The sequence below is a fragment of the Drosophila elegans genome, unplaced genomic scaffold (genome assembly GCF_018152505.1).
Source record: "Drosophila elegans isolate 14027-0461.03 unplaced genomic scaffold, ASM1815250v1 contig_133, whole genome shotgun sequence".
Taxonomy (NCBI): domain Eukaryota; kingdom Metazoa; phylum Arthropoda; class Insecta; order Diptera; family Drosophilidae; genus Drosophila; species Drosophila elegans.
Window position 1 is genome coordinate 2,093,360 of NW_024545499.1, and position 492,355 is coordinate 2,585,714.

The following is a 492,355-nucleotide window of genomic DNA, read 5'->3' on the forward strand; positions in this document are numbered from 1 at the left end:
GTGCTGGTGCTGCTGCTTATGGTCGCGGGTCTAATTTGGTTTTGGACTTGGGTTCCGGGGGCTGTTGCTGACGGTGGTGATGGTGGTTGAGATGATGGTGCTGCTATCGGTGCTGTTTCTAGTGGTGGTTCAGTTTCAGTTTCAGCCAATGCATCCTCTGACCACTGTTGCTGTTGGAACTGTTGCTGTTGCTGTTGCTGCTGCTGCTGCTGCTGCTGCTGATGCTGCTCCTGCTGCCCCAATCACGTGCTCAGCCAGGTGGAGTTGCACGTGCAGATGGTGCTGGGGATCACAGGTGCATAGTAGACGCCGTTGGCGTAGATGAGTCCCGGCGGACCGGCCTGTATCTGTATGGTCTGTGGAGCGGCTGTCGGCGTCTGATCCGCGCTGCTCGTGCAGCACACGGCAGCTGGGGCGGCCTGTTGCACGTAAATGGTCTGCGCCTGGCCCGTTGGCGGTGCCTGCGAAACAAGGGTCAGGGTGGCCGCCTGCTGCGGCTGCTGTTGTTGCGACTGTGCCTGCTGCTGCTGCTGTTGCTGCTGCTGCTGCTGCTGCGCTGGGTCCAGGAACTGATGCTGTCGCTGCTGCTGCTGCTGGTGTTGCTGGTGCTGCTGATGTTGCTGCTGCTGCTGCTGCTGCTGGTACTGCTCATGGGCGTGCTGCTGCTGTTGCTTCTCCTGTTTGTTGAAGAGCACCTGGGCGGCCAGCGACTGGATGAGGTGGAGCGTCTGGCGCCGCTCGTGGCCCATCAGACAGACCGTCGACATCTCGACCACCTCGCGTAAATGCATCAGGTACTGATACTGCAGCGGTTCCTCATCGACGCCCCAGAAATGGTTACGCAAGTAGGCCTCCAGCTTGGTGGTCTGCGTATTGATGTCCGGGAAGTCGATGAAGAATCGCGAGCACATGTAACGCTCCAGGGTCTTGATGAGCTGCGAGTCGACGGCCTTGTAGTTGCGCACCAATAGATTGCAGTACTTGAGCAGGCCGCCGCCTCGAATCTCCTCCGGCTGACGCGTTGAGATCAGTTTCTTTTGCAAGTGGTAGAGTGCCTCCTGGAAGTCCCCGTACACCGACTCGCCGACCACCGTCGGATAGAAGTTCTCCGAGATGGGCAGGGCGGCGCAGTCGTAGAAGAGCAGCAGCGAGTCCAGGACGATCTGGAACGAGTCCACCGAGAACTCGAACTGACGGCGCATCGAGTCGACGAACTTCAGCTCAACGTTCTTGTGGCCCGGCGAGTTGCCCAGTGAGATGAGCGACCAGCGGTCGCCGTCATTGTTGTTGTTCACCTTGACCATCTTGCCCACGTAGGCCTCCTTCAGGGAGCACGTGTAGATGCGCCGCTTGCACACACCTTCGGGCATTAAGTCGAGCAGCGTGTTCAGCACCGCCACCTTGACGCGGTCGAAGACGCGCGGCGAACTCAGCTCGATGGCGAATATCAGGTCGAGGTCATTGTACGGCTGATCCTCGCTGGCTAAAACATGACTAGCTGCCCCGCCGTTGAGACGGATGTCCTTAACTAACACCCCGGCGCCGCCGGCGTTCACCTCCGCCTCCAGCTTGCGGCGCACCAGATTGACCAGATCCTTGAGCGTCACCTCCAGCGTGGGAAAGTTGCCGCGTCCGTGGATGGCCACCTTCTCGTCCATGACGTCGTGCAGCTTGCTCACCTGCTCGAACGATAGCACGGCCAGCCGCTGCGTCCCTCCGGTGTCGACGCTCTCCAGCGATCCGTGGTCCGACGTCGAGGCGATCGAAGATCCGGAGCTCGGCGACGGCGGCGGTGTCTCGGTGCCGCCGTCCGAGTGGAATCCATCGTCGATCTGGTAGACGTCCATTCTGTTGCTGCGCTGTTGATGATATAACGGTTCGGCTCCGTCTAGTGTCCCGCACTGCAATTGGATGAAAGGAAAACAATTCAGTTAGTACAGCATTGTGGTGATGTTAAATAAGTATGCATGTGCTACCAATGTTCTATTCGTAAAGGAATCTTTTGCTGGTAGTTTGATTCTCCCACTGATCTACACTACCATCGTTGTTGTTATTGTAAAGTATGTATATGGTTGGCTCGCTTTCGAGGTTTTGTACAGAACTAAATTTTGCAAAAGGAATTTTTGTGTGGAGGTGAAAATGTCGAGGTCAAACGAATGAAATCTGTTTTAAAAGTAACTGTTTGATTACATTTCGAGAGGCTAGTTGTTGGCTGCCAACGGGCTAAAGTGGTAAATTCAGTTCAGAGCGAAAATTGTAGCCTTCTACAAATAAAATTATCTCTACATGGCAATTATTATAATAATTCTTATATTTTCAATATGCTACGAAAAACTAAAACAATAGTAACTTCTATAAAATCTTTATTTAGAATATTATAGCACTAAAACAGTATTTTCATTTTTCTTTTCTGGCTATAATTTCAGCAAAGTTACTATAATTTAAAAATAATTTACTTCTGCTTGCTGCATTTTTTTATAAAATGTATTTATTATGATATATATCATTAAATGCTCTGGTACTTCGCCATAGATTGTTTGTTTTTTTTAGCGTATAACCTACATGTACATATGTATGTACATAACTGCCCTATTCTAACTTTATCTCCCTACCCTGTTTTTTTTCAATTTTTGTTCATGTCGTTTCATCATCATGATATTGTCACTGTTATTTATTTATTTATTTTTGCCATTTTATCTTGCCAATGCCAAACGCCGCCCGGGGGCTTCTTTTAATTAATTAATTTGCTTTAAATTTGCTAAATTCGACTGTCTGTGCACAACTGTTGCTGTGTGCGCGAGCAGCCTACGCGCTAAACATTAAATGCTGTGCTATTTATTGCTTATTTTATTTCACTTTTTTTCGCGTTCTCGCCCAAATACGAGGCAACAACAAGAGTTTTTGGCATCACATCTAATTTGGATCGTATCGTATCGTATCGTATCGGAACGAGACGAGTCAAGTCGAAAGTTCCGCGTTGTTATCGAGGCGACGTTTCTGTTTAGTTCCCCCAAATATTCCCTATGATTCTATTCGTTATCCCATTCCCCCGACTTTTCGCCTTCTGTTTTGTGCCACTGTTTAATATGGCATGGGCTATGGCTATTATATCGTTTAGCTCTATCTCTTGTATGAGTTCTATTTGCGCGTGTGTGCAAGTTTTGGGTTCTCATTTTTATCATTTTGTTTGTGCGTTCACAAAAAAAAAAAAAAAAAACTTTAATTTTCTGGCATAACTGGCCGGCGACCACACAAAGTATATGTGTATGTATGTATGTATGTAAAATATACATAATATATACTAAGCACAATATAAGAGACAGATAGAGCCGTGCGACGATTTGAGAGGTGGGGTGATGAACGAGTTAAGGAATCGCCATAATACAATTCAAATAGATTCTTGCGTCGCATGATTCACAGCGTGCTCGTACAGTCCACAACAACTTAGTTAACCCCCGATTCCGATTCCGATTCCGACCTGACCTGCCGATTTGCACAAGCCGTCACTCGCATGCAAATCTAGCCGAAGGCCTCTCCACAACCAAATTATATCATTCACACGACGAAACAAGAAAGAACGCAGAGTAGTGATGTCGATTTGGCTCTGTTTTCACTATTAAAGTTATACAATTTTTAAGTGCAACTTTTCGAAATAAGATTATTTGTCCTTTTTTTTTAGCAACATCTTGCTGTTGGCTTATCGCTTTTAAAAATTTTATAGTTTTATAGTTCGAATATTTAACTTGTGAAATTCTATCTTTGTTTGGTGAAATTATTATAACATTATACATTAGAGCTAGAAAGATAAGGTATTGGTATGTCTTGGGTATTCCAAAACTCACTTGCAACTCAAGATCACCCCGGATAATAATGTATATTTGAATAAATATATATGACACAATTTCTTGGGGCAAAAAAAAAGTAAGTTCATGAAATAAACATCATCAATTTTAGCTATTTTACGATCAAATTTGAGCAACACTGCCAAAGATAAAACGCAAACAACTGCGAGAGTGCGAGTACGAGTGCATTAATTTGTGCTCAGTTTTCGTGTGAATTGGGTAATATAACTAAATTTTGTTTGGGGTCCGGGGTCGATTTGAATCCGCTTTGCATCTTTGCATCTTGAGAACTGCCGCGTGGCTGGGTTCACACTTTTTATAGCAGGAGGGCTGCTGCAAAACGTAAAGAGCGGTGGAAATACACGGGCATTGTTATTCCAGTTAAGTTTGCCTTATTTTTTGTTTTTGCTCAGCCGGACAATTACTTATTTATTAATTGCCATTGACGTCGCGCACAAGCACAAATTACCGCTGCTGTCATGTACATATGTATTTATTGTAATTGTTTAAACTGCATTTTCATGAGGCAATCGAAATCGCTAAGAATTCGCCCTTGAAGATTTACAGCCAGGAACTTCAATTCTTCGGCAAGGAGAAACCCTCTCTTTGATTTAATTAACACCTTTACGCTAGTTAGTGGTTTTGACAAAGTGTGAATTGAAATAAAATTTGATAATATTTCTCTTGATTACTTTCTATAGTTTTCAGCTGTTGTGGGATTTTTGAGCACAGGAGACAAATATTGGTGATTGTTATATAAGTTTGGACCTAACAACACTATTTTATACTTAAAAACCCTTTGTCACCATTTTTTGAAAATATGTTATATCATTAAGGCGCTATATCAGATATAGCGCTGAATTTCACAATTGTGAATCATTTTTCTATTTAACTTGAACCGATTTGTGTTAGATTCGAGAAGATCAAACTTCGTAATGCATTATCGTCGGGGTTGGCATTATCATAACGGTGTTTCAGTGCCAGTGCAGCTGCTCCACTCGAACATGCAAACAGGTGCAATAGTTGCTACGCGTGTGTTTGTCTTTGTGTGTGTGTTGGCCTAGACTGGTCTCAAGTAAAAGTGAAAATCGTTGTTTTTTGCCTTTTTCTCTCTCCTCTTTCACGGCTAAGGAAAGCAGCCAGTAGCCCAACAATGGCAGAAAGTCTCTTATAGAAATAAAGAAAAACACAAAACTTAAAGCGTACGCACACAGGAAAAAACAGACCAAAATTAAATCTAACCGTGCAGGAGAAATATATATTACCACTTTTGGTAAATTCTGAATTTATACACTTTGGGCCAGTAGGCCGACGCTGGTCAACAAAATGTTATAACTTTTAAGCCTTACATTATTAGTATTTAAATGATATTTTAATATTTTTTTTTACAAATCAATTTGAAGAATATTATTTGGGTGCAAATTGCTTATAATATTACACCAGTGCACAGATACACGAGATCCAATTTTATTTAAATTTTTTGACGTACCGAGTGTAAAGTGAGCCAAAAACCAATATGAATTCCGTATGGATTTTGATTTAGCACCGCATCACCATCGAATAAGAAAAGGAAAAAAAGGAGAAAAGGTGGGTGGCGGATTTGAGGGGTGGTGGGTGGTGCCCACAATTGGCGCCTACTAAACGCGACTAAGCGACTCCGACTTATTCGCCGCGATTTCAAATTAACTCGCGTGTTTGAATCTCAAATAAATATCTGTTTGCAGATTGCACACACACTGTGTTTATTATTTTCTTCAACACTCTTCACTTTTTATTTTCATATGATTTTTAATTAAAATTTTAGCTCTCCCACTCTCATTTGCTTTTATTTATTCGTAGTTCGCGGCAGAGAGAAAGACGACCGTTAAGTTGCGCGTTCGAAAACCAAATGAATTGACGTCGACGTCGCCGACTGCTCTGAAAAAATAACTCCAATCTGAATTGCGAATAAGAAACTATATAGAGAACGCCAACGGGAGAGTGAGAGCGCAAAAAGTATAAAAGCTCCCGCTCTCCCCCATTCAGCTGACGTCACAAGGCGCTTGAGTGGAATGCCGTTTGAGTGAGTTTTATGCTTTGGGGGGCTTTTTTAGAAGGGCACACACATATACAACTTTGGGTTAGTCGGTCGATCTCTCTCCCCCCTCTCTCTCTCTCTCTCCGTCTGCCTCTCCCTATGATGCACTGCAATATGCGGGTGTTCGCTCAGCTGATAAATCGAAGAAGAAGCATTGGTATAGGTATGTATGTATGTCTATGATTGAGTGTGCATGTAAGCCGCGTTTACACCACATTTGTAATGCATTTTTCGGTTTCATTATTTCTGTATGAACTAAAGCTCCACGTAAAAATACTAAATGTAACTTTTCAGAATAACTGATTGGTTCTAACATTTTTATTTAAATCACTATTTCGTCAATAACCAATCTTTTTTGCCAATAACCTAACTAGATTTATTTCTCGTTCTGTTCTATTCTTGTTTTATTTTTTTAAGAAATCTCAATTTATAAGATCTACATTTCTGCAATAAAATAAATTTAAATAAAAAATTTTAAATTTTAAATTTTGATAAAACTTAATTGATAATGTATTCATACTCCAAACTTGGCGCCATTCACAAAAATAAAAGTTCAACTTAAATATGCCCAAAAACTAAAAAACCGCAGAATTTATCCTAAAAATAATGGTTTACAAGTATGTCTATTAAACTGAATTAAAACTAAAAGTTAATACAATAGACCGCAATGCTGAACCACACAACATGTAACCAAAAAAAACCGTAAAACAAATAACTAAAATCCACAACCAAGAACAATTTTCAGATAAGCGAAAAGAGCAAGACCACTATTGATAAGGCGGAATTCGCCTGCGGTCCCCGGAGATAAGTATTATGTTAATTGGGGAGACGACGATAGCCAAAAGAAAAAAAAAAGCACAAGTTGTGTGAGTTATGATTTGATACCGACATACAGCACACAACACAAAGCCTGGCAAAAATAATCTGTCGCTATATGTGGGGTATTTATCTGATGTATACTGAATATATGTGTATATATTATTCTCGTTCCGACTGCTCTGCCCTGGCCTTTATAATATCAGTAATGAGATGAACACAAAAATTTCGATGCCATAATATATGCAGCACAGTTAATTATATTTTGGCTTCATTAGCCTTACCGTTATTTTGAGTAGAATAACTGTCGGCCGGTTCAATGTTATAATTTAACCAGCGTTTTGAACGAAACATTTTGCAACGCTTTTTGTATCTTTTTGAAAGGTTGCTTTGGGATATTGCTTGATTAATGCCTATTCGCTCGTGATGGAAGCCTGAAAGAGCACAGCAGTAACATTGAGGCAAGCGTTAATGTATCTTGCAGATACAAAACCATCTTGCACTGCAGCGGCAGCATACGAGAAATATAATATAAAACGCTGAGAGCTGAGGTCGCAGTCGGGCCAAGCTTGTTGCCATTATGAATGCTATTGTTGTTGCCAGTTAGTTGTTAGCCGTATCTGTATCTGCGGCCGATGATGTCTTGGTGCGACGCGGCTCGCTTGTTTGGCAAGACGCAGACTCATTCAGGGCGACCCTGACCCAATAAGCCGTGTCCATTGCGAATGTATCTGTATCTCACGCTTGGCTGTGGATACCGATACCGATACCGCTACCGCTACCGATACCTCAAGTTCCGCCATTCAGCAGCGCTTGGCCGAAAGGCCAAAACGAAAGTGTGGTGGCCAAATTCTAGCCAATGTCCCCCATCCCCACCCACGCCCAGCCAACCGATCGATCGAATCGAAATGCAAATCGCCACTAATTGTTATGCCAGGCGCACTGGACAGCGACGAATACCCAAAAGCCTCAGACCCCAACCCCCAACCCCCAAACCCAACCAAACCCCTAAACCGGTTCGACCGACATTTCAAATACGCATTCACTTCGATCCAACAAAATCAGCTTCGAGCACACGCGGTCAAAATCAGAAATCAGACTCAGATACACTTGCGTTTTTGGCATAGCTTCACATACTTCCAACCAGACTGAAAATGAAAGTGCCAACAGCGCCCAAGAATCTGGGAATACTTGAAATAAACCTCACCGAAGTGTATATGCGCTTACAAATAGTATATAAGAATGACATTTTATTACTATTTTATTGGAGAATCTTTATCTACAACAGTACTGGAATAAGAGTTTATTTAATAATTAGGATTTTGAAGTTTTTGTTGTTTTATAAATGAAAACTCACTTTATGTAAGAACACATTATTTATGGAAAACATTTGCCTCAACGGTCATGCCAAGGCATTGAAAACTGTAGATCGGAAGTGCTATAAGCCCTTTGCCTGTGTATGACAAAGCGGAAATTGAGTTTCTTTAAACTGAAATTTTCTTCCTTTCCTTTTTGTGTCTTTTCAATCTAGCGTTTATTGGTCTTGGCTTCACCTTTCAGTATTTGGTTGCTTCTGAACTTTCGGTTTTGCTTGTCTGGCGGCACCACTTTGGTCAGGTTTAATTTGCCTCATTTCTTTTCTGTGTCAAGAAATGGGGAACCGAGTCGAAACGTGACACAAAAGTGAGGCGTCAAAGGGAGAGTCAGTTAAATTTGATTTGGATTTGACTTAATTTTATCGGACAATCGAGGCTCTGATAAATTAATTAATTCGTAGGCTTTGCTTTCTTTCTCTTCTCAACTTTTTACTACGTTCCGCGATTATGCAATCAAATAGGCCCATTTGCGGCTCGTGTTCAAAAAAAGTAGTTGAAAAAAATTGGAAGCAGCAAAAAAATGCAGAACTTAATTATTAACACAAACACAAATTACAATACAAATTGAGATTTGGTCAATTTAGATTAAGCAATTTAATTAAAGATCATTAAAATGGAATGAATTTAGAAAGTTGCCGCCCTGAAACGAAAATCTGGCAAATTGTTTGTGATTAGATAATCGCTATGAAATTAATGGAAACCCTAGCTTTACTATATAATTCAAATCCAGCAAATTAAATTCTGTTAAAACCAAAATGACTGTTGAGGGGATACAAAATATTACTCTTTCTGATCATATATATATCTTGAGGATTTCATTAGCTTTAAGCTCAAATGGGGACAAACAATAAAACAGATTTTTTTTGGAAATTCTACAAAACATACGACATTTGTGCAAATATTATTCTCAACAAAAATGTTATGTAAATTTGTACACTTTTTGTTTTTTTCTGTTATAATATTTATCATTTTTTGTTACTTGTTACTGACTCGATGAAAACATGAGAGTTGCATAATATTTACCTGCAAAGAAAACAAAAAAAAGTACAAATATTCAGGTCGATGTTTTGTAGGATTTTAATTATTATGCTAGACATTTTACTTTACTTATTTCGACTTCATTGCCTGCAGTGATGGTACTATTAAATTTGATTTTTATAGCCCTTTTCGTTGTTTAAACAGTTGGCTTAATCTCTTGACTAAACTGGGATTAACTATTATTGTTGCTTTAATTAAGTTAGAATTAATTTCGTTTTGCGTATCAACTGATTTCAATTAAGCGATAAAGTCAACAAAAAAAAAACAAACTTTCAATTGCAAATGCTGTTTTTGTTTTCGTTAACCGACTTCGTGGCTTTTTGCGTAGTTCTTAAATAGATTTTTTTATTGGCTTTGAAAATGGCGAATTGCTGTTCGCCTAGTTTTCATATCATTTTGATGTGCTTAATGTGTCTGGAGTGTTGTTCTCTGGTTGTTGGTTGTTGTTCTCGATACTCATTGTTTTCTAGCGTGACTTTACAGAATCATGCAACTTATAATAACACCAATGTGACGATGAGTATCTGTGTATCTGTGTATCTGTGGGATACACAAGCAAACACTCGCACAAATAGGCAGAATAGTTATGAAGTTTCGGCATGCGGATTTAGCAGAGGCGACTATCAGGGTCTTCAGTGGGTTTCAGGGGTATCAGAGGGGTCCAAAAGGTGTGTGTGCTTGTTTTTCCTCTACCTGTCTGTCTGTCGACGTGCCTTCCATCTATCAGTTAATGGCAATTTGACTCGGAATCAATTAAAATCGCTTACAACGAAACTGCGAGATACTTTCGATGTGTGCGTTCGTTCGGCAGACCTTGAAACCATACACCATATACACCATATACTCCCTACAACCGCCGACCTCAACTCCCTTTACTTTAGCTTTTGAAATTTTGTTGCCACAGTGGTTGTAATTAAAATTGATAAATGACTTCGTGCCACTAAAACTGTTCTTTAGCCACTATCAATTGCTTCCTGGGAATCGCATCTGTTGTGTTCGAGCCAAGTTAATATATGTATCCATATAAGCACTGACAAGCCACGTGAAAATTAATTCAAATTCTGTTGGGGAATGCACTTCGAGAGCACGTCGAGATATGGAATCTTCTCAAAATTGCCATTGTTTATTCTAAACTTATAGAAATTTACAAATAAATTATCTATCATTTCCATTCATTTTAAAATGTGAGTAAAGAATAAATTTCAACCTCTTCTTAACCTCTTTTTATTATTATCTAGCACTCTTTTTTCCTACCACAAACAATGTGCTATCACTCTTACTTCCGTTGACGACACCAAAGAAGTTAACCGCAAAATAAATATTTCCGATGGCGAAATGATAACACGAAATCGGCGAAAAACCTAGCAACTAAGTAGAACATGCCAGGTAAGCTGAATAAATGTCAACTGAAACAATCTGTATCTATATATACATGCGAATGATATATAAATAGGGTAAAAACAGTTGTATCTACAGTCGGCGATTGTGCCAGATTCAGGTGCGGATTAGTTGGCTGGCTTGTTTAGCACGAATTAAAAGTATCTTTTTGGCTGTTTCCTCTCCCACTCTTGGGAGAGTGGCATGCCCGCGCATGATGTGATATAGATGCGGGCTTTTAATTGCTAATTGCATTTCTCGACCCACAAATAAGTTGATCAGAAGTAATGTATTTGCGCTAACGTGGGTTGGCATTGATGATGGGCTGGATGGTGACTAAGCCACCTGGGATTTGCCTGACGTGTTGATTCACTGCTCGGCTGCTAACTGGGCTCGAAAACAAGGCAATTAACTGATCGTGCGCTGGGCCAAACAAGTCCAACAGCTGATTTATGTTGCCTCCGCTAAGTGTCCCTTAAGTGCTCAAGATTTGGGCCATGCTTGAATTCATTTAAATAACAATTTAATATATTAATACTGTTTTTTTTTTGTTGTTCAACTTCAGCTTACTTTGCCACCATCCCATCCCATCCCATCAGCGTGCAAAAGTCGCCGTGGGTTTATTGCCCCGAAGGCGCTTACATACTTTATTTATATAGTATGCAGGCAGGCGGGCAAGTACAATGAAAACAAAACGAGATGGCAGAGAGAAGACTCGGCAACAAGTGAAATAAAATTAAACTGCTTGCACAAACAAAATTCAGAAAATTATTGCTTATTACATCTGATGTACAGTACACTGACGGGTAAAAGTATACGTATCGCTGGCTTATCATCAATCACCGCTCAGCTCAGATGATGTTCCAGATGATTGAGGTTTGAGTTCCACTGCTGCGGCCAGCAGCCAGCACGTGCAGGCCAAATCGTCTTAGCAAATGGGCTCAACAAATCACGATCGCACTACACTGCAATCAACTGCGATCTACAATCTAAAATATAAAATCTACGATCCATTATCTACATGCCTGGACCCATTGTGAAATTTTCATTCAGCCCGTGCTGCAAATCTGGACTTTTGGAATTTGCTGGCCGAGTAGTTGACCTGCTGGCCAGTGTCTGCCCTTTTGCGACGCTCAACTTTTGGGTTTCTGTTCGATTTTCAAATTTTGTAATTTCACTTTCTTCGACGTGACAACAACTCTCGACGGCTACGTGGTTGCCATTTCAAGCAGACCATTAACAAAATTTATTATGCAACTGGGAGAAAAATAAAACAGAAGAAAAGTTTAAGTTCAATTATAAATTTAACGAAGTTACGTCCCACAAGCTCCGAAATCTCTTTAACTTTTTAATGGGAAATGAAATGCATCTGCTAAGCCAAAAAAAAAAACACATTCGAGTTTTAAATATTTTGAATCCAGTCGAAGCCTTTTGAAACATTGTGCTATTTTAAAAATAACACAAAATAGGTAAAACCAGGATCAGTTTCCCATTAGAGAACAAAATAAATTGAACTTTACGGCTTAGGAAAAGTAAAAATTCAATTATAGATCCACCAATAATTACGTCATTGGGCATGCTCTGAATCTCTTTAATTTTAGCAGATCATGTTAGTTTTTTAACTTTTTTTTTTTTTTTTGGCATATTCTTGATTCTGAAGTGCGCTGTTGATTTGCACCGATGTGTGGGCATTCAAGTGCGAGCTGCGAAATCTGCCTATTAGACATGAGTCGATGCCTTCGTTTGGTTTTTGCTCAGCTCCACTCGAGTGCGCAGCCATCAGGCGGTCGTCAAATCATCAAATAGTAATAAAAATAGAAACCCGATTTCAATTATAGTTCTCTCTCGACGAGATACATTTGATGCGCTTGGCCGGGCCAGAAGCGTCTTGAGTGCTGGAGCTGGATCAGGGAATGAGTCTGCTACGAAAGGTTAGTAGCAAGCAGCCACTGAAAGTTCGTTCAACGCCGTATTGTATATATATCTGTATCGGCATAGGTATCTGTATCTGGCAGATACTCGTACTTCGGCTCGCTTCGCGACTCGTTTCGCTTCGCGTTGCGATTTTGCGTTGCGCTTTAGTTGGTCTCTGTGTCAGTGGAACTCTGAAATGCCACCTTGCCTCGTGTATCTGTGGCAATGTGGCAAACATTCTGCGATGTTGCCGCCGCCGCTGCTGTGGCTGCTGCTGCTGCTGTTGCTGCTGTTGCTGCTGCAGGCAATGCTTCGTTGCACGACAGCAAAACAACAGCAACACAACAGCAACAACGACGGATTGGTTTCAACTTTTCGAAAAAGTGAAAGGAGTTCCAAACATTTGTATATTTACCATTATTATTATTCACTTTGAAATTTCATTTGGCATTTATGTTGTGAGCAACTGCCGTTGTTGTGAGCAGTCTGCAAAAGAACCAAATGGAGCAGTTGACCTGTTGGACTCCAACGGAGATCCCCCAGTTAGTGGTGAAAATTACTGAAAAACAAAACAACGCTTTTCACTTAGCAAACAACGGCTACCAAAGCAAAGCAATGCAAAGCAAAGCAATAGCCCAACCCAAAGCCCAAACAAGCCGCAAATTGTTGCTGCTAATGTTGTGGCAATTGTTCATGTGTTTGCCTTTGCGTTTGCCTTTGTGTGTTGTACAATGCACTCGAGTCATGCACATGAACATGCACATGCCAAAGCGTTGCGCCACCACAAAAGCAGCAGCACCACCACCACCGTGGCTACATGGCAATATAGTGCTGTGGCACCACCGACAAAATAAAGACAGAAATAAAAACAAGCACCTGAGAGTCGAGAGACGCGACTTAATCTAACACAACTCCAACTGCAAATGCACCTGAAACCGAAACCGAATCCGAATACGAATACGAAACTGAACTCAACTGCCGTCGAGCGATTCAGTGTGAGTTGTGCGATCGAGATCTGTTGGCCAACTTTAAAATATGCCCTTTTTTGGGGACCCCAAAAATAAAGCCGATTCACGACTGTTAAAAATAAATTATCGGATAAGAAATACAAATATTTTATTTGTAATATTGAGCAAATAGAAAATATTAAAATGTGTTTTTGTAGATGTTCGGCATTAGAGCAATTTTTGAGTAGGCATCTATCATTTAATAACTGTGAAATGCACTTAAGTATTATCTATAAAGTTATATTAATAGCTATTATTATTTTAATAATGCCTGGTATGCCGAAATAAAGACCGACTATTTTTGACCCAAAGCAAAATAGATTTTAGAAATTAGGCAACCAGCAGATAAATGACAGGAACCCCTAGAAATTCATATTACATTCAGCTTATTAAATTAAATGTAATAAAATTCTTCCAACTGGACCTAAACTTGTTCAAATAGAGCCAACTTTTTGTATGTGAAAGCCACAGAGGAGGCACTGATGAAACTGCAACCAAAAGCCGCAGCAAACAGAAATTTCATCTGCACTTTTGCGGCTGGTGGAACTTCTGTGTGCAATCGCAATGGCCATTGCCACAGCAAGTGCAACTGCCACAACTCCAACTGGCATTGCGAGTGCAACAAAGTATCTGTGACTGGCTGCGTTTTGCCGTTTTAAGCGTGAAAGTGAAATCTTTTTTTTACCCATTTTTACTTTTTGTTTGGATTTTGTGCAAACGCGCTTTTCTTCGATTTCTGTGTGGTCAAACAGAAAAGTTTTTCGGTCTCTTCTTCTGGTCAGTGAACTTTGTGAAAAACAGTCGATACTTACACAATATCGACAGCGATAGCAATGCCGATAGCGATGATGGTTTCGATATAGAAGCTTACCTGCAAGCAAAAGAAATATGTCGAAAGGTTAATCATGAAGAAGGATTTATTATGCATACGACAGATAAACGTGTCGCCACTAAAATGGTTCAGAAAATAGAAAAGAATATTTAAAAATATACAAAAGAGGGGAAATTCGTCGGCGCTTGGCAACCGAACAAGAAAACAACATTCAAATTAGATTCCGCCGGGGCGCACCATTTCTTTCAATTAATTTAGCCAATAATGTGAAATCTCGACTGGGTGTACCCATGATTTTCTAGAGATTTCGGATATTTGTACAGACCCTTTACTGTACCTGAACAAAACCAAAATTGTCGCATTCTTGGCCAATCTAGGGCAGCATTTGTGCTCTACATTCGGCCAGTTTATCTGTATCTATATTTGTTTCAATATTATACTCAGTTTATTTTTCTCTTTTTTTTTTTAATTTAGGCTCTCACATGCTATTTAAACAGCTGAAAGTTGTTCATATTTGCCTTGTTTGGCATTGTTTAAAGGCGAACAAAGCGAAGCACTCGAAATGGGAAACTATGGCAACGTGGATATAGGTATAGTTTACACCCATTTACCGTGTTTACGTTCAATAATTTCGGGGCCCAAAATAGCCAGACAACAGCAGGTGTAAAGCCCGTAGATATGTAGTATCTAGTATCTATCAATGCACGAGCATTGCGCCTTAATTCAATTAGCTGCGTCTGTCCTTAACTTGAACGTATCCATTTTTAATTGGAACGGTGCAAATTTCGCAACTGCACAGACACACATTCGGTGGGGCCAATCTATATATAATCAAAGTCAAAGATATATAGACATATGTGCATCTAGTATCCGAATGTATGTAAATGCATAAAGCTCAAAGCTCGTTCGGATCAGATCGGTTCGGTTTAGTTTTAGTTTTTTGTGCATGAAATAAATGCCGATAGGCCGCCGCCCGTCCGTCCGTCGACAACAACAATAACAACAACAACAAATACAAATACAAATGCGACGGACAACGAACGCAGTGGACGACCTTCGCCGTGTGCGGCATACAACGTTGTTCGCTGAAGGTTGACAATCAATAACAACAACAAAAACAGCAGCAACAACAACAATTATAACAGCAACAATAGCAACAACTGCAGCAGAAGCAAAAACAACATTAACTAGAGCAAACCAGCAAATTATCAAAGTTGATTGCATTCCAAAAAGGGTTTTGTTTTACCGTCTTGGAGTTGCCCAATGCAACTTTGATTAGACGACTCATGCATAATGGAAATTATTTTAAAGCCCGTGTGCCAAATGCAAACGAAAACGGATAGATTCCCTCCTCAAAATAAACGAAATGGGTTGATATGCAAATGTTTTTACATTGGAAAAATAGGTTAACAAATGTTAAAGCGCTATGTGGAGCAAGGAGATTGATGAAAAACAAGAGAAAGCTTGAAATCCATGTTAAACTGATTACAATATGTAAAATATTTAATTAAACAGAGTAGTTATCTACCATCACTATACAACTTTTTTAAATGTTTAGTTAAGAACAAACAATATTAGATCAAATCTGCGCAAGAATGTCTGGGTTCTTCAGGTTTGAGAGAATGATTACAGACCCCAGAAAATAAACAGAATTATTGCACTTTTTTAAAATAACTCCTAAAACTAATTTTACAAAAATTTTTAAATATTATTGTCTTTATTTAAGGACAAAATATTAATTTTTTTTGTATTATTAAAAGGAATTACAATTTTAACAAATTAATTGTGATTAAAAATACTTCGATGAATAGATAAATATTTAAAAAGAGTATTCAATACTTTTAGTAAAGATTACTTTGAAACATAGTTAATACGACAGTAGTAAAATCCCATTATTATTGCTTAAGATCTAAGATAAGAAACCGCAGTGCTACTCTCGGTTATAAAAGTCAACACCCCCATAAGTTTCCCTACTCCGCGGCAATCAAAAGAATTATTCAACACGCAGTTTTATTACACGTTTGCTTGTATATCTGCATCATTAAGCCAAAACGTTTTTTACTGTTTTCGGCATGATTTCTGTTATTTACAAGTCACGAAGTCGAGCCACGTAAACTGCAATTAGGCTGTGGCAACAGCTCACCTGGTCAGGTGGGAAACTGGCTTCAGATCCTCTCTGGAAGACTACAAAGATCACGTTTCTAGAGGGATAAATCAAACGCCCCCACAGAAAATGGGAAAAGAGCTCTTCGAGTTGCATAATTAAACTTCTGGGGATCTGATTGTAAATAGACAAGCGCGGCATAATCAGCTTACGTTCTGTGAGCCACGTTCTGGGCTTGGCCCCCGTAATTAATATCTCCGAGATAAGTAAACACACTTCACGGATTTGCCCTGGAGCGGGTATTATTATGTTGTTCGGATTTTGATTCGGACTGAAACTGCCCGCAGCTGAATGGGGTCAGAAGCCAGCAAACTTCGTAACGGAGAACGGGTCGAGATACAGATACATCAGCAACTCAGGTAGATGGCGGCTGAGCTTGGCTAATTTAAAGTCAGGTTATTAACCTCTGCAAACGAAAAAAGAAAATAATAATAACTGAAGCTCGCGTGGTCAACTAAACAAATATGTGCCAGATATTTGCATGGGGGCACAAGTAGAAGTAGTCTATCGATTCCGACGAACAACAAGTGCAGTAGATCATCGTCATGGAGGGATTAGACGGAAACATTGTTGTCATAATAAACAAACACGGAAGGCAAATAAATAAACTCCAAACTGTTCAAACACAAAAAAAAAAAACAGAAGATCTACAATTTTTTAAGTTCATACTTCATGTGTAAGCACACACCCAAGTATCTCCTATTTACCTGCCCCCACTTTTCCCACCACACTGTTTACATAATTTCTTTCATCGAGGCTAGTATCAAATGCGTCTTTAGCCATGTAGACAAAGACGAAAAATTTAAATTCCAATTCAGGTGACACAACGTGAACAAACTACAAACAGACGAAGACATTGCGCCAAGTGTTATATATAATGTAATGTAATTAGTGAGGGTTGCTTCAGTTGTTGGACGTTTTAGCTTCGTCAAATGTAATTTGCGTTTGTTGGCCTACCTACACGTGACCAGACAAACGCTGGCCCAGACCACTGAAAGAAAATACGAAAAACAGACCAAGTCCAAGTCATGAGGTTTCACTGCAGCCACTGAAAAACTAAGGCCGAAACCGAAACTGACGTAGCTGTGAACCCGGATATGTGCTCGGACATATACCCATACCCTCCTGTATATAACACGCTTGTGTGCAGACATTATGTATTGGAAATCGAATTTGAATACCAATTTCTAATTCCGATTCCAATTTAACATTCCAAGCCAAAGGCAGCCATATGCATTGCATTCATTTGAATGACGTACGCGAACTTAAGTTTTTTACATGCCAACAACATTTCAGAGCACTACGCAATTCCTCGTTTATGGAGTTTTGTGAATGATAATTGATTACGCGAGATCTTTTTCCAACTTATAAAACCAGACATTGACCAATCCTTTTCTAGATGTTATTCAATTATTAATTTACTAAGAAAAAGAAGGATCAGTCTAAAGTTTTGTTTATATCTTTTCATCAATACCTTTGAATAAAATTTATTATTTGGATTATTATTTATCTTTTTATTTATTAAAGACAGTTTCTTTTTCATATAAACAATTTCGCATTATTTTTAGAATGTGTAGAAGGCAGCTCATGACCCACTGTTGGACGCAACCGAATTTCTTAGTATCTTATTTACAATAATCAATCACCAAATTCGCTTCGATCTTGATCAACATCTGTGGCTTCTCTTATTCCTATCGAAACATCTGTTGCTGCTTCTTATTTTCATACAATGAAATTCAATACGAGAATAACAACGATAATCATTGCGAATTCTTCAAACCTAATGGGCCAAAACCAAGCTACAGCAATAAACAGTTGAGAGAGTCGAATGCCATAAACGCACTTAAAGATACATAAAAAAAAAAAAAAAAACACTTTAACGAGATTTGTCAGCGGCGAAGGCGCGTTACAGATACAGATACAGATACGAAATAGAGATACAGATAGAGATGGATTTTTGCGCATTTAAGTTTCGCCATATGCTACATGCAACGTGAAAGGGGCGGGTAGAGAAGTGGAGTGAAGTGGATTGGCTTGCCTTTGGGGGGGATTGGAGTGGGCGTGGTCTTGACATTTACCTTTGCATTGTACGACTCATGCCGATTTTCCGGTTTCATAAGAATGCTGGATGCGACGAGCGACAGGATATATGGGCAAAAATATAACAGCACTCCAGATGGTTCTGGTTTTTGCGAGAGTTGCTGGCAATTAATTCGGCTTTTTCCCCTCGTTTTCGTTTTCAATTCCACTTTTCTTACTTTTTCTACTTTTTTTACTTTTTCTACTTTTTCTGGTTTTTAGACACTAGACACACGCGCACTTGGGAAATTTCTCTTGTTTGGATATATATGTTATTTGGTTCACACACGAAACAGCGTTAGCAACATATGGTCCAAAAGGTAGTTCAGCTTGGGTGTAGCCAGGCGAACATATGTTGGCTCTACCACTCGATGTGGGCGCTATGGAGTGGGTGGTTGTGGGCGAGCAGCAGTCCTGTTGCCAGAATGTTCCCTCGATTTCTCTGTTAGGGGCTTTCAGATTTTCTGCTCTATTTCTGTGTCTGGGTTCAAGATGCACCACCTTCTTTTTGGTGTCGGTAGGTATAGTGTGTACTCTCAGCTTATTGAGTTTCGTCGCAAGGCGATGGCTTGGATTCTGGCTGTTTTGTCAATATTTAATATTTAAATATATGCAGTACAGAGCGGGGAGGATGTGCGATGTCTTGATTCTGGCTTTCGCACGCGGTCACTCTCGTTGAACGACTGATTTCAACGGCAATCGGCGTTGGCATGAAACTTGACTACGCGGCCATTCCACCATTCCAATTGAGTGGGAAAAGCTCCGGCGGCGGCGGAAAGCTCGCTCAATTGAGTGGAAATCAAACCAAACGAAACTGCAGGTCCGCCGCACTCGCACTCGCACTCGCAATGATCCCATTCGAAAGTTTAATTATATTTGCGCCACCGCCACTAGTTGCTATGCTGTTATTTTATTTATTTCGCTTTTCGCTTTTTTCGAAACCGGCAAAGCGAGCAAACTTCGATCAGAAGACAACAATAAACACATATAGCTTTGTGTGCTTTGTTTGTGGCCTGCTAACGGCACAATTACGTCAGAAAAATAAGCTTTTTTTGGCTTTCTGGCAGCCTCCGAAAGAATTTAATTAATTAAATATAAAATTATCAAAATATGTGCCCTTATAAATTGCAAATGCTTAACTGTTTAGGCAAAAAGCTTGACTTTAGCGTTTTTACTTGAGCATATAATTGTTTCGTTTTTATTTTGTCTTTGTTTGATCAACTTTATTGATCGACTTACTTTATTTTTAGAAATAAACAATTTATTTTTATTCGCATCTCTTTATATTTGTTCTGCTCTTCAATAAGTTGTTTATTTTTGTACATTCACTTGAGATTATGTATACGAAGTGTGGGACGAAAATTTGGAGGAAACAATAGCAAAGTTGAAAGAATCAACAAATGGCAAAACGTGATTAAAATAACTAATTCTAAAAACAGAAAACAACGATATAAAAGTATTCAAAATGTTAATGAGCAATGGGCATTAGCATAAAAATATTTTGATAAAGTCTTTAAAAGATAAAATGTTTGCTTTAAAACTACCACTTTTAGTCACAAGTCAAATGAAACAAAACACAAAGCAATAAAGAAATGTCATACAAAAATAAACATTTGGTTTCATACAAAAATGATGACTTTTACTTTTTAACTTATTCGTATTAAACAAAATAATAACAAAACAACAAAAATACTGTTTAGAATTAAATTCACAATCAGTGTATATGTAGCTATTCAAACAGGTATAAAATAATATATTAATTTCTAATTATTCTCAGTCTGATATTAAATAAAAAAGTCCACAAAATTATCAAACAAATTAGATATAAACAAAAAAGGTCAACTCGACAAGCCAAAGTTAATAGACCCTAGCTGCGATAACAAAAATGTAAAATTTTAAAAAAGTTTACTAAACAACAACAATCAATTTTTAAATCCTTCCTTCGGATGTCGAAAAAAAATTATGAAATTATTCTTAAAATCGATACCTCGGAATATGCAGAAAAATCTCTTGTGAGCTTAGCATATGCTGCACAATCTCTTTTCGGGTGTGGACTGCTTTAACGTTGCTGCTGCTATCAGCGAAAGCGGCATTGTTGGGAGTTAAAATTATAAACCTCAGTAGCAGGACGTATGGGGCTGGCTTATCGGGCGCTGCTGCTCTTGACAACGCCAAACAAACCAGCAGCAATTGCTGATGCCGCTGCTGCCGTTGGCCTTGCTAATTGCAATTAGTGGCCGATGACGTCGAGGGGTTGGCAGACACGTGCCAAAGCACCGTTACCCTTTCTGTAAAAACCCCCACAGGTTTCTGTTTTTTTTTTGCCGCTATCTCAAACCTATGCACTTGCCATTTTCGCATTGTCTTCGTTTTGTTTGTTTGTTCGTGTAAAAATAGTTTAAAGCCCTACAAAACAAACCACACGAAGCGACAACAAAAAATAGTAAATACGTTAGATAGATGGCTAGGCGCGCTCGAATTCGTGGCCCAAACATGTGACTACGGCCAATAATTAATTTATAAATTACGTTCTAAACTAAAAGTTCGAGCTTAAAGGTATGCCAACAACAGCAATAACAACAACAGCAAAAACAGCAACGTTGTCTGCAGAAAAGACCTTGCTTTCGATTTTAAAAATGTGTTTACTACGCTCTCAGCCGAACTCACACACACAAACACACACTCGACGCAAAACAAGAATCGTTCAAATTGCTATTTTATTCACTAAAATCTGCGACGCTGAATACCAAAAACGCCAATAAAAACAAAAATTAATATTGAAAAAAAAATCGCTTTCTAAGATTTTTATTTCTTGCACAATAATTGGATTTTTGATTATATTTTTGATATATATATATATATATATATATATATATATATACATATTGTATATATTATATATTAAATTTGACTAATTTGTAAACGTTTTGTTAACAGAATAAATAGTTTTTTATTTTGTGTACAATGTTATTTGTTTTAATTCACTTTTTAGTCAAGATTAAAAAGACATAAATAAATTAAATTCACAAGAGTAGAAAAAATAATAAAATGAAAGCCCTCAAAACAATAATTTTTTGCATTATAACAAAAGAAAATAGCAAAAACGATATAAAAACTAAACAATAACTATTAAATTGGTTTATTTTAAAAGTACTTCGTTTTTTTAGTCGGGCAATAAATAAAAATGAATTTTAACGAAATGAAAACCCAGGGAAAATGTCTATAAATAGGTTACATCCAAATCTGTAAACACTTATTGCATCAAAAACTCATTTGTCTGAAAAGTTACAGTTATAATAAAACTAATGTTTTCTGAAATCGATCAGTATTTGAGTCACGAAAATAAATGCAAAATAAATGCTAAGAATTGAAAATAATAAAAAGAGATTTCGATAAGCTTATAACAAAAAACATTAGGCAATCAAGACAACGATATCATATAATTAATATTATATAAATCAAACCAAATTGACTAATAAATGAAGTTACAAATTACCAATAAAAAAAATTAAAAACAAAATAAATGGTTTAAGGATTTTGTAATAAAGATTACGTTGGCAAGCCGAAGTTGATATACCCTTTCAATAATAAAGAAATTAATGAGTAAATATACTATTTGACCAAATTCTAGGCGTATAAGTTTAAAAATCAGGCTGTTGTGGCCGGAAGGACAAGGACAGGCTGCGTTATAAACCATCGATTGAAACAACACAATTAATTTAAGTTGCAAAAAGGAAAAAAAGCTTTAACTTAATACATTGAAAAGTATTATAGTTACGAAATGATGGTAATAATGAGTTACGTTTAAATTTAAAATCATTTATAAACGGCTACGATAAATTATGTTTTCAATCAAAAAAAATCCTAGGCTATCCATTCAACATAAACTATCAAATCAGAATTAAATGGTTTTTTGGACAGACCAAGATAAATTCAATCAAATTTGTATCTCAGCTGTACCTGCTTCTGCCTAACAGCCCGCTTTTGTGGACCCACAATTTATGTACTTCCCATAATAGCTCCCAGCACCCTATCCCACCCCCTGTAATAGCGATTCGGTCGAAATCGTCCGACTTTTGATAGCGATAGCGAAGGGAATGCTCGAGTGATTTTGGTAAGACCACAGAAAAGACAACAACAGCTGAATCAAAAGCAAAAAACCCAAGACAACCGATAGCCAACAACAAGTTCTGGCTGAAACTTGTTGACGACTTCACTTTTGCTCGGCTGGCCAAAAAGTGTTTTGCTTTACTTTTGGTCTTTGTGCCGCCCGCTGTGTTGGTGAGTATCTGTGTGCCACTGCCAGGCTAATATAGATACATAGACATATAAAAGACACCTTTCAAGACTGGTTTAGTTTGCCCAGCTAGCTCGCTGCTTCTGTTGCATTTATCCCGTCTCTTGAGCCACCCAACCCCAACCCTCCAACTGCAGCGGCTCTAATGCAATCAAATCGGCCTTTGTGTCTGTCTGTGTTAGCCATATTGGGTGTTGGCCAGCAGCTGTTGCTAGTTGTTGCTCGTTGTTGCTGTTCTTTAGTTGCTTTGCAAAAAATGTCGTTTGATTATGGCTGGCCAAGAGAATGCAAAGTGAATTGTTGAAATATTGAATTAAGACCAAAGTCTGTGTCGCAGAATCGAACGCTCACTACCAATTTAGCTTTGTTCACCCACTTTCAGGGCCACTTTTTACCTTATCTGTTGGTTAACTACTTTACCAGCACTTCGCACTTCAATTGATTGCATTCGCTTTTTATGCAAGAATTTCAAATTGAAAGCACAGCCACAGGCAAACAAAAAGTGAAAGTCACCAGCAACGAGCAGAAAGCCAAGCTCCAATGTTACGTATACGCAGTGTGGATCAGCGCAAGCCTGAGGCTGAGCAGAAGATTGGCCAGAACGAGACTGAAAGCGGCATCCTGGATTCCAGACACGTTCTCGCCGCCGGCGGACGCAGATTTACGATCTCCTCATCACCACACGCCCACGCAGAAACGACCTTAATTGTGTCGTTGTCGGAGTTTCTGAAAGTGTGTGCCTTGTTTTTTTTTCCCAATTTTATTTAACTTTTTTTGCAGCACGTCAAGAAACGACTCCAAGGGCAGTCGCAGTAATAGCAGCCACAGCAGTAATGCAACGCATGCACCTCACATAAATTGCACACAGTTAAGATTCGTTTGATGAAGGCACAAATGTTTAAGAAACGAAAGAGTTATTTTAAGGGATGTATAGGCACACAGACTATATAAAGTTCAACAAAGCTTAAATGAAATTGTAAGTTTTAAACTTGTGCAAGGATTGAACTTATCAATACATCTGAAAAATACACCTGCAAATGTTCATTACCGAGGATGTTTTTTAATATTGGCGTAATGAAACTTTAAGTTTCAAATTAAGGGTTTTCTTAGCTCGGACGAAAAGATAATATATTTAGCGTTTAAAAATAAGACGTGTATATTCAGAATCCTAAAAAAAAAAAACTTGTTGATAAAAACATAATATTCCACATCGGGTGCCCACTGTGGCAACGCTCACTTTGCAGACACGGACACATTAGAATGGCTTGAGGCTGGAACTGGTTGCAGCAGCTGTGTCCTAACACTCTTCAGTCGCAGTCGCAGTCGGACCAGGCAACCAAGTCACCAAGAAACCAACAACGCCTCCATGGAGGCAACAGCCTCCGCTAACGAGCTCGTGCAGCTCCGTCTCCGAGCTTAGACTCCAATCGCAACTGCAACTGCAACTGCGGCACAACAACGCACAAGAATTGCCATGAACCAATTTGATAATACAAAGCCCCGACTATGAAACTCACACATACGCACAACAATTATTATTATTCGGTTTGCCATTTTTGTTAGCCATTTTCGGTTGAAAATTGAAAGTTGTCTGGTCGTCGCAGGGAGCGGGTAGAGCGTGAAATAGCGACATTTTGGCAACACCTAAGCCCCACGGATAATATCCTGTCGCCCGCCTGACGCCGGTAAGCCGAGCACACCATAAGGTCGACCCTGGAGGCAGGGTCAGGGATTGGGGGAGTAGAGAATAAATCACTGGACAAAAGTGGGTTTACTCACTCGCTTTTGATGGCATATTTGCCTTCGAAATTATAATTGTGTTCTTGGATAAAAGTACACGTTAAAAGTAAATTAAGTAAAATTAACAAGGAAATCTTAAAGTCTATTAAAAAGGCTTAACTTTCAAAGTAATTTAAGAATTTTACACGCTATATTGATACAAAAAATTATATTTTTTTAAGAAAAATTTGAAAAAGTAATAATAATATTGTTTTTTTTTTTTTTTTCCTTTTTTGTAATAATTTATTTTATTTATTTATTTGCGAGAACATTCCATAAGTAAAGCATAACTTATTATTAAAGCACTAGTTCACAGTTTAATTTCTTTAGTTTAAAATTTAGAAATTCGCATTTATTTCTAATTATTTGACGTATGTATCTAAAAATCAGTCTAAAAATGTTTCACAAGAAATAATAAAGCCAAGAAACTGCATCTTTGTAGCGGCATCAGACACTAGAAAATTATTTCTCAGTGTTTTCATGTGGGAGTCAAGTGCAAAATACTCGTAAATTGGTGCTAAGCATTTACACGTTTTATCAGAACGACCCACACGAACACACGACAGCAGGGCCAAAAGGCTCCGGACCACAGATTAACCCATGTTGAATCCAAAGCTGGATCCGGAGCTGGTGCCATCTCACTCGTACTTCCGCTGGCTGGCCGCATTCATCCTGCCCCAACGAATTCGATTCCGATTTCTGAGTGCGCTTGTATTATTCTCAGCTGAGTGACTCGCCTTATTCGCAATTTAGTTAGCTAAAAATAGAATTCCCATTGACGCTTGCGTGGGCAAGCAGAAGTGAAAAAAGAAAATATAGGAAGGAAGGGAGGAAGGGAGGAAAAAAAAAAGAAAATGTGGACATTAAAAGAGAATGCTTTTCACAGGAAGCAGAATGAATGTTAAATACTCTCTTTGGAAATGTAAATTAATAAATTGCTATACTTATGGGTTTATATTGTTAAATATCTAGTCCTTAAATTTTGACAGAGATCGTGAAACTCAATACTATTTTTGATTCATGCAAACATTTTTTTTTCTTAATTCATTACAACTTAAAATAGGCACCAACCTAACGAACAATATCGAACGGATATTAGCAAAGTGAAAAGGCACAAAAGTTCTTCCCATCGAAAGTTGAAAATTTCACCTTCATTTTAATTGTCGCCTTTTCAAATGTTAGCTCATCTAGCATAAGTTCTAATTCCACTAAAACCAACGCGAAAGGCAGATGCCGAAACCGAGGAGGAAAATCCAGGGTGGCTAAGAACAAGAACCGCAAATTCGCACATCTTTTCAGCAACCTGCTACGGATCCCCATCCCCGAACGACGTCAGCGTTAAATTGAGTAAGTAATGAAAAATCGATAAGCCGGTTCTCAACTGGCTTCCATACGGAGAACTTTGGGAGTTGGGAGGAAAATCGGGGTCGGAGGTGCTTCCCCAGTCAACAGGAGGTTGGCAGCCGACAGGCGCCCGTTGTCCCTTGTGGTTTGTCGGGCACTCAAATAAATATTTTTAAAGTTTTCCATATAAAAGTAATACTCAAACTGCAAAACCAAAAACGTATAGCTTATTTATATCAGTAAGGTTACTTATTTTTAAGACATATCTAGATCAACAAAACTGATCATCACTAGACCAAAAAAATACTTAAACGGGTCGGAAACGCTTCTCTCCAAATGTCTTATACCTGTTACTTCGATATGAGTAAATCATAAAATCACCAAGCTCTATTTCAAAATATTCGAATTGTTTGTATAGTATTTAGTATTATTATTATTAATTATTTATTAAACAATAAATTACGATTACGATCACGATGACAAGGTTTTTGTCGACATATTTTAGAAACATTCTAATGATTTGATGTACTTATACCAATAAATACATTTTTGATTTTAGGAACTTTTAGACTTTAGAAACATATTTTTCCGAGTGTTCCAATGGGAGCTGCAACTCAGACGGTCTTCACAAGGCTGCTGGCGCCTGCTGCCAGTATGAATCGGAGGCCGAAGGAAAACAGGACCACATGACTGTGGGAGGTTGAAGGTGGGTGGACGCAGGGGCGTGTCCTTTGCCCGTGGATGGCGCCGTAGTACCGTCATGGGCGTGGGCGTGGGCGTGCGCATGACCAGTAATATAACATTCAATTAAGTGCAATTTATGCTTAGCTGGTGCATTACGTAAGTCTTGTACGGAACGGGACAGGACTGGCAATGGAATTGGCCGACTGGGTTACACATACATAAAATTATCGTTAAGGCACTATTTTGCTAATGTCGCCTAAAGAAATACTGATGTAATCATAAATGCGCCTTTCTCCCCTGGGCGTCGGTTGTAAACTTTATTTAAGGCATAACCCATATACTGCATATCCTTATGGGTAGTTACTCTATAATGTACAAGTTCACAGAATGCCACGCACGTTTTAAAAGTAACTATATTATGTTTAAACTTTTGAGGGGAGAGTGAGAAAGTATTTTGAACATAAAAGTAACCAAACAGGTTTTTAAAGATATGTGTTCCCGATTATATACGAAATGAAAATAGGTTGTTTAAAAAACACTTACGTTTTTGAAGAACTAAAAAACTATCACCCGAAGTGAACCAAAAAAAAAAGCGAGACAAAAAGCCCCTTTTTAGGTGCCAATGTGACACTATTGAGTGGTAAAAAGTTCTTAACAAGAAGATCATTAAATTAACACTTATTTCAGTGGCAAATTTATATTTTCGATATTATAAAATATGCACTTTGGCGTGTCGATATGTCATTATCCATTGTCTTACACTGGGGTTCATTTCAGGGTCTATTTGACAATATTTAGTATTAATATGGTATTGACGTGAGGAATTTCTATGATCATTTAAGGGTCATAATGGTACATCCCTGTAAATAATAAAAATAAAAAGCATGCGCAAGTTGTTTATAATTGCAAGTTGGTTGTCATTTAAACAAAATTTTAATGATTAGACTAACCCAACGAACAAAATAAATAAAATAATAGTAACTCTTAGTGTCGTGGGATTTGAACTCACGTTTCCAGATTACGAGCCAAGCACTCTACGCCCTGGGCTATTTGGTTGTCAAGTTGTGAGTTTAACACTCATAGCTGGTTCGAACTTCGAAAATCGAAACAACCGATTGTTGCTGCCAAAGTGACCCTTAATTCAAGTGAATCCTGTTACATTTTTAAGAGCGCGGAGTGACCCTATTGACACTCATAAAGGATCAAGTTGATCCCAAAAATCTTATACTAGCTGTAGTATCAAAATTAACACACTAATTTTATTTGGGTGCAGTTTAAAGATCTCGCTGCATACGATCTTTAAAGTTCACAACATTTTTATTCGGCATTGTATTGTCAAAGCTGACATCCACTTTTTGTTTTTAATAATATCTGGTTAAATTTAGGTTTTATACAAACACGCAGAGTGTTATAAGAATCAGATGTCAAAACATTTTGGGACCAACTTTACAATTTGATTTTTATCCTATACTCTAAAGATGTTGTACTGACCAAATTGTTCTGTGCAGCTTCATAATAATTAAAATAAAACCAGCACGCTAATATTAAAACAAATTAACCGAACAGTCATATAACGATATATTTCGTTAGGGAATCTTTCGTTGGTATAAGACTATATATGTTATAATTAATGTCGGGGCTTACGCATTTGTTTTGGTCAACATAAACTTTTTAAATCTGTTTTTTGTATGTGTACGCTGTCATGTTACAAAAATTTGGACAATCGGATCACTTCTTGTTATAGTTGCTATAAATTAAAGTTACGTATAAATTATATTGAAAGGCGGATATAGAAATGTTCTTTTAAATTTTTCCAAATTTTACCCAAGGGGCTAGTTTCTGTGCTGCTAGCTTGTTCGGTATTCAAAAGCTACACCCCAAGCTAGGAGCCGAACACAACTGGGAATTATGATATTACCCAATGGTCTTCAGCAATCTCTCTAGAGAATCGACTCTATAAGTTCGCTCAAGTGAAGTGCAAACAGAATCTTTAGTTCATGAGGTTTTATATTGGGCCCACATCCGCTCGGATACCCAACCGCACACTATATTTTAACACCACCGACTTTTCCCATACTCCTCCGGGCGAATGTTATCTGATGTTTTCAGTCACAACAACATACGCGAATTATGACAAATCACGCCTGTTTTGCCGCTTTTTTGCGTAAGTCTTACGGTTTACAGGCCAGGACCATGCCCACGCGTTGACGCTAACGCGTTTGGGAATTACGCATGCTGACGTCACCTTGAATGGTTGAAATGGAAAGCGCCGGCGGGTGGGAATGGATGTAGGGGAAAGAAAGAGACGGTAGAACCTTCTAGCAGACGCCACAAACTGCGTCATTCATTCATGGATACCCACAATTTTGTCGTAGGTTGGGCACGTCAGAAAGAGACGAGGCTCAAACAGAAAGAGAGGCGAACAGAGGATAGTGTGGGAGGCATAGGTGTACCGTTGTGCATTTCATTCATAAAATCTCATCGAGTGGGACCCAAAGAGCAAGTCCTTCGTTGACCTTCGCTACTGCGCAGGCCTTGAGCGAAATTTCCAGCTTTGAGTGAAAGCTTCAATGCAAATAAATCTGAAAAAAAACAAGTGACCTTTTGCAACTACACCAACTAAAATCAAAATAAAAAAACAATTCCAAGCCGGCTTAGCATATGGCCAGAATCGGAATTACATTCGGCCAAACCCTCAAAACATATGGCCATAAACTAATGGATTTATGGACAAAACGAGGGGGAATGTGGGGTGGCTGTGTGCAAATCTCACTCGCTCATTTGATTTCAAGGTTGATTCGAAATGTCAAAATTGCAGATGCGACGTCTTCGAATCAAGTTTGCACTTGGCTGCGAATCGAAACGAGTTATCCAATCCAATCCAATCGCAAAGAGCATTGGAGCAAAAAAATACTAATGATCGGCATTATGATGACGACGGTGGGGGAGCAGGTGGGTAGTGGGTGACGAGTGGGCGCCAAAGCAGGCGAACCTTTTGGATTCCACAGCAAACCCGTATTATAATTTATTGTGTAATGAATGCAACAAATGCTCGAGACCGATAAAACATTCAAGTCGATGGGGAAAATACCCAGCAATGTGATAAGGAATATTTGAGATCTTATGTGTGATCTCAAAACCGGAAGTTTATCTGGTTTTAAAATAACTCCTTTTATGTTGACAAGAACATTCGACATACTTTAACTTGAAAGTGTGAACCGTACTTTATTGTGATGACAATATTGATTCGAACTTCTTAAGTTCAGACATAGTCATATTAAACTTTAAAAAACTTCAAAAATAAATAAAAATGTACTGGAATTTAGAATAAAACTTTTTAATTAAACCATCCATATATTGAATCACGTGATCCCCAGGATTTAGGTCTTTAAAGAGCGGTGCAGTAGCATAGTCAACAGACCCTCTCGCTTGCAAAGGGCAAACGCAAAGGCGAATAAAACGAGACAAGTGAGGGTTTTGCGTCTCTTTCCCCTCTGCATCTACCCCCCCGCTCTTTAATGCAGTGGGCATGCAAAGCAGATAAGCAAATACAATATACCGTTGTCAGATTCAGCAGACGAAATAATTGAAAGTCAAATTGAAAGCTTTGGGGCGAGGCATTGTTTTTTTTTTGGATTTCTTTCGTCTCGATCGAACAAGAAGCAGCGGAAAACTCCAGTTACTTACTTGCATATGATCGCCAGCAAAAATGCAGTTCAGCTTAAGAGTTTGGTTTCTTTTTTCTTCGGTTTTTCGTTTTTTTAAGTGGTTCTGTACGAAAATTCATATACATGCATATGTATATGTAAGTGTATAGGCAAAAGTGAATGTCCACCGAAAAGTCCTTGAAACCTGAAACCGATCTTTCCAGTTTGGCGCACAGAGACACAGTGAACTGTTGCTTTAGCTGGTGCTGTGTGGCGGTAACTGCAGGTCCTACACTACGACAAATTAACACTAAGTAAAGAAACAACTTAAGAGTAATTTGCCAGGCTTCAGTGATGACAAGAATTAATGTTTTATTACCCTGCCTTGGAGCGTCATCCCCATTCATATGTATAAAGCATGTACTATTTTCCACAAATAATATGTTACCGTCTAGTTTTCTTAAAAAAAAAGTTATAAGTTCTAATAGTGTTTTAAAAATTGAACAATATTTCTTCAACATTATTTCGTTCAGTGCCCTTTAGTTGTACTGCTACTGCTGTTGTCAGTTTTCAGCTTCAAGCTGTAGACAAGCTCCACTTGGCTCAGAAACTTGGACTGGGTGTCGGTTTTGGGTCTTTGGGCTTGGGTTTGGGTAATCCTTCATTCACCTGATCAGATCGAGAGGTTGAGAACGAGAGGGCGATAGAAGGCCAAGAAGTATTTGGGTTGCCAATGGGTGTGGTTCTCTTTTGATATAAATCAAAATACAATAACCATTTGATATGTCGAATGCAAAAATTGAAATACGATTAAACGACATGAAGCGGATGTTTTGAGGAATCCGGCTAGAGTATTATATAGTATTTTTAACCATTTATGATAAATAATTAATATTACTATCAACCGTAAAGAAATTTCCCATAGTTTTGTCTTGAATCAAAATTTAGTTTCTTAAAATCGTAATAGCTTTTACATGCGCCCTATTGAACTACAAATGCTTTGTCATATTTTTATTAAAACCTTACTTTATATATTGCATATTATTAATAGAACTGGAATCCGCACAAGCCAAGCCAAGCTTTCCTCTCTCTATTTATTTTTTTTTTCATTAAATGAGATATAATGCGATTACATAACAATTTTGATACGAGCGAAACAAACAAGCGGACACAGCATCCAGCGATTAAGTGTGCTTGTGAGCGTTACAGCTATAAAAAAAGGCCAATGGTTTTGACCAAAACCCAAAGCTTAAGATTGAAAATGAAACTAAAGCTGAGTCTGGCTGAAACTGAAACTGAAACTGAATCGAGTGGAGTAAAGTGAACTGAACTCGGATAAAATAAGGCTGGGGCGCAGCCGTAGCCACCTGCATTGAATTGACATTGAAGGTGGTTGTTGTTAATGTTGTTGTTAACTATAGAGCTCGCTTGTTTTGCGGTAAAAGACCAAGAGACCAGACCAAACCTACCAATGTTTGTTGCTGCTGTATTGCGTTCGTTCCACGTTGCCTTTCATTTCTTGCAATTGGCGTTTTAATTTGCCTATTTAACCACATCAACAAAAAACAACAACCACAACCCAATGAATATGCATGCAAAACAAAATCAGCTTATACAATGAGATTTATTTTCATAAGTATTTATATGTGTAATAGTTGGGTGCGAGTGAGTATGTCAGCAGTCCATAACAGACAAGCCGCAATCAAATTGAACCGATTATAGTTTTGAAATACATTTAATTTAAGTGGGATGTAATTGATTAGAAGCTAAAACACCTAGTGCAAACCATTTAAATTTTAAATGAACGAGACTTAAAATGGCGTAAGTTATTAATAACTTGATTTGTTATAGTGTATAATTTATTTACCTTCTTCAGCGAAAACGTTTAATTTATTTGTTATTCGCAATTTACAAAGCTTAAGAATATATATTCTTTTTAGACCTGTTACTCGTAGAGTAAAAGGGTAAATTGTATTCTTTAAAAATTATGTAAAAGGTAGAAGAATACATTACATTTATTTAATATATTTTATTCATTTTACTTTAAAGTCAATTAATCGGAATTATTTAATATAAAACTGAGCTTTAAAATATTAATATTTAGGATTTAGTAAGAATCAAAGGAAACAATTTGTATAATTACTAAACGTTAACTTTGTTATTTTTTCATACAAATTTTAAAAATATAGTTGTAAAACAACAAAATAGATTCATTTTTTCCCGTTTCGAAAATAACAACACAATTATGAAAAGCCTTTAAATTCCAACCTCAAGCCAATTTAAAATATGTAATTAAGTGAAGCATTAATTACTTAACCACAATAGCAATAACAATAACAGCTTTAGCCCAAGTAATTGGTATAAGGTCTCTTGGAGTCTGTCGATGTGTTTAAGCACATACCGCACTCGAGTGTTGAAACCCTTCAAAATAACTCGAAAAAAACTTGATTCAAAGTGTTTGGCTCTTCTTTAATTTCTATTTTATTTTTTGCGCATTAGCAGCGAAACGAAGTTAGCAAATAGCCGTAAGGCAAACTACCAAAAGAAAAAGGAAAACAAATAAATAACAATAACAACGCAAAAATAGCTACAGCTTTTGACATTCCAGCACCTGTTAACTATAGTTTTGCGTGGAGTCGCATTAAAAATTCCAAGAAATCATCAGCAAAGCCACAAATGCATAAACGGTTTCTTGCACTAGTCTTAAACATAAATACACACAGAAAATATATTAACGGACGACCTTGCTAAAGGCAATCTTCAAACAGAGTGCAAAAAATGACTCTTCGACTTTGGTAATAAAAGAATTAGCGGCTCTTAATGCCCAAGCGTAACTGAAAAATTGGCAACAAAAAAAAGAGAAAAACACTGCGTATTTTTTGGTTATTTGCCTCCACTTCTTCTTCATCAACAATAGCGGAACAGCAAACGATTTAGAGTAAAGTGGATTTGGAGTTATAAATAGATTTTGATATAGAATAACGTCCGTTTCAACACATCCGCATTCTAAGATACGCTCCAAATCATAATCAAAAAACCTAAAAACTCAACGATTAATAACAAGAGGGAAATACTCAAATGTTGTTTTTTATACCCATGAAAGGGGTGTTTTAATTTCAGTCTGTAGTTTGCAAAGCAGTAAAAGAGGAATTTCCGACCATATACAGTATTATTTCTCTTCATCAGGATCAGGAGCAGAGTCGATCGATTGTCCATCCGTTTCTAGGTAAATTAGTCTCTCAGCTCTAAAGCTATACATTTATGGGTACTGCCGGGATCGGATAAAACCACCATATATAAAAACGAACCAATAAAAAATTTCGATTTCAAAACTTAATGGGGAAATTCTTGAGTTAAACACGTACACATAGAACTTGAAATATAGTATTTCAGTAATAAATATAGATTTATAGAAATCGGATAACGGTATTCCGTATTCTCCCTAATCGTAACTAGTTTGATAAAAGGAAGTTTTGGTAGAGATCATTTAATTTTACAAATGGAAACGAGTAGAACAAGCCATTTAGTCAATAATAATTTTTGGTCTATAACTGCAAGGGTATATGAAGATCGACTAGTCCAAGTAAGCTCACTTTCTGGATTTTTATAATTTCAATGAACAGCACGTGACGTATTCGAGATCTGCTGGGAACAGAATTAAAAATACAATTGTTCACTCACATCGATTACGTGCAATTGACAAGCGTGAGTCGGAGTAATTATAAATCTGATGTTACATGAATTGCAAATAATTTAGCCAGAATAGAACCAGCGATGATCTCAATTAATGTTTCCTAAATAGACTAACAAAGTTTAAATTTATCGCTAGTTTAAAAAATAAAGTAAAAAACAGTTTCTTGTAGTGTTAACACTTATTTTCGACTTAGCTAAACGTTAAAAGTTGTACTAAACAAACATTTCCAACCAAAAATTTCTATTAAAAAATTAAAAAAAAAAATGTTTCAAAAACTTTAACATCTAACATTAACTGAATATAAAACAAGAAAGGAAGCCAACTTCGGCAAGCAGGAGTTCATATACCCTTGCAGCTTTTGCAAAAATTAAATATTTTAGAAAACATAAAATTAGGATTTTCTTGCGTATATGTCTAAAAACCTTGAAGCCATGATGATTTGCAGCTCAATTATTCGACAGTTCCTATGGCAGCTATGTATATAATGTCGTTTTCCGATTTTAATAAAATTAAATGCGTAATTCTGAATTTTCAAATCATTAAAAAAAGAAATAAAAAAAAATAACAAAATAGAAAAGTTTCATTTTTTAAAACTTTTTTTTTATATATTTTTATTTATTTATGGGAGTTTTATGTTACAGTCATCCGATTTTGATGAAATTTAAACCGTAATACTAAAATATTTAACCATAACATGTTTGGAAAAACTAAACAAAAAATTAAAAAACATCAAACTTATATTTTTTTCATTTATTTTTCCAATTGTTTCTATGGTAGATCCGCCTCGTTCCGACTTATGTACTACCTGCAATAGAAAGACAACTTTTGGGAAAGTTTCATGCAGATAGCTTTAAAACTGTGAGTCTAGTTTGCGTAGAAACGGACGGACAGACGGACAAGCAGGCTGTCAGGCGGACAAACGGAGATGTCTAGATCGATTCTCCAAGTGATGCTGATCAAGAATATATATACTTTATAGGGTCGGAAATGTCTCCTTCACTGCGTTGCAAACTTCTGACTGAAATTATAATACTCTCTACAAGGGTATAAAAAAAACGGCAAATATTTACATTTGTTTACTTATGATAACGATAACTAAACATTATATTTTACCTTTTATTTCCTAAATCTCAACAATTAACCACCATTTAAAAGCAATAAAAAAACCTTACAAAATAATATCTCACAGTTTACCTTGCCTTGTATCTTAATACAAAAAGTTAAAAGTTGTTAAAGCCGTATTTAATTTTAAAACATTTTTCTTAATTTTAAAACATTTTCTTGTGGAGGTTTTAAACTTCCGAAACTTCTTCCCTAAACTTAATATGTTAAATTCAATTCATCGTTTTTTACAGTTAAGGTTAATACAAAATAATGTTTTCCAATTGATTGGGACACCTTTAGACCTATTTTTATAATTCGTTTCATCGATTCGAAGTCCAAATTTGGCAAAACAATTTATTTTGCCTTGTCATAATTGTAGGAAAATTGGTATGAATTATTTTCTACGTGTCGGTTGTTTCTTTTTTTGTTTTGGCAAGTCACAGTGAAGCGTAAACAAAAACATTTTACGAAAACCACATTAAATCCGATTCAACCCACTTATTATTGTTGAAATATATGATTTAACCTTACCACAGATTTTGTGTACGTGCGTGCGTTCTTTTCATTATTTTGAACAACAAAAAGTCAAAGACAGCCCAAAAATGTTGTTAATTGCCGGAAGTAACTTGTGTCACGCACAGACACACAAAACACATACAGACAATAGATAAATTATATTTTTTTTATCAGAAAGCAATTTGGCAACATTGGAACCTATTTCTAGGCTTTGTTTCTGGGAAATACAATTACACAATACTTATCAGTAAAGAAGAACTTTATTGGCCACCAGAAACGATCCGAAAATATTGCATGGAAATCAATACTATAAGGGATTTCAATTTCCCCATCGCGCTCACTCACCCGGTTTACAGACGCTGATTTAAATGTCAGAGAAGCCGGCTAGGCTATAAAGCGCTAGTCAAGCATAAATGTTAAATGTCTTTTAAATACCAAATTGAGGAGGCCACTAATAAAAATACACATACACTGGAATACACCTTCGGAATTTGCATCCATAAAAGAGACAATCGAATGCTCTGATCAAAAAATTAATGGTTTTTTACAGAACATACATGATAATATTATTTTAGCGTTTTGCCCTTCTGGATTTTTAAGATTTTATAATCCAGCAAAGCATTGAAGTTCCTGGCTTTGACTTCTAATCTTATCTAAATAGAAGAGAGGAAAACAAAAAAAAAAGATTTAATCCAATTTTTACTAAATTTGATAATTTAGCACACAGGCAATTGAGTCAACAAACAATTTTTTAGTGTTCCATAAAATAGCTTTACTTCTCAACTGACAGGTAAGAAATACAAAGATTTACAGAAACCGCGCAGAAAAATAATTAAAAATAAGTTAATTTAAAAAGTCCAATTTTATTTTTACGAACTACTTAAAAACATTCAACCGGGGTCCGAAATCATTCACTTAAAAGACATTGTAATAAAATAAATATATTATTTTTTTATTTAATTCGTTTTAGAAAACATTCCCAATATTTATTTTGACAGCAAATAGTTAAATGTTTACCTAGCAAATGGAAAAAAACCAAAAAATCGATTTTTAAGCACCTTTTATGATTGATGAGGTCGTAAATTCTATTTTATGTACACTCTTAAATTCTGCAAAATAATATGTATAATACCTTTTGGCAGAGTATAACAATAACAATAACACGACGCCAAAACTGCAATAGCAACGGCGGCAAAATGCCGATCGCAAGTCAAACTCAGAGATTAGGCGAAGCTGAAAAAAATTTGAAAGGTGCACGCGAATGCATTGCAAGGCATTTTGTTGCATTTGCAACAAAGGAATGCAAGTGGCAGCGACTAACAAGTAATTTACGTACACAATCCAAAGCACACACTCGCAATAACATGTTCGTATGTATAAATTTGGCGTCTTTTTGTCCACGAAATCTAAGAGACTTGCAATAGTTGGATGCAGATTAACACCAAAGACCCTAAGGAACCTTAACAGGAGCTATTATATCTTTGAGATTGAAAAGTTGGAAAAAGAAAGCTGAAATGGAAAGACGAAGTTTTAATACTTTTTTGGGAGACGTCTGATAAAACCGTACAACAGAAGCAAGGAAGCTTGTCGAAGTTTATATACTCTTACTAATTTTCCCTTAGCTATCGCAAAAATCAAATATTTGTATACCCTTGCAGAGGGTATTATAATTTTCGTCAGAAGTTTGATATGTTTGATATCTATGGTTATGGTTTTAATTTTATCCAAATCGGTAAACGATATCATATAGCTGCCATAGCAACGATAGAATATTTGTGAAACGATCGGTTAGATGCTACCGAGGGTTCAACCAACTTTCGGTCAAATCAAGTGCACTCACAATTTGCTTATTCGAAAGATTCATTGATGAGCGTTACGCTGACAGGCGATGTCTACTTTGGAGCCATGGTTATCAGTTACAACCTCTAAGCCCAAACATTGTATTCGGATTTGCGTTTACATCACGTCGAGTGGGCTCTCTGCGATATCAGGAATCAATGCAATCTTGAATCTACAAAGAGCCTTAAAAACAAATACAATTTGGTTGATTGGAATGCCTCTCAAGCCCCCATATAGCACCGACCCCCCGACAAACCGCTTCTGCCTTATCAACATCAAGTGAACTTGTATTTTCTACGATCCGTTTGCGTTTTTCTCTCTGTTTTTCTCGCTTTCTTATCGCGACGGCAACAGGCACCTCAAAAGCCAAAATAAATAAATATAGAAATAAATGGGAATATGCATTTGATTGTGTGGCGACCACAAACATTTCAAGTGGCTCTGCATTTCTTTACTTCTTATCGTTGGACAGACCATTTGATGGTTTTGTTTTTACTTTTATTCAACAACCTATTATTATGCTGCCACAGAAACAAATCCGAGTATATACACAAATTCCTCAAAGATATGCTATGATGTCAGGTTAGGGGTCATCGTCATTCCAACAGACTTTGCCTCCGCACGGCGATTGCCGTCGCCTCTGATTTCGCAGGCGCCAGGCATTATTTCCGTGGCATTATCGGGTGTCTCCCCCTACTGCTGGGACCATTGTCTTTCCTAATTAGAGGGCACAGCCACAAAGAACTCTGGTGGAGTGGAAATAGACCTGCCTTGCAGCGCCGTCGCTATGATACTGACCCTGGTGTGATGCGCTTCGCGAAGAGGTTTTTAAATCCCGAACAGATCGAGATTAGCATGACTTATTTGATTTGGTATCATAGTTATATTTGAATAAGCTAATGGATTTTAAAACTGACTTCATTAGGTAAATGATTGGATTTGGTAACATTTATTTAAATTTCAGTTCTGTATTCCTTTCACACAATTTGAACGTTTAACAAATTTTCGCTTAAAGGGTTACCGAAACTTAAAATTCTACATCATTCGTTTTGCAAATTGGCTTATATGTTGAATTTATGGCTAGTAAAAGATTTTGGAGTTAAACTCTATATTTAGCAGTTTTTCGAGCTGAATAGTGTTTACATCCGTTGAGTTTATTTGAATCGGTCAATAATATCACACATTTTTGAAAATAAAATTTATTTTCAATATTATTAAGCACAAATCCTTCAAAGAACATTTTTAAAATCAGAAATACTAACCAAAAAAGTAGTTTTCAAATAAAAACAAATTTTAATCGATTTCTTGTGGCCAGTTTAATAAAATTCGGACTTATGTTTATATCTTATCAAGTAATTAATTTATCAAACAAATCAACAAAACTTGTTTGTTGTTGTTTCTAAAGCGTAAAGAATAAAGCGTCCAAAATAATATTAGTGCCACCGCCCCTCATCTTTAAATGTATTTATTTTCTTGTTCCAATTGTACCACAATTTATCTAATAAAATCCACCATCCATCCATAATCCAAGTCCACCCTCTATAATTTGAACAAAATTAACCTAGGGAAAAACTTGAAATTAATTGTAATTTACCGAATCGTACACAGAAATATTTAAAACCAACGCCTGTTTAAACAAAGTAAAGTATGAGTAGGTACAAAAAATGATGAGCCAAAACAAAAAAAAGGGGTAAACTATGTCATGGAAATGGATATAGCCTGGAAATTTATTGAAAATATCTGTAAAAGTATTAAAGTGATTATTAAACACCATTACACAAAATATTTATCTTAAATTTGCTTCTATCGGTGTTCTGGCTCTGTGTAAAAACTTGTTTTTTCGTATTTGTAAACAAATATTTACTATTTACTGTATTAAGGTATCCATTACTTAACTATTCCAGCAACAAATAAAACGATGCACTTAACATTTTTTTATTTAATGATATTTTAAATACTATGACCTCATAAGTTATGGTATACTTTTACATTTACAGTTACATTTTCACAAAGAGCTCTAGCGTTATATAAACTTAGATTTGTAGCTAAGATTTATCACTGGAATGTGTGCAACTAATTAAAAATTATAAAAACTTTATTCTGCTTAATTTTTTTTCTTCACTTTCATTACTTTTTTAAAGAGTTATGGCAGCACGGGAAATGTATTTTTCTCAAATCCAGAAAACAAAATATTATTTTCCAATTTGCAAAACTGTTATTTCTTTTGTTTTAAACTATATATATAGTCTTATCTAATAAAATTACCATTGCATGAACTAGACAAGACAAATAACAATAAGAAACATTTAATGATGGGGGCGATAGCATTACGATTATTTTGACCGCAGCTGGATAAAACGCACAAAAAATTGTTACATAGAAATTTTTTTAAATGGCTACTAAAGTATACAAAATTGGACTGGCCAAAGTGTCTTCCTCTCTTTGCTTTTACCAAATTCGTATCATTTATTTTAAACTAACATTAAACAAAAAACAATCGTTTTATTTCAGCTGAAAACTTTGTATCATCATAATAAAGATCGTATGCTTTCATAGCAGTTTTTTAGGTTTTAACAGAGCTTAAGACCAGAAGATCAAACCAATTTCTAGCAGAGGCAGTCTACACACATTTTACCTACATGTAAGAAATATTTTGAATAGAAAACCGGGTTCATGTTGCCTATTTTCAGGCTGGGCTCAAAAGTAGAACGCATCACAAATCCATATAGCCATTCCGTTACCAAGGCGCAAAGTCTGCTAAGCTCAAAAAAGAATCGCTACTTTTGCCTTGAGGTGAAGGCGATATGAAGAGTGATAAATCTCAAAATTTGAATTGTCATGAAACTTTCTAGCTACGTTGAGTGGGTCTTTTCTTTGTGGTCTAACGGCATTGAATTTATTATGTTTTGCACGTTTTTTTGGCAGCTACGATAAGCGTGTGGAATCTCGAGCACACGTGATAGCAGCCCCTTACAGTACTTTTCTTTTCATATTTAATTTGTTCTGCCACTAATTTCAATAATCAAAAGAATTGCGCACACAACTGCAGTTTTGGCACACCATAACTTTTTCATCGCTCTACAACGCTTTTTTGCCGACAAAATCATATTTATAAATGATTTTTACTACGCAGTTGAGTTGGTGGAACTCAACTGAAGCAAATGTTGCTCACACACAGCTGTGGCAGTTCGCGAAAACAATATGCGATTTGGTAGCGTAATATTGACTGACTCAAATAATAATAGAAACAAATATAATAATTAAGAGAAAATAGAAAAAGCTTGGCACGCTATAGATCCTCTGATACACACAGGCATATAATTTTATTATACCCGTACTCGTAAGGTAAAAGGGTATATTATATTTGTTTAAATTATGTGACAGATAAAAAAAAAAGCGTTTGAGACTTTTAAAGTATATATATTCTTGGTCAGGACAGCAGCTCAGTCGATCTAACCATGTCTGTCTGTCCGTCCACATGAACGTCGAGATCTCGGAAAGTATAAAGACTAGAGATTTGGGATTTTACATGAAGATTCTGGAAAAGCCTACGCAAGTGTATACAAATGTGGTCACACACACTCTTACGCCCAAAAATCGCGAAAGTCTGTCCATGCTTTAGGTATATGTTGATCGAATAGGTCAATATCTATCATACACAAATTTGCCATTATTTTAAAAGCAATTAGTATAAATCTTAATTTTTGGATATGTGAAAATTCAAGGTGTGGTTTATTCTTAAGTTGTAGTAGTGATCCTGAAGCTCGGTAGATTTTTGGGGTCTATTTATTTTTAAATTGTTAAGCTAATTAACTGGTATGTTGTTTAAATATATTTAGAAAAGAATGGCCTGGAAAAGCTTACTGCAAAGGGAGAAAGAGTTATATCATCAGCTGCTCCAACAGAAAGTTCGTAACTCAGACGGTTCTTTGCAAACATTTCCACCTGTCCATATAGCACACTCGTATTCATATACAGATTCAAGTGACGCTTGACGTAAGCAGAAGAGTTGATATATTTCAATTTATATTATAAACCTATGTGTGCTTGTACAATCGCCATGCCTGATAAGCTTCAGAATGTTTGCGAATCTTTGACGAGATTCAAATCAAGTCTGGAAATCCCCGCATACTGGGAACACACTTTGGCTTGAGTACTTACTTTATATGCGTTTCGACAATGTAAAGCAGTTTGAAAATTTGACTTCCAAAATCACAAGTAAACAATTTGTGATGAAAGAGTATCCCAAAACCATTCTATTTATAAGACAGAAAGGGCACATTTACCTTTTAGTTTTAAATTTCTGCGTAATCAACTCATTTCCTATGAAATATATCTGTTATTATTGTTATATCACAATCTTAGTTTGAAAGCTAGCTGACTTCAGTTTTCAACTTCCTGTGATAACTGGAATTGTGCGATATTTTTATGCGATAATTGTATTTATATTATATCATTATCACATTGACATCTCAACTTCAGCGATAACTTTATCCGAAAAGGTACTTGACCATTTTTTTACCCTCAATCATTAAAAAGTCAAATTAAAATACCAGTTTAAACTAGATAAGAGACTATTAAACTTCTAGAATTTCAACTCCTAATCTTTTATCGAAAAAGTTTAACAATATTTTTTTATAATTTTTAGCCTACTTGATCTAAAGTTGAAAAAAAAAATGGAAACCAACCATAGTTTTAATTACATATATAACCTAACTCAAAACTTTTGTTACAGAGCTTTCGGCATAAGAAGTTCCACTCACTATCTTATCAATGGGCTCGCTTCCGTTGCCAAAGTGTTGGCCACGTGTGGAGAGATTTGTTTCCAAGCCAAGGCATTTCACCAGCCAATATCACAACTTGGCCTACTGTGCTTCGGAGTCAAAATTCACGTGGGGCAATTTAATGTATGTCTGGGACCAAAAGAGTAAACATCAACAAGCTGCCGAGAGATCCAATTCGAGTGATTCATTAGAAAATGTGTGTTCGGATTGTTTTTCTGAAAATTTTCAATGTTTTCGTCTAGTTTTTGTTTTTACTATTTGAAGGCCAGAAAAGGCAATGCCAAGGCTAAGCAAATTGTTGAAACAGTTGTTAAAAACGGCACAGCCCAAGACGAAGGCAAATTAGCCAAGAAGTGACTGTAATTGATAAATTTTAGGGCTGGTTTGACTCTTAGTGGTTTTGTTAAAGAGTTCCTTTGTGATAATTTCAGGTTAGCTTTCTAAATCAGCCCTAGGCAACAGTTTTTTTGGCAATATATAGCTAGGTCCAAACAAGTTTCACTTTTCGCATCAGTTTGTCTTATTTTTTCCTGTATTTTGGTTCGTTTAGAACTAGTTTTGTTAACTAGCTAAGTGTTGTAGCACATGCTAATCAAACCACTTTCGGTTAATTTTTTTCCACAATAAAATCAAAATCAAATGACAAGAGACGTCAGCGAGGAATTTGCATAAAATACCTGACTCGAAATTCTCGCAGAGATTTGGTTACCATATTGTTTGGAACTCGAATTGTTCGGCCAGAATGTATATACATAAGCAGCTATTAAGAGTGACGGAGATTCAAGGCGATACAACAGTGTTTCCGTATATTAGCATCGCATTTGTCTCTCTCGATTGCACAAAATCGGTGGCAACAAATTGCCTGCTGTCAGCCAGGGCGTATACGTAATATTTCCCCTCAAGTGCATAACCGTAAATAACAAACAAAAAGAATATTGTCACATATACACAGGGAAGAGATAACAAATTGCAAAACAATTGCAAAAAAGGCCCGCAAATCAGTGCGGAGAGAAAAGTCTTAGATTGTTTGTTTAGAGTTGTGCAGTTTAGTTTCTACGACTCCCATTTTGCGACTCCCGAAATGAAATCAGCTTATCAAAAATATATAGGTGACTAAGCACTCACTTTCTCGCCTTTCTGCCTTTTTTTCTTATCATCAGTACTTGTTTGTGTGCCATTAATTATGGCTGCTTCCTTCGGTAGCTGCTGGAACTGATTAGAGTGGAAAGCTACAAAAGTTTCCTTACTTTGGGGGGTATTGCTATTTTTTCCTAAATGTCCAAATCGTATTTCCAATAATAAACTTTAAAACCCAATATTCATACTTCAATATCATAAAAAAACAAACATGTGCTTTATATAGAATAATTGGTGCTACACCCAAAAAAAAAAAAATCATGGTAAGTCCAAATATTTTCACTTTGTTTTGGATTAAGAATTTTCGGTGCTTTTATTTTTAATTATGGAAATGTTTAGTTTAAATTTAAAAAAAATGAAATCTACAATTTTCCTATTGGGTAAACCAATTAAATTTGTTAATAATTACATTATCATATTTTTAATTTATTTAAAGAATGTTATGTTTTGAAAAAAAATTGTTACATTCATATATATTGTATTAATGTTTAATTTTACTATGGTGTTTTTCTCTGGGTGTGCAGTTACGAACGTAATAAATACAAATCCCATATACTAATGCCGCTCTCACTTACTGCTTTTGTAAAGGCTGGGTAGGATTGGCACTTGTATATGTTATTATTTATGATCCCATATCAGTTTCGAGCGTTCACCGATAGAAACAATAGTTTGTTAGGTTTAGTCCCTTAGTACCCTTAGCTTATTAATGTTACATTATCAACATGAAATCGTTCAAAATTATAGCTTCTATAAAACGGAATAACAAAGTACTTTAAGTTAACAGAAAAACCTTTCTCTTGTGTGGAGCTAGTCAAACAATATTAAATATCAAAAAAATAGAAATCAGAAAATTTGAATTGGCTTGTAATTTGGTGATTCCCAATGACAAAAAATATAAACTGGTGGATTTCTATCATAAAAGGATTGAAGTAATGGTCCCACAGTAAAATTGGAGTGTCAATATTGACACACACATTTTAAAACATTTAATGCTGTTATTTATGCTGAAAACTTATGTTGTAAAACTTCTAGTAAAATAATTTAGTATCTTCAATATAATCTTTAAAAAAAATTATCGATTCAAAACTGAAACATTTTCATTCGAAGGTCATATATCTTATCTCGACTCACTCACCTGCATTATGGGATACGCGATACGTCCTTTGCCGAACCGTTCTATGATCGTAAGCTTGGAGGCGCTGGCCATGACACCGGCGATGTTGGATGAGGACAAGACCGGACGCGACGGCGGCACAATGGGCACAAAGTCGCGATTCCTTTCGGCGAAAGTGCGATCAAACGAGTTGCGACGATCGCTATGGGACCGTCTATACGCTACATGATTGCCATTACCACCGCCAGCGGCATTGGGCGCCCGACCCGATTGGTATGTATTAGATGAACTATTGTACAGGGATGCACCCATATAGGATTTGGATTTGCGATACTGCTTGCCAGAGTAGACAACCGGCTCCGGATAGTTGAGATCGCTATGATTGCTGGCGGTCTCCGATCCGGAACTGGTTGACGACGACGACGAGGTGGCGGAGGTGGAAACGGAGGATGTGGATGCGGTTACGGCGGTGGTCAGACTAGAGATCATCGATGGCTTTGAGCATTTGGCACAGGGCACGGCCAAGGCTGCCGTTAGCAGTTCAGCGGGATTTATTTTGCCCAATCCACTGTCCAATGTGGCCGGTGTGTCCAAGGTGTTGCTGTTACTATTGATGCTGTTACTGTTGCTGCTTTTGTTGCTGTTGCTACTAATGTTGCTACTGATGTTGATGTTGCTCCTGTAAGTGTTGCTTCTGTAGTTGCTGCTGTCGCGTGGCAGCGATTGCAAAAATATCTGTTGCCGCTGTGGCTTAGCTTTTTTGCTACTGCGTTGCTGTTGTTGCTGCTGCTGTTGTTGTTGCTGCTGTCCCTTGCCTCCATTCTTTTTGCTAACGTTGTTGGGCTTGGCATTTAGCCCTTTATTGGTCGTTGTTTTGTTATTCGTTTTGTTGTTGTTTATGTTGCTAAGGTTGCTGCTGTTTTCGATGTTGCTGCTGTTTCCGATGTTGCTGCTGTTGTTGCTGTTGTTGCCCGCCGCCGGCAACATTGCCTCTCGCTGCCTCTCCTTGTCCTTTTCCGCCTTCTTGCCATTCACCTTGTTTACCATTTTCCCTGTCTCTTTGTTCACCCTTTTTAACTATTATCCGTGCTGCGATTCTTGAGTTCCGTTAGTTTTCCCTGTTCTACGTTCCGTGCGCAATTGGCTTTTGGCTTCTGCTTGCGCTTGTGTTTTGTTGTTGTCGCTCTCGATTACCGCTCTTCTTGTACCTCTCTCTTTTTCACTCTGCTTTTCTGCTATCACTCTCGAGCGCGCGCATTCGCTCTCGATTTCGTTGATTGTGAGCTTTTTTGTGTTTTTAGTTTGTGCCACGTCTTGTTGTTGCTGGCGTGCTGGGATTTTATATTATTTTGAATATTTCGCTAGCGTTCTTTTTATTTTTATACAAAATGAGCTTTTGTTGTACACCTTTTAAATGTTTTTAATCACAAAATTCATTAATGTTGTTTCTTACTTGCTAACACTTTTTCCCAACTGCGTATTTTTCGCGAAATTGCTGTTCTGCGTTTTTGCTACCCCTGTTGGATGGCATTTACCGCAAGATAAAACAGAGAGAGCGCATCATCATGAAAAGAAAAAAAAAGATAAGGGAAGAAACAAAATTAGTTATTGGTAAATTGCTTTGACGAACAATAGTTTTAAGCATTTTCTAGAAGAATGTTTAAAATTCCGTTGATTTTTTTACAGTGGACATAACAAGTTTACGAACAGTTTACATGAAGTTTAAGTGCAAAGTGTACTTAAACTTATTTTGCCCACTGTATGTACATACATATGTACATACATATGTATATATAGAAGCCAGTCAAAAATTGCTAATGAACGCAGTCTATTTCTGCCGTCTTTGCTTAGCTTTTATCACTGATTAACTGCTGTGGTTTCCTAAATGAGCTCTATAAGTAAAAAAAAAGTTCCACAATTTTTAAACGCGCAATTTATATTACTTATTTTTTGCGTTCATCCGAAAAAGCAAAAACAAAATCGCCGAAAAATAACACATATCTACATATGTATGTACATATGTATGTTTGTATATTTTATGCCTATATGTACATATGTATGTACATACATACATATGTAAATACTTTCCATTTGGCGGGTGCGTTGTTCCTCTGTCTCTTTCTGTCCCCCGCTCGATGATGTAAGTTTTCGTATGAGAATGCTTTATTTCATTTTGCCTTACTCTTCTCTTTACAAAATTCGGCGATTGAATGTGTGATCAGTAAACTAATCAGTTTTCCCCTCTTCTACTCTAGCAGTTTCAAGAAATTGATTTTTTTTTTATATATTATTTTAATCTATGTTTCTGGGAATGCACTGCAAAAATGATTTTGTCGAAATAATATTTTTTCGCATGTATGTATGTACCTGCCAACCGTAAGAAACCTATTTCAACCAAGTTATAAAACGTAACTTAGTAAGACTTTTTATAGAAGAACTCGTCCGATTCAAAATTGTTTTTTATCAAACTGTTCACAAAACATACCGGTTTTGTTTTACTAGTAAAAAAATATAAAAATTATTTAATCTTTGTACGTATTGAAAATTGTGCAATAAATTCCTGAAATAACCACTCAAATTCTCGCCTCGGGAGTAGAAGACCCCTTTAATAGAGCTGTGTTAACACTCACGATTGTATAGATCGTCGAATATTTGGTTTTGTCAAACACTATCGAAGTAGCTGCATTTTTCAGATACTGTGGGAGATGTTTGAATTTCGATATAACAGAATCATTTTTTTGTTGCCTTTAAATATTGTTTAAATTTTATGTAAATTTTATGTAAACTCGATATAATGTGCGCATTGGTTAAGGCTTATAATGAGGTTAGCAACTTTTTTTGTATTTTTTTTTTTTCATTTTTAAACAAAACAAATGATTTTAAAATCATTTAATAAGCTTGTGAATAAGGTAAGGTTAGAAATGGAAGAAAGAAAGACGAAGTGCTATCTTCCATATGCAACGTATGAGGAACTGCCTGGAAAATTTTGACTAGTCGCATATGCGAAAAAATTGACAAGTGTTTACACTAATAATTTTAGATGATCCGAAAAGTATTTAAACAGCTTTGTACGGCCGTCACTGGCCAAGATGGATCTTTATTGGAGACCATGCAATTTTTATAGAGTTGTCACAGTACTTTTTAAGCTGGAATCATCCGCAGAGTATAGACTTTTTAAAATCTTGACCCTGAAATCCATTGTTTCTTGTGGAAGTTCCGAAAAAATACTAGTTTGCTAAGAAATCGAACATTTTTATATATCCACAGTTTCCTTATCGGAATATATTTTAAACATTCTACTTTTAATTTTTTGTTGTATGCGGACCTGCAGATAAAAATGAAATTTGTTTGATTTCGAATATGTTTATTGCAAATTAAAATCTATCATAATAAATTCAAATTAAATAAAATTAGTTTAATTTAAATGAGTTTTTTGCCCACCAAAATTTAAATAATGAGCCTACCATATGTATATACATATATAGGAAAAAAATACCTTTAAAATGCCCTTAGGGTATATGCCTGGAATTACCAAAAATATATATTCAAAAACTACAAAGAAAACTAAATGGAAAAAAATTCCCCTTAATTAATAATAAGTAAATTTAAAACGAAACAAAGCGTATACATATTTTACCAGAACCTTCTCAAGATATTAAATTATCTTTATTTACCAACGAAGGTACACAACAAGGTCTATAATTCTAATTTGAATCCATACGAAAACCAAATCTACTCAATAGTTATGAGATATAATAATAAAATATTTTCAAAAATGTTACGTTGCTTTGCAATTTTTAAATAAAATAGTAATACAAAGGTATAAAACAAATGTAGCCATTTACGAAACTAAACCATCCCCCTGAGGCCTTTATTATTGTTTACCAGACATTATGGCTCAATCTCTAATACGTATATGTATGTACAAATGTACATTCAATTCATATACGAGAAATTCAATACTGATCTCCTCCCCTTCCAAATGAGTTAATTACTTTTCCAGAACTGTCGAACACTAACCGATCTTGAACCCTAACATGATGGATGAATTCAAGAACGACGATAATTTTTCCCCTTAACGAGCAAACGTATTAGTACATGTGTATAATGTTTACTAAAATAAACTGGGTATTCCCAAGTGCGTTAAATTGCTTTATTATTGTCCATATTATAGTCAACACAATACATTTTTCAAAATTCAATAATTATGTAGCTAATATTTCTCCGTATTCGTTGTCAATATGGCAGATTTTATCATTGATATATTATGCAGAAACTACAATTTTGAGACATAGTTAAAATAGAGATGAGTGACACAGATAGTGCGCGAAAAGTCTTATGTACATTAGGGTAGGTCGATTTCCATTGACCCAAAAAAATTGTAAATAGTAGGGGAGAAAGTTAATCCATGTAATTGTAAGTAATATTGACAAAGGAACTATATGTCTAAAATCACGATTAAAGCCTCCCATTTGCAAAAGAGAAATACTTTTTTTTTTTTTGTTTAATTCCGTGGTATCCTTTGGCATCGGTCGATGTTGTTATTTATACATAATAATATAACATATACATAGACAATTTTATGCAAACACCATATTATCTGAAAAATTTTTCAAGAAAAAACCAGTATTTTCCTTTTGAAAAACGTGATTTTAGATTCTTATCCCCTTTGGCAATTTTGATAAGAAATGAACAAAGATTACGCTCCGCCTATTTTTCAGTCCACAAAACAAAGCAACTTTGTCGAAAGTTTTTACCTCTCTGGGTAAGAAAGGGCTACACCCTCAACATCAAATGACTCTGTCATAAAAATGTTGTTTCTAAATAATTATATTTTCGTGTCAACAAATATAAAATTTCAAAAATGTTCTCTTTTGGCGCGTTGCAGCTTCACATGCAAGAAACGAAAACTATAACGAAAAGTGCGAAAATTACTATTTTTTATCGCGTTAAAAGTTGTTTGGGTTTGATTAATGATTAGTTTCGAAGTGTGATATTTCATATTACTAAAGTAATCTTTACAAATTAAACAAACAATATCTTTATCTTTTTTGTTATTTCTCTCAGAGCAGTAAATACAACCAAATCAAGAGGAGGATCTTGGGTTGAATAATATCTTAAGGTGTTTTCATCTACATATCTCTACACCGCCAAAAAATAGCGAAACCGGAAATGCCAGATGCCAAGACTATGCGAGAACCAAAAGGGGGCATGGGCCGAGGGCGGGAGGTGTGTGTGCCTAGATCGTTATCCGCATTTCTGGTTTGCTTTTCATTATAGGCAGAACACAAAACCATGCGACACGATGCGATCTGCGATTTGCGAATTCCCCGGACCCCGAGAACTGTGCTGCAGTCACGTAGCCCCACAAAGTGAGCGAGATCAATAACGGTGATTGTGTGTGAGTTTGTTTATTTGTATTTACCTTAACAATTCGAATAGCTCGTGCCTAGTCGCTCATCATCCAAAATCCACGGATGGATGGCTGCGTCGTGATTTTTTAAGATGGGAACCGAACAGAATCCTATCTTATAGGTCTTTGTTAAGTAGGGCACGGATTGCTGAATTTTTAATCAAAATGTTATAAACAGCAAGCGGCTATTGGTATCAACAATCGGTATCGGTATGCTATCGACGACGGGCAGCAGGGTGTGGGTAGGGTTTGACGTTCCGGCGAAATGCAGGCAGAGCGCCTCACACTAAAAACAACGAACGGTCCAGGATGGCGAACTGTATATTTAGTATTTGGTTTTGATTTTGGTTTACTACAACAAAGTAACAAGCCAAAACATTCGGTTTTTTTTTTATAAAATTCTGACAAGTAACACCTTAATTGCTCGGCTACCGTTAATTTTGGATTTATATAACCGTTGCACTGCACACACACACACTGAGAAACATTCACTTAACTCCAAACTTTTGATTTTGAATTTCAATTTCACTTTTTTCGCTTGCTTTTTTGGCGTATATTTTTCGTTTCTACAGACCACGCGGAAACTCAGCGGAAAGCTTCGAGAATGTGGTTTTCGACTCGACAGCAAAAGGGCTGATAAAGGTAGCTCTTGCTCCAGGCTTTTATATCGCAATAAACGGTTGCGGATTTGTCTTTTGGTCTAACTGTTACTGAGTTGCTATATTCGATATTCTGTCCAACGGTTGCTCACCGTTCGATCGGTTTTCGGTTGGCACTGTACTGCTCCCTGGGCTTTTGGTCTACTTGAGTGTCGAACATGTGACGAGCAACTGATGGCGATGGCGCTGGCCCGCTGGTCCGACGGCCAAGCGAAGACGAGCGCTTGTGCATACAGTGGGACCTGCCTAGGGTCACTTTTACCATTCATGTGTATCGAATCTTTCAATTATGTAACTTTTAATGGATGAGTTGAAATTTTAAAATGGTTTTTATTGGGGTTAAATAGACTCCAAAAATGTGTTAGCCCAAACCGCCAAAAAATGTCTCAAGTTTTCGAAAAACTAAAACTTGGGTATTTGATACCGAATATTCATTCTTAATACTAAATAACTTATTTCGATTTCCTAAATTTATTAGTACTTCAACATAAATTTGAGATATGTTGGAAATTGTATGGTTGATATTTATATGTGTACAATGTACACTGTATATATGACCTTTAAAAAAAAATACAATAAAAAACTTAAATATTTTCTAGGAATTTTCGATCATATCTATTGAATAATCTGTAAATAAATCGTAGAAAAACTGATTAATCAATTTTCATACTCTTTTACTTCTATAATAATTATTTTTTGTTGACGTTCCACTGTCATTAGTGGGAGCAAAGCGAAGCGCCGACGATTCTAGAGAGTGCCAACCAAAAAGTTCGCGCAACTGAATTAGCAACAACAATTAAGTGGCGCTCACCCTTTCTCTCTATCACTGTCTTACGCTCCCCCTCTCATTCGCTGTGACCATGTATTTTTCTACCTTCGTTTTCACTTCCTTCCACTCTTTCGTTAGTCAAAATCTTCTCCAAACACCTGTGAGCTTTTGAGTAGTAGGTCAAGAAATGGCTGGAAGCTATTGTTTCTTAAGGTTTTCACTTTTAAGCCTAGATTTAAAGTGAGTTTTTTTATCTGTGCTCATGAGAGAGGATAAGAGTAAAAGGGAAGAAAGATTGAGCCAGAGGGGGGAATTGAAAAAGCTTTTGTTCGATCATCTTGTTGTTGTAATGAAATACCGGCCGGCGTTGGCGTTTTCAAATTGAGAAAGCGCCGACCTTGCGCTCTCTTTGTCTCCCACCCTGTCCTCCTCCCAGTGCGGTGGGGGTAGGGCGCAGAAGAGGGAGAGGGTTGGGGTGGCAACCGAATGCTAATTAATCGAAAGCTTTTTGTCCCTCTCTGTCGCACCTAAAAAGCCCAGCGATCAGCGTGTTATGCCCATTTATGCATATGATCTATAGGCTTTATATAGGGTACACAGACCAGTGATCCTTTGGAAGGCAAAAAATAAACAAATGCATCTGCCGGATGTTCGGGGATCACGATCACGTGACCAAGGCTGCAAAACTGCGAGTAGAAATAATCGATGAAAAGCGTAGCTAAAATCACATTGTCAGGGCGGTATTTTTGGCTGTCGCCGCCTCAACAGCTAAAGCGACAAAACAAACCCAAAAATATCCACACATCCACCGGTTGATAGTCCCGTAGACCAAATGAGATGCGTAGTAGCCACGCGGCCAACAAGAAATTTCATTTATTTTGCCAACACACGAAATCGAGCATACATACACACATACATATGTATTTATAAGACCTGCGTGAATCCACAGTAAACAATAGTTTATCAGTTTTCTTTGTTTTCAAGTTCTCCCATCGCATTTGATTTGTTATTGAAGGAGGGCCAATCTTTAAGCTGTTTTAAAATAAATAATATATGAAACATATGATTGTGGGACAGTTTGCTGATGATATGGTAAGTTTTGGAAATTACTATATCCATGAGTAACATAAACAAATTTTTCCATTGAAAACATTTCCTCTTTTGAGAGGAAACCCATACGATTTTCCTGTGTGAAGATATTTTAAGTAAACAAACACCTTTCCATCTTCAAGTATTTTAAGTTTAAAAACTTCATTTAAGTACTCGTAGAGTAAAAGGGTATATTGTATTCGTGGAAAAGTATGTAACAGAAAGAAGGAATCGTTTGCGACCATACAAAAAATTTATATATTCTTGATCAATAGCCGAGCCGATCTAGCCATATTCGTATGTATGAACGTCGAGAATTCAGAAACTATAAAAGCAAGAGATTTGGGATTTTCATGAAGTTTCTAGTAACTTATGAGTCCTAACTCTAGTACCCACAAATGCACTATGGGGCCAACGACCGCATTCTTTGGCCAAAACCCATATTTGAAAAGTCGATAAAACTAAAAATGTTGTTTTACGATGCATTAACCGAAGATCAACCTGCTATGTTACGTTTCAGAAATTCCGATAGATGGCGCTTCTGTTAAGATTACAGCTGTTTAATCAGCCGTTTGAGATGCAGCCTTTGTGCTTTTGAAATTCTAATTTCACATTGCAGTTTTGAAGTGCATAAAAAAACAATAGAAAAGCTTTTCAAGAAGATTTTTTTAAATGAATTTGAAGAATGGTGGTGCGTACTAAGTGTTTGTGTGTTTAAAAGGTTGAAATCTATCCTGATTTCCATGTATTTAAGCGGTAAAGTAAATTGTCTTACAAATCTAATTTTTATCTAGAGCAACAAGCGAGTCTAGCGTGGTCCACTTCTAAAACCTTTTGAGATTTCAAGAGTATTTATTTCTTGTTCAAATATATGTTGTTGAAATCGCCACTTATTGCCACTTTTAAATTTATTTAGTTTTTTTAGACACAATCTTAAGTTTTGCAGCTTTGAGTTGTTTTTATATGTATTGAAAAGGCAGCCCAAAAGGACAAAGAAGATGCTATCTTAACTTTCTTAACAACCGCAGCAGCTAATATAACCTTGAAATTTGAAGTTGTTCCAAAAAGATCATGCAAATTGGTTAGAAACCGACACAGTTATAGTACTTTTGAAAACCTTGAAATCTGTGGGAGTCCACCATTTACCATTCTAGCTAGAGGAACTTGATCCCGGAGAATGTAAGCTGCAAATTCAGGCATTAACATTGCACACTTGTGTGAAAAACAATCATTCGATGTGAATGCAAATTTCCTATATTGTATTTTAACGAAACTCTCAAATTTGAACTTTAATTATGCTGTGATATAAAATAAATAAACCAAACTTACAGCTTGGCTGAATAAGTGAATCGTATTATATTCATAAGCAACAACAAAGTTGGATAGATTAATCGTATGACAGATAATAGATACATTGGTCCGATCTCAGTTTTTTGGATATATATGTAGCCTAAGGATAAAAAAAAACATTGGTAAAGTTTCAACTCGATATTAGAAAAATTAAGCGACTTATTAATTTTGGCCCGCAAAAGTGGTCGTTGGCTCCATAGTGAAATGACGAAAACACTCGGAGTCATGTTAGGCCTTAGTTATTAGGCTCTGTGTTTCTGTTCAATCGGTAGACACAACAAAATCGATCTGTAATCTTAGAAGCAATTGGCAATTATGTATTTCTATGTGACATCACTGCACATTTAAAAAACGGAGTTCGAGCATGAAAAACAGCAGAGAGCACACATAGTAATAAACGTACGCAATGTGTGTGTGCCGACCGCGGTTTTATACTGTTCTCGTGTGCTCTGTCGCTGCTCTGCATAAGATAGTGTCGCTGTAGTGGGGTGTGGGTTGCTGCTAGCTTGCCGTGTTGACGATTTAGTTTGGCAGATGGCTATAATCCGACCATTTGCCTCCCGCGTTGAAGTAGGCATCAAGCGAAGTAGGCAATGTGGGGTTGGAACCGGGCTCACAGGCTCGTACGCGATTTACTGTAGCTCTTAATTTTCCCTGTGCGACTTTTCCGGTCGGACGACTTGAAAAGGGCATCTCAAATCAAGATAACTCGCCAGAAGAGCATCTTGGCGAGTATAGGTTCCAAACCAGAGCTTAAGTGGTCCAAAACCACAAAGTTCGATTCTATCAGGTAGTTCAAAAAGCCATGGTTGTGGCATGTGGCAACGAAGAATCAGTTCGGTCCATCTACGATATTGTCCTTAGCATAGGCGAAATATGGCGCGTAATGAGGCCGTACGGGCAGTCGTCAAGGTTTGGATACCACCCTCAACAAAGGATGACCGGAAATCAATCACCGCCACCTTCTGCAATAAGACATAGCCCTAGCAAGGAATAGTAATACTTTAAACGTGTTAGATTATCACATAGCCAATAAGTGCTCCTCCTCGGAGTTATCCTTTAGTCAAAAAAATGAGTCCTTCCTCTGGAAACCACAAAATTGTTTCCCAGGAAATAGCGAAAGCCCTTAGCACGGCCTACCTCAAATTCTGTCCTATAAGTCGACCTCCAAAGTCTAACCGTCAATCATGTTCTTGGAGCTTTGATAAATAAGAAAGGAAACGAGAAGGATATTAAGCAGAGCTAAATGTCAAGATGGCAAGGCAAAAACTGAATCCTAGGCTGCCTTCTGCACTGAACTTACTAGCACCACAGAAGGTGGAGACACACTTTCGGGTTTTCTTGATGCAAATGACGAAACTGACGAGATTTCAAATGTAAGCTGGAAACCACTGAAACACGAGGCCAAGAAAAAAGCAGTTATAAAAGATAATATAACTAAAGAGAAGACACTCCCCCTTTTTGGGAATCTGAAAAGTCTAGCAGAAGTGACAAGTGATGGAACTGGTACTTTTCATGTTATTTACTATTAATTTAATGAAGCACTTTTTATTTTCAGTTGTAAAACAATATTTTTTAAGGCATACTCTTTCGGACTTAAGCTTTATAGTAATTAGAAAATGTTTTAAAAAAGTATTTCAAATAAAACGCTGTGAAAAAATAGCTACTCCTGCCAGGATCGCAGCCAATAGAGTTGCAACGGAAACCCGCTTCAACAGCTGGTCCTGCCACTTCCTGTTGGCAACGCACTGGGCGTAAGGCATGCTGGAAAAGGAGACGCTGTTGTAGAGTGGAATCCAGCCGGGGAAATATCGAAATAGCAAGGTGTCCAGCCATTTTCGGATCCGGAAGGACCAGCGTTTGGTCAGGTCTCGCATCTGGAAGAATAACAGAATGGAATGAAGTAGAAGAGGGTTCAAAATATGTTCTATATATATAACTATATCAATCAAAATACCCACCTCCACATAGTTATACATGGCCAGATCACAAATGGCAAAAGCATCCTGCCAGCGGGACTCGGTAAACTGAGCCAAAGCCTCGTCCAGCCGCAACTGCTTTTCCAGAATTCCGGTGAGCAGCGTGACATCCTCCATTCCGGCATTCATTCCCTGACCGTAATACGGAACCATGGCATGTGCAGCGTCGCCCAGGATCAGGGCCTTGTCCGCATAGTGATAGGGTTTGCACTTGATGGACACCAAATGCTGTGGCCTAGTTTTAAAGAAGTCCTTGACGAGCTGTTGCTCCCCAATAAGCGGCAGAGCATCATGAAAGTTCAACTTGAAGAAATCCAGTAGATCATTTTGATTCTGAATTTTAGCGAAGACCCCAAAGGGCATCGATAGGGTCACCGTGAATGACTTGTCCTGATTCGGTAAGGCGATCATCATAAAGGAGTTGCGGGGCCAGATGTGCAGGTAATTGGCGGGCATCTGGAAATCACCCGATTTCGAGGGTATGCAAAGTTCCATGTAACCTGTCTCTATATACTCCTGGGAATAATTAAAGCCCGGCAAACGGACCAATTGCTGGCGTACACCACTAAAGGCGCCGTCACAGCCCACTATTAGGTCCGCTTTGGCAGCAATCACTTCTTGGTTAGGATTCCGGAACTCCATGGATCCCTCTCTGAGGTTAGCGCTCGTCAATTTGTGCTCAAAGTGACAGCGAACATTCGGTAATTTATCGCAAGCATCCAGAAGCACCTCGTTTAGCTGACGGCGACCCACTGAATACAGACATTGTTTGCTGTTGGGGTCGTATAGAACCACGCTGGTGTTTCCCCTGACATCGTGCAGCATTCTACCCCTCATGGGTATGGCAGTGACCAGGACCTTCTCCTCCAGACCGACGGCGGCCAGAGCCTTGCGGCCCCGGTGGGAAAGTGCCAGGTTAATACTCCTACCCTGGACCACCAGAGCCTGGCGGATATCCTCCCGGTACTCGTACAAATCCACCTGGTTGCCCATACGGGCAAAGTTTATGGCCGCCAAAGAACCCACCTTTTAAATAGGTTGATATAGGTAAAATAGAAAGTTTAAAAATATCTTGATAAGAGTCGGGGATTAGGGATAAGGCAGCATCCAGATAAGAGGCGCATTTAGATACAAAATTCAGCAGCATATTAGATGAACTTCGTCTTTCTGATTAAGATTGTTATAGTAAGAAGTAAAGCCATTAGAAAAATGATCACTTCTTATTTTCTTTTAAAAACACTAACCATTAGGGTCAAAAAAATTTGCTTCAAATATAAAATAGATTTAAATGTTTTCGTGATTTGGTTTCAAAACGTTAAAAGGATTTCTTAAAAAAAATTGTTTTAAAAGGTGTTTCTTAGTAATGTTTTTTGAGCATTCATTTGTACATAACAACCATAAGTAAAGTCAGTTTGTTAAGAGCCTTTGACTATTTAAAAAAAAAACACTTACCAGTCCAGCTCCGACAACCGCCACCCTGCGCCGCCGTCCCTCATCTTCCGCAGCTCCTGGCGACTCCTGGTGACCGTTTACCTCCTGGCTGATGATTCCTTGCCTCATGACTGTTTTGGTCGAACGTCGCCAGCAAAATGAAGATGGCAGTGGGATGGAAGCCAGTTAACCAAGAGTAGCCAAAAGATTATGCCGTATGGACAGTAAACGCTATCTGTGGTTGTTTGATGTTGCTGCGGGAAGCCAAGCAACTGCAGCGGCGTAGCCAGAAGCCTTTGTTCAGGGGTCCCTTATCTATGTATATTGAACTACAAAAAAATGTTTACTTGTATTTATTAATAACCTCTGATTTCTTTTCATTTAGTTAGAATACGGATTAAACAAATATTTAAACAAACATCCACCCACAGTTGTAGATAATTGCTTTATGCTCTAGCTTAATACATATTGAAAAACCACGAAATAAATAAATTCACTATTTTGGTTTAATTATACATTTTATTCCTCTCCGCTTGTTTAAAAGTCGCCGGAGAATGCGAAAGTAGTCATAAACGGACCGAAATGAACATTTCTCAACTATGCACCCAATTCCTTAACCGCCATTTATGAAAAAGTTGTGATTACTGACAAAAATTAATAGGAAAATACGTAACTTTAATGTTTGATTTCAGTAAACCATGGTAAACCCTCCACTTCCAATAAGTACAATTTATTATAAATTGAATAATTTAGTTTAATTTATTCAAAAATAAAAAAATATATGTTTAAAAAAAACGGCGCACATTTTCAAAAAATTCTTTCTCTAGCTGTCACTTGAAAAGTTGGCAGCCCTAGCAACGTGTTGCCAGACTCAAAGCTTTTTGGTATATTTTCTTCGGCCTCCTCGCATTTTTTGTCGCTTAAGTTACGGTCACACCAAAAGCTGCTGTGGAAAAACTCATGCACAATAGAAAATAGAAAACCGAAGATTTCCACAACAAATCCGTAAATCAGCGCCCCAGAAACCCGAGTAGCATGTGCAGGATAGCCCCCAGTATTGGATTGTAAACGAAACTAGAGGAAAAGCGAGAAAAGAGCGACGCCAAAAGGAAAGCGTATTTGCACTCTATAGATAGCACCAAGGAGAACCACAAAAGGCGAAACCAAAATGGTAATAAAATGCCAACAATATACGCGAAGAACAAGTGCAAAAGTGCGAGAGTGAGAAGGGGAAGGGGGAGAATGGAAGAGAGCAGAAATTGGAGTGAGAGTTGTTGCCGTCTCATAAAGTCAAATTCCGTTCATCATCTCTCACCCCCTTCCCCCTGATCCCCTCCACCTGCTGCTGCAATAAATTAAAATTTCCCAAATTTATATATATTTTTGCCTTGCAGGGAAATGAAACATCACTGCCCATGGAAATGTGTTCCAATTGTAAGTACGAAATTGTTCAGTCAATGTCATTTAAACGGAATGGCAGCTGTTTATGAATATGCAAACATAAGCACACACAAGTGAACATTTAGATACGGTATAAGCGAACGGCCAACAAATAAGGAATGCAAACTAAGCGTGAACGTGGCGTCGACTTTTCATTTACAATTATCAACTCTTTATTTCGGATCAGGAAAAGATTTTATACCTTTTTTGTTTCTTTCGAAATGGGCATTCTAGAATGTGACTTGTCACACTTTTCTTCATCAGATAATCGACGGACAAGCGCTCGCTAAAAATAAATTACAGTCCCACAATCTTCAGTAGAATAAAGCGTATGATTTTACATCCATAATAGGAATTTTCGTAATATTTCTAAAAGGCAAATTTGGAATTAGGTATAAATATCGTATTTTTCCTGTTGCTACAAATTTTCATATCATTTAAACATTTTATAAAACTTAAGTTCATTTTACAATTTTTAATAGTTTAAAATACAGTCCCACAATCTTAAGTAGATTCAAGCTATTCGATATTTAATCTTTAATAGAAATTCTAGTATATACATATATATTAAAAGGCAATTTTGGTATTAGGAATAAATATGTATCTTATTTTTCCTCTTAAAAATTTTTATATAATTTCAAAATTTAAAAACTTTAGTTAATTTTACTATTTCTTACAGTTTAAGAATAAAGTTTCTCTAACGATTTCAGGAAAACCCAATTAATACGAAGATTTATAAACATCGAAGATTTGCGTTCTTATTTAAGAATTTCGTCAATCGCAACTATAGAGGGATGCTCCACTGTATTCATATATCAAAAATGCCTATTTCATGCGCTTGTGATTCTGCATAAATCGAATTTTAAAACGAAACTTCCATGTTTTTTGTTTTTTGCATTCCTCCAGTCGACGCCGATGAGATCCGGCGGTTGGGCAAACGTTTCCGGAAGCTGGACCTGGACAACTCGGGGGCGCTGAGCGTGGACGAGTTCATGTCGCTGCCGGAGCTGCAACAGAATCCTCTGGTGCAGCGTGTGATCGACATTTTCGACGCGGACGGCAATGGCGAGGTGGACTTCAAGGAGTTCATTCAGGGCGTGTCACAATTCAGCGTCAAGGGCGACAAGCTGTCGAAACTGCGCTTCGCTTTTCGCATCTACGACATGGACAATGACGGCTACATTTCCAACGGCGAACTGTTTCAGGCAAGTCCCGCGAATTTCACGTAGAGATCGCCCTAAACGCAACTCTGACTTACAGGTGTTAAAGATGATGGTGGGCAACAATCTAAAGGAGTCGCAATTGCAGCAGATTGTGGACAAGACGATCGGATTCGCGGATAAGGATGAGGATGGGAAGATCTCGTTCGATGAGTTCTGCTCGGTGGTCGGCAACACTGACATCCACAAGAAAATGGTTGTCGACGTTTAAAATAGGTTTACGCAGATCCTTCTTATACGCGATTTTATTTATTCTTTTGTACATGCGTCGGCATCCTTTGATTGTCATTATCGCCACAATTATTATGGTTATTACTTTTGATCGGCGATTCTTTAGTTGAATATTGTTACAAGCCGTTAGCAAGCCAGTTCAGTCAGTCAGTCAGTCAGTCAGAAAGGCGATAGAACGCCTGGGGAGCGAATCGCGAAAGCAATGTTGTTATCCTAAGTTGAAAAGTGGAAAAATGCGCCTCCTACTTACTTTTTAAATATATACATCTATATACTTATATATAAATGGATATATAGTCTTAATTTATTATACAAATATACATTTATAGAATTCAAAACCCTAATGCAAAACTAATCTAAAACGGAAGTCAACTCCATGCAAGTGAAGGCAAATAAAGCAAATCAAGTTCAACCAATGCTCTTTCAAATCGGTAACTGAGAGTTTTCCACTTTCACTCTATCACATTGATGTGTCATAGCTTACGTTAATTATTTCTAATTCTCCTGTGATTTTGCCAAAAACAAAACAAAACGAAAAGCAACAAATCGAAAAATAACGAGAAAGGGCACAAGGACGAGGGGCAGCTAAGCAACCTGCCCCAAGGAGCTCTCCTCAATTGACTTAGTCTAATTTACACGTTGTGTACTTTTTATATATTTATACATACCTACTTGTACTAATCGAATGTTATAATCTACGTATTTTTATATATCTTGACTAACTCGAAAACACCAGAAGAAGGGCGAAGTTTGCCAAGTTTCTTAACTCTACCTTAACCAGTCTAACACCACTTAACTCAAATTAACTGATTCTCACACAGAATTACGCCTCGAAATTATCTAAAATATGCTACATTTTACGGATTATCAAGCGAGTTAACTGAAAATCGAATAGTTATACATCAATACATATGAAGCAATGCCATGCGATGCGAAGTAACATTTTTTTATACTTAATTATACTAGTTAAAGATGCAAGAAAACCAAACAATAAGAATGCATGTTACAAATTTTATAAAAAACAAATTTTTGCACACTCGCCACTCAATTTGTTAGCTAATCAATTTCATTGCATTATTCAAAATAATCGACTCGAGATCGCAACTCATTGTAAAATGGTGTAGCCAACAATCTGGGACCCTTTGGTAGGGCTCAGTTTGCTGGCCAGTCGAAGCAATAAAAAGCAAATCCTTCAATAAAATTATACTTATACACAAACGAACAAAGGTTTTCCAATTTGGCGATGGGAGAGCGAGCGAGCGACAGATAAGATAAAGCCACCAGCAAAAATTTGTCGACCAATGCGATGTGTGTAGTATTCTGTGATTCAGTTGTGAAATAATACTCAAACTGCAAAGTTCTCCATTGAGTCGGAAACATGTTGAAGCTGGACACCAACGGAGGTATCATCTGCACGGGCTTTTTATCCATTGCCTTTGCCATAACCTATTTGGCACTGATGGACGATTATTTCTGGAGAAGTATGTACAGTGTACCCATATGAATGTTTAGAAGAAATGTAATTGTGTTACTATTTCGATTTAGATGGACTTTACGAACTGGGGATACACATTTCTTCTCTGCAAATATTAGGCAGCGTGTGCCTTCTAATAGGAGCTTTTAAGGTGAGTTAATTATTTGAGCTAAACATCTGACACTCTCAAATCGAATTAACTTCTAATGGAAATCCAGCAAAAATACAAGTTCTTAGTGCCGTGGATGATAACCACAGGGTTCTTCATGTATCTTATGGTTTATGCGAGCATTACGACGTTAACCAGACTTGGAGATTGGATCTTCATTCCGACGATGTTGCTGCCGTTTACAGGTAAGGGGTTTTGGTTGTGAGAGTACACAGCTATTTAACCTTTTAACACTCTATTATTAGTTTATCTTGGCTGTGCTTTGTACTCGGTGCAAAAGGCTTTCGACAGGATGCGCAAGGACATGCCCCCATCATACTCCAATTTGTCCGCCGAAAAGGATATCATACATCATATTTAGGCTTATAAAACGACTTGTCCAAATAAAAACTCAAAAAATATAAGTTGAAAATAGAAGCTTGCTAATCTTTTTTTTGGACTATACCTCCGCAGTCATCCGATCATACAATTAATATTTATATATTTCATATTTCTGATTGTTTTATGACTCTTGTGTGTACTCTATATCATTATTCAGCTATTTCAAATGATTGCGAAACGAAAGTACCCTTTTTTTTAATTAAAGTGTTCGATTTTTTTATATTTTAGAATTTACTTCAATTTATTTTAACCGCAGACGAAACTAGCCAAAAAGGATTAAGATAGTATAGCCTTGCCAATACATTCATTTCGATGGATAAGGTAACAAAAGCTGATTAGATAACTGTTAAACAAGAGCAATGAAAACAAAAGTGAAATGTGGAAACTACCACAAAAGGGGCCATATATTCCTTAGCGATGTAACTGTTATAAAGAAGAAAACAATTAGTAATATTCAGCTGAACAACATGATCACTGGTCACTGATGGATTTCTTCCATCATGTTCAGCTAAAAATGAGCGTATAAATAGTACGTTATCTTTTCTTGATACATGATACATATCTGCTAGCATATAAAAATGGTGGCAATATCGATAAGAACAAACAGGAAAATTAAATTGTAAACAAAACAAAAATAAACAAGAAAGGAAGCAAACTTCGACAAGCCGAAGTTCTTATACCCTTGCAGCTATTGCAAAAATGAAATATTCTTGAAAACATTAAAATTATGATTGACTTGCGTGTGTGTTTACATTGAAGCTATTTGAAGCTTATTTGCTAGTTCCTATGGAAGATATATGATATCGTTTTCCGATTTTAATAAAATTAAAAACGTAATTCTGAACTATCAAATTATTAATTAATCATAAAGAATTAAAAAAAAAAAATACAAAACAAAAGAGTTAAATTAAAAAAAATTTTTTTTGGATATTTTTATTGTTCCTATGGAAGCTTTAGATTATAGACATCCGATTTTGATGAAATTTAAACCGTAAATTTGAAATTCTTAAATATTGAACCATTACTATATCTCAAAGAACTTAAAAAACACCAAAGATATAATTTTTTTTTATTTATTTTTCCGATTGTTACTATGGGAGCTATATGCTATAGCTCGACCCGACTAATATACTACCAGCAATAGAAATACAAATTTTAGGGAAGTTTCATGTAGATAGCTTTAAAACTGAGAGACTAATTTGCGTAGAAACGGACGGACAGACTTACATGGCTAGATCGACTCTCCTAGTGATGCTGATCAAGAATATATACACCTTATAGGGCCGGAGATGTCTCCTTCACTGCGTTGCAAGCTTCTGACTGAATTTATAATACCCTCTGCAAGGTATAAAAACAAGCAAAAATAAATTAATTAGTGCGTAATGTATCTAAGAGTTCAGCATTCTGCATAAATTATGAAGGCGCAAAGCCCAAATTAGTAAACAATTCTTAGGGATCCGTATTACCAAAACGAAAATTATGCTTGGAAAAGCACAATTAATCAACTTCAAATGCAACAAACAAAAAAGTGATATTTTGTGGGGCTGTTTAATCTTTGTCGCGATAAGATAATTTTTTATTGCTCTTTCCTAGAAGTTTAACACGTCATTGATGTGTACACAAAAATCACTTTAATTATAGTATTACAAATTGCTAAAAATATTTTAAAATAATGTTTCTATTTTTTCTAAACTTGTACAAAAACATATGCGACGCGTTGATTTTTTCTTTTCCATTTTGTTAACAAAAATATTTATGTTACCTATCTGTAACAATCAAATGAAATAAAGAAAAATTTAAAAAGGACTTCCATAGTGCGAACCCCCACGCGGTAAACTTTATAAAAATTGTTCAATTTCTTAAACTGTGGAAGACACAGACAGACGTTGTCGTATCGACACCGTTATTTAATAAAAACTTAATATAATTATTTGTAGCGTGCCCAGCTTAATTACTTTTCGTTTAACTTTTTGAATGTGGCGCGCTTTGCAGCCCTGGACGAAATAATCTGTTTGACTTCTTGCAATCGAAATATTGTGTACATTAATCAAGTACCTTTGCAAGCCGCCTATGACCTTTCATGACCTTGTGTATACAAAGCAAAATACTTTTGTATAAAAATATGCAGGTCGATAATTTGCAAGGAAATCCTAAGAAAATTTACCGCTTATTGGCGATAATACCAAGATCATGAAACGGCTATTAAAATCAATTTTGTGCTCAACTGGCCATAAAATAATGTGCCGAGAGTAAATCGAAGACAAAACAAACAGCATCCTAAAGTGCAGCGATAAGAAAATGTACAAATGTTTGCATAATCTGAAAAGTTCGGATTCGCAGAGTTTGCATATAAATAGAAACGTTGTTCCCTTTATTTTTACCATCCGTTTGAGTTTGTGCTGGCTCCCCAAAATGCATTTTTATGTGTGTACATACCATACATACATACATATATCTTGGCGAATCTTTCCGGCGGTGCCCTGATGTAACCTTCCCACGACCTTGGGCTTACACAAGCATTCAACTATGCACATAATTTTATTTTTCAATAGCTGGCGTTTGAATACAGTAACAGAGCAATACTTTATTTAACAGCAATAAATATATTTGTGTAGGTATGGATATTCGTATTGTTTAAATGTTTGCAATGATTCTGGTAACTTTTGAGAGCCAACCAAAAAAGCCCATTTAATTGTGCATAGTGCCGAATTCTCGGGGCGCACTCTGCCTGGGTTATAGTTATTATACAACAGACAGTGATTCCTGATCCACTTGCACGCCCCGGGTTTGTACGATGGTGGCATTTAGTCCTTGGACTGCATGTACTTGATCAGATCGATGACACGGTTGGAGTAGCCGAACTCGTTGTCGTACCACGAGATTAACTTGACGAACTTGTCGTTCAGCGAAATGCCAGCCTTGGCGTCGAAGACCGACGAGTGGGTGTCGCTGAGGAAGTCGGTGGAGACGACCTCCTCGTCGGTGTAGCCCAGGATTCCCTTCAGCGGACCCTTGGAAGCCTCCTCGACCTTGGCCTTGATCTCGTCGTAGCTGGCGCCCTTGCCCAGGCGGACAGTGAGATCCACGACGGAGACATTGGGCGTGGGCACGCGGAAGGCCATGCCGGTCAGCTTTCCGTTGAGGGCCGGGATTACCTTGCCCACGGCCTTGGCGGCTCCGGTGGCGGCCGGGATGATGTTTTGGGCGGCGCCACGGCCGTCGCGCCACAGCTTTCCGGAGGGGCCATCCACGGTCTTCTGGGTGGCGGTGGTGGCGTGCACGGTGGTCATCAGACCCTCGACAATCTCGAAGTTGTCATTGATGACCTTGGCCAGGGGAGCCAGGCAGTTGGTGGTGCAGGAGGCGTTGGACACTACCTTCATGTCGGGGCTGTAGGCGTCCAGGTTGACGCCGCAGACGAACATGGGCGCGTCGGCGGATGGGGCCGAGATGATGACCTTCTTGGCACCACCCTTCAAGTGGGTGGACGCCTTGTCGATGGTGGTGAACACTCCGGTCGACTCCACCACATACTCAGCGCCAGCGCTGGCCCAGTTGATGTTGGCCGGGTCGCGCTCGCTGAAGACGGTAATCTTCTGGCCGTTCACCACCAGGAAACCGCCCTCGGCCGCCACGGTGCCCTTGAAACGACCGTGAGTCGAGTCGAATTTGAACAGATACACCATGTAGTTGACATCGATGAAGGGATCGTTGACGGCCACCACGGAGGCGCCCTTTTCGACGGCGGCGCGCAGCACCAGACGGCCGATGCGGCCAAATCCGTTAATTCCGATCTTCGACATGGTTAAATCTCCGCTTGCTTTTCACTTTTCCTCTTGTTCAGCTTCAGCTCGCTATTACGACTGCCACTTTTTCTGGAGAGGAGCTTTTTTCGCAATGTGTGGGCGGGGTGGGCGGGGTGTGTGGGTTAGGTACACGTTAGTATTTTGCCCGTAAGCTGCGAAGGCCACACTTCCAAGCTATTTACATGTCGTTCGAAAAACATCGATTGAAATCGGATTTGAAAAGATAACAAAAACGAAAAAAGTTGGCAAGGTTTTCACTGATTTTATTATTATAAACATTTTACATTTTTTTTATGATTTTATAAAGATTGAATTATACAGCTTTATTGGGTAAACAAGTTTTTTAAGGATTATTTTCTTGCTGTAATTGGAACCCAACTTTGGTAAGTTGAAGTTGTAATACCCATGCAGTCAAGAGATGTATTCGAACTGATAGAAAATCATTATATTAGGCAACAAAAAACGATAAGTTCGCATATTCCTTTAAAAACAACATTTTTTTTTTTAAATTTAACCAGTAGTTTCTATTGCAGCTACGTAATATATACGTCCGTTCGGAAAAGTTTTTTAAAGGGCTTTACCCGTGTACATTTTTAATTTAAAAATCGATTATTACTGGCCAATCGATAGTTTACAATTTCAAAAATATCCTGTGAAAGCGTTAAGGTCATACCCAATATAGTTTTTGAATTTCAGCGATCTAAACTTTTTTTCAAACCAACGCACACTGATCGGTTCCATAGGCCATAAATAAAAAATCGAAGTCAAAATTTTGACTTTAAATTTACCAATTCTTATTTATAATTGGTCTAGCTATTTGAATTATTCATCTTTTTGATTTGCGCTATCTGTCCTCTTCAAGAATAGCATCGAAAGAGAGAGCATAATATTCATTGGGTATTTCAGCGTAAGCAACGTGCAAGGGAAGCTCTCCTTAAAAAATGTTTTAAGCTTGTGCAATGAAAGTGCTTAATACTTTAAATAAAGTTATTAACTTCCCTTTTACAACAAAAAGTATATGTAGTATATGTTGTGTTTTGTGTAAATCGATATTGTATTTAGTACATATGTAATTGTGAGCTTTCTTGGTTTGTATTTTCCGTGTTTGGTTAGAGTTTTAGTTGTGATGGCATTCTTCGGCACAAACAAATCTTTTTGTATAATATTTTTAAGCATTCTAGGAATATCAGAATGTTTAATTCAAGTGCCGAAAAATGCCGAACAGCTGGTAATTATACGAAAAGGTAACCTAACCTCAATTTCTAAAAAAAACGTGTTTTTGCTGTTTGTTGAAGTTTGCTGTTATTAATTATTATTTTAACAGTATTGATTGATTTAACTGCATAAACTTGTAGCTGCACTTGTGCCATCGCAAAACGCAACCTTACCTCATTTTGCTTTCAGCAACTCTTGCAGAAGCGAAGTACTTTTTATACCCTTGCTGAGAGCATTATAAATTCAGTCAAAAGTTTGCAATGCAGTGAAGGAGACATTTCCGACCCTATAAAGTATATACATCTATTCTTGATCAGCATCACTAGGAGAGTCGATCTAGCTATGTCCTTCTGTCTGTCCGTCCGTTTCTACGCAAACTAGTCTCTCGGTTTTAAAGCTATCTGCATAAAACTTTCCCAAAAGTTGTGTTTCTATTCCATGTAAGTAGGAACGAGCCGAATCGGGCGACTATAACATATAGCTCCCATCGGAACAATCGGAAAAATTAATTTTAAAAATTATAACTTTGCTGTTTATTAATATTTTTGTTAGTTCTTCGACATATAGTTATGGTTAAATAGTTTAGAATTACGGTTTCAATATCATACAAATCGGACGTCTATAGCATATAGCTACCATAGGAACAATCGGAAAAAAAAAATTATAACTTTGCAGTTTTTAATATTTTTTTAGTTCTTCGACATTTAGTAATGGTTAAATATTTCAGAATAACGGTTTAAATTTCATCAAGTTCGGACGACTATATAGCTCCCATAAAAAATATAATTTTTTTTTTTAATTTCAATATTTTGTAATTTGTTTTTTTTTTAATTCTTTTTGACTTATTAATAATTTGACAGTTCAGAATTACACTTTTAATTTTATTAAAATCGGAAAACGATATCATATAGCTGCCATAGGAACTATCGAATTTATGCAAATCATCATATCTCCAATGTTTTTAAACATATACACAAGTATATCATAATTTTATTGTTTTCAAGAATGTTTAGTTTTTGCAATAGCTGCAAGGGTATATTATCTTCGGCTTGTCGAAGCTTGCTTCCTTTCTTGTTTGTTCTGTGTCGTATCAATGAAAGCTATATGATATAGTTGTCCGATTTCAATAATATTAAAACCGAAACTCTGGCATATTAAACCATAACTAAAACTTAAAGAACTAAAAACCAGAGATCGGAGACACGGAATGGGCCAAGGAGCACCATCTATCCGCGGCACCAGAAGGATCCGCGTCCAAACTGGCCCCCAGATACGAAGGGCCGTTTAAAATAACTAATTTCGACTCTCCGGTTATTTGCACCCTGCGGCACGAAAACACAGGCAAAGTAAGAAAAACCCACATAAGCCAGTTAAAACCGCAAAGCAAGAAGGGCCAGTCTCAACAAGTCCGTCGTATCGGAGGAGCACTGCACCCTAACCGAAGAAAGGGGGAGGACGATACACGGTATCTAACTTAACGGTCAAGCACACACACACAGACACACCCATCAGGAGGCAACAGCCAAAAACACGCAGGAATCCTGCTTCAGATGTGGCAAGGATGGGCACAAGTACAGAACTTGTTCTCAGGGCAAACCGAAATGTATCATCTGCACGAGACGAGGAATAGCTTGAGGAGAGGCCGAACACTCGACCCTCAGCAAGATGTGTCCTGAGTACCGAAAAGCTCTGAACTGTATACAGCATGGTTAAGGTTCTACAGATTACCCTAAACCACTCCAGAGCGGCGCAGGACCTACTAACCCAGACGGCAATCGAACAGCAGGCTTATGTGGCAATACTCAGCGAGCCCAATAAGGCCAAACACGAAGGCGGGATATACCAGAGCGATGTTCAGAGGACTTACAATCTCCGCTGCTACATTGCCCCGAGCGTACGCATTAGCGAGTTCAGAGCAATAATGGAGGAGATCGCTGACGACGCACGCGGCAGGTCACCAATCCTCATCGCAGGGGCAGCGCTAGTACGACACAGCGGGGAACCATCCTCCTTGAGGCGTTGGCTTCGTTAAATGTTTGCCTACTCAACGAAGGGAACAGACCAACCTTTAGCAAGTCAGGTCGGGAATCGATTATCGATTTGACCTTCGCTGGCCCAGAACTGGCACGTAATTGCGCCTGGAGGGTGTCAGACATTTACACTCACAGCGACCACACGCTGATCATCACCCAGACAAGCCCCAGATTGGCCTCCCCTAGCAGTCGCCTAACGTCCTAACAAAGCGCATACCCTTAACACAGTGGCCCTCCTAGCACACATGGAAGGCGTCTGCGTTATAGGAGACGCTAACACCTTCGCGAAGAACTTAGCCGATAGAGTTAAGGCGGCGTGCGATGCCTCCATGGAAAAAGCCAACCAACGAAAGGTGGTAATGGGCGTAAACCAGTTCCGTGGTGGAACGAGGAGAGACTGCCTAGCGGCCCGACGCAGGTGTCAGAGAAGCAGAGGATGCGGAAACCAAGAGCTAAGCGAAGCCAAGAGAAAGGTGCTGAGGAACGCGATCGAAAGCAAGCAAGGCCAGATGCTTCCAGGAACTGTGCGAAGCTGCGGATGCTTAACAGACAGCCGACCCCTATTGACCACTTGCAGCTTGGCCACATAGTGGCTACTTTGTTCCCCACACAGCCGCCCCTTATATGGCAAGCTACCGGATTAGCCGATACCGTACCCACTAGCGAAGTCGAAGTACTGGCAGCACTAAGAAAAACCAAGGCTGAAAAAGCCCCTGGCATTCCCGATGGCATTCCCAATGCTGCGCTGCACACAATGGTGGCACCCGAAGACCAAAGCAGCACAGCAGAAGGATCATAGCCACAGTGGTGACCTCGACCATCCTGTACGCCGCGCCCATATGGGCCGAAGCTATGAAGACCGCAACATATAGTCGCCAGTGCAAAGCTGTTTACAGACGCTGCGCACTGCGCATCACAAGCAGCTTCTGCACGGTATCAGAGGAAGCCGGAACAATACCGATAGACCTCCTGGAGGCAGAACGAAGGACAGGAAGCACAGGATGCAGGACCCAGCGCAGCAGCACGATAGAGGCTTGGCAAAGGACGTGGAACAGTGCGAGCACAGGACAGTGGACGCGCAGGTTAATCCCCAGTCTAATCCCTTGGCTGCAGAGAAAACACGGGCAGGTAGATTTCTACCTCACGCAGATGATCTCCGGGCACGAATGCTTTAAAGAATACCTGTACAGGTTCAAGCACGAGCCAAACCCCTGCTGCGACCACTGCGGCGCAGCAAGCATCGAAGACGCGGAGCACGCATTCTTCATCTGCTCCCTATACGCGAGCAACCGAGCCGAAGCTGAATCAAGAACCGAGCGTTTCCTGACAGTGGATAACGTAATCAATTGCATGTTGGAAAACCAGAGGAATTGGGATGCGGTAGCTAATCTGGCTGCTGGCATCCTGAAGGACCTAAGGTCGACCTAAGGACAGAGTCGACGCAACTAGCAACAGGGACGAGCGGCAACCTGACCGCCATCCGTCCCGCGAAGTACAGCTTTGCGGCGGTCCCGCGGGAACGGAACTTTTCTACCTCTACCTCTTCCTCTTCTGTAATTTGTATTACTTCTGTATATATTTAAGCTTTTCTTTAAAAAAAAAAAAAAAAAAAAACACATTAGGAGCGCGAGAGCGGGACAGGGAGGGTTAAAAAGCCGTAGACACCGTTACCGGCTAAACGCACACTTGCACGGTTTGCGTAGGAGACGTATACACGGAGGGCACCGTTACATTTAAACATTACACGGGCACAGAGCGGAGAGTCCCGTTACCGGTACACGTCGCCGCGAATAACGGAACCAAGAATGCGCGGTAGAACCGAACCGCCGTCAGCGACGGCGCTGCACGGAGCAGGTCTTTCCAAAAAAGATCATCATGTTGAGCGCACGCAGCGGCAGCAACAAGCAAGTGGAGCAAGAGATTAGGGCGAAGCGCGCCAGGGAACAGCCAGTGGCGAAGTGGAGACGGAACTCCGATTCCGTCCTCCAGCTACTTCCGTCCCCCTTGGGGTCGCGATCCCCGTCACCGGTCAGCGAGGCTGACGCGGTGTCAACGAGCGAGGTCTCGGACGTGGAGTCGCCGTCCGAGGAGGAAGACGCAGGCCCGAACGAGGCGGACATGGGAGAGGTCGTCGCCATCTCATCAGATGAGAGCGGACCGGAGGACGCGAGCGAGGAGGAGGATGGGACGAAGACCGTCAGGTTGAGCAGGGCAACGGCAGGGTTCGGGCGGATCTGCCTAGGGCAGATACCACCGTCGGGCAAGCCCAAGGAGTGGGCCCGCATCCTGGAAGCGCAGGCGATCACGTTCCGACAATGGACCGGTCCGGGCCGCCGCTAGCGTCACCACGTCCGCCGACGTGTGGGAGGCAGTCGAGGCCATCGACTGGCAGCACCCACCGCTGATGCACCCGCGCGATGCACAACCGCGAGGAGCAGAAGACGACGTACGAGGAGGAGCGCGAGTCCCAAGAGCCCACGGAGGTTCTGGAGAAGGGGCCGTGGGAGTGGCCAACACCGCCAGAGACATCACGGGACGCGGGACAAATTACAAATTTAACAAATTATCTGGTAAGAGTGAAACGGGGAACTCCAAATCTGTCGAGAAATCTGTTGATTGCTAGCAAAGTGTTTATTGTGCGTTTTCAGAAGATGGATGTACTTAAGCTTACAATGTTTAACCAGTCGGCCGTGTTGCAAGCGCGCGCAAAATATTACGCTGAGAGGATAAAAAGAAACGGCTGTGTGGAAATGTTCAACAGGTTTCACGAATATAAAAAGCCATTTTATTTGTGCGCCAATGGTTACTTACCGTTATGATGGCCAGCATAGACGGAAGACATAATCGTTCGTCTACATTGACAACGTAAGTTAAAAACTGATCATCTTACCTTTTTTTTAACACACATTTCTTCCAGTTTCTACTTGACAGAATCTTACAATAAATTCTGACGAAGTTTATTTAGCTATGTATAAATAAGATTTATTTATATTTAAGAGACAATAATTTATTTAAGAATGCTGTTGCACTCATTGCGGACGGATGTAATGTTAATTTTAATGTAGGTTATTTAGGACTGCCACAATTATGGGACTATTATTTGAATAAAATTTAACTAGGACTCATGACGTGACGGACGTTGTATTGAGACGAGCCTATTTGAGGGAAGATTTTACAGACGAAAATTGGCAAATAATTATTCTTGACCTGCACAATTGTGTATTGCTGAAGGAATAACTGACGAGTGCAATAGGTCGTCAAAGATTTTTCATATCACACGGACGAAGTTTTAGGCTTAATTTTGCGAATAATGACATTTTAGAAACCATAGGGCAGAAAATATCTAGACGTATAGTTAGGGAAGGACAGCTGGACGAAAAGAAAACAGTTAATGATAGAAAAAATTTGTGTTTATATTTAAGATTTAAAGAATTAAGAATTAAAGAACAAATTTATATTAATAACATAAAATAATTGTGGGGATTTCTTCCGATGAAGGAGCGGGAGAACGAAAAGCGTTCCCTTTGACGCCTACAAAAGTGACCTGGACTCGGATCGCATTCACGACCCGTCAGCGCCCAAAACTGGCGCAAGTGCAAGCGACTGGTCATCGATGTTCTTTAAGGTACTTAACAAGGTTTTTGCATATCATACTCCTTGTTTAAAATTATTTGACCATCCAGTAGGCTCTAAAGCCAGTAAAATATCCAGAAACAGCAAGAATTTATAGATATTATGACTAGATTGACAAAAATCAGATCATTTGTTCATAAAAATACCAATTCAACTCTTTAACTTTGAAAGATAACTAGTTAAATGGCCTTATTTATAAAGGAAAAATAAAGATTTTTAGATTAGTAATATTTTCAAACATAGTTCTTGAGGTTCTAGTTGACTGGATAGGTTTTATGCAAAATGTAAAGTTTTTAAAAACAATTTTTAAGCGATCTGCTCCCATACTAAATGTTTGTCTTTAAATTGTTCGTCTTGATTCGCTTAATAAGCTAACAAAAGAATCTCTTTCAAGAATGGTGCAGAAAAACAGTTATCGGACTTCAAGGGAAATGTTTGACTTTTGTTTATTTTCCCTCAGAAAAAATAATACTCAAGAAACAATCATTTAATTGGGATATATTTAAAAAATAAAATTAATAAATATACTTACGGTCCCTGATCTAAACTCATATATTTAATTTTATTTTTGTTGTTCCTATTTTTATTTTTTCGCAGAAAATCGAAGCCGTTACATTCGCATCCAGCCAATGTTGAAAACAAACATACATAAGTAGTTTCTTTAAAGATAAATAAAAAATGTTCTATATTTTCGTGTGTTACACTGATAAAGCCCTCAACATAATTAGTACTTAAATAAACAAGAAAGAAAGAAAACTTCGGCAAGCCCAATTTTTTATACCCTACCAGCTAATACCAAAATTAAATTTTCTTTACAATATGTCAATTTTGATTTATATGCGTACACACAAAAACACCCTTAAAGGGGTAATAAAAAACATGACGCACAAAATTTCTGATGCTCAATTTTATGACGAAAAATTATAAAGCATTCAACCTAATAAATACACATTTTAAAATTTTTGCCAAATAAAAAAAAATAATTCATTAAAAAAGTAATTATTTTGCTGGAAAAATTATGTCAAGGAAATAGAAAAAGTCCCTTAAAATACCTGTTTAACGATATATAGTAGCTTTAGTCGTGGGCGTGTGAAAACTAGCTTTTTTCAAGCCGTTGTTTCCAAAAAGTGGTAGAGCATGCGTTCTTCAGCGCGAGCGTATTTAAAACCAGAATACAAAAATGCCCCAAAAGTCTGTTTTTTTTTGCTCCTCCGGCCCCAACAGCTCCTATATATGGACAACATTTTTTCGCACATTCACTCCCATTTCTCCGGAACCAAATGACTTTCTAAAATTTTTTAGCTAAAATATTCGATCGTTCAGCTACATGAAATTGTTTTCTACAGCAAAGTTATAATTTTTTCATTTAGTTTTTCGATTGTTCCTATGGGAGCTATATGCTACAGCCATCGGATCCGGATCGTTACGACTTATAATTTAATAATCGAAAGAAAGCTTTTGGGAAAGTTCCATGCAGATAGTTTTAAAACTGAGAGACCAGTTTGCGTAGAAACGGACATCTGATTGAAATTATAAAAATGTAACTTTTGTTTTATTGATTTTTTTTATAAAATCCTTTTGAACATGGTAATGGTTTAATAATTCAGAATTACGTTTTAAGCTTTATTAAAATCAGAAAACGATACCATATTGCTGCCATAAGAACGATCGAGTAATTGAGCTGAAAATCATTACAACTTCCATTTTTTTAAACACATATATATTTAGTTTTTGAAATAGCTGGGTATATATGTATACCTCTGCTTGCCGATTTTAAAACGCGGAGATTTTTTGTTGAAATTTCCAAAATGTAGAGATATAAGAGCAGTTGAAATGGTTTTGCGCCAAGACTGTAGGGATGCACTGAAAAACCATCGGCTAAATATCGATAGTGATGGCCTTTCCGGGAATACCCCGGATGTGTCGAATGCGGAATCGATCACGATTGGTCACTCTGTTTTGAATTGAATTCAATTGAATTGAATTGAATCTTCCGCGACAATAGCTAGAAATGTCCATGTCCTTGTGAAATGGCAGCTGCAGCAGAGGGAATCGATGGCGTCTACTCCGTGCGCCTGGTGGTCGCGGATTTCTACATGGAGAAGCCGCAGTTCGGCCTGGATCCCTGCTACTCGGAGCTGCGCGGCAAGGAGATCAAACGGGTGAGCACTATTTCACCACCACTGGTGGTAAACTGGGATAACGAACAACTGCATGCCTCCACAGGTGCCAGTGATTCGAGTTTTTGGCGGCAACTCCAGGGGCCAGAAGACCTGTATGCATGTGCACGGCGTGTTCCCGTATTTCTACATTCCGTTCGACAGGCGCGACTTTGAATCCCTGGAGCGGGGCATCCTGCAGATAGCCATGCACCTGGACAAGGCCATCAACATATCCCTGGGCCAGGCCAGTTCGAATGCTCAGCATGTGTTCAAAATCCAGCTGGTCAAGGGCATGTAAGTGCTTGCAGTGCTTGCAGTGCTTCTCCTCCTTGTCGTGAATCTCTAGAGGCGTTCCACTTTGCAGACCATTCTATGGCTACCATCGCGCGGAGCACCAGTTCCTCAAGATCTACATGTTCAATCCGCGCTTTGTGCGCCGCGCCGCCAATCTTCTCCAGAGCGGCGCCATCCTGAGCAAGAACTTCAGTCCGCACGAGTCGCATGTTCCCTACATCCTGCAGTTCATGATCGACTACAACTTGTACGGGATGAGCAACCTCCATGTGCCGCTGGAGGTGCTCAAGTTTCGGCGCAGCCACGAGGATGAGGGCAAGTAGGCTGCACAACCCGCCTGGCCGCCTCATCTAACCCTTTGTTTTAGTAATCCCCTATGCGAACGTGAAGCCCGCCCAGCTGCTGGACACCGTGAGCGTGAAAAAGGTGGCCTGCAGTGCCTTGGAGGTGGATGTCAGCTCCAACTTTATTCTGAATCGCTTCCAGCTGGTGGCCAAGAGCAAGGGCAGCCACACCAATCCGGGCATCGAGGCCATCTGGAATGATGAGAGCCTGCGTCGTCGGAAACTGGTCGAAAAACACACAGCTGCTGGTGACGAGGAGATGGTTCAAGCGGTACTACTCAGTTTCTCCTTGTTCCCAAGCTATACCTTAAAGCCTTCTTTAATTGCCAGGTTCCAGTTTTAAAGTTACCGCCTACACAAGAACGCCCCCGGATAGAGATTGCCGAGAGCGATGTCTTCTACCGCACCGCCCTGGAAAGCAAGTTGATGACTCTGGAGCAGTCCACACTGTCCGACCAAACGCTGTCGGATCAGACGGCATTGGCGGTCAATGCCACCATGCAGACCACTTTGCCCGGTTCCAAAGAGCAGAGGCGCACTTTCAACCTTCAAAAACTGCTGGCCAATGCGGTCTATCCCGAGGAATGCTCACAGGATCAGCAGCAACTGCTGGTTAATGCCTCCTTCATACAAAACCATGTGACCTGCAGCAACAGCAGCAATGTCAGTCTACCAGTGGCAAACGATGAGTCCGAATTCATGGACGAAACGATGGTGGACGAGGAGCTAATCCTGAGCCTCACACAGCCGCATGGAACAGTGCCCCACGATGCCACCTGTGGGTAAACGCTTGCCAAAAACTAACTGGGTTCTTGGGCACCTAACAATTTCATTTCGATGCAGTGCGGGAGGAGGACCTGGAACTTTTGGATGCGTTGCAGCTGCTGGAGGAGCAGAACGACAGCGAATCGCATGTGGATTTGGACAGCTCCTTGGCCCCCTTGTCGCAGAACCACAAAATGTGTAAGTGGAATGGAATACTTGCTATGCTCTGGATATTTATTCTTCTCCTAGACGAACTGACCCCGGAGCTGTTGGATAAAGAAACAGCAGCTGCTGCTGCTGCTGCAGGATCTCATGCGATCGCCGACGAGGATGGTGAGTCCGATGAGGATGCGGAGCAGGGAACCCGACATGACTTTTCCACCGCCCTCGACGACATCAACGAACTACTACTCAAACTAACCCAAAGTCAGCCTGAGCCTGTGGAGTCCAAAAATCAAGATCCCTCAACGCAATTGCCGCAAATCGATGGCGCTGATGATGGCTTGCAGAGGACACCCAAAAAAAAAACCAGCTCCAAGTTGAATTCAAGTCCTCCAAAGACACCCACCACGCCGAGAGGTCAGGCAAGCCTGCTGAGGTCGCCCCGCACACCGAAAACCAGTGCGGCCAAGAAATATGCCCCACTGCCTCTGACAATTGGAAGCAGCTCGGCAAAAAGTGGGTCACAGTAGCTGCACAACTCAAGGACTTATAATGTATCCAATCAATTCCAGAAAACAACGAGGAAACCACAGGAAAAGCCTTTAATTCCCGCCTCAGTTTGCAGCTTGATCAAGGAACACAAGTGCGAACGACGAAATCACCTGGGTAATTTTCCTTCATTGACATTTCCAAATATCCTGCACCCTTGCAGAAGACGACAGACCCTATAATATATATATATATTTTTTTTTTATTAGCATCACCAAGTCCGTCAATCTAGCCATGTCCGTCTTTCCGTCCGTTTAAACGTAAATAAATCGTTTGTTTTTAAAGCTATCTAAATAAAAGCTTCCGAAAAGCCTTCTTTTTGTTGCATACAATATATAAATCGGAAACTATTTATAAATATATTTCCGGGATTCATTTAATTTCAAAAGACCACTTTGAAAAAATTTAACGACAGTAAAGCTGCTTTATGAAATATCAGAAAACTATTAGCTAAATCAACATAAGTTCTTTGGTATTTAAAATACATGCATATAACAGGTGATATAAATGTTATATTTGCATTTTATACCCTTGCAGAGGGTATTATAATTTCAGTCAGAAGTTTGCAACGCAGTGAAGGAGACATCTCCGACCCTATAAAGTATATATATTCTTGATCAGCATCACTAGGCGAGTCGATCTAGCCATGTCCGTCTGTCCGTCCGTTTCTACGCAAATTAGTCTCTCAGTTTTAAAGCTATCTGCATGAAACTTTCCCAAAAGTTGTCTTTCTATTGCTGGTAGTATATAAGTCGGAACGAGCCGGGTCGGACGACTATAGCATATAGCACCCATAGGAACAATCGAAAAAATAAATAAAAAAAAATTATAACTTTGCTGTTTTTTAATTTTTTTTTTAGTTCTCCGACATATAGTAATGGTTAAATATTTCAGAATTACGGTTTAAATTTCATCAAAATCGGACGACTATATCATATAGCTCCCATAGAAATAATAAAAATATATAAAATAACTATATAATAATTGAGCTGCAAATCATCATAGCTTCAATGTTTTTAGACATATACGCAAGTAAATCATAGTTTTAATGTTTTAAAGAATATTTAATTTTTGCAATAGCTGCAAGGGTATATGAACTTCGGCTTGCCGAAGTTAGCTTCCTTTTTTGATTAAAATACATTTTAGTTTAGGTAAAGTCAACAGCCTAAAATAAAACTGCCATAGGAACGATCAAAAAATTATTTGGAATATATTCTATTTATAAGTTGTGTAAATGTAATTTAAAAAAAAGAACCTTTCAACTATATAAAACAGCTGCCATTGGAAAAATTGATAAATTAATCTAAAATTGACTTTATTTAAAGAGAACAGCTCCCAAGGGCTGTAAGCTTTGCTTTGTCAATTTTTGTTTCCCATCCTGTTAAAATCAAATCTTTATTTTTTGTAGGCCAGAGCTGTCGCTTCGCAGGAAACTGGCCATGACGGAACTGCGACGAAAAAGTGTCGAGGAATCAAACAGTTTCGTCCGTTTGAAGAACGAGTAGGATTTCTAAAACTCCAATGCATACTTAAAGCTGTTATAAACCTTGTTTTCCCGGCAGTTGTACACCACTTCGCAGTACCAGGCGATCGAAACGCAATCTGGACAAAACACACGTGACTTGCTCACTGACGCTGAGGGATAGAAATCCCAGTTTCTCCGACATGTTTGAAACAGCGGATGGCGAGCGAATACCAGAGGAAAGTATTCGTGACCAAACTGAGGATAGTCCTGGGATTAAGGAACGTAAGGAACCAAAAGTCAGTAAAAAAAAACCACGAAGCTCAGAAGGAAACTCTTTGGATGGAGAAAAACCAAGGCGAAGTCTGCGTCATCAGAAGAACTTGATTAATCCAGATGAGTATTTCACAGAAATAGAAAAAACAAAGCCCAGTGCAAACACCGCACGTCGAACTCAAATACATAAAAAACCCAGACTTGGAAGTAACTTAGAGGATGTAAATGTTATATGCACGAAAAGTTTCGAACAAAATAATGGAACACATAAAATAAACCCGGTGGAGAAATCATTAGATAATTTGAATACAAGAGATGCAGTGAAAAGTCCCAAACAGAAGCATGAAATAGTTACTCAACAGTCAAAAGAAGTTGTTGAAAAAAACTCAGATGAAATTAACAATTTAAAATCAATTGAGTGCTCCGTCTCTAAGTCGGAAACTTATGGGAACAGTCATGAAGAAGATGTACAAAATGAACTATTTCCACAGAAACCGGATGCTTCCCACTCCGGAGATCCGGCCAATCCCATTGAGACACGCCAATTAGCTTCAAGCGATGATGAGGCCATTGAATCGGATACAGAGAGCGATAATAGAGTCACCAAGCTACGCAAAACACCCAATTTGAGGAGACTTCGCAGGAGCTTTCGTTCGGAGCTTCTAAGCCAGCAGGTGACTCCAAGTTCAGGCAGAGCACAGCCTGACTCTCACACAACTCCAGAGATAAGTCCGAGGAGCAATGAGAACCACACTCCCGAGCTAATGAGAAGTTTCTACGAGCACTCGCTGATTGTTAACAGTCCGTCGGTCTTTAGTGACATCTTGGGTAGTCCCAGTCCCATGGTGTCGTCTATGTCCAACTGCTTTGTGATTTCTCCCTTGGAGCTGCCCCCGTCGTACGATGAAGTGGTTCGTGGTTGTGGCAAGTTGGACATACCGGAGTACGAGTTCCAGAAACCCTTCTACAGCAAACCCGCCGACGTGAGCAAGGTGACGGAGGTGGGCTTCCTGGTGCTTCACATTCCGGGCAACAAGCTCAACGACTGCGAGCCCTTCCAAAGTGTCCTGGGCAACGACCGTGGGCTGGCCTCCTGGCGACGCCAGCAACTGATAGCTATCGGTGGCCCGGCCATGTTGCAGCGACATCGCGGGGAACAGAGGATGCGGGAGTACTTCGGCAGTGGGCAGAAAGTGGCCATCGAACCTGTCCAGCTAGCACCCACCCGGCAAGAGGCCAAGGTCTGGCTGAAGGCCAAGGAGCTGCTTCGCCAGCGAGAGGAACCAGCGAGGCCATCAGACGACATCGACAGTCCCATCAAAATCAAGCGCCAAAAGATCACCATGATGCTGCAGCCAGAGGCAGGCGATGCTGCCAGTGGCGACGAGGACGCTGGCGAGGACTTCAATTGCAGCCTGAGCCTTACACCCCTGTCCCAAGCCAAGGGTAAGGCCAAGGACACCCCAATAAGTGGCAAAGCAAAGGGAGTGTCGAGAAATCGCCTTCAACGAGGGACCAAGCTGAACTTCAAGGAATGCCAGGAGGACGAGGAGGAGGAGGAGGAGGAGAAGCCAGCCAGCACGCAGTCCAGCGAGCAGAGCGTCTCCAGTAGTGCTGCCCAGGCGGCGCTGGAGCGGAGCTCCTTCCTGCGCCAGTTGGAGGGCAGTAGCCAGGAGGTGCTGCAGCACGACCTCAGCTTCGGACTGAGTCACGCCACCCTGGACAACACGTTCGGGTTCAAGGTCAACCTGGAGAACCTGCAGCAGGCCAAGGCCGACATCGAATGCAACCACCTGACCATTTTCACACTGGAGGTCTTTGTGTCCACGCGCGGCGAACTGCAACCAGATCCCATGCACGACGAGATCCGCTGTTTGTTCTACGCCATCGAGCATAGTTTGCCGGACGAAGGTCTTCCGAGCAAGGCCTGTGGCTATATCATGGTCAACAATGGTCAGGATTTGCTCAGTGAGGGGCGTATCCATGGCCTGGATCGGGACATCGAAGTGCATGTGGTGGCCAGCGAATCGGAGGCGTTCGAGGCACTGCTGGCCTTGTGTGGACGCTGGGATGCGGATATCTATGCCGGTTACGAGATCGAGATGTCCTCGTGGGGCTATGTGATCGACCGGGCGAAGCATCTGTGCTTCAACATCTCACCTTTGCTGTCGCGAGTGCCCACGCAGAAGGTGCGCGATTTTGTGGACGAGGATCGGGAGCAGTTCACCGACCTGGATGTGGAGATGAAACTCTGCGGCCGCATCCTGCTGGACGTGTGGCGTCTGATGCGTTCCGAGATCGCCTTGACGTCGTACACATTCGAGAACGTGATGTACCACATCCTGCACAAGAGATGTCCCTGGCACTCTGCCCAGACGCTCAGCGAATGGTTCTCCTCGCCCTGCACTCGCTGGATAGTGCTGGAATACTATTTGGAGCGGGTGCGGGGCACCTTGGCGCTGTTGGATCAGCTCGACCTACTGGGACGGACCAGCGAAATGGCCAAGCTCATCGGCATCCAGTTCTACGAGGTGTTGTCGCGCGGATCGCAGTTTCGTGTGGAGAGCATGATGCTAAGGTGAGTTCTCCCGCTCTAATCATCCCATTGCATCCTATTGTGATAATAACCAAACTCCACAGAATCGCCAAGCCAAAGAACCTGGTGCCACTCTCGCCCAGCGTCCAGGCTCGAGCTCATATGCGGGCACCCGAGTATCTGGCTCTGATCATGGAACCGCATTCGCGCTTCTACGCCGATCCGCTCATCGTGCTCGACTTCCAGAGCTTGTACCCCAGCATGATCATCGCCTACAACTACTGCTTCTCCACGTGCCTGGGTAGAGTGGAGCACCTGGGCGCGAGCTCGCCGTTCGAGTTCGGTGCCTCGCAGCTGCGGGTTTCCAGACAGATGCTGCAGAAGCTGCTGGAGCACGACCTGGTCACCGTCTCGCCGTGCGGCGTGGTGTTCGTGAAGCGCGAGGTGCGCGAGGGCATCCTGCCGCGCATGCTCACCGAGATTCTGGACACGCGCCAAATGGTCAAGCAGTCGATGAAGCTGCACAAGGACAGCTCCGCCCTGCAAAGGATTCTCCACTCCAGGCAATTGGGTCTCAAGCTGATGGCCAATGTCACCTACGGCTACACGGCAGCCAACTTCAGTGGCCGGATGCCTGCGGTGGAGGTGGGTGACTCGGTGGTGTCCAAAGGCCGGGAGACTCTGGAGCGGGCCATCAAGCTGGTGGAGGCCAATGAGGAGTGGAAGGTGCGCGTCGTCTATGGCGACACGGACTCCATGTTCGTTCTTGTGCCCGGTCGCAACCGAGCCGAGGCCTTTCGCATTGGCGAGGAGATCGCCCAGGCCGTCACCGAGATGAATCCTCAGCCGGTGAAGCTGAAGCTGGAGAAAGTCTACCAGCCGTGCCTGCTGCAGACCAAGAAACGCTATGTGGGCTACATGTACGAGACGGCCGACCAGGCGGAGCCCGTCTACGAGGCCAAGGGCATTGAGACAGTGCGTCGCGACGGCTGTCCGGCGGTGGCCAAGATGCTGGAGAAGGTGCTGCGCCTGCTGTTCGAGACGCAGGACGTGAGCAGGATCAAGCAGTACGTGTGCCGACAGTTCACCAAGCTGCTCTCGGGCAAGGCCAATCTGCAGGACCTGATCTTCGCCAAGGAGTTCCGCGGTCTCAACGGCTACAAGCCCACGGCCTGTGTGCCAGCACTGGAACTCACTCGGTGGGTTGCGCTTAAGTTATTGCCTGCAATTCCGTTTCACAAACATTTCCCATATATTTCACTCCAGAAAATGGATGCAGAAGGATCCGCGACATGTGCCGCGTCGCGGTGAGCGGGTGCCCTTTATAATTGTCAATGGGCCGCCGGGCATGCAGCTCATTCGCCTGGTCCGCAGCCCCCACGACATTCTGGCCAACGAGGGCCACAAGATCAACGCCATCTACTACATCACCAAGGCGATTATACCGCCGCTGAACCGCTGCCTGCTGCTGATCGGAGCCAATGTGCACGACTGGTTTGCCAGTCTGCCGCGCAAGTTGCTGATGACGCCGGCTGTGGGAACGGCCAACGAGTTGGCCGGCGCACGAGTGGCCAAGTCCACCATTTCGCAGTACTTCTCCACCACCAGCTGTGTCATCGATTGTGGCCGCCAAACCAAGGCGGGCATTTGTCCCGAGTGCCTCAGGGATGCCACCAAATGTGTGGCAATGCTCTCGGATAAGACCGCTCGTTTGGAGAGGGGCTACCAGCTCACCCGACAGATATGCCAGGCATGTTGCGGTCGACTGGGTAGCCTCCAGTGCGACTCACTTGACTGCCCAGTTCGTTATGTTCTGGAGGGAAGACGAAGGGAGCTCCAGCAAATCGAACACTTTCAGAAGCTGCTGGAGATTCACTTTTAGTAGAAATTCTCATTCATAGTGGGTGTATATATATTTCAACTTTCTGCTCGCTTACAAAAGTTAAAATTCCATTCATTGCTTGAGCCAGTGATTCTAAACATGTATATAGCTTAGACACTACTTTTGCAATTGGGTGAATCTGTTGCCTGTTTAATACTAGAGGAATTGTTAACTATTAATATTGTTTAAACTTATTGTGTTGTGATTGTTTTGTGAGCGATGAGCATGCAGCCAATAAATGAATGTTTACATAAAAGTTGTAGTTTGCAAACATGTTTTGCAATATGAATGAACATGAATAATTTTAATCATAATAATAGGTTTTTCAGTTCAGCGTAGGATTTCATCTTCCGTTTTAACAATTTCATTGAGTAACCGAATTTAATAACAATTAGTACATGGTGTAATGAATATTTTGATTTCTGATTTACCCCTGATTCGTGTTGCCTAAATACAATTCTTCTATGTTTCCAATTGAACAATTATCTTGGATACAAATCGAATTACAGTATAAATATTTAAAAAAAACATAGCATTTTTTAATATATAAGTGTAGGATAAAAATCTTGAAACATGCCTCTAAAACACTCAAAAAATATGAATATATTTCTGGTTTACATAACATCATCCTCATCATCCATTTCAAACATCATGGCGTTCTTGACATCCGATTCGATGACGTTGCCCTGGACACCTGCTGCTCCAGTGAGATCCAGTCCGCTGTCGTGGAGCAAGGACTCGCCCTTGGGTTTGTTGTTTTTCCTTGAGGAATTCTCTTGTTGCTGAAATGAAAAATATATGCATTTTTATTATCTATTATTATTTATATTTTTCAGTCCAGTAAGTATTATTGAGCGTTCAGAATCACCAACTTAACAAGCTTGTACAGTACACTAGCTTACAAAATTAGTTCCACAATTTTTTATGGACATACCAAAACCGAAATTGGAACTTTAATTGCACGAAATTGGAACTTTATCAAAGCCAGCTATAAGTCTTGGTTTTCTTTTTTTTTTTTTTTTTTTTTTTTTTTGCAATTTTATTGATTTTTAGTGGCATCTACATATGTATGTTAACAAACCAATCGTTAATAAGTATATTGACAACAAGAAAGGAAGCAAGATTCGGTAAGCCGAAGTTTATATACCCTTGCAGCTATTGCAAAAAAATCTAAAACACAAAAACATCTTAAAATTCTTTCAAACATCTTAATTTCGATTTATTTATAGCTTCAATGTTTTCATCGTTCCATGATATCGTATTTTATATTTAATATAGTTTTCCGATTTTAATAAAATTAAAATCTTAATTCTGAATTATTAAACCATATCTACATCCAAAAGACAAAAAAAATAAATAAATAAAAGTGTTAAAATATTATTCCATTTATTTTTTTTCAATATTCCGATTGTTTCAATGGGAGCTTTTTGCTGTTCTCGACCGATTTTAATAAAAATTATATCGTAATTTTGAAATAATACTAATACTATATCTCGAAAAGCTACAAAAATATTTAAAACAAACTGCGTAAAATCGAACAGACGGTAATGGCTAGATCGACTCCCCTAGTAATGCTAATCAAGAATATATATATTTAAAATAAATTTTAAAATAATGTAACTTTTATATTTTTTATTTTTTTTTTTTTTAATATTTTTCACTTATTAATAATTTGACAGTTCAGAATTACGTTTTTAATTTTATTAAAATCGGAAAACAATATCATATTGCTGCTATAGGAACTATCCAATAATTGAGCTACAAATCATCATAGCTTGAATGTTTTTAAACATGTACACAAGTAAATCATAATTTTAATGTTAATCATTTTGCCTTTAACAAGTGCATATATTTTCCATTACCTGATGAGTCCTCTCCAGCTACTTATCAATTAACATACTTTAATTAATTTTCGCAACATTCTTGCTATAAATAGAGCCCATTACCGATCTATTTACCTTCCGCACACGTGTGGTACAATGAGTTGACCAATATTTATGTCTGGCGTCAGGCAAATCAAGCCAAGCTGCTTGATCTCACTGATGGCTACTAATTCAATTAACAAGCTAACAACCTAACAGCCTCCTAACCAGCCGGGATATTCGCTCAATTAACGAGACCAGCAGAATCAAGAGATATAGATCTAGATCGGCCACCCCAGCTCACCTTGAGGGCAGTGCCACGGGTCTCCTCGTAATCCACGGAATCCCCTTCGCTGAGGCGACGCTGCTGGGCCCGCAGCTTGAGATCGCGTCGCTTCTGGTTCTTCTTGCGCTGACCGAGGATGCTCGAGTCGAGTCTGCCGAGTTGAGTAAATTAAATGATTAGATTGCCGGCAATTTGCAGGGGATTTAGCTGGTACTCACCGGAACACTTGCTTCATGATGTGATCATTAAACCTAACAGTCTTCTTGCAGCTCTCCGAGAGTCCGGCATCGGATCGATCCTCCTCGGGAATCCCGCCGAACGAGTGCGAGAAGAGCGAGGTGCCGGAGGCGTCCACGGAGCACGAATACGAGGAGCAGTCGTCGATGGAGGAGCAGCTGTCCGACATGGAGGGTCGCGGTCCATAGCGGCTGAATCGCTTGAGGATGCCGCGATGGGAGCCACCGCTGCTGTCGTTGCACTCCGAGTAGCTTCGCTGCTTGCGCTGCGGCATTGGCTTAAACATGGCCTTCGGCTGGGAATCAGGATTTCCATCCTGTGGCTCCTGGACAAGAATATCCTCGCAAGCAGACTCCGAAAATGAACGCTCCTTCTTGTTACGCTTGCGTTGCTTCTTTCCGGGCTTCTTGTTCTGCGTCTGCTGATGGTCCTGTTGCTCGTTTCCGTGCTCCTGATCTGGCTGCTCCTCGCCGTGCTCCTCCTCCTTGGTGTCCGGCACCGGTCGAATGGTCACCTTCAGGGCTTGACCCTCCTGGTTGTGCTCGAACTTGACATCCAGCGGAGCATTCTCTTTCTTTGTATTAACTCTCCTTTTGCTCTTCACATTGTACTGCCCGTGAACTGGGTACTCCTTGAGATCCTTGGCATCTAGTCCGGCCAGATAGCTAGCCGGAGCCTCGCTCTGCGGGCTCAGGCACAGCTTGAGCACCACATTGTTGTCCCAGGCCTCCGCCTCCACGCTCTCAATGGCGGAGTCTTCGTCCTCCGCCGGCAGCTGTACGTAAAAAGCATAGTGGGTGGGATAGTAGCCGCTGCCGATGGTGGCGAACTGCAGATGCAGGCTCCGCTGCTCTCTCAACTGCTCAATGGAGTCCGGCTGAACGTTGGGCACGTGGAGCACAAAGGCCATCACATTGTCCAGCACGTTGCAGTCGAACTTGCTGGGCAGCTGATAGAGCACGGAGCTCTTAAGGAACGGGCTGTTGGCGTTGCGCACGGGCGTGGCAGTGGGCGTGGCAGTGGGCGTGGCTGAGGAGAGTACACAAAGGGAATTAGGGATTTATCGATAGCTTTATTACTAAGGGACTGCTGATCACAAATGTATAGTTTATAAGTACGGATATGACTCCCTAAATATTTTGCAATGACCTAAATACTTGACTTTATCATACATCTACTTACCAGTCGCGGAAGTATCCGCCTTGGAATCGCTGAGTTCACCGTCGGGGTCCTCCTCCACCGGCGACTCGCTGTTGGAATGCAGCTCCACGCCGCTGTCCTCGCGGCTGAAGTGGCGCAAGGTTTCGTGCATCTGGGCCTGCTCCCGTCCGCCCTTCCGGATTACGGGCAATGTGATGCTCAAACGACGCAGATCCGTGTCGAAGCGCGCACTGCCAGCCTTGTCGTTCACGGCGAAGGGCAGGTCCAGCTTCAGGCGGTATTTGGCGCCCTGCCGCTCGCTGAACAGATATACGGACTTGGAGGTGACATCCAGTTGGCACTCGGCCGTGGAGCGCAGAAGCGGCAGCTCGATCTCGACGACAAGGGAGCGTGGCACCGTCACATGCAGCTTGGCGTCCAGCTCGTCCGTGTATTCCGACAAGTCCACATCGTGGCTGTGCTTGATCGAATACTTGGGCACCGAGAACTCCGGCACCGGAGCGGGCTTCGTCTTCATGGGCAGGACGCGGGGCTCCACCTTTTCGGATGAGGGTAGCTTTGTGGGGAACATGTGCGCCAGGGGATGCGGCTCCTGCTCCTCGCCAGTGGGATTTGCGGCTAGCTTCCGTATCACAGTGGGACGGGCGATGCCCTTGTAGTCCAGCTTGGGGAATTTCAGATTGGCGCGATCCAGAGCCACCTTGAACTCGCGCTCGACTGCGTCCAGTGCCGTGTCGATGAGACACTTCCGGAACTGCTTGTTCCGCTTGGCCAGGTGCAGGGCGTCCGGATGGAAGACCACGTCGAACACCTTGCAGTGGTTGTTCCTGGCATCGCAGTCATCCCGCGCCGTAGTCTGGGCCATGGGAATGGACCAGCTGAGGCCACGACTGCCGTTCGACGGATCCGTGGCCAACTCATTCTTGGGCCTCTCGACCTCCGTTGAGCTGGCGATGTTGATGAAGCACTTGAGCTCGCCATCCAGTGCCGTCTTGATCACGAAGCCCGGCTTCGGGTGGACGAACCTCACCTCTACGCCGCGCTCCTTTTCCAACTGGATAATCTCCTCTTCGTAGATCTTGCGGTTTTCGGGGTCCTGGATCTCCTCGACGTACTCGAAGAACAGCTTGCGGAACTCCTCCTGGCTGAGGGCCTCCCGGAACCGGTTGAACTCGTCCTTGGTTATGTCGAGCTGTTCATCGTCACGGAACTTTGAGTGTTTATTACGCGGACCAGTCGCGGATGCGGACATAGCGCTTTCAGAGGGACACTTCACTCACGGAGAGATCTCGTGGGGTCTCTTCTCGGCACTTTAATTCACCAATAATAATTTTTGTATCACTTTTGTGGGTTTAATTTTTTTTTTGTTTGTTTTGTTTAGGGTTGCTACGATTTTTGGCCGGTTGCCTTAGAAAATGTGTTTAGGTTCTGCAAAATTAGGAATGTAGAAATATGATGAATGATTATTGAGCTGATTATTAACACAACAAATATCCGTTAGTTAACTTTTTAGCGCAAAAAAAAGCAATATGCCTTAACAATGAACTGAACTGATGAACTGTTTGATTCGGAAAACTGTCGGTTTGTAGATAAATGTTGAATCGAAAATATAAACATATAATTTGCGATTTGTCGGCGTTTGATTGGGATTGAGCCCTGATCAAGAATTCATTAACTTTATAGCGTTTTTACTCTACGAGAAATGTGTTTTTTTTTTTTTTTTTTTTAAGAAAAATAGACTATTGTAAATCTATTTTCTGTGAAATTTAATATCTTTCATAAAACAACACTTCCTTTGAAGTTTAATTGCTAAGTAGGAGCCTACTTTTACGATATATCAAATAAATAACCTTTTTTTTTTTGTTATTTGTTTTGCTTTTTTTTAACGAACTAATAAGCAATGCCCTTGTATACATTTGGTTGAATCTTACGAAACCTGCTTAAAAGTCAATGGAAACTTTCCAATCGAAACACTGATAAGCCAACTACCAAGTCCCAAGGTTGTCCTAGGTCCTGACTAATTCGAAACCAAACGTCTAAATCACGAAATTCTAATCAGCCAATAAGCGAAAAAATATTTAATCAATGACGCAGTAAGGTCGTTGCCGAAAATCGCCGGGTATTTGCCGTGTTATTGGCATTATGTAAGTGTATAAGAACAAACTGACCACGCGTTATTTTACTTGTCGGACAATAAATAAACGAACTGCGTAGTTTCTAGAATTCTAGGGAACGCGTTTTACCTGCGTGAATTTGTGTTTTGTTTGTGTTTCTGGGAGCGATGCTTTCCCGACCAGACTGTTTATAGGAATGAGAGCGCACCGCCCGAAACGCCGGCAAATATCGGTGGCGCTTTGAGAGCGAAGAGAGCGGTATCTGCGCAGAGGGGCTGGCTCTTGATAAGCGCGAAAAAAAACCACTTGCCCCCAATTGTTTTTGTTTAGCAAGATTCTTCCCCCGCCTCCCTCATTTCCTCCGCCCCCGCACATTATGCCATTTCTGGCGCAACCCAGCTAATTGTACAATAAACTACTATGTACATATGTATATCTTTATATACATATGGACAGTGATAATAATTGTAATGTTTACAGACTGTCGAGGGGTACATGTATATATGGCATTCCCTACTGCGTGTGTATCTCCTCTCCGAGGAAACCGAGGAAAATTATAACAGTTACGTGACCGAACACATGTTTGCGGTGGGGGAGGGGAAAACTCTCGTTTGATCGATACGAACTGAATATAATTGATTTTCGTTACAAACCGGTCGCTGTAAAGCAAAAAGCCCTTCCTGAACTAATGTAACTACATATGTATGTACATACATATATTGGGTCTGGAAACTATTTACCTCTGATGGGCACCTCACCTCCATGGGAGGTTCCATGTAGGACAACAACTTATATGCCCTACAAAACGCCTCGTTTTATGGGTTTCCCTTAAACAACATGGCCCTCACTCACCTGAATTATAAATATTTATGCTTTTCTTGTATCAATGTCACTAAATTAAATGTTTATTAAATCTCTCGGCTGCTGTTAAATAGATTTTTTGATGGAGTTCGAGTTTGACGTTCTAGAAACTTTTCCGCTGGACCGGCTGGCTGCTTGTGTTTGTGTGTGTGCAACGCTTCGGTATATTTACGTAGTCAAATTTGGAAATGTATATTGCTAGTATTTTAGGTATATGTCAACGTTCTCTCGTTTAACTCGCTCTGGTCACACTGTCCCAAGAAACGGAATGGAGCAATGGAGTCCAATTTATTTTTAGTTTTTCTATTGTCGTTTTCAATATACAAAAATGCAAGAGGTGGGCTTTTGTTAGTGTTACTTAATAAATTAGTGTTTTTTGTTGGAAGTGAATGTAGGCAACCGCGATTGCAAGGGGTTTTAAAGCCCCAACGAAGTGATTGAAAAGTGGCAGAGTGTTGTGAACGGCCCCGATTTGTTTTCGTATTCTGCAGCTCTTCTAAACTGTGCTGCGTATTTAGCAGGGCTCGAAGTGAAAAGGTGTTCTCGGGATGCTAATCGATGGAATCCCCATGTGGAGGAGCATATAGAACGCATTATGTAAACGGATGTCGTGGGCGTTCGAAGCATAAGTGCATTTTCCTAATGATTTACCCACGCACACCAAAGTTCCGTGTGTATACACAGAACTCGATGGGCGTCTTTGTGTGTGTGTGTGTTTGTGTGTGTGTGGTGGGGCCTTGCATGCCTGTATGCTTGTATGCTTAATGTGTTTTTGTTGTTTTTTTTTTAGCTGAAATCAGCGATCATTTGCGTGAGGACATTCAGGATATAGACATGGAGCCCTCCGCCCACGTCAACGGCAAAGAGTTTCCGGCTGTGCCACAGAACTCGGTGCAGACGCATCCCAGGTGATTAAATTTATATCCTTACATTTAGCTTCTAACCCTGCTTTTGGCCAAAAGTTGAAATATTGCTAACCTCTACATCCCCCCTTTCCCATGCTGCTTATCCTTGATTAGGAGACACATTAAGAGTAAGCGCCGCATGAAAAGAAGGTAACATAAACATAAACAAATTATAGAGACGCCACAGAAAATGTCAAAAAAAAAAAAACACTCGGTTTGCCGCACTCTGGGGAAAAAATTTAAAACCAACCAAATCTGACCGATCGTCCATCCAATATTTTGAGATTTGGGTGGAACCTCTGGATATGATGATCAATTGAATGGTCATAATTGTATTTGATAAACAAAAATGTCAAAACTATAATTTCAAACAATTAGGCTTTTGTTCTTGGTTTTATGATAGTAGGTTTTAAACAGTTTTAATATTTCGAGTTTTACCATGAAAACGATAAATAAATGGTCAGGTCATAGTTTATTTATAAAGGTATATTTATTTTTCCGAAAAGTTAAATACTTGTTAAGCAGTTGTAAAAGTATACTTTTCCCCTTACAAACAATATTAATATGAGATAAGGGTTCATTTACCACTAAATTTCATATTTTGTATAAAGTGGAATTTTATTCTGATCCTTTTTACTTAAATAATGTTTATACCGGTATAACCTGTTTTATTTTAACATAATGCAAGTAGTGTAAATATATTTTGTGTGTATAGAACTGCTATTTTCCCGAGTATATTACCTTAAGGTAATAAATTCAAGCCTTTCTTTTTTTTAATTTCTTAAAATCTTATTAAACCTTCGACTCTTTAAACAGATACAAGTGCTATTCCTGCGAGCCGCCTTGTCTGGATCCGTATGAGTTTTCCCACACCTGCCAGAATGCCATTCAGGTGAGTTATACTGTTTGAGAACCGCTGAATCTATAACTAAATCTCCCGTGTCATCCCGACAGTGCTGGAAATCACGGACCCGCGATGCCGATGGACAGGAACACGTGTCCCGCGGATGCAGCACCTCGCCGGACCAACTGCCTCTGATCTGCAGCCAGAACTCGCTCAAGCTCAATGGGCCCAGCAAGCGCAATACGGCCAAGTTCGTCAATGTGGCCTGCTGCGCCGGCGACTACTGCAACAGCGGAGAGTTCCCGGAACTGCTGCCCTTCGCCAGTAACGATGTGACGGTTATAACGGCGGATACCAGTAGCATCAGCAAGATGTCGGCCGCCATTCTGGGTCCTTTCCTGGTGATCACGCTGCTGGGAGCTGTGGCCATCTTCTTCATCCGTCGCAGTCATCGCAAACGCCTGGTTGCCTCGCGCACCAAACAGGATCCGGAGGCGTATCTGGTTAATGACGAGTTGCTGCGCGCCACCAGCGCCGGTGACAGCACGCTGCGGGAGTACCTACAGCACTCGGTGACCTCGGGATCGGGCAGCGGACTGCCCCTGCTGGTGCAGCGAACTCTGGCCAAACAGGTCACCCTGATCGAATGCATAGGGCGGGGCAAGTACGGCGAAGTGTGGCGCGGCCACTGGCACGGTGAGAGCATCGCCGTAAAGATATTCTTCAGTCGCGACGAGGAGTCCTGGAAGCGGGAGACGGAGATCTACAGGTGAGGGCTAATTAAACCATTTTCAAGCGTGTTGTCAAAACTGTTCAGTATCAGAGTATCTCAACGGGTTCCGCATAAAGAAGTCCTGACGGTGATAAGCCAAATTGTGTGGATTTAATTTTGTTTTTTTTTTGTGTATTAGCTCAAAATAGAGGATTTGATATAATATTACATTCCATATCAGCCATAAAAATAACAAAACACTTTAAGAAGAGATTAATTTGTCATTAGGTTAACAAAGTAAAGATGTTTTCGGGATAGGAAGCAATTCGAAAAAAGTTTGATTTATATTGCATCAATATTAGGATCAAAATAAAAAATAAAGGTAGTAGTTTTTTAAATTGTAGTGTTTAAATATATAAATAAAAAATCGTGCTTTACATACATCCAAAACTAGCCATCACTAACAATATCCCACTGTATTTTTTAGCACCGTTTTGCTCCGGCATGAAAACATTTTGGGCTTCATTGGCTCCGACATGACGTCGCGGAACTCGTGCACCCAACTTTGGCTGATGACGCACTACTACCCACTGGGCTCGCTCTTCGATCACCTGAACCGCAACGCTCTGAGCCACAACGACATGGTGTGGATTTGCCTGTCGATAGCCAATGGACTAGTGCACCTGCACACAGAGATATTCGGCAAGCAAGGGAAGCCAGCGATGGCTCACCGCGATTTGAAGTCAAAGAACATATTGGTCACCTCAAACGGGTCCTGCGTGATAGCCGACTTTGGACTGGCCGTCACCCATTCGCATGTCACAGGACAACTGGACCTAGGCAACAACCCCAAGGTGGGCACCAAGCGCTACATGGCTCCAGAGGTTCTGGATGAGAGGTAGGTGTTCGTTCAATGCCAGTATGCCGATTGAGATTGTGGTGTAAAAGAATGCTATTTCCCCGCAGCATTGATTTGGAATGCTTCGAGGCACTGCGCCGCACCGATATTTATGCTTTTGGACTGGTTCTGTGGGAGGTTTGTCGACGCACCATTTCGTGCGGCATCGCCGAGGAGTACAAGGTTCCCTTCTACGACGTGGTGCCCATGGATCCCAGCTTTGAGGACATGCGCAAGGTGGTCTGCATCGACAACTACAGGCCCTCCATCCCCAATCGCTGGAGCTCAGATTCGGTAAGTCGATCTCGGAGTTAAGCGTGAAAACTTCAAATCTAATCCTGTATCCTGTCTGTCTGCAGTTACTGGCTGGCATGTCCAAGCTCATGAAGGAGTGCTGGCACCAAAACCCCAACGTGCGCTTGCCAGCGTTGCGCATCAAAAAGACTATACATAAGCTAGCTTCCGCTGACGAGAAGATACGCCTGGACTTTGACGAGGTCTGCGTTTAGTGGTTGTAGTCGAGCCTTAGCTGTAAGCTTTGATATAGTTTACCATCTAGCTAGCTTAAGATTCATTCATTGACATTTTCCCTTTGCATTTTCACACTATTAGTTCGTACATGTAATATTCAGAGTTAAGCCAAAATCCCACGAGTTGAATGAAGAACTAAGCCAAGTACAAGACCCTTGAAAGCTTATAACTAGAAGACTAACACATATTTGCAATGCAAATGTTGCATTACTTGGATCGACCTTATCGTTTCCGTTTCACCGTGAAGTGAAGCTTGACTTTGGTGCCTTTGAAATTGCCTTAAGTTAAAGTTAGCATCGACTTGATATATTCTTGGGATATCATCCTGTATAGTTATCATCTCACTATTTACCATTGTTCATCGTTCATCAAGTGCCATTTGCAATTGAGAATTGTAAACGCGTTAACTGTAAGCTCACTCTTTGAACTCTACACTAAATTCCTGACTCTAGAACTTGTCCAAGCTATGATAGATCCATAAGCCACACCACCCACTGACTTGCTGTCCTAGTTAGTTAAGCCTTTAGCACTTAGTTCCCCACGCATAGAAGCATACACACCTACTTGTATATTGTACAAATTGCAAGCTATTTAAGTTTTGTATAGTTTAAACGAAATAAAATACACGAATAAGTAAGTAAGCAACAAGAACCCGGTTTATTGATTGATGTTCGTCAATTGTCCGCCGTTAGCAGTCGGAAGCTGTCGTCGTTGTCCTCGTCCAGGAAAAGCAGCCGGAAAATGTCGTTAAAGAAGTCGGGATAGTAGTCGCAGGCCCGTTTGCAGTCCGGAGTCCAGTTGATCTCCAGCAACTGCGGCTCCATCACCTTCTCGCCATCATCTTTCCACCGGAGCATGATGTCAGCAGCGTACAGCGCCCGGGATTGGGCACAGGGTGCCAGTCCGCAGGGCGGATCTGCTTGTCTGGCGCACTGCAGCACCTCCCGCAGCATGTGGCAGATCTGCTGCTCCAGGGTCGACCATTCGCTCTCCGGATACTGCTCCTGCCAGAGGGCCAAGAAGTCGTCGCACTTGACGTGGTGCAGCTGCGCCTCCTCCTGGTAGTTCATCACCGTGTAGTGCTTTTCGTAGTCGTCGAAGTGATCCAGCGAGAAAGGATGGTTGGCGAAGCGCAGGAAGAACTTGCGGTGCACATAGGCCTTTAGGGGCTTAACGCTCTTCAGGAGTATCACATAGCGAATATCGAACTTCACGCTTCCCTCCACTTCATCTCGTCTGAAGAGAACCGGTCGCTCAATGTACTTCTGGGCAATCTTTGGTCCGGTGGCCGGCAAACGCACAATCTGCTTGATGTTGTCCGTGATGTGGGTGTCCAGGCCACGGGCCAGGTTCCAGGGCTTGACGATCCAGTGGTTGTCCAGGCCCCTGGCCGCCCTCGTTTGGTAATACGCTGCGAACTCCTTGAGTTCCGTGGACAAGTTGTAGGTGGTGGGGAGCCAGCTGGGGTAAGTTTCCAGCGTATGGCCATTGTGGTGCTCCTTGGCCGCCCGACGGCCCACAATGCTGAGCAAATCCTTGATGGTAATCACGTACTCGAACGGAAACTGGTTGATGAACTTGCCCGGCGACTGGTCGGCGAACTCCTCGAAGTTCTTGAAGTGGTGCGTAAGCCACAGGACGTCCGCCTCGTCTTCGTTGTCAACCAGTACAAACTCGGGCGAAGTGAGATGCTGACGCACCACTTCATACTGGGCATACACCTTCAGGGGATCGCAACGTGTCCTAGCGGACAGGGGATCGGTGTTATCTTTGGGATACGTCTCTGGGGTGTGACCGCTGGTGAAGTAATCCGCCCGCGGCTCCACCTGCAGGAAACTCTCGGCAGTGAGGTCGGCATCGCGCCAGGGCAGAAGAAGGGCAGCCCGCTGCGGCGCCTCCTTGGCCACGTACTCCACCATATCGCGGGTGACCTGATCTCCGGGCTCGCAGTTCCGGACGGGAAAGAGCACACTGTACGTGGTCTGGGTGTTCAGGTAGAGCAGCGGCACCAGCCGGAAGTTCGGATCGTCCGAGTGGTTCACCGCCGACCCGACCTCGTCCATCACGTACCAGATGGGCTGGCGCTCCTCATCCGACAGGCCCTCGCTGCCGATGGAGTAGGCTTGGCAGTACTTCCACAGGCGGCGCAGTATCTTGTCGACCCGATCCTCCAGCTCCAGATCCACGCCGGTGATGGCCGACATGCGGTCCGCCAGCTGCTGGTGCTGCTCCAACTGCTGCCGAGCGCTGTTCAGCCGGAAGGTCCAGGCATGATCGACCAAGTAGATGGCCCGCGGGTCATCCGCTTTTATTCCCTGCTCGCGGGCCACTCCCAATGCAAACACCGGGTTGGGACTGTCGTCGTCCTCGGCGGGATTCTGCTCCTCATCGTCGTCGTAGTCGATTAGCATCAACTGTAGCGCCTCGCCGGCATCAAAGGTTTCTGTGGCCAGTTTCCGGTAAAGGGCTGGCCAAAAGTGCACCGGAATCCCCGAGGACTCCAGCTGCGTCTTGTGCAACGCCACAAATTCGTTGAACTTGTTTATGCCGTCCATGTGCAAGCGCCAATTAGGTTATCAATTAATAAATTAAAATATTCTCGAAGCACGTCCCCTGTTAGAGTGACCATATGCGCAGGAGGTCCACTGATGCGATTCTAATTCTATCGGGCCTCCAGCTGAGAATGACTATTTTTAGTTTTTATTTTTGCTCTTATCTAAAGTTAGTGTGCCTTTATAATTTCATTTGTTATAAATTATTGGTTATATTATTATAAGCATATTAGTTTTGTAACGATTTTTATATATTATTATACATAACTATATGGGACACCAATAAGTCCCATATAGTTAAGCAATTTTGGCATTTATTTTATATTATTAGTATGCCCTATTTCTGTTTGATTATAATTATACAGTTATTAAAATTTGTAAATTGCTATCTAGTGCCCTCTTTCCTGGTGGATAAATCTCTGTGGAAACAGGCTATAAAGGAAAATAGGTCGTTCGTAATGAGCCCTTTTTCGTATCCCAGAACACCGCCTCTGGCCTAACCTAATCGTTAGCCAACACTGTCGGCGAACAGCTGACCAGCTGATGGTGTGACCGCATTCCGCTTGTTTTGGCCATGCGCCTGTGTTTGTTAGTACCTCTTCCTACCAGATTAGCAACAACAATAAGTATTTCACCATTAGAATAGATAACATGTAATAGCGACGCCCGAACCCCCCAATCAGACCAATCCAAAACACTTTCCGTGCGCGGCGTACGCAGAAGTTCAAAGTCATCACAACTCGGCAGTACTAAGGGGTACAAATTAGATTTTACTTTCGTGTCAACACTCATGAAACTCTCGGCTTTCGACGGGTACGCAAGTAGCGCGCAAATGGTGACGGAATTTGGTTGTTAGGAGCCCCCGCACCGCACACTCTGTCTAAAAATTCAGAATTGAGAATCCGGACCGTGAGCACAATGAGCGAACCGCTGGCATTGGCAAGCGGCGGCGTGGTGGATCCACCGACCCCTTCCACTTCCGCCTCTGTTTCGAACCTGCCCACAGCCACAGTTGCGCAGGGATCGGGATCCAACCGGGGCATGGACCTAGAGGTAAGCAATGGGTCCAGGTCCACGTCCACGTCCACGTCCAGTTCCCCATCGTAGTCGGCTCTGGCTGGTGAAATAACGGAATAAATCACTCTCGAAAAATTCATTCCGAATTCTTTTGCCCATTTTGCACGAACAACAACTGCGCAATTAACTCACTGCCGCTGGTTAAGTAATTTTCGGGGACGGAGCACCTGGCATGGACCGTCCAACCAGCGGCTAGAGGTGCCCAACGAACTCACAACGCACACACACACACTCACACTCTCACACTGGCCCCTGCCCAAATTAACTTGTGACTTTTACCTTTCACCTGCAGGATCCCAAAAACAAAGGATTCTTTCTCTGGCAATGGTTTTGTAACTGGACATCCAGCTCACCGACCATGCTGCGCGCCGTAGAGAAGAAGATACTGTCGTACGTGAAGCTGCCCTACCGGGGCTTCTTCGTGGACATCGGGCCGGCGGTGGGCGAGGCGGACAAGATCTGGACCATCAGCATGAACACTGAGTCGAAGGAGGTGCCTCTGGTGCTGCTCCACGGCCTGGGATCGGGCATTGCCTTGTGGGTGATGAACCTGGATGCCTTTGCCAAGAGTCGACCCGTGTACGCCATGGACATCCTCGGATTCGGACGCAGCTCGCGTCCGCAGTTCGCCAAGGATGCTCTGGTGTGCGAGAAGCAGTTCGTCAAGTCGGTGGAGGAGTGGCGCCGCGAAATGAACATCAACGACATGATTCTGCTCGGCCACTCGATGGGCGGCTTCATTGCCTCCAGCTACGCCCTTACCTACCCGGAGCGGGTCAAGCACTTGATTCTGGCCGATCCCTGGGGCTTCCCCGAGAAGCCCGCGGAGTCGGCCAACGGCAAACAAATGCCGCTCTGGGTGCGGGCCATAGCTAGAATCCTTACGCCGCTCAATCCGCTGTGGGCCTTGCGCGCCGCCGGCCCCTTTGGCCAGTGGGTGGTGCAGAAGACGCGGCCGGACATCATGCGCAAGTTCCAGAGCACCATTGACGATGACATCAACCTGCTGCCGCAGTACATCCACCAGTGCAATGCCCAGAACCCGAGCGGCGAGTCTGCTTTCCACACAATGATGCAGTCCTTCGGCTGGGCCAAGCACCCGATGATCCATCGCATTAAGGACGTGCGCAGCGACATACCCATCACATTTATCTACGGCTCCCGCTCGTGGATCGACTCCTCCTCCGGCGAGAAGATCAAGTCACAGCGCGGCAGCAACATGGTGGACATCAAAATCGTGACGGGAGCTGGCCACCATGTGTACGCCGACAAGGCGGACGTCTTCAACCGATACGTGAATGAGACCTGTGATATGTACAAGGTGGCCGGCAAGCTAATCACGCCGCTGCAGCTAATCCGCGAGTCCACGGAGTCCGACGAGGAGCGCGAACCCAGCCTGAGCACAGCGAAGACGGTGGAGGTCCAGCCGGAGGTTCAGCCGCTGCCCGAATCCATCACCACGGCAGACGCTTCCGACGAACTGGCGGCCAATGTCAAGCCGAAGTGAGCAGGAGCACAAGGGTTTAGTGGAGAAGGCAATCAGAGCTCGCCTGCCAGCCTGTATCTATTAGCTTAGTGTCTTTGCCTAGTATTAAAAGGTCTTCTTATTTACTCAGCCGCTATTTTTACTCTCTACCGTACAGTCCCACTTGGCTAACTGAAACAAAGCTCTAAACGGCCCATTCTTATTTATATTTTTGGAGATTTCAAGTTATACAAATACTGTTAACTAATAAGCTTAAATATACTTGTTATGAAAGCAACTCGAGTGTATGTTTAATCAAATTTAAGGGTAATTTTCATTCGTTGTCTGAATTGAAACAACAGAACTAATTTAGTATACTTACATATTTTAAGCTTATAGAAAAGTGTAGGCTATAAACAAGTTAAAATAATTAAGTTTATGGATTGTTCTCGCAACTAAGTACCTCGTAAGCGGTTAACGTTCACTTGTGCTGAGTCAATCGGGGTGCAAAGGTCACATCGCGGGCACTGTCACCGCGCATGGAGCTCCATTGATAAGTTGCTCAGCCAAGGGGGCATTCCGAGTCCCGCCAAAAAGTTCTCTACGAATTCCTCTCAAACATGCGTCAGACTTGACATCGACCAGGAAGAGCCCACACGCGCCGGTTGTTTTCGATTCTTTCGATTTAGGTCCTAAGGCTATCTCGAGGTAATTGTTAGCTGATAGGCCGGCAAAAACAATGGAATTATGTAGGTGAAGACGGGAGCGGTTCTATGTAGCTTGGGGCTGGAAATCTTTGCACTTGATTTAATCAATAGATGATTCATGGAATACAACGAAATGGTTTTAAAACAGTTTGGCCTGATATAACTTTTTTTTTTCTTCAATATCTAAACGATTGTGTATACATTAAAATGAGTTTTGAGTTTGGTTTTTTCACCAAAGAAAATGTAAATAAAAGTCTCAACTTTGTAGAGCTGTGTTAATTAAATGACAACAGAGGAAGCCGTTGATCTCCCGAGATTTGTTATCAACTGACTGCTCCAAGCTTCGCTCTGTTGGAGCACGCAAAAATACAATTATACAATTTAATTGAGTGAAATAAGTTCCACAGACAAACATACACACTCGTTTTCATTCAGCCCCGCCACTGATCATGACACATGCAATCTACACATTAATATATATATAGTATATCGCTCGGACCTTATCAAAACAATGGACAAGCAAAATACATACAGCTGATAAGTAATCAAAAAGTTGGCATAAACAACTCGCAGTCAAACAAAGAAACGCTAATCTAATACATATTTATTCCGTAGGTTCTTCGGAGAAAGTTCCAATTGGATCGATAGTGTTTACAATACGAGTTTTAAGTATATTTCTCTTTGTTCGATTACTTGGCATCGGCGAAGCCCACACGATCGTTGCCCATGTCGAACTCGGTGTAGTACTTGCCAATGAAAACATCGCCCAGGATCCACAGAGGTCCGTTTGGCGGGGGTATGTCCATGCCCATAAAGCCGGACAGGCAAATGGTCTTCCCCATTTGGGCCACCCGGAGAATGTAGTCCTTGCCCTCCAGCTCGAAGGTCTTGCCGCCCAACACAAACTTGATTATCGGTAGACTGGGGATCAGGTCGCAGGAAACAATGTACTGCAAGGGAAGATCGGGAGATTGGTAACTTTCGAGAGATACCCTGGATTCAAATGGTGCCTCACCTGTCCACCAATGATGGGAGTGCCGCCGATCTTCTGGTTTATCGAGGTGGCCTCCTCCAGGGGCGCAGCGATCAGCGAGGTACCCGTATCGGCAATCACCTGGCAACCGCCCTTGCACAGCTGCAGGTCGCCAATGGAGGCCGAATCCATCTTGATCTGCCAGTAGGCCTTGCGGGTAACAGGCAGATAGGTAAATTCGCCAGTGTAGTGGTTGGCATCGGAGCCGCCGAAGATGATCTCACCGCCCTCGGGCGAGGCGGGATCGCGGTTGAGGTAGAACGAGAAAACCGGTGCGGAAATCAGGCCCTGCTCGTACATGGCGTAGAACGGCGGCTTCACCTTGTCCACGGAAATGGAGCTGTAGCCCAGGCCCAGGATACCATCAAACTTGGCGGCCACGAAGACGAGTCCGGGCTCACTCAGTGCCTCGGCAAAGGTCTGGTTCTTGATGTCCAGGCCGGCAATTGAAACCGTATCCGTGGACAGATAGCCGGACAGGCTGCCCGAACCGTAGTGGATGGCGAACTCGGTGCCGTCCTTGGAGTACGTCTTCGACTTGGTGGCATCGTACTTGTTGTGCATCAAGCAGGCGATGTTGGTCAGGTGACACTTCTTGGAGGGCACCCACAGGTTCGAGGAGCCGGTGTCGAAAACCACACGGAAGTTCTGCGGCGGCGAGCCGATGGCGATGGGTCCGTAGTACTGGGCGTCCATGTAGTTGGACAACGGTTCCGGAACATCGCCTCCGCCGTATTTAATGCGCAGTTGCTGCAGTTCTGTGCCCACGTCGGCGAAATGGCGTCGGGCCGACTGGAATTTCTTGAGCGGCACACGCAAAAGTCCGGGTCTTGGTTGCGGATTCGAGTGGGCCACGACCACGGCCAGGAAGGCGACCAGCAGCAGGGGAACCTTCTGCATTTCGTTAGTAAATTGTATCACTTGAGTGACGGCTAAAACTGCAATGATCCGTTCGCTGCAGTTAATTAAATATTGCGGGACAGCGAAAATGATTCAGCACAGATAAGGTACTAAATTTGACCTGGCGCGAAGTGTTGATTAAAAAGTACCGCAAACAATCGTTATTTGAGACTTTTATATACGGTGCAAATATAATTATTTTTAATGGAATTAATTTATTTATACATATATTTATTAATTCAATTTGGGTTAATGTCCGTTTGGCTCAAAGGCCAAAATTGTTTTTGGGTCCCGATAACAAATAGAAATGGTCAAAGCCAAATTTCAATTGTTTTCCTTTTTTTGCAGATATCTCCGATAACATTTATTTAGGATTTAAAAAACAAAAATAAATAAACGAATATATTTTTAGGTACATGTTTGTCCGACATGTGATTGGCATTAACAGCTGATCTGGTTTTGTTTACTTTTGAATTGACGCAAATCCAAGAAAAATAAATTAAAAATCGTGAATTTAAGTAACATTACGGTAATCTTTAATGATCAGCAGGATATCCATTATGTTGGAAGCTGGTGGTGTTGTTTGAGGGGTATACTAAAAAGCCCACAACCATTTTTAAGAAAGAACAAAGTTCAAAAATATGTGGGAGTTTTCACATCCCTGAGATCCAGAAATAATGCATTGTGGTACCGTGATTAGGATTTGGCGCTCTTGTATTCGGTCATTTTTATGCAAAATAGATTATAAATTAGATCTCAAACTTTTATTTAAAGGTTTTTTAAATAAAGATCATATCATAGGATTTATTGAAAAAGAAAAAAATAAATAAACGTTTTTAAAACTCTGACCTATTTATTCGTAAACAGGACTCCAAAATACATGTATCCTTAAAATTTGAAAACCATCGGGCGTTGGGGCTTTTCGGAAGTTTATCCTTTTCAGCAATTCAGAGATTCAGTCATGTAGAGATTACCCAAAGCACTTCACTTGCTAAAAATGTATGCCGAATTTTCAGATAGGGTATTCCCGAAAAGTATGAATTTTTGAATTTCCGAAAACTTAGCAGAAATGAATAATGAAATTTCAGCAAGTTGAATTTGTATGGAACAGCTGACGAACAGCTGATCGATTTCCAATACATGTATTTCTGCTGAATTTTGAGCAATACTAAGATTCAGAAGTTTCGGGAATACCAAAAAATATTTAGTTCTATATATATTATGTCAATAAAAATCAATAACAAATTTATTACTTCAGAAATAAGTTTTAATTTTTTGTTAGAAAGGTAAATTTTAAGCGAGGGAAGTATGTGCGCTGGAATCCAATGTTCGGATTCAATGTGTCTGTGAGAAGAGGGAATTTACAAAAATCGATAACAGGAATCCCCATAATATATGCTAATGATATAATGATAGGGAACGATTTCGATTAGCTTTTGCCTTGGTTCACTCCATCCCTGGTTTGCAGCCCGGCAAAATTGCGTCTTGTGAAATTATAAATGGTAGCAGTTGCTTGGACACGCTCTTGTTGAAACGGCACCATGTCATCCATTGACAAGTTGTCCATCCAGGGAGTCCGGAGTTTCGGCTCCAACGCAGAAGATCTTCAGGTAAGAGCTGCCTGAAATCCGCAATCCCTTTAAAATGGGCTTTAAAATGGGCTGAAAACTCCGCAATCCGCAGAGCATGACGTTCTCATCGCCGGTTACCCTGATTCTGGGCGAGAATGGGTGTGGAAAGACGACTGTTATAGAGTGCCTGAAGTATGCTCTCACCGGCGAGTGCCCGCCGGGCAGTGATCGCGGCAAGAGCTTCGTCCACGACCCCAAGATCTTCGGACTGAGCGAGTCGCTGGCGCAGATCAAGATGCAGGTGCGCGACAAGCGGGGCGCCCAGGTGTCCATCTGTCGCACCATGAAGGTGTCCAACAAGATGTCCAACAAGCGCAACCAGGTGTCCTTCGAGACGATGGACTCCACCATCAACTTCCTTAGCGGCGCTGGGCAATCGAAGCGCGAGAATCAGGACTCCCTAAGCGGGCGCACCGTGGACATCAATTTGGCCATCTCGGACTTCATGGGCGTCTCCAAGGACATTATCAACAATGTCTTGTTCTGCCATCAAGAGGACTCCAGTTGGCCGTTGGACGAGGCGAAGAAGCTGAAGGAGAAGTTCGACGCCATATTCGGCATTACCCAGTACAATAAAGCCTTGGATAAAATCATAAAGCTGCGCAAGGAGGCCGTGGAGGAGCTGAAGGTGATGGGTGAGTTATGCACAGCGGATGGTCTACAAACTCTGCTTGAATATAAACCCCCCTCCCTCCTCCACCAGTTGCAAACATGAAGCATTTGGCCTTTCTCAAGGAGGAAATGGAGGTGAAGACCATGAGCCTACAGAGGGCCCAGCAAAAATGCGACGATATCAAGGCGCAGTGCAGCGAATGCGAGGAGGAGATCAAGCCCATCGAGGCCAGGCTGGTGGAAATCAGGAACGTGGAGTTCGAAATCGGAAAGTACCAAGCGCAAAAGGTCGAAATGGACACCAAGTAAGTGAGACCAGCTCATGGCCAGCCTTGGCACTAACTTCCAGTTACCTGATAGGCACAACAACTGCAAGGAGCAGATCACCACCACAACCCGGAAGATCAAGAGCCTCTTCAAGGGTTCTCTTGTTGAGCTGGAAGCGGAGATCAACAACTTCGACCAGCGCATGTCAGAGATGCGGCAACAGCGAGCCGAGACAGAGCAGAATCTGTCGCAGCTTAAGAAGACCAGTGCAACTGAGCAGGAGAAGTTGGGCCAGCTGGAAAAGAAGCACATCCTGGCCAAGCAGCAGTTCCAGAGCGAGCAGACTTGCAGGGCCCAGCTACTGCAGCGTGTCCAGGACTTCTGCCGCGAACTACACATCCCCATCGATGGCAATCTTGTCGAGGAGCCCGCGAAGCTGGTGGAAGTGCTGCAGGACATCGAGGCGATGATACTGAGCAAGCACTGCGAGATCGCAGAGATCGTGGAGCAGAACGACAAGGCCGATCGGTCCAGACAGCTAAAGATCGACGAACTGCGCATCGAGCTGACCAAATCGGAGCAAAGCGTGACAGCGCAGGAGAAGCAGAGGGAGAGCAGCAAACGCGAGAGCGAGACCCTTGGGGTAGATATTAAAAAAATCGAAGCCTCCATGCAGGAACTGAAGAAGCTGGAGACGGAATTCGCCGATGTAAACCAGCTGTATGAAAGGGCTACAAAGGATTTGAACCAGGAGGCCATGCGAGAGGTCATCTCCAGCAAGAAGGCCAGTATTGCCGACAAGCAGAAGCTGTTCAAGAAGCTGGACGAACAGCTGACTTTCCTGGGCTCCATGGCCAAGCTGGTTGCCGAAATAGGTCTCAAGCAGAAGGAGCTCGAGAAGAAGAAACAGGAAGTGCATCGCGTGCGCAACCGTCATGCGGATAACTTTGGGAAATTCTTCAAGGAACCCATCAGCAGCAACTACCGCCGATCGGTGCAGGGAGCCTTCGACAAACTGCGCCGCGAGATCAACGATCTCAACGAGAAGGCCAGCCAGCAGAAGCTGAAGGAGCAGTCGTTCGAGATAAGGCGTAAGAACCTCATCGGCGAGATTTCGCGCATGGAGAAGGAGCTTAAGGAGAGCGAGGAGCTGATATATCAAAAGTGTCGCTCAACGCCCTACGAGGATCTCCTGGAGCGCAGCAAAGCTGCCATTTCCAAGCTGCAGTTCGACCACGGCGCCCTCAAATCCTCGGAGGCCCTTTACAAGAAGTGAGTTTGCCAAAAAGGGGTCGAGCCTCCTATTATATTTTTTACTCAACTGCTATCCCTGCTATCAATAGGTACATACAAAAAATCGAAGAAGAGCCCTGTTGTCCTTTATGCCACCACAATATGTCTGGTGATGAGGCCTGTGACTTGACCAACGAGCTGACCGACGAGATCCAAAAGTTGCCGGACAATATCATCAGAGCTGAGAGGGCACTGAAAGCGGAGCAATTGAAGTACGACAACTTGCTGCACATCAAGCCCAATATTCTGAAGGTTCAGGAGCTGAAGAACTCTTTGCCCCAAAAGAAAGAGGAGTTGCGAAAAGTCGAGGAGCTGCTCGGAGATAGCGTCAGCGAATATGAGACGTTGCTTGCTCTGATTGGCGAGCCCACGCAGAACATGGAGTTGGCGAACTCCATGATGGGGGACATGACCCTATTGGACGCGGCTTTAATGGACTCGGGTCGGCTAACAAAAGATCTGGATCAGCAGAGGGTAAGTGGCTACTTAGCTAAGATTAACATATAATCACATATTTTTATTTTAGGCCAAGTTACCAGCTTCCTATGATTCGAGTGTTTCGATGGATGCTCTGCAGGCGGAGAAGAGCCAGGTTTCCAAAGATTTGGAGGCGGAACGCAAGGAGTTGGACTCCACTCAAAACGCATTCCAACAGCAAATGGATGCCCTAAACCGTTTGCGCGAAAAGAAAAATAGGTAATGCTATGCAGCCCGTAGATCTCCAAAAAATATATAGACTTCCGTCTTTACAGCTTGAAAGATAGGCAAATACATCTACAGGAGGGTCTGCAAAGTCTGCCACAGTTAAAGGAGCGTTTGAGCAAGCTCAATACTTTTCTTGCCACAGTAGCCACTGAAATAAGTGAACTAAAGGCCAAAATTCAGCCCCTAAGGCAGAATCTGAAATCTGCCATAGACGAAAAAGAACGCTTAAAGGAAAGTGAAAAAGTCAAGCTTGCTCAGTTGAATAGCAAATATAATTCATACAAAAGTGCGGATCAGGACATACAAAGGTAGTTAAAATAAACCCCAACAACTTGCCTTAATCTAATTTTATTTACGTTTTAGATTAAATACCGAAGCTCAGGAGTATAGCAAGTTGAATCTTCAAAATGAAATCAAGAAACTTGAAGAGAATAAAAAGACCCTCAAAGAGCAGCTGAGAAAATTGGCAAGAATTGTAAAGTATAAAATAAGCACAAAAGATTTATTTTATGTTTTTCAGGAAATCGAAGTCTCATTGAAAACCGATGACCTGGAGACTATTAAAACAGAATGCCTCAACCAGCAGACCGTTGAACGAGATCTAAAGGACAATCGCGAGCTAAAACAGCTCCAGGAAAAGGAAGCCAAGCTGAGCGAAGCCTGCAAGACGCTAGACAAGCAACTGGGTAACCTAGACTTCCGCAGCGTTAGCAAAGAGAAAGTGGAGCTGACCAAGCGGCGGGATAAGGCCACCGTGCGTAAGGGCGAGCTGCTGGGCCAGCAGGGCGAGATTAACAGCCAGGTGAACAAGTTGAAGCGGGAAATCGATGAGCCCAGATTTAAGGAGTCCCTTAAGAACTTCCACAAGGCCAACTATGAGCTGATGGTGACCCGTCTCAGCATCGAGGACTTGGGCCAGCATCGTCTGGCCTTGGAGTGGGCCCTGATCCAGTTCCATGCCGAGAAGATGGAGAAGATTAACCGCCTGATACGCGAGTACTGGCGCATGATTTATCGCGGCAACGACATTGACTATATCCAGGTGAAGACGGACGAGGTCAGCCCGGATGCTGCGGCGGACCGCCGCAAGACCTACAACTACCGAGTGGTCCAGTCGAAGAACAACACGGAGATCGAGATGCGGGGACGCTGCAGTGCTGGCCAGCGCGTCCTCGCCTCGCTCATTATCCGCTTGGCGCTGGCCGAGACGTTCAGCAGTAATTGCGGCGTCCTCGCCTTGGACGAGCCCACAACGAACTTGGATCGCATCAATATAACCTCACTGTGCGATGCCCTCAACTGCATCGTGGAGGAGCGCCAAAGCCAGTCCAACTTCATGCTCATCATCATTACCCATGACGAGAATTTCATCTCGTCGCTGGGCAAGATCAACAGCTACCATCGGGTCTTTCGCAACGATGAGTGCAAATCTGTTATTCGGAAAGTGCAGGTCGGCTAAATGGCCTATAAAAAAAGGGTTTTCAAACATGTTAAAAAACAGTTAATACCTATATCAAATTTTTCTTTCAAAAAATGTTATTTTGTTTTTAGTCCACCACGACCGTGTGCTATAAAATATTCGTGAAACATTTGTGGAAAATACTGATTTTAAAGGCGTTTAAACCGAATGTCAGTTAGTATTTGAGTTGTAAGCCAAGGCAATTCTGACTTTGGTTGAGTTCAACATCATCACTCCTACTATTCTACTCTTTAATAAATATTATTCCCAGTTCGGGTTTAAACATTTTTTTTTGTGTTAAATGTTATTGTTTATTTTATTTTTTTGTAGCTAAATGGTTTTAAAATGACGTCAGAGTATTTTATTTACTCTCGTGAGGATGAGCTTATTTTGGAAGGTATAACGTAAAAAAACAACAATCTATTTCGTTGTTAATTTTTAGCTTCCAAAATTCCAATTTAAAATGGAAAACTTTTAAATGCTAAAAATCTTTTTTTATTTAATATTTTAATTTTTATAAATGATTCACGGTTTATAGCGTGATTCCATTGGCGCCGTAGAGGACTGTTTAAATGTGACTGATTTTATTGGCGCATTTAGCCAAATTCCAATGTTTCTCCGACATGTGAATGACACGAACAGCTGAAATGGGATTGTTTACTTTTGAATTAACGGAAATCCAAACGAAATGAATTTAAAATCATGAATATGAATGAATTTTCGAAACTCTTGAATGCTCCGCAGGACATCCAAAATGCTATCGAGCCATTTGCCAACTTGGAGGACAAGAAAGGGCAGCTGATGGTGATGCATTAATGAATTGTGGTACTGCTACCAGGATTTGCTGCGAGTGCTCTTGATTTCAGTAATTTTTATGCAAAATAGATTTTATATCCGAAAGAAATCATAAAATCCGCCATACTTGCCTATAAAATACTGCTGTGTTAGTAGTGGCACTAACGAAATATCGTTAACTATCGGTTTTTTTTCTAGACACGAATGACTTTCAATCCCATTTATTTTAAATGCGGCACTAATGGCACTAAATAAATGCAAATTAAGTTAAACGCGCCAATAGATTCAGTCTATTACTTTTACGATTTTGCTCTGTGTGAATGTTTGCTTAATTTATTCCGCATCAACTTTTAATGGGGCTGTGTGTGAATGGGCTATTTTACACATTAACAGCTGATAGAGATGCCACCGCACGGCGCAGTTATGTTTACACTTGCGATCAATTGGCGCGAATGTTTTAAGATCGTGAGTTACACCGAATTACTGAACCGCCAGTCAATGATTTCTTTCACACCCAGATCCTTCCGCTACACACGATGAAACGGGCCAAGACGACAAAGGCAGGTCCCTCCAAGAAGGCCACAAAAAAGCAGGAGGGCAACCGGAAAGAAGAGTCCAAAGATAGCCAGGAGAGCACGGAAGAGGAGGCTTCTCCTTCGAAGGCTTCGTCCGCTTCCAAGCCGGACTACCAGAACTTCGATCAGTTCCTCACCCACCTGGAAGTCCAGAGGTTCTCCACGGCAGACAGCATTAAGGAATTCTCCTTCCGAAAGAAACGAGTGCGCGTTCTGTCGAAAAACGAAGATGTGGAGGAGTCCAGCAAAGGAGGCGTCGTCTACTGGATGTCCCGCGATGGGCGCGTCCAAGACAACTGGGCCCTCCTCTTCGCCCAGCGTTTGGCTCTCAAACTGGAACTGCCGCTGTCGGTGGTCTTCTGCCTCGTCCCCAAGTTCCTGAATGCCACAATTAGGCACTACAAGTTCATGATGGGCGGCCTGCAGGAGGTGGAGCAGCAGTGCCGCACTCTGGACATACCCTTCCACCTGCTCATAGGTCCGCCCGTAGAGCGGCTGCCGGATTTTGTGAAAACCAATGACATAGGTGCCGTAGTCTGCGATTTTTCCCCTCTGCGTCTGCCCCGTCAGTGGGTCGATGATGTGGGCAAGGCGCTGCCCAAGAGTGTGCCTCTCGTCCAGGTCGATGCCCACAATGTGGTCCCTCTGTGGGTGGCTTCGGACAAACAGGAGTATGCGGCTCGCACCATTCGCAACAAGATCAACTCAAAGCTGGATGAGTTTCTCAGCGAATTTCCACCGGTTGTGCCGCATCCCCATGGATCGGGATGCAAGGGGGCCAAAGCCGTGGACTGGCCAGCTGCCTATGCCAAGCTGCAGTGCGACATGGACGTGGACGAGGTGCAGGGGGCCCAGCCGGGCTACAAGGCGGCATGCCAGCAACTCTACGAGTTTTGCAGTCGTCGCCTGCGACATTTCAATGACAAGCGCAACGATCCCACGGCAGATGCCTTGTCCGGTCTGTCGCCTTGGCTGCACTTCGGCCAGATTTCAGCCCAGCGATGCGCCCTGGAGGTGCAGCGCTTCCGAGGTCAACACAAGGCCTCGGCGGATGCCTTTTGCGAGGAGGCCATTGTGCGTCGTGAGCTGGCGGATAACTTTTGCTACTACAATGAGCACTACGACAGTCTGAAAGGTCTCAGCTCGTGGGCATATCAAACCCTGGATGCCCACCGCAAGGACAAAAGAGATCCATGCTACAACCTGGAGGAACTAGAGAAGGTATACTGCTGCAACACTTCCTGAGGGCTTTGAAATGATTAAGGTAGTTCTATTTTTTTTAGTCCCTAACCTACGACGACCTGTGGAACTCGGCGCAACTGCAGCTGGTGCGCGAGGGCAAGATGCACGGCTTCTTGCGCATGTACTGGGCCAAAAAGATTCTCGAATGGACCGCCACGCCGGAACTGGCGCTGGAGTACGCGATCCTGCTAAACGACAAGTACAGCCTTGATGGACGCGATCCCAACGGCTACGTGGGCTGCATGTGGTCCATCGGCGGCGTCCACGATATGGGATGGAAGGAGCGCGCCATTTTCGGCAAGGTTCGGTACATGAACTATCAGGGCTGCCGGCGCAAGTTCGATGTGAACGCCTTCGTAATGCGCTATGGGGGCAAGGTGCACAAGAATAAATAAACTTTGGATGTCTTTGCCTTAGTTTTGAACGCAAGCCAAAAGTGTTTTTGTATTTAACCGTAGTTCCGAGGAGAGGCTTTATAAAATATGAAAAAATTATAGCTAGCGGGCAGAACTTAGTCCTTTTCGGCGATCTTGGTGAGGTGCTCCTCGACCTCTCGCTCGTCCAGAATGCGGAAAGTGGGATCCGTCTTGCTGACCACGCCGATCTCGATGCCGTTGGGCTTGAAGTCGATGGCTAGCACACTGGACAGACAGGTGATGGCCAGCTGGATGGCCTTCTCCTCGGACAAGTTGTTCTTGTACTTCTTCTCCAGATAGCTGTTGGCCTCCAGTGTCTTGGCCCCCACGGAGCATGCCCTGAAGCCACTGAAGTAGCCAGCCGGATCCGTCTTGTAAACGCTGGGTCCGATCTCGTTGTCGTAGGCGATCAGCACCATGCTGCAGCCGAGCGGACGCATCTCGGCGTTCTGGGTGTACACCTGGTTGATGTCGGCGATCCGCCGGCACAGCACATCCACGGGCATATCGTAGCCGTACTTGTAGCGGAAGTTGGCGGCCTCGTACCTGGCCTTCTGCACCTGCGACCGGGAATCAGCTGGGGGAGGAAAAAGATGGAAGAAGGCATTATGTACAGGTCTGGTGCTTAAGTTGTTTGCTTCGACCTAATCAATACTTATATAAACTGTTTATACGTATTAAATCAAAATACAAAATCAAGCCCATAAAGAGTTTAACCTAATGGCTAACACTAAGTCTAAAAATTCTGTAACACCGATCGTTTTTAAGGTGCTTTGTCAAACCCACCATCCAAAAAATCGTAAGAGATTTCTGGCTCGAGCACGCTTATGAACCGACGATGCAATGCATTGAAATTATCCGATTACTACAGGACTTTTAGCTCGACTTATGCCCGCATCAACAATGACTTAAAGGAAGAGTTATGCATACCCATGCGTCCTGTCATGGCGCATCCAATTTCCTTGGTGATGCGGAACAGGTGGGTCACCGTCTCGGGCACGATGTTCTTTTCGGTCACCTTCTTTTGAGTGGCCACCACGGCACAGTCGCCGCTCTTCAGCGCTACCGTGGTGATGTTCTCCTGGGCGATGGCCTTGAAGGCGTACTCTGGCGGGGATTGGGGAACATTAGAGTGCGTGCGGAGGAGCTGCGCGTCCAGAGTACTTACCCACTTGGTAGAGGCGTCCCTCGGGCGAGAAGATCGTGATGTGTCTGTCAAAGCCGGCTGAACTTCCGCGAGACATGATGCGTGTTTCTTGATTCGGTAGCTGCAATTACTTAAAGCCGGTTAAAATGAAGCGAAAAAGAGTTGAAAACAACACACCTTTCGAACAATAACAATAATTTGTATATGGCCGAGAAAAGTCGCTTCAAATCGAACCTACTGTGCAAAATTCAGATTGTCATTCTCAACCCGACAATGGGCCTAAAAATTACCAAAAAGCAACGCGCCTTGGGATTTATCGGCTATCGTTATTATCGAGTATGGAAAAAAAGCTGATTATAAAAATAGCCAAATATTATGCTCTAATACCGTCTTCACACAACTGCTTAATTGAAAAAATTTTTGCGACCCAATCACACAGACGCAATATATTGCAAGAGCTGCAGCAGAAGAGAACATACAAATTAACATACAAATAATCAATTAAAATTTTATCCATTGGGGAGCGTTAACCTCATAGGATCTTACTTAATTTTCTACTAAGTGTTGCCTAGAAACCAGGACTATATGGAAATTTTTGGCATGGGACCACCGTTTGAACCATCCGAAAATTAATGGTTGAGGGTTCTTTGAAGGAATATGCTTTTAAAAAGCTAGATTTAGCTTGGAAAGACACAAAAATCCACCACTAGAGCTGTTTTGACTATCGACAATCGATAACAACTCGGTGCCGTGAGTAAATGGCGGCCCACCTCTAACTGGATATATCCATTGGGACAAATTGGAGGTAAATATTTATCAATAACAGCGGAGTACGCTGAAATCGGGAATTATTTCGAAGCCAAGTGCGAGTCGCCGGCAGCGAAAATGCACGAGGATGATCTGAAGAGTCAGTTAACCATTGCGCGAAACGAAATCAATAATCTGAGGTGCGTTTGTGACACTAAACGGTGTCCTTTTGCGACTGGTAAAGTTCAAGTTCACACCGATTTTGCCTTGACCATGATGCAGGCAGCAAGTGCGCAACCTGCAGCATGTGCAGCGCAAGGACATCGAAACGATAAACCGCCTACTGCAGGACTTCCGCTGCGAGGGCTGTGCCAGCAACAACAACAAGAGCGCCAAGGACAAGGTCGCCGGCGAGAAGCAGGAGCAGCAGCAGGCGCAGGAGCAGCAGCAGGAGCCGGGACAAGGTCAGGTGCGTTTGACCCTCCCACACACAACACAGCAAGAAACACACAAACCTTCAAAACCATCCTCCACCGCAGAGCAATCACACCAATGGAGGAAACAGCTTTGGAGAGGACTACTCCCACTTCCGCCCAATCGGAGTGATCCGGACGGCCTTCCCGGAGAAGAGAGCCGTACCCAGGCAGTCCATTGTGGGCAGTCGCCTGCGCGGTATCATCCAGCTGAACGACGGCGTCTTTACCAATCCGGAGCACTCGCTGGAGGGTCTGGGCGAATTTTCGCATCTGTGGCTCATCTATCACTTCCATCGCAACAATGCCCACCCCAAGGCCAAGGTGGCGCCTCCGCGTCTCGGGGGCGAGCGGGTGGGTGTGTTCTCAACACGGTCCCCACACCGCCCGTGTCCCATTGGGCTCTCTTTGGTGGAGATTGAGAAGATCGAGAACGCCACCATCAGCTTCTTTGGCACGGACATGGTGGATGGGACCCCGGTGCTGGACATCAAGCCCTACATTCCATACTACGATGCGCCATCCTTGAGCGTGGACTCAGGTACGTGGGCGACCGCAAACCGGAAAGCCAACTAAAATTCTTGCCCCGGACAGGACGCACCTCTGTGGGACCGCATGAGAACAGCCTGGACTTTTACGACTCCCGGCAGGAGCCCGACGGCGAGGAATCGGACCTGGAGCTGTACGGAGCAGCTGGTTACACCGGCAACTCGGGCATTGGAGCGGACGCCGTGCTGCCGCCACCGAGCGCTGTGCGAGTGCCCAACTGGGTGGTGGCGAGCAACCGTCTAAGCGTGAACTTCAACGAGCACGCCGAGGCGCAGCTGAAGGAACTGCAGGTGGAGAAGCAGTGTATCGTGGACATTCTGGAGGCGGATCCGCGCTCTGTTTACTTGCGCACAAAATACGGCTCACAAATATTCACCTTCCAGCTGCGGGAGGTCACGGTGACGTGCAAATTTGACGACAAGGCCGCCACGGTGACTGTTGTTCAGGTCCGGCGCAACGAGAACGTGCAGGTTACCGCATTGGACGGCGATCTGCGAAGCGCCTAAATTACGGATTATTGCAATTGATATTCGTTTATTAACGATTTGTGTTTAGCTTAAGTATTTCGTGTTGAGGAGCTTTAACCTTTGGCGTTTCAATTTTGCTCTAGGACAAGGGACATTTTGAAATAAATGTACCAGGCTTGTTTCCCACGCAAAATGTATCGTTTTATTTAAACTAAGTGTATGGGTTAATCTGTTTAGATTACGTTTATTTCAGTTACCTAATTTGTAATTATTTTTACTTTCAGCATTATGGGCGATTTAAGCTGGAAAGACTTTTTGAGCCAGGCTAAGCAGTTCCTTAACATTTCCCAGCAGTTGGACGATGGCTGGACAATGGAGGAAAAGGTATGTAGCCAAGGTATTTGAATGACCTATTTTATTCAAATAGTTGCAATCCTTTTGATATAGGACTCGAATGAACCGAACACCTTCCTCAAGTTCGAACAAAAAATTAAGTATAAAAGCGAAAAGGATAATTTAGGGGAGTTGGTTAATGCAGAGTATCATGTGGTCTACAGTGTTTCCTACCAAGTGCCTATGCTCTTTTTCCAAACGCACAGATCAGGTATTTAAACTGAATTTAAAGCCAAGAAATATACTATAAATTTTATTAACTTACAGATGGAAGCCTTCTGGACTTGGAGGCTACTTGGCAGCTATTTATGCCAGAAACAAAAGGTAGCGGTCTCTACCAGGTGCTCACCCAAATGGATCACCCCGTGCTCTTCAGACCTTTCATGGCACTGCATCCATGTCGCACCGCCGAGGTCCTTACACAATTCGGACAGCCCAGTAAAAATCAGGTGCTTACCTTCATTAGTCTTTACGGACCCCATGTGCAGTTGCGCCTGCAAAATGCATACGGCCTCAGTCAAGAATACACATAAGTTGCATTTATTGGTGGTTGTTTTAAACACTGGTTATAGGAGTATACATGTGTGGATAATATGGCATATGTAATTTACAGTTTTATATTCAATTCGCTACTTTAAAGTGGTTTGACCTTTACATCGAATATGCTAAATTTGAGGACATCGAGAGCCTCATTTCTTCTAATACTTGGCACAAGTGAAGATCCAAATCGTACAGTAGATACGGGATAAAGTTATATAGCGACCATTCTACTTTTCACAGCTAAAGCAACACTTCAGTTGTAAATTGCAAGGTAAAAGAAAATCCGTTAATAAATCTACAAAAGGAACCAAGCTTTGTACACTGATTATAACTCCGCTTATGGGAGACATTGATCTACCTACGCATTTAATACCGTAAGTCTAACGTAGTATATAGTTTGCAAGTTCCACTCGTCCTCTTCCCTAATTCAACTGGTAATATCAATTAGTAGTTGTTCAATTATAGAGCTATTTTTAGACAAGTATGTATATGCTTAAGGCTAATTGTACTGTACAAAAGCATGGCCTTAGTCGATCCGCTTTGCTTTGCATTTACTAATGTTAAGTGGTTCATTTATAATTAATGTTAACTGGCTACTGTGTGGCATTAGCGGCACCCCGGCGCCAACACAAAATCCTTCTGTTCCTGGCGAAACCTAGGACTTGTGGGCCCGAGGAATCGCATTGAAAATGTTTATTTGCAAAATTAAATTGATTTTAATGTTTATTACGTGGGCTTTGCATCGTAACCCGACAGAATACACGTTCACGTACATTGATATTATTTGCTTCCTGTTGACAGGATGTCGTGTCAGAAGATTAATGGTGTATGTATTACGAAATTTCTCTAGAGGAAGTTCATAGGTGAATATAATGGCACAACGAGAACTTAATTTGGTCTGGAAAAACTTCTACGATATGAATCAGCTAAACTATATAAAATGCCGTTTTCTAAGTTTAATTCCCAAGCAAGCAAGTTAGTCACTTAATGGGACTAAGGATTTCCCTGTCTATAAGGACATATATTAAATTGCGAGTATATCCATTTCAACTATTATCTGAGTTTCCTTCTACAAAAGGTATATTGTTTTTTAGTTATTTTAAATAAGTACTTTTAAATTTAATAATTTACCTTAATATTTTTATGGGTGTACCATTTAACAAACAAGACTTTTTTATATAGTTTTACCTTTTGAGATTTGCACTACTTCCTGCTTTGTTTTTTTTTTTAAATTTAAATAGGGTCTGGCAAAATGTTAACAAACGTTAAAGAAAATTCTTAAAACACCAAATAAAATTGGGTGCTGTTTAGTTATTTAAAATTCATATGGAATGTAGGTTTTCAATCTAAAAACTTTTTTTGGTGGGTAGATTTTGGCCCTTCCAATGTTTATTTCTTGCCCCGTTTGATTTCTTTCTTTATCGATGAGTATTGTGTTTGTGAGGACCTTATTGGCACTAAGCATACATATACGAATTTACGAAATATACACGCTATGGTATTGTTTAACATCCAATTCATCTCATCTCAATATATGTATTCATATATAAAATTTCATTTAAAGCTGCACCATTTAGTTGACATTTGCATATCAAGTTACATTTGTTTTATCTATATACAATATAAAGTACTAAAAAAAATAAAAGTTCGTAGATCAGTGGCGAGTGCTGCCCAAAAGCAATCTCTCTAGCGAAAGTCAATGATATGTTTCTTTCTAGGGTTCGACATTAGTTCTCGATCATGGCAACACCCGCCACTGGCGATGACGGAATAAATTACTTAAGCCTAAGGCAAAAACTAGCACTAACATGCTGTTAGTATTGGTTTGTTTTTCTGGTTGTTTGGTTGGTCTCCTTTTAGTTGCATTATTGGACAATTTTCGCTATGTTATCGTTTTTAAAGTGTTCTTAAAATATCCTGTGGCACTGTACACCTAAAGCCTTCGCACGCTGGCTCGGGGATGCCCCGATTTCGTACTGGTATTGCTATGTATATACAGCTTCCGCACTCGGATCCCATTGGAATGGACTTGACTCGGTTGTATATTTGGCTACTCTAACACTAAATATAAAGCTCTGAAACTCACTCGACATACATACAAACATACGAATACATATAGCACATCTACACTATCATAAGGGGGAAGCCTTAACCTAGGATAAACCAATTCGATGCGATCGTGGGTGGACTAGGACTAAAGCTATTCACGCTAGGCTATATTATGGACGGTGGTGCTCCTAGAGACGATCCGAAAGTCATCATCCAGCTCATCGGCGGACTCGGGCGCGTTTCCGCCCATGAAGTCGCTCGATGCGCTGCGCCTGAATCAGCTGCACAGTAAGTTGAAGAACCCGCGTCCCTTCTCCGATCGCGGCGCCATCAGCATCGGCACCTGGTTCTTGTGGGTCACCTTGATCTGGGCCAGAGTAATCGAATGTTATGTTAGACCCGTTCAAGCATTTAACACACCCATCTCACCGTGCAGGGCATCTGCATCCAGGGCTCGCCATCGATCTGCATAGGAAACGTTTTCTTCGTCCTGATGATCACCTCGCTGCACTGGGCCAGTCGGCGACCCGAAGCTCGCAGTCCGGTTCTCACCTGTCCCATGTGCAGGCAGTTCTCCAGGCCAATCACCTCGATCAGGCGATCTCCGATGTCTGAAATTCGTAAATTTTATTATATTCTTCACTAATTAAAACATGCATAATAGATCTAATTCGCTCAATATTAAAATACGGGAAAAATGTCATGGTTTTTAATAAAAAAAGTGGCAAAAAAAAAAAAATGATAATACATTTACTCACTAACAATAATTAACCACAAAAAATAAAAAAATGTTTGAACGGATTATTTTTCATTATTGATATCGTAATCAGTCATTTCTTTTAAAAATTAATATTAAAATAAAAATCGTTCCTTTATTATACCATTTTTGAAAGGAAAATCGTTTATATATATATATATATATATATATATATATTTAAAACAAAAAATAAGTTAATACAAAATACTATAATTTGTTTTTCTCTTTGCTACCATTGAACTCAGAATCAAGTCGATGCCTTTTAACAATTAACATTTAAATTAAAAATTTTCTTTTCTTGTACCACTTTTGAAAAAAAAATTGTTCAATTTATAAATTGAAGCAAATTTTTATAAATCGTTTTCTTTGAATATCGATTAATGTGGCTTACAGTGATTTTAGGTTTTTTTTTTACAAGTTTTACTGTTTTTAGATATCTTGAGGACATCAAAAAGAGCTTTCTAAAGCATAAAAACAGCTTAACTTTAAGCCAGTGAGTTAGATTCGTTATATTTTCAGAGCCTTAGCCCACCTTGTATGGCCACCGAGAGGTCCGCGGAATTGAAACTGGTGGCCGAGAACTCCTTGTCGCCCGCCCGGAGCTTCTTGCTCTTGCCGAAGGGCCCGGCGCTCTTGCGGATCCGCTTTTGGGACAGGTGCTCGCCCCACAGGTTGGAGCCGCCATGTGTGTACGGGATGTTGAGCAGGGCCACACCCTGCAGATGGGGTCCGTTGGCCAGGTCCAGAGCCACGCCATCGCACTGCAAGTAACCAGCATCCATTAATAAATCAGCGATGACAGGAACCCCTTCCCTCCCACTTTTCTCCACTGCCCCTACCCTACCCACTTACCACAATTTCGATGCTCTCGTGGAGATTCTTGCAGGATGCCGCAAATGTCTCGGATGTTGCATATTCGAAGTACCAGAGCTTGTTCTTCATGCGGCTGTTGAATTTGTGCGGGTTCTTCTCCCTCTCCAAGTGGAACTTGACGCAGATGGCGGCGTCCTGGGGAAACAGAGGGAATGCGGGGTGGTTGAGAGCAAGGCCAATCGAAAGGTCATCGGAGAAGCGGTCCATTCAGGGTCACGTTCGGATTGCACTCGACTGCGAGTTCTATTTCTATTTTCCATTTAGACTTTCCGAGAAATCGTCAATGGACTGATACCAAGGCTGTCATGGCAATGCGATGAGATTGGCACTGCCAAGCCGCATAAATGTTAATTAATGTTGGATAAGACATCTAACTTGTAACAAAAAAGGTGAAGGCCAGATTAAGATTCCTAAAACTTCCAAAAAATTCAAGGAAAGTAGGATTTATCGAGAAGTTTAAGACTGTTGCAAGCAATGTGTTAATCCAGAAGTAACAAGAATAACATTTTTACAATTGAACTTTTGGCATGTATGCAAGATGCATTTCCATGCATATATGTACTTGGAGTAGATTGAAGCTTGCATATCCCACCTCACATTTAAATTACTGCAATATTGTTTTTATTACAATACCCATTTAAGCCGTTTAAAAACATATTAGTTTTAAAATGTAGGGATATTATAAATAAATACATTTAATCAATTTTAATGCTTCAATATTAATACTTCTAAAAAACAAAACTTAAGTAATTTAATCCAATTCCTTGTCATTTCGCTTAAAAAGTAGATTAGGTACTACAAACTGTACTGTTACTTTTTGTGGCCTGTTACCTAGTTGTGCTATTTTGGCCGAAAACGTACTTGGCAAGCTCACGTGCTCACTGTCTGTGCAAACGTGTTTGCTTAACGGGGCCGCAGGCACCTGGCAACTGGCAACTCCATTCACGGAAGAAGAAACGAACAGAGCTCTCTTATCGGCGGACGGCTGCATTTTAATTTCTTATGCGGATATTCGGTTGAGTGCCCGCCCAGTGCACAGTGCAGTGGGCCGGCGTTGCTCATACGACACGTTGCACATTCTGGCAGCGCATTTGTTATGCATGTCGCACAGCAAACACACACAGGCACGCACGGCTTTGGTCCTTCGCCGGACGGATGCAGGGCAAAGTGGTGGCGGCAGGACTTTCAATTAGGGCCTGTTGGTTACACAGCAAATAAGATTTATTACCGCTCCACGTCAAATTGAATTGTCAACATGAGCGAGCGCCTGCCAGAGCTTAAAATCGAAAAATCGACGAAAAACTTTTTAATTAGCTCCAGCCGCATTCCGCTTCCCGCCGTCCGCGTTCGTTGTCACTTTATGCACGGCCTGGGCGGTAAACTAATTTAGTGACAGCCCTGCTTATTAGCATGCCTCGACCGCACCACACCCATTTGTCGCAGGAGATGGTTTCTCCAGCTGACAGCTTGTTTGCATTGAGGAAAGTGGGCCAATGTGGTCCCAAAGCCAGCATAGTTGGTGGGTGCTGGCACTATAAAGGGCTGGGAGGCCAGAGGTTAATGAAATAATTTGTGTACCCAAACTGGCACGCTGGTGGCAGGCAAATTCCGATCTGACGTAGATAAGGCGAAAGCCCTTTTAGGCCACGGGGCGTATGAGCAACTCAGGTACCAAAGCCTGCCATAAAATGCGAATCCAGCCCCCGTTTCTGCGCCCTGCCACATAAAACTTGAGCCAAACTCAAAGTCGCAGTTCAGACAATTACACATCAACTCCAAAACAGCATCCACAGTTGCCAATCTCAAACAGTGGTGACGGGTTTTTAAGGAAAACCATTTCTCAGGCAAGAATCCAAAATGGTTTAATTTAACTTTTTTTTTAGAAAACTAAACTTTCATTTGACTTATAAAATATATGATTAACTATTGAGAACAATAAATAAAATTGTTTGTTAAAAAAAAATGGGTTTTCTGATATAAGAAATATTAATATTTCAATATAATAACTATTAATATTAAAGTCAAACGATGCTACATATTCTGAACGATGCTACATATTCTAATTGGTGAAAAGCCTTGAACATTTTAAATAGGTTTTATATTCTTAAGACCAAAATAAAGATCCAGAATCTTCGAATAAGATTAAGAATTCGCCGTGAAATCTGCAGAAAAATAAATAATTATGTTTTGTGGCTGTATTCATTTGTGATTCATTTGAAAGATAATTCCCCTCTTTCTCCTTCCTTAGAAAGTATTTAGAAAAAAAGCCAGATTTACCGGCTAAATGCTGAGCTCAACTCCCAAAACTTCCTGGAACTCGTACTTTTATCATCGTCGCTCAAGTTGGCGCTCAACGTCAATTGTTTGACGTTAAACCCAAGCGTCAGCGTGAAATACTTTTCATGCTGTATTACTCGAAGTGGGCGGTGGCTTTTCCGCCCGTTTTCCCCAAGGATGCTTGCTCCCAAGGAGCTGTGCCACTTGAGCACTCCCTCGTAGACCAGACACATGTTCGTGTACATGAGTGTTAAATGGATTTCGTGATGGGCCCAGGACAAAGAGCTCTCCGTGTGAAATGTGTCCGACAAGTGAAATCCCAGCAGCAGGAGCGGCAATCACATCATCGCCGGCAGTTTTGCTGTAGTCGCCTACTGTTTAAACAGACGCACATCAAGTCATAAATAAACTAACACACCACGCACACCAAAATATAGGGAAACCCAAGCCCGAAACGGAATCCTACCCACACGGGCACACGATTTTATTTCGGTTTCGGTGCGGATTTTGTGGGATCTGGTGTGCAATTGCCGGGCTCTGTGGCAGCAGCATTAGGCTGATTTCAGTGGCGCAGGGGAGCGCAAAATGTTTGCACAAAAAGGATTTCGGCTTTAGCCGCCACTTGACAAATGGTGTGACCTTACGCAGGCCAAAACCTACACAACCACCCACCCATCCTGTATTTTTGCACAGTAGAATACAAAAATATTCTGGGCGATGGTCGATGGTTATTGAACTAACAGTTTAGTTTCATTATGATATCTCTAAAGATGCACGTTATAAAAACTTGTTAAAAATCCTTTTAAATTTGTTTTGGTTTTAAAAATGTTGTGGCATATTAACACTCGCCTATTACTACAAAATGTATTTTAGATTTATCTGGCATTAGAGTTAGATGTCGGGTATCAAAAAACTTTCTAAACTGCTGATCATATATTATTTAAATAAAGCTGGATAAAAAATGTTAAGAGTAAAGAAGTTTAATATTTTAATAAAATATCATGTTTATGAAAGACTGACCCTTAAGTCCCGTATGTTGCTGTGTACTTCCACCGACCAATGGGCGTGTTTACACTCGCCGCAAACACACAAAAAAAGAAGGCTGATTTGTACCCTATTTCCGTTTTATTTGGCCTTCATTTCGTTTCTGCGGCCAGAACGGTGCTGTAAAGTTGTCACTTATCTTTGCTTTATGGCCCTCTTCAATCCAGGCCTGATACGCGGAGTGCAGGCCACTAAAAGTGTGAGTATCTGTGATTTGGCTGCTCTTTTCTTAGCTTCTCGGCCATTTTCATATCTCACATCATACTAAATTATTCAAATGCCCCTACGAAACTTTGCAAAGTTGTATCCTTCTTCTTGCTATTTGCTGTGTGGGAGTGTGTGGGCGTGGCTATACTATATGCCGGTCCCTGGGGCGCAATCTGTTTCTTTTTCCTGAGTTTGCGGTGTTTGGCGTCACCTTGAGCAGTTACTAATTTAACACTTGCTGGAAATTATAATGAGACAAGTTTCGTTCTGGCCACAGCTTGGGCATCGATTAATTTAAACGTTCTTGGCTATTTGGCCATTTTTGCGGGAATTTAGTAGTCGGTCGGTCACCAGCTAAGTGAATTCGAACGCCGGGAAAGTGTTGCCTAGCTTTCGGGGCCACTTTGATTGGAGTTTTCAAAGGATGGTAAGCGTTGGCATCTATTTGGTTTGAAAAGCTGGCAAAAGTGCAGACAAACAGAGCAAATTGCACCTGCATCTGCATCTGCACCTGCACCTGCCAATCGAGTGCATTGCAGCATCAATGATGCAAATGCGCAGCTGATGATTGTGTGCTTAACTCCTGCCAACTCGTTTGCATACTCCCGAGACCCAGCTCAAATTGCAAAAGTATCTGTATCTGGTATACTGCCCCTGAACCTGAACCTCCGCCTGCAACCGTACCTGTATCTGTATCTGTAGCTGCATCTGTAGCTGCATCTGTAGCTGTAGCTGTAGCTGTATTTGTACCTGAATCTGCAGTTGCGCCTCGGGCGTGTGGCATTCGACTTTTGTGGCAATCAGGCACTTTGCATGCGGAACGTGTTGCAACGCGGCAGAGTCTTCGACTAATCGCTAGGCACGATTCTGGTTCCAGGGGATATGGAAATTGCCACCTACCGGCCACATCTCCCCCTTCTCATTGAAAAGCGATTGTTTGCGTTCACCTCGCTCCTTGGTTATGAATGTACCCACCTAAAAGCGATTTCCTCGGAAATTTGCATCTGAAAGAGCACAACCTGCTTTGAAGGTTATTCATTTGCGGGCGTTTTTTGGCCTGGATTTTTGGTAGAAAGTGTGCGGTGTCCTGGCCAAAACGTTGCATAAATGATTAAGTCGATTAAAATGAATTATTGAACAACCCCGAGTCGCTTGACTAAAAGTCAGCGGACATTGCCCTTAATATTATTGGCCCTTTAGGACTATTGGAAATAAGAACTGGTAATTTCGAAATTCGACACTTGATAAAAATCTTCTTTGTTTTCAAATCTGCTAACTAAAATAATTAATTTAAAACATTTAGTAGAAAGCTTTTGCCGGATACATTTAAAACCTATAATCCCTCAAGCTTAAACAACCTGGTTTAATTAAATTTGAATAAGGAATACGACTGCAATAGCTTGCCATTACAGTTTTAATCCCGTAAAACTTTCTCCAGTCTGTAAATGCTAAACATTTCCTAAATTTCTTATTTAAAATTCTGTTTTGATTACTAGTACACCTACACAAAAGCCAAATTTACCGGCCATCACTTCAAGACAAAGGCTAAAGCTTTGCGACGCGATTTCCTTGGGTAATTAAATTTGTCCTGGCGGACGAGCTTGTCAAATGCAAATCCCATGTCAACAGCCACGACAGCTCGTCCTCGCTAATTATGAAAATTGTTATTATAGTTGCTCCTCCGACAGTGCATGTGGCCACAGCTGATGACATGGACATGGACATGGACCAGGATGGCAAACACAAGTAGCACAGCACTGTGAATCGGAACGGAAACGGCATGACAACCGCCGGCTTAGCGCCTGACATGTGACGGAGTGAAGCATGATCTGGACACGATGGTATTAATCGAAGCAACGAATCGGAATCACAACTCTACACAGAGAGAAATATTCAAGTGTATTACACTCAATCTGAAAACTTGGGTACATAAATGATTTATTTGGAGCATGTTGTTCTCAGAATGAGAATCGGCCAAAATAAATCAGTTAAAAATGAAATATCCATTTTCTTTCAATTTAATTGTTATAAATAAAGTAATTTAGTCTAAAACGACCGTTACACCACTCCTACACTTCGGTCTTTTAAGTCACCACGTAGTTCTAAAATTGTTTGTTTATAAATTCATAATAAATTTGTATATTATCAATTTCGTAAAATGAAATCACATGCCTCGACTAAGAAACGAACCCGGGACCTTACGCACTCTAGATATAATCCCTACACATTTGTCCACGCACCTTCTATTTTCGATGAAAAGGCGAATTCGAATGTCAAAACCACAGATTTTGAATGAATTTTGTTTCTCTTATTTTAAAAACATTTTTCTCAAATCCAAAATTAAAGTACACATATCCTAAAAGTGATCAATTTAATTTTTTTTTAAATGAGTGCAAAGTACAAATTTTAAGAATTCAAAATCTTAGTTCCTGCACGTCGAAATTTTCTCTGTGTAGGAACTGTAAAACAGGGAATGCATTTTATCGATTCCTCTGGTGACACTCAAACAAGAAGAAAACGTGGTAAAATCATTCGGGTGCAGTTGGATGCCCTGATACAAAAAAAGGGTTTCATAAAAACAAAATTGTGATCAGTGAGTCCAACTGCACTGAAAAACCATACTTATATATCTGCAGAAAATTACATTAATTTAAAATTAGATAACATGCTCAACTATAACGTTCTGCGGTAAAAGTGTGACAAATGCAAGGCCATTAAACTTGTAATGTTGTTTGGTTTAGTGCCTGCAATGGAGCGTACTCACCACGCCGACGGAGAAATAGTTGTTGATAATGTTGTAGGGCACCGTGCAGTCCTTGTCACATTGCACTTTGATGGGCTTCTGCTGTTCGAACTGCAGATGTTGCTGCTGTGCCGGCACACTCGACGAGGCGTTCGGTGTTGTGGGTGTGATTGGGGTTGCTGCAATGCTGTTGCTGCCATTGCCATTGCCATCGCCATCTCCATCTCCATCGTCATTGCCACCTTCTTCATGGTCGGACAAATCCAACGACAATGTAATTTGCTGTTTAAGGATGTTGTTTTGCTTATTGTGCTGGCTATTATTATCGCTTTGATTATTCCCAACTGGCGTTGCTGTTGCAGCTTCCTCAGCAGCATCCGATGCGGCTCCTTGTTGCTGCTGCTGCTGCTGTTGCTGCTGCTGTTGCAGCTGTTGTTTGTGCTGCAGCAGCAGCGTCTCAAGTGACTGCTTCTCCGTCTCGTCCGACCTCCTGGCCAAGGATTTTGGCCGGACTTCGGCTTCGACAACGGCTTCCGTTTCCGCATCCTGGTTGCCGTTGCAGGGACTGCCGCTGCTCGTGTTGCTGCTGCTGCTGCTGAAGGTGGAGCGCAGGGTCTTCCGCAGGCACTGCGTTTCGAAGGTGGACATCGAAATGCTCTTGGTGGTGGTCGTCCGTGTGGTGGTGCTGTTGCTGTTGCCGAACTCCACCGTGGCCATCTCCATTTCCGTTTCCGTTTCCGTCTCGCTGGCCATCATAATCGATGTGGTGGAGGCGGCCCTGGCTGCCTGCTTGCTCTGGCGCTGAATTTCCTCGAATCGCTCCATCAGCGACTTGTCGACCACAACACTTTGCGACAGCTCAATCACCTTCTGCATATTCGAGTGCAGCGTCACCTGCAGCGGGAAAAGTGGAGAAAGGGGAAAACTTGGCTTAGCAGTTGTCAGTCGGCGAGCACAAATCGTGTATTATGGTGAAGTTTTGCGGATGCAGGTTGCCAGCGTCAGCACCACGCCTTCCAACCAGCCAAATTAGTTTCTGAATCGTTTTGCCTTCATGGCGGGGGAGAGGAAATGGTGTGCGTGGTAAGCGCTTTGTGGCCAATAATTGGATTTTCCTGCTGGTACAGTCTTGCCACGCCCACCACAGCCTACTCCGGGTGGCCCAGTATGCCAATTCGATTTGATATGCGGAAAAAATATAGTAAGGCTAGTTAATTAGGCCAGATAAAGCAATAAATGGAACAAGAATTGCCCAAAATTGAATGTGTTCTGGGATCTATTTGGCTAAGGATCAAATCTGCACACTTGTACCTTCGGTCATGTTGCCGATGGCGATGAAAAAGGTTCCAACTAACTCAACTAAGCGGTAATAAGAACAAAAACACGTTTCTAAATTTAACTTAGGTTAAATACCTTTCTCACCATATTTAAAGAAACAAAAGAGCTTGCTAAAAATTAGTAAAAAATACTTTTTTTTTCATACTCTTAAATTTGTTTGAAACTAGACTAGGGACGCGGAAATTGCCAAAATGCTGAACGATAAAATCAAACCGATTCTCAGACGCAAGCACAAAAATTTTTTTAAAAATTTATAATTGAATTCTTACAACATCAAAGAATAAGCTAAAAACACCATTGTCACTTTAGTTTATCGCATAGAATTTTAAAAACAATTAATTTCTGCTTTTGCGGATCTAAATGCATCGGCAAATGCTTTGCGAAAGTTTTCGTGAGTTTTTTTTAAGTTAGATGTGAATTAACAGAGGCAATTTAGATCCGTGTGAATCTGTGAAAACTGGAACTGGGCCGAATATATATTATTCATTTAAGCAATGATTAAGTTTCTTTTAACGATAAAGCAACTCAGCAAATTTTTATCTTTTTAACGGTTTGTCTTGATCAAACTCAATCAAACTTTGTTTCTAATTTTGGATTTTTGATAAATTGCTAATAAATTTTATAAAATATGAATACCCAGTTCAAGTAGTATTTTCCTTCCCCATTACTTACTTTTGGTCGCAGGTCTTCACTGGGCGGCGTGTTGGTGACCTCGATGCTCCATCGGTCCAGCATCACGGTAGAGGCTCTCCGGATCTTCTCCATGAGTTTAGGGATGTTCTCGCCCTCGTAGCCGCCGCCCCATCGGAGGCAGCGAGCTAAGTCGTTGCCCGTTCCAAGCGGAATCACTCCAATGGCAGGCTGACTGGCCAGCTCGATGGAATCTGCAGGACAAACACAAAAAAATCAGTCTTAAAATCTGTTAAATTTAAGGAACGTTTAACCCCAAAATCCTTCGATACAATCACAAACAAAACTATTTACAGAACCAGGTGAAGAACATTTATACAGTTTGTAATTACATTATTGCTTGGTGCCGTTTATTTAACCGTAAATTTAAGTTTTTTGAATCCCATCCTAGTAATCTTTAAATGTAAAGCGTAAATCTGTTAATCTTAATAAGATTCAAAATCATAGAATTATCTAATCATATTATATTTAAACCAGTTGACAAACAGCAAAGTTCAAATTTTGCTTACATATTTTTCCGAATATTCAAATAGGAGTAAATCTTCCGATTTAAATAAAAAAACTGTAGTTCTGAAATATCAAACAATTACTTTATCGCAAAGAATATTAAAAAAAATGTGAAAGCAACGATGCTATAATTGTTTCTGTTTCATTTTGTATTTTGATGATTGTTTTAAGGGCATATAGTCGCCTGATTTGCCTGATAAAAAACGTAGCCCTGTTTTATGTTTATTCATTACTCTATCTTAAAGAATATTAAATAAAATTATAAACAGCAAAGTTGTTTTTATACCCTTGCAGAGGGTATTATAATTTCAGTCAGAAGTTTGCAACGCAGTGAAGGAGACGTTTCCGACCCTATAAAGTATATATATTCTTGATCAGCATCACTAGTAGAGTCGATCTAGCCATGTCCGTCTGTCCGTCTGTCCGTCCGTCTGTCCGTCCGTCTGTCCGTCTGTCCGTCCGTTTATATGCAAACTAGTCTCTCAGTTTTAAAGCTATCTGCATGAAACTTTCCCAAAAGTTGTCTTTCTATTGCAGGTAGTATATAAGTCGGAACGAGCCGGATCGGACGACTATAGCATATAGCTCCCATAGGAACAATCGGAAAAATAAATGAAAAAAAATTATAACTTTGCTGTTTTTTAATTTTTTGTTTAGTTCTTCGACATATAGTAATGGTTAAATATTTCCGATTTACGGTTTAAATTTCATCAAAATCGGTCGACTATAGCATATAGCTCCCATAGGAACAATCGGAAAAATAAATGAAAAAAAATTATAACTTTGCTGTTTTTTAATTTTTTGTTTCGTTCTTCGAGATATAGTAATTGTTAAATATTTCAGAATTATGTTTTAAATTTCATCAAAATCGGACGACTATAGCATATAGCTCCCATAGGAACAATCGGAAAAATAATTGAAAAAAAATTATAACTTTTCTGTTTTTTAATTTTTTGTTTAGTTCTTCGACATATAGCAATGTTTAATTATTTCAGAATTATGGTTTAAATTTTATCAAAATCGGACGTCTATAGCATATAGCTCCCATAGAAATAATAAAAATATATAAAATAACTATCTAATAATTGAGCTGCAAATCATCATAGTTTCAATGTTTTTCAGCATATACTCAAGTAAATCATAATTTAAATGTTTTCAAAAGTATTTAATTCATGCAATAGCTGCAAGGGTATATGAACTTCGGCTTGCCGAAGTTTGCTTTCATTCTTGTTTAAAATAATTTATCCGGTGTGATATATATGATATATATGACAAAAACTAACTAGCTAAACTAAACTAATTTTCGGAAATCGAGAAAACTACAATGACAGGCGTTAAAAAATTGTAAATGGGCTGGTTGACTTCTTTGTTTTCTTGTTCTTGCTCGGAGATCATCAGATCATTTTTCGGATAATTTTCTTGCCACTCTGCTGAGTCATAAAATTAAAAGTAACCCCACTGTTAAACGTATATAATTTGCACTAATAATTTAATCCCGCCCAGCCGCTTCACTTACCCATGGCCTCTAGAACCCAGCCCACGGTGCCGTCGCCACCACAGCAGATGACCCTGAAGCGGGGCAGGTCCTTGAAGAGCGTAAGTCCTGGCAACGAGAGCGGAAATCAATCACCGTGCTTGAACGGCCATCACTCACACACACACACCCTCCTTGGGGCCGCCCTTGGATAGGTCGTACACCTGGCGCGGATTGAGCATGTACTGGAACTTCCGCAGGATGCGATCCCCCTGGCGACCGCCGCTCTTCGGATTGACAAACACCAGCAGCGGGCAGCTCAGCTCGTCCGGCGGCGTGATTTGGAAGTGGGTGGCCTGGTGGTGATGCATTTGGGATTTCTGGTTACGATTTCAGTGTATGTCATAAAAGTGGGTGGGCAGTAAGCAGCAGTTCCGATTGTTTCGTTTTTGTTTTTTTTTTTAATTTTGTTGGGGGAAAGTCAATTTTGAAAGGGGGTTAGTAAGCCAATTGCGAGGGGTTAGCGGGGCTATATTGCAGTACACAAAAATATAATATGAATATTTAATAAAAAAGCACATATATTCCTAACCTCCATTATATTTGAAATGTTGGTTACTTTAAAGAAAGAAAACAAAATAATCAAACATAATTAATATTCCTGATAAAAAAGTAATATTGAAAAAATTCAAAATAATGATAACTTATTTTTAATTGTCTCTGTAAAAACAAATCTAATTTCAAATTTTTTTGGCATAGACCGGTGAGGCGATTGTAGAACAAACTAAAAAGAAAAGTGCGGTGCTCACAGCCACATTTTACAAATTGAAAAGCCATAGTTAATCTTAATCTAAAAATAGTTTCCGAATGCAACTTTAAATAATTATTATATAAGTTTTAACTGGGAAAATGGAGAAGGTAGAAGGTAGAAGGTGGAACAGGAAAAATGTTTAAGATTTGCAATTGTACCTTGTGCGCCTGGTTGACGGAACGCTGGCGATCCAGGACAGCAGGACAGATGGCCGTGGGCGGTACCACCAGCTCGGCGTACTCCCCCAAAGTACATTCCTTCTTCACAGACGAGGCGCAGCGGTTGTGGAGCTGTCGAGGTGACGGGAGGGGGAAAGCAATTAAATTAGTGCGAGCGGCGGGCATCATCAAAATATATTTCAGGATATCGTGGCCTCATGGAAGTTTTACGCTTTTAAATTTAATTTCCACTTCAACGCTGGCCAAAAGCCACTTATGATGGGAAATGGGAGGGGGTGGCTCTAGCGTTTATTTCGCCTTAATGAATCCGATTAAAAGTTTGTTAGCGCCGACTACTCCACCCGCGGTGCAAGAAAAATGGTTAATTTTGGACTAAATGAGATTTAGCGGGGACTTTTCTTTCATTTAAATACCAATTTGGCTGAAGCGTTTTCTTGGCATTTTTCTAATGACCGCGTGGCTTCCTCTTTTGCATAACATTTTTTTTACAGCTGCGGCCTCTGATTTGGATTTGGTCATCCACTGATGACCAGGCTATAAACTTTTTGTTTTTTAATTAAATAAATCGATGGGAACGTCGGGAAAATGTTTTTTGGCTTTGGCAACTAAATTGTTCTTCTTTAGTTTTAAACAAAAATATTACGTTTTCGTGATAGTATATTGAATATTTGGTGGATTCGTTTTAATATTAAATATAAATTAAATAATTAATTAGATAAACGAAGTAGAAACTATCTTTGTTTGAAAACGCCAAATTGCTTGGAAAAATTGATTTTTAAATCGAAAAAAGGTAGTTCTTAATAAACCACTATAGTATATTGATACTTTATTATACGAATTGCAGTGATGAAGAATTTCATGCCGGAGGACAGCACGACAACCACACTTCCCTCTTATCGTGGGCCAAACTTTAAGCACACACAGACACATCCACTCAAAATGCAAAGTTATTGACTGTCAAAAGCGTCGGCAACGTTTTGCTTACAAAGTATTTGCCGATGCAGCAGCATCCGAGTCGCAGGACCAAGTTTGCCGACCTCCGCTCCCGACGGCGGTCCTCCGGCAACAACAAATTCGGCATTATCTCCGCTGCACTTGTCAAAGACACAGGACACGAAAGTTGGTGGCATGCGAAGGCGGCAGCAGCGCAATTTGCTCGGGACGTGACAATTTGCCAGCCATAACGAAGTTGCCAGCTCATGTGTGGCCCGGATCGGTTCGGATCCGGGAATCGAGGGGTGTCGCTGGAGGAAGGTGGGAGGATGACGTTGGAATTGCTGCCGGGCTGCGAATCACAGCTGCCGACACTGGCTCCGACAAAACTGCAGACGGAGTGCTTGGCCAAAGGCTGCCTTGTTTTTCCGAATAATTGGAATTTTTGTTTCGAAACAATGCTGGCAGTCGCTGGCGCAGCAGATCTGATTTGGTCTTGTAACGGATTGATTCTACGTCAATTAACTTGCATTTGAAACTCATCATGACTGCATCTTTATATAAAACCGCCAAACGATGTTTACCTACTATAGCCTATGGCAAGGTTTAATATATTCAGTCTATTCAAAAGCCAAAAGTGCAAATAAATGTTAATTTCTGGCCACCTTAGGCTGTAAGCGATTAAGCCCTTATTTGGGAAAAGGCATTCAATGGGCGAATTCAGTTGAACAACATGATCGATGATGGAACAACATGATGGATCAGTTATCAGTGATCAAGTTTGTTCTGCTGAACGCCTATGATACATTACGCATTAATTAATTAATTTTTGCTTGTTTTGTTTGTTTTTAAATTTTGTTTTGTTAACATTCCGATTTTTCTTTTTATTCTTATCCATATTTACACCATCGATATAGGCCACCAGATATGTATCATGTGTCAAGAAAAGGTGGCTTACTATTTTTACTCTTCTTTTATAAATTTTTGCAACATGATCAGTGATCATATGCATTCAGCAGAACTATCGTAAGAAATCCATCAGTGATCACTGATCATGTTGTTCTGCTGTATACACCCAATGACTCACAAAAAATACGCTTATCCATTTCTCAATTATAAGCAATTAAACAATTTACCAAAATAGTAATACTTAACAAAACTTAAATTACAATGTAGATGATGAAATTTGTTTTAATGGGACAAGGGTTTTATTTTAAAGATATTATTCTGTGGTCCCAAAAACAGGCATATCGTATAAGGAAAAACAACGTTTGACTTCTAAGCAATATTGGCGAAGAAACTTAATGGAAGCTCAGACTTGCCTGTGAAAATGAATCCCTACATTTCTAGAACATTCACCCAACCAGAAATGGGAGACTTTGTAATGGGATGCATGACAAATAATACCAAATTGGACTAATATATATCGTTTACGTTATATATATTTACCTTAAAACATTGATGTGTTGACTATGATACTACTTTTTAAATTTAATTAAATAGTCTATTTTGAAAATATAAAAAGAAAAGACTGAAGTGGTTTATTCAGTGAAAAATTAAATTCTTTAGGATAATCTTTTATAACACATTTAGTGTTAATTTCCATTTCTTTTCCTTTTTTCTATTGAACTTAAAAAAACGTCTCTACCATTTAAACTGAGTTTGCAAACGTTATGGAAACGTACGACCAATTTTATAATGCTGTGCAATTAATGGGTTGACAAACGATGTGTCTAATTACGAATAAATATATTGTTTTTAGAACAACGCGCTGAAATAAATTGAATTTAAGTCCCCAAGGTCACACCGATCCACTCACCATCATGTGGCACCAGCGGCAGGTGAGTCCTGTAATGCCGTGGTAGGCCTTTATCCGCTTGCGGCACTTGGAGCATCGCCCATAGCAGTTGCCCTCCACCCAGTGGTGCAGCAGGTCGCCGCCGGACTTGGGCTTCTTCGACTTCACGTACGTGGTGATGCAGGAAGCGGGAGCGTGCTGCACGCACCGCTCGTGAACCGTGTACTTGCACACTGCCAAAAGTAATATTAATATACGTTTATGTTATTAATACATTTTTCTTTAAAAATTACTTTAGTTTATCTTAATAATTATAGTTAAATTGTTCTTATTTCTGGACAATTTAACCAATCTGTTCTTCAAACGAATAGAATTCATTCCTAACCTGAAATATGCACATGGGATTTTTTAACGAAAGGTTAACCAAACCAAACAAGCTTAAGAGTAAATGACCCGATAATATAGAGTATTCTTAATGCACATCGTTTGCTCAATTGTTGGAAATTAAACGAAATTGTGAACTTCGATTATTTTGTTTAATATCAAAGTAGAGAAATTAAGTAAGGGCCATGGTTTTCTGATATTAAAGTTTCCGTCCAAATTGTCTTTCTGAAGGAAGGGCAGGGTTTTGTACGACAACTGGAGTCCACGTATATCTCGGATCTTGTAATAAAGATTGCTTAAAAATAATTTTTCTATAAATTAGATGTATTTTTGACTTTTTGTTTAGCAATGTATAGCAGCAACTTTAGATAAAATTTAAATATATTGTTTTTTTTATTACTTCTAATACTATTTATCATATACTGCTTATCTCCTTTATTGCTCATTACCAAACGAATTTTACACATTCGTTTTCTTAGAATGTTTGAAACTTTATTTGCTTTTACCGTCGAGTTATTTGTTATTCTTCTGATAAAATTTGTTATGTTTGTGACACTATTAGAAGTCTCAAAGCAGAATAATAATAATTAGCCCGCAATGAGGAATAAAAGAGGAATAAAACCGTCACCAAAAAATTCCACATTTTGTTTATACGCAAAGTTTTAGTAGTTTTTGCTGTGCTGCTGGTAATTCTCTATTATAAATTTTGTCAGAGTTTATAATCAATCTTAAATCCTTTAAAATATTTATGCATGATTTAACATTTTTCCAATTTAAATCCATTTTGTATTTGCAATTTTCAATATTTTATGTGAAAATCTATATTTTATGCCAGCTAGGATAACTTCAAATGAGCTTTAATAGTTATATTCAAAGAGATTTGCGTAAATCTATTTTTGTTTTCCTTTTTGTTGTGTCTATCATATTTATTTGAGCGCACAAAAATTCGAGTTGGTGAATATTGTATTGTATTGCATTGCGTTTGTTTCGGTCACGTTTGCGTAAATTTGCGTATTTTCGGAACTGTTAAAGCAATCGAATAAACTAATAAATTCTGAAAAATTCTGAAAAAAATACATTAATGATTTTACGGCTTATTTTGACTGAAAGTCGCAATCTTTATGGGATTGGTTGTGATTGAGTATAATTTGATTCTAATAAGATTCATAATTTAGTTTATGCTTTAACGTTACTTTATATAGGTACAGTAGATTATAGAAATTAAATTTAATTAGGCCCATATTTGCCTTGAATAATATTATTATTGAAACTGATTAAACACGTATTAAATAAAAATCTTGCAAGAATATAATCGATAATTTTGGGGCATTTTGTTTAACCAATGAGTTTTTTTGCAGGCTAACATTTATTATTCGTTTTAGCTAAAAGGGTTAAATTTGTAAATAATCCCCCCTAATATGTAGATTCCTGAAATATTAATGTAATAAGTCGAACACTTTGCCGCTTTCTTCTGCGTGGTTTAATGGCCTTAAAGTTACTTTGGCTAAAACGATGCCATTGAAATAGACAATTTCCTGTCTTTAGACACCACCACCAAGGCAGACACTCCTCACAGATACTCACGCACACAGCAGAGACCCTTCTTGCCGAGGCCGACCAACATGTTGAGGCAAAGGTTGCAGTACGCCGGCTTGCTGAAGTGCTTCAAGCGCCACACATGGATGCCATCCTCCTTGAGCGTGGTGCTGTCGACACCTGGGGAAGATTGAGGTGTAGGATGCCAGGTGGCGGTTGGAGATGAGGGCGTAGGGGCGAGTTGTCACTTTGCATAAGTGTACGGAGGGCGCCTGCAGCAACTCCTCGTTCCCCTGGGCCAGCTGGGCAAATGACTTGATTATTACGGCAGCAGCCAACCAGTCACAGATCAAGGCATTCAGCCGGCAAAGGTGCATTTAGCAGGGGAACGAGGCACAGCACACAGAGAGAAAATATTGCAACTATGGGGTTCTGTTTTGATTGGCTTTCAAAATAAATTTCAGCTATTAAAAAAATATATATTTGACTAAAACAACTATTTACAAATACCGTTCTGGCATACTACATATAGCGAATATTTTAACAGCAGTTATCTAAAAAATTTTTTTATGGGTTTCAATTCGTTAAGCGACTTAAAATAAGCCTTAAAAATGTCAACATTGTTCACGACATAAACGACATTTGTAAGCGATTTACTGGAGTTATCACTTCTTTTTGAACTCTTTTTTAAGTGGCTTCAAAAATTCTTTACTCTGTTGAAAGGGAGACAGGCCTAAAATGTGCTTATTTTTGTTCAAATTTCAAAAAACTTTTCAATCTCAACAGTAATTCTTTATTTAAAGAAAAAATCAAACCATCTTAAAACAAGAGCTTTTCAAAATCAAGTATGATTGAATGAATGTACAAATCAAAGCAATAAGCAGAAACAATAACAATATTTTCTCTCTGTGTAGAATGGAAAATAACCCACCTAAGAGCACGAGCAGTGGAATGGTTGTCATCCCGCCTCGCTGCCACTCGTCCAAGGACACTGTGCCGTCGGCGTCATAGTCAATTTCAACCATCATCTCCTGCAGTATCTGTAAGTACAAAAAGCGATTGCGGATTGCAGTGAGTGAAGTGAAACCAAAAAAAAAGGGTTGTTTTAGAGGGAATGAAATTTAACGGAAAGGTAACTTCCTGTTTGGAATGCACTTCTATTACCTTGGGTTGGTTAGCAAACGCATTTTCTTAAGAAATGCAGTTACTCGTAAATATTGTTGGGAACATCACCATCCTAATTTAAAGTTCTTTAAGAAGTTTTAAAAGGGCTTAAAATATGTCAAATTAAGTTAAAAATGTTTTCCATCTTGATGTTTTAAATTATTGCACAGCTTTAAACACTTCAAAATTCAAGAGCAACTAAGACTACAAGAAACCGATCGAAGCGGTACGAGTACTTTTGCTCTATAAAATATTCACTTCCAAATTTATACAACTTCCGAATCCTTTTTCTTTCTCTTGGCAAATTTCATATTCTCCCGGAAATGAATGCCAGAATTATGCAACTCATTAAGTGCTTTGATTATTTGCGGGGAGCAAACGGAAAGCAAAAAGGATAAATAATGGGCCCGACGAAAGGCTGACCCAAACTTGGTTTCTTGGCTCTTGGCAGGTCTTGCCTCAAAATATTTTGATTAAAATATTTTCTGTGTCTGCCTAGAATTTAAAGTATGCGGCAGTCATAAAGTCGTGATGGCGATGTTACTGGAGCTCCGGGTTCTCGAGCAGCGGAAAAGGAAGTCGGTCGAGGGCAAGGGACAGACGGAAGATGCGGCTGGAATCATTCCGCTAGAGCCAGGGGTATTTTGTTAATTGAGTTTTGTGGCGCTTTGACTTTATTTGCGGTCGCAGTTCTTTCTTGTTTTTCCCTTCCTTTCTGTATATATTTTTTGCTTTGCCTGTCAACATCGAGGGGGTTTTCTCGTTGTTAGGGGGAACGCGTTAAGCTTGTTCTTTTTGCTGTTGGTGAAACTATTAAGTCGCCTATGCGATGTGGTAGCTGAGGGAACACCACAAATTTGCGGTTGAAATGGAAACCCAGAGAACACGTAAAGAAATCTAAATGAATAGTGACAAGAAAGAAAGCAAACTTCGGCAAGCCGAAGTTCATATACCCTTGCAGCTATCGCAAGAATTAAATATTTTTGAAAACATTAAAATTATGATTTACTTGCGTATATGTTTAAAAACATTGAAGCTATGACGATTTGCAGCTTAATTATTTGATTGTTCTTTTATATATTTTTATTATTTGTATGGGAGCTATATGATATAGTCGTCCGATTTTGATAATATTTAAACCATAATTCTGAAATATTTAACCATTGCTATATGTCGAAGAACTAAAAAAAAAATTAAAAAACAGCAAAGTTATAATTTTTTTTCAATCATTTTTCCGATTGTTCCTATGGGAGCTATATGCTATAGTCGTCAGATTTTGATGAAATTTTAATCATAATTCTGAAATATTTAACCATTGCTATATGTCGAAGAACTAAACAAAAAATTAAAAAACAGCAAAGCTATAATTTTTTTTCAATTATTTTTCCGATTGTTCCTATGGGAGCTATATGCTATAGTCGTCCGATTTTGATGAAATTTTAATCATAATTCTGAAATATTTAACCATTGCTTTATATCGAAGAACAAAACAAAAAATTAAAAAACAGCAAAGTTATAATTTTTTTTCAATTATTTTTCCGATTGTTCCTATGGGAGCTATATGCTATAGTCGTCCGATTTGGATGAAATTTAAACCATAATTCTGAAATATTTAACCATTGCTAAATGTCGAAGAACTAAACAAAAAATTAAAAAACAGCAAAGTTATAATTTTTTTTCATTTATTTTTCCGATTGTTCCTATGGGAGCTATATGCTATAGTCGTCCGATCCGGCTCGTTCCGACTTATATACTACCTGCAATAGGAAGACAACTTTTGGGAAAGTTTCATGCAGATAGCTTTAAAACTGAGAGACTAGTTTGCATATAAACGGACGGACAGACGGACAGACGGACAGACGGACGGACAGACGGACATGGCTAGATCGACTCTACTAGTGATGCTGATCAAGAATATATATACTTTATAGGGTCGGAAACGTCTCCTTCACTGCGTTGCAAACTTCTGACTGAAATTATAATACCCTCTGCAAGGGTATAAATATATATATTATCATATAAATACAAAATATGATTTGGTTATGTGGAAAAAAGAACTCTGTGGACAGAAGTGCACGTAGTGACGAACTCACACTAAGAGTTCGCGTTTGGAGAGTACTACTTGTATATAGCTTCTTAAATTGTAAAACTAATACACTGGAAGTAAAATCAGTTATATTAAGAAATTTTGAGTTGGGGGACTGGTGGAATATACTGTAATTTATTTTCAATTTATTCACATTGTTCATCAACATACGACAAGCAGTATCAAAATTAAAATTAAATTAAGTCAGCTTGCCAAATGAGTAAATAGTAAAAAAAAATGTATTACACACAATTAAAAACTTTCTACCTCGTCCAGAGGTTTTATTTTAGAATTTTTAGAACGGCCAAATTTTAGGTTTATATAAATAACTTGCAGTGTGTGTTTAAATGTGTCCGAGACTGTTGCTTAAAACAACGTTGTGGCTAATCGATTTTTTAATTACTTATTTTTCCTCCTGTGTGGCTAAGCCTGGACTATCGCCGAAGTTGAATGTTCAAACAATAAAGCGAAATTAATTTCAAGTGTTTTTTCCGTCGTGTTTTGTTTGGTGCTTTGTTGCGTTTGCTGTTAAAAATGTTCGTAAGTAATTGAAAAAGTTTTATTGGATTGGATTGGATTGGGTCAATGAGTAGTTGAACGGGTTTCGGGGTTCGTGACCGCCAAACAGACAACGGTGGGGATAGTGAGGGGATAGTGTGGGTGCTGTAAGTCGATCTGCCGAATTGCTGTGCATCGATGTTGATTGCAATTGCTTTCGCGTAATGAGTTTTTAATGTAAGCCGGACTTAACCGGCACTCACCGGACGCAGTTCGCTGACATCCCAGCCGAGATACTCGGCCACGGCCATCATCTGGTTGACAATGGCGTCCATTTCGGCCGTGTCCAGAACTCCGTTGCTGTCCGTGTCGTACAGCCGGAACATGACTGCAAGCAATGAATAAATAAGGGGACCCGGATCGAAGATTGCAGTTGCAGGTCGGTCTTACACTCCAGCTTATCCTCCGGACGGCCAGCCTCGAGCAGTGATAAATAGCAGACGACGTCCTTCAGGGGGACCTTGAGTGTCAGCGGATCAAAATGGGAAAGTTTTCGCGCCAGGAGCTTAATGTCAGCTGCAAGTGAAAGAGGGAATTGGTGAGTGGGTGGTGGGCAGTGGGCAGTGGGCAGTGGGTGGAGAATTGCATGTGCAAGTGCATTCATTAAGTGCTGGGCACTTCGAGTGACAGAGTGGACGTGGACGCATTCTCGTTATTCTTAATGCCATCGACAGCTGACAGCCAGTTCCCATTATGCTTAATGTTAATAGCCAACATTTGACCGGGCCGAAAGCCAGTGCTTCGTTATGGCTCTTAATGAACCCGAGCTTCGGGAAATTCTGCCGCAATTTGTTTTCCAGTTTAATGTGAAAGGAAGGAAGGAAGGAAGGATGCTACTTGCTTTTGATGCTTTGAGCCTGCGACCCGAAACTTTTCTCATCTTATGCTCCAGATACTTTAGCTCGCTCAACTTTGTTTTGCTATAATTACAAATTTATTCACCTTTTCTTTTGCTTTCTACTCCCTATTGATTTGCAGTCAATTCCGGCGTAATTACATAATGAATTAAAATCAAAGCGCTCTGAATGGCCTAGCAAATTGTTTAGAAATTTTCAAAGAACTCTGTTTGGTTTCTTTGCGTGTGCGAGACTATGAATGATTTCCATCTTTTATTATTTTGACAGGCCATTTGTGTGTGCTGTTGATGTTGTAATTTATATGTTAATGCAGGCAGCGCGGCAGTTTCCATCTAAGCTAGTCAAACAGCCGAACAAGACATGGAGATGATTGTATTTTAGCTAATTATGTTTGCCCAGTGTCGGAACGTTTGTTCGCAATAAATTAAAATACATACACATATACCGCAAACAATGCTAATATTTGCCCTTCTTCTTAATAACTAAATGAGGCTGTCGGTTTCGCGATGAGTGCAGGGAAGTTGAGTAAACAGGACTGAGTGTGTGAGCAGGATCAATGTCGACTTATTTGCCGGCCTACATTTGGACTAATAAATTTAATTCACGCACACAGGCAGCCGGAATACAAAAAGCAAAGCAAAACTAATCCAATTAGCGCTTAAGGCGCTCTAAGGCACACACATACACTCGGAGGAAGAAAGCAGACCCTTGCTGTACTTAATAGATAATGCTAATAGGAAATTCCTGACTGGGCCTCGTCCTCGTGCCTTTTGCGTAATTTGCTGCACCGAAAAAAGGACGACATCAATATGATAAGTCAACGTGATCCCAACATTGTTTAAATAATATTTATTCGGTACATACATTCATTTTGTTTCAAATTTCAAATAAAAAAACTATTTCTTATACGTTTGAAACTCTTTAAAATCCAATTGATAGTATAATTGTCAAAGCTGTTGTTTTACTAAGACTTTTGTTTTTGTTTGTACTCGATAACAAACTTAATTGTTGAAAGTGTTTATGGCAATCGTTAAAAGAAATATTTTACACAAATGCTGGGAAAGGGATAAGTTTAAAAGAATAAGGAACACTAAATGTCCTTTGAAATGAAATTGTATTTGATACACAATATATTGCATATATATAGCAATAATATAGACTATATATATATCTATATATAGCAATTAAAAAACAAATATACCTGCATTTATATTTTCATTTGGCCAAAACGGCTTTTACAAATATTAAATAAGATATTTAGCTAGAATGAGTTCATAGTTTTGTTGCTGTGTACTCCCATCCTCTGAACTTTCAGGACAATGTCTTTCAATTGCTGGCAAAATGCGTGAAACTGTTGGCCAGCGACAAAAAAGGCAAAAAAGAGGATAAAAAAACGAAATTTACGTTCATTAATCATTCTCGTACACATTTCAAACGAAGCAAAATGAATGGAAGCAAAAAGAGAAACAAACGATGGCAGCAAAAAAGCAAAAAAATGCTGCTGCATACTTTCAGGCCGCAAGTGCTCCTTGCTCTGCTTGTGTGTGTAAGAGTGTCCTGGTTCTCTGTTCTTGTGTGCGTGTGTGTGTGTGTGTGAGCAATAAATGTTAATTTAACGCAGGCTTCGCATTTTACGAGTTGCGACTTCGTGAAACGCAAAAATGTTTCTAATTGGGCGTTGATTTACGACACGATCTCTGAGACAAGAGTCCCTCAGTTTTATTTTTTGAACTTTTCTTTGTTTTTGGTATACGGGATGCTGGAGAGGCGGGAAGTAAGGCTGACTTCCGGTGCCAAGTTTGGCCTTTGCAAAGGACTGCAACTTCGGCAGCGGTCCCAGGTCCATAATTTATGAACTCATGAATTAGCGAATGCCCGCCTTGTTTTCCTTCCGCGCTGATATTTGCTTTTGGTACTTGCTCTACTAATTAGCAAGTTCGGGAGAAAGTTAACTAAGCAAATGGCAAATAAACTGAGGTTCGTAGTCTAGATGAGCTGCAGTTAAGTCAATTTCGTTAAGCAGGTATAACAATTAACGTTACGCATGCTATTGAATAAACGTATTTGGGATTTTTATTAAATATATATTTAATACGCGTCATGATTATTTTGAGGACTTACTCAGTTTTCAGTATTAAAAAATGAATATTTATTAGTGATATTATTTTGAAATTGGTGATGAAGACCCCTTGCCAATAATAGCGTAAATACATAGTTTTGGTGCTACACACCCTTTTGCACTAAAAAATGAGACCTTATTTACCCCTTTCAACATTCAGAAAGCAATCAGAAAGTATGTTTTTCTCGATCAAATGGAGCGTTCTGCACATAGACGGTTAATTTCAGCATCTGCACGGTTCTGTCGGTCAGCATGTTGGCTGGCCAATTAGTTGGCTGGGCACTTCCAGCTGCCACGATTGGCCACGTCCTTCCACATCCCCGCACACATCACATGCTGATTGCACAATAAGCGTCTTAATTGGAAGTCGCATGCACATTGTAATTTCAGCGCACTGAGCCGAAAGGGGTACGCGGATGTGGACTGGGTGGATAATGTGGACAATGTGGACAATGTGGAGCGCCGCCTAATTAATACTCACCATCAATTTTGCAATTAACCGAATTGTTGCTCTTCTTGGAGGAGTTGCGGGACATCTGCGAGTGGTTGGTCGCCGAGTGGGAGGGGCTCGAGTCCACGGATCGACGGGCCGCATTGCTGGCCTGGAACATGCTGGGTCCGCTGGCCAAGGGGCTCGGCGTCACGGTGAGCATTGGATGGACGCTGCCTGTTGGATGGACCGGCCAATGAAGCAGAAATATCAAACACGTGCCGCGAATGCAGAACACTTCTCACAGTACTTAGAAAAAGTTGTCAGACTTTATGAAATTAAAGGTTTTTATAGATTGAACATTTGACAATTAAATAGTTGAGTAGAGTAAACGATTATATTGTGTTTGTTTTAAAAAGTGTGTAGCAGGTAGAAGGGGGCAATTCCGACACTAAGAAGCTCATTTATTTTTCATTAGGATCAGTTTTTTTTGTTTAAACGTGAATACTCCGAGAACTGTAAGAGCTAAATAGTTAGGACTTAGCTTGTATACCATAGTAACAACCACTCCGGGCTGTTTAATTTCAGACATTGGATCCGATCACTCTTTTGCCTACAAATCACAAAATTAAAGTCATATATAAGTCGTATACAGAATTTCTGGCGCCAAAGTTTCATGCAGATGGCTTTAAAACTGAGAGCTTAATTTGCACATAAACTGACGGACTGACGGACGGACAGATACTTTATAGGGTCAGAAACGTCTTCTTCGCTGAGTTGCAAACTTCTGACTGAAATTATAATACTCTCTTCAAGCGTATAAAAATGGAGCTAGTTCGATTTTACGTTGAATTTTTGGATTGTTCTTATGACCGCTATATAATGTCGTTGTCCGATTTTAATCAAATTTTATTCGAATATATGGAATAGTAAAACATCACTATACCACAAAGAATATTCAAATAAATATAGAGTCATCGAAGCAAACCGTTTTTTTTAATTTTATTTCAGATTGTTCCCTTGGGAGCTTAATTATATTATATTATTATTATAATTGATGTACTGAAATGTTTCCTTTACTGCGTTGACTGAATTTGTAATGTAATTCTAAACTCTTTCCGGTGTTCATCGTTACTAAGCGGACGTCCAAAGTGATACTCTCTACAAGGGTATAAAAGTCCTTGGCCTTGTATTTCAATAAAAATATTTAAAATACTTAAAGAGCTAAAGTTCAAAACAACTTCAAGTCGTACGTCCTTTTCTAGTTTCTAATTCTGAGCCAAGCTCGCTGTGTTGTTCCCCGTGTAACGTAACTCACCCGTCTTGCTGGGATCGTGCGAGAGATGTCCGCCCAGTGAGTGGTGTAATTTATCCGTGATGCCATGGATTTTGTCCACAAAGCTGCTGCGGGTCGGCGCGTGGCCCTCGCCGGCCACGCCCCCTGGGCCTCCGATTCCGCCCCCGCTGCCGCTGCACTGGGGCATCAGCTCGGCAATGCTATTGATGTTCGGAATGGAGCCTAATTACGGGCGGTTGGGAGGCGAGTGGGTCGATGGGAGTGCAGGGAGTGCAGGGAGGCCAAAAGAAATGTTCAGCAATTATTCACATACACACGAGAGTGGGTGACATGGGGCGGTGGCAAGGACGATCTCTTACCCTTCGTGTGCGACGTGACTGGCGCACAGGCGGCCGTGCTGCTGATGGCGGCCATTTGATTAAGTGCCCGGCCATGCAGCTGGGCCTGGGTGACATTCGGCTTGAGGAAGGACACAAACAAATGCTTGGCCAGGTCCAGCGGCGCCTCGCAGTCGAGGAAGGAGTCCAGGAAGCGCCGGAACCCATCGAAATCAATGTCCTGCGAAAAGAGTTTGAAAGTATAAATAAAATAAGCCTATCCAATGATTTGTGGGAGTCTTTGTTTTGCCACTCTTTAATGAGCTTTTAGAGCGAACGAATTTTAGTTCGGTCTTAGTTTTATATAAAGAAAAAAACCGCCCAATACAAAATTGTAAAATCTTTCTTCAATACTGGGTGTGAATATACTATAACTCTCTGTATTTGAAACCATTTTGTTCTCAGTAATTAGTTCAGAAAAATTTAAGAACAGGAAACAAACCTTTAAAAAGTTTTAAGCTGTTTGTCCTGAGTTTCATTCACTTTTTTCTCTCTCTAGGAGTATGTAATAAATCTACCGCAGGCCATTCACAAGTGACAAGCTAAAATGTGTGCAAAACACTTGTCGTTGCATAGTTTATCCACTGCCAGCGTCCTCTTTTTCATCCAAGTTTTACGAGTGGTATCGGGTTTGTTGTGTCAGTGAGCAGAGTGGCAGGTGGAGGAGCGAAGAGCTACTTATGCAACATAATATGTTGACGTTATTATGGCGAAAAAAACATTTTGCAGTTGCCGTCAATCGGAGCCTTTCATTTCTCATCTTTTTCTGAGGGGAGGGCGAAGGGAACCAGCGCCGTCATCGACTTTATTACCGTTGACAACGGAGCGTATGATTAATAAATGCTTGCCATATTGTGACACATTCAGAGATGATTTTCTGCGTGGCAAGTGAAGCGCAAGTACATTTATCTCCCGACTAAATAATGGAGCCCATGTATGGGCGGCGGTTCATATTGTTGCCTAATTGAAGGTCAAACCTCACTGAAGCATCCCCGGCAATGAACAACGTTAAGCAGACAGAATCTCTGCTTTAAAATTTCCCATTTTACGCGTGTGGAATACATAATTCTCCTGCCGGCGATTCGAAAGCCATTTTATTTACATTTGTCCAGTGCACAAAATTCCCACATAAATCCGAGCTCAGTCTGGGAAAGGTTCCACTCGGCTCGTACGTGCCGGGGAACGTCCCTCAAGGATCTGGCGGCTCCTTATTTGCCATTTGTAAATGGGCTTGGTAGTTCGGCCCAGTGCCGCTGGGTAGGGGCCCAGTTTTTATGGATGCAGAACGCAACCTGGCTGGATGGGGATCGGGCAAATTACATGTCAACACCACGTGTAATGTCAATACATTGACAGTTGCGGCGCGATGCTTAAATCAACAATGCGACATTGATAGACGCCGGCATCCGCTGACATTGATAGACGTAAGGCCCCGGGCCGCACACGGCAGCTCAACGGATTTTACAGTTGCCAGTTGCCAATTTCAGTTTAGGTTTAGGTTTCGGTTTTCAGTTTGGGTTCCCGGTCGGGGATAAATGCTAATCAAGGATAACAGCCCGACGGAGATGGAGGTGCGTTGGGTGCGATTAATTGCGCAAGAGGCAGCGAGTCGTGTCGCAAGTAATGAAATAATCAACAGGAACTTGGGCTGCCAAGAGAATATATCTATTCTGTTGGAAATATCTGCCTTTATTATCAGACTCCTCACGAGCTGCCGCCCTTCTGTTGCTGTTTTGCGTCGTTTTAAATTTCTAGACATAAAACAAAGTAAACGAGCCAGAGCTGGTAACATTAAGAGTGCTCTGAGGTTTGGGCTGACACTGGCAAACATATTTTGCAAATGAAAGCACCCGATTGGTAAACCAAACTGCTAAAATATTAATAGCAAAATTTGCTTCATTAAACTAGCTAAGAGCATTAATGCAATTTATAGATACACTTATCTGATAACATGCAAATTAATGAAATAACAAAAAAAACTTGCCTTTAAAGCAAATAAACTAAAATAAACTGAGAAGCTAAGAAGACAGACAACTATAATTTTCAAATGCAGATAACTGTGAGTTAAGTAAGTGTGAGGCGAAAAATTGAAACGCTTTTTGATTTTTCCTCTGTATCCTTAACCACTTGCTGGTTTTTGTTGTCTGTTGGATGGCCATAATGAAACCCAATACAGGCAAATGGAGGATTGTACTCGTGTCGTCGGCTGGCACTACACCAGCATCAATGACTATGACTACATAGCTGCGAAGCTACGAGTGCCAAAGCAAACTGCTTAAAGCCGGCGAACGCAAATGGCTCCGACACGCCTTACTGGGGAAACATCAGCATATTGTAAAACCCAAACACAGATACTCACGCCCACATCCACAGCCCCGCACATAAATTACAGCCCAGTCACACACACACCCACAGGCACTATAATAATGGCGCGAATCGCGCTAGCAAAATTTATTTAGACAGCAAGGAGCAACGCGATACGCGTGCGAAGAGCTCTCCCTCTGCTCCTGTTCATTACTTCTCAGAGGCTTCCTTCATTTAACTTGTTCCATATGTACGGTTGAGGCCGAAAAAATAGCACAGTTTTCAACGATTTAACTGCTTAAAACTTTAAACGTGTCAGTTAGTTGGTATTTATTTTTTAGGTTCTTTTTTTCAGTCAACAAAATATTTCTAATATCCTTAACCTTTGGATGAAATTATTTTATGGCCCTAAATTATATATTCGATAGATATCGTTTTTCTTTATAAATAAATAATAACAATTAGTGTGGGGCTATTTAAGTTTAATTTATTTTATTTTAATATAAAACAAATTATTTTATTTCACTTTTCTTGCTACTTTTATCTTTCTCAAAATTTAAAATAACACAAAAAGGAACTAAGCAAGTATTATTAAAATACAAAAATTCTATAATGTTTGAAATGTTTTTGTTTGGTGTGTGCAGTAACGTCTTTTCAAGTGATGCAAAGCTAACCCGTTATTGAGTTTTCATTATTTAGTTAAAATATTAATTATAAATTATTTTAATAATGATTTTTATAACTGCCAGTAGTCAATCAATTTTGCAATCAAATTTTAAATGAATATGACTTTCTTTTCTAATTTTAGGAAAATTTGATTTAATTTTGGGAATAATTGAGTTTAAGCTCATATTTTCCCAAATGTTGTATGAAAAGCACAAATTTAAGGCAATTATTCCTAAGGCCTTGTTTTCCTTGATTTTAGGAATCTAGTTTTCTGAGTGTAATCCATTCTTAAATTCTATACGAATTTGGTTGAATTGACTTTAGGGACATTATTTTCCCTGATATATAGGCTAAAAATTAACAATTCTCTATGCTATGAATTTCAAGAATTCTTGAATACATGAAATTAAACAAGCCCATGTTTACGCGATTCAGACGGATGCATGAAATAATGTACCCAACTTGGCTGCGCCTCACCAATTCACGCATTTAATTTGATTTCATAGTCAACTTTCGTGTGTAAGCGAATACATGACATTGTGTTTATGCACACACATATTTTCCCGTTTCATGAAATAATTGCATGAAGTGGCTGTCGCACAAACACAGTAAAAATAAGTTTTCAGTTCTGCGCACAGTGTTTGGAAGTATTATTTTGATCTCGACTGTATATGTGGCTTCAATCTGGTATTCCCATGGATGCGTTATGTGACGCTATGCGTGAGCGCGTGGCTTAATGAATAAATATTCAAGCACATTTCGGGCGTTCGGTGCGTATGCGTGATATTCATTACACTCTCTAATCACAAACACGCACACAAAGTCGCGCATACGGGCCATTTGGCACTCATCTTCACTCCACTCCGGCAAACATAATCTGCGCTTTGCATTCATTATGCATCGCAGTGTTCGGGGCATAAATTATGACCATATGGGCTCTAAACCCCATTTTTCACCCTTCCGCTTTTAAAGCTCTCACCCATAGTGACCAATTGATGGGGAAAACAGCGGAAAACATATCATTTTTCAGTGCCACCTGACGACAAGCTGCTCTTAATTAACCTTAATTGGAGCAGACGGGCTTTAAGACAATCCTTGGGTAAAAGTTTAATCTTCTGAAGAAGGGGACATGTAAGCAGCTTTTCCCGGAATAGAAAAACATGTTGCCAAGCAGCGTACATCTCGTGGCATCTCAATTCATTTGGCCCACTGAAATATTTACGGGAATTACTTTTGTTCGGAAAATTCCATGCAATGACAAACAGTGATTCCCAGAAGTACTCGAACATCTCCGGCAGCAGTGAGTTCGATATCAAAGTGAATTCCATGGGAATCATTCACTCACATCCGAGTCCCGCATGTGGAAAACCAGGGGTTGGTCGGAGTGACGGAAACTTAATTATACTTTTTCCATTTCGTTACGCTGGGAAAACAAATGATAAACCAGAAAACGAAAGGAAACCTAAGAATGTCTTTCGTTTGCATATGCATCTGGCTTGAATGATTACAAAGTCCCAAATTAAAAATGTATATTACTATGCAAACTGCAAGCCCTCTGGCTCATGTCCATCGTGTTGGAAACGCCAGAGTGATCTGAGCATTGGATTCGCTTGTCCCCGATGAAAGAGCTACAATTTATGCAGCTCCAGCGGCGCTTGCTCCCATCTCCTGTTCCAACCAAATTGATGGCGTTGCAGGCAGTTTCAAATTAATTTAGTGTGTATAAACTTGTCAGGATATTCATTCGGGGACAAGGGTGGCCAGCTCAGTGTCTGCTCTGTTGGGATTCAATTTCAATTTGCCATTCAGGCGTAAACTTGAAAAGTCTGTGATTTATTGTACGTATAAGCAGATTTACTTTCAATCTTTCGCCCCACCTGGTTGCCCTTTTACTCAGCCTTTCTCTAATCTCTATTCTGTAATGCAGAAGCTGTATGCTGTCAGTCCGAGAATACTAAGAAAAAACTGTATCATTTCTAAAGTCAAATTTCTTGAAATTGATACAAAGCCGAGTCAGTAAACTTAACAATTCATTCACATATATAAGACTATTTTCAGGGATTTATATTTGCTATCTTGTTCACAATTGCATTGCTGCTTAAATATAAGTAGGATTAATTATTTCTCCAAATTAATTGTGAAATGCTTTTTCTAATTCGAAATTCAATTGTGCCACAGAAACAATAAATCAGTGCTTTAAAACTCAAAAGAACAATTTAATTAAAAAGTATATTTTCGATTTTTTTAATACATTTTAAGGAACTAACACAAACAATTTGTTATATTTTCTTTCCACATTTAAGTTTCTATTTTCCTCAGTGCGCACATGTGAGTTTCCGTAAGCTCAACCGAATCGCCTTTCGTCGGACTTCCCAAGTCGCCAGGTAGAGAATTAAGTGTAAGACGTAACCCGAGCCGAATCAAACCGAGTCCTTGACTTGTGCTTTGAGTAGGGTCTCCCCTTTCCCGCTCCCTTTCCCTTTTCCCCAATATCAACTCCTACCCAGGCTCTAGCTCATCCGCTTTCATTTAATTGCAGGAGCGGAGCAGGACGTCTTGGCAACACTTACCCCATCCGGAATGCACTTGGGCGTGGTGGCGGCACTCGGCGAGCTGAACTCCCGCAGCACATCCTGCAGCTTTCGGGTGGAATCTGCAAGGTGGAAGACAGGTGAAAGGGTACAGGTGAGCGGTGTAAACCAGGGATTATGCAAAGTTCAGTTTAGCAGTGCTGCGTGGCAGCAGGACACACGTCCATCGCTCGACTGGCTCTTCTGGCACTTCTGGCGCCAGCAAAATGAGTTCGACGTCTTAAGTGGGCCAGCCGAGGTGGACAGGTGTTTTTCCCCAGGTGACGGTGACTTGGGTGGGTGATCTGCAGCGCGGTCGGGATAATTAACTAATGGAAAACAAGTGGTTCGTGCAAGTAAATGCGGGTGGGTACGGACGGGCTGGATGACTTGGGCCAGTTGGTTGACATGCCGCAAATGCCCGGAATAAACTCCGCCCGAATTTTTGCGCCAAGGGTTTTATTAACCTAATGGGAGCTGTGTGTATACCAGTGTACAACCGCAATTGTGCAGAGTATCTGCACTTAAATGCAGCTCTAGTTTCTGTTCCATGGCGACGACAGCTGCAGCTGACACTTTTGATGGCTTTCGTTCGAAGCTGCATCGCAGACTGAAAACAGTTTAACCGCACTCTAATAAGCACCTGCGCCGCACCCATATATCCTGTGGCACGCCCTCAGGACTGGCTACAATCTCAAATTGCTGTACAAGTGCCGCCGACAGATCCAAACCAAACAAAAAAAGACTACCTCAATTCAAAGAACATGGCCGAAGGAAGCAAACTTCGGCAAGCCCAACCTAAAATACCCTTAGAGCTATTGCAAAAATTTAATATATCGTTTTCCGATTAAATAAAATTAAAATCGTAATTCTGAACTGTCAAATTATTAATAAGTCAAAAGAAATTTTTAAAAAATATTACAAATTAGAAAAGCTACATTTAAAACAAATTTTTTTTTAATATTTTATTGTTTTTATTGGGGATTTATGTCATTGTCGTCCAATTTTGATGAAATTTTCGGTTTAAATTATTAAATTTTTAACTATTTGTCGAAGAACTAAAAACAAAAGTTAAAAAACAGCAAACTTATCATTTTTTTTCATTTATTTTTCCGATTGTTCCTATGTAAGCTATATGCTATAGTCGTCCGATCCGGTTCGTTCGGACTTATATACTACCTGCAATAGAAAGACAACTTTTGGGAAAGTTTCATGCAGATAGCTTTAAAACTGAGGGACTAGTTTGCGTAGAAACGGACGGACAGACGGACATGGCTAGATCGACTCTCCTAGTGATGCTAATCAAGAATATATATACTTTATGGGGTCGGAAACGTCTCGTTCACTGCGTTGCTAACTTCTGACTGAAATTATAATACCCTCTGCAAGGGCATAAAAAGACTACCTCAATTCAAAGAACATTGCAAAATCACTTTAAATTATTGTATTCAAGAATTCTTCGGTTTGGTGTTCTTGAACTTTGCCGCTAGCATTTTCCAATTTCCTCCATTAATCATACTAATTTAGTTGGTAAATTTCAAAAAACGTTGAAGAATATGAGAGATTGCTAGTTCTCTTTGCAAAAGTTTCGTGTTCGTGGCGATCTTCTTTGAGTTTAAATTGAGTATTCTTCCATTATCCATGTGGGGCTTTAAAGTCGCCCAGTTCCCCTCCCGGTCTCAGTGTGTCTCTGACTAACATTCTAACATAACTAATATAATCTTTAAGCTCGGCATTCCCGTTGCCGTTCCGTGTAATTCCCTCAGCCAGGCAACCTGAGGAGATGAAGTGAAGCGCAGTGCTCACCCAAAGGTAAACTACTTTGCCATGTCAAACAGCTTTGAATCTGCTGCAAAGAATGCAAACAGTTTCAGATATAACCTACAGCGATGTGGACCTGATGTGTGGAGAGGATGTTGCCTCAAATCGCACTTTAAAAAGATGCGCTGCTTGAGCTTAAGCTGTCATGAGAAAGCTGCTGAAATTGCAGTGTTAACGATGCAAAAATGTAAATGTATCTGCAAGTAGTTAGAAAAAAGTTCATCCAAGTAAGAACTTTCTTTAAATATAAAATTCTGTGATCCATGATCCATGTTTAACCTAAATTTGGTTTTTTGTCATGTTTATACCCTTGCAGAGGATATTATTATTTCAGTCAGAAGTTTGCAACGCAGTGAAGGAGACATCTCCGACCCTGTAAAGTATATATATTCTTGATCAGCATCACTAGGAGGGTCGATCTAGGCATGTCCGTATGTCCGTCTGTTCGACTGTCCGTCTGTCCGTACGTTTCTACGCAAACTAGTCTCTCAGACATCACTGTCCCCAGTTTTTGTAAATTTGTGTAAAACGTTATAAAACTTAAAAGGAAAAACTAATTGTTTCTTCTTTTTTACCTTTACAATGTGCGATGTCGGCTTATAACTAAAAAATATAAAATAATATTATATCTAAATAAATGCAATCCATTGGCTAAAGTGATTTTCAGTGGCACGCATTTTAAAGGGAATGCGCAACACTTTAATTGGCCCATTTATCAGTTCCAGAAAAAGTATAAAAGGCTCAAATGAAGGCCTGTCTAATTGGCCATGGTTGGCATTTCCCCCTTGCAAATGAGTGTTATTGATTAGTGCAATTTGATTTACTGGTTTTCACTTACATGAAGCCAACTCCTGCAGCTGCAAAAATTCGCGCGGCGACAATTTATCCCATTTCTGTGCTGCGATGCCAATATTCATTTTGCCTGAAAATATGCAATACATAACAAATAGTGACAAATTGTAATTTCCATAATAATGCGGAGTGGGGCATTGAGGGGCGACAGACGGGAGTGCGAACGCATAATTTATGGCATTCGCATTTGCATTTCGAATTCGCAATGTAAGTGCCAAACTATCGACAAACACCCCGTACATCGCCACAAAAATACGTGGGTTCTGCGTACGTGATTGTAGCATCGGCAATCAATACATTTTGCATAATGTGTGCGATGAGAACCAAATTGCTTTAAACTGTAATCTCCCGTTTCTACACACGACCCGACCTTTCACACACTCGCACACACATTCTGGCAAATATTTTTAGCCGTTCTCAAGTGGCCATGGACCAGAGGGTCCTGTGATGCCTGTCTAATACAGCAGAACTTCGCAAACACATTAGTCCACATAGACATAGCTTCACTTCGATTACATGCCATTTTGTGGCTTTAAAACGTTGATTGTAATAATTATCATTATGTGGCTTTAATAATTCAACTATACCAAATATCAATAAAGATGTTTAAAACCGTGAACTTGGATTCTTCATTAATTATTATTAATTAGATTACGTGAATATAAAAGAGCTTAGTCATCCTAAGGAATTTCTAAAAAGCTTGGACTTCACAAGGATTTTCGCTGAGCAGACTTAAAGAAGTCCAAGGAAATGGAGATTAAATATAAGTTTCAAAAGCTTAAAGAAAAATAATAATTCTTCTCTAAAATGTTTATCTAAGTTATTTATTTCCTTATGGAGTTTGTTTTCGATATAGAAAAGATATTGATCAATATGATTTTTAAAGTTTGGCTGAATAGGACTTGTTAAACAGTCGGTCATAATCAAATTGTATACAATGTGTTTAAAATGTGCCTTCAATGACCAAACCATTTTTCATTACTTTTATGATAATTACCAACGCATAAGAAATAAGAAAAAAACCTTTTCAATTTATTTTTCCCACGTCTCTTAGTGCCCTTAAGTGCCCAGAAAATATCCCACTTTGAAAACTAGCATATGGAGAGCGTGCCAATGGCCATTAGCCAATTTTAGTTTCCGCCATATGTCTGCCTCTTTGCACGTGTGTGTGTGTGTGTGGGTAGTGTCGCCTGCCGTTTGACACGTCATTACTGGCCTAGTCATCATCATCAACATCAACATCGTCATCATCATCGTTGGGATGGCCATAATCACGTGCTGTGGGTTAATCAATGGCATAATTTCCCCGCGGATTCTCTGTCACAGTTGTGACGTCACGAGAGTTTAAGGCATTTCGGGTAGCACACACACACACACATGGCAATCAAACGCCCACGCACACACAAATGCAGAGCAAAGGCATGTAGGTATGATGTGTCAGCCACAGACAGACAGGCAGGGTATCTATATACGATATATATTATAAAATAGAGGGGGGATTGTTCCTGATATATATGCTTATATTTGTTGGCTTGGCTTTTCTGCGTTCTCAATTCGGTTGGCGTTTATTTTTACTCTCTGGCCATTTAGCGTTTTTATTTATTCATTTCACAAATCTTTCTCTAAAGCTTTTGTCTCGCTGATGTTATATTTAGATGGCTATAATCAACTGATTGGCTAACTTATCATTTTATACACTGCCGAGCACTTAACAAGTAAAATTGCGGAGGGACCAAATGGAGAATGGATAAAAATGGAAAATGATATTTCACGAGCGTTTTCCGTTAAACGCAAAAGTAGTTTGTCCCTTTTAGCTCGTAAAATCTTAATAGAGACTCGTGCTGCCATTACTCTCAGCTCATTTGTCCTTAATGCCCGGAGCTCGTTGCGAGTTCCTGCAATGCTTGGATAATAACCCAATGAAAATGCAAATGAAACTCAGAAATAAATAGTGCAGCATACATGGCTTATGCGCAATCTGAATGTTAATTGCGCCGTTAATGGTGGGTGTGTGTGCTGGTTAGTATTTTTCAGGCATCATCATAAAATTCGCATTCTAGGAAGCTCGATATTTGGATATTCGCGTGCTTTCTGCTCGTAATGGCCCTTGTCCAACGGCCAAACTTCAGTAAATTGGCTTGGACTTTTCTGTCTTTGTTGGTCGATGGATACGCACATCCTGCCGCTCTTTGACATTGGCGTAAAAAAATAACCCAGAGAAGGACGGAAAGAGGGTTCAACGGACCTTCAAGTACTATGCTTTTTATGCTGTCCACATAAAATATTATTAGATTATGCGTTCGCTTCATCCGCACACAATGAGCATCAGATTCCGATTCAGCTTGTCCTCGTACATACATATATGTATATGCTTTTAGTATGTTTGTGTTGGAGCTCTTATTGTTTTAGCCGAAACAAAAACGCCATAAAATCTAGCACATAAATGTCCAACACAGAACCATTTTCCCTTCTTTTTATGCTTAAAATTGGCCCGCCAAATCATTATACTTCAACGGTCCACCGTCCCTCTATCTTTGAGTAGAACAATAATAAAAGTAAATCAAATAAAACAGCAGCATATTGCGTTTTTTATGGCCTTTGCCATTCTGGGCCTGTTTAATGGCCGCCGCACTCTGATCGCAGGCCAAAAAATCAGTTTTTTCCAGCACATCAATAACCATTTTATTTATTCAAAAACGAGATTTCCCTCGCAAGCGAATTGTAATTAGTTAATCAAGATTTATGATTTTATGGAACACTCAATCAAGGCACATTTTAATACATATCAGAAAAGGGTTTCTTATATTTATTATTCAAATAGCTAATAAATATGGATTTATTAATGCAATCTGGAAAATAAATAAAGATTCAAATAATCTTTTGTTGACAACGCGAAATTAATACTCAAGTGGAAGTATTTTTTGCCTATTACAAAAAGGAATGAACAAGTTCGAATTTTACTTCAAATAATATAATAAGAAATGTAATAGAGAAGTTTTTTTGTAAACATAAATATATAAAAGGTTTTTTCAATATTAAATACGCAAATCGAAAATTAAACATGTATTCAATTAAATAAAATTAAACTATAAATACCTTAAATAAATATGAAATGCTAAAAACAAAATTAAAATTAAATTAATTTAAAAATTTAGTGAACACTAAATGCGCAAAATATACATTTTTATATTATGTTAGGCATTATAAAATTATTATTAGTAATTTTGCCAAGCCGAAGCTTATAAATCTTTAAAGCAATAAGAAATACTAAATATTATTTTGTAGTATTATTTAGTCGTTCGTTTTAAAATAGTGAAAACCGTAAGTAATTATCTATTCCTAATAAATAACTGTGGGCATGTAATGAAATAGTAATACAAACACGCTGGTAGCGTATACCCTTCTGCAAGGGTATAAAATGGGACATTTTTGGTTTAAGTAATTAAAAGGTCGTAAAATCTTTTAGTAGCTGTCGGTTAAGTTTTGCCTCGAATCTTCGTCGCCTAAGTAAAATGAACGGCAAAAACATGATTTTCCTAAGCAATACATTCATTCAAAAATATTTTGAACCTCTTGTTTTTCGTGTTTTTTATAATATTCATTTTAAAAGGTGTCCAGTGCACCATGCGAGCCATTCTGAACATAAAAGTTTTAGTTAAAAACTGATTTTCATCAAATTGTTAATTTTGTGCTAAACTGGTCTTCAAGTTTTCAAAATAAACAGGTCTTAAGTCGTAATTTCGGTGTTTCTATTTTTTCTAGCCCATAAAAGAAGTCCCACAAAAAATTGGGGGACACCCAAGTAATGAAAGCGTAAGCGATTAAAAAACAAGCAGGAAATAAAGTACGGATATCAGTGCTTTACGTCGAACAATTTTTTTGCGAGTCATAAATTAGTTAAAAGGTAATCATAAACAAATATTTTATTTAAATAAAAAATTTAGTTTCTTATTTTTTACTCTAATATTGGAATTTTTGGCAACTAGTTTATTTGTTGTTTTAAAAACTTACTATTTAATTGCTATTATTTACTATCTAACGAATATTACGAAAGCAATTGCGCCTTCTTTTCTTTTATTAGTTTGGCAGTCCAATTTGTGTGACAACTGACCCTGTCCCTGATCGAAATGCGAATTTCCCTACAGCTCGGCTTAATTTTATTTTCTCAGATAGAATACAAACTTGAATCTTATCATTATTGTTCCATATTTAAACGAAGTAAAACTACTCTTTACTAAATTTACTTACTTTTGTTTGTTTAGCTGAGATTACTTTGTTGACAAATAAAAAACTTTAAAAAATTCGTTTCTTAATCATTTTACAACTTAAATAATTTTTAGCATTTTTGTACTTGGTTTGGATTTGATTTCGATTGGTACTTAAGTTACGTACTTTAAGTACGTAATCGACTTTTAATCAATACCGATTGTATTTGTTTTTTTTTTAGTGTCGTATTCTACACGAGTCCTAATTTTTTATATCCTTAAGATTAGTATTTATCAACTTACAAACTGTTTCAACTATTTGCCAATTAAATAGCATTCTTTTAATGTAACCCCAATTGCGAAACATTTTAAATGATAAAGGAGCTTTGTGTCGAACTCGTTCAGACAAGAGTGCAGTATATAAGTAATTTAAAATAAATTGATGTCAGGTCGTAAATATATTATTTGGCTCCATCACGAGGACATGCAGAACCAGCACGGTTTAATTATTTAAGGCGTGAATATATGCAAAGGGATATATGTCCGTCACCAAACAGAGCTCAAAAAAGTCTGAGACGAATCGCGTTTTAATTAACGTTCCTGATTTGATCGGCAAAAATAAATCCAACAAAACAGCGCAAACCATGCATAAAGTCAAATATATTTTCAATCGATTGCTCTTCCCTTTGGCATTCATGGCGTTGAGTGCGAAAAATGTTTACCTCGCTGAATATGAATGGCAACGAGTGTTTGCTTTTAATAAATTGACATTATTGTTTATCTGATGCGTGGGTCGTGCACTCCCAGTAACTCTCTCCATTGTTTTTGGCTGACAATAATACAAACAGTCAGTGAAAGCGAAAAAACACACTGCAAGATTGTCAATAAGGAGTGTGCACATAGTTCACTCGCTCCCATTTTATTTTAGTTGAGTGCACATCAGCCGGTGGCTATTTGGATGTAGGATCGTGAATACTGTCAGCGACAATGCTCATCAATAGCCATGAGGGAGGTACTGAAAAACTTCACAAAACTTTGCTTTAAAACTTTTTTGTATAATTAAGAAAGGTTGATTCAAATAAAACTCTAATCGGATTGGCATTCAAGCTTTTATGATAATGTTTCTGGTTTAGAATCAGGCGATAAATTATGAGGATAGAAAGCTTAGGTCTCCAGCTAACCGACATAAGGTCTCATTGTGATCATGTTAAAATACAATATTCTTTCGTTTTTTGTACTCTTGCAGATAGTTTTGGTCGAAAGTTTGTAACGCAGTGAAGGAGACGTTTGCGACCCCCTTAAGTATATATATTCTTGATCAGGATCGGGAGTCGATATAGCCATGTCCGTCTATCCGTCTAACTGTCTAATTTAATACCGTTTGTGAGCTTAGTTTAAAAGCTAGCGATTGAGCTTTCACAGTTGTCCTTAAACATATGTACTATGTCGTCAACATCCTATAGTGCACATAGGAACAATCGGATATAACATGCAAGAATTGAAGATATTTCGCGCAGTGTAAAAGCTATAAGCGCGTGCCAATAGCTCCCATAGAAACAATAGGGTGAAATCGCTTAAAATTGTATACTTTTCAGGATATTTCGCGCAGTATATAAGCTATTTCGGCAAAGTCTGCAAGGGTGTTAAAATTTTGGCTTGCCAAAGTTAGCCTCCATCCTAGTTTTAGTTTTAAACTCTGAAATTAATTTCAAACATTTGAGAAATGAAATTCTAATATTTACACATTGAATGTAAATTTTTAAAAAGTTTTAGGCTTAAATCAGAGCTTGTTAGACTTTAATTTTAATTTTATTATTTTCTCGTTAAATTTAAATAAGTTAATTTTTAAAGACAAGTTGTTAAGTATTAATTATAAAAAACTTTGTTTTGCAGATTTGAAGGAAGCAAAGTTTGGCAAGTCGAAGATGATATTCAAGTTTGCAGCCATTTATTATTTATTTTAATATTCTATACAAGGACAATTGCCGATTTTTATGCAAGTGTAAGCATGTGCTATTGAATTCTATATTAGACACCATGTTTTCTGAAAGCACTATACAAAACTGTTAGCATACTTTTTGGGGAGTGTGTCAACGGAGCTGCAGGCTTGAAACCGTGTTGCATGTGGCACATGATGCTGCCTGTGTGGTGGTATGCGGTTTACCCGTCTGCTAAACGCCGTAAGCTGACGGTTTAACTTCCCACATCGATGGTCAGATGCGAAAGAAAAATAGAACGATTATGTAAGAAACAACAACGAATTTTTGTTTACTTTGTATATATATTTAAGAATTTTATTCATAACCGTTGTAATAGTCTACCTTTTGTTCCCGTATACCTCCCCAGAAACAAATTTCGCACAACAGGCCCCGCGGAATCGAACTGCACTTGGTAGAAGAGACCGGACATATGTTGCACTAAATAAACACGAGAGTGTAACGCAAAAAACACGACAGTCAGAAGCGGAAGGGAAGCCCTTGAGCAATTAAAACTAGTGATATATGATTGGGCGTGGCTGTCGTATAAAATGCAATTCTGTTTCCACTGACTTTGACAGGGCTGACCACGAATGTCTGCTGAGTACATCCAACATATTTTTATACCCTTGCAGAGGATATTATAATTTCAGTCAGAAGTTTGCAACGCACTGAAGGAGACGTTTCCGACCCTATTATTGATATATATATTCTTGATCAGCATCACTAGAAGAGTTGATCTAGCCCTGTCCGTCTGTCCTTCCCTCTGTCCGTCCGGTTCTACGCAAACTAGTCTCTCCGTTTTAAAACTATCTGAATGAAACTTTCCCAAAAGTTGTCTTTCCATTGCAGGTAGAATATAAGTCGGAACCAGCCGGACCGAACGACTATAGCATATAGCTCCCAAAGAAACAATTTGAAAAAAAAAAAATAAAAAAAAAATTATAACTTTGCTATTTTGAATTTTTTTGTAGTTCTTCGACATTTAGTAATGCTAAAATATTTCAAAATTACGGTTTAAATTTCATCAAAATCAAAATCGGACGACTATAACACAAAGCTCCCATGGGAACAATAAAAATATTAAAAAAATTTGTTTTTTAATTTAACTTTTATATTTTGTTTTTTTTTTAAATTCTTTTTGGCTCATTAATAATTTGACAGTTCAGAATGACGGTTTTAATTTGATTAAAATCGGTAAACCGATATTATATAGCTGCCATAGGAACTTTCGAATAACTGAGCAGCAAATCATAATGGCTTCAATGATTTAAAACATAAACGCATGTAAATAATAATTTTAATGTTTGCAAGAATATTTTAGCAATAGCTGCAAGAGTATATGAACTTCGGCTTGCCAAAGTTTGCTTCCTTTCTTGTTTTCAATAATCTCCAAGTGTTTTTCAAAGATTTTAATTTTATTTTAATTTTTTTAAGAGAAGGTTGGTTACACAATTTGTCTCTATTGAGAACAGTGGGAACTTAAAATGATAACCCTTACTTACAAATTTAAATTGAAAAGTTTCTCTATAGATTGCTTTACCAGAACTAAGGATAAACAAGAATCAACGACAATGTAGAGTGCCCCGACTATTAGATACCCATTACTCAACTCAGTTACCAAACTTTAAAATAAATATGCGCCCAGAAAAAAATCGGGGCTTAGGTGGCGCCATCTGCAATGACGTCATAATATAACTTTATTGCGTAAAGTAATGGTTCATAGGCTCTTAGAGTCATTCTGTTGAGTAATAAAGCTAGGTTACGTTTATAAACTATGACGTATAACCGTTTGAGGTCCAAAAAGGCAAAAATCATTTTTACAACTTAAAATAATTGTTATTTAAATAATATTATATTATAAAATATAAGAACGTTTAAATTTTTATATTAAATATATTTATTTTATTTATTAAGTTTTTTTGTTTTAAGAGGTATTGTTTGATTTTTATTATTTCTTTCTATTATACAGATTCAAAATTGGTGAATATATAACATAACATTTCAAGGACAACCCTATGCAGGCAAGGTGGAACGTAGTCAAATGAGGTTTTAATAAGTTTTTTGGAAAGTGAGCTGCATATTTGAACTTCTACAGTAGTTTTAAGCGTACAACTTTTCTCCTAATACCCTGTACCAGACAACGCTGGTCACGTACCGCAGGAACCACGCTTAAAGCGTGGCGTCTGGTCGCGTCGCTTTTTGCTTTTTTGCACACTTCCGCTTGTCAAATGAAGGACCGGAAGGGAGGGGAATGGCGACGGGGAGCCACAAAGACGGCGACGGAGAAAGCGAAAAGCTCGCTGTCATTGTTATTTCGCTTCGGTACAGAACGGCTGTATTTGCAGCAGGGCTATATAGTTCCATAGTTCCACAGCTCCTTTATCAAATGCTGGTCATGCACAATCAGCTGCAAGACTGGAGGCGGTGCCAACAAAGGGAGATGACAACTGTTTCTGGAGGGGACGAGACTGGGGATCCAATACACAGAGCTCCCGCTTTTGTGACAGCAATTGAATCAAATTTATTGTCCGCATCCGATGCCATGCAGTTTCCACTCAACGTCGCGAACCCATTGTCAGCGTGGTATGTAATGTCACGTCCTCTTTTTACGAGGATCAAGTGCACAAAGTATGACGCCGAAGCGATTTGAAATGAAAAAATTAAATATAAATGAGATTCGCGCGTGGATTTGGCTCTAAGCTTTGGACCAACACCATGCGATCAAAAATGTCAATAGCCCCAGGCAAGTAGCATTAAAACCATCCATTCGAAATAGAAATATTGTTTGGCAAAAAAAAAAAATAAATAAAAGCTCACCACATAAATTGAAAATCGATGAGTGAGAATGTACACTCATTGATGTATTTAAAAATGGGGAATACTGATTTTTTGGGTTTTGTTAATATTTTTCAAGGTTTTAAATACCCTTTTAAATAACAGTTTAAATAAATATTTTTTAATGAACTCATTTCATTTGAAGTCTATTTAAAGTTGATTAAAAAAAGTACCAGTTTTTTATCAAATTAAGAATAATGGGTTATATTTCTCCAAAATATGATTTTATGTGTTTAATATTATATTATAACTCGAGTACAAAAACACTAAGTTTTAACAAATAGCTGATAAAACCTACGGATGTCGAGGATTTGGAAGGTATAGCTTCGCACAATTGACCTTTGTTTGCTTTCAGTTTTCCAGTGCCGTGGTCATCATAAAAGGTTTTCCGTTTTCCTTCGCCAGCTTTCACCTCTCACTTTAAACTGGGCCAGCCGACTGATGCAGAAATTTTCGTTCTTTGTATTTCTGCACGATTTAATTGCTGTTAATTGGCCAGCTAAACAGTTGGTGTTACTTTGTTTTATTGCCAGCGTGATGGAAACAAAAAAGGAGAGGCGCTGGGTGTTCGGCCGAGGGAAAACTTTTAATTTTATTTACGTAAAAAGACCGACAAGTACGTGCCATGAATGCGTAATTAATGCTCGAAAATGTTTTATGCCGAAAATAACTCCGCCAACAAAGTCTCCTATTAAGGGCAGCAGAGGATGTCTGCCACGGGCAAAAAGGAAGCACGGCGAAAATTGCCGGCAACGCCAACCCATAAACATAAAAGTAGGCACCAAAGCTGAACTCCAAGCCTCGTACCCTAACTTTAACCCATTTGCAACCCGATTTCCACGCTTTTCCGTCATGTCATCCTCAAAAGTAAAAAAAAATGTTAAGCACATTCAGGTCTTCTAATTTGCAGGAAAAGACATAAAATATTAAAAATTACTTTTCCATTTCAAAAATATTATTTTAGCAAAATACAAAATGTAATCTTTATATAGAACATATATTTGGGCACCTTAACTTCATGATTGACAATCAAAAAATGATAATTTCATTTGCTTATTTAGGTAACCGTGTTATGGTTTTTCTTAATCTTAGATACATTTGGGAAGAATACCTAATATTAAAAGTAAACTTACATAATACTTATTTTAAACGTACAAAAACCGATTTTTCCTAGTGTTTGGATGTGTTAAAATACATTTCCGCCCGCAATTCTGTAGAGGTTTCCCTCCGGCGAGCGAACCCTTTGACTTTTCACTTTGATCGACGCCCGGACAGCCTTCAGTGGAAATTGATGACGCTACACCTCACTTGCCCCCGTTTTCCCTGGAGGCGATGCAAGATTGGGAGGTGTGTTCATGCTCATGAGTTGCTGAATATAATTTCTTGAACAATAAAAACAGTTTCGTCTTCGATAAACAGAAGCGTGCTGGAGGAGAATGGCCGGTGATCTATAAAAATAGACAGGCAAACAAACAAATCGATGGCTGGATTGAGGGACGCTCGCGTCTTTCGGCACATACAAAAATACAGCATGATCTTATGCTGACCTTACACATTTGCCCCACCTGGTCAACTAAGCAACCAGGGCAGCTTGGTCAACGGGGATGACAGTTTTGGAATTAAAATAAATGAAATTCCTTGGCTATCAATGATTTAGTATACTTAAATTTTGAAAATATTTTCCTTGCTTTCTTTTAAACAAAAAAAACCTCCTTGTGAGTTAAAAAAGTAGTGACGATTGCTACTTAAACAGTTTCTGGGAAAAATTAGAGGAAATTTTGTTTGCTATCAGGCGTTTTTCAAAAGCCAACTTGTTTCCAATTGTAAGTCAGAAGTCGGAAGCCGTTGAAAATGGGTGCACTGTACTCCTCCGGTCTCTAAATTTTATTATTTTATATTTCCACCCGAAATATTACTGAACCAATTTATTTTTAATTAGTCTTAAATAACTCTTTCAACTAAAAGATACATATAATAATTTCACAACAAATTAGAAATGAATTAATTAATTTTTAATTTTGTAGCTATTTTCACAATTTTACAAATATTTTACAATTGTATGAAATTGCTAAACATGTTACTTTTTTTAATGGCTTTTGCTCAATAATTTTTGAAAGCAAGGAAATTCGAAAACTAATTTTTAGTCATTGCATTTGGCACAATTATGTTACATTTTATACTCTGCTCAGAAACTATTTGTAAAAAATGTTGTTCCAATTATTAAACTTTTTTAATGCTTATAATGTATAAATTTATTGGGTAGATCCTATTAAGGAATTACATCAGCCATATTGTTATGTTTCATTTTATTTCTCTAATTTGTTTTTCATATTTAAAAAAAGTTTTATTTTTGGTCATTTCTATTGGGAAATCAGAAATGGACCGCTCAAGAAACACGGAAATCCAAGCGGAAAGCAAAACAAGAGCCTCGCGAGGCAAGGGAGAGCGATTTGATTGAGTTGGCACAATTAGAAAGATTTCCAGATTTGCTCGCTTTGTTTGAGTTTGTTTTGGTTGCGGTCTTAGCCGCTTCCCGAACTCGTGGATGTTTACACGGATGCCACTGCTCCTTTCCCCTGCGGTTAAATATTTGATGAACTGAAGTGGAAAATTTGAACCAATGTACTAAGCAAAGTGTTTGAAAGGGCGGAAATCAAGTGGCTAGGGGCTGGACTCTTTAAAAGGCGGTTGCCCTGAATATCCTTTTTCTGCCGGCACCAGAAAGTCATTTAAGCCGGGCCACGCCCCTCCATTCAGCGTGACAGATGAGGAATAGCCGCACTTCCTAGGCCAGTGGCCAAATCGATTCGGATTCGTTTTGGCCTGCAGCAATGCCCGCACTTACAACACACGACCTAAAATAGCAAACGCTTTTTGGCTGCCCCAAATTACAAACGCACATGGATAGGGAATATAAATCTGTGTGGTATCTCGTAACCGATTGAATGCATTGAGAAAAGTAATTGACATTTAAGGAAATACAAAAAAAAAAAATATATATATATATAAATATAGTTGTATTGTAATTTTAAATTGAAAGACTATTATATATGTTTAGCAAAAATTATATATTAAGCACTACGCAACGGGATTCATAATTAATAAACGTTTATTTAGAATCATTTCAGAATTTTTTTTTTTAAATGTTGATTTTTCAAAAATGTAATCTAGATGTTAAAATATGAAAAATGAAATTTTGTAAACTGATAACATAACATAACTAATTAAAAATATATGTATGCCCAATCAAATATTTCCTACGCAAGTTTGAGCAAATCTAAAGTTAATCCAATTATTTTAAGATGGCATTTATTGTAACTGAGTAAGTCCAGAAAAAATATCAAATGGTAAGTTCCTCGAACTAGTTTGTTTTCTCAGTGCAGAGTACAGCATATAGCACTCACCACCCGGGCGGCCTCTGACGTCAGAGCCCCTTTCGACCGCAGCGAAAATGGCTACTGAAATGTTGACGTCGATGGCGTTGCGAGTAACGGATTTGTCTCTGCCCTGTTATTGTTTAACTCACAGATACTCCTGCCAGTGTGTGCGGGTATCTGTGCGGTTTATTGACATTCAACGGCGAGTGTGCGTATTTGTTTTGGTCAGAGCCAGAGATAGATGAAAAATTGATTGTGCTTTACCTCAACAATTAGGCAAGCTGAAAAAACAAGCCCAGTACTTGGCACCGTCATTCATGTGTGTCAATTAAGGGTTCTCGGCGATTGCACAATGCACCCGCCGACATCATCGTCATCATCGGAAAAGTGGGCTGGAAACATTCTCGGGTTGCCACTGGCGACAGTTGGCCAATATTGAGACGGAATGCCTGACACATGTAACAAATTTCGAGCACTCGAAACTCGAATAAATCAAAGACATGACAAAATATTGAAGGCTTTTTTTCGCATAATTGGAGTGCCACGCGTTGGCAAAGGCAAAGCCAAGCCGACTGGAACAAAATGCAAGGACGGGGCAACTTAGACTGTCACTTTTGATAGGCTAAGTGTGAATGCCAGAGGATGAGTAGATTTATCATTTCCAGAACCGAAATCAAAGAATAAAAAGTTGACTTTTATCACTATGGACGGCAGTAGCGAAGATGCGCACCGGTAAGCGTGCGCAGCGATGCTACTATATAAAGCCGCAATGTTCGAAGTCAACTAATAGTCCGAGCTTAATAAATGATATATCAATCCAAAGGTATCACTTTTATAAAAGTTTGTGCATACTAAGAGTCTTAGAAAGTCACTTAACTTTCGAGAAATGAGGGCGAAAGGGCGAAAAAATGGTTGTCTTATACTGGAGCTTTATGGATCTTTTGGGCTTTAAATGCGCGTCCAACGACAAATATATTCAACTAACAAGACAAATACAGCATTTTTCAAATGAGAACGTTTTTCTGTTTTTGGTTTTTATGTGCGTATCAAAGCGATGTATTTACAGTATTAAGCAGCTCGACCAGAAAAGCTTTTGTTCTGACACTTTTTGGAATGCCACCAGCTTAGTTCAAAAAGTTCACACGCCTACAACTTCCAAACGACTAGAGCTACGGTTATCGTTGACAAGGTATTGTTAAATGCCATTTACATATTTATTTATTTATTTATATATTGTTGCAATTCCGATTGATCCAATGGGAGCTATGTGATATATTCGTCCGATTTTAATCAAATTTAAAAAGAACTAACAAAAAAATTTAAAAACAGCAAAGCTGTGAAATGGTTAAGTAACAAGGCTGATTTTATTGTACAGCTTTGTGCCGATTAGGAAACAAATTAAATAAAATTAAAGTAATTATTTTATGGTAAAATAAATAATAGTCGTCACAAAATGTGATATTAGAAGTTTTGGGAGTTCAAGGTACGATCTTTACGCTAATTTTACCTCGTCAAAAGGTGTTTTTGTCTGTTGTATTTCAGTCCAGACTTATAGATATTTTACTTTCGGTTTTTTTTAAGTCCAAGGTAGAAATCAATTTTTTAAGATTTCGAACTTCGTAAGTAAACCTTTTTGAGAAAATAACTAAACTTAATTGGAAATTAGTATTAGGTGTACAAGTAGAAAACCGCCGTTTGTTTTCATAGTTTGAGGCTTTATTGCGTAAAAATAGCTACATACTGATTATTCAAAATAGAGAGCTCCTGTGATGGATTCTTGTTGTGTCTGACAAGAATCTTCATCCAACAAAGCCTCCAAAGCTGCATCTTCAAACTTTTTCACGGGACCCGGCCGATCCTTGACTTCCACGTCATAATCACCATTTTTGAATTTCACGAACCATTCTCGGCACGTTCTTTCACTGATACACGACTCACTATATGTTGCTACAATCATTCGACGCGCTTCAGCAGCAGATTTTTTCGAATGAATCGCGAAAAGCAAAATCTCCCGCAAATTACGCTTATTCGGTTCAAATTTCGACATCTTCGCGCACCAACAAAAAAATGGACAATGAGAATAGACGAGCGAGATGATGTAGAGTTGTTGACCGATACCTAAGCTTGCCATGTGATGCTTCTGATCGAAATTCCCTCACCGACTTCCAAAGGTGGCGCCACCCAGTGGAAAACGGCGGTTTTCTACTTGTACACCCAATAAATTAAAAGACTGCAATAATATATGCCTTATATTTAACAACAAATAATTTAGCTTAAACAAAATCATGAAAAATAAAAAGATGTTACATTAAAACTTTGCATCAAACATTGGGATAATCGCCTTGAAAAAAATGTTGTACTTTTTGACATACGAACATGGAAATGGGTTTCGATGATGACGCGTTTTGTTCCCGATTTCGTTGGGACACAACGTTTTGTGCCCATTTTTGCACACACTCCCTGTTGCAGGACGATTTTTTACAGAACGTTAACCCAGAATGGCACATCCCGAAACGGACTTTGGATTAGTGGAGTCCTTGTGGCCCGCCCATTTGCGAGGGCTCCAACCTCCACCACTCACACCCCAACAAACTCACACACTTTTGTCGGGGCTGTCAGAGGCCGTTATCACATATTGCCGTCACTTTGTGTTCGCCAACGCCGCTATGTTTGTGGCCGTGCGCAATGCGCAAGCCCTCTTATGCCAAAGGTCCTGGTCCGAGTCCTTGTTCGCATAGTCGCATATTCGCATAGTCGGATAGTCGGATAGTCGCATATCCGCGTGTGGGACATGTGCAAATGGCAAATGGTGAATGGCAAATGCCAAGTTGGTCAAATCGTTTTCGCACATGAGCCTTATTTGCATCTCATTAACATGCGGAGCTCTCGAGCTCCAACAATGGCTGCCGTGTCATTTGCGCTGCTATTTATATTTCTATTCCCGCTTTTCAATATGCCATGGGTCGGATAATTATTGCACTATAAATGGAATATTGGCGGGCCACGCCTAATGAGCATGTCCTTCAATGATTGACATGAGATGGCTGTGTGTGCGGGTAGTTAATGTCACATATTTTGATAAATTGTTTTACGACCATAATTTGTGCAACTTTTATCGCCTTTTTGTAATGGCTTTCCTATTAGTGTTTTATGTGCCGTAAAAGTAGCCCCACAGAACACGCATTCATCATTATGTTGATAGTTGATAGAAGTGGCAACAAAATGAAATTAAATTATTTACACGGCTCTCGACGGGCGCCTTTTGCATTTTATGACAGCGCAAACAGCCCGCACTCTTATTTATTCAGCATTCTGTTGAACACGCGCTCAAATAATTTATGTTTGGCATAACCTTTGGGGCCGCCGGCAAACAGGGGCAAACAAGGGTTAACAGCCATGTCCCAGACAGAAACAGATACATATATACCTTCAGATACGCTGAAAAAACAACTGTTTAAAGAAATCTAAAAGCGTTCAGTTCTTGAAGAGTTTATCTTTGAATAATTTGAAGATCCTTCAAGAAAGTTTATATACCTTTGCAAATATTGCGAAAACTAAATTTTCTTTTAAACATCTACATTTCGAGTTGTACGCCTATATGTTTAAAAACATTAAAGCTATGATGATTTTTAGCTCAATTTTGTCAGCTGTATGAAATCGTTTTCCGATGGGAGCTATATGATATAGTCGTCCGATTTCAATCAAATTTAAACCGTTGTTATCAAATAACAAATCAGTACTATATCTCAAAGAACTGAAAAAAGAAAAATAAAAATAAAACAGTAAAGTCGTCCGATTTTGCAATAGGAAGACAACTGTTAAAATGGTTTCGGGCAGACAGCTTTAAAACTGAGAGACTATCTTGCAATTTATTCCTAATTGCGTGTCATGAAGGAAAGTCAAGCCCTGTTTAGTACAAGTCAAACTCACTGTGTACAGATGGAATATACGAGAATATTGGTCTCCGAGGGTGGGTACTGTTTACATTTTGATGAGCCCGAAAGACCGAATTATTTGACTATTTGTACGTATTTACATACCTTTGCGATGCTTCTTCCGTGACGCTTCAACAGAAAGGGAGTGCGACAGGGTAGCAAGCCGGAAAGATTCGGAAGATGGGGAGCTCCTCCGTAATATTAGTTCATGCTGCAAAGAAATTAGCACACAAAAAGTCAGCGGAAATTGTGAGGAAATCTGGTGAACAAACATCAGATAAGGCTAAGCAAACATTCAATGTTTGCGTCGTGAATTTTGCTCTTTGTACTCAATCGTTTTTCCGTCAAAATTAAACTAAGACGGTGCTTAACGTTGACTGGTCCAAAGTGTTAATTGCGATGCCCAAACAAATTAAATAATTAATTCGACGAGTTTACTTTTAATCAAGGCATACAACTTATCCAACAAACACTGCAGAATCTTGTGTTTACTCATGTCCTAACCCGGTGATTGCGTCTTTGAAGTTTCTCTGAGTTTCAGAATTTGCACTGCAATAAATTTATCTTAATATCCAAGCCATGTGGAAGTTTTGGTCGTCTGAGAGCATTTTTCATTCTAATGGAGTCGTCTGCACTATGCTAGGAAAACTTTTCTCTTTTGCACCACTGAAAACAATGCGAAATTTTATATGTATGTAGGTAACATATGGCCGGATGGTTGCAGGTACACATATGGTATAAAAATAGAAACTATGTTGGGAAATCTATTTATTGACCAGGTATAATAAGATTAAGAATTTTTTTTTATATTATGTTTGTGTTTTTCTAAATGGCTTTCTTTGTTATTTATTATAATTAATATTCAAATCAATACTTGGTTAAAAATAACAGATATTGTGCCAATTTGGTTTCAATACTTTTTAAAGGTATTTTTCCGAAATCCAACTTAAAAAGTGCTTATAAAAAAAATCTAACATAAAATGCCCATTTTTAATTCCATAAAACGAACACTGGAGATAAAAATAGTAAGTCCAGGTAAAGATTCAGTTATTTTCGAAATTGATTTTAAGGTCTTAAAGCTTTTTTTTAAATTTAAACAAAATTGAACAAAAGTACAACGCATTTAAAACTACACTGATCCGTTTCAATTTTAATATTTTTATAAATAATTGGTATATTGTAATATTAAATCATGTTATTTAATATGCGTTGTATATAATATTATGATTTTAATTTTAAGAAAATAAATAAATATGAAATTTAAAATATTGGATGCCAAGCCGTATTTTCTTTATCCGTGTGAAAATATCTCGAATTTCTGGATCTATTAGTTTAACCGCAACTGTAACTTTATTCGTTCGCCTTCCATTTAGTTCTGTGTCCCATGACAGAACACATGTTTAACATTGTGAATAGTGCACAACTTTGACATCAAACTTTGTTGTTTAAATAAATTTTGTGTTTCTCAATGTGTGAAATTGAAATTATTTCGGCTCAAGACCCCCAAAGAGCTTGGCCAAATGGAAAATGGCATTTTAATCAAGTTTCAAGGAAGTTCATTAGTAGAACGGCGTAATTTGAGTGTTTGGCTCAGTTCAATAGTGAAGCCAAACTTCGATTAGCCGCACTTTAGGGGGCGATAAGTCGCTACCATTAAATGCTCGTTAGTAGTCATTGCCATATCTATATCTGTAGCATTCGACAAATTATCTGCCAGTGCGTCGTTTGCGTTGGTTCTCTAACCAGAGCTGGGCAAACAAAAAACTGACATGAATGAAATTTACAGAGCGCCGAATGGCTCTTTTTGGTTGCTTTTTGGTTGCTGCCATTACACTGAATAACAGGTCAATTGCAACAGTTTCCAAAAAAACAACATTATGTTTTGATGCAAAATTTTCTAATTTTGTAACATAAATAATTATTTTTCTAATTGAATATAATTATTGTAATTTAATCGTTTGAGGCATGAAAGTCCGACCCTTTTTTTTTATTGGAAGAAATTAAAATAATGTACACTAAAATTTCATAATTTCTTGATTTTTATTAAACAGTGATTAGTGACCTTAACATTGCATGGGAAACTATAGAATAATACATATTGTACAATTCCAGAACATTTATTATAGTTCTTTAAAAATATATTGGGATTTGGTATGTGGCCTAACAACAAGTTTCGAGTTACAAGTTTTTCATTGTCTCATGAGCCATTGCTATGGTATGAGACTAAACTTTACTTTTGTTGTGCAGTGTTATGAGCTGGGCCGCATATCTTCTTTGCGTATCGCGTATCTCACCGCGGGCGAGGAAAATTAGAGGAAAAGGGAGGAAAAGGGAGGAAAAGCGGGCAGGCGACTTTAATGTGTACGCCACGCCCCAGGGCAAAATGCTTGCCTCACTGATTTGCGTGCTGCAAACACAACAAAAAAGACTGGGTGTAGGCACTCGGATTTTTGGGATACTTCGGTGCTGTGTCACATTTGTGTTCCGAGCTTTGTGCTATTTTTGCCAATTTGTTTGCTTTGCTGGCTGCGCGACGCTGCGGCTTATCACATAATTTGAATAAAGTAGCTGCAATCTTGTGTCAGTTTATCGCAAATTAGACCGACAACGGACGGGTCCAGATAAAAACATCAGCTAAATAGCAGTAGCAGCAGCAGCAGCAACGCGACAAATTGTCTATGGCCAGAGAAGTCTTCAGACTTAGTTAAATGTTGTGAAAGACAACCGACAGTCCTAACCGTGGAAGCCCCAACATTAAAAGTGATCCAGCATACGCCCTGGTGTCTGATGCACTTTTAGCCCCCCGATTTGTTTACTTTGTGCTGCAAAATCAAATTATGCACATGGGCGTCAGGTGAGGCGGAAAGAAGGGGAGCGAAAGATGAATGGGCAAAAATAATTGAATCAGAAGCAAATTGCAGGACATGTCGCCCGCCAGCATGCTGGCAACCGTCTGCTCCTCTTTCCCATGTCGCGGATGGTACCCGATGTTTCTGCCCTTTCCCGGACGTTGAGCAAATTGCCTGACACTTTTAATTATGGAAATTGACTAACGCTCTAATGGGTCACGAGAAAATATATATACGAAATGTGATGGAAACGCGGGGCATAAGTTAAGAAGTCACCGTTTCGTCAAATTTCCCCCTGACGTCCATTTGAATGTAAAGGCATTAACAGCTCTGTCATTGGCAATAAACACAGCTAATATTGCCCATTAAATAAAATATATCGAATCTGTTTTGATTGAAATAAAACGAGTTTCGACTCGGCATGAAGCAATCATTAATCTACCGAGAACGGTCATATGCCTGGACTATGCCAAAAATACGCAACCTAAATTTCCACGAACTGCGAAAAGCGCGTTTAATTGGAAAGTCGTTTTTATTTCTAGCAGTGAAAAGCTAATGAAAAGGGAAATCAAATCGAATTTTCCGCGTCACGCGAATTATGGCCTCAGCCCGATAATGGTGGTCTGCAGAGAGAGAAATTCAAACAATGTGTTCTACCGATTTGAATGCCATATATTTTTTTAGCTTGGGACTTTTTGGAATAAATTTAATAGCCCCGACGAGTTTTTATACCCTATAATAATTTCAGTCAGAAGTTTGCAACGCATTTAAGGAGACGTTTCCGACCCTATAAAGTATATATATTCTTGATCAGCATCACTAGCAGTGGCGATCTAGCCATGTCCGTCTGTCCGTCTATCCGTTCGTCTGTCCGTCCGTCTGTCCGCCCGTTTCTACGCAAACTAGTCTCTCAGTTTTAAAGCTATCTGCATGAAACTTTCCCAAAAGATGTCTTTCTATTGCTGGTAGTATATAAGTCGGAACGAGCCGGATCGGACGACTATAGCATATAGCTCCCATCAATCGGAAAAATAAATTAAAAAAAATTATAACTGCTGTTTTTTAATTTATTTTTAGTTTTTCGAGATATAGTAATGGTTAAATATTTCACAATTACGGTTTGAATTTCATCAAAATCGGACGACTATAACATAAAGCTTCCATAGAAACAAGAAAAATAAAAATAAAAAAAACGTAACTTTTTTATTTTGTAATATTTTTTAAGAATTCTTTTTGATTTATTAATAATTAGAAAGTACAGAATTACGGTTTTAATGTTATTGAAATCGGAAAACGATATCATATAGCTGCCATAGAAACTATCGAATAATTGAGCTGCAAATCATCATAGCTTCAATGTTTTTAAACATAAAAGCAAGTAAATAATAATTTTAATGTTTTCAAGAATATTTAATTTTTGCAATAGCTGCAAGGGTATATGAACTTCGGCTTGCCTAAGTTTGCTTCCTTTCTTGTTTTAAAAATCAATTAAATGACCTCTAAAAATTGCTTTCCCACGTTTTTATGTTTTTTAGAACTTTAAGCCCTTAACTTGATTATAGCAAAAGTCATGTTGACATTTGGAAAAGAAGGTGTAGCAATTTATGGACGATTTGTCTCCTTTTTCGCTGTGCACGAAATTTGGCTTCTGCAAAGGAATCCCTCTGGCTTCTGTGAGCTTAGCGGAAATATGTAGAAAAACATTTGCCTGTCAACGGGTCATAATCGAACAAGGGTATATGCATAAATGTATGTACATTTGGTCGGGGAATACAAGCACATTTGGTAATTGCACCTCGGCATGCTTAACATGATGCACTGGCACCGGGAAATATTAAGTGTGCCGCGGGCGAAGCGATGCTGGCCATTATTTATTTACATTTTTCGCTCTCGGTTCTTTATGTCATCATTCGCCTGGCTTTCCATCGGCATTTTCGTCGAGTGTTTACTTTTCCCCGCTACTGGCTGCTCTTTTCACTGATGGAATGAATTTTCCGACCATCCCGAAAGGTGTCTGAAAATTTACATATTCCGGGCCAGAAAGTTGGTCGCACTCTGCACCCTGCCGTTGGTTAATTTGGGGGCACCACGCGCACACACACCTTGGCTCACCTTTTCCCGCTGCTTGTTGGGCTTTTCCTGTCTTTCTTGGCGGAGCTTAAATTAATACTGCAGCCCAAGACCTGGGAAATGCGGCTTCTTTTGCTGTAGTGGCACTTTTCACTAGCATATTTTGCTGCGCAGTTGGACGCGTGTAATTGTAAATTATTTACGCTTGCTTGCGGCACTTGGCAAATGTTTAACAGTTGCTGTTTACAGTCACTTTGATGTCATTTACCAGGTACTTTCTGCGATTTCTTGATATCTCTGCGTACACGCAATGTTTTAACAGCTATTTTGGTTTCTTTTTATGGTATGTTATGATTTTGTTTTATTTTTTTTTTGTTTATTTTTTACTGTTTACTACAAAAATATATGGTGTTTTTAGGGTTTTCTTATGAAATCAAGAGCGCCTCCTTATTTTTGGGGAGCTTTTTCCGCTCGATGCGATCGCCGGCACGTCCACTTACGAAGTGAGGGCTGCGGCCGCTGTCACTTGCTTTTATAGTGGCCTCCCACGCTCTCTCTCTCTCTCTCTCTCTCTCTGTCTTTCGCTCTCTTTGACTTTCTCTCAGTTTTCTCCCTGTTATCAGTGGCGTCACTCTTTTCCCGGCTCTTCAACAGCTGGGCGGCTCTCTTGGCTGATTTTAAAAGGGCCATGTGATGCATTTTCTAATCAGCGGCTGCTTAATCTTGTGACGTCACTGAAAGCCACTTTCCCAATTGCACTAAGTACACACAGTACATAATGGCCAGTGTTTTTGTGACTTGTGGCCATAAATTAGCAAATAAATGTTGTGCTTGGCCAGATTTCAACTGGCTATTTGCTGCTCTTCGTGTTTATTTACACTTTTCGCTCCTTCGCCGCTTTTTGCTCTCCCTCTGTTGTTCTTTTGCTTTGTTATTGTTGTGCCTTTGCATCTGAGCTCTCTGTTGATTTATCTGAAAATATGTTATCTCAGAATGGCGCATAACTTAAACTCCCGCCGGGTTTTCCGTGACCTCTTATCCGCCTGGGAATTTAATATAAATAAATGCTTACAAGAAAAGTTTTTTCGGAAAATACGTCCATGTACCTTTTCAGGTCCACTCGATAAGCAGCTGGTAGAGTTTAGACAAAGTTTCGCCATTTTCAAATTACAAAACTTTGTTCTTGGCTATTTTTAATTATGTTAGAGTTCGGCTGAGTTCTGGGAGTACGTGTTTCTGCATATTTGGCTGGAAAAAAAATAATTATGAAAGTAATTAAAATGATCAAAAATACTTTAATAATTTGCAACTTTTTATTTATACTAATCTTAATTTAATTGAGTCTTACAATATATTACCAAGACATGCAAATTTGAAAATTTTAAAAAATGTGTGAAAAGTTTTTACAACATGCTCCGAAAACAGATAAAACCTAGTTTTGTGTCCAAAATGTAAATAAGTAAGTTAGTAGTTAACAAAGTTACCAAACAGTTTAAACCAAACTGTTGAGCAATAGGCAATATGAAGTAAATTGTTTCTTTTTCGATATATTTAAAAGCTGTCTATTTAAATTCAAGACAAATTTAGTATTAATAACAATGCCATTATTGAATATATATTTTTTTATAACACAATGATCTCTGAATATAATATTACATTACATGAAAAAACAAAAATTGTTAAAAAAATCAATTATTTTCTGATTGGCCTTGTAATATGAACCATATGAAGCATAGATTAAGCCGGAATCTGCTACGAGGATTGCTTATGTACTGCCGAAAAAGTAATTCGCGTCCATTGCCTGTACTCCGGATCTACGCATAAAAATTCGCGTCAATTTTCCCTCGCTTTACAGCAGATTGCCACTTTTGGCCACCATCTCCCGTCTGGTTTTTCTGTAGGGAGTTCAGAATTACGCACACACACACACACAAACACTCACACACTCGCAATCAGTGAGATGGGCATGCAAAAGCATTGCCATTTTATCGTTGCCTACTTTCAGGCAGCCACCATCAAGCTGTGCCAAAAATTGGAAATCCGCATCTACCGCCGCCTCAGCCGCCTCAGCCGCCTCCCCTTTTATTTTTAGCAGAAGCATAATTTTTTATTGATTGGATTTCAGTAAAAATCACTTCCGGCGATAAATTTGTTATGCAAGCAGCGATTCCGTTCGGTTATGTCCTGGCCTTCGGTTCTTCTTTGACTTCACAAAAACAGAGAAAAACTTTTCATGCTGGCGATGGAATATTTTCCAGTCCGTCTGACATTTTACAGGAATTCAGTGTGTTTTGATTTATTTTACTTCTGCGTCAATGTCAATCGTATCTGCAGACTTCAAGGGAAATATCCCTGCCTTGTTTAACTCGGAACTTGTTTGTTTGGCTTTCGTTATGCTCCTGCACTAATGGCCAATGGGGGTTGGCAAATGGGAATGGAAATGGCAAATGGCTACCAGTATTGACAAAGAAAATTTGCACACTGTTTGCCTTACATTACATGTGAGCGACCGAGACGGGGACGGGAAAGGGAACGGGGGCGGGGAAGGGGAAAAAGCCTTTGGGCCAAATCAAATACAAACATATTCCCCACAAATTACTACAAAATGTTATCAAAAAGCCAGCACTGCTGGCTGGTAATTTAATATTTCAATTCCTAGCGCTATGGGTTCATTGATCCCGATGATGTCCTGGCAACCAGTAAAGGGTCTTTGAGCATAAACATTAAGCATCGGGCGGCGTAAAATCGGAGCAAATGAACAACTAAAGACACGTCCATAACAACAGCTGCTGACCCACACACAAAGGCAGTCCGAGGACAATGGGTTGTCCTTAAGAGAACCGTGACGTCACATGTACATTGCAAAGAGATAAAGAGAGACTAACTCAAGGTATTTGATGGCGCATGCGCAAACCAAGGACTCTTCGGACTTCCGGCTAGCGCAGCGACCATATGACATCATTGAAAACAAACCCCGAGCTTCGGTAATGAAATTATGCGTTTTTTGCCATTTTTGTCACCGCCTTGGGCCGTGTATGTGCCAGTGTGTGAGTGCGGTGTCCGTGTGAATAGTTTTGGCTTCTGCTGTGGCGCCTATGGGAGCGCTGACGTCACTGATGCCACCGCTGCCGCTGCCTGTGCACTCGAATGTAAAATTGGCAAATAAATAGGATTTGATATTTAACGTCTCGCAGCAAGGAAGCCATGCGCCGAGGATGGTGACATAAGACCGAATCCAAGCAGCCAAACAAAATTCCTTGGCCAGCAGCAGTGCTGCCCTTCTTTTGGGGGACGAATCTGGCTAATGCGTTATTAACAATGAAGAGAAGAAAACATTATTAATAAACAATTTTTAGCTTAAACGGTTAAACGAAATTATCCCAAACCGTTTTAATATTTTTTATATAAAACAATTGTAAATGAATTATAGTAGAACATTGTATATTTTTCAATTATATATTTATTTAAAAAAAAAAAAAATAATAAACCACTTTATACCAATGTGTTACAGAATACAATTTTGTAAGTTTTTGTAAGTTTATGAGCATTACTAGGAAAATTTATCAAGCCATGTCCGTCCTTCCGTCCTTCTGTCCGTCGGTCTGCTGGTTTGTTCATTAATACGGAAAAAAGGCTCTCATTTACACAACTTTTCCAAAAGTTTTCTTTCTATTGAAGGTAGAATATAAGTCAAGGCAAGCCGGATCAACGACAATACCATATGAAAAATCGGGAAAGTAAATGAAAACAATTTAAGCTTCGATGTGTTTTAGTTTACACCAATAAACTTCGAGATATAATAATGGTGTACTAAATATATATGAATTATGGACTTTAATTTATTAAAATCGGACCTTGCTGTCATAAGTCGGTAAGTCCTTATAGATTTATTGTTTTAAAACTTATACGGATAAAAATTATATTATAGTCCTTGTAAAGAATTTTTTATTTTTATAGTAGCTGCAAAGGTATACAATACTAAATAATTGTTAATTATTACCATTTCAATTTAAAACGGTTTCCAGCAGTATTTATTAATATATGTGAAATAGCCGAAAAATAGCTAAATATCCAACACTCTCCAGGTGACCGCTGACCGTTTGGTGGGTAAAGGTCACTAACAGAAGGCAATGCCATTTTGCTGACCTAATTGAATCATGAGCACGTGCAACATTTCCCGGCTTATGCGACTTTTCAATCATTTCCCAGCCCTTAGATATAATGGAAGCAAATTTCGCCCAATCGCACTCGAGTGCTTCGTTTGTTATTGTTTTATACGCTTTAACTTCCACTTTTATGAAGGGCTCGCTCCAAAGGATGCTGCAGCCACTGCGATACCACTTCTTTTAAAACCCCCCTGAGTCCTAAATTCAGTGACGTCAATGAGTGGCTAAATAACGTTGTGGTGGCGGTTGCCTTTTTTATGAACACGCGTGAGTGCGGTAAAGCGGCGAGACGTTGCCCCATTAATTCGAAGCATACTTTAGGGCGCTCTTTAAAACTGCCACTTGGCAGTTGGGTGATTGTGGTTTATGAGAATACAACTAACTAATGGCAGCAAGGCTTTAGCATCTATAAAAATTAAAAAAAAGAATATAGTAATATACTTTATAAAGCTGAAAACGCTTGCTTTTCTCTGTTACACAATTTTCAACTACTACAATATACAATATATTCAAAACTTTCGCAAAGGTTACTATTTAAATCAAAAAACTTGATGCAACTGAACTTATTGATAAACATTAATTTATTTGCTTGGTTATTTGGTTTGTTTGACTTTCTTTAAAGTATCTTTTGAAAAAAAAATTCGTTTGAATTGATTATCGCACAGAGTTTTTTAAAAATTGGATTAATTTTACTTATGCAAAACTAAGGTATTTTTGGAAATATAATTTAATTTCCTTTTTTTGTTCTGTTTTATGTATGTATATAAAAATCAGCATAAATTGTAACAAAAAGTTTTTATGTGGATAAGGTCAGACTATATTGTGATAACTTGTTTCAAAGTTGTGTGTTCGTAATCAACAACCATAAAGAAGGGTTGGTAAAACTTCGGTAGTGAGCACTATCGATAGTTTCAGCTATCGGTGGTGTTCACTATCGTTAGTATCGAAAATTGTTCAGCCTCAGAAAAAAAAACGAAATATTTATAAAAACAAGAAAGAAAGCAAACTTCGGCAAGCTGAAGTTCATATACCCTTGCAGCTATTGCAAGAATTAAATATTTTTTAAAACATTAAAATTATGATTTACTTGCGTATATGTCTAAAAACATTGAAGCTAAGATGATTTGCAGCTCAATTATAAGATACTTTTTATATATATTATTATTATTTCTATGGGAGCTATATGATATAGTCGTCCGATTTAGATTAATTTTAAACCGTAACTCTGAAATATTTAACCATTACTATGTATATGTCGAAGAACTAAAAAAAAAATTGAAAAACAGCAAAGTTATAATTTTTTTTTGTAATTTTTTCCCGATTGTTCCTATGGGAGCTATATGATATAGTCGTCCGATTTTGATGAAATTTAAAACGTAATTCTAAAATATTTAACCATTACTATATGTTCAAGAAATAGAAGACAAAAAAAAAACAACAAAGTTATAATTTTTTTTGTATTTTTTTGCGATTGTTCCTATAGGAGCTATATGATATATGATGAAATTTAAACCCTAAATCTGAAATATTTAACCATTACTATACGTCGAAGAACTAAAAAAAAAATTAAAAAACAACAAAGTTATAATTTTTTTTATTTATTTTTTCGATTGTTCCTATGGGAGCTATATGCTATAGTCGTCCGATCCGACTTATATACCTACCTGCAATAGAAAGACAACTTTTGGGAAAGTTTCATGCAGATAGCTTTAAAACTGAGAGACTAGTTTGCGTAGAAACGGACGGACAGACTGACAGATGGACAGAAGGACAGAAGGACAGACGGACATGGCTAGATCGACTCGCCTAGTGATGCTGATGACTTTATAGGGTCGGAGATGACTTCTTCACTGCGTTGCAAACTTCTGACTGAAATTATAATACCCTCTGCAAGGGTATAACAAGTCCAGTTCAATAACATTTACATCATCTTTAAAAATGGAATTGCCATTGCAGGCAGACTACGTTTTTTTGTAACTTCTTAGCCTATTTTGAATATTCTAGAAAGTATTCGGAAATGCAGTGCGACCTGAATGTTGAAAATTAAAGCAAGCTCCTAGCTCCGCAAATACTCAAAATGTTCTTCAGATATACCAGAATTCAATTCTATTTTTATAGAGCGATGATGAGCCCAAACCATCGATGCTTTCTAAATTGTTCGATCATCGATAGTATCGATAGCACTATCGATTGTTTTACCAACCCTACTAGGAAGGCCTTATATTTTGAGATCTTCCGACCCTTGTCAAACGTGTAAAGACTCCGTTTTGGGAAAAATATAATAATTTTTTTTTTGTCAATTATTTATTGTACATGCCAATCAAGAATGGTTATTGTTTTCGTTTAGCTTAGGAGTGTTCAAAGATCCCAAATATTCGTGTTTTAAATGCAGGGCAGGTAAAAACTTGTCAGTATTCTTGTGTCAATAGTCCACAGGTCCGCTGGGTGCCGTCTGCGGAGACGTCGTCGACCCAATGGTGTAGCAAGACGTCTAGCCAGACGGTTCGGTTGTTTCCGTAACCGTTGGAACTTCGAGATGATAATAGTGGGAGTTCACCCCCAGTATCCTCGTGAGCGCCTTTGATATGCACGTTTCTACCCTTTTAAGAGATGAATCGCAGGCTGTGCCCCAGCAGGTTTTTCCCCAATTTAACATCGGAAGGACGATGGTCTGAAGAGTCGCAGCGTAGTCTGGTCGAAGAAACCAGTCCATTCTGTCCACTTTTGATCACGCTGAGCCACACACGCGATCAATGTGTCCTTTCCAACAAAGGCGACGGTCCAATGTTACATTAAGGTAGGTCACCTTGTCTTCATGCTTAAGCCTTTTCCCATCAAGGTGGAGGCTACGAGAACGGCCAGAACGTTCACTGCAATGTTCCACCGAGAAGCCTAACACTCGAATTTGTTTAAGAATGTGTGGACACGCCGGGAGGCAGACAATGGGGTACTACCAACTGCAAGAAATGCAGTGTCATCTGCATTGGTGGCCAGCAGGGTACCGCAGGCAACTGGGTTTGGAAGATCTGACGTATAAACTGAATTCAGGACCGGCCCAAGGACGCTTCCCTGCGGAACCCCAGCACGAGTTGGGCGTAGTCCAGAACGATGTCCACGGATGTCGACAGCAAACTCCCTTTTATATAAAAATGACACGATTAGCTTCCATAATCTCTCAGACAAAAGTGGCATTAGTTTGTAAAAGAGACATTCGTGCCAAACCCTGTCAATGGCCTGTCGAACATCAAGAAAAGGGAAAATCAACGTCAAAGTGTGTTTAAATACTTGTTAAAAATAATTGTGTTATCACTGTTGTGTTGTCCAATTATTCATTGCGTTGTATATCTATGTCAGCTCTAGCCGAAAACTAACAAAACTACAATTTAATCTGTAAGGTTTGTTTGCTATGGTATGTTATGAGGGGAACAATTTGGAACAATACTTTAAACATTGATAATAATGCAATTAATATTAGATTTTAATTTATAATTATTAAATATTATAATTATTAAATTTATTTCCTTTAAATATAGGCACTGAAGTCTTACTGACAATATTTACAGTTCAATGTAAAAAACATTAAAAACTTCAAAAAGTTTTTATTTTTGGTAGTATAATTAAATAGAAAAAAATTTTATTTGAATATGTTTTCTTTTAAGGTTGAAAATTTTAAATTTTAATATGATAAAATTTAAAACAAGTTGTCCAAATTTTAAATTTAACATTTACTAAATTGGTTTAAATATTAGATTATAAGATTTAATATGTTTTGTAATTAATTGTAATATTTCTTTATTTACTTTAAATATAAAATAAGCATTTTACAATTCAATATGCACATATTTATTTTTACTATTCCATCTTTTTACCAGTGTAGTAGAATCGATATTTGTTGCGAAGCCCATAAGTATGCAATATATGGATCTGGCTGAATACCGTTTATCGTGATCGCAGATACGGCCCCATATAGTCGCACAACAAATTCAACAAGAAGCAACCGACTGACCGACTCAGCCAAACTCTTCGCCTTGTCTTCGCATCGCTCAGTTTCTTTCAGCCAGTCGTTCGCGTCGGTTGTCGGCTGTTGGTTGTTGGTTGTCGGTTGTTAGTTGTTGGTGTGCGCTGTCGACGCATGTTGCATGTTGTCGCTGCGTAGTCGCAGGTTGCCACTGCGCTTTTTGGCCCTGCACGCAGACTCTGTGCGACCGCAAGGTGCTCTCAAAATAACGAGCAAAGGAAAAGGAGCAGCCGAAAAAAAAGCACTCTAGATTTGCTATTCTGACATAGTTTCGCGGCAAATCAGCAAAGACTGCAAAAAAGCGAAAGAGATCGAAAAACAGCGAACAAGTGTGTGTGTGAAATAAATGTGCATTCAACAACAAAAGCGGAGAAAAGTGAGGAAAAAACCAAAGAAGGTGCCGAGGCAGAAATTGGAAATAAACAAAAAGAAATTGCATAAGTCGGATTTTTGGCGTGCGCTTTGCTCATCTTCTGTGCCGCTGCTGCAATATTTGAGTGGCTTCTGCTGTTTATCCTCCCAACAGCGCGAGATAAAACTCAGAGACGAGCGTCGAATTATTTAAACCTACTGGCGATATTTTACAAAATTTAATCAACTCCGCTGGGCTGCTTGACCATTTGACTTTTTTCGAACAAGTTTGCTATCAAGTTTTGCCTCTCTGTGTGCGTTTGCGTTTTCGGCAATTAAAACCCATTAATGCAATTGTTGCTTACCAATTTCTATGTTCATATGTGTGCGCGCCTCTTATCCGGTAAACATTTATGCAACTCGGCCGAAAGCAACAGCAAGAGCAACATTTGGCCAAGGGACGTACTTTATCCGCGATTGAAGTCTGTGTGAGGTGAGGCAATTAACATAAACCAATTACAGCTAATTACAATTAAACAAATTAGTCGCCACAAATCGTGCGCGAATCGTCGCTGGTTGTGTCATTAAACTGATATGGAATTTGCATAAATTAGATAAGGATTAACAGCAAATAGAACAGAAACCCCAATGTGGGCTGAATCACAATATAGATTTTTTTGGTTTTTTTTTGTCCTGGCTTTTAATGAAACTCGTAAAAAGAGGGCAGAAAATTTCGAAATTTAAGACGGGGTAACTGATGTAGTTAATTACTCTGCATTCATATATGTATATTATAAAATATACAATATATTAGAAACCCAATGTAAATTATTAAACAACAAAATTTTAGTAAAGAATTGTGACAACTGACCTTAAGTAAACTAAATAAAGGGAAACAACAACAATAGGAGAATTTTCTTTAATTTTAAATTCCAAAATTCTCAATTTTTTGTAAATGCTATAAATTGAACTTATTTTTTTTTGGAGTAATGTAATATTATATCTAGATAAGCAAACTCTAAACAATTAACCATACAACTTTAAACCATACAAAACTCTTCAAAAATTGCGTATACCCTTTCAATTAAAGAAATTTTTCGTTATCAGCCCTAAAAATCGCTTTGCACTCCTAATTGCGAACTATTTGGCTCAACAAACACTTAATTTCAGCAATTTCAATGGCAAATAAATTATAATTGTAGTGCACTATTTACAAATTACATTTACATACTTCCATGTTAATTTAATTTCACAACTCGGGCAACTGCACTTCGCCAGCCACTCGATTCATTTAAATCACTCGGTTGATGATTTCATTTTAGCTGAAGCCTTAAATTGGTTTTTTGGTGCGGTTTGGCTTTGGCTTTTTTAGTTAATCATAAATAGAAATTCCTGTCACATCGAATGTCCGCTTTTTAGTTAGCAGAGTGTTTAAGAATTGGCAGGTGGAAGCAATTCATTAGCCCCATCGGCTTATAAAAAGCCGCAGTCATTCCCAAATTGGCTGCAAACTGATTCTCCTGGTTGAGACCAATGTTCTTTTCCCAGCGACTCCCACTAAGATTTGTGCATTAATTGTTTAACTGAGCATCGTCGAAGTCTTGAAGCTGGTTTGTTTCACCAAATTAAGAGACAGCCAAACCAGTTGAATGAATGAGAAAACACAGATAAAACATGTATAAAATCAGGCATAAAAAAGCCCCAAACAAATGCCTCAAACGAAGCTGAAATTAGATAATATTTAACGTGATGGGCGCCTCTCCTCTTTTATGAATATTCGTATTTGTATATGGGCATGTCTGCAAAGATGCAGTGAAAAACGTTTCAATTATCACCCCAGTGTTTGCAATGAAAACTGTTAAGTGGTGTTTAAAATGTTCCATTCGAAAACGATAATTAATCATATTACATATACATGTTATTCATATGCCTATTGCGCCACAGTGCGCGCATTTCTCACAATTATGATGTCTAACAAGAAAGAAAGCAAACTTCGGCAAGCCGAAGTTCATATACCCTTGCAGCTATCGCAAGAATTAAATATTTTTGAAAACATTAAAATTATGATTTACTCGCGTATATGCTTAAAAACATTGAAGCTATGACGATTTGCAGCTTAATTATTTGATTGTTCTTTTATATATTTTTATTATTTGTATAGGAGCTATATGATATAGTCGTCCGATTTTGATAAAATTTAAACCATAATTCTAAAATATTTAACCATTGCTATATGTCGAAGAACTAAAAAAAAAATTAAAAAACAGCAAAGTTATAATTTTTTTTCAATTATTTTTCCGATTGTTCATATGGGAGCTATATGCTATAGTCGTCCGATTTTGATGAAATTTTAACCATAATTCTGAAATATTTACCAATTGCTATATGTCGAAGAACTAAACAAAAAATTAAAAAACAGCAAAGTTACAATTTTTTTCAATTATTTTTCCGATTGTTCCTATGGGAGCTATATGCTATAGTCGTCCGATTTTGATGAAATTTTTACCATAATTCTGAAATATTTAACCATTGCTTTATGTCGAAGAACAAAACAAAAAATTAAAAAACAGCAAAGTTATAATTTTTTTTCAATTATTTTTCATGCAGATAGCTTTAAAACTGAGAGACTAGTTTGCATATAAACGGACGGACAGACGGACAGACGGACATGGCTAGATCGACTCGCCTAGTGATGCTGATCAAGAATATATATACTTTATAGGGTCGGAGATGTCTCCTTCACTGCGTTGCAAACTTCTGACTGAAATTATAATACCCTCTGCAAGGGTATAAAAATAGAAGAGAAAAACCAAATTGCTCACAGTTGTGGGTGTTGCTTTGGGTTCAACTTTGGCGAAATTAATGAGGCAACAAACTTAAATTATTAATGAATGAATGCGGTCATTGACAAATACACCACACACACACACACACACAAACACTACATTTTCAATAAATATAATATTGAAAACCAAGAGCAGACGTTAATAAAGTAGGCAAATAAATATTCCAATTTCATTATGCGGTTTGGGCTGTTTATTGCAAGTCGAAACCCCGCTTAGCCACAATTACTAATTGCGGCTAGCCAAAATGTTCATGAACAGGCAGGGGCTGTGGCTTCGGGGCAGCAAGGGGTTAAAGTTCATGTACACATTTGTAGAAAGATTATTACAACTTTTCTTGTGCGTTTTTTAAGTAAGTAAAAACAGAATTGGCAAGCGTTTCTTTTCGGTTTCGGAGACAAAAAAAAACAGAGCCGTGATTATTGTTAAATTTGGTTCAAGCTTTTGGTATGATATTAAGTGTAATAAATGATCGGATATAAAAACTTTCTTTCTAACAACGTTGAATCGTTTTTTAATTTAGAGATTTGTTGCTATTAATTAAAGTAAAAAGAGTTTCAATTTAAACTAAAGCTAACGCCTGTAAGCTAAAAACAAAAACATAACTTAACTTAACTTCTGAAAGTCGGGCTAGCATTGAAATTTATTGTTGAAGTAGTTTTTAAAACTTGGTCTTAAGAAAAAAGGCATTGTGTCGCTATATTTTCCCAAACTGTATAGATTCTCCTGATGTGGGTGCACAATTTAGAAAATGTCTCCCAAAAAACATAACTAACCCTGACGACAATAAATCAAACCATCACGTCAACTCGATTATTTAACAGTTTGTGGAACTGTGGAATTCGCGTAGCTCCAATAAGTGAAAGGTTCGTCGAACCGGAATTAGCTCCGGGCCAGATTCGGACATTATTCAAGCGAACTTGGCGCGGTGAGCGATAAACCAGTCATGACTGATAAGCTCGTGCATAGAACTTGGCCAAAACACGTTTAGCACGGCCAGCCAAAAATAAAATATTAAACAAATTCTTAAAAATAAACAAAGCTAAATAATAAGCTGCCCAAGTCCGAGCTTCGACTCCAAACGTATGGTACGGATCGGCCGAATATATAAATATTATCTGATGATAACCCAACAACGAACCAACTGGTTGACAAATGATCGCGTTTATAGCTTGTTTGATCCGTTTATTAGAATGTCCCCCGGCGAGAGATTGTAAGATATAAAGATCTGATCCAAGCAGAGCAGATCGAGCTAATATAATTTATTGGTATCAGCTTTGCCTTTCTTTTTTGCGTTTTCTTGGGCTTTTTGTTCCGACCGTGTCAACTAATTAAGCAAAAATAACGCTTAAATACAATTGGAAACACGTTCCAGCAAACCTTGGTAGTGCTATCCACATCCATTAGCATTCGGATGGTCGGGTTTGGATCGGCTCGGCGTCTGGAGCCATTAAAATCGTATTTATAATGGGCATCGAAGAAAAACAAAACGCATTGAGCTGGCGAATTAAATGGTAATTTTTCAAGTTCAGCGCATCCGGTGACATCGATACATCAGCTTTCAATTGATTTAAATTGCCTTAATTGTTTCAATTTGGCTCACAGCCACACAATGGCCACCACGGCAGACTTGAACCCGAAACCCACTATTACGATTATGAGGCTGATTTCCATTATAATGGATCTCGGCCTGGCCAAGTGCCACAAACCCGTTTCCACACACATTAGCATAGACGTACTACATATGTTGGGGGCAACCAAACGCCATGCAAATATCGGGGCATTCGCTGCAAGTGCATCCACAACAAATGCGCCCTAATTGGCAGCCCGGCCCGAAATTGATTGGGTTACTGGTTTCGGGGCTCGCCTTTCGGGCTTTCCCTCTCACGTTTACGGCCATTTAATTGCCCATTTCTCGCTGGCCCAAATACACGGACATCCGTTTGATTGCCTTGCACAATTTTCAAGTTCACAGCGCGGTCAATAAATTGCACTTGTTGCCGCCGCACTTGTTGCTGCTGTCGGTCGGATGCTGATGTTGCTGCCGTTGCCGCTGATGCCGCTGTTGCTCCGATTCAATTATGACAGCTCTTTATTGTGTTAACGAAAACAAAATGTCAAATGCTGACTTGGCCACTGCTATTGACCTTGACAGTGCTGCGCTGCTTTGTTGAACTCAAATGGGATTATGGATATGAGAGTATTCAAATGAATTCGGCAGCCCATCATAAATTTGATATCTTCTGCTGGTTTTACAAGCATTAGGCAAGTTTAAATTGATATTAGGGGAAATTTAAGATGAACCATTGTCGCCAAGCCCCACTGAACTAATTAGCAAAAGGCAAGAAACAAAAAAAAAAAAATACAGAAAAAAGCATAGTTGAAGAACACAATTATTATACCCTTGCAGAGGGTATTATAATTTCAGTCAGAAGTTTGCAACGCAGTGAAGGAGACGTTTCCGACCCTATAAAGTATATATATTCTTGGTCAGCATCACTAGTAGAGTCGATCTAGCCATGTCCGTCTGTCCGTCCGTCTGTCCGTCCGTCTGTCCGTCTGTCCGTCTGTCCGTCCGTTTATATGCAAACTAGTCTCTCAGTTTTAAAGCTATCTGCATGAAACTTTCCCAAAAGTTGTCTTTCTATTGCAGGTAGTATATAAGTCGGAACGAGCCGGATCGGACGACTATAGCATATAGCTCCCATAGGAACAATCGGAAAAATAATTGTAAAAAAATTATAACTTTGCTGTTTTTTAATTTTTTGTTTATTTCTTCGACATATAGTAATGGTTAAATATTTCAGAATTATGGTTTAACTTTCATCAAAATCGGACGACTATAGAATATAGCTCCCATAGGAACAATCGGAAAAATAATTGAAAAAAATTATAACTTTGCTGTTTTTTAATTTTTTGTTTAGTTCTTCGACATATAGCAATGGTTAAATATTTCAGAATTATGGTTAAAATTTCATCAAAATCGGACGACTATAGCATATAGCTCCCATAGGAACAATCGGAAAAATAATTGAAAAAAATTATAACTTTGCTGTTTTTTAATTTTTTTTTTAGTTCTTCGACATATAGCAATGGTTAAATATTTCAGAATTATGGTTAAAATTTCATCAAAATCGGACGACTATATCATATAGCTCCCATACAAATAATAAAATTATATAAAAGAACAATCAAATAATTAAGCTGCAAATCGTCATAGCTTCAATGTTTTTAAACATATACATACGCAAGTAAATCATAATTTTAATGTTTTCAAAAATATTTAATTCTTGCGATAGCTGCAAGGGTATATGAACTTCGGCTTGCCGAAGTTTGCTTTCTTTCTTGTTTTAGATTGTTTTTCTTTAACAAGTTTTTCCCTTGCAAACCAAATTGCAATAACAAAACTATACAAATGTTGGTGAAAGAGGTTTTCGTGACACCCACGATCGAATTCAAATTAATATCATACCTTTTAAATTTAAAAACAAATTACATTGAGATTAACACATTGGGATTAAATGAATTTCACATAGCTGTAACTTTTGTATACCCTTACATAGGGTATTAAAATTTCAGTTATTAGCAAGCAACGCATTTTCAACCCTATTCGGTCTATTTATTCTTAATCTGCATCCACCTGTGCACTTGTTGCAGTGTTCTGATAACTTTATTGCTTTCTGGATAAAACGTTCAAAAAGCATTTATCCCGAAGCCAGATCGGACGACTACTAAATCATCTGCTGTCATGGGAACATTCAATCCAAGCCAAAACTCCAAATGGGTATCGATGCGTACATTCTGTCTTTTAAGTCAAAACTGCAGTTACACTTTGTACAGTGTTGTACTATGGCGACAGGGTAATGTACAAAAACAGCTCTTTTAAGTGCAGCCTTGGCCCGCCTGATAAGCCTCTCGGGTGGCGAAGTGAAGTCCCAACATGGCTTTCCAGTAGGTTCTGTTCGACATGTTTGCACAGTTGTTGGTGCTCAGCAGTCCAAAACCCACCCACTCCGAGCTGGCAATGCGTCAAGTGGCACATGGCAACCTGCAACAAGCCGCAAAGTCGGTTCATCTCGCGTTTCGCAGGGCAAGCTCCGGGTTTTAAGCCTCTGAACATCCTTTTCAATGGCTCTTGGACGCCCGGGAAAAAACATAAGAGTGAAAAACTAGTTTATGCTCACGAATGCAAACGCACTCATTTTCATGCCAAGCTGCCAGCTTATGTGTTTATTTGGATTAAGCTGTAAATGTTTTTTATGGGGTAAGGAACATAAAGAAAGGCCTTTGAACATCTTGTGTACATATGCCTTTGCTCTCTCCTTTGGCATAATCTTTTTTTCGATTTCTTTTAGCTTAAAATAAAGTTGGAATATTAATTTGATGCAGCTTGAAGAGATCTACTACTGAGATGGTAGATGTTGACGAAAAAAATCATTAATTTTAACCTTTATTTCTTATTCGGCATACATTCATATGAAAATTATAATATTCATTTTACCTTATAACATTATTTTACAACCCCAATCTAGAATTATAAAGAATCTGTTAAATAGTAACCTAAAAAAAAAAGTTAGATATTGGGGAGGTCAAAAGGGTTATATAAAATATATTTCTTGATTACCATAAAATGTGATTAAAAATTCAAAAAGCCTTGCAACAACCAGTTTTTTATTGAACATTATTACTTCTTAGCTAAACCGCAGACTAATAATATAAAAAGTTTGTAAGCATAAAAAAATTACTGTTTTCATTTATGTACCATAAAGAAATTTAATTGCCATTAGTTTTTAAATTTAAGAAGAGATATTTGCTTTAAAATAAATATGCTTCTGCCAGCTCTTGAAACAAAAATAAAAACATGCAAAGGGTTGTTAGTTTAGATAGAAATTATATTTATTTATAATAAAGATATTTTATTTGAGACACCTAAAGATCGAAACAAATTCAGTAAAATCAGAGATTTCAACCTTGACGTGATATTTCAAGGACATGTTCAGTGATTCATACTGAGTTTTTTTTTATAGTGCGGTGGTAAATTAAAAATGTTTTTGATCAAAAAATTATTTTATTCAAATAATAAATAACCATCGGATTTTCACGGAATCTGTAGGTTATAGAACGTAGTTTTGTTTTGCTAGGGAGCACGCAATAGTTACGGAAGTCGATTTTGTGTTTCTGTGCAATCACAGATTCCTTAACCTTTGAGGGCTGCAGAAAAAAATGAAGTTCCTATATTTCTGTGCTCCCATTTTTCACTTTATAGCATTCTTTCATTTAGTTTTTAATTTTAAGTTCAGTCCAGACAAAGTAATTTGGCACCGTTGCAAGAGAGCGAAAGTTGGGAAATGGGTTAAGCTCGAAAAACAAACTCCAAACGGCGGCAACAAAAACCAGATTGCCTGCAACACTGCTTTGAATAAACAAAAGGGGAAAAGCAAATGGCAAGTGCAGTGGAAAAATAGTCGAGGAGGAAACATGTGTGGGGTGTTATGGAGAGGGTGTTGGGTGGTGGATGGGTGGGTGGTGTATGGTGGGAGTTTTGGGCTTGAAGACGCGTGTTGGCGGTTGAGTCAAGTGATTGCCGCTTCAGTGAACCGCTCGGCGGGATTAACTCCAGTGGTGGGCAGGGGAAATTGAATGGAACAGCTGTTGGCAGCCGCGCCGAGTTCCTCTTGATGTGCATGCATATTTGACGGCCGTTCATCGCGGCTGCCCTCTGCCTGTTTAAACACGAAAATATGTGCCTGTAGCTCTTGTTTTTCGCTCAATGTCTGGCCATTCTATTTCGGGCCGGAGCTTCTGCTCTTTAGTCGAATTTTTTAGAGCGTCGTTGATGGTCAATGCGGCCAGGCAAGGTTAATTGAAAACCAGCGTTCTCCTCCAAGCAAAACAATCGGACAGACAGAAACTGCTTCGCTATTACATCACACTGAAAGAAACTGCCTTTATTATTATATAAACAGTTTATATATACAGTCTTATAATATTTCTGAGTTTTTAACATAATACCTTTTGTAAGCCGAATGTTTACATTTTTAAGAAAAATAAAATTTAAATGAACTAGATAGTCATTGAAATAAACTCATATTTACTTAAATAAAAACATACAATTTATTTGTAAGGCTCAGACAAAAAACTGCAATTCAATATTTAAAATTTTTTTTTTACTTGTTGAAGTCTTTTTTTTTATAATAATATTCTGTTTTTTTTCTGTGCATTCATTGACAAGAAGATTTCTTTGAGCATCCGATGATGAACGGAACTGCGCGAACTGTTTGAGGCCTCAAGGGCAAGGTTCGGCTTAGCATAAATTAACGACCCTCGGCATTATCTATTGTCAACAAGGCAGCCACCGTTCTGATAGACCCCGTTCGATCCGAAACTGCACACAGTCACACAGATACTGGCCAAGTGGCCTGAGCCATTTACATAATGTGTGGCCAGCACCACGAGTCGGCTGCCAGTTGCGATTTATTGGCCAAAAGAGCAGCGCCTAACGGACACTGCCAACTCCCAGAGCTTGCACTTAATTATGCTCGTTAAATTTTATAACTTATTCACTTGGACCTGGAGATGGTGTCGGTTATCTAATTTATGCGCGTTGCTTTGATGGCTCACACTTGGATAAATCACAATTTAATAACAGCACTCTTAATAACGGCGGGCCAAGGGACTCGTTGGGGAAATTAACAATCAATAAGCGTGTGATGTAGTGTAAGAGATTTTAAATAATATATGAAGTAATACGGAATGACTTTAGATGCAGAAGCTCTAGAGGTAATTACTACAATTACACAGCTGAATATATGAATATTTCAGTCGATTGATAAGAGGTGCTATTTTTCTGTAATATACTTACTAAACAAAAACAAAAAGCATTTTATTTTTGAATTTGCCTTTTGTTGATTCTTGACCCCGAGATAAATTAAACATTTAAATAGCTTTATAGTTTAAAGATGACTAAGTTTTGTGTAACTGATGAGGATAACGTATTATTTGGTAATTCATATATATATAAAAAATATATATAAAAGGCACTTATATTTGTTTTTTGTGTACAATGGCATGCATTTATCTCCTGGTCTAAAATCATCCTCTTTTCATGTGAATTTTAGATTTATGCCAGTCGCATGCTTTCTAAAATCCGCCGATCTGAACCAAAGACCCTAATTAGATGACTTCCAAGAGCAACAAAAGCGGAGCAAAAGGTACAACCGGCTAATGCGTCTGCAATTAGCATTAACCCACTGCGTTTTTATCCCACCAAAACGCAATTATGAGTTCAGTTCAGTGGCCAGTGCAGGCGCATTAATTGCCACCAACTCGCCGCAATCATCGTTGCAAAATGTCTCTTTGAGACCAACTAATTAGCGGTTTTGCGTCAGTTGGCGGCACTAGCCTCAATGACAAACGGCGACAGTTGACATGGCGATGGGTTGAGGGGGTGGTGGTGCGGTGGTGCGGTGGGTGGGTGGTGCAACGAGCCATGAACGTTCGAAAAGCCACCACCTCCTGTCCACAGCGAGAGGCGAACGGCTAACAGCCTCGGACATAATGAGATGGAGGGCGTAAGGCACTTTAAAATATTACTATAACTTGAGGCTCAAGTCACCCTAAATGCAAAACGCAAGTCTTGCTTCAATTTAATTTTCAGCATTGTTGGGCTTTTATTTTATTTCACTTTAAAAAGTTTAACTTGCCATTTCATTTAAACAATGAGGTTCAATTTGACCCGGAGAATATGAAAGGTATTGTCTGCCAACTGCTCTTCTGTTATAACTTTGTGTTGCAAGCAAACAAAGTAAGGCAAAAAAGACCTTTAACCTACCAAATGCTTGTATTAGCTTAAAAATTATTCTAGCTTATATTAGCTTTGAATTCTAGTGATATATATTTAAGTCCGAAAGCTTTTCAAAATCCTACCGAAGTGTAATTTAATGGGATTTTTAACTTAATCGGTTCTATGCAGCGTGTTTGCTAAGATCTGGTTAACAAAAGTATAAACCTTTTTATTGATTGCTTACTTAAAAGTTTATTTTTTTATTTTTGTTGTTTATTTTTTCCACTTAGAGAAGGTACCTTTAACCTGTGTAAACTGTTAAAAATAATTATTAGTCCTTCACTTGGGGAGAAACTTTTGAAATTTAAGACACTTAAAAAGTGGAAAAACAGTTGTTGCTTCTTCAGGTTACAATATGTAGAAAAAACTAGGCATTTTAGGTAACTCATTCATTCAAGCCCTGTTTTCTGTTTTTAAGATTAGACAACTGCAGTTTGATGTAGCCGCTGAAGGTGTTGCCTGCTGATGTTGCGAGTTGCTGTCGCTACTGTCTTGTTGTCTGTTGCTGATGCGATGTAAATAAGCAACAAAAACACAATTTTGCAATGCGGCTGAAAAACAATGCAGATTTTGTTGTGGTTTTTTAGCGGCAACATTTGTTGAGATTTCTTTGGCGGATTTGCGTGGCCTGTCTTGGGTAATCGGAGTTTGTCGCTTAAGTCTTTTGTTTGGCCGTCCGCGATGATGAATTCATGGCAAATAAGTCAAGGCGGTGGCATCGCTTGCTTGGCAACCGATTCCGATTAAGTCGCCGAATCCGAATGCGATTCCGATGCCAATCCGTTTTTAGACTGGCACATTGACGTGCTCGGGCAATTGACTCATTAAAATATCAAAAGCCACCGCAGGCATTCTGATTGAAGAGCAAACTATAAATAAAACCACACGTCTCCATGCCCATTATTTTTATTCGCATTCCCTTACTCAAGTGGCGGCCACTTCAGCAGTCAATTGTTTGGCCTGCAAATAGAAGAATACCCCGTCAAAAACCGATTGTATTTTCAGTCAAAAACTCAAAAGAAGTGTAGAAGTATCTGTTCTTTGTCCAAGCTTGTGCAACATTTGCATCTGACTGGCCACATTTTGTGAATGGAAGGCCCAAAGCTCCACCGATTTGAGGGACTGCTCCGATTTGATAGGCTTATCGTTAAGACATGGTACACACGCCATGATTAGAAAAGGCAACGGAAATCAACTGAGCGTTGAGAAGTTGCCAACTGTTATTTATGTTTTCCACTGGAGTTTTTCATTTGCCGTCAGTGCTTCGGAAGACGACAAAGTATCATTGGGTTGTCACTTAACCAGCAGAACTAGAAACGCTCAGTGCTCGTACGTTTGTCACTGCGTCTTGACCATGGCACACATGTGCATGTGGCATGTCATCAGCAACGGTATGGCATATGGTAACACGATCGTCGATCCATCCACCACCATTATTATCGCTGCGATTATCGCAGCTGTTGGCACAGAGATCCGTCAATTGAGGCGCCTCGTCAGCCCGTGAGGTGATGGCGGCCAAGTCAACCGCAAGGTAATCGAGAAATCCCATCGAATTCGATAGGGTCATAATTATATTCTCTGCAACTATAGTTTTATTAATAAAAATATTTATCCTCTTCTCACGAAATGGTATTGTATAACGTTTTTATTTTACATGAAAAAAATATAAGTTTTTGAAGTCGCTAAACATGAACAAATGCTTAAGAAACCGTAAGTTTTAATTATTGTTGAAAAAATTAGATTTAAAATATTCCAATTGGACTATAATGCATTTTATTCAAGTTAAGTATAATTAAATAACATAATCAATAAAAAAAAATGTTTCAATTGAGTACAAAATATTGGATTTGTATAAAATAAAGATTCCAAAAGTGTAAAGATAGATTGCGGATTGTGATTGCAAGATAATATTGAAATTGTGAGATAGCAGCCGCCGACTATATGTTTGAAAGGTATACTTTTAATTTGTAATCTGTGACGTAGAAACATATTTAACGTGTCAGTCAATAATTAAGAACTATCCTTTTGGAAATTAATGTGTTATCAAAATTAAGTGTTATCTAACAAGAAAGTTTATGATCCCTGCTTTTGAGTAATACCCAAGCAGTGGAATTACACAGAAAAGTTTTCCTTAATCAGACATTGCATACCAGAAACTAGGAAAATGGGCCATAAGCTTAAGTGGCACTTTCGTTTAAAGCCCACGCGGAATTGCCGTCAATTGGGCAGCTTGCATAGGTAGGCAATAATTTTGGCTATTGGCGGGTAGGTTGTATCACTGGATGCTTTCGGCGAGCCCGCCAATCTGTGTGGCATAAAAACTGCTGATTGCGAGCCTGAAACCGCAGCTCTTGTCGATAACACGGAACGTATTCCACGACGATGAGCCAACTGCTCCCCCCACATCCACAGCCACTTTGGCGGCGATGATGAGGCTGTCAGCACGGTGCACTTATCTATCGATCAAAACTGCCCATCCGAGCCAGACGCGGCTTTCACGAAAATGCATTTAGGTGCATCATCAGCTGGGGGTGTGCTATCGGTTGGCATTTAGCCACGTTACCATAAATTATGGCCAGGGGATAGCACGCGTTGCGCAAAAATTATGCAATTGCGCAAAACCCTTTTCGGCTAATTAATGCAAAGTCATGAGCGAGGCAAAAACGCTTGCATCAATCTCAGCACCACCACCACCACCACCACGAGGCGATTCTTTGCGTGCGCCAAACCAGTTCCACTTCCACTTGCAGCTCCACTTGCAGTTCCATACGCAGCTCCAGTTGGCCAAAGCGGATGCATTGGAGGCCCTGTAAACGCCAGAGCGTGCAATTGTGCAAGCTGCCGCTTTTTTTGTTCAAAATAAATACCGCTCTACAATCCAAGTTGCTAACAAATATCAAGCTTTCAGAATTAACACATTCAATTCATGTCAAAAATCATAATCATCATTCCCTTACAGAGGGTATTATAATTTCAGTACATCCATTCCTTATCAGCATCACTGGAGAGAGAGTCGATCTAGCCATGTCCGTCCGTTTCTATGCAAATTATTCCCTCAGTTTTAAAGCTATATGCATAAAACTTTCCCAAAATTTGTTTTTCTGTTGCTGGCAGTATATAAGTCAAAACGATCCGCAATATTTAAATTTTGCAATAGGTACAATGGTATATAATCTTTGGCTTGCCTTAGGTTGCTTCCCTTCTTGTTAAAATTTTTTTTTAATTTAAAACTTCGACATTTTTTGTATTTAAAGACAAATGCAAGAGGTAAATGGATGAACAAAAAATTCGGATAATTTGGACATGTATATATCATGTTAAAGTATTATTAAATATATGTTTTTTTATTGTACATTATATTTAACTGAATCCTTATGCTTACTTACAGACCGCAATGCCAATTTGCAAAAGTTCTCCGGGCATGGCAAGCAAAAAGACAGCCACGGACATATCCGCTGATCACGTGACGGAAGGCGCCCAGGTGAAGCGAACCCGCGAGCAGGCCTACTTCAACTCCTACGACTTCGATGCAATCGAGGTGCTGCCCTACGACGAGGAGGACGACGAGGCGGGACGAACGATCCAGAGCGGGAGCCAAAGCAGGAGCAGGAGCGAAAGCAGAACCGGAAGCAGCAGCAGCCGGAGCAGCAGCACACGGAGCTACTCCGCAGCCAATGATCCCGGTGCGTCAAGCAAGTTCGCCTACCTGCAACGCCTGGGAGCCTTCTTTGGACGGAGCGGAGGGGGCGCAGGCGGATCCGGAGCACCGGAAGCGGCAAGTGGAGCTGACCCAAGTGTAGGAGGGGCACCCATCTTGGCACCTAAGGGCAGTAGCGAGAACTTCTTGCTGCCACGTGCTATGCTCAAGTATCAAAGGTAAGGGGCAAAAATACTAAAGGTGAATACATCTTAACTATAATGACACAGAATTATAATTGTGATATACTGTGATATTAAAACGTAGGAAAAAAATAGAATAACTCTATAATACTATAAGTCCTATAAAAATCATTAACACTGCACACCAGTGTTTTTGTGCAGAGGTATAGGTATTAAATAATGTTAAAAGAGCTCCATTAAGGCATATATATTTGCTTTTTTTTTTATTGTGTAGTATACAGATAATACTAACTGTTTCGGCGGACAAGCTAGGACCTTTTACAAGGTTTATTTTGTTTTCCTGTATAATTGCTTCTGTTAATTTTTGATTTACATTACATTGATTTGAATATAATAGAAAACAAGAACTATACCAGTTTACCAGCTTATCAATTTCGGGGGTGTGGTAGTGCCATCTGGGTCAATTCTACAAACGAAAAGCTGCTGATCGTCATTTTAAACTTCTTAAATAATGTTTGAAAAATTTTTGTTGGCGTGGCCAAGTTTTTAAATAATTTAATTGTGATTATTCCGAAATCTCGACGTTCATACGGACAGACAGACGGAAATAGCTAGATCGATATACTTTATATGTTTGGAAACGCTTACTTCTATTTGTTACACACTTTTGATCGAACTACTCTACGAGTACTGGGTATTTAAACTAATAAGTTGCCTTTCCGGCACCTTTTCCAAAATAACTATGTTTTTATACCCTTGCAGAGGGTATTATAATTTCAGTCAGAAGTTTGCAACGCAGTGAAGGAGACATCTCCGACCCTATAAAGTATATATATTCTTGATCAGCATCACTAGGCGAGTCGATCTAGCCATGTCCGTCTGTCCGTCTGTCCGTCCGTTTATATGCAAACTAGTCTCTCAGTTTTAAAGCTATCTGCATGAAACTTTCCCAAAAGCTGTCTTTCTATTGCAGGTAGTATATAAGTCGGAACGAGCCGGTTCGGACGACTATAGCATATAGCTCCCATAGGAACAATCGGAAAAATAAATGAAAAAAAATTATAACTTTTCTGTTTTTTAATTTTTTGTTTAGTTCTTCGACATATAGCAATGTTTAATTATTTCAGAATTATGGTTTAAATTTTATCAAAATCGGACGTCTATATCATATAGCTCCCATAGAAATAATAAAAATATATAAAATAACTATCTTATAATTGAGCTGCAAATCATCATAGTTTCAATGTTTTTCAGCATATACTCAAGTAAATCATAATTTAAATATTTTCAAAAGTATTTAATTCATGCAATAGCTGCAAGGGTATATGAACTTCGGCTTGCCGAAGTTTGCTTTCTTTCTTGTTTTTACGTACTATATACTATACGCCCCAATTTGTTCCCGTGTAAATTTTGATTATAGTTCATTAATTATCTATGTTATCTAATCATCGACATCCGAACCGAAAACGTTCAAAACTCTTTTTTTATCGAAACAAAAAGAAGAATTTTCCAACTATTTTTAATTATTTAAAAAAAATTGTAAAATGAGTATTCTATCAATAGAGTTCATTTTGTATTTGATTTTCTTTAAATTATTTCTAAGCATCTTTAATTATACCCTTGCAGAGGGTAATATAATAATCAATAGCCATGTCCGTCTGTCTGTCTGCTGCAATACCGTTGGCGAGTCCAGTTTAGAAGCTAGCTATCTGAAACTTTTACTGTCGTCCTAAAACATGTTTGAAAAGCGCCCCGATCGGACGTCTGTATCCTATAGCCCCCTTAGAAACAATCGGATATTACTTGCAAGAGTTGAAGATAATTCGCGCAGTGTAAAAGCTTTTGACATGCCTTTACAAATCGTATTTTTGTATGCATGCCTTGATCAGGTTTTTAAGGATATTTCGCGCAGTATATAAACTACTGACATCAATTTTTCCAAGTCTTTTTTATTTACGCATACCTTGATCAGGGTAAAAGCGGTCGGACGTCTATATCTTATGGCTTCCATAGGAAGCTACTTTTGCAACTTCAACAATTTCGGCCAAATCTGCCGAAGTTAGCTTCCGTCCTCGTTTTTTAATAGAAAAAAACATTTTTAAAGAATATCAACCTTATAGTGACTTTATTTAGGAATTGCCTAATATTACGATTTTAACAACAGCACTACAGGTCCCTTTCGCCCCACCTTGCCAATAAAGAATACAACTCTTTTATCTTTTTAACTTTTTTATTAATATTCTTCGGTATATAGAAATGGGTTAATATTTTAAAATTACGTTTTTAATTTTATTAAATTCGGACCACTACATCAAATTGCTATTAGGAAAACAAAAAAATCGAAAAATAGTTGTTTAATAATTGTTGCCGCAAGCATTGCCGAAGTTTGTTTCTCGTTATTGTATAATTAATGGATAAAAATGATAAAGTCTGAAAAAAATTAAATATTAAATGTGCAATTTACAATGTATTTCTAAGAAAACACACCGAAAATCATTGACACCGATAGATTTAATAAGCGGTTTTCAAGTCAAGACACAAGGTATTGGGCCCGAAAAAGGTGCACCAAATACCTTAACACTTAGGATCGGATACCCATCGTGTAGCGACCTTCGGCACTTTGGCAGCGACCTTGAGTCTGATGGTGTGGAGTCGGATGGGGAGGGAAACCCAAGAAAAAGCACGACCGGAGCAGATCGGAAACCGAAGTTGTTGTTAATGCAATTAGGGACGCAACACTGTAGCACGGTTGCAGCCACTTGAGCAGCAGCCAGCGGTATAGTGTTATTACGTTGTTGCGAGCCAATTAGTGCGGCATTAAGCCGGATAGCAATCAGCGACGACGGAGTGTTGCCCTAAATGAGGATTATGATTGCCAAAGATGGTTCTGAGCTCGGCCGGAGCCAATGGGGCAACCTGTTGCTGCAACAGCAACTATGTAAATCATGTCTGCACTGGCGGCGAAGTTCAAGTTGCTGCTGCAGTTGCTGCAATGTGGTTTTTGGCGCCTGTTGTCAGCCTTCACCTCTTTTTCTCCTCATATGTATATACATATATGTGTAAGTGCTTATATCTTGTTGTTTTTAGAGAAGCTTGGCAAACACTCGACGGTGATCATCGCTGCGGCAGCAGCATCGGCAGCGGCATCGGCAGCAGCAACTGCAGACAGCTGCAACAATTACGTTTATTAATTGAAATTAAAGAAGCCACCAGAAGCACATGATCTTCGAATCGCCGAAGGTCAAAAGCGGAGAGCCCGTTTTGGTTTGAAATATTTATCAAAAATAAAAAATTAACTACTTGTATGCACACACACATACACACACACACACACATCGGGGGTATGCATATGCATTAAGTCGTGCTGTGTATTGAAAGCTATTTTCGATTAATTGGCGAATAGTTGCGACTTGCAACTTGTTTTAGCTATTTTGGTCATTGCCTGGGACAGAGTGTGGAATTCAGGCACCAGCCGATAGCCATGATAGGATAATCTGGCAGATTTGCAGTCAAAATACCAACCCATTCGCAGCGGAAGAAAGAGCTGAGTTCCCCCCGTCAAGGTCAAAGCTGAATTCCCCCGCCCTTTAGCGAACCGAAATCGATTGGCCATTCAGCCCACGTTGGGACTATACTTATTTTGCGTTAACCGCTCACGCATGCTAACTAAAACGCGAGGGGAGTGGACTTCGCACAGTGGCTCTTCCAACGCGACCTCGACCAAATGCTACTCCTTTGTCCCATTAGTCCCCATCAATGCAGTTAGACGGCGATCAATTGTCGATACTCGTCGCTAATTTGTATTCAATTTTTGAGACCGCCTAGGCCATAGTTATAGTGTGGCTTATGCCAAGGTCGGCTTTTAGCCAATTCAACCGACCAGAGCCAACACATCCATCTTGAGCGTTAAGCATGTGCGAATTCAGCGATATAATCGCTGCAATAAAAACGCGCTGGCCCATTGATTGATTTGCAATTGATAGACGGGGCCAGATCGCGACTCAGGTGCCGAATTTCCAGTCGCCTGTAATTTGTCTTGGCAAGCAGTCAACAACAATTAGCGGCCACACGAGAGTGTTTACTAACGGTCTATAACAACCGACCATGTGTCCGCTTGTCCGTTTGTCCGCCGAATCTGCTTGTCCGCCGAATCCGCTTGTCCGCCGGTCCACCAGTGTTCCGTGCATGCAAACGAGGCTGAACATTTTAATTAACACAGTTCGAACAAACAAAATAAACATATACACCAAGATTGCAAAATGTTTCATGAGCCAAAAGGTAACCTTGCCGCTTCTGTTGGTGCGATATCTATGGCTGTTGCCACTACGCATCGGCAGCCATGCCACCAAAACAAAAAAAAAAACTCAGTAACACTCGCCAGTCAACGTCGCCACTGACCGCAACTTATCAATTTTTGGGTGCGTAACGCACCGACTTACCATACAAGAACAGCCCCAACAGCAGCAATAACTGGTAGCAACAGCCGTTGTTACGCAACTTTCAGCACTCATTCCGATTGGCCAAAAGCCAGTGTTGACCCAGTGCCACTCGCCCGTTGCATACAGAACCGAATCTCGGACTCGGAACAGCCCGTAAGTGAGTTATTAAAGCACTGCAACTGGCGCCAGCGGTCAGAAATGCAAATCTGCCCCGGGAGATTTGAATTTTGAATAATAATACTGATGTGAAGGAGCAATCAATTAGTTAGGCATTAACGAAAAAAAACTGATCAAAGACCAGTTGAGGTCGTTCGTAGAACGAAATTGATAGTCATTGGATGATCTTTGTAAAAATTCAAATTTAGGTACAAGTGTTTAAGGCTTGAAACATTTGAGAAAGCAGCAAGTGTTTAATTTGGTTTAGAAGTACAAAAAGCCAATCCAGAATTTAAAATCAGCCGGAAATGACATTGAAGCAATAAAAAATGATTAAAACTCATTAAGTATTAAGACTATGTCTTATTAAACTAAGGATTTACTAAAACTAGATCAGTTGATTGCGCATGCGACTGAAAGTGAAACAAGAAACAAACTTAGTTAGTTGTTTAACAAACTGAAATTATATTATTTGTATTTAAGTTAAAAAAAATTTAAAAATTGTTGCTTAACCTTTTTTTTACCTTACCTAAATTTTTGACAAATTTTATACCTTTTACCCAGTCTAAGTACTAATTTTCTGAAATACCTTGTACCTTACCTAGATCCAAAAAACTAGTACCTTTCCCAAAAAAAAAAATGGTTTTATGTTTACATTACCTCGAATGGTATAATCGAATAAACCTAATGGTTTTATACTCTCAGATCAGAAGTAAAAGCTTGTTATAAAGACTTTGGATTAGAGGACTTTGAGTTGGAGAAACTCAACATTATTAGGCTCCGCCACCAATAATCTCAAAGATAACCACCAAAACGAGGAAAAGTGACCCCATAAATTTCCTCAAAAATAGTCGGTAGCCATCTGTAAAGAGTTCGGCGAAGTTTAGTGCCCTCCACAGTGGGAAGCTTCCGTTCCATTCAATTAAGTTTCCATTTCATTTCGCTGCACTTAGCAGTCCACCTCTTGCCACCCGAACAGCTGGCTCCTTGGCTCCCCAAGTCACCAGGCACCGCCGAATTTCATGGTTCACCAAAAAGTTGGCCCACACTTAGCCACACATGCTGGCAGAGAAAAAGCAAGAGTAAAGCCAAAAGCGACTCAAAGCAGCAGAGTTCACTTGCATGCCTAACTTTACTGTTAGGCAGGGAAATAAAGCCGAAATAAAGCCGAAATTCAGACCGAAATCAAACAAACCGAAGGCTAAGCGAATTGCAACAGTAACTGAAGCCGAAATCCTGTTTAGAACGAGTTTATTTGAATTTAAATCGAATTGGTCTGTTGATGCTGAGTTTCTAAGCACGCGGTCGTATGTTTCGTTGTATATGTAGTATAGAAAGAACCAAATGTGATTGCACAACAAACCAGACATCTTCTGGACATCCGGGAGATATTCTATGGGGACTCTCAGTCCAATATAATTACAAATTAAGCACGTCAGCTGGCCGAGAAAAAAGGAAAACGTAAACAAAGTCACTAACCCAGTTCACCAGTTTTCGCTTTCGACTGTGAGGCTTTAAGCCGTTTACACTTTGGGCAGAAAGTAAGTTAAAAATGTGTTTATTTCAGTTGGTAAAATGTGCCTGCGTTAGCATCCGAAACTCACCGAAACACTTACTTGAAAAGGTGATTGAAATAGGTTGCTTCAGTCTAAATAAAAAATAAATTTAAATTTTTTTAAGGTAGCAGCTAAAACTATATTAAAAAAGCGAAATTTGACTACAGTGCTCTGTCCGTTTCCCAGCTGGCGAAGCGACGCGACGCGACGCATAAACAAAACGGCAGTTGCGAAAAACCAACAGAAACCGCTTTCCAACGCCAGGTTTCCCTTTCGTCAGAGTGTTGTTCGCAGATTTTCACAGCTCTTTCTTTCTTTTCTCCGCTCTCATTGCAGCACAGCGACCACTTCGGCACCGCCATCGTCCACGTCCACGGCAGCCACGCCAATGCCATCGAAGCATGCACCGGGCATGGGGAGTCCACTTGGTCACGACCAGCAGCTGGAGGTGCCTGCCGGCGCAGAGGAGCGCAGCAAGAAGTGCTCGGTGGCCTCCAATGTCAGCAGCTCGCATTCCGCGGATTCCGGGCTGCCAGTGGCAGCGGCCACCTCTGCGACGGCAGCAACATCTGCTGCAGCAGCAGCAGCTACACAGGCCACACATGGCTCACACTACTCGACGGACAAAAGCGGCTCGTCCGGTTACTACAGCTCCAACGTGTGCTCCACTTACTCGCTGGACGAGCACATCTACTGCGAACCGGTCATCGATGTGCAGGAGAAGCTCAAGAGCGTGGCCGCCAGGCAGCGGCAGAGGCCGCCGCTCCGACTGCCAACGAAAGTGGCGGCTCCGCAGGAGGTGGCCTCGGAGGTGGGCCCACCAGCAGCCGCAGCCGCCGCCGAGAAGCTGGCTGCAGTGAAGAGTCAGCGCTCGGACATGCAAGATGCGGCTGGAGCTGCATCCAATGACCACCAAGTTCAGGCGAAGAGCGAGGCGGCGGCGGCGGCAGCGGCCGGGCTGCACCACTACAGCGACAAGCTGCGCGTCCTGGAGACGAGCATCGAGAATCTGGACCGCCACCTGAAGACCTTTCCCAGCCTGTACGCCCAGGAGCACATTGTGAGCTTCATGCAGGCAGCCGGAGGGAGTGCTGAGGACACATCCCACTCCCTGGACATTGGGGAGAAGCTGCGGGCCTACAACCAGCTGCCCACCATCATGGAGCAGCAGCAGCAACAGCAGCAGCAGCAGGAGCCGCTGGTGGATGACTCCCTGCTGGACATCGACCTAGATGCCTTTCTCCTGGCCTCCCACGTGGAGCACCGGGGCATCGACAATCCCAGCTTTCTGAACGACGAACAGCTGGCCGAGAACAACTACAAATGCGCCAAGTACATCAACTCCTGCCCCGAGGATGCCTATCGCTTGGAGAGCGAGAGGGGCGGAGCTGGAGGACTGGGTGTGGGCGTAGGTGTGGGCGTGGCAGAGAAGACTTACGCCAAGCGGTACGAGGATCAGCTGCATTTCCAAAACACTCGTGAGCTGCTGGAGGATGTCCGTGATAAGATACGCCTCCTGTCGCGTGCCACGCCCCCGCCCTCGGACACGGCCACGCCCACGCCCGCCAGGACACCGCCCCCGGACGTGCCCAAGGAGCTGGAGGGCATGATCCACACTCTGAAGCACGAGCTGGAGTCCTACCTGCAGCGCATGAACCAGCACAGTGAGCAGGAGCTGCGGCAGCTGTGCAGCGGACTGGGTCGCCAGCAGCACGTGGTCCGCCTGCAGAACGCCCTGGAGCGCAGACGCAGCTGCGCCGACCTCCAACTCAATGCCTACGAAGCGGTGCGCGACGGAGTGCTGATCTCCGCCAGCGGCAGACCGCTCAGCGTCCGTGAGCAGATCATGACCATCCGCTGCGCCAGCGACCCCAACTTCAAGATGAAGCGCAAGTCAATTGCGGAGATCTTCCCCGCCGCCGAGTTCTACGTGGAGTCGGAGGTGACCACCACCAGTCTGTCCTGCAGTGCCACGCCCTCGCCCTCACCCTCGCCCGCCTCCACGCCGCAGCTGGAGCTGGAGGCCCTGCATCCCGGCCTGACCACCACCACGGTCGTCACGCAACTGCAGCGGAACCTCACCTTCCACAAGCCCATCCTAGCGGTGGCCAATTGCAGCCAGGGATGTGGAGCTATGACCGCCGGCGTGGCTGCTGGCGATAAGGCTCGGGATCGGGAACGGGAGCGGGAACGGGAACGGGAACGCGAGCGGGAAAAGGAAAGCATAGCCGAGTGGCACCGCAAGAAGCCCAGCATCTGGGAGATGTACTACGGCACCAACCGGCTCCATCAGTCGCTCCTCGGAAAGCAGCGAAGTGGAGGCGAACTGGTCGTCAGCAGTGCCCAGCCCACTCTGTCCTATGTGAGTATCGGGGATGAATGGGGTAAAAGGGGTAGTCAGCAGGGGAACATGCTGGCACTTTACACATGTTCCATTTCATGTTTCACCTTTTCTGAACTAGTTAGTTTTAATATACATAGTTTGAAAATAGTTGCGTACTGAAATAATTTAACCAGGTATTGGTTCCAACTCTGGCTTACTTACTGGTTTTTGATTTCGCCTTAGAAACTTTAAAATTTACTTAATTTACTGTTTAAACGTCGAAATATCAGAAACTATAAAGGCTAGAGATTTGAGATTTTTGTAATTTTTAAGCAGCGCAAGCTTCTTTTAAAACTGTGCCACGCCTACTCTAACGCCCACTCTGTCAAGTCACTCTGCGTGAGTTTCGGTCATATCTATTGTTAGACATTAAAATTTTCAAAATCGAGTAAAATAGTAACTCGATTTTGAAAATTGTAATGTTAAAATGTTTAATGTTTAAAGTTATAGAGTTGTTAAGTCCCCTGACGCCACTCTGCCGCTGCTCTGCCGGTGATCGCTGATGTAGAGAGACAGAACGAAAGAACTGTTAGCAGGGGTTTGGGACGCTGCACGCTCTTCGCTTCCCTTTTTGACTTTGCAGTTGACAGATGTCACCACCTAAGCTCCGATTAATTTTTATGGGAATATTTAGTTTGAAATTTAATAGCTGATTTATCTAATATTTGGGGAACTCGACTTTAGCGTTCTTGTTTTTATACCCGTTACTTGTTGAGTGAAAGGGTATATTGTAATCGTTGAAATGTATGTAATAGGTAGAAGAAAGCGTTTCCGACCCTATAAAGTATATATATTCTTGATCAGGTTCAATAGCCGAGTCGGTCTAGCCATGTCCTTCGGTCTGACCATCTGTCTGTCCGTCCGTCTGTCCGTCCGTTAGTATAGGGTCGAGATCTCGTAAACTATAAAAGCAAGGGATTTCAAAACGGAGCCACGCCCACTGTAACTCCCACAAATCGCGAATCACTAAACACGTCTGTGACGCCACTCTGAGACATGTAAGACCTTTGCTGTTTTACTCTGTACATGTTTTGGTTAAACATAACATTTTTTAAAATCAATCGACCTGTGCCGCCCCTCTGCCGTGTCTATCTATAAAGCTCTAAGAAATAAAAATCTTATTAAAGTTCGCCCCAAAATAGTACTTAATATAATTGAAAAGTTTATTGGGTAAAAAACAGCTCAATTATTATTCCAACTTAACTCTGGAACTGTTACTAATTCAATAAATTCCAATAAAAAAAAGCTTACAGTTGCCATTGAATTTTTAATATCCAATTCAATAAAGATGTATCTCCATAGCCAATTCGGTGAGCATTCACTTTAGGGAAGCTGGGATTCATGCAATCGCACAATAATTCCACGATTCAATTCCCTCCATAACGAGTGAATTAATTAACAATAATTTATTTTGGCTTGTATTCAAAATAAGATTCTATGCCAACAAATTCCACTTCCGTTCACTGAATTAATTAAGCAGAAACCGAAACTTTAACATACAAAAATCAAATACACCGACTGACGATGTTGGAAGTCGTGTCGATTGCACCTTACCTTCTTAAAGTTCTGTAACGAAAATATGTTATATATTTTATGTCAAAAATACAACATTTTTGGCAGTTTACTCATTGAGGGCGCAGCAGTAAAATATTTTGCTTTTTCCCCAATCACAGAATGTAATATACAACAATCTTTCGTTAAAGCTGATCGTTATTTTTATTTATATCATCCTTTTATATACACATTTTATATAAAAATAGAAAATATTTTAAAATTTAAGAATAATGAAGACTTGAGTGCATTTTTCATATCATCATAAGAAGTGAAAGAGTTTTTATATACAAATTTTAAATAAAAATATAAAATATTTTAAAATTTAATAATAACGAAGGCTTGAGTGCGTTTTTATATATGGTCTCATCATCATAAGAAGTCAAAGAGTTCTGTTCAGACCTATTTTAATTTTGGGGCTTTATATATTCTGTCACTCGATTCGTAACTACTTGTTGTTATTCGTTTAGTATTGAGTTAATAAGCAGTCCTTTGCCTTAAGTCATCTAGGGTGATTAATCCTTTCGGTTTGGAAATAACCTTAAGCTAGTTATATACTTCGGATTTCCTTGGCTTGAATATGAAGCTCGGGTCAAGTGTGTTTCGAAATGATAGCCATATTTAGATCAGCCGGCGCTTGCAGAGATAATTATGAACTGGCCGGGCCAACGAGGCGTATGATTAATGCTCCGGCTAATTGCAGCCAAGCTTTGTTGCAGCCCGAGGTCGACCAGCCCCATGGAGATTGAACAAAATAAACAATCGACTAAGCAAACTATCGCAAGCTCGCACAGCGATTTGCAAGACTTCAGGTGCGAGTTGCCTCCAGCTCATTAGGCTGCCCAATTCCTCGTCCAATTCGCATTCTAAGCTGCTTCGTGCAGCTACCTTTGATCAGCCTCATCCTTGGCCGCAATGCTATCCATTTTGGTAGCATCGTGAGCCGCGTAATGCCAACTCCCGCGCACTGCTGGCCAGAACTCGAGCCCCGTCATTACCCACGTCAGAGTTTATTATGCGCCAGGCGGTGCCATCGATATACAGTAGATGGCATCGATGCAGTCACAGATTAAGTCAGAGTCAGGGCCCCTGCGATGCGGCAGTTTGATTAATGAGTTTGCCCGGCTACTGTTCCCCTTTCAGCCAAAGATCTCGATAATTACGTCTAATGCTGGTCCCACTCCACTGCAAACAGCTGCCAGATCATTTACCTTGCCATCGGACTCAATGGCTCTTCAGTTAATGCCAGATTAAGTCATAACGCCGATAAGTGACTGCAAATCGAGCAATTTCATTGGCGTCTCACTATATTGGTGTGGCATTTGTTCGTTTTCTACTCATATTAACCACTTAATTAATTGCAAACAGAGACCGAAAAGGTTCTTTATATATTTTCATAATTTGATAAATTTTGATTAAGTATGCACGAATTGTATAATAAATGTAAGAAATTAACATTTAATTAGAAACTTATTTTATTATTTAGACAAGTAAGAGATGAAGCAAACTTCGATTAGCCGATTTTTATGAACCCTTGCAGCTATTATTCAGCCATCAATCGAATCTCCCAGTAATGCTGATCAAGAATATATATTCTTTATGGTGTCGAAACTGTTTCCCTTACTTGTGACTAAAATTAAAATACCCTCCGCAAGGGTATACAAATATTTTATATAAATTGTTGAAGGGTATTTCACTGTCTGATAGCCGCCTAAGAATGCTGTTCGTTGCGGACGGAGACTCTTAAAATTCCGTTACCAATTTTGGCTTCCGTTCTACGCCTTCCGTTTTCGGGCAGCGGCTTATGCAATATCCGCAGCCGCGATTCAAGCGATTCTGGCCGGCGTTCAATCGCCGAGCTCACGCCCGGCATCCCAATGAGTTTTCACTTTCGGCCAGGTAGTCGTCGCGGTTTGTTCACCTTTGTGGATCAGATAGCGCTCTATCGCGGGCGATTTGAACTTGAGTGTTGCTGTGGGGCAAACGTGCGAAAATACGGTTAAGCGACACTGTACCAGTTAACCTTTAAATTCCGTTAAGAGCGGCGCGGCAGTGGCAGCCGCATCTTGGCCAACTGGCCATCGATTGCGGCCGCGATAACCGGCCAGAAGCAACTGGCATGCAACAAGTGGCAAGAAGTTGCCCTACAGCTCGGATGACCTTTAAGGACGTTGGCGAAATTCCGCGAAGACAGAAGCCGCCCCATCCTGAAGCTGGGACCTCATCCGAGCCCGCTCGAAACCCGTCCCACGGCAATTGGCCGGCAGCAAACGAAACCGAAATCTAAACGGGTTTGCTGTCATGACTGCCAAAACGAAATCGAAACCGAAACCGAGAGAGAAAAAGAAACAACACTGAAAATGAAAATGAAAACGAAACTGACAACGCAGCGAGATGTAAGGCGATCTGGTCCAAAAGCGGCCAAAAGTGGCCAAAAGCTGCACGCATTTTAGCTGCCACAAAGTGTTGCAATCGCAATCGCAACCACACTTACCACCGGTGGACAGTGGACAGTGGGCAGTTGCCACCGCACCACCACCACCACCTCCACCACCACTCAATAGTTAACTGGGTTATGGCGGATTCCATTTGGGGGGCAGGCCTCAAGAGCAGTTGCTGGTCATGGAGTTGTCAACCTTCTTCGGTTGCAATTTAGCATGGGGAAGCTGCCGATTGGGCCTTTTGGTTGAGGCTCTCACACAGAAAAAAAATAGAGGATAATGGCTAGGCTCATCTTATTTACGTTGAAATAATCAATACGTTTCAATATTGACAAACGTTTGTGTTAATAACGACTTTATTTGAATAGGAACGAAGTGGCAATTTTTAAGCATTTTTGTATATGACAAACAAGTGATTAATTTAACATTTCAAATTTATATATAATATCAAAAAGAAAAAGAAAAAGAATTTTAAAATAAATTTATTTTTTATAAAAAAAATTGCGCTACTTTAATAACAACCATTACTTTTCTTAAAAACTTAAATTAAATCTTAAAAAAAAAAAACACATACTAAAAGTTTAAAAAAACAATTGGTCTCATTTTCCCCTCTGCATTGACCGCCTTGGGGGCTTATGTTAATGGCAACGGAGGCCCAGGGATATTGGTTCCACGGAAGCTGGGGTACAACCCGCCATTATGGTATCAAATTTCCAACTTTAGCCCAAACGGCATGTGTGCCGAGGGAAAGGCAGCAACTAATTAGACTGCCACTGCCACCTGAATTTCGCCATTCTGCCACGCCTCCCCAGAGGCACGGCCGCCCACTCTGGCGGTGGTGACTCAACCCGACCAGCCTCCAATTGCAATTTCCCCACTGCAAGGCGGCGCAAACAGCGGAGCAAGCGAAAGAAGAAAATCCATTTGCAATTGCATAAATGTTTGCACACTTTTTAAATTGAATTAAATCCGCTACTCGCGCTCGCGACTCGTGGACTTGTTGCCACACTTTACTCTACTTAGCATACGCCTGTTAATTGGCGAAGACAAAACAAAACTAATATGCGTAAAAGTGCCCCATGAAGACATTCACCTGCGACTGGGCCAGACGGCGGATCAGTTATTGACTTCAGCTCGGCGCCAATGGATCAGGGATCAGTCTCGGCAAACAATGGATCAGTGAGAAGTTTCCCCAAAAAAAAATGGTACAAAACGAATAAACTTGAATCAGTATTATGCAAAATGGCAAATTGAATAATAATAATTGGGACTATATCATAGGGATAGCTCAACTGAGCTTAACATTTGCTTGAACAGTTACCCAGTTTAAAAAAAAAAAAATTTGTGAAAAGGTATCAAATTAATCTCCTAACAGCATGGAACCAAGATGCCTCCGTACAGCATTACCCATGCACAGGAAACAAAAATCCAAAAATCAAGAAATTCGTTATAAAATCAAAACATTTCGTGTGTTTGGTTTGTCTAGAGTTAGGGTTCGGTCTTGTATTGATTGATGTAAAGAACAAGAAATTCTAAAATCAAAATCGAAATTCGTATCTTAAGAAGATACATTACAACATCAAGACACACAATTCAATTTTTTGTTAAAAACCGTTTTTTTGTCTTAAATAAAGAATTTTCATGAATTTAGATCGTGTTTTCTCCCGCAGTGTGTGACTTTATACCTATTATTTCAAGAATTGTTGGCTTAATAAGTAAGATAAAGTTTCGCAATTTTATTGAGCAAAAAGTGTAAAATGTGACAAATGGGTCGTGCCGGGCTGATCTGCAAATAGACCAAAACAAAAAGGTGCAAGTGCCGGAGAAAATACCTAGACACCCGTGTCCGCAGATGAATCTCAGTACAAGAGATAACACTTATACGTAGCCAATCCGAGTTGCATCGAGTGAACTTCCATTGCCGCGACGTGAGCAAAAATATGGATCCCGCCCGGCGGAGATTACGACGGTCGGCCAGTTGTACGTGGACGTGTTTAAATTTTGTTTTCTCTTGGAGTGATTTTCAAACCTGATGTACTTGCTCGTCGGGTAGCGCATTAAACTTGGCCAACTTCCAGAGCGACAGCGGGGAAACCGAAGCGCTTTCAATGTCAGCGGCGGAAAACGTGTGCGGCAAATTAAAAAGCCACCGCCGATCGATGGATTTTCTTTCAGAAATTAGCACACACCCAAAAGCTGAACCCGTATTTGGGGGGCACTCATTCGCTGTGATTCAAGGCCGGGCTGAGCGGGAATTTACAAGCCGTAGTCGATTTCTCATCATTTTGCATATCTTTGGCGAATTTATGTTTTTTTTCTTTCATATAATTTATTTATTTAGTAATGTGTGCGTGTGCGTGAGCGTGAGCGTAAGCGATTGGTGGTGGCATCATTTGCAAATTAGCTGATGGACAAGAGAAGGCGTCTCCTCTGGCGTCAAAATCGGAAACATATTCCGCCACCTTCGGGGGCCCAAGTTTCAATTGAATTCATCTCCGCCCACGGCGTTTTACACCACAATTGCACTTCATTTGGCATGGCAAGCCAATAAAACCGTTACACTTCAACTCCCACAAGCTGGGGAGTATAAATAGTAAATTGCACATAAATAAATTTTAAACACTATGCACTATTAAGTGATTTAAAAATAATTATGTATATTTTTCAGATCAAGTTCAATTAAGATTGTTTAAAATAATGGCGATCATGATTGATTAACTTGGAACTTTGTGAATATGTAACTCATTTTATTATTACCCTTAACCACGCTCGTGTAAAATGTACATACATATGTACATATGTATATTTATTTCCAAAGTAATTATTTCGTATTGCCTTTCATTCAAACGGATTGTTTTATGTATGAATTAATATCGTATCGATCATCATTTAATAATAATTTCTCTGTGTGTATCGCTGGCAAATAACACACTGCAAATGCCGGAATGCGGTAATGGCTCCTCCGCAGCCTCTGGCTCTATCTCTATCTCTATCGTCTTTGGCCGATTACGTCTTGCCTTCTCACAGTACTTTGACTGATAAACAGCAGCGGTAATAATGAATACACATTTATGTACATACATATATCCATTCATACATGCGCATATACATATGTATATTCCCCGACTTTGAACGGCATCACTAACCTCAGACAAGCAAATCATCAAAAAGGGAGAGAAAAGAAGCCGGAAGGCAAAAAATGTACCGCAAAGTTGAGTTCGTTTCAATTTCTCATTTCGATTATGTTTGTGTGACGGCTCGAACGCAAAATACAGTAGATATTGGCTAAGAGTTTTTAGTGGACTTAATAGTTTAAAATGATATTAAGTCCATGCATACAGGAAAAGCTTTTTGTCAACAAATCCAACCAGCCATGTTCAAAAGGAACACATTTAAATGGCATTTCTTAGCCTGTTTAGTGAACCTTTTAATACAAAAAACATATATCTAAAAATACACAAAAAAGTAAAAAATTACCTGGTCACAAAATGGGCACAAATTCGTTAAACTGCTATTATAGATGGAATGGAGTATCGGCTTCTTGAATTCTAGCCACAAATAGTCAACGTTTTTAAGTTTTTTTGAGTGAGGGACTCTTTTATATCATTCCAAAGATTCTCAAATGGATTTAAGTCTGGACGGCGCTGGCCGTTTAATAACTTGAAGTTTTTCCTTCTTCAATCACTGCTTTAATACCTTTGATGAAAGTTTCGGGTCGTTATCATGCATAAATGTCCACTTCACAGGCATTTTATCAAAAGTGTATGGTTCCGTTGTGTTCTTTAATATATTTTAAAATTGATTTCGATCCATAATACCATGGATTCGGCAATCAGGCCCACTCCATGCCAGGAAAAGGCACACCAACACATGATATTTCCTCCTTCATGCTTTAAAGATTTTGTCGTATTCCTAGGGTTAAGGGCCTGGACCCATGTTTCCCCATCGGGTTCCATCCTACTTATTTTAGTTTCATCGCTCCACAACCCAACCCGAAATCATTTTAAATACAAAAGTAATCTATTCATCGTTTTTAAAATTTTTAAAAAATATCAAAGCTTTTCTGTATTGTACGTAACAAATATAAGTGGGTGATATTTCTAAGCAATATTCACTGTAACAAGCTAAGCAGAAAAAGAAATGATCACCCGGATCGAAAACAATGCAGCTTGAAGCATACCGCAAAAGAAAAGAAAAAAAAAGAAAAACTTTGCTTGCAGTTAGAAAAAAAAAGGTTTTAGTCTGTTCGGTTGTTCCACCAGTTCCTATTTTTAAAATTATATATTAGTTTTTCGTATATTTCGTTTTTGAATTGACAAAAATCTTTCTCTTATTTGAATTGAAATCGGATTTTTAAAGTCATTCAACTATGCATTGTATGTATATTGAGTGATCTTTCCCAATGCACCTTTTGATATACTCGTCCGCCTTAAAAATTTTAAAACCGTTCTATTAATTTTTCAATCCTTTTAATGACAATTTATATTTTTGTGTAGAAACGAACAGACGGGTATATTTACTCGGCTAATGCTTAGGTTAAATATATGTATGTACATACATTTGTTATGTTGTTGGAAATGTCTCATTTGCTGTGATTCAGACTGCTTACTAAAATTATAATACCGTCTGCCAGGGTATACAAATTCCAAAAACTCGTCGCAATCACAATAAGATGCAAAAATAGGTGCGCACAAATTTTTGCAGGCAAAATGGTTTGTTCGCCTTGTATGCCACAGCTCAATTACACACATGCCAAGACGAGTGTGTGATGAAAGCTATACAGAGACACACAAAATTACTCTTGAAAGCCCTTTTAATGACCGCATTGCGTATACGCCGCTTTCACTCTCGAAATTCGATAAGTGATTCAATCTTGGTTTTGGTAGATCCGAGGGCTTTTGCAGATTTGTAAACATTTTAATAAACAGAACTTTTGCCTCGCCCAATTGAAAGCCAATGTGATGAAACTTCTGTGGCAAATGAAATTTTCAGTAGGGAAATTACGTCACTTCCGCCGGAAATTGCTGTTGAATGTGTCGCAGTTTTTTAAATGCATTAAGTTTTTTTCTGTTAGGATAAAGATATACATACATATGTACATATGCTGAGCTAATGCACATTTTGTTAAGCTTGCACCTGACTGAGAGAAATTTCCAAAAGTGTTTCATAACTTTTAACATGTTTAGCGAGAATTTGCAAAAAAAAAAATAAACAAAAAATCATCAACAAAAACTGTTAACGTTTTGTTTTAAGTCTGCCTTTTGCTTTTTTTCGCTGTTACTGAACAAGATTTCAAGGTTGTGTCGCTAAAAGTAAGGCGAGCGGGAAAAAAGTGAAGATGCGCACAGGCGAAACAACAGAAACAAAAAAAACGAAGAAAACAAAGCTCAGTGGGTCAAATTTTTGTGCGTTGGAGCCCTTTTTGTTGGTTTATTTTCTCAATTTGTTTTAGCATATGGCCACGCCCCGCTCAACTGCAAATATTGGCGGGCTGGAGACGATGTTTGGGCCGTGATTTATGGTTAAACATTTTGTGACCTGAAATGCCCGAACGAGCCATGTCTATATTTTGACTCGAATAGGATCGGTGCGAGTATGCACGATTAAAACGATCGTAAGCAAAGTCAAGAAAAGATCGTCAGCGGTTGGTGATGGTCAGCGATTTACATAAAACCGAAACGCTTATATCATCAAATATTAATTAACTTAATTGCAGGTCCAAGTGGCATTTACAGTCGAACTTTTGGTTTCGAACTGCCTTAGGCCGAATTATATAGATAACTCAAAGGAAATTGTTAGTTATTCTCACATTCCTTTTGAATTGAAACTAAACAAGGGTCTACGATAAATTGGTGACAAAAACGAATCCAATATTTTAATCCACGATTTGAGAAAAAAAATATGTAAAAAGATGGGAAGGTACAATTTTTTTTATATTTTTTTTTTATTTTCCGATGTTCCCATGAGAGCTATATGATATAGTCGTCCGATTTTAATATAATTACAACCGTAATACTGAAATAAGAAAACATTACTATGAATTGAAGAACGACAAAAAAAATAAACAAGAAAAGAAGCTTGTAGCTTCGGCAAGCGAATGTTTATATACCCTTGCAGCTATTGTAAAACGAAATATTCTTTAAAACATCTAAATTTCGATTTATATTCGTGAATGTTTAAATACATTGAAGCCATTTCGATTTTTAGCTCAAGTTTTCTGATTTTAATAATATTAAAATCGTTATTCTGAAATTTTAAACCATTACTATAATCAAAAGAGTTTGTTAAAAAAATTACAAAATGGAGAAGTTGCTATAAATTTTTATTTTTTCTGATTGTGTTAATGTGAACTATGTACATGGTTAAGTCAGCCGATTTCAATCAAATTTAAATCGTAATTCAGAAATATCAAACCAATACTTATCTCAAAGAACAATAAAAACTATTAAAAAACAGCAAAGTTAAATTTTTTTTCGACTGTTCCTATGCGAGCTATATTTTATATACAAACTGCAATGCAAAGACAGCTTTTGGGAAAGTTTTATGCAGATAGCTCCAAAACTGAGACTAGTTTGCGTAAAATGGGAAAGAAGGACATGAAGTGTTGATCTGTCAAGAACTTGGCTTTTATACCCTTGAAGGTGTTATTATAATTTCAGTCAAAAGTTTAAAACGCAGTGAGGACCCTATAAGAATATATATTATTGATCATCATCACTAGTCATTGCGTTGCTTTTGACTGAGATTATAATATTCTCTGTTGGAGATATACAGGTTTCCATATTATTTTAATTTATTATAATCGAGATCAGGGCTTTTAACTTATAAGCTTATTAAAACGTTGACCATTCTTAATCTTAATATGTTATAAACTATTTCTCAAAAAAAAAGACCATCACTACCTTACCATCGAATAGCCGAATCAAAAGAGGACTACATATTAGCCTACCATCGAATATCCACAACTAACAGCACACTCCCTCCCTCCACAGCCATCCTCACGACCCGAGTCGGACTTCACGCTGGACCTGCCACGGGCGGAGCAGCTGCGCTTGAAAATGGAAAAGGAGAAGAAGTTCCGCCAAAGATGCCGCTTCATCACCACGTTCCTCAGCCTGGTCTTCTTCCTGCTGACCGTGATGGTGGTGAGCCTAGTTTTGACCCGCGGCAAACGGATGTTCGGCAGCATGATTTGAGGCGACCCGATCAGCGACCACTTAGCACTTAGCACCTTAATTCGAGTCTGCAAAACAGGGTAACTGCAGAAAATTACAAACTACAGTGCCAACCAGAAATGTAAATCGTAAACGAAGCTCAAGTTTAGTGTTAGTGGTAGTCGTAATCCCCCCGTGGGTTTTTTTTGGCAGGGCAGGATCGCCACGGCCGCAGTCGCAGTATTGTTAATAAATTATTTATGTGATCCTAGTTGTTAAGTCCGAGTGAGTGCATTTGTTTCTGTGCGTTCTCGTATACTGCCTGTATCCAGCCTATCGTTTGTCAAACCTATTGTTAAGCCCATCAAACTGTATTAAATATATGTAAACGTATAACTAATTGTAGCTAGAGTCTTGTGAATGTGTGGAGAATAAACAGAATACCGAGTATATTTAATATAACATTTATTAATATGGAACATCGACGCATAGCGAGGTGAAAGCATCCGTACTTTTGAGATTTTTAATGCCTTCGGGTCATCAGCGGCATCCTTGTACTTATAGACATACATATATCATCGTATTCGTTATCACAAGTGGTTTTGATTTCCTTTTGATTCGTTAAACCTGAACCAACTAGTGGGAGAAATGCACAGAACTTAGAAATTAGTGGGCTAGCTTGGATATTGGCTGGCAGCTACAGCGCAAATCTACAAAGCGATAAATAGCTACGAAATAAGGCAAGATCTGCTGAGAAGTGTAGGGATGGCTGTGCGGCCAAACGGATCTTTGGCGTGTGCTTATGTTGGCTATTTCATAATATGCGAATGTTCTGGCGATTGACCTCGAACACGGTGTGGTCCTCGTCGTCGCTATTCACGTCCTCGATGGCCATGGGCAGTGGGGTCAGCTCCTGGTTGGCCCGGTCGCCCTGCACGCCGTACTTGCGCTCCGCTCGGGACAGTCGCAGCCTGCAAGGATTGGCAACAAGCAAGATTAGTCTTACATGTTTTGTAGATGGATTTAAAAACTAATAAAGATACTATATCTCTTATACGTTTAAGGTACATATGTATGTAAATACTTTAAACGTTCCCTATTGGGATATGATATATGTCGTATAACCACACTTTAACTTGATAATTAGCAGTTCATGCAAACCATTTAACATTCAATTCAGAATTTAAGTTTCCAAACCATTCAGCTCACCGGTAAACGCGCATCACGAGCAGCAAAATAGCCGTACTGGTTATGCCCACCAGGATGTAGACTACAGCTTGCCCGGGGAAGTCCATATCGGAAGACATACGGGTCTGTTCAACATGGTCCGTGGGACGAATTCCCGGAACTTCCGCAGCGGGAGCCTTGAGCTGTGGTTTCGGTGGTGCATCTGGATCAGGCGACCCCTTGCTCACGACCGTCATGGAATCCTTTGGTCCTGGCAAGGGATCTTCGGGCAACGCCTTCTTCACGGACGAGCTCTTATCTTTTTTGGCCTCCGCTTCGGCAACCGGCGCACTCTTCTCTGAAATTTCCACTGCCTTTTGGGGTGCCTGTGTGGCTGCTGCGTCACAGGATCGCTGGTGGAATAGAAGCAATAGCAGCACTGCAGCCACTAAGTAAAAGTAGCTGCAAGTCATTTCTTTTTATCCAATTCGAAATCGTTACAAAATTTAACCGGTTTTTTTTGGATAAACAATGACTTCTTAAATTTCCTGACTGTTTTTGTTTTGCTTTAGAACGCCAGAGTTGCCACAAACGGAAAAGCAACTGAGATGTAAATGTAATTATTATACCAAAAACCAAAAATATAAGATTGCTCGATCTGGTCACACTCAATGGTTTGCGTCTAGGGAAATGTACAAGATTATGGTTTTAACAGCAGCTTGTCAGAGAAAAAATGATGGTCGATGGTTGAGGAAAATCATCGATGTTCGCCAGTGTATGAAATCATCGATAGTATCGAATCGATTTAAGTTCCAGCTCTAGTTAGTAATAAACGAAAGTTAGTGATTTTCACTGAAAAGAAGTTGATTTAATTATAGTTCCAATTGCGAAATACAGCTTTTAATTTAGTATAGTTTATTTTACGCAGCGTCTGGCAACAGGTAATTTGGTCTCAGCCCTAGCAACGCCAGACGAAATGGCGACCTGTGAAAATGGCGAACAAAAGAAAGAAAAATGTGTGTGTGATCCAAGGGGAAATCAAATCACGACGTCACAGAAAAAAAACTCGGGTATACAGCTATGTTACAGGAAAATATAGAGCTAGGAGTGTTTCTCGCACACCAAATTAAATAAACTTAAGTGCAATGCGATGGTTATGTGCGCTGGTTTTTTTTTTGCATTTAATGCCTTTGTGTGAGTGAAGGCGAGGGCGACTGCGTGTGTGAGTGTGAGTGTTTATTTAACCAGGAAGTTGGGTTTTTGAACACGATCTATCGATAGGCGGGGGCGGTGGAGGGTGCTTCACTTGCCATCCGATTGGTCAATACCCTGCACTTCAAGGTATGTTCGACCATGTTGCATCGCGCATTACACCTTGAGCCCGTGTGTCTATATTCCGCAAGCCTCTCTTTTATTGCTGTGACATTGGATCATAATAGGCGACCTTCGGGTCGTCGCTTTTTACGTGGCGAGGCCTACCACATTCCCATTCAGTTTCTGTATCGTTTCGTTTCGCACGCAGATTGACATTTAAAATTCCAAAATTCGTGCACTGATTCGCCAAGATTCCGGCCACAGCTCCCAGGACGAGAGCCGCCAAACGACGCCACCTGGACAGCAGTAGCGATCCACCGTCGACCGCGCAGGATACGCCACATAGGGCAATAGCCTCCGCCAGCCCAGCCCCACTGCAGGCACAGCATCCTCCAGCGGGAGAAGGCAGAAGGCCGTTGCCACCACCCACCGCCACCGCCGTTAAAATGAACCGCTCCAGCAACGCCCAGACCACACAGAAATTGGTCAACCTGGACGACATCTGGAGCGAGCTGGTCGAGGGCATTCTGCAGGTGTTCGAGCACGAGAAGTCCCTCACCCGCAGTCAGTACATGCGGTTCTACACGCACGTCTACGACTACTGCACCAGCGTGACAGCGGCGCCCAGCGGACGGAGCAGCGGGAAGACCGGAGGAGCACAGCTGGTGGGCAAGAAGCTGTACGACCGGCTGGAGCAGTTCCTCAAGTCCTACCTGAGCGAGTTGCTCACCAAGTTCAAGGCCATTAGCGGCGAGGAGGTGCTCCTGTCGCGCTACACCAAGCAGTGGAAGTCTTACCAATTCTCCAGCACCGTGCTGGACGGTATCTGCAATTACCTGAACCGCAACTGGGTGAAGCGCGAGTGCGAGGAGGGGCAGAAGGGCATCTACAAGATCTACCGGCTGGCCCTGGTCGCCTGGAAGGGTCACCTGTTCCAGGTGCTCAACGAGCCGGTCACCAAGGCAGTGCTCAAGTCCATCGAAGAGGAGCGCCAGGGCAAGCTCATCAACCGATCGCTGGTTCGCGATGTCATCGAGTGCTACGTGGAGCTTAGCTTCAACGAGGAGGATGCTGACGCCGAGCAGCAGAAGCTGTCCGTCTACAAGGACAACTTCGAGAGCAAGTTCATCGCAGACACGTACGCCTTCTACGAGAAGGAGTCGGACGCGTTCCTGTCCACTAACACGGTGACCGAGTATCTCAAGCACGTGGAGAACAGGCTGGAGGAGGAGAAACAGCGCGTGCGCGGCCTCAGCTCGAAAAACGGACTGTCGTATCTGCACGAGACCACGGCGGAAGGGCTCAAATCCACATGCGAGCAGGTGGGATTGTCTACCATGTGTTCCTTTAAAATCCATGTACTAATAAAATCGGTATTTTTCAGGTTCTTATTGAAAAACATTTAAAAATATTCCACACCGAGTTTCAGAATCTGCTCGACGCAGATCGAAACGATGACCTGAAACGGATGTACACTTTGGTCGCCCTCTCACCCAAAAATCTGACAGACCTCAAGTCCATACTTGAGAACCACATACTCCACCAGGGCACCGAGGCCATTGCCAAGTGCTGCACCACCGACGCGGCCAACGATCCTAAGACCTACGTCCAGACCATCCTGGACGTGCACAAGAAGTACAACGCTCTCGTGCTGACGGCGTTTAACAATGACAACGGATTCGTGGCCGCCTTGGACAAGGCGTGCGGCAAGTTCATCAACTCGAACGCGGTCACGAACGTCAACACCGCTAGCAAGTCCCCCGAACTACTGGCCAAGTACTGCGACCTGTTGCTGAAGAAGTCGTCCAAGAATCCCGAGGACAAGGAACTCGAGGACAATCTGAACCAGGTGATGGTCGTGTTTAAGTACATCGAGGATAAGGATGTCTTCCAAAAATATTACTCCAAGATGCTGGCTAAGCGTCTGGTTAACCACACTTCGGCCTCGGACGACGCAGAAGCCATGATGATCTCCAAGCTGAAGCAGACGTGTGGCTACGAGTACACTGTCAAGTTGCAGCGAATGTTCCAGGACATTGGCGTCTCCAAGGACCTGAACTCCAACTTCAAGGAGTACCTGGCCAACAAGAATGTGACCATGGAAATTGACTTTGGCATCGAGGTCCTGTCCTCGGGCTCATGGCCCTTCCAGCTAAGCAACAATTTCCTGCTTCCCTCCGAGCTTGAGCGGTCTGTGCGACAGTTTAACGAGTTCTACGCAGCCCGACACTCCGGTCGCAAGCTCAACTGGCTCTATCAGATGTGCAAGGGCGAGCTGATCATGAACGTCAACCGCAATAACTCCTCCACTTACACCCTGCAGGCCAGCACCTTCCAAATGTCGGTGCTGCTCCAGTTCAACGACCAGCTCAGTTTCACGGTCCAGCAACTGCTGGACAACACCCAGACACAGCAAGAGAACTTGATTCAGGTGAGATTGGATCTTATCATGGGTTATCGTTAGCAAGCGGCTTACTAAGGGACATCTTTCAGGTATTGCAAATACTGCTCAAGGCCAAGGTGCTCACGTCCAGCGACAATGAAAACTCTCTGACACCCGAGTCGACGGTGGAGCTGTTCCTGGACTACAAGAACAAGAAACGCCGCATCAACATTAACCAGCCGCTGAAGACTGAGCTTAAAGTGGAACAGGAGACTGTACATAAGCACATAGAGGAGGACCGAAAGCTGCTGATCCAGGCGGCGATTGTTCGCATCATGAAGATGCGCAAGCGACTCAACCACACCAATCTCATTTCGGAGGTGCTTAACCAGCTGTCGACGCGTTTCAAGCCCAAGGTGCCCGTGATTAAGAAGTGCATAGACATCCTGATCGAGAAGGAGTATCTGGAGCGTATGGAGGGACACAAAGACACATATAGTTATCTCGCCTAAGTTCATGTTAAATGTAAAACGTTCGCTGTTTCATCTATGCCAGCCATTAAAATATCATCAGTATACTTAGAGATCGTGTAGACCCTCCGCGACCCCCTCCTCCCCAGCCCGAAATAAACTGCCGCGCAAACACTTGAACTGTTAGCGAGCTAAAAATACTCCATGCTTGGACTTATATGTGCAACCTCATCTCCCGCCCCCCAATCACATCACTTCAAAGGACCGGCCCGCAGCAGGGAGCAATATAGTAGCCCACTGACAGAAGGATAGTATAGAAGGATCGGCCTCTGTAGAACTAGATTCCAATTTCCGAGAGCAGCCAATGCTCTCCCGCCAAGCACCAGACTTCTGCAGGGGCTGCACGGTATACGTTTTAGCGACTTTCTTTATTACCCATTGTTTGATCAATTTTTGTTTTAACTAGTTTACGTTATTGATAACTCGCTGTATGCATATACGACTATTATACTACCTACTACAAAGCAAACAAGTTTTAAGTTCATAAAACAATGACGACAACATTTGGTGCGGTTATTATTATTCTTGAATCTGCAATTTCTCGTCCAGGTTCATTCCGCTGGCGATGGCGTAGACGGTGAAAGCGAACTTGGCCACCTGCAAGGATTCACGTGCGGAATAAGCTATGCTGCGCTTCTCTCAAGTTCACTTACGTTGATGTTGGTGGCCAGATTAATGTTGAATATATTCATCGCCGTGAACGTCATCGGCTGCTGGAGCTTCTGCAGAAACTGGAGGACGGTCCGCTGGTACCGCCGGTCCTGCATCCACCACGCGGAGTGGAACAGTGCATCCGCCAGCTCGTTGCAGTCGTCCACGATGGCGTTGCAGTAAAAGCAGAGCGGAAACGTCTGTAGAAGCACTGCCATCACGTAAATGATGATGCCAAACCGAGTGGACTGATCTGCGAACAACACCAGGTTGATCATGATGACTCCCAGAATAGATCCGCATATGATGAACTGGGCAAAAATCGTGCCAGAGATAATCGGCTGAATGGCCTCGCAGAAACTGGAGAATAACGTTTGCGAAAGGGTTTTTGTATATGTAAGTTGTATCTTAGTTTTGTTATAACAAAAAAAACGGTATAATTTATAACCTTTGTTCTCATATGTTAAAGATCACAAAATACTATACCTAAGTACATTATGCTGGTAAACGAGAACGGATGCTTACTTTGGCAACTGGCCGAAGTGTTAATACCCTTGCAGTCAAGGGATTGAACTGACGGTACAATTACAAAAATATCTCTAGGTTTTTAACTGAGCTCGCTAAAGGTATAGAGACAGACAGACGGACATGGCTATTCTATCTCGTCTAATCATGCTGATCAAAAATATGTACTTTACAGGCTATTACAAGGATATAAAAGTTACTCTTTCATCGCTTTATATGGTAGATTTTGGTGTGCGACAAATGTATTCCAAAACTAAACAATTTTTTGTTTAAGTTATATTTTTTTTATATGTATGTCAGTAAGAACCTATCATTTAAGGAAAGGCAATGTATTTTTAAATTTAAATTCCTTCAGGTATTCTTTTAATGCTATAACTTACAAGTTGTTTACATTTTATTATCAAAGTTTTCATTCAGTAGAAACATCTTACTTTTCGCGTTAACTAACGTCACTCACTTCAGCATGGTCCTGTGAGCCTTGATGCAGTCCACTAGACCACTAAACATGGAGTCCGGGTCGCTGCCAGACTCGCTGTTCGCCTCGCCCAGGTGGACGATGCGATCCTTGAGCAGCAGGATGTGGGTGCGCAGGGCTGCCACATAGATCACCGGGTAGGAGTCGGTGGCTGTGGCTACGACTATTGCGTAGCCGATGGTGAAGTACTCCAGAAAGCTCTGGACATACAGCTGGGTCCGATCCACGCGCCAGTTTACCAACGGATAGTAGGTGTTGAAGGGCACGCGCTCATGGAGAAGTCCGTCCAGCAGCGTGGAGGTGGCGTACAGCACGTAGACCACGACGAAGATCAGGTACAACCTGGTGATGGCGGCCACCATGTCACGCACCTTGCGCTTCTCCTCCGACCTCACGCAGAACTCGTCCATCTGGTCGAAGTGTTTGTTGGCCAGCTCCAGTCGGGGCATGTAGATGACCAGCGTGAAGAACTTCAGGGAGAAGCACCAGGTGTTGAGGCACAGCTGAAGCGATTGCAGCAGCAGGTCCGGCGGGAACTGCGCCAGGTGGATCGTGTAGTTGACCGGGAAACTCACGGGCAGTATCAGCAAGTTGTAGGTGAAGGAGAGGATCCTCCAGATCTTGCGACCAACGCCGAAGTCGTTCCGTACGTTCAGGCCCGAGAACCGGAGCGTTTCCAGCAGATAGGCATTGGAGTCCCTGGAACTGATGGGTTCCGATATGGGAGCTGGGTACATGAGCTTAAGGTATCCGAACATTTTTAGTTTCTACTGTCTCGGGATTAGAATTTAGAATTAACTGCAGCAAAGGACTATTGCAATGCTTTTATAGTTCGCAAATCCTCGTTCTTAATTACTGGTTGCCAATTGAAAGGGCGTTTCGCTTCTTGTTGCAAAAGAATTTCACATATGTCAAAATACATATATTGAAGCCTAAAACGTTGTTCTTGTTTGATGGTAATAATTATTGTACACTTTTTTGGGCGTAACATTGTAAAAATATCTCGGTTTTGTAGCATTTTAATTATTGTACAATACTTCCTTCGGTGGGAACGAACACTTGTTAAAAAAAAAATTAAATTTGCAGGGACAAATTTGGTCTCGCTCCATTTACAGCTGAGAAGATTCATAAATTTAGGACTCAAACTCACAAAAACACGTACTTTTAGGTACGTGTGCATTTGCTTACATATGCATGTGTGTCAGAAAAATGTGTTAAATTCTATTCACAAGTCTTCTTCGTGATGGCGTCATTCTTAGAGACTATGAAAAATACAAAAAGACTATCACTACTAGATCTTTGATTGCAGCCGCACGAAAATCTAACAAGGAGATCGAAAGACTGCCTCAGAGCAGTGTCACCAGTGGAACCCTCAATCCTCGTCGTCGAGTGTGAGTACCTTTGTCTGGAAGCGCATTCGTTTTGTGTTCTTCACCACCCCGTTGGTGAGCAGATTGACTCCGGGCTCTGGACAGGGCAGGGCGTTCCAAAGACGCTTCACGCGCACCACAGCCTCCGAGTTGAAGTCGTATCTTTTTGAAGACGCAGCTGGCTTGGGTACGGGAGCATTGGCTGGGAGTTTACGCAGCTTCACGACGGGCTGCAGCTGGCGACAGCTGTTGTAGCTGCTGACACTGGCCCTGTCATCCTCATCCTCGGTGGCATCCGCTCCTTCTCCATTGGCAGCCATCGAGCAGCCGCGCTTTTGAGGCGACGTCCCCTTGGGTTTGGCAGCACGCAGACTGAAATGTGGGGTAGCTTAGCTCAGTGAAAAAGTAATAGAGTTTAATTGTGTAAGCCATGACAATACCTCGCCTGGGTTTCATACTTATTTAAAGTAGGCGGCGCTGCTGCACATATCTTGCCCGGCTCCTCGGGGTGACAGCCAAGGTCCTGGCCCCTCAACCAGTTTTCATAGCGTTCCGGCTGGAAACGACGCACGAAGGTCTCCATCGAGATCTTGACCATGTCGCTGCGGCACCTGCAAATGCTGGCCCGCTTTCCGTACTCGATCCAGCGCTTCGACGCGAAGTTGGTGGACTCGGCGCCATTGAAGCCGTGGTTGAAACCCGCATGGTAGCCAAAGGGAAACGTGATCATGATCTCACCCGCCTCCTGGGTGATCTTGTTGTAGGGAATGTTGTGCTGGCGCAGCACCTTGGGACTGATCATGGTCATCTTGTGGCGCAGATAGGCGTTGCATTCCTGGTAGTTCTCGGCAAAGGTCTCGTTGGCCAGCTTCTCCAGGCGTCTGCCATAGGCCGGCGGAATGGCATACCAGGTCTTGGGTGCTCCGAAGTGCAGATAGTTGATGGAGTACAGGTCCATGTCTTCGGTGTGCCAGGCAAAGGAGCTCTTCCACATGCCGAAGTAGAGGTAGGCCGTGTTCACGCCGTCAATGATGATGTTGTAGTCCGTGTTGACCAGGTTCAGAATGGTGTCCAGTCTCCCGATGTTCCACACGTCCAGTTCCTCGTCGCTCAGCGATCCCTTGACATCGGCCGCGTAAAGCGGCGATATGTAGGTGATGTTCTTCCAGTACTTGCGCTCCAGATCGTCGTAGTCGAAGTGGCGCGGCGTCTGATGGAGCTCGGAGCTCGCCTTCTCCTTGAACTGGCGCAGGGTCATCTGGCGGCGCTGCTGGATGTTGATCTGCTGGTACAGCCCGTGGGCCCTGCTTTGCGAGGAAGTGACTTGGCATTGGTGAACTGGACATTAATCGAGCGGCACTTACCCCGTGACCACTTGACAGATCGGCGCCGGAATGGTCATGTTGATGTTCTCTATGTCGTAGCCCGACTTCCGGGGCACCCATTCCGCCGGCGGCTGTGGGGCATCACGAACAATTCACTTCCTATCCGATTAAGTCAAGAATAGGGGCACATACCTGGATTTTGGCCAAGCCGGCTAAGTGAGCTCCGCGGGACTCTATGTGCTCTATGTAGGCGGAAAAGTCCTTGAACTCCTCGTAGCTGGGACGGAAGGTCATGATGCGGGGCACTTTGGTTTGCTCTTCATCGCCAAAAGAGGATCTCGTGGACATTTTGGAGGTTCAAACAATAAACCTAAGCAATTGACATTAATCCCCTGCACAAAGTGTGACCAAGGTTCTCTAAAATTGTACTCTTACTTCGGCAAACGCCAAAATACCAAGTTCCGTTATAAAATATTAATTTCAATTTCGAAAACACTGAAAATAATAGGCTCCGTTTCCTTACAGAAAAAAATAAAAGAAATACAAAATAAAATTATAACTTGTTATACTACATAATGACTACTATTAAAATTATTTTAGCTCTTTATCTATTAAGCCCTATTTATCAACTAAGAACCACTTGAAATATAAACGCCTTTTTTTATTTTTTTCAGGTAAACTAGCAGTTTTTTCCAAAAGTAGTAAGACCTGCGTTTTCTAGCTAAATTGTTTTAAAATTAACGAGAACGGAACCTAAATTCGGTAAGCCGAGGTTAAAATACCCTTGAAGTCATACCGAAAATTGAAGACAGAGTACACTGCGCTAATATATAAATATATGCGATTACTGCTATAGGATATAGTCAACTAAACAGATATATCCGAAATGACATTAGGTGAAAAACACAAAATGAAGCACATTTTTCCGGTTGTTCTTTTTGCGAATGCATCTGTTTTTGTCCAATATGATGGTATTATTATACGCAATTTTTATGAATTTATGGGTATGAATTATAAGGTAATTTTCGAATCTGGTTCTAACGAGTACCTACTTACAGCCGTGTTTAAAATTCTATCGTTGACTGCTGGTTCTGGCAATACTAGTTAAACAAAACACGAAACATTAAAATTCGATTACAAGAAAACCATGGCCTACCGTAACGTAAATGTAAATGTAAATTTTTAAAAGTTGTCTTTTAATTTTCGGACCATCTCCGACATTAGCGTACTACCGACCTTACAGATAGTCATCCTATGTATCTACTACCTGCAAAAGAAATAAGAATGCTGGTAAAATTTTATTCTGATAAAGTTGGAAACTATGTGACTAGCTTGCACAGAACGGACAGACGGCTAAAGGGTATTAATGTTGATCAAGAATTTATGAACTTTTGACTTTAAAGTTAATATCCTCGGTAAGGGTATATTCAAAATACATATTGAAAACTGAAGCGTTCGTGAAAGATCTAAATAAATGAAGGTTGCAATCTAATCTATTTTCTAATGTATTACCCCACACTTTCTCCTTATGCAATACTGGTTAACACGATTAAATCCTTCAAGGTTGACACATCGCCTATAGTGTATTAAGTCTTTCCCCAGAACTCACTTGGTGGATGCCTCTAATCGGGTGCCATAAAACAATTAGACCTGGATAGTCAACTGCTCGTGCCGGTACAATTGTAGGAAAAAGTGCACAAAACAAGAGATTACCCTTGACTCATAGGCTTAAAAAGAGCTTTCAACTTCACGCCATCAACTCTTAAGAGCTGAAGAAAATCTATACCTATTATTAAGGGGCAGGAGCCTATCGCGATAATGGTTCAATTGTTTACTGCCCCAGCGTCGAGTTAAAGTAAATCAAAGCCAAGGCATAATATAATTTGCATTGGATTGGACACTACGAGTGCCGAGATCTCTGGTAGGGGTTTATGGTTTTATGATTACTGCCGCGATAATGTCGGACGATCTGCGTTGCCTCGCGGGCACTTGAGAACTGGAGGCCCCTGCTATCAGGGTAATGGGTTCTTGTGGTATCAGTATAAAAGCAAAAGGTGTACCAATCGCTCCGCAGTTGTCCAACGTTTCCACTCCCAGGCACTACGGCCAATTTTCAGTCCGACGTGTAATAATAAATATATCCGCGAAAGTCATGGGATTTGACACATCTGAGGATAAGACAAGACGTAAGATACCGATCGGATATTCTGAACATTGAGTTGCGGTTCGAGGTGCCCCAAAAATAATGTTGGTTTCGGACATTTCAAGGTCTAAAAGCGAGTTATTTCATTGATATTGTAAGAACATAATAAACCGATTAAGAGTCACCTTCTAAGTCGGAAAATGCTTTATCAAATACGTTCAGTGAACATAATTTTTAGAAATACATTTTGTTTAGGTCGATTAGATCAAAAGCTAATCGTTTCTGATAACATGACTTGGCTAAAAAAAAATTGTGACAATTTGACAAAAGATTCAATGCAGACTAATGTAGAGACTAGCCGTTTTGTGAATCTGTAATAAGAAAATCTTAGAAACCTTATTCGTCAAATTTGGGTGAGTTTTTTTGACGAAACAGTTAAAATGTGTTCTTTTAAACCAATGGCACATGATGAGGATGAATTTAAAGAAAATTGTGTAAAATTGGAGAACTATGAAATAATAAGGCAGCAATTACTCTAGAGCGTCTAGGAAAAATTTAAAATGAGGTGTCCATCATAGCTTCTTACTGGAGCATTCAAAACCAATATTACATTGTTACATAGTCGCTTTGCCCAAGTAAACTTTAATTTAAAGTTAATTAATTACCTCGTAGCAAATGTACAGAAATTGTGTTCAAATGTTATGATGGGCACCGACCCTAAAAATGTGAGTTGTGGGAATAACGCTTTAAAGTTTAGAACATTAGTACACTGGTCCTAGGGAACAGTTATAAAAATAGCCTTCGTCGATTTTATAACGATCGACTTGAAATTTAGACACAACCTACTTGAGAGTATGATGCACTCAATATCTTTACATTAATCGAAAAACAGTAATTCGTATATAATATACAAACACAAGTAATTAATAGGAAGTAAACGCTGTAATCATAACAGTATGTTTTAACACTCTTTGTGTTTGTAGTGTATATCATGATGCAACTTTATAAGGTGATCTCATAAGCTTTGCCGAGGACGAGACATTCTTAAGAGACAAGCGATAGAAAGAGATATACATAACAATCGTTTTACAACACACGCATACGACTGGCAAAAATTACATCCTGAGAAGAGAGCAGCTCCTGTTTTGAGATCACTTTATACCGTTGCACCTTGGTATATATACATACATACATAATTAGGTATTGCGGACATCTTAATGAATTCGCTCCGACTATCGCTCTCTTTCTGTTCTATAACTGCACTTTACGACTCTTTAGACCTACCCTAAGAGAGAGTCCCATTGGAATTCCAGTCGTCTGGGTATATTTATTTACAAACCATATCTTGATCGTGTATCAGACATCAAGCCTTTATTAAGATCAACAAGAGATTATTCCACTTGCCATAAAGAAAATATTTATTATCTTTTCGTTGTTAAGCAACCTTAACAAGAAGATCTGCTAGTTAACGAATTTCGGGGAACTTAATCATCGAATTCATAGGAGGCAATTAAAATATACGACTCCATTTACACATTCTGCCCCCGCGAAATCTACTCCACTGTCGCCAGTGTCGCAACTTTTCCATTGAGAGTGGGGCGGCTTTTGTTTTCCTCATTGGCGGGCGCGTTAATGATAATGACAATATTATTATAATAAAACCAAAAGAGCTCTGTCGGAACCGTAATTAATGGAATCGTTACTATCAGAGCATTGTTAAACAGCAATAAAACGAAAAAGGTCCTAGAAATAATCAAGCAAACTGACAAACAATTCGCACCGTCTGCTTATAATGGGACAATCAATAAATCGCATAGTCAGACGCCTGTTAAATCTATAACTGAGTAAACATGGTTTATAGTTCCAATGGAGAGAGAAGGCCCCTGCTAATCCACGTAGTTCCAAGACCGCTCAGGAAACTAGGCTGTATATTAATAGTAAATGAAAAAATATCTTCCATCACTAATGGGGTTGTTTCATCTTTTCAGCCAGAGGATTGGGCGTCCGCCACTGGCAAGCCGTTCTCCTGTTCGTCGGCATGATGATCAACTACTTCCAGCGGGTCAACATCTCGGCTGCCATTGTTCCCATGACCCAGTCCACCGCAGGCGCTCCTTTCTACAATTGGGACACGTCGGACAAGTCCTTGATCCTCAGCAGCTTCTTCTGGGGCTATGTGGTGTCCCAGGTGCCAGCAGGTGAGCAGCTAAATTGGCCAAAATGTGTCATTCTCAAGCTTTGCTGTTTGAAGGTCTCCTGGCCAGGCGATTTGGCGCCAAGGTAGTCCTGGGCTCTGCCACGGCGATTGGCGGCCTCCTGTGCTTCTTTCATCCCATGGCAGCCAGCAGTGGCTGGGAGAGTATCTGTGCCCTGCGAGTCCTCACCGGACTAGTCCAGGGCACGGTTTATCCTTGTGTCCACACCCTCCTGGCCAAGTGGGTGCCGCGCACGGAGCGAGGACTGCTCACCACTGGCGTCTATTCGGGTGCCCAGTTCGGCACGGCTGTTATCCTGGCCACCAGTGGCCTTATCTTCGAGTCCAACATGGGCTGGCCGGGACTATTCTACCTATCCGGCGGTCTGAGCCTGGCCTGGGCCCTGCTCTTCTTTTGGCAGGCGGCCAATGAACCCGCAACGGCCGGAAGGATCAGCAAGAGCGAAAGGGAATACATCGAGAGCCTTACGGGCAGCAACAGTGCGAGTCAGGTGAGTCCGGATTCGATAGTTACAAAAGGGATTGATTGCTCCAACGCCTCACTCCTTTCCTTTCAGTCCGTGGCCGTGCCCTGGATGTCAATCTTCAAGTCTCCAGCCTTCTATGGTCTGCTGGCAGCCCATTGTGGATTCACCTGGGGCTTCTACACGCTGCTCACGGAAATGCCCACGTACTTGAGCAGTGTCCTGCAGCTTAACGTCAAATCCAATGCTTTCCTCTCCTCTCTGCCGTACTTCGCCATGGGCCTGCTCTGCATCGTGGTCAGTCCCATATCGGATTTGCTCATCAACCGAGGCACTATATCGATCACCACGGCCCGCAAGCTCTTCAACTCCATAGGACAGTGGGGACCGATGGTCTGTTTGATCGGATTGGGATACATGACGGCCGGCGAGAAGACGTGGGCCATCCTTCTCCTAACACTGGCGGTGGGCATCAACGCGGGCTGCTCTTGCGGCTACCTGATCAACCACATCGATCTGTCGCCCAACTTTGCCGGACCCATGATGGGAGTCACCAATGGGATTGCGGGAGTGACCTCCATAGTGGCTCCCTTAGTGGTTGGAGCGATCATATCGAATGAGGAGGATCCCAGCCAGTGGCGAGTGGTGTTCTTTATCACGGGCGGCATTTACCTGGTGTGCAACACTCTCTTCGTGATCTTTGGCAAGGCCACTGTTCAGCCGTGGAACGATCCGCCGTCCACGTCCAGCACGGTGACGCTGCGCAACCACCTGGAAAGTGATTCAAAGTCCATCGCTCCCACGTCGGACAATGACAATCGGTTTTAAAGCTTGGCCTGCACCAGGACCCCATTGAAAATCTCGTTAACTGAAGTAATTATAAGTTATTGTTATTATGGCCTGGCGTCTGTGCCAGCGATTTTTGGATATGCCTAGCTCTAACTAAGATATTGGTTTATGTTTACGTTTACACTATGGGAAGCTTAACATGACTTAGTTTTGTGATAAGCCCTAAAAAGACTTTACGATGTGTAGCACGTTTCTAGGGTTATTAAGTCGTTTTAAGTATGTCTATAAGTAAATTGTCTATGCGCACAGCATACTAATAAATATTTACAGCCCTGTGTAATCGTCGGAGTGTGTTGTCTTGGTTAATCAATATCAACCATTGTTGTCCTGGAATCGCACCGACTTCGTCGCCTGTTACTTGACCTTTTGCTGCAGCAGTCGCTGCTCGTTGAGGCGCTGATTGATGCGGCGTGTGTTGGCCATCGAGCGGATGATGGTCCACAGGGCCAGGGACCAGCCGAGCAGGATGGTGCCGCACAGCACCGGGCCGTAGGCGTTCGCCTGGCCAACGGGAATCTCGGCGCGCAGCGGCGCCTTCAGCTGGCACTCCACGTGCACCCGCCTCCAGTTGCAGCGCTCCAGATGCGCCATGGTCGTCGGCTGGCCCTCCTTGACGACGTTCTCGTCGAAGCGGCTTTCCGCCGTGTTCAGGCAGTAGAGCTTATCGGGCCGGGCCACCAGCTCGTTCTCGACGAGCTCACTATCAGCAGTCGGACAGTTGAGATAGAGCTCCGGCAGTGGTATGGCCACCGTGGCCGCCGACCTGTGGGGCTTACTGGTTATTCTAGTGTGCAAAACATTTCAACATTCAAGGTCAGCCCACCGCTTATCGCTGGGTGCATGGTAGCGAAAATGCACGGGCAGCCCCAGCGCCTCCGTAATCTTGGGTGTGCCGCGTAGCAGGACGGAGAACGGCTGCGCCCGTTCCGTGGCCACTTCAATGTTGACAAACTTCGGATAGACGGCACTCAACTGGGATCAAAAGAGGTAATTGTGGTAAGTCCCTGGCGCCTAATTCTGGCGATAACGCACCCTCTTCAGACGCTGCAGGTCGTCCAGTTCGTCCGTGCTTATGTAAACGGATGCGGGCAGTGCCTGGAGCAGCACGTACTCGCAGTCCTTGCCGACCAGGGGATAATCGAACCGCAGGCGGTACGTGAGGGTCCTGCAAAGGCACGATTCACTTAAGCCCAACACATTTCATGGGTAATCTCCGAGGCAAAAACCTGTGCATGCCGGCTTTGTCCATTTCCACTTGAACAATGGGTGACTCCACTACATAGCAGTTGCGTGTGCCTCCCATTATAACCAAAACTAGGAAAAACAATAAACACTTGAAGTTCTTCATGGACATCGTTTTAAAGCTAATTAAACCGAAAAACTGACAAAGTAAAATTGTAAATAAAAACATTGGCTTTGGCGTTGTCCATACACTTCAATTTATTTAGCGTTGCCACTCTGTCTATAATCTGTTAAATTCAAAAAATGGTTATCAGTAATTTCTTTCCTTATACAAGGCGGACCCTTGTCGCGCCAATTTGTCCGCCATTTCGTTGCCCTCTATGCCCTTGTGAGCCTCCACGTAGTTCTGAGGATATAAAACGAAGAAATACAAATAGTAGGGAGGCACTTGCATAAAATTACCCACCCATTTCACTGCTATATTATTGTTGTGAAGCAGCTCATCCAACTCCTTGAAGTCAACAACGTTTTTCACAGGCTGATTGTTCTTCAGCTTCCAATCTCTTCTCTTCCAGCTTTCCACCCACAGCGTTATGGAGTTGATCAGGAACTGTGAATCTGTGTTGATGGACAGTTTTTGTATTCCCAGATCCAGAGCTGTTTTGATGGCATGTATGGCCGCCTGAATTTCTCCTACGTTGTTGGTAACGCGACCTTCCACCGGCTTGGCAGCATTTCTTAAACAAATTCGGACATTCTAACTAAAGTTGTATAGCGATTTCACCCACTTACAGCTGGTGATTCTTGCCGAAATAGACTCCGTAGCCGGCACAGGCTCCTGGTCGCCCATTACCTATGCAGGAGCCATCAGTGTACACAATTACATAGCCTTCCGCATCGATTTCGAACTGAAAGGCACCCACTTGCTTCAGTCCTGTGGCTTCGGATACCTGGGATGCATGTCTTGGTATTTTGTTTCTAGTATCGGCTGTGCCTCCTTCCGTCCCCTTTCTCTTGCGACTGTGGATGCCTGCCTGAAAACGGGTATGTTAAATCTTCCCATTGGGATTTTTTTTTCACCTTCTACCAGACTGCCACTACCAGATGGCTTGGGATCTCCTTCCACTTCGTTCATGGCAGCGTTCTAAAAAGAGGAGGTCAGAAATGGCAGACTTCACTTATTTTTTACTGCTCACCAGCTCGTCCTCTACCAGGTCTTCATCCTCATCGGGCCAGGCCTCTGTGTACTTGGGCTTCTCGATCTGCCCCACCTTGTCCTTCCAACTGGCCGGAGTAGCATGTTTCTGGCCCAGAGGCACCGCCACGTCCTGTGGAGCATACGATTTGCAGCCATTGACGAATTTCTCCGCCTCTTGGCGCGTGCCGAACTTCTTGTACTTGGCGTTCTTAAAGCCCTTGACCTGCTCCTCGCACTCCGCCCACGTGGCGTAGACTCCGGCCTTCCGACCACTGGCTACGGCGTAGAAGGCCATAGTGCATCGTTGCAGGCTCAGGGAACAAAAGCGGGGAAGTAGCATACTGAAATGGCGTCTCGTCTCAAAACATATGTTGCAAGGCCTTGCCAGATGGGCGAATGTAAACAAACCCACAGAGTTGCCAAATCAGGAAAGTCGCGGTGAAAAAGTGTGGATGGAAAAAAGTGCATTTGCCGGTTTTAAAAGAATTTTTGCTTAGAAAAAAAAAAACGAAATGTACCAGCCGCCTTTGCCACCGCCGCCACCTGTCCAGCCCCCTCCTCCGCCTCCACCACCGCCCCCAGAATCGGAAGAAGCAATCTCTCCGCCGGGAGTAAGTGCTTCCTCACACACCCACTCGAAAATTGACACCCTGCCCCAAAACACCAACCCCTTGGATTACGTGTATCAAGAGACATCAGGACTCCACCCGAACCCCGTCCCCAGCTATGATCCCTACCAGCAGCAGTCGGCCTACGCCTACGAGGGCTATGCGTACCAGGACCCAGCACAGAAGTACTTTTCCCAGGAGCCCGCTTACCAATACCAGGCGCCAGGAACATCCTACCCGTACGAGGGCTACAAATACCCGGACCGATATCCCGCCTACGCGGCTAACTACAGGCCACCCGCCGAAAGGGAGAGATACGACTCCTACGGCTCCAGTCAAGGCTACCACCACCATGCAGGCTATGGCTCGGGAAAGCGATACCAACACCAGCAGCGACATGGTCTGGAACACCGACATCCCCAGGAGCCCCGGTATACCCACGAGTCCCGACATGGACATGGCCACTATGCCCACAGGCCGCCAAAGGGATTGCAGGGCTACCGCGGATCTGCAGCCAGGAGCACAGCCACGGAGGACTACACTCCACGCAGCTATCGCGAGAGGGAGCGAAGTGAGTCAGCGGAGAAGCCCAGGTCCAAACCCAAGGTGGAGACCGAAAGAGACCGTCTTCTGCGGCAGTGGTGTGCCAACTTCTGCGAGAAACCGGAGGACTATGTGAAGAAGATGAACGCCCTCAGCGAGGCAGACGCGCCCACTGAGTCCTGGGTTCGATCCTCTCCAGCTGAACTCTACTACGAGCGCACCAAGACCGATAACGAGGTCAAAGGCCGGGTGCGGCTGCAGAAGCTATGCAACCTATTCGACGAGGAGCTGCTGCAAAGGGCGGAGCGAGTGCGTCAGAAGCTCCCCGTTTACGTGCCGCCGCCCCGAAAGGCGCGTCGTCGCGTCTGCAAGCACAAGCACAAATCAGAAGCCTGTTCCTCGTCATCCTCTTCCGACGAGGACTCAGACGAGGACGCCTTCAAGATCGAGCAGGACTGCTCCATGGAGGAGCTGTCGCACAAGGTGCAGCATCCGCAGCGGGTTCACGCAGATCTCTGGCACAACGACGCCGGCGAGATGAACGACGGTCCTCTGTGCCGCTGCTCGGCCAAATCCCGGCGCATTGGCATCCGTCATGGCATCTACCCGGGCGAGACTGGCTACCCTAAGTGCGACCCCAACAGCAACAATGCGGGCAAGCTGTTTCACTACAGGATCAGCATCTCGCCGCCCACAAACTTCCTGACCAAGACACCGACCATTATCAAGCATGACGAGCACGAGTTTCTCTTTGAGGGCTTCTCGCTTCTCTCGCATGTGCGTCTCACTGATCTGCCCGTGTGCAAAGTCATCCGTTTCAACATTGAGTACACCATTGAGTACGAGGAGGAGAAGATGCCTGAGAACTTTACCATCCACGAGCTGGATCTGTTCTGTAAGTAAAACGAGATGAGACTCCATACTGCTTATACTGTATATTGTTCCTGGTTTCAGTCAAATACCTTTTCCATGAGCTGCTTGAGCTAGTGGACTTTAATCTGACGCCAAACGTGGCCTCCGGCAGCGCCGAGAAGTCCTGCCCAGCATTCCACTTCCTCCCTCGCTTCGTCCGTGACCTTCCAGACAATGGAAAGGAGGTTCTGGCAATGGTCGAGGTACTCCGCTACCTGCTCGACAACTCCGCCCAACTGGTCGAGCGTCAGCAGCTTCTGCACCTGAACCAGATCAGCCAGAGTGAGTGGCAGAACTATGTGGACTTCATTAAGGGCATGCTGGTCACAAAGCCGGGCTATAAGCCGTGCTCGCTGCGCGTCGATCAATTGGACAGGAATAACTCCGATCTGCCGGAGTGCGTGGATCGCGAGACTGGCATCTCACATCCGGCAATCGTACACTTTGGTATCCGTCCGCCGCAGCTTAGCTACGCGGGGAATCCGGAGTATCAGAAGGCGTGGCGGGAGTACGTCAAATTCCGCCATTTGATGGCCAACATGTCGAAGCCATCATTCAAGGACAAGCGCAAGCTGGAAGAGAAGGAACAGCGTCTGCAGGAGATGCGCACGCAAGGGCGCATGAAGCGCAACATCACTGTGGCCATCAGCTCGGAGGGATTCTACCGCACGGGCATCATGTGCGATGTGGTGCAGCACGCCATGCTGGTGCCCGTTCTGACGGGTCACCTGCGGTTCCACAAGTCGCTGGACCTGCTGGAGGAGAGCATTGGGTATAGTTTCAAGAATCGGTACCTGCTGCAGTTGGCGCTGACCCATCCCTCGTACAAGGAGAACTACGGCACAAATCCGGATCATGCCCGCAACTCACTGACCAACTGCGGAATTCGACAGCCAGAATATGGCGATCGGAAGATCCACTATATGAACACCCGCAAACGGGGAATCAACACGTTGGTCAGCATTATGTCGCGATTTGGCAAGGACCATGAAACTGTTTCGAATATAACGCACAACGAACGGCTGGAGTTTCTCGGCGATGCTGTGGTGGAGTTCCTCAGCTCGATCCACCTGTTCTTCATGTTTCCGGAGCTGGAGGAGGGTGGTTTGGCCACCTACCGGGCGGCCATCGTCCAAAACCAGCACTTGGCCCTGCTGGCCAAGAAGTTGCAGCTGGAGGAGTTCATGTTGTACGCCCACGGATCCGATTTGTGCCACGAGCTGGAGCTGCGCCATGCCATGGCCAATTGCTTCGAAGCCCTGATGGGCGCCCTTTTGCTGGACGGAGGAATTAAGGTGGCGGATGAGGTGTTCACGGATGCGCTCTTTCGGCAGGACGACAAGCTGCTGAACATCTGGAAGAATCTGCAGGAGCACCCGTTGCAGGAACAAGAGCCACTGGGTGACCGCAGCTGCATTGATTCCTATCGGGTGCTCAAGGAGCTGACCAAGTTCGAGGACTCCATCGGAATCAAGTTTAAGCACATTCGTCTCTTGGCCCGCGCGTTCACCGATCGTTCCATTGGCTTCACACACTTGACGCTCGGCTCCAATCAGCGCCTCGAATTTCTGGGCGACACTGTGCTGCAGCTAATCTGCTCGGAGTATCTATATCGCCACTTTCCCGAGCACCACGAAGGCCATTTGTCCCTGCTACGTTCCTCGTTGGTTAACAATCGCACACAGGCGGTGGTCTGCGATGATTTGGGGATGCCCAAGTATGCGGTATATGCAAACCCCAAAGCGGATCTGAAGACGAAGGATCGTGCCGATTTGCTCGAGGCTTTCCTGGGCGCCTTGTACGTCGACAAGGGTTTGTTGTACTGCGAGCAGTTCTGCCACGTCTGTTTGTTCCCGCGCCTTCAGCTGTTCATCATGAATCAAGACTGGAACGATCCCAAGTCCAAGTTGCAGCAGTGCTGCCTCACCCTGCGTACAATGGATGGCGGTGAGCCGGACATTCCCTACTACAAGGTGGTTGAGGCCAGCGGTCCCACCAACACGCGGGTATACAAGGTTGCCGTTTACTTCCGGTCAAAGCGGCTGGCCACCTCCAGCGGCTCCTCCATCCAGCAGGCGGAGATGAATGCGGCCAAACAGGCGCTAGAAAACTCGAGGGACCTCTTTCCCCAGCTGGACCACCAGAAGCGCGTAATTGCCAAGAGCATCAAAAAGCAGACGGGCAACGAGTTGGACAACGAGAGTGATCGTCAGCCGCAGGAGGAGAAGGCTAAACGGCCCAAGTACGCGCCACCACTGCAGGATGAGAGTCACCTTCCCAAGCAGTATCGCATGCATGAAAACATCTCAAGCGACGAGTTGCCGGAAGATGATGAGTTTGAAAGTAGTGCTCCGAAGAGCCCAACAAGTAAGTAAACAGATTGCCCAGTAAAAACATAACATAACTATTTTTATTTTCAGTGCCCCCAAAACTGGATAGGAGTGGCAACAGCAGCAGCAGTAGCAGCAGCGATGACTCCAGCTCGTCTCCCAAACGGAAACGCCGTGTGAGAAAGAGTTCCTCGATACACTCCCCAACTTCATTGGAATAGCCATTCAGAATTTCAACATAAATGTTTACAGAAAGAAGAGCACCGATTTCACTAAAAAGAATCGTAGGGACGGAATTTAAACTATTTTGCCCTTTTTAAAACAGATACCAAAAGACACATCGCTCATTTAGAATAAGTGTAAAGCATGACACAATTTATGCTTTAATGGTCATAACATTTTCGTTAAAACCTTTGTTATCATAGCATTAAGTACCGCTAAATAAAACTAAAAAAAAATCATACTTACCAAATTTAATTTAATTTAATTTAAATATGTTTATGTAACCCTTTTTCATAGGCGAATTGGTGGACCAAAAGTGAGATGTCTAAGAAACCTTTTTCAAGTTTACCATAAACACGTGAAAAGGTACAACGAGTTTAATGTTCTATTCCATTACAGTTTCTTTGATAAAGTCTGAAGAATATTCCGTCCCTACGAACTTTTTACATAGTAAAAAGCAAATTCAATATTTGGTTTTATAGAATAATCTGTTTTCTGTTACAAACTTACGTTTTAACCATAAACAGCTAAGGCTGGATTCAAAAGGAAAAACTTTTTGGACCAAGTTTCAATCTGCAGATCGCTGCTGAATTGTAAAAAAAATTGTTCCATTTCTAAAGCTAATAGCTCAAGTACTACACTTTTAAAAAAATTCGCGAACCATTTTTCCTTTTTATTATGACTTTTTTAAATTTAAGAAAATATAGTAGTATTTTATACCCAAAAATTATGCTTTTAATGCTTTAAGAAATCTAATTAATTATCGTTTTTGATTCTCTTTAAACCGAAACTTAAAGCATACAGAGGACTGTATGTTTAAAAAAAATTAAAATTCATTCAATTTATATTTTGGAGTGTCTTTCGTCAAACTTTTCTCAAATTTTTAAAGGGGCAGAATGGTTTACAACTTTAAAAAAATTTGTATTTTATAATTTTTAACATAAAAGAACAACATCTCAATAATATTCTGTGCGTTACGTAACTCGAAAAGAAATGTTCCGGTCTAAATAAAATTTTGCACACATCCTTTATACAGTAAATACTAGCGGATTAACGAAAGTTTAAATTAAAAAACATTTTGTAATATTTTTACAGGCAATAACAGGCTGATTTTTATGGAAAAATGGTTCCTCCGACTTTAAAACCGTGTCAAAAACTTGAATTCTTATACTCACCCAGAAATGAGAAAAAAAAATCGCAAAAATCAGTTTTTTCAGCCTCGGAAACACGAGGCTTTCAATGAGAGAGACATTATCAAATTAAGTTGGAAATGTCCACAAGTTATCGAACATAAATCGCATTATTCAAATAAGCTAAATAGACTTTCAATTTACTTACAAAAAATAATAGTTTTTATCAGAGCACCCGGTATAGAATTCAACCACAAGAGCAGCCAAAAAAAAGATGCTCAGTAAAATATCCGAATCGAATTTTGGTAAATATTTTAGCCAATTTAAACTTAACACGATTGTGAATTACGAATCAAACAAAGCGAAACGATCTCTCAGATCTTGTGGTCTCACATCCAGCGCTATTTGAACAGGGAAAGCCGGCGGCCCAGGCCAGAACGTCCCGAACCGCTCAGCGCATTGGTGATGTAGCTCATCTCAGGAAGATTGTGGATGTCCCCGCGGGCGGCCACCGAGGGCGGGGAACTGAGAAGGCGCTGGGCGACGCGCTGGATGTCGGCGGCAGTGACACTCTCTGCAACAATATTAAGGCATTAATTGATAAGTTCATAACAAGCGCATACCATTGATCTCACCAATTTCCTTGATAAAATGCTTAGGTCGTTTACGATGCCCCGTTACCAGCACTTGGCGGCCCACATCCTCGAAAACAACAGGTCGCGACTCCAAGTTCATCAGCAACATGGACTGTAGCTGGATCTTGGAGCGCATCAGCTCCTCCCTTCCCGGCTCTGCCGCCATGCCCATCATCTCTCGGGTGAGCACCTCGACCATGTCGTTCATGTGCTGCGGCGGTGCACTGCCATGGATGCAGAACAGTCCAGTGTCGGCGTAAGCATGGTTGTACGCCGTGGCACTGTACATCCAGTGGTAGCGGTTCAGCACCTTGGTATACAGACGCGAATACATGCCCTTGCCGGGACCGCCGGCGGAGAAGGAGCCACCACCGCCCATCATGATGTTCAGGACGCACAGTGGCACGAAGTCCTTGTCCTGGTGGGAGCAGCCTTCGAAGCCAAGGACCACGTGGGCCAGTTCAGGCAGACCAGCAGCCGCGTAGATGGGGATTTCGCATTGTTCCTAAGGGTACTGGTTTTTAAGGATTTAGACTTAAATTTCCAGAACTGACCTTAACTAAGCCACCAGTGTATTGTGCAATAGACGTATCCACTTGCTTGGGTCCCAAATCGTCCAGTTCTTCCGTCTCCCAGATGGCTTTGTCCTCCACGAAGTACATTTTCACATAGTTAACCAGTTCATCGTGATCCACCTAGAATTAACTTTTCTAACGAAATTGCAATATAAAATTTCTTCTATAGACTTACGCCAACACCAGCGATTACCATCCGGGTGGGAGAGTGGTGGTACTTGAGGTAGTTCATCAGCACCTTCCGGTCGATGTGGTCCAGGTTCTCCAACGGACACAGCTTAGGCAGGCCTAAGGTGTTGTCCCTGTAAGCCGCCGAATGGATCATGTCCATCAGAATGGGCTCCTGCTCCGGTCGCATGCCCAGCGTCTCCAGCTCAAAGTTGACGGCACGCCTGGCCAGGCTCACCTCCAGATCGCTGAGTGTGGGCCTAAGGGTGACGTCTGCCAGCAGACGCGTCACGGAGTCGATGGCCCGACTGTCGATGCTTGCGGCATAGATTAGCGTGTCCCGCGAGCTCTGGCAGTCGCAGATGCCGCCGTTCTTCTCCAGCTCTTTAAGTATGGCGTCCTTGTTGGGGAAGTTGACTGTGGACTTTGGAACAACGAGGCAGTTAGCAGGGATCTTACATCACAGCAGCCAAACTCACATTGAACGCCAGCTTTTCAAGGAAGTGCGAAACGCCGCTGGGGTAGGCCACCTCGTAGCGCGGGCCGGAGTCGATCACCAGACCCACGGTGCAGAATTGACCGTACCGGGGCTCAGAGGCAATACGCAAACCGTTTGGCAGCTTTGTCACCTTGGTGATGGCACTCTCCGCCAGCGGAGCCGCGTAAACTGCCTCCGGCAGGTTGGGCAATGGCTCGGTGAGGGGCGGCAGGTGGGTTACGATTTCCTTGGACGGCGTGTTCACCTTTTGGGGCCCATCGCTGGTGCGCACGCCGCCGGTGATCTGGCCGATTCCGGTGCCACTGCCTACCTCGTCGCCGCCCAACGTAGTGACCTTGGTGGCCAAACGGCGGGGAAACCTGTGTTACGGTAAGGGGGGAAGGGGGCAATTAGTTCTCGCCGGCTCCAAGACCACCCCATCTTTCACCACCCCTCGAGATTCTTACGTGCGCCATGAGTGTCTGAGCATTTTCAGCATGCCGATGCTGCGCGCGTTCATCATGTGCTGGTGATTTGGCTTTGGTAACGGTTTTTACAAATTTATGTGATTTATATTTGAATTTGATTCAGAAACATATTTTTTTGTTCTTTTTAACGAGTGATTTTCAAAGAAAAAAAGAAATGTTGATCTCTTCTTCTTCTGCTCTTGACTTATGTGTCAGTCACACGGAAAGCCAGGGGTGCAAAGGTGCCAGTGGTGCCAGTGTTGCCAGCCCGCCTGCGGTTTCATTTTCCGTTACAATAATAAGTCACTTCATTTATGGTTTCAAAATGGATTTTATTTGTGAAGCACACAGAATTAATGTGCAAGACTAATCAAAATTGAAACGCCTCTTGCCGTCGAAACGATAGCCATACGCCGCTGCATTTTTAGTGTCCACTAGTGCTGGATTGCGGTGCTTGAAAAAGCTACCGTGACCATGGGCGGGACGCGAGGCGCTATTGGGGATACCCTCTACTTCCCGAGGGTAAAAGGCCTCGAACATCCCCTCCGGCGGCAAGCAGCATTCGGCTATCTTGGAGTCATTGGGGTCATAGGCCGCCGCAGTTTCAGGTCCAAAAAATGCAGTCAATAGGACCACAAACAGTGCCTTGAGCAGTTTCGTAATTACACTCATTACCTTACAATTACACACAAGCGCCTACAAATTACTTTTACTTTTGCTGGCCGAACCCGTTTGAGACCGACTTTACGAGTTTAAGGCTTTTGTGAACTGAAGTGATTTTGACCGTAACGTTGGCTGATATATACATTTGTAGTTTTGGAATCAGCGAAAACGAAAATCAGCTGCTTTAGCGCGGAAACTCTGGCAGCACTTATTAAAAAAAAGACCGGCATCTCGGTTTCCATTCCTCCAGTTTGATATTGTGTTCATTTTGATCCCTGGGAAGCTTTAGGTCGGCCAGATTTCTTTCAGTTATCCCAAAAAAAAATTCCAAACTTATTTGAGATGGATCCTCCTAAAGAAAATACAAGCATCCTAGATAAAGCTGCATTGTACGGTAAGTTCGTGGGAATTTTTTATAAATCTTTCCAGTGGAATTGATAAGAATTCTAAGTAACACTTAAACACACAATCTGTACTCCAGATTGATATTTCGCGTTTGTATTTATAATGGTAATTTTGTTCTTTGGCGATAATTTATATACAGCGGCGACAGCAAAAATAGCATTTTTCTGTTGGCACTTTTTCGTTTTACTATATGGCATATATATAAGTATATATAAAAGACAAAACTCAAAGTTAAACTTAAAATAAAATTGTTTGCTTTCACATTAATTTAGGGCAATGCAAAATCGACCATAATAAAAGGCTTGGCTAAGTGTTTTTCATATATTTTTTCGAATGTTCCTTTTGGAGTTATATGATAGTCGACCGATTTTAATAAAACTTAAACATTAATTCTGAAATATTTAACCTTTACTATATGTGAATGGAAATTAAGAAACAGCAAAGTTATCATTTATTTTTTTTTATTATTTTTCTTTATTTTTATGATTAAGCTATATTTTATTGTCGTCCGGTTTTAATAAAAATAAACATATAATTCTTAAAGAATGTCATTTGTTTCATGCAGATTGCTTTAAAACTGATTATATATTCTTGATCAGTATCCCTAGAAGAGTCGATCCAGCCATGTCCGCCTGTCCGTCCGTCTGTCCGCTTCTACGCAAACTAGTCGTTGTTTTAAGGGTGTCTGCTTGAAACTTTCGCAAAAGTTGTTTTCCTATTGCAGGTAGTACATAAGTCGGATCGAGCCGGACTATATCATATTATGAGAGCTATATAACAATCAGAAAAATTAATGATAAGTTTGCTGTTTGCTGTTTTTTATTTTTATTAGTTAGTCTTATATAATCTTATATAAAATAACAGGCGTAAGCATCAAAATGTAAGTCTTTCAGCAAATACATTTTCTTTACAAGATTTTTATTTATTTATAATATTTTATTTGAGTCGAGAAATATAAACATTTCTAACAAATAACTTTTAAAAAGTATTTGTGATGCAAAAAAGTGTTATCAAAAATGTCTTTAACTGAAAAGATTTATCATGATTTTTTATTGGAAAATTTGTTTTTCGGTAAATGTAAGGTAATTTTTTTATATATTTATGATTTTTTAAACAATTGGCCATAGTTTAAGTTTCTTTTGTTTCAGCGTTGTTTAATTTTCTTCCATTACCCAGAAACAATGACCGTTACCCGCCGATTCCATTGCCAGCACCTCCTCCGCGAAATGAGTCCCAGTCCGAGGATTCAGCTCCAGAAGCTGGGGCTCACTTGATAGAAACTGGGACAATAGTCCATGTTCTGGTGGTAAAAAGCATTATCTTCGAGGATCAATCTATTCGCAAAGGCTTCGTTCGAAAGGTGTTTGGAATCCTGCTGGTGAGTGAAATATTATATAAGTATTTGTCAGGAACCGCAATTATATTAAGTTTAAGTAATGCCGTGCTGACTAAATTAAAACTTTTAACTTTTTGTTCCTAATGAATATTTTTGAACAATTTCTTTTTAATTAAAAAAATATAATTAATTAAATAACACTGGCTTACAAATTAGCCTCAACAAATCGCGGGTATATCGATTTTATATGGATTTCTTTTTGTGCAAAAAACGTGTATTTTTCGACTTATAGACCTCTGTTATCTTCTTTAACTTCTGCGAATGACACCTAACTAACATATCACCGTATTCCCGCTTTAATTATGTATTTATGGTGGCTTAAATTTTAGCAATTTTTTCAAACTTTGTCGAACTCTAGCATTTATTGAAGCGAACTAATCATCATAGCATGTTAAAGGCAGTTAAAAAACTTTGTATTTGTAGTAAAATCAGCTAATAATGACAGGTAAAAATGTAAAATACGTTTGAAAAAATAGTACGAAACAAAAAATGTAATCAAGAAGTCAAACTGCACCGGAAGGTGGAGGTTAAATCGCTGGCAAACAAAATTGAAATCATTTGAAAGCCATTTAAAATATTTGTTTTGTTTTGTATTTATTCACAACTAAGTATAATGCTCTAATTTTGTTTAAGTTACTCAAAAATACTTTTTTTTTTCAAAAATCAACAATTCAAAAATCTTGACAAAAAAGCATATATTAGAAATGAAATTTTTTCCACTCTTTTCTATGTCCATTAAGAACAATTCATAATTAATTAATCCTGGAAGTGCTTCGGTTGGTTATTGCTTTTGTTTTTGCAGGCCCAACTACTTCTCACATGTGCTGTAATGGCTGCATTTGTTTACCACGAGCCCACCAAGCAATTTGTGCAATCGAACTCTGTTGTCGTCTTTGTCGCCATGATCGTTAACATTGTCGTCTTGGTAATGATCGTCTGCGTGGAGAGCGTGCGACGCAAGCATCCCGTTAATCTAATTTTCCTGGCCATCTTCACCTTCACCATGTCCGTGCTCCTGGGAACAGCATCGAGCGTAATGGACTCCGACATAGTACTCTTGGCCGTGGGAATTACTGCGGTGCTGGTCATCGCTCTTTCCGTGTACGCCGTGCAAACCAAATACGATTACACCGCCAAGGGCGGGATGATGATAACTTTTGTGATGATCCTTCTCGTGCTGGCAGTATGTCGATTTTCGATGCCCGAATTCGTAGATAGCTTGCCAATTGCTGGCCTTTGCGCCGTAATCACTTGTTTTTTCCTGATCTACGACATGCAGTCGATAATCGGCGGCAATCGTGCGGAACAGTTGGATCCCGAGGAATATGTGTTTGCAGCCTTGACTCTGTACCTCGATGTGGTTCGCATATTTATTTATATCCTTCGGATTCTAAGGAATTTTAAATAGTGTGGCTAAACTCTGATACAATTTCTTTTAAACTTAAATACCCCGGAAAGACAGATAATGCATTTTGACCTTGCTTAGCCTTAACAGAAATAACTAGCTTTAGCTTAAAAAAAATATGTGGAAAAGTGCCATTTACAATATAACTGATATGTAAAAGTAAAGAACGTTCCTGATTAATTCCAAAAACAAAACAAGGTGTTAAATGGTATTGGTTATTCATAAATTTATTAACTTACTTTTTTGGCTCATCTTGTTTTATGATAGTTACATTACATTTATATTAATATACTTTATATGTTTGTCTATGCATGAGTAACTATAAAATACAATCACAAAATGTATGCCATTTGATGTTCTTATCTACTTACAGTTGGGGCAGTTAACTAAACAGGGTATTTACAAATATCGATGCAACAAAAACATGGAAACAGTCACACAGATATTCATGCAGATTTCGTTTAATAAGTAACTAGGGCTTGACTAAACTGTTATAATTATTGATAAGCTGCACAGCCTAACGTAACGCTAAATTACTGTGCTCTGTCTGTCTTGAATACCAAATCGTCTTTCGATCTCTGCTTAACTGGGAATCGAATGCGTTTTAGCTACTTCATTTTGGGGTCTCTCATTTTTTCTTTCTTGAGTTTCTGCTAATCTTGGTTTGTTCCGCTGGCTCCTGAGTATCTGCGTGTGTGTGTCGGTAGAAAACGTTTTATCAAATGCTTTGGCCCCGCCCTCGTAAACTTCTCATCCCAGCAGGACAAGCTCAGTCGTCCGTGAACGGATGGTCGGATGTCTCGCTGCTGTTGCGCCGCCGGCTCTCCAGTATCCGGGTGGCCTGCTCCAGCGTCTCCTTGTAGAACATATTGCGGGGACTATCGCTGGGCAGCGAGTACTCCGAGTTGTCCATTTGCGAGGTGAGACCCAGCACAATGTTGAAGGCGGACGCATCGTAGCCGTGGCATCCGGAGTATCGGTACAGTGGTTTTTTATTAAACTTGCAACCATTCGATTGGGCACCTGCATGGAGACATATATGATATTAGTAATTTGTTTTAACTTAGTTTTTCGATATGTATTTATATTTACAAGAGAAGGCTGTTCACTAGAGTTGTTGTTGTTGTTTTTATACCCTTGCAGAGGGTATTATAATTTCAGTCAGAAGTTTGCAATACTCTATAAAGTTTATATATTCTTGATCAGCATCACTAGGAGAGTCGATCTAGTTTGTCCGTCCGTTTCTACGCAAACTAGTCTCTCAGTTTTATGAAATGAAACTTTCCCAAAAGGTCCGGAACGAGCCGGATCGGACGGCTATAGCATATAGCTCCCATAAATAACAATAAAACAAAATTATAACTGCTGATTTTTAATTTTTTTTTAGTTCTTCGACATATAGTAATGGTTAAATATTTCAGAATTACGATTTAAATTTCATAAAAATCGGACGACTATATCATATAGCTCCCATAGGAACAATCGGAAAAAAATACAAAAAAAATTATAACTTTGCTGTTTTTTAATTTTTTTTTATTAGTTGTTCGACATATAGTAATGGTTAAATATTTCAGAACTACTGTTTAAATTTCATACAAATCGGACGACTTTATTATATAGCTCCCATAGAAATAATATCAATATATAAAATAACTATCTAATAATTGAGCTGCAAATCATCATAGCTTCAATGTTTTTAAACATATACGCAAGTAAATCTTAATTTTACTGTTTTCAAAAATATTTAATTCTTGCAATAGCTGCAAGGGTATATGAACTTCTGCTTGCCGAAGTTTGCTTCCTTTCTTGTTTATTGTAACTTTTCTATTTTGTAATTTTTTTTAAAATTCTTTTTGACTTATTAATAATTTGACAGTTCAGGATTACGCTTTTAATTCTTTTAAAATCGGAAACCGATATCGTATAGCTGTCATAAGAGCTTTCGAATAACTGGGCTGCATATCATCATAGTTTAAATGCTTTTAAACAAGAATATTTGATTTTTGAAATAGCTGCAAGGGTATATGAACTTCGGCTTGCAGAAGTTTGCTTCCTTTCTTGTTTCCACTAACATTGACAAAAAAATAAGTAAAATACTGTGGCTATTGTTTTTGTAAATATTTTCATTTGAGTTTCAATAAAAAAGTTAACAAATAGAAGCTTACATCTATCCCATATTTATGTTGTTGTACATATATAAATATTATAATTATTTTATATACAAAAACTGACCGTGGATCCTAAATGTTTATACATTTTTATGCTTTCTTATATTACACAATGTTTTAAAGGAAGGAATTTTTATAATTTTTTCAAGAAAGATAAAAAAGAAATGAAAAACACAAATATTTTAAAAATACTTATAATCCAAATCCAAACATAAAAAAAAAATCGATTTTTTTAAATTTCTAGACCAGAGTACCTTAAAGTTGCGTTCGTATTAATATAACTGAAGTTGTTTTGTAAAAAATATATTTAAGCTTTAACCAATTTGTTATTATCTACGTTTTTTCTTTGAGTGGTGCGTAGTGATTATGAAAACAAAATGGAAATAAAGTGTACCAAATTAGATAAACGATTAACTGGAAAACGCTGCTTATCAAATACAAAAATATAATTAGTCGAACGACAGGAGTTTCACCTCAGTCGGTTGATGAAATGGCTACCATATTGATGGTGGGAAAATCAGAAGTCCCTGGCATCGCTGTACAATGTGAACTGCTGTTGCCCAATGGACATTTGCCAAGGACCTATGAATTCGACATAAAGGATATTGGACTTCGACGTCGCCTTGTACGCCAGTTCTATGGAATACTTATCGTAGGTTATCTGAAACCCATTTAAAAAGCTCAGATCTGTTATTATAAACTCATGAACTCAGCTACAGGTGATCTGCAGCTTGCCCTGCCTTGAGGTCCTACTGAAACATAATTTGCCTTACAATTATGTAATGCCCATATCTATGGTAATCACCATGTTCCTCTATAGCTGTTTTTACCTTTGGCCGGAGTGGAGGAGACGTGCTCCTTACAACTACCTTGTGCTTTTGCTAAGTACAGCCATCGGATGCGTCAATAGAAGCGTATACCTATTGAATTTAGTTCAAAATCATTGGGTGAGTCCAAAATTGGTTTGTTAGCTACTGACACATTTTTACATCGACCTTATGTGGTCTAACTTAGTTTAAATGTCTTTGATCAGCTTCAACAGAAGAGTCTATCTTGTTTCGCCTGCCTGTCCGCCTAGTGTCTTAGTCTAAATCTATCTCAATGTATCCCTGACAACTTTTGCATGTAATTTAAATTAATGTCGGTCTTACTCATATATTGGGGGCTGTCCATACACATAGTACGTCATTATAGTTTTGGCAATTTTTCTTTCTAAAAAATTATTTCCGCGGTATACTCTATTCATATAATTTGTGGTATGATTTTTAAATCAACAAACAAAATTTATAAAGTAACTCATAAGGTAATTGGATTAAACTTGATTGTCTAATTATACAGAATATTTAACTTGGACATGATTGACCACAACTACTTGTTTTGTAGGCCTACTGCTATCCCATTATTCTAATCCTGGAGATCCTGGCTTTGATGCTGTTCTCTACCCAGAAGCGATTTCGGTTTACCCAGATCCGTGGGATTTGCATAATATGCCTCGTCTTTGGGTTGTTCCTACTTCTGGCCTACCGCCTGAACCGGATGGTAGAAGTCTTCTCCGGAATGGCTTGCACTGTGGAGGCATGGTACATTACCTACGACACCCACTGTATGCTGTGCGGGCTGCATGGCTACAATCTTGGACCCGAAGAGTGTGTATTTGCCGCGTGCAACATCCACTGCGATTTGCCCAAGGGGTTATGGCGGCTTATGAATATGCTTTTCTTCAGCAAAATCTTGGAGTCCTTTCGAATGTTCCGCACTTGCTTCAGGACTGAGGTTTGCTAGAGATGTCGAAGTTGGCTTAGAAAAGTGTGTTTTCGATTCAATTTCGGCTGCCAAAACTTTGTAATAAAAACCACCATTAGCAAGTCTTAAGAAGCACATCAACGAACTAAAGCAGACGTACCAGCCCTAAAAGCAGCAGTTAAACACTAGAAAACCAATTAAAATTCTCCCACAAGTAAGGTAATAATACTTGGTTTATAAAAAAAATATCTTCTCGCCTTTGACGAATTTAAATTTGAACGATAAAAAAGCAAGGAAAAACTCCTCGAGTCGACAAAAAAATAAATATAAATAAAAACAATCTCCAGGCCCCACTAGCGAAGCAATAGAGTTCGAATTTTTTTTTTCGTTTACAAAAAATTAAGTTAAGAGACTGAAGAAATAAAGTCAATTTATACAGAAGCCTAAAAAAATATATAAAAAGAAAATCATTGACACTTCGAGACTTTTCAAAAGATCGTTATATAATTATACATTAATTGAAAACAATAAAGGAAGCAAACATTGAAGCTATGATGATTTGCAGCGCAATTATTCAATAGTTCCTATGGCAGCTATATGATATCGTTTTCCGATTTTAATAAAGTTAAAAGCGTAATTCTGATCTGGCAAATTATTAACAATAAAAAAAATTTAAATAAAAAAACAAGAAAGGAAGAAAGATTCGGCAAGCCGAAGTTCATATACCCTTGCAGCTATTGCAAAAATTAAATATTCTTGAAGAATAAATAAATAAATAAATCTTGCGTGTATGTTTACATTGAATCTATTTGAAGCTTATTTGATAGTTCCAATGCAGCTATATGATATCGTTTTCCGATTTTAATAAAATTAAAAGCGTAATTCTGAATTGTGAAATTATTAATTAATCATAAAGAATTTATAAAAAATTATACAAAACAAAAAACTTAAATTAAAAATTTTTTTTTTTTTTTATTGTTCCCATGGGAGCTTTAAGTTATAGTCGTCCGATTTTGATGAAATATAAACCGTAATTCTAACAAAAAAATTGAAAAACACCAAAGTTATTCTATTTTTTTCCGATTGTTCCTGTGGGAACTATATGCCGTAGTCGTCCGATCCGGCTCGATCCCACTTATATACTACCTGCAATAGGAAGACAACTTTTGGAAAAGTTTCATGCAAATAGCTTTAAAACTGAGAGACAAGTTTGCGTAGAAACGGACGGACAGAGGACATGGCTAAATCGACTCTCCTAGTGATACTGATCAAGAATATATATACTTTATAGGATCGGAGATGTCTCCTTCACTGCGTTGGAAACTTCTGACTGATATTATAATACCCTCTGCAAGGGTTTGAAGACAACATATCTGGACAGAGGTTTCGCTACTGAACTGGGTGGTCGATAAAAAGAATTTAAGAAATTTAATAGGGAACCATTGGAAAAAGGTACTTCCATAGACAAAGGAATACAAAAAAAAAATGCCAAAAGACCTTTCAGCCCGGGAAACAGAAGTTACTTCAGGTCGTAAAGTCTTCCGTAATATATAATTGAGTCTAAACAAACTGTCACTGTCATGTTTCTTAACATAGACAGATTCTGCAATACAAACATAACTTCTGAGGAAGTATCTAAAGAATCGTTTGAACAGCTTAAAAGCATTCAGAAACAGACGACGATGAGTTTTCTGTGGAAAAACTTCTGACTGAAATTTAATGACCTCTGCAAAGTATAAAAGTAACAGAGTATACATTTACATAAAGTAAACACAGAGTTCATTATAAATTATGGGAAGTGAACAAAGAGATTTGTTATTACAAATATGTGAATATTATTGACTTTTTCGTTGGGAATTTTGGCAGGGCTCAAAAAGCTGTCCAAGTAAAATCATAGTCACGTTTGCCACAAATCCCTATTCAGATGATAATTACATAAATTTCCTGATGGGAGTGCCATCAACCGAATGCCGTGCAAATGACGGTCATTAGTACACAAGCCCAGCCCCAAAGGAGAATGGGGCAGGGTAATGGTGGCCCGAGTGTGGGTTTGATTGATTTATATTGGCAGCAGAAAGAAACTCATTCCTAATGACAGTTTTCCATATCGAAAAGCCACCCCCAACTGCCGACTCACCGATTGGATCGATGCACTCGAGGGTGAGGCAGCACTTCAGCCAGGGCAGCATGATCTTCTCGGTTACTAAAGGACTGTCCGAGAAGAAGACCGCATCCAGATCGACCATCCGCAGGAAGTTAAACTCTTCAGCTTTCGAGGCGAAGTAGTCGAACATTTTGGGATGCGTGAGCGAGGACACCGCTGTTGGTGTGTTCCAGCCAAGGACACCTGCGTTCTTGACTCCGGCCCTCTTTACTCCCGGGTTCATCACGATGCTCTGCAGACTCTGCAGCTGGGCCGAGCCGCCCCGCACCCGCATGTTGTTTTCTAGGAAGAGAACCGATCGGGCGCGCATCAAGCCGTCCTTGATCACGATGGGCCGATAGGCGTGTGTCCGCTGATCGCCGACGAAGGAGGGGAACTCCGACAGGTCATACGTTATCACCGAGCACCGGCTGTTGTTGCAGTAGGCGCCCAAATCGCGCAGCTGCTGATCCGACACACCCAAATCGTAGATGAGCAGGTATTCAGTGGGCAGCTTGGCGGCAATGTTCTGGGCCAAGATGATGGCCGATGCAGCCTGTCCCTCCAGCACATACGTGACGATGGTAAAGTTGCTCTTTGTGCCGTTGTACGGCGTTGTAACTCGCTTGCGCTGTCCACGCTGCTCCCCATCTCCCGGCTGGCCACCGAAGGACGCAGCATCCTGGGGACGCCGCAGTCCTCGCAACTCGATGAGCTCCTGTTCCGCCTTGGTGGCCGGCGCTGGGAAATCTGTCTTTGGCAGGATCTGATTAGAAGAACCGATAACCGTCTCCTGCTGATCCAGCTGCTGTTGTTGGGTTGAGACATCCTTTGATGAGGTGAAGCCTAGTAGTAGCAAATACTTCGGGTCAATGTCGAGCTTTTTGCGCTCTAACCCAACGCGAAGGTTCTCCTGCAAGAAAAAAGCAAGGTTTTCGATTTATACTAGACTTAAGAATTTAAATAGTTGTAAATGCTTAAAGAAAATAGTTCAAGTTATTCCAGGCGTCGGAAATGGGCAAGTAAATATGGCCACAACCATTGCACCCAAAAAACCTAGCTCAGTAAGCGGAATTCGCCTCGTCATGGGAGCCATTTCTTGGCGACAAATATGAGTTGGCCCGCCGGAAACACACATGCTAGAAATCTTTTCATTATTGCCGTTGAGCACGCTCCCTCCCCGCAAATGCCCACCCAAACAAATAGCCACCCAAACCCATTTGCAAGTAAAACGCCGCCGTACAATGGAACCTTCTCGTGCCGATGTCAAACTTCTGTCTATTATTTGTTTTGACTGTGGCCAGAGAAGAGCGTGCCGCATGCTCTGGCTCCTGGTGCCACTCCCCTGCCACAAAACTGGTGTCAGGTGTGCCCCAATGCGGACAGCCGAATTGGCCCGAAGGGAAAAAATATAAATTAACATGCGGCAAAAGGCGGCTGACAAAGGCAAGGCAAAGGCACAGGCCAGGCGCTGCCAATCCAAAATCGCTCAGCAAACTTGCCCGCCGATGGCAGCTATTTTATAGTCACAGTGTACTCAAACAAAAAGTATTGTTTTAAATCAAAAACTGAGTACTATGCATCTATTTATTAGGTTAATAAACTGGTGTTCATTCCTTTCATACAAGTATATTGAATTAATCAACCTAACTTAAAAATGAAAGGGTTAGAAATCTATGTTAAAATCTTATTTATTTAAAAAGACCAAATTTAAACGCAAGCAAATATTTTATATCTAAGTAAAATGGTATTTCCGAAAATATATACTTAGGTAAGTTACGCTCATTTTAAGAACCTATATAAGTTATAAGTTGCAAGAAAGGTATATAATGTTGTATTTATATTCATTTTAAACTTTAATTGGATTATAATACGTGTCAAAACTGCAGGGATAGTTCTGGCATTCATGGCATGAAAAATTCACAAAGAGAATTTTTTGTTGCCAATTTCACCTGCTGTGAATACTGATAAGTGTTCACCACTGGATTTCGACCAAGTTTATAGGGCCGTGCTTGGAGGTTAATACAATTGGACAGAAATCTGATCCCACATCAGGATAATATTTTGTTTTATCTTTTTTTGCTTAAATTTTCACTGAAAGGGAGAAATTATCTTGACTTTTATTGTAATTAAGTATTATAAGTATTTTTATTGTCTAAGCTTTGGTTAACATTTCTGGTCAGTGTTCTCTGCTCAACACTTGCAAAGAAATCCTTGGTTCGATTCTCTACGGCGGCCATATTTCAAATATGTTTTTTTTCAGATACTAAAAGAATTTACTAATTATCAGAAATTACTAAGTTGAATTAAAGTAATATATAAGAAATAAAAAGTTTCTAATTTCTGTAAGTCAAAAATTAATAGTATTTGTTAACTTGCTGACTTTGAAAGCTCGCAGCTGGTAAACCAATGAACGTTTAAATATACTATAAATTCTAAAGATCCAGGGATGCATTACCTATCGATTTATTTCTAAATATTGGTCCAGTTTAATATTATTAACACGCGCCATGTTGGCCATTTAGGCCACTGTGCCAATCCACTGATTGTACACATACTTATCCATAACCTTCCCCGATGGGCAATTCAAATGGCGCTTTTAACAAACAACGACACATACATACAAGGTAAGGGTAGATCTAATTCGGAAGTGACAGTGATCACCTTCAAGAGTTACGGTCCCAAGGACATTCGAATCAATCAACTTTGAAGGTGCGGCACTGCACTTACATAACGAACATATTGATTTTGTGCCAATCGGTTTTCTGCTCTCTGCAGTAAAATGAAGCCACTGGGGTATGTATATTTTTCCTTTTTTTTATTTCCGCAGCTTTTCTTTTGTGTTAGAAATCGATTTCAATGCTAGGAGCCGAGTAAATTTTAAGGGGAAACAGCTTAGTTGACACTTCGAAACAGAGAAATAAACACATCTTCATTAAACAACTCAACTGAAAAAAGATACACAAGATGGAGGATCTGTCGTCTGAGGAGCAGATGCTGATTAGAGAAACATTTCGAATACTAGACAAGGAGAACGAGGGCGCCATAACCTCCAAAGAGATGGCGGTAGTGATCCGCGCCCTCGGCCGCCAGCCAAACGAATCTGAAGTCCAGTCCATGATCAACGAGGTGGACTCGGAGGGAAATGGGTCCATCGAGGCTCCGGAGTTCTTCAACTTAATCCTGCGCAAGATGCGCGATACGAGCCAAGAGGAAGAACTACGCGAGGCGTTCCGCGTTTTTGACAAGCAGAACAACGGCTATATTAGCATCACCGACCTTAAGGCTGTGTTCACGTCGCTGGGCGTTAATATTGGCGACGAAGAGCTGGAGGACATTATACGCGAGTACGATCAGGATGCGGACAATCATTTAAATTACGAGGAGTTTGTAAACATGATGAGCATACGTTAGCCACCATTATGTATAGTTCTGTTAGGGTGAGTGGATTTTAATGAGACTGAAAATATGAAATGGGCAAACAAATTTTGATAAATTTAACTTGACGGTCACTGCAACGTTTTGTGTAATTATATGGAAAACTACACATAGATATAAATCTATAAATTTCTGAAGATAGTGACCAAAGACTGATTAAGCCAATCTTATTTATAAAGTTATCCTTAGTTCCCACTAGCTGTTAACTAGCTTTGGCCTATCTGTCATTACAAACTGTCGGTTTATTATTGATGGAGCTGACACCCAAACAACAAGAAAAAACAAAACATCGTTCCAATTCAGAAAGAAACCCAACAATAAATAATTTTGGACAGCATGAGCAGTTTAACCGACGCCCAAATCGAAGAGGTCCGGGAAGCTTTCAATCTATATGACACTGAAAAGACAGGATGGGTATCCATTAAGCAGCTAGGAGGAGTAATGCGCGCCCTTGGTGAGATGCTCACCGAAGCGGAAATCTATCAGTTGGCCAACGAATGCAGCTCGGACTTCGGTGGCCAGGTACAATTCAAGGACTTCCTATACGTGATGTCAAAACGACTGGAAGAAGAGAATAGTCTTGTGTCCTTGAAGACGGCCTTTAAGATCTTTGATCGCAACGAAGTAAACTACTTTACGACAGCGGAAATCAGGACAATAATGACCAATCTGGGAGAGAAAATGTCAGACGAAGATCTGAACGAGATGTTCCAAGATATCGACTTGGATAAAGATGGAAAAATCTGCTTTAGCGAATTCGTCACTGCAATGCGAAGTTGAATTAAGAATTCCAAATAGAAAGCGCAACAAACACGAACCTCTTCCAAAAACGTTCTTCCGTGTGATGTTTTCTCTATGCCATTTAACCATTTAATGTTACCACCCATGTCATTTCAGTCGAGAGCAGCGCCAGAAAGTCGGCAGTGTAGCCTTGTCCCAAGAAGTCGGCTTGTGTGAGTTTACGGACTGGGCGCGTGACTCCGAAATAGGCGAAATAGTCGCATGTGCCTAATGGCTGCCGGGGAGTGCCAGAACGTTCGAAAGGGTGATGGCATTGGTGGTCAGCAATCATAAAACGGGCCAAGCTGAATACGACGCCAATTTAAATATTAGACCAAGCACACCACTCGATGTTAACCAATTCGTCTGGCGGTTTTTAAAGCTCTTATGGTGTTACCAATCAGACAGCCAAAAGTACTGGGTTCAACTCTTATCGCACTTCAAATTACGCAGTTATCTATTAACACGTCATATACGCATACAACATAAAACATTCGTAATGACTCATTTGGCAACTAAACAATCACGCCTAGCTAATAAAGTATTGTAAGGTGACTAATTTCCACATTAGAGTGGAAAGTTGCTAAATGCTGAGCATCTAGAAATGTGCAGATCTGTAAATCAAAATTACATACATATATTAATTAAACGATTCCCCTTTACTATTGGCGAAAAACTAAACCAAGATTTTTTATTTAGTGGGTATGTGTGAGGAATTTCTAAGTGAATAGCTTTTGAATTTAGCTTAAGCTACGGATAATCGATGAAGATGGCTTTTATCTTTTTAACATTGAGTATTTATTTATTTTATCCTGTGTGTGGCTTTTGGTCGATTACTGTTTTATACCATTTCGTTTTTTATTAAAAGGTAGCCTTGAAATAAACTTCCGTGTGACTTAGTTTAATGAGAGTTCTCATAAGTCAGTACAACTTGAAAACTGAAACTGTGTACAACCATATTCGGAAAACGCGTTCTAAACAGGTCAAACAATCTTAAAATAAATGGATCCACCAGAGTATACTCTGTCCAATGACGATCTCACAGAAATTCGAGAAGCATTCGCCCTTTGCGACCCCCAAAAGACAGGAAGAATCATTCCAGAAGATCTGGGAACTGTGATGCGAGCCTTGGGACAAAACCGCACGGAGTCTGAGATCTACAGATATTCCGAGGGACTCGACGGAGATTCCTTAGGTTATATAGCACTTAATGGTTTTATCGAACTGATGACTAGAATCTATAAAATGATGGAGCACAATGACTATTTAGAGGCAGCATTCAATGTCTTCGACCGTGATCAGGATGGGTTTATATCATATAGCGAACTGCGCAACGTGTTCACTAGTCTTGGCGAAAAAATCAGCGACGAAGAGTTCGATGAGGTGTTTCGCCAGGTTGATATCGACGGAGATGGTACCATCAACTGGAAAGATTTCGTTCATGCCTATAAATACTGATCTATGGTTCTATGTTTTTTTTAAAGTATTTGAGTCAGCAGCCTTGACAACTGAAACTCTAATTTATTTTTAATAAACGGAACCAATTCATAAAAAAATCGTAGCTTAAGGGAATTTAAAAGAACGGTGTGTATTTCTTATTAATTGTAGAACTTATTGGGGAGAGACTATTAAAAATGTCATGATGTTTATAAGGACTTAGTTTTTTCATCGTTGACAAAAAATAAATGGACTTCATAAAAAAAACTCAACTGTTGTATTGCACTAAATCTAGTGTTACAATTAACTCTCCAATACTGTCTGTAAATATAAGAAGGCCTTGAACCGACCGTAATATGAAATTGCCGAATGTCATCAGCAAAAACACCCCCAAGCTAAATCCTTAAACATACACAAAAACCTACAAGCTATAAATAATTCAGTAAATATAACAATTAAAAAACAAGAAAGAAAGCAAACTTCGTCAAGACAAAGTTCATATACCCTTTCCGCTATTGCTAATTCTTGCATTTTTCAAAACATTAAAATTATGATTTACTATGATGATTGCAGCTCAATTATTACATATTTATTTTATATATTTTTATTATTTCTATGGGAGCTATATGATATAGTCATCCGATTTTGATGAAATTTAAACCAAAACTCTGAAATATTTAACCATTACTATATTTCGAAGTTAACAACTCCACGTCACCGGACGCAGACGTGTAAATTAAATGTATGTCAAATGTAAATTGTTTTCTGTTTGTTAAGAATATTAAAATCGTTGTTATTATTTTATAGTTGTCCTGAAGACGGTTGCCGAAGAGCATCCGAAATATATTGACAACTAACCAATTAAAATTTCGAAGAACTAAAAAAAAAAATAAAAAACATCAATATTATAATTTTAATACCCTTGCAGAGGGTATTATAATTTCAGTCAGAAGTTTGCAACGCAGTGGAGGAGAAATTTATAATAATATTAAACAAGAAAGAAAGCAAATTTCGGCAAGCCGAAGTTCATATACCCTTGCAGCTATTGCATGAATTAAATACTTTTGAAAACATTTAAATTATGATTTACTTGAGTATATGCTGAAAAACATTGAAACTATGATGATTTGCAGCTCAATTATTAGATAGTTATTTTATATATTTTTATTATTTCTATGGGAGCTATATGCTATAGACGTCCGATTTTGATAAAATTTAAACCATAATTCTGAAATAATTAAACATTGCTATATGTCGAAGAACTAAACAAAAAATTAAAAAATATAAAAGTTATAATTTTTTTTCATTTATTTTTCCGATTGTTCCTATGGGAGCTATATGCTATAGTCGACCGATTTTGATGAAATTTAAACCGTAAATCGGAAATATTTAACCATTACTATATGTCGAAGAACTAAACAAAAAATTAAAAAACAGCAAAGTTATAATTTTTTTTCATTTATTTTTCCGATTGTTCCTATGGGAGCTATATGCTATAGTCGTCCGATTCGGCTCGTTCCGACTTATATACTACCTGCAATAGAAAGACAACTTTTGGGAAAGTTTCATGCAGATAGCTTCAAAACTGAGAGACTAGTTTGCATATAAACGGACGGACAGACGGACAGACGGACGGACAGACGGACGGACAGACGGACATGGCTAGATCGACTCAACTAGTGATGCTGATCAAGAATATATATACTTTATAGGGTCGGAAACGTCTCCTTCACTGCGTTGCAAACTTCTGACTGAAATTATAATACCCTCTGCAAGGGTATAACAAGAAAGAAAGCAAACTTCGGCAAGCCGAAGTTCATATACCCTTGCAGCTATCGCAAGAATTAAATATTTTTGAAAACATTAAAATTATGATTTACTTGCGAATATGTTTAAAAACATTGAAGCTATGACGATTTGCAGCTTAATTATTTGATTGTTCTTTTATATATTTTTATTATTTGTATGGGAGCTATATGATATAGTCGTCCGATTTTGATGAAATTTAAACCATAATTCTGAAATATTTAACCATTGCTGTATGTCGAAGAACTAAAAAAAAATTAAAAAACAGCAAAGTTATAATTTTTTTTCAATTATTTTTCCGATTGTTCCTATGGGAGCTATATGCTATAGTCGTCCGATTTTGATGAAATTTTAACCATAATTCTGAAATATTTAACCATTGCAGTATGTCGAAGAACTAAACAAAAAATTAAAAAACAGCAAAGTTACAATTTTTTTTCAATTATTTTTCCGATTGTTCCTATGGGAGCTATATGCTATAGTCGTCCGATTTTGATGAAATTTTAACCATAATTCTGAAATATTTAACTATTGCTTTATGTCGAAGAACAAAACAAAAAATTAAAAAACAGCAAAGTTATAATTTTTTTTCAATTATTTTTCCGATTGTTCCTATGGGAGCTATATGCTATAGTCGTCCGATCCGGCTCGTTCCGACTTATATACTACCTGCAATAGAAAGACAACTTTTGGGAAAGTTTCATGCAGATAGCTTTAAAACTGAGAGACTAGTTTGCATATAAACGGACGGACAGACGGACAGACTGACAGACGGACAGACGGACGGACAGACGGACATGGCTAGATCGACTCTACTAGTGATGCTGATCAAGAATATATATACTTTATAGGGTCGGAAACGTCTCCTTCACTGCGTTGCAAACTTCTGACTGAAATTATAATACCCTCTGCAAGGGTATAAAAACAAGAGAAGGAAAAGCATGGAAAACATAGAAATTAAGGAAGCAACAGTTCATTCCCTTACAGAGGATCAGGTCAAATAGATTCTTGAAATCTTTGCGCTCTTTGAAACCCAGACTCCTTGAAGGATAAGCCAATTTAAAGTTTTGAAATGATGTTCGAGCTGGGAATATTTCGTACCGAAGCTGAGATCAGTCACTTGTTCGAGGATTTTGAGTTGGAATGCAATAAGGAGGTCACGGTGGTGCAGTTTCTAGATGTTATGTTATGACCAAAGTCTACCAGCAGACGTACAAGGATTCCCTGCTAAAAATGTGTTTATAAATGCCAACAACCTGCTCCACGTGGCTTTGTCAATGGGTATAAAGTTTACCGATCTGGAGTTCGAAGAAATGTTCAAAGAGATTGATTTTGACGCCAACGATAAAATAGGGTGGGCCGATTTTCTCCGAGCTATCTATTCTTGATCAGCATCACTAGGATCTAGCCATGTCCGTCTGTCCGTCCGTCTGTCCGTTGCTACGCAAACTAGTCTCTCAGTTTTAAAGCTATCTGCATGAAACTTTCCCAAAAGTTGTTTTTATTACAGGCAGAACGACTGTATCATAAAGCTCCCAAGGGAACAAATTGAAAAAAAAATTGAATTACGCTTTTAATTTAATTAATTCGGCTTGCCGAAGTTTTCTTCTATTCCTGTTTTTGCTAAATTTACGCGAAAACATTATTCTTGATCAGCATCACTTGCCTTAATCAACATCTAGCCCTAACCGTCCCGCCGACCGATTCTACGCAATCTTGTCTCTCAGTTATCGTTATCAAAACTCTTCTGTCTATTGCAGGTTGTATATATGTCGGAACGGGCCGTACGAGCGACTTTATTATTTGGCTCCCATAGAAATTATCGGGAAAATAATTTAACGTAAATAAAATAAAAAATAAATTTATTTAATTTAATGTTTTTGCTATTAATTTTATAAAAAAAGGGCGATGTTATAATAAATTTAGTGTAAAAGTTCTTTGATTCAACCACAATATTTTTTTTGGGTATCGTTCAATTTGTCAAATATTTGCTTTCTACTTGTAGGCCATTTCGCCGGACACCCACGTATATGAAAAAGTCTTATTGATGCCAGTCTACGACAAATTCATGTTAATCAAATGTCGAGAGGTCAGTCGGTCTATCGTTTGTCAGCCATATTTTCCAAGCACCCTGTTTGGATAATTTAAATAGATTATCGTCAACCTACAGTTAATTGTATTCACTGCGGGTGGGTTTCGGCATTGAATCAATGGGTGTCAAATCGATACAGCAATCAATAGCGCTCGTTTAGATACTCCTCATACAAGTAAATATATTGTGTTGTGCAAACACTTTGATAAAAATGGCGGTCATCGGTGCAATTAAAGTCATTGATTAGTGCCCTCCATTTCGAGAGTTGACACAAATTGTCTGAAATAGAGCGGCATTAATATTTCTAAGTACAAGAAAATGTAATTACATTTTATTTAAAATACTGATTCTTTCATGATAATGTTATAATTGACTTATAAATTTTTGAATTACATGGCTGTTTGTATTCTTAAGCAGTTTTGCCTCCCCCACAGTTTAGATTGCCGACCCAAAGTTTTTTTTTTGTTTATTTTAGCACCGGTTTCATTCCCACGAACTGGTAGAAATTGTAAGAAATTGTAAGCCTTTATAAATAGAAAAGCTGTGATCGAATTAAATTAAAATTTCATTCCAAAATGTTATACCTCAAAAAGTGTAATAAGCAATTTAAAAGGAAAAGAAGCAAACTTCGGCAAGCAGAAGTTTATATACCCTTGCAGATATTATAAATATTAAATATTCTTTACAACATCTAAATACTATTGTCGAAGAATAAAAAAAAATAAAAGAAAAAAAACATAATTTTTTTTCATTCTTTCCGATTGTTCCTAGGGGAGCTACATTCGCGGAAAAAATAATAAAAAACGCGCTAAATCGTTGTTTTTTCTATTGTCTCTCACTAGAAAAATCCAATAAAAATTTGTTGTTATTTGTTGTTAACATATTTCAGGATATCTTTTATATTAAATAGGAAAAATATTTTATTACATTTTTTTATTAAGAGAAAAAGAAAAAGAGAATTTTTTGTTGCCAATTTCACCTGCTGTGAATACTGATAAGTGGTCACCACTTGTTTTCGACCAAGTTAATAGGGCCGTGCTTGGAGGTTAATACAATTGGACAGAAATCTGATCCCACATCAGGATAATATTTTGTTTTATCTTTTTTTGCATAAATTTTCACTGAAAGGGAGAAATTATCTTGACTTTTATTGTAATTAAATGAAAAACTACTCGAAAATTGGTAGCTTATAAGTATTTTTATTGTTTAAGCTTTGGTGAACGTTTCTGGTCAGTGTTCTCTGCTCAACACTTGCAAAGAAATCCTTGGTTCGATTCTCAACGGCGGCCACATTTCAAATATGTTTTTTTCAGATAACTAAAAGAATTTACCAATTATCAGAAATTACTAAATTGAATTAAAGTAATATATAAGTAAAAAATGTTTCTAATTTCTGTAAGTCAAAAATTAATAGTATTTGTAAACTTGCTGACTTTGAAAGCTCGCAGCTGGTAAACCAATGAACGTTTAAATATACTATAAATTCTAAAGATCCAGGGATGCATTACCTATCGATTTATTTCTAAATATTGGTCCAGTTTAATATTATTAACACGCGCCATGTTGGCCATTTAGGCCACTGTGCCAATCCACTGATTGTACACATACTTATCCATAACCTTCCCCGATGGGCAATTCAAATGGCGCTTTTAACAAACAACGACACATACATACAAGGTAAGGGTAGATCCAATTCGGATCTTCCTTCAAGAGTTACGGTCCCAAGGACATTCGAATCAATCAACTTTGAAGGTGCGGCACTGCACTTACATAACGAACATATTGATTTTGTGCCAATCGGTTTTCTGCTCTCTGCAGTAAAATGAAGCCACTGGGGTATGTATACTTTTCCTTTTTTTTATTTCCGCAGCTTTTCTTTTGTGTTAGAAATCGATTTCAATACTAGGAGCCGAGTAAACTTTTAAGGGGAAACAGCTTAGTTGACACTTCGAAACAGAGAAATAAACACATCTTCATTAAACAACTCAACTGAAAAAAGATACACAAGATGGAGGATCTGTCGTCTGAGGAGCAGATGCTGATTAGAGAAACATTTCGAATACTAGACAAGGAGAACGAGGGCGCCATAACCTCCAAAGAGATGGCGGTAGTGATCCGCGCCCTCGGCCGCCAGCCAAACGAATCTGAAGTCCAGTCCATGATCAACGAGGTGGACTCGGAGGGAAATGGGTCCATCGAGGCTCCGGAGTTCTTCAACTTAATCCTGCGCAAGATGCGCGATACGAGCCAAGAGGAAGAACTACGCGAGGCGTTCCGCGTTTTTGACAAGCAGAACAACGGCTATATTAGCATCACCGACCTTAAGGCTGTGTTCACGTCGCTGGGCGTTAATATTGGCGACGAAGAGCTGGAGGACATTATACGCGAGTACGATCAGGATGCGGACAATCATTTAAATTACGAGGAGTTTGTAAACATGATGAGCATACGTTAGCCACCATTATGTATAGTTCTGTTAGGGTGAGTGGATTTTAATGAGACTGAAAATATGAAATGGGCAAACAAATTTTGATAAATTTAACTTGACGGTCACTGCAACGTTTTGTGTAATTATATGGAAAACTACACATAGATATAAATCTATAAATTTCTGAAGATAGTGACCAAAGACTGATTAAGCCAATCTTATTTATAAAGTTATCCTTAGTTCCCACTAGCTGTTAACTAGCTTTGGCCTATCTGTCATTACAAACTGTCGGTTTATTATTGATGGAGCTGACACCCAAACAACAAGAAAAAACAAAACATCGTTCCAATTCAGAAAGAAACCCAACAATAAATAATTTTGGACAGCATGAGCAGTTTAACCGACGCCCAAATCGAAGAGGTCCGGGAAGCTTTCAATCTATATGACACTGAAAAGACAGGATGGGTATCCATTAAGCAGCTAGGAGGAGTAATGCGCGCCCTTGGTGAGATGCTCACCGAAGCGGAAATCTATCAGTTGGCCAACGAATGCAGCTCGGACTTCGGTGGCCAGGTACAATTCAAGGACTTCCTATACGTGATGTCAAAACGACTGGAAGAAGAAAATAGTCTTGTGTCCTTGAAGACGGCTTTTAAGATCTTTGATCGCAACGAAGTAAACTACTTTACGACAGCGGAAATCAGGACAATAATGACCAATCTGGGAGAGAAAATGTCAGACGAGGATCTGAACGAGATGTTCCAAGATATCGACTTGGATAAAGATGGAAAAATCTGCTTTAGCGAATTCGTCACTGCAATGCGAAGTTGAATTAAGAATTCCAAATTGAAAGCGCAACAAACACGAACCTCTTCCAAAAACGTTCTTCCGTGTGATGTTTTCTCTACGCCATTTCCCCATTTAATGTTACCACCCATGTCATTCCAGTCGAGAGCAGCGCCAGAAAGTCGGCAGTGTAGCCTTGTCCCAAGAAGTCGGCTTGTGTGAGTTTACGGACTGGGCGCGTGACTCCGAAATAGGCGAAATAGTCGCATGTGCCTAATGGCTGCCGGGGAGTGCCAGAATGTTCGAAAGGGTGATGGCATTGCTGGTCAGCAATCATAAAACGAGCCAAGCTGAATACGACGCCAATTTAAATATTAGACCAAGCACACCACTCGATGTTAACCAATTCGTCTGGCGGTTTTTAAAGCTCTTGTGGTGTTACCAATCAGACAGCCAAAAGTACTGGGTTCAACTCTTATCGCACTTCAAATTACGCAGTTATCTATTAACACGTCATATACGCATACAACATAAAACATTCGTAATGACTCATTTGGCAACTAAACAATCACGCCTAGCTAATAAAGTATTGTAAGGTGACTAATTTCCACATTAGAGTGGAAAGTTGTTAAATGCTGAGCAACTAGAAATGTGCAGATCTGTAAATCAAAATTACATACATATATTAATTAAACGGTTCCCCTTTACTATTGGCGAAAAACTAAACCAAGATTTTTTATTTAGTGGGTATGTGTGAGGAATTTATAAGTGAATAGCTTTTGAATTTAACTTAAGGTACGGATAATCGATGAAGATGGCTTTTATCTTTTTAACATTGAGTATTTATTTATGTTATCCTGTGTGTGGCTTTTGGTTGATTACTGTTTTGTACCATTTCGTTTTTTATTAAAAGATAGCCTTGAAATAAACTTCCGTGTGACTTAGTTTAAAGAGAGTTCTCATAAGTCAGTACAACTTGAAAACTGAAACTGTGTACAACCATATTCGGAAAACGCGTTCTAAACAGGTCAAACAATCTTAAAATAAATGGATCCACCAGAGTATACTCTGTCCAATGACGATCTCACAGAAATTCGAGAAGCATTCGCCCTTTGCGACCCCCAAAAGACAGGAAGGATCATTCCAGAAGATCTGGGAACTGTGATGCGAGCCTTGGGACAAAACCGCACGGAATCTGAGATCTACAGATATTCCGAGGGACTCGACGGAGATTCCTTAGGTTATATAGCACTTAATGGTTTTATCGAACTGATGACTAGAATCTATAAAATGATGGAGCACAATGACTATTTAGAGGCAGCATTCAATGTCTTCGACCGTGATCAGGATGGGTTTATATCATATAGCGAACTGCGCAACGTGTTCACTAGTCTTGGCGAAAAAATCAGCGACGAAGAGTTCGATGAGGTGTTTCGCCAGGTTGATATCGACGGAGATGGTACCATCAACTGGAAAGATTTCGTTCATGCCTATAAATACTGATCTATGGTTCTATGTTTTTTTTAAAGTATTTGAGTCAGCAGCCTTGACAACTGAAACTCTAACTTATTTTTAATAAACGGAACCAATTCATAAAAAAATCGTAGCTTAAGGGAATTTAAAAGAACGGTGTGTATTTCTTATTAATTGTAGAACTTATTGGGGAGAGACTATTAAAAATGTCATGATGTTTATAAGGACTTAGTTTTTTCATCGTTGACAAAAAATAAATGGGCTTCATAAAAAAAACTCAACTGTTGTATTGCACTAAATCTAGTGTTACAATTAACTCTCCAATACTGTCTGTAAATATAAGAAGGCCTTGAACCGACCGTAATATGAAATTGCCGAATGTCATCAGCAAAAACACCCCCAAGCTAAATCCTTAAACATACACAAAAACCTACAAGCTATAAATAATTCAGTAAATATAACAATTAAAAAACAAGAAAGAAAGCAAACTTCGTCAAGACAAAGTTCATATACCCTTGCCGCTATTGCTAATTCTTGCATTTTTCAAAACATTAAAATTATGATTTACTATGATGATTGCAGCTCAATTATTACATATTTATTTTATATATTTTTATTATTTCTATGGGAGCTATATGATATAGTCATCCGATTTTGATGAAATTTAAACCAAAACTCTGAAATATTTAACCATTACTATATTTCGAAGTTAACAACTCCACGTCACCGGACGCAGACGTGTAAATTAAATGTATGTCAAATGTAAATTGTTTTCTGTTTGTTAAGAATATTAAAATCGTTGTTATTATTTTATAGTTGCCCTGAAGACGGTTGCCGAAGAGCATCCGAAATATATTGACAACTAACCAATTAAAATTTCGAAGAACTAAAAAAAAAAATAAAAAACATCAATATTATAATTTTAATACCCTTGCAGAGGGTATTATAATTTCAGTCAGAAGTTTGCAACGCAGTGAAGGAGAAATTTATAATAACATTAAAAAACAAGAGAAGGAAAAGCATGGAAAACATAGAAATTAAGGAAGCAACAGTTCATTCCCTTACAGAGGATCAGGTCAAATAGATTCTTGAAATCTTTGCGCTCTTTGAAACCCAGACTCCTTGAAGGATAAGCCAATTTAAAGTTTCGAAATGATGTTCGAGCTGGGAATATTTCGTACCGAAGCTGAGATCAGTCGATTGTTCGAGGATTTTGAGTTGGAATGCAATAAGGAGGTCACGGTGGTGCAGTTTCTAGATGTTATGTTATGACCAAAGTCTACCAGCAGACGTACAAGGATTCCCTGAAAGCCGCCTTCGACGTGCTAAAAATGAGTTTATAAAAGCCAACTACCTGCGCCACGTGGCTTTGTCAATGGGTATAAAGTTTACCGATCTGGAGTTCGAAGAAATGTTCAAAGAGATTGATTTTGACGCCAACGGTAAAATAGGGTGGGCCGATTTTCTCCGAGCTATATATTCTTGATCAGCATCACTAGGATCTAGCCATGTCCGTCTGTCCGTCCGTCTGTCCGTTGCTACGCAAACTAGTCTCTCAGTTTTAAAGCTATCTGCATGAAACTTTCCCAAAAGTTGTTTTTATTACAGGCAGAACGACTGTATCATGAAGGTCCCAAGGGAACAAATTGAAAAAAAATTGAATTACGCTTTTAATTTAATTAATTCGGCTTGCCGAAGTTTTCTTCTATTCCTGGTTTCGCTAAATTTACGCGAAAACATTATTCTTGATCAGCATCACTTGCCTTAATCAACATCTAGCCCTGACCGTCCGTCTACGCAATCTTGTCTCTCAGTTTTAAAGTTATCTGGATGTAACATTATCAAAACTCTTCTGTCTATTGCAGGTTGTATATATGTCGGAACGGGCCGTACGAGCGACTTTATTATTTGACTCCCATAGAAATTATCGGGAAAATAATTTAACGTAAATAAAATAAATAATAAATTTATTTAATTTAATGTTTTTGCTATTAATTTTATAAAAAAAGGGCGATGTTATCATAAATTTAGTGTAAAAGTTCTTTGATTCAACCACAATATTTTTTTTGGGTATAGTTCAATTTGTCAAATATTTGCTTTCTACTTGTAGGCCATTTCGCCGGACACCCACGTATATGAAAAAGTCTTATTGATGCCAGTCTACGACAAATTCATGTTAATCAAATGTCGAGAGGTCAGTCGGTCTATCGTTTGTCAGCCATATTTTCCAAGCACCCTATCTGAATAATTTAAATAGATTATCGTCAACCTACAGTTAATTGTATTCACTGCGGGTGGGTTTCGGCATTGAATCAATGGGTGTCAAATCGATACAGCAATCAATAGCGCTCGTTTAGATACTCCTCATACAAGTAAATATATATTGTGTTGTGCAAACACTTTGATAAAAATGGCGGTCATCGGTGCAATAAAAGTCATTGATTAGTGCCATCCATTTCTAGAGTTGACACAAATTGTCTGAAATAGAGCGGCATTAATATTTCTAAGTACACGAAAATGTAATTACATTTTATTTGAAATACTGATTCTTAATAATGATTCTGATAATGTTATAATTGACTTATAAATTTTTTAATTACATAGCTGCTTGTATTCTTAAGCAGTTTTGCCTCCCCCACAGTTTAGATTGCCGACCCAAAGTTTTTTTTGTTTATTTTAGCACCGGTTTCATTCCCACGAACTGGTAGAAATTGTAAGAAATTGTAAGTCTTTATAAATAGAAAAGCTGTGATCGAATTAAATAAGTTTTCATTGACATAAATAGAAGGTCAATCATAATTATTGACTTTAATATTTCATTATATTTTCGGAAAAAATCTCATTCCAAAATGTTATAACTCAAAAAGTGTAATAAGCAATTTAAAAGGAAAAGAAGCAAACTTCGGCAAGCAGAAGTTTATATACCCTTGCAGATATTATAAATATTAAATATTCTTTACATCATCTAAATACTATTGTCGAAGAATAAAAAAAAATAAAAAAAAAAAAACATAATTTTTTTTCATTCTTTCCGATTGTTCCTAGGGGAGCTACATTCGCGGAAAAAATAATAAAAAACGCGCTAAATCGTTGTTTTTTCTATTGTCTCTCACTAGAAAAATCCAATAAAAATTTGTTGTTATTTGTTGTTAACATATTTCAGGATATCTTTTATATTCAATAGGAAAAATATTTTATTACATTTTTTTATTAAGAGAAAAAATAAAATAAGTATTTTCACTTGTAAAAAATAATATAAACTTTATACTTCCGTCTTAAAAACACAGTATTTTTTCCATTGTTTAAACTGTATGAGTGATTTTTTTTATATTTAGTGGTATATTAATCAGTTAAGCCTACAGAGCACTAACGAGGCAAATAAATTTTCAGATTTGAACAAAATTAGTGATTTGGCGCACCAATCTATTTTTTGGAATTTTCCTACAATTCTTTCTTTTATTCAGCTTTCAGAATACAGAATTCTTTTTTAAGGACCCCTTAAAAGTTCTAAATCAAATTTTCGAGCATGTGTTTAACCGGCCACTCTAAAATATAAATTATTTTTAAATTTATTTTTTATTATTTATATATGGTCATTATCCTGCCTAAATTCCTACTTTAAATCCTTGTCTTACTCATGATATGACGGCAATAAGCTCTTCAGTATGTTAAATAAGTCTGGAACCTACATTTGTTCTTAGATTCAGAATGTCAGACCGATACCCAAAGCTAAAAAAAAACTTTCTAGTATCATTTTGCCTCTAACATTTTAAAAGGAGTTCTTTTGTGTTTCCCATGGAGAGAGTTGTCTTTGGGCGCTTTGTTAACGTTTTATCACTATATTTAAACAAATAATTTTCAGTTTTGTTAGATCGAAACACATTGTTCCTATTATGGCGATCTTGGCATTAGACCTGAGCTTTTCCGTATTTACATTAGATATTAGTATATCTTTCATTGCCGAGGGCTACTTCAAACAGCCTTTTTTATTAAGCAACAGGAAACTTATTTTACCAGAAACTTTAAAAAAATGGGCATGTTGCGATTTTAGTAATTAAAAGGGCGTAAAACATTATAGATTTTGATTGCATTCTGCCTTCACTCTTCGCCGCCTTGGTAAAATGATACCGAACATATAATACAGTTTTTATTTGAAAACGGATTTTCACCAATTTTAAATTTAACGCTTATCTTACTCAAAAGTACTGTAACTAATCCTTTATTTTTGAAATAAACAAATTCCAAAATTGTTCGCGTTTTTATTTAATTTTCAACCCCAACCTTGGGGTTAGTCTTCAATTTGGCAGATACTACAAGATAAAAGGAACAAAAAATAATGCTTGGATATCAGCGCTCTACGTGTTGTTAGTTTGATAACAATAACTTGCCTACATATTTAGGAATTGGCTTTAAAGAGGAGAAGAAATTGTCGTTTCTATTATTTTTCCCGCCACTGCATATGCTATAGTCATCCGATCCGGCTCGATCCGACTTATATACTACCTGCAATGGAAAGACAACTTTTGGAAAAGTTTCTGAAGATAGCTTTAAAGCTGAGAGACTAGTTTGCGTAGAAACGGACGGACGGACGGACGGACGGACGGACGGACGGACAGACAGACGGAAGGACTGACGGACCGACAGACGGAAAGACGGACTCCTTCACGGCGTTGCAAACTTCTGACTGAAATAATAATACCCTCTGCAAGGGTATAAAAATTATACACCTATAGCTTGAACCTATTTCATGCGATGTTCAACATGCAATCAATATGTTATATTATTTCATTTATTTCGGAACCCTTATAAATTATTGTGTTATTTATTTCTGATCGTTGGAATCGTGGAAATTTGTCAATAAATTTTCAAACAGCTACCAATTTTTAGCAATAGATAGGAAGCCTTGGCTTCTTTGGATTCATTTTCTTAAAAATAGTCTGTCAACAACAAACCCATTAGCTCGGGTATAACCCAACAATATCTAAACGGTTTTAGAAGTAAATTGAGTCCGCGATTGGTGGAAGTCATCAACATGCGCCATGTGTAAAAGGTTGTGTACACAATTACTTTTAATAAATAAATTAAACAACAGTATAAAGTGGAAATTGAATCGAACATATAAGCGTAATACGAGCTCGAAATTAGAATCGGATCGGGGGCAAACCAGTTTTGTAAAAAATGCCTTGCAGTTATCTGACGAAACACTTTACAATAGCTATTGTTGCATTTGTCGGAACGGCTTGTTAAGCCTCTCTGCTTTGATTTTGATTTAAAGAGTTAGCTTATCCCTGCAATGTTGTTCAAAATTATTTTCATTTCTTGGTTGTTCTTGATTTCAAATTGTTCGTCTCTGTTTGCTTGCCTAAGATAAAAAAGTCAGTTGTAAACTTCGTGGCATAGACTTTTTATTTTCGGCTTTATTATATTTGCTTTTATATGCGAACGTGTTGGGGAAAGAAACAAAAACGAAGCGCTGCATTGTTCAGTTTACCAGCTAATGTAAAATGATGAATTATAAACATCTAGCCTTATACTTAAATTAACAAATCTACCCTGAACCCTGAAGAAGTCCCATAGCTTCGAAGGCCTCGGATCAGTGGTTAACCACAGTCGCCTCAACTCCGACCGGAATCTAATTAGAGTAAACAGCAAACGGTTTGGTCAGAAGTTGGCAACGCAGTGAAGGAGACATTTCCGACCCTATAAAGTATATGTATTCTCAATTAGCATGATTAGATGAGTTGTCTATGTCTGTCTTTTTCCTAACCTTTTCCTCAGTTAAAATTTTCCCTACCGCATTTTTTTACGTGTCGCAGATCAAGATTGAAAACGACGGAAATCGAACGTCTATATCCTCTAGCTAACATAGGAACAACCAGTTCAAAATGTTTAATTTCGCTGGTTTTTTTGTAGTTTCAGTATAAAACGCTGGTTTAGCCCTTAAATGTGTTATTTTTATTTTAAAAATTAAAATCGTTTGACTGACAATTAAGTTATATGCCGAAAAATATAACATATAAATAAAATATGTATTCTAGAATCTTTCTAATTCGTATTTTACAAATGTATGCTGATTGTGTTAAGCAATTTTACCGATCGAACGACTATATCCTAACGATCGGGTATAATTTCATACATTGGGTTTTTTTTCTAAGAACTCGTTTTTTTGCCTTATATATTAATCTTATCCATCTTTAGATTGCATGGGTATTCAAAGTTCGGCTGTCGAATTCAGCTTTCGTTCTCGTACTCGTGATGGCTTTCGATTTTCTGCGGGCCTGTTTGTCTCGGCCAAATGTGCCAGACTGCCTGGCGCTTCATACTTTCCGGCCGCCTGCCCAGCAGGACGTGCTTTAAGTGAAAAGCTTATTTTCATGCTTTAATTTTTTTTAAGTATTAAGTGAAAATCTATATCAAGGACAAGTTTGATGCCAAATACCAAACGCTGCCAAATGCAATTGCCAGAAAATGTCCTCGGTATTGAGCCGTCCATCAGCATTTAACTATCTGCTGATAGTGGAAACTATGAGTCATGTACACAACTGGCTTCATAAATCAATTAGATTCGTTTTTTCCCAAACCCCACACTGGTGATAAATTTAAACGATTCGAATCAACGGAACCAAAACATAAGTGCAGAGGTCTTTCTTTTTTCACTATTTATTTCTGACAATCTCAACCCCCCAGCGCCAGATATCAACAGATAATTGTTATTTAATACCCTTATCTAAGTCATTTGGGGCGCGGAGTATCGATATCAGTGTTCGGTGCTAAAGACCTCTCCAATGCCCCAAAAATATGAATCAACCCACCTGAAACTCTTTGAACTGCTGGTGCGTCTGGACAACAATGTTTTTAAATGATTCGTTTGGCTCGCCGGCTGGTCCAAATGCGATGAAGACGATCGTTGCGATTATCACTCCGATTAATATCAGAATCAGGTGTTTCGTGCGCATGGCCGCTAAAATTGACTTCGACTTTGCTTTGTAGCCAATTTTGCGAGCAAAAATGCGCTTTAGGGTGAGTGAGGCCTCCAGTCTGAAGCTTTTCTGGCTTTCCCTTTTAGCCAAGTGGCAAAGTTTGTTGAATCCTCTGTTGTTTGCATTAAAGCATGATTTACGCGCAAAATTTTATAATGCAACGCAATTCAGCTGTTGAGCATTAATTGATTTATTTTGTCTTTTTCATTACGGCTTTTGTGTTCCGTTGTCAGCATAATTTTGCAACCTGTAAATAAAAAATAAATGCAAGCAACGTAAAAATAGTTTGTTTCATTCGGGGAATTAAATTGATTTAAATGTATTCATATTTATTATCGGAACCGATTAGAAAAATACTAAAGCACTAAACAAACGGGTTCGACGTACTTGCTTGTATTTATCCAAAATGTGTTGTCAGAACAAAACAAGAAGGGAACCAATTTTCGGTAAATCAAAGTTTATTTACCCTTGCAGCTATTGCAAAAAAAAATGTTCTTTAAACATCTTAATTTCGAATTATATGCCTAAATGTTTTAAAAGATTGAAGATATAATGATTTTAGGCTCAATTATTCGATGGCTTCCATGTCAGCTATTAAAAAAATTAAAAGTAATAGTAATTACTATATAATAAATAATAACTACTACAATAAAAATTGAAGATCTTTTTTTTATAAAGTATATATTTCATGTAGCGTTGATCAACCAATTTAATGGTTATAAAACTTTTTTTTATAAATAAGTGAAACTTCACAAGGAAACATGACTGGAAATTGAGAACTCAATTATTGAATAAGTACACGCGTTCTCTGTTGTCCTCTTAACCAGAGGTCGCCGGTATGTATTCTCTTCAGCCCTCTTCTGGTCCTCGGGATGGCCAAGGAAGCCGCTAGGTGATTAGTTTGTAATAGGAATCCCTCGTTGTATCGGCTTGAATGTCTGTGGTCTCGCTACCGCACTGTGCAGCCTCCTCGTAAGATGCTTATACAGAATCAATCGCAAATACTGAGCATGAGATAATTACGGGATTAGAGTACCGTGGAATTGAACTCTTGAAAGGATTGCCTTCTCCTATTTAAATCCAGAAAGTTTTGCGTGTTTCCAGCCGCTTCGATTCGACAAGTCGAGTTAGCGAAAAAAGCTGTGTCATCGTCGCCAAGAGGGTTCCTGGTTCCCTGGGATGCGGCAGGTCAGGGGTAAAGAGGCTACAGGACCCAAATCGCTACCCTGTGGTACACTGGCTCGTATAAATCTAAAGGAATATCTCTCGTCTCTTACGTCGACCATGGAATTACGTTCCAAGATATGAATACAGAGGAGATATTGCCCAGTTAGCAAAAGGGACTTTATTTTAAACAGTATTCAACCTTTATGTCTAGAAAGATGACCAAGCTGAACTGCCGATTTTCGAAGGCGTCTAGGATATTCTGATTTTCTCGATTTTCCAGTTCTGGGGTGCCGTGCTGGTTCCTGAAATTAAACTGGTGATCTGAAATGACTTCCTGGACGCTTCTTATTGCCATCATTCTCCTAAGAAATTTTCTCTCGAAAAACTTATAGGTCGGTATGATGCGACAAGGTTCTACCGTTTACTTGGTTTGGGTATCATCGAAATCACAGAATACTTCCATTGTGTAGGGAAATGGCTGACCCGAAACATGGAGTTGTTCGATTTTATTCAAATTAATTAATAATACTTAATTCTAGCATAATAAACCGATACTATACATCGAAGAGCCAGGGCTGTGAACCCATTTCAATTTGGCTTTGGTTCGGTTCGGGGCTCGAACTTAAGCAATTGATACGGATAGATCCTGATGCTAAAAACAAAGCAGATTTGTGCGATTTTCTTTTTATTTCTGAGTGAATATAAGTATTCAAGTTTTTTAAGCGGTAAATGCCTATACTTATAGAGTATCTAGGATTTTGTTTTGTTTGTTTATATTTATTATATATCCCGTGGCCGCGGTCGTTAGGAGTCTCTTCAAAAAAATGGCGTCTTGCAGTGGGACATTTAAAAAAAAATGTAATATTTTTATTGTTCACATGGGAGCTTTATGTTATAGTCGTCCGATTTTAATGAAATTTAAACCGTGATTCCGAAATATTTAACAATTGGTATATGTCAAAGAACTAAAATAAAAAAATTAAAAAACTGCAGTTATAATTTTTTTTCTTTTATTTTTCCGATTGCTCCTATGGGAGCTATACGCTGTAGTCGTCCGTTCCGACTTATATAACTACATGCAATAGAAAGACAAACTAAGTTTTAAAACTGAGAGTCTAGTTTGTGTAGAAACGGACGGACAGACAGACGGACATGGATAGATCGACTCTGCTAGTGATGCTGATCAAAACTATATACACTTTATAGGGTCGGAAACGTCTCCTTCACTGCGTTCCAAGCTTCTGACGGTTTTCGGTTATCTACGAAAACGAAGTGGTGGAATTTGAAACACGAAAGCATTTTTATTTTTAAATATTTTCGTATATATGAGGCCAATCTGAAAAAATTAAACAGCAAGCATGTAAAGAAAAGACTAAAAATTCGTCTAAAAACTATTAAACAAAATTTACTTCTTACAAGTATAGGAAAAATGCATTTAAAAAATTGCTCCAAAACATATTTTGAAATACCTCATCTTAAACAATTAGTGCGCATATACGGGTTGTGCCACAAAGATAGACCCCTATTTCCAAATTCTTGACCACAAAAGTTTTATAAAAAACACCCTATGTTTTTTAGAAAATCGCTTAACAGTGGCCAACAGACAGGTCCACTCCACATAAAAAAGGGAGCAAAACTTAAATTTCAAATTGCAGAATTTTAAGAACATGTGCTGACTAAAGTGTGGTACGAGTTTCATGAAAAAAAAAATATTGATACACGAGCAGCAAATTTGATTCTTTCACGAATAATTTATGAATAATTAGTTTTAGTTTTGTTTACTGCTAACTTCATTTTTTTAAAGGTTATCCATAAATTCTTCGTGAAAGATTACAAGTTTCCGCTTTTCATATTAATTGTTAGCCGGCTCGAGGTCAGGACGTTGAAAAAAAAAACACAAAATTATTTCAATTTTGGTAATTCGTCTTTTAACACAAACACAGGGATTGTTGAAAAAAAAGCATATTAAAACAAGAGCGGAAAATGTATTCTTTCACGAATAATTTACGGATAATTAACGCCAAATTCCTGCAAAAAAAATTTCAAAAAAGTTTTTTATTTGTGTACTGCTAACTTGATATCATTGGATAACTTAAAAAAAAATTGAGCGTCAAATTTATTTTATTCAACGAATAATTTACGGATAATTAATGGTAAAAAAAAAAGTTTAGGTTTTGAAAGTTGTACGGCTATGTACATGCTGCTTTGGATGGTGCTAGGTAGAAATATGCTGTCATGCTGATCATGAATGAATATGTTTTTAATAGAGGCGTAAATTTCACCTTTACTACGTTGCTTATTTTTTACTTAAATAAAATTTCCCACTGCGGTTTATACTCCCGTATAACAATAATAATATAAACCTTTAAATATTTTATATATTTCTAAATGGTTCACCACTGCATCCACCGCAGTTAATGACGAAATTTAATCCAAAAACAGATAGAAGATGCAGTACGCCAGGTCACTGATAATTAATTGAAACTGCATCTTTTAACACCCTCAGAATGAGCGCCGTATGGTCACCTTGATGGGGTTAATTTCGTGGCGCAGGGCCAAAAAGCGAGTTCAAGGTGAGGGCAATATAGCGATTTTCATATATACATACGTACATATGTACAATGTACATTGTGCATACTTATGTTACAGCAACAATGTGACAATTATGTGCAGTGTGACTCGACTTACACTTGTTTATACGGCGCTTAGCAAAGAGCTGCAACTATTTACAGTTAGTCTTGTTGTTTGCCGCGTTCAGTTGGTGTTGCTGATGACGAAGGGGGGCAGATGAAGACGGGCGAGATATTACCGGCGCAGCCTCCATTAAACTCTTTTGATAAGCTCACTCCCTCGCACACAAACACACCCCCACAAACGACTTGTTGTTGGCCCAAAACTTTTACATAATTTACAGGTTCTGTGGCTTGCGAATTTTACTTTCGGTTTCGCATTCACAGCGCCAAATATCAGCGAATCACGACAAGCGGGGCTGCGTACAAACAAAACACTTGAACTAGCTGCTTTAATAGGCTTCTCAAGCGTTTGTTGTTGTAAATTATCTGCTTAATGCATTTGCACCTGCTGCGAAAATGAGACTTCAATCCCAGCGGCGGCTCAGTGCACACACCAAATACACGGAAAGTTATATACTGCACTAGAATTGGTAACACCGTGCGCGTTCTCGGTGCTTAAAGTTTTTTTATGCAAATTCGTGGGTGTTAGTGATGGGGAATGGTGCTGTCGAAACATCGATCAGCCAATAGGTTAATCGATATTTTAAGGGCTTTTAAGTTGTCGCGTTAGTACCAACTCTCCAAAACTCAAAATTTGGTTTTAAAACACCCTCTTAAGGTTTGCTCAACAGGGACGCACTTGCATTAACGGCCAATTTCCCATGAACGCCTTTTACTCAGTAATGTGCTAAGAAGAGATGCGGTGTTAAAAAAATACTGCTGGTACTCAGCATATTTGACGTATTTATTCTTTTTTAACTGTTTAACTATAGAACAATGAACCAATATGATTGAATATTCTATTAAAAAAACCTATATACAATCCCGCAAATGGATACTAGAATCCGAAATAGAGTTCTAAATTTTTTTTAAAATTAGTATTTTTCCTGATGTACGTTTTGCTATCAAAATTATGTCCATTTTGGTAAGCATCCCTGGTATTTTGATTACGTTACGTTTTTCACTTTCGTTAGTCTGGCAACTCTGCGTTCCCGCACCATTCGCCTGCAAATAAATCGGAAATATGCAGTGTTAAAATAGCGAAAAACTAGTTGGCAAACCGACTCGATAAGTGCGGAAACTAAGAGTTAGCAGTACAAAATTAAATGGTAACCAAACGCAAGTGGCCGGGACTAATTGACTGGAGAGAGTAGACAGTGAAAGCCAGAACACTTTCTGGCTGCAAGGGTGTGTGTGTGTGTGTGTGCGTTTGTCTGTGTTGACAAAATACAACAAATCGCAGCGAAAACAGGAAGTGTGTGAACGATAAAACATAAAAAGATTGTACATTCCGCATTAAAATAGTCGACTTAAAATCTGAGGCGGCAATGGGGTGTAGCCCACTCACGTTAACCGCAGATCTGGGGGCGTTTTTTTTTTGTAGTGGTGACATGTTTTGCTCCCTTTACGGTTGATGCGATGCTGCGTTGAATTCACCAAATATTTAGTGAAACATCACGTCATTTGTGCTACTCTCCTCCAAAACCAAAATGATCATCTCTTGGTGGAATTGACTGGACTGCATTTAAATATTGTGATGTTTCTGTGCGTCATGCGCTCATTAGTTACATACATATGTATGTACATACATAGTAAAGCCTGTTGTTGTGAATCGCTTTCATATGTTAACACTTTTTTTTTTTTTTTTTATCAAAGTTTCGCGCTATCTTCGAGCCAGCTCAGAAGCAGCCGCTCCCTAACTGAGAGAGCGGAAAACCCAGCTCTGGCCACTTGCTCCTCCAGATCCTCCTTCTGCTCTGCTCCTCCTAATCCTTCCCCGTCAGTTCCGGCCTCCACATGACAGACGGCGAACAGCAGGAGGCGCTGGTCAAACGGGCCGAGGACGAGCGCGAGGACATCTTCCGCCGCTACGAGCTGGGCCTGGATCCCAGCAACGTGGTAGACTCCTGGGAGAATCCCACCTTTGAGATCTATCACAGGACTGACAAGTGAGAGGGCTAAAAACCAACGTACACCAGCCAGGGTCAAACCAACTAATGTCTTAATGTTCCGCAGATATGGCTTCATGCACGACTCCCGCCTGCCGACGACGCGGGATGCACAGGAGGTGCATCGCACCAAGATCGAGCTGGAGCGGGACAAGAAGTGGATGAAGATGCTCAACCAGTGGCCACCGCCCCAGGACAAGCTGCATAAGCGTGTATACAAAGGCATACCGGATCGTGTGCGCATGGTGGCCTGGAATAAGCTGCTGAATGTCCAACATTCGATCGACAGCAATGCTGGCGTTTATCCACGCATGCTGCAACTGGCCAGGAAATATTCCACGGAGACGCGTCAGATCGATGCGGATGTGAATCGTCAGTTTCGCGACAATCTTGCCTTCCGAGAGCGCTACAGCGTGAAGCAGTGCTCGCTGTTCAACGTCCTTAACGCCTACAGTATCTACAACTCGGAGCTGGGCTACTGCCAAGGCATGGCCTGTGTGGCCGGCGTGTTGCTGCTCTACTTAAACGAGGAGGAGGCCTTCTGGGCACTGAACAGCCTGATCACAGACCAAAAATACGGCATGCACGGCCTGTTTATTGAGGGATTCCCCAAGCTGACGCGATTCATTGACCACCACGATCGGATAATGTCGAAGATAATGCGCAAACTACACAAGCACTTTACCAAACACAACGTTGACGCTCTGTTATACGCCATTAAGTGGTTCTTTGTCGTCTTTGTGGAGCGGGTGAGTAAATACGCGGGATAATTACAAACCAAATACTTAAAACAAATATCTTTTTGCAGGTCCCTTTCAGTTTGAGTCTGCGTGTATGGGACATTTTTATGTTAGATGGAGATCGTGTTATTTTATCTATGGCCATCACCATTTTGTATCTTCACAAAGACGAGTTGCTGCGCCTAAAGGACATGGACGCCATTATAGAGTATTTGCAAGTAAAGCTGCACAAGAATTTCGGCTACAGTGACGACGACGCTATTCAGGCACTGGAACGAGTGATGAAGAAGCTCAAGGACCTCAAGCTGGACGTGCCGCCGCCAGCCAAGTCGAACGAGTTCCCCACCCGCAAACTCGGTGTATTTGTGGAGGCGGACATGGAGAAGAAGATCGGGCGCAGACGCAACGATTACACAGACGCGGAGAAGCAAGTCATAACAGATGTGATATCAAGGTGGGATCGAGAAAAATGTTATTGACAAATTAATGTGGATTATGTTTATTGGCTTGCAGGCAAGAACAAAACGCGATTGAGGTTCAATCCACAGTGTCCTACGAAACGTCGGAGTGCGCCACGGGTGAGTCTTGACTAACACACATGTCCTTACACTGATTATCTATTAATACTAATGCTTGCTTTAAACATCTTACTTATTCCCGACTGCAAATATAATCTGCAACTTTATCGTAAATTCCTTTATTATTTTGTATTGTGTGGTGCAAGTTTATCACAAATTGTGTGTATATTGACGTAAATGTAAATAGAAACACGACCAGTTCCCCAAAACAAACTCGAACTCGTGTTGCCCTATATGTAATCATATGTACAAAGTCCTGTTTAGTTTTAGAACATTATATGGCATATTTGATTTCCTTGAGTAGCGATGTATAGTTTTTCATTTAAGTTTAATTTAAGATCGTAACCATTTTCAGCGGGTCGTCGTTGGCAATTTAACCTAAGTGCGTCATCATCTCGCTGGCCGAAGCATTTTACTAATTTGATAATATGCTGATATTGACCTTTTGCACGTTGGAAGGGGTGGAAAATGAGAACTCTTGTTTGTTTAATGTGATAGTTGAAGCAAGAGAGTTATTGGTTCTGGGTGGAATATCAAGTTTTATAAGTATTCCTTAGCTGTATCGGATCTAATGGGCACTAATTCTAGTTGTATGTGTAAAGTTATAGCTTTTAAGGGCCAATAACCAAGGCAACCCCAAAACAAAAGTTCATGCTTATTAAATACGCCCACTCGACGTTCATGTAATCGGATTATCCATTTTGTAACCATTCTCTAACATTGTCCGCTGCGTGTACATATATCCGTTTCGATCTCAAGCCACCGCTTCTGTGTCCTCCCGGCAATCGGAGCTTAAAAAAAAACCGAAATCAGACATGACCTAATTCGCAAACGCTTCTGTAATTCTGTTCCTAGGTGATGGATACTCAATGAAAACCTTTGAGAGTATCACTAGCTTAGCCACTTCGCCGGCGAATAGTAGCTATTCGCTATACAGCAACGGATTCGTGGTGACCACTATTGATAGTGCCCAAGACCCGGCCCGAAGCCAGAGTATCCATAATCTCAGCTACCTACAGTCGCATCCAGCTCTGCCCAACGGGTTGCAGCACATGCGGCACAGCTTCAGCAGCGATAGCGACAGTCGCAATCGCCTCGATCTGGATCAGGCTCTGGAGGTGCTCCAGCGACAGCAGCTGCCTCTGCACCCGAAGACTCCGAGCAGCCAGATGGTGTATAGCGTTCAGAATGGAGGCGGATGCAGGCACATGGACGGGCATCGGGATGCAGCGGATGACGACGATGATGATGCGCTGAGCGTGGAGAACACGCGCCTCTAATTTTAGTTGATTCGTATTTCGTAACGATTCCTTATGTAGTTAATGTTTTCCTATTTGGTTCGTAAACGCATATGCCAACGATTCCCCCAAAAACCTTGATCATTCTCTAGTAATATCCACACGTACTTAGCTTTAATTTTTGTGTTGTTGAACCGACAGGAAAATTGGATTGTTATTGATTTGCTAGCATCATTGATGTCTGACTTTCATGTTTTTTACACATTTTTTCTTGTCCTCTCACTCTCCGATATTTGCCTAACCGAGAGTCTCAATTTAATATTCCAAAAACTGATTACTCCTAAGAATCCAACTATTCCGATTAAAACTACGTACAACGATTAATATTTATTGTTATCCGCTTTACTACTTTACCACACTTCTTTATACTTTCTGTTCCACTAAATACGTACTTTAAGCTTTACTCTTGCATTTACTTTATTTTCGCTTTACGAAAAACACTCAACTTTAGTTTATGTTAAAGCCAAATTAAAATGGTAGTTGTAATCTTATTAGCCAATAATTATATGATTATACATATAGAAACGTACCACACAAATAAATATGATTTTGTACTGAAATGAACACACTCGCCAGCATGGTTGATTCCACAGTCAGCATTATAAGTTATTGTAGTGTAAGAACTGTTTCAGGTTCAGAGCCCAGTATTAATCCGATGTATTCGATTCGATTTGCACCTCACAAACAACAAACAAAACAAACTAACACCGCTAACAAAAATTTCACATTGCCACAATCACAACAACAACCAAAAACTAAATGCAATTTTCCAAAAACTACCCTTTTTTAACGCATTGGCAACACGACGACCTGGGATTGGTCAAATTAAATCAAAAACATACGAAAAACTCGAAAACGTTTACCTATAAACGCAATTTATTAGTTACGCTTACTGTTCCCGAGGATTCCCACTCAATACGAAGTTCGCTTGCAGGTACTTCAGTTGCCTCGCACGGCTCGTCGGAGACAATGTCACTGGAGGACAATAAGTAAGTAGATGTGGACGTTAGTTATAGTTAGAATGAAAAACCTAAAAATGTAGTTCATTGGACTATTTATTGGACATAAAAAATGAAGCTGGTGGTAATCGGAGCAGCAACTGCAAGTGCAGTTGCATCCTGCAAGTTTTACAACCAGCTTAATAGCGTTGAGGAGAGATTCGACCTCTTAGTACTATAAACTAACCATGTTTAACCTGCTCCCCTTCCAGTATCCACCTGAGGACCGCCAACATGCTGCAGAACACTCCGCAGCGTGAGATGCTTCTTGGCACCTGACGTCAGCTGCCGCCTGCGTTTTCCACGGCGCAGGCAGCTGCAGATAATCGACACCCACTAACCACAGCCACCTCTACGGGATTAGGCGTAGCAGGAGCTTCGGGAGCTAGTCCCAATTCTTCGCCAAGAGCCACACCCACACCGCCGCCCGTGCCGCCGAGATCGCCTCTGGCGCTGGGATGACTAGCAAAGCAAAAGGCGGCGGCAAACCGGAGCTAGACAACCTAGTTCCTGGTGCTCGCCGTCGCCTGCCTTTGTTTAGCCTTAAGTATTCTAGACCTGCCACCGCTGAAACCACTCTTAGGAGCCGTAGCATTAGCCGGCATCAAGCTTCCAGGAGTCTAGAGTTACAGCCTTTGTAAATACGCTGCGGGAGAACAAACTGTGCTTGCAGAGAAACTTCGTGCACGACTTGGTAGTGAATACCTATGCTGGGATAGATGCGCCAAACTACACTTACAACAGTTTCGAGTTGAACAATTAATACAAGCAATCGAGAATTACATACGCAAAATGATAGTGGAACAAACAATATTTAAGCAAGAGCAAATCGTATCTAATACAACTACAAAGCGGTTAGAAATCTATTATATGCATATTGAATTCAACTCAAAAATATATATTATAAAAATTGTTGTAAATTGTACTTGTATATACGTACCGAAAAAAATACAAAGCAACGTTAAAAAGTTACGTCCATGAAATGCAAACGAATGTAAAGGCGAAAGGCAACCAAATATAAATTAAAATCGAATGATTACTCTAGATATATGTATAGTTATACCAGCATAGCAGAACAAACTGACAAGTGAATTAAGTATTTATAATTAATTTCATGATTAACCTTTACACGAACATGAATCACTAGCTTAAGTTTCTCAGCAAACGGAATTATGTTAAATTAAGTTTAAATTATGTTCAAAAACGTTTCAAAATAAAACTGTCAACTGAAGCTAAGCTAATCGCCCGACTTGGTGTCCAGTTTGCCGCCCTTTTCAATGATGGAGCCCAGATCCTTGAGGGAAACGTCCCCTGATCCTCGTTCCAGGGGTTGTGGTTGGTTGGGACCTGGTTTCCAACCCACAAAGTATATGATTTGGAAGGTGGCAGGTATGCCCTTCTCATCGGGCTTGGAATACAGCTCCTGGTAGATGGCACTTGCCGCCAGCATGGTCTCCCGACTCAGATGGGCCGGCCGATTAAAAGCCGCATTGTTCTCCGCCATTCCCTTGAGATCCCACATCAGTTCGAACATGCTGGGATAGCCGATTACCAGTTCGTCGGTGTCTATGGTCAGCATGGTGAAGCCGGCGCGATTTAGCAGCGATCCAATATCACGGATCTGGGTAAAAGGCGATATGTGCGGGGATATGCCACCTTTGCGTTCCAGCTCTGCTAGTTGAAGAGAAGAGCGCAGTTCGTAAAGAGTGTCTCCGCCAAACATACAGGCTATGAACACTCCATCCGGTTTCAGGCTACTCTTGATCCTGGCAAAGCAGCCGGGTAGATCATTTACCCAGTGCAGACTTAAGCTGGAAATGACCAGATCCAAGGAGTTTTCCTCAAACTAAAAGGGAATTTCTGTTTAAAAGTATGACTCGGAGTAATTAGCCTTTACCCACATCTAGTTCTTCCTCATCCTTGACTAGTTTCAACATTTTAAGGCCTGGAGTGCCCTGCGCCTGCTCCAGCATGGCGGAGCTGGTGTCCGTCAGCGTGAGGTGCTCCACGCTCTCCGCCAGAATGTGTTTGGACAGGTAGCCACGACTGCATCCTATGTCTGCCGCTGCCTTGAACTCTCGTTTGATGTCGAACACTCTGTCGGCCAGGCGGAAACCGACCTCCTCCTTAAGGTAATCGAACAGTCCCACATCTTTGCTGTTGAATGGGGCAAGTCTTATCAAAGGTATTTGAGCAACGGGCAAAAACTCACCTGAGGGCGGCCCTTTCCTTTTGCAATCGCTTCGCATTGCGGTCGAATATGTTTTGCGACGGTTGGGTGAGTGAGGAGAGAGGACGCAGCTCATACCTTACCTTTAAGGTGGTTAGTTTGGTCAATTTTCTTAGCATCATACCGCTTTGGATGCTGTAATAAGCCCGCCGGCTAAGACAGAAATTAAAATAATTCGGTAGGCGGTAAATTGTATACTCTACATTTGTATATTTCGGTTGTTGTGATACCGTTTTCTGTCGTTTTAAAAACACTTGTGTTACAGTTGTATCATTAAAATTTCAGTCAGCTGTTGGCCAGCTGATTCATGCATATTCAGCTTTCTTAAAACTAGAGTTGCCTTTATTTTGTATTGTAAAAGAAACTTGGAAACTCTTTAATAAACTAGTATTGTAGCGCATTTTGTTCTATGAAAAATAGGTACATAGGCTATTTTAAAGAAATTAACGTATTTTTGAAATCTTAACTGGAAAATATATCACTTATTCATCATGGACAATTTTTGGTCGTTCCCTAAAATGCTGATCATTTCTGTTCATATTTGTGTAGCGACTCTAAAACAAAGAAACAAAATGATAAGGGTATTTTAGGAATAATCAGTCCAAACAAGGATTGGTCTGAAATTTTAAAACTACATAGTTAACAAATTAATTTCAAACCTAGCTATACTTGCTAAAATTAAATCGAAGTCTCTCGACTCTCTCTCGGCTTAACCAGAATAAAATACCCTCTCAATGTTACATAATTGATGCAAAAGACACTTAACATTTTGTAAGGGTATTTAGACAACTGTTCCTCAACAGCTGTTCTTTCAGTTCAGTGTTGAAAACGAAGGAAACCAAAACAACAGTAGCGCGTAGTTGGTCAACACTACTCGGTAGAGGAGTGTTTTGGCGCCAAAAGAGGCGGAGATCAACGCCAAGAAGCAATTGTGTTTTAAAATTAACTTTATACTTGACCGACAGACATGAGCTTCTCGCGCAGTGACCTGCGCTATGCGCACACCAACGGCTACACGGGTCTCCTGTACACACCCCGCGGCGAGTTCATCATCACGTGCGGCACAGACGGAGACATTCGTCACTGGACTTGCATCAGTGACGATGACCCCCGGTCCAGTTGCCTGGGCGAGTTCGTCATGTGCATCGCCCACACGGGCTCCCGACTGCTGGCCTCCACGGATCGCAACACGGTGCACGCCTACACCTTTCCCGAGATGGACAGCGACGGCATACTCATGCGGTTCACGGCTCCGGCAACGTGCCTCAAGGTTGCCGGGGGCTACACGGCCGCCGGCAGCGAGGACACCACCATTAAGGTGGTCAAGGGAGAGGCAGCTGGCAACGAAACGGTTCTGGAGGGGCACACGGGACCGGTCTTGGCCCTGGATATGCACGCGGAGCGAAAACTCCTGGTTTCCTCGGCTGGAGACGGTCATCTGAAGGTCTGGAACTTTGAGGAGGGCAAGGAACTGAAGAGCATTGGTGGTCTGCCCAAAGTTAACAGTTTTGAGGCCGCCAGTCTCTATGGCACGCCCCATTTCGAACCGCTCAGGGGCGAATTTCTGGCCTACGCCGTGGACAACGAGATTGTGGTTCTAAACACGGCCAACTGGGAGGTGGCCTTCAAGCTGCGCGACGACTTGGTGTCAAGCAACTACAGTTGCTGCCAGTTCTCGCCCAATGGTGAACGCCTGGCAGCGGGGACAACCAAGGGCGAGGTAAGCATCTTCGATGTCAAGAAGCGTAAGGCCTTGCCAGTGGAGATGCCGCCCAATGACTGCAATGCCATAACGTGCCTGGCCTGGAATCGTTCTGGAGAGGAGGAGGTGGCCTTTTGCGATGCCACCGGCCAGCTGGGGACCGTATTCCTCAGCGATGCACCCGAGGCTGGTGGTGCGGAGCCACTGGAGGACCAACAGGCCGAGCTTTTGGGCGATGACTTTGAGTTTGAGGGTGACCAGGACTTGGAAGCCGCTGCCAATGACGGCGATGGTGTTAGCCTGGAGCAGCTGAAACGCAAGGTGATGAGCTTTGCTGATTCCGTAGATGTCGATGAGACCTCGAACCAATCCCTGGCCAGCAGCAGCAGAACTGCTCCAGCTCCGGCTGCTCCCCAAATCAAGCTTTTTAAGCAGCAAACGGCCTTCCAGCCCGGCGCCACGCCCAGTGATCTGGAGCACCGCTATATGGCTTGGAACGATGTGGGCATTGTTACCGCCCACGTAGAACCCTCTGGCGATGGGTCCATCGACGTGGAGTTCCACGACGCCAGCATCCACCATGCCCTGCATATCAGCAACTACAATCAACACAATTTGGCTAGCGTGAGTAGAGGAGCTTTGGCACTGGCCTCAAACGAGACCAGCAAGCTGGTGGTGATTGCTTTGGCCGCCGCCGGAAACAAGGAGTGGTCACTCAGCCTTCCGGACTGCGAAAGTGTGGACGCGCTTGTGGCCACTAGTCATTTGGTGGCCGTGGCGACAAGCTCGAGTTTTCTGCGCATATTCAGCGTTATGGGCACCCAGCGCGAAGTGCTAACCATTCCAGGACCTGTGGTGGCTCTCTCCGGACACGAACACAGCCTGATGGTGGTTTACCACAATTCAGCGCCCAGCCAGACGCAGCAGCATCTCTCCGCCATGCTGGTCAACACAAACGGCCTGAATTTGCGTCTGGAGTATGTGCCAGTGCCGTTGACTCCGGGAAGACAGCTTGTCTGGCTGGGCTACAGCGACGCAGGATCGCCGAGCATCGCCGACAACATGGGTCTCCTGCAGCTGTACCGCCGGAGCAGCAACGCCTGGTTCCCCATTTGCGATACCATGAAGCAGAGCACCAGTGTGTCGCACAACTACTTCGTGGTGGCTGTTTCCGAGCTCCGCCAGATAGTGCAGGCGGTGTTGTGCCGCGGCACTTCGTATCCCATGACCAACCCACGGCCCATGCTCCAGGAGCTCCGTATGCAGATCCCGCTGTGCGACATCGACGTGGAGAAGTCCGAGTTGGAGGATGCCCTGCTTCGTTCGAGTCTGATGCAGGTGGAGGGTGCAGAGAAGATGCAAAAGGAGACGGCCATCAAGCTGTTCGCCTTGGCCTGCAGCAGTGAGTGCGAGACGCGGGCTCGGGAGCTAATAGAATCGATTGCTTGCACCGATCTGCTCCAACTGGCGGTAAAATATGCCACCAAGCGCGGACGCATCCACCTGTCCGATCGCCTGTGCGAGTTGCTGCCGCAACTGGAGGCTGTCCAGGAGGCTCGCAAGCAACAGACTTTGTTGGGAGCCAGTGGCATTGCTGCGACCATTGTCCTTCCCATGACGCCCACATCTGCCTCGCAGAGTGGTCCTAAGCCCAAGACCATCGAGCTGAGCTCGGCCAAGCGGGGAACCTTAAAGAGATTAGCCAACTCACCAAATATTTTTAAATCAGCTTCGGCGGCATCTCGTCCCTCGACTCCGGATATTCCACCCTCTCCGCTGGATACCCAGGAGAATATATTCGGCGAGTCCGAGTCCGAGGTTCCCATGGGTAAAACCCCGGACTCCAGGACTCTTCTGAACTCAGTTAATCCGTTCGCCATGAAGCGCAAACTGGGCGACACTGGAGTTATTTTTGGATCCGAAAAGCTTAAATTGGCCAAGAAATAGTTATTTTTAGATAGATAGTTAGGTTTAAGTCCTATATCCTTAATAAATAAAAAAAAAAATTTAGTTTTTCAGTTCATTTGCAATCGCTCAAATGTTATTTTAGTAATAGCCTAGCACCATGGCACACACCCTTGCAGAAGGTATTATAATTGCAGACAGAAGCTTCAGCATCCCTTGGGAAGTCGATCTAGCCATGCCCGTCTGTCCGTCCGTTTCTTCGCAAACTAGTCTCTCAGTTTTAAAGCTAGCGGCATGAAACATTTCCAGAAGTTGTCTTTATATTGCAGGTAGTATATACATACATAAGTCGGAACATACAAACAATCGGAAAAATAAAATACTATCCCAAAACTGTATAAAAATAGTTAGCTCCCATAGAAACAATCGGAAAAATAAAATAGAGAGCCGAACATATACATAAGAGCAGAATTCAAAAAATATTTTAGCGATCGTTCCTGAAAATAAAACAACTCTTAATAAAAAATAATACAATTTTTTAATCAATGAAAATGTTGTCGTTATTTCTGTTAAGCTGAACAAGTGTACAGGAATATACATATTGCGTAAAATGGAAGAGGCCGTTATCCCCAGATTTTTGGTTTTGCTCAACATTTACAATGTTACTGGCTGATTCCAAGAAAGCCTTTGGTTTTTTAAAGAAATGGAGCTCCGCCTCCATTAACGAGTCGTCCAGTTCCATAGATATAAGTATATAAAATATTCTTACATCAAGGCTTCTTATCTAAAATTGTTAACACTGGCTAACGGGGTACTAAGCCCTGACAAAAACAGCGTTTTGCGCCTGTGTCAAGTGCCTCCAAAGATTAAGCGTCGGCTCCGCTCTTTTTTGCCTTAAACAATGTTTGGGACTCATGATCTTAAATAGTTCCATTTTTTCCATATCAAACCTGACCTGCCTGACTGGATGAGAAACTTAAATTGAGCTCCTCCGCAACCTTATGCCAAAAATCGACTTCAAGTTGCTTGACTTAACAGAAGGTCTATGGTTCCAGGTGGAATCGCATGCGTACACCCTTTCGAATTCAGATTCACCCGAGTTTGTGTGCTTCGGTCGTACTGTCAATCAGCTGGGCTTGTTGACAAACAAATTAATTTGAGAAGCAAAATCGAAGATGTTGAATATAAACAACGCCAGAGTTAAATTTGGTGTTGGAATGGCGGCAGATACGCAGCAAAAAGACTCTCATAGGCGGCGAACGGTTTTCATCGATCTGAGTAATAGACTTTACAAAGTTCCAATGAAACCGTCAATGAATGAGGCGAACAATTTATTGCAATAACCAACCCCATAAGTAATACATTTTTTGCAACACATATTCAAATTTCATACTTACGTATGTTTATGTATTTAGAACACGTATATGTAGATCACAATGGGTGAATTCAGCAAAACAATAATAATAATAATAAACACCATCAATGATCAGTGATCATGTTGTTATGCTGAATACGCATGGGGATTACCCCAATTGATATTTATATTTGGTATTTTTCAAGCGTGACCACACTCGCAGCTATTTAATATACCAAACCAGCGCTTCGTCACAAACGATCTCCGAATTCGGGACTTTCCACGAAATTCAAGTCAAAGTTATGTTTTCGTTGTTGTTTGATTTTATTAAAAGTGTTACACGCTCAAATTCCAATACTAATATACACACGCACACAACAACAATAAAAAAAAAAATATTGTAAGGGTTAGGTACTGCCCCTGGTACCAGAATCAAAAAACCAAAAAGTAATAAACAAAATTCGCAGTTATAAGTAAGTACATACATATGGCGGCAGAGAATGCGAATGCTTTACAGTTCCATCAATGGAAGGGAAGCTTGCGGAATCCACTGAAGCTTCAGTTCCAGTGAACTGACTCCATCTCCGTTATTTTGAAAGGCTTTTTCATGCACACACAAGCAAACACAAAAGGGCTTGAATGCTGCGGAGTTTTCCAAATTACCTTAAAGTCAACTCAATTATTAGCCTTAACTAAAAGTAGTTATTTAATTTATTCATATAAAATGTATTTTGGGGTATTACCCAAAGTAATTTCACCACCCGTACCGTACCTTTACAAACATATAAAAGACGCTGGCGCATCGTTCGCTTATTCGTTAGCTGAACGTCGCGCCGTGCACTTCGATCGTCAGCTGCACTGCTGTTCTATATAGTATAAACATTTATGTATGTACGTCTGTGTGTGTCTCTGCCTGAGCTTTGTGTTCGCGTTGAATAACAAAAAATAAATAACCAACTTTAAATTGCGATCGTACTATAGAAAATCAGTAACAATTCGCAACTCGCGATATCAATCCTACCCCACTGTGTGATAAAAAGTGCATAAAAAGACAACAAAATAAATAAAAAAAAAACAAACCAAAATGACGAAGAATAAAAATCAAAAAAAGAAGAATGCCGCTGTAAAAAATAAAAATGGGCCCGTTACTCCGATCGATTTGTTAACGCCGCCGGCAACACCGCCAACTAACAGCGGTATCAAAGCACCCGGCAACTACGCCAATGGAATGCCTCGGAAACCGCCGGTGCCATGGGGTAAGCTATATTATAGAACCTAAATGCAATTTCATCACATCCGACTGACTTACCCGGCGACAGAGCGCGAATTTATCGGAAGTTTTCTCCTGGAGATGGCCGTGCGCCAGGTGATCAGCGCCCAGACCGAGTGGTATGTGGACAAGAGTAAGATGCGCCAGATGTTCGAGGCCCACCTCGGAGCCCTGCCCAATTGCAGCGAGGTTCGGCTGAAGCTCTCCATCCAAGGCGCCTGGAATGTGAGTACCAAATACATATGATACCATATTATCATGCTTTTCATTTCCTTTGTCCAGATACTTATACAAAAAACACTGTTCATGTACATATTTATTTGTTTTAAAGTAAGAATTGTACTGCCTTTACACTCGAAACTGATTTATATTCTAGCAATGTTTATGTTTTGAATTGGTTCTGATACCCTTGCGAAGATTACTATTATTTCAGTCAAAAGTCACGCAGGACAAAAACAAATTATTAGGACTTGCGATCCAGCCATGTCCGGCTGTATGTCCTTCCGATAGTCTGTCTGTCTTTTCGTTTTCACGCAAACTTGTCTCACAGTTTTATAAGTTTTGGCTGAAACTTTGCCAAAAGTCTTCATTTTATTGCAAAAAGTATATACCAAATAGTTCCATAGGAAAAATCGTAAAAATGAATAATAAAAATTACGGTTACTAACTTACGGTTTTAGTTTTAATAAAATTTAAAATGCATATCCAAAGACCAATTACATTTTTATGTCATTTTTTTTATGTGTACATTGATCATGTAAAAAATCTTGCCAGTTGGACTACCGGTATCCTATAGATCGAAAAATCTAGAATGCTAGCACCCATACTGATTCGCTAACCCACCCGCGATAAGAGCTGTTTTTGCATCTTTTTCCTTTGTTTTGCGCCAGCGTCAAACATTTGCTTTGTATTATCAACACAACTCACAAACACTGACATACACGATCAACGATGTGTCTAAACAATTTGCTAGCTAGACGTCTAAAAACTCGCTCAAGTATATGAGTCATTCACTTACGTGTTGGCCCCACCATATTCATCTTTTGCTGGGAAAAATTTGGGGAAACCCTTTGAGTTTTATATAAATTGGATAATCGTTTTATTAAACAGAACACAAAAGTCCAAAGCTAAGAGGATGTCAATATTATAGTTACAGGAAATCTAAAAAAAATTGTTGCTGATAGTGGTATAGTGGCTTAAAACTTGTTTGGGGGAGTCCCAGATGGTAGCGTTTTAGATTTATCGGTCTATCTATACTGGTAATTAACTACTTGTTGTTAGGTTAAAAAATACATGTAATAGACAATATTGTTGTGTATCTAGATACTTGTACCTAGTTTCGTAACCAGGTTCAATTTGTTGGTATTTTTTAACTTAGCTAGGTAAAAAATAATAAAACTATCTTACCCTTACATGTCTAAAGATTATCATTTACCCAAAGAATAAAATATGTAAGGTTTTTAGATACTTTTATATTTGTATTTATTTTTGTTTTTAAATTAGCTTGATACTAGTAAATTAAATTTTTTTTATCTTTGCATATATGTTAAAAAAAATTATTTTACTGGAACTTTAAGATTCCACAGCGTATACAAGATATTATGATGTTCATTTTTTTTTTTTTAAAGTGACTAAAGCTGGCTTTTAAACCCCTGTTACTTCTGTAAAGCTTAAAAATTCTCAAAACCTGCACAAATGTATTTTTTTTTTGTAATTGTGAACCCAAAAAGTCAAAAAGTTACATGAAAATATGACTTTTTAGTGTTAGGAAACACATTAAATTAAATTGTTTGGTTTCGAAAAAGCTTAATTTAATTTTATTTAATTTAAAAAATATTGAATTCCTTTATTAGACACCTCGGAAAGACAACCGCAACGTTCCAAGAGAAATTCAAATTCTTTTAATTGAAGATATATGTAATTTTAGAGGCACTTTAGGATCGGAGAAAGGTGTAAAATCAAAGATTATAACGATGACGGCCTATTCAGGTCAACGGTATAACCCGAGGACTTTATTATAAAGCGGAAGTATATTAAGAGTGTTTTACAGCAAAAAAAAAGTAGGAAATTCCAGTTAGTTCTAGTAGCCCACACACTTACGTATTCTTAGCTACATCGCGGAACCTTTAGCTGATGTAACATAAGTTTGTTACTTGATCCTCACATAGTAAAGGTATTCGTTGAAAAGTATGTTACAGATAGAAGGAAGTTTTTCCGACCAAATCAATGCGTATGAACTTGGAGATTTCGGAAACTATAAAAGCCAAAGATTTAGGAGTTCTAGTTATGCCTACGCAGAGCAAGTTTATTTTAAAATACGTTGTCGCCCACAAATTCCTATTCCCTGCAATTCCTATTGGGCTTTCCATTTATTCCGTGTTGTGTCTATTTGAAAACACATTCTGGGAAATAACATACAGAACTAACGCTTCAATGAAGCAGCTATTTCGCCATATGGGTGAATGATAACATCATGTGATTCCGCGTTTTTATTGTTACAAAAAACAATGCCCTCTAAATAGGCTATAGTGGATTCAAATTACGACACTGCAGATTGTAGACCGATCGCATATCGAAGGAAGGCAGACGATAAGAAGGCTATCAATAATACATACTTTTGGTTTACGTAAACAATAACAAGTAATATTAAATGCAACGTTTCGTTTCTGTCCCGATCTGAACAGATTGGATCTCTGCTTCATAGGACCAATTTTCTGATCAACACTCCGCGTGGGAATACTAACTATCGCATCAAGAGTTTCGCCTTGATGGAGTTTCGCAAGGAGAAGTTCAATTTGCTCGATGAACAACACCGTCTTCGAGATTCCATTTCCCCGGCCATTGTTTCCGGAGCTGCTGTGGAGGGCAATAAACCCATAACCGAAGGTAGTCTATCCAACTATTTTTACACTTTCCAAACTACATGAGAAATTTGATCGCAGAATACAAACTTGATACGGGGGCCAAGTCAATGCTTCTGAAATACCAAAAGACGCAGGCTCTGAAAACAGAGAACGAGTTTGAGCTCAACTCTATGGGTTGCTATATGTGCCAGGTGAACTTCGACACGATTGAAAAGTATGAGGAGCATGTGGAGGACCATGGCGATGAGTCTGATTTTAAGACCCTCAAAAAGATGGAGAAGTTGTAAGTTTTGATAGCTGCTCCTTATTTTTAAAATACAACTAAAGATAATAAGTTTATAAAAATTGTTTTGCTTTCTTATATTGTTTAATAATTTTTGTTTTGTTAGACGACTTTTAAATTTAACTTTTTTAAGAACTCAAAAAAGTTTACGTAATATAAATTGCGATATTGTCTTTACCGCAGATCTTCGTCCATGTTGACCCTCTCTTACCAGACCTGCGTGGACAGCCACTACTTTGGATTTACCTTAAAGACCGAACGCAAGGATTTGGTGGTGGACAAGTTCATCATAGTGCAGTCGCGACAGTTCTACTACGTGTACAATGCCCGTTTGCCGCTTAAGGTGCCGTCGAGCGGGGAACTTGTCTTCTTTGTGGACTCGCACGTCTTCATGATCCTCCGAGAGCAGCCTATCGTGATCGGGTTCTCCAGCCAGGGACAAAGGTTCGTTGAGCAACACCATTTCATGCGAACGGAGGCTCTGCCCAAGGCCAGTTTCAACATCAATCCATACCGGTTGTCCAACCACGAGACATTCAAGAGCAAAGGTCTTCCTCCAGCCAATCCGCCCACCCAGGTGGCGAGTGCCCTTAAGCACGATGACGCCCAGGTTCGGTTGGCGGACTTCGACAAGCACTATCGCAACTACTGCGAGAGGGGCAGGGAGATCACCCAGGAGAACCTCAGTGGTGCACTGCGCACCCTGCTCCAGGTGGAGGACATCGAACGGCTGCAGCACTATTTGGCCCTCAAGCAGTCCAAAATGGAGCTGCATCAGTTCGGACGGGAACTCTCGGTAAAGTTGCAGCTGGGTTTGACCAGTATGAGCGTGGAGGATGTGCTTTCCCCCGGCGACGATGTGCTGATCATTAACGAACGCGGCAATCCGCATTCCGGTGTACGTCAGCTGCTGGAGAACAACAACCAAGTGCTGGAACTGGCCCTCAAGGACTTCGACTCGATCTTGAAGTGGGCGCGCAAGGTGGACGAACAGTTTGGATCTCTGGACAAGCAGCCGCGCGTATACTTTGCCCGCGTCCTCGGAGTCTCCACGCAAAGGGTGCATATTACATGTGAACGCCAATTGCCGGACAACACCACATACACCCTGGTCTTCCGTCCGCTTCGAGCAGTGATGCGTTACCAGTATCGGGCTCTTCAGCAGCTTGCTCTCACCTGCGCCGCCGATGTGCAGAGGATTCTTTTTCCTGGTGACATTCCCCGAGAGTCGGTGGCCCAAGGCACCTTGGAACTGAACAACCGGCGCTTATCCAGCAACCCGGAGCAGTTGCAGGCGGTGCGTCAAATAGCACTTAGCAAGAAGCTACCGGCTCCGTACATCGTGTTCGGTCCACCGGGAACCGGCAAGACGGCGACCATTTGCGAAGCCATTTACCAGTTGTATGTGCGCCGACCGGAAACGCACATCCTGGTGCTGGCTGGTTCGAATACGGCCTGCGACGAGGTGGCACTGCGGTTGCTGCGGGCCATCGCCAAGGCTCCGGAGAGCCAGCCCCGCCCACTCACCCGCATCTTTGCCGCAAGCTGCGATCGGCGCATCGACAACATCGACGACCTGCTGCTGGAGTACTCCAACATGTACGCCCTGCACTTTTACCCTGCCGTTCAGGCGGTGCACCAGTATCGTATAGTGGTCTGCACCCTCAGTTTGGCCGGCAAGTTGTCCACAGGTGGGTTCGCCAAAGGGGATGTCTTCTCGCACGTTTTTGTGGACGAGGCGGCCGCCTCCACGGAGGCGGAGGCCTTGATGGGCATAACCTGCACCATATCGCCGACGACTAATTTGATCCTGTCCGGGGATCACAAGCAACTGGGACCGGTGCTGCAGTCGCAGCGGGCCAACGAATGGGGTCTGGGGCTGTCGTTATTCGAGCGACTGCTGCAGAGGAAGTGCTACCAGGTGGACAAGGACGGTAGCTACAACACGGCCGTGCAGACGCGACTCGTACGCAACTATCGCTCCCACCCGGAGATAGTTTCCCTGTACAGCGAGCTCTACTACGGCGGGAAACTTAAGGCTCAGGCGCCCATGGGTGAGTAGGAGATCCTAACAGCAATTTTCATCTGAAATCATAAAATCAAATGTAATTCCACTGAAAGGGTTTTTGATTTTCGGTCGCTATTCTATGATTTTTAAAAAATGTCAAGGCTTGGAAAAAATATTTGATTTTTTTTTGCATAATTTTTCACTTTTTTCGCGTTAAAAATGGCCAAAAAGTGATTTTTGTCATGTCCGTAAAATACCGACAGTACTTTTTTTGCTTTAAAAAAAAACTGAAGAAAATCGGTTCAAAACTTTTTTTTTGCAATATTTTACTCCCATAAAAAAACATGGAAAAAGAAACACAGGCGCCAACAACTGTCAAGTGCCATACCTTCCATAATTTTAAGGATCGGCTTTTTAAATTATGCCATAATTTTCTTGAAGCAAAAAAGTCGATTTTTTTAAACGTCTTCGGGTACTTTCCCTCTTAATCATATCCCCAGGGTTTATCTTTTATGTCTTTCCATTTCAGAGAATGTTTGCCGTTTTCAAAACTGGTTCCACACTTCGAATGCTGATTTTCCCATTATGTTTCATTCCGTTTTTGGTACTGTAATGAACACCAAGAGTTCTGTGAGGTGAGTTGTTAACTATTGGTAAGCAAACATAAATTTTGAACAATCTTAGAAATCTTCCGATTCGGTCAGTAGCTGACAAAACGAATTTAAATTAATTATTTTCTCTTATTGAACAGTCTGTGCAACAATAAGGAGATCGACGCTGTAATGGACTACGTCAAAGACCTTATGTACTTCGGTATCAATGGTGAGAAGGTGTTGGAGTCTGACATCGGGATCATTTCGCCGTACAAAAACCAGTACCAACGTATCCAGGAGCAGCTGAACATGCGCAACTGGTCGCAAATAGATTGCGGATCTGTTGAGCTCTTCCAGGGCAAGGAGAAGCAGGTGATCATTGTGTCCTTCGTGCGCTCCTTTACTCCCAAGCTAGGCTTCTTGAACAATGAACGGGTGAGTGTGTGTCTGGAAGTGGGGAATTAAAACAAATTAATTTAAAATAATTGTGTCTTGTTTAGCGATTGAATGTCCTGCTTTCCCGTCCGATGTCTTTGCTTATTCTGATTGGTAACCCGCGAACTCTCAGCCAGAACAACGATTTCCGGCGGATTATCGAGATGTGTCGTGACCGCAACACGCTGGTTGGAGTTCCGTATTATCGCGAGGATGTTAACCAGAATAAACAGAACGGACAGAAGTCCGTCAAAGAAGCTGTGGAACAGCCGTCACCTGGCCTGGCACAGCCGCTAAAGCGAAGTAAGGACCATTAATAAATCGAAGTTCGCCAGAGAAACACAAATCGAGATACCATTCGTATTTCTTTATAACTTGTAGAGACATTGTCATAGTTCCTATTCTCCGATGGCTTGTTTCTCTGGCTCGTCCTCCTAAAATTGTTTATAATTTTTAACCCAAATCTGTTTCCGTTCAGTTTCCAATGCCAAGAAGCCAGCTCAGGCGGTCAAGCTTTTCTACAACAAGGAGGAGCTGCTCAAGCTGGGGAATGCATATCAAACACAAAAATCTGAGCTAGACAAGTTCTTCGACGAGTTGCCAAAAGTTCCACGCTATGTGGATAACAATTCCGACTCAGTTCGTTTGATTCAGGACCAACTGAAGGATTTAAAGTTGGACAACAAAAAAACGACAGTTAAGACTGAGGTTGCTCCTCGTCCTGCTATAACTTCAGTCAATGCAGCAGCTCCAAAACCAGCACCGCGTTCTCTAGAAACCCATATCAGCAAGCCGGTATTTAAGCCCTCAGAACTCCCGGCTATTCCGCCCTTTAGACGCCCGGAACCCAAGGCCTCAGAACCCCTCTCCATACCGACCTTTGGTCGCGAGCAACGCTTTATCAACGGAGTGCCATGTGGTGTGGAATTGCCCCAAGAGCCCAGCGCCCCGCCATTGTCGCCGCCCAAAACCACCAGGTCTTCGACTTACCGTCACATTCCCAGCGGTAATCTACGCTTTGAGAATATCCGTCCCATGCCCGAAGAGTACCATCGACAGCCGCCCTTTAACGAGCAGCGACGTGCGCCGCCCTTTCGCGAGCCTCACGGTAGCTGGAACAATTTCGGATGGTCGCCACGGGCTCCTCCTACGCCCCCGCCAAGGGCGAAGAAGTCGACATGCGTCATTTCTTAATTGTAGCTTCTGCGGAGGCTACGACCAATCTATGAGGACAGTGCGGTCGCTTGGCCTAACAAGTGATCGTATTGTCCTCTTTTTGACTTTGCTATTGGCAATTGTGCGATCTGTGATCATCAATGCGCCAAGTAGCAAAACAACCTATTAAATATATTCGCACCTGATGTGCGCTCTCTCGAAAAGCAGGTTCAGAAGAATGCGGCACCGTGAATACCGCGGTGCCGTAAACTTTTGCCCCACCTTTTCTAACTGGGTCGCATCAAATGCGAATGTAATTGATTTGAACAAAGACACGGAGCTCTTAAAGTGAACACTTTTCGGTTGCAAGTGGCTTAGGTTTTTGTTTTATAGTATGGACCCGATTCCATAATATAAAGCGCAAATCTTGTGCGCGAATCAGTCATTTAGTTTGACTTTGGGTGTTTTAAACAACATCATTTATTTCAAAGAACGTGGGATTGGCATTACACTATAACTACTGCCCCCACAAAATAAAAATTCCGCAATTTTGTAACTGTATCTGTTCATATTTATTGGACTAAAATGATTTTGTATTATAAGCATCAAGTATAATCCCCAGTACAATGTACTTTCAATGTAAAGGAATAATATGTATGTACATCTTCCTGAAAAAATGATTAGAATTCCCGGATAAGTATTCATATTAAACAGACATTTTACTTTAATAAACATTTAAAATTATCCGAAAGTTCTTGTATTATTTAATTTATATTTATTTATCTAAGATTTAAAATTTAAGTAGCACAACGAAACCATTGGTGGCACGTGCTGCTTAAATTATACTGGCTTGTTTTGACACAGCATTACTGAAAAAATTAACAAAGTCATGTCCGTTTCTATATATACATATTTCTATTAAAAATCTTTACCGTTGAAACATTCGCAATTGTTTCTTTATACCATTCTTATATTTTTAATCCAAATTATATAAACTATAAATCTATAAACTTTATTAAAATCAAAAAATGTAATCTTTTGAGGTTGGAGGTGAACGGAAAAACCCAAAAAAACACTTGACGACGGGTCTTTGAAATTTTTTAGTGTTATTTGGCTCTCTCATAGCTGGCGGACGGATTTCGCCGATCTGAGTAATAGGCTTAAAAAACTTAATCTTTAATAACTTGTTAAATTCGTGAATGCTCCATCTTCAAGATAAAGTGATATTATTTTTGGTTTTCAGGCGTGTATTTTTATGAATTACTATTTGTTGTTGGAACTTTAGCAATATGTTCTCGATGACCGAATACACATATACCGCCCAACAAATGGCCTCCGCCACGTATGAAATTACTTGACAGAGTTTCGCGATTCCTGGGCTTTAGAAGGAGGGAGAAATAAAATTATACCTTGCATTTGCGTAAGTAGAATCTGCACGATAAATCTAAAATCTCGTATTTTTAAACTTTTTCCGAGATCTCGACGCTCATACGAACAGATAGACGAACAGGCAGACAGACCTGTCTAGATCGACTCTATTTCTGATCCTGATCAAGAATATATACTTAATAGGATCGAAAAGGATTCTTTCCGCCTATTGCATACTTTCAACAACTCTATGAGTAACGGCTACAAATAAAACATTAATCCAAAAAATAAATTAAGTAAAATCTTGTTCCAAATCAATACAAAATCTACGCAAACTAGTCTCTCAGTTTTAAAACTATCTGCATTGTAATTTCCCAAAAGTTGTCTTTCTAATGCAGGTAGTATATAAGTCGGATCGAGCCGGATCGGACGACTATAGCATATAGCTCCCATAGGAACAATCGGAGAAATAAATAAAAAAAATCATAACTTTGCTGTTTTCTATTTTTTTAGTTCTTCGAAATACAGAAATGGTTAAATATTTTAGAATTACCGTTAAAATTTCATCAAAATCGGACGACTATGTCTTATAGCTCCCATAGGAACAATCGGAAAAAAATACAAAAAAAATTATAACTTTGCTGTTTTTTAATTTTTTTTTTTAGTTCTTCGACATATAGTAATGGTTAAATATTTTAGAATTAAGGTTAAAATTTCATAAAAATCGGACGACTATATAATATAGCTCCCATAGAGATAATAAAAATATATAAAATAACTATCTAATAATTGAGCTGTAAATCATCATAGCTTCAATGTTTTTAGACATATACGAAAGTAAATCATAATTTTAATGTTTTCAAAAATGTTTAATTCTTGCAATAGCTTCAAGGGTATATGAACTTCGGCTTGCCGAAGTTTGTTTTCTTTCTTGTTTTATTTTTTTGCTTAAAAGACCGATTAATATTGACTACTTTCAATTTAGCCTTCACTCAAACCAACTTTCCTGATTTTGAACGCTATCGCGCATTCTACGTATTCATTTGGGCGCATTATCTTATTCCCTTGTTGCCTTTTTATCGTCATGAATTTGTAATAATTTGTATGCCATATTCGTAAAGTACGGTAAAAACATTATATTTCTAATCCCTTGGAGAATTGGTATCTGGGAGTTCAGGAGCGTATGCAGAATTTCAGCAGGGCGACCCTTATTTCGCTTATGGTTTTAAATAAATTGAACGCTAAAGGCCGGGACTGTGGTTTTGAGAAATATGCGAATGTGCGGGTCAGTTTCCTTGTAGTTAACGACCGAGGATCAGTCGAGTTGGGATTTCTGTGTCGCAGGTTCATAGATTCAAAATGCAGCTGCCTTTAAATATATTCGATTTGGTTTTTGCTCTTCTCATCATGAAGAAAATTAGGGCAGACATTCCCGGTTGTGATTACTTCGATACTGTCGATGTCTCACATGCCCAGGAGCAAAACAAATCAATTGTATATGACGGAATCGTAATTGCTGCTAACCTAACTGGAGAGTATGGCTTCCGGAAAAAGCTGGACGGATCTCCGGAGCCTGTGAAGAATCACTTAAGAGCCTGTGTCTGCAAGATGAGGCCATGCGTGCGGGTATGTTGTCCTCGCAAGAATTTGGCGGCCAATGGCAGCTGCCACGATGGGCTGAAGGAGGAGATAAAACGGGTCAATCCCTACATGTACCTAATGACGATGGATCAAACGGTGGAAAATCCGGTCCCTGTGATCGAAATGGCCGTTATAAGGGATCCGTTCTGGAATTGCGACGAGGTGCTCAGCCTGAAGAACAATGAGTACACTTTTATGCAGGTTTGCCTTCTTATCTACCATCTTTTCCAAGTGTAATACCAACTATTTAGAACGGCACCTTACTTATCCACTCGTCTGAGGAGTACCTAAACAATTACCAATACTGTCTGTACCCCAAGTTTTATTCGGACTTCCCAAAGTATATATGGGTTGTCGTCCACAGGTGCATGACGATATTGCTCCCAGGGACCCTCGAAAGTAGGTGCATTCCTGACTGTCGTTAATAACTTCCCCATTAGCTATTCTTCTTCGTTTCTGGTTTTCCAGTCTCGGTGATATCGTTGATATGTTTTATCCTTACGATCGCAGTGTATCTTTACGTTGAGAAGCTTCGAAATGTGATTGGCAAGTGCCTCATTAGCTGCATGTTCGGCAGGTTCATGGAGACCCTTAACATGGTACTGGATGACTTGAGCCTATTAAATGGCATTTGCTCATCAGCAGGTTAGTAGATCATTCAATAAACATGACTTAAAGTAGAGTCAAATCAATGGATGGACGTTTAAGAAAGCTAATAAGCCCACATTATTTGGTCTGTCGCAGGTTATAGTTTATACTTCTTCAAACTGGCTTCCAGTCTCTGGCACACAGTCATCAGCTACCATGTGTGGAAAGGATTCAAATCTATTATTCGGAACGAACCTCGTCATCAATTCCTCACCTACAGCATCTTTGTATGGGGAACTGCTTTAATCCCGACCGGAATAATTTATTTAATTAATCAATCGTGGAATAACGACTTGCATAAATGGAACTGGATGCCCTTGATCGGTTTTAGTCAATGTTCGGTGAAAGGTAGGTTGCGTAAGCTGCATTTAAGGGGGGATAACAAATAGTTTTGCTGTGTTAAATGAAAATCGATCACTTTGAGTAAAATTACACTTTTTCTAAAATACAGAACTTAGATCTCCGATTTTTCCTATTGAAGCTATAAGATATAGTCGTCTGATCTGGCCCGTTCCGATTTATACACAACCTGCAAAGAAGAAAGTCTTTTGGGAGGGTATCATTTATATAGATTTAAAACTAAAATGTTCGTTTTCGTAGAAACATACAGATGGACGGACAGAAGGACATTGCTAGACTGACGTAACTGGTGATGCTGATCAAATATACTACGTACTTCACTACTTCTAATGACTGTTAAGGGTAAATAACTAATTTTTTTTTCCTCCAGTATAATAATTGTATGATTATAAAAAATGTTTTAAAAAAAGTTTTTAACATTTTAGTTATAAATATTAAATTTTTTTCAAATTATTTTTGAATTCGTTAACTACTTTAATAACTTTTCTGTGAAATAATTGTGTTTTTAATTAGTTTTCCCTACAAAAATGGGTATGTATATATATTCTTGATCAGCATCACTAGAGAGATGAGAGTTGATCTAGCCATGTCCGTCTGTCCGCCCATTTCTACGCAAACTAGTCTCTCTATTGCAGGTAGTACATAAGTCAGAACGAGTCGGATCGGACGACTATAGCATATAGCTCCCATAGGAACAATCGGAAAAATAAATGAAAAAATATTATAACTTTCCTGTTTCTCTATTTTTTTTTTAGTGGTTAAATATTTCAGAATTACGGTTTAAATATCATCAAAATCGGACGACTATATCATATAGCTACCATAAAAACAATTTTTTTTAAAATTCTTTTTGACATTTTTTATTCATTTGACAGTTCAGAATAAGGCTTTTAATTTTATTAAAAACGGAAAACGATATTATATAGCTGCCATAGGAACACATATACGCAAATAAATCATAATTTTAAAGTTTTCAAGAATATTTAATTTTTGCTACAGCTGCAAGGGTATATGAACTTTGGGTTGCCGAAGTTTGCTTCCTTTCTTGTTTTTGTTAAAGTACAGCAATACCATGACCAGGAGTGGTCCCCATATGACTTGTATATTACAAAAATACCCTTGCTTATACATCCATTTTAAGAATTAGTCCTAAGCAAATTGGCTAAAATTATACAGTAAAATCGGTTTCTGAACCCTAAAACATCGATTTGGTTCAGACAAACAAACAAGAGGACAAATGTTTTTATTTCAAAAATCCAACTCTTGATTCTTTTCGAAATTTTTTATTGAGGTGTCATTCTGAAAGGGTGAAAACTTTTTAATAAGTAAAACAAAAAAATTTATATTAAGAATAATTTCAAAAATTTGTATAAGATTAAAAAATCTCGCCAGTGGGCCTCGTTTTCGGCATAAACCTTTTGTATGCTTTTTGGGTTTACAAGAACACAGTTTAAACGGTTTTGAAAAATTAAAAGGTTTTGAAAAATTAAAAGTCTAACAAAAGTTACAAGACTTCCAAAAGTCAATTCTTAGCTGCTGATTGGAAGAAAATATCTTAATTATTTTTTACCCAACATTGCTTTAAAATATTTTTTAAAGCAAAGGGTGAAAGAAATGTTATTCATAAAAATAAAAGAAATTTATTTTTAAAATTGAGTTTTTTGCTATTTTTCTCTGTATACTATACTATAAAAAAACCATTTACTATCGTTCACAGTTTGGAACTCTTCTTCTTGGATCTATTATTTTGGGCCTTTACAGATTCTAAGCACCTTCAATGCGGCCATGTTCACCTCGACGGCCATTCACATTCGAAAAGTGAGACGACAAATAATGAATTTCCGGCAGGAAAAGACGGCGAGCAGTCTTGATTTCAACAGTCAGACGTAAGTGCTATTTAACTTTGGTATTTAGTTGGCAGCGTGATACTCATTTTATATCGCTACCTAGTTACTTGGAGTTTCTGAGACTATCTGTTTTGATGGGCGTATCCTGGACCCTGGATTTTGTTCCTTTTTTTGCGGATAGCACCAATTTTTGGTGGCCAGTCGTTTGGGCTCTTAAATATTACCAGAAGGGCTTTGGTATTATTATTTTTATTCTTCTTATCCTTAAGCGAAGTACTATCGTACTGATTTTTAATAGGTAATATCTTAGTCGTTGTACAAGATTTTTGAGTAACCTGTTTTTTATCCTAGCAGTTTTCGAGAAAACCGGTAGCAGCAGTGTCATTACGCTAGGAGGAAAACAAACTTTACTCAATCAGCGCTATGGATCACCAAAAATTTTCCAGAATGGCACTATTTCGATATACTGAATCTGGTCTCCACCATAAAACTGGAATATGGGTGTCTTCGATAATATTTTAGCCACGACCGTAGAAGGAAGGAATATTAATATTTAGCGTTTGACTTATTTTTAAAATAACAATTTACAGACTTTATAAACGGAGTTAAACAGCTTAACCAACTTTTAATTTCGTTTAAAATGTTGTTTTTTAACAAGTTTTGATGATTAAAGTTCTAGTAGGCCCATAAAACAACCCCAGTGTCAGAAGTAATCGACTCTTTCTTTAGACATACATTTATATTTCGTTATCGCTTTCAACCAGCTGAATTAGTAAAATAAAAGTTATTAAACTTGTAAAAATTATAGTGGATCCAGCTAGTAAAGACTGAGCAGATTCTGCTACATCGCGGCCCCTAGCGAAATCCTTAAGATACCCTTTTAAGATACCCCTTTGAAAAATGCATCCATCCGGCAGGAACAGTGGTCGGAGTGCCGCTGCGGTGCCCACGCAGCACAGTCGAGGGCACACCGTCTCTGGGGTCACAGTGCGTTCCAAGTTGGCGGCACCTCTATCGACGCAGACGGCGGGAACACGCAGAGCTGTTCACGGCGGAGCCGGCGATGGAGGATCCGATGCGGCTTGGAAGCAGCCAGGTCGTCGTCTGGCCAATGCTAGTCCGCCTTCTCGGCTGGTCCAGCCCACCATAGCCTCGTCGCTGAGGGCCAGCACTTACAGGCAGGCGGCAAAGCAGCAGTTCGAGCAAGCGGCTCAGGAGAAGGAGAAGGCCACAACGGGCAGTTCCCCGTCAAAGGGCACCGAAACGGAGGTCAAGAGGCCACCCAGGCAGCGGGTGATGACCCAAGCGGCCAAACAGGCGGCCCGGGCCCGTCTCTGGCCAACCAAACCGGCGGGCGGAGGCTACACCTCGAACCTGCGCAGGAATAGGCTTCCAGTGCCCGAGGAACCTGCTCCCTTGGCGGATAGCGAGGCCTTGCTGGAAAGGGCGGAGGCCCCGGAGAGCAGGCCCCAGGAGCTGCTCGAAGCGGGCATCCAGACCAACGAGGCGGAGATCCTCGACCATGGACTAGTCCTCGGCGAAGTCAGGAGGGTGTGCCCCTCGATGCAGCTGGTGGAGCAGATCGAACGGGAGCGGCGCGAACTCAAGGCGAAGACGGAGCGCCAGTCGAAGCGCAGCTTCGCTGCCCACGAGCAGCAGGAGGAGCTGCATCTGGACGAGCTGAAAGAGTTTTCCTTGCGTAACGCCGTGACCAAGCGCACTCCCAAGAAGCCGCCACCGATCCAGTACGCCTCCTACGACAACCAGTACCAGAACGTGTTCAAGTCCATGGACGACTTCTTCACCCGAGTGCAGTCTTCTGTGCCCAAGTCCGAGTCTGTGACCAACATCCAGGAGCGCATTAAACGCAAGGAGCAGGAGCTGCTGAGCCTCTTCGATAACGTTGACCTGAACGACTGAACCCCGAAACGGATTAAATTCCATACCAGTGATTTCTCAAATTGTTTGTGTAGTATTGTAAAAGTAAAGGTACAACAAAGGATTTTGGTATTCCATTTTAAAATAAAGTACCGAATATAAAATTTATTCCCTGCCAAGTACTATAAATTCAGATAGTCAGTTTTAAAGCTATTTCGATGAAACTTTCCCAAAAGTCTTATATCGTTTTCCAATTTGAATATAAGTAAAAGCGTAATTCTAAACTATTAAACCATTACTATTTACAAAAAAAATGTATTAAAAAATTTGAAAATTAAAGAAGTAAAATTTTTCTTCATATTTTTTTATACCCTTGCAGAGGGTATTATAATTTCAGCCAGAAGTTTGCAACGCAGTGAAGGAGACGTTTCCGACCCTATAAAGTATATATATTCTTGATCAGCATCACTAGTAGAGTCGATCTAGCCATGTCCGTCTGTCCGTCCGTCTGTCCGTCTGTCCGTCCGTTTATATGCAAACTAGTCTCTCAGTTTTTAAGCTATCTGCATGAAACTTTCCCAAAAGTTGTCCTTCTATTGCAGGTATATAAGACGGAACGAGCCGGATCGGACGACTATAGCATATAGCTCCCATAGGAACAATCGTAAAAATAATTGAAAAAAATTATAACTTTGCTGTTTTTTAATTTTTTGTTTAGTTCTTTGACATATAGCAATGGTTAAATATTTCAGAATTATGGTTTAAATTTTATCAAAATCGGACGACTATATCATATAGCTCCCATACAAATAATAAAAATATATAAAAGAACTATCAAATAATTAATATAAAATAATAATTAATATAAAATAAGGTGAACCAAAATTAATAAAAATACAACAAAAATAAGACATTTTAGTTTAAAAATTCTTAGCCTGTTACTCTAAAGTAACCCAAATTCCGTTCCCAAGTGAAGACCTCCTTTCATGTCACACTAAAATCTGTCTTGGGTAATTAAACCACCTGGGACACACCTATTTAAAATACCGCGAGTCAGCGTGCTTGTCCAGCAGCAAGCTCATAAAGTGAAGCAAAGCAACAAGTACAAAGTCGATTTTAAATTGCGCTTAGCCAAGCAGCAGCAGTGTGCTTGACTAGCCAGGCCAGCAGCTGCCACTTTCTCCGAGGCCCGAAAGCGGGGTCAAGAAGTTTTCCCAACGATCGTTTCTGCAGTCAACGCTGGCAACTGGTTGCGCGAGCAATGGAAAAGTCTGCTCTCAAGTTTCCCCATGAGATTCGCGATGTGGATGAGTCCACAAATGCGGAGCTGTTAAAATACTTCCATGGTAAGATTGTAGGATTGTAGGATTCAGAAGTGCGGTCTTACCTCCCACCCCTTTTCCGTCCAGGCGAGCGGACTGGCTTTGTTCAGGTCGGATCTGAGGGATATTTCTTCCCGCACAAGTACAAGGAGGAGGCCGAGAGGTATTACAACTTTGAGGCTCGACCAGATGATGTCTGGATTGCCACGGTGCCAAGGTCGGGCACCACTTGGACGCAGGAGCTCATTTGGCTGGTGGCCAATGGCCTGGACTTTGACCAGGCCCAGCGACGACCGCTCACCGAACGCTTCCCATTCTTTGAGTAAGTACTTGCCCTGTAACTAATTAAATGGGCACTGAGGGCACTTCTATTTCCAGGTTTCCCTTGTTTGTGCATCCCAAGGTAAAGGAGGAGCTGCAGAACGAAAACCGTGACTCAGCTGAAGCCGTAGAGTTTCTTGAGAAGATTTCCCGACCGGGCTACGAGACGCTGAGGGAATTGCCAAGCTCCCAGCGACGCTTTATCAAAACCCATTTTCCTTTTTCTCTAATGCCGCCTAGTGTCTTGGAAAAAAGGTGCAAGGTTTGTTAACTTTAAAACCTAGTGATCTCATAACTTGGATCTTTGAGGTAGAGGTAAGACTATAAAATAAATATTTTACAGGTGATCTATGTGGTTCGCGATCCCAAAGATGTGGCAGTTTCCTATTACCATTTGAACAGGCTCTTCCGGACGCAGGGCTATGTGGGAGATTTCGAGCGTTACTGGCGCTACTTTCAAAGAGGATTAAGTAAGTGCACTTTTGATGTAGGCAGCTAGCATTGTGATAACCCTTCCTGGCAGATCCGTGGCTGCCCTACTATAGTCATGTGAAGGAGGCTCTCGAGCATGCCAAGCTGCCCAATGTGCTCTTCCTGCGCTACGAGGACATGCTGGTAGATCTGCCCGGCACAGTTCACAGCATAGCCAACTTCCTGGAGTGCCCGCTGAAGCCCGAGAACCTGGATAGGCTACTCGATCATCTGAGCATCAAGACTTTCCGCGAGAACAAGTCAGTAAATATGCACGAGATGGCTTCCGTAGGCATCCTCAACAAAGGAGAGGCAGGATTCGTGCGTAGTGGAGCCAAAACAGCGTGTCGGCCACAGAAGGAGTTCGTCGACAATCCTAAGCTTTTGAAGAGCGCGAACGAATGGGTGGAACAGAACGTAAAATGCTTCAAGACCATATAAAATACCTTACTTTGATGGCTATTTTTTACTGGTTTTTTTTGGTTTAAATTGAAACGGAACTAGACTATGACTAACGTATTTGCACTTTGAAACTATCCACACTAGCACTGGCGATCTGCTTGTGGACTTCGTTTACCTCCGCCTGGGTGAGGGTGCGCTCCATGTGGCGGTAAACGATGCGGAAGCAGACACTCGACTTCCCCGTCTTCGGATGCTTGAACTTGTCGACCAGGCTGATCTGCAAGAAGTTGGTAAGACCCATGGTTAGCTAAGTAAGGATTGGGATTGGGAACGTGACCCACCTGCTCCACCATATCACCGGCCACAGAGCGGACCAGATCGTAAAAGTCGTTGGGCGAGAAGCCGGCATCCACCTCCACATCGTCGGGAAGCCAGAAGGACAAGTCGTTCGTGCACTGCGGATAGTGGGATATGGGCTTGTAGGTGGGCAGATTTAGCAGGTCCTTTTCGCTGAACTGCGAAAGGAAGCCACTGTCGTTTGACCAGAAGAGCCGGATGTCGGGTATGTCGAACAGAACCATGGCCAGACGCTCCAGGCCAACTCCGAAGGCATAACCAATCGATTGGTGGACGCCAGATCTCTGCAGAATCTCGTGGCGCATGATGCCGCAGCCCAGGACCTCCAGCCAGTTGTCCTTGAAGTAGATCTCAAGTTCCCACGAGGGCTGGGTGAAGGGGAAATAGGTGTCCACCCATCGGTACTTTATGCGAGGACCAAACAAATCCTTCGTCAGGCCCACCAGCACGTGCTTCATTTCGTGTTCCATCAGCTTGACGGCCTCCAGGGTGTGGCAGGGCTGTTTGGTCTGGTCCATGAACTTGGAGGAGGGCAGGATAAGCTTGGGATCGGCCAGCGAGCCGGACCACGTCTCCTCGAACAGCTCCAGGCCGGGATTGCGCTCGAATAGCTTGTCTTTGGTGACCAGCCGCACGGCGTCCGCCTGGTGGAACACCGGATAGTGGGTGCTGTCGATTTCGTCCCGCCGATACACCTCCCCCACCACCAGGAAGTTGTCCAATCCCCCCGAGATCAGTTCTACCTGATGGGCAGTGGTGTGGGCCCGCAGCAGATGCTGCTGGTTGATGTAGTAGCAGTCGGACTTCTGGCGACTCACATGGTCAGCGGGTATCAGCAGGTTGTCAAAGTTCTGCTGCACAGTGACCACCGGACTGAGGTTGTCGTAGACGGAGAACAGCGGATTGCCCCTTTGGTTGCGGTACGCTCCGTAGAAGTAGTTAACGATGCGCTGGCGGATGATGGACAGCGGGTGGTCCGTCTGCAGGTGCTTGTTCGCTCCCAGATAGGAGAGAATCTTGGGCGTAACGTTCGTCCATCCATCGGTGGCGAACGTGCTCCCATTGACCTCCAGGTGTGGTTGGGCGGATGGCGACTTCTCCGGCGCCGCGCTGCTGGCCAGGCATCGGGTGGACTTCACCAAGTGCCGAGCTCCTTGCACTCGCAGTGTCAACAGCATCTTGGATGACTTTTATTAATTGGCTTCAATAAATTATTGCATTTTATGTTATGTTCGCAAAGTTATTGCCCAATTTTCAGAGTGACCAGAGTTTCGCACAAATATGTAAGCCAGCTTAGTGTGTATCGATAAATATATCTAGCAGCTATCGATAAAATATATTTAAATTGTTACTGGTTTTTGTACAATTTAAAATTTAATTAAATTTATCAGGAAATTGTGATTTCAAAACTACCAAAGTTAAGCGATTTAAAATCAATCTGTCTGGACATTTATTTTGTTTAATGCAGACCAAATTTTTAAATTTTTGAAAAAGAAAAAGCTACAAAATTAAAAAAACATAGCACAAAAAAATACTTTTGATAACTGTAAAGGATAAAGGTAGAGAGGACATGTCAAAGCAATGGTTTTTTGTCATTTTGGCACTCCACAAAATCGTCCTTTTGGGACAGTCGGTTTGGCTACTGAAGTCAAAATAATGTCACAAAGATAAGAAACATTACCTAAAACTGCAATGATTTTCAAAAAATTTGCACCAAAGCAGTTTTTGCTTGCTTATAAAATTTTTAAAAAATGGTATACATTTTCAATAAAAATCCAGTTAAAATTACAAGTTTTTTATTTCTTTTTCTACAAACATCAACAGATCTGTTGTTTACCTATGTCGTGTGTAATGACAGAGATACATGAATACAATGGACCCAACACAAAATTAAATTGTTAAAGCAATAGGTTGGGCTAAATTATTAAAGTTCCTTTTGAGATACATGCGTTGGTATGTTTTTCTTTGTTTGCATATCATATCATATGAAGGCTGTGGCTAAAATAAATCAGTTCTGGGTTAGACCAGGGGATAGCTGGCGGAGGAGGCGATGCCGCACTGGTTATCCTTGTTGCGCGTCATCTTAATGAAGCCCTTGTCGCCCCAAGATGTACCCCACGAGTTCTTCACCAGCCAGTAGTCCTCGCCAGACTCATCGGTGCCGAAGCCAACAGCCAGGACTCCATGGTCCAAGTTCTGGGCATCGCACTTGGGCTCGTTATAGACGCCCTCGGAGTAAAACTGGAATGATTCGTGGGAGGCATCAATGGCCACGGAAACGGGTCCAATGGTCGCCACAGCCTGGGCTAACTTCTCCTCATCACCCTGGGGTACATCGACGAATCCACGGTCGGTGGCTCCGATTGTGCCCATGTTGAAGTGGCAGGAATCATCGATTGCCTCGTAGGGATACGATTTCTCGGTGTCAATACCACCATTGTCCTTGATGTAGCGAAAAGCGTTATCCATGAGACCGCCGTTGCATCCGTTGTTGCCGTACTTGGCGGAGCAATCGACCAGATTCTGCTCGGACAGCGAGACCAGCACTCCCGATTTGCGGTAATGCTGACCCTCTAGGGCGCCCGTGCTGGAGAAGGCCCAGCAGCTGCCGCAGTGTCCCTGATCCTTGACGGCGGTAACGGCGCCCTTGATACGCCAGTCCACAGATTTGGGTAGGGTCACATGAGCCGGCGAAATGAAGGTAACGCCCTTGAAGCTCTCATCGATGGCGCTGGAACGAATTTATAAAAGAATTAGTACGCTATACTTGAGGGAAATTATTTCCTTCTACTCTCTTACCGCAGCTCCTTTTGCAGGGTGTAGTTGAAGCCGTTCATCAGCTGGCGGAATTCGTGGTGCAGCATATCGGCGTATTTGTTGACCGCCAATTTGAAGCTCACCTTCCCTTCGGCGAATCGCTGGTTGTGCTTAGCAATCTTGTGCTTGTTCTCATTGAAGATCTTAAGGCGGAAGCGTTCCTCGGTTTCATCCTGGTAGTTCTTGCGGTGCTCCAACTGCATATCAAAGAAAAATACTCTTTTAGATAGTGCACTCTTATCGAAGGTAAAGCTTATCAAAAAATGTTCATGTACTTGTTTCAAGATTAGACCAAACGAAAAGAACAGACGACAAACGGTTAAAATAATCAAGTCGGTACGTATTTATTCCTCTTTTGTTTGTAAAAAAAATAGATTTAAATCATTTGAATCGTTCATTTGTAAGGGAAATGGACCAAATGTTTTAATACAAACTTTTTTTTTACTACAAACGAAAACAAGTGATCCAAACTTCATAATTTAAAATCGATTATATAAAACTTTATGACTGAAAACTAATTTATTTCCGTCTAATCGGTCTGCTGCAGCAAACTAATTTTGCATCTAAATAATATAATAGTTATTTTCTACTCAAACTCCGGAAGCATACACAGTGATATAATCAAATCGCATAATAGCATAACATAACATTTTAGATATGAAAACATTAACAAAAATCTCGCTCGGAGAAGTAAATCTTTTACGTAAACCAGATTTATGGTCACGAAGGCAAAAGGTCTTAATCTTGAGATAACCTTATCATTGGCACGTCAACTTGGCGCGAGCAGATCGCTCTATTAGTTCGACCACAGTAGTAAGGTCTATAAATCTAACATGGGCATAAAAAATATTTTTAACGACTGCCCAACAACATGAACTTCGAAACGGTGTAAATGTTTCAGGTAGTAAACAATGAACTACACCGCAGGTAAGGGGGAAGGAATGAAATGCGTTGGTCCCCCGAATTAGAGACCTCCTCTCCGGATCGGGGTTGTTTTGTCCGACCCGCATATTGACACAGCACGGAAATAGCTCGAACACTAAACAAATGATAGCTATTTATAAAGAAAATTTGGATGGTCGGAGCAAGATGAAGACTGCGTTTCTATCCATTACATTCAGCAAATAATGCAAACATTTGAGGGGTGGGTTCAAAAAATCAACACAGCTTCTGCCTTGCTGATTTTATTACTGATTTATTTATCTGCTAAGTGCTATACGAGTTTATTTCAGTGTTTTGGAGGTGTTAAGTGGCTTGCTTTTCAACAAAATATATAAAGAAAATGCATGTACAATCAAATATCAAATATGTATCATTATTTATATACTTTACTAATCCCCAACTAAAATATTTTCTTAGTGGCTTTTGAGTGGCTCACCTCAAGTGTCACAAAGACAATGTTCTAGGGTACTCGGCACAATGAACTGAATAACCGTGGCGCTGTCATGTGAGAAACATGCATATGTAATAAGTTTGGACATCAAAGCGGACCAGCATCAGCAGAGCAACAATTGTCGCCCCTACTGGACCGGATGAAGTCCCTTGTCAACGGCTGGGTCGTATAATTGGCATAATTGGTTCGAATTCAAGACATGCATCCAAAAAAAAAAAAACCCACCCGATTCACTTGGGTGAGAATGAGAAGCCTTTTGAAAGCCGCCAGCCAGCACACTGACCTATTGATTTTCCTTGTAAACAGTTTGAGTTTTCGATATGGCATGATAAAATTCACACGTTTTATTATATACTTTTGTAGAAAATGAATGGCGAAATAGATTTAACAACTTAAAGGCCGTAATTAAATGCACGTGCGATCCAGGCACTCGACGTATACGTTTTTGTATTTCTATCTCTAGAGTAAGCAAATTTTTGCCTGGCATCCGGAGAACTTAGGAAACTTCGTTGCAGTTGTGAGCTTGGACGATGGGTGAGTATCAGAGAGCTATAGCTACTGCTAGTTAAGCTAGCGGTTAATCCTACAGTCGCTCCATCTCGATGGCACAGCTATCGTCCTCCTGATCCGTGGGTGCAATGGCCACTTCACTGGTGGCCGCATAGGATGGGTGTGGAACTGGTTGTTCCTCCTGATTCTTGTACTCTCGCCGCTTTCGCATGATGTAGGCGAAAACAAAGCCGTTTATCACCAGCATGGCCAGGACTATAATGGTGGGCCAAACCACATCCACGGATACATCGAGACTATTTGCACTGACATCGGTCATGGTTAGGGCTTGACAGTTTTATATAATTCCGCCGATATTAGGTTGGTTTTCTTGGATTTCGTAGCACGTTTTTACGATGACGCGCGTGCTTTTTCGAACTGCTGGGGGGCTGGCTCCTTTTATTTCTTTTCTCTCGAATTTCTATACAGTCTCTTCACTGCTGCTCGACTGTTCCGTTCGCTTGGAGCGTCGTTAGGGAAATAACAAAAATACAGCAGACCGCTTTCGGTGGTTGTCCGCTCACACACACACTCGGGCAAAGACGAGCCGAGTTACATACTCACTTCGTCGTATCACAAAACGAGAGCCAACCTACGTACGTAGGCAAACTATTTGGAGGAAGCGTACTCTATAAATTTCTTGTTTCTTATTTCTGATTTCTTTTTGCAGCGCGCGTATTATGGAACCGTTTAAAACGAACCGGTTTCCGAAACTCTTGATTTATAAGGATTTCAGGCAGGCAAGATATTCAAATATGTTTGCGCCAACCGGTTCGGGCGCAGCAAAAAAAATAATAAGATAAAGAAAGAGCAATACAAAAGTTTTTGCAACTCAGCCAAATTTTTCGCCGCTTGTTTATTTACGGCAGCCTATTTGTTTGTCCACTTGTCACTCGGAATTTGCGCTCTCGGAAACACCAGCAAAGTGCCAATTTGATAAGCCTCGCTGATCCGTCGCGCGTCATTTCCAAAACGCTCGCTCGACCTATTCTGTATCAAATATTTAATCATCTTTGGTTTCAGAATGTGCAGAAACTGAAACGCATAAATCTTGAATGTGGTGCTTATCAGTGCCACAATTGTACGCTGGTGACTTTTTCAGCTGTGCATTTGCAACCGACGACTTGAGCACTTTGAACTGCACACAGATAACAATTTATAGATTTGCGATTGTCCAAATTAGACTTTACCAGCAATGTCGGCCGGAAATGTAATTTGAATTGCGCGCCTTTTCTATGGGGAGCAAGGCATGGGCAGCACTGCTTCAGTAGTGTGACCAAAGGAGTCCGTTTTAATAACCTTGCAGAGGGCATTATAATTTCAGTCAGTAGTTCGCAACGGAGGGTCACATTTCCGATCCTATAAAGAATATATATTCTTGATCAGCACCACCAGACAATTTGATCTGGCCGCTTGAATGTCCGTCTGTTCGTCTTTCCGTACGCTTCTAGTCCCTCAGTTTTTAAGCTAATTTGACTAAACTTTTTAAAAAGACTTATTTTTGTTGCAGGTACATCCAAAATAAAAACTGAAAGTTTTAATACCGCCAGTATCAAATATATGTATTGATTCAATACTAAATAACTATACTTTTTACTTTAATTTCTATACCGATGAGTCTACGCTCTATTTTGATACTTTCGTGCTATTAATTTAATACGCATTTTATTGAGAAATTTTTCATACCTCATAATTTAAAGTTCATGTAACAATAGTTTAGTTTCTATGACAATTTTTGTTGGGTGTGGTATCTGTCGACTATCATATAGCCCCCAATAAAAAGCATCGAAAAAAAAAAAATAAAATATTTTACGGTTTTTATGTGAAGCAAATCGGAAAAATTGGTTTTTCTCCGGCTTGCCGAAGCTTTCTTGGTTTCTAGTTTTGTATTGTATCACACTGACAATCAACAAATAACAGACTTGGAACTTAAGACCAGTGGTTCTAAATTAAATTAAATTTAGTTAAAATTAACTAAATTAAAATACTTAGGAGTAAGGACTGAAAATGTACCCTTTATATGCAATGTAAATTTTTGAAACTAATAATTTTTAGATTAAATCATCCAAAAGCTCAATAAATGTACACATCTGTGAAAATGTTTTGTTAAACGTTGATGGTCTATGAACCGAACAAATTACATCGTTTAAGTAAAATAAATTATCTTATAATTATTTCACATTATTCAATAATTCCAAGCGTTTCCAACGGATAGACTGTGTGGACAGAGGGAGCTTTATATTAACTGTTTCTAAAATACTGAAAAATGAATTAAGATTTTAATAATGCCAACTTAAGAAAAAATCAATACATTTAAGATAAAGATTGATTTCTAAATTTTAAGTTTTGATTCAGTCCAAATTTTATATGAACACTCTTAATCAATTTAAAGGAAATTTGTTTAAAAACAATTCGTTTTACGGCCTGTCCATAGCTGTAAGTTTTTCACTCGTAAACTGTTGTCTTTGATCAAATAAATACTGACACTACATGTTGAATGAGTAGTTTTTTCTAAAGCCTTGAAAACATTAAAATTTGCAAATTTAAAAACCATTTTATGTGATTAAAAAAAGCGATTTAATTTTGTTTATGTTACAATAAAGCTCGAAAAGATTGTAATAGTAATTTAACAACAAGTTCGACTTCATTGTCTCTAATATCATTCTTAATTCAATTTATTGAGAGTTGACACGTAAGACATTCTTTAAAACTTATATAAAATACTAAAAATATTTTTCGGAAACCAATTGACGTTTCCCAAAAAATTTATATCAAAATTATTTTTATAACCATTTTTGAAAATATGTTTTTTTGTTATGGTTGTACTTCCATTAGAATTGTTTAAACAACAACCCTAAGATTAAAAATGATGTGTCACTATTTTTTGGGGAAATTTTTAATTTTGCAATGTATGGACGGAAATATATTGGGAAGAACTTATCTTTAATGAGGGTGGTATTTTAAGCAATAACACAAGTGTAATTCACGTATATGTTTATTCAGCGACTTTTATCACATGAGATCTACACAGCTAATTATACGCCCCCATTTGCATTTAATGACGCTTGACACGGAATAACTAATAACTATACAACACAGTCCAAGAAATAAGCACGACCTCATACTCCTGCTGATAGGGAATGGATGACACTAGGGGTACATTCAACTAATTTTCAGAAAATAACATTGATAAGCAGACACAATTACGACAAAGGATGATTTGCCTAATCAATGAAACAATGGCTTCATGCAATAAAATAAACACTGCAGAAGGGGCAAAAATCGAAGTCGGCATAAACCACATGACAATTAGGAAACATTTGCTTGCAAAAATGGTACAAATGTCCAGCTTATCAGTGGACCAGTTCGAGTCTTGCACGGCTTATCAGCGGGACTGACCCGCAACGGAACAAAAGTGGGCGACGACTTGATTGTCCGTCGTTCCGTCTGATGTTTACGGCTAAGCCTGGTCGCTGGTCATGTGAGCCTGCATGTGACTGAATCGCCTAGACTTCTGGACTTATCTGGACGCTTTTTGATGCAGCCGCGCAGCAGTACATTCACATTCACTCGTGATTCACAAACGGAAGAATGAGCATGCAGTCCCTGTCCAACTATGCAAACAAGGTCTGCGCAAGACAAAGGCCCAAACATAATGCATTAGTCATTGCTAGCCTTTGTCACCGGAGAACACTTGTTGCACTCCGATTTCCTGGGGTGACAATTTAATGAAAGCCATTGAAAATACACGAAAAACTCACCTTGAAAGTGTGCCATTCCTCCTTAATCACATCGGCGAAGGAAACGGCCTGTGCCACCGCCAGCAGGGCCAAAAGCGGCAGTAAAACAGCTGTGCGCATTTTGAGTCGGAGAGTCTGTAAGAAAGCACACCATTAGTAAGCCAACTATGCGAATTACCAGTCACGTGAAGCTTCACCAGTCATAAACCTGATTTCTTGTTTGTACATATTGGATATTGTACATATAACAGCACTTATAATTGTATAAGTCAACATTCAGAATTACGATTAATTAATAAAATCATTGGGAATCGGAAGGTTTTATATTGTCTTGATTTTAATGAGAAAATAAACTTAATCATATTAAATATATTGGACAAAGTTAAATCTTTGTTTTTGGATTTATAAATATGGTTAAATTGTGAAGCATTTATGTTCTGCACTTATTTAAGACGCACGTAACATTTTGATAAATTTTTCACACAACAAATTGTAAAAGTGCATACAAATTAGTTTATATCAAACATTTTAACTATACATACAAAAGTATATTAAATAAATAAATAAAATTTGTATTATTGCTACTATGATTTTATAAACTTTCTTCGTTTTTTAGAAGCTGTACCAAATTGTTTATGTTTATTGGTGCTTAAATCAATTTTTTGGCTTATATCGGAGTTTGCTTTGTGATAATTTTTAGTTTGTTGTTTTCGAAGTCGAAAGGAACGTTATCTTATCGGCCATTCCACTTTCATATTGCTTCGCATTGCTTTTTAATAGGTCTGCCATTTTGGTCCGATTTATATTTCTACTGTATTGTTTTTGCGTCTTTTTCGAGAAACGAGACACGAATTCAATAATACAATTGCCTAATTATTTATTTTTTGCCTTTAGTTTGTAAAGAGTTCAAGGGCGAAAACGGGTTTTCAAATTCAAGGTGATTCATCTACAAGGGGAATAACAGGTGAGGTAAAGCTAACAAAGACTAGAAAATGGGTCAACACTCTGCGGAAGGCAGATAATCGTTTAAAAAGGGCAGTAAAATCTAAACAAAGAAGCGCAACAGACGATAAGGAAGGGGAATAATAGAATACGGAACAGATAAAGATGCCGACCGTTGATATGAATTACAGTTAAAGTGTAAGTAAATCGAGACAAAGGCATGACGCAATAAGATGCAACTTTTCAAGCGGCTATTAACTATATTTATATTTAACTGACGTTAATACAGGGCATATTGTTTTAATTTCTAGCTGGACAATTTTCACTTACCACTCGAAACTGCGTCGCAGAAAATGCAGAATGTTCGCAGAATTTACCACTGTTGTTGCACTTTTTATATGGTTGAAACTACACTAAAGCGCAAAGCTTCCAATTGTATTTGTTAAGTCGCAATTTAATGTCTAATCACGAAGACAACTCGATGTTTAATAAAATTCCGCGGATATTGTTGCTCGAAAGAAATCTTTGCCAATGTGACCAGCCACAGACTTATGGGAATTCTAGAAAATACCACTGGCAGTCGGCTGTGGGGCAGTGTTGAAGTTTTGGCCTCAAAACCGCTAGTCTGTGTAGTACTTTTCACGCTACTTCGAGTATTCCACGCTGTTGCGAGTCGTAGACTGTAAATTCGGTTGTGATTCATTATTTAGATGATTTTTAAATTTTTGAATATTTCGGAGATGGGGATGCATTTTGGCCAAGTCTGCGGATTTAAGCAAAAAATGCAATTAAATGAACAACTGCCACTCGATTTGGACTTTCATTTGACCTGCGAGGCAAAAAGCTGATCGACTTACAATAAGCGCGGAAAAGCACTCAAAACCAGCAGAAATTAATGGATCGGGTGGTCAAAATAGGTCAACATCAGTGGATAAACTATTAGCAGGCAAAAACTTTCCACTTGCAAATGTCAAAATTGTATTTAGATTTGCGTTTATATCAATTTTGTTGGCGGGTAAGTGCAGACATTGGCGTATTAAAACGCATTAATTAAAAATTAAAATATATGCGAAAACTAAATGGGCGTATTGAGCAGAACAACATGATCACTGATATATCAGTAATCAATGATCAAGTTTGTTCTGCTGTACGCCTATGATACATTACGCAATAATTAATTAATGTTAGCTTGTTTTGTTTGGTTTTTATTCTTGTTTTGTTTACATTCTAATTTTTCTGTTTATTCTTATTGATAGAGACTAGCAGATATATATGTATCATGTATCAATAAAAGGAAACGTTCTAATTATTCGCAAAATCCTTCCTCTTTTTTAAAAACTGTGGTGGTCTCCTTTGAGAATTTTTGGAGAGATAGATTTATTTATTAGGGAGTAGTGGCCACCATATCATCCATCATCGGCAAACAGCAGTGGATAAATCATAAGTAGGGGAAAAAATTTCCATTTGCTTATTTCAAAATTATATAAAGTTTTGCGTTGATAATCCTTGGCGGGAAAATTCAATGTTATGTTCTTTTTCTCTTCTTTTAAGGTCTGTTTACTTCTCATAGACCGATCAGCTGCATTTGCGACAGCGCCTGTAAAATGGGTCTCTAAAATTCTTTCGATCGGCTGAGTCCAGATAATTTAAAATGTGTTCGTTTTTTTCAAACTAAAGAACAGCTGTTCACAGCCCCAATGTGGACACAGCAAATCAATACGAAACTCTAGCCAGTGTAGAGAGCACATAAAATTCCGCAAGTATTTTTGTAAATTTTACTTCTTTTTTTACCTGATTAGAACTCTTCTTTATTACCAATTTGTCAAGAGCTGTGGAAGAACTACATTTTTACGTTCTTTCTACAGGGGCCTGTGTAAATTGGTCGCAACACCCCTTTAAAGCGAATGTGTAAAGACTGTTTTAGTGTGGATATGCTATAATATTTAAATGGTACTTGCCGACTCTAAGTCGACCAGTGCTGCAAAACACAAATGGAGACTTATCTTTGAGAAAAGGTATTTGAGGGGTCACACTGATTGCAAAAGAAGAAGACAAAAATTGCTCGTCATTCGCAGTAGGCAGTTTGTTGAATATTTATAAAACTACAATTTCAACACATAATATATCCCGTAAGTGTTGCCGAACATGCCTACCGCTTGCAAATTAAATAAGTTATAAACTGAAAAAATGGCATAATTTCGACATACCCATCATCCAATCTCCGCCAGCTCTCAAGAAGCTCCCGCATCATGTTCGGCCGACAAAGTGGACTGGGCAGTTCCAGCAACAGCAGCAACCTGGTGGAGTTCCGCGCAGGTCGCATGAACATGGTTGGCAAAATGGTTCACCCGGATTCACGGAAGGGCCTGGTCTATATGACCCAAAGCGACGATGGCCTGATGCACTTCTGCTGGAAGGATCGCACCTCCGGAAAGGTGGAGGACGACCTCATCGTCTTTCCCGACGACTTCGAGTACAAGCGTGTGGATCAGTGCAAGACGGGCCGCGTCTATGTGCTTAAGTTTAAGTCCTCGACCCGCCGGATGTTCTTCTGGATGCAGGAGCCCAAGACGGACAAGGACGACGAGCACTGCCGCCGCATCAACGAGCTGCTGAACAACCCACCTTCCGCCCACCAGCGCGGCGGCGGAGGCAGCAACGACGGCGACCTGCAGTACATGCTCAACAACATGTCGCAGCAGCAGCTGATGCAGCTCTTCGGCGGCGTCGGCCAGATGGGCGGTCTCAGCTCGCTGCTGGGCCAAATGAAGTAAGTAATCATGTCCTGACGTTTGCCGGACGGCAATAATATTACACTATTTATCAGGGTTCGTAAAAAAACACACAAAGTGCCAAACATAAGTTTCATACTCGAAATTTTCGATACACACAGCATACTATTCCACCCGTGCTAAACATCTCTAATACGAAATGTGGAGTATTTTATTTTCAAATAATTCTAAGTATAAAACATCGTTTACTTTACGAAACACACAAAATCTCAAGTACTTTATTATTTTCGATTTCGTGCATTATTTACAAAAGGCATACACAAAAAGTATACATTTCACTACATTCCAGTACATATAACATATAGTTCTGTACATGAATGTTATTTGAAATGAAAGAAAAAACGGCCAAGTTCAATAAGTAATTCTCAATAAGCGTTAAGAATTCGCGATCTACACTTAAATTTTAAGTTTTTATGAAAAAGATTGACATAATTTAAGAAAATATCATTTCTTTTTGAAGCTAGCCCTCCATGTCCTAATTGTTCAACGTTTCCCCAACTTATGAAATCTAAAACAAACAGTGTGATTAAATTTTTAGTCCTTTTTTTATGTAGTATTTATTGCTTATTAATTGCATTTTTACTTTGTTAAGTTTAACAATTAATAGGCTTGTTTTAAGTTTAGTGTAAACATACGGCAACGCACTAATTGACACTTGAGTTGTTGGAACAGACATCGCTACCTGGGCTTCTTTATATTTTCCTTATTTTCTATCATGGCTATGGTTTGCTTAAAATCATTTTCGGACTTGTTAGGTGCAACAGTGGGCTTTTTAAAGGATCGCCTAGCTTTGGATCCATTAATCTCATATGCGATGGATTTGTGAATTATTTTTATTGACTTTTACAAGTCGCTTTTTGCATAGCAAGCATGACACAATGCCACTTTCCTCTTCCGCCACAGCCAGAGACTCGATGTTAAGCTTGGATGGCAAAAAATGTTCTAACAACTTCGTTATTTCTTAAAAACAGAAAACACTCGGAATACTCTGAGTTGGAAAAAATTGGGTACCTAGCTCAACGACCTGTTCTTTTAAAATTTGTTGATAACATTAATGACGGATTTTTTCACAGTCCAAAAAAACTTTGTTTTCATGTTTATATAATGAAAATATATATTTTGTACACATTTTTTCCTAACAAGTAAAGTGCACGATGATTTATACTTTGAAGGGCTTTACGTTTATTTTTATTTGAAAACAAAATATTCCACATTTCGTATTAGACATGTTTAGCACAGATGGAATAGTATACTGTGTGTGTAAAATGTTCATGTTCGAAACATTTGTACTGATTTACGAAGACTGCTATTTATATCAACGCATAGAAGAAGTTTAGAGATACCTATTTTATACCCTTGCAGACGGTTTTTAAGGTTTGTAACGCAGTGAAGGAGACGTTTCCGACCCCATAATGTAAATATATTCTTGATGAGTATCAATAGGGGAGTCGATATAGCCATGTCCGGCTGTCCGTTCCTCTGACTGGCTGTCTGTTTCAATACCTTTTGCGAGCTCAGTTTAAAAGCTGGTTTTATCAAAATTTTGAATTTTGATAGATTTTCTTTTATAGTTATCCCTTTTCATTTTGAAGATAAAATGATTATATCAACTGGATAACATTGAGAGGTACTCAATGTAAGGATTTTTTGTTTCTTTTGTATTAAGTTACTCTTTATTTTGAGCAGCTTACGTTATTTTTTGACCTCCTCGATCATGCAAAGGATTAAGAATAAGATGCGGTTTCTTTCTGATAAAGAATTAACAGAACTGCGAGGACATTGGAATAAATATTTTCTAGCTTTTATTGAGTATTTTAAGGTGCAATTATATTCATTCTGGTTCCTACTAAAGCCCGATTTCTTATTTTGCAGTTCCCGTACGCCCTCGTCGCGCAACACCGTGTCGGGTGGTAGCGGTGGGTCGGCTTTGCAGACGCCCGAAAACGTCAGTGTCCCTCGCACCCCGACTGCTCCTTCCAAAACGGGAAGCAGCCGCAGCAGCAGCAATGTGAACTCGCAGGCCGGCGAGGCTGCCGGCAGCGCCGGCTCCTCCGTTGATGCGGATGCCTCCGGTAAGAACTCAACCACATCGACCACAACGGCGTCAGAATCGACCAGAGCCTATGCCAATCCATTCCAAGCCTACTTATCCAATCTCTCCCCCGAACATGGCGCAGGACGATCCCTGAACATTGACCTTTCGGCATCGCTGTCCGGCTCCGAGGCCATCAATCAGATCATCGCTGATCCGGAGCTCGTCAAGTCGCTGATCGTGCACCTGCCGGAGTCGGAGGATGCGGACGAGGATCGCAAGCAGCAGATCAAAGACCACATCACCTCCCCGCAGTTCCAGCAGGCCCTGGCACAGTTCTCCAATAACCTGCAGTCGGCCCAACTGGGACCGGTGATCAAGCAATTCGAGCTATCCAACGAAGCGGTGGCTGCAGCCTACTCTGGCAACCTGGAGGACTTTGTTCGCGCTTTGGAAAAGAGCCTGCCTGCCGGAGCCACCATGGGCAGCGAACCGTCGGCCAGCGAGAAGAAGGGTGATGCCGAAACCCCCACTTCAGTGGCCCGCGATGAGAACACCGATCCCGCTGCTGAGAAGCAGGAGGAAAAGCAGAAATAGCTTGCAATCGTGCCACAACAATAATTAGAATGCGTTCGAAAGCATATATTTTCCAGTTTATAAGTTTATTTTTCGATTCTGAATATATATCCAAAGGAGCTACAAATAAATTTGTCTGTTGTGAAATACATTATAATTGGTATCAGAAAATTAAAGTCCAATTTTTATCCCCTTACTCGTAAGAAAATGGAAAATTGTATTTGTTGAAAAGTATATAACAGGTAACAGAAAGCGTTTCCAACCCTAGATATACATATATATATCCACAAATCACGAAAGTTTTTGGACAGTTATAAAATCTGTATATGTTTAAACGGTTTAAATATCTATCGGCACCAAACACGACTATTATTTTAGAAGTTGTGAGCATTAAAGTACATTTTTGGGCAGATAGTGCCACCTTAAACCCAATTAATTTCAGAAAGCATATTTATTTTGACACTAGTTATCTGAGCAACGTGTTTCTTATAGTCGGGACTCTCGACATCAGCTATCCTTCTTGTCTAAGTTTTATTTTGACAAAAACGTTTGCTTAGCAAGTTTTTTTAATTAATTTAATTTAAAAATTTTCATTTTTACTTAAAAATAAATAATAATAATAACTAATGTTGTCGCCGACATATTTTTTTATAGCATCGGATAAAAAGTTACTAGATTCAAGGCTTTTAACCTCAAATTTTTCAATATCACTTTCTTTAAAAAAAATTGTTTTTCTTAGTTAAGCCGTATTTGTGTAAATTGTATACCTTTTCATTTTAATCCGATGATAGCAGTACCCGACGCAAGTCTGTTTTTACAATCTAGCTAATTCCTTGTAATTTTTTTTATCACCGTCTAATTAAGTAAAGTAAGTATTTTTTATACTTCGTAAACTAGAGAAGAAAACATCAAAGTACCTTAGGTCATTGATGCACCTATAAGCATTTTAATAATTATAATTCTTGTTGTGTACGTAGGCATCTATAGTTTGTAACGGAAATGATAAATTCGAATTAGTACTTTAGATATATTTGCGTAAATTAGTTATAACTATTTTGTTGTTTGTTACAATTCTAGGCGGATCGCAAAAATTTTAAATATTTCAACAAACTATTTGATTTCAGTGGCTTTAAAAGCCGTTTAGGTTTTGTTGAAATTGCCAAAGTAATTGAGCGAAATAAACAGCATAATGCATCTACAGATGTTCCTGTACCACCACTCAAATCTTTTAAAAGGTACATATGTACGTTAATTCAACCATTGTTATGGATGTTACGGATATTTTAGATTATATTGTAATTAAAAAAAAAACGGTATCAATATATGTACATACATAAATATAATATAGTTTTAATTCAATTAATTTATTTATGTATAGTTTCTGATAATAACTCTTGTTGATTTTTTAAGTTATCTCAAATAATGTAGTAGTGAACGGCCCGACTAAAGGAAATAATAGTTGAAACTTTAAAGTTTGGATTTAAAAGCGGGGGATTTATGGAAGTAACGGGAATAGTAATCCAGACAAGGTCATTTTGTTGGTGTCCCCCTAACAAAAGCTCGCTGCCTTGCTCGCTCACTCGGTGCATATGGTTGTCCCTGCCTGGCACGAATGGCGCGCTTCTCTCTCTCTCTCTCTCTCTGCGAGCCGTCTCACACAGATACACACACAGCCACACGCAACAATATTTATTTTATTCAATTCCAAAACGGCCAACCTATAAGTTGTGTTTGTGCAAATTTCGCGCGTTTGCAAGTTTTTGTAGTTGGCTTCCGATTCTTATACATAACGATCTCAAGCGATCTCCCCTGCCGAATATTAAATACAGATATATCCAGATCTGCAGTAATTGCCAAATTTTTTTTCGCAAAATTTTACGTCGCGAGCTGCATGTTTTTGTATCTGTTGTTGTTGGTGCTTTCATTTTGCAGCAATCTCTGCTTTGCATGTGTGTGTTTGGTGCTTTTGGCGGACGTGAGTGTGTGTGCGTGCTGGTGGTAGAGGGGAGAAATAGTCACACATACATTGGCAGCCTTTGGTTTTGACTCACTCGCTTGCACACATACACACTGGCACAAGCGCAGGCCTGGAAGCTTGCAAAAATAAAATTAAATAAAGTAAGAGTTTAAAAAAGTGTATGGTGTCAAATAATAAAGTAAACAAAAAGCTTTGCGGATTCGCAATATCTTCGGCGCAACGATCTGGCAACACCAACAACAACAGCAGCAGCCACATAAGAAACTGCGTTTCAACCATTTCCTGCACTTATCGTTCTCCTTTCATCCAATTAGTGCTGGAAAGTAACGCCAGTTACGGTTTTAATACAGTCAAGACGCGAACCCCACTCAACTCCTTAATGAGTTTCCCTCAAATAAACGGAATTCGTAATAAAAAACGCTCGATTTGGCGCTGATAAAGCTGATAAGGAACGCAGCCACAGTCAGCTGCATTTTACGATAAGGTGAGTAAACACTCAAAGCAGTAAGGCTCTTTGAGTTTGCCGGCAAATCGAGGCTTCCAGAACAGCTGCAGTAGCTCCAGCTAAAATGGAGGTGTCCCCCAAAAAAAGGAAAAAAACCAAAACACAAATGGCGCCTGAGCATATGCTGTGGGTAATTTTAAGAGCGCCAGTAATCATGTGGGTGCAAGCGGGATGGCCATACAGACAGTGTTTATATTTTGGTAGAAAGGTCACATCCTTAGCTTCCAATAGGACATTCGTCCTTCTCTACCGCCTTGTCCTGCGCCAATTACGTCAGTAATCGAAAACGGAAGTTAATTTCGACAAACCGAAGTTTATATGCTCTAGCACATTCATTCGTGTATATCCAAAGTTCCCTTTTCCGTTTCTGGTTCAGCTTTTGGATATAACCGGGTTGAAATTCATTCCTTTCGTGTTCCTATCTCCCGCAATAATTCTAATTAATACGCGCTATTATGTGTTACAGAATTTGAAACTCAAATTATTACCAGAAAGGGAGAGTACATTGTTTTATAGACACTAGTCTGCTTGATTCAAATCCAAATAGTCAATTCTAAAAAATACTTTGATTTAAAACATCAGATATGTACCAACAGTTTTATTTATTACTTACAAAATTCAAAATTTTATAATATTTAATTTAAAATATGCATTAAAACAATATTTTTTTGAGTTAGAGAGTATGCAATAATTTTTGGAAGATTCCACACAATTTTATGATGATAATGGTATTTTCAAACGTCTATTCGATATTGGTATACCCTGTCCAAGGATATTATTATGCTTCGAATTAGCAAGTGGGTGGCGTAAATTTTCACACCTTCAACATGGCGGTCCAACAGCCGGAGAAAGCGTCTAGCCTGACATTGAACTTGGCTACTCTCCATGAATTCGATTGACCACAGGGTGGCGCAGCTTTTTGGGGCAACTTTCACCAACAATTTTGCAGCTGCCACACTTCAACAGTTTGCTGGCAGTTGCAGTCATTTTATCGATTCCCTCAGATACATACATACAAACAGTGGTAGCGCGCCATTTTAAAACTTTTCTCAAAGCTTGTAGTGTATTGTGCACTTTCTTCCCTTATCCTCTTAAAAACAAAAATAAAGAGATAAAACTTCATCTCAACAGCTGTCTTGACATCGAAAAAGCTTTCATCTCTGCCTGTTGCAGTTTTGTATGCCCTACAGGAAGTTACTAATGACTGGCCATCGACAGCAGAAAACTTTAGTAGTCATAGGTTTAAATATAGAATTAACCAAAATATTTGTCCATTTACAAAATTTTACCGTCATTGGCAGATCTTACAGACATTATACAGACTTTATTTTTATATGGCCACGCAGGGAGGTTCGAAAAAATGCATTTACAAAACACATAAATCTTACTAAATTAAGTGCAATGAAAGAGAGAATAATTCTTTCGTATCGAACGATCGGGGCAAAACAGAAAGCTCTACTTATGGCAAAGCCGTATTTAAGAGTAGATAAATAACCAAATTTATTCGGCATCTTCAGGGTGTGCATGACCTGACAAATTGTTTAACACAACATTAATCTAATCGACTGGCAATAATAATAATCAAATCTTATCTAAAAATTTTTACTTCCAAGATCCAGATCAATTCGACCTAGCGCTGCAGATTCTATTTTTGCATACGTGGCTCAAGATTTTTTTCTAAGAGTTGACCATGAACTCTTACGCTTATGAATCAGTAATTTCTTGGTCAATGTTGTCAACGCTAGCAGATTCATATACTTTAGTGCCAGATGGCGCCGCATCTTTTTTCCGCGCCAAAACAATTGCAGATAAAATCATCTTATAAGGGTCGATTGTATATCATCCAAGCAGATGCCATGCTTCGATCGCCATTCGTTGGGTCGACTTTAGACACATACACTTTGCATGACCCATTTGATTGACTTCCTCCAGTGCAATAATCATCGGGTCCTCCCGCCCCATTGTGATTATAAGCTCTAACCGGACAACGCTGTCATCAGCAGGCGTAGCAATTGCAAAATTTCCCCGGCGGCAGCAGAAGGAGAAGATGATTTCCCGGTTTGCCGAAGCCAAAAAACTGGTTTCAAACTCAATCGAACGCTGCCCTTTCGCACAGTCTAGTAAAAAACACAAGACAGTGCGGAGTGATACATGTTAAAGATTATATTTTGAAAGTACGTGTGCGGATAAAGACAAGACATTTGTTTCAGAAATCCACGGGTTTTATGGTGATGAAACGGGAGAGGATAAAGGCCACCAGGATAGTGGCGCATACGAAGCAAAAGGCAAACATGTAAAAGCTTTCCTCTGTGAAGATGTCGGAGAAGGCGGGTATGTCCTGATAGATCTTCTCTATCACCGCCAGTGTTCCCTTGTGTTTCCTCACCATGGCGGTGGTTGTTGTATGCCCTCTTTTACTTCTTTTTGGAAGTCTTCTTTCCACCACCGGCGCCTCCTCCGAGCTTCTGTTTTTCCGCCTTGGTCAGGACCTTGTTGGTGATCTCCTCGGGTGGTGCCAAGCTGGACACGTGTCTGTTGCACAGCTGCAGGAGCTCTAGAGTGTTGATGTTATCACTGTTGAATCGTATCTCCTTGACTTTAGCTTGTTTTGCGGGAGAGTTTTATAATTAGCAATGTATGTATTTTTGTAAGGAAGTGACGCTTAAAAATTGTTTAGCCGAAACTCTAAGGTCTTGTTTCAAGACAGACCAGCCTTTATGGCTCATTATATTTTTAAAAAATATTAGTAGATAAAAAATTGAATCTCTAGAAAATCTCGCAAGATAAACACGCATTTTAAAATACTTTTTTTGGAAAACGACTAAACTTTCTATTTACTTCATTCAAAATAATAACAAAGAGGTTTCCACGAAAATTTGCATTCATTTTGGGACTCGTAACCTATGTACATGGTTGGTTTATAAATATTCCTTTGCCTGAGTTTCGGCTGGCAGAAACATACCTTGGGCTGAGTCAATCAAAGCAAACTTGATGTTGGCCGGCTGGCGATTGCATACAATTTCCGATTTAACTACGCACTTGGGATTCGTGAGTGCCACTTTGGGTGTGGAGAGCAGGAAAAGGAATTCTCTGCGGGGAGATAAAGTACTGATTAATGTTGGTTATTGATTTTTCCCATTTTCCCTGTTTTTCAGGAGCAGCGACGCCGCCTCAAACTGACGCCGACACCGACTAAAATGTCCACGGAGCGTGAGCTGGCTCCCGGTGGGCCAGCTCAGCTCCACCCGCACACGTTGCCCCTGACGTTCCCGGATCTCCAGATGACCTCCGCCGTGGGCATCATCGGAAAGGTCTACGGTGAGTGTGGTCCCCGCCCATCTTGCATCCACGCGAACGCGAAAACAACCTCAAAGGATCGGTTTAAGTGTGGACACTTTACAGCACCTCTTTGTTTTCCTGAGTTTTTCTTGCGTTTTTCTTTCCGTTTGGCTTACGCACTTTGGTTCCGAGAAAATTTTCCCAATAAGTGGACAATGCGCAGGTCTCGCTATCGATAGGAGGAAAGCACTTTTCCGACTTACCGTGTGGACTTGACGTTTTCCGCAAACGGATCAAACTGCACGGTGATTCGCTTAACGCCCTTCAAATTCACGCTCTTCAGCTGCTTGCCAATGGCTGAAACAATGCCGCCCGAGCGGCGTAGGGCGCCGCTGAAAGGCACAGACATTATTTATTCGTTTTACCCGCAAAAAGCACCAACTTTTAACAAAAACCACGACGTAACAAACACGCTACGTAACAGCTGAGAGGCGATAACAACAGGCCCGATAGTTCGCGCTCGCTTTCCAACACTGGAATGCTCAGTGTGAGCAACCCTGCCTTGCTGTGCATAGTCAGCCGACATATAGACATCCCGCTCACACGCACGGTCTCAGCCGAGAGTGCTTTGCCCTCATTTAAGTGTGGTTAAGAGTGTACAGCGTGCGTCACGCTCACACGTCGCGAGTACAATTTTTGTGTGGACGTCCAGTGTGTGGCTGTGGGAAAAGCTGAAGAAAATTGCATTTTTTGCATAATGCGCGACGTGAAAAGCTAACAAAAGTTGTGCTAAATCAAAATTCAATAGTCTGGCCACGGTTTGTGCGTAAGAGCAGGCGGCGCGATCGTGTTTGGTGCACAAAAACCACGTCTCGAAAAGTCAAGAATTCTACGTGCACACATTTTTTTGGGCTGCCATATATAAAAAAAACGCATACAAACGCATTTTCTTGCTGTATAGCGAAGCAGCACACATTCACACACAGGCCGAGGAGCACACACACACACGCATACAATTGCACTCACGAGATATGCGAGCATAAAGAAGAATTTTTTCTTAGTTGTATTACAAGAGCATTAGATACATATATAATAAGTATATAAATAAACATATATACACCCCTAGGTGTGTACACAAAAATACATACATATAATTAAACGAAAGCTGTGCCTACATTTGTGTTCTTTTCCAATACTAAATAACAACAGAAACAACAATAATAACAAAATAATGCAAATCAAGAAAGAGAGAGAAAGAGAGACGAGATAATACCCACTTGTCTGTTGCTAATTCCAATTTATATAAATACGCCTTCGCCACGCCCACGCGCAACAACAAACAACAAATGCAAAATCTACCAAACGAATAAAACTTTAAACTACTTTAAAGTGTGATAAGCAAAAGGCTGAAATCAAAAACAAAATACAAAAACTATAAATAATTAGTAGAAAAACCAAAAGCAAAAGCAACAACAACAACCACAACAAAGAAAACAACAATCAATTACATTTTACACCAAAACACGAAACATCAAAAGCGAAAAACACGAGCCAACCTTTTATACATTAAATATTTTTCTTAAAACAAACCTAACTTAGTGCAAAAACATGTATCCAGTCGGACAACGTAAGTGACTAGCGAATGAAAAAGAAGAAGCTAAAAGAATAGACAATTTTCAGACTGAATAATAAAAACTGCTGCTGCCACAAGTCCCCAAGCCATCACACCTCCTTCCCCTTGCTCGCCATCCACTAATCAAGTTTTCGATGTTCTACTTGCACCTATATATGTATATATATTTATATTGCAAGTGCTAGTCTTTATCGAGGTGTGCAATTTCCACACACAGACACGTGCGTGAAGTGCAGAGTTGAAAATGCGCAAAAATTGGGTCAACGACCGTCGCGTCGCAATAGTTTCCTGCTTTTCCGGGGGTTGCTTTTGGGGCCTAAGACTGTTTGATTCGGGGAGTATCTGGGTTTTAAGAGCAGACTCTTAAAACTACGTCGTCATTTGCCGACGATTGTGCGTATTTCATGTAAATATTTATGCTATGAATGGGGAAATACAATATCAAATAGCAATACAAATTTAATAATATTCCTTTCGATATTCAATGTCATTTACAGACAAGAAAAAACATACTCTTAAATTGTTTACATCATCCTTTTTAATGTTGACAATAAGCAAAATAAAACAATCGTTATAATCTTGAAAACTTTAGTTCAAAGTGGCAAGAAAGGCGTTTTCGAATGTTTAAACAGTATTTAACGGGTGGAACATCAAAACTGACTCTACCTGGGAACCTGTAAGGTGCATTACCTGGGAACTATTAACACAATGCTGGCTAATCCGGGACTTGGATATGAAAACACCTACCCAACCAATTAAACACTAAGTATCTGAACAAGGAAAAAAGACTTGTGGCAGCAGGATACTCTATATACATACATACAAATAATATCACGCAAGACATACATACATACGTATATTAAATGATGACGATGATGAAAGAAAACTGTAACTAAAATATTATTAACGCACTTCTTTTCGTTTTCTTTTCGTTCGTTATCGCAACCTGTTTTTGGTTTCTACATCGTTTTACTTTTGATTTGACCTCATGATTTTGATTTTCCATTATCGACAAAAATCATCGATTGGCCATTACCCGTTTTGATTTGAACCTCTTCATTTCCATTTTCATTTATTTACCTTGTGTTTATTTGATTACATTTTCTTTTTATAGAGTCACAGTGGACCCCCTCGCCCACTCGGCCTCAGAGTCCCTCTCAGGCGCAGACTAGCTTCGACACGCTCACATGTAAATTTCTCTCCAAAACCAAAAAGACTACTAAAATTACTAAGAACCTTATGCGATTTGATTGATTCGAAAAAGCTAAACAAAACCGTTTGTGTTTACGTTCTTTAGTTTGGTGTTCCTAACACATTTCCTCCACTAACTATCCTATCCCTAAAATAACTTTTTGCCGTAATGATACTAACCAAAAAAAAAATCACACTAAAAACTAAGAAAACACTGAATATGTTTCAATTTTTTGTTTCGTGTAAATGTTTTTTTTTCTTCGTACTATGCAAATTGCACTTGAGTATAACTACAAAAAAAAAAAAAAACTAAAACACCTGTTTGAACTTTAACCTCTATCATTTTGTATTCAGCGCTCGTTGCATGCACATTTTAGCTTGTAGTATTTAAGGGCAGTTTTTTCAGACGGCTGGGTTATCTCATTGGAGTTATAATTTAATATTGATTCATGATCACTTTTAAATGGTCGATTTAACGAAATCAGATTTATATTTATTCGGATAAGAAAAATACAAATGAAATGTAAAAGTAAAATTTGTATGAGTAAAGTCAATAATAAACTTTTTATTGATTTAATTATATATATATATAGGAACAAAGGCTTGGGTTTGTTCGGGTGACATTACGGTGTTAAAAATTTAATGGACGAATTAGTTTTAAATAAATATGTCAATATATTTTTTTAATAACATTTAAATTTTTTACCTCGTACATTCCTGAGATTTAACTAAGCAAGTGAAAAAAGCCCCCAAACTTATTGTTATATTAGATATTGTCTAGTTTTTTACGTTCATTTTAATCGTTTTATCCTTTAAAAAATGTGCTTTGAGAGATAAGACTAATTAATAGTTGACTTTGCAGCACCACCAGCGCCCGGCTCGTCGGTCAATCCCACCGCAGTCACTAGCCCAAGTGCCCAGAATGTGGCCGCTGGTGGAGCAACTGTGGCTGGTGCAGCTGCAACCGCTGCCCAGGTGGCCTCCGCCTTGGGCGCCACCACCGGCAGCGTGACACCAGCGATTGCAACTGCCACGCCAGCCACTCAGCCGGATATGCCCGTTTTCACGTGCCCACGCCGCCCGAATCTCGGACGAGAAGGACGTCCGATTGTGCTCCGGGCCAATCACTTCCAGGTGACAATGCCGCGTGGCTATGTTCACCACTACGACATCAACATTCAGCCAGACAAGTGTCCGCGAAAGGTCAACCGTGAAATTATCGAGACCATGGTGCATGCTTACAGCAAGATCTTCGGCGTGCTCAAGCCGGTGTTTGATGGTCGCAACAATCTCTACACCCGCGATCCATTGCCCATTGGCAACGAACGTCTGGAGTTGGAAGTGACTCTGCCCGGCGAGGGAAAGGATCGCATCTTTCGCGTTACGATCAAGTGGCAGGCTCAGGTCTCGCTATTTAATCTGGAGGAGGCTCTGGAAGGCCGTACCCGGCAGATACCCTACGACGCCATTCTCGCCCTGGACGTGGTCATGCGTCATCTGCCCAGTATGACGTACACGCCGGTAGGACGCAGCTTCTTCAGCTCTCCCGATGGTTATTACCATCCCTTGGGTGGCGGTCGCGAGGTGTGGTTCGGTTTCCATCAGAGCGTTAGGCCCTCGCAGTGGAAGATGATGCTCAACATTGATGGTGAGTTGTGGCCCTGCAAGTCGTATGTTTCCCTAACTAATCCTCGAATTTATTCCAGTCTCGGCCACCGCTTTTTACAAGGCTCAACCTGTCATTGACTTTATGTGCGAGGTGCTGGACATTCGCGACATCAACGAGCAGCGCAAACCGCTCACTGACTCCCAGCGCGTCAAGTTCACCAAGGAGATAAAGGGCCTGAAGATCGAAATTACCCACTGCGGCCAGATGCGTCGCAAGTATCGTGTGTGCAACGTCACCCGGCGTCCCGCACAGATGCAATCGTAAGAATCCTGCAATTGCCGAACCGCTCTGCTGTTGCTAACCATTTGTATGAATTATTTCAGTTTCCCACTGCAGCTGGAGAACGGACAGACCGTAGAGTGCACCGTGGCCAAGTATTTCCTGGACAAGTACCGCATGAAGCTGCGATATCCGCATTTGCCCTGCCTTCAGGTGGGACAGGAGCACAAACACACCTATCTGCCCCTGGAAGTGTGCAACATTGTGGCCGGGCAGCGGTGCATCAAGAAGCTGACCGATATGCAGACCTCGACCATGATCAAGGCCACCGCCCGTTCAGCTCCGGATCGCGAGCGTGAGATTAACAATTTGGTCAAGCGGGCCGACTTCAACAACGACTCGTATGTGCAGGAGTTCGGCCTGACCATTTCCAATTCGATGATGGAGGTGCGAGGACGCGTTTTGCCGCCGCCAAAGCTTCAGTATGGGGGACGTGTGTCAACCGGGATCACCGGCCAGCAACTGTTTCCGCCACAGAACAAGGTGAGCTTGGCTTCGCCCAACCAGGGTGTATGGGATATGCGAGGCAAGCAGTTCTTCACCGGCGTGGAGATTCGTATCTGGGCCATCGCCTGCTTTGCTCCCCAGCGCACTGTGCGCGAAGACGCGCTGCGTAACTTTACCCAGCAACTGCAGAAGATCTCAAACGATGCCGGCATGCCGATCATTGGCCAGCCGTGCTTCTGCAAATACGCCACTGGGCCGGATCAGGTGGAGCCGATGTTCCGCTACCTGAAAATTACCTTTCCGGGGCTGCAGCTCGTCGTGGTGGTGCTACCGGGCAAGACTCCGGTTTATGCAGAGGTAAAGCGCGTGGGAGACACCGTCCTGGGCATGGCTACCCAGTGTGTGCAGGCCAAAAATGTGAACAAGACGTCGCCGCAGACGCTGTCAAATCTTTGCCTTAAGATCAACGTTAAGTTGGGCGGCATCAATTCGATCCTCGTGCCGTCCATCAGGCCGAAGGTTTTCAACGAACCGGTCATTTTCTTGGGTGCTGATGTAACACACCCACCGGCTGGCGACAACAAAAAACCATCGATTGCCGCCGTCGTGGGCTCAATGGATGCCCATCCGTCTCGCTACGCCGCTACCGTTCGGGTGCAACAGCACCGCCAAGAAATTATCCAGGAGCTGAGCAGCATGGTGCGCGAACTTCTGATCATGTTCTACAAGTCAACAGGCGGCTATAAGCCCCACCGCATCATTCTCTATCGCGACGGTGTCTCCGAGGGTCAGTTCCCGCATGTTCTGCAGCACGAGTTGACCGCCATTCGGGAGGCCTGCATCAAGCTGGAGCCCGAATACCGGCCAGGCATCACGTTCATTGTGGTGCAGAAGCGCCATCACACGCGTCTGTTCTGCGCCGAGAAGAAGGAGCAGAGCGGCAAGTCGGGCAACATTCCCGCAGGCACCACCGTCGATGTGGGCATCACACATCCCACCGAATTCGATTTCTATCTGTGCAGCCATCAGGGCATCCAGGGCACCAGTCGTCCGTCTCACTACCACGTGCTGTGGGACGACAATCACTTTGACTCGGACGAGCTGCAGTGCCTCACGTACCAGCTGTGCCACACCTACGTGCGGTGCACCCGCTCCGTCAGCATACCGGCGCCAGCCTACTACGCCCATTTAGTGGCCTTCCGTGCCAGGTGAGCTTGGAATTGCAACTCCTCAATTCGCATAGAGTATTAACATTTGGGCATATTTTGTAGATACCATCTGGTGGAAAAGGAGCACGACTCCGGCGAAGGTTCGCACCAGAGCGGCTGCTCCGAGGATCGCACGCCAGGCGCCATGGCCAGAGCCATCACTGTGCACGCCGACACCAAGAAGGTCATGTACTTTGCCTAAAAAGTATCACCCCATATACCAACACCAAAAAGCTAAGGAATACAAAATCAGTTTCGAAATTCGATTCGAATAAGCTACTCCCCCCCACTTCCTTCCCTCAGATCAGCAAGCGGATGAAAGCCAACCCTAGAAATATAGATTTAAGCTACATTTTACGTTGAGACAGCGCGATGGGAGGTTAACCAACGAGAATACGAAGATCTTGCATGCATTAGTTATTTAGTAAGCGAAAGAAAATCCCACAAAGACAGAAAAACACCACTCATCCACACACAACGCAGAAAGCACACAGTGAGAAATTGTAGGAATAGGCAATCGAATGTTATGCACAAGTTTGCGCAACCGAAGAAAAATAAACGAACCCGAAAGTGAAATGTGAGAATTCTCAAAAACAAGCGTAGCAAACAAATTGAAAGCAAATAGTAAATCAACTAAAGGGAACAAAAACTACGACAGCAACACCAACCAACATCAGATAACAACAAAAATAAAAAAAAAAAAAAAAAAAGGAATAGCGACACTAACACGAGAGAGACAACTCGTGTAATAGCAATTACGGTTACATTGTACAATATATTTTTACACGATACGAAAAGAAGACATGATGAATGAATATGAATGAATGCATACAACCAAAGGTTTTTAGTATACAAAATGAATACGTTGCTGATCGACTCACACAGCAAACACGACAAGAACACCAACCACTCGGATTCTCTGTACTGTGAACGAAGACCACCACCAAATTATAAACAAAAACCACAAGCGACATTATAGCGACAAGCATTGAAAGAGTGTAAACACAACTTAGCATGTATGTACTAATGAAATACTTCAATAACTGGGGCGCAGATTAAACCAAGCAAGAACATTTAATAGTTTGTAAGTTGGGCTCTACTAAAAATCAGATAATGCCAGATCAGATCAGATTAACAGAGTCGATAAGAGCGCGGCGAAATAACGAGAACTGCAATTTCAACAAGGGACAAACTTTTGGTCAAAACAATAGCTATACTTATAGAGTGGAGCCTAATATATAAATACCTAAGCCTAGATCTAACATTTCAAGTTTTTACAAAACAAAAAACGCGGAATGGAACTGTAACAAGATAGGAATACTTGAATTCAAAAGTGCAAATAATGCGGTAGCAGTTACGTTGGCAGTGCTGATATTTTATGTATATCTTTAGTTTACCCTCTTGTATGCACACACAATCAGACTCCGAACTTCTCCCCTCCCCGAGTCCAAGGCATATCACTCAATGTCCTTTTATTTATGTACCTCCTACACTTAGCCTAACGATATTTAGTTGTATCTTATCATTTTTTTAAAAGCGTAACGAAATTTGTTGATTTCTTCATGTTGATTCTTCGAATGGAAAAACGTCGCGAACATGCCTGTTTTTCATTGTAATTTCGTATTAATTAACTTTAGAGCAAAGTGGTGTACGGGTAATATAAACAAGGTAACTCTTATCCACCGTCCCCCGGAGAGAGGTGGCAACTACATTTCAATATTTTACAAAGTAGTTTTAGTTTCGTCAAAATCAACAAGCAAAAACAAACAAACAAACAAACAATATCAATATGAAACGTATGCTTAATATTTGTACTATATCGAGGACACAGTTCAAGTTAACATTATGATGAGTTGTTATTTATGCGGTGCGGGTGAGGACGATCTTCTCTGATTCCCCGGGCCGAACCTTATTTATACTTGTGTACATCCTTCACAGATCCTTTAATTTAGATTTAGTTACCAAGTTTGCAAGCTGTTTTGCCAATCGTACATAATGTGAGCATTATAAAATACATAATATTTAAATCTATATGCTTATATTAAATCATTTACGGCACTTACAAATTAGTTGATAATCCTCCAAAAATAAAAATACAAAAAATAAAGTGAGGGAATACCACAGCCCGCCAAAATGTTAAATTGAACTTTCAGAAATTTCTTTAATTTTCTGCAAAATATACAAAATTGGATCTTTCAAACCTACTAGACATCAAATAATGATATATTAATAAAATATTTGTATCTTTTAAAAACATTGTTCTAACTGTTTAGAAGAAAGAAACTTAATTTTATTATTTTTTTTACAAAAGCTTATGTTTCGATTTCGGTTCTTAAATCCAGTACTCTAATAAACTAAATATCTCAGCTGCGAATATTCTTTCATATTTAACTAGTCTTTTAACCGAGGCTTACCATAGTGGTAAAAACTATACCTGAGATAGATAGCTTACTTAAGTACTGCATTTAAAAATAAACAACATTTTGTGGGGCTGTGCAATTAAAGTGGGGGCGTATTTGTTGACTTCTTAAATTGTAACTGTTCACTTTCCATTTGTTTTTTGTAGTTTATACACAAGGGATTACAATTTTAAATTTATTTCTTAATATTTACTTAAAGCAACCCGAAGCAAAAAACAAACCAACCAATTTTAGTTCTAAGCAAAAAACGAAAATAATCAATGCAAAGGAGTTCGCGATCCGGGGCTCGATAAGAGATCGCCTAGACAGAACCAACATTTACATTATCTATTCAATTAGTTTAAGCTGAAGCTGAAATGTGTGCCGACAATGAATGCATCTCGTAGTTGTAAAATGAGCGAAATATTATATTCAACAATAATTTACTTTACCAACACAATACATGAGAAATGTCCAAAGCTTTAACTACTCGCAAAATTAGAAGCGGAATATTGACGGAAAAACCACTAATCACTAAATGAAAATGCCAATAAAAAGCTGTTATCTCCCATCCAAAACAATGGGCCTTACGGTTGTCCCTATATACACGCGTAAATATATATATAGCAAACTGGAAAACTCCAATTTTCCCCAAGAAACTCACAGACACTAAAATTTCAATGGTTTCTTCAGTATCGTGCAGCTAAAAAATGTTTAAGGAGAAGGTTGGAGAACTGGGAACGCCTTAAATATCATTTTCAACCTATGTTCTGCTCAGAGTCAAGGCCCAAAATCAAGACAAAATGCCGGGATATCCACATGGGAACTTACATTTTTATCTGTCAAAATTCAATTGAGCTTTAAACTAAAGGTAGATCGAGAAAAATATGAAAAAAATTAAACAAAAAAAACAAGGCAAGAAGATAAGTAAGAAAAATAATTGGGGTCGCATTGTTTTTACATATTACTTATAAATGTGCCGTTTATAGATGTCTACAATTATATACAACAAATATAGATATATACCTAGATATATAATCAGATCTAAATCGAAGCTAAACAGCAATTTGCACAACTCTTCCTAAAGGAAATAAAAAATACAAATCTAAATCTAACAATAAAATTATATGCCACAATTACCGAGATTTCAAGAAGTGACGGACTAACTCCAAGCAATTATAAACGTTACATTTGAATAACTAACTTATGATATGTGTGTACTCTATACTCTTCCAATTAGTCCCGAGTCCTACCCACTAAAACCCAGCCCACACGCGCGGTCCCCATAGCCACACAACGTATTGTTCCCAATACGAATCAGATCGGACAACCCTTAGCTGAAATTGGACTAGAAAAATCAATACGATAATACCACTTATACGTGCGTTTAGATTAAAGAGATCATCTGGTATACATCCCTTACTTTAAAAATCAACCAAAATGCCGGGTAATTAATCAATAAAATACATATTATTAGTTCTAATCTAAGCGAAGTAAACAAAAACATCAACATATTGATAAAAATAAAAATATAAATAAAAAGCAACGTGAGCAACGTAATATGGGAAATCTGTAACTTTGGTGATCTTTTTAAATGTTATTAGTAAAACAAAACAAAAATCAAGTTTAATGAGAAATACAAATCAAACCAGTTTTAAATGTGACTTAAATACGACGTAAACGACATTTTTCCACAAAATTATATATGTGACAAAACAAAACCAAAATCAGAGTTTGTGACATATGCAATTTAATGAAAGTTGATGATCTTTTCGATAGAATTATGTAAAGCTGTCTAACAACTAGTTCTAAGCGCTTCAATACAAATACCATTTAACAAAAATCAACAAACTCAATTAAGTTAAAGAAAACACAATTACATTTAACAAAAAGTATATGTTTTATACAAATTACATTTATTTTTATCAAGTTTAGCGGCTTTGTTTTAAATTTGAGTTTTAAGCATTAAAACCAAACCAACCATTACAAAACAAAATTATTTCAGTTTGCGTTTCAAATAAGAAAACAGCATATACAATTCATTTTTGTTCAATAAAAATATATTTAACTAAAAATTCGACTTGCCTTTTGAAATCAAGGCCAAAATGCTAACAGTTGTGAGGAAATCGCTGGGCAGCTTGAGCCTTCATCTGCCGTTTAATCTCCTAGCAAGATACAAATCAACCGACGATGCCAAGACCGCTCTGATCATTCTGGCCCCGGGAGCCGAGGAAATGGAGTTTACCATCTCCGCGGATGTTCTGCGGCGAGGAAAGGTAAGTTTTGATAGGTTTAACTATTTAATACCAAATGAATTGCTAAAAATGTGCGTCAATTGGCGCTAGTTTCATATGAAAAGGAATATCTTTAAACTTATTTGCAACTATTCACTGAGTTCAAAAAGCTTATGTGATTAATTAGAAACAGGTCAGATTGTCTTCCATTTTTTCACTCGCTGGAACTTTTTATCTTCCTGTCGTCTGATACGAACTGATATTTCACTGCAAGTAAATGTGTAACAACCAGTAAATCACGTAATTCAAATAAAGTTAACAATTGAAAATAAAAATGCGATTCTCAACAGTGATCTGACAATTAACCTTCATTTTAAGAATATGATAGTCAAATATAAATTTATTTGTGATTTTTTTTTTTCTAAAATTAATTAGGACTATTTGATATAATAAACTCGAGCTTAAATCGTTGAAACGACACAGAATGAGTCATTCTCTATATAGATAGATATGAGATATATTCGATTACGCCGGTCGAGCTTCAAAACTGTTCAGCCGACATCCATTAAAATAAAAGTTATGTATTCATTTTATAATTTAAAATATAAAGTTTCTAAACTGGAACTAAAAGGTCAGTTAAATCTTACTTTAGTTTAGCATATTATGTAAAATAAAACATTTCCTTATTCAACGATGACTTAATTTCTGCCGGCAATACCATAACCATTTAATGGCTTCCATTTCGGCTAGATCAACGTTACGGTGGCGGGCTTACATGACTGTGAGGCGGTTAAGTGCTCCAGGTCGGTGGTCATTGTGCCGGATACTTCTCTGGAGCTGGCCTTGACCCAGGGATGTTATGACGTAGTGGTCTTGCCTGGAGGATTGGCCGGAAACAAGGCGTTGATGAACTCGTCTGCTGTTGGTGAACTGCTGCGTTGCCAGGAATCAAAAGGCGGACTGATTGCTGCTATCTGTGCTGCTCCCACTGCGCTGGCCAAGCATGGGATAGGAAAAGGAAAATCTATTACATCGCATCCAGATTTAAAGCTCCAACTGAAGGATCATTATTGGTAGGTTTGCGGTTAGTAGATATACATACATATAATACTTATTCATACTTTTCTCAAAATTAATCTTTCATTCGGAATAAACGAGAAAAGAATCTTGTTTTTCGTACTTTTTCGTACATATAAAAAAAGCGATTGCGTTTCATGTCTCTAGCTTTAAAACTACAGCCGATATATAAACAGATCGGATGTCATGGGTAAATGCACTCGTCTACTTATCCTGATCAAGAATATATGTATATACTTTATCGGACCGAAAAAGTTTCTTTTTCTACCAGCTACATACTTTTCAGCGAATACAACATTCACTTTTACTTAAAACACTGAAGCCACATTATGAAACTAATACAATTTTGGTTTCATCTGTTAAGCTATATAGACGACGAGACTGTGGTTCAGGATGGAAATCTCATTACTAGTCGTGGTCCTGGTACATCCTTTGATTTTGCATTAAAGATTACCGAGCAGCTTTCTGGCGTTGAAGTGGCCAAGGAGGTCGCCAAGGCAATGCTTTGGACATATAAATCCTAATTGGAGTTACATTAAAATATCCATTTTTCCGTACAATATTTAGGATTATATTGTTCAAAATAAATAATATTTACTTAAATAGTTTTTTTCTAGAGTTCGAAAATAAGTCCTTTTCTATCAAGTTTTATGAATTTTTGGAAATCAATTTGGATGCTCGGTTTGCGGAATACTATGCTAATACTTACGATTTATCAAGATTTCACATTCTCAAATCACTATTAAAATGGTGTTAACCACTAAATGAAAACATATACGAAGTATATCACTACGGACGGTAGTACATGTAATGACGATGCGCATTAAGAGCGTGTGCATAGGAGACTACTATATAAAGCCGCTAATTGAAAGTCTGCTGTGATGGTCCAATCGTAACGAGTTACACACCAATCGAAAGGGAGGTTTAGGGGAAGGGCAGTAAAAGTGACTTGACACAAATTTTTTTAATGAAACCCTTGAGCTCGGGCTGGTAAAATATTCCACTTTTTTAGCACAGTTTAATTTTTTTTTGAAATACGCGTCGAATGACACCCAATTTGCTTATATCCGATGCTGCGTTCAAATGTTAAAAAAAAAATACTTTATTTTTGGGAATATCTCAATATACAATTTTTTCGGTTTTTGTTTGTTAGTTTCAAAAAATTTTAAGGACAATTTTTAGAATTATAATAACTTTTCATGTATTGGGCAGGTAGTTCTAGGATTCTTTAAATAACTAGCTTGCTTAGCGCAAAATCGCTAAAAATAGCTAAACTTTCACAGCTACAACATCTAAACTATTAACGCTACAGACAAGTGTTGTATGCCATTAAAAAGGTGTTATCAAATTCTAGTCACGCTCTTAATAAAATACTTCAAAAACTATTACATTTTTATTTTATATTTTTACTTTTTTGCAAATGAATACAAATGGTTTGAACCGATTTTACTTTAAATTTTTACGTATGTAGCCCATGAATGTTTTTGAAAGATAATAAGCAACAGAAACTGAAACTTTTTTCAGTTTAGAGCAGTTAACGCTGCCTTGGCAAGAATAAACTCCTACAGGAGGGAATATTTGTAAAATATTTATTATTTTTAAAAAACGTAATTTAAAACTAAACCAAATACCTTATAAAGAGGTGAGCAAGATTCAAAGCAAATATCTTAAAAACAACGAAGTTATGAAATTTGTATGTATATCCATACAAATGAATAATTTAGTCAGAAGGACACATTCCCGACCCTATCAGCATCACTGGGATAGTCGATCTAGCCATATCCGTCTGTTTGTCCACTCGTTTTTACGCAAACTAGCCCTTCAGTTTTAAAGCTATTAGTAGGAGTTAAAACGAGCCAGATCGGCAATTTTTCCAAACATTTCAGTTCTTCAAAGTCTGGCTTTCATTACTTGAAGTGCAGGTCAGAAGTCTTGGTGTAGATCACCGTATTGTTGTTCCATTTGGCCCATGGCCCAATACTCCGTCTTGATCATCGTCAGTAGCCGAGTCCTTTCATTGTTCTGTTGTGTCTGCTCCTCCGTTCTCTTTCCGTTAAAGTGTGGCCATAAGGACTAAGCAATTCGGCAGCCTGGCGTTGGTGTCCATTGACTGTGAGCCGTCATCCTTGCCGCCGTTTCAATTCTGCAAGAACGCACTGAAAGGGTCTTTATATTTCGCTCACAGTCATAAGCTCAGTTGTCGGAAATCGTTAAGCCCTAAAAAGGATAAAAATTCAAATATTTCAGATTTTAACCACGATTTTCTCAATACTGGGACGTGATGGGAAGTGGTTTATTTCGGATTAGTAAACTGCAGATAAAATCCTTTCAGAATCATTACCGTTTAGTCTTGGGGCTCATTTAATTTTAAATGTGGTCGACCTTCTTTACCAAAGTACCGACACAAAAAAAAGAAAACAATAAATAACGTTTCAATCGAGTTTCCCGACAATAGGATACCCGACATTTTGCTTACAAATTTCAATCTAAATATTCCCCCCACAAAACAATCGGAGTTTAGGTGGCGCCATCTGTCGAACTGCATAGCCAAAATTAGAAGCAAAGCACACACAGAGTCCAGTAGCTAAGGACTGGCTTGTTTTTAATTGACGTGATAGACTTTCTCGATTTGTGGGCGTTTTTAAGTAATCTTGCTCTGCGTAAGAGTTCCTAGAATCAGCATTTCAAATTCAAAGTCTGCAGCTTTTATAGATTCCAAGATCTCGACGTTCATACGGACGGATAGACAACCAGACATGCCTAGAGATCGACTCAGGATCAGTGATCGGAAATCACGGTCGGGATTTCATCTGCACCGTAAAATCAAAATTCATCGATTTAAAGTTTTGAGCCAGTGTAAGTTTCAAAAGTTAATCCGGTAAATTTATGCCAATAAGAAAGTTAAATTGAGAACTATTAACCCTGACAATATTTATTACATTCTTAGTAAATTGTTTTCAAGTAAAAGCGATGTACCGTTTTTTTTTTTTTTTTTTGGTCATGACTATATGTCAGAAGTCAGATAGACATGTCCCTCAATCGCATTTAGTTCCAATTTCAATTTGGTCTGTATATACATTAAGCAACAGCTATTTAAGGGGTAACACAAATTTAGCTGCTAGAAGAAGTGGATAGTGCTTTACCGAAGTATGAAAAAAGGAATCGTGTAATTAAGTATACAAAAATTAATTTTTTCAGAAAATATATATTTTTAACTGCCGCTATACTGCCAATCTGCTGAATTGTCTTTATGACCTGACCGGGCGGAACCTGGATAGTTTGAAAAAAGTGGTTTCGGGAAAATTGAACATGCTTTTTAACTGAGCTCATCTGGCCGTCGACGAGCTGCGAAAAAATGTGTATTTTAACCTTTTCTACATTATTTGCCACTAAATAAGCAAGTGCATATTGTTTTTATAACCCTAAATTAAGTTAAGGCCAAAAATTCATTTTTAAAAATAGATTCATGTTACCCCTTAAGTCGTGTTTGTGCTAGGTTCTTCCACAAATAAATATTTCATGACCCTTTCTGATGGTTGCTTACAAAGTAATTTAACATTTAACTTATGTTTGACATATACAGCCCAGTTCCAGTTTTAATTCCCGAAAGATTCACAGGGACTCGAATTTTCACTTCCGAAAGAATTATAGGGATTCTAAATTCCCTCTGTTAATTCTCTGTCAACTTCCGAAAAGAACTCTCGGAAATTATATAAGGTAAATTTAAAAGTGTTTATGTTCTTATTACCGCTTAGTTTTATTTACTATTTGTCCGAAACGTGTGTTGTTGGGACTTTTTTCATCGCCTTTGGCCACTCCGGTCCTCAACACTTCTTGTGACAAGTTCACAACACTTCTACCACAAGTTTCCACAACTGGCTAAAAATCGGATCAAAGGGAAATTCTGTGGCAAATCCCCAATTGGAGAAGAAATATTAAATTATGTTAAAAGGAAATCCGAAAATGTTATCAAATTCACTGTCTAATGACATTTTACCTATCAAGTTGTAGAAAAATCCGCGAACATTTAAATTTTTGGCGTATCGATATTTTTGATCGGAATCTGTTCAAAGCGAGCGTAAACTCTGTAGCTAACACTTCTGTTAAGTGTCGATGTTACTCAACAGCTGCAGGAAAAAAACCTCGAAAAAGTCAAAGTCAAATCACGAACAGTATACAACCGTATTTTTCATGGACAATCGCTAGAAAGAGATATCATTCGTTTTACTTTCGCACGATTGACAAACGACAGGCAAATAAAAAACGTCCTTAGATGAGAGCAGCGTGTACGCCTAGTTTCGAGAAAGTGGTTTCGAGAAAATCGAACATGGCTTATTAAGTGAGCTCATCTGGCCGTCGAGGAGCTGCGAAATTGTGTATTTCAACCTTTTCTGCATTATTTGCCACCACAGAAGCAAGTGCATATTATTTTTATAAACCTTAGTTTAAGTTTAGGCCAAAAAAAATACATTTTTAAAAATAGAGTCATGTTACCCCTTAAGTCGTGCTTGTGTTTGGTACTTCCGCAAATAAATATTTCATGACCCTTTCTGATGGTTGCTTACAAAGTACTTTTACATTTAACTTTTGTTTAACATATACAGCCTAGTTCCAGTTTTAATTTCCGTAAGATTCACACGGACTCGAATTTTCCATACCTGTTCCAGTTTTCACTTCCGAAGGAATTATAGAGAATCTTAATTGCCTCTATTAATTCTCTGTCAACTTCCGAAAATAACTCACGGAAACTTTTCGCCATGCAATTAGCTGGTGGACTCAATTCCGCAAGCACAGAAGCCCTATTTTATACTTTTAAATATGTCATGAAAAGGTATTTAATTTAAGGTAATTTAAAAGTGTTTTTGTTCTTATTACCGATTAGTTTAATTTACTATTTGTCTGAAATGTGTGTTGTTGGTATTTTTTTCATCGCCTTTGGCAACTCAGGTCCTCAACAACTCTTGTGACAAGTTCAGAACAATTCTACCACAAGTTTCCAGCACTGGCTAAAAATCGGACCAAAGGGAAATTCAGTGGAATCCCCAATTGGAGAAGGAATATTAAATTATGTTGAGAGGAAATCCAAAAATGTTATCAAAATCACTTTCAAGTGGAAACTGGAACAGATACACCCATGTCGAATGACATTTTAACTGTCAAGTTGTAGAAAAATCCGCGAACATTTAAATTTTTTTGATCGTAATCTGTTCAAGGCGAGCGTAAGCTCTGTATGTTAACACTTCTGTTAAGTGTCGATGTTGCCCAACAGCTACTGGAAAAAAACCTCGAAAAAGTCAAAGTCAAATCAAAATAAAGTAAAAGCATCGGTCTAACAACTAACATTTCTGTTGGGAAAGCGATTATTATCATTTCGGTTGCGAAATCGATTGCCTAATCGAGACTTTGAAAACATTATATCGATGCTGGCATCGATGTCTTTTCGTCTTCGCGCAGTTGAAATATTTTGGATGCGACATCATAGAGTAATATATAGAGTCATAGAGTAAGAAATGTATGAAGTAAGAATTTATATAGAGGCAACATTTGCTCTGCCCGCAAATTTCTCGACGCTGGCGTGACGCCGGTGTTTGAACAGTGTGGTGAAGATATCAGCTGTTCGAACATGTGCAAGCGACCAGCAACAGGATGCAACTGCCGTAAGACCTGCATGCGAAAGAAGAGTTCAGCTAGTAAGCGCTAAATTCAAAACATTGAAAGAGTTTTTGCGCTATTTTGTAAAAACAATGACTTCTCTTTTGCTTTTTTTTGCCTTTACAAGAACTACATACGACTAAACACCGTTGATATGTCAATAAAAGTCCAAAAAAGCGATTTTTTATGACTTAAAACACAAAAATTTCAGGTTTTTAAACAAAACGTCCAGAGGTATTGTCTCTAAGCCGATGGTAATTCGATGTCTCCATTCTTTTATTGATTTCGCTGCAAAATACCAGTTTATTTACTTTTTATCATTTCACCACACTTCGAACATCCAAGCAGATTCCCAGCAAAGTCCAATTGCTTTTGCTGTTTGACGTGACGTCATGTCGAACCTGAAGCATCTTCTCAATGCTCGACGTCCACCAATACAATCATCCCTCACACCTATTTTTAACTGTGTGAACTCAAAAATATTTCCGATTCCTACTCAGTATCGATAAAATATTCTCTGTTATTCATACAACAGGCTCTTAAAAGCTCGTGTTTCGTATGGCTTTGAGCTGTAATGCTGATTTGAGATATTTTATTGGCATAGAGTAATTATGTTATTGGTTTAATTTGCTTTTTTGAGTTTAAGGTAGTGAAAAAATTCAGTATTAAACCAAAAAATACTAGCTTCTACTTGAAAATGTCAAATATTTAAAAAATGTAAAATAAAAAAACAAATATAATAAAATACAAAAATAACAATATATCTTTGCAACAAACTTAATTCCACCATAATAAATTATAAAACGGATTTTTTTTTTATTTGGTTTTATTAGAAACATTGAAAGTGCAAATGCAAAAGAATAATTATATTATATATTCATCTAGTCTATTAATAGTTATAATTAACATAATTCTTATTATCAAAACACAATACGTTTTGCTAACAAAATATTTAAAATTAACTTATCCTTATATTACAAATTATTTAAATTCAGTACAATTTGAATTTAACTCAGACATGAGTGGGTCCTATGTGGACATTGAATTCAGTCCCATGTGCACATTGAGTCAAAAAGTAAAAGACTTTGCTTTCTTACTCAATGCCTATGTGGACATTGAATTCAGTCCCATGTGGATGTTGAATTCGAAGCCGGAATCCACAAGTCATAAGTTTTGTTCAAAGTTCGAAACTCAAAATTGTCGTCATTGTAACGGCAATGTTAAATCACCGTTTCCTAACAGAATGTTAAGATGAGTGGGTAGCGCTGCGGCAGAGGAAAAGCATAGTAGAGATGAAAAAACTTCGATGTTGCGCCGCAAGCGTTATCGGTCACTGAAACCGATGATTTGAAAACATCGATGTTGTCATCGATGTTTTACCACCTCCGCGCAATTGAAATTTTTCGGATGGGACGAGGTCGCTGCGCGGACGTAAAAAATGTATAAAGGAGTAAAAGGGGAAACTCGGTAAATCGGAAGGTGCAAGTTTGGCGCGGAGCGTTAAATTCGGGTTTTTATGTGTTTGGGCGGAAAGAAACTGTGGTGGGAAGCTTATGGAAGACAGCCAAATTTTGTCAAAGTTAATTCGTAGGAGTGGAAGTGGATCGTTTTCGTCCCCGTTAGCACGTGAATAGTTTTTTGTTGTTGCTCCCGTTGCACTTGCTGACCAGTGTGTGTGTGTTTGTCGGGTTCATTGCATAGTGTAAGTGTAGACGGGTCATTAAATCTGCCGCTTTGTTTTCTGCTGCTATTCTTTTCTTTTGGGTGAATTGCACAAGTGTAACGGTTTTTAAGAAGTGCAACAACCAAAGCGGCAGAAGCAGCAGCAACAACAATTGTGTAAAGTGTGTAACTAAAAACGCGAAAAAAGCGCAGTTCACTCAAACTGCAAACGAAATTGCCATAAATTATTGTTATAAGCTTTTGCGTTGCGTGATGAAAGAAAAACAGTGCAATGGCCAATGAAAAGCGCTGTGAGCGAAAAAAAAAGAAAAATATTGTGTATATATCAGTGAATAGTAAAAATTAACATAGGGGAGCAAAAAGTGAAAAAGAAAAACCAGGAAAATAGTGGAAGCAGCCACAACAAAAAAAAAGAAGAAGAGGATGAAAAAACGTTTGCTGCATTTACACACCTACCCACCCTCTCTCGTGGCGTCCTTTGCCCTGTTCCTGTTTTACTCACCATCTCTCTCTAACACCCAAAGCCGCAAACTCTCTCTGACATGCGCCCTCTCCCGCTCTCGCACAGTGCACTTTTCGTGCCCTTCTTCATGCTCCTTTCATGAGTCACGAAAATAAGGCGAAACCGTGAAAATTAAAAGAAACGGTTCAAAAAGCAGTGACAGTGCAAACAGCTAAAATTCAAACTTAAGCAAATTCGGGCAAAGTGCAATGGCCAAATGCCGCCATAAAAGGCATTTATTGTACTTTTTGGGTGTTCCTGGGTCTTTGCCCTTCTCATTCGTCGATTGTGTGAGTGGAATGTTTAGTCGACAGCCGCGGCCTTTTTTTGCGAGGGTGGGTAAACAAATTAAATAATTTGTTTATAAAACTGTGTCAGAGCTAGAGTCATGTATAAGTCCCAACCCGCTCCCCCTGACGCATGTGCGTCATTTACAGTCCAACTTGCCTAACACATCTGACATTTTTTGTGCACCCTCACTCTAGAAGGTTTTTCAATTCTTCCGTAATTCATAAAATATTTTTGTATGTATATATATATTAAATTAAAATGTAATACTTTTTTATGGAGTATACGAGCAAGAGCTGTCAACAATAACTTATTTAAATTTATATTTCTTTTCGCTGCCTTCAAAAGTACTTAAGAAATATAAGTCCCTTAAAAATAATAAAATAACCTGATCGTAGCTAGGAACGTTAATATTTACAATAATCTTCGAAACTAGAACTTACCGCCCAAAAAAAATAAAAAAAATAAAACAAATTTTCTTGAAGTCTTGGTTTTGATCGGTGTATCACTCTTTCCGATCGGACCGCCAACTTAAAAATCATGCAACGCTAGAATGACAGTAAGCCAATGTTATAACATTTGCCCTTGAAAAAAGTAGAATTCACATAGGAAAGTTGCACTGTAAGATCTCAGTTGCTGGCCGGCTAATCAAAGCACAGTCAGCACAATAATTTCGCATTCTCCTCCTTCCACTCAATCCGCCTATCTGGTCCACTCCATCTGCTTTTTTTCTATCAATCTGCTAAAACATTCGCCCTTGTGGTTTTATCAAAGACATGTTCTAATTAGCAAATGCTTCAGTTTCTGTCGTTTACGTATAGTATAACTTATGTACATCTAAATGTATATATTATTGCTGCAAAAAATCGATAGTTTGGAGGGGTTTGGTCAACGTGTTTTTTTTGAGTGGTGGGTGACACATCCATCCCGAGTACCGCTGCTTTTCGTCCGTACGCTTTATCATTAAAACTCATTCAATTGGGCAGGTTACGCGCATTACACACACCGCGCGCACACGTGTTCGTAAGACAAACACTGACCACAGGTAAAAAGAGCGCAGCAAGAGCGAGAGAGTCGCCCACTCTCTCAATTTTTTCTTTTTGCCGGTCTTTTGCTGCTCTGTTTATAATTTTATTTGTTTTGGTAAGCAACCCCAAGCATTTGGTAGCCGACCAATTTTTGTTTTTCATTTTCAATTCCCGAAGAATTTTCTAGGCTTTCAAAAAAACATAATTTGAATAAAATCAATGAGTTTGTCTTTCGAAGAATTACCGTATCTAAGGTAAAAACAATTCATATGATCTGCATATATTTAATACTGATTTTGTCAGTTTGGAATGAATAAAAGCTTTCATAGATAGACAGCACACTGGAGCTTATCTTCTCTCTAATGACCTTGCGCATTTGGAATTTGCTACGACTCGATCAATGACACATGATTAAACTAAAAATTTTGGATTTAGTCAAAAGTTTGCAACGAAGATTTTAAAATATTTCGAAGCTTTGGTTGCAGCAAAAGCAACACAATGTTTCAATGTTTTCTTAGAATATTGTTTGGTCTTGCACAAATATCCTTTTTACTCTTTGGACAGCATTTTCTAATATTTTTAGGTCAATAGGTCACCATCAGGTCGTGTAAAGTAAATATTTTCCTCCATCAAAACACAAAATGTTTTTCAACTTTCCATGCTGCCAATTAAAGAGATGCTCAACAAATTGACTCATGCTTCGCGATCAGAACATATTTATTTTATGTAAAGTATAAGACTTTTCTAAAGATAATCTATATTTTTAAAACGTTTTTTAACTCGGTAGACGGATCTAAATTTACTGAAGCCTCCAGATCCTTAAAGAGCAAAGGGGGCACTGGGGCTGTCCTACAGCGTGTATATCAATTAAGATCTTATTTTAGGGCGCTCAAAATCACTTTATTTTGATATAGGTGTTGGGTTAGGCGTAGACTTCAGAAAATAACCTTTATATTTACTTAATTTTTTTGACTCATTTCATATTTTTAAAATTTTTTTAGCAAATCAATTAAAGCTTATTAACATTAATGACTGGGTGGTGCTAGTGTTTGGTGTTCCATATTACATTTTGTTTGATAAATGTTCCCAAGTTTTAAAAACTGATGACATTGTGCACGTCATTCATCGTATTTTAGTGGGTAGATTGTAACCATTTTTTATATTAAAAAGAAAATTAAAGTAATGTAGTTTTGTTGAATAAAAAAATCAGTTAATAAAAATTTTTTGTTTAAATGCCTACCATCTTTATCTTAATAAATTATGATAATCCTGAAATTGTTTAGAAGCATTCCACCGAATTGCATAAAAATATCAACATATTTAAAATACTTAAGTCGTATTCAGCTGGAACTATGAAATCACATAATTCATTTTTCCCAAAAGGATAAGGCACAGCGACTAAATAGTACATGTAGTACATATAATATAATCCAACTTTTATTTTCACCATATTGTGTGGAAACCGCCAAAGGGGTTGTTGGCTTTGTGGTGTTCACTATTAATGTTGTCTTAGTTGTTTTTCAAGTAGATTTACTTGTCTAGTGGTGTTTGTCGGCCTGGAAAATGCACTCAAGCGTTGGACTCCTCTTCCCTGCTGCTTCTTCTGCCGACTGCGCCGTTTTTTATTACCTGCTGGGCCGTCTGACAAGTTTTACCTTTTTGTAGTGTTTCCCTCGATTGGCAGCGACATGCACTTGGCATCGCCAGTTGGAAAATGCCATCGAGGTCGCGATAGCGCATCAAAGTGGCCATCGGACATGGAAATCTAGATGACTCCGCTGTGTAGAAGTTCTGCACTAACGGAGTTGTGTCGACTTGTATACAGTTAAAACTTATTTCCCTTAGATTTGGATAACTAGAAGTAAAGTTGGTAGAGGCAGTTAAGTTAAAAGGTACTTTAAGGGGGAAAATTATAATTTTATAAGTTGGTGAGTTTTGATTTTAATACTTGCAACTAAAATATTTATTTTCTTAATGAACTATCATTTAAAAAATTTTCAACATGTCAAACTCTTATCAAGGTAAAAAAAACTTTTGTAATTGAAAGTTCGAAAATACAAAAACTTTATATATATATAAAACTGGCACAACATTTTTTGTGGGGCACATCTTTTTTTTGGTCTTTGAACATTGGAACTCTGGCTATTAAAGAAAAAATACTAAAAATACTTCTCAAGAAATAATTTCTTGAGCTATCGACTGTTATCGACACGCAATAACGAGTCTCTGCTTTGGGCCAATTGCAAAAATGAATTCAAAAGTCAATGGGTAAGAAAAATGTGTTAATCTTTTGCGTTAATATTCATAGCGCAATTTTGACCCTTATGTATCTGAAACAATAACGCGGTCAGATAAAATCGGGAAGTAATAGCCCACACTTTAGACAAAACTGGCAGGCTAATATAAATATGCACAATTATTTATAAAGCAATAATATTACTGTAGCGGCAGTAGCCCTAATAGCATTGTTTCCATTCGTTTTAATAGTAAAATATACATATGTCGATTGTAAATTTTGACAATATTATTTAGCCAGTTTAGCCTGTTTGACCGTGAACCGAAAACACATACATTACCCATCAGCACCCTCGAAAAATAATTGACTAAAGGTGTTATTTTTATTTTGGAAGCGCTTTTTGTAGCCTGAGAACTTAAAGCATCTGCACGCAGCCGCTTAAAACAAAACAAAAACAGCTGATCGACCTACTAGAAATAAACAAACTTAAAAATAAGAAGAAGCAAACACAAAAAACAATGTTCCCGCCAACAAAATGGATATTAACGCAAAACTAAATACAATTTTAGCATTTGCAAGTAAAAAGTTTTTCCTCTGCTATTGATTTATCCACTGACGGCCTATGGTGACCACCCGATCAATTTATTTCTGCTGGGATTTCACATATATGAATAGGAGAGCTTTTCCGCACTAATTGTAGGTCGTCTAGCTTTTTGCCTCGAAAAATGGAAGTCAGTATTTCATATTATCGAATGGCATTTGTTCATTTAATTATATTTTTTGCTTAAATACGCTACGGATTTGGCCGAAATGCACATCAATCTTCGAAAAATCCCAAAATTGCTAACTAAATTCATCTAAATACTTACACAAATACTGAGTCACAACCGAATTTACATCCTTCGACTCGCAAAAACGAGTTGTACCGACTTTTTTTTACATCTCTTTATGAAAGAAAATGCCGCTGATGCGGAATTTGGTTGCTGAAGCAGGAAAACCGTCTGTATGAAATGGGAATATGAATGGGAAATATATTTGTTAGAGGTAAGCAACGAACCATTTGAAATGCTTCTTTCTACGACTTGATCAAGAAAATGTCTAGCTTATATACACCGGATAGTATTTTGCCGGGCAGAAATGATAAACTTTTCTTTTGTTTTTTTGATTACGTTTATTTAAACCAGTGGTCGGCAAAAGCCTGTCTCCGGGGTACAGGATACCGCCAACTAAGCAGCACATCAGTAGCGCGACGGCAGCGGTTGACACACTGAACAGTTTCGCCGTGCAAATTACTCACACAAAGAAGTGCGAGCATATAGTGCGTGTGCCGACAGCTGATTAAAACCTTTAGAATTTTATTGATCAAGTCAAAAAGTTGATGTCGGCCAAATAGGCGCCGCCACAATTGATTGCTATATGGGCTCGTTTTATGGAATTTTTAATTTCTTCGGCAAGAACAGACAGATTCTCGCACTCGTGTCGATTGTTGTCCTTGAGGGTTTCCAGGGTCTCGGGCTTGTTAACATTTACATTACAACTGGACTTAAAAAAAAGTCTGTTGCGGTTAAAGCGGGAGATTTTGCAACGCAGTGCCTAAACGAGAGATGACCCGGGAACGCCGCCTTCAAAATATCGGTTGTTGCTCGCGCAGTGTGTGCCGTTGCTTCGTCCTGTTGGAACCCCATGTCCTTCTCGATTAACTTGATATGAAAATCGCCATACTTTTTTAAAATGTTTTGTATTTACGAATATTTAGCATTTAATTAAAGGAAACTTCAGAACGAAAAGGATATTTTATTTTTAAAAGATATGTTGTTACCTTTATGCACATATAAAATTTTAAAGTCCGAGCAGTATGTCAAATTTGATTGGCTGCGCTCCATTAGCTAATGTTCTCTCAAGCTGTCGGGGAGCCCCAGATGTTTTCTGGCTTATCTATTATACTCGCATCTTGGGACCTTTGACGGGCTATATCTGGTGTGTGGCATCTGATAAGCGAACACAATGCAATCAACCGCTCGATTTCCACACAACAGCGACGGCACAGAAACTCCCATATCTTTGTTCCGTCCCGATCTTTGCTCTTTTGAGTGGATAATTAAAGTTCCGCTGCTCGTCGGGCAACGCCCACTAGGAATTTTGGAGCCTAATTAGTCGGCAAACGTTTACCCATTTATCAATTAGCACTCAACTAACTAATGGAGCATTTGGGCAGTTCTACAGTTCTTCAGAATACATCAGAAGCACACAAACTTGAGTTGATTTAACTTGATATTGTAGAATCAAATCAATTGAACCCGTTTGTCATGCAAATTTTGCGATCTCTGATAATAAATACCATGACATAATCCCATAACAAAACCCTGAAGCAATGATCTAATGGAGCATTCAATGCAATTTTTAACATTATTTCACGGCAGAGCCCGGGGCCTAGCTTAACATTTATAAATCGCGTCGCTTGCTATTGCTGGCAATTAAACCATTTTTCAACTCGATCGCTGTTCTAATGGAGACCCCTCTATCCCTTTCCCCATGATTTTTTCCTGTTTTCTATTTCCTAGCGATGACGTTGTCAAACTTATGTTACTTTTTTTTATCACCATTTATTGTTTTGTGACTTTTGCGGTTGCTTTTATTTGCCTTTTCAACTGTCGCTTAATTGACTTGGTCTCCTCTGGTGAACCCCATCAACAAGCCCTGTGAGAACTAGGGATACCTACACAAAAGTGTATTCCCGTCTCATTCAGAATTTCAGCTAATTAGCTCTATTAAGTTCCGCCCTTATCTTAAGGGTTTTTCATATCGTTAGCTCTTTATTGTTCTACGTTATTTAAATGAAACGGAACTTTTTGTTGCGTTGGATCATAAAATTCGTTGTTGCGCTGTTATAAAGATTAATTAAGTATTTTGGGTACAGTGTTTAAATAGCAAACATAGATTACTTGTTTCATTTTATTTTGTTAGAGTCAAACCCATTTCAATTTGGCTTAGGCTCGGTTGATAGGGTTCCGGTTTAATTCGTTTTTATACCCGTTACTCGTAAAGTAAAAGGGTATATAGTATTCGTTGAAAATTATGTAACAGCTAGAAGGAAACGTTTCCGACCATATAAAATACACATATTCTTAATCAGGATCAATAGTCAAGTCGATCTAGCTATGTCTGTCTGTCCGTCTGTACGAACGTCGAAATCTCGGAAACTATAAGAGCAAGAGATTTAGGACTTGGCATGCAGATTCTAGTAGTTCCTAAGCAGTGCAAGTTTATCTCAATCTCGTTTTTTTACGTTACGTTCACATGGATGCAAAGGAGTGCTGAATCCTTATACAAAATCGTCCATATCATCACTGGAAATACACCAATATAAGTATACTGTATTAGACAATTATACAAATATTTGATTGAACTTGGCCAAATGAATGTCGTTTGGTATTACAGTAAATTTTGTACATTGAACTGTATTTTTATCAAACAAATATAAAGTTACGATCGCACCTTTAACTGCAAAAAATTCAGATATCAAATTTGAGACCACTGTTATATACGCTGCTTTGGAATTGTTAGGTAACAAGGCTGATTTTATTTAGAATCTTTGTGCTGACTTCGAAACTAATAAATAAATATATAGCTAATTTTTTTGTTTTAGAAATAATTATCGTCACAAAATTTTATATCAGAAATCAGCTTGATATCAGCAGTTTTACAGTCTTATTACTTCAAAGCTCCAAGACCTACTAACAATAAAGAATAACATCAAAACCACGACCATGAGTCGTCCCTGTATACCTTGACTGTTAAAAAAAGCCATAGCTTACAATTCTGATTATGTATGAAAATTTTACAGAATTGTTTCTTTATAAATTAGCGTTAATTGCCGTCTAGTTTTGAAGTTTTTTTTTTGCCGTTTTGGTAAGTAAATTTTACAAAATTCCAGGACTCATTTATTTAGATGATTACTACGCCAACTGGAAAACAGACTTTTACTTCTTTTGTCTAGACACATTCTGTTTGCATTCCCATGCTGCGAATTCCTTTACTTGCACAAGCCCTTGGCCTTCAGCATATTTAGTTTGTTATATTTGTTTTGCCGGCGTCGCATTTGTTTTATTTATACTATAACAACAGCTGCTGTGATCACCGCTCAGTCGGAGTTCAGCGAGCAACTATCGGTTCAGTCGTCTCGATTCCGTTTTCGTTTGCTATATTCGTTCAATTTGCGCATTTAATTTGCAAGTATAATGTCGAGTGGCTTTGTTCAAATTAAGACTAAATGTGGGTCTGCCGCTGTCTTACACGCCGGAAGGGAGGAATCCTAAATCAATCGGCAAAAAGTAGAAGGCCTCTCGATTAGATCAGCGTTTGGGCTCTGGTTTCGTTGCTCAGGTAATTTTAACAACATTCAAAATCTTTAAAGTCTTAAATTCTCTGCAAAGATTTGAATGAATATTTAACACCATCTTCAAGGGTATTAAAGCTTATTGAAGCCAATTTCGGCAATCCGAAGCTTTAATACCCTTGTAGATGGGTTCTAAAAGTTCTTAGAAAACAACTGAATTATCAAAAATTTCCCTTTCGTTCCTAAGGCAGCTAAAGCTTGTAGACCTGTAGCGAGGGAAAATCAGGGACATTGGAAAATTATTAAAACAGTCAGCAATTTCAAAATGCAAAGCTGCACAATAAAATTATCCTTGTTACTTAACAATTTCAAAGCAGTGTGTCGATTACAACATTAATTTAATAAAAATAAAGTCTTTTTTTTTAATATCACAAAATCTGATATCAGAATTTTTTGAGTTGAAGACTTTTCAAGAGGTGTTTTTGTTTGTAGTATTATATCATTCAAGATGGTTTTCGAAAAAATCGCAGGTCCAGCTGATAAGTGCGGGCCCGGGAAAACCACCAAAATAAGCACTAGGAAATCACCGTTTAGGGCAAGAACTATCATTTTATTCTAAAATTACAAAAAAAAAAGAGCAAGATTTAACATTTTTACCTGATTTTTACTATGGCAACTATATGATATAGACGTTTTAAGTTTCTATCTTTCAAACTGAGCTGACAAATAGTATAGAAACAGACGGACCTGGCTATATCAACTCGTCTAGTCATGACCTTATAATTGTCGCAAATATCTATTTCCTTTCTCCTTTGTTAAACATTTCTTATCAATTCTTTAATATCTTCTGCTAGGGTTTTATCTAAAAAAATGAGGTCCCAAAATGATCTTATTATTTCTCGGCATAGAAAACCCCTGGGTCTTACAAAGTTTCGTAAGCGCTCCACAACTTATCAAGTCATGAGCGCAATCAAAAACATTGCCCCGTTTATCTGCTGATAACCAAACCTACTCACGAAAATATAAAAGAAAAGGGGAATGGAACTACCAAAAAACAAAAATGCGAACGTATTTCTTCGACGCGCTTGTGTTTCGTTTGATACCTTTTTTTTATTCAAAGGCCGTCAGTCAACTTGTTGAGCGCCAGAAGTTTGAGAACCACTAGCGATAATCTAATGTAGCGTCCCGCTTACGTCCCACCTATTCCCCATTCCATTCCAAATTTAGTAGCTCGGTTGGCATTTATGGAACGATTTTATTTAACGCTCCACACTATACAGTTAGAGTTTGTTTATGTGCCAACAGCAGCAGCTGATAATAGCTTGCGAGTCGTCGATCCCACGCGGCAATCGAGCCGTACCAAATAATAATACAATTTAGCAGCGATAATTGGCCATCGAGCCCTACTGAGAAACAGGCTGGGACATGAATATAGCATTCAATTCTATATCGACAATATGGTAAATTACATACTACCAAAAACAAAATTTTATTTTTAATTTATTTTAAATTTTATGTCAGGTTTTAAACAATTACTTTTGAACACAATTGTATTTTTTTTAAAGTAAAAGAGAGAGAGATAAAGAACACGAGAGAAAAACCAAGGCACAATAACGGGCCGAAAGCAATATCAATTCTAGTTCTTCGTGTTTTGTACAACTTTTCGCCAGCTGCATACAATTGCTCCCCTCTTCTAACACTCCGTATCTCCACAAATATTTGCTTTTTTTTTATTTCCGGTATTTAAACTTTGCTTATGTGTATTCTATTCTCTTCTCCCAGGAAACCGGTCACTCTCTCTTCTCTGCATTTCATTTTGTGGATTTTGTTGAAATTTTGCTGCACTCTTCAAACAAATTCCCACGCGCTCAAATCTACATATACAGATATACCGTTGTCTTTGTCTAAAATTGTTATTAGTTTTAGTGCTTTCTTGCACCTATTTTGCGTGTTTTTTATTTTCGTTTTAAATACGAATTAGTTTTTAGATTTCGAGTGTTAGCCGGGACACAGTTTTCCTAAAACTGTGCTCAATTGTCAGCTGTTTTTTCTTATTGTTATGTATGTTTACTGCTTAATTTGTTATTGACCTACTACGAATAAATGAGGGCATAGCGATAAGGCAATAAAAATATTCATATTCCCTTTCACCTCCCCCTTTTCATTATACTTAACATTCTTTCACCACTAAATATGCAAAAAGCTTGGGAATATATTTACAACCTAAGTTGCTTAGCAGCCTAAAAGTATGCAGTTCTTTTACATTTTACAAAAATAGTTATGTTTTTAAAGTGAACTTTTTTAAATTTTTGAAACAAAAAAGTGGGTATTATGCTTAAGGGTACTAACGAATAAAAAACTATGTGGCTGCTTCTACTCCATTCTAAACAGTGTTTTATTAAAACACACTTTTAGTTTGCCGAACATGATTAGTTTTAGGGCTAATGCTTACGAATAAATGTACACAACAATAAATGTTCCAATATCAAAATATAAAAAGACATTCTCAGAAACTTAAATAAATAATAATAACATTCTCAAAAAATAAATAAGATGTGTGTTAATATATTTAACTAAATAGAAATTATATTTTTTATTTTTCTTGCAGTGAAAGTATTACAATTTAGCAAATATGTTGCTAGCCCAATTCTAGTTAGCTAAAAGGATTAACCTTAAGTACAGGGAAACTCGTGTGCAATCAGCGATAAGTCGAGAAGCTGCCGTTGCACCACCTCGCAGATACAACAACAGCAAACACGGCGTCCCCCCGCAGTTACGTCCGCTCGCGCTCCACCCCCCAGTCGCCCCATTCCCCGCAGGCGGCACTCCTCGGCGGCGGCGGAGGCGTCAGATCACACGGTCATTACCATCCGTATCAGAACCGGCACCATCATTCACCCTCTCCGTCGCCATCCTCGCCATCGCCATCGTGCCCGACGCTGCAGTTGCAGCCACGTTTGCACCACTCGGAGCAGCAGCTGTGCCCGCGCCGCCGCATCTATGCGTCCACGGGGAGTGCCGCCAACATCATGATGGATCGCGAATCCCTTAGCGAATGGGCTAAGGACAAGCCTCTCAGCATCCTGCAACTGGATCCGGCGGATCGTGCGGTTCTCCGCATAGCAGGTGAGTGGGTCTATTTATCATCTACATGCTCATATTTTAAAATATGTCGCCTGAACGGCAGCTACAGTGGTCGCTGGATAATTGATACTTGGTGGTTTCTAAATTTTAAAAGAACTTATGGATTTCTAAACTTTGAACCATAAATGCATATACTTACTTTAACATAACGTTCAAACATGTTTTTTTATTGCGTTTCAAATTTTTGAAATCCTCTGTAAGGGTATACAAATGTTAATTTTGTTTATTTAATGTGTTCCCCAATTGTTATTGTATATATACTAGGTAAATTTTAAGAAATTATCGTAAATGATCAGAAGAAACTAATTTAAAATCTCTATAAATACATTTGGAGACTAAAAATTTTGTTAGTGCTACCAACCGAGCGTCCACTGTAGACAATAAAAAAACAAGAACGCAAAGCGTTTTTGTTCATATAAGATTGTTTTACAAATCGAAAGAACTTGAAATATACAATTTTATGCATGAAACCCTAAGGCCAACGACCGTTGAAACGTAATTGAGGTAATCTTCCGGCTCATAGCTCTATTCAAATGGCAATATGTTGAGCAAATATTTGGTCGACCCATTTAGCCACCCGAAGCTGCACCACTCGGCGGTTCATTGCACTTAGCATTTAGCAGTTCCCGCCAAACTGTGCTCGCATTTCTACTCGCTCAGCTACCTTGCTGCATTATTATGTGCTAATTCCACGCTAACGGTTGCAGCCTCCGCCCAGCCGATCCCCCCTATTGTATACCCCGCTGTATATCCCCCTAAAGCCGCCACTCTGTATAACTTGTCCCTGTGCCAGCTTTGCTGTTTTGTCTGTCAGTCACTTGTTGTTCTATTTTTGCTCCGCCAACGGAGTTTTTGCGGCCCACAGAACTATGTGTACCAGATTTTCCCCATCCCTCATTTCGTTTTTGCAATGGCAACTGAAAATCGAAATTTATGTCGCCATCGCAGCCTGAAGGCATTGTTAGTGCAGCACAATAAAAAAAGGCTTGCACACAAAATGGAAGTTGAATGCGAAGTCTATAGAATACTTGTCGCACTGTGCACAGACAATGTCTATTATAAAGTTCTGACGGTGAGGCGTTCAAGGGATTGACGAGGAGTGGGATAACGCCGGATCAAAGCTCACGGAAATAAATTACATTTGAGATCAGAAACAGTTTACGTTTCTTGTTCAATGGCTGGTTTGGTAAAGATGTTTTGAATTATAAAAGTGTAGGTTCATTTTTTCAGCATACTGGTTTTACTATTTAATCTAGCTCTAAAGTGAGTTCCTGTGTATACAAAATTTAATATTGTTTCGGAAATAACATTTCCAGCATGAAAATGCACGTATGTCATATTCAGTTGTATATATGTACTTTCGAGTTAAAATTTAAATAAGTGAGTTACGCCCAAGATCGCTAATGAAACTGACAAGAAAACATGTTTTACCTTAACGAGCTTAAAAAAGTTGTTTTTTAGTGGAGACATTAATACATTTAGATTGATGTCTGTGATTAAGGCCCACAGACGGATAAATCTGCAAATGTTCCCCTATGTTTCCATTTCATATCTAAATCTGAACGCAAATTCAACTTCACATGCGAAATGAAAAGTTTTTCACCCAACTGTTAGTTCACCGTTAATTTTTGGTTTGGAATTTACTTTTAATAAGACCTCTCCATTTAGTCAAATGCATGTAAAGGATTATTGGCTCTCTAAGTTACCAACTCATGAAAGAATGGAAAAAAATGGAAAAGTCAAAAGCATTGCTTTGGATAGTCTGAAAAATGATTTGAAGCATCGGTTACATAATATTTTATTGCGGTCTTCTGCTCGCAACAGTTTGATGAATATTTTTAGATTTAAATTCTCGCATTTTGATTTGCTCACCTTTGGCTACGCCTGCGCAGAGTGAACCAATTTTGGTGTTTAAATATTTGGCTGTTTTCTTGTGGGTGTAAAGCAATATTTTTTTGCTATGGTCAGGCAATAATCGAGTCATTTTCGATTTCGATTTCGGATTATTTTGACAGCGTTCGACACCATTTATTTTTAGATCAGTGATAACACTCAGGCCTGTCCCATTACCATTAATCGACAGCGTCTTGAAGTGTTTGGCACGTTATCGCGATATCGTTATCGAACTTTTTGTAGCTTGTCAAAAGGCTTGGCTAAAATCGCAACGAAAAATGTAGTTGGTCCGCCAATCCCTCGACTGCATCGCACAGATTTCATTAATAAATCTAGCGAGTGTTTAGGTTGTGGGTTTATGTGACGGAAAATAATTAGATATTCCAAGCACATTTATGTACACGATCGTTTTTAATGGGCAAATAAGTCGACAACAGGCAGCGACCGCCACCGGAAGTACAGTTGCCACAAGAAAGTTGCACAACTGTATTTTAGTGTTATACTTTGAAAATAATCTGTTTTATTTAAAATTAAAGTATATACAATATGTATAGAATTTAATAAAAATATTTTTAGTTACAATAAAATGTGTCAATGTTTATTTGTTATTGCAACTTTTATTTATGTACCAATAAAATGAAATAAATATTAAATACTTAAAGACTATATTTGAAATTGTTCCCAAGAACACGAAACTTTTTATCTAAACTTTGGATATATAATTATGATAATTATGGACAATTGCCCAACGAACAACCATTATTTCCACATACAAATTCAATACGTTCATCATGGGTTCGATCGCGCGAAATTGCTTTTTTCGGCATTTTGAGCTGTTTTTGAAAGATACAGATACGCCTACCCAACAACACGATATTGTTAATTAAAAACTGATAACAGTTTCTCTGTTCTAGGCTGTTTTAGTTTTTAATTGTTACTTGCTTGTGCTTCTGTTTATTTTTCACATTGGGAGTTATTTCGTATTCACATTCTCTGTTTTCGGCTATTCTCCTTTGGTTTTTCAATTTTTAATTGTCTATATGTGCTTTCGTGTCTCCATGCCGTTCTGTAGCTGTGTTTCTGTATCTCGATGGGGTGTGCTTGTGTTTGTATTGATATCTCTAATTAGTTTTCAATTCAATTTGCATTTCTCGTTCGCTATGTTTTTTTTGCCGCATACTAGTATGTATTTGTGTCTATATTTCCAGTCACTGCTTTTAGTAATTATCCGACTTAAATTATAACATTTTAAAGTGTTCTGGAAACTGATGACTAAAGTCCATGAAACATGGATTGTATATGGCCATTTAAATGAAAAAGTCAACCAGAATATTGGCTTTAAATAGAAGCAACACTTACTTTTTATCTCAGCAACTTTTTGTTTTATTTTCTTTCAATTGTTATGGTCTTTATAGAACATTTTAAGACGGGCAAACTATAACTTCTTATATTATAAGCTAGCAGATAAAGTTGCATATTACTAAAATGGAGTATATAAGCTGTTTATTTTCGAATTTGTGTAATTAGAGCTTGCTTTTGTATGTATTTAAAGTCTGTCGAAATTAGCATTGTAAATTATAAATAATATCATACAGATAGCTTTAAAACTCAGGGTCTATTTTGCGTAGAAATAGACGGACAGACGCTCAGACCAACAGATACACAGATTAAGAATATATATACTTTATAGAGTCTTCTGTTCTGCGTTGCAACTTTTGACTAAATCTATAATACCCTTTGCAAGGGTATTGCCCGTCCGTTTCTACGCAAAATATGTAGAAGTGGGTAGTATATAACACTGAACGCTGCAATAATAAATGCATAATGAAGCGGGAAAAAAGTGAATTTATTTAGTCGAATACTTTATAATTTTTGGTCATAAAATTTGATATCAGAAATTATGTGTGTTGAAAGTGCGATCTTCATGACGTTTTTTTTTTAACGGACCTAAACTTCCTTTTTAAACTTGGAATTTTTATATTACTTGACATTCTTAAATTTTTGAAATATAACACTTTACTTTGAAAGTGTACCCTAATGTGGTCTTTTTTATAATCCTTCCTCGTCACAAAATTTGATTTTATAATTTTATGCGCTGGACTTGCGATCGTCACGATTTTCTTACGCCGTTAAGAGGTGTTTTTGTTTGATAGATACTAACCAAATTAATCTTCTACGGCAGAATAAAACTGTAGCAAACCCCTTGATTGTCTGGCTGACAGGTGATATTCGTGAAACATGTTCACACGCACATGCAGTAAATATCTCGGTATCTAACTCCCCCAAGGCTACCAAACGCCATATGGCACCTTTCTCAAACAATTGCTCCCACTCCCGGTCCCTCATCCTCTCCACATACCCGAACATCCGAGAAACTCTTCTGACTCATTAAGATAAGCAATTTTGTGTGTCAATTTGTCAACTCCAAAAAAGAAACAAAAACTTTGGATCAAAGCGAATAACCGGCAAGCACTTGAATATAAATAAAAAGCGATATAAAATGTACGCAGGCACACTCGTACAAATTATTTGTACACAAATATTTAATTACGCTACTAATTGCCAGTGACGATAAACAGCCATGAAATGAGACACTCTGGCTATGCGAGTTCAAAATACATTATCGAGGGGAGATAGGGCATATAGCCTCAGCAGATGTTGTGCAATGTTTTTTTTATTTCGCTAAATCAAGTGGCATTACTTTTTTGCTCAGTGGGAGTTTCATTCAGCTTTTGTTGCTTTCACTGAAATTGCAATGATCTCAGCTCCAGTAAAAATCACTTTATGGATATTTACGACCTGTTATATATATCACAGCGATGTTTTTGCTGTTGTCTGTGTGGGTGGAGTGACCATGACGTCACTGCTGCGAAACAAGTTGGCCTTCGTCAGCGATCGAGTAATCATTTAAATGACATTACACGCAAATAAAAGTAAACAACAAGCCAACACTTCTAAAAATATATTTATTTTTAAATTTTAATTCTATTTTGAAAATTAAGAGATCATTTTTATTTATGCAATAAGGGTAGACCTTATTGCTTCAAAAATAATTATCCCCTTAAATAAAACACCACTCACATTTCTGGAAAAACTAGTTGTTATTATGAGTGTAAGAGACGCCCACTTCTTTGTACAGCAAACCTTTGCTAAAACAAATAGTTGTGGGATGGGTTACTAGAGTCACTACTGCCTTCAGTGGGTCATCATTTCCATAAGGGAGGAGGGCCCACGGGGATGGGGACAGTTTAAATGGAGTAAACTCGCACGAATTCTCCATATCGTATTGTTTTTTTAGGCTTACAAAGTCATCAAAAAAACCGAAAAGTGGGCGAGTACATTTAGCCAGCTTTTCATCCCGCCGTGACTGTTCACAATAATAAAACTAAAGGTTTTGTAACTATTAAAAATAGTACTACAAGCGTATTGTTGTAATTTTTGTTTACTATTTTATAGAAGTTGTCTGTGTGTATTATATTTTAGGGTAATTTTGGAGATTTCTCCCAATTAAATTATTTTAAATTATTTCCAACTGATTCTAGAGCTACGTCAGGCAATTATCGATTACCATCCCAAGATATCGCAGAAAGGGAGACTTTTTCGACCCTATAAAGTGAATCTATTCTTGATCACCATAACTAGTCGTTTTTAATAGTTGGGGAAGCTATAAGTGGGCCTGAGTTATAAGGTGGCTTTAAATAGGTAACCCCAAAACTCAACTGACTTCCTTAAAACCAGTTTAAACTGGGTGTTTTGGGATCATGTAAAAACTTCCCAAGATAACAAATACCTGAAATATTTGGGTCATTTTCCAAGAGAAATTTCTTAAACACTGAACTGTTTTCAATGACAGTACAAACTACTTCACATAAAATGTGAAATGCCCATGCAAAGTAAATATATATTAATTTTAAATTATGTGACAAAGTTTATTAAGCATATGACGTGGTGCAAACAAAATGTCGATTCTCTTGGGTTGCAATTTCAATAGCCGGGCATTCCGCGGCCAAACGGGAAATTGTGTGCAGCGACGTCTGAGTTTTGAGTTGAATTTTTTCGTTAAGCTGTCTGGGTTGTGCTGGTTGCCTTGAGACGGATGTTGGTTGTGACAGGCGGAATTTCGAAAAGTTTGGGCGTAAGCGTGGGCAGCGGTTTAGTAATAGCAATGCTTATGGGCGACAGCTGCCAAGCAACTCTTTGACTGAGTGGGTGAGTTTATTCCATCAATACTAAATCATTCATTTGTATGCGTTCAATAACTGTGTTAAATCAAATCCATGTCCTTTCTGTAGAACTTCTCGCCTGATTGGCATGCAAACTGCCAGGTCCTCCCTCAACTTTTGTAGTCCATTTATAAGCTTTAAACTCATTGGCGTGCCAGAAGGCAATTCAAAACGCCATAACAATCAGTTCGCAATTAAAAGGCGGCCCCTCTTAAAATTTCCACCTCCTTGTGCCTCCGAATGCCAACGGCACTGTTAATTTAAAATCTGCTCAATGATGTGCGATTACCAATTACTAATTAAAAGCACAATAGCAAGTGCATAAAAAAAACATTGGCGCTTAATACGGTGGATATACCATACATATATCGATTGTTTGGGTGTGTCCACTTGAGATAGCGGGCTTGTTGGCAAAGAGGAGAACTAGATTGCCAAGTGTTGGAGTGGATGGATTGGATTTACTAGAGGCGGGAATCACTCGACTCAGTCTGAGACCCAGACGGAAATGGAGAATGAGACTCCGTCTGAGAGACATGCAAATGATCGAAAGCGGACCAAAACACACTGAGATAAATTTTTAAATAATATAATATTAATATAAAAAAATATAACATCAAACTCTGCCGATCCTAAAATAATTAATCCTTATTTCGTTAAAAAAAAGTTTGACTCCCCTGTTTAATATACTTTTCACGACATTAAATATCAACAAATTTTTTTTTTTTAAATAAATTTTTTTTTCTTTTAACTAATACTTATAAAAATCTTTTTAAAGAATCTATAGCCAGGGTAAATTAATTTTTATTTATTTCTTTCTAGTGCGTACTAAATTCTAATTTTCAGAAAATATTTATGTTTTTTTTTAAAAACAATAAAATTTTTACTTATATATTTTTCACTATTTTTTCTTTTTTATATAGTAATGTTTTAATAGTTTACTTTTGTTTTTATTTAAATCAGAAAACGATATCGGAGAATTGAGTTGAAAATCATCATAGCTTTAATGTTTTTAGACCTTATATGTATATGTATTCGATGTATTAGAGGTTTTAAGGAATATTTTATTTTTGCAAAAGCTGCTAGGGTATAAATACTTCGGATGTATTCGTGCACAATATACTTCTTTAATTTAAGAAACTCAAATCCTTACCGTTCAACTTTCAATTTTTAAATTTGTATAATACTATAAATTATAGATCACTGAATTTCTTAGACTTTCAAAACTGCAAAAAATTGATTTTGCCCTGAAAAAAAACCGCCTAATAATTTATATTTTTAGAAGAAAATTTAAAGTATTCGATTTATTAGAAAGATATATATAAATATAAAGAAAATTAGCCAGTTCTTTATATTCTTAAGTTTATTTACTTATCCGGAAAAAAGTATTTTCCTGACAGACAAGCATAATCTTTTTGCTACCAGCATTGGACGCAGTTAACCTTTTTAATTCAGCATAAAAGTTTTAAGTTATACTTAATTTTTTTTTGTCAAAAATTATATTCCTGTGTGTTTTTCCTTTGGTGTATTTTGATATTTTGGGCAGAATACCGAAAAAAGGCAAACTTGGTCGCATTAAGCCTACGCGAAAATCCGATACTTATTTTTGAACAAAGGCTTAGTCACATTTTTGACCTGACTCACCGTGATGATCGAATACAAGTGGTCACAACCGCCTGAAATTCTTCTGCATAGCATTTCCGCTGAAATAGAAACAGCTGTTTTCGATTGCTGCTTTTCAGTTCAGATCGGCTTACTTCTCTACGTTTTGTTGCAGAAGGCAATTCCACTTTCCATTTTCATAACGCGTTTTTCAAAAATCTAATGCAATTCCAAACAATGCGTCTCATCAGATCAGTGCACTCTCTTAGCATTCACTCTTGAGTGAAAAAGTCGAAATAAACTCGACTCTCATCATCTAATCTTTTGAATCGCACATTATTATGGATTCTCTTCAATTTGTACACACAATATTTTATTTTTGGTCGCTGCTTGATTACATTTATGGTTAGTTCTTTCAACTGCAGCTTCAAAATTTATATTCAATTTGTTTACAAATGAGTGTCTGTCTGAGATCTTCTTCTAACATATATAGTTTCACGACTATTTCTTTGTGGCTTGGTTAATAAACCACAAAAAAGACGAGAGCCAAATTAGGGCTTTTTTCTTAATAACGGCTATGACCATTAGCGGCTTATTTTATTTTCTTTTTATTTTCGTTTCTCGACGAGCCCACATGTTTAAGCGGCTTCCTCTGGCCCGCAGAAAAAATAGCCAGCGCTCTGACCAAATATGAGGAATTTCTTTTCATTTCGCATGCACGGAAAAAAATATAAAACAATTATATTCTTAACAAAAGCAACATCATGCAAACGAATGTTATGCAAATTGCCATTTTGAAAAAAGATATAATTATTAACAAATGTTGAAAGAGAGTTTTAAATATATTGTTTAAATATCTGAAACGAAGTATCGACGATCAATATTGTATTTGAACGATGTAAGTTGATTAAAACATCAAATGCATCGATTATTCACTTATAATAATAAGTAATAACTTTGCTCAGTGCACTTGCTCGCACTCAATTTTGGGCATTCACGCGGCGGCTTAAGCTGCGTAGAGTGCTCAAAGAGCGGCAATCGCACTGCTCTCATGGTTTGCAAATAGAGTTGACTTGGTAGTGAGTCAGTGAACAAAAAGAGGTGCTTCGTCAGTTGTTTTCTTGCTCATAAGCTCAGTTAACTAGCTCTTTCGCTGACCAGGTAATTTTCTCTCTATCTCTGTTATTTTCTTGCTTTTTAGCTTTGACTGTTCTTTTGCTACTTTTTCTGACAACTTGTATTGCATCGGGAAATCCAACTGAGCGAAGTGTTGAGCTGAGCGAAGGAAATAAAAAAATTAAAGTGAACAACTGAGGAAGCGAAAGAGCCAAGTCTGAGAAGTTGATTCACTCTCAACAAACTGAGCAACTGATCTTGAGGAGCAAGCACTTTTTATCCAACACAACCACGCGTCAGTTGGGCGAATACACCTGCTCCGCTCACTTACACTCTCTCGCCCCCGCTCACTCTCCGGACTCTCTTCGCTTTTGTTTTTTTACTCTTGGCTCTTGTATCTCAGCGGTTGTATCTCAGCACTTGTATCTCAGCACCCAATTGAGTTCGCTTAACCCAATCGCGCTCAGTCAAATTTGAACCGCGATTCCGAGCGGTTGGGCGTTTCTCTGCTAGAACATCGTTCTCTCACCAGTGACTGTGTATGTGCGTGCGGTGCGGTGCGGGCATATATAAGTGTGCGGTGTGGCAACAAAAATTTGTTAACGCACACACTCACTAACAAAGTGAGAAAAAACCTAAATTAAAGTGCAAAAATTAATACAAATTCTTTAAAACTAAGCATTTAAAAGTTACATAAAAAACCCGTGTTTATCTTGAGTGCTAAAATTCTGTTGAAGCAGCAACGATGTCAATCCAGTATAATAATAAATAATGACTAAATTGAGTGACTGAGTGAATGACCGACGTTGTTATCTTCCCTAATAAACTAAACCGATCCATGAAATCATAATTTGAAACCAAGAACTCAGAACTAGAAAAATCACGAAAAATCAGCAGCTGCGTTGCATTTTTTAAATATTTGCTTGTCGCAAACAAGAAATTTTCAACTTCTCCCAACTTCGTTTCAGTTATGCGTTGTTGTTTTTGCCATTTTTTGTTGTTCATGTTGTTGTCTGCCGTCTGCTAGCTTTTCATTCAATAACCAGTTTTTGTCAGATTTTTTCTTTTGATTTTGGTGAGCTTGAATTGCTCTTTAGGGGCGATCTGAACTCGGATTTTTGATCGTTGCACACGCACTAAAATCGACAAAGTCGCATTGTAGTTTCTGAATTTTATTTAGGTTTTTCTTCATAAAGACAAACGCATGCATCGATTTCTACACCTAAAAAAATTGTAAATTGTTATTTCCTTCACGGATCTTCGTTTACTTTTAGTTTTGACTTAATATTGGCATTTTTGTTACTCAGGCAGCTTTTAGTAATGTATAATTTCAATTAAGAAGGCAAATAAATATATAACATTTAAAAAACAAAAAAATTCTAGGAGAATGTTAATTATTAAATTTTTTGTATTTATAATAAAAATGTAATGTTCCTTTCTTTTACGAAACCTTGTTTCACGTTTTATTTTAAACATACAATTTTACGTTGCATTTTATTATATTTATTGTGCTCAAAACGCAGTTAAAATTCTTGTTCCCAAACTGAGTAAATACTTTTTCTGACAGTGCCTACCCTCCGTTCTCCCTCCGTTTCTTATAGACGTTCTCTTTTACATTTTACCTGTAATTCTGAACACACGGTTTTCTTGACATGCCAGGCATACTTAATTCCGGCTCTCCCGTTTAAACTTGGCTTAGAAAAGTAAGAGAAAATGCACAAATCGCATAACTGTGCCATAAAGTGATGGGGAGAAGAAGGATGAAGAGATAGAGAAAGGAAAGGAGAGGAGAGGCGAAAAGCCAAGTTGAGAAAGTGGCAAAGGGAAATATTTTCCGTGTATTTATTGTGTGAAATTTTGCATGTGAGTGGAAAACTGCGCACGAAACAAGCAGCCAGCTAATAACAATAACATTAACCATAACAACAACAAGAAAAAATACGAGTAAAACTATTGGAAGCCACTTGCAGCAAAACAAAAGAAGCAAATAGTAAAAAATTCACAAACTCTTGACGTTCAAAAATCAACAAAATAGTTTTATAACAATAATTCAAGAATACTGAAACCTAAACCAAAATTTAAGTAAAAGTTCACAAAAACGGCCATGACTAATGTTTGTTTGTCATTTAGCTTTTCTACGCCCAGCGTTTGCATACAAAAATGACAATACAGACAAATTGAAAAAGAAAGAAGGCTAGCTGACGTTTAAATACTCTTTTACGCTTTAAAAATTAGATATCAAGATATAAACTCCGAATTCAGTATACCGATTTTAAGAATACTTTAAATATCAAGGTTTTAAGTTTTAAGACGTGTTCATTAAATACAACCAAAGTTTAGAAACTTATTACAATCGTTTCTTTGATTGTATCCTTTAGATTCAATATTAAAGTATTAGCCATTTTTAAATATTTGTAAAAGTTTAATAGAAATAGGTTTTAAACCATTCAAATTCGATCTTTAGATTAAGATTATTTAAATACTCTTCTGCGAAATTAAATAAACTAGTCCAACGTTGAATGAAAAATGAGTTAAAAGAATGAAAAAAGAAATTTGTCTATCCATATCTACCAACGACTATGGGTATATATAATTTGTTTTCGTATCTAATCAGAGGGACAACTCGTCTCTTGGGCCCGCAACTGGTTGCGTGTTTAGGCATTTATTTATTTATACTTATTGCGCTTATGGCTCCGAAATACTGCTTCAACTTGACCTCATGAATTAAATGAAATCACCCACAAAAAAGTAACTTAAAAATCCGGTCAGAAGTAGAGATCTATTTTTGTTTTGCAAATGAAAGTCCGAAAAAAATTGGACCGCAGTTTTGTCATTGTGAAGATTGCAAAAAAGTGGACACGGAATAAAATGATTTAAGTGCTCGTTTTTACTTGAGCTTTGTGTGTGCAGCTGCGTCTGAATTCAGTTTCAATTTATCTTTATAAATTTCAATTTGGCTGCAGGGTAAAAGTGAAACGATCGCGATCGCGCCCTTTCCCCATTGTATCTCAGTAGCCGTATCTGATGGATATATGGCGTCGCCAGTTCGTTCGCCCCTGGCGACAAATGCACCATGAACACTAGCGTATTTGCTAGATACATTTCACGCAGCACGTTTTTCTTTTGGCCCAAGCCCAATTGGAACAAAATGCCGGCAACGCGCAGAAATGTAGAGTCAGATACATAAGATAAAGAGAAATGCTTATAGACTACACAGAAAAAATTCTCTGAAATGTAGGCGATTAGGATGTTATTAATTTTATTAATAAACTTGTTCTTGTGTTTTGCTAGAGTTATTTAAAATAAATAAATGTATAAAAACACTTCCTTTGCTCATTACTATTTAAGGCCTAACTGAAGCTTATATCAATTAAATAAATATTTCCATCAAAAACAATTTGGATTATTACAAACTTTTTTAAAATATAAAGAAGCTGAGATTAATTTACCATTTGTTTAACGTGTAGATACTCGACTTCCTCAACGAGAACTTTTACCTAAATTTAGTTTAGTGCTTAGTACATTCCACTTTGGTATCTCACTAATTGCAACTTATTTGCAATTTCTGTTCTCTAATGATTTCACGTTCAAGTACGCGGATCGCGGGGCGACCATCTGAATCATCGCTTAATGTATGCAAACTTATTTAAATTTGCCAGCACCAACTTCAGGTCCAGCTAACGGAGTGTAATAAAAATAAAATCGCAAAGTGCCATCGCAAAACAAACATAAACTCCAAAAACGTGCTAAAAATTTAAAAAAATTAAAGAGTTTTCGGCGAAAGTTGACGAGTGTGTCCGAAGCGTTTTGAGTGTATCTGAGTCTCTTAATGTGCCACCCGCAAGATGACATCGCATTCCTACTATAAAGACCGTCTGGGCTTCGATCCCAATGAGCAGCAGCCCGGGAGCAGCAGCTCGATGAGACGGAGCAGCTCTCGTCAGACGACGCACCACCATCAGAGCTACCACCATGCCACCACCAGTAGCGGTCAGTCGCCGGCAAGAGTCTCCGTTTCTCCGGGTGGGGGAGGTGTGGGACTGTCTGGTAAAAATGGATCTCTGGAGTACCAGCAGGTCCAGCGGGAGCAGCGAGATCGGGAACTGTACAGCAACAGCAACAGTCATCACCTCCATCAGCAGCTCCACCATCGTCACTCGGCGGGCAGTGGATCATCGGCGCCTTATGATACCAGCGGTCCCGCTGCCCCCAAAAAAGCTAAGCAATCATCGACACAGGCACAGCCTCAGGGCGGCTACGAGGATGCCCTCACCCAGTTCAAAGGTAGCATGTCCATTTGGGATCATTTTATAGAAGATTGGGACATAATGCGTAAGTGGGAAATAGGATTTCAATTCCTTTGTGGCATGTGTTGTTCTAGATCTCTGATGTTTCCCTTTTTAAAACAAATCGAGATCTATTGATTGCCCTGGCGGAAATCATTTGCATTTCAAGTTCTCTTCGTTTGTAGCTTGTTTGTATGAATTTTAATTATGAATCTGTCGCGGTTTCATATGTATCTCTAAGCTTAACTAATCTGAAAACATGTTTTCACAAATGACGGAAGCCAGTCTTGGGAGCAAATTTTATATGGGGTCAAGGTTAAAACCCTCCTTTAATGCTAGCTCAGACCTCACAGAAAATTTGAGCAACTACTAAAAGTTCCAATCGGTTTGAGACTTGTTTGCGGAATTGGCAGATCAGAGGAATGTGATATAGCTTTGGCAAAATAATAAATACAATTTTTGGCAATGCGTTTGATATGGTGTGAGTTGAATTTTTTAAGAGTTATTAATACAAAATAAATTCCGACAATCACGAAATATAAAGTGTTGACACTTCTTGGGCAAACACATTCTCAGACCATTAGTCGCACCTTTCTTGGCACATCAAATGCTAATCAAATAAAAGGGTGCCATCTCGACCTTGAGTTTAACAGGGGACAGTTTTTATATTATCGTTTATTGGGGGTTAGAATAGGGATCGGTTATTCCGACTCCCAAAAACTTTGCTGACAAATAAACCAAAATTCGACTAGATTGAGAATTCCACGAATTTCCAAGTAAACTCATTTGTCCATCTGGAAAAAAAAACTGGTTTATGCTTATTGACTTTTGTTAACATTTATATGGCCTTTTTATGCTGATGGTTATACGTATAAGATTGCCTGACACACTAATTTTTAAGCGCCGTTGGATGGGAATTTTTTTGACTTGCAGATTAAAGCTAGAAATATTTTGAATTCCATTTAAAGTGCATTTTCTTACGTTTATAATTGAGGTGAGCTCATAATTTATATCGGGCAAAGGCATGAGTTTCTTATCGCTGATTGCAAGTGGTCAAAACACAATCGAGCGAACGACCTTCATATAAAAGAGCAATAAGTAGAATGTCGTATTTCCTTAACCCTCATAGGGTTTATCCGAAAATATTAATTAGCAAGGTAATTTTTTTTACTGACATTAAACAAACTTTTATACATTTTTTTAAGACTAAATTTAAATGCTTAAAGTAACTGTGTTTATGTTTGCCAAAATCAAACATGTGTGATTAAACGTCCTTCTAAGGTTAAGTGTGCTAATCAATGACAATGACTAAATGCTAAAATAAACATTAACAAATATCAAATAAGATTCTCCGAACTCTTCTACAACAACTTAACGAACGTTTAATCGTCGAAAACAAATTCAACTTAGAACGTGACATCATCACGCGCTCTTCAAAATGCCGCATACAGACACATTTCCAGATAGTGCTACCCCGTTTCGGTATTTGTGCCGGCGGAGTCGTACACCTTTGCACAATCATTATTTGTTTGAATATTTATGAACTCTTTGTGTGTTGTTCTTGGCTTAGAGGAAGTTAAAAATAAGTCCGATTACGAATCGGGTTGTGATGAATGCAATCGTGCAGAAAGATTTGTGCGCAAAGATCGGTTTTCTCAATGAATAGGAGAGTTCTTGAGAGGTGAAATCTCCGCTTGAATAAAAAATTGCAAACGGATGAGTCAGCAGCCATTGGAACAAGCTCACAATCATTTCTGCTTTCCACTCTCTCTGTGTTAACTTACCAGTAAATAAGGAAAAGAAAATTATTCGTATTGAAGCTTTACGAGTTTTATTATAATCAGGGCTGTCAGCCCAGACAATTCTGACTTTAGTTCGGTTCAGGGTACGAACCTTAATATACTTTATAACCGGATTGTTTAACGTGATAGTTTCAATTATTTTTTCTTTATCCTAATAAAGTTCACTTAGTTTTACTTTTGTCCTTAAAGATATTCACAGCCCTGATAAAATAAACCTAAAAGGAAAATATCAACTTGCAGAAGTTTTGTAGACTTTTACAGGGAACCTATGAATCAATACAAATTATTTTTTTTAGCTAAAACATACTATGGGAGCCAATTAGCTCCAGAACTTTAAAAGACTAAAACACTGACTAAAGTAATGATATATAATATTTATGTTCTAAGGAGCTGATATTGTGTTTGGACCTTAAGCTCACCAGATCACGTTTACCATACATTCTCCCAGACGATCCATCATGTATTTCTATTGACTCTTCTACAAATTGTTTTTCAACATTTTTGTTGACCGTAAAATAGCTAACATTCGGCTTGTTAGACAAATTGTCGCCAAAACAGATTAGGTATATATGTATAATCAGTGGCGTAGGCAGGGAGAATTAGGCAGTCATTAAATAATATGTCGTTAAACCTCAGATACACCAATGCTTATAATTAAATTAATAGTAACATCTATTCCAAGGGCATAAAAGCTTCGTTTTTATTATTTTACTACCTTTAAGAGAGTGGGAAGAGTAAATAAGAGACAGTTAAACTGCTTGAGTTCCACTTCAACAAGACTCACTTGTGCTTTTTACACTTTATACTTTATCCTTAACCGCTTTTGTTTTGCTTTATACATTCTGCTTTGTGTTTTTCGATATATGACTTGATTATTTTCTGTTTTCCTGCGTTTATTTTTTAATGATTCCGTTTTAATGCCTTTACAATACCCTCGATTTGCTTTCTTAAAGTACCTGCAGAACCCTTTCTTGCTATCTGCTGATTAGATTGTGATGAAAGAGGGCGTCTAACTTAAATTATTGCCAAGCTCTGAACATGCATGGAGTTATCAGCCCGAAAGCAAAGTTTACCAATTACCTCCAAAATGTTTAACAACTTGAAAATGCTTAATTTTTGTGCCGAAAGTTGAGCCAACATGGCCATTAGCTTATCTGTAGATGGGTTATTCCCACAAACAAACGCACACACGTCATGTGTCAGACCAACAAATCACAGCAGAAGCTAGCTTCACCCCTCCTACTTCTTATCGATTTTTGTATTTATCAGGCCAAAGAAAAACATTGACCAAAGTTTACCGAGACCCTGAACAAAAACACAGATAGTGTAAACGAGAAGGGGTAATAGGGAAATCACACACCCACAGTTCGAACTATAATAAACCATTAATTAGCAACAGTTGGAACATTTGTTCAAACGAGTTAATTAAAGCCTTAGGCAGATTAGTCTTCGCCCGCACTTGATTTGCTAAAAAATAGCCAAAACAAATCGACAATAGCCTCTGCTATAAATTAATAACTTTGATTGTGGGCGTTAAAACTTTGAAAACTTTACATAAATTAATCAATTTGCAATCAGCAATGACGCCATTCTAGATAAATCTTCTTTCGGTACAAGTTTTTCAGCATTGCATGATTTTTAACTACTAACCGAAATCAAGTTTATCAAGAAATACTAACGTTTGATTTCTTTTTTACTAATTCCCCTGTTTAGACGAACGCGATGCCATTCAGAAGAAGACTTTCACAAAATGGGTTAACAAGCATCTAAAAAAGGTGAGTAGATAAGCGTTAAGCTTATAATAAGGGGTGCCCCTAAAACATAAAACAAACAAACAAACTTAAACAAATCTAGTGATTGCTTATAAAAATGTTACATTTTTTCTTATTTTTAACACAAGCAGCATTGGAAGTATGCTAAGGTATATTCGCCAGTAATAATTATATATTTGTAGTTTTTTTCAATGATCAAAATCGATTTTCCTGCGATTTCAGACCTATACCATGCTACATGTTTGTGTAACCACAAATGGCATACCCTGTTGTTCTCAGTCTGTAAGTTGAGCTGTAAATGATTACCCAAAATTAAAGCTTTTTGATGTTTTATTTAGTTTGTATGCCCTTGTCAGTTCTCACTTAATTTTGGACAACATTTGATCTTGAGTTTTTATTTTTTAGCACATTCAATGTTTTTAATTTACCTTGCAGTTTGTTTTGATGTTCAATCCGAGCATTTTTGAAAGGTTTTGTTTGCATGTACTTCTCTTTGGGTTACTCTCTAATTTATTTAAATCCCCCTTTACTGGTATTTTTCAACCGCCTCCCTCACCTGCAGGCCAATCGTCGTGTGGTGGACTTGTTTGAAGATCTGCGCGATGGTCACAATTTACTTTCACTCCTGGAGGTGCTATCTGGCGAACACCTGGTATGCTTTGTTCAATTGATTTCTCAGCAGTTTTGTCACGCTCTCGCCAACGTTTTTTACTCGTGTACTTTTTTTAGCCACGCGAGAAGGGTAAAATGCGTTTTCATATGCTGCAGAATGCACAAATGGCTCTGGACTTTCTGCGCTACAAGAAGATCAAATTGGTCAACATACGCGCCGAAGATATCGTGGATGGCAATCCCAAGCTGACCCTGGGCCTGATCTGGACCATTATATTGCACTTCCAGGTGAGTTTTGTTCATCAATACTATATATACATAAATGTTCATTGATTGAGCAATTGGAGCAAAACTGTGGGCGCTGCTTTGGTGGGCTGGGATTCAAAGTCAACGAGACAGCACCGCCCACGAACCGCTCTTGCGGCTGAAGGTGACCCCGGTCTAGAGTTTGTTTTCATCTGGGCGTTGGAATCGATTCATTGAGCCGAATTGGCAGCAAGCAGCCCACACAGCAACCCAGCCACAGTCATGACACGCTACAAGCTACGCGCGATCTACCTAAAAATATTTTTGGCGAACGCGGCCCTCCCTTTTAAGGCAGCCCGATTGCCTTCTCTTTGCCGCCGCTGCTGACTGACACACATAACACTGCTGCTGCTACTACAGTTCGTCGTCAGCAGCAAGGCCGCGAGTTGACTTTAAGCCGGAGGACGGGGGAGTGGTTTCGGCCACCTACACACCAACTAGCAGCGGCAAGGCAAGCTGGCCTAGAGAAACGCTACGGTGTGATTCAGTTTATAAGAAAACAAAACAAATCAATCCAACCGCCATCTGTTTTTTACAAAGAAGAAACTGCATAAAAATATCGAATTTTGGTGATCACTTATTATAGTATACCTTTTACTAGATATCTAAAAAAAAAGATTTTGTTCGTGTTTTATTTAAAAATTATTCTAGTTTGTTTATGTTTGGTAACCAGACTTTCAAATTATATATGACACATCAGAATGAATAATTTAAAAATAACTATAAAGATGTTTTTAAAAATATGATTTAAAATGACATTTTGTGATGACTTCTTGGTACGGATAAATCATTAGAAAACCCGATTTTAATCTTTTAGTTCATGTTTTATTTAAAAATTATTCTAGTTTGTTTATGTTTAATAACCAGACTTTCAAATTAGTATGACACATCAGAATAAATAATTAAAAAATAACTGTGAGGATGTTTTTAAAAATATGATTTAAAATCATATTTTGTGATGACTTCTTGGGACGGATGAATCATTAAAAAATCCGAATTAAATCTTTTCCGAAACACATCGTCGAGTTACATTTTCGTAGTATGTGTGTCAATGAAGTGCAATGCAATGGATATTTCGTAACTTGCGACGAACGCAGATGCATTTCCAAGTCGTCGTTGAATGTCGATGTGGCTGCGGATTGACTCTGACTTGATCGATGGCGCGCATAAATGCTCCATGATGCTGCCAGTTCGTCGACCATGAGACAACAGCAACTAGCAGCAGCAGCAACATGAACGACAGCAGCAACACGCAACAGAGGCTGGCAAATGGCGCTTATTCAATTGAGGCGAACGAATTGTAAATCACTTGACAATGTGAAACTCAGCCGCTCGTTATTTACTGTTCTCTGTCTTATTCTTTATTTCTTCTCTGCCTGCCTTCAAGGATTTATGTATATTGCACTGCCGTTGCGGGTGTCTGATGTCATCCGATATTGCTCGGAAAAAATATGCAAATTCACCCCGATCGAAAAAGGATATTTCTTGTTTTGCATACCAAATGTTTTCTCAGTCTATTTTAATTTGTAGCTATCCAAATCTTAATCCAAATCGCAATCGACATCTTGCAATTATGACATAATTCCTATTTCCACTCGCGTACAGAGGCGAAGCTGTTTTGTGTACTCAATTAATAATCGGCGTTTTGTGGGTCAACTGTAAGAAAATATAAAATAATAATAAGCACAGGAGCAATTTTCTAAACAGCCGCTTCTGGCAGTTTGTAACGCTGCTTAGCTTGTAATTAAGTTATTATATATGCAAGCGAATCGTTTTGATCTATGAACCACCCACAACAACAGCAACAACAAACAAAGCAATCAATCAGAGACTTTACCTTTAGTTGAGACATAAAACCTGTTGTGCATTATTATTTTTTTTTTTTGTACTTTACACGTGGTTTAAATGATCCTCGTACATTAGTGTATATTTATAGCAGCTTTTAACTTAAAGGTTTAGAACGCTCTAGTTAGTTGAAAGTAAATATAATCTTTACAGATAAAAGGTAAATAAAAATATTTTTTTGACGTATTTTTGAATTCGTTATTAATAACTCGATAGCCGGACAACCATAAAACAAAAATGGCCGAATTCGTTGAATCCTTGGGCTCTCAAACTAACTTAAGCTTTGTTATTTTTAATAAAGCTAATCATTTTTATAATTCAGCTAACATATTACGCGATTTAATGTTTCAGTACTGCACCTGAAGCGTTATATTGACGGCCACAAATCTTCGACTGCCACGTAAACTTCCTAAGCCGCTCAATTGCTAAATTTAAATAGTAAATTGCCCCGAACCCCAAGGCGACGGTGTGTGCCAAATCGCCGAGATCTGTGTCGAATTGTTCTGACAAACGTTTTCATTATGAGCATCAGATAATTTGCCATTTTTCATTGCTCGTTAGTTGGGGAGTAGTGCGGATGTGTGTGCCAGGCGTTTATGTTCGGTCAAACTGCCATGACCAATACGAATGTTTAGTCCGGGCGCCCAGGCATGAAAAATAACGCCTGGAAAGAAAGGCTTAAACACAATGGCCAGAAAGCCAAAAAAATTAGAGACATTCTCACGTCATCGTTCGAATTTGAAAAGATTATTATTTTTTTTTTTTAGGATTTCTGTTTGTGGTGTTTGATTTATTATAAATTATAATACGCCAAGGTATGTGTTACAATAAAGTCAAAGCCAGTTGGGCTACAGTAACAGACAATAACGAGAATTACTGGAAAACAAATAAGGTGGAATAAAGGTGTTTTTACTGCCCTGCCTATATGACATCAGCAACTCTCGGTTCTTGCCAATCGAAAGACTTCAACGCAGACGGCGAACCCGAACTCTCGTCCAAGTGGCTGAGGAGCATATCGAATGACCAAAGTGGAGTGCTAACAAAACAAAGACAACAGATGCACTTATTCGTCTTAATTTATGACATTGATGACCGAAATTTTGAATCGCTTTGGTGTGTGGGTTCGATCTCGAAATCTATATATAGCCATCAAAGACAAAAACAAACAAATTTTCATTAATAAATCGATAGGTGGCATTTGGTCAAATAAGGAAACAAGCTGTTTATCCGCCTCTCTCTCTCTCTCTCTCTCTCTCTAATTATGATTCGCCATCCCTTTCTGTTTGATATGCAAATTTTTAGAGCTATCTAGAATAGTTGTTGGCACTTAAGCAACGTATATCAGTGTAAGTGTGTTTCAAATGACTTGTTATTAAGTTGAAAACTCACCGCTGGATATATTTCAAGTGTGTAGATGAAACTACAAGCGATCTGGGTAAATAAATTGAGCTAGCTGTCGATGATGATGAGCCCACACGGTGATAATCCTAGGAATGTTAGACATATTTGGTGAGACACCTACACCTCTCTAATCATTCATAAATTCCGTTCCGTGCCTACAATTATAAATTTAAACACATACTGGTATGTTGGATGAAATGTACTATTATATTAAATGTCGTTCCGTATCGAAGCGATATTGATATTTTATTGTATCCTTTTCGTTTTAAAGCAGAGGTCGACATATCGCATAATACAAATAGAGGGCCAACATGAATGGCGACCCTTTGCCCGCGCAACACCATTTTATGCTATAATAAATATGAGCTCGCATTTAAATTTTATCTTTTCAATATAAAAATCGTAGGCATTGGGAAAATAATTGAAAAGCAGACTAAAACAATATTTTAATGTGTTAAAATGTGATCTTACAATCTGTTCAGTGACTGGTATAGATGTTTCTATGTGTGGATATTCCCGAGAGGGGTGAAGAGAGGTATAAGAACATTAGCAGCTACTGATTCCGCTTTGTTTTCCCACCACAAACAACACATTTCAAGTGCAAAACACTGCTCAAATTACGAATAGTAGCAAACATAATGCCTCATTTGTTTACTGGGTTGCATCATATCAGTATTAATAAGCACATTCCCAATACGAGTACTTACCCGTAATACCACCTCACATCCCGCGGTGCATTCCTGCAGCGGCTAATTAGATTTGCAATTCAGTTGCACAGTTTGAGAGACTCGAGTCCCTAGGTGTGGGGTCTACGTCTCTACCTGTGTTGACCATAGCGATTCGAGAGTGTGTGTAAATCGAAAAACAACTGACAGCAGTTAAGAGTATTTATTACCCACACATAAATATGGTCAGCCAATATGCCGGTCAAACAGCTGTAGTCGCAGTCACTGCCTTTTACTCCATATAGGGCATCGCCATCGCTGGTTTAAGGCATGTAACATGATAATTAACCAATGTTGGCGGTACGAGAGCGAGTGTGTCGAGGTTTTGTGTCTTGAAACACACGAATCAAAGGCACTTCCGTCTGGTTAGCTCAGCCTCGCACATTCATTTCGACACCCACATGACTTTCTAAGTGCAAGATTATTGCAATAGTTCTGACTTACCATATTGGGTCGTAGATTAATGCATGCATATGTCGGGGAATTATATATTTAGTAAAAATGTTTTGGTGTTCTTACATCATAACGCAAAATTTAAGTTTTCCAATTTTCTTTGTGTTTCGTTCTCTGCCCTTTTGGTTTTTTCTTTGGCTGACTCCTCACTTTTTCCGAATACCCTTTATCATCTGCTCAGAGCTAAACCTGTTAACATCATTGGTCATTGTTGTTTTTTTTAGACTTTGTGGGTCAATCTGCAATGTAATGAGCTGATCGTGATATGTTATGAGACTTAAGTTTAATCTGCGAAGACCCAAATAAACCATGGGGTCAAAGCAACTCGCTGGTTTCTGCGTTCTTTTACTATTTTTAGTTTCTTACGTTTTTAATCAAAACTCATTGTTCAAATTCCACTACCGTTTCTTTTATATTTTGCCTTTTGCGTTGTTCTCTTCCATCATTAACTTCCCGTCTTCTTTTCATTATTACTCTTTGCCTTGGTGTTCTTATAGTTTGAAGTACCTGAGATGACGTAGTACCCGAGGTTGGGGCCAAAGAACCACTGAATGAGTGGCGGCTACCACAACAAAATTGCGAATAAGAGAGGGTTCACCTGAACCGGTGTTGTTTACTCGCTCTTCGTTTTGCTTTGAAATTCATATTGTACACCCCTGGGTTTGGGAGGGTTTTTGAAATGTTCCGGAAGTATAAATTAAAAGTATTATCAAATTAATTGTTTAACATTTAAAAATTGTAGTTGAACGTAATTGATCAAATGATATTTACATTTAATGTAACAAGGTATAAATAAAAATTATGTTTAACAACTCTATACCGAACTTACCCAAAAAAAAATATTATGTCAATTAAGTATACCAATAATTTTGGCGAAGTTTTCTATAATTATTATTAATCTCTTCCAGTAAAATTTCTAAAAATGTATATAATGTATATATTTTTATATATATATAATTTAATGGATAAAAATCTTATAGATAGAGATTCAATGTTTGTTGCCATTTTGTTGATTATATAGATGGATAAGATCAATTGAATAAGGAGGCAAGTAAGATAAAGTGGTTTTCCAAAAATGATATTACCAGCTTTTATTGGAACAAAAGGTTTGTGGTGACATATCGACGGAATTGCCCTTTGAGACTAAGTTTAGTAGGCCTAAAGAACTATATTAACAAAAACTATACAAGGACTCTAAATAAATAAATTTTAAGTTTCTCGGAATAATATGGCATAGCTGGTGTTGGAACTTAGGGCTTTCTAAGGGTATTTCAAGCATCGTTGCCCTTGTTATTGTTGTTATTATTGCGGCTGCTGCCTTATATACGCGTTGGCGTGGGCGTCGCTGCTGGCGTCGGCGTTAACGTTGTCATGACAGCGGCAGCACAAACACAAGAGTTGGTTACAAATACGTCATCAAAGCGGACCAGATCGACGGCAGAATCAGGTGGAACGGCGGCAGAGACAGCAAAGCCAGCAAGCCATAACGGGGATGGCAGAGGCAGGAGCAGAAGCAGAGGCAGAGGCAGAGGCAGAGCCACCAACACAACCACACACGCACAGCTGTCAGCACGATCGCTATTCCATATATTCTTTTTTAAAAACCCGACTTCTGACGCCGACGTTTACGTCCACGCCAACGAAGGCAGCGCTCACCATGTGCCAATTCCACTCTGTTTCAGTGCTTCTATTCTCGCCTGCAAAAAAAAAAAAAAAAAAAAAAAAAAAAAAAAAAACAAAGGCAGCGCAGCGACGTCGACGTTGGCTGAGGCGTCAACACCTGGCTAAAGCCACACTTGAAGCATTTTAACTTGGCCCGAACGCTTTTAGTTGTTTTCGAGACGCCGCCGCACACATTTCAATCCCTCTCCATTAGCATTCGCTTACAATCGCATGCGTTCCCCAGAAACCGCGGATTCTAATTCTACGGGAACGCGCGTCAAAGCCCTAAAAATCTTTTTATAAAAGTGTGTAATTCAGCAAAACCCCACATCAATGCCAAAGTCAAAGCCACCGAAAGTGATAAAATCAATTAATTCCACTCCGAATGATGTCAGAATCAAAATGCAAGATCTCTCTGTTTTCTGATTTATTAAATGCCACCAATTTCAATTGATTTAAATCTCTTGCAATTGAGTTCCATTCCAATTAAATTTTATGACGAATTTATTACCAAAGAGCGGATTGCTTCAATTCGTTCGTTTGTTTGCAAACAAAATGCCCTGCTAATGGAGTCAAGTAGCTGTAAAATGATGACGTACCACCCTGCTGATCTCCCGGCCCTCCGATTCAATCTCGTTTAAGTCTCGGGTTATTCGCCGCTGTTCCAGTTCGTAGTTTTGAAAAACATTTTTTTGTGTGTGTGTCTCGTATTTTATTTTGCAATTTTGAACGCTCTCCTCCAATGGTTTATTGCCTGTCTCGTTGTTTTGGAATGGCAATTCATTTTAATTTATTTGCCCACGAATCCCTGAAATATGACAATATTTGGTACAATTTTGATCATATTCATTAAGATGTTTATAATTTTGTTTGGTTTTGTTTTCATTCTTCTCTAATAAGTCAAAAATTTTATAACTTATTACTGAATCTAAACAATGAATACCTTACCCAAGTGATTTAATACTTTTATGCTGTGTTCTCTGTCTTAGTCGACATATCCATAAGTCTAATATTTTTCTTCGAAACTAATATTTGATGTGATTTTAATAATGTCCTAACTATTATTAAATAATTTTAAATTTTTCATTATGCTTTAGCGTATGACCCCGAGATCTGATAATTCCTTGATTTAATGCTTCATGTCGTTGAGCAATGCAAATTGGCAAGAAACACTGACAATCACCCATCTCCAAAACAGTAGCTAGTCAAAAAACCAAATAGGCAACGACCAGTCGAAGCTTTGCCGCCTTTCAAAATAATCATTGGGAATGTCAAGCCATTAACGCCTCTTTGAGACGCCTCCACAGACACTTTTTTTGAGCTGTTCGGGCCTAGGTTGTTTCTTATTTCTCTATTTTTTTGTTTGGCCTAATCACATAAAAACAACGCAGATCGTTTATAGTGTGCTTAAAACACTGCAATTAGCATTTTTGGTTGTGTGGGGATTTGAATGGTTGATATGTGTATTTGTTTGTCACGGTGCTGCGCAGGCGTAAAACGCAGCTACAACCTCCAGTTAAAGTCAGATCTCCATTACCAATGCAAAACAAACATATGTGTCGTGCTTTTCGTTGGGTGGGCGATCTTTTTGGCCTGGCCAACATTTTTATTGATCTTGAGCCATATAGATTAATACTCTGCGAGTATTTCAATTGATAAAGTACAGTATATGAAGTCTTTGAGTTTTTTGCTTACGATTTGTTTCGATTTTTTTTAACTAAGGATTAGGGGCAAATTAATAAAATTTGGAAGTGTTATTGTCAGTTTCGGGGAAGGTACTAGGTTTTTTTTAAGTATTTTAGAAAATAAGTACCAATTTACCATTTGTCAAGTAGCTAGGTGAGGTAAAACGTTCCAAAAAAGGTTAAGAAAATGTTGTAATACAATTATTTTTTAAATTTAATCAATTTGAGGTTTATTTGCTTTGTACGAAGTTGCAAATGTATTGCCATATTGTGTGTATACACAATTGCTCTGGCAATTTAGTCTGGTTGTATAAACATGTAAAAACAAACTATCTTGCATATGCGGTGAAATAAATTTTACCTCAAGTTGCATTGCAATTTTCTAGTTTTTCTTAGCATATTGGCAAAAATTATACAAAATTTAATTTAGTGGTGTCAAGCTATTTTGAAAAAAAAAACAAGTACAATATTTCAGTACCTAAACACCTAACATATCAGTTTTTAAAGATAAATAAAAATCTTTACCTTTTTATTACCTAGGTTAAGTATAAGGTATCTACAAAAATTTAAAAGAGTTTTCTATAAAATAATAGCTCGATTTGTTAGAATTTTTCGATTTGTGTTTGTTAGAGTGGTTGAGCTTTCGATATGAATATATATATTGATTATATCAATAATTTCTGTCCCATTGCGATAACATTATTCTTTAGTTCATTTTTAGTTATTTAACTTTTATAACGGAGCGTTAAACTATTTTCGTAGTTTAGCCCCGAAACCATTTGCCATAAATTTAAGTTATGTATCTAGATAATCATCTATACGTACATGTATTTCTGCACCTGTCTTCCTATATTACAAATATGTAAAACAAATGCTGAATAGCATGGATTCCCGGTTTCAATACCATATCGTTCCTCTTTCCAATTTTCTATGCAAAATAGGCTTGCGTGTTCCGAAACTAATGAATCTCTGCCCATGAACCAGCGGTGTGCATTAACTTTTTGCCGTGAATATGTACACATATACAACAAAAAAAAGTACGGCAGCAAAAGAAGCAACAAATAGCGCCAAGAGCAAGACAGACAGTCAGTTGAGATAATTATGTGTACGTACAACACAATAAATAATTTGCAACAACAATGGTGATCCTCCATTAACCCCTCACTCCCTTACTTCGACTCCGCTCAGTTAATTTTACTCTGCTTTGGTTCTCGATGGGGTTCTGACAAAGTCTAGGGGAACGCCACATAGAACAAGACATCCGGTGTCGGTTTGGGATTTGACTTTGGCTTTAGCTTAGGCTTAATTAAACTCAAATTGTGCGGACCGGCAAATAATTCAACTACTATAACATTGAAAGTCACGCAGAAAAACGAAAATCAGAGCAAAAGCAACGCGACAAAACGAAACAACGAAACGAAAAAACCCAAAACGAAACGAAAAAAAGTGAAAAAAAACGAAACCAACGATAGAGCATCGATAACTGCAATTGCAGTACGTGTACTGCAATAACAGTCAGATTACTGTGATAGCATGCACTCCAGCTCGCAATCGACGATGAAGCGCACTCAGCAACTGGTGCGGCAGACGAACGGAAGCGCAGGCGATGTTCTGAGTAGCGGATCTGAGGTGGTCCACTCGTCCCGGGGTCCGGCGATTACCACCAATATCGATGACTCCAGTCTGCGGTATCGCCATGAGACGAAGAGGGAACGTACTGTGGAAGCGGTGATCACGGATTATCCTGGCGTATCTTCCCTGGGAAGCGTTCCACATGAACGGACAAACTTTGAGCGAACTGTTACTTTCCAAGATCCCGCAGGCAATTCCCGTCGCATCTCGGAGAGTCGAGCCTTGGTTCCGACAAGTGGAGGAAGCTCCTCCGCCCATTACCAACAGGTGACGAGGAACAAGCGTATCTCCACGGAGGTTTTGGGCTCCAGTGTGGAGAGCACCAAAACCTCGCAGCGGGCACCGAATGGCCATCGACGTGTGACCACCCATATTGTCCGGAAAGTAACTACTTTAAGTCGGGCGGAGGAGAACGCTCAGCCCGCCGAGGATTTGCTGCCTCCGGCCAAAATGATTCGCAGCTCGGAGCTGGAGTACCGTCGTGCTCTGCCACTGGCCATTGAGTCGTCCACGCAGCACAGAGAGGTAAAAAGCGGACTTCGCAATGGGTAGAAAAGATGTAGACCACAGTTTTGCTCAATTTTTAGCTTAGCTCAATCTCAACAGAACATAAATCGGGAAACTGTAGACTCCCCCCATTTTAAGCTCCACGCATTCAAAAAATGCGCTTCTAAACATAACTTTTAACTTTACATATCCACTAACATTATCTTTACTTCCACCTCCAAAAGATCTCCGATATTGTTGTGGGCAAGGAAGACAACGTATCCGCTCGGGAGGCCCTGCTGCGATGGGCGCGTCGCTCGACAGCACGTTATCCGGGCGTGCGTGTTAACGATTTCACGTCGTCGTGGCGAGATGGATTGGCCTTTTCGGCGTTGGTGCACCGCAACCGACCGGACTTGCTTGACTGGCGAAAGGCAAGGAACGATCGGCCGCGTGAGCGCCTTGAGACGGCCTTCCACATTGTGGAGAAGGAGTACGGAGTGACGCGACTGCTGGATCCCGAGGGTATGTCAAACACCTAACCCATATTCGATGATGGATCTAATGATAAACACTTCCTTCTAGATGTGGACACCAACGAGCCGGATGAGAAGTCCCTTATCACGTACATCTCATCGCTGTACGATGTTTTCCCGGAGCCACCCTCCATCCATCCACTGTTCGACATGGAGTCACAACGTCGCGTCCATGAATACCGCGACCTGGCCCAGCAGTTTATCTACTGGTGCCGCGAGAAGACTGCCTATCTGCAGGAGCGCTCCTTCCCGCCCACCCTCATCGAGATGAAGCGTCTATTGAGTGATCTGCAGCGTTTCCGCAGCGAGGAGGTCAGTGCCCGCAAGCGCGAGAAATCCAAACTTATCCAGATCTACAAGGAGCTTGAGCGCTACTTCGAAACGGTGGGTGAAGTGGATGTGGAGGCCGAACTGCGGCCAGATGCTATCGAGAAGGCCTGGTATCGCATGAACACGGCGCTGCAGGATCGAGAGGTCATACTGCAGCAGGAGATTGAACGGCTCGAACGGCTGCAGCGACTGGCCGATAAGGTGCAGCGCGAGATTAAGCATGTGGATCAGAAGCTGACCGATCTGGAAACGCGCATAGGCGAGGAGGGTCGGCGTATCGAGCGACTACATCCTGTGGACGCCAAGAGCATTGTGGAGGCTCTCGAAACCGAGATCCGGCACCTAGAAGAGCCCATTCAAGACATGAACCAGGACTGCCATGTGCTCAACGAGGGACGCTATCCTCATGTCAGCGAGCTGCACAAGAAGGTCAACAAGCTGCACCAGCGCTGGGCTCAACTGCGCACCAATTTCCACACAAACCTGGTACAGAAGCTGTCCGGTTTAAAATATCCCGTCCATGAGACCACTGTGACACGTCAAACGCGCATGGTGGTGGAGTCCCGACAGATCGACACGAATCCCCATTTCCGTGATCTGCAGGAGCACATCGAATGGTGCCAGAACAAGTTGGTGAGTACCGCGAGCCTTAACCCATCTTTGGGTTACATTTAATTGTATATATCCTTTTTTTTTAGAAACAATTGCTTGCCGCTGACTATGGCAGTGATCTGCCATCGGTCAAGGAAGAACTGGATCGCCAACAGCACGAGCACAAAATCATCGACCAGTTCCACACGAAAATACTCAATGATGAACGCCAGCAGACCAAGTTCTCCGGCGACGAGCTGGCCCTCTACCAGCAGCGTCTCAACCAACTGCAAAAGGTTTACGCCGAGCTGCTTAGCACCTCGACGAAGCGTCTGTCTGATCTGGACTCACTGCAGCACTTCCTGGGACAGGCGTCATCGGAACTTCAGTGGCTTAATGAAAAGGAACAGGTGGAAATCACACGTGACTGGGCGGACAAACAACTCGATCTTCCCTCCGTGCACAGATACTACGAGGTAAGTGATAACGGTCGCCGTAGAGATTCTCGTAGAGCTAGTTTTATATATGTGTGTGTTGTGCTTCTATCCGATTACAAGCGTGCATTTGGTAATGGCGACGAGGTAAGATTTTGATTGGTTTATAAATAGCAAAGAAATTTTCTATTACAAAAGAGAGCAACCAACCAAGTGCACTACTCGACAACTTTTTATAACACTTTCTAATTAATATTGCGTTAATTCCCCCAGAACCTTATGTCCGAACTGGAGAAGCGTGAGATGCACTTTGCCACCATCCTGGATCGCGGTGAGGCCTTGTTGAACCAACAGCATCCGGCCTCCAAGTGCATCGAAGCCCATCTGACCGCCCTGCAACAGCAGTGGGCCTGGCTGCTGCAGCTGACTCTCTGCTTGGAGGTACACCTGAAGCACGCCACCGAGTATCATCAGTTCTTTGGCGAGATCAAGGATGCCGAGCAGTGGTTGGCCAAGCGCGACGAAATACTCAACAGCAAGTTCTCGCAATCAGACTTTGGCTTGGATCAGGGTGAATCTCTTTTGAGGGGAATGCAGGATCTGCGGGAGGAGCTAAATGCCTTTGGTGAAACAGTGGCCACTCTGCAGCGGAGGGCGCAGACGGTGGTACCCCTAAACAAGCGCCGCCAACCAGTGAATCGTCAGGGACCCGTTCAGGCCATCTGTGCCTACAAACAGCAGGGTCAGCTACAGATCGAGAAGGGTGAGACTGTAACTCTGCTGGACAATTCGGGACGTGTGAAATGGCGCGTGCGCACGGCCAAGGGACAGGAGGGGCCGATACCAGGTGCCTGCCTGCTGCTGCCTCCTCCCGACCAGGAGGCCATCGATGCCGCCGAGCGACTGAAGCGACTGTTCGATCGATCTGTGGCTCTCTGGCAGAAAAAGCATCTGCGGCTGCGACAGAACATGATATTCGCCACCATTCGCGTGGTTAAGGGCTGGGACTTCGACCAGTTCTTGGCCATGGGACCTGAGCAGCGCACGGCCATCCGACGTGCCCTTAACGACGATGCCGATAAATTGCTGAGCGAGGGCGATCCCAACGATCCGCAGCTGCGACGCCTGCGCCGCGAAATGGACGAGGTCAATCGTTTGTTCGATGAGTTCGAAAAGCGTGCGCGCGCTGAAGGTGAGTGTGGGAGTATTCGTATATCCATACGAACCCAAAGGGTAGGATATAGTTTTCGCCTCGCTTTTCAATTAACGGCGCTCGCCAGCTGTCCAAAACAGTTAATTGATGGAGGCTAATTGAATTTAATGCCTGAGTGTTTGCTCTGGGGCAAGTGACTAGCAGGAAGCCAGAATATGACTTAGTCTTGTCAAACCCAGTCAACTATGAAGAAGTTGTTCGCGAGTGTAAAAACAAGGGGTACTCTTGGCAGTTTTAATGATATCTGATCATACAGAGCTCTTGACTTTTTACTGATAATAATTCTTCCTTTTTTTGCACAGAGGAAAGCAAGCAGGCCAGTCGCATCTTCACCGAGGAATGCATTGCCATTAAGAGCAAACTGGAAGACATGGCCCGTGAGCTGGATCAGATTATACTGGCTCCGCTTCCACGGGATCTGGACTCTCTGGAGCATGTGCTCGAGATTCATTCGGACTACGAGCGCAGGTTACACCTATTGGAGCCGGAGCTAAAGCATTTGCAGGAGACCTTCCGCACAATTGCCCTGAAGACACCCGTGCTTAAAAAGAGCCTGGACAACTTGATGGAGCTGTGGAAGGAACTTAACACCCAGAGCGGCCTGCACAAGGACCGCCTAAAGCTGCTCGAAGCCTCACTGGCTGGCCTGGAGGACAATGAACATGTGATTTCCGAGCTAGAGAACGAGCTGGCCAGGCACCAGGATCTACCTTCGACTGCTGAGGGTCTGCAGCAAGTGTTCAAGAAACTGAACCACATGCAGGACATCATTACACAGCAGCAGCCGCAGATGGACAAGATGAATGATGCGGCCGATCAGCTGGGACGCATGGGAGTCCCCACCAAGGTGCTGGGAGACCTCAAGCGTCTGCACTCCAACGTGGAGCGCCTTAACACGCGCTGGAGTGCTGTGTGCAACCAATTGGGTGAAAGGTTAGTTCACTGGCGCCACCTGCTCTCCATTTGTGTGTGTCGCCTCATTGGCGGACACAGATGGATATGAACCTGACTCGCTAACACCGTTGTCACTTTACTTTTTCAGAATGCGATCATGCGAAACGGCTATTGGACTGATAAAGAATCTCCAGTCAAGCGTGCAAGTGGAGGAATCATGGGTGGATGGCACGACGGAACGACTTTCCGCCATGCCCACCGCCACTTCGGCGTACGAGCTAGACGTGAGTACAGAGACGCTGCCCCTATATTATTTCTATTACCTTTCCGATCAGCGATAGTCTCAATTCATAGATAAATCTAAATCCTTGTACAGTTTTGCTCAGTTTTAGTAGCCCCAGAAGGTTCCCCAAAGACCTCCTTGCGTGGGCCAAACACAAAGTATATATACGTAGTCTATAATTAGAAACCAAAGTAGCCCATGTCCAATGTAGTTAGCTCCCATAGTTTTTCCTCTTACTTTTTGTTGGGATAAAACCCGATGGTGTTGGACACGTATCAGTATTCCTATGTATAATTTATTATATGCGTATATATGTTTTGTTTTTTGTCTTTGTACTCCATTTCCATTTGTTAACTGTCCCAAAAAAATGAGAAACAATCTCTAGTCTATTATACTTATTTTTGCAGTAGTTCTTGTCTAATCCAACAGCAATCTTTGACATGTAGTGCTGGCTACCACCCACATAAACATTATCACATGTACATATATACACAGCAGACAGACCTCCAAATGTGGCCAAGTCGACCACCTACACAAAAATACCCATATACGTAATCCGTAGCGATATTCCCCCTGTCCCACCACAATGTTAATTGATACCAAATATGTGTAGTAGTCTTGAAAATTAACTACTTTTATGTTTGTAGCTTTGGCCAACTAGATTTATAAGCTACACCTATAGGCCGATATCAAATGCTATGGGCTCCCATATTTATATTTATTCTCACCAAGTATTATCGTATTCGTAGTTGAAGACTAATTGTATATGTATTTTTGTCTAATTTTTTGTATTTTCACCAAACAAAAAAACAAAATTTTTCTACACAACAATCAATATTATCACACACTATAAACCAACACAAAATGATCAAATTATAAAAACAAAACAAATGTCCTAAAAATATCAAAAACCAAAAAATACCCCTCAAAAACCATAGAAACTGCTCGGAGCTGCAATCGAACGAAAACCAAAAATCGAAAATGTCAACGTAACTGGAGGACGACTAATACGCGAAGCCAAGGTAAAAAATTGTATGCTTGTTGTTGTGTGATTGATCTTATAGGACTGGCCCATCGTAACTCAACAGCTTTTGGCTCCAGAGATAGGGTTTATCATACGGTTTAAAGTCCTAGTCATAGTCAAAGCTCTGTTGCGATAGGTCAGTTACTGTCCGAGTGCGTTGAAAGTGTCGAGTGATTGTAAACATTCCGAAAAGAAAACACGTTGTACCTCAACAAACCTCTCAGCTATTTCTTTATCGACTTTTCGATATATATTTAATGCTTTTTAAACCATTTACCGGACTTAGAGCTCAAAATCTTAGTTATCTTGCGGTTAAAGGTGCGCCAATAACACATGGGACAAACAAACTCAAACACAAACAAAACCAACAAAACTTACAAAACAACTCAATTAAAAGCATTTTTATCCAAAAAGGAATTTCGTAATTATTAATCAATAAAATAAAAAGCACTAAATATAGCAACAATCCTTTTCCTTACCTGAAAAACAAACCGAATTGGTTTAACACACAAACTTACTAACATTTAACCGAAATTAACCAACCAAACAACAATGTCAACGTGGGACCTCGACTTTCGGGAGTAGATCTACGACAGTAAATGCCTACGCTTCGTGGATTGGCTACTCGAGGCCCGTCCGTCGTTTTCGCCGCCTCGCCGGGATCTCCGGCCGGCGGACTGCGATCCGGGAACGACACAGTTCTACAGCCAACGATTGGACAACCTGAATACGAAATACGAAAGATTGCTGGAACAATTGTCACAGAGGCTTAAAACTGCAATCGAAGTTAATGGCAGCGATGGTCTGGTGAGTAATCCAGGTGTCCCCCCAAAACCCCTTTGAAAGGATCTTTGCGAGGTGACGTCAGCGTCCAATGTGTATGAAACTCGTTGGCTGGGGTAAGGCTCAAAGTTTTAAACTGTGTCGTAATCATCAAGCGGGGTTCAAGTTCAATAAACGAGTTTTCTGCTTTCGTTTTTCTACACGCAAGTCAAGTCGAGTTTTTAAATGCAAATACGTATGTTTCTCTGGTTTCGTTGTATTTCCTTCTCCTTGTGTGCCTGTCTATCTTTATCAGTATCTGCTACTGCTCCGAACGCCCGGTAGTTGATATTATTAAATTAACCTTCAGAATCGGTGCACACTGTCGCCAGAAGCAGCCGTATAATGACATCACATCAATGGCTTGAAATGCCGCTTGCCGCCATAAATCACAAATTGAGTAACTTATAAAAATGAAAACTATTTAATGCTGTCATTTTGGCCGTCTTTAATCCGCGCCGTCAATTGATGCAGTTTAATGTTTTAAATATAAAGTTATATAATCACCGCATTGTGTCAGGAGTTTTGTATGTCTGACCAATTAGGCAAATTGAAGACAGATTTGAAATTAAGAATGACGAATTCTATAAATATTTATGAAGCCACTTTTTTTTCGTTTGAGTTCCTATATACTCAAATTCAATGCCAGGGGACGTCATCAACGTCTTTGTTGCTATTTGTCAACTCTCAGTTTTTTATTTTGCATATCTGTTCCTTCTTCATTTGGCTTTTTTGCTTTATAAAAATAAACTTTTGAAGACAAAAACAAAATGCATAATATAAAAAATACAAAATAAATACATATATTAAAAATAAAAAAAAAAATTATTAAAATTACAATTTTGTAATAATAGAAATGTGATTTTGACAAACATAAGATGTATTTCTTTTAGTTATCTTTATATTTTCGCAGGCAAATTTAAAATGTTTCAACATTCTTAATTTAAGATTTGGACGTTTAGTGCATTTTTTATGAAAAAATAAAACAAAAATAAAAAATTAATAATCTACGAGAGTAAACTTGTAACATCCAAAAAATTATTTAAATTTAGTTAAGTGTTACAGTAATTTCAATTTAATATTTTTCAGATAGTTACATAACAAGTTACTTTTTTTTTCCAGTCAGAGCCACCACTTAAACCAAAAAAAAAAACAAAACAATTACTAGTCCAAACTACTCATTTAAAAAAATTCCTCATTGCCTAAACTTGTTATCAGTAAAACATTTTTAAATAATTTTTTATTAGTTTTTTTTATTTGGGTGTAGTTGATCCATTTCAAAGTCATCCGAAATTGTTGTTTTGCGATCTAAAGATGCTTTACGAAGGTTATGCCTTTGCCTCGAGCGTTGGAGTGACATCATAACTGCTCTATTACCACTTCGCCTTCAACCTAACTTGATATGCAGAGCAGGGGCGGGCGTACAAGCTCTGCTGACTTAACTAGACTGGCAAACCAAATATGTGACTTAGAAGATTAAATGGCGGCACAAACTGGTTTTCTCTTTTCTTCTAATACTTTGTTCTCGACTTCCGTGTATTGTTTTCAACTTTAATTGGACCCAACTCCGTTTATTCCCTTCCCAAGCCCATTTTTTTTTATTTTTCAGGTTATTGTAAATGGATTGTTTTTTTGGCGCAACAGCTGAGGACTTCTCACTGAAAACTAGCCGGCATTTGGAAGCTTTCTCTCTTTGGTCAGTTGTTTCTCTGTATCTCAAAAAGCTCGCTCTTCACTTGGCAAGTTGATTTCATCGGTGGCGCTGTTCCCCTCAGTACCGAAAGCGACGTGGTTGTGTAACGTCGCGTAGCCGCATTGTGTGCCGCCTTGCTGCCGGTTAACGAAATTTAACAAAGGCCAAAACCTTAAAACTTCTGGTTTTGTTAGCTACCAAAGTCAATGTAATTTGAATTCGAAGCGAGCGTGTAATTATGAGTGAATAGTTGTGATAAATAAAAAGGCAAACAACTTCTTGTCCTCAAATACAGAACGTTGCTCATACGCCGCATAGGCAGACATGATGTCACGTATACGGTCGGACAGAAAGTGTTTTTGTGTCGCGTTTCGTGGTCTTGATGCTTTAAATTTCAATTAAGTGCGAAACGCGTCGTATTGGTCTGTGTTGTTTTTTTGTTAATAGAAATTTAAGGTCGCTGCTGCCGACTCTTGTTCCAATTTGAGCCGCAAAGAGTTCTATTTATTATAGCTCGAAGTGAAGTCACTCAAGAGCTTCGCAACACTTTATATAAAACCGAACCACAAACAAAAGAGTACAAAACGAAAATAAAAGAAATACATTATTAATATAGCCTTAAACGTGTCGCGTAAATTGGAATGTTGTTATTTTCGGCAGTCTGTTTGGAGCTATTCAAAGCGCACACACAAAAATAAAGCAAATGAAAGTGAAATATGTTAGTGGGTCAGAAAATTTTAAACATATATAATTTCATAAAAGCATAAAAAAATTAAATTAAAACGAAAGGGCTAAAATGTGGAAACTTCATATATCAATTGTTTCAGTGAATCAGTGAAATTCTTAAATTTTGACTCCTTATCAACCACCGAGATCGCGGAAGTGTCAGGACTGACGATAATCTATGAGGTGCAATCCATCACTCCCAATTTGATTCGATCTGTGGGCAGTTTTTATTTTTGTATGCCTTAAATGCTTTCCCTGTGATTTTATCGATTAAACTAGCTTCTGTGTGTCTGCTTTATATACCTTAATATATATAAATATATATATATATATATATATAAATATATATATTTAGCGGCATTCAAACGGCAGGAACGAAAGCGAACGTTTCGTGGTCTTTGCCTCCAATAAAGCAAAAGAATGGTGTCTATTCTTATGATATAGGCGAGGTCCAATTGCAGGCTGCATGCTGCACGCTCTCTTTAAAGCTTTTCCTCTCTACTTTTTGCTCTTATCCCCATTTAAAGCTGGCACATCGTGGCGAATTGGTCTTGTTATTAGTGTCAAACGCATCACTGTCGACTAGGACCAATAATCTGTTTAATCTTCTTACAAAGCCATGAACAAGAAATCATTGATTTAACTCAGTTTTGCTTTTTTTTCGCTGTACGGGCGCTCGACAAACTTGTTTCATTTATAATCAAATATTTCCCCCGCTGATGACATCATTGTTTTCGTACTCGTATATAATGTCTTTATGTGTGTCGGTGTATGTTTTGTTAATTATAATTTATTTGTTGCTTTTACCAACTCTAGGGCAGCTTTCAAAATTGGCAGTAGTAAAAACAGATTAGTGGTATACTTTGAAAATGCAAATCAAAAACGTTGATTACTTTTGTGAAGTCGTCATTTAATGACTTCATCTGCAGTTCTCATATAAAGTTATAGATGACGTCAATGCCAATTCAAGTTAAGACTACGACCTGCAGCAATATGTTAGACATTTGCCATCGAATTTCTGCCTCCATCAGATGCCTGCAGCAAAAGGCAAATAAAAACGTTGATTACTTTTGAGGAGACGCCATTTAATGACTTTATGTGCAGCCCTCTTATAAAGTTTTAGAGATGACGTCAAGGCTACGACCTGCAGCAGTGTGTTATGCCCGATAAGATGCACTACGGATACCGATACAACCAAAGAACTGTTTCCGGGTATTCACCCGTTTCGTATATAGCGATCGTGGCCAATTGAAAGAGTTTCAACCACATATTTTCAGAGCAATTGCGACCTTCTCCCTGTATAGCGTCATTTCTATTTTCATAAAGGCTTTGGGTTTGCTTTTTGTGTTTTTTTTTTTTTTTGTTTTTTACTCTACTATATGTGTTTTGTGTGCTTCGGTTCGGGGCTGATAATAATGTATCACTGTGTGGGGGCAGAGAAGCGAATCCAGTGAATGGATTGAGTGTATCAACAACAAGAATAGTATACTTACAAATAAAATGCCGGTGGACAATTTTTTTTTAAGCTTTAGATACGCTCCAACTTTTTTTTATTTGCGATATGTCAGGATTTTATCTCGCGGCCATATCAAACCACTTTCACGCATTTAAAAAGTTGAAGTTTTCCCGGGCAACATTAAAGAGACGCAACTATCTTAAAACCGTAGCTCTCTCTTTAATTTTATTTACAAATCACAATTAAATCTCGCGCAGTGCATTCAAGAAGCCCCAAAGCCAACGAAACAAATCCTCATTGCTGACTATGACTTTGTCGAACTGAATCAAATGAAAGCCTTAGACATGCCTCAGCATAGATCGGGTCTCAAGGCGACCAAATCCAAAACCCAAACCACGACTGTCCAAGTGGCAGAGGAAAATGACTACGACTTTGCGTTCGAGTTTCAGGTAATACACTATCTATCCTCCCTCCTCCCAGCTGCCCATCCTCGCAAAGTCTCCACCGACCAAATTTGCCCACACATTTGTTAGCCCTTACTAACCAAAACCGCTTTCGTTTGATATTTAGCAATACGCTGAGAGTCTACAGAAACCGCTCAAAACCTTTAGGGTTGACTTCAGTGCGGGCAGCGTGCCAACTGGCGATGGCCACGCTACGCGCCAGGAGGATCTCTACACCACTACCTACAGCACCACACAGTAAGTATATCTAAAATCAAATTTTACTCAGGAAAAATTTATAAAAAAATTAATTTTTCCTAAAAACGAATAGAAAGTGGTTCTGAGTTTTAAATTTAAATCGCTTAGGATCCTAAAAGCAACGCTTAACCTTTATTCAATCTAGGATGAAAAACAAATTAACTTTGTTTTAATTATATAAATTAATGAATATTTTATTTGACTTGCAGTCAGGGGATGGATCCGAAATTATATAAAAATATTTTACCAACCAAATTTAGCACATATTATAGATAGTTCTTATGGCAGCTAAATGATAACGTCCGGTCGGCAAGATATGTTCAGTGTTCATATAAAATTTCGATTTAGCAAGTTTCAGGACTCTAGCTTACACTGAACGAAATATTTTAAAAACTTAATTTAAACAAAAATACGAGATTTTTACTCAAATTAAACTCAAACAGCGAAAATGTTATGTATAAGTATAACAATATCTTGTTTAGTTTATCAAATAAATTTGTAATTATTCTTTAAAATCTTATTTTGATCATATTCTTAATTTTGAATGTTGAAGAAACTAAAATAAATTTTATAGTAATGATAAAATACTTACTAATTGTTTATAAATCAAACCCTTGCAGATTTAGCTCAACGAAGACAACGAAAAGCTCTACAAAGAGCGTCTACAATAGCGATGGCTTGGATGCCGCTAGTCAGGAGGCTAGCACCATTAACCTGCCCCTGTCGCAAATCCAGTTCAACGAAATCCGGACGCACAAGCGCTCCCAACAGCTAGGCGGCCAATCTGTGCTGGATATAGCTGGAATTCGCGATCCGCGTACCGGTCGCGTTTTGACCATCGGCGAGGCCATTCAGCTGCGCATCCTGGACGTGCGTACTGGCGAGATGTTAGTGGGTGACCGCCGCGTCACACTGGAGCAGGCAGCCGACCAAGGTCTGATCGATGCACAGCTGGCCAGGCAACTGCTTCATCCCGGGGCGGGGCGCGATGCCAGCGGACGTGAGCTGTCGCTGCTGGAGGTTATTCAGCGCGAGATTAGCGAAGCGGAATCCGGCTACGAGACGGCCGAAAAGCGGATCAAGGTAAACAACACGGTCACCGTTGAGCAAATGTCTGGAGACCTCAGTTCTCCCGAGAATCCGCGCAACATTGCCGACGCCATTACCGCGGGGAGTGTGGACACCAAGACCGGCCTATATCGAGTCAAATCAGGACAGACGATTAGCCTGGCGGAGGCCTACGAGCGGGGCTACCTTATCCGGCACGAGTCGGTAACAATCAAATCGAATGCGCTGTGCCTGAGCGATGCGATTTCGCATGGCCTAGTCGATGCCGCCGGCTGGATAGCGGATCGTAACTCCGGCGACAAGTTCCGGCTGGACTCGGCCATTGCCAACCAGCTAATTGACGCGAGTGTGCGTGAAGTGGTGGACGCGAAACGCGATACGAAGATAACACTGCAGGAGGCACTGCACACGGGCGTCCTAAATGCTAAAACGGGTCGGTACCTGAACGAAGTGACCAAGGAAAAGCTCACTTTCGCGGAGGCGCGCAACCGTCAGTTAATCGTTAAACCGTACACGCTGAAAGATATCTGCGATCTGAACCTGCTTGACAAGCAGGCCCAGATCACGAGTCCAATGCGCCGCGAGAAACTTACCATCATGCAAGCCATGGCGGCCGGTGTGTTAGACGGGAATCTGCTCAAGTGCATCACCAAGCGAAAGGGGGAATTGGTCACCCTTCAGGAGGCCATTGCCGACGGAATCGTACTACCAGCGGAGTGCAAGTACCGCGACTTTATGACGGGCGAACTAATTAGCATTCCGGAGGCGGTGGAGCGCGGTCTGGTCAGCTCGGTGACGCAGCGTTCGATCTTCGATATTGACGGGTTTAAGGATCTGAGGAGCAATGACTATGTTAGCTTTAATGTGGCCCTCTCACGCGACCTTTTGCGGCGCAAGAGCACGGGCTTTGCCTTAGAGACGGGTAGGGATAGTTTGGTGCCACTGGAGGTGGCCGTAAGCGAGGGATTGGTGCGCCAAGAGGTGTACGAGATGTTTAGCCGTGGCATTGGGGTTTACAATGCCAGTGGTAAGGAACTTAGTGTCTTTGATTTGGTTTATCACAATCTGATTGACCCTAAGACGGGATATCTGTTGGATCCCAAGACTGCAGAAACAGTGCCCCTGGATACCGCCATCGAGCGAAAGTTTATCACTCCGGAGGGAGCTCTTCTTCTCAGTAGTTTGCTTAACATTACTTTGACCACGGAAACGGTGACGAGAACGATCAATCGGTATGTGACAATCAGGGCTGGTTCCCAGGAGCCGGACAACAGTGTGCTGTTAACCTTTACGGAGGCAGTGCGACAAGGTTTCATCGACGAGGAAAGGCAGCTTTTCAAGGATCCAAAAACAGGCAATATTTATTCTGTGCAACAGGCCCTAAATTACGGTTTGTTAGTTCCCGACAGTAACCAAACGGTGCCGGAGCCAACAAATAAGAAGAAGACAAAATCCACGATCACCATTGTGACCAAGCAGATCATTCCAGAAGCAAAGCCCATTCAACTAAGCACTCAGCACACTAAGTTTGTGGAAAAGTCGGTAGAGATTCCCATTTCCCAAGAACTAGTGAAGCCCCAACGTGTGGTTTCCGAATTTATAAACAAGGAAAAAAGCAGCTATATTGATCAGAATGTGACGGAGCGTCAAATTATGGAGCTGCCTCCAGGAGGTTGGCGGCTAAAGGATGCCATCGAGCAGCGAATTTTTAACCCGGATACAGGAGTGTTTCATGTGCAGAGCTCGGATCGGCTGGTTAACTTTGAGGAATGCATTAACAAACAGATCATCAACAACCTTTCGGTTTCAGTAATTGATCCCAGCACCGGTGACAAGATATCAGTGCAGTCAGCCTTCGAACGCGATATTCTAGACAGTTATGGCAATTATACCAATAACCGAAAACAAGTGCAGGGCATGCGCAACGCCATTGACGAAAGCAAGATCATCCTGGAGATGGTGCCAGCTACTAGAGGTTCCAATCAAAAGACAATTCTTCGCATAACTAGGGTAAACAACATTCCGGATGTGTTAGAGGTGTCTGCACCCCAAAAGGATGCTCCACCCAAGTTTGTAGAGGTACTCACCTGTCAGCGAGAGCTCGCCTCTCCAGAGCCACTGCAAATTGCTCCTGGCGCCATTTATGATCCGTCCACAGCCCTGGTTATCTTCACACAAACCGGGGAGACTGAGAACATCTTTGACGCTGCTTGCCAGGGTCTGATAGACGAACAGGTTATTAAGATTGTGGATCCCACAACCAAGCAAGCCATTTCCGTAAGTGAGGCTATAGCGCGTTCTATTTATGATCCAAAAGTCGCCACAATACTCGATTCCGATGGTCAGCCTGTGGATCTGATCACAGCCACAAAACTGGGTCTACTGAGTGTGACGGGTGCCCCATTAGTTGCCGCCGAAGGAGCCCTGAGAACAGTGCGCTTCGTGACCGATCCACGGACCGGTGAACAAATCCCAGTGGAACTGGCCTACGAGCGAGGAATTGTTTCACGGGATCAGCTGCAGCGCGGACGCTCCTTTGACAGTGAACCAACTACGGTCGAGGAGAAGGTGGTGGTGCTACAGAGGATGCGCAAAATCATTCTTAAGCCGAAGGATGCCTACCGCAAGGGAATTATCGACGAAGGCACCTGTGAGATTCTCGAGAACACGAGAAATTTTACAAATCCTAACGGTGAGGTGGTCAACATAAGCGAGGCCCTGAATATAGGTCTAATTGATGGACGTAGTGGTCATATCATCGATCCCCAAAGCAATCGAGTGCTCAATTTCAGGCAAGCAGTGGAACAGAAGATTCTCGATCCCGAACAGACCAATCATATTCTCATGCCGCTGGCCAAGAGCTTATCTCTGTTACGCCTGGCAGCTCAAGGATTAATAGACCCGCAAGCCCAGACTATTGTACATCCAGAAAGCGGTTATCCCCTGAGCATACATGAGGCGATCGTGTGCGAGGTCTTAGATCCGCATTCAAAGTTGCATAAGCCAGAAAAGTGCACGCTGGAGGAGGCAATCACAAAGGGTATCGTCAACGCTGATGATTCCACCTTTAGCTACAAGAAGAAAGTCTTAAACATCACTGAAGCCATAGAGGCAAAGCTATTTGATCCAAGTTACGATCAGCAAAAGTACAAGGTGGAAATTCCGCCGGTAGGCATGATATTCCCTGTGGCCGTAGAGAAGAGCCTTGTGGAGCCGTCTAAGCGGGTAGTCCTGCATCCCAGTACGAAGAAAGCTCTGCCCATAAAGCAAGCTATTGATGAGAACTTTATCATGTCCATTCCCTACTCTCCGAAGCCAGATGCTATCGACGTGGTGACTGCCATGGAGCAAGACCTCATCGATGTGGCTGCCCAAACTCTAACGGTCCCAACCACTGGGGAACGTGTGCCCCTGCGGCAAGCCATGGAGACGGGTGTTTTGGTGGTGAAGAATCTTTCCGAATTTGTTGTCACCCAGAGACCCATCCCCAAGACTGAGATAATGGAGACACTGCGAGCCGTGCACACAGTGACCACCAAAACTATTGAACTTATGCAGGGCTATGTTCTAATCTCAAATAATGAGGTTCAGAACGTTAACACTGGCGAAGTATGCAGCTTGGATGAGGCTAAGGAGCTCGGAATTCTGCGAGAAGAATCCACAACTCAAGAGACCAAGGCGGCGGCTGGAGAAAGTCCAGAATCGGTTTCCACTCTGGCTACCGGCGGTGATCAAACTACGGTAGTGGAGGAGCGTATCCAGACTGTGGTGGTTAGTTCGGACACCCGCAAGCAAGAAATGCAAGTTGTCAGCACCAAGCAATCTACGAAGGAAATTCCAAGTGCAACTTTAAGTGAAACCGAAAAAAAGGGCAGTAAGGATCCATCAACGGCGTTGCAGAATGTTAAAGATGCCGCCAAATTGGGGGCATTAGGAGTTATTGCAGCTCCTGTTCTGGCTGGTGGAGCTATTGTGAGTGGCGTTAAGAGTCTCATGAAGTCTGTGAAGAGTCCCACGGAAGATGAGAAAGTCACTGAAAAACTACAGCAACCTCAGAAATGCTTAATTGACCAGGAGTGCCGAAATGTGCCACAACCGCAACACGTGCCAAGAGATGTTGATAATCTGCTCAGCGAAACTGAAAACTTTATCAGCTCCACAACTGCAAACTTTATAGCCAACGAAAAACAGCAGCAGAAGCCGGAGCAGCTGCACTCAGCAACAGCAGAAGCAGTGCATTCTTCGGCTGTTGAATCAACACACACCTTGAAAACCACAACAGTTACAACTATAACTACCTCACGAGAATCTGTTAATCTAGACCCAGTTGTGGTGGAGGACATCACGACCAGCACTACTGTTAAGGAAAGTCCAGTTTTTGAGCATGTCCTTGAGAAGCCTATGGAAGTGCCAGAAGATAAAACGAAAGTTTTTAAAGAAACTGATACTAATAGCACAGTACCAACTATGGAGATTGATTCTACACCGGAAGAGAAGGAACCGGTTACAAAACACTCCAGTCCCAAGCCAGATGAAAATGAGTCTTTCTCACAGCCTGGCAATAATGAGCCACCCCAAAAACCAGCTCAAAATAAAGATAGTTCCGAGCCAGTTAAAAAGAACTCCACTGCTGAGGCGGCTAAGGAGGCGAAAACTTGCGAAGCATCACAGAGCGCACAAACAACTCAAAAGGATCCAACCGCACTTAAGGAATCACATGCTGTACCCACTACCAAGCCCGAACCCTACCCAAGAGGCCCAAAAGGGGAAAAAGAGTCTGAAATCAAACCTCCCTTCACAGCACCCCTAGCTGCTTTTGTGGAGCCAGTATCCGAAATCACGAGCACAAGTATTTCAACCAATACAACTACTGTAAAAATAATCGAAGAACCACCATCGATCGAGGAATTTATCAACAAGTCTGAGCCTGAGAAGATTGTGGATCTGCAAGTTAATGAACCTACCGCTCAAGAGATCAAAGTTAATGAACCAAATGAGAATACGGATAATTCTTCAAAGCCTGAACAAGCCAGTAAAATAACTCTAAAAGAAAGGGTTATCACTATCGAAGAGCCATCTACTGTAACGACAACTACTATCACCACAATAACAACAAGCAGTGAGAAAAACCAGCCCAAAGCGATTCTAGTCACTGAAAAGGAAACGCAAGCGGAGGAGCCATTGCAACCCTTCCCAGTAAAAGCTAATGAGTCATTACAAACAACCAACGCTGAGAAAAGCAAGCCTCAAGAGATTGAGGACGCTGAGAAGAAAACTCCTGTGGAAAGGCAAGTGCATCCTCTCCCACCCCAACCTTTTGAAACAACTCAAACAATTAAACCAGCGACTACAATCAGTGAAAACAAACCGCAGCGTCCGGATGATCTTGAGAAAATTGTTCATCCTCAACCTACTTCGGACTCACATCAATCACTTGTTGATTTTATTAACCGGGAGAAGGATTCTTTGCCACCGGCTGGAAGTGGTAGCACCATCTTGCAGAATGTTAAGGAGGCCGCTAAATTGGGCGCTCTAGCCATTGTCGGAGCACCCGTCCTCGCTGGCAAGGCTTTGGTTGATGCTCTGACCGCAGAGAATACCCCAAACCCAGAACAATTCACAACTCAAGAGGCGACCAAGACAGTGGAAGAATTTCCGTCGGAGGATACCTGTACTAGCATCACCACATTAATCACCACAGTTACCACTAATACAAAAACCACAACTACACCAAAGGAAAGCAGTACCGAAGATGAGGACCGCGACGTGATGGAAATGCCTGCTGACTCGGTGGAAACAACTAATAAACGAGAAGTGCCCAGGACACTGCCCATTGGCGATGCCATTTCTCAGAAACTTATAAGTCCCGATGAGTGCAAGGTTATAGTTGATGGAGAACAACAGTCCCTTACTGTTTCCACTTTGCTTAAAGAGGAGCAGCTGAGTCCATTGGACGAAGTGCAAATTATTGACGAAAAGCTAATTGTACTTAAACAGGTTCCCTACTTGGTGGACGAAGACACTGAACTTACGCCCGAGAATCTGAGTGAGCTTAACATATACGATCCCGAGAATCAGTACTTTATTGATCCAAGCACTGGTCAAAAGGTGTCCTTCCATACGCTTGTATTTGACATGAACATATTTAACCCGGAGACCATCTTGGTGAAAAACTTTAATACCGGCAAATACGAAACTCTTACAACAGCTCTGGAGCGCCCACTGCTGGATAGGCACACAGGTCACATGGTCGATCCCAAAAATGGAAAAAAAATTCCATTTTTTGAGTGCATTGCCCGCCAATGGATTATTCGCGCCAGTCCCGAAGAGCAGCGACCATCGGCCATTGAGAACGTGACAATAGACACACAGACCGGACAAGTGGTGCTTGACGATGGTCGGGCTTGCTCCATTGTTGATGCCATCAACAGTGGCAAGCTGGACATCCAGTCGATTTCGGTGCGCGACCCTGTTAGCGGTGAGGTAATTCCACTGCGTATGGCAATTGAGTTGGGAGTGGTAGATATGCAGGCGGGCACGGTAATAGACATCCAGACGCTCAAGGAGATTCCAATGGAGCTAGCTTTCCAGCTGGGTTTCCTAGTGCCCGGTGCACGCAAACCAATCTCTTTGGAAGCCGCCGTTCGCAAGGGTCTTTACGATCCTGAGACGGGCAAACTTTTCGACTCCGAGAGTCAAAACCAGGTCGATGTGCAAAAGTCTATTGAGATTGGTTTAGTAGACCCCAAGATTTCCTTAATTGTAGATATGGTTACCAAAAAGGAAGTCAAACTGGATAGCGCCATCGAAGATGATTTGGTGTTGCCCGCCACAGGTCAAATCAAGGACAACAAAAACAACACTCTGGTTCCCTTCGACGTGGGTCTGGAGCAACGTCTGTTAAAGACCGACACCGTCACCTGGAGCCTGCCGGAGTTGCTGCAGCGTGAATACTACATGCCCAGTACAGGCAGGGTGCTCAACCCCGTCTCTGGTGAGGAGATTCTTCTTCAGCAGGCCATCGAAATGGGATTTGTAGAGCTTGAGACGACCCTGGTCAAGGACGCCGACCATAACAAAATTTTGCCGGGCAAAGAGGCGGCCAAGGTGGGTCTGCTGGATACGGTACGTGGCACCCTAAGTTCCCCCAACCTTAGTCTTGACGAGGCCTTCGTCAAGGGCTATTTGATTAGCACCAAAAAGCCGTTGTCCCTAGTCGATTGTCTGCTGCGTGGTCTCTACGATCCTTTGACAGCCAAGTTCACCATCGACGAAAAGCAGCTGGACCTTAAGTCTGCCATTTCCCAAAAGCTCATTAACCCCGAGGAGCTGGTGTTGCTCGATCCGAAGACAGAATCAATCATTTCCATTACCGAAGCAATAGCCAAGGGCTATCTCGATCCGATTGCCGGATATGTCATTAACCCTTATGCTTCCACTAAGTTGTCCCTCCACGAAGCTCTGGAGAATCGCATTCTCATTCCGCCCAAGCGCAAGCGTAGCCTGCCGGATGCGGTCTACCGGGGTCTTTACGATCCTAAAACGGGTCAGTTCAGCAACACAATGACCCGCGAGAAGCTTACAACTGAACGTGCCATTCGTAGGGGCATACTCGATCCCGATTCGACGGTCGTCAATGTGGGTCCCGGCCAAATCATTCCATTCGGGGTGGCCACAGAGACTGGAATCGTAGATAGTAGGCAGGGTACAGTGAGAGACGCCGACGACAATTCCATTGACTTCAAAGATGCTTTCGATCGGGGTGTTTTGATTGAAGTCAAAAAGCCGCTGCGCCTTATTGAGGCTGTGGTGAAAAATGTATACGACGAGGTGGATGGACGCTTTGTCGATCCCAAGTCTGGCGAGAAACTAAACTTCAGTGAGGCCTTGAACACAAATTTACTGGACGAGCACAGTGTGCAGATCAGGGACTTAAAAACAGGTCTATACAAGCAGCTAAATTTAACGCACGCCAAGGATTCTGGCATCATTGATGCCCAGACCTCCAAGCTAATGTATAACAATCAAACAATGACTCTCAAGCATGCCTTTGATATTGGAATACTAATGGATGTCAATGGACCTATCAGCATTCAACGAGCAATTCATCAAGGACTGTTTGACGACAAGACCGGTAAGCTGAGCGATCCCCGAACTGGGCGACAGATCACTCTTCTCGAGGGCATGCGCAGTTTCGTTATCAATCCTCACCTCCCGTGCTTTTTTGATGAGCAGGCAGAGCAGATGTACACGCTAAGCGAGACCTGTCGCAATGGCATCATCAATAGGAGGGAGGGTGTCTTTCGGGAGCCGGGTAGCAATAGTTTCGTTCCTCTTGGCGAAGCCTTAAGCCTGGGTCTAATTGTGGATATTGAGAATGCCGGCTTTGGTCTATACGAACTTTTGTCCATGAGCTTCTATGACATTCTTACACGCAAGGTTCTGCATCCGGTCACAAATCGCAAGCTTAATCTAAACGAAGCGTGCGTAGAGGATGTAGTTAGCTTATCTTCCAGTTTGGTTAAACACCACGATACTGGCAAGTACCTGCGGTTGGCCAACGCTATCAAGGAACAGCTAATTGATGATTCTAGGGGTTGTTATAATCTGGGTAGCGAACAGCTGGATCTGCAGACAGCTAGGGCCAGAGGTTTAATTGTCTCCAATCGTCGCCTTCTCAGCCTTGAACTCGTCTTGCGTCAACAGCTTTATCGGCCCGAAACGGGTAAATTTTGTGATCCAACCACTGGAGAATATCTTGACCTGGTTGAAGCCATTCACTCGGGCTTCTTAGATCCCGCGACGACCGTGTTTAAGAACCAAATTACCGGTAAAGAGCATTCACTAACTGAAGCTATTGAAAATGGAGATATTGATGTGTGCAAAGGTAGGGTATTTGATCCGAAGTCTAAGTCAGCCTACAACTACGACGTGGCACTTTCGCGGGGTATTCTGGTAACTATTATTCGGCCACTGACCGACCGCAACGATGTAGTGCGTCGCCAAGATAGTGTTGAATTATTGGGACAAACGCCTGTAAGTGTTGTGATTAGCAAACCGCGTGAAATGTCCCTTGAGGAGGCTATTCGTTACAACATAGTTGATCCCAAGACTGCGCTCGTTCGTGATTTCGATAGCTTTAAGTTCCTTCCTTACTCGGTAGCCGTGGAACGCGGTCTCGTGGACACCACCAAACGCACTCTCGTTGATCCGAAATCCCTGTACTTTGCCTTTGATCCTACTTTAATCGTTTACGTACACGAACCAGTCACCTTCGATCAGGCAGCCGAATCTAAGTGTCTGGACTTGCAGACCGGTATGCTGACATATGTGTCAGCAAGTGGAACTGGATCCGCATCAGCCAGCGACGACAGCGCAACCGATTCGCTGACTGTCACCGAAACGGCCAAGGTATACACGCTCAAGGAGGCCGCCAGTGCGGGCATTGTTGATCCCGACTCTGCGCTGGTCAAGGATCTGGCCAAGGCCAAGCTTGTCCGTTTGCCGGAGGCGTTCCGCAAGGGATTAATGGATGCCAACAAAGCGAATGTGCTGAACACCCAGACCTCCAAGCTCTGCACCCTGCAGGAGGCATATGAGAGTGGCCTGATTTGCACTCCCAAGCGCTCATTTGGCTTGCTAGAAGCCATCACCTTTAACCTGTACAACCCGACCAATGGATGCCTAGTTGACCCTTTCCAAATGCACCCCGACATCATTCGGCGTCGAAAGTTTACGCTGGCCGAAGCCATTGGCTCAGGTCTGGTGGATCCGTCGTCGACGGTAGTGCGTGACCCTGGCAGTGGGGTCATTGTCCCACTGGCGGCAGCCATCAGCAGCGGGCTGATCGATGCCACTGAAGGTCGCCTGATCGACGCCAATGAGCCCAAGAATAACATTGACCTAGTGAAGGCTGCCGATAAGGGTCTGCTCCTGCCGGCAGAACAGAGGGTAAGTCTCAGTCCACGTCAGGTGTACTTTTTCAATTTCTATAAAATCTCAAAACCGGAATCGCGAATGAAACAAATTACTGCAAGAAATTTGAGCAAAATTATTATATTTCTAAATTTAAAGCTTTGTTCGTGGCATGTTTGGTATATACTTTACTATCAATATTGATTATATGATTTCGATTTTGTTAAAACATTTTGACCTGTGCGCTCTTTTTCTATCTCTTTCTGTCTATCTTTGTCTCTACTTAAATTTTAAACTCTATCTCATCAGACTAATCCAGATGTGAGCTTTCCACAATGAAAACATTCAGCAATTTTACGTTGCAAATCATATTTATTATTATTTTGCAAATCTCTTATATTGCAGCGCATGGCATACAGTTTTATGTTCTATATATCGTATTTTCCGCTGAGATCGCTTTAAGTTCTCAAGCTACAGCAGCCACAATAATGTCAGCGAGTACATCACAGATCACATCAAACAAACATGCATCCATTTATATCGTACTACATCGATCGCGCTTTGTCAGGCCGAAGAGCAATGCGTTATGTCTCATACTCCTCCGCATAAATGACGTCGGCAATAGGACAACATATTCAATACTCTATATATACTCTATCGATTTGTCTATAACACTAGCATACGAAAATTTTTTCCATTCGAACTCGCACACATATACTCCTTGTTCTTTCTCTTCCCCTATGCTCCATTGTATAGTAGGCAGTATTTGACGTAGGATCAGACCAAACTTTAACTGTTTCTTTAATACGGCTTACAGAATGGTCTGACAATATTTGTGTTGGATATTACCAAAATACCCCACTATTCACTTGTTTCTATCCTTTGCTCTTAGTTTTGGACTAAGGTTAAATTTCCCTTTTCAGCCCAATGCAGCAAACCAGAATTTAGATAATACTTTTTACATTTTATTTAAATACCAATTTTCTACCTATTTTCAGCATACATATATAAATATTATTTTATTATTTCGTTTTGCAGTTTTAATTTAAAAAGGCAAACCCAAAAACCAAAATTAACACTAACCAAAATAAAACAACCCAATAAAACGAAACCCACACAAAAATCATTAAACGGTAGTTAGTGTATACTAAAAGTAAAACAACTCGTAGTTGCTAGTCCCCAGTAGTGCTCGTTCCTCAAAGTAGTAAACCTTGGTGTTTGTATGTCTATTTTTGCTAAAATTTTAGTTTATGTTAACTGCTTTTATATTTTGATGCTTGCTATAAAATTGCTTAGCCCTAAGATTTAGCCTTGCCACCGCTTCAACAAACGAATGTGTTCTTTCCAGCTATGTTTGTATTTTATATATATATTTTGTGTTCCATTTATCTATCGACATTTATCCACATATTATATCTGTGGGGATAATTTTAGCGACCCGTATCGAGCTAAGAACTTCTGTCGCCTTTTCCTGTTTTCTAATGATTTATGTGTTCTATTCTCCCTATCAAAATTTGTTCTATATAGCAAGCAGTATTCGAGAAGTTCAACATGTGCGAAGAAAACGTTAATGATCTGTTGAGATGGGTCACCACTGTTGAACAGAAAATATCGAGTGTCGGTGGACCTCGCGAAAAGATCGATGAGTTGCGCAACCAGATTAATGCCCTTAAGGTGGGTACTATGGGTAAATCAGAATTACGTAATCTTTAATTGTTGTTTTTATAGCAAATCAAGGATGAGATCGAGTCTCAACAGAGACCAGTTGCCACTTGCTTGGAGCAAATCCGTCAAATCGTTCTTACTGGTGGCGATGTTTTGTCTGCCCCTGAAGTGACCACCCTAGAGAACTCTGGCAGGGAACTGCGTTCCCGTGTAGATCGTGTCAACGATCGCACTGTGCGTCTGCTCCGACGCCTGGAAGCTGGGCGAGATGAGCTCACTAAATTGAGTAGCGAGTTGGATGTCTTTTCAGATTGGTTACAGGTTGCCCGTCGTACTCTGGAGGACAAGGAGCGTTCCCTGTCCGACCTGACTCGTCTGTCCTCGCAGGCGGATTCTGTTCGGGAGTTTGTGAGCGATGTGATCGGCCACCAGGCCGATCTGCGCTTTATTACAATGGCCGCCCAGAAGTTTGTGGACGAAAGCAAGGAATTTTTGGCCATTCTCAATGACTTCCGTACCTCACTGCCTGAACGCTTGCCTCATGTAGAGCCGCTGTCCAGTGCCGAGAGTCCCATCCGCCAAGAGGTTTCCCTGGTCTCAGCGCAATACAAGGACCTGCTAAACCGTGTCAACGCTCTTCAAGATCGCGTCTCCGGTTTGGGTGGACGCCAGCGTGAGTACCAGGATGCTCTGGACAAGGCCAACGAGTGGCTGAGAAGTGTTCATCCGCGCGTTACCCGCATAATCTCCGAACCGATTGCCGGCGAACCGAAGGGAGTTCAGGATCAGATGAACGAGGCCAAGGCATTGCACAACGAGCTGCTCTCCAGTGGGCGTTTGGTGGACAATGCCCAGCAGGCCCTCGACAATCTGCTCCGCAGTCTTGGTGGCCAACTTAGTCCCATGGAGATCAATCAGTTGGAGCTGCCCATTGCCGATCTAAAGAAAAACTACCAGCAGCTGCTGGACAATTTGGGAGAGCACTGCAAAACTCTGGACAAGACTTTGGTGCAATCGCAGGGCGTGCAGGATGCCTTGGACAGCCTGGTGGGATGGGTCAACCAGACTGAGGACAAGTACAAGTTGAACTTGCGCCCCGCCTCGCTGATAAAAGAGCGTCTGCAGGAGCAAATTCGCGAACACAAGGCCCTGCTGGCCGACCTCCAATCCCATCAGGCTAGCATCGACAGCGTTCAAATCTCGGCCAAGCATCTGCTGGCCAGCGCCTCAAATGCTCGCATAGCCAAAAAGGTTGAATCGAATCTAAACGATGTAACCGTCAAATTCGAAAAGCTCTACGAAAAGGCCAACAAGCGTGGGGAGTTCCTAGATGATGTGTACAACCGGCTGAGCAGGTATCTGGATGAAATCAGCACTGTGGAACAACGAATGGCTAGTCTGCAAGAAGCTCTCGATAGTCGCGAGACAAGCTTGCTGTCCACTGAGGAGCTAGCTCGGCGCATGAACGAACTATCACGCGACAAAGATCAACTGGCCCCTCAATTCGAGGACTGTGTTCGCAATGGCAAGGATTTGATTAGCCTGCGCGATGTCACCGATACCGGAGTTTTGCGTGATCGAGTGAAGGCTTTGGAATCTCAGTGGCGAAATATTAACATAAGCATTGATGAACGCGCCAAGCTTTCCAAGCAGAAGGCCGAGCAGCAGCTGGCCTACGAGAGTCTGAAGGACCAGGTTCTCTCCTGGCTGGCAAGCACGGAGGCACGTGTGAACGGCCTTCCCCCGGTAGCCATCGATCTGGACCGAATTAAACAACAGCACGACGAGCTGAAGCCCATCTGCAAGGATTACCGCGATTATGCCCCCACTATCGACAAGATTAACGAGATAGGAGCACAATATGATGCGCTAATTCGTCCGGAGAGTCCTGCCCGCAAACGCTCCACGTACAGCCCGATTAAGAGGGCCAGTCCGCTACGCCGCATGTCGGGAGACGCCAGAAGCCCCAGCCCCAACAAGGGAGGCATCCTGTCGCCACTATCGACTGGTTCCAGTGGATTCGGTAGCCGCAGATCCTCCCAGGATGGTTTCCAGCTGTCTGAGCTGTCTCCGGTGCAACAGCAACTGAGCGAGATCAACAATCGCTATGGACTGATTGGTGTGCGCCTAAACGATCGCCAACATGAACTGGATAACCTGAACGATGAGGTGCGCAAGCAGTACGAGAACCTCAAGGGACTCGCTCAGTTCTTGGAGCGCGTCCAGCGCCAGCTACCCAAAGAGTCTGTTTCCAACAAAGATGAAGCCGAGCGCTGTATCAAGCAGGCGCGCAAGATCCTGGAAGACATGTACGAGAAACAGAGCCTGCTGGACACCACTAAGGCGCAAGTAAAAGACATCCTACGACGCAAGTCGGATGTGCACGGCGCCGAGCAATTGCGCCAGGAGAATGATAGCATTCAGGAGAAGTGGAAGAATCTCAATGACATCTGCAAGAACCGCATTGCCTTCTCCGAGAAGCTGCGTGACTTCCTGGAAACCCATGGAAATTTGAAGAGCTGGTTGGACAGCAAGGAGCGTATGCTAACCGTGCTGGGACCCATTTCTTCTGATCCCCGTATGGTGCAAAGCCAGGTGCAGCAGGTGCAAGTGCTGCGCGAGGAGTTCCGCACTCAGCAACCTCAACTGAAGCACTTCCAGGAGCTGGGTCACGATGTGGTAGACCATCTGGCCGGCACACCTGATGCCCAGGCCGTTGAACTCAAACTGAAGGACATCCTGGGCAAGTGGGAGGATCTTGTTGGAAAGCTAGACGACCGCGCAAACAGTTTGGGTGGAGCCGCTGACAGTTCCAAAGAGTTTGATGCCGCTGTCAATCGTCTGCGTGAGGCTCTGCAGAACATCAGCGATAATCTAGACGCTCTGCCCACGGATGGCGATCACCAAGAAAATTTACGCAAGATCGAAAACTTAGAGCGCCAGCTCGAGGGTCAACGACCGCTGCTGGCAGATGTGGAGCAATCCGCCGCCACTCTGTGCAATATTCTGGGTGATCCCGCCTCGCGTGCCGACGTCAATTCCAGGGTTGCCGCCCTGGAAAAGCAGTATTTGGCGCTGCAAAAGAAATTGGACACCAAAAAGGCCGAAACAGAGGCTTCGCTACGTGATGGTCGCCACTTCGCCGAGAACTGTTCCAAGACTCTTGGTTGGTTGGGAGGAGAGCTTTCCAACCTGACCGACAGGTTACTAGTGTCTGCCCACAAACCCACACTGCAGCATCAGATCGACACCCATGAACCGATTTACCGCGAGGTAATGGCGCGCGAGCACGAGGTAATAATGCTGATCAACAAGGGCAAGGATCTGTCCGACCGCCAGCAGGATCGTGGCGTGAAACGCGATCTCGACCGCATCCAGCAGCAATGGGAGAAACTTCGCCGTGAGGCCGTCGATCGGCACACGCGATTGCAGACATGCATGGAGCATTGCAAGAAGTACTCACAGACTTCTGAGATGTTTTTGGCCTGGCTGCGTACGGCGGAGGATAAGTTGACCGATCTAACACCCGGCGTGCTTTCCAAGGCGAAATTGGAGACGCGTCTACGAGATTTGCAAACCTTCCGCAGCGAGGTTTGGAAGCATTCCGGTGAGTTTGAAAACACCAAAGGATTGGGCGAGACCTTCCTCACGAGCTGCGACATCGACAAGGAACCGATTAAGGCAGAGCTCCAGGACATTCGTGATCGCTGGGAGAGGCTGAACAATGATTTGATTGCCCGTGCGCATGAGATTGAGAACTGCTCGCGCCGTTTGGGAGACTTTAATGATGAGTTGCGAAACCTGGATCATTCGCTGGGTCGCTGCGAAGATCGCCTTGCTGCCCATGATGCCCTGGGTGGTGCCGCTAAAGATCCCAAGCTCCTGGAACGTGTAAAGGCAATCCGCGAGGAGCTTACCAATTTAAGCAAGCCGCTGCAGTCGCTTAAGGCTTTGGCCAAGGATATCAGTGCTGAGGCTAGGGCTGCTGGTGGAGATGCTGATCATTTAACCAATGAAGTCGACGGTCTGGCCGATCGCATATCCGAACTTCAAGGACGTCTGGATGATCGCTGTGGCGAACTGCAATCTGCAGCTACGGCTGTGTCCCAGTTCAACGAACAAATGAAGAGTTTGGGCATCGATCTAAACGACCTGGAGACGGAGATTGAAAAACTTTCCCCTCCGGCCCGTGAAATTAAGATTGTGAACGGGCAAATCGACGATGTTGGCAAGATTCAGAACAAGTTGGGTCACCTGCTGAGTCGTTTGGAGGACGCCGAACGCGCCGCTGACGTTTTGGTGGATGCCGGATTCGCTGCGGACACGACTCAAACTCGTGAGCAAATTTCCACTCTGCGAAAGACTTTGGGTCGCTTGGATAACCGAGTGCGCGATCATGAGGACAATCTTCAAGCCACTTTGAAGGCCCTGCGCGAATTCTACGACAACCAATCTCAAACTCTGGATGACATAAAGGACGTAAGCGATGAGTTCAAGCGTATGAAGCCAGTGGGTTCAGAGTTGGATCAGATTCGTCGCCAGCAAGAGGACTTCCGAAACTTTAGAGAGCGCAAGGTGGAACCTCTGGCTATCAATGTTGACAAGGTCAATGTGGCTGGAAGAGATCTGGTGCGCTCGGCTGCCAGCGGTGTGTCCACCTCTGCAGTTGAAAAAGATCTGGAGAAGCTTAATGACCGGTGGAATGACTTGAAGGAACGCATGAACGAGCGCGATCGTCGTTTGGATGTGGCTTTGCTCCAATCAGGCAAATTCCAAGAAGCTTTGGCTGGTTTATCCAAGTGGCTTAGCGACACCGAAGAGATGGTAGCCAACCAGAAACCGCCAAGCTCCGATTACAAGGTGGTCAAGGCCCAGTTACAGGAACAAAAGTTCCTCAAGAAAATGCTTTTGGATCGCCAGAATTCGATGGGTTCGCTGGCCAATCTGGGCAAGGAGGTTGCCAATCACTGTGAGCCCGCCGAGCGTTCCTCCATTGAAAAGCAGCTAAACAATTTGATGAAGAGATTTGATGCCCTGACCGATGGAGCAGAGCAACGTGAGTTGGATCTGGAGGAAGCCATGGAAGTGGCTAAGCGATTCCACGATAAGATCAGTCCTCTGGAACTCTGGCTGGACAACACGGAGCGTTCGGTAAAGGCCTTGGAGCTGATACCAACCGATGAGGAGAAGATCCAGCAGCGTATTCGCGAACACGATCGACTGCACGACGAGATTCTGGGCAAGAAGCCCGACTTTACGGATCTCGCAGATGTGGCCGCCCAGCTGATGCACTTGGTTAGCGACGAGGAGGCCGTGAATCTGGGTGAGAAGGTGCGCGGTGTCACTGAGAGGTATACTGGGTTGGTAGACGCCAGCGACAACATAGGAGCTTTGCTTGCCGAATCCCGTCAGGGATTGCGTCACTTGGTCTTGAGTTACCAGGATCTGGTAGCTTGGATGGAGAGCATGGAGGCAGAGCTGAAGCGCTTTAAGTCCGTACCTGTGTACGCCGAAAAGCTGCTGGAGCAGATGGATCATCTTCTGGAGTTGAACGAAAATATTGCCGGTCACGCTTCGAACGTGGAATCCACTGTGGAATCTGGAGCCGAGCTTATGAAGCACATTTCCAACGATGAGGCCATTCAACTGAAGGATAAGTTGGACTCGCTGCAGCGCCGTTACGGGGACTTGACCAACCGCGGTGGAGATCTCCTGAAGAGTGCACAAAATGCCCTCCCCTTGGTGCAACAGTTCCATGAGGCACACAACCGTTTGGTGGAATGGATGCAAAGTGCTGAAGCTGCTCTGGCACCCAGTGAGCCCCGTCAGGCGGATGTGCTCCGGCTAGAGGGTGAATTAGCAGATATGCGTCCCATTCTAGACAGCATCAATCAAGTTGGACCCCAGTTGTGTCAACTTTCCCCTGGAGAAGGCGCCGCTACAATTGAGAGCATTGTGACCCGGGACAACCGTCGTTTTGATTCCATTGTCGAGCAAATTCAACGAAAGGCGGAGCGTCTGCATCTGAGCAATCAGCGTGCTAAGGAGGTTACTGGAGACATCGATGAGTTGCTAGAATGGTTCCGCGAAATGGACACCACACTTCGTGAAGCCGATCTGCCCGCCATGGAGCCCAAATTGGTGCGTGCCCAGTTGCAGGAGCATCGTTCCATTAACGACGACATTTCAAGTCAAAAGGGACGTGTGCGTGATGTTACGGCGGCCTCCAAGAAGGTGCTACGTGAATCCCCGCAGAGCGAGAATACTGCCACCCTGCGTGAGAAGTTAGACGATCTGAAGGAGATCGTCGACACCGTGGCTCAATTGTGCAGCGAGCGTCTGGGCATCTTGGAACAGGCACTGCCCTTGTCCGAGCATTTCGCCGACTCTCATCAGGGACTTACTGCCTGGTTGGACGACATGGAGCAGCAGATCTCGCGGTTAAGCATGCCGGCTTTGCGGCCCGATCAAATCACCCTGCAGCAAGATAAGAACGAGCGTCTGCTGCAATCTATTGCTGAGCACAAGCCACTCTTGGACAAGTTGAACAAGACGGGCGAGGCTTTGGGTGCATTGGTGGCCGATGATGATAGTGCGAAGATCAACGAGATTTTGGACACAGACAACGCCCGTTATGCCGCTCTCCGTTTGGAACTGCGCGAACGCCAGCAGGCGCTGGAAAGTGCACTGCAGGAATCCAGTCAGTTCTCCGACAAACTGGAGGGCATGCTACGCGCTCTGGCCAACACGGTGGATCAGGTAAATCAACTAGATCCCCTTTCCGCCCTACCGCAGAAGATTCGCGAGCAGATCGAGGATAACGATGCTTTGATGGACGATCTGGACAAGCGACAGGATGCCTTCAGTGCTGTACAGCGTGCGGCCAACGATGTGATCGCCAAGGCGGGTAACAAGTCCGATCCAGCTGTGCGTGACATCAAGGCCAAATTAGAGAAGCTAAACAACCTGTGGAACGATGTACAGAATGCCACCAAGAAGCGTGGCAGCTCGCTGGACGATATCCTGAGCGTGGCCGAGCCCTTCTGGAAACAACTTAACAGCGTGATGAAGACCCTTAAAGATCTGGAGGAGACCCTTTCCTGCCAGGAACCACCAGCGGCCCAACCGCAGGATATCAAGAAGCAACAAGTGGCGTTGCAGGAGATCCGTCACGAGATCGATCAGACCAAACCCGAGGTGGAGCAGGTGCGTCGCCACGGTAGCAACTTGATGAACATGTGCGGCGAGCCCGACAAGCCAGAAGTCAAGAAGCATATTGAGGATTTGGACAATGCCTGGGATAACATCACGGCGTTGTATGCCAAACGTGAGGAGAACCTTATCGACGCCATGGAGAAGGCCATGGAGTTCCACGAAACGCTGCAGAACCTGCTTAAGTTCCTGACCAAGGCCGAGGACAAGTTTGCCCATCTGGGAGCCGTGGGATCGGACATTGATGCCGTTAAGCGACAGATTGAACAGCTGAAGTCGTTCAAGGATGAAGTCGATCCGCATATGGTTGAAGTTGAAGCATTAAACAGGTGAGGTGGTATTTTTAATATAGGATTCAATGAAATTTATTCAAAATTATAAATCTAATATTTCAATGCCGTGGTGTCTATCTCAACTTGTGAATTGGCAGATGTCTCAAAAGGCAAGAAAGTTTCAAAAAAGTCTCGTTTGTTATTTAGTTTTTGTTGTGAATATTGATAATTGTTAAGTGTCTGCAGAGATCCAAAATGATCGGGCTCTTTGATCTGAGCTGGGATGAGCATGCTTTTAGATCTTCACAGTTTGACTTCTTGCATGCAATGGCAAAAAACCAAAAAAAGAAAAATACCGGCCATTTCCTCATATTTTTGCGCTTGCTTTTGGCAAAAAAAGGTTTCTTAAATACCCCAGCTAATCCCTCATTGGATCTTTCAGACAAGCTGTGGAACTGACGGAACGCACTTCACCTGAGCAGGCGGCATCGATCCGCGAACCCCTTTCGGTGGTCAATCGACGTTGGGAAGCCCTACTTCGTGGCATGGTCGAGCGCCAGAAACAACTGGAGCACGCCCTTCTGCACTTAGGGCAATTCCAGCATGCGCTGAACGAGCTACTTGTCTGGATCAACAAAACCGACAGTACTCTAGACCAGCTGAAGCCGGTAAGCCGAATCACTAGGATTTTTCAATGCCAAATCATTGTTCATTGTTAACATTTTTTAGATACCCGGAGACCCGCAACTGCTTGAGGTTGAACTGGCCAAGCTGAAAGTGCTCGCCAACGACATTCAGGCCCACCAAAACTCAGTGGACACACTGAACGATGCAGGAAGACAGTTGATCGAAACCGAGAAGGGCTCTGTGGAAGCCTCCACTACCCAAGAGAAACTCCGCAAACTCAACAACGAATGGAAGCAGCTGCTGCAAAAGGCAAGCGACCGACAGCATGAATTGGAAGAAGCTCTGCGCGAGGCTCACGGCTACATTGCCGAGGTCCAGGACATCCTGGGATGGCTTGGCGATGTCGACGCTGTAATTGGAGCCAGCAAGCCGGTGGGCGGACTCCCCGAAACTGCCACCGAGCAGCTCGAACGCTTCATGGAGGTGTACAACGAGTTGGATGAGAACAGGCCCAAGGTAGAGACGATACAGGCCCAGGGCCAGGAGTACATCAAGCGACAGAACCATATGAAAGTCTCGTCCAGCAATCTGCAACATACACTTCGTACCCTGAAGCAACGGTGGGATGCTGTCGTTTCCCGTGCATCTGACAAGAAGATTAAACTAGAGATTGCACTCAAGGAAGCAACCGAGTTCCATGACACCCTTCAAGCCTTTGTGGAATGGCTGACCCAGGCCGAGAAGCTTCTTTCCAACGCCGAGCCCGTCTCTCGCGTCCTGGAAACCATCCAAGCCCAGATGGAAGAACACAAGGTGCTGCAGAAGGATGTGAGCACCCATCGCGAGGCCATGCTGCTGCTGGACAAGAAGGGAACACACCTCAAGTACTTCAGTCAAAAGCAGGACGTGATCTTGATCAAGAATCTTCTTGTTTCCGTGCAGCATCGCTGGGAGCGAGTGGTAAGCAAGGCCGCGGAACGTACCCGTGCTCTGGATCATGGCTACAAAGAGGCCCGCGAGTTTAACGATGCCTGGAGTGGCATTATGCAATATCTGCAAGAGACCGAACAGGTTCTAGATCAGATCATCGAGGAGGCTACGGCTTCCAAAGAGCCGCAGAAGATCAAGAAGTACATTGGCAAGCTCAAGGAGACGCACCGCCAACTGGGCGCTAAGCAGTCTGTCTACGACGGCACCATGCGTACCGGAAAGAATCTCTTAGAGCGGGCTCCTAAGGGCGATCGCCCAGTGCTGGATAAGATGCTGCTAGAGCTTAAGGAGCAATGGACCCGAGTTTGGTCCAAGAGCATCGATCGCCAGCGCAAGCTGGAGGAGGCTCTGCTCCTTTCCGGGCAGTTTAGCGATGCTCTGGGTGAGCTGCTCGAATGGCTGAAGAAGGCCAAGAGTCGCCTAAACGAAAACGGTCCCGTCCACGGAGATTTGGAGACGGTTCAAGGGCTCTGCGAACATCACAAGCACATTGAACAAGATCTGCAGAAGCGTGCCGCTCAAATGCAAGGCGTTCTCAAGACGGGACGTGACCTGGAACGATCTGGCAATAATCCCGAAGTTGGTCGGCAGCTCGATGAGATGCAGTCCATTTGGGAAGAGGTCAAGAGCGCTGTCGCCAAACGCGGTGAACGTCTCCAAGTGGCCCTTGTAGATGCTGAAAAGTTAAATGCCCGTGTCCAGGCTCTCTTTGATTGGCTGGATCATGCCGAGCACAAGCTTCGGTATGCCAAAAATGCGCCGGATGATGAGAAGGTTTCGCGCGAAATGATGGACATTCACATGGACTTTATGAAGGACCTGCGACTTCGTGAAAGCGAGAAGACCGAGACTTTCGAGTACGCCGAAGACATAATTGGCAAGGCCTATCCTGATGCTATACCGATCATCAAGAACTGGCTGTCGATCATTCAGCAGCGCTGGGAGGAGGTCCGCCAGTGGGCCATCAACCGTGAGTCGAAGCTGGATCAGCATTTACAGTCGCTCAAGGACTTGGACGACACTATTGAGGAGCTGCTGGCCTGGCTCAGCGGACTTGAGGGCACGCTGTTGAGTAAGAAATTAAATAATATAAAAATCTCCCATATCGAGACTAATTTAAAACGGTTGTAGACCTGAAGCACGAACGACTGCCAGATGAGATTCCACCTGTGGAGAAGCTGATCGAGGACCACAAGGAATTCATGGAGAACACTGCCCGCCGCCAGAACGAGGTGGACCGCGCCTGCAAGCCAAGACAGCTGCCTCCGGGAGCCCGAAAGCCATCCCGCAGCGGCAAGACGCCAGTGTGAGTAGGCCAAGTACTTGGCAATTTGTGGCAAAACTGTAGCTCTGCTGAATACGTTTGTTGTATATATTTATTTTGTATATTTATTTTTGCCTATTTCTTTTTATATCCTTTCTTTTGTATCCACCTTATTGCTACAATATTCCAAAACAAAACAAAATACCCCCGCAACGTCTTGCACACCTATTTCTCTGCCTATCCAAAAAACACACCATCCAATGAACCAACTACCGCCCAACAGTCGTGGCTCCAGTCACGATCTGCGTGAACAATCGCCCGATGGCACCCTGAGGCGTCAAAGGTTTGGCCGCAAGTTTATACTGTATTGCCCGCTACTCTTCTCATCCACTCACCCAGTGGCGAATGTGCTTACACACCATCCTCACATGAATGGACTTAGTAATTGCCCCTAACATCTAAACCCCGAAACCATTCAGTATACTTGTTAAACAACCCCAAGTAGCGCTAATCATGCTAGTCCAGCACTCCTCGAAAGAATCACTCTGCTTAATCAATGCTTTTAAAACTTTTGCTTGTTCGATCCCATTTGTAACTTTAGTAAAGATAATTATTTTTTTCACAGCTTCAAGGGATCTCGTGACCAGGGACTCAACGCTCGCAAGGGAAGGTGAGTTATGATTTGGGGTTACGCATTCCGTATTTCAAGAATAGATAGATTACGCATGTACCTTAAAATTCTCAAATTAAAGTTATTTTTTTTAACTTTTTAACTTCTTTTGGAAATGCTGCGTCTACAACTATTCGAAATAATTATAAACATATCAATTTAATTTGATATTATTTATGTTACTTGCCATTATTACTGTGTTTTGCTTATTTTGTTTGTTACTTTACCATTTTGTTTTGTCTCTTTTTCATTCTACTTTCATCTTGTCTACACTCTACGCTACGTAAACGTTGCTCATACCGCTCGAAAATATCAATTCAAATTATGCATCTTGCCACTTTATTTGCCTATGTCTATGTTTAAAACTAAATCTCTAAGCAGTCGTATCACGCCCACACGTGACACGCCCGACAGGGATCGCCTGCCACACTACGGCCCCCGATTCTCGCCAAGGTACGTCCTCGAAAACCAACAATATCATTCATATATCATCTCAAGATGTGCATGTCCAAATGTTTGCATGTAAATTTGGTTACCATATTTCCATATATATATATAACTCTTATTTAAAACCTTACATTTTTAAATTAGCAGCTCTGGACCGGAACTGGAATTCCGTTCGCCCCGCGCTAAGCTTCTATGGACCAAGTGGCGCGATGTTTGGATGCTCTCATGGGAGCGCCAGCGTCTGCTTAACGATCATCTTCTGTACTTGAAGGATGTGGAGCGTGCCCGAAACTTCAGCTGGGACGATTGGCGCAAGCGCGTAAGTACTTAAATATGTTTTATAACACCTCATAGACAAAATATTTATTTTAATTTCGTCTACACTAAAAGTTCCTCAAGTACATGAACCACAAGAAGTCGCGCTTGACGGATCTGTTCCGCAAAATGGACAAGGACAACAATGGCATGATTCCACGCGATGTTTTTATCGATGGCATCATAAACACGAGTAAGTTTTACGAAACTTGTCCTTGTCATTACCAACTGCTAAGCTAAAAGCATGAATTCCTTTTAGAATTCGACACCTCAGGCTTGGAAATGAAGGCTGTTGCTGATCTTTTTGATCGAAATGGCGAAGGTCTCATTGACTGGCAGGAATTCATTGCTGCACTACGCCCCGATTGGCAAGAACGCAAGCCAGCCAATGATTCGGACAAAATACACGACGAAGTCAAACGTCTGGTCATGCTGTGTACCTGCCGGCAGAAGTTCCGTGTGTTCCAAGTTGGCGAGGGCAAGTACAGAGTAAGTTCAACAGCGGAAATCTTTGACTGAGTGAAACTGATTTACCCATTTCTGACAGTTTGGAGACTCCCAGAAGCTACGCTTAGTTCGCATCCTTCGCAGCACTGTAATGGTGCGCGTGGGCGGTGGCTGGGTAGCCCTAGACGAATTCCTGCAGAAGAACGACCCTTGTCGCGGTAAGTTAACCATCTATCTGAAGCTATATCAAAGACACCAAATTTAGTTGTGTTGCGTACACACATTTTCGAAATTTGTTGGACTTCATCCATTCAACATCAGTAAATGTCACATACATTACAAACCTACATATATCTACAATATTATTCCAGTAGTCCACATATTTAATATTTCACCCTAATCATGCATTTTGTCCATACCCTGATGCTGTGCATCGTTTGATCATTTCATTAAACGCATTCGTATCACATCTAGGTACAGTTGTGGTTAACAACTAATTATACTTTAATGCCAAATAATAATAATACCAAACGGATATGGTCATTTAACCAACCAACAGCAATCCGACCAACAACAGACTAATGTGCCTAAAATAATACCGGAAACGAAAACAAAATAAATCCGGAACTTAGAAAGAGAATCCATTATGTATACCTCCTTCATTATTTATGGTCCAAACTCGTCTAAAAAATCTAAAACGAAATTAACAGTGTGCCATATTTTTATTTATTGCCATCCAGCCAGCATCAAAAACCACCTCATAAACACAATAACCCAGCCAACCGAAAACAACAACCAGATCCAATAAAACCCAAAGTCCAATGAGGCCGAGGGTTTTTACCATTTACTTTACTCATGCTCATTTTTGTCGCTTCGTTTATCTAACTGCGTAACAATTAGCTGCTAAAAGTCAATAAAAACACACATCAACGCCACCAAAAAAATCCTACCTACCTACCTACCTACTGTACCTTTTTTCTATTAGTTAGCTTTATTAACCAGGTTTCTTCACCCAACTTTAAGCGTTAGTCGAAATAACAATGTATAAAGAAATCAGTATTTCAGAACGTTTTCTTGTTAATCATATTCTGCTTGAAACTAACATCCTGCTTTACTTGTGTAGCAGTCTAGCATCCTCAGTTGACTAACGGAGGGTGTGAAGACTATAACTTAATGTCACACTTTTTATGTTTGAAGCTTCACCGATTTCGTTGTGCGTCCTCTGGTTAAATTGAAATTTGTGTATTAATTTGTGTTTCACGTTTTTCGTTTTTACTAATCAAATTTTATGTTTACGCCTTTTTCTTTTTTTCAAAATGGTTACCTTTATTATACCGAAAATCGTTTGAATCTTGATTAAACGATTCCGATAACTATACATATGTGTATGCTCTTCGCTTGCGCTGCCCGCTCGCCACGCCCACGATCCACGTCCACGCCCACGCCCGATATGCACCCGCCTGTGCCCACACCGAAATACTAAACAACAACCAATTTCAAAACAAAACACACCAACTGAAAAACAAACTGTGACCAATACTTTGCGGTAACGAACTTTCGTTGTTATTGTTGTTGTTTATATGTTCGCCCTACAACAAAACATTGCCTATCCGTGTATATGTTATATGTGGGTGACATGCCATGCCGATGCATATAAATGCATTATCTGTGCATTGGCACTGCAACTGCAATCGCTACCAAAACCAATGCCACTGTTACCCGGGAGCAGCCAAGGGACGCACTAACATAGAGCTGCGTGAGCAATTCATATTGGCCGATGGCGTCTCGCAGAGCATGGCCGCATTTACACCCAGACGTTCCACGCCCAATGCGGCCGCCACTGCCTCCTCCTCACCCAATGCCCAAAATGGCGGCAGCTCCAACTTGCCGCCCTATATGAGTGGACAAGGTCCCATCATCAAGGTAAATCAAACCGCAAATAAATCTGAAGCAGAGAGCGAAGGAAAACCTTCTTTCTTCCCATTTCATTCTCATCATATTTGTTCTTAATCGGAATTGATCCTGTTTGAATCTTCAGAAGAGCTAGTACCTTTATTTCTGTTAAAACTATTGAATAATTAACCAAGTTTAATTTTCTTAGCCAAAAACTCTATTTAAAAAGTATACTTCTTTAAAATCGTATCAATTTTACGTTGATTTGGATTTGATTTAGTCTCAGTTACTTATGCTAACATACTTACTTAACTTCTTTAGAACTCCATCGTACAAACTTCCTCGTTCTGTAGAACTTATGAACTAAATCTTTGAGTAAAGATAGGAATAAAAACAAAAATGTATTAACTTTTTAGAAGAGTAAAATTCTATCAATTCTGAATTTGGCAAACTTGACCGAAATTGAAAAGGAAAACAAGTGTAAAAGGGATTATTGGTTAATTACTACTCATTCAAAAATCTCCAAATCACGCAAGGGCACAAGGTAAGTGCCTTTTTTCCGTTTTTGGGTTCGTTGTGTGTGTGTGTGTTGTTGACAAAAAAGCTCCTGCTGCTGCGCCGCCGACTCTTTACATATAATTTACAAATCTGCATGAGAACCGAATACTTTCGTATCGTATATATGTTTGTTTAATCGTGTAATTTAAGTATCCAAGTATATTTTTTACATTTTTGCGACCTTTTTGAGTTGATGCTAGAATACAGTACACCCTACACTATTTATGATAAGACATTTAGGTGATCAGGAAAGGTTAGGTTGTTGTCCACGGCGTAAATGATCATATACCGTTTGTCAGCTGTAACAAGTCTGTCATTGTTGGTTAAACGTATCGAAATTAATTCTCTAGCCGACGAGCACTTGGCCGAGCTAATGCCAATCTTTGAGAAAATCCGCGCTCAAGACCAGGTTCCTTGCGCCTTTCCCATTCACATGGGTGCCGGCGGTACAGTATTTGTCCGTTGCAATACTAGCCGCTCGGTGCCACTGAGTCCACACGTGCTGCATTGTCATCCAACAACACACTGGGTAAGTTTGGAGACAGCAGGAAGAGCAGATCAAGGTCCAGGAAGAGCGTTTGAAAGCAGTTTCATGCTCACAGGGTTCTTGAACTCTAAGTAAATCTTAGTTATAATATATGTTTATTTTCCGTACAGGTACGAGAGCGATCGGTTCGCTCCATACCCATGTCGCGACCATCGCGCTCCTCACTCTCGGCCAGTACTCCCGACTCCCTGAGCGACAACGAGGGCAGCCACGGAGGTCCTTCAGGACGGTACACGCCCCGCAAGGTCACGTACACGAGCACACGCACGGGTCTCACGCCAGGAGGCTCTCGTGCCGGTTCCAAGCCCAACTCGCGCCCGCTCAGCAGACAGGGATCGAAGCCACCGTCGAGACATGGTTCCACGCTGTCGCTGGATAGCACGGGTTAGTAGTTATTGGATCAGTGATCCTGCATAAGTCTAAATGATGATTTACCTATCGAAATAAGCCAGTTAAAAAGGGGTTTCAACTTACTTACTAATTTTATTTAATTACTTATAACAGAACTTGTATACTTCAAACTTCCGTCTGTAACATTTTTGTTTTCATTTCTTTAGATGATCATACGCCCTCACGCATTCCGCAACGCAAACCTTCGACAGCCAGTACCGCCAGCGGCACCACACCGCGTCCGGCGCGACTTTCTGTGACCACCACTGCAACTCCGGGAAGCCGTCTCAATGGCACCAGCACCATCACCCGCAAGACCGCCTCTGGATCAGCCAGTCCGGCGCCAACAAGGTAGGCTTCTAGGATCTAAACAGTAAATGGAAGCGAGATGATGGGGGACATTGGTCGGGATTGAAAACTCTTAATTATCCAAACTCGTATTAATTTATTATTTTTTATTTTCCCACTGTTTTCGGATTACCGCATTAACTTTTGAACAACACCACTCACACAAACAATCAACATCATGAAACGCTAACTCACAACACCAATTGGCATTTAACCATTTGAAATTTGCTTGAACGCAACTAAAAATGCAACTAAAACTCGTGCCTGAAACCACAAAAAAAAAAAAAAAAAAAAATTATATTATAAACTGAAACAGCAACGGAGGCATGAGTAGATCATCCAGTATACCAGCACTAACCGGCTTCGGTTTCAAACCAATTAGGTAATACAGCGCCGAACGGCTTACACCACTTAACATTATTTCTTACTCATAAGTTTAGGCTAGATGTAAGATCGCGATCATTTATCGTAGGCAGCGGTTATGGTTTACCTTTGCTAACTAATGTTGTACTTACTACCCCAATCCAAAAAACATCAAAAGCCGGCCATCGCGGATACCGATTAAGATACCCTCATTTGATTCCAAGTCAACATCGCCCAGCTCGACTACGAATCCAACCAGCTTTGGGTAAAGTTAATAAGCCTACAACAAAGACATTTAACTAGTCAATTTTCAACTCAGTCTAGAGCAAGTAATTATGATTTATACTCGTTTAATGTTACTGTTAAGTTTTCTTGTACGTTGAACCTTTTCCGAGCATGTAGATGTCAATGTGCATGTGCCACAAAACAACGAGCAAAAAATGCTTTCGACTAACGTTAAGTTCGATTACCAGATTAAAATACATTTTTTGTTCTTTTTATGTGTTATAGTGTGTACAAATATTTTTTAAAAATAGCAACTAATATATATGTTTTCGATCCCAGGCGGAACATCAGCGGTAGCTCAACACCCTCCGGGATGCAGACGCCGCGAAAAAGTTCTGCGGAGCCCACTTTCAGCTCAACGATGCGACGCACTTCGCGCGGTACGACGCCAACGGAGAAGCGAGAACCGTTCCGTCTTTAGGAACTCAACCTTATTAACGAGAATGACAATAGACAAGCAAATGAATGCCAAGATTTAAACCACATACACACAACTTTACGTACTAACTACGCACTGAAGTTATAAATTAAACCCAAACCTTCTCCAAAATGAAGAGACTACATAAGCAATGTATGTAGTAGGGACATATACTAACTTTCAAGTGCCCTAACGGAGTGGAAAAGCGAACACTTTATATATGTTTATGCTACAAATATTTTGTAAAAGACACACAGATGAGAAGTAATGCAGACACATAGCTAACACACAAAGTGGATCAGACAAGCAACCTACTTACGAGTACTACTAACACTAATACTACCTTTTGCTACTACTAAAATATAATGTCCACTACCTTTATTTACTAGTTTTACACGTTCCCAAAATTATGATTTGTATATACTTATAAAACAAGAGTAAATTAATGAAAAATACACTCCAAGTGCTTTAAGGCAATTAAAAAAAACACAAAAAATATCGAAAATATATCTAGAAAAAGATACAACTTTCGAATGAAATGTCGGCGCCACCGCTGCAAACCATCTTGGGTCTACGGGCTCCATTGGAATCGCCAGTCCGGTGGATACTCAGCCCCAAGAACGGAGCGTGGTGGAGGCGAAACGCCCAAAAAATAACTAAACCCATTAAAGAGATAAAATTTGATTTTGTTCTGTTATTAAACTAATAGGAAAGTGCAAATTGTAAGTCGCATAAAGAAAATGTTTAATTATATACTAAAAGTCATTACTATAAGTTTAATTAATATTTAACTGTTAAGCGACAAAAACACACACAGATTTTGTATTGCATTATTTTGTTTTTTATATGCAATATCAGCGAATGAAAATCGATGCAGAAGGGCGAAATGAAAATGAGCCCGCTTATATAAATATTGTAAAATACTAATACTAAATTATTTTGTTGTACGAAACGAAAGAAATACATTAAAACACGATTTTTGTAATTCTATTTAATTAAAACAATTTAAATGCGAAATAAACATTTACAAAAAATAACATCATAAACCAAAATTTTTTCATTTTTAGATGATCCATCCCGCCCGAGTAAAACGCAAGGCACAGCACCCAGTTGATTTCCGAATTTGATTTATTCATTTAAGTTCTCAATCGTAGTATTTATTTGACACATTGAAATTGAATTTTCGATATAATACCATGGACGATCCGTGTGGATCGGATCCCTATTTGGTTGCCTACAAACACTCAATTAATTGTGATATTTAAATATGGGTGCATGCATGCTAATGCAGATGCCCTGTATCGGGTTTCTTCCTCCTCTGCCGCCTCATTTCCTCCATACACTGACTAGAAATGCCGCTCCAACTTCCACCGTGAAGTAACAGTTGGACTTTTGTGCCACAGGCCGCCAGATAGAGAATTATTTATACTAAACTTCGAAGTGCAGTTGCAGATTATGCGTAAGTGGATATCAATACCGTCGTCCTTTCGAGCTTTGCAATGCTATGGTGTAATCTCGTCAACGCCAGCGCTGCCTGTGTGTTGTGCTGCTAAATACATGCTGTTCTACGTTTTAGCTATTAAGGGCCCTACTAATATCGGGTCGGCATGTTGCCGCAAGTCTTTTGTAAATTATTACAAATATCATTATAATTAAAGTACAACTAAATATCATCATCAATATAACCAAAATTAGCTAACCCGGCTCGATAAAGCTAACTAAATATAAATATATACGAACATACGAACAAAAAAATTCACAGAATCGTGTGCGCCTCACAAAACTAAAGCTGGGCCGTTTGGGATGGTGCTTCATTGTGTATTAGCAGCATGGCAACGCTATGGGTATCCGAATTCCCATCTCATCCGGGAGCCATCGTCACCTGGCAAGCCCGGAGCTGGCCGACTGAGCCTTCGCCTGCTTCCCGTTGCCCGTGTTCGATGCGGAGCTGGAGCCAACGGCGGTGGCTGCAGACGCGTTCTGCTCGCGATCCCTTTCAACTCGATGGTGGTGGCCATGCTGATGATGATGGTGCCGTCTGCCGCCGCGATAGTGCCGTCGATTGTGGTGATAGTTGTTGTTGGTCGGCTCCGGCATGATGCGCTGGGTCTCCTGTACCACTGGAGCAAATGTGGTGCTAGTGGTGGGCTTGATGGCGTCTTCTTTGGCCGGTCCTTCTAGCTTCTTGGCTGCATCGGCCTCCTCACGACCCCGCCTTCGTCTGATATCCTCCTCGGTCTCGATGGAAATCACGGCCGATCCCTCGGCATTCACATCGATGATGGCACCGCGACTCTTCTGCTGCAGATACAACTCCGACATGCGCTGCTGCATCTGGCGCAGCTCCTCGGTCACCTTAAAGTCTGGTGCATTCAGCAGCTCCGATGGTGGCATGGCGCACTTGAGGCTGTCGGTCTCGTCGCCAATGTGCTCCCGGCAAACGGGGCACAGCGCCTGGAAGGGATCGGCCGTCTTCTGCAACCAGGCGGGCAGCTTGTCGAACTCCTCCTGGTAGTTGCGGCGCAGAGCGTTAAGATGTCGGGCCAGGCAGTAGCTGTGCAGGTAGTGAAAGCACTCGGTGCGGGTGAACTCGTCGCCATCGGCGAATCCATAGAGACAGACCACGCACTGGCCACTAGGCAGATTGCTGCCGGTCAGGTGCTCCCGCACCACCTCTATCAAGTCGAAGACCACCGGAAAGCCCACCGACTCCTTGATCTTGGCATTGCAGGCGCTGCGGATGGCCTCCAACCGTGCATCGTCCAACCCACGCGGACGCAGCAGCTTGAATGTGGGACTCTCCTCCGGATATCCTGGCGTCGGCTGCACCTGCAAGGTGACGCACACGTACTGCTGCTCCTCCTCCTCGCCGGTCAAAGGTAGCACCGTGGTCTCAATCTGCTCCACCTCGCCGCTTTTTGGTATTCGAGTATTTCAGTACTTCGGTATTATTAAAATAAAGCTATCTTGCCTACCTGGGTGTACGCTTGATGCGAACATCGTCCATCAGAATGGCTTCTAGGGACTCCACCTCGTCTTGTAAACTGCAAAAAAACCTTTGCTTGATAAAAAGAATACAACTATGATTTACCGCTTTCTTATGCTTACGCGTCCATTTTGCCAGAGGTTATTTAGTTTTTTGAGTATTTCTTGAGGTTTTGTTTAAAAAATCGATCTGAGACACCTGAAATTTAGCGAAAACACGGCGGCCGTTTGTTGTTATGCTAAAAATACCAAAAACCGAAATCCCCTAAATGTAGCTCACTGGCTGCAACGGTCACACTTACCTGCATAACAATTTTCCTTACATTACTCTTAAAAAATAAAACTCCTGCTTTTAATGTTGCCCCGTAGTGTTGTATGTGGAATCCGCCGCCCCGCCATATGGAGTCGCCACATGTCAGTGGTGGCCAAGTCCCTAAAGTATACTCAACATGGCGAGCCACAGGATGTTTTGCAGCTGGTGGAGGACACTCTTCCCGATCCAAAGGACAACCAGGTGCTAGTCAAAATCTTGGCGGCACCCATTAACCCAGCGGACATCAACACTATCCAGGGTAAGTCCAGCTCAAGATACATATGTACGTATGTGTTATTATCAACATTTACACCTGTACATGCATATAAAGGAATAATTTCAGCTTTATGAAATTAACTGAACTTTGAACTAGAGATCCGGAAATCGCAAAAAATCTTCCTTCCAGTACTTAAGAACATATGTTATTCGGAAGGAAATAGCTGCCATGGAACAATCGACAATTAGTTAAAACAAATTTAGAACTTCGGGGTTTTTAGACAGCGTATATGTACATATGTATGTTTAAAACACAGATTTTATAATTTGAGAAACACCAATTAAATTGTTTTAAAATCAGAATTCAGAATCGTCAATCGACATATTTTTGGATATAACAAGAGTTGTAGAGTATTGTATTGCTGCCCAAAGAAATGATAAAAAAATATGTTTTATTTTATATGTAGGTAACTATAGATACAAGGCTATATAATTCGGACTACCGAAGTTGACTTCCTGTTTTTTTATACAGGCGAATTTTGTCGGCACGTCCGAACTGGATTAAATATTCTTGTAAGACATTGCATCTTTAAAACTGCAAAATAAATTTTCGATTTTGTTATTTATAAAAAATAATAAAAGACAACTTAAATAGATTAATTCATGGTCCTCTTATCATGACTAGCCAAATTAAGGCTTTACCCCTGCAGGGAAAGGCAGAACACTTACCGTCAAAGACGATCACACCAGTAAATAGGCTTAGGTCTTAAAACGCGTTCTAATAAGTAACCCTTAAATCGCACACAGGCAAGTACCCAGTGAAGCCAAAGTTTCCAGCCGTTGGAGGCAACGAGTGTGTGGCCGAGGTCATCTGCGTAGGCGACAATGTTAGGGGCTTGGAGCCAGGCCAGCATGTCATTCCACTGGCCACCGGTCTGGGCACCTGGACCACGCATGCCGTCTATAACAAGGACCAGCTACTGGCGGTATCCAAAAAAGTGGGCTTAGCGGAGGCAGCCACCTCGACGGTGAATCCCCCCACCGCCTACCGCATGCTCAAGGACTTTGTGCAGCTCTCTCCTGGAGACACCGTCATCCAGAACGGAGCCAATAGCGCCGTTGGCCAGGCAGTGCATCAGTTGTGCCGTGCGTGGGGCATCAATAGCATAGGCATTGTCCGAGATCGGCCGGAGATTGACGAACTAAAGCAAATGCTGCAGTGCCTAGGAGCCACAGAGATCCTGACCGAGACCGAGATCCGCACGAGTGACATTTTCAAGTCTGGCAAGCTGAAGAAACCCCGACTGGCCTTCAACTGTGTGGGCGGTAAGAGTGCCACTGAGGTTTCGCGTCATCTGGACAACGGCGGCGTGATGGTCACATATGGCGGCATGTCTCGCGAGCCCGTTACCGTGGCCACCGGACCCCTAATCTTTAAGGACATTGCATTTAGGGGCTTTTGGATGACGCGCTGGTCCAAGGAGAACTACAGTTCCGCCGAACGATCGGAAATGTTCAAAAACATATTCGATCTGATGGAGCAGGGAAAGTTTGTGGCCCCCAAGCATGAGATGGTGCCTTTGGATCACTTTAAAGACGCGGCGGCTGCTGCTCTGAGCTTTAAAGGATTCACAGGCAAGAAGTACATATTGAACATGAGCATTTAGCTCCGAACCTTGAGGCTAAGCCTGCCATTTAATTTACATGAATTATTATGTATTAAATTTGTAGTCTAATGTGATTCAACTCAGACCATCTCCACCTCGTTAGACTGATACTTGAGCTGCAGAGTCATTGCGGAGGGCGAGGTGACATCGGTAACAGTCAGCTGCTGGCCATCCTGCAGTCCCAGTTCGCCCAGCGACTGCGTCAGGTTCTTGCGGGTGGCCTTCTCAATGCTCTTCACCGTGGACATGTACAGGGTCTTCTGCTTGCCATCCTTCATTACAGTGGTAAGAGCCGGGTTTTTGAGCTGAAAACGCGGAGAGTCGCACAACAGCTTGATGACATCCTCTAGCGTGGTGGTGTTGGGATCCTCGATGGGCAGCGACTGCGGCGTGTTGCTGCAGGCCAAGCAGCTCTCCGACTTCTCAGCCTCGTAGGTGTAGGTATAGATCCCGTCCAGATCGTTAAAGTTCAGGTAGTTGGCCATGCTATCATAGCAGCTGGTGGCCAACTTAAAGACCTCCAGAGCGCAGGCGGCGGCTATGGCTGCATTGGTACTGGCCACGGCGGGAATAATGTGCTTGACAACTCCCTGGACCAAGCGATATGTAACACCGGTTATGTTGAACTCGTTGGCTCGCTCCAGAGCCCTTTCGTAGACCCACCCAATATGCTGGGGGTCGTCGCCATCCAGTGGCACTCCAAACGGACTCTGTTTCTCCCACTGTATGATCTTTACGTATTCAATGCAGTGCTCCGGAAGGCGGGGTGTATTTGCTATGGTGCATAGTGGATAGTTGACCTGCGGTGGGAACAGGTCCAAGGTGCACTCAATGCAGGCCGTAAATCCAGGCAGGATGACGCGGGCATTGCCCTTAAATCCTTCGGTGCCACCGTCAATCATGGGCACAATAGAGCTGGCATCTAAGGTGCCGTCTTCCTCGTAGCGCAGCATGGAGAGCAGCATGCCATTGATCCAGCGACGGGCCACGATCGAGTCCAGGCCGCAGACGACCATGTGGAACTGCTGGTAGAAGGTCTCGTCAAAGTCCTGGATTTTCTTAAAGTGTGGCGTCACCCGGCAAGAGGGCACTCGTCCGTTGATGAAGCGCGCCGCGCACTCGGCCTTTGATGCGCCAATATCCGTTCGGCGGAACAGGAACTGCCGGTTTAGGTTGGACAGCTCGATGGTGTCCATGTCGATGACGTGCAGATTTCCGAAGCCTATCAGAGCTAGGTCCTTGAGCAGTTCGCAGCCCAGTCCGCCGGCTCCGATGATCAGAACCTGGCACTTGGTCTGCAGGAATTCCAGATTGTCTGGCGAGGCCGAAAAGTCGTCCTTGCAGAAGGGACCTTCGCGCTCCAGGATGTTGCGCAGTCCATTGAAGCGCTTGCTCTGCAGGATCAGGACGGGATTGGGCGAGTGGACAGACATTTTTGAGTTCAAATCAAATGAAATGCAACTTGCCCCTCCAGCCGCAGTGTTAGAAACGGCGATTCGTTTTGCCACACTGGTTGAGGCACTGTATCGAAACATCAGAGACGATAGATTTTAATACCGTCATCACACCACTGTCGGTTGAGTTCTTGCGACCCATTCACACAGGCTCCCGCTGTTGCTAAATCAGTTGTTGCAGAAAAATGTTTGCGACTCATTCACTCAGGCACCCGCTGTGACCCGCTAGTCGCCTACAAATAGTTAACAAGCCCGAAAAGAAGAAGAAGAGAACGGTAATAAAGTTGATAATTATGCATAAATTAAAAGAAATCCAAAAAACACTTGGGTGTGCTAAGGTCGGCTACACTTCCGAAAAGCCCCAACGCCCGATTGGTTTCAAATTTTCACGATCCATGTATTTCAGTGTCCTGATAACTAATAAATAGGTCAAAGTTTGCGACAAGATCGATTTCTTGGAAAATATGGGCTTATGACACTACATTGTTGGCCTCATTCATTGCTCATTTTTTGTTTTGACTATAAGATTTTACGTAGGTGCGAGCAAGACAACCTATGACGATTCCAATGAACGAGGAAAATTGTCAGAACCGATAATTTTACCATTAAAAGGTTTTCACCTTTAAAAGTTCAAATTATCGGGATAAACACAATATAATAAACAAATCAAAAAGTTTGAATTTTATGTTAAAAAGGCAGTGTGACCATGATTTTATAACCAACAAAATCTCAAGCAGTATCCATATAGTTGTCTCTGTCTCTGAGCTTCAATAAATTTGTAAATGAATGAGGCCGTATAACGAGAGGTGGAAGGTGGATTGATCTCTGTGGAAATAGGCTATAAGATGAATCGGCTATTAGAAAATCCAAGTTCTCCACCATCCAAGTTCTCAACCAATCGATATTGGCATCGATGATTCCCCCACCTCTATTGTCAACAGAACAGAAAAATAATAAGCCAAAAGATTATTGCTCTAGCTTCGAGACTCGAAGTTCGAGTAGCAGCAATTTTAACTCAGAGACATGTAAGTATAGTCAACTGTGAAAAAGACTATACATTTGGTTTGCTTATTTCGGACAGGGGTAAGCACAGAACTGCCCAGCAGGATGCAATATTCGTTGCCTTTATGGAGCGACATCCAATCATATCGAAAAATTACCTCAAAGGCGACAAGCAAGCGGCGGAGGCAGCCTGGAAGAGATTGTCAAAGGAGCTCAACAGCGTTGGTCCGCCTGTCAAGGAGGCCTGCGAATGGAAGCGGGTAGGTGCTTCGAAATCTTTTTTTTTTTATGTCTTTATGATGTTCTGTTTGTTAGGTGTGGAAGGATTGGAAAAGCTGCATTCGTAAGAAGATAACTAATAACCGGCTAGAGGACTCTAAGGCTTGTGGCAAAGGATCGCTGTACCAAGATACACTCACACCTCTGGAGGATGCAGTCGCCGTGATCTGCGACTTGTACGACATGGCTGACACCATTGTCGAAGCGCGTCCCAAGACCCAAATCGAAGGGCATCAAAGCCTTTCTCTGCAAAGCTTAAAAACTGACAACGAGGAAGGCACTGTAACGGATATTGGTACGAAAACATTAATTAAAAATGGATCATTGTTCCCAACTCTAGTCCTTTTGCAGACGAGTATGATGATGACGAAGAAGAAGAAGAAGATTGTAGCAACCCAATAAATATTAGAAGTTCAGGTGTAAAACATGAGCCACGAACTACAAGAACTACTGCGAAACGAAAGCTGGATGAGGAAGACACTTTGGAAATTGAACAGGACAGCGCAGTTCCGGTCCTCATGGACATAGCAAAGGAACTCCGCAATTTAAATAAACAAACACGCCTAAACGCGCAGCGAACTGAAGCTAATACTGCCTCCATATTAGCTCTGGGTACTCAGATATCAGAATTAATGCAGCAGCAGTTAAGGGAACGAAAGCGCCTTAATGCCATAATGGAGAAATTTGTACTCAAAATGGAATCCACAGAATAGAGCCAATCCTGAAGACTACCGAAAAATGTATTGTTTTTCTTACGTGGTTTGTTATAAGGCTACATTGTCAAGATATTGTTTCTTTCTATTAGTACTAGCAAGCCCTGAGCGGCTTTGCTCGCTTTTTAACAAGCAAGACGTGTAGCAATATTGTACCCTAGCAGAGGATACTAATTGTCATTTTAATTCAATTCAACTCGATTATCTCTGTTACGACAGGACAATGTGTAAAATATCGTTAAAACACCAACTTATTCACCAATATATGGTAATAAAGCGTTTCTTAAACAAAATGTAATACATTTCTTGAATTTTAAAAGAAGCTAACCAAAACATATTTAGCTACTAAAACACAACAAACTTTAAAATGAGTCGATAAGTTATAGCCCAGTCCCACAGAGCCCGTCCAAACTAAACGGTTGGGATTTTGAATGGATGGTGGCCTGTGGGACTAGGCCATTATCGTCGATGGAGAAACGGTTTCCCCGGTTTCAAAAACTCAAAGATGGTTTTTTTTTTTCTTAAATTTTTAGCTACTAAATCACCTAATCAAAAAATGCGGATTTCTTAAGAAAAGAAAGATCTAAATATAAAAAAGGGTTTCAGTAAGTTCAAAGTCTGCAAGTGCTTAAAATTTGAATTTGAAAAATGCGATCCCCACACTTTGGGGAATTCCTTCACTCAGATAGTGAGTTCCAAATGAATTTAAGCCATTCAGAAGCAATTCCACAAAATATGCACAATTTTCGAGAAAATGCATAAAATGCATAAATCCGCTCATACTCAAAAAGGCAAGGTCAACAAGTCAACCATCTTTGTTTATGTTTTAATGAGTCACAGCTATTCAGATCAGCTGTTGTTGGATGGTGGATTGTGGATGTGCTCTATTGAAATCGGAGTTTCACATTTTTCAAAAACCACAACTGTTTTTCAGGGATGGACTGCGTGGAAAGAGAGTAGCACCGAAAAAACAGCGGTTAGCTATCGTATAAACAAGTCCATCAAATTTGGATGGCGCACTATCTTGGAAATGTTCTATACGGCAAAACCTTATGGACTATCCCTTCAACGGAAGATGGATGGATCTCTGTGGGAAGACGCCATAACAGTAGGCGCATTTTAAACGGATCCGAAAATGATCCTAAACCCTTGAACCATACTCTTACCCCTTTCGCAGAGCGTTTTTCAAGTTGAAAGCTATTTTAAAAAAATGCTTTGATTATTTCCTAAACGACTGAATCTCTGAGTTCCTGAAAATTCAGCAGAAAATTTTAGCAATTGAAAAAAATACGACCCAACATTTCGTGCTGGAATGGTCAAACAGTTAACAGCTGTTAAATTAAATTAAGACCTAACTTGGTTTGTCTTAGCTTTTGCTTGATTTCGAGGAAAAGGCCACGAAAAGCAGAAGGACGAACTAATGTTTAACAAGCTACAGACTGTCTAAACTTCTTTTTTTTTGCATATATAGACCATTGTTGCCCTCTAACTATCAGTAAGAAATATGAATATAAGAATATCAGCGACCCATGCTTTTCAGCAATTCAACTTACAAACTCTGGAGAATGTTTCAATCAGAGGTTTTCTTAGAATTCAATAATTTTGGGCCTGCAGCATTTTCATGGTGAATCAGCCATAGTTAATTGACATTTCAGCCCTTGGCGTTATTAAATCTAGTTTATCTATGATTATAAACTCCTCTACGAGTACTTTTATGAAGGTTTCATTAACACGTTTTGGAACACGCTCTGAAAAGGGCGAAGGAAGGTTAGCTTCTATTGGTATTTTAATGACAGAGTTGAATTTGGATTTATTTATTATTTAACAATTCTGCATATGATTTACTTTATTAACTATTAAATAGCAAAAATATAAAAACAGTCCCTTTTTCCAAATTGACCACCAAACCAGTTCAAATTCTTTTGCGCCAAGTCCCACAGAGCATCATCCACCAACTCCTTGAAAGATGGTCCGTAAGGTTTTCCCGTGCATAACTTTGACGCACAGTCAATGTCGTATCAAAATCTTGAAAAATGGGGCAGTGGCATCAGGGTATAACGGAAAACTCCAAAATAGTGAATAGTGGAAACTGGTATTTGTGGTGGAATGCTAGACTTCACGTAACCAATATCGATTTCGGAATAGACGCATAAAAAAGAATAGGCTGAACAACTGTTCTTTGTCTGGATTTGTCAACGAAAATTCTCCCTCTGTTTACTGGATATTTGTGTTGTTGTTTTCGGTCATTATTGTTGAAATTTCCCCACGAAAGTTAATCGATATGCCAAATATCTAGTATATATCTAGTAATCATCAAGTAAACATTGGTAAAAATCCCAAATTTCTAGAATGATGCAATTTGACGCACTTTTCCCATCTCTATCTTCCTATACAAAACCTTTGTAAATAAAACTGCGTCTAGCCACAGACGCAACCCAAGTGTAAATAGGCCCTAATAAAACGCGTTAGGGCGTTCCATTCTCGGCATTATTTTCTTACCCAAAAAAAAAAGCAAAAGGAAATATATCGATCAGGCTAGCAAGTTTCAATTTGAGTACGAATTAAAATAGCAGAACATGGATATTAAATCATTTCTGTATGAATTTTGCGCTAAGTCGCGTGTTGAACCAAAGTTTGACGTTCGCCAAACGGGTAAGCGATTATAATATGCGTTTTATCAGCTAGCATATTGCAAATAGTTAATGCCAATCACTGCAATCCCAGGTCCGAAAAACCGTCAGCGTTTCCTGTGCGAGGTACGAGTAGAGCAGAACAACTACATTGGTGTGGGGAACTCCACCAACAAGAAGGATGCCGAGAAAAACGCGTGTCGTGACTTTGTCAACTACCTGGTGCGGGTGGGTAAGCTGAGTGCCCAGGATGTTCCGGCCGATGTGGGAGCTTCGTCGGGGGCGGCACCCAAGGCCGGTTCGCTGGTCGAGGGCGGGGACGGCGGAAATCAGAAGCGCGTGTTTGGAGGTCAGTCGGGTCCACAGGATCTGGGCGAGGCCTACCGCCCATTGAACCACGCGGGCGGACCCGATGGCAGCCGCTTCAGCATCATCGACCATGTGCAGGAGCAGAAGGACATGAACGAGGCTGAGTCCATCGATGTTAACGCTGCCATCCACGGCAACTGGACCATAGAGAACGCCAAGGATCGCCTGAATATGTACAAGCAAGCGAACAATATTCGCGACGATTACAAGTATACCCCAGTGGGCCCGGACCACGCTAGGTATGTCTTATTTTTTTTTTTTTATTTGAGCCTGCATTCCGGATTTGGCCAAATTGTTCTACGGCCATGCCTGGAATGCAGCACGAAATCCTTGGGGGACTGTGCGCAAATTGTGGATAGCTGAGCCAGCAGAGCGACGTGGTACGATACTCCAAACTACTAAAATTACGTCCAGCTACCTTTCATGGGGCCTGTAAGCGAAACGGACTCTCATGAAAGGCGGCGTAGGTGGCAGCAATTTAAGCGCTGGCTTGACAGCTGCGTCTTCCCCATTAGCACCACATCGCTCTGTCAGCTGTGCACGGTCGCCCATTAGAGTGGGGGGTCCATGTAGCCCAAGGGTAAGTTCCGCAATTTGGCCCACATTCTGGCTGGAAACTAGCTCTAAAGGCCTTTTCCATCCAGGAGCTTTATGGCCGAGCTGTCCATTTACGTGCCGGGGCTCAAACGCAAGGTGACGGCCCGCGAGACGGGCTCCAACAAAAAGTCGGCCAGCAAATCGTGCGCCCTGTCCCTAGTGCGCCAGCTCTTCCATTTGAAGGTCATTGAGCCGTTCAGCGGATCTCTCAAGAAGAAGAAAGACGAGGAGCTGAAGCCCTACCCGGTGAAGCTGTCTCCTGAGCTGGTCAACAGCATAGACGAGGTGATCCAGGTGCTGGATCTTCCAGTCGTCAATCCGCGCAATATTAAAATCGAACCGGACGGCGCTCCCATTCCACTAATTGTAAGTTATATATTAGTTATTATTTAAATACACCATACTGGATGTTAACAATTGGTTTCCCAGTGTATCGGCTTACAGGGACAGAATTGGTTAGCTCGTTTTTATGAAGTTTGACTGCTCCTGTTTCTAATAAAGTATTGTAGTCTTGTATGCTCGCAACAACTGTAAGATTACCTAAATATATTTCAGAGAGGAAATCAAGTACACATTTAATGCATTGGCAAAGAAATATTGAACACACACCAAACGTACAAATGTGTACATCTTTGAACATTTATAAAAGTATTTCGGTGCGTACACTCCGAATTTGGCCACGTTTTTGATCATTTCTAATTCATCGAATTCTTAAGCATCATGGCCAAATGAAACTATAATATTTTTTTTTCCGTCTAAAACATGCTTTGCATAATAGTTTTTTAAGTACCAACTAGAAAAGTATACCTTTTTACACTGATATAATATTATCATTAATCAATCCGGTTTTTTTGGGTCACTGAACACTGAACTGAACAAAATACATAGGACCTCTTAAAATGATCCCAAGTAACTCATGTTTTTTTTTAGGTTAACATAAACCGTATTGACTCTTTACCACAAGAGGGAGAGAAGCGTCAAGAAAGCTCGGTGATTCCCTGGGCACCTCCGCAGCCAAACTGGAACACCTGGCACGCCTGCAACATCGACGAAGGAGAACTGGCCACCGCCTCGATCGATGATCTGTCGATGGAGTTCGAGCGATCGCTCCGAGAACGCCGCCAGAACGACGAAAATTATCGTCAATTCCTTGAGTTCCGCGACAAGCTGCCCATTGCGGCTATGCGATCCGAGATACTTAGCGCCATTAATGAGAATCCAGTTGTGATCATTCGCGGTAACACCGGCTGCGGCAAGACCACCCAAATAGCCCAGTACATTCTCGACGACTACATCTCTTCCGGCCAAGGTGGCTACGCCAACATTTACGTGACCCAGCCGCGCCGCATCTCGGCAATTTCTGTGGCAGAACGAGTCGCCCGCGAGCGTTGTGAGCAATTGGGCGACACCATCGGCTACTCTGTGCGATTTGAGTCTGTTTTCCCTCGGCCCTACGGGGCCATTCTCTTCTGCACCGTGGGCGTGTTGCTGCGCAAGTTGGAGGCGGGCTTGCGGGGAGTCTCGCACATCATCGTCGACGAGATCCACGAGAGAGACGTGAACAGCGATTTTCTGCTGGTCATTCTCCGTGATATGGTGGACACCTACCCGGATCTGCACGGTAATGTCACAATTGCTTTATTTTTTGTGTAATTTTTTTTTTGTTTAAATGTCATGCAGTTTTTGAGAAGGAGAGCTTATCAAGTAGATTACTAAAGATACATTCATTAGAAATTTGACTTCTTCGAGAAACAAAACACTTCAAATTAAGAATATATTGATTAACCTCGAGTTCCTGGCCACAATGATTCAACCAAGTAATGAATTAACTGGCTTTTACATTAAATTTGTGCATACTTAGTTGGTTCCCAAAAGTTGTATTTCTGAGCCGGATAGGACGATCCCATAGTAACCATCGGAAAATTAAAATAATAGTTAGATATTTCAGACTTACAATTTTAATTTTACTAAAATTGGACGACTATATAATATTACTGGAATCAAAAATTAAAAAAAAAAAAATTACAACTCAGCGGTTTGAGATATACATAGTATGTATGAGTAGAATATTTTATATTTACGGTTTTAGATTTATTAAAATCGGGCGAGCTGCAAGGGTATATAAATTTCGACTGGCCGACCATGCAACTAACAGGACATATTTTCTTTTCGTTTTCCAGTTATTCTTATGTCGGCCACCATCGACACGACGCTCTTCTCTAAGTACTTTGGCGACTGTCCCGTACTAGAGGTGCCCGGGAGGGCCTTCCCTGTCCAACAGTTCTTCTTAGAGGACATTCTCCAGATGACAGAGTTTGTGCCGTCGGTGGAGTCGCGTCGGAAGCGCAAGGAGGCAGAAGACGAGGAGCAGCTTCAGCTCACAGAGAACAAGGAAGAGGCGGAAACCAATTTCAACAAAGTGTGCGAGGACAAGTACTCCCAGAAGACGCGCAACGCTATGGCCATGCTCTCCGAGTCGGACGTTAGCTTCGAGCTGCTGGAGTCTTTGCTGGTGCACATCAAGTCAAAAAACATTCCCGGCGCCATTTTGGTATTTCTGCCCGGCTGGAACCTGATTTTTGCACTCATGAAGTATCTGCAAAGTACGAATACTTTCGGTAATTCAGCCCAGTATCGCATTTTGCCGTGCCACTCGCAGATTCCTCGAGACGATCAACGCAAGGTGTTTGAGCCAGTTCCGGAAGGCGTCACCAAGATCATCCTCTCTACCAACATCGCAGAGACTTCGATAACCATTGACGATATTGTTTTCGTGGTGGATATCTGCAAGGCGCGCATGAAGCTCTTTACTTCGCACAACAACCTAACCAGCTACGCCACCGTGTGGGCCAGCAAGACCAACCTGGAGCAGCGCAAGGGACGCGCCGGACGAGTCCGTCCCGGCTTCTGCTTCACGCTCTGTTCACGCGCCCGTTATGAGGTACTTGAGGACAACCTCACGCCCGAGATGTTCCGCACGCCTCTGCACGAGATGGCTCTCACCATTAAATTGCTCCGGCTGGGCGCCATTCACCACTTCCTGTCGAAGGCCCTGGAACCACCGCCAGTAGACGCTGTTATCGAGGCGGAGGTGTTGTTGCGCGAGATGCGCTGCCTGGACGTCAACGATGAACTAACGCCTTTGGGTCGCCTGCTGGCACGTCTCCCAATCGAGCCGCGGCTGGGCAAGATGATGGTGCTGGGGGCGGTGTTCGGCTGTGCCGATCTGGTCGCCAGCATGGCCTCCTACTCTAGCACATTCTCCGAGGTGTTTCAGCTGGATATAGGGCAACGTAGACTGGCTAATCATCAGAAGGCGCTGAGTGGCAACAAATGTTCCGACCACGTGGCCATGATTGTGGCCTCGCAACTATGGCAGAACGCCAAGCACCGCGGCGAGCAGGCAGAAGCTAGGTTCTGCGAATGGAAGGGTCTGCAGATGTCGACTATGAACGTAATGTGGGATGCGAAGCAGCAGTTGCTGGATCTGCTCCAGCAGGCCGGGTTCCCTGAGGAGTGCATGATACCGCACGAGGTGCACGCAGACGCTGATCAAGACGACCCAGTGCTGGACGTGTCGCTGGCTCTTCTGTGCCTGGGTCTCTACCCAAACATTTGCGTGCACAAGGAGAAGCGCAAGGTGCTGACTACGGAGTCAAAGGCGGCGCTGCTGCACAAGACTTCTGTGAACTGTAGCAACCTGGCCGTGACCTTTCCGTATCCGTTTTTTGTCTTCGGCGAAAAGATCCGCACGCGGGCCGTATCCTGCAAGCAACTGTCGATGGTCGCGCCTCTACAGGTGATGCTCTTCGGATCGCGCAAGATCGACTTGGCCGCCAACAACATGGTGCGCGTGGACAACTGGGTTAACTTTGAAATGGAACCGGAACATGCAGCCAAAGTAGGGGCCCTGAAACCGGCTCTAGAAGATCTCATCACCGTCGCCTGCGATAATCCGGCCGAAGTGCTCCACTTGGAGGAGCCCTACGCCAAGCTGGTCAGGGTGGTAAAGGACCTTTGTGCCAAGCGCTCTGGCGATTACAGACTGCAACGCGATACGGGAATATTGCCACACCAGTCACGCCAGTTCAGTGCTGGCGGCGGACCGGCCAAACGAGGTCGCTTTGAAGGCGGCAGCGGTGGACGTTTCGCTCCCAGAGGTTATGGCAACAGAGGAAACGTCCCCTTCGGCAGTGGGGCAGGTCGTGGATATGGCGGAGGAGGATATGGAAATAACAGAGGAGGCTATGGCTACAATAGAGGCTTTGGAAATAGCGGAGGCGGATTTGGGGATATAGACGGTGGTTTTGGGAGCAATCGAGGATCGGGAGGAGGCTTTGGAAACTTTGGAAATGGCAACGGAGGCCCCGACCAAACTGGCAGCTGGGGGCGTTATTAACATATTTAATCTGACAATTTTCAATGAATTTCTCCTAACCAAATAAGCGGGACTATGTGTATTCTTATCATATTTTGAAACAAGTTTATAAAAATGAAAGACATTTGAAATAATCCGAAAGTGTTTTACGGGTCTATGTGCGCCAGTTGGCAACGTCGCAGAAGTACGTAGCGGTCAGTCCGTCTAAGTCCCAGATGCACGCAGGCTTCAAGCTTCATTTAACTTCCGCTAGCAGAGCATCCCTTTCTTTACTGGTTTGTTTCCCCGGACGGCGGGGATGATTCGGTTCTGGATGCCGGCTTTCCAGCGCTTGTAGATGTTGCAATGTGGCTCAAGCTCGTCTGGGCCGATGCGTTGGCGAAAGTCAAAACTTAGGTTCCATCACCAAGATGCGCAGCTTCTCTGACGCCTTCTTGATGGCCACAAAATTGCTCATGAGTTTGGACTTCACCCTGCTGAGTTGTCGTCGGTTATTAAACAAGAGCTCGATTTTGGCAGTTCCTAATTCTGTGTAACTTGGAAACGTTTGCGAGTCCATTTCCATTTTTCCCACGACCCATCAAACTAAACTTTCCATTCTCGGCGCCACTCACCGTTATAGAGCTGGGTCGGCCACTCCAGTATCGAAATATCGAATATTTGGGTTTTGAAACAGTGTTTATTGGTGTTGACACGGTACGTCCCTCAAGCAAAGCCTGATCATATTCTTATTATAATTTCGTTTCTCAACAAGAACTTTTGGTACTCGAAGAAATATTGACTTGCAACCTGTACCTTTTTCTTTTTAACTGGCTATGGAGAAGCTATGTTTAACTTTTTTTATATAGCTTATATACAGTTACAATATTATGTATATTATTATGGATTTTTTTTTCAAATATATTTTTATGTAATTAATGAAACTTAAACGAAATCTTTATATGTTCTGTATAGCTACTTGAACAGATACTTCTTAAAATTGGTCTCAACGCTTATTTTGGGTATTTCTTAAACGACTTTATCTCTAATAATTTCTGAAATTCTGTTAGCGGCTTCATACAAATTCAACTGTCTGAAATTTTAGCAACCCAGAAGCTGCTTAAATTTTTGTTAAATTACTGAAAAGCCAGGTTATAGCCTTTCCACAGAGATACATTTACCACCCACCATCCGTTGAACGGATAAGGTTTTGCCGTTCCCAAAATTTTCCAGTTAGTCCGCCGTTAAAATTTGAAAGACTTTGACGGACTAATTTATGCGATAGTTAGGCGATGTTTCTGCGGTGCAGCCCTCTTTGCACGCAGTCCATCCCTGAAAAACCGTTGGGATTTTTGAATATAGTGAAACTCTGGTTTCCACAGAGCACGGCGGACTAACTGGAATGTTTTTGGAGCGCCAAAGCCTTATGGACCATCCCTTCAACGGATGGTGGAAGGTCGATGAATCTATATACCTTATAAGCCTAGTACTGAGATCGACGAACAGTTTCGCCAGCAAAAAACTTTATTATTTCTAGTGAGACCGAAGTTTTTAGAGCATACTGTCAATCAGCTGGGCTTGTTGACAAACAAATTAATTTGAGGAAACAAAATCAAAGAAATTAAATATAAAAGACGCCAGAGCTAAATTTGGTATTGAAATGGCTTTTACGTATTTTTGTGGTTTTTCCCTCAATTTCGCTTGCAAGCTCAAGTCCAACAACACCAAAGTTGAAATTTTTTATTCTTTTCGCCAGGGCCTGACAAACATTTATCGAGAGTTCATCCCAGACGTCTGGCAACGCTTTGCACATTTCTTCTATATTTTCCGTCGATCTAAGTACCGACGTGCAAAAGGGCACTATCGAAAAGTGTTCGCCGGTTATTTGCCCCTCGCACTCATGAGTGCGAACGGTTTTCCTCGATCTGAGTGTATATAGTGTAATCAAGTCTTGCAACGGGTTATCGATAGAACGGGAACTGCAAGTATCGGAAAAGCGTGACTATTCTTCCTATCATCTCTAGCATTCCCTTCGGCGCGAACTGTCGAACAGTTAGTTTGTTTAATTGTTTCCTACAAAAGTATAACTTTTCACGATTTTGGGTGCATAAGGATACCGAGATGGACTTTGACAATGCAAAGGAGAACATCCAGCCGCTAGCCAGTGGTCGCAACGTGAGCATACTGCAGGCCTCGCTCAGCCAAGACTCTGCGCACAGCCAGGAGCTGCTGGCGCATCGCAAGCAAATGGAGGAGGAGGTGCGCTCATACGCTGGTGAGGATCCACTGGAACCATGGTACAAGTACATCTGCTGGATCGAGCAGAGCTATCCGGCAGGGGGAACTGGCTCCGGTCTGCAGGCGGCCCTTATCCAGTGCCTTACCAAATTTGAGGAGGACGAACGCTACCGCCAGGACAAGCGGCTCATCAGGCTCTTCATCAAATTCGTAAGTGAAAGAGATATTTTAAGAAGAGACCAGCTCACTCACCCACCTTACCTCGTCGTTTGGCAGATGGAGAAGCAGAAGGATCAGATCGAGTTCTATCAGCAGATGTACAACAATGGGATCGGAACCATGCTGGCCGACTTTTACATTGCCTGGGCCTACAGCTATGACCTAAGCGGCAACATGCGCAAGGCCGACGAGATTTTCCGCCTGGGCCTCGAGTGTCGCGCCGAGCCGCTGGAGGAGCTGAGGGAGGCGCACCAGCACTTTGGCTATACGGTGGGCCAGCGCTTGCTCTACACCACTGGCGAGGAGGCCAACGCGGTCAACCAAGAGCTGAACGAGCGGCGGCTGGCGCTGCAGTCGCTGCACGGTCGCCGTCAGCGGGACACCAACATCATTACAGTCGGAAGTGTACGCACCGGGGCCGCGGTTAAGAGCGGCTTGCCAGGATTGGTCCAGGTGGGTGTTATTAATCTGTGACCCTTTTGGGAACCCATCGATTTGCTATAACTTACCTTTGTATGTATATACATACGCAGTTATACCAATAAGTAGAAAATCAGTTCTCAAATTTATTGCAATAATTATTCAAATAACTAATTGCAAAATGATTGAAAAAATCATTACATTCATCCGAAATGCTATGTTGTAGCTATTATATTATTTTCATATTTCCACCAGGTGGAAACCAGTTTAGCACTGTCCTTGTGATTCCCCCTAAAATCTTCTTTATTTTTGAGTTTAACGACTCCAATTTGTTTTTCGTATACCCCACAAGTACTACAACGGATTTAGACCAGAATTTTAATATTTATTTTAGAATTGGTTAGCGGGTATCTAAAAGTCGTTGCACTTGACTAGCGTTTTTTCCTGCTATCGAGAATTTAATGCAAGTAAATTTTATATTTTATGCAGTTCTTGTTGAAGTTAACTTTTGTTCTCCTTCTTATTGCAAAGTTTACATTGTTATGTGTAAAGTTGATACCTCCACAGTTTGGGCAATTCTAAAAAAAAAATAAATTAAAGTAAAGGAGACATTTCCGGACAGGTTTTGAATATATTCGTCCGATCGGCAAGATTTGTTCATTTTCAGTGTATTCATTAAAAGATAAGATTGAAAGTTTCATGACTCTAGCTTTTACACTGCGCAAATAATGAGTATAGAATCGTTTGGTAAGTCTGACAGATATAAGGCAGCCATAGGATATAGTCAACCGACATTAATTCAACTCAAGAAGTTAAGATAAGATATAAGATAAGAAAGGTATAAAATACAACAAAAAATTTTTTTATTATTTTTAAATTTCTAAAAAAAAACATGGAAATTTTACAATTTAAAATTGATTGAATATATATAGCAACTATTGGGTGCAATCAGTTTTTATACCGTCTGCAAGCGCAGTTAAAAAAGGCTAGACTCTTGAAACTTTCGCAATGGTCTTTTCTTATGTCACAGATTAAGTTTGAAATCCACGACTATAGGGATTTATAGCATTTCGGATCCATCTCTGTACTGCTTGGTGTTAATACTTCGGCTTGCCGAAGATAACATCCGATCTTGTTAATTCTAAAACAAATATTCAACTGAACTTTAGATAGACGCTCCAAGCACCAGCGGTATACGCAATGCTCGTCGCAACGTGGAGGTGTTTAACGACGAAAACGCTGAAGCGAATATCCCGCCCCCTGTGTCCGAGTCGGAAGGAAAGTCAAGTCTGCGCTCGATCATTGATGCAGCTCGCGGGCAGGAAAATATCAAGGAACCGGTGGCTTGGAACAAGGCGCATGCGAAGCGCCATAAGCACGGGAAGATCTTTGGCACTAATGCCGCGCCGGACCTGGGTTTTGACATACACGTGGATGAACATGCGAACCCACCCATAACCAACTACGAGCGCCGGTTCGATCAGCCCTTCAGATTTCCTCCAAACTTTGTGGCCAAGAACAAGCCTCAGGAGGTCTGGGTGACGCCTGTTACCATTGAGGACGGTTCAAACGCAAATGGAATACCTTGCTACCATAAGTGCCTTCTTTATCCGCGCCCAAACCTTGAGTTCTCACCTGAGGAGTTCCGTGCTTATGTCCATTTAAAACGCCACCAACCACAGCATCAATTTGTACAACGCAACGACAAGTGGTGGGGCACGGGACAAGAGCTTAGAGGAGTCCGGTGCTATCCGAACTTTGCAAACTCTTCTACGCCGCAACCGAGAGACGAGCTAGATAAGTTTTGGAAGCCCCCGCAGGTGCCGGGCATTCAGGTCGTTTTCGACAAGCTCTACAACGACGAGGAGCAGCAGGAGTACCAATCGGAGGAGCTGCTGGCAGCCAAATGGTGGCAAAAGAGGAATGTCACTGTTCATGGCGACTTTGATATGGAGGAGACCGTCTGCTTGCCCGGGAATAAAATGCCACGCCGCAAAAGTTTTTTCCCCTCTTCCTCCAGAAAATCCATGATGCCGCATCGGATTTCCTCGGTGCAGGAGGAGAACGAGAAGGAGGAGGAAGAGGAAGAAGTTGCGATGGTCGAAGAGAAAACAGCTCCTGCACCACTTCCGTTACCCCAGACAGCAGTTGCAGCTCAGTTGCCAGTTGTATCCGAGCACAAAGTGGAGCCAAATATTGAAATATTTGAAGATTCAGTTGCATCGCCAGATCACTTTGCGGTACCGGCTCCTCCTGTTCGCAAAATAGAGATCTATGAAGATTCGGAAGGCTCGCTGCCAACGCCAAAAACTAAGCCATCAGAAATCGGACCTTATTTTGACGGGGAAGAGACGTGCTCCACACAAATGTTCAACATGTTCATAAAATCTCAAGCCGTTAGCACGCCCAAAGGCACACAAAAGCAAGCACCGTCACGCCAATTTGGAAATTTGCTTAAAGAACTACCACCACCGGAGGAGCCAGCTCCTGTTCCCGCTGCCGAGTCTCCTTTGCGAAAGCAGCTGTCCACCATTCTGGAGACCTCTGAGCATGGCACTCAAAGCTTGGCGACTAGCTGCGCCACCACCAAGTCCACCATTACCAATTCGTCTTCGCCGGGATCTAACACAGTTTCTAAACTTGCAAGCAAAAATGAAGAGTGCACTCCCGGACAAATGCGCCTGCAGCGAATACCTGGTTTATCCGCGGCCGTCGTGGAGACGGAGAAAACTGGTGGCGACAACTTTTCCCGCCGCGAGTTATGGGAACCCAATGCCCCTAGCCTGCCGATGCTTAAGTCCATGCACTTTCAGGAGGATAAGACAGAAACGATTCCTAGGCCTCTTGCCTTCTTCCAGGAAGAGAAAACCGAAACGCTGCCACGAATGCCCACCCATCTGTCACAGGTTTCTTTGCTTCACCGCTCGGTGGTTGATGGACAATTTTCAACGCAACCAGAATTTCCTACTCAAGAAGACGAAAACGATTTGTGTGGATTTTTCGGGAAGACACCGCCAAAGGTAACGAATTTTGGCTCTTTAAAGCGCCTTTGCGAACAGACCACTACCGATCCCTTTATGTCGATGAAATGCACCCAGGAGGCAAAGAACTCCTTTGCGTTGGACACAAGTAAACCGGGATCGGCTCTTACTATCAGCAAGCTGGAGGATTCCATCATGACCGATCTTTCTTTTGTGCCCGAGACACAGCCTGGGACTGTGCCTAAGCCAACAACGGAAAACCAATTCGAAATCTTCCTTGACGAGTCGCAGGAAGAGGTTACCGCTTCAAAAAAGGTAGCTTCACTGGCCACCGGTCTTGCCTTGGACTGCACGCTGTCAGAAACGCAGCCGTCAGAAACAAAGAATGCAGAGAGCAAGCAAGATACTGTTGGGCAACCCCACATGATTGCCTCGTTCATGAAGGATTGCATAGAAATAAGCCACTGTCCTTCAGAGCTACCACCTCCGTTTGTCACAACTAATCCCGCAAGCACTGCGTCGGTGCCCAAGTTTTCTAGCAATTCCATTTCAGAATCAAATGATAAATCAGGTGGTGCAAAGCAGACCGATAAATTTTTTGAGCTCAACGCAGCCACTGAGATGTTTGCTACCAACATTAGTATGATCAAAAATTCCACGCTGCTACCTCCGCCTGCAAAGTTAATTCTTCCTGTAGAAGAAGATGAGACCGCGGAGCTAAGTATATACTACAAGACAACACCGGTGACCCCAAAGCAGTCGCACCGTTCCTGGTCGCGGTCTGATTTAGAAACTCCTCCGCGGGAGCGGTTTGTTCACCCCAAATCCAGTTTAGACCAGTCCGTACTGAACGAAACGGTGGCCGACCCCAACAGGAACCCATTTAAAGTAGAGCTAATTAGCTCGCTACTCGAATCAATAGACTTCTCCATGTACATCGAAAAGCTGCCCCACTGTCATCTTGTGGGTCATGTTAAGCGCCTGCATCCTAATTCCCAGCTGGAGGTGCTCAACGAGAAGTTCGAAGTGTCCAAAATGATAGGAAAGGGAGCATACGGTTCGGTTTATAAAGGACGACATCTCAAATCCGGCAAGAAGGTGGCCCTCAAGCAGGAACTACCGACCAACTACTGGGAGTTCTATATATGCCTGGAGGTTCACAGCCGTTTAACCAGTGAGCAAATGGTGAGCTTAAAAATAACATCTAGTTATAATGCGGGCGAAGTTTCTTGAGGATTTGACCCAGAAATGATACAAATGAAAATATTCGCAGTAAATATTTACAATTTCTTTGTTTTTCTTAATATGTTTCATGGCGGATTCTAATTCAATACACGTCAATATCTGTATTGCTTGCTGGGCACTGTGAAAGTTATGTGTGTTCTTTCAAAGCAATTTGAGCTAGCTTTTCTCTTGTCTTATCCTTCAGGGAAAGTATTTTTGTATTCCATTTTCTTTTGCTAAAACGGTTTATTTTGTTTTATTTTAACTTTGTTTTTTAAAATTTTGAAATTTCCTAAACTCTTGATTTAACAAAATAATGGTAAGCAATAACACAGGCAACATGGTTTTTGGTATAAGTCAGCGTAGATTTTCGATGTGGACCCACGATTTTCATAGTGTGCGTTGTCTGTGTTTGAGACATTGTTTGAGTTAGTGTGTTTTTAAACACGCTCCTGCAAATCTAAGTCTTAGCACCTTATCTTGTCGACCGCCTCCTAAGTGGCATCGTGGTGTAGTGGTCAAAGTCTGAGTCTGGCTTCAGACAAGTTTTTAATTAATTATTCTCTATATTTACTTTTAGTTTGTTTTTTGCAAATAAAAAATCCTTTGGGAGCCTTTGGGAGCTTTTATTTGCATTCATACATTTTTTATTGCAAATTTTTAGGTTTTACGTTTTTTGTTTGTTTTATATGTTTTTTTCTGTTTGTTTTTATTTTTAGATTCTTTTTTTTTTGTTTAATTTTTTTTTTGATTTATTTGTTAAAAAAATTTTTTTTTATGCATGTGTTTTTTTTTGTTTATAAATTAGCATTCCTTGGCGGAAAACAGAAAAATACTAATAACTCAATGTATTAAATTAAAAGAAAACAAAGGAAGCAAACTTTGGCAAGCCGTAGTTCACACAGCCTTGCAGCTATTTCAAAATTAAATATTCTTGAAAACATTAAAATCATCAAGAGCAGCGGAGAGCACTTAATTTGTGAGTAATTTGCACGGCGAAACTTGTCAATGAGCGTGTGCCGACAGCGGTTTTATACTGTACGTGTGTGCTCTGCAAAAGATAGTTCGGCAGATGGCGCCAGCTACAACCCGATTATTTTCTGTGGGAATCTTTATTTTAGAATTTATAAGCTGAGTATCGGGTGTCTAATAGTCGGGGAACTCGACTTCAGCGATTGTGGAGCCCATATAATTGGATTTTTTTGGCTGAAAAACACTCTTAATGCACCACCGCTATTTAAAAAAAGTACCCGGCTTGAATCTATAATTTTACATACATTTTTCCAATCGTAAAGTGCCTATAAAAACATATCTTCAAAGGGATCGATTTTTTTTCAGAATCTACATCACTGTATGTGTTGTTCTTTCGGATTAAAAAATATTTATAAATATATTTAGCTATTTTATGTAGTATATTTAGTTGTTTTTTTTTTTTAATTTATTAGATATTTGTATTATTTTTTATTAGATTTAGATTTTAGATTTTTCCCACCCTATAAATGTTTATGTATTCTTCATCACCATCGCTAGGAGAGTCGATCTAGCCATATCTGTGTGTCCGTCCGCCCGTTTCTACGCAAACTACTTTCTCAGTTTTAAAGCTATCTGCATGAAACTTTCCCAAGAGTTCTCTTTCTGTTGCAGGTAGAATATAAGTGCGAGGCGGCTATAGAAAGCTGTACCATTGAAACAATCGTGAAAAAAAGGAAAATCCAATTAGAACTGCTGTTTTTTAATTTGTTAGATTTTTTAAAGCAAAGTATCTCAGAAAAAAAGGTTATTATATAGAGCATATGTAAGACACTTTGTAACTAATAAGTTTGAGACCTTTTTTCGCTTTTATTATTTTTTTACTTTAACCATTTAAATAATGATTATAATTATGAAATAAAATTCTGAACCAAAATATTTACAGATTCCAGCCTACGCACAAATTGATTATGCGCTGGTAGGAAACAATTCCAGTGTATACATATCTGAGTTTTCAGAATACGGTTCCCTAATTGGTGTTTGCAACAAGGTTAAGAGTGTCACCAACAGAAATTTGGACGAGTATGTGGTAATGCATCTGAGCTGCCAAATGCTTGATATTGTGGATCATTTGCACGCCATGGGAATCATTCATGCCGACATTAAGCCGGATAACTTTCTGCTTATGAGACCGTAAGCACAGTTAGCGAACAATTTCTAACATTTTATTGCGGAATTGATTTATTCCTTTTTTTTTTAGGTTATGTGCGGATCCAAACGAACTGAGCCTGCAACTGATTGACTTTGGTGTGTCCATCGATATGAAGCTCTTTCCGAACAATCAGACATTTAATTATGTCCATCAAGACAATCTGTTCAAGTGCATTGAGATGCGAACCCAGCGCCCGTGGACATTCCAGCTTGATTTATATGGCTTGGTGAGCGTCATGCACGCGTTGCTTTTTGGTCGTTACATGGAGGTGGCGCAACGAGCTTCGACCAGTGTTTGGATGCCAAAAACTACCGTTCCGCGTTACTTTCAGCGGCAAATGTGGGAGAACATTTTTCGAACTTTGCTGAATGTTCGCGACTGTCGGACTATGCCAAACCTTCAACAGTTGCGTACTCAGCTTAAATATGAACTCGTCGAGAAGGAGAAATATGTTGAAGAGGCCATCAGCAAGTTCAATATGATACTACAAAAATGACTTTTGCTATTTTTTTTTGTCTGCAATTGTCCCTCCTATTTTAAATGATTAATAATATGTATTATAATAATGAGCATTAAGAATACTAGTTTATATAATCTTGTTTCCCCATTAACAGTTTTAATAAGTAAAAAAAGAGCAAATTGAGTGGTTTTGGGGATGCCGAGCTGCGGGCAACCAACGGTTCATAGGTTATGGATGGCTATCGTCGTGCGTCCACATGGCTATTGTATGCTCGATTGAAGAACACCAACAACATTCTTCAAAGCAGCTAGCGCCACCGGAGAATTTGCCGACTCCAGCGCCAACGAGTTGGCACACGAAGTCGTGGCCTCTTGTGGGGAAACGACGATAGGACTGTGATGGCATTGGGCACCTAAGAATTCAATAATGTTCATGAGCTCAGGAAAGCAATACGAAGCAATAAAAGGAAAGGTAGCCTTATAGGCCGGATGATCTGAAGGCAGTGAGGTCCTTGGGGAAGATAATTTAACCATTACTATTTTTATTTGAATTTATACATATCAATCCTTTTGATCAATATCAACTTTCAATACCGCACGGGAATCCGACAACGCCTGTCATTCCTAAGAATTAAACCCCAGAGGAAAACAAAAGCGACTCTTGAGGAACGGTATTATCTAATTTATTAACTCCTCACTGGCAAGAACTTTGGGGGCTGTGTCGGGTCGGGAACACCTACAAGACAGATAAGTTCACGTCTAAAGAAAAAGAGACCCTCCAAATTAACCAATTAATAAATGCTCGCGGGTTGCTTGAAAGCTGAGCCTTTTTATATAGATCGACGAATTTTGTAAATTAACGAGAAATTTACGAAGGTTAGAAAAGTAAACATTCCCACCTTCATCTTGCAGATTACTTAACCCTCCTTCTTGTGAACTTACCACATATTTTGACGAAACCGCATGTATTCATGCAAGTGGTAATAAACAACATCAACAGAAAGAGCAAAATTCAGACTTAAATTTAAAAAAATTTAAAAATTTAGCTCGAAGGACCAAAATTCCTTCGCAGTCATTAGGCAAGTAGCCGCATCAACAAATCAATTGTTCAGAAAACAGTGGATGGGACAGTAACAAATTCATCATTAGTTGACTTCAGCTCAACTGATTGAAATCTTCTAAAGATCATGGTAGGTAATAGTTGACTCTCTTGTTTTGGGCGCCGGTGGCTTTTCATGCGTAAAAGGGCTCCATTCGCGGTGGCGGCTTTTCGTGGCTATCGTCCGGATTTCTTTCCCAGTCTTCAAGATAGGTGTGGTTAAAGACAAAGGGCAGTTCTTTTATAGTGGAAACCCAAGTTCAACGATACTCCTGTAGATGTATCAAATTAAGCCATGTGCTCCGCCTTGGAACACCAAGCAATCAGACATCCAGGCAGACTTGCAGGAAAGTTTGAGCGCACTGCCTGTAGTGTAGCTTCATGTCTATCATTGAAACCTGCTTGATGCCATCCAAATGTTCGTTTGGTAAGAGCAAGCCAAATTAGCCTTTTAACATGAGATTAATATAATTTTGGATCAACCTTATTGCACTGCTCACTTGTGCAAACAGCCTGAAAAATTACACACAAAGATGTAGCCACCTGTCTGCAATATTCAATGCCGTGTGCTTGCAGTAAATCCCTTACTTACTGCGAGTGACCCAAGAAAATTGCTCCCAGCTCTCCATTACTTTATATTAGCCTTCTCAAGAAGAGGTTAAGTGGTCCCTTGATTAAATCGTTACCCGGTCTTCTTTTGACTGACAGGCTAGAAGAATAAATATCCATTTAGCTTGTAGAGGCACGGCTTGTTCTCACACGCAACTAAGCTTACGAACTTATAGATGTTCTGTATATTTCTGGAATCAGAATGTATTTTGATACTAAAGCACCTAGGACGTTAAACTGCTTTTTGGGTTTTCCAGTTTGGCTAATCTTTGGCGAACCAGGCCCTAGACGTAAGTCCAATACTTTGTTATCCTCATCCTTTACATCCTCGTCCTCATCCTTGACGTCTTTAATTTCGGCTTTTTCTGATGGGCTTTCATACTGATTGGAGCTTTCACCAGAGCTGTCATCTTCACCAGTATTTCTGGAGCCGTTGCCTCCAATCATTTCGGTCTCCGAAAAAAAATTCGAAAATAGTCTTATGATCGTCAGCTACCACGTCATGATGCTCATCTTATAGCAGTTGCATCGTAAAGACGGTCTCCTTTGACTGCTATCGGGTATCTAACCATTGTATACTCTGCCTTATCACCTGCAACAAAACAAAACAAGCACATGAAATTGACAGCGCTGGTACGAGAGCGATTTCGCAAGTAAACTGTGTAGACGTCCTCAGCCCACAAGGAATCACCTAATCCTGACTGCACGTGACCATTCCATTCCACTAGTCTCCTGTTAGCCCTTTCAGCAACTCCGTTTTGCAGCTACAGTAAGCATCCTAACGATCGCGTTTTGCCTGAAAAAGTCAAAGAACTTCTTATTGACAAATTTTTCCCCGTTGTCACAACGAAGACATTTCATTTCATATCAGTTTACCGTTTAACAAGACTCTTGAACACCTTGAACTGTAGGTGAATCTTACTGAGCATGCAGGTCTAGCACTTGGCGTTCCTCGGAAAATCCATGTACTCCACATCACGCATCTTACCTTTGAAACAATTTACCTCTGACTGGAGAAATTGAGGTGACCGTAACGCATTCGCCTTCTTGCACTACCTGTTGTTCACTGCTAACCGCCAATCGACGATGTCGATACATTTTCGCTACATAGAGCACTTACTTCCGCTATTTAACGTCAAAAAATTCGGCATCGGCAAAACCTATAATTTCAGTGTGATTTTCAAATTTAGTGAAAAGCTCCCTGTCTAAAACAACACATCGAGTTCTTAATATTGATTGCGTTCAACGCATTAAGCAAATTGCAATGCCGATTTAAAACCCCGTTATTCGGCTTGCGACTAGAATTATCTTATTCTATAATTTGTGGACACTGAGACACTCGACAACCAAATAATTTGTGTTAGTTCTGAACTAGACCATCCAAAACTTTTACAAATTCTTTGATGTATTTCCTTATACCTTGACCTTGCCCCTTTCGCTTTCCCAGTACCAATTACTTTCGTACTGGTCCAATTGTTGCCCAAGCCTTTTGATTCTGAGCATTCAAATCGACTTCTCAGAAGCATTTGTACATCTATTCTCCGGATGTTATACTCCACAATCCTGAATGAACCAACACGAGTCGCATTGTATGCTCAACGAATTATAATTATTGTCTTTTTACTTGTCCATTTGATAAAGGCTTATCATATTTGCCTTTTGAGTTTGACAATGTTTTATACATTCAAACGCTCTTTCGATTGTACCCTGCCTGGGTCCATAACCTATTGGTGCTGCTAATCGAGAAACACAAACCGCCTTGCGTGTATTCATAAAGCGTAGGGTATTTTATATACCCTTGAAGCTTGCAAAAACGGTGATTTTTGGGCTGTTAGCGTCTGTAAAGCATATGTTATCGCAGACCGGCGTCTTGTGAAAGTTAATAGATTGATAGATTCGTGAAGTGAAACAAGGTATTTGAAGCTGAATTAGCCTAAATTGAGTGCTGTAAATATTTACCTTGCCAGTTTCGGAAATAATAACACAGTTAATTTTTGATAGGGATAAAACCAAAAGGTTTATGGGGTTGTGTGCAGTGTGAAACAAAATTCACTTTCACACAGGTTAAAAAAAATAAGTAAACAGCATTATACAAAAAGTAATGTTCTCAACAAAATTGGACAGTATGGTGGTCTGTGTGTCTTGAATGGGAAAGGGGGGCATTAGTATAGCCTTGAAAAGCAGTGTTTTTGCTGTTAAGGCGAAGAGCCACCTCCTCTTCTTGGCTTTCTGGCGGGTAGCAGCACAAGTCGCCATTATATATGGCTTCCAGGTGAGCCGCCTGTCCAGAGTAAGACAAAGGTATTTAAACCTGTTGCAATATTCCACCGAGAAGCCCATGCTTCAAACTCATTTAGCATGTCCTGCACCATGTGTGTCGCCTCTCTTCGGGAAGCACTGGTCGCCAGAAGCGCAATGTCATCGGCATACTTAGCTGTGGGAGTATGTCTACATCTAGGTGAAGGAAGATCCGATGTGAGAATGGCGTAAAAAACAGGGCCGAGCACACTTCCTTGAGGAACTCCATCCAGTATAGGCCGTGTTGCAGAAGAAATTAACGGAGAAGATTGAAGTATGTCAAGGAAGAAATGGCTCAAGCTTATAGAGTAAGCCACAGTGACAAACACGATCAAAGGCTTGTCTCACGTCTAAAATACTACGCAGCAATACTCTTTCGACTCAAAGGCTTTCAGAACATGATTAAGCGCTCGATGCATCTGTTCAGCAGCACCATGCAGACCTCAAACTGGTGATCGGGGATTGCGTCATAGAAAGGATCAAAACTTAGAAGCCGTTTGAAGAAAATGCGCTCGAATTTCTTGGAGATGGTCGGTAGAAGGCTTATAGGCCGGAATGAGTCGGCACAGCGGTGGGGGACACCTTTTTAGGGATCATAACAACTTTAGCGTTCTTCCATTGCTAACGATAAAAGGAAAGAGCTATCATAGCATTAAAGATGAGCCTTATTTTCCCATCAATACTGTCATTCCCAGGTGCTTTATTCGATTTAAGCCGCTTGATTTGGACTTTAACTTCCTCAGCATCAATAGGCACAATTTCCAGATAAGGAGCAGATTGGACTTCATCAAAAGCTGCCGTAGCTGCAGTTTCCTCTGACGTGGAGAAAAAGTTTAAAGTTGATAAGCAAGAGTTTCACGAACATTTTCTGATCGTTTCACCTGACTTCTTGGACGTAAGGTTCATAAGCAGAATTTTGAAACAACGTTGAAATTTAAATATAAGGGTGTCAAAAAAGTCTTGCGGTATTTTCGCTAGGTGTCGTTGCAAGCGCGTTCTTCTAGTTGTATTAATGTTATAGCATGTTGGAAAGGTATGTAACAGTACGACAAAGGCAAAAGTGCATCTTAAGCCACCAATAAAATTTATGCAGTTTATGGACCCAGTATAGTTTCTATTTCCACTGCACAACGTGATTTCAACGTTTTTGTTCTGGTGCGGATGCATAAGTCGATGTGGATCAATTACGACAACGTGAAACGCAAACGGTCGTAATTAAAGCGCAGTGAAGCGGCCTAGACAGTGGCCTTGGCCTGGAGTGACGGCCAGGAAGGATCTGCTGGACCTCGCATCAAGCTATTACCACATGTTTCTGTCCAAGGCGAACGAGCTTGGTAGTCGGAAGTTGGCTACAAAAGTGGCCTGCCAAAATTTGGTCCTCCGATATGGAGCTTTTATAAGATGGGCATCATGAAGTTGATGTCTCATTGGGAACTAGTCACTGAAAAAAAATGGTGCATATTTAACATAAATCGCATGATTTTAACCAATTTTATGAATTAATAATTGAAAATTCAATAAAAATACCAGGGACCGTAAGTCATTTTTTATTCAAATCAAAAAATCAGAAACATGTAATGGACCTAGAAAGATTTTTAAATTGCCAATTTTTACTTCTTTCTTCAATGAAAATCATTATTTTTGAGTTATTAAATAAAACTTATTATTATCGATAAAAAAAATAAAACTCAAAAATATTTATTATTTTTGATAAAAAAATTAAAACTCAATATAATGATTACACAGGCCAACAGTAGTTTTTTGCAATCCCAATCAAAATCTAAGTGAAATTAAAAAATCTCAATTTGTGAACAGCGTTTAAAAATCAAATAAAATTATTTTCTTCAATGATTTTGTTTTTTAATAATATGACGTTGAGTTCCTATCCATTGAGACATTGATCATGTTTCTCTGAGCTGTTTTAGAGTCTTAAACATTTTTTTTCATATTTTTTTCTTAATCACAACTCACGAACTGAGCCTGTCAAATATTTCCATAAGGTCCAAGTAGTATTTGCTTTTTTTTTAAACACATGGACGTAGTGTGTGAGACTTTAAGAGGGTTCAAACCCTTGAATTATATTAAGTTAATCTTAATAAAATTACTTTGAAATTTTTGAAATTAAAGAAAAAACATTTGCTTCTTAACACTTAGCATCTATTTAATGTCGTCGAATTAAATATAAATATTTTATTAGGAAAAAGAATCAATACTTCAAATTATTATTTGAAAACTAATTCTTCAGGTTTTCAGATTAATTATTAAGAGTTTTATTTTTATTACGCAAAATAAAACTCATTTCTAAGTCACGGGTCTGTGTTAAATTGCTAGAAGTCCTTGTAAAGGGATCACAAAGCTACCCCTGAGAACCTTTGGTTTTTTTCGGCACTGAAAAAATTTAATTAATATATTGATTTTTATTTTGCCCGTACAGAATAGAACTCAATTGTTGGTCACGGCGACTGTGTAAGATTTTTCGCCAAAATTGTTTCATATCCATGTTAACAAATGATGAAACAATTTGCACTAGAACTTAGAGCCTGGTGCGGACCGAACGGCGTGAACAAATGGCGAAACATCCTCTGGAGTGACGAAACTAACACCCATTTATTTGGAAATGATGCTAAAAGGAATGTTAGTCGTTCAAAAGGCAAGAATTTGCTGTGTAACAGGCATACCTAAAGGTATGGTGCTGCTTTTCATGATTTGGTGTTTTTTCGATTCATCGTATTGACTGAATAATAGACAGATTCGTTTGCAAAGATCTATTGGAGATGGTGAAGCTACCATATGGCGCCGATAGTATGCCACTTTTTTGAAGTTCAAGCTAAATAATGATCCGAGGCACGCCTCCCGAGTGGTAAACAATTGGTTCCGAGAGCAAAATTTGGATGTTCTTGAGTGGCCAAGTCAATCCCTGGACCTCAATCCCATTCTCTATGGGAAAAAAGACTTTTTGTATATAAAAACCAACTTTGGGATATTGTCAAAAGAGCTTGATACTACAATCCAACTGGAATTTATCACAAGTTGGTATCCTTCATTTAAACCTGTTATTATGTCCAGCCAAAATTGGTTGGAAATTAAAGAGATTATTTCTTCCTCAAATTCAATTAATGTAAATTTAGATTTGTTGAGATTAGAGCAGAAAGAAATTAGAAATAAAAGCTTAAAAAGGATAAATTAAAAAGCATACATATTATCTTGTCTTTCTGAGTTTTAGAAAAGTTGCTTTTGAATCTATAAAGGCGAATTTTTAAATACACTGGTGAAAAAAGGACAAGTTTAGCTAACCATTTTTATAAGTAGTCAGTATACTTATAAAAATAAAGCTAAATTAGTTTCGGTATACAACGTAGCATTAGAGGGTTTTTATTAATTGATGGATTGATAAACTCTAGATTTCACTGTTTTGGTGGTAGTCTACATAACGGATTCAGTGTATTTCCCTTTCCTTACCCACATGGTCTCTCTTGATTTATGCAAATTGAAAATGACCTTAGATACCGGCACAAAGACGGACACACCTTGCCCATTTACCATGTTTTGTGTGTGGACTTGTCTTGTTGACTTGATTGTGGAAGCAGCTCGACGCTTAGCTGCTGGTACTCCTTCGAACATTCCACTTTCTTCTTACCGCACTTACCACCCACTTTCAGCATGTTTACCCTCATCTAGTTGCACTCGTTGTAGTTGCTCGCTGCTTTTGTTGTTGAAGCCATACATATATTTCGCATCATAAAGTATTTTAGCGCCATTATTTTACGAAATGCACATTTATTTTGCAGCTGTTCGTAGCAAAAAGCAGTTTGCCCTTGGCGCCCCGCCCCTTAACATTTCCCGGCCAAGGCAGCTTGTTCCAAGCATTATACTCGTACATTTTTACTATATATACATTTTTTCTATTGTAATTTGTGTGTGTTTCACCACACATCCCTCCATTGTCGTTAGCGGGGCTGGGCCAAAATGCAAAAGCGACCATCATGAACATCAAGCAACAAGAAACTTTGCCCCTGGAAAGTGTACGTAAAAATAATATTTTGTTTTAACTGAAATAAAGATGAAAGAAGTATCTAAATAAATTTGTGATGAAAAACTCTTCGGCTATAATCGCTATAGAAAACAAATCCTTTTTATGTGCAAAGACATACACGACTTAAATGTTAAACTTGGTCTGTATCTCCCTTATCTCAAAATTCGATTAACCATTTGTACCTGTCCATCATAATTGTGTGCTCCTGAGTTTTAGTAACATACCATTAACTAAGGTTCAGGCACATTAGTAGCATGATTCAATTGACGCATTAGTGGACTTTTTAAATGTGCCTGATTCCATTGGCACATTAGCATTTAGCTAATGCTACTCCGACATGTGAGTGTCAAGAACAGCTGATCTGGGTTTGTTTACTTTTGAATTTTGTCAAAAAAAGTAAAAAAAAAAAGTTAACTCAATCATATTTATTATTTTTAAAATGAATATGATTGAGTTTACTCAAATCTTTAATGCTCAGCAGGACATCCATACAACTTGGACGACAAGGAAGAGAAGCAGATGGTGTTGTTTGACGGGTTTGCAATGGAGACCACCCCAGTTTATAAAAAGGGCAAGGATCCCCGTACATGTGGGAGTTATTTCCTGCCAGAGATCCATCAGTAATGCAATGTGGTACGCGGGCAGAATTTTCAGCGTTTTCGGTCATTTTTATACAAAATAGATTTTATGTTCGAAAGAAATCAAAAATTGCATATAGAAAACATCTGTTGTATTGGTGGGACAAACACAATATCGTATCGGTATTTTCCGGTATTTTTTCTAAAAACGTTCGGGGCGAATGATTTTTTATTGCATTTATTTTAAATGCGGCATTATGGGATTTCCTGTGTAAATAAATGCGCATTAGGCTAAATGTGTTTTAATGCGCCAATAGAATCCGACTATTACTCTATGCTTTAAAAGAGATGGTGAATGGTGCTCTATGGGACTAGGCCATTAGAGGTATTATTTAATGTCGTTAATTTTGAAGATTGGCGGTGCTCAAAAAATGTTTGGCTTTAAGATGAATGTTACAAATATTGACAGCCGTCCTGGTTTCGCCGACATCGGCATGAGCACCAGCTCCCCATGGAAGCGACTCTCCCGGGGGGATGGTCTAGTGTTCAAAAAATTTCATCGCGATATGGATAAGATGGCAACCCCCTTCGAATCGCTCGGTTGTGACCCGCAGTGGACTACTCATCGTCACAGTCTGAAGAGTCAGACGATCTGACGAGGGCAGGCGCCAACGAATATAAATGACACGTAGTTTTAGAAAATCACTCTAATTTTTAAAACAAATTTTGAATTTAGGGTGAATTTTTCTTAAAAATAGAAAATTTGTCTTAGTTTTAGCGCGATATTTTTTTTAAGGCGATTTTCTGAAATGCCGAAAAATATTTCTATGAGTGGTTCTCCCATTATCCTCATAGAGTTAAGCCATCCAGTTGCCATTGTGCGGCACGAACCACAGGCTGATCTCGACCTGGAAGACGATGGCGAACTGAAGACGAAGGTTTCCGGGTCTGATGACGCTTCGTCGGAAGAAGAATTGCGATCTAGGAAATTGGAAGGGAAGTGTCGAACATATCGTCTGGTATAAGATCGATTTCCCGATGTCCCAGCAAAGCTGCCAATACTGCCAGTTCGAAATGGGCGTGAGGAAGTACAGGCAGGCTGACATGTTCACTGACTCCCGGCCAGATCCAACCACAACTCCGTTCAAGACCTTCTTCCGCGAGAAGAGCTAAGCGAGGAGAGTGGGCTCACGCACAGCTAGGAAATTAGACTGCTCAATGCAGATTACTCAAATTAATGCTTCAACCAGTTAGAGCACCAGAGTTTTTGTAACGTTTCAACTGTTTTTTATTTTTTATATCAAATTTGTTTTTAAGTAAGTCTACAAAAGTATGCAGGCGGCTAATGTGTCACATAATATTTATTTACCAAGGCGGCACTTGCCTCGTTGTGCAACATTTCCTACAGTGCAATGGTGGAGCCACAAAAGAACGTACCCCTTTCAATCGACAACAACTCCGCATTCATGGAGTTTAGAGGTAGAGAAAAATCGATGTATCGATGTTTTTACAAATTTTGGGAACATCGATGTTTTCTGGCGACCATCGATGTTTTTGCCGCAAGGAAGCTCAAAAGATATGTGGCTAAAATCAATTTCTAAAATTAAATTATCAAGTGAATTGAGATTTTTTTAGATATTCAGCTGGTGGTGTAGGAAACGGCAGTGGATCTTTAGTCATTGAGAAATTGTATTTGTTATTGTCTACCAATACAAGAATTCAAATATGGAACACTAAGAGGAGACCCTTAGGCCAAAACCAAATATAAATATCGAAAACATCTCCACCTCTAAGTATGTTTCAAAATAAAACTAATATATTATCATACCTAAGGGAATATTTCAATATCTTATCAAAAAAGTAGTTTAAAGAAAACAATTAGGAAACAATTCTAACGGCTCGGACGCCAAGTCACAGAATTGGATGTGTCTCCGTAAATATATCAAATTTTTAAAAATCCGTTTAGGATCATATTTGAAAAATAGATTTTTTAATAATAAATTTAATTCAAAAATAAAACAAAGAATCAATATAAAACTAAATATTTCATAATGTAATTTACCAATAGTCTGTGAGTTCTTGAAATTCATAAACAGCTCCTTGCTGTTCACGTTGTGGATATTAGAAGCATATTACTGTTGTATTTTCTGCTTAAACGCTTCTAATTTTTAGGCTAATGCTCCTTTCCTTTCCAGGGAACATTAAATTAAAATCGATTTGTATCTGAAAATAGATTTGTTTTCTAAACTTGGGTTTTTCTAAGTAATACGGTATCACTAGGGATTGTTTTATGCTATTTTGTTTGATTTTTTGATTGGATTTGATTTTTTAAAATATTACAAAATAATAGTACTGTTTAAATTATTATTTTGTAATACTTTAAAATCAAATATAGTTTGAATACTTTGTTATTCTTTTATTCATACAAACATTTAAAAATTATGCTACCAGCGATCCCTGAAATGTTCATAAATTAAAAAAAACGGCACATACTAAATACTTTCATGAGCTTTGCTGCTGTAATCAAATTTTATTCTCGGCGTGATTGAGGGTGAGTGCAAAATTTGTATTTTTTCCGGCAGGACTGAGCGTGATTACCTAATTCAAGTAAAGATCTTAGAACATAATTAAACAAATTAAATGAATTATCAGTGAATAAATCATCAAAGAAAACGTAATGAACGGTACTGCATAATATACTGATAAAAAAATGAAATATTAAATTTAAATATGTGAGTATTAAACTTAACTTTATTGCAGAATTATTCACCCATTACCGTTTAAGAATCGCGATCCAGATTAATTATTTTGGCACTTCCCTATCTTTGAAACGGTAAACTTTAATTTTCACAACTTTACGATATATGCGATCTCTTCAACTGCGACTTAGAAATGATGGCACGCGCGGTGCAATGATGAACACGAAGAGAACTGATTTGCGCATTGCCAGAAAAACTATGCGTACAAACATGTTCTGCAAGTTTGTGTTTAAAAAGAATGTGTTAAAAAAATACGGAAAATTCATTTTTTACAGAAAGTACTATATTTAATTTTATTTCTAGCACTTAAACCTTTAATAATATAACAAAAAATGTAAAAAATGTTGTATTTTTACTCAGAAAAAGTATGCGTTCAAAAGCAAAGAATGTCAAATTAACGGTACTCAAAGCTTATTAAAGTCTATTTTCGCATTAATAACTGTAAATCAAAGCTCGTTTACTTTCAGCTTGTCATTTTTTTCACATTTATCTTTTGACAACACGAAAAATTCATGATGGGGAAAAAAACAAAAGAAATTTATCTTGATATGAGGAAACGCATAGTAAAACTTCGTGATGAGGGCAAAACGCTTCGGCAAATCGGTGCCATTATTGGTAGAACACACTCCTTTGTACAAAGAGTCCTTCAAATTTTCAATTCATCTGGTTCTGTGAGTCAAAACCTCGATCTGGCAGGCCACCAAAGCTCACAGAGCGAGAGAAGAGAAGCATTTTGAAGACCATTAAAATAAATCCAAGGACAACAGCCTCTAAAATTACCAAGGATATTAAGGACAAGTTTGATAAGAACCTTCATGAAGACACTGTACGCAAAATTTTGAAGAAAGAAGGCTATAATAGACGCACTGCCCGAAAGAAACCCCTCATATCAGCAGTCAACAAAAATAAGCGAATGGAGTTCGCCAGAAATTTTTAAAATAAGCCTACTGAGTTCTGGGAAAAAGTGATTATTAGTGACGAAAGTATAATTTTGTATATTTGGCATAAAGGGTCGTAAGCTTGTGTGGCGAAAAAAGGTTACCGCCCTTGATATCCAAAACCTTGCCCCAACCGTAAAGCACGGTGGTGGTGGCGTAATGGTTTGGAAATGTATGGCGGCTAGTGGAGTTGGAAATCTTGTTTTCATTGAATCCATAATGAATCACAAACAGTGAATTGACATCCTTAAACAAAATCTGCACCAAAGCGCTACGAAATTAAGACTGGATAGTGACTTTTGGTTCCAACAGGACAATGATCATGAGCATTGTGCCCATAATACAAAGCTGTGGCTGCTTTATAATGTTTGAAACCAGCTAAATTCGCCACCGCAATCCCCAGATCTCAATTCAGCATTTTTGGGACCTTCTGGAGCGCAGGATCCGCCTGCACACCATTACTTCCAAGGATATGCTAAAAAAAGTTATTGTCGAAGAATGGAGCAAAATAACAACGAAATTGGTCCAGTCAAAGCCAAATCGGTTTGGCTGAAGTTATAAAACGTAAAAGGTATCCAACTTCGTACGAAATATTAAAAAAAATACGGATTTTTAATTGATTTTTGATTTTGTACGCATACTTTTTCTGAGTGAAAATATACCTTATTTTTACATTTTTTGTTATATTATTAAAAGTTTGAGTGCTAGAAAGTAAGAAGTTACGTTAAAATAAAGCATATCAATATACTACTTTCTGTAAAATTGAATGAATTTCTATATATTTTTTTAGCGCATTTTTTTTTTAAACACAAACTTGCAGAACATTTTTGTACGCATAGTTTTTTTGGCAAGTATGTGTGTGTGAATCCGTTTCAAAGAAACAGCGAATATAGGAGAAAAAAGTATGTTGTTCGCATTTTCATTATGACTTTTTTCCATTTACTTAACATTATTTTAATTTAGGCATGTACGTAATAAACATTACATTTAATATTATTTTTGATTAATTATGATTTGGTCTGAGATTAACTTAATAATATGAGTTTCGTCTAAATTAATGAAACAAAACAATAAATTAAAATATAATTTTTATACCCTTGCAGAGGGTATTATAATTTCAGTCAGAAGTTTGCAACTCAGTGAAGGAGACGTCTCCGACCCTATAAAGTATATATATTCTTGATCAGCATCACTAGGCGAGTCGATCTAGCCATGTCCGTCTGTCCGTCCGTTTCTACGCAAACTAGTCTCTAAGTTTTAAAGCTATCTGCATGAAACTTTCCCAAAAGTTGTCTTTCTATTGCAGGTAGTATATAAGTCGGAACGAGCCGGATCGGACGACTATAGCATATAGCTCCCATAGGAACAATCGAAAAAATAAATAAAAAAAAATTATAACTTTGCTGTTTCTTAATTTTTTATTTAGTTCTTCGACATATGGTAATGGTTAAATATTTCAGAATTACGATTTAAATTTCATTAAAATCGGACGACTATATCATATAGCTCCCATAGGAACAATCGGAAAAAAAATACAAAAAAAAATTATAATGTTATGTTTTTAAATTTTTTTATTAATTCTTCGATATAGTGTAATGGTTAAATTTTTCAGAATTACGGTTTAAATTTCATAAAAATCGGACGACAATATCATATAGCTCCCATAAAAATAATAAAATTATATAAAATAACTATCTAATAATTGAGCTGCAAGTCATCATAGTTTCAATGTTTTTCAGCATATACTCAAGTAAATCATAACTTAAATGTTTTCAAAAGTATTTAATTCATGTAATAGCTGCAAGGGTATATGAACTTCGGCTTGCCGAAGTTTGTTTCCTTTCTTGTTGTATATAAAATGCGAACCTTAAATGGACTACAACTTTAAATTAATTAGAAATGATATTTAAAGTAACAAAAACTAATTTAAAATTTAAGCTGCTATGTATAACTGATAAATATTAAATTTAAATATTGAGCACTTTCAATATAATTCTTTAAACATAGATATTAATACAAATAATATCAGATTTAAATTTAAAAATATAAACATGTATACATGTTCAATGCGATTAAGATCTGGACTCTGAGCTGGCCACTGCATAAGCTTAAAACTTTGGTTACTTAGTGGGGTTGTCACATTTTTCAATAAAATTTGGAAGGTTGGCCTCCAAAATACTAAGATAGACTTCCTTATTCAAAATCCCATTGGTTTTCACCAATGGGCCAATGTTCCACCACGTAAAGCAGCCCCACACCATCAAGCCTCCCCCTTCATGCTTCGTGGTTTCTTTGACTTGGTGTTTTTTCAACGAAACATAATATGGTCAGACGAGACCAAAATAAACCGTTTTCAGTCCGATGGTAAGGAGTATGGGAAAAAAATATGATGAGCATAAGCACAAAAGTTTGTAGGGTCATTAAATTAAATTGAAATTAGTCCACAGCAAAGGCCTGGGAAAAGGTGACTTGAAACGTAATTGCCAGCTATCCGGCGTTTGGGTCGTCGTAGCAGTGTAAATCGAATCACAGGACTCATTTACAGAAAAACACGTGGTGTTCTGAAGGTGATCCAGGAGAACGGAATCCGCTATGCCGTCATCTACACCGCGTTAGAGCTGGGTGGGCCACTCACGAATTTAAGGTATCGATAGTAAAAGGTAGTAAGAATTGATTTATGTTGTCGGAACTTTAGTTTTAGCCATTTATTCAAACTGTGTCAAGCTCTATCATCTATATAAGGAAACATATCCTTATAAATCCTTACAAGTTTAAGAATGATCTATTTTTAGAACAAAATGTCGATGACCAAAATCGGGATAAAAAATAAAATTAACATGAAAACAGGTGAAAAACGTTATTTGAACTTTAAAAAAAAATGTTACCATACAAAAAATTTTGAGTGTCATAATCAGGGAGTCCATCTGCACCGAAAAATCAAGGTTGATCTTTGGAGGATTTCATCGATTTAAATTTATTAACCAGTGTAATAGTCGTTGCTGCAGTTTTCGTTATCCTCTTCAATTTATTCAGCACTTTAGATTTTAATAGATTTTATCTCTACCTCGTTAATATAGTACGCATTAACTCCAAAAATGTTTTTGACATGCGTGTTGCGAAGTCAATTTTTAAGGATTTATTTTATTCTGCAGTCGATGTGTTTTATGGACCCTAATGTTATTGACAACAGTTGCCAATGTATGTTTGCAGTTGTTTGCATGCAATGCCATTATTTTGCCATCTGTAGTTTTGAGGCCTTCACAAATTGGGTCAAGAATGTTTCTCATATTTCGCGAATTTAAAACATTAAAAGGAATGCAGTATTCTGTTACAAACCCGATATAAGACCTTATTAGCTGTTTTTTGTTCAATTCAATTCACTTAAATTTTGATTTTCTTTTTCCGTATTGTTCTAGTCAATTTATAGCCTGATTTAATTGCCGATTTAAAACATATTTTAGATGTGCCTGATACCATTGGCGCATTAGCATTAACTAATGCTACTCCGATAATTGAGTGGCACGAACAGCTGGTCTGGGTTTGTTTACTTTAGAATTGTCGCAAATAAAAAGGAAATGAATGAATATAAGCGAGTTTTACGGATATCTTTAATGCTCAGCAGGACATCCATAATGCGACCGAGGCATTTGCCAACTTGGACGACAAGAAAGAGAAGCTGATCGTGTTGTTTGACGGGTTTCTAAAGGAGACCATCACAGTTTCTAAAAAGGGCAAAGATCCCCGTATATGTTTGGTTTTTTTTCTGCCAGAGATCCAGAATTTGCAGTGTGTACTCTTCTTTTCAGTCATTTTTTTAAAAATAAGGTTTTATATTCGAAAGAAATCAAAAATTTATTTTTCGGGGCGAATGAGTTTTTTTTATCGCATTTATTTAAATGCGGCATTTAGTCTTATGTGATTCGCTGTGTAAATAAATACGCATTAGACTAAATCGCGTTTTAATGAATGAAATCCGGCTATAAGGTTGGTTCATCAATAATATTATTACGGAATCTCAATCCACCAAGAACAACATGATCACTGATCACTGATCTATCAGTAATCAGTTATCAAATTAGTTCTGCTGAACGCGTATCATACATTCTCAATAATCAAATCATTTTTGCTTGTTCTGTTTGTTTTTAATTTTTGTATTGTTTACATTCTGATATTTCTGTATATTCTTATCGATATTTTCACCATCAATATACGCTAGCAGATATGTATCATGTATCATGTAGTTTTTTCCGAAAACGTCTTTGGAAAATTTGAACATTACCTTTTAAATAAATCAACAGGTAATGTGGGAAAAATAATTTTTTTATATATTAATTATATATTATTAAAATGCATATCAATTTTTTGTTTCAAATAATCCAGTCACGAGCTATGATGTACACTCAAAACCAGTTTTTTTCAAGGCGCCTCTAAAGGTTCACGGTCACCGGCTTATTTATCATTATTTTTCTTTGCAAATTTTTTTTACATACTCTAAAAGTTGTACAATAATCACTTTGGACGACAGTACGTTTAATGACGATGCGCACCAAGAGCGTGTGCATAGGAGACTACTATTATATAGCCGCAGAAATTATAAACTGCTGTGATGGTCCGATCGTGACGAGTAATTCACCAGTCGAAAGGTATTGCTATATGAATACGAATTGCATAACAAGAGTTTAGAAAAATTGATTGTTTCAGGAGAAAGGGCGGTGAAAGTGACATACCAAAAATTTATTTTATCCCATTCGTCACGCTGAAACAAAAAATGTCTGTGTAGCCAAAATACCTGGATAAATCGGTCCGAATGGAAAAATTCAAAAAGTGTATTGATTTAGTCGAACGCTTATTCACTTTTCGTCACAAAATTTTATATCAGATATTTGTACATACATATGTTGAAGGTGCCATCGTCACGACTTTTTTACCTTGATAAGAGGTGTTTTTCTCGCCTTTAAAAGGTTAGATTTGTAATTGTTCCATCTTCAAGATAAAGTGATAAAATTATTTTCGGTTTTCAGGCGTGTATTTTCTAAGAATTTATTTATGGTATCGGAAATTTAGTTTTAGAAATTTATTAATACCTTGTCTAGCTCAAGCATGTATATAAGGAAACCTATCCTTACAACATGTTTAAATTTGTAAGCCAGTTTTGTTTGCCTCACGCGGTTTCCGTCTGAGTACTACGCTTTTGGGGCAAAATAAATAAATATTTAATCGGCAATTATTCTGGCTTAACATTTCTTAATTACAATCAACGGTTTTACATAAATGATCAGAATAGTTTTCAAATAAGTGTCAAAAATTGTTAAAAATTTCTTTAGATAGACTGTTGGCCATCGGACCCCTTTTCAAAATAAAGCTCGAAGACCAATATATTTGAATGTATAACCTATTGTCGAAAAAGGTTTAGGTTTCTCCAATAATCGTAACCCGCATAAATATTGGTGTTAAAAATTTAACAAAGCTAGCCGAACTAAAGGCTTATAAACACAAGACAGATATTAACAGTTAACAAGAAAGCAAGCAAACTTCGGCAAGCCGAAGTTCATATACCCTTGCAGCTATTGCAAGAATTAAACATTTTTGAAAACATTAAAATTATGATTTACTTTCGTATATGTTCAAAAACATTGAAGCTATGAAGATTTGCAGCTTAATTATTTGATAGTTATTTTATATATTTTTATTATTTCTATGGGAGCTATATGCTATAGTCGTCCGATTTTGATGAAATTTAAACCGTAGTTCTGAAATATTTAACCATTACTATATAATACCCTCTGCATGGGTATAAAAAAGCTGATGTTTATTTATTTGTTCAATTATACAAAAAGGAGTTATTGAAAAGAGTCAGTGGAAAGATTACATCTTATATCCGTAAGCATCAACTTGAGAGCCGAAAAAGACCTCTCCGCGCTTACTTGAGTTGCAGGCACGCTCTGGACAACCCTAATCAGTTGATTTAAGTTTAAGTACAAGGACTTTTTCTCCTCTGAATACATAATTATATCCGTACCTAAATCGATTGGCTTTGGATTGTAATTCTCTATTTCACTGCAAGCTATTTTCATATCACCATCCATTTCATCATCCGAGTATTCGATGTTCGAGTCAACTTCAATAGAGTTCAAGAACTCATTAAGTAGAGACTCTGAGTTTCAAGAAGTGCTGGATGATGACACAGTTTCCTGCTTTAAAGTAACTTGAAAAACTTTCAGTCAATAAAAATTATAATTATTTTAAAAGAATAAATATATTATTTTATGTATTGACTTACGTTGCGGTTAACAATTAGAATTTGTGAGATCAGCTTTATAAACTTTTTCGGCTGCAATAGCATTAACAAGTTTGGTTAGAAGTGCTCGAAGAATTCGAGGATCTAGGTAAACAGCTGCTAAAACAGTTTTGTTCTCCAAAAAAATAGCTTCCCTTTCATGAAGGCAGTCTTCTAGCAATATGCTGTCTGGATTGGACATTGTTTTTGTGGACATTTTATAGAAATCGCCCACATATTTCCCAGTCCTTAGAATCGATGTTATGATTTAATTATTCCAGCTGATCACACAAATTTTGGAAAAGTACAAGCTTTTTTAAAATTGTGCAAGTCGAGTTCCATCAAATTATTACATCAATTTATAGTTGAGGTAGAAATATGTAACAACAAAACACGTATTTTCTATCACTTAGTGACACTTATTATTTTGTAGAAAATCCTTTACACCTAGTTGCAATGTGTGCGCTGCACATTTAATTGATACGGCATTTATCATGTTCTTTCCGTTGTAACGCAGAACACTAACAATAATCTCGACCTCTTCACATTTGTTAGCTGCCTTATGTCGTTTATGCAAATACGGTTGGCATCGTAGTATTGTGTATTAATACCTTATATGCCGTGATTGCAACGGTTAGCTGTATCGATTTTCAGACTTAAAACGTTTGACCTAAGTGACTTTCAGATTTTTTCATTAAGTACATTTCGTGAATTTATTGGATTCATACCAGGACCACTACAAATTTTTCCGGTAAACACTTTAAAGGGTTCCGAGATTATTAGAGAATACGGCATCTTTTCAGTAGTTACTAACTTCTCCTTTACTCATGCTCACTAAAAATTTTACTTTTTTCTGGAGGACTTCCTTCTGTTTGCTGGATAACTTGAGCCTTGTACACTTCATTGTGCTGCTCTTGCAAATGTCGATCTAAATTTGATACATAGCTCCCTGAAAAGGTTTTCTTGCTGATTTTTCACGCCGATAGTTTCTTATCTGTTTCTAGTTCTCTTAGCTTTAGCTATGTAGACTTTTTATACCCTTGCAGAGGGTATTATAATTGCAGTCAGAAGTTTGCAACGCAGTGAAGGAGACGTTTCCGACCCTATAAAGTATATATATTCTTGATCAGCATTACTAGTAGAGACGATCTAGCCATGTCCGTCTGTCCATCCGTCTGTCCGTCCGTCTGTCCGTCCGTCTGTCCGTCCGTTTATATGCAAACTAGTCTCTCAGTTTTAAAGCTATCTGCATGAAACTTTTCCAAAAGTTGTCCTTCTATTGCAGGAAGTATATAAGTCGGAACGAGCCGGATCGGACGACTATAGCATATAGCTCCCATAGGAACAATCGGAAAAATAATTGAAAAAAAATTATAACTTTGCTGTTTTTTAATTTTTTGTTTAGTTCTTCGACATATAGCAATGGTTAAATAATTCAGAATTATGGTTTAAATTTCATCAAAATCGGACGACTATAGCATATAGCTCCCATACAAATAATAAAAATATATAAAAGAACAATCAAATAATTAAGCTGCAAATCGTCATAGCTTCAATGTTTTTAAACATATACGCAAGTAAATCATAATTTTAATGTTTTCAAAAATATTTAATTCTTGCGATAGCTGCAAGGGTATATGAACTTCGGCTTGCCGAAGTTTGCTTTCTTTCTTGTTAACATAAATATCTATGCGGGTTTCGTTAATTGGATAAACCTAAAAAAATATTGGCCGTAGTCCTCTTAGTCTTTTTCCATTTCCGTTTTTCGACAGTCGATATTGAAGTTTAATTTTTAATCAAAAAATAAAACTCAAGGATTTTTATTTTTATCAGAAAATAAAACTTAAAAGTCAAGCATTATTTGTCAAGCTGAATACAAAACTCATAGAATAATCATTTTTTGTAGAGCTGTAAATAAAACTCAACAAAAATCTTTTTTTTTGACTGTTACTTTTTGAGTAAAAAATAAAACTCGAAAAATAATCGTAAAATATTTTTTATTTTTTTTTATCCCTGTTTTAAATATTTAAATGATGCATTATACTAAGCTTAACTTTTGTTAAATATTATATCTTAGCCTATGCACTGAAGATCCATCTGTGCATATAGGTAATTGAGAAGACAACGCCTAGCACATATTCAGCATGAGAATTATTTTAGGGGGTATTCTGGCCTAGAAATTTTGAAAAAAATATCGGTTTTTCAAATATGATCCTAAACTGATTTTTCAAAATTCGATATATTTACGGAGACACATACAATTCTGTGACTTGGCGTCCGAGCCGTTAGAATTGTTTCCTAATTTTTTTTTTAAACTACTTTTTTGATATGATATTGAAATATTCCTTTAAAATTTGGTATATATCTCGTTTATACGACCATCTATCGCGTCTTCCTCGGACTTTACAATTTTTAACATAAGTATTCGAAAAGGTCGAAACAATTTATTAAAAAAAATTTTTGTTTTCAAGTCGTCGCCGTTTTGTTGTTTTTAATTTTTTTTTTTTAAGTAACCAATCCGGCATCTTTACTAATGAAGAATTTGTTCGATTTTTTCCGATCTCTACAAAGGCTGAAATCATGTCATTAAGACGCACCGTTGTGTTTTCAATACCCCACTCCACCGGACTGTATCTCGGCGAAAATTTGGTTTTTTTTTTCTAAATGTTTTTTTTTATGTTCTTCAAATTATATGTTGTTTATTTGTATTATTTGTTAGCCGGCTTGTGGTCAGGATGTTGAAAAATTAACACACTTTTTTAATTTTGCTTATTTTGTCGATATATTTCGGATGCTCTTCGGCAACCGTCTTCAGGACCAAATTTAATTTGCATTTTACATTATTTTATTTTTTATTGTATTTTAAAATTCTTTTTTATTACTTTATTTCTTAATTGAAAAAATGCATAAAATTCGGCTTCAAAAAAGTTATTCCCTTAAGACTGCTACGTCATATGCTCGCCTTTGCCGCTGACACACTTTGTTTTAAATTTAATTTAGTTTGTTTTTAAATTACGCCAGTGCAACAGGCTAGAACAAGCCTTTTAGTTATGTCTCCATTCACTTTGGGCACAATACATTAAAAATTAATCATTTTGTCTTACATACTAATATTATAAAATCTTAAACATTAATCATACACAAGAAACAACATTTGAAAACAAGAGTACATCAAAATATGATTTTTTTTTTTAACGATTTTATTTACACTCTGTCTATCGTAGACAATAAGCAAATTTTATAACAATCACAATTACAGTAATAGAAAGCTTTCAATAAAGCTTACTATTATATTACATACTATTTAAGGTTTTACAAATACTGGAGATCGAGAACATGTTTTCTTTTAAGCCTTTTAATTTCTAAGCTGTTATCTGCAAGATTAATTGCTAGAGTATTTTCATGGCTTTGTAATTTGTTTACGTATGCTATACTGTGTTTTCTAATTTCATTTTTCACAAATGGGATTTTCAAGTCATTATGGATATTTGCATTTGTTACATAAAAAGGAGCGTTAACAATTCTTCTTAACATTTTAGATTGGAACTAGATTGGCACTGGAGGATCTCTATGTTTGAGTTGCTGGCTGTTCCCCATAGTTGTATACCATACGTCCTGACAGGTTTGAGAATCGCTTTATATAGCAGTATTTTGTTTTCTATGCTGACTTGAGAATTTCGACCCAGTAACCAGGTCATTTTGTTAGCTTTTATAGTTAGTTGTTGTCTCTTTGCCTTTATGTGGTTCTTCCATGTAAGCCTGCGATCAAAGTGCATGCCAAGATATTTAACTGAGTCACTTTGCGGAATAGGTGAGTTATTGAATCTCACTTCTGGGCAGTTTAAAGCTCTTAATGCAAATGTTACCTGTACAGACTAAAGCGGATTTACTTTTATTTTCCATCGCTGAAACCACTCTTCAATAAGGTCGAGCTCGTGTTGTAGATATTCAGATGCTTCTTCCCTTAGAGAGCTATTTGCTATGATGGCTGTGTCGTCTGCGTAGGTCTTACATTATTTGCAATCGGCATGTCAGCAGTATATAACGTATATAAAACAGGACCTAGGACGCTACCTTGTGGGACGCCAGCATTTATGTTTACTATTGAAGAAGACCGAAATTATCACATTAAAAGTAAAAATTAATGTTAAAGTGTGCTTGAAACATACTTATAGGTGGAGAAACATCGATGTTCGCGAACATCGATGTTTTCGATATATATATTTTGTTTTGGCCTAAGGTTTACATATTTGAATTCTTGTATTGGTTGACAAAAACAAAAACAATTTCTCAATGACTAAAGATCCACTGCCGTTTCCTACACCACCAGCTTAATATCTAAAAAAAATCTCAATTCACTTGATAATTTAACTTTAGAACTTGATTTTAGTCACATACCTTTTGAGCTTCCTTGCGGCAAAAACATCGATGGTCGCCATAAAACATCGATGTTCCCAAAATATGTAAAAACATCGATACATCGATTTTTCTCTACCTCTAAACTCCATGAATGCGGAGTTGTTGTCGATTGAAAGGGGTACGTTCTTTTGTGGCTCCACCATTGCACTGTAGGAAATGTTGCACAACGATGCAAGTGCCGCCTTGGTAAATAAATATTATGTGACACATTAGCCGCCTGCATACTTTTGTGGACTAACTTAAAAACAAATTTGATATAAAAAATAAAAAACAGTTGAAACGTAATAAAGGCTCTGGTGCTCTAACTGGTTGGAGCATTCATCTTTGAGTACTCTGCATTGAGCAGTCTAATTTCCGAGCTGTGCGTGAGCCCACTCTCCTCGCTTAGCTCTGCTCGCGGATGAAGGTCTTGAACGGAGTTGTGGTTGGATCTGGCCGGGAGTCAGTGAACATGTCAGCCTGCCTGTACTTCCTCACGCCCATTTCGAACTGGCAGTATTGGCAGCTTTGCTGGGACATCGGGAAATCGATCTTATACTTAAAGATGGGCTAACAGTCCGCAATCGCCGGCAGCTGCGGCATCGCATGCTTTGCCTGGGCTATCTGCCCGTCCCACGGTTGAAGACGTGGCCCGCCGCATAGATCATCTCGTTGAGCAGCGGCTTGATGAGCATGCTTGGTTGACTGATGCTCTCCAGAGCAGGAGGCGGGTAGGGTACTTTCCGGTGTACTTTCCGGAGGCTCCTATGGCCAGCTCGCTTTTGGAGGACGTGCTTATGCTTCGCCTCCAGACGATATGTTCGACACTCTCCTTCCATTCTCCTCCGGTTCTCCTAGATCGCAATTCTCCTTCCGACGAAGCGTCATCAGACCCGGAAACCTTCGTCTTCAGCTCGCCATCGTCTTCCAGGTAGAGATCAGCCTGTGGTTTGTGCCGCACAATGGCCAGAAAATCGCCTTAAAAAAATATCGCGCTAAAACTAAGACAAATTTTCTATTTTAAAGAAAAATTCGCCCTAAATTCAAAATTTGTTTTAAAAATTAGCGTGATTTTCTAAAACTACGGGTCATTTATATTCGTTGGCGCCTGCCCTCGTCAGATCGTCTGACTCTTCAGACTGTGACGATGAGTAGTCCACTGCGGGTCACAACCGAACGATTCGAAGGGGGTTGCCATTTTATCCATATCGCGATGAAATTTTTTGAACACTAGACCATCCCCCCGGGAGAGTCGCTTCCATGGGGAGTTGGTGCTCATTAATGTCTGCCATTAATTGTAACATTCATCGTGAAGCCAAAATTATTTTGAGCCCCGCCAATATTCGAAATAAACGACATTAAATAACTTATAGAGGAGCATTACAGGACCCATATCTATAAGCTTTTTGGTCTGTCAACAGCAAAAGCACACTTGCTCACATCATTTTCAAGATGCTCATCGCTGGTAAAGTACCTCTAATCGCCTAATCCCACTGGGCACCATCTCTTTTAAAACATAGAGTAAGAAATTATGGGGCAATTACAAAGGAAATTCGAAGTTGTTCCAAAAAGATCATACAAATTGGTTTGAAACCGAAACAGTTATTGTACTTTTGAAAACCTTGACATCGGTGGCAGTTCACCATTTACCATTCTAACTAGAGGAACTTGATCCCGGAGAAGGTAAGTTTCTGCAGCTGAACTGCTCGCTCTCATTGTTAAGGGCTGGTGCGAGCAGTGCAGTTGCAAATTCACCGCGGGACCGATTGCAAGTTCGAAAAAAAAACTAAAAGTGGGGTGGGAAATCAAATTTAACTTAGAAGATGGCTCTCAGCAGAGCTTAAGCTGAGGTTCGGGCAGAGCAAATGGTGTTTCTATATAGTTCTTACTCTATGTCAAGAGAGAGGCAGATCAAATGGTGCTTCTATATAGTTCTTATTCTATGCTCTATGATATTATCATATATTTCGCTCTCGACGCTGACGTGACGTCGGTGTTTGAACAGCGTGGTGAATATATCAGCTGTTCGAACATGTGCGAGCGAAAAGCAACAGAATGCAACTGCCGTAAGAGCTGCGTGCGAAAGAAGAGTCCAACTTACTATGTGGTTTTAATAAAAAATGATTGAATTGCTGTTATTTTGTATTTGTTATACGTTTTATTTATAAGCTTTTGTCAAGAATAATAACTATAAATACTTTAAAAGCATTTTACTTAAGTAAATTTTCAGCATTTTACGCATGCTTTTGGTGTAACCAACCATCTTTCTAGGCGTTGCCAATATAAAAAAAAAGCTAAGTGAAACAAAAGACAGGTAAGAATTGTTTTAATTAATTTAAAATTCTAATATCATATTAGTAATATAAACAAATGCGATAATTTACCTTTATAATCTTCAAGCTCAAATATTGACATTCTTAATTTACTGGAACGTATTCATAAGTGAGGAAAAATGACAGGAAGAACAGTAAGTAAAGCAATGTAGGAAACGTCTCTTTCTTGGTTTTTCCTTTTTTTGTTGTTGTCACACATACACAAGCTCAAACCAATGTATACAACAACGTGCAAATTATGAAAAATAATAAAAAAAAAAATCCATTGACATACACGTTTGTCAAATATCTCCATCCGCTTTTATGCTCTTTATTCAATGCTTTATAAATTATGTTACAGTGATCGGATTTACTTCAGGCGCCGTTTTGTTCGATAATATGTTTCGATCCAGACCCCCTCCGCACAATTCCCCTCCTTATTTGCAAAATTTGTCCATTTCTCTAGGTTGTTTTTTATTTTTAAACATTTAAGACAAAAACAGTCAATAGCAGAGAAATTAATTTAATGACATCGAAAATCAAGGCCTTGTCGACAACAGAAATTTTTATGTCTGAGAGGGCCTTTTGTTTGAAATTAAAATTGAAGCAATTATTAAACAATAAAAATAATAATTTTATACAATTATACAATATACAATATACAATACAATTTTCAGACTTAAAAAATGTATTGTACCCAATTGTGCGGGCCACAATGAAAATCTTAAAATTCAATCTACACTTAAGCCAGGTGTCGAACACACTTCAGGCAGGAGTGCTTCTCAGGGTCGGCACTGAGGGAAGGAAGTGTGACTGTGTTTTGTGCAAAACGCACCAGTTAGAATAAAAAAATAAAATGGATTGAGCTTTCCCAATCAAGCCCAGCAATCGAGCTCTCCTTATGGAAAATCTTCGCAAAAGGAATAAGCTCTTCAAAAAATCTTAAAATTGTAGAAGAAGGATTGAGTTTTCTACATGGACTGAGATCTCATGCCCGGGTATCGAGGTCTCCAAATAGATTGAGTTCTTCTGAAAGATAGCTTTCTTTCCAAATCCGTTACAAAAGGATCTCCCAGCACTTCCTTGAAAATACCTATAAGTCCTAACATATGTGTTAAAGTGTTAAAGAGAAGAATAAAAATCTATAAAGATGAAAATATCAAAATTTTACAAGAAAGAAAAGTTTTGAAGAGGCATTAATATATAGAATTACAAAAAAATAAATATCGAAAGACAGCAGCTAAGATATAATGTAACAACTTTGTTTTGGTATGGATATTTTACATTTACATTTTATAGCCCCAATAATACCGTCTGATTTGGTGCGCGTTTTCTCTTAGTTTAAATGTCAGACAGAAAAAGCTTTTTTGAACAACTGGTTTTCCAAATTGGAAAATGCAAATTGAACATGAAAAGAAGTGCACTTTGGTTAGCAGAGGCTTATATACTCTTGCAAGCATTTCAAAAATTAAATAACCCTTAAAACAACAATTTTCCGATTTTTAGCCCTTATGTTTTTAAGGCAGCTATATGACATTGTTGTCCGATTTAAATAACCGTAATTCTAATATAATAAACCATTCACATGTCTCGATTACCTTCTGCAAGGGTATAAAAATCAATAAAAATCAAAAAAGTTCAACGTGACTACCAGATCTTCTTTTCTTGCCTTGCAAAAGCTCGTTGTAAAATTACAGTACATTATTGCTTTCATTAGAAATTTATATTGTTTTTTGTTATACGGGGACTGAATCCGGTATTTTTTGTATATAAAGACTTCCCACAGTTCGATTAAACTACTCATATGACTGGCACAAAATTAATGGTGTCAGTGGTAGTGTCTGGGTTATATTACCGACGTTTGTTTATAGTGGCAGCTAGTCGACAAATATTAAGTTCGGCAGGTAGCTTCCAGCTATCGCTTTCGGTACTGATAAAACTTTTTAAAGAACACAAGCCTAATCTTGATGTGTAATTGCAGTTATATACGCTTTATAATAGGCAGAGCTTTAAATTACGCTCTCATACGTATTTTAGCTATTGGCACGAGTGGAAGTTAGCGTGTTTGCCAAGCCTAACCGATTACCGAAATTCAACAAATCACGATTTGTTATTCTTCCAGCTCGAAAAGAAGTTGTTTAATATATTCAAAAGCGGGAACACGACTTAGAGCTACAGAATGAGCGCAGACCATAAAGGTGAATAAACTAACAATCCCAAAATCATGACTAAAACAATGCAAATACAAATTGAGAATAACAAAACGTAACAAAAGAATGTAATTAATGGCTCAAAAGATAAATAAATATGGTATTTGCTTTCAACAACAAAAATATTGACGTATTTTGAAATCATTAAATGGTGGATTAATGCTACAGTAGCGGGCAAAGAAATCCGGACACCTAGGGTATGGCCTCTATATGCAAACTTTGAATGCGAGAAAATATGTAAAAAGATTTAATCGGTTTGGATTTTTTTTTCGTGGTATCTATTAAGTATTAAGTATTAAACGATCTTCTAATTTGGTGTATTGTAAGCTTTTGGTGCAAACAAAAACAAAAAAAAGTGAAACTTATTCAAAATGACTTAAGCTGATAGAGCTTTGCGATCGCAAAATTAAAGCCTTCTCGATATTAACGCTAAAGTTTGCTTTTCAAATGTTTTGAAATTTACTTTAAAAATAAAAAAAAATATTTTTTTTTCAAGTACCTCACCTTTTTATAAAGTATCAATAATTTTATTTGCGATTTAAAAAATAACTTATGAGAATCCATAAAAGAGTTGTTTTCGTGAGCAAATACATTCATTTATTGGTAAATAAAAATGTTCTTTGCCAGAGGCAAAATTTCTCATAATTGATTGTTAGTGGTTACATGATTGTTATATGGTTTAAATGATAAGTTTATCGACGGTAATATTTGTTTGCGATCGGTTTGATAGTGTAACCCGGCGGGCGCTGACACTCCCTGATTTATAACCATTTGTATATAAGGGACACATAAACAACATATTTATGCAAGTCTCAAAATATTTAAAAAGAAAATACTTTTCAACGATTACTTTCAAGCAGGGACTGTAACAATTATAGTTTTTTATTATAAAATAATAAAATTAAGAAATAACAATTCTTCTATTAATTTTTTTTTTTATTATTTTTAATTATTAATATTAAATGAAATAATAAAAACAAAACAGCTTAATTATTTGATTGTTCTTTTATATATTTTTATTATTTGTATGGGAGCTATATGATATAGTCGTCCGATTTTGATGAAATTTAAACCATAATTCTGAATTATTTAACCATTGCTATATGTCGAAGAACTAAACTAAACAAAAAAACAGCAAAGTTATAATTGTTTTTCAATTATTTTTCCGATTGTTCCTATGGGAGCTATATGCTATAGTCGTCCGATCCGGCTCGTTCCGACTTATATACTACCTGCAATAGAAGGACAACTTTTGGAAAAGTTTCATGCAGATAGCTTTAAAACTGAGAGACTAGTTTGCATATAAACGGACGGACAGACGGACGGACAGACGGACGGACAGACGGACATGGCTAGATCGACTCTACTAGTGATGCTGATCAAGAATATATATACTTTATAGGGTCGGAAACGTCTCCTTCACTGCGTTGCAAACTTCTGACTGAAATTATAATACCCTCTGCAAGGGTATAAAAATAAAACTGACATGAAAACGTTATTTAAGCTTTAAAAAAAATGGTACCATACAAAAATTTTGTAATAATATTTTTTAGAACAGGGAGTCCCATTTCCATTAAAATTTCATCGATTTAATTTCGTAAGCCAGTGTATTAACATGGCGCAGCGATACAAAAAAAGCGAAACAATAAGCAAATTTTATGAAAGTCTGTTCTTGACAGTTTTTATTGTGATTGTTAAACATGTAGGCACACCAATTGTAATATAGTTGTTTTAAAGAATATTTATTTATTTAAGAATATATAAACTTCAACTTTCTGAAGTTTACTTTCTTTCTCGTTTCATTTTAATTTTGTTTGTTTGTTGTCATTGTTTTCATTTTAGGTAGCTATATATTTCATACCCATATATTTGTATACCCTTGTAAATGTTCCGGATCGTATTAAAGAGTTTTTGTTTGATAAATTACACTGATCGATTAAAAAAGGGACCAATATAAATGGTAAATGATCCTGAAAAGATTTTTTTCTGTAAATTTTTAATTCCAAATCGAAACTTTCCAGCTGATCTTAGTTTTGAAAAAATCACGATCAAAGTTAAAAAAAAATATTTTTTATTGACTGAGGCTAAATATTTATTTTATTAGCTTGAATACGGCTCATTTATTACAACAAATTTTTTTTGTGGCGAGTGCCTTGTTTGTTTCATCAATATAATAATACTTTGGTTGTTTTGTTTCCATTTCTACAAGGATGTACAAAAGAAACACATGGACTTCCCTTAGTGCTGTCCAGGGAATCCAAAATACATACACTCATAGACAAAATTCAGAATTTCGGTGTCAAATCAAGTACGAACGTTGTCAAAAGTAGGGCAAATTCGAATTTGTTTGATTCAAGTACGAAAGGAAATATTCAAAAACGATTTATTCAATCCCGAAGTTCTACATTTGAGAATGAACGTCATCAGTCCAAGAGCTTGAAGAAAGTGGGAAATATATTGGTTTGAGTATGAACAAGAAAGAAAGCAAACTTCGGCAAGCCGAAGTTCATATACCCTTGCAGCTATTGCAAGAATTAAACATTTTTGAAAACATTAAAATTATAATTTACTTGCGTATAAGTTTAAAAACATTAAAGCTATGATGATTTGCAGCTCAATTATTTGATAGTTATTTTATATATTTTTATTGTTCCTATGGGAGCTATATGATATAGTCGTCCGACTTTGATGAAACTTAAACCGTAAATTGGAAATATTTAACCATTACTAAATGTCGAAGAACTAAACAAAAAATTAAAAAACAGAAAAGTTATAATATTTTTTCATTTATTTCTCCGATTGTTCCTATGGGAGCTATATGATATAGTCGTCCGACTTTGATGAAATTTAAACCGTAAATCGAAAATATTTAACCATTACTAAATGTCGAAGAACTAAACAAAAAATTAAAAAACAGAAAATTTATAATTTTTTTTCATTTATTTTTCCGATTGTTCCTATGGGAGCTATATGCTATAGTCGTCCGATTTTGATGAAATTTTTACCATAATTCTGAAATATTTAACCATTGCTTTATGTCGAAGAACAAAACAAAAAATTAAAAAACAGCAGAGTTATAATTTTTTTTCAATTATTTTTCCGATTGTTCCTATGGGAGCTATATGCTATAGTCGTCCGATTTTGATGAAATTTAAACCATAATTCTGAAATATTTAACCATTGCTATATGTCGAAGAACTAAACAAAAAATTAAAAAACAGCAAAGTTATAATTTTTTTCATTTATTTTTCCGATTGTTCCTATGGGAGCTATATGCTAAAGTCGTCCGATCCGGCTCGTTCCGACTTATATACTACCTGCAATAGAAAGACAACTTTTGGGAAAGTTTCATGCAGATAGCTTTAAAACTGAGAGACTAGTTTGCATATAAACGGACGGACAGACGGACAGACGGACAGACGGACGGACAGACGGACAGACGGACATGGCTAGATCGACTCGCCTAGTGATGCTGATCAAGAATATATATACTTTATAGGGTCGGAGATGTCTCCTTCAATGCGTTGCAAACTTCTGACTGAAATTATAATACCCTCTGCAAGGGTATAAAAATTATTTATGCAAGTATAAGAGTATCTTAGTTTAAGATTTAAAAAAAAAATTTTTTATACCCTTGCAGATGGTTATAATAATTTCAGTCAGAAGTTTGCAACGCAGTGAATGAGACGTTTCCGACCCTATAAAGTATATATATTCTTGATCAGCATCACTAGCAGAGTCGATCTAGCAATGTCCGTCTGTCCGTCCGTCTGTCCGTCCGTTTCTACGCAAACTAGTCTCTCAGTTTTAAAGCTAAAACAGCAAAGTTATAATTTTTTGCTGTTTTTAAATTTTTTTCTTAGTTCTTCGACAAACCTTAAATTTCATCAAAATCGGACGACTATATCACATAGCTCCCATAGAAATAATGAAAATATATAAAATAACTATCTAATATTTGAGCTGCAAATCATCATAGCTTCAATGTTTTTCAACATATACGCAATTAAATCATAACTTTTATGTTTTCAAAAGTATTTAATTCTTGCAATAGCTGCAAGGGTATATGAACTTTTTTTGCTTTGCTTTCTTTCTTGTTTTCTTTGATTCCATATGAAAGTATAATGAAGGGGAATATGATAAACTGATAGGTAAAGGAAACAGAAAAGCAAACTTATTTTGTTTTACTGCAAGTCGACCTAACCTTTAGATCCGTAGACACATTAGCCGGTTGCGCCACACTGGCATCACAATGTAGTATGTGCAACAAGCTTTTATTAGCTATACTTGTGAGGTCAACTAGATAAAAATTTAAATAAAAGCAGAACGTTTGCAAAAAAAAACATAAAAACCAAACCAAAATAATAAATTGGCCTAGGCCAATCATTTTAAGAACGAAATATTCTTGGTTTAAGTTAATAGTTTTTTTTGTTATACCCTTGCAGAGGGTATTATAATTTCAGTCAGAAGTTTGGAATGCAGTGAAGGAGACATCTCCGACCCTATAAAGTATATATATTCTTGATCAGCATCACTAGGAAAGTCGATCTAGCCATGTTCGTATGTCCGTCCGTTTCTATGCAAACTAGTCTCTCAGTTTTAAAGCTATGTGAATAAAACTTTCCCAAAAGTTGTATTTCTATTGCAGGTAGTATATAAGTCGAAACGAGCCGGATCGGACGACTTTAGGATATAGCTTCCATTGGAACAATCGGAAAAAATTTAAAAAAAATTATAACGTTGCTGTTTTTTAATTTTTTTTTAGTTCTTCGACATTTAGTAATGGTTATATATTTCAGAATTACGGTCTAAATTTAATCAAAATCAGACGACTATAACATAAAGCTCCCATAGGAACAATCGGAGAAATAAATGAAAAAAAATTATAACTTTTCTGTTTTTTAATTTTTTGTTTAGTTCTTCGACATTTAGTAATGGTTAAATATTTCCAATTTACGGTTTAAGTTTCATCAAAGTCGGATGACTATATCATATAGCTCCCATAGGAACAATAAAAATATCTAAAATAACTATCAAATAATTGAGCTGCAAATCATCATAGCTTCAATGTTTTTAAACTTATACGCAAGTAAATTATAATGTTAATGTTTTCAAAAATGTTTAATTCTTGCAATAGCTGCAAGGGTATATGAACTTCGGCTTGCCGAAGTTTGCTTTCTTTCTTGTTTTTAATTGTTTTTAATAGAGTTTTACTGTTTTTAATAATTCTGGTTTTATTTAGAAAAACTATAGGCAGGGTTAAAGCGAAAAATATTGTTTTCTCTGTGTATTAAAAAAAACATTTTAAATTATTATTATCAATTAGGACCCGTAATTATTCTGTACACGTTCGTCCTAAAAATTTTAAGAATTTTTCGGCCGATTTTCAAGAACGTCTGTACTAAATTTATTTGTTCTACTTTGAAAAATCTACTGTGAAATTTCGTCTTTAAAACATTAAAATTAATCTTTCGCACATTTAACAAATCAAATCTGGTTAAACGAAAATATTTCTTTTTTTTAAGTAGTCTTACCTGACAAATTTTAATTTCGCATACTACATGCTGCTAAAGGTTTTGCCCTAAGACTAGACACTTAACAGAACTGGTATTCTGTTCTAAAGCCTTAAACAGTTTTTAAAAGCAAATATTTAAGATTTTAAACAACAAGTGATAAAAAGTTTAGTTTTAGGATTAGTGTTCTGCAGATAAAATCCTTTTAGAATCATCAGCATTTAGTCTTGGGGTAAATAAGAGTGCAGAGTTTACGAACGATGTTATTAATAAATTTTTTTTTCTACGTGTACACATAGGTCCTGTGATCGGCATCCGCCACCTGCAGGCCCTGCTGCTTTTTCTGGCCATCGTCGTGAACTACACAGCCCGCCTCAGCGTGAGTGTGGCCGTGGTGGCCATGACGGATGCAGCTACTACCAATCCGGTCTTTCCGGTGAGTGCGGTTCGATAGGCGGCTGAGTGACTCAGTTCTCACCGAAATCCTTTCTGCAGGAGTACGATTGGACCGGTGCCCAGAAGTCATACGTCCTATCCAGTTTCTACTGGGGCTACATCGTCACCCAGTTTCCGGCCGGATTTCTAGTTCGCCGTTTCGGGGTCAAGGTAGTGCTACTCATTCCAACGCTAGCCACAGCGTTCCTCAGCAGTCTCACGCCTTACTGTGTGGCCTGGGGCGGCTGGCAGGCCTTTAGCACCATCCGCTTCGTGGAGGGCCTCTTCCAGGGCTTAATATTTCCGTGCATACACGAGCACCTGGCGAAGTGGTCTCCGCCTGAGGACCGCAACCGGTTGGGCGCCTTCTCGTACTCGGGAGCCGACTGCGGGTCGGTTTTGGCCATGGCCAGCAGCGGCCTAATTGCGAACGGGTCCATGGGCTGGCCAGGAATCTTCTATGTTTCGGCGGGCACCTGCGGGCTGTGGTGCCTTCTCTGGGTGACACTCGGCGCAAACAACGCTCCCAGCTCGCGTCTGATCGGCGCAACAGAACGGGAGCACATCGAGCGCTCGATGAAGCGGCCTGATGGCTTCCACGCCCAAAACATACCCATCCCGTGGCGGGCCATCTGGACATCAGTTCCCTTCTACGCCCTGCTGATCGTGCGAAGTGCCCAGGGCTGGGCCAACTCGACAATGCAGCTGCAGACACCTTCCTACATGCACGGCGTCCTGGAGATGGACATCAAAAGTAACGCGCTCTACTCGGCCCTGCCCTTCCTGGCCATGTGGGGCATGTCCTATGTTTACCTGGTCTTCGCGGATGTGGCCCTGTCGCGGAATTGGATGTCACTGACCACGCTGCGCAAGTCAATAAACACAGTATCCTACTGGGGACCGGCGGCGGCGCTCATCGGAATCGGGTTCCTGGACAAAAGCCAGGCCAGTCTGGCCATCGCCCTGATGACAATCAACGCCGGATTAAACGCCGGCTCTGGGATTGGTAGCATCCTGACAATCATCGACATGTCGCCTAACCACTCGGGCATGCTTATGGCCATTGTAAACGGCATTGGCAACATCTTTCCGCTTTTAACGCCGCTCTTAGTGGGCGTTATTGTCACCGAACCGGTGAGTACTCCGAAAAAAAACCGTTACATTTTTCCCCTTTTGAGTATGAGTCTCTAATAATAAGATCATCAAGGCAAGACCTACTGGGTTCAAACTGATATTTTGAAATTATGTACCTTTGGGTGTCAATATACCATTACCCATTATGCTTCAAGTATTAATATTGTGCTGATTTGAGGAGTTTCTAGGATATTTTTTGAGTCAAATTGATACATGCCCCAAATAGATTTTATGATCAATATGACACCCAAAAAAATGTTTGATATTCCTTAAAGGTGTGCTGTCTTTGCTTAGTCATTATCAAGCCGCTCAAGTATTACATAGTTTATGAGAATCGTGAGTCTCTTATGCATTCTTGAAAAACGTTAGAGCAAGCATAGGATTACAATATTTCTGTGTAAAAATATATTGTTTAGTAAACTTTATATGCAACCGAAACTAAAGGAAAAAGGAAACCAAATACTGAGCTGCGGAAGCAAAACCTTAGACCAAAATATCGTGTAACACGGCATGGGAGGTATGATGACTTGGGACTGCATTTCCACAAAAGGAGTACAAAATTTAGTATTTTTTGATGACATAATGAAACAACCCAAGTTCTTAGAAAATTTGAAGAGTCGGATGAAAAAAAAGGGAATTGGCAATATATTTAATTTGTATCAGGACTATTACTCTAAGTGCAAAGCCCACAATGGCAAGTTCTGGTTGCTTTTTAACTGCCCAAAAGTCTTGGAAACGCCGTCCAATCGCCTGATCTCAATCCTATTGAGTATTTGTGAATTGAGTAGCACCGCCGTGTACACAAAACGCTAGGATCGGCCGTTTCGGACTAAAAGAAACTGCTTCGGGAAGCGTCGGCAAAAATGCTAAAACATGTATCATACCAAATACTAAATAAGAATAATAAGAAAACAAGAAAGGAAGCAAACTTCGGCAAGCCGAAGTTCATATAGCCTTGCAGCTATTGCAAGAATTAAATATTTTTGAAAACATTAAAATTAAGATTTACTTGCGTATATGTTTAAAACATTGAAGCTATGATGATTTGCAGCTCAATTATTAGATATTTGTTTTATATATTTATATTATTTCTATGGGAGCTATATAATATAGCCGTCCGATTTGATGAAATTTATACCGTAATTCTGAAATATTTAACCATTACTATATGTCGAAGAACTAATAAAAAACTATAATTTTTTTGTATTTTTTTCCGATTGTTCCTATGGGAGCTATATGATATAGTCGTCCGATTTTGATCAAATTTTACCGTAATTCTGAAATAGTTAACCATTGCTATATGTCGAAAAACTAATAGAAAAATTTAAAAACGGCAAAGTTATAATTTTTCTTGTATATTTTTTTGTATTTTTTTTCGATTGATCCTATGGGAGCTATATGATATAGTCGTCCGATTTTGATTAAATTTAAATCGTAATTCTGAAATATTTAACCATTACTATATGTCGAAGAAATAAAAAAAAATTAAAATACAGCAAAGTTATAATTTTTTTTTATTTTTTTTTTCGATTGTTCCTATGGGAGCTATATGCTATAGTCGTCCGATCCGGCTCGTTCCGACTTATATACTACCTGCAATAGAAAGACAACTTTTGGGAAAGTTTCATGCAGATAGCTTTAAAACTGAGAGACTAGTTTCCATAGAAACGGACGGATAGACGGACAGACGGACGGAGAGACGGACATGGCTAGATCGACTCTGCTAGTGATCCTGATCAAGAATATATATACTTTATAGGGTCGGAGATGTCTCCTTCACTGCGTTGCAAACTTCTGGCTGAAATTATAATACCCTCTGCAAGGGTATAAAAACGAGTATTAAAATAACCCAACATTTGAGTTTTTTTAATTATATTTTTACTTTTAATTTTAATTACAACCTTAATATATGTACCTACATGAATAGGTGCATAAACAAACTTTAAATTTCCACTTTTAAATTAGTTTCTGTTAGGTTTAAACATTTTATTCGCTTTTGAAGCAACGTAATCAGGCTACAAAAAGAACTTCAAAAAAACAAGAAAACATTTTTAGACAATTATTTCTTAAGGGATCTGCTAGGTAATTTCATTGTTATCGGTTTACGGCCACACTGGGTAAACCGAAACAAGAAATGGGGATATTTTACTTTTAAAACGTATAAAAACTAAAGATATTATGAATTATGTTTCTACAGTATTATTATTAATTTATTGGATTGTGCATTTTGTTGGCTATGACTTCCCAATCCCCTTTGATTGCGTTATTTTCAATATGTTTGCGCTATGACTTTCAACGCAATAGACTAATGAAAACAAGGAAAGAATCAAACTTCGGCAAGCCGAAGTTTATATACCCCTGCAGCTATTGCAAAAATTAAATATTCTTATAAAACATTCAAATTATGAATTACTTGTAGCGTATATGTTCAAAAACATTGAAAACAGGTAGTAACATACGTCGGAACGAACGAATATAGCATATAGCTGCCATAGGATCAATCGGTAAAATAATTGAAAAGAAATTATGTCTGTTGTTTTTTTTTCAAGTTAATTCCTAATAATTTAAATTAAATCTTAATGTATTAGGGATAATTGTTTACGACAGTAATGCTAATATGCAATATTTTATGTTTGAATTTTCCGTGTGAAAAACATGGTGTGCTCAAATCTAAAGCACAAACCGACATCGTTTGACTTTGGGACTTATTAATAGTCATTGCAAACGCCAATCTAATCGCATACTAAATACGTTTAAGTTGAATTGGCACATCTGTAGTTATAATAGGGATTCGTTGTATTAATATAATTTCACCTCCGAACTTGTAATTTACACATGCTGTCTTCAATAACGTTTTTCATTAATTTTCGTATGACACCACGTTTCCGGCAACAACTATTTTATCTTCCAATTTAAATTGTCAACGTCCACATTTTTTGCTGGATGTGTGCAACAATTCAGTCAATAAGGCATCCAGTTCGCCAACGATCCGTCTGGCAAAAAATGAATCAATGTTATTGTAGCCACAACGTGCATCCACACGATTGGCAAGTGCGCTTCCCGAATCCTCGCCGCCCATAAAGTAGTAGGTTGGCATTGGCAGCAATGGGCCCATTTTATGATAAACTTGACTTCTGATTTTGAATGTAGAATTATATTGTTGACCATATGCATTAGTGTTTTGTACTATTACTGCTGCTCCGAATGATGTCATTTGAAAGCAAGAATTCAATTTTAGAATTGGCTTAAGTAAAAAATAAGAATCTGGATCCGTGCCGTTAAGTAAATCATTTAATTTCTCATTTTGTGCTTAAATTTTAGATAGTTTTAGAGCATTCCTTGTTAATAGCACCAATTACCACTTTTGAATGAGCATAATATTCAATATCGGGCTGATACTAAGTGCTCGATGTACCTGTTGGCGTTGTTGGTCATTTGTTTTCCGTCTATTGACTGTGAAATGTCGTGATTGTCGTTGTTCTATGCGTCTTACGTCATTGCATTCAGCTCGCGTATCTTTTGATTGTTCTGGAAGCACTTGCGTAATGCTCGCACGCAGGATTTGGCTCCTTCTATTTTGCATGCTTCTTGATATACTTGTATTACGACTCAAGTTAGCAGCTTTGCTTTTTGTTCAATGTACAAAATACAAACAAAAATAATTAATCGAATTACCTAATGATGAAACAAATTATACAAAAGCGAAATCATGTAAAAATTTATTCGGTGAAGCGATAAAATA

At 40.3% G+C, this 492,355-nt stretch overlaps 60 protein-coding genes and 1 long non-coding RNA gene across 139 annotated transcripts; 37 read left to right on the top strand and 24 right to left on the bottom strand.

Annotated features, from left to right (window-relative positions):
• Positions 1-231: 231 nt before the first annotated feature.
• LOC108149603 (terminal nucleotidyltransferase 5C) lies at positions 232-50,692 on the bottom strand. Of its 4 annotated transcripts, XM_017277297.2 has the most exons (3): positions 49,887-50,692; positions 44,483-45,978; positions 232-1,901 (listed from the first exon to the last, which is right to left on the bottom strand). In XM_017277297.2, exons 2-3 carry the CDS (start codon positions 45,506-45,508, stop codon positions 243-245), a joined length of 2,685 nt encoding a protein of 894 aa, XP_017132786.1. In that variant the 5' UTR covers positions 45,509-45,978; positions 49,887-50,692; the 3' UTR covers positions 232-242. The 4 variants fall into 4 exon arrangements, with proteins under 4 accessions (XP_017132786.1, XP_017132788.1, XP_017132789.1 ...); XM_017277299.2 differs by lacking the exons at positions 44,483-45,978; positions 49,887-50,692 and adding an exon at positions 18,522-19,217; XM_017277300.2 differs by lacking the exons at positions 44,483-45,978; positions 49,887-50,692 and adding an exon at positions 5,332-5,534.
• A 4,599-nt stretch (positions 50,693-55,291) lies between these two features.
• On the bottom strand, positions 55,292-57,463 carry LOC108149577 (kynurenine 3-monooxygenase). Its single transcript, XM_017277211.2, has 3 exons — positions 57,173-57,463; positions 55,703-56,746; positions 55,292-55,618 (listed from the first exon to the last, which is right to left on the bottom strand). The coding sequence occupies exons 1-3, from the start codon at positions 57,278-57,280 to the stop codon at positions 55,379-55,381; spliced, it is 1,392 nt and encodes a 463-aa protein (XP_017132700.1). The 5' UTR covers positions 57,281-57,463; the 3' UTR covers positions 55,292-55,378.
• Positions 57,464-58,073: 610 nt separating this feature from the next.
• Positions 58,074-60,454, top strand: LOC108149667 (calcineurin subunit B type 2). The gene is made up of 4 exons (XM_017277412.2): positions 58,074-58,322; positions 58,546-58,585; positions 59,498-59,796; positions 59,852-60,454. Exons 1-4 carry the CDS (start codon positions 58,320-58,322, stop codon positions 60,020-60,022), a joined length of 513 nt encoding a protein of 170 aa, XP_017132901.1. The 5' UTR covers positions 58,074-58,319; the 3' UTR covers positions 60,023-60,454.
• Positions 60,455-61,358: 904 nt separating this feature from the next.
• On the top strand, positions 61,359-62,102 carry LOC108149575. The gene is made up of 4 exons (XM_041707275.1): positions 61,359-61,523; positions 61,588-61,667; positions 61,735-61,870; positions 61,931-62,102. Exons 1-4 carry the CDS (start codon positions 61,421-61,423, stop codon positions 62,044-62,046), a joined length of 435 nt encoding a protein of 144 aa, XP_041563209.1. The 5' UTR covers positions 61,359-61,420; the 3' UTR covers positions 62,047-62,102.
• Positions 62,103-64,585: 2,483 nt separating this feature from the next.
• On the bottom strand, positions 64,586-65,940 carry LOC108149653 (glyceraldehyde-3-phosphate dehydrogenase 1). Its single transcript, XM_017277393.2, has one exon. The coding sequence runs from the start codon at positions 65,867-65,869 to the stop codon at positions 64,871-64,873; it is 999 nt and encodes a 332-aa protein (XP_017132882.1). The 5' UTR covers positions 65,870-65,940; the 3' UTR covers positions 64,586-64,870.
• An 8,775-nt stretch (positions 65,941-74,715) lies between these two features.
• On the top strand, positions 74,716-83,441 carry LOC108149605 (DNA polymerase zeta catalytic subunit). The gene is made up of 12 exons (XM_017277302.2): positions 74,716-74,915; positions 74,980-75,209; positions 75,280-75,524; positions 75,577-75,824; positions 75,884-76,331; positions 76,397-76,516; positions 76,568-76,996; positions 77,053-77,146; positions 78,438-78,530; positions 78,592-81,345; positions 81,408-82,502; positions 82,570-83,441. The coding sequence occupies exons 1-12, from the start codon at positions 74,784-74,786 to the stop codon at positions 83,183-83,185; spliced, it is 6,504 nt and encodes a 2,167-aa protein (XP_017132791.2). The 5' UTR covers positions 74,716-74,783; the 3' UTR covers positions 83,186-83,441.
• LOC108149606 (protein kintoun) lies at positions 83,198-89,858 on the bottom strand. 3 transcript variants are annotated; one of them, XM_017277304.2, is made up of 5 exons: positions 89,698-89,858; positions 86,753-88,159; positions 85,552-86,599; positions 85,352-85,484; positions 83,198-83,967 (listed from the first exon to the last, which is right to left on the bottom strand). In XM_017277304.2, exons 2-5 carry the CDS (start codon positions 87,981-87,983, stop codon positions 83,800-83,802), a joined length of 2,580 nt encoding a protein of 859 aa, XP_017132793.1. In that variant the 5' UTR covers positions 87,984-88,159; positions 89,698-89,858; the 3' UTR covers positions 83,198-83,799. The 3 variants fall into 3 exon arrangements, with proteins under 3 accessions (XP_017132793.1, XP_017132794.1, XP_017132792.1); XM_017277305.2 differs by lacking the exon at positions 89,698-89,858 and adding an exon at positions 88,975-89,515 and having other exon boundaries at positions 85,552-86,587; XM_017277303.2 differs by lacking the exon at positions 89,698-89,858 and adding an exon at positions 88,975-89,512.
• An 80-nt stretch (positions 89,859-89,938) lies between these two features.
• On the top strand, positions 89,939-94,244 carry LOC108149608 (activin receptor type-1). 2 transcript variants are annotated; one of them, XM_017277308.2, is made up of 8 exons: positions 89,939-90,043; positions 90,497-90,614; positions 90,726-90,761; positions 91,428-91,503; positions 91,566-92,224; positions 92,655-93,065; positions 93,134-93,359; positions 93,425-94,244. In XM_017277308.2, the coding sequence occupies exons 1-8, from the start codon at positions 89,983-89,985 to the stop codon at positions 93,572-93,574; spliced, it is 1,737 nt and encodes a 578-aa protein (XP_017132797.1). In that variant the 5' UTR covers positions 89,939-89,982; the 3' UTR covers positions 93,575-94,244. The 2 variants fall into 2 exon arrangements, with proteins under 2 accessions (XP_017132797.1, XP_017132798.1); XM_017277309.2 differs by lacking the exon at positions 90,726-90,761.
• LOC108149607 (tubulin--tyrosine ligase-like protein 12) lies at positions 94,231-96,235 on the bottom strand. The gene has a single exon (XM_017277306.2). It carries the CDS (start codon positions 96,149-96,151, stop codon positions 94,271-94,273), a length of 1,881 nt encoding a protein of 626 aa, XP_017132795.1. The 5' UTR covers positions 96,152-96,235; the 3' UTR covers positions 94,231-94,270.
• A 520-nt stretch (positions 96,236-96,755) lies between these two features.
• Positions 96,756-98,988, top strand: LOC108149641 ((Lyso)-N-acylphosphatidylethanolamine lipase). 3 transcript variants are annotated; one of them, XM_017277376.2, is made up of 2 exons: positions 96,756-97,201; positions 97,518-98,988. In XM_017277376.2, the coding sequence occupies exons 1-2, from the start codon at positions 97,067-97,069 to the stop codon at positions 98,730-98,732; spliced, it is 1,350 nt and encodes a 449-aa protein (XP_017132865.1). In that variant the 5' UTR covers positions 96,756-97,066; the 3' UTR covers positions 98,733-98,988. The 3 variants fall into 3 exon arrangements, with proteins under 3 accessions (XP_017132865.1, XP_017132867.1, XP_017132866.1); XM_017277378.2 differs by having other exon boundaries at positions 96,757-96,904; XM_017277377.2 differs by lacking the exon at positions 96,756-97,201 and adding an exon at positions 97,292-97,423.
• Positions 98,989-99,986: 998 nt separating this feature from the next.
• On the bottom strand, positions 99,987-101,419 carry LOC108149643 (lysosomal aspartic protease). Its single transcript, XM_017277379.2, has 2 exons — positions 100,413-101,419; positions 99,987-100,347 (listed from the first exon to the last, which is right to left on the bottom strand). Exons 1-2 carry the CDS (start codon positions 101,328-101,330, stop codon positions 100,087-100,089), a joined length of 1,179 nt encoding a protein of 392 aa, XP_017132868.2. The 5' UTR covers positions 101,331-101,419; the 3' UTR covers positions 99,987-100,086.
• A 1,361-nt stretch (positions 101,420-102,780) lies between these two features.
• Positions 102,781-107,582, top strand: LOC108149631 (DNA repair protein RAD50). Its single transcript, XM_017277361.2, has 9 exons — positions 102,781-102,940; positions 103,014-103,596; positions 103,665-103,878; positions 103,934-105,112; positions 105,184-105,607; positions 105,660-105,829; positions 105,886-106,146; positions 106,202-106,304; positions 106,359-107,582. Exons 1-9 carry the CDS (start codon positions 102,872-102,874, stop codon positions 107,295-107,297), a joined length of 3,942 nt encoding a protein of 1,313 aa, XP_017132850.1. The 5' UTR covers positions 102,781-102,871; the 3' UTR covers positions 107,298-107,582.
• Positions 107,583-108,485: 903 nt separating this feature from the next.
• On the top strand, positions 108,486-110,338 carry LOC108149632 (deoxyribodipyrimidine photo-lyase). Its single transcript, XM_017277362.1, has 3 exons — positions 108,486-108,557; positions 108,611-109,888; positions 109,951-110,338. Exons 1-3 carry the CDS (start codon positions 108,495-108,497, stop codon positions 110,302-110,304), a joined length of 1,695 nt encoding a protein of 564 aa, XP_017132851.1. The 5' UTR covers positions 108,486-108,494; the 3' UTR covers positions 110,305-110,338.
• LOC108149633 (proteasome subunit alpha type-6) lies at positions 110,313-111,763 on the bottom strand. 2 transcript variants are annotated; one of them, XM_017277363.2, is made up of 4 exons: positions 111,650-111,763; positions 111,494-111,593; positions 111,256-111,432; positions 110,313-110,902 (listed from the first exon to the last, which is right to left on the bottom strand). In XM_017277363.2, the coding sequence occupies exons 2-4, from the start codon at positions 111,567-111,569 to the stop codon at positions 110,421-110,423; spliced, it is 735 nt and encodes a 244-aa protein (XP_017132852.1). In that variant the 5' UTR covers positions 111,570-111,593; positions 111,650-111,763; the 3' UTR covers positions 110,313-110,420. The 2 variants fall into 2 exon arrangements, with proteins under 2 accessions (XP_017132852.1, XP_017132854.1); XM_017277365.2 differs by lacking the exon at positions 111,650-111,763 and having other exon boundaries at positions 111,494-111,602.
• A 450-nt stretch (positions 111,764-112,213) lies between these two features.
• Positions 112,214-114,644, top strand: LOC108149625 (ubiquitin-like-conjugating enzyme ATG10). The gene is made up of 4 exons (XM_017277355.2): positions 112,214-112,277; positions 113,993-114,092; positions 114,156-114,312; positions 114,369-114,644. The coding sequence occupies exons 2-4, from the start codon at positions 113,997-113,999 to the stop codon at positions 114,632-114,634; spliced, it is 519 nt and encodes a 172-aa protein (XP_017132844.1). The 5' UTR covers positions 112,214-112,277; positions 113,993-113,996; the 3' UTR covers positions 114,635-114,644.
• Positions 112,221-113,901, top strand: LOC108149623 (tRNA (adenine(37)-N6)-methyltransferase). The gene is made up of 4 exons (XM_017277352.2): positions 112,221-112,419; positions 112,502-112,688; positions 112,759-113,233; positions 113,287-113,901. Exons 1-4 carry the CDS (start codon positions 112,358-112,360, stop codon positions 113,745-113,747), a joined length of 1,185 nt encoding a protein of 394 aa, XP_017132841.1. The 5' UTR covers positions 112,221-112,357; the 3' UTR covers positions 113,748-113,901.
• On the bottom strand, positions 114,619-173,081 carry LOC108149571 (diacylglycerol kinase 1). 5 transcript variants are annotated; one of them, XM_041707560.1, is made up of 21 exons: positions 172,635-173,081; positions 167,779-167,884; positions 151,329-151,412; positions 148,670-148,752; positions 143,112-143,310; positions 142,774-142,974; positions 141,507-141,692; positions 138,440-138,565; positions 138,253-138,377; positions 135,173-135,281; positions 134,290-134,421; positions 132,343-132,554; positions 129,570-129,701; positions 128,791-128,956; positions 128,643-128,729; positions 126,602-126,813; positions 124,613-125,485; positions 118,300-118,455; positions 117,980-118,208; positions 117,120-117,301; positions 114,619-117,057 (listed from the first exon to the last, which is right to left on the bottom strand). In XM_041707560.1, the coding sequence occupies exons 3-21, from the start codon at positions 151,405-151,407 to the stop codon at positions 116,968-116,970; spliced, it is 3,579 nt and encodes a 1,192-aa protein (XP_041563494.1). In that variant the 5' UTR covers positions 151,408-151,412; positions 167,779-167,884; positions 172,635-173,081; the 3' UTR covers positions 114,619-116,967. The 5 variants fall into 5 exon arrangements, with proteins under 5 accessions (XP_041563494.1, XP_041563491.1, XP_041563493.1 ...); XM_041707557.1 differs by having other exon boundaries at positions 128,791-128,980; XM_041707559.1 differs by having other exon boundaries at positions 128,791-128,980; positions 172,625-173,081.
• On the top strand, positions 146,106-157,868 carry LOC121466866. The gene is made up of 4 exons (XR_005977032.1): positions 146,106-148,483; positions 148,639-148,784; positions 157,441-157,549; positions 157,618-157,868. It is a non-coding gene; the product is annotated as an uncharacterized LOC121466866 (long non-coding RNA).
• A 7,716-nt stretch (positions 173,082-180,797) lies between the features above and the next one.
• Positions 180,798-215,785, top strand: LOC108149935. Its single transcript, XM_017277851.2, has 4 exons — positions 180,798-181,620; positions 195,202-195,689; positions 202,141-204,166; positions 215,172-215,785. Exons 2-4 carry the CDS (start codon positions 195,208-195,210, stop codon positions 215,373-215,375), a joined length of 2,712 nt encoding a protein of 903 aa, XP_017133340.2. The 5' UTR covers positions 180,798-181,620; positions 195,202-195,207; the 3' UTR covers positions 215,376-215,785.
• Positions 215,782-217,087, bottom strand: LOC108149936. 2 transcript variants are annotated; one of them, XM_017277853.2, is made up of 3 exons: positions 216,543-217,087; positions 216,178-216,304; positions 215,782-215,969 (listed from the first exon to the last, which is right to left on the bottom strand). In XM_017277853.2, the coding sequence occupies exons 1-3, from the start codon at positions 216,971-216,973 to the stop codon at positions 215,955-215,957; spliced, it is 573 nt and encodes a 190-aa protein (XP_017133342.1). In that variant the 5' UTR covers positions 216,974-217,087; the 3' UTR covers positions 215,782-215,954. The 2 variants fall into 2 exon arrangements, with proteins under 2 accessions (XP_017133342.1, XP_017133341.1); XM_017277852.2 differs by having other exon boundaries at positions 215,782-216,304.
• Positions 217,088-217,300: 213 nt separating this feature from the next.
• Positions 217,301-220,867, top strand: LOC108149932 (cullin homolog 1). Its single transcript, XM_017277847.2, has 4 exons — positions 217,301-217,441; positions 218,023-219,136; positions 219,199-220,245; positions 220,308-220,867. Exons 2-4 carry the CDS (start codon positions 218,261-218,263, stop codon positions 220,707-220,709), a joined length of 2,325 nt encoding a protein of 774 aa, XP_017133336.1. The 5' UTR covers positions 217,301-217,441; positions 218,023-218,260; the 3' UTR covers positions 220,710-220,867.
• Positions 220,868-221,221: 354 nt separating this feature from the next.
• On the bottom strand, positions 221,222-223,210 carry LOC108149934 (odorant receptor 43b). The gene is made up of 3 exons (XM_017277850.2): positions 222,361-223,210; positions 221,381-221,738; positions 221,222-221,324 (listed from the first exon to the last, which is right to left on the bottom strand). The coding sequence occupies exons 1-3, from the start codon at positions 223,134-223,136 to the stop codon at positions 221,247-221,249; spliced, it is 1,212 nt and encodes a 403-aa protein (XP_017133339.1). The 5' UTR covers positions 223,137-223,210; the 3' UTR covers positions 221,222-221,246.
• A 171-nt stretch (positions 223,211-223,381) lies between these two features.
• Positions 223,382-225,545, bottom strand: LOC108149933 (probable lysine-specific demethylase 4A). The gene is made up of 4 exons (XM_017277849.2): positions 225,266-225,545; positions 225,113-225,204; positions 224,189-225,052; positions 223,382-224,120 (listed from the first exon to the last, which is right to left on the bottom strand). Exons 1-4 carry the CDS (start codon positions 225,419-225,421, stop codon positions 223,751-223,753), a joined length of 1,482 nt encoding a protein of 493 aa, XP_017133338.1. The 5' UTR covers positions 225,422-225,545; the 3' UTR covers positions 223,382-223,750.
• A 1,612-nt stretch (positions 225,546-227,157) lies between these two features.
• LOC108149940 (putative inorganic phosphate cotransporter) lies at positions 227,158-230,735 on the top strand. 2 transcript variants are annotated; one of them, XM_017277857.2, is made up of 4 exons: positions 227,158-227,259; positions 229,205-229,414; positions 229,468-229,922; positions 229,989-230,735. In XM_017277857.2, the coding sequence occupies exons 1-4, from the start codon at positions 227,226-227,228 to the stop codon at positions 230,721-230,723; spliced, it is 1,434 nt and encodes a 477-aa protein (XP_017133346.1). In that variant the 5' UTR covers positions 227,158-227,225; the 3' UTR covers positions 230,724-230,735. The 2 variants fall into 2 exon arrangements, with proteins under 2 accessions (XP_017133346.1, XP_017133345.1); XM_017277856.2 differs by lacking the exon at positions 227,158-227,259 and adding an exon at positions 228,792-229,142.
• Positions 230,736-230,764: 29 nt separating this feature from the next.
• Positions 230,765-232,155, bottom strand: LOC108149942 (phosphatidylinositol-glycan biosynthesis class X protein). The gene is made up of 4 exons (XM_017277860.2): positions 231,971-232,155; positions 231,777-231,909; positions 231,568-231,716; positions 230,765-231,507 (listed from the first exon to the last, which is right to left on the bottom strand). Exons 1-4 carry the CDS (start codon positions 232,153-232,155, stop codon positions 231,099-231,101), a joined length of 876 nt encoding a protein of 291 aa, XP_017133349.1. The 3' UTR covers positions 230,765-231,098.
• A 4-nt stretch (positions 232,156-232,159) lies between these two features.
• Positions 232,160-233,517, bottom strand: LOC108149941 (ribonuclease H1). Of its 2 annotated transcripts, none has more exons than XM_041710679.1 (5): positions 233,123-233,517; positions 233,007-233,070; positions 232,719-232,956; positions 232,393-232,663; positions 232,160-232,332 (listed from the first exon to the last, which is right to left on the bottom strand). In XM_041710679.1, exons 1-5 carry the CDS (start codon positions 233,462-233,464, stop codon positions 232,237-232,239), a joined length of 1,011 nt encoding a protein of 336 aa, XP_041566613.1. In that variant the 5' UTR covers positions 233,465-233,517; the 3' UTR covers positions 232,160-232,236. The 2 variants fall into 2 exon arrangements, with proteins under 2 accessions (XP_041566613.1, XP_017133347.1); XM_017277858.2 differs by having other exon boundaries at positions 232,719-232,960; positions 233,014-233,070; positions 233,123-233,507.
• Positions 233,518-233,530: 13 nt separating this feature from the next.
• LOC108149937 (ribonuclease 3) lies at positions 233,531-237,978 on the top strand. Its single transcript, XM_017277854.2, has 3 exons — positions 233,531-235,170; positions 235,230-237,554; positions 237,608-237,978. The coding sequence occupies exons 1-3, from the start codon at positions 233,637-233,639 to the stop codon at positions 237,736-237,738; spliced, it is 3,990 nt and encodes a 1,329-aa protein (XP_017133343.1). The 5' UTR covers positions 233,531-233,636; the 3' UTR covers positions 237,739-237,978.
• Positions 237,979-239,158: 1,180 nt separating this feature from the next.
• On the bottom strand, positions 239,159-241,373 carry LOC108149938 (mitochondrial-processing peptidase subunit alpha). Its single transcript, XM_017277855.2, has 6 exons — positions 241,193-241,373; positions 240,727-241,105; positions 240,255-240,671; positions 240,059-240,199; positions 239,505-240,009; positions 239,159-239,443 (listed from the first exon to the last, which is right to left on the bottom strand). Exons 1-6 carry the CDS (start codon positions 241,246-241,248, stop codon positions 239,271-239,273), a joined length of 1,671 nt encoding a protein of 556 aa, XP_017133344.1. The 5' UTR covers positions 241,249-241,373; the 3' UTR covers positions 239,159-239,270.
• A 130-nt stretch (positions 241,374-241,503) lies between these two features.
• Positions 241,504-241,935, bottom strand: LOC108149931. Its single transcript, XM_017277846.2, has one exon. The coding sequence runs from the start codon at positions 241,862-241,864 to the stop codon at positions 241,559-241,561; it is 306 nt and encodes a 101-aa protein (XP_017133335.1). The 5' UTR covers positions 241,865-241,935; the 3' UTR covers positions 241,504-241,558.
• LOC108149943 (protein lifeguard 1) lies at positions 241,933-245,168 on the top strand. The gene is made up of 3 exons (XM_017277861.2): positions 241,933-242,249; positions 243,409-243,638; positions 244,459-245,168. Exons 1-3 carry the CDS (start codon positions 242,198-242,200, stop codon positions 245,062-245,064), a joined length of 888 nt encoding a protein of 295 aa, XP_017133350.1. The 5' UTR covers positions 241,933-242,197; the 3' UTR covers positions 245,065-245,168.
• A 104-nt stretch (positions 245,169-245,272) lies between these two features.
• On the bottom strand, positions 245,273-276,724 carry LOC108149930. Of its 2 annotated transcripts, none has more exons than XM_041710677.1 (4): positions 276,581-276,724; positions 272,168-272,582; positions 251,110-252,028; positions 245,273-246,084 (listed from the first exon to the last, which is right to left on the bottom strand). In XM_041710677.1, exons 2-4 carry the CDS (start codon positions 272,309-272,311, stop codon positions 245,831-245,833), a joined length of 1,317 nt encoding a protein of 438 aa, XP_041566611.1. In that variant the 5' UTR covers positions 272,312-272,582; positions 276,581-276,724; the 3' UTR covers positions 245,273-245,830. The 2 variants fall into 2 exon arrangements, with proteins under 2 accessions (XP_041566611.1, XP_041566610.1); XM_041710676.1 differs by having other exon boundaries at positions 276,191-276,724.
• LOC108149944 lies at positions 247,720-249,011 on the top strand. The gene is made up of 3 exons (XM_017277862.2): positions 247,720-247,881; positions 247,943-248,176; positions 248,613-249,011. The coding sequence occupies exons 1-3, from the start codon at positions 247,720-247,722 to the stop codon at positions 249,009-249,011; spliced, it is 795 nt and encodes a 264-aa protein (XP_017133351.1).
• LOC108149948 (calmodulin-2/4) lies at positions 253,996-254,616 on the top strand. The gene has a single exon (XM_017277864.2). The coding sequence runs from the start codon at positions 254,083-254,085 to the stop codon at positions 254,527-254,529; it is 447 nt and encodes a 148-aa protein (XP_017133353.2). The 5' UTR covers positions 253,996-254,082; the 3' UTR covers positions 254,530-254,616.
• Positions 254,580-256,009, top strand: LOC121467944 (calmodulin-2). Its single transcript, XM_041710702.1, has one exon. The coding sequence runs from the start codon at positions 254,890-254,892 to the stop codon at positions 255,331-255,333; it is 444 nt and encodes a 147-aa protein (XP_041566636.1). The 5' UTR covers positions 254,580-254,889; the 3' UTR covers positions 255,334-256,009.
• Positions 256,235-256,889, top strand: LOC108149945 (calmodulin-2/4). The gene has a single exon (XM_017277863.2). It carries the CDS (start codon positions 256,336-256,338, stop codon positions 256,789-256,791), a length of 456 nt encoding a protein of 151 aa, XP_017133352.1. The 5' UTR covers positions 256,235-256,335; the 3' UTR covers positions 256,792-256,889.
• On the top strand, positions 262,589-263,210 carry LOC108147570 (calmodulin-2/4-like). The gene has a single exon (XM_041710695.1). It carries the CDS (start codon positions 262,677-262,679, stop codon positions 263,121-263,123), a length of 447 nt encoding a protein of 148 aa, XP_041566629.1. The 5' UTR covers positions 262,589-262,676; the 3' UTR covers positions 263,124-263,210.
• Positions 263,173-264,603, top strand: LOC108149949 (calmodulin-2). The gene has a single exon (XM_017277865.2). The coding sequence runs from the start codon at positions 263,484-263,486 to the stop codon at positions 263,925-263,927; it is 444 nt and encodes a 147-aa protein (XP_017133354.2). The 5' UTR covers positions 263,173-263,483; the 3' UTR covers positions 263,928-264,603.
• Positions 264,836-265,494, top strand: LOC121467940 (calmodulin-2/4-like). The gene has a single exon (XM_041710693.1). The coding sequence runs from the start codon at positions 264,930-264,932 to the stop codon at positions 265,383-265,385; it is 456 nt and encodes a 151-aa protein (XP_041566627.1). The 5' UTR covers positions 264,836-264,929; the 3' UTR covers positions 265,386-265,494.
• A 474-nt stretch (positions 276,725-277,198) lies between the features above and the next one.
• Positions 277,199-283,038, top strand: LOC108147581 (USP6 N-terminal-like protein). 4 transcript variants are annotated; one of them, XM_017274214.2, is made up of 7 exons: positions 277,199-277,343; positions 277,891-278,183; positions 278,251-278,932; positions 278,992-279,377; positions 279,437-279,501; positions 281,683-281,788; positions 282,010-283,038. In XM_017274214.2, exons 2-7 carry the CDS (start codon positions 278,032-278,034, stop codon positions 282,074-282,076), a joined length of 1,458 nt encoding a protein of 485 aa, XP_017129703.1. In that variant the 5' UTR covers positions 277,199-277,343; positions 277,891-278,031; the 3' UTR covers positions 282,077-283,038. The 4 variants fall into 4 exon arrangements, with proteins under 4 accessions (XP_017129703.1, XP_041563380.1, XP_017129701.1 ...); XM_041707446.1 differs by having other exon boundaries at positions 281,734-281,788; XM_017274212.2 differs by lacking the exons at positions 281,683-281,788; positions 282,010-283,038 and adding an exon at positions 280,357-281,363.
• LOC108147582 (arginine-hydroxylase NDUFAF5, mitochondrial) lies at positions 282,886-284,340 on the bottom strand. 3 transcript variants are annotated; one of them, XM_017274215.1, is made up of 4 exons: positions 284,231-284,340; positions 284,010-284,180; positions 283,699-283,954; positions 282,886-283,643 (listed from the first exon to the last, which is right to left on the bottom strand). In XM_017274215.1, the coding sequence occupies exons 2-4, from the start codon at positions 284,147-284,149 to the stop codon at positions 283,035-283,037; spliced, it is 1,005 nt and encodes a 334-aa protein (XP_017129704.1). In that variant the 5' UTR covers positions 284,150-284,180; positions 284,231-284,340; the 3' UTR covers positions 282,886-283,034. The 3 variants fall into 3 exon arrangements, with proteins under 3 accessions (XP_017129704.1, XP_017129706.1, XP_017129707.1); XM_017274217.2 differs by having other exon boundaries at positions 284,010-284,162; positions 284,231-284,330; XM_017274218.1 differs by lacking the exon at positions 284,231-284,340 and having other exon boundaries at positions 283,699-283,949; positions 284,010-284,102.
• Positions 284,341-284,891: 551 nt separating this feature from the next.
• LOC108147579 (WD repeat and HMG-box DNA-binding protein 1) lies at positions 284,892-287,739 on the top strand. The gene has a single exon (XM_017274210.2). The coding sequence runs from the start codon at positions 284,995-284,997 to the stop codon at positions 287,674-287,676; it is 2,682 nt and encodes an 893-aa protein (XP_017129699.1). The 5' UTR covers positions 284,892-284,994; the 3' UTR covers positions 287,677-287,739.
• Positions 287,740-289,266: 1,527 nt separating this feature from the next.
• On the top strand, positions 289,267-298,347 carry LOC108147578. 2 transcript variants are annotated; one of them, XM_017274209.2, is made up of 10 exons: positions 289,267-289,461; positions 289,970-290,244; positions 290,308-290,483; positions 292,943-293,144; positions 293,201-293,405; positions 293,589-295,459; positions 295,943-296,048; positions 296,165-296,441; positions 296,507-296,744; positions 296,920-298,347. In XM_017274209.2, the coding sequence occupies exons 2-10, from the start codon at positions 290,073-290,075 to the stop codon at positions 297,633-297,635; spliced, it is 3,963 nt and encodes a 1,320-aa protein (XP_017129698.1). In that variant the 5' UTR covers positions 289,267-289,461; positions 289,970-290,072; the 3' UTR covers positions 297,636-298,347. The 2 variants fall into 2 exon arrangements, with proteins under 2 accessions (XP_017129698.1, XP_041563368.1); XM_041707434.1 differs by lacking the exon at positions 289,267-289,461 and having other exon boundaries at positions 289,779-290,244.
• Positions 298,348-300,323: 1,976 nt separating this feature from the next.
• LOC108147569 (probable G-protein coupled receptor Mth-like 7) lies at positions 300,324-303,930 on the top strand. The gene is made up of 7 exons (XM_041710860.1): positions 300,324-300,806; positions 300,857-301,004; positions 301,074-301,250; positions 301,350-301,601; positions 303,331-303,499; positions 303,564-303,697; positions 303,815-303,930. The coding sequence occupies exons 1-7, from the start codon at positions 300,324-300,326 to the stop codon at positions 303,928-303,930; spliced, it is 1,479 nt and encodes a 492-aa protein (XP_041566794.1).
• A 225-nt stretch (positions 303,931-304,155) lies between these two features.
• On the top strand, positions 304,156-305,506 carry LOC108147572. The gene has a single exon (XM_017274157.2). The coding sequence runs from the start codon at positions 304,361-304,363 to the stop codon at positions 305,378-305,380; it is 1,020 nt and encodes a 339-aa protein (XP_017129646.1). The 5' UTR covers positions 304,156-304,360; the 3' UTR covers positions 305,381-305,506.
• Positions 305,507-306,521: 1,015 nt separating this feature from the next.
• On the top strand, positions 306,522-307,914 carry LOC108147597 (sulfotransferase 1C4). The gene is made up of 5 exons (XM_017274237.2): positions 306,522-306,684; positions 306,748-306,982; positions 307,039-307,243; positions 307,325-307,451; positions 307,505-307,914. The coding sequence occupies exons 1-5, from the start codon at positions 306,600-306,602 to the stop codon at positions 307,891-307,893; spliced, it is 1,041 nt and encodes a 346-aa protein (XP_017129726.1). The 5' UTR covers positions 306,522-306,599; the 3' UTR covers positions 307,894-307,914.
• On the bottom strand, positions 307,896-309,491 carry LOC108147595 (probable phenylalanine--tRNA ligase, mitochondrial). The gene is made up of 2 exons (XM_017274236.2): positions 308,196-309,491; positions 307,896-308,131 (listed from the first exon to the last, which is right to left on the bottom strand). Exons 1-2 carry the CDS (start codon positions 309,387-309,389, stop codon positions 307,964-307,966), a joined length of 1,362 nt encoding a protein of 453 aa, XP_017129725.1. The 5' UTR covers positions 309,390-309,491; the 3' UTR covers positions 307,896-307,963.
• Positions 309,492-309,990: 499 nt separating this feature from the next.
• LOC108147588 (cathepsin L) lies at positions 309,991-318,164 on the bottom strand. The gene is made up of 4 exons (XM_017274227.2): positions 317,983-318,164; positions 316,732-316,845; positions 311,011-311,225; positions 309,991-310,942 (listed from the first exon to the last, which is right to left on the bottom strand). The coding sequence occupies exons 2-4, from the start codon at positions 316,828-316,830 to the stop codon at positions 310,231-310,233; spliced, it is 1,026 nt and encodes a 341-aa protein (XP_017129716.1). The 5' UTR covers positions 316,831-316,845; positions 317,983-318,164; the 3' UTR covers positions 309,991-310,230.
• LOC108147589 lies at positions 312,734-314,410 on the bottom strand. The gene has a single exon (XM_017274228.2). It carries the CDS (start codon positions 313,248-313,250, stop codon positions 313,005-313,007), a length of 246 nt encoding a protein of 81 aa, XP_017129717.1. The 5' UTR covers positions 313,251-314,410; the 3' UTR covers positions 312,734-313,004.
• A 1,513-nt stretch (positions 318,165-319,677) lies between the features above and the next one.
• On the top strand, positions 319,678-323,248 carry LOC108147598 (proteasomal ubiquitin receptor ADRM1 homolog). 2 transcript variants are annotated; one of them, XM_041707278.1, is made up of 4 exons: positions 319,678-319,781; positions 319,881-320,422; positions 322,317-322,516; positions 322,622-323,248. In XM_041707278.1, the coding sequence occupies exons 2-4, from the start codon at positions 319,902-319,904 to the stop codon at positions 323,071-323,073; spliced, it is 1,173 nt and encodes a 390-aa protein (XP_041563212.1). In that variant the 5' UTR covers positions 319,678-319,781; positions 319,881-319,901; the 3' UTR covers positions 323,074-323,248. The 2 variants fall into 2 exon arrangements, with proteins under 2 accessions (XP_041563212.1, XP_017129728.1); XM_017274239.2 differs by having other exon boundaries at positions 322,317-323,248.
• A 1,507-nt stretch (positions 323,249-324,755) lies between these two features.
• LOC108147583 (protein argonaute-2) lies at positions 324,756-339,715 on the top strand. Of its 4 annotated transcripts, XM_017274219.2 has the most exons (8): positions 324,756-324,898; positions 325,345-325,514; positions 328,691-328,853; positions 331,562-331,636; positions 332,501-333,286; positions 333,345-333,567; positions 333,631-335,241; positions 335,305-339,715. In XM_017274219.2, the coding sequence occupies exons 3-8, from the start codon at positions 328,733-328,735 to the stop codon at positions 335,441-335,443; spliced, it is 2,955 nt and encodes a 984-aa protein (XP_017129708.1). In that variant the 5' UTR covers positions 324,756-324,898; positions 325,345-325,514; positions 328,691-328,732; the 3' UTR covers positions 335,444-339,715. The 4 variants fall into 4 exon arrangements, with proteins under 4 accessions (XP_017129708.1, XP_017129709.1, XP_017129710.1 ...); XM_017274220.2 differs by lacking the exon at positions 331,562-331,636; XM_017274221.2 differs by lacking the exons at positions 324,756-324,898; positions 325,345-325,514; positions 328,691-328,853 and adding an exon at positions 329,274-330,441.
• On the bottom strand, positions 327,684-327,924 carry LOC108147587. The gene has a single exon (XM_017274226.2). It carries the CDS (start codon positions 327,922-327,924, stop codon positions 327,742-327,744), a length of 183 nt encoding a protein of 60 aa, XP_017129715.1. The 3' UTR covers positions 327,684-327,741.
• Positions 327,950-329,283, bottom strand: LOC108147585. Of its 2 annotated transcripts, none has more exons than XM_017274225.2 (3): positions 329,078-329,283; positions 328,498-328,625; positions 327,950-328,137 (listed from the first exon to the last, which is right to left on the bottom strand). In XM_017274225.2, exons 1-3 carry the CDS (start codon positions 329,221-329,223, stop codon positions 327,950-327,952), a joined length of 462 nt encoding a protein of 153 aa, XP_017129714.1. In that variant the 5' UTR covers positions 329,224-329,283. The 2 variants fall into 2 exon arrangements, with proteins under 2 accessions (XP_017129714.1, XP_017129713.1); XM_017274224.2 differs by having other exon boundaries at positions 327,950-328,143.
• Positions 339,716-339,731: 16 nt separating the features above from the next.
• Positions 339,732-341,581, top strand: LOC108147584 (protein DJ-1alpha). Its single transcript, XM_017274223.2, has 3 exons — positions 339,732-339,916; positions 340,625-340,947; positions 341,316-341,581. The coding sequence occupies exons 1-3, from the start codon at positions 339,746-339,748 to the stop codon at positions 341,473-341,475; spliced, it is 654 nt and encodes a 217-aa protein (XP_017129712.1). The 5' UTR covers positions 339,732-339,745; the 3' UTR covers positions 341,476-341,581.
• A 6,428-nt stretch (positions 341,582-348,009) lies between these two features.
• Positions 348,010-428,761, top strand: LOC108147573 (microtubule-actin cross-linking factor 1). 50 transcript variants are annotated; one of them, XM_041710758.1, is made up of 36 exons: positions 348,010-348,070; positions 359,285-359,802; positions 376,453-376,514; positions 376,643-376,660; positions 376,734-376,793; positions 377,074-377,163; positions 377,241-377,411; positions 387,564-387,843; positions 387,904-388,817; positions 388,883-389,251; positions 389,483-390,401; positions 390,725-391,355; positions 391,465-391,600; positions 392,538-392,621; positions 393,209-393,430; positions 397,891-398,021; positions 398,642-409,040; positions 410,532-410,678; positions 410,733-418,210; positions 418,312-418,323; positions 418,596-418,821; positions 418,883-420,842; positions 420,902-421,076; positions 421,318-421,377; positions 421,660-421,704; positions 422,083-422,157; positions 422,296-422,470; positions 422,542-422,659; positions 422,726-422,955; positions 423,014-423,131; positions 424,643-424,836; positions 426,022-426,295; positions 426,469-426,652; positions 426,966-427,031; positions 427,191-427,277; positions 427,577-428,761. In XM_041710758.1, the coding sequence occupies exons 2-36, from the start codon at positions 359,706-359,708 to the stop codon at positions 427,716-427,718; spliced, it is 26,349 nt and encodes an 8,782-aa protein (XP_041566692.1). In that variant the 5' UTR covers positions 348,010-348,070; positions 359,285-359,705; the 3' UTR covers positions 427,719-428,761. The 50 variants fall into 50 exon arrangements, 47 of the variants coding, with proteins under 47 accessions (XP_041566692.1, XP_017129695.1, XP_041566693.1 ...); XM_017274158.2 differs by lacking the exons at positions 348,010-348,070; positions 359,285-359,802 and adding exons at positions 369,120-369,190; positions 372,311-372,983; XR_001774525.2 differs by lacking the exons at positions 348,010-348,070; positions 359,285-359,802 and adding exons at positions 369,123-369,274; positions 372,311-372,983 and having other exon boundaries at positions 427,191-427,341; positions 427,577-427,688.
• Positions 428,762-428,825: 64 nt separating this feature from the next.
• Positions 428,826-430,941, bottom strand: LOC108147591 (E3 ubiquitin-protein ligase RNF25). The gene is made up of 3 exons (XM_017274231.2): positions 430,824-430,941; positions 430,691-430,759; positions 428,826-430,629 (listed from the first exon to the last, which is right to left on the bottom strand). The coding sequence occupies exons 1-3, from the start codon at positions 430,829-430,831 to the stop codon at positions 429,594-429,596; spliced, it is 1,113 nt and encodes a 370-aa protein (XP_017129720.1). The 5' UTR covers positions 430,832-430,941; the 3' UTR covers positions 428,826-429,593.
• A 38-nt stretch (positions 430,942-430,979) lies between these two features.
• LOC108147592 (enoyl-[acyl-carrier-protein] reductase, mitochondrial) lies at positions 430,980-432,970 on the top strand. Its single transcript, XM_017274232.2, has 2 exons — positions 430,980-431,272; positions 432,037-432,970. The coding sequence occupies exons 1-2, from the start codon at positions 431,056-431,058 to the stop codon at positions 432,894-432,896; spliced, it is 1,077 nt and encodes a 358-aa protein (XP_017129721.1). The 5' UTR covers positions 430,980-431,055; the 3' UTR covers positions 432,897-432,970.
• LOC108147590 (nedd8-activating enzyme E1 catalytic subunit) lies at positions 432,892-434,392 on the bottom strand. Its single transcript, XM_017274230.2, has one exon. It carries the CDS (start codon positions 434,327-434,329, stop codon positions 432,977-432,979), a length of 1,353 nt encoding a protein of 450 aa, XP_017129719.1. The 5' UTR covers positions 434,330-434,392; the 3' UTR covers positions 432,892-432,976.
• Positions 434,393-435,281: 889 nt separating this feature from the next.
• Positions 435,282-436,637, top strand: LOC108147571. The gene is made up of 4 exons (XM_017274156.2): positions 435,282-435,375; positions 435,432-435,612; positions 435,668-435,926; positions 435,983-436,637. Coding segments are annotated over exons 1-4 (804 nt in total). The 5' UTR covers positions 435,282-435,373; the 3' UTR covers positions 436,345-436,637.
• Positions 436,638-438,833: 2,196 nt separating this feature from the next.
• LOC108147593 (dosage compensation regulator) lies at positions 438,834-444,452 on the top strand. 2 transcript variants are annotated; one of them, XM_017274233.2, is made up of 5 exons: positions 438,834-438,996; positions 439,069-439,582; positions 439,988-440,306; positions 440,871-441,561; positions 442,121-444,452. In XM_017274233.2, the coding sequence occupies exons 1-5, from the start codon at positions 438,921-438,923 to the stop codon at positions 444,337-444,339; spliced, it is 3,819 nt and encodes a 1,272-aa protein (XP_017129722.2). In that variant the 5' UTR covers positions 438,834-438,920; the 3' UTR covers positions 444,340-444,452. The 2 variants fall into 2 exon arrangements, with proteins under 2 accessions (XP_017129722.2, XP_017129723.2); XM_017274234.2 differs by lacking the exons at positions 438,834-438,996; positions 439,069-439,582 and adding an exon at positions 439,589-439,923.
• A 1,872-nt stretch (positions 444,453-446,324) lies between these two features.
• Positions 446,325-454,150, top strand: LOC108147594. Its single transcript, XM_017274235.2, has 5 exons — positions 446,325-446,745; positions 446,812-447,207; positions 448,344-451,340; positions 453,295-453,542; positions 453,610-454,150. The coding sequence occupies exons 1-5, from the start codon at positions 446,419-446,421 to the stop codon at positions 454,055-454,057; spliced, it is 4,416 nt and encodes a 1,471-aa protein (XP_017129724.1). The 5' UTR covers positions 446,325-446,418; the 3' UTR covers positions 454,058-454,150.
• Positions 454,151-481,359: 27,209 nt separating this feature from the next.
• Positions 481,360-488,685, top strand: LOC108147599 (putative inorganic phosphate cotransporter). The gene is made up of 3 exons (XM_041707508.1): positions 481,360-481,519; positions 487,344-487,480; positions 487,540-488,685. The coding sequence occupies exons 1-3, from the start codon at positions 481,501-481,503 to the stop codon at positions 488,668-488,670; spliced, it is 1,287 nt and encodes a 428-aa protein (XP_041563442.1). The 5' UTR covers positions 481,360-481,500; the 3' UTR covers positions 488,671-488,685.
• The last annotated feature ends 3,670 nt before the right edge of the window (positions 488,686-492,355 follow it).

What these genes read in the sequence shown, in the direction of transcription:
- LOC108149603 (XM_017277297.2), bottom strand. Translation starts at nt 45,508, where the DNA reads ATGGTAAACAAGGTGAATGGCAAGAAGGCGGAAAAGGACAAGGAGAGG. An exon ending in TCGCGTATCCCATAATGCAG is followed by an intron (nt 1,902 to 44,482) that starts GTGAGTGAGTCG and finishes ATCCAATTGCAG; the next exon opens with TGCGGGACACTAGACGGAGC.
- LOC108149577 (XM_017277211.2), bottom strand. Translation starts at nt 57,280, where the DNA reads ATGAGGCAAGGAATCATCAGCCAGGAGGTAAACGGTCACCAGGAGTCG. An exon ending in CGGTTGTCGGAGCTGGACTG is followed by an intron (nt 56,747 to 57,172) that starts GTAAGTGTTTTT and finishes CCTATTTAAAAG; the next exon opens with GTGGGTTCTTTGGCGGCCAT. An exon ending in CCATGTATAACTATGTGGAG is followed by an intron (nt 55,619 to 55,702) that starts GTGGGTATTTTG and finishes TTATTCTTCCAG; the next exon opens with ATGCGAGACCTGACCAAACG.
- LOC108149667 (XM_017277412.2), top strand. An exon ending in CATGGAAATGTGTTCCAATT is followed by an intron (nt 58,586 to 59,497) that starts GTAAGTACGAAA and finishes GCATTCCTCCAG; the next exon opens with TCGACGCCGATGAGATCCGG. An exon ending in CCAACGGCGAACTGTTTCAG is followed by an intron (nt 59,797 to 59,851) that starts GCAAGTCCCGCG and finishes TCTGACTTACAG; the next exon opens with GTGTTAAAGATGATGGTGGG.
- LOC108149575 (XM_041707275.1), top strand. Translation starts at nt 61,421, where the DNA reads ATGTTGAAGCTGGACACCAACGGAGGTATCATCTGCACGGGCTTTTTA. An exon ending in GGACGATTATTTCTGGAGAA is followed by an intron (nt 61,524 to 61,587) that starts GTATGTACAGTG and finishes ATTTCGATTTAG; the next exon opens with ATGGACTTTACGAACTGGGG. An exon ending in GATGTTGCTGCCGTTTACAG is followed by an intron (nt 61,871 to 61,930) that starts GTAAGGGGTTTT and finishes CTCTATTATTAG; the next exon opens with TTTATCTTGGCTGTGCTTTG.
- LOC108149653 (XM_017277393.2), bottom strand. Translation starts at nt 65,869, where the DNA reads ATGTCGAAGATCGGAATTAACGGATTTGGCCGCATCGGCCGTCTGGTG.
- LOC108149605 (XM_017277302.2), top strand. Translation starts at nt 74,784, where the DNA reads ATGGCAGCTGCAGCAGAGGGAATCGATGGCGTCTACTCCGTGCGCCTG. An exon ending in GCGGCAAGGAGATCAAACGG is followed by an intron (nt 74,916 to 74,979) that starts GTGAGCACTATT and finishes ATGCCTCCACAG; the next exon opens with GTGCCAGTGATTCGAGTTTT. An exon ending in GCGCAGCCACGAGGATGAGG is followed by an intron (nt 75,525 to 75,576) that starts GCAAGTAGGCTG and finishes CCTTTGTTTTAG; the next exon opens with TAATCCCCTATGCGAACGTG.
- LOC108149606 (XM_017277304.2), bottom strand. Translation starts at nt 87,983, where the DNA reads ATGTCCGCATCCGCGACTGGTCCGCGTAATAAACACTCAAAGTTCCGT. An exon ending in ATCATGAAGCAAGTGTTCCG is followed by an intron (nt 85,485 to 85,551) that starts GTGAGTACCAGC and finishes TCAACTCGGCAG; the next exon opens with ACTCGACTCGAGCATCCTCG. An exon ending in CCCGTGGCACTGCCCTCAAG is followed by an intron (nt 83,968 to 85,351) that starts GTGAGCTGGGGT and finishes TTTTCATTTCAG; the next exon opens with CAACAAGAGAATTCCTCAAG.
- LOC108149608 (XM_017277308.2), top strand. Translation starts at nt 89,983, where the DNA reads ATGGAGTCCAATTTATTTTTAGTTTTTCTATTGTCGTTTTCAATATAC. An exon ending in CCAGAGGTTCTGGATGAGAG is followed by an intron (nt 93,066 to 93,133) that starts GTAGGTGTTCGT and finishes ATTTCCCCGCAG; the next exon opens with CATTGATTTGGAATGCTTCG. An exon ending in ATCGCTGGAGCTCAGATTCG is followed by an intron (nt 93,360 to 93,424) that starts GTAAGTCGATCT and finishes GTCTGTCTGCAG; the next exon opens with TTACTGGCTGGCATGTCCAA.
- LOC108149607 (XM_017277306.2), bottom strand. Translation starts at nt 96,151, where the DNA reads ATGGACGGCATAAACAAGTTCAACGAATTTGTGGCGTTGCACAAGACG.
- LOC108149641 (XM_017277376.2), top strand. Translation starts at nt 97,067, where the DNA reads ATGAGCGAACCGCTGGCATTGGCAAGCGGCGGCGTGGTGGATCCACCG. An exon ending in ACCGGGGCATGGACCTAGAG is followed by an intron (nt 97,202 to 97,517) that starts GTAAGCAATGGG and finishes TTTCACCTGCAG; the next exon opens with GATCCCAAAAACAAAGGATT.
- LOC108149643 (XM_017277379.2), bottom strand. Translation starts at nt 101,330, where the DNA reads ATGCAGAAGGTTCCCCTGCTGCTGGTCGCCTTCCTGGCCGTGGTCGTG. An exon ending in CTCCCATCATTGGTGGACAG is followed by an intron (nt 100,348 to 100,412) that starts GTGAGGCACCAT and finishes CTTCCCTTGCAG; the next exon opens with TACATTGTTTCCTGCGACCT.
- LOC108149631 (XM_017277361.2), top strand. Translation starts at nt 102,872, where the DNA reads ATGTCATCCATTGACAAGTTGTCCATCCAGGGAGTCCGGAGTTTCGGC. An exon ending in CCAACGCAGAAGATCTTCAG is followed by an intron (nt 102,941 to 103,013) that starts GTAAGAGCTGCC and finishes CGCAATCCGCAG; the next exon opens with AGCATGACGTTCTCATCGCC. An exon ending in AAGAGCAGCTGAGAAAATTG is followed by an intron (nt 106,305 to 106,358) that starts GCAAGAATTGTA and finishes TATGTTTTTCAG; the next exon opens with GAAATCGAAGTCTCATTGAA.
- LOC108149632 (XM_017277362.1), top strand. Translation starts at nt 108,495, where the DNA reads ATGCCACCGCACGGCGCAGTTATGTTTACACTTGCGATCAATTGGCGC. An exon ending in GGCGCGAATGTTTTAAGATC is followed by an intron (nt 108,558 to 108,610) that starts GTGAGTTACACC and finishes TTTCACACCCAG; the next exon opens with ATCCTTCCGCTACACACGAT. An exon ending in ACCTGGAGGAACTAGAGAAG is followed by an intron (nt 109,889 to 109,950) that starts GTATACTGCTGC and finishes TATTTTTTTTAG; the next exon opens with TCCCTAACCTACGACGACCT.
- LOC108149633 (XM_017277363.2), bottom strand. Translation starts at nt 111,569, where the DNA reads ATGTCTCGCGGAAGTTCAGCCGGCTTTGACAGACACATCACGATCTTC. An exon ending in GGGACGCCTCTACCAAGTGG is followed by an intron (nt 111,433 to 111,493) that starts GTAAGTACTCTG and finishes AATCCCCGCCAG; the next exon opens with AGTACGCCTTCAAGGCCATC. An exon ending in CGCCATGACAGGACGCATGG is followed by an intron (nt 110,903 to 111,255) that starts GTATGCATAACT and finishes TTCCTCCCCCAG; the next exon opens with CTGATTCCCGGTCGCAGGTG.
- LOC108149623 (XM_017277352.2), top strand. Translation starts at nt 112,358, where the DNA reads ATGCACGAGGATGATCTGAAGAGTCAGTTAACCATTGCGCGAAACGAA. An exon ending in AACGAAATCAATAATCTGAG is followed by an intron (nt 112,420 to 112,501) that starts GTGCGTTTGTGA and finishes ACCATGATGCAG; the next exon opens with GCAGCAAGTGCGCAACCTGC. An exon ending in ATCCTTGAGCGTGGACTCAG is followed by an intron (nt 113,234 to 113,286) that starts GTACGTGGGCGA and finishes TGCCCCGGACAG; the next exon opens with GACGCACCTCTGTGGGACCG.
- LOC108149625 (XM_017277355.2), top strand. Translation starts at nt 113,997, where the DNA reads ATGGGCGATTTAAGCTGGAAAGACTTTTTGAGCCAGGCTAAGCAGTTC. An exon ending in GCTGGACAATGGAGGAAAAG is followed by an intron (nt 114,093 to 114,155) that starts GTATGTAGCCAA and finishes CTTTTGATATAG; the next exon opens with GACTCGAATGAACCGAACAC. An exon ending in TTTCCAAACGCACAGATCAG is followed by an intron (nt 114,313 to 114,368) that starts GTATTTAAACTG and finishes ATTAACTTACAG; the next exon opens with ATGGAAGCCTTCTGGACTTG.
- LOC108149571 (XM_041707557.1), bottom strand. Translation starts at nt 151,407, where the DNA reads ATGAATATTGGCATCGCAGCACAGAAATGGGATAAATTGTCGCCGCGC. An exon ending in AGTCACGTCGCACACGAAGG is followed by an intron (nt 142,975 to 143,111) that starts GTAAGAGATCGT and finishes GCCCGTAATTAG; the next exon opens with GCTCCATTCCGAACATCAAT. An exon ending in CCGTCAACCAGGCGCACAAG is followed by an intron (nt 128,981 to 129,569) that starts GTACAATTGCAA and finishes AATCGTAACCAG; the next exon opens with AAATCCCAAATGCATCACCA.
- LOC108149935 (XM_017277851.2), top strand. Translation starts at nt 195,208, where the DNA reads ATGCCAATTTGCAAAAGTTCTCCGGGCATGGCAAGCAAAAAGACAGCC. An exon ending in GCTATGCTCAAGTATCAAAG is followed by an intron (nt 195,690 to 202,140) that starts GTAAGGGGCAAA and finishes CTCTCATTGCAG; the next exon opens with CACAGCGACCACTTCGGCAC. An exon ending in CCCAGCCCACTCTGTCCTAT is followed by an intron (nt 204,167 to 215,171) that starts GTGAGTATCGGG and finishes CTCCCTCCACAG; the next exon opens with CCATCCTCACGACCCGAGTC.
- LOC108149936 (XM_017277852.2), bottom strand. Translation starts at nt 216,973, where the DNA reads ATGACTTGCAGCTACTTTTACTTAGTGGCTGCAGTGCTGCTATTGCTT. An exon ending in CTCGTGATGCGCGTTTACCG is followed by an intron (nt 216,305 to 216,542) that starts GTGAGCTGAATG and finishes CAATCCTTGCAG; the next exon opens with GCTGCGACTGTCCCGAGCGG.
- LOC108149932 (XM_017277847.2), top strand. Translation starts at nt 218,261, where the DNA reads ATGAACCGCTCCAGCAACGCCCAGACCACACAGAAATTGGTCAACCTG. An exon ending in TCAAATCCACATGCGAGCAG is followed by an intron (nt 219,137 to 219,198) that starts GTGGGATTGTCT and finishes GGTATTTTTCAG; the next exon opens with GTTCTTATTGAAAAACATTT. An exon ending in AGCAAGAGAACTTGATTCAG is followed by an intron (nt 220,246 to 220,307) that starts GTGAGATTGGAT and finishes GACATCTTTCAG; the next exon opens with GTATTGCAAATACTGCTCAA.
- LOC108149934 (XM_017277850.2), bottom strand. Translation starts at nt 223,136, where the DNA reads ATGTTCGGATACCTTAAGCTCATGTACCCAGCTCCCATATCGGAACCC. An exon ending in GCTCACAGGACCATGCTGAA is followed by an intron (nt 221,739 to 222,360) that starts GTGAGTGACGTT and finishes GTTATTCTCCAG; the next exon opens with TTTCTGCGAGGCCATTCAGC. An exon ending in ATCTGGCCACCAACATCAAC is followed by an intron (nt 221,325 to 221,380) that starts GTAAGTGAACTT and finishes GAATCCTTGCAG; the next exon opens with GTGGCCAAGTTCGCTTTCAC.
- LOC108149933 (XM_017277849.2), bottom strand. Translation starts at nt 225,421, where the DNA reads ATGTCCACGAGATCCTCTTTTGGCGATGAAGAGCAAACCAAAGTGCCC. An exon ending in CCGGCTTGGCCAAAATCCAG is followed by an intron (nt 225,205 to 225,265) that starts GTATGTGCCCCT and finishes GATGCCCCACAG; the next exon opens with CCGCCGGCGGAATGGGTGCC. An exon ending in ATCTGTCAAGTGGTCACGGG is followed by an intron (nt 225,053 to 225,112) that starts GTAAGTGCCGCT and finishes CTCGCAAAGCAG; the next exon opens with GGCCCACGGGCTGTACCAGC.
- LOC108149940 (XM_017277856.2), top strand. Translation starts at nt 229,067, where the DNA reads ATGGTTTATAGTTCCAATGGAGAGAGAAGGCCCCTGCTAATCCACGTA. An exon ending in ACCGCTCAGGAAACTAGGCT is followed by an intron (nt 229,143 to 229,204) that starts GTATATTAATAG and finishes TCATCTTTTCAG; the next exon opens with CCAGAGGATTGGGCGTCCGC. An exon ending in GCAGCAACAGTGCGAGTCAG is followed by an intron (nt 229,923 to 229,988) that starts GTGAGTCCGGAT and finishes CTTTCCTTTCAG; the next exon opens with TCCGTGGCCGTGCCCTGGAT.
- LOC108149942 (XM_017277860.2), bottom strand. Translation starts at nt 232,155, where the DNA reads ATGTTTTTATTTACAATTTTACTTTGTCAGTTTTTCGGTTTAATTAGC. An exon ending in GACAAAGCCGGCATGCACAG is followed by an intron (nt 231,910 to 231,970) that starts GTTTTTGCCTCG and finishes GTGCCTTTGCAG; the next exon opens with GACCCTCACGTACCGCCTGC. An exon ending in CATGCACCCAGCGATAAGCG is followed by an intron (nt 231,508 to 231,567) that starts GTGGGCTGACCT and finishes TAAGCCCCACAG; the next exon opens with GTCGGCGGCCACGGTGGCCA.
- LOC108149941 (XM_041710679.1), bottom strand. Translation starts at nt 233,464, where the DNA reads ATGCTACTTCCCCGCTTTTGTTCCCTGAGCCTGCAACGATGCACTATG. An exon ending in TTCGGCAAGAATCACCAGCT is followed by an intron (nt 232,664 to 232,718) that starts GTAAGTGGGTGA and finishes AATTTGTTTAAG; the next exon opens with AAATGCTGCCAAGCCGGTGG. An exon ending in ATAATATAGCAGTGAAATGG is followed by an intron (nt 232,333 to 232,392) that starts GTGGGTAATTTT and finishes TTATATCCTCAG; the next exon opens with AACTACGTGGAGGCTCACAA.
- LOC108149937 (XM_017277854.2), top strand. Translation starts at nt 233,637, where the DNA reads ATGTACCAGCCGCCTTTGCCACCGCCGCCACCTGTCCAGCCCCCTCCT. An exon ending in CCACGAGCTGGATCTGTTCT is followed by an intron (nt 235,171 to 235,229) that starts GTAAGTAAAACG and finishes TCCTGGTTTCAG; the next exon opens with TCAAATACCTTTTCCATGAG. An exon ending in TGCTCCGAAGAGCCCAACAA is followed by an intron (nt 237,555 to 237,607) that starts GTAAGTAAACAG and finishes TTTTATTTTCAG; the next exon opens with TGCCCCCAAAACTGGATAGG.
- LOC108149938 (XM_017277855.2), bottom strand. Translation starts at nt 241,248, where the DNA reads ATGATGAACGCGCGCAGCATCGGCATGCTGAAAATGCTCAGACACTCA. An exon ending in CTCAGACACTCATGGCGCAC is followed by an intron (nt 241,106 to 241,192) that starts GTAAGAATCTCG and finishes ACCGTAACACAG; the next exon opens with GTTTCCCCGCCGTTTGGCCA. An exon ending in TTGAAAAGCTGGCGTTCAAT is followed by an intron (nt 240,672 to 240,726) that starts GTGAGTTTGGCT and finishes GTTGTTCCAAAG; the next exon opens with TCCACAGTCAACTTCCCCAA.
- LOC108149931 (XM_017277846.2), bottom strand. Translation starts at nt 241,864, where the DNA reads ATGAGTGTAATTACGAAACTGCTCAAGGCACTGTTTGTGGTCCTATTG.
- LOC108149943 (XM_017277861.2), top strand. Translation starts at nt 242,198, where the DNA reads ATGGATCCTCCTAAAGAAAATACAAGCATCCTAGATAAAGCTGCATTG. An exon ending in AGATAAAGCTGCATTGTACG is followed by an intron (nt 242,250 to 243,408) that starts GTAAGTTCGTGG and finishes CTTTTGTTTCAG; the next exon opens with CGTTGTTTAATTTTCTTCCA. An exon ending in AGGTGTTTGGAATCCTGCTG is followed by an intron (nt 243,639 to 244,458) that starts GTGAGTGAAATA and finishes TTGTTTTTGCAG; the next exon opens with GCCCAACTACTTCTCACATG.
- LOC108149944 (XM_017277862.2), top strand. Translation starts at nt 247,720, where the DNA reads ATGGCTACCATATTGATGGTGGGAAAATCAGAAGTCCCTGGCATCGCT. An exon ending in AGTTCTATGGAATACTTATC is followed by an intron (nt 247,882 to 247,942) that starts GTAGGTTATCTG and finishes TCATGAACTCAG; the next exon opens with CTACAGGTGATCTGCAGCTT. An exon ending in ATTTAGTTCAAAATCATTGG is followed by an intron (nt 248,177 to 248,612) that starts GTGAGTCCAAAA and finishes CTTGTTTTGTAG; the next exon opens with GCCTACTGCTATCCCATTAT.
- LOC108149948 (XM_017277864.2), top strand. Translation starts at nt 254,083, where the DNA reads ATGGAGGATCTGTCGTCTGAGGAGCAGATGCTGATTAGAGAAACATTT.
- LOC121467944 (XM_041710702.1), top strand. Translation starts at nt 254,890, where the DNA reads ATGAGCAGTTTAACCGACGCCCAAATCGAAGAGGTCCGGGAAGCTTTC.
- LOC108149945 (XM_017277863.2), top strand. Translation starts at nt 256,336, where the DNA reads ATGGATCCACCAGAGTATACTCTGTCCAATGACGATCTCACAGAAATT.
- LOC108147570 (XM_041710695.1), top strand. Translation starts at nt 262,677, where the DNA reads ATGGAGGATCTGTCGTCTGAGGAGCAGATGCTGATTAGAGAAACATTT.
- LOC108149949 (XM_017277865.2), top strand. Translation starts at nt 263,484, where the DNA reads ATGAGCAGTTTAACCGACGCCCAAATCGAAGAGGTCCGGGAAGCTTTC.
- LOC121467940 (XM_041710693.1), top strand. Translation starts at nt 264,930, where the DNA reads ATGGATCCACCAGAGTATACTCTGTCCAATGACGATCTCACAGAAATT.
- LOC108149930 (XM_041710677.1), bottom strand. Translation starts at nt 272,311, where the DNA reads ATGCGCACGAAACACCTGATTCTGATATTAATCGGAGTGATAATCGCA. An exon ending in AGCAGTTCAAAGAGTTTCAG is followed by an intron (nt 252,029 to 272,167) that starts GTGGGTTGATTC and finishes TTTTTCTTGCAG; the next exon opens with GAGAACCTTCGCGTTGGGTT. An exon ending in CGAGTGCATCGATCCAATCG is followed by an intron (nt 246,085 to 251,109) that starts GTGAGTCGGCAG and finishes GTCTCCATGCAG; the next exon opens with GTGCCCAATCGAATGGTTGC.
- LOC108147581 (XM_017274212.2), top strand. Translation starts at nt 278,032, where the DNA reads ATGACAGACGGCGAACAGCAGGAGGCGCTGGTCAAACGGGCCGAGGAC. An exon ending in TTGTCGTCTTTGTGGAGCGG is followed by an intron (nt 278,933 to 278,991) that starts GTGAGTAAATAC and finishes ATCTTTTTGCAG; the next exon opens with GTCCCTTTCAGTTTGAGTCT. An exon ending in AACGTCGGAGTGCGCCACGG is followed by an intron (nt 279,502 to 280,356) that starts GTGAGTCTTGAC and finishes TTCTGTTCCTAG; the next exon opens with GTGATGGATACTCAATGAAA.
- LOC108147582 (XM_017274215.1), bottom strand. Translation starts at nt 284,149, where the DNA reads ATGATGCTAAGAAAATTGACCAAACTAACCACCTTAAAGGTAAGGTAT. An exon ending in AAGGAAAGGGCCGCCCTCAG is followed by an intron (nt 283,955 to 284,009) that starts GTGAGTTTTTGC and finishes CCCATTCAACAG; the next exon opens with CAAAGATGTGGGACTGTTCG. An exon ending in AGGATGAGGAAGAACTAGAT is followed by an intron (nt 283,644 to 283,698) that starts GTGGGTAAAGGC and finishes ATTCCCTTTTAG; the next exon opens with TTTGAGGAAAACTCCTTGGA.
- LOC108147579 (XM_017274210.2), top strand. Translation starts at nt 284,995, where the DNA reads ATGAGCTTCTCGCGCAGTGACCTGCGCTATGCGCACACCAACGGCTAC.
- LOC108147578 (XM_017274209.2), top strand. Translation starts at nt 290,073, where the DNA reads ATGACGAAGAATAAAAATCAAAAAAAGAAGAATGCCGCTGTAAAAAAT. An exon ending in CCATCCAAGGCGCCTGGAAT is followed by an intron (nt 290,484 to 292,942) that starts GTGAGTACCAAA and finishes CGATCTGAACAG; the next exon opens with ATTGGATCTCTGCTTCATAG. An exon ending in CTCAAAAAGATGGAGAAGTT is followed by an intron (nt 293,406 to 293,588) that starts GTAAGTTTTGAT and finishes TCTTTACCGCAG; the next exon opens with ATCTTCGTCCATGTTGACCC.
- LOC108147569 (XM_041710860.1), top strand. Translation starts at nt 300,324, where the DNA reads ATGCAGCTGCCTTTAAATATATTCGATTTGGTTTTTGCTCTTCTCATC. An exon ending in ATGAGTACACTTTTATGCAG is followed by an intron (nt 300,807 to 300,856) that starts GTTTGCCTTCTT and finishes CCAACTATTTAG; the next exon opens with AACGGCACCTTACTTATCCA. An exon ending in CTTGATTTCAACAGTCAGAC is followed by an intron (nt 303,500 to 303,563) that starts GTAAGTGCTATT and finishes ATCGCTACCTAG; the next exon opens with TTACTTGGAGTTTCTGAGAC.
- LOC108147572 (XM_017274157.2), top strand. Translation starts at nt 304,361, where the DNA reads ATGCATCCATCCGGCAGGAACAGTGGTCGGAGTGCCGCTGCGGTGCCC.
- LOC108147597 (XM_017274237.2), top strand. Translation starts at nt 306,600, where the DNA reads ATGGAAAAGTCTGCTCTCAAGTTTCCCCATGAGATTCGCGATGTGGAT. An exon ending in TCTTGGAAAAAAGGTGCAAG is followed by an intron (nt 307,244 to 307,324) that starts GTTTGTTAACTT and finishes AATATTTTACAG; the next exon opens with GTGATCTATGTGGTTCGCGA. An exon ending in CTACTTTCAAAGAGGATTAA is followed by an intron (nt 307,452 to 307,504) that starts GTAAGTGCACTT and finishes CCTTCCTGGCAG; the next exon opens with ATCCGTGGCTGCCCTACTAT.
- LOC108147595 (XM_017274236.2), bottom strand. Translation starts at nt 309,389, where the DNA reads ATGCTGTTGACACTGCGAGTGCAAGGAGCTCGGCACTTGGTGAAGTCC. An exon ending in CCGGTGATATGGTGGAGCAG is followed by an intron (nt 308,132 to 308,195) that starts GTGGGTCACGTT and finishes AACTTCTTGCAG; the next exon opens with ATCAGCCTGGTCGACAAGTT.
- LOC108147589 (XM_017274228.2), bottom strand. Translation starts at nt 313,250, where the DNA reads ATGACCGATGTCAGTGCAAATAGTCTCGATGTATCCGTGGATGTGGTT.
- LOC108147588 (XM_017274227.2), bottom strand. Translation starts at nt 316,830, where the DNA reads ATGCGCACAGCTGTTTTACTGCCGCTTTTGGCCCTGCTGGCGGTGGCA. An exon ending in AGGAATGGCACACTTTCAAG is followed by an intron (nt 311,226 to 316,731) that starts GTGAGTTTTTCG and finishes TTTGATATGCAG; the next exon opens with TTGGAGCACCGCAAGAACTA. An exon ending in ACCCTGCAAAAGGAGCTGCG is followed by an intron (nt 310,943 to 311,010) that starts GTAAGAGAGTAG and finishes AATTCGTTCCAG; the next exon opens with CGCCATCGATGAGAGCTTCA.
- LOC108147598 (XM_017274239.2), top strand. Translation starts at nt 319,902, where the DNA reads ATGTTCGGCCGACAAAGTGGACTGGGCAGTTCCAGCAACAGCAGCAAC. An exon ending in TCGCTGCTGGGCCAAATGAA is followed by an intron (nt 320,423 to 322,316) that starts GTAAGTAATCAT and finishes CTTATTTTGCAG; the next exon opens with TTCCCGTACGCCCTCGTCGC.
- LOC108147587 (XM_017274226.2), bottom strand. Translation starts at nt 327,924, where the DNA reads ATGGTGAGGAAACACAAGGGAACACTGGCGGTGATAGAGAAGATCTAT.
- LOC108147583 (XM_017274219.2), top strand. Translation starts at nt 328,733, where the DNA reads ATGTCCACGGAGCGTGAGCTGGCTCCCGGTGGGCCAGCTCAGCTCCAC. An exon ending in GATGATGCTCAACATTGATG is followed by an intron (nt 333,287 to 333,344) that starts GTGAGTTGTGGC and finishes AATTTATTCCAG; the next exon opens with TCTCGGCCACCGCTTTTTAC. An exon ending in TTAGTGGCCTTCCGTGCCAG is followed by an intron (nt 335,242 to 335,304) that starts GTGAGCTTGGAA and finishes CATATTTTGTAG; the next exon opens with ATACCATCTGGTGGAAAAGG.
- LOC108147585 (XM_017274224.2), bottom strand. Translation starts at nt 329,223, where the DNA reads ATGTCTGTGCCTTTCAGCGGCGCCCTACGCCGCTCGGGCGGCATTGTT. An exon ending in GAAAACGTCAAGTCCACACG is followed by an intron (nt 328,626 to 329,077) that starts GTAAGTCGGAAA and finishes ATCTCCCCGCAG; the next exon opens with AGAATTCCTTTTCCTGCTCT. An exon ending in TTTGATTGACTCAGCCCAAG is followed by an intron (nt 328,144 to 328,497) that starts GTATGTTTCTGC and finishes ACTCTCCCGCAA; the next exon opens with AACAAGCTAAAGTCAAGGAG.
- LOC108147584 (XM_017274223.2), top strand. Translation starts at nt 339,746, where the DNA reads ATGCTAACAGTTGTGAGGAAATCGCTGGGCAGCTTGAGCCTTCATCTG. An exon ending in ATGTTCTGCGGCGAGGAAAG is followed by an intron (nt 339,917 to 340,624) that starts GTAAGTTTTGAT and finishes CATTTCGGCTAG; the next exon opens with ATCAACGTTACGGTGGCGGG. An exon ending in CAACTGAAGGATCATTATTG is followed by an intron (nt 340,948 to 341,315) that starts GTAGGTTTGCGG and finishes TCATCTGTTAAG; the next exon opens with CTATATAGACGACGAGACTG.
- LOC108147573 (XM_017274158.2), top strand. Translation starts at nt 372,497, where the DNA reads ATGACATCGCATTCCTACTATAAAGACCGTCTGGGCTTCGATCCCAAT. An exon ending in AATGGTGCCAGAACAAGTTG is followed by an intron (nt 388,818 to 388,882) that starts GTGAGTACCGCG and finishes CTTTTTTTTTAG; the next exon opens with AAACAATTGCTTGCCGCTGA. An exon ending in GGCACCCTGAGGCGTCAAAG is followed by an intron (nt 421,378 to 421,659) that starts GTTTGGCCGCAA and finishes TTTTTTTCACAG; the next exon opens with CTTCAAGGGATCTCGTGACC.
- LOC108147591 (XM_017274231.2), bottom strand. An exon ending in CGCATCAAGCGTACACCCAG is followed by an intron (nt 430,630 to 430,690) that starts GTAGGCAAGATA and finishes AATACCAAAAAG; the next exon opens with CGGCGAGGTGGAGCAGATTG.
- LOC108147592 (XM_017274232.2), top strand. Translation starts at nt 431,056, where the DNA reads ATGTTGCCCCGTAGTGTTGTATGTGGAATCCGCCGCCCCGCCATATGG. An exon ending in GGACATCAACACTATCCAGG is followed by an intron (nt 431,273 to 432,036) that starts GTAAGTCCAGCT and finishes AATCGCACACAG; the next exon opens with GCAAGTACCCAGTGAAGCCA.
- LOC108147590 (XM_017274230.2), bottom strand. Translation starts at nt 434,329, where the DNA reads ATGTCTGTCCACTCGCCCAATCCCGTCCTGATCCTGCAGAGCAAGCGC.
- LOC108147571 (XM_017274156.2), top strand. An exon ending in AGGCCTGCGAATGGAAGCGG is followed by an intron (nt 435,613 to 435,667) that starts GTAGGTGCTTCG and finishes TCTGTTTGTTAG; the next exon opens with GTGTGGAAGGATTGGAAAAG. An exon ending in AGGCACTGTAACGGATATTG is followed by an intron (nt 435,927 to 435,982) that starts GTACGAAAACAT and finishes GTCCTTTTGCAG; the next exon opens with ACGAGTATGATGATGACGAA.
- LOC108147593 (XM_017274233.2), top strand. Translation starts at nt 438,921, where the DNA reads ATGGATATTAAATCATTTCTGTATGAATTTTGCGCTAAGTCGCGTGTT. An exon ending in GTTTGACGTTCGCCAAACGG is followed by an intron (nt 438,997 to 439,068) that starts GTAAGCGATTAT and finishes CTGCAATCCCAG; the next exon opens with GTCCGAAAAACCGTCAGCGT. An exon ending in GTGGGCCCGGACCACGCTAG is followed by an intron (nt 439,583 to 439,987) that starts GTATGTCTTATT and finishes TTTTCCATCCAG; the next exon opens with GAGCTTTATGGCCGAGCTGT.
- LOC108147594 (XM_017274235.2), top strand. Translation starts at nt 446,419, where the DNA reads ATGGACTTTGACAATGCAAAGGAGAACATCCAGCCGCTAGCCAGTGGT. An exon ending in TCAGGCTCTTCATCAAATTC is followed by an intron (nt 446,746 to 446,811) that starts GTAAGTGAAAGA and finishes GTCGTTTGGCAG; the next exon opens with ATGGAGAAGCAGAAGGATCA. An exon ending in GTTTAACCAGTGAGCAAATG is followed by an intron (nt 451,341 to 453,294) that starts GTGAGCTTAAAA and finishes AAATATTTACAG; the next exon opens with ATTCCAGCCTACGCACAAAT.
- LOC108147599 (XM_041707508.1), top strand. An exon ending in CTACCAATCCGGTCTTTCCG is followed by an intron (nt 487,481 to 487,539) that starts GTGAGTGCGGTT and finishes TCCTTTCTGCAG; the next exon opens with GAGTACGATTGGACCGGTGC.